This window comes from Orcinus orca, chromosome 5 (assembly GCF_937001465.1).
Source record: "Orcinus orca chromosome 5, mOrcOrc1.1, whole genome shotgun sequence".
NCBI lineage: Eukaryota > Metazoa > Chordata > Mammalia > Artiodactyla > Delphinidae > Orcinus > Orcinus orca.
Window position 1 is genome coordinate 18,691,306 of NC_064563.1, and position 576,716 is coordinate 19,268,021.

Consider the following 576,716-nt stretch of genomic DNA (forward strand, 5'->3'; position numbering starts at 1 on the left):
CTGTCTTTTCATTTGGCTTATCTTACTGTGTTTGGGGTCTCCTTTTCGTAGGCTGCAGGTTCGTAATTCCTGTTGTTTTTTGTGTCTGTCCCCAGTGGCTAAGGTTGGTTCAGTGGGTTGTGTAGGCTTCCTGGTGGAGGGTACTAGTGCCTGTGTTCTGGTGGATGAGGCTGGATCTTGTCTTTCTGGTGGGCAGGTCCACGTCTGGGGTGTGTTTTGGGGTGTCTGTAGACTTATTATGATTTTGGGCAGCCTCTCTGCTAATGGGTGGGGTTGTGTTCCTGTCTTGCTAGTTGTTTGGCATAGGATGTCCAGCACTGTAGCTTGCTGGTTGTTGAGTGAAGCTGGGTGCTGGTGTTGAGATGGAGATCTCTGGGAGATTTTCGCTGTTTGATTTTATGTGCAGCTGGGAGGCCTCTTGTGGGCCAGTGTCCTGAAGTTGGCTCTCCCACCTCAGAGGCACAGCACTGACTCCTGGCTGCAGCACCAAGAGCCTTTCATCCACAGGGCTCCTTAATTTGGGATGATTTGTTGTCTATTCATGTATTCCACAGATGCAGGGTACATCAAGTTGATTGTGCAGCTTTAATCCACTGCTTCTGAGGCTGCTGGGAGAGATTTCCCTTTCTCTTCTTTGTTCTCACAGTTCCCAGGGGCTTAGCTTTGGATTTGGCCCCGCATGTGCGTGTAGGTCGCCTGAGGGCGTCTGTTCTTTGCTCAGACAGGACAGGTTAAAGGAGCCGCTGATTCGGAGGCTCTGGCTCACTCAGGCGGGGTGGGGGGGGTGTAGGGAGGGTCACGGAGTGTGGGGCGGGCCTGCGGCGGCAGAGGCCGGCATGACGTTGCTAGCCTGTGGTGCGCCGTGTGTTCTCCCGGGGGAGTTCTCCCTGCATCCCGGGACCCTGGCAGTGGCGGGCTGCACAGGCTCCCCAGAAGGGGGTGTGGATAGTGACCTGTGTTCGCACACAGGCTTCTTGGTGGCAGCAGCAGCGGCCTTAGTGTCTCATGTCTGTCTCTGGGGTCCGCACTTTTAGCCGTGGCTGGCGCCCGTCTCTGGAGCTCTCTTAAGCAGCGTTCTTAATCCCCTCTCCTCGTGCACCAGGAAACAAAGAGGGAAGAAAAAGTCTCTTGCCTCTTCGGCAGGTCCAGACTTTTCCCCGCACTCCCGGCTAGCTGCAGTGCACTAATGCCCTGCAGGCTGTGTTCACGCCGCCAACCTCAGTCCTCTCCCGGCGCTCTGACAGAAGCCGGAGCCTCAGCTCCCAGCCCCGCCCGCCCCGACGGGCGAGCAGACAAGCCTCTCGGCTGGTGAGTGCTGGTCGGCCCGATCCTCTGCGCTGGAATCTCTCCGCTTTGTCCTCCGCACCCTGTTGCTGTGCTCTCCTCCGCGGCTCCCAAGCTCCCCCACTCCGCCACCCGAAGTCTCCGCCCGCGAAGGGGCTTCCTAGTGTGTGGACACTTTTCCTTCTTCACAGCTCCCTCCCACTGGTGCAGGTCCCGTCCCTATCCTTTTGTCTCTGTTTAGTTTTTTCTTTTGCCCTAACGATGTACGTGGGGGGTTCCGTGCCTTTTGGGAGGTCTGAAGTCTTCTGCCAGCGTTCAGTAGGTGCTCCGTAGGAGTTGTTCCACGCGTAGATGTATTTCTGGTGTATCTGTGGGGAGGAAGGTGATCTCCGCATCTTACTTTTCCGCCATATTCCCGGAAGTCCAATGCCACAGATTTCTGTGCATTAATTTTGTGTCCTGCTACTTTACCAAATTCATTGATTAGCTCTAGTAGTTTTCTGGTAGCATCTTTAGGATTCTCTATGTTTAGTATCATGTCATCTGCAAAGAGTGACAGCTTTACTTCTTCTTTTCCAATTTGGATTCCTTTTATTTCCTTTTCTTGTCTGATTGCCGTGGCTAACACTTCCAAAATTATGTTGAATAAGAGTGGTGAGAGTGGGCAACCTTGTCTTGTTCCTGATCTTAGTGGAAATGCTTTCAGTTTTTTACCATTGAGGACGATGTTGGCTGTGGGTTTGTCATATATGGCCTTTATTATGTTGAGGAAAGTTCCCTCTATGCCTACTTTCTGCAGGGTTTTTTATCATAAATGGGTGTTGAATTTTGTCGAAAGCTTTCTCTACATCTATTGAGATGATCATATGGTTTTTCTCCTTCACTTTGTTAATATGGTTTATCACATTGATTGATTTGCATATACTGAAGAATCCTTGCATTCCTGGAATAAACCCCACTTGATCACGGTGTATGATCCTTTTAATGTGCTGTTGGATTCTGTTTGCTAGTATTTTGTTGAGGATTTATGCATCTATGTTCATCAGTGATATTGGCCTGTAGTTTTCTTTCTTTGTGACATCCTTGTCTGGTTTTGGTATCAAGGTGACGGTGGCCTCGTAGAATGAGTTTGGGAGTGTTCCTCCCTCTGCTATATTTTGGAGGAGTTTGAGAAGGATAGGTGTTAGCTCTTCTCTAAATGTTTGATAGAATTCGCCTGTGAAGCCATGTGGTCCTGGGCTTTTGTTTGTTGGAAGATTTTTAATCACAGTTTCAATTTCAGTGCTTGTGATTGGTCTGTTCATTTTTTATTTCTTCCTGATTCAGTCTTGGCAAGCTGTGCATTTCTCAGAATTTGTCCATTTCTTCTAGGTTGTCCATTTTATCGGCTTACAGTTGCTTGTAGTAATCTCTCATGATCTTTTGTATTTCTGCATTGTCAGTTGTTACTTCTTTTTTCTCATTTCTAATTCTATTGATTTGAGTCTTCTCCAATTTTTTCTTGATGAGTCTGGCTAATGGCTTATCAATTTTGTTTATCTTCTTAAAGAACCAGCCTTTAGTTTTATTGACCTTTGCTATCATTTCCTTCATTTCTTTTTCATTTATTTCTGATCTGATTTTTATGATTTCTTTCCTTCTGCTAACTCTGGTGTTTTTTTGTTCTTCTTTCTCTAATTGCTTTAGGTGCAAGGTTAGGTTGTTTATTTGAGTTGTTTCCTATTTCTTAAGGTAGGATTGTATTGCTATAAACTTCCCTCTTAGAACTGCTTTTGCTGCATCCCATAGATATTGGGCCGTCATGTCTCCATTGTCATTTGTTTCTAGGTATTTTTTTATGTCCTCTGATTTCTTCAGTGATCAGTTCATTATTAAGTAGTGTATTGTTTAGCCTCCATGGGTTTGTATTTTTTACGGATCTTTTCCTCTAATTGATATCTAATCTCATAGCTTTGTGGTCGGAAAAGTTACTTGAAACAATTTTAATTTTCTTAAACTTACCAAGGCTTGACTTGTGACCCAAGATATGATCTATCCTGGAGAATGTTCCATGAGCACTTGAGAAAAATGTGTATTCTGTTGTTTTTGGATGGAATGTTCTATAAATATCAGTTAAGTCCATCTTGTTTAATGTATCATTTAAAGCTTGTGTTTCCTTATTTATTTTCATTTTGGATTATCTGTCCATTGGTAAAAGTGGGGTGTTAAAGTCCCCTACTATGAATGTGTTACTGTCGATTTCCCCTTTTATGCCTGTTAGTTTTTGCCTTATGTATTGAGGTGCTCCTATGTTGGGTGCATAAATATTTACAATTGTTATATCTTCTTGGATTGATCCCTTGATCATTATGTAGTGTCCTTCTTTGTCTCTTCTAATTGTCTTTATTTTAAAGTCTATTTTGTCTGATATGAGAATTGCTACTCCAGCTTTCCTTTGGTTTCCATTTGCTTGGAATATCTTTTTCCATCCCCTTACTTTCAGTCTGTATGTGTCTCTAGGTCTGAAGTGGGTCTTTTGTAGACACCATATGTATAGGTCTTGTTTTTGTATCCATTCAGCCAATCTGTGTCTTTTGGTGGGAGCATTTAGTCCATTTACATTTAAGGTAATTATCGAGATGTATGTTCCTATTCCCATTTTCTTAATTGTTTTCAGTTCGTTATTGTAGGTCTTTTCCTTCTCTTGTGTTTCTTGCCTAGAGAAGTTCCTTTAGCATTTGTTGTAAAGCTGGTTTGGTGGTGTTGAACTCTCTGAGCTTTTGCTTGTCTGTTTTTAATTTCTCCATCAAATCTGGATGAGATCCTTGCTGGCTAGAGCAATCTTGGTTGCAGGTTTTTCTCCTTCATCACTTTAAATATGTCCTGCCACTCCCTTCTGGCTTGCAGAGTTTCTGCTGAAAGATCAGCTGTTAACCTCATGGGGATTCCCTTGTGTGTTATTGGTTGTTTTTCCCTTGCTGCTTTTAATATGTTTTCTTTGTATTTAATTTTTGACAGTTGGATTCATATGTGTCTTGGCATATTTCTCCTTGGATTTGTCCTGTATGGGACTCTCTATGCATCCTGGACTTGATTAACTATATCCTTTCCCATATTAGGGAAGTTTTCAACTATAATCTCTTCAAATATTTTCTCAGTCCCTTTCTTATTCTCTTCTTCTTCTGGAAGCCCTATAATTCGAATGTTGGTGCATTTAATGTTGTCCCAGAGGTCTCTGAGACTGTCCTCAGTTCTTTTCATTCTTTTTTCTTTATTCTGCTCTGCAGTATTTTCCATTTTATCTTCCAGGTCACTTATCCGTTCTGCCTCAGTTATTCTGCTATTGATCCCATCTAGAGTATTTTTAATTTCATTTATTGTGTTGTTCATCAGTTCTTGTTTCATCTTACTTCTTCGAGGTCCTTGTTAAATGTTTCTTGCATTTTGTCTATTCTATTTCCAAGATTTTGGATCATCTTTACTATCATTATTCTGAATTCTTTTTCAGGTAGACTGCCTATTTCCTCTTCATTTGTTAGGTCTGGTCGGTTTTTATCTTGCTCCTTCATGTGCTGTGTGTTTTTTGTCTTCTCATTTTGCTTATCTTACTGTGTTTCGGGTCTCCTTTTTGCAGGCTGCAGGTTCGTAGTTCCCGTTGTTTTTTATGTCTGTCCCCAGTGGCTAAGTTTGTTTCAGTGGGTTGTTTAGGCTTCCTGGTGAAGGGGACTATTGCCTGTGTTCTGGTGGATGAGGCTGGATCTTGTCTTTCTGATGGGCAGGTCCACGTCTGATGGTGTGTTTTGGGGTGTCTGTGGACTTATCATAATTTTAGGCAGCCTCTGCTAATGGGTGGGGTTGTGTTCCTGTCTTGCTAGTTGCTTGGCATAGGATGTCCAGCACTGTAGCTTGCTGGTCATTGAGTGAAGCTGGGTGCTGGTGTTGAGATGGAGATCTGTGGGAGATTTTTGCCGTTTGATAGTATGTGGAGCTGGGAGGTCTCTTGTAGACCAGTGTCCTGAAGTTGGCTCTCCCGCCTCAGAGGCACAGCACTGATTGCTGGCTGCAGCGCCAAGAGCCTTTTATCCACACAGCTCAGAATAAAAGGGAGAAAAAGTAGAAGGAAAGAAAGAGGATAAAAGAAAATAAAGTTATTAAAATAAAAAATAATTATTAAGAAAAAAATTTTTAAAGAAAAAACAAAAAACGGATGGATAGAACCCTAGGACAAATGGTGAAAGCAAAGCTATACAGACAAAATATCACACAGAAGCATACACATACACACTCACAAAAAGAGGAAAAGGGGAAAAATTCATAAATCTTGCTCTCAAAGTCCACCTCCTCAATTTGGGATGATCCGTTGTCTATTCATGTATTCCACCGATGCAGGGTATATCAAGTTGATTGTGGAGCTTTAATCTGCTGCTTCTGAGGCTGCTGGGAGAGATTTCCCTTTCTCTTCTTTGTTCGCACAGCTCCCGGGGCTGGGCTTTGGATTTGGCCATGCCTCTGTGTGTAGGTCGCCAGAGGGCGTCTCTTCTTCGCTCAGAGAGGACAGGGTTAAAGGAGCCGCTGATTCGGGGACTCTGGCTCACTCAGGCCAGGGGGAGGGAGGGGCATGGATGCGGGGCGAGTCTGCGGTGGCAGAAGCCGGCGTGACGTTGCACCAGCCTGAGGCGCGCCGTGCGTTCTTCCGGGGAAGTTGTCCTTGGATCCCGGGACCCTGGCAGTGGTGGGCTGCACAGGCTTCCCGGAAGGGGGGTGTGGACAGTGACCTGTGCTCACACAGAGGCTTCTTAGTGGCGGCAGCAGCAGCCTTAGTGTCCCATGCAAGTCTTTGGGGTCCGCGCTTTTAGCCGCGGCTCACGCCCGTCTCTGGAGCTCCTTTAAGCAGTACTCTTAATCCCCTCTCCTCGCGCACCAGGAAACAAAGAGGGAAGAAAAAGTCTCTTGCTTCTTCGGCAGGTCCAGGCTTTTCCCCTGACTCCCTCCCTGCTAGCCGTGGTGAACTAACCCCCTGCAAGCTGTTTTCACGCCGCCAACCCCAATCCTCTCCCTGGGATCCGACCGAAGCCCAAGCCTCAGCTCCCAGCACCACCCACCCCAGCGGGTGAACAGACAAGCCTCTTGGGCTGGTGAGCGCTCTTCGGCCCTGATCCTCTGTGTGGGAATCTCTCCGCTTTGTCTGCGCACTCCTGTTGCTGTGCTCTTCTCCGCGGCCCTGAAGCTTTTCCCCTCCGCCACCCACAGGCTCTGCCCGTGAAGGGGCTTCCTAGTGTGTGGAAACTTTTCCTCCTTCACAGCTCCGTCCCACCGGTACAGGTCCCGTCCCTATTCTTTGGTCTCTGTTTTTTCTTTTGCCCTACCCAGGTACGTGGGGGAGTTTCTTGCCTTTTGGGAGGTCTGAGGTCTTCTGCCAGCATTCAGTAGGTGTTCTGTAGGAGGTGTTCCGTGTGTAGATGTATTTCTGGTGTATCTGTGGGGAAGAAGGTGATCTCCGCATCTTACTCTTCCGCCATCTTCCCGGAACCCTATCGCAAAATGTTACTTGAATGTCCTTCTGATGTGGCAGATGGCCTCCCAGAGAGGGAATCAAGGAAATCCCACTTCTTTTTTTTTTGTCTCTTTTCCTTTTCTAGTTCAGCCAACAGGTGAACCCCAGACAGTGAGTTGCACTGCCATACCAAAAGGGATGGCACAGACACCTAAAGCCCTTTGAGAGAATATGTCCCTCTAGTCAGAGCATCCATGCAAGGGACTCCTGTGGTAAGATGATTGTTGGGGGGCATCCTGTTAGTTTGTTTTTCCTTCTAATTCACTGCTTTTCCCTGATGGCAGCCCAAATCTCATAGAATTATATGACAGTGGGAGGAGCCTAAAGCTGTGGGAGAAAGTCTTTTTCTTTTCAGAGAAATGGGGCCTAGAAAGTGAAGGAAAATCCATGAGAAGAGAGAACTAGAGAAACAGGTCCCATAATTCTGTGTATGAACTGATACAAGTCCCTGACTTAACCCTATGAGTTGGTTACATGAGTGGAACAGACACAAAAGAAGTGGAACAGACACAAAAGAAGCATAGCAAAAAAAAAAGAGTTTAAAAAACTGAATTCACATTGGAACCAACACCCACAGAAAGTGATGAAGAACTTGCAGTCAAACTTACATGGCTAGATTTCCTGTTAATCAAAACAATCAACATTCTCCTGAGGATTTTAATGGGGCTTAGAATCTCACAACACATTTACAGTGTGCATAACAACATTCAAAATTATTTGACATAAAAATTTTACAAACAGAATATATGACTAATTCTCAATGGAAAAACCAGTCAACAGACACAAACTCTGAGATTCCTCAAATGTTGGAAGTATCAGATAGACTTTAAAGTACCATGAGGTAAATCTGTACACTCTTGAAGTAAATGGAAATATAAAACTTATAGACATAGAGAGAAATAGAATAAATATTTTAAAAATCTTAACTGAAAATATGACACTGAAATAAAAACTTCCATGGATATCTTAAATGGCAGAAAGGAGATGACAAAAGTAAAGGTCACTGAACTTGAAAAATAGTAAAATAAAAATTATCCACTCTGGGGAACATAGAGAAAAAAGATTGAAAAAAATTTACAGAGTTTTAGGGACTTGTGGGAGAATGACAGAATGTCTAAAATTTGTGTCATTGGAGTCCTGGAAGAGAGAAAACATGAATTGGTGTAGGAAAAGAATAGCTGAAAAATTCCCAAGTTTGGTAAAAGACGTAAATTTTCAGATTGAAGAAGCTCACCAAATTCTAAACGTAATAAACTTAAAACAATGCTCAGAAATATCTTAATAAAACTGCTGAAGACTGAAGAGAAAATATCATGAAAGCAGCCAAAGAAGAACAACACATTACTTGTAAGGGAACAAGATTTCTCAATCAGAAACCATGGAAGCTAGATGACAGTAGGAAAACATCACTAAATTGTTGGAAAAAGACTGTCAACAGTTTTACATCAACTTCTATACCAAGAGAAAATATTCAAGAATAAAGACATTCTAGAGGAAGGAAAACTAAGAATTATTTTCCAACAGATTTTCTCTAAAAGAAATACTACAGAAAGTTCCTCAAGCTGAAGGAAAATGGTAAAAGAAGGACACTTGGAACTTCAAGAATGAAAGAAAAACAGAAATGGTAAATATCAGGGTAAATAAAGTAGACTATATTTTCTCCTCTTACTTTTTTTTAATATGAATGACAAAAGCAAAAGCTATAATGTTTGCTGGTGGGGTTTTCAGTGTATGTAGATGAAAACGTATAGCAACTATAACATAAGGAGTAGAAAGTAGAGACATAAATGATTGTGATGCTTTTCCATTTTATTTGAAATTGAAAAATTATAACTTTAAGAAGGCTGTAAGGGGTAAGATATATATATACGTTATATAACATATATATGCTATAATTCCTAGATAGGCTACTAAAAACATAATAGAAAAGATAGACAAAAATCCAATAGATAAATTTAAATGGAAGTAAAAAGTAAAATAATCCAACAGGAGGCATGAAAGTAGAAAGAGAAACATAAAACAAAGGAGAAAAACAGAAAGCAAACAATAAAATGGTGAATCTAATTATACCAATAATCACATTAAATGTAAATAAACATACTAAGTGAAAAACAAAATTGTCAGGTTGGCTATATTTAATGTATTTACTTTAAATTGAATGATACAGGTAAGTTTAAAGCATGGAAATGATATACCATGCAATCACTAATCAAAAGAAATCTGTGGTGGCTATATTAATACCAGACAAAGATTTCAGGGCAAAGAAAATTACCAGAGGTAGAGAGGAACATTAGATAGTGTTAAAAGGGTCAATTCACCAAGAAGACATAACAGTTCTAAATTTGCACATACTTACCACCAACGTAGTGGTAGGCAGAATTCCAGGATGACCCTCCCTGGCATCCCCAATCTGGTGTACACAACTGTATAATCCCTTCCTTCAAAGTATGGGCAGGACCTGCAACTACATTATGATATCACTGGTGGAATTACGTTATACTGCCTGGCAAAGATGAAGGGATTTGGCAGATGTAATTAGGGTTCCCAAGTCAGTTTTTTTTGGTTTGTTTTTTGCGGTACGGGGGCCTCGCACTGTTGTGGCCTCTCCCGTTGCAGAGCACAGGCTCCGGACGCGCAGGCTCAGCAGCCATGGCTCACAGGCCCAGCCACTCCGCGACATGAGGGAATCTTCCCAGACCAGGGCACGAACCCGTGTCCCCTGCATCAGCCAGCGGACTCCCAACCACTGCACCACCAGGGAAGCCCCCCAAGTCAGTTTTGACTTTAAGTTAATCAAAGGAAGATTTTCTTTTGTGGGTCTAATTTAGTCAGGAAAAACTCGTTAAAGGGGTAATTGGTCTCTTCATGAAGAAAGAAATTTGCGTGCTGGCTTTGAAAGAGGTATGCTGCCGTATTACAAGAGGATCTGTGAAAATGCTACATGGAAGGAACTGTAGGAGCTTCTAGAAGTTGAGAGTAATGCCCAGTCAGTTGCCAGCATGAAAACTGAGACCTCAGATATACAAAATTGAGGAATTAAATTATGCCAATAACCTAAGTGACCTTGGAAAAGGACCTTGAGTCTCAGGTGCCAACAATGACTTGGCTAACATGTTGATTTCAGCCTTATGGGACCATGAACAGAAGACACACCTAAACTGTGCCTGGACTCCTGACCCACAGAAACAGGGAAACAATAAATGAGTGTTATTTTAAGCTGCTAATTTTGTGGTAATTTGTTGCATAACAATAGAAAACTAATACAAGAGCTTCCAAATACACAAATGAAAAGCTTATAGAACTGGAAGGAGGAAGAGCAAATCCAAAATTACTGTGGGAGATTTCAATACTCCTCTCTCAATAAACAATAAAAAAAAAAGAAGACAGAATATCAGCAAGGACATAGAGAACTTGAATACCATCAATCAAATGAAACAAAGTTACATTTATAGAAGAATACTCCTCCCAACAATAGCAGAATACACATTCTTTTCAATTGCACATGAAACATTTACAAAAAAATATTCTGGACCATAAAAACCAATCTTAATACACTTAAAAGACTTGTAATCAAACAAAATATGTTCCATGACCATAACGGAATTAAACTAGAAATCAAAGATATCTTAAAAATCCCCAAATATTTGAAAATGAACAATACTTATAAATAACTCATGGATCAAAGGGGTTCTCAAGGCAAATTATAAAATAGGTTTAACAAAATGAAAATACAACTTATTAAAATTTCTGGGATATAGCTAAAGCAGTGTTTACAGGTAAATTTATAGCAGTAAAGGCTTATATTAGACAGAAAGTCTCAAATCAATAACCTAAGCTTTAAGTAACTAGAAAATGAAGAGCAAATTAAGCCCAAAGTAAGTAGAAAGAAGGAAATAATAAAGAGCAGAAATCAATAAAATGCAATCCAGGAAGATAATACAGAAAACTGGTGAAACCAAAAGCTAGTTCTTTGAAAAGATCAATACAACTGATAAAACTTTACCCAAACTGACCAAGAAAAAAGAGAAGATACAAATTACAAAAATCTAAAATGTAAGAGACATCACTGCAGGTTTATAGACATTTAAAAAGCAATGAGAAAATACTATGAACAATCTTTGCCCATAAATTTAATAATTTAGATGGGACAAATTCCTTAAGGTAAAAATATTATCCATTCTATCCAACCTCTTGCAGAAAATAGAATAGAAGGATAAACTTCCTGACTCATTTTATGAAACCAGCATAACCCTGATACCAGAATCAAAGACAACAAAAAAAAGCTCCAAATCAATATACCACATGAATATTGACACAAAAATTCTGAAACCAATATGAGTTAGTTAAATACAGCAATAATTATAAAATGATAAAGCATCATGACCAATTCAGATTTATGAAGTGAATGAAAATCTGATTCAACATTTGAAAATCGACTCTAACTGACTGAAAAAGAAAACGCACAAGATTATATCAACAAATACAGAAAATGCATTTGACAAAGTTCAACAGTCATTCATGATAAAAAAAAAAAAAAACCTCTCAGCAAACTAGGAATAGAAAAACTTTCCTAACATGATAAAGGGCAGCTATCAAAAAAAAAGAAGGAAAAAGAAATCCTGCAGCTGACTTCATATTTAATCATGAAAGACTGAATTCTGTATAAGATCTGGAACAAGCAAGGATGCCTACTCTCTCCCTTCCTCTTCAATATTGAATTATAAGCCTAAACCAGTGGAGTAATGCAAAAGAAAAAATAAGATGCCTACAGATAGGAAAAGAAAAAAACTATCTTTAATCACAAATGACATGTATGTCTATATAGAAAATCCCAAGAAATCTACAAAAATCTCAGGCATCATGTCGTTTCATGCATGCATATTTCACAATATCTCTGAGATACTCTTTTTAAAAGACTCCGCTTTTCTTTAAAAAAATAAGACAGTATTAAGAAAATGAAAAGTCAAGCCTTTTATTTTTAAAATACATATCTTTCAAAAAGCTTATATCCAGCATATATAAAGTAGTCCCAAGACTTGAGAATAAGAAAACAACTCAATATTTTTAATGGACAAAATACCGAATGGATGTTTCATCGGAAGATATATATGGAAGGCAAATAAGCACATTAAAGATGCTCAACCTCATTAGTAATTAGGGAAATGCAAAATAAAACAATGAGATTTCACTACTTAATAAGATTTCATTTATTAGAATAGCTAAATTCAAGAAAATAACACTACAAGTGCTACTGAAGAGGCAGAGCAACTAGAACTCTCAGATTTGCTGCTGAGAATGCAAAATGGTACAGCCACGTTGGAGAACATTTTAGAAGTTTCTTATAAAGTTAAAAACATAGTTATCATAAGATCCAGCTATGGAACTCCTAGTATTTATCCAAGAAAAATTAAAAAATTTGTTTTCACAAAAACCTGTTTATAAGTGTTTATAGCAGCTTTATTCAAAATTTACAGAAATAAAAACAACAAAAATATGCTTCAACTGGAGAATAACTAAGCTCATCACACAATGGTTCATTATTCAACAATAAGAGGAACAAACTCTTGATGTAATCAACAGCATGGATAAATCTTGAATTCATTGTGCTGAGTGAAAGAAGCCAAACTAGACTATCATTTAATTTGAATTGACTTTTTTGTAGTGTTAGGTAGAGGTCAAATTTTATACTTTTTTCTAAGCAGTTGTCCTAGCCAGTTTATTGAAAAGTCTATCAATGGCACATATGTCATAATTCAAGTTTCCATATTGCTTCAGTCTGTTACGGGAACCCTGTTAATTTCTACTAATTTTTCCTGAACAATACTGCACTGTCCTACTTAATATTTACTATCTTTCTATTTATCTATATTTTATTTAATATAGCTGAATTGTTTCATACGTCTCTCTAAAGTTTTATACATCTTTGTTAAAATTGTTCTTACATATATATTTCATGCATTACTTTTTAAAAATTACATTTTTAATGTTTAATTACATAAAGCAAATGAATTTATTTTCATATGTTAATTTTGTGTCTAGCAAACTTGCTAGATAATTTATTAATACTAATAATTTATTTGGAATCTCTTTGAATTTTTGAGGTAGACAATTTTATTACCTGAGATTAATGAAGGTTTTGTTTTCTCCCTTGCAAACCCTACCCCCACACACACATATATACACATATATACAAATATATATAAATTTGCTTTGCTGCACTAGCTAGAGATTGAACAAAAGTGAGGATAATGGATGTGATTGTTTTGTTCCTGATTTTAAAGTGATGGTTTCAACACTTCAGAAGTTCTGAAGTAATGGGATTTACTTCAACACCACCAAGTAAGATGTTTGCTATAGTTTTTTATCGAATTCTTTATCGAGGTAAAGAAGTTTCCTTTTATTCCTAGTTTGCTAATTTGTTGGTTTTTTTAAGTCATGACTGATTGTTGAATGTTTTCAAACATTTTTTTGCTCCTGTATTGAGATGATTGGATTGCTTTTCTCCTTTAATACATTAATATTTTAGTGTGATTATTGACTTAATTTTCTAATGTTAAATTCAAATTGAATTTGTAGGATAAATCCAACTCAATCCTGATGTATCAACTTTTAATTTTATACATAACTTGATCCTGGTATTTATTTAATTTTGCATCATTTTTCATGAGAGATAATTTTCTTATACTATTCTTGTTGAGTTTGATGTCAAAGTTACATTAATTTTATAAAATAGTGGAATTTTTTCTTTCTTTTTCTATACTCTGTAATAATTTATTTATAGTTGGAACGTCTTTTCCTGGTAAAACCATCATGGTCTGATGTTTTCTTTGTGAGAAAATTGTTACAGTCAATTGTATTTTTTAAATTGTTACATTATTTAGGCTTTCTATTTTAAGTTGACTCCATTTTGATGAAGTATATATTTTCTCTATATAACTTTATATGTATAGTAGATTTCTATCTGTATTTGCAATATATAAAATTATTAATGTCAAGATATTCGGCAACTACTATTTTTTTGTTTTAAAATTTCGTTTTAACTTTTATGTAAAAAAATTGACTTTTTATGTTGTAGAGTTTTATGTTTTGACAAATAGAGTTGTGTAACCACCACCACAATCTAGCTGCAGAACCATTCTACTACCCCTCAAAATTCCTTTATGCTGCCCCATTGCAGTCAACTCCTCCCCCAGCCCTTACCACAAGCAACCACTACTCTGTTCTTCATCACTACATTTTTGCCTTTTCCAGAATGTCATAAAAATTAAATCATACATGACTTTGACTTTGGCTTCTTTTACTGAGCATTTGAGATTCACCCATGTTGTTGTGTGTGTCAGTAGTTCATTCCTTTGTATTACCGAGGAGTCTTCCACTGTATGGATGTTCCACGGTTTATCCACCCACCAGTTGAAGGATTTTTGTTTCTAGTTTATTTTTTACACAATTCAGATTCTTGTTTTTAGCTTTCTATTTTTTATATCACTTTAGGATTAGAGAGTTACAAAGATATTACAGAGAGTTCTCATATCCTTTACTCAGCTTTCCCTATATAACTATGGGACACCCATCAACACTAAGAATTGATCAATAATACTATAAATTAAACTACAGACATTATTCAGATTTTCTGTTAATGGCATTTTTCTGTTCCAAGTTCCCATCCAGGATACCAGGTTTCCTTTAGTGATCACGTCTCCTTAATCTTCTCTAATCTGTGGTCGTTTCTGAGTCTTTCCGTGTCTCTCGTGACCTAAGCACTTTTGAAGAGTACTCATCAGATATTTTGTAGAATGTCCCTCAGTTTGGATTTGTCTGGTGTTTTCTCATTATTAGACTGAAGTAATGGATCTTTGAGAAGAACATCACAGAAGGCAAGGACCTTTCATTGTATCATATCAGGGAGTACATGCTATCAATGTGGCATCACTGGTGATGTTAACATTGATCATTTGATTATGGTAGTGTCTGCAGGTTTCTCCACTGTAAAGTTATTAATTTTCTCTTTCTATTCTCTGTTCATTAGAAGTGAGTCCTTAAATCCAGCCCACACTCAAGGGGAGAGGGATTAATTTCACCTCATGGAAAGAGGAAAATCAAGGAATTTATGGAAAATATGATAAAACCACTAGAGTAATTAAAAAATATTTTCAGGAAAGTTACTGGAGGCTATGCAAATATCCTGTTCCTCTTTAAAATTTTCATCCACTAATTTTAGAATTCGTCAATGGAATTTGTCTGTGGCCATTATTACCATGGTATTCTAATGGGGATTTTCTTTCATTTTCTTTCATTCTTTCTACATTTATTAATTGAATTTCTTCTCTAAGAAAGGTTTGTCCCCTCTCCAACATTTATTGATATTAGCATGAATACATGGACATTCATTTTATTCTTTGGGTTATAATATAATGCTGTAATTATTTATTTTGTTGCTCAAATTGTTCCAACTCTGACCATTAAGTGTTGTGTCGTTTTGACTCCTAAGTCCTTTTGACATGCCTCCATTTTTTAAAAGTACTTTCTTACTTTCTGACACAAGATCATTCAGATTAATTTTCCTGTTCAAGCCCTGAAATCAGCCATTTCTCCAAGGAGCTTTGGTTCTTTTTATTGGAAAGTGGTATTTAGAACCTAAGATCTGAGCACTTTTGCTGGTGTGTCACTTCTTTTAGGCCCTGTCAATGAACATAAAAAATTATACATTCTGTTATCTCATTAATATAAAGTTCAAAAGCAAGAAAAATTATTCATAGAGTAGAAATTGTTATTGGTTACCTTTGAGGAACAGAGAAAGTGTAATAGCAGCCAATATGAGGAAGACTTCTGGGATGCTGGTAATGTTCTTGATTTGGATGGCAGTATCATAGAGACTTTCACTTCATTGAGTTGTACACTTACAAATTTTTGCTATTTTGTTTTTCATTTCTTAATATAAAAGTTTGTATATATTTTTTAAATGTATATGAGATGCATTTACACTCCCAGCAGAATAGCTAAAGTTTAAAATGGGGAAAATAAGCCTGAAAGTAAAAGACTAAGAATACCAAATCCTGAGGAGGATATGAAGCATCAGGAACCCTCACACACTGCTGGAGAGAATGTAAATCAGTACAACAGCATTGTTTGGCATTATCTACTAAAGTTGAACATATGCAAACCCTATAACCCAGCACTTACACCTGAGAATAAATAGGAAGAAAAGAAGGAAAGCAAGAAAGATGTGTACATATGAACAGTGCTGTTCATAGCAGCATTGTTTATGATGACCTAAAGTTGGAAACAACCCAAATACCCCCTCAATAGTACAATGGATAAATAAATTATGGTCTAGCCATGCAATAGAATAATATTCTGTAATGAAAATGAACAAACTGTAGTTAATCACAGCAACATGGATAAAGCTTACAATATAATACTAAGGAGGAAAAAAACGTACAACAGATAAGTGTGAATTATTTAAAGTTCAAAACAGGCATAAATAAACTATGGTTGTAGAAATCAGTGTAGTGGTTACATTTAGGGGGGATGGAAAAAGTTGTAAGAAGAATAAGAGGACATTTATAGGATGTTAGCCATCTTTCTTGAATTAGATGGTAGTTATAAATATTAGCTTTTTTGATAATCCATTGAGTAGCACACATTGGTCTGTACATGTATTCATTGCCGGGGGCTGCTACATAAATTTATTACAGTTCTACAGGTTAAAAATCTGAAATCAACGTGCTGGCAGGTCTTCACTTCCTCCAGAGACTAGAACGGAATCCATTCTTTGTCTCTTCCAGGTGCTGGTGGCTGCCAGCACTCCTTGACTTAAGGCTACATCAGTCCAATCTCTGCCTTCATCTTCACATCACCTTCTCCTCTGTATGTTCTAACCTTTCTCTGCCTCTCTCTTATAAAGATGCTTGTGATGGCATTTAAGGCCCGCCTGTATGATCCAGTATAGTCTCATCTCAGAATCCATAAAATTTAATCATATGTGCAAAGACACTTTTTCCAAATAAGATGACTTTCAGAGGTTCTAGGTATTTGGATGTGGACATATCCTTAGGAAGCATTAGCAGGTTACCCCAGTGTACTTTTCAGTTTGTGTGTCCTATTTTAATTAAAATTTTAAGGTAAAATAATGAAAGATACTTGGTGAACTAGAAATAAAGGAGAATGTTTTTTCTTCCAGTTTTATTGAGATATAATTGACATACAGCACTATATAAATTTAAGGTGTATGTCATAATGGTTTTGCTTACATATATCATGAAATAATTACCACAATAAATTTAGTGAATATCCATCATCTCATATAGATACAACATTAAAGAGAGAGAAAAATATACAAATCTGGTCTCTTTTTCTATGAGTGCTTTTGTTTGTTTGGTTCGTTGGTTGGTTTTGAAGTATAATTGACCTACAACAGAATATTAGCTCCTGCTATACAACATAGTGATTTGATATTTCTATACATTTTGAAATGACCACCACAATCAGTCTAGTATGATCTATCACCATACAAAAAGATGTTACCTAATTATTGACTATAGTCCTCACACTGTACATTTCATAGCCATGACCCATTTACTTTGCTACTGGAAGTCTGTACTTAATCTGTCTCATCCCCCACCCCTTTGGCAACCACTTGTTTGTTCTCTGTACCTGTGACTTTGTTTCTCTTTTGTTATGTTTGTTCATTTATTTTTTTTTTGATTCCACATGTAAGTGAAATCATACAGTATTTGTCTTTTTCTGGCTGACTTATTTCACTTATCGTAATAATCTCTAGGTCCATCCATGTTGTTGCAAATGGCAAGATTTCATTCTTTTTTATGGCTGAGTACTATTCCATTCTGTATATATATACCATTTCTCTATCAATTCATCTATTGTTGGCTACTTATGTTGCGTCCATATCTTGGCTATTGTAAATAATGCCACAATGAATATAGGGTGCCTATATCTTTTCTAATTAGTGTTTTCATTTTCTTCAGATAAATACTCAGGACTAGAATTGATGGATCATATGGAAGTTCTATTTTTAATTTTTTGAAGAATCTCCATACTGTTTTCCATAGTGGTTGTACCAATTTACATCTCCACCAACAGTGCACAAGAGTTCCCTTTTCTCCATATCCTTGCCAATATTTCTTAGTTTCATGTCTTTCTGATAATAGACATTTTGACAGGTGTAGGGTGATATCTCATTGTGTTTTTCATTTGCATTTTCCTGTAGTGATGTTGAGCACCTTTTCATGTGCCTGTTAGCCATCTGTATGTTTTCCTTATAAAAATGTCTATTCAGATCCTCTGCCCATTTTTAAATTGGGCTGTTTTGTTCTCTGATGTTGAATTATATGAGTTATTTGTATATTTTGGATATTAACCCTTTACTGGATATATTGTATGCAAATATCATCTCCCATTCAGTAGGTGGCCTTTTCATTTTGTTGATAGTTTCCTTCACTGTGAAAAAGCTTTCTAGTTTGATGTGGTCTCTTTATTTTTGCATTTTTTCCCTTGCTTGAGGAGACATATCCACAAAATATTACTAAGACCAATGTCAAAGAACACACTGCTTATGTTTTCTTCTAGAAGTTTTATGATTTGAGGTTTTACATTTAAGTTTTTAATCCATTTTGAATTTATTTTTGTGCATGGTGTGAGAAGGTAGTCCAGTTTTATTCTTTTGCATGTAACTATCCAGTTTTCCCAACACCATTTATTGAAGAGGCTGTCTTTTCTCCATTGTATATCTTGCCTCCTTTGTCATAGATTAATTGCCCATATAAATGTAGGTTTATTTCTGGGATCTATATTCTGTTCCATTGTTGTATGTGTCTGTTTTTGTGCTAGTACCATACTGTTTTGATTACTGTAGTTTGTAGCATAGTTTGAAATCAGGGCACATGATACCTCCAGCTTTCTTCTTCTTTCTTAAGGTTGCTTTGGCTATTTGGGGTCTTTTGTGTTTCCATACAAATTATAAAATTATTTGTCATAGGTCTGTGAAAAATACCATTGGTATTTTGATGGGATTGCATTGAATCTGTAGATTGCCTTGAGTATAATAGTCATTTTAACAATATTAGTTATTCCAATTCATGAGCACAGTATATCCTTCCATCTGTTTGTGTCATCAATTTCATTCATCAGTGTCTTATAGTTTTCTGAATACAGGTCTTTTACCTCAGATTTACTCCTAGGTGTTTTATTCCTTTTGATGTGATTGTAAATGAGGTTGTTTCCTTAATTCTCTTTCTGATATAGCATTGTTAGTGTATAGAAATACAACATATTTCTGTATATTAACTTTTTATTCTGCAACTTTACTGAATTCATTAATGAATTCTAATAGTTTTTTGGTGGCATCTTTAGGATTTTCTGTGTATAGTACCATGTCATCTGCAAACAGTGGTGGTTTTACTTCTTCCTTCCAATTTGGATTCCTTTTATTTATCTTTTTCTTGTCTGATTGCTGTGGCTAGGACTTCCAATACTATGTTGAGTAAAAGTGGCAAAACTGGACATCCTTGTCTGTTCCTGATCTTAGAGGAAAAGCTTTCAGTATGATGAGTATGGGGATAACTATAGGCTTGTCATATATGGCCTTAATTATATTGAGGTATATTCCCTCTATACCCACTTTGTTGAAAGTTTTTGACATAAACGCTGTTTAATTTTGTCAAAAGTTTTTTATGCATCTATTGAGATGATCATATGGTTTTATCCTTAATTTTGTAAATGTGGTATATCACATCGATTGAACTGCAGATATTGAAACAGCCTTGCATTCCTGGGATAAATTCCACTTGATCATGGTATATGATCCTTTTAATGTATTGTTGAATTTGGTGTGCTAATATTTTGTTGAGGATTTTTACTTATATGTTCATGAGTGACATTGCCCTGTAATTGTGTGTGTGTGTGATATCTTTGTCTGGTTTTGGCATAAGGTGATGCTGTCCTCGTAGAATGAGTTCAGAAGCTTTCTATTCTCTGCAATTTTTTGGAATAGTTTGAGAAGGATATGTGTTAACTCTTCTCTAAAAGTTTGGTAAAATGCACCTGTGTAGCCATCTGATCCTAGACTTTTGTTTTGGGGGATTTAAAAAATATTACTGATTCAGTTTCATTACTGGTAATTGAGATGTTCATATTTTATATCTCTTCCTGGATTGGTCTTGGGATATTGTACATTTATAGAAATTTGTCCATTTCTTCTAGGTTGTCATTTTTATTGATGTGTGATTGTTCATAGTAATATTTTATGATCCTCTGTTTTTCTGTGGTGTTGGTTGTAACTTCTTTTCTATTTCTGATTTTGTTTTGGGCCCTCTTTTTGTCTTGATGAGTCTGGCTAAAGTTTTATCAATCTTGTTTATCTTTTCAGAGGACCAGCTCTTAGTTTCATTCTTTCATTTTCCTTTGCTTTTTTTTTTTCTTTTTTTGCGGTACGTGGGCCTCTCACTGTTGTGGGCTCTCCCATTGCGGAGCATGGGCTCCGGATGCGCAGGCTCAGCGGCCATGGCTCATGGGCCCAGCAACTCCATGGCATGTGGGATCTTCCTGGACCGGGGCACGAACCCGTGTCCCCTGCCTCGGCAGGCGGACTCTCAACCACTGAGCCACCAGGGAAGCCCCCTCCTTTGCTTTTTGTGTAGTAAAATTGTCTCTATTTTATTTATTTCTTCTCTGTTCTTTATTATTTCTTTCTTTCTAGTAACTTTCAGTTTGCTTGTTATTCTTTTTCTAGTTCCTTTAGGTATAGGGTTAGGTTATTTGAAATTTTTCTTGTTTCCTGTGGTAGGCTTCTTGCTCTAAACTTCCCTCTTAGAACTGCTTTTGTGCATCCCATAGACTTTGAATTGTTGTGTTTTTTTTTTCTTTTGTCTCCAGATGTTTTTTGATTTCTTCAGTGATCCATAGTTGTTTAATAGCATATTGTTTAGCCTCCACATGTTTGTGTGTTTTGCAGTTTTTTTCTTGTAGTTGACTTCTAGTCTCATAGCCTTGTGGTCAGAAAAAAAGTTTGATATGATTTCAGTCTTCTTAAATTTACTGAGACCTGTCTTGTGACCTAGCATGAGATCTATTCTGGAGAATTTTCCATGTGAACTTGAAAAGTATAGGTATTCTGCTGCTTTGGGATGGAATGCTCTATATATATTAAGTACATTCGATCTGATGTGTCATTTAAAGCCCATGTTTCCTTATTGATTTTCTGTCTGGATTATCTGTCCATTGATGTAAGTGGAGTGTTGATGTCCCCTACTATTATTGTGTTGTTGTGAATTTCTCTCCTTGTGTCTGTTAATAATTACTTTATGTATTTAGGTGCTCCTGTGTTGGGTGCATATGTTTACAATTGTTATATCTTCTTCTTGGTTGCTCCCTTGAACATTATGTAATGTCCTTCTTTGTCTCTTGTTATAGTCTTCTTTTAAATTTGATTTTGTCTGATATAAATATTGTGTACCCAAGCATTCTTTTCATTTCTATTTGCATGGAATAACTTTTTCCATTCTCTCACTTTCAGTCTGTGTACGTCTTTAGATCTGAAGTGAGTCTCTTGTAGGCAACATAAATATGAGTCTTGTTTTTGTGTCCATTCAGCCACTCTATGTCTTTTGATTGGAGCATTTAGTTCATTTATATTTAAAGTAATTATTGATAAGTATTATTGCCATTTGGTTAATTGTTTTGGAGTTGTTTTTACAGTTCTTTTTTGTTCTTTTCTTCTTCTTTTGCTCCCTTGTGATTTGATAGCTATCTTTACATTATGTTTAGATTCTTTCTCTTTTTTGTATGTTGTATATGTTATAGATTTTTGGCTTGTGGTTACCATGAGGTTTATATATAGCAATCTATATGTATACATGATTATTTCAAGTTGCTTATCCCTTAAGTTCAAACATATTTTAACAACCCTGCATTTTTACTCCCCCCAACCAGCGTTTACTATTTTTAACCTCATTTTTTGTATCTTTTTGTTTTGTTTCTCCCTTAACTACTTATTGTGGATACAGATGATTTTACTACTTTTTTCTTTTAACCTTCCTACTAGCTTTATAGTGGTTGATTTACTTCCTTTACTGTATATTTGCCTTTACCAATGAGATTTTTCCTTTTATAAGTTTTATATTCCTAGTTGTGGCCTTTTCTTTTCTACTTAGAAAAGTCCCTTTAACATTTCTTGTAAAGCTGGATTCATGATGCTGAACTCTTTTAGATTTTGGTTGTCTGTAGAACTTTGGATCTCTCCTTCAAATCTCAAGGAAAGCCTTGCCAGGTAGATTATTCTTAGTTGTAGGTTTTCCTCTTTCATCACTGTAAATATATCATGCCATTCCCTTCTGACCCACAGAGTTTCTGCTGACAAGTCAGCCGATTGCCTTATGGGCGTTCCTTTGTATGTAACGTGTTGCTTTTCCCTTGCTGCTTTTAATGTTCTCTCTTTATCTGTAATTTTTGCCATCTTAATTACAATGTGCTTGGCATGGTCCTCTTTGGCTTGATCCTGTTTGTTACTCTCTGTGCTGCTTGGACCAGAATGTCTGTTTCCTTGCCCAGAATAGGGAAGCTTTCTGCTATTATGTCTTCAAATAATTTCTCTGCCCCTTTATCTCTCTCTTCTATAATACAAATGATAGGATGTTTGATGTCATTTCAGAGGTCTCTTTTCTTTTTACATGAATCCTCTACATATGGATGAGTTCCATCCTGAGAGCACATTCGTAAGTCCAATAAAGTTAGCCTAGGCACCCAATTAACACAGTCATATATATAGTACTGTACTGTAATAGGTTTATAATAGTTTTCACACAAATAATACATAAAAAACAAACACAAAAAATAAAGGAAACATTTTTAATCTTACAGTACAGTACCATGAAAAGTACAGTAGTACCAGCTACATCACCACTGCTTTTACGCTTGCTTCCGGACATCCTGGCCTTGAAATAAAGATACTATACTACTGTATTCTATACAGTACTGTACAGTAAAGTACACAAAAGCACAACCACTTGTAGAGGATGCACGCAGGTGACAATGTATGCCAGGCATGTGAAATAACTTACATGATTGAACATGCAAATGCATGTTTGCCTCTTTGAAAGTTTGCAACTTGAACGTTCATATGTAGGGGACTTACTGTATTCTTTTTTTCTTTTTTCTGTTCAGTTTCAGTGATTTCCACTGAAATTCTGTTCTTTAGTTTGCTTACCCATTCCTCTTTGTCATCTAAACTACTGTTGATTCCTTCTAGTGTGTTTTTAATTTCAGTTATTATATTCTTCAGCTCTGCTTGTCCTTTATGTTTTCTAACTCTTTGTACAATTCTCACTGTGTTCACTCATTCTTCTCCTTAGGCCTTTGAGCATCTTTATGATTATTACCTTGAACTCTTTGTTGGGTAGATTTCTTATCTCTACTTCACTTAGTTCTTCTTCTAAGGTTTTATCTTAGAAGATAGATAGAAACATATCTATCATTATAGATAAAGTTAGAAACATATTCTTCGTTAGAAACATATTCTTCTATTTATTCATTTTGCCTAATTCACTGTTTTTATTTCTATGTAGTTGGTAGGTTGGTTACGTTTTCTAGTTTTGGAGAACTCTCCTTTTGTAGGAGACATCTTATGTGTCACAGCAGTGTACTCCCCTCTAGTCACCAGAACTGTATGTTCTAGGGGTACCCCCTTGGTGGGCTGCATGGGTCTTTCTGTTATAGGTGGCTGACTACTGTGGGAAGTCCAGTTGGCATGGCTGCCCCCCGTCTGGTTGGTTGTCAGACCCTGCCTTGTGTGGAAGCTACTGGCCGCTGGTGGGTGGAGCTCTGTCACAGAGCAGCTGGTTCAGAGCCCCTGAGGGCCCAGGGTTGGTGCTGGCTCACTGGTTGGCAGAGCCAGGTCCTAGGGTTTGTGTTTGTGGATCCAGGGGTCCTGCATCTTCTATCTGCCTGCTGATGGGCAGGGTAGGTTCCTAACATGGCTGGCTGCAGGGTCAGAGGATGTCCCAAAGCTGGTGTAGACTGGCTGGTGAGTGGGGCTGGATCCTGGAGTGGCTGGCTGATGATCCTAAGTTGTCTCAAAGCTGGTGTCAGCCTGATAGTGGGTGAGGTTAGGTCCTGGGTATAGTACTGGTCCTCTGGTGGGTGGAGCTTGGTCCTGGGGTCTTTGGTGTTTGGGCCCAGGGGTCTGGAGCTGGTGTTTATCCACTGGTGGGTGGGCCTGGGGACCCTCTGGGTGGCTCAGTGTTGGGTGGAGCCAGGTCCCAGTGTCTCTAGCTGCTGGGCCCTAGGGGTCTCGGAGATTGTGCCTGTCCTCTGGTGGATGAGGCTTGTCCCAGTACTAGTGTCAGCCCAGTAGTGGATGGAGCTGTGTCCCAGGGTTTCCGGCTGCAGGACCCTGGGGATACTGAGGCTAGTGCTGGCCCACTGTTGCGTGGAGCTGAATTCTGTGGTATTTGGATACAGGCCCCTGGTGCTCCAGAGTTGGCTTTGGCCAACTAGTTAGCGGGGTCAAGTCCCAGGTGGTCCCTGGGCTAGTGCCAGTTCACTAGTGAATGGAGCTGTATCTTGTGGTCTCTGGCTACAGGGCCCTGGAGGTCCTGTAGCTGGTTTGGCCTGCTGGTGAGCAGGCTGGTTCCTGACATGACTGGCTGCAAGGCCTAGGGTATCCCGAAGCTGGTGTCAGCCTGCTGGTGGGTGGGGTCAGATCCTCAGGCAATGGCTGAGGCCCAAGGTGTCCCAGAGCTGATGTTTGCCCACTGTTGGGTGGGGCCAGGGTCCAGGTGGTCCTGGGGCCAGTGCTGGTGCCTTATTGGGCACGGCTGGGTCCTGGGCCCTCTGTAGATGGGTCACATCCTGGTGGCAGCTAGGGGCTCAGGGAGTCCTAGTGCAGCTGGCCTGCTGGTGGGTGGGGCTGTGTCCCTGCCCAGCTAGCTGCTGACCTTAGGCATCCAAGTACTTGTTCTGACACCAGGTGGGGTCAGGTCCCGGTGCTAATAAGCTCAAGGGAAAACTGCAAAATGGTACTTGCAAGCACCATTGCCTTCGTGGTAGAATGGGCTCCTCACAATGGCTGCTGTCAGCAGCTATGTCCACCAAAGTGAGCGCCAGTTGCCTCCTGCCTCTCTGGGAGACTCTCCAAGATCAGCAAATGGGTCTAACCCAGGCTTCTTTCAAACTATTGCTTCTTCCCTGGGTTTCAGAGTGAGGGAGATTTTGTGTGTGCCCTTTAAGACTGGAGTTTCTGTTTCTTACAGTCCTCTGGCTCTCCCCAAAATAAGCCCTGCTGGCCTTCAAAGCCAAATGTTCTGGTGCTCATCTTCCCAGGGCAGGAAACCCCAAAGTGGGGAGACCAGTGTGGGGCTTGGACCCCTCATTCCTTGAGGAACACCTCTGCAATTATAATTATCCTCCCACTTGTGCATCCACCCACCTGGAGGTATGAGTTTTGACTATACTGCCTCTCTGCAGTCTTCCTACCCATCTTGTTATTGTTTCTTCTTTACATCTTTAATTGTAGAAGATCTTTTCTGCTAGTGTTTAGGTCTTTCTCATCAATAATTGCTCTGTAAATAGTTGTAATTTTGCTGTGCCTATGGAAGGAGGTGAGCTCAGGGTCTTCCTACCCTACCATCTTGGCTACTTCCCTGAACAGGTATTATTTTTAAAAACCAAAGCAACAATAAACATATGGCCACCTTCACACATGGCCATTTATGTATGTACTCCTCTATAGGTAACTGTGATAAAGGTGATGATTGACCATTTATCTTGTTCTCTTCATTAGATTATTAACTCCTCAAAGCAAAGACTGTGCTTCTTCATGATGTAACTCTTTCTGTAGAATGCATGGTGCATTGTGCATCGCTGATGCAGGTAATGATGGCATTGAAGAGGAGGATTCAAGTTACATTCCATATAATAATTTATAGGTAAATGGACCTCTTTCCAAACTCTGAAGTCACTCCATAGATGTGTTTTCTGTATTCCCTGACATTGTTAAATTTTAAAAAAAATTTTAAAAATTTTATTTATTTTATTTTTGGCTGCATTGGGTCTCGTTGCCGTATGCGGGCTTTTCTCTAGTTGCAGAGAGCGGGGGCTACTCTTTGTTGCAGTGCGCGGGCTTCTCATTGTGGTGGCTTCTCTTGTTGTGGAGCACAGGCTCTAGGCACGGAGGCTTCAGTAGTTGTGGTACACGGACTCAGTAGTTGTGGCTCATGGGCTCTAGAGTGCAGGCTCAGTAGATGTGGTGCACGGGCTTAGTTGCTCTGACATGTGGGATCTTCCCTGACTAGGGCTCGAACCAGTGTCCCCTGCATCGGCAGGCGGATTCTTAACCATTGTGCTTCCCTGGTGGTGCAGTGGTTGAGAGTCCGCCTGCTGATGCAGGGGACACGGGTTCGTGCCCCGGTCCGGGAGGATCCCACATGCCGTGGAGCAGCTGGGCCCGTGAGCCATGGCCGCTGAGCCTGCACGTCCGGAGCCTGTGCTCCGCAACGGGAGAGGCCACGGCAGTGAGAGGCCCGCATACTGCAAAAAACAAAACAAAATAAAACAAAAAAACAAAAACTCTTGGTCCTAACAAGGAAAGGTCTGTTCTATGCTTTTACGTTAGCAGAGGACATGTTTAAACACTGTGCTAACTGGTGAACTGTTCTGTGTTAGCCAGGAGTTTCTTATACTATATTATATCTATTAAGTGCAGAATTTAACTTTAAATAGTGAGTAGTAAGTGGACAACTCAGTTATATTCCTTTGAGGGACAGGGCTAAAACTATAAAAGAGTAGAAAATAAAAATTAATTAAGACATTTAAACTTTGTTTTCACATTAACCAGAAAGAACAACTGGTTTAAATATATGCAGGAGTCACCCAGTTTCTAGCTATTTTCCCCATCAAGACTTGCGGTGAATCTATCCAAGCTTATGAATGACCAACATCCTACTTTGCTTCCAGCATTGTATTTAATTTTTATATAGGAAAAGAAAAGTTCATCTATGTGAACTCTTTCAACTTCAGCTCTTTCAACTCTTAGAACTGCTGCAACTAGGATTTCTTTGTTCTGGAGTACATGATGTGGAAATGTCTTGCTGCTCTATATTTGCAGACATGACTTTACTAACTTAAATCAGATTTAGCACAAAAATAAGACATATTAAATTGTAAAGAGTATTTGCCTGAGAGCTCAGGTGTTAGGAGATTATAGCAAATTAAATACTGCTTTTTGAATATTTGATTAGTCTTTCCCTTGATATTTTTGGTTTAGGCTAATGTTTCCTGAGTGTATATCAATTTAATTTAATATGAAAGGGCTTTATTTTATGTCATCCAAAGCTGACTCTATGACTTCATTCTATTACTTAAACTTTTCCTCCCATATCACACTCTTTTGAAGTCCCTAAGGATGGGCCTTGGCTGTCCTTTTATTTTTTAGGATTTGTCCTTCTTTTCAAATGCAAAATGGTTTCTTCTTATGGGGCACTGGAATTTGATTAAGTCTTCTTATAATGGTCAGAAGTAAATTCTCCCTTTCCTAAATATAGAATTCCAAGAAGAAAAGGGGCATTTACTTGTGAACTGCAGAGTTTTAAATTATCTGTTTAGTTAGGCCTCATTTAAGCACTATGTCAAAATCTTGACAATGCTGGCATATGTCACTGCTCTATTCTGGCAAGATTATCAGAGAATGTTGCATGAAGAAACTCCAAATTACAAAAGAGTTATGATCCATCCAGAAAGTGACATTTGACTGCTGAAGATAAATCTCTTAAAGCATGTTTGGCCATTCAATCCTAGACTTCCTAGACTTTGAAGTGAAAGAAAACCCTCAAACCCTTCCCTTTTGTATTTGATATGTTAGATCACATGTGACACTGAATGCCGGTGTTCAGATCATGTCTATACCACAAAGGACCCAGTGGGAATGCTTAGCTCTAAAGCAGAAGTAGGCAAACTATGGTCAGATCCAGTTCCCAGCCTTTTTTTGTATGGTGTGTAAGTTAGGAATTCTTTTTTTATAGTTGTAAATGATCGAAACAAAATCAAAATAATAATATTCTGATATATTATTTTTTTTACATCTTTATTAGAGTATAATTGCTTTACAATAGTATGTTAGTTTCTGCTTTATAACAAAGTGAATCAGTTATACATATACATATGTTCCCATATCTCTTCCCTCTTGCATCTCCCTCCCTCCCACCCTCCCTATCCTACCCCTCCAGCGGTCACATAGCACCGAGCTGATCTCCCTGTGCTATGTGGCTGCTTCCCACTAGCTATTTACCTTACATTTGGTAGTGTATATATGTCCAGGCCTCTCTCTAGCTTTGGCACAGCTTACCCTTCCCGCTCCCCATATCCTCAAGTCCATTCTCTAGTAGGTCTGTGTCTTTATTCCTGTCTTACCCCTAGGTTCTTCATGACATTTTTTCTTTTTTTTATTAAACTCCATATATATGTGTTTCTCTTTCTGACTTACTACACTCTGTATGACAGACTCTAGGTCTATCCACCTCATTACAAATACCTCAATTTCGTCTCTTTTTATGGCTGAGTAATATTCCATTGTATATATGTGCCACATCTTCTTTATCCATTTATCCGATGATGGACACTTAGGTTGTTTCCATCTGTGGGCTATTGTAAATAGAGCTGCAATGAACATTTTGGTACATGACTCTTTTTGAATTTTGGTTTTCTCAGGGTATATGCCCAGTAGTGGGATTGCTGGGTCATATGGTAGTTCTATTTGTAGTTTTTTAAGGAACCTCCATACTGTTCTCCATAGTGGCTGTACCAATTCACATTCCCACCAGCAGGGCAAGAGTGTTCCCTTTTCTCCACACCCCCTCCAGCATTTATTGTTTCTAGATTTTTTGATGATGGCCATTCTGACTGGTCTGAGATGATATCTCATTGTAGTTTTGATTTGCAATTCTCTAATGATTAATGATGTCGAGCATTCTTTCATGTGTTTGCTGACAGTCTGTATATCTTCTTCGGAGAAATGTCTGTTTAGGTCTTCTGCCCATTTTTGGATTGGGTTCTTTGTTTTTTGTTATGGAGCTGCATGAGCTGCTTATAAATTTTGGAGATTCATCCTTTGTCAGTTGCTTCATTTGCAAATATCTTCTCCCATTCTGAGAGTTGTCTTCTGGTCTTGTTTATGGTTTCCTTTGCTGTGCAAAAGATTTGAAGTTTCATTAGGTCCCATTTGTTTATTTTTGTTTTTATTTCCATTTCTCTAGGAGGTGGGTCAAAAAGGATCTTGCTGTGATTTATGTCATAGAGTGTTCTGCCTATGTTTTCCTCTAAGAGTTTGATAGTTTCTGGCTTTACATTTAGGTCTTTAATCCATTTTGAGCTTCTTTTTGTGTATGGTGTTAGGGAGTGATCTAATCTCATACTTTTACATGTAGCTGTCCAGTTTTCCCAGCACCACTTATTGAAGAGGCTGTCCTTTCTCCACTGTACATGCCTGCATACTTTATCAAAGATTAGGTGACCATATGTGCGTGGGTTTATCTCTGGGCTCTCTATCCTGTTCCATTGATCTACCTTTCTGTTTTTGTGCCAGTACCATACTGTCTTAATTACTGTAGCTTTGTAGTATAGTCTGAAGTCAGGGAGCCTGATTCCTCCAGATCCGTTTTTCATTCTCAAGATTGCTTTCGCTTTTCGGGGTGTTTTGTGTTTCCATACAAATTGTGAAATTTTTTTTCCAGTTCTGTGAAAAATGCCAGTGGTAGTTTGATAGGGATTGCATTGAATCTGTAGATTGCTTTGGGTAGTAGAGTCATTTTCACAATGTTGATTCTTCCAATCCAAGAACATGGTATATCTCTCCATCTATTTGTATCATCTTTAATTTCTTTCATCAGTGTCTTATAATTTTCTGCATACAGGTCTTTTGTCTCCTTAGGTAGGTTCATTCCTAGATATTGTATTCTTTTTGTTGCAGTGGTAAATGGGAGTGTTTTCTTGATTTCACTTTCACATTTTTCATCATTAGTGTATAGGAATGCCAGAGATATCTGTGCATTAATTTTATATCCTGCTACTTTACCAAATTGATTGATTAGCCATAGTAGTTTTCTGGTAGCATCTTTAGGATTCTCTATGTATAGTTTCATGTCATCTGCAAACAGTGACAGCTTTACTTCTTCTTTTCCGATTTGGATTCCTTTTATTTCCTTTTCTTCTTTGATTGCTGTGGCTAAAACTTCCAAAACTATGTTGAATAAGAGTGGTGAGAGTGGGCAACCTTGTCTTGTTCCTGATCTTAGTGGAAATGCTTTCAGTTTTTCACCATTGAGGACGATGTTGGCTGTGGGTTTGTCATATATGGCCTTTATTATGTTGAGGAAAGTTCCCTCTATGCCTACTTCCTGCAGGGTTTTTATCATAAATGGGTGTTGAATTTTGTGGAAAGCTTTCTCTACATCTATTGAGATGATCATATGGTTTTTCTCCTTCACTTTGTTAATATGGTTTATCACAATGATTGATTTGCATATACTGAAGAATCCTTGCATTCCTGGAATAAACCCCACTTGATCATTGTGTATGATCCTTTTAATGTGCTGTTGGATTCTGTCTGCTAGTATTTTGTTGAGGATTTTTGAATCTATGTTCATCAGTGATATTGGCTGTAGTTTTCTTTCTTTGTGACATCCTTGCCTGGTTTTGGCATCAGGGTGATGGTGGCCTCGTAGAATGAGTTTGGGAGTGTTCCTCCCTCCGCTATATTTTGGAAGAGTTTGAGAAGGATAGGTGTTAGCTCTTCTCTAAATGTTTGATAGAATTCGCCTGTGAAGCCATCTGGTCCTGGGCTTCTGTTTGTTGGAAGATTTTTAATCACAGTTTCAATTTCAGTGCTTGTGTTTGGTCTGTTCATATTTTCTATTTCTTCCTGATTCAGTCTTGGCAGGTTGTGCATTTCTAAGAATTTGTCCATTTCTTCCAGGTTGTCCATTTTATTGGCACAGAGTTGCTTGTAGTAATCTCTCATGATGTTTTGTATTTCTGCATTGTCCGTTGTTACTTCTTTTTCATTTCTAATTCTATTGATTTGAGTCTTCTCCCTTTTTTTTCTTGATGAGTCTGGCTAATGGTTTATCAATTTTGTTTATCTTCTAAAAGAATCAGCTTTTAGTTTTATTGATCTTTGCTATCATTTCCTTCATTTCTTTTTCATTTATTTCTGATCTGATGTTTATGATTTCTTTCTTCAGCTAACTCTGTGGTTTTTTTGTTCTTCTTTCTCTAAGTGTTTTAGGTGCAAGTTTAGGTTGTTTATTCGAGATGTTTCCTGTTTCTTAAGGTAGGATTGTATTGCTATAAACTTCCCTCTCAGAACTGCTCTTGCTGCATCCCGTTGGTTTTGGGTCATCGTGTCTCCATTGTCATTTGTTTCTAGGTATGTTTTTATTTCCTCTTTGATTTCTTCAGTGATCACTTCATTATTAAGTAGTGTATTGTTTTGCCTCCCTGTGTTTGTAGTTTTTACAGATATTTTCCTGTAATTGATATCTAGTCTCATGGCATTGTGGTTAGAAAAGATACTTGATAGAATTTCAGTTTTCTGAAATTTACCAAGGCTTGATTTGTGACCCAAGATATGATCTATCCTGGAGAATATTCTGTGAGCACTTCAGAAAAATGTGTATTCTGTTGTTTTTGGATGGAATGTCCTATGAATATCATTAAGTCCATCTTGTTTAATGTATCATTTAAAGCTTGTGTTTCCTTATTTATTTTCATTTTGAATTATCTGTCCATTGGTGAAAGTGGGATGTTAAAGTCCCCTACTATGAATGTTTTACTCTTTTATGTAAAAAGTTCCCCTTTTATGGCTGTTAGTGTTTGCCTTATGTATTGAGATGCTTCTATGTTGGGTGCATAAATATTTACAATTGTTATATCTTCTTCTTGGATTGATCCCTTGATCATTATGTAGTGTCCTTCTTTGTCTCTTGTAATAGTCTTTATTTTAAAGTCTATTTTGTCTGATATGAGAATTGCTACTCCAGCTTTCTTTTGGTTTCCATTTGCATGGAATATCTTTTTCCATCCCCTTACTTTCAGTCTGTATGTGTCTCTAGGTCTGAAGTGGGTCTCTTGTAGACACCATATATATGGGTCTTTTTTTTGTATCCATTCAGCCAATCTGTGTCTTTTGGTGGGAGCATTTAGTCCATTTATATTTAAGGTAATTATCGAGATGTATGTTCCTATTCCCATTTTCTTAATTGTTTTGGGTTCGTTATTGTAGGTCTTTTCCTTCTCTTGTGTTTCTTGCCTAGAGATGTACTTTTAGCATTTGTTGTAAAGCTGGTTTTGTGGTGCTGAACTCTCTCAGCTTTTGCTTGTTTGTAAAGGTTTTAATTTCTCCATCAAATCTGGATGAGATCCTTGCTGGCTAGAGTAATCTTGGTTGCAGGTTTTTCTCCTTCATCACTTTAAATATGTCCTGCCACTCCCTTCTGGCTTGCAGAGTTTCTGCTGAAAGATCAGCTGTTAACCTTATGGGGATTCCCTTGTGTGTTATTGGTTGTTTTTCCCTTGCTGCTTTTAATATGTTTTCTTTGTATTTAATTTTTGACAGTTTGATTAATATGTGTCTTGGCGTATTTCTCCTTGGATTTATCCTGTATGGGACTCTCTGTGCATCCTGGACTTGATTAACTATTTCCTTTCCCATATTAGGGAAATTTTCAACTATAATCTCTTCAAATATTTCTCAATCCCTTTCTTTTTCTCTTCTTCTTTTGGGATCCCTATAATTCGAATGTTGGTGCGTTTAATGTTGTCCCAGAGGTCTCTGAGACTGTCCTCAGTTCTTTTCATTCTTTTTTCTTTATTCTGCTCTGCAGTAGTTATTTCCACTATTTTATCTTCCAGGTCACTTATCCGTTCTTCTGCCTCAGTTATTCTGCCCTTGATCCCTTCTAGAGTATTTTTAATTTCATTTATTGTGTTGTTCATCGTTGTTTGTTTCATCTTTAGTTCTTCTAGGTCCTTGTTAAATGTTTCTTGCATTTTGTTCTATTTCCAAGATTTTGTATCATCTTTACTATCATTATTCTGAATTCTTTTTCAGGTAGACTGCCTATTTCCTCTTCATTTGTTAGGTCTGGTGGGTGTTTATCTTGATCCTTCATCTGCTGTGTGTTTTTCTGTCTTCTCATTTTGCTTATCTTACTGTGTTTGGGGTCTCCTTTTTGCAGGCTTCACATTCATAGTTCCCGTTATTTTTGTTGTCTGCCCCCAGTGGGTGAGGTTGGTTCAGTGCCCTGTGTAGGCTTCCTGGTGGAGGGGACTGATGCCTGTGTTCTGGTGGGTGGGGCTGTATCTTGTCCTTCTGGTGTGCAGGGCCCTGTCCCGTGCTGTGTTTTGGAGTGTCTGTGAGCTTAGCATGAGTTTAGGCTGCCTCTCTGCTAATGGGTGGGGTTGTGTTCCTGTCTCACTAGTTGTTTGGCATAGGATGTCCGGCACTGTAGCTTGCTGGTCGTTGAGTGAAGCTGGGTGCTGGTGTTGAGATGGAGATGTCTGGGAGATTTTCGCCTTTTGATATTATGTGGAGCTGGAAGGTCTCTTGTGGACCAGTGTCCTGTAGTTGGCTCTCCCACCTCAGAGGCACAGCACTGACTGCTCGCTGCAGCACCAAGAGCCTTTCATGCACACGGCTCAGAATAAAAGAGAGAAAGTTGAAAGAAAGAATTAGTAGAAGAAGAAAGAGAGAAAGAACAAAAGCAAGCAAGAAAGGAGGGAGGGAGGCAGGGAGGGAGGAAGGAAGGAGGGAAGGAAGAAAAAAGAAAGAAAGAAAATAAAGTAAAATAAAGTAAGATAAAATATAATAAAGTTATTAAAATAAAAAATAATTATTAAGAAAAAAAATTAAAATCAAAACAACAACAACAACAAAAAAGGATGGATAGAACCCTAGGACAAATGGTGGAAGCAAAGCTATACAGACAAAATCTCACACAGAAGCATACACATACACACTCACAAATAGAGGAAAAGGGGAAAAAATAATATATCTTGCTTCCAAAGCCCACCTCCTCAATTTGGGATGATTCGTTGTCTGTTCAGGTATTCCACAGATGGAGGGTACATCAAGTTAATTGTGGAGCTTTAATCCGCTGCTTCTGAGGCTGCTGGGAGAGATTTCCCTTTCTCTTCTTTGTTCGCACAGCTCCCGGGGTTCAGTTTTGGATTTGGCCCCACCTCTGCGTGTAGGTCGCCGGAGGGCGTCTGTTCTTCGCTCAGACAGGACGGGGTTAAAGGAGCCACTGATTCGGGGCCTCTGGCTCACTCAGGCCGGGTGGAGGGAGGGGCACGGAGTGCGGGGCGGGCCTGCGGCGGCCGAGGGCAGCATGACGTTGCGCCAGCCTGAGCCGCGTCGTGCGTTGTCCCGGGGATGTTGTCCCTGGATCCCGGGACCCTGGCAGTTGCAGGCTGCACAGGCTCCCCGGAAGGGGGGTGTGGACAGTGACCTGTGCTCGCACACAGGCTTCCTAGTGGCGGCAGCAGCAGCCTTAGCGTCTCATGCGCGTCTCTGGGGTCCGCGCTTTTAGCCGCAGCTCGCGCCCGTCTCTGGCGCTCCTTTAAGCAGCGCTCTTAATCCCCTCTCCTCGCACACCAGGAAACAAAAAGGTAAGAAAAAGTCTCTTGCCTCTTCGGCAGGTCCAGACTTTTCCCTGACTCCCTTCCGGCTAGGCATGGCGCACTAACCCCTTCAGGCTGTGTTCACGCCGCCAACCCCAGTCCTCTCCTTGGGATCCGACCTCAGCCCGAGCCTCAGGTCCCAGCCCCGCCCGCCCTGGCAGGTGAGCAGACAAGCCTCTCGGACTGGTGAGTGCCGGTTGGCCCTGACCCTCTGTGCGGGAATCTCTCCGCTTTGCCATCCGCACCCCTGTGGCTGCGCTCTCCCCCTCCGCCACCCGCATTCTCCACCCGCGAAGGGGCTCCTAGTGTGTGGAAACCTTTCCTCCTTCACAGCTCCCTCCCAGTGGTGCAGGTCCCGTCCCTATTTTTTGGATTCTGCTTTTTCTTTTTTCTTTTGCCCTACCCAGGTACGTGGGGACTTTCTTGCCTTTTGGGAGGTCTGAGGTCTTTTGCCAGCGTTCAGTAGGTGTTCTGTAGGAGTTGTTCCACATGTAGATGTATTTCTGGTGTATTTCAGTTATCTGTGGGCTTCTTCAGGTCGCCCAGGTAACCATTCCTCATACTATATAAGTCAATTGCAGGGGAACTGTACATCTCCAAACTCCGGAACTCCGCACTCCGGAGATGCCCCTTTCCACGTGCTGCCTCTCCCCTTCTGCACAGGTCCTAAGCCGATATATTATTATATATATTAAAATTATATGAAATTTAAATTTCAGTGGTTATAAATAAAATTTTATTGGAACACAGCCATGCTCATTCATTTATATATTGTCTGTGGTTGCTTTCACTACAATGATAGGATTGAGTAGTTGTGATAGAAATCCTATAACCCATAAAACCTAACATATTCACTACTTGCCCTTTGCAGATAAAGTTTTCTGACCCTGCTCTAAAACCATAGACTTTCCTCTGCATTGTTCCATGGCTGTTCTCAGAGTGTGTTAATTACAACCTCTATTAGGAGAAGTGAAAAAACAGAGTAATTTCTCTGTGATGATTGTGGTCTTTGGAATCTTTATTGAATCTTTCCACATAAATCTTTGTTCTTTCATAGTGTCCTAACATGTCTCTAGCTTATTCCAAGAGAATGTCTAATATATTTTACAACTATGTTCAGTGACTTAAAATAACAATGAAGAATAAAAAGGAAAACTTCTATTTTTTTGTGATTATGATATATGTAAAACAAATCCTAATATTCTAAGACACTGCACTGCTAAGAAACTCCACTTATCCTATCTATGTTTAATGCTGTAAAGTACTTGAAAATGCAGCCATGTGTGTGTGTGTGTGTGTGTGTGTGTGTGTGTGTATATACACACGCATATGGCTTTATTACTTTTCCCTATCATCAAAGAGACTGGATCTGGAAAATATTGCATTTGTTATCTGTGAAGAAAGGGCAAGTTTCTAATAAAACAGAATTAAGTCAAAGACCCAAACTGAGCTAAGAGAACAGTAGAAGGGAGAGATAAGAATGTAAGTAGTGTAATTTACAAAATAGCCAGGACATGGAACCAACCTAAATGTCCATCGACAGATGAATGGATAGAGAAGATGTGGCACATATATACAATGGAATATTACTCAGCCATAAAAAGAAATGAAACTGAGTTATTTGGAGTGAGGTGGATGGACCTACAGTCTGTCATACAGAGTGAAGTAAGTCAGAAAGAGAAAAACAAATACCGTATGCTAACACATATATATGGAATCTAAAAAAAAAATGGTCATGAAGAACCTAGTTGCAGGGCAGGAATAAAGATGTAGACATAGAGAATGGACTTGAGGACACAGGGTGAGATGGGGAAGCTGGGGTGAAGTGAGAGTAGCATCGACATATATACACTACGGAATGTAAAATGACTAGAGGGAAGCAGCAGCATGGCACAGGGAGATAAAAGCTCGGTGCTTTGTGATGACCTAGAGGGGTGGGATAGGGAGGGTGGGAGGGAAGCAGATGCAAGAGGGAGGGGATATGGGGACATATGTATGCATATGGCTGATTGACTTTGGTGTACAATAGAAACTAACACAGTATTGTGCAGCAATTATACTCCAATGAAGTTCTATTTAAAGAAAAAAACCAAGAATGTAAGTAGTGTAGTTGTTGGCTTAAAAAAAATAATTTTTCAAGGCATCATCTGACAAGGATGTGATTCTCTAGAACTCACCCCTTCCAAAATTCCTACCCTGTGTGTCAGGACAACAAAAGGATCCCTACTCCAAAACTCAGTACCTCAGAATACCTCAGTGTTATGGAAAGCTTCATACAGTGGCCAACAGCTTAACCAGACATTGTGTATGATCTACCCCTAATTATAGTTTTGGATTCCTCACTCCTCTTCCCAGTGGCTGACCTCAGAAACCACCTCGAAGTTGTTCCTCCTCGAAAATCAACTTCTAGGGTTGTTAGTGTGGTTGACTATAGTGCCCTTGAGTTTTCCCTATGTACCAGCTCACACTCTGTTTGCTCTTAGAAAATGCTCATGAAATTCTACCAACATTGTACTACTACCACATTGTACCGTCCCCTTTTCACACATAGGACCTTCACCTTCGGACAACCTCTGAGATTTCATCTCATAGATCTGAGAATCCTTAGATGTATCTCCTGCCCATGCTTAAGAAATCATGACGAATTCTGTACATATCCACCGATGATGGCCTTTGATACGGTACCTGTTAGAAAAGCAACATGTAGCGTTTACAGGGACCAGTGTACAGTGTTACAGTCAGCAAGGGTACCCTCTAGACCTCTCGCAGTCTTGACAGCTGTGGATGCTTGGTTATTATAGCGCTGCTTCTGCCTTGATCTTTTCTCAGGTCTGCATCTATGTGGACTTCTCACTTTTATCTGCTTCCGCCCTATTTTTCCCAGGATCCTTGGAAGTCATTGACGAGAAACGTTAAGATTCATGCATCATTTCTCTTTTATTTCTCCTTGATTCCCCAAATACATTTTTAACAATTCTGGTTCCTACATGCCTCTTCTACCTAACATCTTTCTTTACTCTCCCAACCACCAACTTAGCTTGTCATTTTGAGGCTGTACTGTTACAATTGCCTCCTAAGTAGTTTGTCTATTTCCTATAATCTGGAGCCTATGAACCCATAGGAGAACTATGCATCAGCTTCAAAATGGCTCTAAATCTTCCAAAGTTGTACCTATACATAGCATTCTGAATGACTGAAGGATTAAGAGTGTGGAATATTAATTGTTCATTGAAAAATAAGTGCCTTAGGGTCTGCAGCTTGACTTCCGTGGGCTGAGATGCAATTCTATTGGATCAGGGCTGATACTGACTGATTTTGATACCCTTTTTCTGCACTATTTCTCTTCATGGCACTTATCACTTGCGCCAGTAGGCTGTAACTTCAAAAACAAAAAAAAGTGGCCAGGATTTTAGGTCTACTTCACTGCTGTTGTATTCACTAAGCAGGTGACTTGATTGTTTGGTTAATCAATTAATAAGAAAATTGTGGGGCTGGGAGCTAGTAATGATCGGTCCTGATGAATAGATATGTAAGGATTTTAGCATTTGTTTATCGTTGATATGCATATGAATGAGTTTCAAAATACATGAGCTCAGCAGTTCACTTGGTGGCCTAATGGTTAGGATTCCAGACTTTCACTGCCATGGCCTGGGGTTCAATCCCTGGTCGGGGAACTGAGATCTTGCGAGCCACAGGGAGTGGCCAAAAAACAACAAAAACGAAACCTGAGTTGTTATGATTGTCAGGTGATATATGATGTAAAATCTTAGACTGCATTTATCGGTGTTTATTGCTCTGACTTAGGAGTGAAATGAACACCAAAAAGGGTAACGAGCCATGTCAATGACAGAGATGGGGGAGATGTAAATTCCCAGGTGTGATGTAAAGGGTAAAAAAGATGTGTATATATATATATATATATATATTTTTTTTTTTTTTTGCGGTACGCAGGCCTCTCACTGTTGTGGCCTCTCCCGTTGCGGAGCACAGGCTCCGGACGCGCAGGCTCAGCGGCCATGGCTCACGGGCCCAGCCGTTGCGCGGCATGTGGGATCTTCCTGGTCCGGGGCACGAACCCGTGTCCCCTGCATCGGCAGGCGGACTCTCAACCACTGCGCCACCAGGGAAGCCCAAAAAGATGTATATTTATTGTCATGTTTACTAGAAAAAAATATCAAACCTGTGAATTTACTGATATTGTTTAGGGAAAGACTTAGAAAAAAAAAGGGAGGAGTGATTTAAAGAAAAATATTAGGTAAACTATAGTGAGAGGTAATTAAAATGGCAAACCATCCTGAAGGCGTAGGTGAAACACAGTTTATAGTCCAGGAAGCACAGGGTTAGGAGTTCAGGTTAACTCCAGATGTGAGTTTGGCAATTCATATACATAGTCAACCTCAGCTTCTTCTATAAAATAGAATTATTATCGTTGAGTTTTACTTATTTCTTGTAAACATTAAATGAAGCCATATTCAAACATGAAAGTGATTTGTACACTGTAAGAATCTATAGAAACAAATTGCATTATTAAGTATGGTTAGAAAGGAGACTGGTCAAACTTTAATCCTTGATATGCTGTGGAGCCTCCAAATTTTACAACAGTGTAAATGTAAACAGAAGTGGAGGAGGCTGGGAAAGGTAGGGCTTAAGAACAGGGGCCTTAGAGGTTTAAAATTAACTCAGTATTGTATTCTGGCTCTTAATTATTTCAGAGTATCACCTGAAAATGGGTATAATTTTAGTGCCTACCTCATAAGGATATGTCCGAGAATTAAGCAACACATATAACGCTTCTGGCACATATATGCTCTGACTACAATAGCAGTGATTATTATTACTATTATTATTATTAAATAGGGCAAGTTGAACTAGAATTAGTCCCAACATGCCTTTCGAGTTTCTAATAATTCTGGCAGATTAAATAAAAAGTAGAAAATACAGAGAGAACTCTGACACAAAGCAGTTCTAGAAATATCTCTCATTAAAACCCTTAAAACAAGCAAACATTCCTAACAGGAGTTCTTTTTGAAACTGACAGCAAAAAAAATGACCCCATGTAACCATCCTGGGGAAAAAAAGGAGCATAACATGCTACGGTCATCTTTCTGTGATTCATCTTAGCAAGGGTCTGGGAGTCCAGACCCTGGTTAGAAATTGACAAGAGTATGAAGCCATGAGGTTGATCACCAAGGAGCTTTGGAAGAAAAACTGTGGATGCGAAGAATCCACAAATATGCCGTGTTTCCCAAGCAAGCTTCTAAGTCTAGAGATCCCATGTGAATTTTTAACTTAAAGAACCATGTCAGCTCTGCAGAACTAAAGACCGTGTTCTCATCACACATACTTCTAGAGTTACTTCTGGGTCCCTGATTCTAGAATTCGACCATGGTCACTGACCCACTTATTACTAACTATAAATCACTTGAATGTTTAGCTACTGGATATGGGACATTCCTGATGTTTGGCTGAGCGAGGCAGCTGCAGCTTTGTGGCTAAACATTCAGGCTGGAGAGCCAGGTGCCTGGGTTTGAATCAACTTCGGTTTCTCTACTTACAAGCTGGCAATGACCTGTGGTGAGTCACTTACCTTGATGTGCCTAACCTGTAAAATGAAAATGACACAAACATTTTCCTTTTAGGTTTTTTGGTGTTTTGGGTGAGGTTTACATGAGTCAATATTCGTAAAATGCTTATAGTAGTATTGCCACAGGGTAAACCCCATTGTCATTATAAGACGTTATTTCCTTAAACCAGCAATCCTCAAAATTTGCTGCATGGGAATCATCTGGAAGACTTGTTAACACACAGACGCCAGGCCTCATCCCTGCAGTTTCTGATTCTGTGGGTCTGGGATGGAGCCTGAGAATTTGTGTTTTTTAACGAGGTCCAGTGTAATGCCAACGCTGCTGAGCCCAGAACCACAGCCTGAGAATCACCGCTCAAAAACGTTCATATCAAATTTTCATCAAAAGTTTAAATGCAGTGTAACTAAAGTGAAAAGGGTCATTTTAGTTATACTAAGTGTTTATGAGTCAAGATATTGGGGGCCCTGTCTCCAATAAAGGCACTATTAAATGAGGTCTGAGTTGCTAGGGGCGATTCTGGAGGCTATCTTCATGGATGGCGGGGGTGGAGATGAGAGAGGGGGATGCAACTCAAACAGAAAAAATAAGAAAAAAAAAAGTATTTAAACCCAGTGCTCTGGTAATCCCGGAGAGATTTCTCCAGTTGGGTCAAACAGAAAATTCAAACTGCAGGTATCATAGGTTATCATGGCTACCTCTCAGCCTTCAGACAGAACTTTGATGAACCTCAGAACAGAGAACAGCTCGTGGTGATTCAAGCAAATCCTTAAACCAAAAGATTTACCCATCACCTGTCAACAGGTGGAGGAGGTAAACGTGGGAGTAAAGGCCCCGCGGCTGAAACTGACCTGCCCACCAGCCAGAACGCGCCTGAGAAATACAGGGAATCGGAGAAAGAGGAGGAAATAAGACAGAAGGCGAGCAGACATCCGCGCGTTCTGCAAAATGAAGAGGAGTCTAGTGGTCGTTTATAATCCGCGTGCGATGGAGCCTCGGCGCAGTCCCCAGACACATAAATCAACGTCGCCCCGCCTCGCCTTCCCTCCCTCAGCTCTGGGCGGTCCCTGCGCCCCGGGCAGCTGAGCCCAGCACACGCCGGCGGCGGGAGCCCATTGGTCACCTGCGCTGAGAGGTGAGCGGCTCTGGCAGTCCTTCCCGGGGAAGGGGACAGGACCCATGCCCGGGCCAGGGGCAGCGGAGAGGGGGCTTGGCGTGGGAATGCAGCTAGTCCTGGGGCCCGAGCCAGGGCAGGGCCAGCAGAGCACGCGCCGAAGAGGGGGAAGGATTACAGCGAAAATGAGAAGGTCGCTTCTTCGGTGACTGATGCCAAGCAAAAGACAAACTCTGAGCAAAGATTCACCAGTAGGTGGAGACCCTTATTGTGGGCACTTCTGACAGATTTGCCCAAAAAGGATAAGGGAGGAGAAGCTCCTGGGACTTGGGGGCAAAAGGGAGTGATATTAATACATATATTTAAATGACAGCCTTAGGGGGAATTTAAGCACACCGTTGAGGGAGGAGAAAGGACATTTTAAAACCTCCACTTTGCTTTCTGTTTCCGTAGCAACAGTTATAAAGGCACGCTGCTGATTCATGTGAGCTCCGGCTATCTAGCTGCGGCTCGGGGGGGGGGGGTGCCTCCAGGTCTCTCTCCAGAGTAATACCCCTGAGCTGCAAGCCAGAAAGACCAAGCCACTGGCTTCACTTTGGAGCAGAGAACTTTTCCTTACTCAGGTTTGGATATGATCTTCCATTTCTTGGGAAGATTTTCAGTCTCTGCCTATGTCAGGAGAGGATTTAGGACCAGGACAGAAGAGCTCAGGTATTGTCAATTTCTATCTATTTCATTATACACATTTTCAGGTTTAAGTTTGTGGGAATCCACTATCCACATGTTCTTTTAGACTTTTGATTCTCTTTTCAGTAACTCTCAAGTGGGCATACCCGTAACTTCTATTTTTCTAGCTGGATGAGAGAACTACCTGCATCCTATTGTTTCTTTCTTTGCTTACCTAATGATAAGAAGGTGGAAATGCTGTCTCCAATCATACGACATTTATTTAAAATGTTTGTAACCAGACGGTTACAATGACAAAATTTGTCATGTGATTAATCCTATAGTAAATTTTAATTTGGCTATATTCTAATAATTCCATTATCTTTCTATCTATATGGAGATACAAGCGATTCAGCATTCATGTTATTTTAAATGTGGTTTATAGCTAAAGGATGGTTGCTGGTAGAATCTAAAAGAAACCATTCTATGAAGGTCACTTTTCTTAGAGAAGCATAATAAAGACGTTATTACAAGCTTTGTATATTCTGAATTTCAGGCAAAAACTAGGTTTGGATCCTTGGGCTTCACCCACATGTGGGTAACAGATACCATTTTTCCAACAAGCTGAGCATATTTCTTCCCTGGTTATGCTCCCCCACCCCCGTGGCAGACGTGAGGACGAGGAGAAGGGACCAAGAAAAGAGGCAGAGGGACGTTCTAAGTAGAGCAAAAGCAGACAGCATAATGCCTGCGAGGGGTCAGTGTGGTGCAGGTGCAAGGCTCAAGCCCTCTCAGCCGGTCAGTTACGATTACTTACGGTCATCATTTGGCAGTGACATGTACAATGTGTCTTTTTTGTCAAGGACTTGAGGACGTGTTAGAGATTTATTCGTCCTTTCAGTGGATTATTACGGCTCTTAAAAATGTTTTTGAAGAAGGTTTAATAAAATGAAAAACCAAACATATGTTCAATGATAAAAATGTGTTATGAAATTTCATTTGATCATATATATGCAGTAACATCCAACCCAATATGTAAAAGGCTGGAAGGAGTACGGCAAAATGTCATTGATTATATCTGGGTGGTGGGAAGTATGAGTGATTTTATTTTCTTTTTTCTTCTTATTTACAGCTTCTAAATTTTCTGTTGCACATGTATTAGTTTTATAATCAGTTTTTTTAAAGTCTAAAAAACTAAAGCATAAACAGGAAACTAAGCCTTATGTACTTCAGTTGTCACAATATCTCCATTATGGTTTCCACTTTCCTTTTCTAATGAATCTCTAAGGAATAGGGATTGCCGCTTTTCATTGAGAAGTGAAAAGCTGTAAAGGAATTTCACAACCATAAATATCCTGCTTGATCACAAGGATCTATATGAGGCCAGCATACACTATGGCTTTGTAAAGAGTAAGCTTTACCATAAAAGTTGTGAATGAAATTGGCCCCTTACGACCTTTTAGGAAGGTCTCCCAGATTACCAGTTACTGTGTGTGGTCTACTGGAACTTTGCTCAAACCATATTTATAACCCCGAGGTATGATGTTTTTTCAGGATGAAGGTGAAAAGCAGGGGAAGCACCAGCTTACTGGTCTCCTTCGCTGCAGTCTGCCTGGTGGTCTTCCCCGGGGGCAGGGCCTGTCCTCGCCGCTGTGCCTGTTACGTGCCTACAGAGGTGCACTGCACGTTTCGGTACCTGACCTCCATCCCACACAGCATCCCGCCCAACGTGGAACGTATCAATCTAGGGTGCGCAGGGGCCCTTGTCTTGCTTCCTTCTCAAGGAGGGATTGACTACACTGCTGATTTGTCCTCAAAACACTTGTGACTTTGGGAGATTAACCACAATTCTTTTAACAATATTTCTCTTCTGAAATGAATACATGAGGATCTTAAGCTTGCTGGGGCAATAAGAAATTTTTTTCTGTTAAACTTTTACTAAGAGAAAGTTCTTCTAGAACCCATAGTCCCTCATGGTAGGCTGAGAGGCCCATGATTATAGAAAAGCTGCATTCTGGCTACATATTTGCTGGATAATAATATAGCTCTTGTTAAGAATTAGTGTTATGATATATCAGTAAGAGGTAACAGGGCAACTGGAAGCGTCCTCTTACACATAAAAGATATATATGAAAACTCAACTAGATCTTTTTTTAAGGCCCTTGGATTTTTTCTCCATAGAAACCGACTTATTTAAAAGGCTTTAAAAATGTGTAAATTAAATCTGCTAAAAGGCAACTGTATTTTAAAAGTTGATGAAAAACTGTGTGTGTGAATGCACATACAAGCAGACTTAACATCATTTATTTGACATTAGTGGGCGCCTACTGTGGGCCAAACACAATGATGGTACCAGGGATACAATGATGAACAAGATATATTATTCATTTCTAGAAACCATAGTTAAAGGGAGAAGACAGTTGTATAATTAGTACAATTTAATAAGAACTATAATAGAGCATACAAAGTGCCTTGGGACACAATCACTAACACTGTGTCCTGGCATTGAGCTAAGCACTCTTCATGTACGCATTCATTTAATCCTCATAACCCGTTTGAAGTAGGTTCTATTATTTGCATTTTATAGACAAGGAAACTGAGGCACAGAAAGGTTACTGATTTAACCCAGGGTCAGCCCTACTCCCAGGTACCTGAGTTTATACTCATACCCAAAACATTTGGCTTCAGAGCCCAGGTTTCTTAACCATTACTTCATAATGATGAATTACACCTGGGAGAACAAGGGGGCCATGTTATTAGAGAATGGGCTGGGTCTTAACAGTGTTCACAAATAGGGCTAGAGTCAAAGGCATTCCAGCATGCAGGAACAGCATATGTACAAAGGTTTGAAAATGAGAAGGGATGTGGCATTTTCCAGGAATCTGAGTAGGATAATTGTAACTGAGACTGCAAGGGCTGGGTTGGAGGGGCTGACCTTCTGTGGCATCTGATGAATTTCAACAATATTTCAAGCATTGGATTATCTCCTTAGAGCACAAGAAATAAAAAGGGGGCGGGGAGTGAAATTCAGTTCTATGTGTGTGTTTGTTGGGTTTTGCTTTGACATTTGAACTTTAGTTGACTTAGCTTATGCCCAGAATGATGTTTTTATTTCAGGTACAACAGTTTGGTGAGATTGACAGAAATGGATTTTTCTGGCCTAAACAAGTTGGAGTTACTAATGCTACACAGCAATGGCATTCACACAATCCCTCCTAAGACCTTCTCAGATTTGCAGGCCTTGCAGGTGAGACTGATGTGGGGAAGGGGCAGGTTAATGCGGTGAGATGTGCCTCCAAAAGCTACCTGTTCCTAGAGAATCCCCCAAATCGACACTCTGTAAATTAGATGTAGACATCAAGGGAAAAGGTCAAATAACTGATTTCTTTTTAAAGGCAACTGTATGTGGAAATTAGAATAAGAAAATTCTGATTTTCTCATACCTCAGGCTCATAGAAAGAAAAAAATTATCAATGCCCAAGGATTACTAAACCTTTAAAATTTAATCCTAAAAGGCCACTTCTAGTCATGTTCATCTGGGAATTGAATAGTTTCTAAAAATAATTGCAGTCTTTACATAGAAGTTAGCTTCACTTTACTTATGCACTGCCTTATTCAAAAACATTTTTACATTTACGGGGACTTCCAAGAATGCATCGAATATTGTAAGAATTACCACCCCAGTAGGAAAGAAAGCAAAAGGTAGAAGAAATCTTAGGAACAAGAACAAAGGGAATGCGGGGAACTGCAGGCATAAAGATCAGTATGTCTGCTGTAAGTAGGACTTGAGGCTTTTGAGAAGCTAACTCAATTTTTCAGTAAATTAAAAAATAAAACTACTGTTCAGGAAAAGTACAACCACATCTGATTTTAAATTACAAAAAAAAAATGTTTCCCAAAGCTCCTCATAGAAGAGATACAGTGCAATAAAATAAAGTCAGTTCTATCCTTAGAAAAGATAAAATGCCAGTGGGCAGTGTGAGCCTTTTTACATCACACTAAGCCTCTGTAAAACCATAGATTTAAGTCTAGGTATGTGATTCTGTTGGTTTGGCTTAATCAGGCTTTATTTGGAATATATATCTTCAGAGGATTAGATGGAATACATTTCATTCATGGAATTCACACGTATTTGTTTTCTTGACCAGGTTTTCCATAGATATTGATGAACATTGAGTTTGATAATATTTGGGGCAAAGCCGTTCCATGTTGTCAATTTCAATTTTCTTTGCTTATTAGGGAACTTGGCATTCCAGAAAAACATTCTCAACAGAGATGACAGATTAGGTCAAGTTAGGATAATATGATGATAAATCATTGTTTTTGCTAGCATTTCTTTTTCTTTTCTTTTTGGGAGAAGGAGCGTGTTCACTTGGTAACTGGAGAAGGAATTGGAGAATACCCACACACTACTGAAATATTGAAAAACTTTTAATTTCAATTCAAAATCAATTCAAAATCATATTACTCATAATAGCTAAAAAATAAAAAGCACCCAAATGTCCATTGACTCATAAATGGATAAACAAAATATATTACATGTATACAGTGGAATACAACTCAGTAATAAGAAGGCATGAAGGACCGATATGTGCTACAACAGGGGTGGGTCTTGGAAATATTATGCTAATTGGAAAAAGCCAGACACAAAAGACCACATATTGTATCATCCATTATTTAAAATGTTGACAATAGGCAAATCCACAGAAACAAAGTAAATTAGTGGTTTTCTAGGGCTAGGAGGAGGGGGAGAATGCCTGCTAATGGGTATCAGTTTTTATTTTGGGGTGATGAAAATGTTCTAAAATTAGATAGTGGAGATGGTTGCACAACCTTGTGAGTAAACTAAAAGCCACTGAATTGTACGGTTTAAAAAGGTGGATCTGGGGGACTTCCCTGGTGGTCCAGTGGTTAAGACTTGACCTTGCAATGCAGGGGGTGGTGCGGGTTTGATCCCTGGTCAGGGAGCTAAGAGCCCACATGCCTTGTGGCCAAAAAACCAAGACAAAAAACAGAAGCAACATTGTAACAAATTCAATGAAGACTTTAAAAATGGTCCACATCAAAAAATCTTTAAAAAAAATAAATAAAAAGGTGGATCTTTATGGCATGTGAATTATATCTCAGTAAAGCCATTTTATTTATTTATTTTAAAATTTATTTATTTATTTATTTTTGGCTGCGTTGGGTCTTTGTTGCAGCGCACAGGCTTCTCATCGTGGTGGCTTCTCTTACTGCGGAGCACGGGCTCTAGGTGCACGGGCTTCAGTAGTTGTGGCTCGCGGGCTCTAGAGCACAGGTTCAGTAGTTGTGGCGCACGGGCTTAGTTGCTCCGCAGCATGTGGGATCTTCCCGGACCAGGAATCGAACCCATGTCCCCTGCATTGGCAGGCGGATTCTTAACCACTGCGCCACCGGGGAAGTCCAAAGGCGTTTTAAATGTGAAAGATAACATCATATTTCTTATGAAAAATTCAGGTTCAAGAAATCTTAAGTTTACTTGAAATGTCAAGATACTTTTGTATATGGTTGAAAATTTCCATAATACATCTTTTAAAAAGTATACCATATACAAAAATAGAATAATATAATGATCCCCAATGCAGCATCACCCAGCTTCAGTAGTTATCAACACATAACAGATCTTGTTTCACCTGTACCTCCACCCACTACTTTTCTACTTCATTGCATTGTTTTGAAACAAATCTGAGATATCGTAATGTTTCATCTATAAGTACTTCAATACATATGTCAAAGTTATGGAATCTTTAAAAATGAACCATAATATCAGTATTATACCTTAAAATTATAGCAGTAATTCCTCAATATCATAAACTGTTCATGAATATTCTAATTACCCTGATGTTCTCATACTTGATTTGCAACTGGTTTGTTTGAATTAGGATCCAAACAAGGTACACACACTGCATTGGATTAATCTCAACGTATGTTTTACTATGGATATGATTTTCCTTTTTGTGATAATTCCTTTGACAAAATAAGTGTGTTCTTTTTACTCTTAGGTCTTAAAAATGAGCTATAACAAAGTTCGAAAACTTCAGAAGGACACTTTCTATGGTCTCAGGAGCTTGACACGGTTGCATATGGATCACAACAATATCGAGTTTATAAACCCAGAGGTTTTCTATGGACTCACCTCTCTCCGACTGGTGCACTTGGAAGGGAACCAGCTCACTAAGCTTCATCCAGATACATTTGTCTCCTTGTGCTACCTCCGGATATTTAAAACATCTTTCATTAAGTACCTATACTTGTCTGATAACTTTCTGAGCTCCATCCCTCAAGAGATGGTCACCTATATGCCTGATCTGGAAAGCCTTTATCTTCATGGGAATCCCTGGACCTGTGATTGTCATTTGAAATGGTTGTCTGACTGGATACAGGAGAAGCCAGGTACCTGGACTGTTTCTTTCTTTTTTTTTCTTTATTGGAGTATAATTGCTTTACAATGGTGTGTTAGTTTCTGCTTTATAACAAAGTGAATCAGTTATACATATACATATGTTCCCATATCTCTTTCCTCTTGCATCTCCCTCCCTCCCACCCTCCCTATCCCACCCCTCTAGGTGGTCACAAAGCACCGAGCTAATCTCCCTGTGCTATGCGGCTGTTTCCCACTAGCTATCTATTTTACGTTTGGTAGTGTATATATGTCCATGCCACTCTCTCACTTTGCCACAGCTTACCCTTCCCCCTCCCCATATCCTCAAGTCCGTTCTCTAGTAGGTCTGTGTCTTTATTCCTGTCTTACCCCTAGGTTCTTCATGACATTTTTTTTCTTAAATTCCATCTATATGTGTTAGCATACGGTATTTGTCTTTCTCTTTCTGACTTACTTCACTCTGTATGACAGACTCTAGGTCTATCCACCTCATTACAAATAGCTTCGTTTCTTTTTATGGCTGAGTAATATTCCATTGTATATATGTGCCACATCTTCTTTATCCATTCATCTGATGATGGACACTTAGGTTGTTTCCATCTCTGGGCTATTGTAAATAGAGCTGCAATGAACATTTTGGTACATGACTCTTTTTGAATTATGGTTTTCTCTGAGTATATGCCCAGTAGTGGGATTGCTGGGTCATATGGTAGTTCTATTTGTAGTTTTTTAAGGAACCTCCATACTGTTCTCCATAGTGGCTGTACCAATTCACATTCCCACCAGCAGTGCAAGAGGGTTCCCTTTTCTCCACACCCTCTCCAGCATTTATTGTTTCTAGATTTTTTGATGATGGCCATTCTGACTTGTGTGAGATGATATCTAATCTGCCTGGAGTTGTTTCCCCAGTAAGTAGGGAGTGCCAAGGTAATTTAGCTGGAAAGAAAATGAAAGCCCAATAATAATTCAATGAGAATGAACTCTCTTAATTCATTAATGAATAATCTTTCATTAATTCAGGTCAACTATCCAATCGTCACTCCTGGCTCTTAGCAAGATTGGGAAATAAGAATGTATTGTGTGTTACTCTCTTCCCTACTTACCACAAGGCATAAAAGCCCTTCCCTCTTCTTATCTTCCCTTCAGTCATTCGATCAATACATATGTTTTGGAGTTCTATTCAGGGCCTTGTGCTCAGTGATGCAACTACCAAGAGCGCTGTCTCTGCTCTAACTACACTGTTGGTGGGATACAGATAAGCAGACAATCAGAGTGTAAAACATGCTTTGATGGGGAAAGTAGAATTTACCAAGAAGAGGGCAAGATCCATTCAGTCCCTTAGTTATTGTAACCTTATTATGTACAAGAGGCCAGAGACAACATAGGGATCCCAAAGTGAACAGAACTGATGAAGGTCCCTGCCTTCATGGAGCTTACATTCTTGTTGGGGAAAATGGACAGACAACTAATTGCACTATGGTTAAAATCTGATGAATCATTTCAGTTAATCAGGTCCTTAGGTAGTGACTGAAAGGAGTCCATTGATTTTGGCATCAAAGGGGTGGCTGGTTACTTTGGAAAGATCGATGAGAGCTGGATTGCTGTGCAGGGGGGAGGGGGAGGCAGGGCCACAGTTGACTTTGGAGAGCTTTGGCTTGAGGTGAGGGAGGAATGGTGGCCGCCAGCTGGAAATGTGCCATCGTTCAGGACTCCGAGCATCAGAGAGACCTGAGCATGTTTAAGGTGAGATGAGATTGTTGAGCAGGAGAAGGTAGCAACATTGCAGAAGGAGCAGATCATCAATGGAGCAAGTCCCCCGAGATGACTGGAGGGCAAGAGACCCAGCCATAAGGGAGGGATTTTCCGTAGGAGGTAGGAGGGAAAGGACTAGATTGGCACAGAGGCGAGTTCCTGGATGTAGTGGAGGAGAGTAAGAAAGTTCTTATCTGATGGCTTTTCCTCCTTCGTGACGTTGTAGGAGAGGTGACTGAGGAGGGTGCTAGGAAGGGGTCAAGGTCGGAGGCTTGAGAAAAGTGGGAAAATTTGAAGTTGCTGTGGTGAAATATATATATATTGTGTGTGTGTATATATATAGTGTGTATATATATAGATACACAATCGTATGTATATATGTATGTATATATATGTAGTCAGTCAATATAATTAGTCAAAAAGTGAACTACTTTAGGCCACTAGACACCACCTTTGCTCTTCAAGAGTTTGCAGTCTTGTAGGTAAGTATGATGAACACATAAAAAGATAATAAGGCTATGGGTGAAAAACATCAAAATGTTTATATTGAAGATTTAGTTCTATAGGAGCCAGAGTCAGTAAGTTACTTCTGCCTTGACTAAAATGGAGGAAAACTGTGCTGGGGCACAAAAGATATACCGAAAGGACAGGAAGGAATAATAGGGAGCGAGCAGAAAGGCAACATATACTCAGTTTGTGTTTGACATTGTGCTCGATGCTCTCTATTTAATCCTCACAATAATCCTCAATTTACAGATGAAGAAACTGAGGCTTAGAAAAGCTGGGTATCTTGAGCTAGTCATTTAGACTCTTTTATGCATCAGTTTTCTCACCTGTAACATAGGGATAATAATAATTGGAAAAAATAATTAAAATAATACATATAAAGTGCTTAGCACAGCATATGACACAAAGTAAGCACTCAACACACGTGAAGTATTATCATGATTTTCATTGCCACCCAGCTCACACAGCTAGAAAGCAGAAAAGTAGAAACTGAAAAGTCCAGACCTTTTTCTATAATGTATTTGGGATGGAGAAACTGCTTTGTACATAAAACCAGATAGGATAAGTCTCATGAAGAGGGCAGTGAACAGCCCAATTTGCCTGGCATGGAGTCAGTAGAGACTGGCAAGGTATTCTGGTTTTTTTAAATTGAAGTAGAGTTGATTTGAATTGTTGTGTTAGTTTCTGGTGTACAGCAAAGTGATTCAGATTTTATATATATATATATATATATATATATATATATATATATATATATCCTTTTTCATATTCTTTTCTATTAGAGTTTATTACAAGATATTGAATATTGTTCCCTGTGCTATACGGTAGGACATTGTTGTTTATTTTATATGTAGTATTGTATCTGTTAATCCCAAACACCTAATTTATATACCCCCTTTCCCCTTTGGTAACTGTAAGTTTTCTAAGTCTGTGGGTCTGCTTCTGTTTTGTAAATAAGTTCATTTGTGTCATATTTTAGATTATCCACATATAAGTGATATCATATGGTATTTGTCTTTCTCTAAGTTAGTTTGATTAGTATAATCTCTAGGTCCATCCATGTTGTTGCAAATGGCATTATTTCATTCTTTCTTATGGCTGAATAATATTCCATTGTGTATATATATTTACCACATCTTCTTTATCCATTCATCTGTCAACGGACATGTCTTGGCTATTGTAAGAAGTGCTGCTATGAACATTGGGGTGCACATACCTTTTTGAATTAAGAGTTTTCTCCAGATATATGCTCAGGAGTGGGATTGCTGTATCATATGGTAACTGTTTTAAGTTTTTTTAAGGAATCTCCAGTATGTTTTCCATATCGGCTGCACCAATTACAACAGTGTAGGAGGGTTCCCTTTTCTCTTCACCCTCTCTAGCATTTATTATGTATAGATGGTTTTGAACCCAACTGTGGGGAGTGCTGAATGCCAGACTAAATTTTAAAATTTTATCCTATTGACAAAAGGGAGATTTTACAGTGGAAGATTTGAACGCGGGGTTTCCCAATGAAATGCTTTTTAGGGATGGCCAATCTGTGAGCAGTGGAGAGGATGGACCTGGGGAAGGGGGTGAAGTGGGAACCCAACTAGGAAGTGCTCATGGTGTTTCATGTCTGGGGAATGAGAAATTGAATTATGAGGTGACCACACCTGAAAGTAGCTTCACAGATACCTAACAGGCAGTAGGGACTGAGCGGGGTTTTCCCAATACTTTCTAATGCTATGGAGAAATAAAGGAGAATGAGGAATGAGAAAGAACTGCTGGATTTTCATGCAGTTGCTAGCTGGACTACAGGGAGAGAATGGTGAGCAAATGGGGAAACTCATCTGAGAAAGGTAGAAGTGAAAGAAGAAATAAGATTTTGCCCATAGGGAGAAGTGATTCTGTGCTCAGTTCCTACAAAGTGTTAAACCTACTTGCCATTTTGCTAGTTACATGCTCTGGTAATAAAATCAGGCTAATATATATGGTTAGCAGCTAACATTTCATCAGGTGGAGTATGCCACTGACTGTTAGATATCCAGTTATTTTACATACTAAAGAATTTTTTAAATGACCTAATAGAGCCCGGGAATTGCCAAACTAGAGCCCACAGGCCAATTCCAGCCCTGTACAAGCTTTCGTAAGTAGAGTTTTATTGGAACACAGTCATGCCCAGTTCTTTACATATCATCTACGGCTGCCTTGGTGCTATGGTGGCATAGTCGAGCCATTTTGTCAGAGACCTCTGGTCCACAAAACATAAAATCTTTGCTGTCCGGCCCTTTACATAAAAAGTTTGCTGACCCTGGCCTAGAGAACAAAGCCCAAGCTCGTTGGCCCATCATGCCAGGTCTTCCCAGCACGCTCCTTGCTGGGTCTCAGCCTCATCTCCTTCCTTTCCAGCTCTCATCCCAGACACACTGCACACTGTTTTACCACCTCATACCTGCTCCTTCCCTGTCTGGAGCACTTTTCTGCCTGATGGGCTCCCAGCCACAAACTGCTCAGCACTCATCCCTACTAGGAAGGGGTGTTGCCTTTCCTATGTCTCATTTATCTACCTCTGTCCCCTAGAAAGTGCCTAGAACATAGTACTCAGTTTTTGTTAAGATTTTATCAATTAAATAGCCATTTGGCTGGTGAATACAAATGAGTCCACCAGCCACCTATGGTCTTTTTTTTAATTGGGCTATAGTTGTTTTACAATGTTGTGTTAATTTCAAGTGTACAGCAAAGTGATTCAGTTATATGTATACATATACCTATTCTTTTTCAAATGCTTTTCCCATTTAGGTTATTACAGAATATTCAGCATAGTTCCCTGTGCTACACAGTAGGTCATTGTTGGTTATGTAGTTTATATACAGTAGTATGTATATGTCAATCCCAATCTCCCAATTTATCTCTCCACCCCACTTTGGTAACCGTAAGTTTGTTTTCTATGTCTGTGGATCTGTTTCTGTTTTGTAAATAAGTTCATTTGTATCATTTTTTTAGATTCTGCATATAAATGATAACATGATATTTGTCTTTCTCTGTCTGACTTACTTCACTTAGTATTATACTCTCCATGTACATCCATCTTGCTGCAAATGGCATTATTTCATTCTTTTCAATGGCTGAGTATTATTCCACTGTATATATGTACCACATATTCTTTATCCATTCATCTGTCAATGGATATTTAGGTTGCTTCCATGTCTTGCCTATTGTAATGAACATTGGGATGCATGTATCCTTTCTAACCATAGTTTTCTCTGGATATATGCCCGGGAGTGGGATTGCTGGATCATATGGTAGCTCTATTTTTAGTTTTTTAAGGAACCTCCATACTGTTTTTCATAGTGACTACCAATTTATATTCCCACCAACAATGTAGGAGTGTTCCCTTTTCTCCACACCCTCTCTGGCATTTATTGTTTGTAGACTTTTTGATGATGGCCATTCTGACTAGTGTGAGGTAGTTTTGTAGTTTCAAGTGTACAGCACTCTCATTGTAGTTTTGATTTGCATTTCTCTAATAATTAACGATATTGAGCATCTTTTCATGTGCCTCTTGGCCATCTATATGTCTTCTTTGGGGAAATGTCTATTTAGGTCTTCTGCCCATTTTTTGTTTCATTGGGTTTTTTTTTTTTGATATTGAGCTACATGAGCTGTTTGTAAATTTTGTAAAGATTAACCCCTTATCAGTCTCATCATTTGCAAATATTTTCTCTCATTCTGTGGGTTGTTTTTTTATGGTTTCCTTTGCTGTGCAAAAGCTTTTGAGTGTAATTAGGTCCCATTTTAAAATTTTTGTTTTTATTTTCATTACTCTAGGAGATGGATCCAAAAAGATATTGCTGTGATTTATGTCAAAGAGTGTTCTGCCTATGTTTTCCTCTATTGAGTGTTATAGTACCCAGTCTTATGTTTAGGTCTTTAATCCACTTCATTTTTGTGTATGGTGTTAGAGAGTGTTCTAATTTCATTCTTTTACATGTACTTGTCCAGTTTTTCCAAAACCATTTATTGAAGAGACTGTCTTTTCTCCATTGTATAGTCTTGCCTCCTTTGTCATAGATTAATTGACCACAGGTGCATGGGTTTATTTCTGGGCTTTCTATCCTGTTCCATTGATGTATATTTTTATGTTCTGTGCCAGTACCATACTGTTTTGATGACTGTGGCTTTGCAGTATGGTCTGAAGTCAGGGATCCTAGTTCCTCCAGCTGTTTTTCTTCCTCAAGATTGCTTTGGCTATTTGGAGTCTTTTGTGTCTCCATACAAACTTTAAACTTTTTTTGTTCTAGTTCTGTGAAAAATGCCATTGGTAATTTAATAGGGATTGTAATTTAATAGGGATTGCATTGAATCCATAGATTGGCTTGGGTAGTATAGTCATTTTGACAATACAGTAAGTCCCCTACATACGAACCTTCAAGTTGTGAACTTTCAAAGATTCGAACGTGCATTGAAGGCCTGATGGAATTGGAGGACCAGAGAAAGGATGAAGAGAGACAAGAGGAAGAAGAAGGAACTGAAGAACCAAAGAGATTCACAGTGCAGGAGATGGCAAGGGGATTTTATTTATTTGAGGAGGCACTGTTAGTTTTTGAGACACAGGATCTGAATGTAGAATGGTACACGAAGGTTGCAGCAGCCATTCAGGATGTAATCCAGTGCTACCATTATCATCTATGATGAGAAAAAAAGAGCTACTACCCAGACATCACTGGATCATTTTTTTCAATAGGGTAGATAGAACTGAATCCAGCAAGGAACCAGAACCTGTGCCATCAATGTCAAGCATGAGTGAAATTGCAGCTTGCCCTCTATACTATTGCTGATGATCCTTCAGCTCTACCACCTCCCACCTCCTCTTCCTCCTCCAGTCAGTAACTCTTCTTGCCTATTCACTCAATGCCAGCCCCCGTATGCCAGCTGTTGTACTATACTATTGTGCTTTTCAAGGTACTGTACTGTAAGATTAAAAATGTTTTATTTTTTGTGTTTGTTTTTTAGGTATTATTTGTGTGAAAAGTATTATAAACCTATTACAGTACAGTACTATATAGATAATTGTGTCAGTTGGGTACCTAGGCTAACTTCGTTGGACTTACGAACTGGATTTATGAACACGCTCTTGGAATGGAACTCATTTGTGTGTAGGGGAACTACTGTATTGATTCTTCCAATCCAAGAACACGGTATACTTTTCCAACTGTTTGTGCCATCTTCCATTTCTTTCATCAGCATCTTATAGTTTTTGGAGTACAGTTCTTTTGCCTCCTTAGGTAGGTTTATCCCTAGGTATTTTATTCTTCTTGATGCAATCGTAAATCGGATTGTTTCTTTAATTTTTCTTTCTGATTTTTCATTGTTAGTGTATAGAAGTGCAACAGATTTCTGAGTATTAATTTTGTATCCTGCAACTTTACTGAATTCATTGATGAGCTCTAGTGTTTTCTGGTATCACCTTTAGGATTTTCTATGTATAGTATCAAGTCATCAGCAAACAGTGACAGTTTTAACTTTTCCAATTTGAATTCCTTTTATTTATTTTTCTTCTCTGATTGCCGTGGCTAGGACTTCCAAAACTATGTTGAATAAAAGTGGCGAGAGTGGACCTCCTTGTCTTGTTCCTGATCTTAGAGAAAATGCTTTCAGCTTTTCACCATTGAGTATGATGTTGGCTGTAGGTCTGTTATATATGGCCTTTATTATGTTGAGGTATGTTCCCTCTATGCCCACTTTCTAAAGAGTTCTCCCCCATAAATCAGTGTTCAATTTTGTCAAAAGCTTTTTCTGAATCTATTGAGATGATCATATGGTTTTTATTCTTCAATTTGTTAATGTGATGTATCACACTGATTGATTTGCAGATATTGAAAAAAATCCTTGCATCCCTGGGATATATCCCACTTGATCGTGGTGTATGATCCTTTTAATGTATTGTAGGATTCAGTTTGCTAACATTTTGTTGAGGATTTTTCCATCTATGCTCATCAGTGATATTGGTCTGTAATTTTCTTTCTTTCTTTCTTACTTTTTTTTGTGGTATCCTTGTATGATTCAGGGTGATGGGGGCCTCATAGAATGAGTTTGGGAGTTTCCGATCCTATGCGATTTTTTGGAAGAGTTTGAAAAGGATAGGTGTTAACTCTTCTCTAAATGTTAGATAGAATTTGCCTGTGAAGCCATCTGGTCATGGACTTTTGTTTGTTGGGAATTTTAAAATTACAGTTTCAATTTTAGTACTTGTGATTGGTCTGTTCATATTTTCTATTTCTTCCTGGTCAGTCTTGGGAGATTGTATCCTTCTAAGAATTTGTCCATTTCTTCTAGGTTGTCCATTTTATTGGCATATAGTTGCTTGTATTGATAGTAGTCTGTTAGGAGCCTTTGCATTTCTGTGGTGTCCATTGTAACTTCTCGCTTTTCATTGCTAATTTTATTAATTTGAGTCCTCTCCCTTTTTTTCTTGATGAGTCTGGCTAAAGGTTTATCAATTTTGTCTATCTTTTCAAAGAACTGAATTTGTTCCATTGATCTTTTCTATCTTCTTCATCTCCATTTCATTTATTTCTGCTCTGATCTTTTTTTTTTTTAAATTTACTAGTGTTGGTTTTTTTTTGAATTTTATTTATTTTTTTTATACAGCAGGTTCTTACTAGTCATCCATTTTATACACATCAGTGTATACATGTCAATCCCAATCTCCCAATTCATCACACCCCCCCCACCCCTTTCCCCCCTTGGTGGCTATACGTTTGTTCTCTACATCTCTGTCTCAATTTCTGCCCTGCAAACTGGTTCATCTGTACCATTTTTCTATGTTCCACATGTATGTGTTAATGTACGATATTTGTTTTTCTCTTTCTGACTTACTTCACTCTGTATGACATTCTCTAGATCCATCCATGTCTCTACAAATGACCCAGTTTTGTTCCTTTTACAGCTGAGTAATATTCCATTGTATATATGTACCACATCTTCTTTATCCATTTCTCTGTCGATGGGCATTTAGGTTGCTTCCATGACCTGGCTATTGTAAATAGTGCTGGAATGAACATTGGGGTGCATGTGTCTTTTTGAATTATGGTTTTCTCTGGGTATATGCCCAGTAGTGGGATTGCTGGGTCATATGGTAATTATATTTTTAGTTTTTTAAGGAATCTCCATACTGTTCTCCATAATGGCTGTATCAATTTACATTCCCACCAACAGTGCAAGAGGGTTCCCTTTTCTCCACACCCTCTCCAGCATTTGCTGTTTGTAGATTTTCTGATGATGCCCATTCTAACTGGTGTGAGGTGATAGTCCAGCCATGGCTAGGACTTCCAAAACTACATTGAATAATAGTTGTAAGAGTGGACATCCTTGTCTTGTTCCTGATCTTAGAGGAAATGCTTTCAGTTTTTCACCATTGAGAATGATGTTTGCTGTGGGTTTGTCGTATATGGCCTTTATTATGTTGAGGTAGGACCCTCTATGCCCACTTTCTGGAGAGTTTTTTATCATAAATGGGTGTTCAATTTTGTCAAAAGATTTTTCTGCATCTTTTGAGATGATCATATGGTTTTTATTCTTCAGTTTGTTAATATGGTGTATCATATCGATTGATTTGCATATATTGAAGAATCCTTGCATCCCTGGGATGAATCCCACTTGATCATGGTGTATGATCCTTTTAATGTGTTGTTGGATTCTGTTCGCTAGTATTTTGTTAAGGATTTTTGCATCTATATTCATCACTGATTTTGGTCTGTAATTTTCTTTTTTTGTAGTATCTTTGTCTGGTTTTGGTATTAGGGTGATGGTGGCCTCATAGAATGAATTTGGGAGTGTTCCTTCCTCTGCAATTTTTTGGAAGAGTTTGAGAAGGATGGGTGTTAGCTCTTCTCTAAATGTTTGATAGAATTCACCTGTGAAGCCATCTGGTCCTGACCTTTTGTTTGTTGGAAGATTTTTAATCACAGTTTCAACTTCATTACTTGTGATTGGTCTGTTCATATTTTCTATTTCTTCCTGGTTCAGTCTTGGAAGGTAATATGTTTCTAAGAATTTGTCCATTTCTTCCAGGTTGTCCATTTTATTGGCATAGAGTTGCTTGTAGTAGTCTCTCAGGATGCTTTGTATTTCTGCAGTGTCTGTTGTAACTTTTCCTTTTTCATTTCTAATTTTATTGATTTCAGTCCTCTCCCTCTTGATGAGTCTGGTTAATGGTTTATCAATTTTGTTTATCTTCTCAAAGAACCAGCTTTTAGTTTTACTGATCTTTGCTTTTGTATTCTTTGTTTCCATTTCATTTATTTCTGCTCTGATCTTTATGATTTCTTTCCTTCTGCTAACTATGGCTTGTGTTTGTTCTTCTTTTTCTAGTTCCTTTAGGTTTAAGGTTAGATTGTTTGAGATTTTTCTTGTTTCTTGAGGTAGGCTTGTATAGCTATAAACTTCCCTCTTAGAACTGCTTTTGCTGCATCCCATAGGTTTTGGATAGTCGTGTTTTCATTGTCATTTGTCTCTAGGTATTTTTTGATTTCCTCTTTGATTTCTTCAGTGATCTCTTGGTTATTTAGTAACGTATTGTTAGGTTCCATGTGTTTGTGTTTTTTACGTTTTTTTTTCCCTGAAATTGATTTCTAATCTTATAGCGTTATGGTCAGAAAAGATGCTTGATATGATTGCAGTTTTCTTAAATTAACTGAGGCTAGACTTGTGACCCAAGATATGATCTGTCCTGGAGAATGTTCCATGCGCACTTGAGAGGAAAGTGTAATCTGCTGTTTTTGGATGGAATGTCTTATAAATATCAATTAAATCTATCTCATCTATTGTGTCATTTAAAGCTGTGTTTCTTTATTAATTTTCTATTTGGATAACCTGTTGATTGGTGTAAGTGAGGTGTTAAAGTCCCCCACTATTATTGTTTTACTGTTGATTTCCTCTTTTAGAGCTGTTAGCAATTGCCTTATGTATTGAGGTGCTCCTGTGTTGGGTGCATATATATTTATAATTGTTATATCTTCTTCTTGGATTGATCCCTTGATCATTATGTACTGTCCTTCCTTGTCTCTTGTAACATTCTTTATTTTAAATACTATTTTATCTAATATGAGTATTGCTACTCCAGCTTTCTTTTGATTTCCATTTGCATGGAATATCTTTTTCCATTCCCTCACTTTCAGTCTGTATGTGTCCCTAGGTATGAAGTGGGTCTCTTGTAGACAGCATATATATGGGTCTTTTTTTTGTATCCATTCAGCAAGCCTGTGTCTTTTGGTTGGAGCATTTAATCCATTCACCTTTAAGGTAATTAGTGATATGTATGTTCCTATTACCATTTTCTTAATTGTTTTGGGTTTGTTTTTGTAGGTTCTCTTCTTCTCTTGTGTTTCCCACTTAGAGAAGTTCCTTTAGCATTTGTTGTAGAGCTGGTTTGGTGGTGCTGAATTCCCTTAGCTTTTGCTTGTCTGTAAAGCTTTTGATTTCTCCATCGAATCTCAGTGAGATCCTTGCTGGGTAGAGTAATCTTGGCTGTAGGTTCTTCTCTTTCATCACTTTAAGTATATCATGCCACTCCCTTCTGGCTTGTAGAGTTTCTGCTGAGAATCCAGCTGTTAACCTTATGGGAGTTCCCTTGTATGTTATTTGTGATTTTTCCCTTGCTGCTTTCAATAATTTTTCTTTGTGTTTAATTTTTGCCAAATTGATTACTATGTTTCTTGGCCTGTTTCTCCTTGGGTTTATCCTGTATGGGACTCTCTGCACTTCCTGGACTTGGGTGGCTATTTCCTTTCCTATGTTTGGGAAGTTTTCGACTATAATCTCTTCAAATATTTTCTCGGGTCCTTTCTCTCTCTCTTCTCCTTCTGGGACCCCTATAATGTGAATGTTGTTGTGTTTAATGTTGTCCCGGGGTCTCTTAGGCTGTCTTCATTTCTTTTCATTCTTTTTTCTTTATTCTGTTTTGTGGCAGTGATTTTCACCATTCTGTCTTCCAGGTCACTTATCCGTTCTTCTGCCTCAGTTATCCTGCTATTGATTCCTTCTAGTGTTTTTTTCATTTCAGTTACTGTATTGTTCATCTCTGTTTGTTTGTTCTTTAATTCTTCTAGGTCTTTGTTAAACATTTCTTGCATCTTCTCGATCTTTGCCTCTGTTCTTTATCCGAGGTCCTGGATCATCTTCACTATCATTCTGAATTCTTTTTCTGGAAGGTGGCCTATCTCCACTTCATTTAGTTGTTTTTCTGGGGTTTTATTTTGTTCTCTGGGACACAGCCCTCTGCCTTTTCATCTCGTCTGTCTTTCTGTGAATGTGGTTTTTTTCCCACAGGCTGCAGGATTGTAGTTCTTGCTTCTGCTGTCTGCCCTCTCTGCTCTGCTCTTTATGATTTCTTTCCTTCTACTCACTTTGGGTTTTGTTTGTTCTTCTTTCTTTAGTTGCTTTAGGTGTAAGGTTAGGTTTTTTATTTGGGATTTTTCTTGTTTCCTAAGATTGTATTGCTATAAACGTCCCTCTTAGAACTGCTTTTTCTGCATCCTATAGATTTTGGATTGTTGTACTTTTGTTTTCATTTGTCTCTAGGTATTTTTGATTTCCGCTTTGATTTCTTCAGTGATCCATTGGTTGTTTAGTAGCATATTGTTCAGCCTCCAGCTGTTTGTGTTTTTTACAGTTTTTTCTTGTCATCAATTTGTAATCTCATAGTGTTGTGGGTGGAAAAGATACTTGATACTGTTTCAATTTTCTTAAATGTACCAAGGCTTGCTTTGTGGCCCAGCATGTGATCAGTCCTGGAGAATGTTCCGTGTGCACTTGAGAGGAATGTGTAGACTGCTGTTTTTGGATGGAATGCTCTGTAAATATCAGTTAAGTCCATCTGGTCTAATGTGTCATTTAAGGCCTGTGTTTCCTTACTGATTTTCTGTCTGAATGATCTGTCCATTGATGAAAGTGGGGTGTTAAATTCCCCCACTGTTATTATGTTATATATATTCATTCATTATATATAATTAGCCAAACCCATTAGTGCTAACATTTCTTGGTCGTGTCTAAACAATCAAGTGTTCTCCTTTGACTGAGATGCCTTAATGATCATTCTGTGAGACTCATGAATCAGTCACATCAACTTCTGCTTTGACCTTTTTTCCATCTATTCTAAGAGACTGACAGTTTCTCATACCTTCAGTTGCCTCACTTGGCAGTCCTTTTGCACATATCTCAGTAGTTAAATGTAACACAGCTTCATCTATTTTTGGGTGTCCTCCATTCTTAGGTTCCAAAAAGCTCTAGGTGTTGCTTTTCTATGAAATATGGGTTTGTGGCCATTTCTCTGACAAACACTTATTTCACAAATATTAAAGTTATGTCCTGCTTCTGTTTCCAGGCCTTTCTATACGCACAATAACTTCCTATTGTAATGCGAAGCATAGTGTTATCTTAATAGAAACATTTTAAGTGGCAAACAATATATGTAATACCAACAGTGCATGTAACTCAATTGAAGAGAAAACAATATATGTAAATATCAACAGCTGTAACAGTATTTGTGTGTGTGCAAGCAGTGGTAGCTATATCAAGACGGCCAGCTGGTCAGCTGCTACTGTAAAGCACCTTCAGTTGTAAGACACATCTCAATTTATAAGCTAAAATGTGGAAGAAATGTGGTCTTAGAATTAGGCTGCCCTTCCTTACTTCCTGTAATCTTTCCTGACCGTCCCTTTGCCAGGGTTGGGACACATAGATCAACAAGTAATGGGCTTACAGTCTTGTGGGAAAACAGACAACTAGACAAGTCTTTCTACTAGTGGGCAATAAGGGCTATGGTAGGAGAAGTGGAAGGTACCAGGAGAACAAAAAGAAGAGAGCCCACCCAGAAGTAGCACTCTTCTGGCTGGGTAATGAAGGAGGTAAGTAGTTAGGCAGTGATGGAAGAGGGCCTGTCAGACGGCAAGTGTACTGGAAGGTAGGAGGAACAACATATGCCTGAGCTTGATTGGGCATGGCAGAGTTGAGGAATGGAAAGTGGTTCTGTGTGAATAGAACTGAGTGTGGTGGAGAGAATGTAAATGACATGATCAGATTTGCAACTGAGGTAAAATACCTGATGTCCAGGGCCGAGCAATAATCAAACCAAGATGGGATCATAATTCTGTGATGAGGTTTAATTAAGCCAGAAGTCTCCCATGTTTTTTGCTATAGCAGGGTTTGAGTCCAGGGTACTGGGAAGTACGTAAAAGGTCACAGCTGTTGGTAAGTGGGTGGTTGAGAAGAGCCTCTTATGAGTGCTCAAAGAGGTTTGCAGGCTTGCCAGCTACTTCCTCTGTGTAAGTTGGGACTTTAAATTTTGCTGAAGAATGCTGAGTAGCCAGATATATGTGGCATTGCCTGTAACATTGAAGTACACACTGAAGGGTTTGGAGTCATTGGTCAAAGAGATTTTCTCAAGCCTTTGAGAGGAATCATGCACACATGGGAAGGTGATTTGACCCTGTCCGGCCACTCTGTCAAGTGATATCTTCTAAGAAGTACAATGTTTCTTTTAAATGCTGTGTCTAATGCATGATATGGAACAGCATGGAAGTCCCTGGCTGTATTTTGTAGGAGGTAAAACTCCATACCTCTTATCAAGTATTGCAGTGACCAGCCATTTTAAATAGGCTCACCAGAGCTGTATTTTTAAATGACCAGGTACGTGATATGTGAATACCTGAAAGAGGAGATTTCTATGATTCGCAAAGGCTTAGGGTGGTCCAAGAGCTATAAGATTTTTCAGGCTTCTGACTTCACCAAACTGTCAGTCCTTTAATGGGCTGCTCCGTTGCTTGGGCACAATGTTCCTCTTTCCCCATTAAACTTGATCCTCCTCCATTGAGTCTACCTCTGTTACCAAAGTCATACTGTGTCTTCCTTCACTCTTCTTCTTAATCACCCTCTCTGTTCAACCACATCCTCACCTCTTATTGATTGGTTCTACCGACTTCATTATCTCCTGCAACCATCTTGTTGTCTCCATTCCTACTGCGGCCAAGCTAGACCACACCAAGGTACCTTGTAATTCACTCATTGTTCTTTTTGGTAATGGACAGAAACTTGGGTTCTTAATGATATCCAAGGGCTTATAAATGGTAATTTATCAAACAGGTTATCATTTAAAAGACAGTGAAGGTCTCTGAGTCTTAAAACATTAAAATGGGGAAACAGAACTAAATAATACATAAGTTAATAAAAAGCGACAAACATAAGCATAGCATTTTGTTTCCCTAGATAAGGAAACTATTTATTCAACTAATATTTATGGAGTACCAAATATATATATCAGGTACTTTATAGGCATGGGAAATATAGCAGTGAACAAGACAGACAAAATCCTTGTGCCTATAGATATGATATTGTGGCAGGGTATATAGACAATTTGTTTTCAGAAATCAATCCAAAGACCAAAAAAAACACAAAAAGGACGAGACACTAAAATTTCTAAATTGTTGTTTTAAATTCTAGCAAAAGCTACTTATTCAAAATGTTTAAATGTTAATTCATAAAGAAGCCACAACTGGCAATAATTCAATTGTCATTTTTTCTAGATATAATAAAATGCAAAAGAGACAGAAGTCCCTCCAGTCCTCAGCAATGTCCACGTTGCATGAACCCCAGGACCTCTAAAGGCAGGCCCTTAGTTATGGTCCCAGCTGCAGCTTTCCTGTGTGCCAAGCCAACCATTGACCCCTCCCTGAAATTGAAGAGCCTGACTATTCTGGAAGATAGTGTTTCTGTGTCCATCTCTCCCCAAGATTTCATGGCACCCTTCGGCTCCCTGACTTTGAATATGACAGACCAGTCTGGAAATGAAGCTAACATGATCTGCAGTATCCAAAAGCCCTCAACAACATCATCCACTGCATTCACTGCAGAAAATGACTATATCATGCTAAACGCATCATTTTCAACATTTCTGGTGTGTAACATAGATTACAGTCACATTCAGCCAGTGTGGAAAGTGCTGGCTTTGTACAGTGACTCTCCTCTGATCCTAGAAAGGAGCCACTTGCTCACTGAAACACCACAACTCTGCTACAAATATAAACAGGTGGTACTGAAGCCTGAAGACATCTTTACCAACATCGAGGCTGATCTCAGAGCAGATCCCTCTTGGTTAATGCAAGACCAAATTTCCTTGCAGCTAAACAGACCTGCCACCACACTCAGTACACTGCAGATCCAGTACTCCAGCGATGCCCAAGTCACTTTACCAAGGGCAGAGAAGAAGCCAGAGAAACACAAATGGACCATGATTTCCAGGGATAACAATACTAAGCGGGAACGCACTGTTTTGGTCGGTGGGACCATTGACCTAGATTGCCCCAGCCAAGGAGACCCTCCCCCACAACTGGAGTGGCTTCTAGCTGATGGAAGTAAAGTGAGAGCCCCTTACGTTAGTGAGGATGGACGAATCCTGATAGACAAAAGTGGAAAACTGGAACTCCAGATGGCTGATAGTTTTGACACAGGCATATACCACTGCATAAGCACCAATTACGATGATGCAGATATTCTCACCTATAGGATTACGGTGGTAGAGCCCTACATAGAAGCTTATCAGGAAAATGGAGCTCGTCATGTAGTTTCCATTGGTGAAACACTTGACCTTCCATGCCATTCTACGGGTATCCCAGATGCCTCTGTCAGCTGGGTTCTTCCAGGAAACACTGTGCTCTATCAGTCCTCAAGAGATAAGCAAATTCTTAACAATGGCACATTAAGAATATTACAGGCGACTCAAAAAGACCAGGGTCATTATCGTTGTGTAGCAGCCAACCCATCAGGGATCGATTTGTTAATTAACAAAGTTTCAGTCAAAATAAAAGGGCAACAGCCAGTGGAGCATAATGTAGAAACAGATGGATCTGGGTTTGATGAGCCCAATGCCATTGCTCAGCGTAAGGACCCACCAGCTGCACAGCTCCCCACATCTGCTCCAGTGAGGGCTGAGGCTGGAAAACAAGTCTCAATCACAAGTAAGAATCCTAAGCATGGGGTGTTAATAGCCCAGCGGCGTGGAGATGCAACCAACCGACGTTTCGGAGAGCACAGGAGGCAGTTCCCTCCCTCTGCCCGGAGAATTGACCCACAACACTGGGCAGCACTACTGGAGAAAGCTAAAAAGAATATTGTGCCTGAGAAGCGAGAAAATACCATAACAAAGCCACCTCTACCAGTCACCCAACTCCTGGAAATACCTGGTGAGGAAGTAGACTCATCAGGCATGCTCCCTCCAGATGAGGAATTTATGGTCCTGGTGACTAAAGCTCCCAGTGTTCTGGCAAGGACAGTGACTGCTGATTCCAGAAAATCATCTGATAGCCCTGTGACAAGTATAACTGCTGGCACCCAAGTCTCCCCAATTGTGAGTCCACAGATACTACTGCCTGAAAAACCAAGAGGTTTCAAACCATCTACTACTATTAAAACCAAAGCCATGTCAAAGAGTATGAACACAACCACATCAAGCAAAATGCAAGGCACAACTAACCGAAATTTATCTACTATCTTTCCTCTACTACCTGAAGCAAGTCAATTTCAGGATACTGACGACATGGAGAGAAAAAGAGAGCATTGGCAAAGTGCACCCCCAGTAACAGTGGGGGCTACTACACTCAAAGATGTCCGTATCAAAATTCTGGGCAGTGCTAACAGTAAAGTTGATGTATTTTTAGGATCAGTAAATGCCACGAAGAGTCATCAGACGTCTGTAATAGGAGTCAGCGAACCCTGGAGCCATCATTCCCATTCTCACGTTACTCAAAAACCTAACACCTCTAAGCTCCCTTCACACCCATATGCTGGTGCTCATTCTCAGTTACACATTCCTAGAAATAGTACAATTAACACTCCACTGTCCAGACACTCTGGAAGACGGAGGAAAATTTGGAGCAGGGGGCGAACTCCAATTTTCCGACAGCATGGATACAACTTTGTGGGGCCAACACTCAGAGGTTCTTCTGTAGAAAGAACCACTGCATTTTTAGCCACAGAGCACAATGTGGAGTGCCCATCCTGTTCTCTCAGAGAAAGACTCACCACTGCTGCAGCAGCATTGCCTTTTCCAAGGACTTCCCCCATCACCCTCCCTGAAGCTAAAATTGCCAGAGTCATAGCAGAAGAATCTACAACTCTAGTCCACAATCCATCATTACTATTTGAGAAAAAACCAAATGTAGATGTTGAGAAAACAACACAGACAATAAAATATTTCAGTGCTGAAAGTACCCAAGTGACTCCAACTTGTGCAGTTGTGACTCATGCAACAAATATTAGTTACCCAAGCATGTCTAAAGCCAGTGAAGCTAAAAGAGATTCAGTGATCGTATCGCCACTTCCAGGTCCCACCATCAAGCCACCTATGCCTACTACTATAGCCATTACAAGACTTTCAAGAAGGAAAATTCCCTGGCATCATATCATTGTAAATAACCATATCCAAAAAGAAAAGCTAAAGAATCAGCAAAAATTTGGTTCACAAAAAAGCACAGACTTGGTTCTTCCTAAAATATCTCCTGCTTTACCCACAGATAAAGTTTCCCCCTTCCATTTCACAACACTCTCAGCAAGTGTGATGCAAATGCCATCCGTAACATCAGCTACAACTCACCACAGTACCACTAGAACACACAGTCGTATAAGTCTCCCTACAGTGAAGGAGCTGCCCTTCCCACCTGTTTACCCTACATCTCCTAGTAGCTCAAGCAAAGAATCAAGTACAGATTTCATATCACTGCAAACAGCCATGCTGACAACTACTCCTACTGCTCCTCCATCTATCATTATCAACAAAGCCCAAATAGCCAGACCCAGGGCACGAAAAGTACAAAGAATAAAGGAGCCTCAAAAGAATAGGAATGACCCAAATAACTCTCCCAGCCAGATTTCTGGCTTCATTACACCCACCACTGTGACACTTCCTGTTCTAACAGCAGCTGAAACTTCAACCAAACCCAGTGTGTCTGCTCTCACTCATTCTCTTCTAGAAAACATAAAAGAAATTTCAAGCACAATTGGTCTTCATCCAAGAACCTTTCATCTGACAGATGTGCTTGAAGAACCACCCCAGAAGAGCAGTCAGACTTTGAAGAGAACAGCTGCTTCTGAAACCACTTTGTCCAGCAAACGACACCAGAGTACCACCACTAGGAACACAATCCTTAGACGCTCAACGGTGCCAACCTTCCTGAGCGCCAGTGCCACTCCAATGCCAATTCCCACCTCCCCTCCCTTGAGTAACCAAAATGCAGTTGCTGACAATATGGCAACTCCCATTTTCAGGACGATGACAAGTACAATGGTCAAGTCACATGAATCCTCAAAGCACAATGCTCATCCACAGCAATTAGCAGTAACATCTCCCCAAACTCACCCAAATGCCAAGTTCACAACTGGAATCACCCACTTTATCTACTCCAATCAGTTACGTTCTACTTCTATGCCAGCACTAATAACAGCTAAATCACAGAATTCTAAGTTGACTCCCTCTCCCTGGTCAGAAAACCATTTTTGGCACAAGTCACACCCAGAAATGGCTGAAAAGGTCAAAAAGCCAGTAGTGAGCATACTGCCCACTCCAGATCTGCCAGAGGACACCACTCATGCTTCAAATTGGGATATACAGAAGAATGCAAAGAAAAGTAGCTTCGATAAGACACCAATTCAAAAAATAACAACTTCCAAATTCCTTCCCTTTGATTCTCTATCTAGGAATATATTGGAAAGGCCCAGAATAGTTGGAGGAAGAGCGGCAAGTTTTACTGTTCCAGCTAACTCAGATGCCTTTCTTCCTTGTGAAGCTGTTGGGAATCCCATGCCCACTATCCACTGGACCAGAGTCTCATCAGGTATTTGAAACTGTTTCTTTACGCTTCATCTTCTTTAGTTACAAAACAAGGAAAACACTGTGTTATGTTTTGGGGTTATGTAGCCAAATAATCAACATCAACCTCAGATTTCTCCAAGACTGAAACAATTAATATCCTTATTTGATATATGCATGGCTTTTTGCTCATTAGAAGGTTTTAAAACATACGTTAAGACCATTTTTTTGAAATGCTTTGAAAGCAGATCCAAAGAAATTGTGAGTGGTCACTGTGTTGAAGCATCTGGCTTTTACATTAAAATTAGTTTTATTTAAAAAAAAAAATCCAGAAATAACTTTACTAATCTGAAGACTAGGTGTCTTAATTTTAAATATATTTTTTTCCCAGTAGCCTAATAAAAAGATAGCGTTCCTCTTGAGACTTCCATGTGAGCAATTTATGTTTACTACCTAAACTTTGATGACCTATGGCTATAAATTTCTTTCTTCTTATCAGGACTTGATTTGTCTAAAAGGAAACAGAATAGCAGGTTCCAGGTGCTCCCCAATGGCACCCTGTCCATACAGAGGGTGGACCTTCAGGACCGTGGACAGTACCTGTGCTCAGCATCCAATCCATTTGGCACGGACCGCCTTCATGTCACCTTGTCCGTGGTTTCCTATCCCCCCAGGATCCTGGAGAGACATACTAAGGAGATCACAGTCCATTCCGGAAGCACAGTGGAACTGAAGTGCAGAGCTGAAGGCAGGCCCAGCCCTACAATTTCCTGGATTCTTGCAAACCAAACAGTGGTCTCTGAATCATCCGAGGGGAACAGGCAGGCCCTGGTGACATCTGACGGGACGCTGGTCATCCACAATCTCAGCGTTTATGACAGGGGCTTTTACAAATGCGTGGCCAGCAACCCAGTGGGCCAGGACGCACTGCTGGTTAAAATACAAGTTATTGCGGCCCCACCTGTTATTCTAGAACAAAAGAGGCAAGTTATTGCAGGGACTTGGGGTGAAAGTTTGAAACTGCCCTGTACTGCCAAAGGAACTCCTCAGCCCGGTGTTCACTGGGTCCTCTCTGATGGCAGCGAAGTGAAACCATTACAGTTCATCAATTCCAAGTTCTTATTTTCAAATGGAACTCTGTTTATAAGAAACATAGCCTCTTCAGACCGGGGCACTTATGAATGCATTGCTACCAGCTCCACTGGCTCAGAGAGAAGGGTGGTAATTCTTACAGTGGAAGAACGAGAGACTATCCCCAGGATAGAATTTGCATCCCAGAAATGGACGGAGGTGAATCTGGGGGACAAATTACTACTGAACTGTTCAGCCACTGGGGAGCCGAAACCGAAAATAATCTGGAGGCTACCATCCAAGGCTGTCGTCGACCAGCGGCACAGGTAAACCATACCTTTCTGTTGAGATTATCTTACTTAGCCGTACAACTTCTGAAGTGGTAAAAGGGGTAGAGCGAGAGTAGCAGCAGTGTTAGAGAGCACACAGACTCTACACAGAAAAGTAACTCGCTCTAAAGAAAACCTAATCATTTTGAGACTAACACAAAATAATACAAATTATACAAAAACCAAGTTTCTTACATGCCATACTCTAAGGGCCAGCTTCTTCCTGAGTTTATATAGTTAAAAAGGATAAAAAATCTCATTTGCTTCCATACTTGTGACAGTTTTAAAATGGTACCTGTGTAAATGTATTTATAATTTTTCTATCCAAAAATAAGAGGGAATGTTGTAAAGCAATCAAGTTCTGGAGAGATGCACTTCATTATTTCACTCTTCAGAATCTCCTAGTAAAGCATTTTCAATTTTAGTGCAATCTATACTTAATTTATGCTACCCTAAAACTGCAAAGCACTTTATGAAAGTCACAACATTAAGGCCTTCACAAAGTGAAATGTATTCAGGACCTCCAATCACTCTGACGGTGTCGGACACATATGTACACATACACACTTTCTCTAATATCTCCTGTTACAGGCATATTAATAGTGATTTTTAACTGTTTTCTATACAGATTAAATCTCTTTGAAGAATAAGTTTGAGTATTAATTTTTGCCATTTACATGACTTCATACAATGATGTTTCATAATATGACAGAAAAGATGGGGATGAACATTTCCCTTTTATATGTTTATTTATTTTTAATACATCCTTATTGGAGTATAACTGCTTCACAATACTGTGTTAGTTTCTGTTGCACAACAAGGCGAATGAGCCACATGCATACACATGTCCCCTCCCTCTTGAGCCTCCCTCCCACCCTCCCTATCCCACCCCTCTAGGCATCACAAAGCACCCAGCCGATCGCCCTGTGCTATGCTGCTGCTTCCCACCAGCCAACTATTTTAGGTTCGGTAGTGAATATATGTTAATGTTGCTCTCACTTCGCCCCAGCTTCACGCTCCCACCCCATGTCCTCAAGTCCATTTTCTATGTCTGTCTCTTTATTCTTGCCCTGCAACTAGGTTCATCAGTACCATTTTTTTTTTATTCCATATATATGTGTTAGCATACGGTATTTGTTTTTCTCCTCCTGACTTACTTCACTCTGTATGACAGACTCTAGGTCCATCCACCTCACTCCAAATAACTCAGTTTTGTTTCTTTTTATGGCTGAGTAATATTCCATTGTATATATTTGTCACATCTTCTTTATCCATTCATCTGTCGATAGACATTGAGGTTGGTTCCATGTCCTGGCTATTGTAAATAGTGCTGCAATGAACATTGTGGTACTGTCTCTTTTTGAATTATGGTTTTCTCAGGGTATATGCCCAGTAGTGGGATTGCTGGGTCGTATGGTAGTTCTATTTTTAGTTTTTTAAGGAACCTCCATACTGTTTTCCATAGTGGTTTTATCAATTTATATTCCCACCAACAGCACAGGAGGGTCCCCTTTTCACCACACCCTTTCCAGCATTTCTTGTTTGTACATTTTTTTGATGACGGCCATTCTGACTGGTGTGAGGTGATACCTCCTTGTAGTTTTGATTTGCATTTCTCTAATAATTAGTGATGTTGAGCATCTTTTCACGTGCCTCTTGGCCATCTGTATGTCTTCCTTGCTGAAATGTCTATTTAGGTCTTCTGCCCATTTTTTAACTGGATTTTTTTGATATTGAGCTCCATGAGCTGTTTGTGTATTTTGGAGATTAAGTCTTTGTTTATTGTTTCATTTGCAAATATTTTCTCCCATTCTCAGGGTTGTCTTTTTGTATTGTTTATGGTTTCCTTTGCTGTGCAAAAGCTTTTAAGTTTAATTAAGTCCCATTTGTTTATTTTTGTTATTTCTGTTACTCTAGCAGGTGGGTCAAAAAAGATCTTGCCATGGTTTATGTCAAAGAGTGTTTTTCCTGTTTTCCTCTAAGAGTTTTATAGTGTCTGGTCTTACATTTAAGTCTTTAATCCATTTGGGGTTTATTTTTGTGTATGGTGTTAGGTAGTATTCTAATTTCATTCTTTTACATGTAGCTGTCCACTTTTCCCAGCACCATGTATCAAAGAGGCTGTCTTTTCTCCATTGTATATTCTTGCCTCCTTTGTCATAGATTAGGGGTCTATAGGTGCGTGGGTTTACCTCTGGACTTTCTATCCTGTTCCATTGACCTATATTTATGTTTTTGTGCTAGCACCATACTGTCTTGATTACTGTAGCTTTTTGGTATAGTTTGAAGTCAGGGAGCCTGATTCCTCCCACTCCGTTTTTCTTTCTAAAGATTGCTTTGGCTATTCAGGGTCTTTTGTATTTCCATACAAATTGTAAATTTTTTTGTTCTAATTCTGTGAAGAATGCCATTGGTAGTTTGATAGGGGTTGCACTGCATCTGTAGATTGCTTTGGGTAGTATACTCATTTTCACAATATCAATTCTTCCAATCCAAGAACGTGGTATATTTCTCCATCTGTTTATATCGTCTTTGATTTCTTTCATCAGTGTTTTACAGTTTTCTGAGTACAAGTCTTTTGCCTCCTTAGGCAGGTTTATTCCTAGGTATTTTATCCTTTTTGTTGCAATGGTAAATGGGAGTGTTTGCTGAATTTCTCTTTCTGATTTTTCGTTGTTGTTGTATAGGAATGCCAGAGATTTCTGTGCATTAATTTTGTACCCTGTTACTTTTACCAAATTCATTGATTAGCTCTGGTAGTTTTCTGGTGGCATCTTTAGGATTTTCTATGTATAGTATCATGTCATCAGAAAACAGTGACAGATTTACTTCTTTTCCGATTTGGATTCCTTTTATTTCTTTTTCTTCTCTGATCGCTGCGGCCAGGACTTCCAAAACTATGTTGAATAAGAGTGGCGAGAGTGGACATCCTTGTTTTGTTCCTGATCCTAGTGGAAATGCTTTCAGTTTTTCACTGTTGAGTATGATGCTTGCTGTGGGTTTGTCATAAATGGCCTTTATTATGTTGAGGTGGTTTCCCTCTATGCCCATTTTCCGGAGAGTTTTTATGATAAATGGGTCTTGAATTTTGTCAAAAGCTTTTTCTGCATCTATTAAGATGATCATATGGTTTTTATCCCTTAATTGGTTAATGTGGTGTATCACATTGATTAATTTGCATATATTGAAGAATCCTTGCATCCCTGGGATAAATCCCACTTGATCATGGGGTATGATCCTTTTAATGTGCTGTTGGATTCTGTTTGCTAGCATTTTGTTCAGGATTTTTGCGCCTATGTTCCTCAGTGATATTGGCCTGTAGTCTTCTTTTTTTGTGATATCTTTTTCTGATTTTGGTGTCAAGGTGATGGTGGCTTTGTAGAATGAATTTGCGAGTGTTTCTCCCTCTGCAATTTTTTGGAAGAGTTTGCGAAGGATCGGTGTTAGCTCTTCTCTAAATGTTTGATAGAATTGGCCTGTGAAGCCAACTGGTCCTGGACTTTTGTTTGTTGGAAGATTTGAAATTACAGTTTCAATTTCATTACTTGTGATAGGTCTGTTTATAGTTTCTAATTCTTCCTGGTTCAGTCTTGGAAAATTGTACCTTTCCAAGGATTTGTCCATTTCTTCGTGGTTGTCCATTTTATTGGTATATCGTTGTTTGTAGTAGTCACTTATAATGCTTTGTATTTCTGCAGTGTCAGTTGTGATTTCTCCTTTTTTCATTTCTAATTCTATTGATTTGAGTTTTCTCCCTTTTTTTCTTGATGAGTCTGGCTAAAGGTTTATCAATTTTGTTTATCTTCTCAAAGAACCAGCTTTTAGTTTTATTGATCTTTGCTATTGTTCTCTTTGTTTCTATTTCCTTATTTCTGCTCTGATCTTTATGATTTCTTTCCTTCTGCTAACTCTGGGTTTTGTTTGTTCTTCTTTCTGTAGTTCCTTTAGGCGTAAGGTTAGATATAGTTGAGATTTTTCTTGTTTCTTGAGGTAGGCTTGTATAGCTATAAACTTCTCTCTTAAAACTGCTTTTGCTGCACCCCATAGGTTTTGGATCGTGTTTTCCTTGTCATTTGTCTCTAGGTATTTTTTAATTTCCTCTTTGATTTCTTCAGTGATCTCTTGGTTACTTAGTAACGTATTGTTTAGCCTCCATGTGTTTGTGTTTTTTATGTTTTTTTCCTGTAATTGATTTCCAATCTCATAGCATTGTGGTCAGAAAAGATGCTTGATACGACTTCAATTTTCTTAAATTTTCCAAGGCTTGATATGTGACCCAAGATGTGATCTGTCCTGGAGAATGTTCCACGTGCACTTGAGAAGAAAGTGTATTCTGCCACTTTTGGGTGGAATGTTCTATAAATATCAATTAGACCTATCTGGTCTCTTGTGTCATTTTTTTTTCTTTCCAGTACGTGGGCCTCTCACCGCTGTGGCCTCTTCCGCTGTGGAGCACAGGCTCCAGAAGCACAGGCCCAGCGGCCACGGCCCACGGGCCCAGCCACTCTGCGGCATGCGGGATCCTCCTGGACCGGCGCACGAACCCGCGTCCGCTGCATTGGCAGGCGGACTCTCAACCACTGCACCACCAGGGGAGCCCTCTTGTGTCATTTAAAGCTTGTGTTTCCTTATTTATTTTCTGTTTGGATGATCTGTCCATTGGTGTAAATGGGGTGTTAAAGTTCCCTACTATTATTGTGTTACTGTCGATTTCCCCTTTTATGGCTGTTAGCATTTTCCTTATGTATTGAGGTGCTCCTATGTTGGGTGCATAAACATTTATAATTGTTATATCTTCTTCTTGGAGTTATCCTTTGATCATTATGTAGTGTCCCTCCTTATCTCTTGTAACAGTCTTTATTTTAAAGTCTATTTTATCTGATACAAGTATTGCTGCTCCAGCTTTCTTTTGATTTCCATTTGCATGGAATATCTTATTCCATCCCTTCACTTTCAGTCTGTACATGTCCCTGAAGTGGTCTGACTTGTGTCTCTTATAGACAGCATATAGGTGGGTCTTGTTTTTGTATCCATTCAGCCAGTTTGTGTCTTTTGGTTGGGGCATTTAATCCATTTACAGTCAAGGTTATTATTGATATATATGTTCCTATTACCATTTGCTTAATTGTTTTGGGTTTGTTTTTGTGGGTCTTTTTCTTGTCTTGTGTCTCCTGCTTAAAGAAGTTTCTATAGCATTTGTTGTAAAGCTGGTTTGGTGGTGCTGAATTCTCTTAGCTGTTGCTTGTCTGAAAAGCTTTTGATTTCTCTGTTGAATCTGAATGAGATCATTGCTGGGTAGAGCAATCTTGGCTGTAGGTTCTTCTCTTTCATCACTTTAAGTACGTCCTGCTACTCCCTTCTGGCCTGCAGAGTTTCCACTGAAAAATCAGCTGATAACCTTATAGGGATTCCTTTGTGTGTTATGTTTGGTTTTTCCCTTGCTGTTTTCAATATTTTTTCTTTTAATTTTTGTTAGTTTGATTAATATGTGTCTTGGTGTGTTTTTCCTAGGGTTTATCCTGTATGGGATTCTCTGTGCTTCCTGGACTTGGGTGACTATTTCCTTTCCCATGTTAGGGAAGTTTTCAACTATAATCTCTTCAAGTGTTTTCTCAGACTCTTTCTTTTCCTCTTCTTCTTCTGGGACCCCCTATAATGAGAATGTTGGTGCATTTTGTGTTGTCCCAGAAGTCTCTGAGATTGTCTTCAATTCTTTTCATTCTTTTTTTCTTTATTCTGCTCCTCAGCCATTATTTCCACTATTTTGTTTTCCAGCTCACTTATTCGTTCTTCTGCTTCAGTTATTCTGTTATTGATTCCTTCTAGTGTATTTTTCGTTTCAGTTATTACATTGTTCACCTCTGTTTGTTTGCTCTTTAGTTCTTCTAGATCTTTGTTAAACATTTCTTGTATTTTCTCAGTCCATGCCTCCATTCTATTTCTGAGATTCTGGATCATCTTTACTATCATTACTCTGAATTCTTTTCCAGGTAGATTGCCTATTTCCTCTTCATTTATTTGGTCTTGTAGGTTTTTGCCTTGCTCCTTCATCTGTGACATATTTTTTTGCCATCTCATTGTTTTTTTTTTTATGAGTGGGATTGTATTCCTCTCTTACTGGTTGTTTGGCCTGAGGCTTCCAACACTGGGCTTTGTAGGCTACTGTGTAGAGCTGGGTCTTGGTGCTGAGATGAAGAACTCTGTAGGAACTCACTCCATTGAATATTCCCTGGGGTCTGAGGTTCTCTGTTAGTCCAGTGGTTCGGACTCACAGCTCCCACTGCAGGAGCTTTGGCCCACTCGTAGGCTCGTGAACCAAGATCCTGTAAGCCACCTGGGGTGGCAAAAAAAAGAAAAAAACCCCACAATAACAAAGTAAAAAATTAGACTAGGAAACTAACAGATATGTTAGGAATATAAAAATAAAAATATAGATCTATCAACAACCAGAAGGTACAACAGTACCACAATAGTGAAAAAGAGGAGGAGGGGAAAAAAAAAAAAAGGCTGGAAATAGGCCTTGGCTGTGGAGGGCAGGGTCTAAGCAAGGGTGAGGTTTGGGTGGTGGGTGGGGCCAATGGTCAGGACCATGACAGGGCTGGAAAAGGCCTTGGGGGCTCTTGGGGGGGGGTGGGACTTAGGCTCAAGGAACAGAAGGGGCCCAGGCATGCCCCACACCCCTGCTCTCAGAGGGCAGGGGACCTCACCTGGGAGCCCAGCAGGCTTTCTGGGCTCAAACGCCCTCTGCTCCTCTCCCACTCCTCCCAGAGGGACCCTCCCGCCTGCCTCTCCTGATCTCCCCAGCCTCAGGGTCACTGATCCTGTCTGGCCTCCACTTCACCTCCCCCTCTTAGTCCCCCTATGTCCTACCGGTTCACTTTGGGGTTCCTCCCGTCTCCTTGGGTGTCAGAGTCCCCTACCAGCGGCCAGTTGGTACCATAGTTGTGGGGAAACGCTAACTCTGCATCTTCCCATGCTGCCATCTTGACTCTGCCTCCATGTTTATTAATAGAAAATATCCATGCAAGAGAAATTATACATGAGTTTATGCTTAAAAGAATAGATTTTTTTCTAGTGTCAAACTATAAGTTGCTAACGGATATAGTTAAGGAAGTTAATTTGTGATCTTTAACTCCAAAGTAAATGTTAATTTTCAAATAAGTCATGAAAATTACCTAAATTTTAAATTGAAATTTAGATTTAAAATTTAAAAATGCTGGGTTACGAAATGTAAACTTCACAACTCACATGTTTATGCTTGTTATCTACTATATGTATACCCATTTGTAGCATCAAATATTTTCAGTAGTTTACCAGTTTTTGTATATAATAATATTGGTATGTCTGTTTCATCACCCTGCAGCACATGAGGGTGAGTCTCATTTACCCAGAGACTGCTCATTATTCTGCGTAATTCTGAATACAATTTTACTACCCATGCAGAAACCAATGCAAGAAGTGTAGAAGGCATTACACTTGTGATGGGAATAACAGATAAATTTCTAATTTTAGGTTGTAAAAACAATGTCTAAAATGTTTACTGGGCATTAGGTCAATTTTTAAGAATGGAAGAGGTGTGAAAAAATGTAAGGGAATGTCTTAAAAAGTTAATCCAAAGGAATGTCTAAAACACATTAAGCATCTTAGAATAAATCTCGACCAATAAATCTCGCCCTAGGTAGTCCAACAAATCTTTCAGAGTTTGATAGCAAAGATATTAGGTAGGCTGTTTATATTTTGTTTTGGGAAAGCACTTACAAAACACAGAAAGATTGTTCATATTTTGGAAGAGGCAACAGAGTGTGTAAGATCAGAGATGCTATCACAGGCCCACTAGAGGTACTGTCATTCTTTTCTTTCATAATGAACTACAACTTGTTTGCTAACTGAACACTTCAGTGATTATTCTGCAACTAACCCACTCAGAAAGGCAAGAATACTCTTTACTTAGATGCTTTAGATGTCAAGAGAAATTAAAAGGGCACGTCTGCTGGAAAAAAAAAAAAAGTCCTTCCTGTTGCCACTTCTTGGCTCTGTAAGTCTGAATTTATTTTAGATTCTAAAAATTAAAATTTTCATCATAACTATGCTCATCCAAGTCTATTCCACCATCAACAAAATAAGCAAAACGTTTTACTTTTTTAAAGCCTACTTGTCAGGTGAACGTTGCCTTTTCTGAATTTTTTTTTTAACCATCTCAGACTTAACAGCACCACTGGTCTACCTCCATGACTTTAAATATGACTTACGTGACCTATGTTTCAGGACAGAATTGTGTTTCCTCTTCTTTGGAACCTTGCTTCTCATGACCTGGGGGCTTGTTACAAGAACAGAAACTCAGGCCCCATCCCAGACGGGCAGAATCAGAATCTGCATTTTAAAAAGATCCCCAGGTGAATCACATGCGCAATAAGGTCCAAGAAACACTGCTCTAAAAGACTGCAGATGCTTGCCTGTGCATTAATTTTCATAAAGAATTCCCTTTCTTTTACTCAGGGAAAACTTCCACTTTCAAAAGTAAATTTTCCCTTAAAAATATCAGTTTTTAAAAGGAAACAGTTACAGTTCTCTTTTTATATATTACAACTTCCAGATGCATCAGATTTGGGAGTGAGGAAAGGTCATTTTGAGTCATTGGTTTTCAAAGGGTTGTCCTCCTACCAAGAGCGTTAGCATCGCCTGAGAACTTGAGTCCGATTCTGTGTTTTGACATGCAATCTGTGTTCTTAAAAGCTGTCCAGATGATTACAGCGCACACTCAAATTTGAGACTGTTTCGCAAACTTTAATGTTCATAAAGTCACCCGGGAAGTTTGTCAAACACTGGGTTCCCGGATCCCTGGCTAGATCTATTGGATCAGAATCTCTGAACAGTGAAACCAGGAAATATGCATCTTAAATTAGACCCCATGTAATTCCAATGCAGGTAATGAGGGAACTGCATTAAATACCAAGATTTAGAGCAGTGGTTCTTAGACTTTGCTGCACATGAGAGTCATTTGGAAAACTGAGGCCAAGGTCACATTCCACACCAATTAAGTCAGAAATTCTGGAGGTGGGACCCAGGCAACAGCACTATTTTATACAAATGATTTTAATGTGCACCCGAGTTTGAGAAACAGAGCTCTTAGAAAGCATTAGGAAAGAATGATTGATAGCAGGTGGCAGTGTAGCATGGTGAAAAGGGCAAGTTACTATGTCTGTCTAAGTATCTTTTTTTTTTTTTGGCTGTATAGTGGGGAACTACCTAAAGATTAAAAAATGAATGCAAAGACCCTTGTAGTTTCCATTCCTTTTTCTAAGTGCATCCATTATGATGACCTTCCTTTGGTTTATATGCAAGACAAGTTCTTTCCAGGCTTGAGGGGAAAAAAAAAAAAAAAGAATATCAGCACTTGTAAGTTGTCCTACAACAAATACTCTTCCTACTTATGGTATGTTTTCTTGAAGGTAAAAAATGACTTGAGGCTGTTTGACTTGCTTAGCAGTTATGCTGTGAATATGCTGTGAAAGGCCATCCACACTTTTCTCTCTCGTTTCACCCACCTGCTTAGCTCATGTTGCCAAAGAACTAGGAAGAAAAACTTGTACGGAGATTTCCACCTATGGGTGTTTTTGATTGCGTTTTTAGCAGTTACTCAGTTTCCACTGGTCTTTTTGAAAAACTAGATTTGGTTTTACCAGGAAAGGTCTGCCACCTGATGGTTCAATGTGGTAATAGCAGGCTGTGTAGTGGCTTCAGAGAGAAAAATGGTCTTCACGGAGTTCAACATAATGCAGAGACCAGAGTCACGGTACAGCTGCCTGCAGAGATGGATGCTTTAGTAAGCTTCTAATGTGTCTTACCTTGGCATTTTCTCTCTTTATAAAAAAAAGTAAAACTCATTTTCTAACCAAATAACTGATTACTAATATCTCTTTAAAAAGGAAAACCTGGTATCTTTTCTGAGCAAGTAAATTTGTATGAAAGTTGTTCTTTACTGACGTATATCACAAAATCATTTGATGTGTACAAGTGGTCAAGACCGTCATGGGTCTAGGAAACTGGTATTTCTAATATTCTCGTCACCATGAAAATTCTTTTTAATTGAAACGCAGAGGCGATTCATTTGAAGTCCATCTAAGACATAGTGCTTGTCTGCACTAAATCATATCTGTGCAGCTAATTTCATCTTTCAGAATAGCTTAAAAGACAGTGATTTTAATTCCATTGCAACAGTTTAAGAAAATGTCCATAAAGCTAATCCTGTGTAAATAAGTCTTCCACCCCTTGTTAGTACCTGCATACTCAATCCGTCTCTTCTTTCCTCAGAATGGGCAGCCGCATCCAAGTCTACCCAAATGGATCCCTGTTTATTGGATCAGTGACAGAAAAAGACGGTGGAGACTACTTGTGTGTGGCGAGAAACAAGATGGGGGACGATCTGACCCTGATGCACGTCAGCCTAAGACGGAAACCTGCCAAAATTGACCACAAGCAACATTTTAAAAGGCAGGTTTTTCACGGGAAAGACTTCCAAGTCGATTGCATGGCTTCCGGCTCACCAGTGCCCGAGATATCCTGGAGTCTGCCCGATGGGACGATGATAAATAACGCCATGCAGGCCGACGACAGTGGCCACGGCACCAGGAGGTTCACCCTCTTCGACAATGGAACCTTATACTTCAACAGAGTCGGGATGGCAGAGGAAGGAGATTACACTTGCCATGCCCAGAACACTCTAGGGAAGGATGAAATGAAAGTCCACCTAACAGTCATAACAGCCGCCCCACGGATCCGGCAGGGTTACAAGACCAACACGAGAGTCAAGGCTGGAGACACAGCCGTGCTTGACTGTGAGGTCACTGGGGAACCCAAGCCAAAAGTATTTTGGTTGCTGCCTTCCAATGACATGGTTTCATTCTCTAAGGACAGGTACGCATTTCACGCCAACGGGTCTTTGTCTATCAACAGAGTGAAACTGCTCGATTCCGGAGAGTACGTATGTGTGGCACGAAATCCCAGTGGGGATGACACCAAAATGTACAAACTGGACGTTGTCGCCAAACCTCCATTAATCAATGGTCTGTATGCAGATAAAACCACCATTAAAGCCACGGCGGTGAGGCATTCCAAAAAACACTTCGACTGCAGAGCCGCAGGGACACCATCGCCTCACATCATGTGGGTCATGCCAGGCAATATTTTCCTCACAGTTCCGTACTATGGAAGCAGAATCACAGTCTATAAAAATGGAACCCTGGAAATCAGGAATGTGAGGCTTTCAGATGCAGCCAATTTTACCTGTGTGGCTCGGAATGAAGGAGGAGAGAGTGTGCTGGTGGTACAGTTAGAAGTCCTGGAAATGCTGAGAAGACCGACGTTCAGAAATCCACATAATGAAAAAACCGTTGCCCAGCTTGGAAAGTCCACAGCATTGCATTGCTCTGTTGATGGAAACCCACCACCTGAAATAATCTGGATTTTACCAAATGGCACACAATTTCCCAATGGACAAAACAATGCTCAGTATCTAATAGCAAGTAACGGCTCTTTTATCATTTCTAAAATGACTCGGGACGATACAGGAAAATATCGGTGTGCAGCAAGAAATAAAGTTGGCTATATTGAGAAATTAATTGTATTAGAAATTGGCCAAAAGCCAGTGATTGTCACTTATGCGCGAGGAACAGTTTACAGTATCAGTGGAGACACTCTGTCGTTGCACTGTGTCTCTGATGGAAGCCCTAAGCCACGTATCAAATGGACTGTGCCAAGTGGTTACGTAATAGACGGGCCTCAGATCAGTGGAAAATACATACTGCATGAAAACGGCACCTTGGTCATCAAAGAGGCAACAGCTTACGACAGAGGAAGCTACGTTTGTAAGGCTCAAAACAGTATTGGCCATGCACTGATTACTGTTCCAGTAATGGTTGTGGCCTACCCTCCCCGAATTACAAATCGCCTACCCAGGAACGTCCTCACAAGGACAGGCGTGGCTGTTCAGCTCCGCTGTGTGGCCCTGGGAGTCCCCAAGCCAGAAATCACCTGGGAGATGCCTGACCACTCCCTGTTCTCAGGGGCACACGAAGGGAGGACACGTGGAATTCAACGTTTTCACCCACAAGGTACCCTAGTCATTCAGAATCCTCAAACCTCAGATTCTGGGATATACAGATGCACAGCAAAGAATCCACTTGGAAGTGATTACGCAACAACTTACATCCAAGTAATCTGACAGAAAATAAAACTACCTGAACAAAGTCAACATCTGGACAGAACTTACTTTTTGGAAGAAGTTTAATCAAAGGCAGCCATAGGCATGTAAATGAATTTGAATACACTTACAATATTAAATTTATAATAGACATGCAAAAAAAAGGACTTGTAAATAAATGCATTATGAACTGATACTGATTTTTTTCATAATGGATCTCAAAACAAACTTTTAACTTAAGGCACTTTTATTTTGCCAACAAATAACAATGAACATTAAGAGAAAACGATCGACCATAAAATAACAAGTGGATAATGTACCTGAATTCTTCATTAAAGAATGGACTTTTTTTCTTTCATTACCATTTGCCTAGTGTCCACCTTCTATTAATCAATGTTACAAGCATGGCGCTGAGGACAGACATAATGGAAAAGATGATTAAATTTGCGGTCAATGTAAATTTGCCATCCTGATGTATAAATACTGTGGTCGGTTTATAAATATTTTACTAAAACCCACAGAAAATAAGCGCTGAACTGTTTTATGATTCACCATTTTGTGCACACTGAAAATTTTCATTGATGGGGAATAGAAAAAAAAGTTTTAATAACTGCATTTAAAAATAAATGCAGGCTGAATTTCCACTTGTAAGACAGCAACTTAACACCTGCACATCATAAAACGTGAAAAGGGAGTTGATTACATCTATCCCAAATAAAGCCATTAAAAAGTTTTTAAAATACACAAACTTCTTTATAACTTCAAAATCCAGCTCAGGCACCCCTGGTTTGGAACTGTTTGTTTATAAGGAAAAATTTTCTTAGGAGGAATCGTTGCTCTATGAGCGTCTATTCTAGAAGGTGATAATCCTTTGTGACAGGGAAATGTTTGGGAAAATCTAGACCGAATACATATAATGGAGTTTCACTGTAGTTAAAATTTGATCAACCCTATACAAAATATTGCTTTTTGTAATTCACTGAATTTATTTATATTACATGCTTAATTCAACCTGAATTAATTTAAGGGACAATATGATTCAGCTTTCCTAACTCTAGAGGCTAGGATTTTCCAGTGTAATTTCTCCAGCATCTATTCAAATATTTGCCTATTATTTAAGAAGACTTATAGGAGACTTAATAAATGAAAAAGAAGAAAATGCCATAGGTCTTGCTCAGATAGCTCAGCACACAAAACCGAGAACTACATTTTTCCCTGTCAATCAGTTGAGACGGGGGGAGGGGGGGGACTCCATTTTGTTTTCATCACACCAACTTTCAGCTTGCCCCACCTAAAGAGGTGACCTGATTCCTACGTTCTTTGATGTTGGTATCCTATGGCCATAAGCGGTCAAGGGCTACTCGTTCTAACAGTGATCTCATTCTACTTCCGGACCAAGAGGAATTAAAAAAAAGAGGACAAACGTAACCCTATTAGGTAGAAGCCTACTATGTAAACAGGTATATCTAAGGGCTTCTTATGTCCAACTCCATTCTATTTCAAAGTCTTTAAGGGGAACTGGGGTCTCCATCTTATCCTAAGATAACTTCCTCTTTGTCTCACCAAGCAAATTACCAGGTTCTGCCGAAGGACAGGGCTTTCCTTTGTGATCATTTCAAGGCAAATCAATGCATATTCTAAAAAAGAAAAAGAAAACTCTCAGGAGAGAGGATTAAATGGGAGGAAATATGATAAGAATAGATTGAAAATTCCAGTTTCTCTCTGTATAGGACACAGGGGAAAACCAGTTCTAGGTTTTTCCTCAACTCTCTGTAGAATTGAACCATATCTTAGCTTTCCCACCGGAAAAAAAAAAGGAGACGACAGCAACAAAAAGCTATGTCCCACAGCTTTCAAGTGCAAAATGATTAATAAATTAATTTCACTAACTTCTGCAAAATATAAAGTGCATACAAATGCTATGCAATTATAACACTCATTCTTGAAACAGTCTTACTTCTGTTTGCAATATTGAGCTACAAATATATATGGTTCAAACTGAAAAGTGGCATTTTAAACACCAGTAATTCTTGAGAAGAAGTAAAACAACAATCAGGACAGAACATGACTGGTACTCACTAGGCACGACATTCACATTTCAGTTGTTTTGCCAAGGCAGTCATTAGATGACAGATTACTTTGAAGAAAAAATAACTTCATGAGCTCTAAGTATGACTCTCAAGAGGGAAAAAACCAAAAAACAAAAAAAAACCCCTGATATACAAAACCAGCTGAAATGTCAAGATTCATCTTCTGAAAGCAGATAGAACATGTTAATTTAGTGAAAAGAATGGTCTTTAATGTTTTGGCAAAGTCTTTTCCAGCCCAGAGTAAACATGAAATGAGCGGGCTGGAGCGAAATCGTTTCACAGTGTACAAAGCAGTTCACATGGATGCTGCCACAGCAAAGTAAGCGGACATGTATTTGAGGTCATTTGCATGAGTCAAATTTTGCAATGAGTAACTCACCTGGGAAGATATAAATTATTTATATAATGATTTGCAAAGGAAATGATCTACTAAAGTTGTACCAGCTACATTTAAAAAAAGTAGTTCTACATGGTTTGCTCATTATAGACAAATCTATTCACAGTATGCTCGACTACGTTACATGTAAATTCACATGGCAAAAGAAAATGAATTAACACAGAACATGGGAAAATATCCCCCACATGTTTTAAAATGCCCTGCAATTTTCACATTCAAAATTTTATGCATCTAAATCTAAAAAAATATTATATGGAATACTCTTAAGTTACACAAACTGATAATAATTTACTGTATTTTTCACTCTAATAGGAGCAAATTACCACATACTTGAACAAAGTTAAAATAGTTACTATTTCTTTATAATAAATTTGATGTATAATTTACTTTACTTGTGCTTTTTGCACCAATTTATAAATACAGTATATGCAATACACAACCAAGACAGACACCAACATTAATAGTTAAATTCAAAATAGCAAATACTTACCATACAAAATAAACAGCAAATACATCTCTTATGAAAACCAGAGCCCCCCTGGACTTGGGGGCCAGATTCTCTAGAAACCATGTCAAGTTTGAGCACTGTGGAATCTCAGGCCAGCTGCGAGATTTTTTTCTCAAGTTGGCATAAGGTTCAGGAGAACCAAAACTGGACAGAGTCATTTTTGCCAAATCTGGCAAATAATTGGAACAATTCCACTGTGGTTCGTTCCGGCCTTTAGAATTTACATGTTGTACCTTCACAAAGACTCTGGTCAATGATCTCGCCACTGAAAACAAATTTAGTAGTACAGCTACTTCTAACAGGCTTCCACGTACCTTAGGGTGGCTCTCACAGAAGCCTTGGTTTAAGTTCTTGGTCTAAGAAGTTTAAGTACTAAGCAACAATCTGTTTCAGCACCTTTTGACCACAACAAAAGCAAAGAAAAATCCTACATAAATAAGAACAAAGTTCATAAAGTGCTTAAGAAATTACAAACATTTCAAATTAGAGCGATGCAAATAAATGTCCATTTTGCCACCAAAGGTGAATGCAGAATAAATGGGTCGCTTTCCTGTCAAGATCTGACATGCCTTTCAAATCAGTAGTTTGGTCCGGCACAGTGTGCAAAAAAAAAACCCAAAACAAAAAAAAACCCCCAAAAAACCAAACTTCATCATTAATGAATACATAAATATTTAAAATCCACCATAATCCATTCTTTCTATAACTACGAGATTCAATAAAAGCACCAATTTCAAAAGGTCTGCTACCAAACTCTTCCTGGCGTAGGCCCACATGATCCACATTTTTAAACCTACTTTCTAATGGAATGAAACAAAACCAAACCACACCTTTTCCTTTACATTTTGTTTAAACGCCTTTGTATGAAATGTAGCGTAAAATATAGGAAAACGCCAAAGAAATGAAAGAACAAAGGGACATTTCTAAAGGTGACTAATGCATTAAATGTGATTTTCTATTTTTCAGTGCAAACAAAAAACTTCATGTCTTTGTCCTCTTCCAGACTCAGAAGTGTGAAGGATGCCCGTAGGGCGTCACTCCTTGCTGTGGCTGGTTACCTAATGAGAAAAAGAAAATCCAATAAAATTGCAGACGCAAAATTATGCCACAGATCGGTGGCACGCTCTTGTCACTGTTCCTCTATTCCTGAGGCTGGTACTGAAAGCAGACTGACTGGTCAGGAAGTATAACACTAGCCCAGACACCTGTGCGGCCAAGGTCTTAATACCACTGCTCGATTCATTCTGCAGAGGGGCCACCTCTATATCAGAGTCCCACAACGGCCAGCAAGAGGCCTTGGGATGAAGGTCATTGGCCCGTCAAAAGTCTGTATCCCTGAGCTAACAAACATCTCAATACGAACATAAAAAAGGACTGTAAGTATCATAAAACATGAAAAGATCTGGAAACTTCATAAAAGCACATCAGAGATTCTACTTTAACACTGACGTTACAATAGGTGAGAGAGAAGTAGCTTGAAAGGGGCAATTTTCTGCAAATGGCCATGGATAGATACATCAGAGAGAACCATGCAAGAGTGTATGCCTGGGAGAGAGAGGCTGTGTGTGTGACGCGAGTGTGTGCCTGTGCACATGTGTCTATGTGCACACCTGGACAAATAAAGAACAGTGAGTAGGTTCAAAACAATGACACAGGCTTAGAAATAGCTACTGCCTGCACAACTCTGGTGGGACTATTCAAATCCAAAGGCCCCATTCACACGGATTATGGCAGAAATGCAGCCGGCTGGAGCTGTGCAGTGGGCAGCTCAGCTTAGTTGCCCTTATTCAACAAAGGAGGCCGGCATCACTGCTCATGTCAGGCATCAGACTATATGTTGTGGTTAAGAGGTGGGCTCTGGAAGGAGACAGTCTGAGTTTTAGTCCCAGCTGCTAGCCAAGTAGCCTTGGGCAAACGGGAAAACGTCCCTGTTCTTTAGTTGTTTCCTCATCTGTAATACGGGAAGAGCAATAACACCTCGGCGCCTGAGGTGGTTTAGGAAATCAAGTGAATTAATACATGTAAAGTCATGGGTCCATGACTGGACCCGTGGTCCAAGAAAGTGCTCCAGAAATGATGGCAAAAAATTCACTGGTCCAAGAAAGTGCTCCAGAAATGATGGCAACCCCCCCTCCCCGCAAAAAAAAAACAACAAAAAACCTGCATTCTGTGAGCCCTTGGAAATAGGAACCAAGAGTATGCTCCCCAGATAGGTGCTACTCCATAAAAATCGTAGGTACATACCTCCAATCACTAGAAAAAAAAATTAAAATATAACATGTTGTCTCTACCTTAAAATTATATTCTCTCTTTAGCCATGCAAAAATATGAACTCTGGGGACTTCCCTGGTGGCACAGTGGTTGAGAGTCCGCCTGCCGATGCAGGGAACACGGGTTTGAGCCCTGGTCCGGGAAGATCCCACATGCCGTGGAGCAACTAAGCCCGTGCGCCACAACTACTGAAGCCTGCGCGCCTAGAGCCCGTGCACCACAACGAAGAGTAGCCCCCGCTCGCCACAGCTAGAGAAACCCCGCGTGCAGCAGTGAAGACCCAGTGCAGCCAAATATAAAAAATAAAAAAAAAGTAAAAATGTGAACTCTGGAGCTGATGAAACACAGTGAAATTTTAACCACACGTGTGTTTAATAGACCACACCGACTGAACAGTTCTTGGAAAAGACTGACATGACTTAACTGAGGGAAATATTTTTAAAGGAAAACAACAACAAGGACAACAACAACAGACCTTGGTTATGCCCTCGGAGAGACACAGGGCATAAGAGAGGTGTTCCCTCTGCCCAGGAAAACACACGGACAGCAGCAGGCAGGAAATTAAGACTAGAGCCAAGCTGCCCCTCCCTCTCAGTCATAAACTGACCCTTTTCCCTACAATCTTCCACCAGAGCCACACCACTGCCTTCAGAACTCGCTGCTCATCACTCTGTACCTCAGAAGCACAGAATCGAGAAATTGCTAGTCTCCCTGCTTGCTGTATGGATGAAGCACTGCGTGACCCAGATAACGGTGACAGAGTCGGCAGCAGAATTTAGGTCTCCTGACTTCCAGGCCAGTATTCTTTGCATCACAGGGGCCTCGCTCCCATTTCTAAAAGAGTTTGCCCATCCCGTGACTCCAGCGCAGGGCGACTGGATTCATGGGAGCAGGCTGCCGGCACCGGGATGAGGTCCGATGAAATGGGCTGTCGGCATGCGCTCTAGAAAGGTAGCACGCCAGCACGGCAGCAAGATGAACTGGGGAGAAACACTGTCCTGCGATGCCGCCTGCCACGTTCAGGTCTGGATTTCTCTTAGCTGCTATCAGGAAAGGCAGGGTGGTGCCGTGTAAGAGCAGCCACGGCCCTACTGACCAGGGGACAGGTCTGGTGCTGGCCTCTCCATATCCGAGTCTTGGGGGCAGGGGGGCACCTATCCCGTTCCATCGTACACTGGAGGGTATCAGCCGAGTTGCTCTCTGGGCCATCTAGCTTTATCAGAAAAGCACCTGCCGTCCCACCGGGCCCCCAGCTGGAAAGAAACATTCCCAGATTCGAAGAGAAGCAACAGGAAAACATCCTCGCTGAACTCAAGGAAAAGACTGGGGCTTTCCCGGAAAAGAAGCATTCAGACCAACACCAACAAAATGAGAACGGCCTGGACTTAAAACGAACACGAGAACGGCACCAAGGAAGACAGTTTTTGAGGAGCTGCCACCTGTGTTTTGCTCACTGGCTTGTTTTTCACGTCCTGGGAGCCATCTGTTCCTGACGGAGGGTACTTACTGGAAAGCTGTTTCTGGAGCTGCCGCACCAGAGCGGCCGTCTGCTGCTGTTGCTGGGTCTGCTGCAAGCCTTGCCTGGGAAACTGTAATCCAGAGAAAGGAGGGAACTCAGCGCTCAGCACAGACGAGAGCAGAAGGTCTGCAGCGCGCTTTGAAGCCCCGCGCAGGACCACGCCCAGTGTGCCGACACTGATCTTCAGCCAACCCTGGTCGACACCTGGGCGTAACCTGAAAGTGCCCCATCCATTCCAGAACCCGTCTCCGGGGGGTGACCTAGCCTTTGCTGAGAAAGCCCTGAGGAAGGAGCCCAGCCGTGCCCAGTGGTTCACACATTCTTGTTACCTCAGCCTTCACCAGTTGGCTAGCTAGTATCACCATGTTACAAACCATTTGCATCAGCAAACTGAAAGCTGTCTGGCGGGAGGATTGGGTCAAGCACCACAGGCCTGGCCCTGGGCGAATGGAGACAAGAGCGTGGTGAGCAGCGCAAGGGCCTGGACTCATCTGGGACTGTGCCCTCCTGCCTGATGGAGGATGAAGGTCGGGCGGGGACGAGCCCAGGGAGGCACAAGGACCACACGTTAAGGCGGTGCTGCCTTCCAGGGTCGTACACGTGCCGGCATAATATGAGGGCCCAAGGGCCCTGGTTCTAGCCATTAAGTTGATACAGGAAATCGAGGTGGTTACTCCAAAGAGGGGAAAAAGAACCTATTTGGCGGAAACAAAATTACCTTTGATTAAAATCATTCATGGTGCTGATTCACCTTTTCCTTGACCTTCAAATTGCAGACTGTCACTCTGTTCTTCCTTTTCGTTTTTCCTTTCTGTCCCTCCCCACCTTCTTTCCCCCTGGCTTATCACTGTCGTAGCAAAGGACGTGTTCTGATGCAAGGATATCTTAATCACATACATATCGGAATGAATTAACTTACCTCCATAGGCCCATCCCCTACCCACCTGGGTATGGAGTGCCGGCCCCCTGGCCTCCCGGCCTCTAGTGAGGGCAGGGGCACTCCCAAGATTGCAGGACAGGAGCAGAGTGAAGTCGGGAGGGAGCAGAATAAAGTTTTGGGTTTGTTTTTTGTTTTTTTTTTTGCCAATTTCCTTCCTACTGGGTCTGTGCTGGTGGAACGCATCTCACCCTGGGATGGCCATGGTGCCTGTCAGCAGCCCTCTCTGTTTCTTTCCTTCTTGCCCCTCTGGGACCTGGGGGTAGTAACTGCTTCCAGCCCCGGCTGTTTCGTCCTCCTTAGTGTCCTTTAACCCTGCCCATACCTCTATAAATAGTCTTCTTTTAAAAACTCAATTACCCAATATGAGTGCAATATCTATTTCCTACTCAGAGCTTGCCAGTATGGTTGAAAATAGCCCAGGACTGTAGTTAGGGTTGCTAGATTTAGCAAATGAAAATACAGAGTGTCCTTAAATGTGAATTTCAGATAAACGATAAATAATTTTTTGGTTCTAAGTATGTCCCAAATATTGCGTAGGACAAATACTGCATTTAGTATAAGTATGTCCCATGCAATATTTGGTACATAATTCTACTAAAGAGTTAATCATTGTTCACCTGCACCTCAAACTAATTGTGAGTCCTGTATTTTATTTGGCAATCCTAAATTAGAAGCCATTGCCAGGTTAATTCTTTTAAAACCGAGTATTTGGCATGACCACTGGCTCTCAACTATTTCTCTCCCATTAGACTATGGGTGACTGCAGACAGACTTGGGCTTATTCCCTTATGTAGCCCTAGTATCCAGCTTTCCAGGCACATAGTAGGTGCTCAATAAAAATGAACAGAATCACAAATTCTAAAGTGCCTTCAATTTCCAAATAACAAGGAATGTACACTTCCACCAAAGTTACTATTTTCCCTGATACAAAGCAGGAAAATAGCACTTTTCCTTTTTTTTTTCCTATTGCCCAACTCAAGAGGAAAAAAGAAAACAAAAACTCATCTTTCATTGATGTGGAAATGTTAGTAAAATAAGAAGAGCTTTCTTTCCTATTCAGGGGTTTCCACACTTATTTGGAAATATCACCCTATTTTTTTTTAACATCTTTATTGTAGTATAATTGCTTTACAATGGTGTGTTAGTAGTCTCTGCTTTATAACAAAGTTAATCAGCTATACATATACATATATCCCCATATCTCCTCCCTCTTGCATCTCCCTCCCACCCCTCTAGGCGGTCACAAAGCACCGAGCTGATCTCCCTGTGCTATGCAGCTACTTCCCACTAGCTAGCTATTTTACATTTGGTAGTGAATATATAAGTCCATGCCACTCTCTCACTTCATCTGAGCTTACCTTTCCCCCTCCCCACGTCCTCAAGTCCATTCTCTACCTCTGTCTCTTTATTCCTGTCCTGCCCCTGGGTTCTTCATACCCATTTTTTCTCTCTTTTTCTTTTTTTTAGATGCCATATATATGTGTTAGCATACGGTATTTGTCTTTCTCTTTCTGACTTACTTCACTCTGTATGACAGACTCTGGGTCCATCCACCTCACTACAAATAACTCAATTTCGTTTCTTTTCATGGCTGACTAATATTCCATTGTATATATGCGTCACATCTTCTTTATCCATTCATCTGTCGATGGACACTTAGGTTGCTTCCATGTCCTGGCTATTGTAAATAGAGCTGCAATGAACATCGTGGTACATGTCTCTTTTTGAATTACGGTTTTCTCAGGGTATATGCCCAGTAGTGGGATTGCTGGGTCATATGGTAGTTCAATTTGTAGTTTTTTAAGGAACCTCCATACTGTTCTCCATAGTGGCTGAACCAATTCACATTCCCACCAGCAGGGCAAGAGGGTTCCCTTTTCTCCACACCCTCTCCAGCATTTATTGTTTCTAGATTTTTTGATGATGGCCATTCTGACTGGTGTGAGGTGATAGCTCATTGTAGTTTTGATTTGCATTTCTCTAATGATTAGTGATGTCGAGCATTCTTTCATGGGTTTGTTGGCAGTCTGTATGGAAATATCACCCTACTTATTTAACAAAACCTAATACGGTGCTAGGTACTAGGCAATGTTCTAGACATTATAGGTATACATTAGCCCATTTAATCCTGACGTGGTAAGACCCATCCTAAGTCTCTCATCTGAAGTCCTTGGGGCAGATGTGTTTTGGAATTCAGTGCCTATCTGACTTAACTATGAAACATTCATAATACACAGACTAATCAAGGTCTACAAAGTACTCCATAATCAAACATACTAATTTCTGCAGGAAAATACACAAATAGTCCGATCAGGTGAAATAAATGAAAAGAGCTTCAAGTCCATTCAGGTGAGCTTTTCCTACCAAAGGAATTCAGGTCAGGTTTGCCTGTTCCGTGAAATTTCAAAGAAAATTTCCATTTTTAGAGGTGTCTGAATTTCGGAAATAAATATAAGGGATCGTGAACCTTTACTGCTGTTATTCTCACTTTCAGATGAAGAAACCGAGGCTCTGAGGGCTTCTGTCACTTGCCCATGATCCCTGTTTTAAGTACTGGAGCTGGAATTCAGACAGCTTTCTGGACTCAGAGCTCAATAACCATGATCCAGTGCTATCCTTAGTTAGAACTTTTAGCTTCCAAATATTAATTTATTTGAAAATAATCAGATTTTCTAAATGGTTGGCTGCAAAGGCATCTAATCTTAATTTATCAGCTGATTGAAGGTACACAGTGCATAAATATTTAACATTTATTTATTCAACAAATACTTAGCTGCCTTCTTTATGTTCATTTAAAGTCTGCTTCAAACAGAGTAATTTATAGAACAGAACACTGTAGTGATCTTGTCAGATTCCTTATTTTGAGGAGTCAAGGTGGTAACTAGGTGTCCGGGGAAGCTTGTGTGTGTGTGTGATGGGGGGTGGCGAGGGGAGTGATGGGTGGTCTGCTGGATGGCCTTAAGACATAGTATGCCTGGGGGACCCCAAGAGTCTACTGGGGTATCTGCAAGGTCAAAACCATTTTCACAGTAATATTAAGGCAGTATTTACTTTTTCCACTTTCATTCTCTCGGTTGTATACAATGCAGTTTTCCAGCTGCTACACAGTGTGTGACGTTGCAACAAACTGAATGTCTTCTATTAACTCAGACGTCAAAGAAAGCTTCGAAAATGTAAAACAATGTCATTCTTCTAAGTTTTCATTTTGATAAATAGGCCTACTTTTCATGAAAAAATTTTATTTCTGTTAATATGTAATGAGTGGCTAAGGAATCATAAAGCCACCAGGGGAAATGTTAAGAGTTATCCTCCTAGGGTCCTCCAAGGCTGCTCCGGCACATTTGCCCCTGAATTAGAATTTCTGGGGCAAATGTGCTGGGAACCTGTATTTTTAAATGGTTCCCCCCCACTGGTCTGATGCTTGGCTAGATTCTGGAATCATCCCTGTTGTTGCAGTTGAAACTTTTAATTTACCAAAACAGGTCAATAAATAGGTCAATTGAAGTTTACTAGAGGCCCGAAAAAACACAATCTGTGTATACTGAACCTTCGCCGCGTAAGTGTGATAAATGAAGAGGGAACGAGTTTTCTGGACTCTCTCCATACAGGAGATGGTCCCAGTTTCTCTTACGCCTGTACCATTGCAGATGTTAATCCCTCCTTCTAGAATACTGTTCCTTCCCCTTAATCCTACCCTACCCACTCCTAAAAATCTTACTCCTTCAAAGATCAGCTTAAGCACTCAGTGACTCCCTCAGGCATCTGAAGAGTGAATCACTGCACCCTCAGCACTGTGTAGATGCCTTTCTTATGAAATACGGCATAACAGGACAATTGCCTCTCTCTCTCTAGGGTTCTGTGTTTTGAGCTTCTCGGAGGCAGGAGCTGTCCCGGGCTTCAGCTGCAAGCACAAAACACAGAGCTCAGTAACGTCAGTCACACACCAGCCAAGGTGGCACAGTCGCTCTCCAGCCAACCATTCTCTGCTGAACTGAAAAAGTAATTTAAAAATGTATTTGATGTATTTTGACCAGTCCCTGTTGTGACAACACATTTATTCAAGAACACTTAACTTTTCTACTCAATCATTACTAAGGTAAAAATGCATCACTAACGAATAATTTCTATTTAAATAAATGTCACTGAATCTTTTTTGTCTCCGAATAGCTGACTTACGGGGGCTCATCCTTTTCAGCAGCAGAAGCAGACACTGACTAATCATGACCAGCAGCAGCAGGGCTGATTCAGTTAGTGATGGACGTTTAGCTGCCTCAGAGCCCCTGTAGACATCTCACCCTCTGAACTGTGTTTTCCTTTGCATATGGATAATGGGTGGGGTTTTTTTCCTTCACTGCCGTGACATCCAACAAATGAGTTATCCAAATCCAGGTACTTTTCCGGATTCCAGGGACACCAAAGTGAGTAAACACAGTCCTTGCCTCCTGCCGCTGTGTCCTGACACCTGTGACTGCACCATCAGTAAGCAACACTTAGTTTAAACCCGCACTGCCGACTGACAGGATCCACAGACAGATCCGCCTTCCTCTGATGGACAGAACACAAATCTTCATCCGTATCGGCTTTAGCACAATAGACTGTAGCACTGCCCAGGCCCCTCCACTGGGGGCCTGGACAGAAGGACACGTGCTCCGGAGGGCACACTCAGAGGGGACCAGCAGCTGGTGGATTTCAGAGTATTTAGTATGCATTCATTTGCAAGTTAACTAGCAACTTCAACTGAGCCTTTTTTGATCTGCACATGGTATTTAGTGGGGGAAAAAAAAAAAATTAAAAGTATCTGGCCTGTTACCACAAATCTCCCAAGAACGTCTTCCCCAACCTCCTTCCATAAATACTACTTCTCTTTTCTCTTCAAAAAAGAAAAAAAAAATTCCAAATTCATGCAAAGGAAGGCAACCTGGCTCGATAAAGTTCTATGGACCGAATTTCTTCCATTTGCAAAGGAGAATAAGATTTTCTGGCTAATTCTGAATTCCAGAGGCATCCTGAAAAATTTCTCAATTTCTCTGACTGGAACATATGAATTCCTTGAGGAAGATTATATGACAATTCTACCCCACCTTTGACTAAAAGTTAATGCAATTATTTAAGTGACTACTGCTAATTATGCAAATTTTTAAAAGTATATGTTCAATATAATATGATACTGACATAAGGATCAGTCAATTTAAAAAGCCAACTTTCTAAAGCTTTCTGTTAGCATGTTTTCCAGGTCACCCAACTAGGGCACCCTAAGCTTACGATGAAAAGATATGACAGAGCAGGATGGTGTAAACATTATTTTCTTAAAAGCTGGAAGCAGCTTTAAAGAAAAAATCGTGGCCTGCTAACATAGTTGAGTCAATTTAGTCATAACAACTCATGAGCTTTAAAAGTATTTTTCAAGTCAAGAACCATAATTTAGACCAAAGCTAAAGCTAGAGATGTCAAATATAATTCTCCAGCAAGGGCACCCATTCTCTTTCCAGATGCTCTTCCTTCACAGAAGATAAGTGACTTAAGTAAGCAAATGACAACTCCAGATTTAATTTGGAAGCACGGGCTCTTCTTACACTTCCTTTTTCTTCACAGAAAACTTCTGTTTTCTTGATGACCCTTTCTGACAAAGCACTAGCTTCTGTTCTAAGTTAGTTTTGTCACTTAGGATCACACTTTTCATAGCAGTGACCAACCTGCCTATAGGGGTGTTGATGACCACGGTCCCACAAGGCCCAGCTGCTGTTGTCAACAAGGAAACAGACTGACAAGGGACTAGTCAAAAAGCAGTGAATCAACTGCAAATGGCTTTCGAGGTCCCCTGCATTCAACCTCTTCCTCCAAAGCTTCCCAAACTTCTCATATTTCTCTTGACCTCTGTTACGTGTTAAATTATGTCCCCCCCTCAAAAAAAAAAAAAGATATGTTGGTGTCCTAACTGTCAGTACCTCAGAAAGTGACTTTATTTGGAGATAGTCTGTACAGAGATAGTCAACTTAAAGTGAGGTCACTAGGGTGAGACCTGATGACTGGTGTGCTCATAAAAAAAGGGAAATTTGGACACAAACACATATACAGCGAGAATGTCAGGAGAGGATGATAGGAAAGATCCGGTGGTGTGTCTATGAGCTGAGGAGTGCCAGAGATTGCCAGTAAACCACCAGAAGCTAGGGGAGAGGTATGGCTCAGGGCTCTCAGAAGAAAGCAGCTCTGCTGACACCCAGATCTTGGACTTCCAGCCTCCACAACTGTGAGACCATACATTTCTGATTGTTTAAGCCACACACTTTGTGGGACCTCGTTACGGCAGCCCTGGCAAACAAATACAACCTCACTAATGCTTCTACTACTTTCCATCTGACAGCTTCCGATGATTCTAAGCCATCTGGTGGCAGGAAGCAAGCCTGGCATGTCATCGCTGTGCTCCATGACCTTGGGCAGAGGGCCAGCCTCCACTGTACATACTGAGTAAGCACTTGTCAACTTGTGGATGTCGCCAGATAGCAGGAGGGCAAGTCATGAGGAAGGTGGTGGCTGTGTTAGCACCATCCCTCCTCCCTTGAGACTTCAAGAAGGGCAGCTGTGAATGAATCAGAGCTGGCAGCTCTTCAACAGCTGGCTCACCACTCCAGTCTCCAGCAAAGAAACAAACAGAGAAGGAAGAACACTGGCCAGTAACAAAAACTGGATCTGCTGGAGATGTTTATAATAAATATATTTATAACATCTATAATAAATCTTAGAACTAATAAGAAAAGGAACAGTACCTAATGATAAAAAGAAATATAATATTTTTGTTAATATTGCTGAGGCTCTGTGGTATTGCTCTTCTGAAGATATACAATTAGAACTTTTTTCTTATACTTCTATTTTCTTTTATTTTGAGAAGACAGGAAAAAAAAGAGCAACAGAATACGTATCAAAATATCCCCAGCAGCACTATTTTTGCAACTGGAAACAATCTAAATGTTCAACAGTAGGTGGTGTGGTTAAACAAGTAATAGCAGAGCAAAAGACAATGGACTGACTTCACAGCTGTTCAAAATTACAAACATGTGGACTAAAAGGATATATAAATAAGTATGCTGTAATAAAAGTATGCACAAAAAAGAATTATGATAATACAAAAATCCAAGATCACTGACCATCCCTATAACTTCTAATTCTGAAATTACCTGAAATCTATTACTCTAAGTGATAAATTAGCCCATCTTAAGACTTACGGCATACAACATGCCTGCCTTTGTACAAATAGCTGCTGCCTAGATTATAATATATTGCTCTAATACAATCCTACCTTAAGAAACAGGAAACATCTCGAATAAACAACCTAACCTTGCACCTCAAGCAATTAGAGAAAGAAGAACAAAAAACCCCCAAAGTTAGCAGAAGGAAAGAAATCATAAAAATCAGATCAGAAATAAATGAAAAAGAAATGAAGGAAACGATAGCAAAGATCAATAAAACTAAAAGGTGGTTCTTTGAGAAGATAAACAAAATGGATAAACCATTAGCCAGACTCATAAAGACAAAAAGGGAGAAGACTCAAATTAATAGAATTAGAAATGAAAAAGGAGAAGTAACAACTGACACTGCAGAAATACAAAGGATCATGAGAGATTACTACGAGCAACTCTATGCCAATAAAATGGACAATCTGGAAGAAATGGACAAATTCTTAGAAATGCACAACCTGCCAAGACTGAATCAGGAAGAAATAGAAAATATGAACAGACCAATCACAAGCACTGAAATTGAAACTGTGATTAAAAGTTTTCCAACCAACAAAAGCCCAGGACCAGATGGCTTCACAGGCGAATTCTATCAAACATTTAGAGAAGAGGTAACACCTATCCTTCTCAAACTCTTCCAAAATATAGCAGAGGGAGGACCACTCCCAAACTCATTCTACGAGGCCACCATCACCCTGATACCAAAACCAGACAAGGATGTCACAAAGAAAGAAAACTACAGGCCAATATCACTGATGAACATAGATGCAAAAATCCTCAACAAAACACTAGCAAACAGAATCCAACAGCACATTAAAAGGATCATACACCATGATCAAGTGGGGTTTATTCCAGGAATGCAAGGATTCTTCAATATACGCAAATCAATCAATGTGATAAACCATATTAACAAACTGAAGGAGAAAAACCATATGATCATCTCAACAGATGCAGAGAAAGCTTTCGACAAAATTCAACACCCATTTATGATAAAAACTCTGCAGAAAGTAGGCATAGAGGGAAGTTTCCTCAACATAATAAAGGCCATATATGACAAACCCACAGCCAACATCGTCCTCAATGGTAAAAAGCTGAAAGCATTTCCACTAAGATCAGGAACAAGACAAGGTTGCCCACTCTCACCAGTCTTATTCAACATAATTTTGGAAGTTTTAGCCACAGCAATCAGAGAAGAAAAGGAAATAAAAGGAATCCAAATCGGAAAAGAAGAACTAAAGCCGTCACTCTCTGCAGATGACATGATACTATACATAGAGAATCCTAAAGGTGCTACCAGAAAACTACCAGAGCTAATCAATGAATTTGGTAAAGTAGCAGGATACAAAACTAATGCACAGAAATCTCTGGCATTCCTATACACTAAGGATGAAAAAACTGAAAGTGAAATCAAGAAAACACTCCCATTTACCATTGCAACAAAAAGAATAAAATATCTAGCAATAAACCTACCTAAGGAGACAAAAGACCTGTATGCAGAAAATTATAAGACACTGATGAAAGAAATTAAAGAAGATACAAATAGATGGAGAGATATACCATGTTCTTGGATTGGAAGAATCAAGACTGTGAAAATGACTCTATTACCCAAAGCAATCTACAGATTCAATGCAATCCCTATTAAACTACCACTGGCATTTTTCACAGAAATAGAACAAAATATTTCACAATTTGTATGGAAACACAAAAGACCCCGAATAGCCAAAGCAATCTTGAGAATGAAAAACGGAGCTGGAGGAATCAGGCTCCCTGACTTCAGACTATACTACAAACCTACAGTAATCAAGACAGTATGGTACTGGCACAAAAACAGAAAGATAGATCAATGGAACAGGATAGAAAGCCCAGAGAAAAACCCACGCATATATGGTCACCTTATCTCTGATAAAGGAGGCAGGAATGTACAGTGGAGAAAGGACAGCCTCTTCAATAAGTGGTGCTGGGAAAACTGGACAGGTACATGTCAAAGTATGAGATTAGATCACTCCCTAACACCATACACAAAAATAAGCTCAAAATGGATTAAAGACCAAAATGGATTAAAGACCAAAATGGATTAAAGACCTAAATGTAAGGCCAGAAACTCTTATCAAACTCTTAGAGGAAAACATAGGCAGGACACTCTATGACATAAATCACAGCAAGATCCTTTTTAACCCACCTCCTAGAGAAATGGAAATAAAAACAAAAATAAACAAATGGGACCTAATGAAACTTCAAAGCTTTTGTACAGCAAAGGAAACCATAAACAAGACCAAAAGACAACCCTCAGAATGGGAGAAGATATTTGCAAATGAAGCAACTGACAAAGGATTAATCTCCAAAATTTATAAGCAGCTCATGCAGCTTAATAACAAAAAAACAAACAACCCAATCCAAAAATGGGCAGAAGACCTAAATAGTCATTTCTCCAAATAAGATATACAGACTGCCAACAAACTCATGAAAGAATGCTCAACATCACTAATCATTAGAGAAATACAAATTAAAACTACAATGAGATATCATCTCACACCAGTCAGAATGGCCATCATCAAAAAATCTAGAAACAATAAATGCTGGAGAGGGTGTGGAGAAAAGGGAACCCTCTTGCACTGTTGGTGGGAATGTAAATTGATACAGCCACTGTGGAGAACAGTATGGAGGTTCCTTAAAAAACTACAAATTGAACTACCATATGACCCAGCAATCCCACTACTGGGCATATATCCTGAGAAAACCATAAATCAAAAAGAGTCATGTAACACGATGTTCATTGCAGCTTTATTTACAATAGCCAGGACATGGAAGCAACCTAAGTGTCCATTATCGGATAAATGGATAATGAAGATGTGGCACATATATACAATGGAATATTACTCAGCCATAAAAAGAAACGAAATTGAGCTATTGTAATGAGGTGGACAGACCTAGAGTCTGTCATACAGAGTGAAGTAAGTCAGAAAGAGAGAGACAAATACCGTATGCTAACACATACATTTGGAATTTAAGAAAAAAAAAATGTCATGGAGAACCTAGGGGTAAGACAGGAATAAAGACACAGACCTACTAGAGAATGGACTTGAGGATATGGGGAGGGGGAAGGGTAAGCTGTGACGAAGCTAGAGAGATGCATGGACATATATACACTACCAAACGTAAGGTAGATAGCTAGTGGGAAGCAGCCACATAGCACAGGGAGATCAGCTCGGTGCTTTGTGACCGCCTGGAGGGGAGGGATAAGGAGGGTGGGAGGGAGGGAGACGGAAGAGGGAAGAGATATGGGAACATATGTATATATATAACTGATACATTTTGTTGTAAAGCAGAAACTAACACACCATTGTAAAGCAATTATACTCCAATAAAGATGTTAAAAAATTAAAAAAATATATACATATGCTCTAAATATCAAAATAAGACACTATGCTTCTCAAGGCAGCTTTTTAAAAATTTCTGCTTAAAAGAAATTAAAAAGCCATAAAAAGCCTAGTGTGCATTTTACTATCCATGACGATTACCGTGGATGAAGGTCTTTGTTTCTCTGGAACTACTTTCCTATGAATACACTGGGAAACAATCGTGAGCCTGACCTCACTGACCCACTCAGCCCCTGGGATGGAAGTGTCTTAAGCCAATGAGGGAAATACAACCTAGTGCATTAAAACATGTCAATACTGTCTTAGAAGTCAAAACTGAATGTGCGATATATGCTCGCTACACACCAAAAATTATGAAATATTTATGACACTATTAGGAGAGTAGAAAGGTACTAAATTCTGCTGTATGAGACATGCTTAATTCCAGTGGAGCACGGGGACAGGGTCTCCCCTCAGTTCTGCATAAGCTGATCCTCTGCTTCCAATCATAACGAAGAAGCCTGAAGGCGACTTCTACCCTAGTCCTGTAAATTTAACTTCGTGACGGAATCAAATGTTAATTTTTTTATCCTACCCAAAATAACGATTACATTTCATGATAAGGAAGAATTTCCTTAAAAATGAAGATCAAAATAGCCAAGGCAGAGGCTTATAAAATATCCTCAAGGTGTCCTATTCCAGTCCTTTTTGGGCATTCTCAGCCCTTTACCACCTAACTCTACTCTATCCCTGCTAATATACTATAGCCCGGGCCATACTGTTCCTTCTTTACTACAAACTGAAAAACCATCTATCTTTCAAATCCTGTCCTGGAAAGAGTCTACGTCAGTATTTTCCAAAGTGTGAGACACATGCAGTAACACAGCTCGTCTTAGGGGTGGTACTCACTCAACTCATGTTGCTGAGCTCCCTGCAGAGTCAGTATTTATTTTTACAGATATTTCCAATGTGTGACAAGGGATGTGACCACTACCGCTGAGAGTGGTGATCAAATGCTTCTTTTTAGAAAACATTTGTTTAAGGAAATAGGAAAAGAGGCAATTTAAAGACAAGTAGCAGGTAAGTAATGAAGAAGGGATATGGCACTAGCAGAAGTAAGAAGTACTGAGGCTTGGACCACGTTGACTGGTGCTATGCATATAACATTTCAAAATTTGACTTACAAAGCTACAGAAGCAAATTATAAGATTACATGAACATTTCATGAAATTATATGAAATGAATTACCTGAAAATTCTTGCAGCAAATGCTAACTGGCTAGACTCGGAGTTTCTTTTACATCAGTAAAGTAATATGTTAGAAAGTACTCTCATGCTCCTTTGGGATTATAGTGAAAACTCAAAGCCAAGTTAAGATAATCTTCTAAACATATCCATACTAAGTTATCATTCTAACACTGTTTAGAATAAAACTTGGTTTCTCAATATAAATATTTAGTCCACGGAACGGAAAAGTCCGAAGAAATTTAAAGAGGAAAAATTACATAACCTACTGAACCCCAAATATTTATTTATACCTTCTAGGAAAACAAATATACTGACTACAATGGTAACACAACCCTACTCTGATGAAGTGCTGGGGAGAAACGGCTAGGGTATATTTAGGCTTTTTCAGTTCTTAACAATCTCACGGGACATGAAAAATGCAATCTGCCTTTAAAGAACACCACCAAAAAAAAAAAAAAAAAAAAAACAAAAGGGAAAAAGGAAGAAGAAACCCACATGTTTGGTTTCAGAACACCAGGCCTTACCAGAGGCTGCTGGGGCTGCATGGTTTGGAGACCGAGGGTCTGACCCTGGGGCTGCGAGGACTGCTGAGGCTGCTGCATCTGGAAAGAAAGAAAAAGAATTATACATGTGAAAATAGGAGGTTGACGTCCGCCATTCCAGTTCCCTCCCCCCATATGCCTTTGATCTAATTAGTCTGCTCCAACAAGGATGACGCACACCTGCCTCCTCCGTCTTTGTCTTCCCAAATATATCGTTCCTCCTTCAAGGGCAAGACCTAAATCTCCTCCGTGTGCTTCCAGACTACTGCAACCCCAGGGATCTCTTCTTTGCTAGTCACAGTGTTCACAGTCTAAACCACCCTACACTGTCCAGGGACATGCTTTGTACTCACTGTCTTAATTCATTTCATGCCATTTGCCCTTCCACATATTTCATTCCACCTTACGCTCTCAAGTGAGACAAGGACTGCTCGCTAGTTATCTTTTCGTTCCCTATGGTACCCAGAGGAACTCTTGAATTTAGATTTTTTTTTTAAAGGAAGATGTAGATGTGAGAAGTTCTGGCCTAAATTACCAGCATAAAATCATAAATTGTGTCCGTGAACGCTGGCTCAAATACATGGCTCTTGGAAAACACTTGCAAGTCACAAAAGAAACACAGACTAGACGTCCACCAGGGGGAACATCACAGAGGAGAGGAAAATATTAAGAGGTGGTTTGTCTCAATGACCTTTAAAGTCTCCTCCACCCTAACGCTTCATCTCGAGGATGACAGCACCAGACTTCTTTTCAGCCTCTGCATTTTTCCAACTTGGTTTGCATACTGTCCCTCAAATTCTTTGTCTTCTTTAGGGCAAGGTAAGCAATAGTTATTGCCAGAAGGCATTTTTCATTAAGTGACAAGGGTCATGGATTTGGAGTCCTAGCTGAGGTGTGGGCAGGCCACTCCCAACATGGACCAGAAACACAGCGACTGCAATAGGAAGCCAATTCTCCATTGGGCTCTCTGTGAACCCTTTCAGGAAAAGTCACCCCAACTTTGTAATTATTAATCTGTTCCTTTATGGAGGTAGTCAGTCACCAAAAAAAGGAATAAGTATAATTCGGATGCAGAAGCAAATCATTTTTCCTTATCTCCCAGGAATGTGTTGGTAATGCAAAAATTATCAGAAGGACACACCATGTTAATTGGGATAAAAAGTACACATTAACCAATAAGGAAGGTTTTCAAAATTTGTAGCTTGAAAACAATGCTAGTGTAAGAAAGGAAGTGGTAAATAAAAAAATAATGTAATAACTTTCCTCGGTGATCTGGAAATGAGAAATTTTAAAACAGAGAGAAATATAAATATCAGTCCTAAAAAGCTCTGAAACATATACTTAGCACTTGGGGGAAAAATTATTTTAAGAAAATATCACTATGAGTATTAACAGTCATAATAATGGTAATATTACCAAATGGGTGCTTGAGTTGCATTTTCATATTTAATTTTCACTACACATTTAAGAGCTGGGCACTATAATTAGTTCCATTTTATTCATGACAAAATTAAGGACTAGAGGGTTTTTGACCACGCTGGAGATGTTATATATGCAATGTGTGGGATTGGCCATCTATAGGCCACACTCCCTCCCTAACCAATTACCATATGTTGTTTAATTTTGTGATACAGTTCTTTCCACATTTTAACAGGCAAAAACTGGGATGCAATTCATGGCATCTTATAACTGTGAAGCCCAGTTTTGTTGAAGATTTATGGTGGCTTTGGTCTGTCAAAGTGTTGGCACTGCCAACCAGAATTTTTTGGGTCACACTGAATTCAGACCTCAAACCCACTTGAGCTAACGGTTCAAATATTTTCTTCCCACCACCAGTGTCAAGGTTGAGACATGCAAGTTCCTTTGCTGTCCCTTTCTGCATGACAGGTTTATTTCTCATTGACCTCATACAAAGAGTATGGCCCTTGGGTACCCCAGTTCTACTAGAGTTCCCATTCTCAGTGCTGCTTTCTTTTCCTTTCTTAGAAATACACAAAAGGACAGTGCATCTCAAGTTGGACTGTTGATGAGATTAGAGTCCACTGTACAGACTCATCAGGCAGTTTCCAACCCAACAACACAGGATAAGCTTGCTAATAATAAAGGCAAATGGAACAGATAAACCTAACAGCCTATATTCCCTAAACAAGGGAGGGAGAAGCCGGAATGTGTTAAGGGGAGGAGCCCTTTATCTAGGAGACTCAAATATTTATGACAAATAAGTGAAGGACAGCTCTCTGGATTCTACCAGAGACAGGATGAAATATCCCTTTGAAGTACCCTACCTACATAACTCCAACTTCACAGCCCAATCAGACTAGAGGTGTTAAACAGAAAATTTTTTGGATTACAGACCCCTCTAGAAATCTGAACAAAAACTCTGGACGGCTTGACTGTTTTCCAAAAAATACACATGTAAGAAATTTTGAACTCAAATTGCATGGCCTCTAGTCAAACAGTGACTGGGGAAGCTGAGGCTTACACTCTTAAGATAAAGGCATCCAGCTACCCTCCCGAACCTTTGTGAAAGGGCAAGGATGGTCTGCAAAATGTACTCTTCTGTCCACGACCTGGCAGATGCACAGAGAAAGGAAGACCCCTGCCGAACTGGAACTAAATTACCCCAGTTAGGTCCCAGCAATTAAAGTCTGAAGTGTCTGTTATTTCTTATGACCGCTGAGGACCCCACACACATTGCACGCACTCCCAGCTCCATACCTGGAGGAGCCTCTGCTGCTGTCGCACCTGTGGCTGTCTGGGCCTCACTGGGTCCTGAGACAGGGACACCGAGGGAAGGTTTGGATGCACGGAAGTCAGCACCGCATCCAGTCCTCCACCCACCAGAGGGCTCTGCTGAAGCGACTGATGATTCAGTCTGGTCAAGAATAAAGAACTTGTTTTCAGGCCCAAGCATACTGTCAAATGTTTATAATCAGTGCCACTGGCACACTGCACACACTCACAAAGAAGCCATCATGTTCAGTAATCACTGTGTACAATTCAAATGCAATAAAGACCAGTGGTTAAGGTAACCTAGATTCCCAGGGACACATGGTATCATAGGTATTCAGACAGCAAATGGCACAGGTGGGATTTAAACCCAGAACTTCGGGGCTCTGAAGTTCAAGTTCTTAGGCAACATGCTATGCTGCCACTTATTAGACAAATAATAAACATGGTGCATGTTTTCCAAATTCATTTATTTTCCCAAATGTGTTACCAACGACCCTGCCAACTTTCCAAACAGTGATTACTAGAGTTGACCTGCAATCTTTGATGGTAACACACGGGAGTCCAGCTGCCGTCCACTGTAGTGCAGCAATCTGCATGAAACTGAGTTCTCCTAGACCCACGCCATCCAACAGAACTTCCTACGGTGACCGAAACGCCTCCACCTGTGCTGTCCAATGAGATAGCCACTGGCCACCAGGACCAGCTGTATCATTTCTGGGTCTCAGTGCAAAACAAGAATGCAGGGCTCTCTGATCAAAAATCAGTAAGAATTTCAAGCGGGTGACAATAGAGCATTACAATCAACCATGCGGGTCTTCTAAACACAGCGCCCTATGGGACTGCGCAGGTCACACACCTTCGAAGCTGGCCCTGCTGGCCACATGTGGTTCATGAACACTTGACATGTGACTAGCGTGACAGAGAACTGAGGAGCTTTAACTTAACTTTAATTAGTCTAAATTTAAATAGCCCACGTGGCTGGCAGCTGCTATAATGGACAGTGCGGTTAAACGCTATGTACTACATCGACAAGATCCAATTAAAGCAAAAACGGAGTAAGAGTCTTTTCATGATCCGGTTTTGCCAGCCATTCCTGAGGTGGAAAAGGTAGAAACTAAGATATGTGACAAAAGTGTTATGGGCACCGTGCACAACGAGTATTGCAGATCAACATATTCTAGTAAGGCACTGCTAAGGATAATCAACAATTTTTAATCTTAGATATTTATTGCCAAAAAACCTTTTTAAAAGAGGAGGAAAAAAAGAACATTGGAGCTAACATGGTGGTATCATTGAAAAATATTACACAAATACTATGGGAGATGTGAGTCAAACAATAAGGGACTTGAAAGGAATAAACGAGATGGGGCACTGCTGCTTTTGAACCACAATCTGGATGCTGCTGAAGATGAGATGACGATGAAAATTATATGCAAATAGGCAAGCTCATAGGAACAATTATAAAGCACCATGTCCTAGAAGAAGCACGGTAAAGGCGAGAATTTGAGTGTCCACCACTGCCATCATTATTTCCACATGCATCACCTCTGAGAGCCACTCAGGGGCTGCAGGTACGGCGACGCCTGCTGCTGAACGTAGCCACTCGGCGGCTGCTGCTGCATCTGTCTGAGTCTTTCCATTAGCGCCGGGTTGGAATGCGCAGCCGGATAGGTTCTGGAATTATAGGTAGGAGACAGGACCACGCTGCCAGCCTGCTGCTGAGGGGTCTGCTGCAAAGGCATCTGCGTTCCGTACATCGTATAGCCCTGGGGCATGGTCTGCAGGCAGGCACAAGGAAGGAAGTCAATGTTTTGATTTGCCCCCAGCTTTCCTATCGCTAAGATATCGAGGGCAAAAACAAAGCCAGGAGGAGCCCCCTGAAATTCGCCGTTCTCAAAGACTCTTTTTAACTCAAAATACGAGGAAGAGCACTCTGGAGGCAGAGAGAGGAGCCCGAAAGTTATACAATGAACTGTTTGTATAATGATTCACCAGAAATTTCAATTAAAGAGCAAAAGGAATCCTCACTTGGTTAAGAGATCAGTTTTAAGCTCAGTTGCTTATTTTGAGGAAAGGAAGGGCAGGTTTCTGCACAGAAATAATCAGGCAAGCATCTCCACCTTTAGTGCACAGATGGCATCAATGTTCAACAGATCCCAAGCATCATTAATGTTGTTTCCAAAATTAACCAGAAGAGTTACTCATGCTCAATGTAAATTAAAATCATGGAGTACACTTTCCTTGTATGTAACTACACTTCCTTGGATCTAATGAATTTGTCTGTAGTAACCAACCAGTTAACAAGAACAACAACAACAAAAACAATCAATTACCTTAACCAGAGAATAAGGGTGTCATTGGTGACTATTCAATAATCTCTAGTTCTGGTTGGACTGCAGCCTGTTTCAGCACTCTACCAATAATCGTTAATATATGAGTGGCTGATTCTCCAAATCTTGACACCCAACGTAAATGAAAAGCTTCAGGTTCTGCTGCGTCACTATCTACAATTTACAGAACAGAGTGCTGATTAAAATAGAAGAGGACTGCTCTTCAGGTCCTCAAAGTACCACATTTTAAGGTAGTTGAATGGCTCTGACTTGGAAGACAGAGTGAGGGACGATGACCTTCCTGCAGGCAGCGTGCAGGGATACAGGCTGTGTGGCTCGGTGCCTGTGAAGGCCAACCTTGGCCTTCCTTTCAGCTGTGGACACAGTATGAACCGCTGGCCTAACTAGAGGCCCTGCCAACATCCCTGGCCTCCTGATTATCCCTCCCTGAGAGGGATAGAGTACAAAGTTATGGAAGCAGAAATGACAAAACTATTAGAAAAAATAGCACAAGATTTGCATCATATTAAGGCAAATCTATCATTTGCTGAATAACTACTGTGTATCTATCTGGTGCTTTGCTAGTTCCATAGGTTGTCTTAAATCCCCACAATGTTCATCTCTATTTTACAGAGAAGGAAACCAAGACTCAGAGTAACTCGCACAATGTTACACAGCTTGTAGGTTGTCAGGAGTTTTGTCAAGGTCTGATGCCAAGGCCAATTATCTTCTTATTCTACCATGATTCCTCTTCGAAGCTATCTTTGAATATCATAAATTCAATCATGAATTACATCATTATACATTATAACATAAGTACCCTGGCTGGGACTGTTCCTCATTTCAATATCTACCATCATCATTAATAGAAAGGTATGAACGGATATTTCTGATTCAAGAATTTCCTAAAATGTTTCATGCCCTTTAATCAATCCTGAGACTTGTTTAATAATCACTGGTAAAGCTTTGTTTTTGAAATGTCAATTATAATCTATAAGCAGAAGTGACTAAGTTCTATACCCCATGAGGGAATTGATACCCTACTTACCTAGTTCCCCCCTTCAAATAAAGAGCATTAAAAATCCCAGCAGCACCTACAAAGCAAACATGGGTACCTGTGCTTGCTGCAGACCTGGATACTGGGGGAGCTGAGGGGAGGGCCGTGCTTGAGCAGCAAAGAGAGCAGCCTGGTCCCCCGGCTGGCCCTGGAAGACAAAGCCGAGGCGGCTCTTGATCATAACAGCAAGGGCATGATCCGAGCTCCTGGTTAATTACCCCCAAAACCCCTGACACCGCGCCCTATGTGAGAACAACACTTGCAGATTCCAACCTGCATTGAATACTATTTCTCATCAATTTCCTATTAACAGTAGAGATTGCTGCACTTATTATTTCTTCCAAAGACGACTACAGATGTCCCCAATGATCATACATACATAAACACAAGCCAAAATAATCAATGGTCTGCTCATCAGAGAGGCTCTGAGTCAGCTTTCCTGTACACTCCAGGGTACAAATGTCCCTCTAGAGTAAAAGGCATGAGTCTCTAAGTGTGAAATCTGAAACCACAGAGTTGCCTCATCCTGTGCCCATAAAGTAAGAGAACACGTGGTACACGCAGATGGCATATACTACCTTCATGACTTTTTAATGATGTTTCTTCAGAGGGACCTAAAAATTGCCTATGTAGCCATGTATGCAAGGGACGAATTTGGGATCTCTTATGACTCTAATAATCAATTAAAATGTATAATAAGTTAATATCAAATACAGTTCTAACCAACTACAATGTAAAATAAAACCAATTAACATCTGTTCACCACTCTTAATTTAATACACGTTTTGGCCTGAGGAAAAATAAATATATTCCTAAGAGCAGCTGGATGTATTTTACATTTTGGCGGCAGAACCTATTTCATGGAAGCTTGTGGTATTAATCACAGAAGGAGGCCAAGCTTCCGACCGCCCCTTGGTTTTTTCAGGACTTACTAGTAACGAAGAAATGGGGTTTATCCCAGGATATTTCGCCACTGTTTTATATCACAGATGTCCTCGTTTTTTTTAAGTGCTAAAATACAGTTATATTAAAAACCAATGTTAATGTTCTGGGAAAGTAGTGCAGCTATTTCTGGCAGGGAGAAAGGTATAAACATTTAGCTTAAGAGGGAGAACACCAACCATTATTAAGCATCTACTATGTGCCAGGGACTGGGCTCCTTGTTCTTATTCCCATTCTCTCACAGGAGCTCTGCAGGGAGGGGACATCATTCCCATTTTCTTCAGGTAGGAAAAGCCAGGCTCAAAGAGCCTAGGTAGCTTAGCGAACTCACCCAGCTAGACCTGGCTAAGCCATGGGCGCTCAGGTAAGTCTGCCTCCAAAGCCTGGGGTTTCTTCCATTATGATGAGATGCCTCCATATGGGATATCAAGGATGAAAATATTTAAAACTTCATTTGGTGCTTATTCTTAAGGGACACAGAGCCTTGTAACCTCACCCCAGTAAGAAACCAAAAGGAGACTCTTTATTAAGACTCGTTAATGAGATTTTGAAATGAAACGTATACATCGGACGGTGAAGCCTTGTCTCTGATCCCCACATAAAATCTCTCGAGGGCAGTTAAGAAACTTCGGCCTCTCCGAAGGCGGCTCTCCACCCATACGTGGACCAAACACAAATTTCTGGGAGCATCTACCATGGTATCTACATGTAACGGCTTCAACAAGAATCTAACTTTCCAGCATAGGGTACCATGAAGATACTCTGAGCCTTTAGCTGATTAATCTAAGTGCAATTATATCCCTATTTGCTTAAGTCTAAGAAAAATAGCCCAAACTCCCTCTAGGAGAGCTCATGCCACGGGAGTGTGGCTATCTGGAGCCTACAAGTATTGCCCCGAAGTATCCAAATGGCCCTTGATCCTCCAAACACTAAGCCAGGGAGTCATTAAATCAACCAGATCTTTACATGCCGCTCCTCGACTTGGTGCTCCCCAACAGCATTGTCCAAGGTCCCTGAAACATATACTGCTGTGCCTCTTGGTGGGGATAAATATACGTCTATTATCATTTTTACAGAAGAAAAGAAAAATGAATTATTTCTGTGAGTTAGAATCTTGAGATCCCTAAGTAGTCTAAAACACCCAGGCCCTTTTCTGCCTTGGAGGGAAACAAGATGCGATGTGCCTGTGACAGAGGCATGCGGATACATAAAACAGATGTTTTTTAACTCTTTACTCTTCCTTTGCTTGTTGAAGAACCTTAGGAAACAAACTATGACTTATGTGTGGTGGTGGATCTGCGTTACTGGGCAACACTCTTTTATTGACAAAGAACAGTGGAGATTTTGGAAATTTAAGAAATACGAATTTAAAAACATCTACGTTTTTAAAAATCACAAAATTAACATTCAAGGAAAAACACTATAACTTTGAAAAAAAGCAAGAAGAAAGGGGTGAAAAATTTCAAATCAGTTTTACACTCTAAAATTCAAGTAATCTTCAGTGAACAATTTTTAGTCTAAAGGTAAACTATTTATTTGTAAATAGACTATATTTCCTCCCATTGCCATTCCCCCCCCCCCCGCAACTCGCTACTTAAGTACAGTAGGTAAGGGTTCTAACATTCAATACCCTCCCTGAGGAAATCACAAACACCTCACGTTGGCCAGCAGCGCTCGCCAAGGGCTTTTATTGTCATATTTGCCCTCAATGAAAAATACCCATCTCTTCTCCCAAACGGAAATGACCTCCTCCTGCTCTCTGGTTTTCCCAGAATAATGACAGGAAGAAATTATTTAAATTTGTAGAAATAGTTCAATCTGTTGAGTAAGGAATGAATGACCAAGAAGTTCTTTAGTAACTTGAAAGATTTTACAGATGCTAAACGAGGACCATAATGCGGGAATAGGTAAGAAAACTAAATATAGTAAGAGTCTTAAAATGTTAGTAGGGATGGTTTTGCTGCATTCAGGAAGGGACTATATAATGTATCATCTGAACTGGGACAGGCCAGGAGAATGGGGGCAAGGTGAGACCATGCCTGGCAAATTGTGACTTACGGTCACCTGCGTCGTACATAATCTACTTATCTGTTATTTTCTGAAAACTATCTAAGCTTTATCTTTTTTTTTTTTAAATCAGTTCCTAGCACTGTGTCTGGCATATAGTAAGTGCTCTATAAATATCTATTGAGGAAACCTAAGATCTAAGATTTAACTTAGTTTATCTGTTAAACAAGAGTTCCAGAGGTAAACTGAGATTTATATTTCAGGATAAATTAGTTTACCAAGTGCTTTCCAATTGCCCCATATTTTTAAGTACCATCTTTTGTTTTGAAAACTCACTTTTTAATTTAATTTTTAGCATCTGTCATTCTAATGATTTCTTCTTTCTGCCTTCATTAATACCTGGAGAGTAGCTCAATTGCCCCTCTTGATTTATTCTGCTTAACTGCAACAATCAGAGGCAACATTAACTTCACACTTTTGTGGTTGTAAAGGAGGCTGGTTTCTGAGGGAATATCTGTGTCTAGCCAGGGGCCACATTGTGCTCCAGCTCCAGCTCCCCTGGCTCAGGTACCCAACTTACATGTGCTAAGAGAGTGAGCCACAGTTGACTGGGAAATTCTGATAGCGACATGAACCCATCTCTACATTGCAACCCAGGGTAAATTCCTACATGTGGTCTCTCTCGTTTGTTTTTATACATTTTGCTTTAGGCTTGCCTCTGGGTAAGAAACAGAAATCTATTATATTTTCTAAAATTTCCACTTCCTAAAAACTTTTTAAAAAGCTGTGCTGTTCAATACTGACTCATCTTCCTGGTCTTTATAAGAACAATTCTCTCTCTTACTGCTTTATTTTTAATTAGACAAGAGAAGCATCTGAGCTCAGAGGGATGTAGACTCAAAACCTCTTGCATAATTTGAAATGAATACATCCAGTGAGTTAAAAATTTTTTTGATAAATCATCCTCAAAGATAATTTTCAATCTTCTGGGTCTTGTTCTCTTCATTAGTTCGCTCTCTCAGTCAACTGAGAAAATGTCAGGGTCTCTTTCTAAAGGAGAATTGGTTATAGCTCCAATTAGCAGACAGTTACAATCAGCAGCATTTCAGAATCAGGGATCTTCTATCCACTCAATTCACTAGTAATGAGTTTTTTTCAAATCCTTATTTAGTAACTTTCCAATAGTGTTCAAGGGTTGCAAGTAGAGAGGCAAGTTGTGCCTGAAAAACCACAGCCAGATGTTGTGACTCTGTTTCTGAAAATGCTGATTTAGGAATAATAATAAAAGTCACCCAACGAAAACCAGTGGGTAATGTTTTATGAGTCAACTCGCAAAAAGGGTTTTACTTGTGATGACTGGTTTGGAAGGTCCTGGGTAGTGGTGCCCAAGGTTAAACAACAAGTGGTGTGAACCCCAAGTTTTGGTCGTCACATTATACCGGTGTATTTTGATTGCAGACAATAGATACACAGAAAATTCTATCATTAAAAGAGGTCCTGTTGACCAGTTATGCTTAATTCTTTCATAAAGCTTTCCATCAAATATAACTTGGTTGGCAATCGATTAACAGTAACATTAACTGCTGGAACCACCTGATTCATTTTGAAATAAACACATGTCATACAATAATGAACCTTTGCAATATATTCTGTTAACATGCCCATAAAGGAGGAATATAACATACTGATTGGTTGAGTATACATACACATTCATTAAATTCCTGATACTGGAGAATATTAAAGAAAAGTAAGAATGGTGAAAAGGACAGCAAGATATATATACACATTTCCATTCACTTGAGTGAATATATAGATCATATAACCTTTTGACTTTAAATACCTGATGGACAAAATATTGTGTCTATTTTTTTAAAAAGTAAAATCAATGGTAGATGCAAATTGTATTCTGTTCAAATTACATTATCATCTGAACAATAAATGCCCTACAGCAAACATAAGCTACCTGAAAGATATTTTTAAATTTGATTGTTTAATTCAAGTTTTTTTAAAAACAAAAACCTCGCCTGCTCTCTGTACAAGTGTCAAGAAAAATTGATAGAAAAATTGACTGCTTTCAGAAAAGTCTCCAAACTTTCCTTTGTTCAAAGAACTATTAAAGAAATTGCCTATATGACAGTATTTCATAACTGAGATATTTTCAAAGCTTGTATATGCCATTAAGGATATTTTCACCAATGTATAGAAAATATTACCCATTAAATTGGCAGTGAAACGAGTTGACTTACATTCACATCTGAGATGTGTGCTCTTTTTTATTCTAATGCTTCTTGGGTTTATGTTGTGGGTTGGCTAGCTGATACAGAAACCTATAAGTAATTTAATGCAAAACATGCATTCTTCGCTAGCCCAGGCAAAGCAGTAGAGATGAAGTCTTATGACATGCATGCACAAGACCTATGCTCAAAAAAACACCTTCTCCATACCGGAAAGGAAATAGAGATGATGCGTTCTGTTGAGAATTTAGGAAGAACCAGTGAGTGGGATGTGATGAGAAGGGCATGTTTCATAACCACAGTTTTCATTATCTTGCATTGGCCTGTGAGTCAGCATGCCATGCGTTCCTCTACTAATGAGGTGAGTTATCGCAGAGAGAAGCGAGAGCTCGGGAACAGATGGGTTCAGAACTGGGACTGAGATGAAGGTACACGAACTGGCCTATGTTCCCAAGCCCAGGCCATGAACGTCCACTGGTTTAGATACCATACACGTATATGATGAAAATCATGAGGCAATCAAAGGGGACAACTTTCAGAAATAAATTCTGTTAAAGTGAACATGGTCAATGCATTCATGATTCTGTGTTACAGTCTCAAACATAAACCAAGTGAGTAACAGTGAAATGAAGACTATAATAATTACCAGCTAGAGGGGAATAACCTGCTTCTCATTCTGATGTTCAAAGAATAATGCTATAAAAGTTTACTTAAAGGAAAAAAAAAAAAAAAAGAAAGTAAAAGGAATGACAGACAGCAGGGGTGTTACCATTATGTTGTCAAAGTCTTCCAGAAGGGAGACAGCAGAGTTACAGAAGTCCTACAGAAAGGGGACAGCAAGAAAACGGCAGACAATACAGATAAGATTGTTTAGCCTAATGATGTGGGCAGCCATAATACATAAGAATTAGTTCATTTTAAAACAGGGAGTCAAGACTTAAAAAACCCAGGCCCTAAGAGTTCATATTAATTTATATGCCAAACAATATCACCACAGGCTGGGACACAGATAAATAATACGGCAATAGTCATATAATGGAATAGCACATCCTGGAGGTTGAACAGGGACATACAAGAAGTAGGGGGGCTATCAGACCCAGATAACTTCCCGAAGCTAAGGGATGCTCGCACCTCGGTGTAAGCAAAAGAGCGCCCAAGTCCTTCCCAGCCCAGAGCCGGGGGAGAAGCGCTCAGGACATTTGGGTCACATGAAACACACAAGACATTAAGTGAACAAGTCATATATTATTGGAGGATGTCATTAGATAGCTCCATCCCCAGTAAATGCAAATGAAAACAGAGCATCAGTTTAACCACACATTCAATCAAGCAACATAGACAACAAATATTCAGAGTGCCACTGGTGTTTACACGCTAACAGGGAGTCTAATTTAGAAAAAGGGAACCATATGCTGGGGAAAAATATTCCTGTTTCTCAGGTCAATGATCCCCTTGCTTAATCATCTTTATGAATGAATTCTAAGTGACACTTAGTCTGAGACATTAAAATTTTTCTGTTCACTGAATTTCAGAAATAGAGATGAGGCAAAAAATTCATAACCCTAATGGAAAAAAAGAAAAGTATTTTACTATACTAAGAACGAGAAATCATAGGAGGAATTTCCCAACAAATAATATCTATTCTCACCATTTTAGGGGTAGGTACATAATTCATTGCATCTATTCATTTGTCTTTATATCTAACTACCACCTTTGTATTAGTGGTTCACTCTCTCAGCCCTCTACCCCTATCTTCTCCCTGTTCATAAACATCAAGCTGTGTACACTATCTACGAGATCACGATAGTTGCACAATCATAATGTCAGCAAACAACATGGGTGCCTTCCTTATCATTCAAGTAAATAGCGAAATACCAGATATTAAGTAATAAGCAGAGCATCTACTTTCCTGGACATGGTTTCCACCCAAGGAACAAAATGACAGGGTTTAGGACATATTTACTAGCTCAGTGTTTTTTGTCCTCCTAAGTTCATTTTGTCACTGAGATGTATGAAAATTGTACTTCTCTGAGTCAATGCATTAAAGATTCTTGTCAAAACTCAAGATTTGTTTCAACAAGTCTATTTTGTACACCTTTACCAACTAAGAACCAAATTAGTTTGAAAATATGCTCAAATTATAGAATCAGGAAAATTACAGAAGGGAAAACTTAAATTGCTGGTAAAGTTATAAAACATGCCTAAACTCACAGGTAATAAGAAAATGCAAGTTAAAATCATGTAACGCAACACGATTTCACCTGCTCTGAATGAGGAAATTAAGGTCTGACAATATCAAGGGTTAGTGGAGGATGTGGAGGAAAGAAAACGCTCATTTATAACCGACGGGAAGCACCACCACTTTGGAAATTAAATCCGCATTTCCACTTCCACGTACGTACCCTACAACTCGGCACGTGCAGAAGACACGGACAAAAATGTCTACCGTAGCACGGTTAACAGTAACAAACAATTGGAAATAACTGAAATGATCATCAACAGAATGGATAAATGTTAATACTCATAATGGAAGAGTATCCAACCAGGACAAGCAAATACATAAAACCAAGTATAACAAGGTAGATATAATTAAAAATTAGTCAAAACAAAAAAGTTACAAAACAGTACAAAAATACCTGTGTGAGACTATCATAATGTAAAGTTTCAACTCTGAAAGTAATACTATATAATGTTTATGTCCATGGATGCAAAAATATGTAGTAAAAATATAAAAGACATTCATAAGAAAGACAAACATGAAATTCATGGTAGTGATTACCTCTTTTTCTTTATGAGACAAGGGGCCTCATCCACGTCTGTAAAGTTTTATGTAATAAAAGAATGATCTAGAGCAAATGTGGCCGAACATTATTATTTAAGAAAGCTAGGTGGTAAGTACATTAGTGTTTGCTATATTATTGTCTATTCTTGTGCGTTTGAAAAACACTGCTAAAAAGAGTGAATAGGAGGTAAAGAGCAAAAGGAAGGAAACAGATATTCCAAGGTGATACCATATCCAGAAGGTAGATCAATTACCAGACCAAAAAGGATGGCTGCTCAACTTAAATGAGCGTCATCAATCCAAGAGGCATGCTTTCAGGACGTTACAGAGACACTTTTGCCAAGGAGCTGACAACTCTGGAAGGCTCTGACTCAGTCAGTGTTCTTTCATTAAATTACTTAATTCCTTTATTTGGATACACAGTGACGGCACCTGCTCCATGGTTAGATAACGAAGTGTTCTTACCAGTAACCACCAGCTATAACTGAGCACATCATTTCTGTCTGTCAGAAATCTTCCTCTTTAATGTAATGAAAATCCTTATGGTTCATTATCTGTAGCCAACAATCAATTGCTTTCTTCCAAATGTGTCTCAATCAAATTAAGCTAAACGTGCCTTTCATCTGTCACTGGCCTCTCAGAATAAACTGTCTAGCAGTGATGATTACAAAGAACACAAGATGATTTTGTGCGTTGAAAGGGAGAAGTCAGGATAAAGTGATATCATAAATCAAGGCACAAAATTAAGTTCTCTTCCTGTATCAAAACTTAAGATTCCCTTCAAAAGCCCCTTCTCTAGAATACTGATAAGGTGGGGGGGGGGGGGCGGGGGAGGGGAAGAAATTACCTTGTGTCAGAAGAAAAATATGAGATATAAGAAAAAGGTGACTGAAAAACAATTTAAGCAGCATTTGGCATTATTATAACCAACATTCTATATTTTATGACAGGTCTCATGGGATATGTGGAAAATAAAATATTACAGTGATATTTTTATAACAGTGAAATTGGAATCAGTCCCTCTAAAGTTTGTATCACAGAATTTAGATGGTAAAAACATACTGCTCTAAGAAACCAAAATGGCTATTAGGAAAACTAAACAATCTTCAACATTCCTTTTTCTTGGTCTCTTCTACTGGTGGCCACCGAACACCAATCATATTAGGGACAATTAATGTAATTATACAAGTAAAGCACATACTATAAGCCAGCCACTGTTCTAAGGGCTGTTACAGACGTTAAATCATTAATTTCACAAGAACCCTGTGGAGTAAATGTTGCATTAGCTCCATTTTATAGATGAGCCTCTGAGGCACAGAAAGGTGACAAAATCACTATACTGGGTCCCATTTAAATAAGGGACACTGAGTAAGGAATGGAGGAGGGGGAGAATTTCTACTTCCTTGGATGAAGACTACAACTGAAAAAAATGACAAGTTTCCTCACCTAACATCTTTGTGCATGTTAATATGCACTAAAGCTGTAAGAAAATACACCTGATTATAATAACAGTCACTACATCAAATAACTTGGTTAACAATACCTAACAATACCCATGCTATTTAGCACCTGTTTTCTAGACACTATTGGTACATTCCTAAGGAAGTGTAAGACGGTTCATAACAGAAAATTTCATGACCAACTGAAGCTGGTATTCAGTCTCTGCAGCAGAATCAGAATTATTCTATAATGGTTCTCTAGTTTTCATTGTGCACCATCTAAGGCTAGATCTTCCTACACACATCAACTCTGTCCATTACATGTAAAGAGGCTAAGGGGACTCTGCAAGGTCTGAGATGTCTCCAGAATTCAGGAATTTGTGCCCTCTCTGCCCCATCTAGGTTTTCAAAACAACCATAGCAGAGGTTGCTGTTGGGAGAAGTTTCTGGAAGCACTCAGAGGAAGAGGTACGAGACGAGTCTGTGGATAAAAATCAGGTTGCTAAGGATCAAGGCTACTAAGAAACTCCAGGGTTCTGGAAATAGCTGCTCAAAACATGAATTCATTCAATAAACATCTCATAGATTTCTATCCTCTGCTCAGTAGGTGGAAAGATGATACAAAGTATTGTAAGACCCAATGCCTGACCTAAGAAGAGGGGGCCAGCCGGGGGTCACTGTACAACCAGCCTGAGAAGCTAGAGTCACATCCAAGGCTTGGAGCAACTGGTCAGTCTTTAAAAGCAGCTGCTACAATTCCAAGATAAGTTTTGAAGGTTAAGTAATTTGAAATTCTCCAACATGTTTGTTACATTTCAGAAAATGGATTCTGTAATTAGAAAATTTGTAGGATAAGGAGGAAAATGATACCTATTTCATCTTCTCTATAAGAAGCCAAAAACTGAAAGAAAAAAAAACAAACCCACAAGTTTGTATGTAGCTAGAGAGAATCACATTCTGTGTATGCGTTTAATCCGAGAAAATGCTACTGCTAAAATCTGAATCAACATTTCTTACTATGAAGGATATGGGTCAGTGCTTACTAGAAAAACAACGAATTGCATCCAGAATCATATATGAAAACACTGTATCAATATCCCTTATATTCCATATAATTCTGCCTTTATTCTAGATTTTTAAAGATTACCATGAGGAGAATTTTTTTTGTGCCACGGTACCATAGTTAGCTAGATTCTAGGTATACTAATCCATGATCTACTGGGAGAGAGGAAAGGGGCTAACGTTTCCCTCAGAACCTCCTCGGTGCAGGCACTCTAGCAGATGCTACATACAAGTCTCATCTACTCTATGGAGGACCACTCCATCCTGTGACTGCACCATGTATGCATTTCTCTTCCTTTAAAGAATTCTATTTTTCTCAATTATCCAACACTTCAAGAATGGCGAGGGAGGAAAAAACATGTCTACTTCTGAAAGCCCTTCAGAAACTCTAAAGCAAGTTGCAACAGTTAAAGAAAGAACATGGGGGAGAAGGAGAGGTGACTATTATACAGGCACACCTTGGAGGTACTGCGGATTTGGTTCTAGACCACCGCAATAAAGCGAATGTCTCGATAAAGAGAGTCACTTGAAGTTTTTGGTTTCCCAGTGCATATAAAGGCTATGTTTAAATTATACTGTAGTCTAGTAAGTGTGCAATAGTATTATGTCTTTTAAAAAGTACATTTTAATTTAAAAAAATACTTCATTGCTAAAAAATGCTAACCATCATCTGATCCTCCAGTGAGTCATAGTAATAACATCAAAGATCACTGATCACAGATCACCATAACAAATATAATAACAAAAAAGTCTGAAATATTGCAAGTACTACCAAAATGTAACACAGAGACACAAAGTCAGCAAATACTGTTGGAAAAACAGTGCCGAGACTTGCTCAATGCAGGGTTACCACAACCCTTCAGTTTGCAAGAAGTGTAATATCTGTGGAGTGCCACAAAGCGAAAGCACAGTAAAACAAGGTATGCCAGTACAATCACTGTTACGAAGCTGAGCTTTTATTACTTGAAGAAAGAACTCCTGACTTCTCAAAAGGAAAAAAAAAAAAAAAACAAACAAGATAAAAGGAAAGAAAAGAAAAATCCAACATGTGACAGAGTTGCTACAAAACAATCAGTTAAAAAAAAGAATGCATTATCAGTTAATTCCTATTGGTACCAGCAGTACAACCCTAGATGGTATGAAAGAATAGAGTCAGGTATTTTTGAGTGTTGTGAGTAATGGGGTCCTACAGTGACGTTTTAGGTCGTAAGTCTACCTTCTCCAAACATGCAAGGATATTTCTGAATATGCGAAGATTATTCTATTGAATCCCCTTGAAAAAAATTTTTTTTTTTTGCTTTAGGGGAAATAGCTTGTCATGGCTTGTGTCAGGAAGTGAACTTCTGAGGACAGGTGTTTCACCTATAAATGACACAGTGAGCTCCTGCCCAATTAGAGACATTCAAAACTGAACCCAGCAGTAATAGATTGAAAGTGGGCTATTAATAAGTCAAATTCTACCTTGTGATAAAAAGGTAGATAGGAAAAAATAAACATTTCTTATTGGAAGGTAAATTTTACTTAGGCTTAAATTACTTTAAAAGCAAACTGAATTCATTCTAGTAGAATAATTATTCGACTTCCAGTAAATTTTTTCTTGATAAGGACTGGAAACAGTGATGTGACTTATTTTCATTCATCCCCAAGAAGAGCTAAAATCCCACTGAGGTTTTAAATGGCTCCGAACATGCTGCCTATTTAGAGAAAAATCAAGGCTTCTTAAGGATTTTAATCAAATCTTCATCACTTCTGTGTAAGAAGTGACTTAGGCCCGTGTTTCCTGACACCCAGGGAGTGTGAGTGACCAAAAATCTCTCAGAGCTCAGGGGGAGACAAGCATGTAGTGACTGTTGTTTGTATTCTCATGTGGTTCAAACTAGATTCCTCTCTCCTGTCCTTCTTATAACACAGGTTAGAACAAATAATAAATTAAAAAAAGGAAAAGAACCATTTTTAAGACGGCATAACTAGCCCTACCACTCCCATCCCCCAAATCACTAAGTGGACTTCATGCAGAAATGCCACAAGTTGTACAATGGAGACACGTCTAGAAAGTTACTCAGAACACAAAGAATATTTTTAGAAGCGTTAGAATTCCTTGCTAATTTGAAAATCGGTGGTTGTTCTTAGAGCAGGATACACTTGTAGACTGGCTACTTCCTTTGAGGATCATAAAGTACCTCACTCAAGGGTTGCTGTGAGATCTAAGACAATCAATACATTAAAGTTCTCAAAAAAGTAAGTGCTCTCATCGTGTTAGCGGCTACCGTCAGCACCACCATAGTGCAATTGTTCTAAGAAAAACCGGAAAACACAAAAAGTGTACAGAAACTGGAAGAAAAAGCACATTCTCACCTCCCGCTTTTTACTTTAACATATTTGTACAGATTGGTGGGTTATTTATGAGTCTATACTAAGTTTCGTGTGACTTCCACCAATGATAAACAATCACTATCATTTTAAAATTTATAGAAGATGGGGTTATAGGGCATAAAAATAGAAATAATATAAATCAAGAGTTAAAGATATCCATATGCTGACTGTCACTTGTAGTGTATGTATTCTTTGCCTACTGTAGATCTTGTGAAGTATATACTAAAAACAGAGTCTGTGCAGTACAGGGCACTGTAGGAGAAAACCTAGGAAGCATCAGGGCTTCAGAGCTACAACATCAAAGTAATACATCAAATAATAATACGTGAAAGTAGAGCTAAAAGGAGTACGGAATATGGTGATAACGATAATAGGGAATGAGTGCTCAGAGAAGGTCACTTCAAGGATGAAAGTCCTGCAGCTTCCAAGTGACTAGAAAATCATTAGCTCTCCTTTTTGTTTTGAGGCATACTTTGAATGAACCTAAGACATTTCAAGTCCTTATCTGATCCATGATAATAGTAAAATACAAGGGGGGGAGAAGCATGTATCAACCTGTACGAGGGAGATCCACGTGCACTCGCTCGCACAGGTAAACAGGCGTGCACGTGCAGCAAGAATCTGTCACATCCCCACTCTCATCCTGAGCTAGAGGAACTAATGAAACGTGGAGGAGGACACTGCTGATCGGGACAAACCTGTTGGAAAGGTCGCGTCTGGGCTTGCCTGAGAAGCCGCTGTTGCTGCTGCTGCTGCAGAAGCTTCATCTGTATCAACTGCTGCTGCGACGTGATGGCGTGAAGGGAGGGCGGCTGCATCACGGCCCCCGAGCGCCGCTGCAGCATGTTGGACAGAGCTTGCTTGGTATTGGTGGGGACAAAGGAGCCCGCGGGGTCCAACCTGGAGCCACCTACAAAAGCAACCGGAAGGAAGGGCTTTCTGCGCATGTTAATGCAATAGGTCTTCCTTACTTTATTAAAACACAGAAGTCTCACCCCGAGCCTCACCTGAGGAGCTCAGTGGGAAGCAGGGCACTGCCCCACCCTCTACAAATATCAAAGATCCCTAAGGGTTGCATAAATTCCAAACGATGGGGAGGGTGACGTCTAGTGAATGATAATATCTGAATGACTTCACAGAGGGCCCACTTTGGTTGGTAAAGTGAAACGCCCCGAGATGCAGAGTCACTGGCACAATTTCAGAATCATGTGGGTTCTAAATTATGCGAGGCGCCCCGGGGACACGTCACTTGCACAAAATGTATTGCCTTCGTGGGGTATTTTATCAAGTGTGCTAAGCCAGGCATAGAGACCCTTTTGTAACTTTAAACCCTTTTGAAGTTCATGGTATTTAAGTTTCTTTACCACAGCAAAATAAAAATGCCTGTTTTTCGGTAGAGAAGCATGACAAAACTTTAAAAACCTGAAATGCTCGGAAGCTTCAAATACCATGATTCTAAAGACAAAACACATTGTTTTTGAAGGGTAGACGTCAAATAAACAAGAAACATTAATTATAGCTTAAAAAAACAAATGAAAACCTTAACATATTTGCATATATAATCTGCCAAATGCCTTTAAGAGGAAAAAAAATTTCAACATTTACTGGCTTCAAGTAGGTGCCAATCCTTCACTCACCAGATAGTTTATATTCTTGAATGTATGTGAATAAGAAAACTTCTACATAAATACCTTACAAATGTTATATTTTTTCTTTAAACCAACTTGTATGATGGAAACAAACATTTCAACACTGATCACTGGAAAAGCCCACATTCTTTTAAAGACTCAGCGTCACAATCAGCAATATGATTTATGAAGTCATTCAGCAGCATTTGAAGAACATTTGGAAAAAAAGTGGGAGGTCAATTTGAGTAACATGACAAGGTAACTTTTGTTGAAGAATTGGAAATATACTAATACAACTTTATTGACTCATTTTATAAGTAAGAGACATTCTTTTTAAAGATTAGGCTATGATCTACTTCTAATTTCCCTCATTTTTCTATAATCTTATACCTCTGAGTCAGCTAAAGAAATAAGATATAATAAATACACTGACGCCCTCTGTATAGTCTCACCGAATTAATTTCCTCCCCATCTCTCACCAAATGCTCTTTATTATTCACATGCATTTCCTTATAATTTTACCATCTTGGAGTGTATACATGAGAGAGAGAGATTGCTAAAGATGTGTGTGTGTGTGTGTGTGTGTGTGTGTGTGTGTGTGTGTGTTGGGGGGGAAGGGCACTGTTTTGCATTTTTAAGAATGTATGAATGCAAGCAGATGGTACATACTCTTCCTCAACTCCATAGGATTTAAAACTTTATGAAAATCTATTAATTCACACATGTAAAATCCTCATAATTAATTGTTTTCTTCAATTCTTTTTCTTACATGTCATGATACCTAAGACTTACCTAATACCTAAAGTTCCTCAACTTATAAACACCTTTTACAGTATTCTAGGGGGAAAAGGGTATGTGCCTTTTAAAATACTTAGCCTTCAATTTATAGACAGTCCTTGTGTTTGATTTCAATATCTAAAAAGTTTAAAAATGCTTAAATTCACAAGGACTTTGGAATTAAAGAGAGAAAGTCAAAAGAGAGGATGAGCCCTTATTATTTTCCACATTTACCACTGCCTAGTCTGTTCTTTCTTTTGTCGTCTACATTCTATTCACTCAATAACCTATTTTTAAGACCCCACTACAAGCCAGACACTGCTCTAAGTTCTGGGCATACTATAGTGAGCCATGAGAAAAAATACCTGCCCTCATGGAGCTTGCATTCTGGAGAAGGCAGATAATAAACCAGGAAGTAAGTAAAATATAGATAGAGTCTATAAACAAGTGCCGGTGCTAGAAAGAAACTGAAGGAAGTGGAGGGGAACAGAGAGGCCAGGGAAAGGGTGTGGTTTACAGTTTAAAACAGGGTGGTCAGTGCAGGCCTCAACCCAAAGGAAGCAGGCAGTGAGCATGCAGATATCTGAGGGAGCCCACTCCAGGCAGGGGCCAGCATGTGCAAAAGCCCTGAGGTAGGATATGTTAAGATCACTCACTGAACCTGTCTGTTGTGTCAGGCTATCTTCTAAATGCTGTATTTTTAAAAACTCACTGTAAATTATATATGTGTGTTTGTCTGTGTATGTAATATAAAACTTATTTCATCCTTCAAAGAAAGAATGAGCATTTTCATCCATTCTGCTTACTGCAATACCCTAACAACTAAAACTGTATCTGGCGCACGATGAACGAAGCTCAATACATGTTGTTGAATGGATAACTGGATCACCCACACTATGAGGGTATATGTTAGCACGTCCACTTTACAGATGATCAGACTGAGGCACAGAGAAGCTAAGACATGGTGGAGATGATACAGTAAGAGGGTGGTAGAGCCAGAGTTGAAGCAGAACTGTAACTCCCAGACCAGCTCTCTTAACCACAGATTCAGAGGACAAAATATGGATTCTCCCCTACCGTAAGCCAAGAATCAAAATGTCGTCCTCCAATGACAATAAAAATCACAATATAATACAGAACACAGTAAGGAAAAATTACTATTTGTTAGAATGTCACATCCTAACAAAATGCAGGTTGAGCTCTCAAAACAAACTGTTTCACAGAAACGGGCAAACTTTCCTTTAGAAAGAAAAAATTAAATTCATTTCTAATTAAGAGACTTCTTTATTCAGAAAAATCTTTATTCTAGATATAAAATCTACTTGGGCTTGAATCAAAGCAATACTAACATTTACTGTGAATACGGTAGGATTTCTTACTGATATCTATTTGCTGCACCAAACTTCTGAGATCCTTCGTGGTATAAACAATTTAAAAGTTATAACATGAGGAAGCAATAAAAGACACTAAAATAGTGTCTAATAATTCAAAATGCTGATAAGAATTATATCTGATAAAAGCACACGCAAATTTCACAACACAAAACTTTATCAACTTTTTATCTTATAGCTGAGATGTGCATCGGTGGCTAATCTCCTTCTGACATTGGATGAAAATTCCAAAAGCGACACATGAACTAGTCACTGAAACTGAAATCTTAGAAGAAGGAAAAAACACCTTGAGTGGAGGGAAATTCCAGACATGTCCACTGAGCGCTCACTTCTGGAAATGTGCAAGTTGTGTGGAGGTTTCAGTTTAAAAGCAAAGAGAACCCCAAGCTATTTCTCACCTCGGAGTCCCCTGACTACGCTCCGTCTTCACATACCTGGAGTGAGAGCTTGGCTCTGAAGGAAAAGGCCGGGCTGCTGGGGCTGACCCATGAGGTTGTAGCCCCACAAGGTGGACTGTGGGTGATGCATCATCTGGGAGGAGACGGGTGAGTAGTTGGGAGGCACTCGGTACATGTTGCTCTGTGGATACTCCTTCAGCACAGGGTTAAAGAAAAAAACAGTTACTTAACTCCACACGCCACAAAGATTTAACGCAAATTCCTCCTATCACATTATTTGAGAGAGCTCCTATCCCAGCAGTCGGCATATTCTCTGCAAAACACTCATTTAAATTAAAACTCTTCGTTGACTTAAAATGTACATGGCTACAGTAGGGGAAGTTGGAAAAGGATCTCTTCTGCACTCTGTGTTTAAAATACTAAAAGCACATTTGGAACACCACCCACAGCCGAGAAAGTGTCTTTTAGGGGCTGAATCTCCCGCTCACTGCATCTTACAAGGCTTTCCTGATACCTTGTACCTGGATGAGAATTAGTCAGAAAGGCCCACAGTTACTTCAGAACCAGTCTCCAGCCTAGACAGTGTCTTAGTTCCAACTTTCAGTACAGCACTCTAAAGAAGTAGATTCCCCTTCCATCTTGTCCCCTTCCGCCCCTCACCACACTTCTTGCCCAGGGCTTTCTCTTCCTTGGAGCAACTGCAAAGCCTCTAAGGATCACACCTGAATGCCTCAATTCCTCCTTCTCCAGCCCTGAAGGATGAAAGGAAAACTAAAGGCTCAGTTCCCTGCAATATACCCGATTGAAAAGAGGCAGCTTCAGGAAAAGTATGGGAGAAAGGGACATGACCAGGATGCACCTGGGGAATGAGATGAGTCTGAGGTCTTTTAAAGCATCTGAAAGGAACAGAAATGCATCCATGTGGATAGACAGGCTAGGAGACCCAGACTCGGGGGAGTGGCAGTCTGAACCTTATTAAAACAGTCTGGACCTTTTTCAAAACAGAGGGATATTGGTAGGAAGGCTACACGAGAAGAGGGCACTGACATTCAAGTGGCATCCAAAAGCGATGGTGGTCATTTCTAGAATGATATTAATCACCAAGCTATCAGCTAGGAAAAAATGTTTTGGTTTTGACATAGGTGAACAATACCAATAATTAGTCATGATGACTGAACAACAACTTGTGAATATTTCTTCCACTGGACAACAAGAACGCTCTCGAATTTTATAGAAAAATGTCACAAGTTCCCTCTCAAATATTTTCAGGTGAGTTTAAATGGAAAGCTATTTTACATGTTAATTCTATAAAATTATTTCTAAGTTACCATCTCATAGATTTCTCTTTTTTTCAGAAAAGGTTGCTCTAGGTAGGGAAGGCTAACAGGGAAACAAGAGGTAAAACTGTTTCAAATTATGTTTACTTCTTATAAAGTCTGAAAATATGGTAAAAAGTAGAATATAAAGGACAGTAAGATGGAAATGGAAAACTAGGAAATCTCAGAATCATCCTATTAGATAGATCAGATGGGGTTTTATCTAGGGAAAACAAAGAGTTTTCTATGTTAATTTACTATAGATATCAACTGCCCAAAATACAAAAAATATTTTAGACACCTCATAATAAAAATATGTACGAGGATGAGATTTTATAGGTCAAAAAATTCAAGTTTCAAATTTGAGAAATTGTGAGACAGTGAAACATTCATATTATTCACAATTGAAGCCTAAAATTAAACCAAGTTATGAAAAGTAGAGGAGGTTCTGTTGATGACATCTGAGCCGTCAGGACAGCTTACAAATAGGCTTATACTGCGCCTAGGAATGTTTCTTAGGGATATAATTCAGGAACTAGTAAATCTGCTAGGAGACGCTAACGTGCCCAAGACCTCTCTCTACTTCCCGTACTCACATCAACTCTCGAGCTGGATTTCGTCTTGCGCTTCCTTCCCTTTGTCTTCTTCTCTTCATCTGTTGTGGTTTTTCCTTGATCTGACAGCTCAGCTGATTTCCTCTCCGGTTCCTGAGAAATGGGAGATGTAGGCCCTTCCTCTTCCTCCTCAGGGGGCAGGGGCAGCGGCTCGAGGTAGTAACTTCGGGGCTTGGGCATGGGGTGTGTGTGATACAGGAGGAGGTGATGCTGTTCCTCGTACTTGATGACCTTCCGGTCCACTCGGACAGTCCCGAACCAGGCCCAGGACAGAGGAGCTGGGTTCTTCTGACCCTCAAACAAATCCCATGGGGACACCTTCTGCTTCGTGGAGACCTGGAGACCCTGTGGTGAAAAAATGCGCTATGACCACATGCTCAGATCTTTGCCTGACTCGGAGGCCAGGCTTGCTTGGGACATGGATTCAGAGAACATTCTGCCTCGTGGGGGCCTTAGAGAACTCTAGCACAAGGCAGACGGGCTAAGTGATGAGTCCAGGCTGACACTAGATCACTGAGAGCGGCGGCTACAATCCAGACCTTTAACTCCAGTTCTACGGTCCTTTATACGACACTGTTCAGGCTGTGACACCAGACAGTACAGTAGATTTTACTGTAAATGGCATTTTTTTCCATTTGGTTTTTTTTTTTTCGCAAAAAAAAAAAAAATTCTAAGAAACACTGCAAAGGTGATCTTACTATACTGAACTGTAAACCTTTGGAATCTATTGCTTTTAAGATAAAACAAAACTTAGGAGTCAAGTTATAGTCAACCTCTAATTGGGTTGGACTTGATGCAATACAGGCACCTTTCAGGTACTTACTTGGGCAGTCTCTGAGTAGTTAAGTACTATTATTACAGAATTAACTTGCACCAACAGGTACAAATAAAGACCTTCAATTCAAGCTTATCTCTACTGAGTGTAGAAGAAGAAATGTTATTCTGTTTCTGAAAATAAAAGTTTCTTATTTTTAACATTAATTGGCACTGTCCCTTGGTCCTTTCCCTGGCACACCAATCTGAAAAAAATTTTTCTTCCAAGTGACCCTGAAAATAACTGCTCAAGTTACTTTGAATAACTTATGAATGCTCCCGTTCCAAAGCTACACACACTCTTCCACGGTGGCTTCATCCAAAACCAAGGCTCACTTACCATCTGTATTTTGACTGTTTCCTAATATCTGTCTTGACATTAGACCTCTTTCCTGGGTGCCAAGACCATGTATCCAAATGTGTCACCACTGGAGAGCCCACCCAGCACTGCGAACTCAACCTGCCCCTGACTCTAGCCTTGCCTCTCTCCACAACCGTGCGGGTACCAGCACTCAGGGCGCTCTGATTTACTGCAGCGCTGCATCTTGCCTACAAGCGACAGTCTCTCATGCCTTTGCACAAACACTTCGCTGTGCCTGTACCACACTCTGCCTTAACTCCTGGGCTGACTCTTAATCCTCCAAAATGATTCAAGCGTCAATTTTCCTAAGGATCCTGTTCTGACTACCTACCCCACATCTGAATGTGTTGGCCCCTTGTCAGCTTCCCCTAGCACTCCGTACCAGGACACACAAATCTCACCACACTGTAATCACCTACTTCCTCTTAAGGGTAGGAACTCTGTCTTTCATCCCTGTGATCTCAGAAATCTGTGGCCGCTCAGTGTTCATTGAAAGAGTAACTGACCACTCTTCTCATATTTTAGAGAACCACGTTTAATATCTTATCTAAATCAAGTGTTCATTAAATATTGTTCAGTTGATAAGGAAATAAAGTGCCCTCACTTTAAAAAAAATTTGTCTACTCAAAACAGTTACTACATGAAGACTTTACCAATAAAAACTTTCTCATCTATTAAACGTATTCTGTTTCCAATTCTGCAGTAAAATCAAACCCCATCTTTGCTTTTTTTTTTTTTTTACATTAAGGTTTTACTTACTTTTCCCTTGGTGGGCTTCAGAAATTCACTTACATTCAGGAACAGTTTTAAATGAAGATCTTCAAAGATCATTATCTGTATGATAATGCCAATAACCGTTGCATTTAAATGACAAGGATATGTTTTAAAAAATCAAGAAACAATAAAGTTAAGATGTTTTACATGCCCTATAGGAAGACAAGAAAATGCATTTTGTCTTTGTAAGTTCATGCATTTTTATATATAAGAAACAAACATTTACTCTTGCCTGTTTTTTGTCTATAGAGTCGAATCCAGCAATTTTGTTTCCTTTTGTGTCAATCAAGGAGCCCATAGGTTCACAAGTGATGACATCACATGTCTGTTTTGGCAAAGGTAGCAACTGTCGAACTTTGTCAATACTTTCTGACCGCTTGTCTCCCAGCTCTTTCTAAAAAAAAAAGGGAGAGAGAAGTAAGACAGAAATTACAATAAAGGCAAAAGTTAACAAGAAGGAAGTTCCATTTCCTTTTTTATAGCTGGAATGTTCTTTAACCTTGAAGACGGTCTATGGGGCAGCTTTCACTGAGAGTGGTGAGGATGTTTCATTTCTTCTATTTAAGTAGAAAATAGAACACATATAAGGACACCCTTGTTACACAACACACATCAGAGTGCTGAAATGACAGAAATCCAGAGTAGCATTTGCAACCAGAAGGCAGGAGCTGCAGCACGGAACACGTTCCCCAACCCAGGGTCAGACCTCAAGGTAACCATCGGTTATTTTATTAGTAAGGTCATCGGGTATGTTAATTTTTTTTTCCTGCATTGTTTGTTTGCACTTTATTTCAAAGACTGTGTTAGTGGCTGGTCAAATGAATCGAATTTAGAAATATCAATGCAAATGTTTATTTTTCAACTGCATGCTGCCAGTCGAAGGCCAAATTATCCTAAATCTAACGTTGGCATTTTGGTTATACATTTGATAAGGGATTTCTAAAGTTCCTTAAGAAATTAAATGTTTTATGAATATAATTATTTTAAGAAAAATCTCCAAGTTATATATACTTATAACTTTTGGGTACTGGGAAGCTCAGGTAAAGCAAATAGCAAAACAATCACATTACATTAAGTTGAATGCAATAAATAGTATCTAATTTAAGGAGTGATAAGATAACATGCACTAAATAACAAACCCATAAACAATGAGAACCCACAGTATAAGCAGGTCACAAACTTACTTTCAGTTTCTTTACTAAGTTCATGTATGCGCGTTTGTTCTCTTCAGATCCCCCTGGGGATGCGTTTGATAGGTCAGAGGCCAATGTTCCATTGATTAAAACACCCAGCATGTCAAGCACTGTTGTGAATAATTCACTAGGAGGAGAAAGAAAGCATTTGCACCTTAAAGCAAAACCAAGACACTCTTAAATAACTGAGCATTTTTATTTAAGGCACAGAATTATTAGTGGTACCGAAGAATATACGATGTGATAGAATTTGTAGTCAGTATATCAAAGCCTTCACTACACACGCATGCAGCAAAATCAGTGTGAAATGAATAAGAACATACTTGTTAGTGTGCATGTCGACGGTTCCAGAAGTAATGATCTGAAGGAGAAGAAGGGCCCAATCTGTCGTCCACTGGGTGCTTCTCTGCACTGTGTCAAACATTCCTCCCACCTTGCACATAAAAAATACAATGAAAAAATATGCACGGTGTTACAGAGAAAATACCACCCTCACCACTTTATGCAACCAAATTTTGATTGGTTTAAAAATTTTTTTAAAAGGTGCTCTAGTTTATGGATTATCTTGTCTTCTCTCTCACCTAGCTATGTATTTGCTACTCTTTTTGGTTCCATTAGAACAGGAACTGGTCATTCCAAAAAAAAAAAAAAAAAAGAAAGGGGTACTCTAGTGTAGACATGTCATCAACATGAATTACATACTAGTATAATTAGCTTTCTTTTGTCCCTAAATTTCATGATATCCAGTTTCATGACGTAATTTTCATCTAATTAAAGCTGAATAGATCAAAACCGCGTGACTCAATTATCTACAACTTTGTGTTGTCAGTTACTGTTGAATCTAAGCCTGTTGTCATAATAACACTTGGAAATACCCAGTAACAGAGAAGTAAAGACAAGCCCCCAGGGCTGCTTGTTCACGCACGGGAATTAATAGCAAATATCAGGCAAGGCATCTTCCAGAGTAGCTTTCATCTGGGCTGTACACTGAGAAAAGGAGAAGTCAAAGGAATGTGCAGTGGGCAAGGAATTTTAAACTTCTATAAAACCTCCCTGTGGCGATTTGTCTTTATGACCAATTTGATGGAAAGTTTGATAAAATTTTGCCTTAAAGGACGTTTTAATACAGTTTTTAAGCAAGTATGGTAAAAGCTAACACAACTCAAATTAGTAGTTCTCTAAGACCTACTCTTGGCACAAATGGAAAAGAGAGAGAGAGTCACTGCGGGTGAGGCGCAGAGGGCAACCCAATGCCTAAAATACCTACTGCTGTCCAGAAGCCAGACCAGACAGGAAGGACAGTGGCCAGGACGACAGAAGGTTTGAGAGACAAGGAAGTAGTAGAGAGAGCAAGCAGCAGGCCTCACCTTGGAATGGAAACTGTGGCCACAGCAGGAGTGGAAAGCTGGAGTTATTTTCACATTTAGATAAGTGTAATGAAGGGAGAACACTAGAAGCGTCTCTTACCAAATTCAGGCGGAGCTGCAATGCCTCGTGCATCATCTGTCGTGCTTTTATGTCATCTTGGTACCGTTCTTCTCTCCAATTACTTAAAATCTAAATCAGAAGATGAATGAAAACAACCCCCAAAACTTGTTTTCCCTGTTAAATTTGATTTTTCTCATATTTAAAGTTAAATTGAGCTTTTTTACTGATAGTCAAAAACAACTTCTTAGTTTAATAAATTAAAAACCCAGGGGAAAATAAAATTTTGCTTTCCTCCCCTTCCTCCACGCAGACAGAAATCTGGCTATTTCTTTGTTTGGTATCTAATTACACACCCTGTTAAGAAAAATCTTATCTAATTACAGATCCTGTTACTAAGTCTTAGAAAATGCTGTAGAGGGTCATCAAGTTAAGCATTAACAAAAATAAAGATTATTTTTAAAATGCATCATTAAACTGGTCTTATAAAGATAAGTATAAAGACAGATAGAATTACATTTTATATCAGTCTTGTCCTGTATTTCTAGGGACATGCTGTGAATCCTAGCAAAAAGTATTATTCTGATGTTTCATTGAAGGCTTGCTAGTTTATAAACTTGTCTTCCTTGATAAAGATACTGTAACCTATTTTGAAAAATATGACCTATTGGACATCAGTGGCATATCAATTTATTAAGTAACAGCTTCCTCACTGATTCAGACAAATGTTGGGAAGGGAAGGGCTGCTTAGCGAAGGCAAGCCACAAGTGGGGAACACCCAGAATCAGATGATATAAGCAAAAAAATCCCAAACAAACCCATACTGCCATGCTCTGAAATAGGGCACCAAATGAGAATCATCTCAAAAGAGCTGAAATGAGTCGTATGCAGAAGTAACTGAGCCCAAGAGATGACTTGTAAGTACACCTCATGGTAAAAGGAGAGCACTTCCCAAATATCATCAAAAGATACGGATGAACCTTCCCCAAGGCAGGTGGAGGGTACGAGGCAGTTAACAAAACACACACGCTGTCATGGAGCTGACATTCTGATAGCGGGACAAATAAAAATAAGTGGAACAAGTGGTATGAAACCAGGGCAAGGGGATAGAGAATGACTGTGGTCCTACTTTTAGAGAGTGATTGGCGGGGGGATGTGGGGGGAGGACTAAGGAGGTGACATCTGAGCAGAGACCTGAGGAAGTGAGGGACCGGCCATGTTAATAACGTCCAGGGAAGGGGAGAAAACACGCAACGGCTCTGCAATAAGAATTTGCTTGGCAAGTTCAAGGAACAGTAACACGGTCTCTGTACAGAGACTCTGTACAGAGTGGAGTGAGCGAGGCCATGCCGGGCAGGAAACAAGGTAGAGGTGGGAGCCAGTGCCCAGTCGTGGAGGGCCATGTAAGCCTAGACCCGGAAGTTTTATTCTAGGTATAGTAAGAAACACTGCAGCATTTTGGGCACTGGAAAAATATGTGGTTTACACTTAAAAAGGATCACTCTGGCTGCTGTCTAGAGAATAAGTCTCACATATCCAAAAGGGAGCGGATGACAAGAGGACCAAATGAGTTAAGTGTCTTGTTCATGTTCATCTAGTACCGTACAAGAAGACACGGTGTCACAGAATCACAGCCCCACGGGAGGTCTCCATTAGATGCTACCGCAGGATAAAACATCCCATATAACCAAGTCTACCCGCTCTGCTCCACTCTATACTTTCTAATTCCACTTTGATCACTCAGTTTCCTTGCAGTACACAGAATATAAGTGCTCTGAATAGTGACCAGGAGAACTGTGATTGGTGGAAAGGCAAAGTCCAAAGTCTTTGTAAATGAACCAAAATGCCTTCTGATTTATAAATGAGTATCTTGTGCACTTGACCAGCATCAGTCTGGCTCTCGCAGTAAAACTGAGTTTCTGAACCTACATAGCTCAAGCTGAGACCCTGCCTGCTACATGGAAGCCCAGCAGAGGAAGTGGAGAGAGGTCCCTTTTGTCGTACTGCCATGTCCCCTGCGACACAGATTGCTCCAGGACCTCTCCCATGAGGCAGGGTCAGGAGAGGAGCAGATATGACAAAATTATGTGCAATCTGCAAAACGTTACTTTTATAGTCTACAGACATTCACCCAACACGTAACTAATATTATACTATTGTTAATCTCATGGTGACTAGAATGCCAGGTAGGAGAACGGGGCATGGACAGTGTTTTCCTACGTCTAATCAAAACATGTTGTGCCCTTATTTTAAGGGCAGTATTTGAGTTTAAGCTCAGTATCTGAAAGGGAAACAAATGAATGCCATTAGGAAAATACCTGCCTGGCTCAATATTCTACTGTACTTTACCTGGTTAACTTGATTCTGCAGAGATGTTAGGAGGCCTTCTCGTTGTTCATCTTGTCCCTTAAGGCAGGTAAGGACCAGGGAGAGGAATGGTTGTTGACTCAAAAGAGACATACTACAAAGGAAGTAATAACAGCAGATCTAGTTAGAAAGAAAGGATTACTTCATGTGCAACATTGATGTCTTGCCCTCGGGTTACTGGCTCTTATTTATTTTACTGTTACAAAAGGGAGGGGAGTAGTAAATAGCCAGGATTACTTGAAAAGTTAAATCATATCTCTAACTAATATGGTTAAAAGTCACTGTAATACTTCTAAATAATTTAATATGTTCTCTTGCCCTCGAAAGAATTCGCAAACTAGCATTAATTCGTACTGCATACGAGTGTGCTGGGGGGTGCAGGGAGAAGAGAAGGTGTAGTTTCCATCAGTAAACTGAATTTAAAGGTACACATCAGGAGGAATATCACTTTATACACAAAATAAAATGAAGAAATTGTAAACTTCTCTTTCACAATATTCGTATTTTAGGGTCCAGGAAACAGGCCTATACGATTGTTCTGCTTGCTTTGTTTTTCAGCACATTTCTCAAGACCAAACAGCTGGGTATGGGTAGAGCTAAGTAAGATGCGCACTGAGGTCTGAGGACTCCAAAACCAGAATGCTTGCTAGTGAGCTAGGGCACAGCTCTGCCACATCCCCCAGGCTTGACTTGTAAAGTGGTTTTAAGACATCTGATAAAAAACCCATTTTAAATTGTCATTTTAGTACCATTTCTTCCATGACCAGGAACAACTGACAAAGCATACTGACAAACTAACTCTGCCACACCGGAAAGGAAAATTTCTTAAGATGAGATCGAGGTCAAAATATTTCAATCTGCTTCATCTTACACCGGCAGAGCTGAGAGAGGCTCACTTGGGAAGAGCCAGCTTCAGACTCTGACACACCATCTCTGCTCCCCGTGGGAAGTGTGGCAATGCACATGCCATCACCCATTAGCAAATCGACTTTGAGAATTAAAACTGAGTCATCTGGTTGATTAATAAATACTGGCAAAGATGACAAAACAACCCAACAGCATACACACAAAGCTAGGTCAACACCAAAAGGTATCAATACTTCAGTTAAGAAAGGAGAGCGCAGACTCAGAGGCCAGACCACCTGGGTTTCAACCCCAGCTTTAAACCTCCTTAGCGGTGTGTCTTTGAGAAATTTACTTCACCTTTCAGTGCCTCTGTTTCTTCATCTTTTAAAAAGGATATGATGAGAGCACCTATCACATATGATTGCTGTGAGATGTTCACGTATGTGTATAATGAGTTTTATACAGAGGTTGGCATTTCATAAGGGCTCAGTAAATGGCAGCTACTAAAAAATATTACTGATTAGCGGGCAAGAAACCTGTATGTTCATGTTTTTCAATGTTAGGAATTTCCTTTTACTCCCGGGGCACTAAATTCATCACGGTTTCACATCAGAGTGTGCTTATGTTCCTTCTCAGTAACATGGTCAGTTTTCCAATAAAATTACTTGAAACCTTTTCTAGGGCATAAAATTTTAAAAACATTCAACTTGGAGGCTTATAAGTTAATATCTAGTCTAGAACAAGAGTCCTAAATGTTAAAAAGATTAGTAACTATTTCAGGGTCCAGCATGACAGAATCATAAATTATTCTATGAAATTGAAGCATAAGTACCTAAATAACAAGAAAAACAACAACAACAAAAGACCTGTTGAATACAGGGACCAAGGGGATATCCAGATTTGATTCAGCAGGTCTGAAGTCAGTATTTTTAATAGTGTAGCAGTGATTAGGGTACACAGGCAGAATTGAGAGCTAGTGTACTACATATTATAATCTGGGATCTTTGAGGAACAGGGATTTGCCTAACAGAATGTTCTCAGTTCCATATAAAGATGAAATTTCAATGGACTCTGAGTACAATGAGCCTGTGCATCTGTAGAATATTGGATTTTCTCGACTGTCCTTTAAATTCTCACATAGAAACACATCTTCCAGACGTACCTTTTCTGTTTTTGTCTGTCTCTTTCCTTTTTTGAAGAAGAACCCAAGTGCTGTCCCTTCTCCAGCTCCTCCCCAGCAGCTTTCAACACTCTTCCCTGCACAGAAGTCGGCAGCCTAGCAATTAGGGGGGCTACCAGCCACACGCCCCTGCGTTCAGAGGAACTAAAATCAGAAAAAGATGTTATACCCAAGGAGGCATCCTTTTTCTCTGCTCTCACGGTTCTCATAGAAACTCCAGAGCATAACTTTTATGCACAAGACACAGATTATTCTAACATTCCCCCTTTTACTCCTATACTATCTTTCCTCTTGCCAAATACCAGACATTTGCACACACTTTTCAGTCATGCTTATGGAAAGCAACAAAAGGTGGGGTTCTGAGGGGATACTATAACTAAACTTTTTTTTAAATCTAGAAAAGTGTTTTTCTATGATTCTGGCTCTCTGAGCAGTAACAGTCCTTTTGTCTAACAAGCGATATACTTTTCTGTCATGGTTAAAATATGAAATGTTCTGATTATGTTTAAGTATGTAAATAACCAATTTTTAAAGGTTCAAAATTCACTAGTTATACTTTACACCTAAATGATGAAATACAGGTCTATCTGCCTTTTGTGATTATCATTTGAGCAAAACTGCCAATTAATAAAGATGGCAGAAAGAGTGTTTATTAGGAATAAACATATTAGGAATACCATGGAATAGAGCAGCCTCAGGGCACACTAGGGAAATTCTTCTGTCCTGAATGTCATCTGTGGTTCCAAGGAGTCGGGGTCTGCTCAACCTAATATCTAGAACACTAAGATATCACCCACCCCAGCAGCATGGCCCTTTAACATATTAAATAATGATAATGGACACTTACAAGTAATTATTTTCTTCACAATCCTGCAGCTTTATGAAAAAAATAACTGCATCATGAGAATAAAATGTACGGTTACGTGTGAAAAATTAATGATAGCCTCATAAAACTACAGAAAAAAATACCTTAGAAATGTCTTTATTCCATTCTGTCTTGTGCTACTCGTATCGGTACTTCCAATCCCGTTTGGGTTGAAGAGGCCCATACCCGAATTAGAAGAGTTATTGTTCAGGTCGGCCGACTGCTGGAATACCTCTATTGTTGCCTTGGCAATATTGTCCAGTAGGTTGTTCATTTCAGCCACCGAACCAGAGCCCTGGAGTTAGACGTGAGAAAACCAGCACGCATGTGTTTTACTTTATCCTCAAACACCAACGTGGTTTTGCTTTTCATAAAATGTTGTACACATACATGCTTTCAATATATACTCACAGGGTCCTTCAAGCACTGTTTGATCATTAACTGAAGTTCCAGCCAGGACTGCCTCAGGGTCCACTGCTCAAGATTCTGGGGAAAATGGAGTGAACACATTAGAATATTGAACGTGTCTTAAAACATAATAATTCCTTGCACTATTCTCTTTCTCAAGAAACAGAGGAATGATCACACACAATAAAGGGATTTATATGAATCAGAAGGCTTCCAAGTCTATTACATATGCTCATTATAAACACAAAGAAATAAATAGGAACATTAAAATAATGTGCCTTACTCTGCTAGGCACTGTAAATGAATAAGACAAACATTTCTTCTCCCAAAATCTATCTAACCAACCACCTAAAAAAATGATTTCGATATTTTTTTAATAATATACTTAAGACAGTCCCTGTACAAAGCTTGTTTCTCACGTAAACACAGTACTGACTTAACATATCAATATTTATATAATGGTTATACACAGTTTGCAGTATCTGTACTACCCAGTAATAAAGTGTGGCAATTACACGAAACAGAAAATTGGGGGAATAAAAATCCCAATTTTTCAAATCCCAAAAATAGAAGTAATTGAAGTTAAGAATTACTTAGCAATGACAAAAAAAAAAAAAAGAGGCACAGTAACTCTTGCTATAAACACAAAGAATGTGTCAAATAACAAAACCACAATCTTTATACTATTATCACTCACCTGAAGAATGCGTTTAATGTGCTGTCTTTGTAGGTTGTCCCCCTCTGTACATTCTTTAATGCCATGAGGATAACAGATCAGCTGCAATAATTTCTGTGCTTGCATATTTGAGAGCACAGGGTCCAAAATAAGTTCTTTGTCTGTGCATAATCTTTCAGGTTCTTTTAAGCAATGCTCTCCTACCCATTCCTAAAAATAATGCAGCAGTTATATTGACAGGCAGAGACTTTCATCAATATGTATACGTAATATGTACTAAACTCATGGTGCACAACAGAAAGCGGACAGGAATCTTCCAATTTAAAAAATATTAGATGGAAAAAGTGGGAGGGAAAAGGCTCACAAGCAAATTTTCTAGTATTTTGACTTCTTAAAAATACAAAGTAGAATCTTGGTTATAGAAAATTTTTAAAAAGGAATGCAAAAAAAGAAATAGGCAAAAAATACAGCAGGGGCAGAAAAAGCTAAATAAAGAAAATACTGGTATGTGTTTTCAGTCAGAGAATGAGGCCTTGCTCTAAGTAATGTTTTGTAATCATTTTTTTTAACTTCCTATATAACAGTAGTGATTCTATATTATAATATGTATTCTTCATTTTTATGGAATGCACTATATAATATATTCCACTGAATAGATAGGACATAGTATAACATTGAGAAAATTGTCTTCCTTTTTTGATATCATTATGAATAATGTTACCACTGCAAATAAATATTTGTGCACATGTATTCTCTGTACAATTATTTTCTTAGGATAATTTCATGGAAGTGCAATTGCTGGGTCAAGGGGGATAGCAAACATTTAAGGCTATTGATGCATATGGCTAATGGACCTCTGGGGAGTTTCCACCAAATTAAAATTCTTTTAAACAGCTTTTCTTCATCATTTTTTCAAAGGCAAGTTCTTGTACTAGATGGGGTAAGAAATCATCAGAAGTACTAGAGCCAAACTTGAACCCAGATATGTTTCTGAGGAAACCTGTTTCTTAACCACCTCATCAGTGGCTCAAGGCTGGCTGTCCATTAAAATCACCTGGGGAGTTTGTTAAACTTCCAAACCCAGGCCCCATATCAGAGCAATGAAATCAATCTCAGGTAATGCTACCCAGGCATCAGCAATTTGTTAAGCATCAAAATATTTTTTAAACTCTCCAGGTGACTCCAATGTGTACCCACACTTAGAAACCAACGCACAGCTCCGTACCCTCTCAACATCTATATGACTAATAGCTAACTTTTACCATGGTTACAGTATACCTTAAGAAAAACATGACCCTGTCAACATTATATCTATAGCAAAGTGAAAAAGAGTATATATGGTAGGCCTTTTTATAGAAGGAAGGAGAATTTAATGCAAAATGGAAAGAAAAACCAGAAATAATGAAACTGATCACCTAGGGCAGGGAGGAACCCAGGGTAGGAAAGATGAGGGAGGGAGATGTACATCTCTCTGAATGCACACTATTGCTCCTTGACCTTTGGAAGTATGTTACTCTAAAGACAGAGCTAGGGTAGAAAAAGAAATCTAAACTGAACACAAACAAAACCAAATGAAATCAACTCTATTTCAAGTGAATAACATATCCACACTGAAAGAGAAAGGTCAAATAACTTTTTAACATAATACTGTAAACGCTTAGGGAAAAAAGAGCTACAAACAAATCCTCAGCTCCTTTTAGTAGGCTGGTTTTTCACAGTGGTATAGTGGTAGTAATTCTGAACCTACTTCAGGTGTTTTGTAGAATTCAACCAATGAGTAAATGGTTGATGTTATTGGTAGCCAGGGTTCTTACTGTGGAAGAAGGCGGTATTAATATGGAATGAGGGAATGCAAACAAAAATTTGTGCAGTTTGATTGGAATTGGAGGTATCGGTATAAACTCATGATTATACACACACACATTTATGTACATGGATGTTCTTTTCCCCCTAGATCTGTCTGCTGAAAGGGCCTAGAAGCAATGAACACACATTGTGCATAGCAACAAGCACACGTAGTGCTCGGATCTTGGTTTCTAAATACCGTCCTCTACTAAATGGAACCAGGGTTCCATGAAGGAATGAGTAATTCCAGGTCTGGGGCAGGGAAGTATAAGATAGGCCAGAAAGTAAGAAAATACTTGTTATTTAAAAAAAAAAAAAGAGAGAGAGACGTGTCAAAATAACACAAGATTCAGCATGAAAAGATTGATTCACACTGGACAAATGTGGGATAATTTGAACATGAAAATAACTGAGGACAGTATATTATAACATATATGAAAAAAAATGAATGAGTGGAAGGAAGGGAGGGAGGGAGGAAAAGGGTAGGCTCTTCCTAGAGTAGAAAGCAAACTGATAAATGTGGAGGGAGTGGAAGAGTTGGGAAAAGCCATTTTGCAACCATTGTAGTAAAGACTGGTGTGGACAAGAATCAGAATGGATGCTATATGTGAGGTGGGGAAGAATGATGAGGAACAGAAAACTTGCACTGTCTCAGAGTGTCTCCCCAAAACTGTTTATTAATTGCAAGGGAAAAAATAATAACTATACAATAGAAAAATCAAAAAACCATACAATGGAGACAACTTGATCAAAATTAACGTCTCCGGTGAGGTGCAAATGAACCTCATGTGCCTTCAGATGTGATTACCTGAGAGGAAAGAACATAACATACTTCTACAGTATCCTGGCCAGCAAAGCATAATCTGAAGCTAATCTACAGGAAACTTCAGACAAAGCCAATACTGGGACAACTGACAAAACTGGAATGTGGCCTATAGGTGAGAAAAAATTACCATGCCAATGCTACATCTCCTTACTTTTGATAACTGTAGTTTGGTTATGTTAATAAATGCTGTAATATTAAAAAGTAAAGAAGAATAATGCATGCCATCTACTCTCAAATGGCTCAGTAAAAAGAAAAACATTAAAAAGTATATGAGGCCACATTCACACACACATAGAATTAGGAAGCAAATGTGGCAGAATGTAAAAAATGACTGCATCCGTATAAAGGGCATACTAGAGTTCTTTATAATTATTACAACTTCTCAGCAAATTTGAAATTATTTCAAAATAAAGTTAGCAGGAAAAAGAGGACCACATATGTACAAGTTTCCTACAATATTGGGCATTTCTCTCCAAAGAACAGTTACATACTCCAAGTTAAAGGCCAATTAAATCTGAAGAATACCTGTTGACAGATAGTCCTCAGTACATATCTAGCATATTCTCTTAAATTGGCAGTTTCTATGGAAATGCTTTTCCCACAGGATTTTGAATTTTGTGAGGCAGTCCAGATATCATCAGCATTTCCATCACGTCGTAAACCCCTCATGGTGAAGTCGTCATTCTTTAAAGAGCTGACATTGTTACTGCCAATTTTGGCATCTCCTAAATAACAGAATCACAAAAGCAAAATCACAGACGTTCAAAATATTGCCAAATATTTGGGAAATAAATGAGGCAAGCATTCAGGGATTTAAAATATATGAATGGGATCATCATTGCATAGTCAGTTGTTCAGCAATAGAGAGAAGGGATTGAGAGAGTAAATGCTAGAACCCTGAGAAGTTTCATCAGACATGGGAAAAAAACCAACCAAACAAACAAAACAAAACATGTTCAAGACTCATTCTTTATTTCGTTTACAGAATTAAGTATGCTTTCACCAAACTTGGAAAGGCCATTATGAATCACACTTAATCATCACAGAACATTGATTTCACCAATATTTCAAGCATGAACGGTATTCAAATTCATTTGACTTATAGACAAGGAAAAAATGGGTTACTCACCCTTCTAGATGTCCCTTTTCCATTTCTTCTCTTACAATGACTTATTTTCTATCCATAGGTCAAGAGAAAAGTTTTGCCTTAGCCCACCTTACTAGCAACTTCTTGACAAGAGAGATTTATTTCCCTGGGAATGGAAAAGGGCAATGCATACTAAGGAAGCCCTGGAAAACAGGGCATTCATTGAATAACCCATGTCTTTCACTTTCCTCTCTGTAAACATCCAAATTAGAAAACCTCACCTGATCAACCTCTAATACACTCAATAAAACGAAGCTCAGGAAAGTGTTTTCCTCATTACAAGGCTCTGGGGCCGGGGAGGGGAACTGAGCAGAATGGTTGAATAGCTGGAAATAAGAAATCTTCTCTAGCCATGAAAGACGAGTAATTGTCATATTTTAAAAGTGAGAAATTAATATAATTTGGTGATAAAGATTGCCAAATGACAACAGAGCCTCCAAACTCTTGCCTGTTTACCCACAGGATCGTAAGCGTTGAACAGGAAAAATTCCTGGAACCAACAAATGCGTTTAGATGAGGCCCTCACGGCTTCACTGTAAGTGAAACCAAGGCCGGGTCAGTGCAAAAAGCCTTTTAAAACCCACAGGTCAACCAAGAAAAAGTTTTGACGCTGCTAAAAAAAATTTCAGAAAATCAGAATTGCTTAGTGAATATTTGCTTATAAAATCATAAGAGGAGGGGAGGAATAAATAATACATTTCAACTCATCAATATCTTATTACGTATTATACATTTCTCATTCAAATACTCATACAAAAAAGTACCAAGTTCACTCCACTCACAGACGTTTGTTTAATTCAACAGAGCTCTTCAGGAGCTGAAACAAAGACCAAATTCTACATGTACCAACATTTAGCATGTTTTTTCCAACCTTAGGTGTATAAACAACTATTTCCGCACCTTGAGGTAAACTACTACAGAAATTAGAAAACAAATTCTATAAAACAACCCTATCTCCCTAACTCGGAATAGATCCTAGTGGATAGGACTTGAGAGAACATTGAGAACGACATGGTGAGGTAGATAAAACTGCAAAAACAAAACAAAGAAACAAACACCTCTGCCAGTCCTAGTCTAGGAGATCCTCATTCAGTTTAGATGTTAGGATGACAGAGAAGGTCTGGAAGGCTGTGCCAGAACCTTCTGTAATGGTAGAGACAATAGAACAAATACAGTGTTCAGGGACTGCGTGGTCCAAGGGTCTGCTGACATTCAACTAGCCTGATCCTGACTTCTCAGACCTGAAGAACCCTCCATGGCTTAGGAAGCTGTAAAATCTATCAAGAACTGGGGCCAATTAAAAAGGTCAAGGAAAGGCAATCAAAGAAAAATAAACAGGTGATTATGCATTGAGATTAAAATATGGTTATCTGGATAGTTAAAGAGGTTGGCAAATTGTACTTGGGATTAGACCAGTCCTACAGATCAAGGGGATAATGTCTAGATGGGGCGCGTCTTGGTTTCTGCCATTAAAATGTCTACCACTTATGCATTCACACTTCCAACATTAGTGTACGGAAAACCTACTCTTTAGTTTCTCTCATGGGCATTAGAGATACCACAGCAAAAATGTGAGTCCCTGACTTCATGGTACGTACATATATTTATTAAACAGAACTGACCAGCCAGCTTTCCTTTCAAACGTAGTCAGAGTAGAGCAATATGACTGACATGAGCATTTAATGTTGGCTGTACAATATTACAAGCTCAGAGGAGAGGGTGTGGCCTCCCGTGTGGCTCTACCTTTCCCTTTCTACTACAAAACCCACGGGCACTGCAAGAGGAATGTGTGTGTGTGTGTGCGTGTGCGTGTGCGTGTGCGTGTGTGTGTGTGTGTGTGTGTGTGTGTGTGTGTGTGTGTGTGTGTTGAGGCGAACTTTTAGTAGTTTGTTTTATGGAAACCCTGTTATGCTTCCTCATCATCACCGAATAACACTTCTCAAGCAGGAGTATAAAGGGACAGGGTATATTCTAAAACATGTTTAAGACTCATCTAAAACAACTCCTATCCACTCAGTAAATTTAGTTCCAGTCAAAGGACGCTCCCTTGGAACGTCAGAGACAACTTTTGTTTAGTCAAGAACATAAGAGGGTGCCCAAAGTTGAAATTAGGCAGTGTGAATTCAAGACTTCCTAATCTTTCAAATCCTAAATGATTTATAGGATAAAAATGTCTTAAGGTATTGCACTGTAAATGAACAGAAAAGACAATACTACTACTCCTGGAGAATATATATCAATAAAGATATAAGGATGTCTTGGACGTTACAAATTAAATGAAAACAAAAGTGTGATATCCAATATTGATTTATCAATAGTATCAATATCATTGCAATTATCACCTCATTCATGAAAAAACTAAGGCAGATGGACATAAACTTGTCTAGGGTCACAGTGGAAGCAGAATAACTAAGATTAAAACCCAGATTTTCTGCTTGTTCTAGTCCTAGAATATAATATGAAATTTAAACCTTTAGATAGATTACCAAATCAACTGTGTCCATCACAAAGTGTGACTTCTGCCAACAAATGAAGTCAAAACAACCCTGTGGGTCTAAGGATCTACAGTACATCAGAATGAAACATCCTGCAGTTAAAATGCCACAAAAAAAGTATTATATTTAAATTCCCCCAAAATTGTAGATAAGGGACAGACTCCTCCGAGGCCAACTGAACGTGAACTTGGAAAATGCCAACTAATTTTTCCAGGAGAACAAACAAACAAAAATATGTTTCTAATAATATTAATTAGAGTTAAACCTGAACACAAATTATTTTGTCTCAGTTTCTGGTGATTAACCAAGCTGAGTGCCAGGATAGTCTTACCAAGCATCATAATTGCTTTCAAGACAGCAAACACCGCTCCCACTTCAATGCTGTTGTGAGCAGCGGCTAAGAGGTGTCTATCACAGGACGATCTTATTCCGGGGAAAGGTTTGCCTAGGAGGAAAACAACAAACCTTTAATAGTCTCATCACCATCATTAACCATCTTTTGTAACCATTTACAGTCAGCAGAGCCTTTCATTGTCAGACTGTGGGCACTTAATTGCTATTAGCTAGCTTTAATTGATGCTTCAGGGATTCACTAAGAAACACTGACAGTATTCCTTACTTAACCTTTTCTTTTTAAATATTAAGACAATGGTGTTGCTCTTTAGAGAGATGTATCCAAAAAATCAGGAGGACTTTTATCCACTTCTGCTGTCTCACACACACACACACGCGCGCGCGTGCGCGGAAATGATCTTTAGGAACAGAATGCAGTAACACCCCTAGAATTCTTACCTTATGCCTTTCACCTTAGTAAAAGAATACATGCATCACCATTGCCCTAAGCTGCTACGGTGTGTTTCATTAGCAACACACACAGTATGTTGGAGGATCATGCTGCCCACCAGCTTGGCCTGGCTAAGGAGAAGAGGTATTTTTATTGTTTATTAACTCTTGATGTGAGTTTCTCAATACATCCTGATATTACCTCCATGAAAGGTGCTGACAGCCCTCTCAATGGCCATACCCCATGCCTTCATCACCTCAAAGCAAGCCCACCAAAATCAGGAAGGAAACTACAGAATGGACAGCCTACTTGGTCAATTTAAGCATATGCCTTCCAAATGAAAGCGTCATCAGAGGTATTTCAGCTGTCAGCTCACCGGTTGCTTGAGGTAATAGGCAGGCCTGGGGAGCTCGGAAGAGATGAAGTAGGAGTCGGCATGTCATTCTCGCCCCAGGCTCTGCGTCTGCATCGCCACAAGCTAGGAGAGAGGGATTTTAAAAGCAAGTTTTCTAACATATTCAAGAACACGTCTTCCACATTTCTATTCTGCTAAATTTTCTGGAATAATCTAAATAAATGCTCCTTACAGTAAAAAGTAAGACCCTGTCTATGCTTTTCAGAGAAACCGGAATCCTTCCTTAAAAACATGTACTGAAAGTGTCGTTTCCAACCTCTTCCGTTGGGATCCATGTGACTTTGTTTGGAATAACTGTTATAAAGTCTACCATCTCGACCCTGATGCCATATCACTGCCCAGTGCAGGTTCCCTTAAATTCTACTTTGTCACTGCCTTTTAATAGTTAGAAACCACTGCACCAAGACAACAATGAAATAACCAGCGCCGTTCTTGCATGCAGCCTTACCTGCGGCTAGGAGAGAGGGAAGAGCGACGTGCTGCACGACGTCCTCCAGGGAGAAACACTGTCGTGCTATCAGAATAGCAATGAAAGTAGCTAATGAATCATGGAATGAAAGGTCACTCACCTTCAAGAAAAACATTGACACGTTTTAATACCTAACACCCTTTTAAGTAACATCTAAGATTACTATCTAAGAGAATGTAGGCAATACAAATAAGATCTCAAATCCCAAATTGAACCAGTAGAGTGAAATGATTTATAATTATTACCCTCTAGGCCTCCTTCTACTTTAGAAGACAAAGAATGAGGTCTACCCACACGCCCAATGCTTTAAGAAGATACTAAGCTTTAGCTTGAGTACATGTAACTGAAAAACAAAACAATAAAACAGCAAAATCAAGAAATCCCTAAAAGATGCAGCATAAATAAGCCTTTTTAGCAGAATGCAGTATAATCTAGCGTTGCAGGGTAAGACCATTAGGAAGCAACAGAAAACAAGGAGGTTCCCCTAATTGAAAAACAAGCCTTATTAATGTTTTAGAGTCCCTTTTGGGAATAACCAATAACGATTCTGTAACATAATTAAATCAGTTTTAAAAACAACTTTGAAAATTCTCACCCGACTCCTAAATTTAAAGAAGAAAGAGTGAAGGTGAGTGAGACAGAGAATGAAAGAGGAGAAAGGGGAGGAAAATTAATTCATTCGGGGTGGAAACCTCTACCCTTTACAGATCTCACAAGACTTTGACAGAAAATAATAAGAAAAACAGCTGTAACAGCAGCCTCCACATTAAGTTGTCCTATATGCCAGTGACTATGGTTAGAGATTTACAAAGATCACCTCATTTAAGGGCACCCCACTGTGAGGTTCATACTATTATTAATTCCAACTTTACAAATGAGGGAACAAGCAGAGGTAAAGTGAAACAAAAAACAACCGAGACATTAAGGAACTACGTTAAAGATAAAAATTTGGGTCTTTTTCTGTCTGGAAGAGCAGGTCACAGATATGAGTTTTACATCTTAGGTGCCCACAGAATGGAGCAGGATTATCCACCTGGTCTTCAGATACCAGAACTAGGAAATAAACCTTCAACGGGGAGTCAGTTTTTAAAATGTATAAAGTTCTTCTATACATGAGATATACTAATATGCAACACAAATTACTGCAAGAAGTGATGGAAGTGATAGGCAGAAATAAAGAATCCAGATGGATTTTTAAGAAATTCACACACCATGGATGCAACATGCTCTCTGAGGATATCCGTGATCCATAAAGGATATCTCTTCATAAGCTTCCTAACACCACTACTAAGAAAGACTGGACACCCCTCTGAATCTGAGCCTGGATGTCCTGATCCCACACAACAGAACCTATACTCTCAGATGTTTTTTTTTTCATTCTAAGAAAACAAACTGGTGGTCTTCAGAATGTAAACTGCTTTAGTTAAATTATGTCCTATGCCATGAGGAACCCAAGGCACTTGGTAAAAACTATGAACAAACCACTCTGAGGAGACTATACAGAAGAAATCTCAGCTAACAACAAGGAAACTCTTGGCATCTCCACTCTAGATCAGGCTATTTTATTTTGATTTTTTTCCCTTTATTTATTGTTGGCAACCACATTCTGGTTTATTGCTTTCAGGGAGAGAAAGACAAAATAATTTACAATATTTCAGTTAATAGTTGAGTCAACTAAAAAAAATTACTAGCTAAATATTTAACTGCATAGTTGAGTTTTTAAATGAAAAAGAAAACTTACATCTACAGTGCAAAGTACATCATTAAACCCCCAGACGTGGTTTGAAGAACAACAAAGAGCCTTCAGGACTCCCAGCCATTCTGAACTGAGAACAGTGCAGCAGGCCGTCAGCTCGGAGGAGAAATTGGCTATGTCATTAATCCTAGAAAGAAGAAAAAGAATATAGAAGAAAGTAACAAAAGAGAAATACTCACATACGATAAACTTAATGAACACATAATTTCAATATCATCAAACATGGCGTTCATTTCTTAGATTCAAGGATATAATAAAAATCCACTTGTCAAATAACCTAGTAGAACCTGGAGCAGAAGGGAAAGAAAATGTCTCCAAATGGTTTCTATTGGCTTGGCCAAAAAGTTCATTCAGTTAATGAATACATTGTTCAATAAAGTTCTGGGAGAAAACGAAAAATGTATCTTTTATCTTTACTTAAAACCGAACGAACGTTTCGAGCAAGCCAATATTTAATGCTGTTGAGCAACAAACAATAACCAGTATAGATGTCAATTAACATATTTTTAGCTCTGTGAACAAATCTGACCTGTAAATTCACATTTGTAAGGGCATCAAAAAAACTGAAAGGTCAGTCTAAATCCAGTGTTCTCAAAATCTGTCTTTTTCATTTGTATTTTTGTTATGCTTTTGAAAACATACCAGATAACTTACAGATTATATCTAGAGCATCTCACACCAGATCAATAAACCAGGTTAAGAAAATCATGGAATAGAGAAGTAAATGCAGGAATACAATAAGATTTTAAAACAAACAAACAAAAGCCAAATGTCTGCTTAGGCAATTATTAAAGCCCTTAATTTCAAAGGAGCAGCCATGCAACAACTGTGTGGTTAATCGTGAATCCCAGCTCACCTTCCAGCATCCTGATGGCCCATACATACATTCATGAGTGTGTTGCAGACGAAGCTGTAGCGATTGGCCGCATTGTCACTAAGGATCTTGCCCAGCATTGAGTAGTTGATGCTACGGGCTGAGGGATTCTCAATAAAATCCATCATGAAGTCTGGATCCCATCGCAAGTTAGAATTTGCAGGAATCACATTATTATATATGGTTTGCTTTACTTTTGAACAGGCACTACTGAGGTTACAAGAAGAAGAGTTAAAAGACAAAACAAAACTAAAATAACTAGAAAGGTATTTCATTTAAGGACAGATTAAATGGCAGCTGTAATGTATTCCTAGAGAAGGTTCGCATTATGGGTTCTTCCTAATAATCGGCACCGGACACAGTGCTTGGAATATGCTAGTTCAATAGTTACTGAATGGGTGGAAGAACAAAACAAGAATAAGACATCTGGGTACTAATCTTGATTATTTCCTAAGTCTTTTCTACATTTTACATGCTTTAAAAAAGAATCTACTATGGCTTCCAACAACTGTCTCTGAACAGTGGTTGGAAAGTGCTATTACTTAAGAATAATAAAAATGGATTGGATTACACATCAGGAACAACTTGGTGTTTTAGTCCTAATCATTCATCCTGTAAAGCGATTCCTCTCGGTACAAAGTATACGGGGGGTTCACGTGCCATGGCTACTCTGGGCACCACGGTACAGCTGAGAAAGAGAGGCTCACTCCCTGCCTTCAAGGAGCTTAAATTCTAGTAGGGGGATATGGGGAATACATACATTCTACGAGAGTACAGAAACTATTACATTGTTCCTAAAACTTTATCACACTGTACTTCTCAGCAGTATCTAGAGTTTTTTAAGAGCCTGGTCTACCACATTCAGAGTTACGTCTGAAGAAAATGCAGAATATTATAAATTTATAAAGGGAATTAGAAAGCATCCCCTCTAACCCTGCTCTGCAGATGAGGCTGAGGGATGACCTGATTTCAAAGCTCAGATTCCATGTACACTTTGCTATTCTAGCCCAGTTGCTGTGGATAACAAATCCATAAGCCGCAATTCACCTTCTCTATTCAAGAGCTCTTTTAAGCAGCAAAGACTCTTTTCCTTTTAGATTAAGTTTTGGCAGCAAATTTATTTGTGATCAAGGCGACACACGTCTTAGTCTTATGCGCCTACATAAACAGTAGCCAGGAATGATTTCCTCAAAAATGAAAAGACATATAGATTCTTCACCCTAAGCTGTTAACATTGACAACTGCTTTAAGAAAATGGAGACTGTTCAGTTCAGTGTTTACCAAAAAGTGACTTTAGACTTCCTCCTTCAGAATCACCTCTGGGGCAGCTGTTAAAAATAAAAGACTCCTGGGCCTCACTGCAGGTGTACTGAATCTGTATGCTTAAAAAGCAGTCCCAGGACTTCCCTGGTGGCACAGTGGTTGAGAGTCCGCCTGCCGATGCAGGGGACATGGGTTCATGCCCCGGTCCGGGAAGACCCCACATGCCGCGAAGCGGCTGGGCCCGTGAGCCATGGCCACTGAGCCTGCGCGTCCGGAGCCTGTGCTCCGCAACGGGAGAGGCCACAACAGTGAGAGGTCCGCGTACTGCAAAAAAAAAAAAAAAAAAAAAAAAAAAAAAAAAAGCAGTCCCAGGTAAAACTAAGTACCAAATATGCGTGGAAGCACTGGGCCAAGAGAGAGGACTAAAGCCACCCACTAAGTGGCAGCAAGTACAATCTTCTACACCCTTTTTCTTCGCCTACAACTTATATAAAAACTTGTCAGGGGTTGCTGAAGGATACAAGTTTGCAATCTGAAGTCACAACCTATTCAAAATGACAGAATTATACAGTCCCCAGTGTTTTTTAAGAATCTCCCTTTTCCCTGTCTTAATCCTGCCAGGCTGCATATATTCTCACTTAGCAATAGTTCTTAATTTGTTTCATTTTCCCACTAAAAATGAAACAAAAACAAATTTTGCTCTCTGCCGGTTCCCTCCCTAATACCACGTCCCTGGTTTCCTCTACCACCCAATACTCGGAGTCTTTAAGGAAACAGAGTTCTGCAAATAGCAAAGCAGCAACTCTTGTTATTCAACTTTCCATTTAATTCTAACAATCTACCCCTGTCTGTCTTTGGAAACCAGAAGAATTCTGCTTTTCTTTCCTAATTTTTATAAAAGTCAGCCTCACTTTTCCATTAGTATAGAGACTTCTCTCAAGTTGATGCCCTCCTACCTCCTCTGGCAGTTCTTCTGAACTCTGTGGTTCATGGTGAAGTCTCGTGTCCCTTCATTTCTAGGCTTCATATTTCACTTATTACACTCTTTCCAGATGAGCTCTAGGTTTTAGTGAACTTTTAGCTGCCATCTAGGTCACTCTCAAATTCTTAGCACTCTCTGTTGCAGGCGTATATGGAGTTTAAAAAACCCCAAACCAAAACCAAACAAACAAAAACTCAACATTTTCCTTCTGAAACTTGCATGTATAAGAAAAAACTGATAGAGTAATGAAAGCAACACCACCTTGAGGCCAAAATGACTTATGTTCAAATCCAGGCTTTATCATTTATTAACTTATAATGAGGAACAGTCATTTGTTGATAGGAAAAATCATTTCTACTTCCTGGGGTTGTTGGGAGGATTAAAGATCTTGATGGAAATAACCCGCCATAGTGTCTGGCACAAAGCAGCAGCTCAGATGTGACTAATCAGAAGCAGATGTGACTAATGCTCTACTTCCTCCAAATATGATTCTTACACAACTTTATAGATGATGTTTCTGATCTAATCATTAAAACTGGTCTATTAGTATACAAACAGAAGTCTCTGCATATCCAGCTTTCGTTTGACCATTTTTCGTAATCCCAAGCTACAAATAATGCCTGACTTGAAGGTTTCCTGAGAGAAACGCAGTTCTCTTCCATGGCTTAGTCCAGGAAATTTTAGACGGGTAACCCCTTGTGAAGCCCCATGGTGCTGATGCTAAGTAGCCCCTCAGTTCATGGCTGGTCTCCTGAATCTCCACACAGCCAGTGTGCGTTACTTGAATTAACCCATTTAACGTGCTTCACCACGCCGCAGGAGCATTAGAGGTCAAATACACCCAACTGTGGCTTCCTTGGGAAATTCACACGGCTGTCGCAAGAACCGACTCTTGTATGAGAAAGCTCTTTGAAAACTGTAAACTGAAACTGAAAGCGCTCTGTAAAGTAATAGAAGAATACGGGGGCGGGGGGGGGGGCTTCCCTTGTGGCGCAGTGGTTGGGGGTCCGCCTGCCGATGCGGGGGGCGCAGGTTCGTGCCCCGGTCCGGGAGGATCCCGCGTGCCATGGAGCGGCTGGGCCCGTGAGCCGTGGCCGCTGAGCCTGCGCGGCCGGAGCCTGTGCTCCGCAACAGGAGAGGCCACGACAGCGAGAGGCCCGCGTACCGCAAAAAAAAAAAAAAAGAATATGGGGTATTATTATTACAACATTTCTGTGGAAAGATGGTTCCTAAGACCCACTCAGACATTCCATAAGGGATTATTTTGAAACCTAATTCATTTCATAAAGAACATACTTTCACATTTTTCCCTATCAATACCATTAAAAATATCATGGTTTTTGATTTGGTATATATCATTCTTTAAGCAGATTTTTTTTTTTTTTGCAGTGCCTACTATGAGCCAGACACTCTTCAAGGTACTGGGATAGAGCAATGAAGAAACTAGAGAAAGTTTCTGCTCTCATGAAGCTTACATTCTAGAAAGGAGCCAGACCATAACTAAATACATAATGTATGAAATGGGGAGGGGCAAAGTGCAAAGGTTCAGAGAATGACGGAGACCGGGGGGAGGGGCTATTTCCAGTGCGGTGGTCAGGGAGATAGACCCCTGAACGAACTGTGTGAGGGAGCATCACCAGAGAGGTGACAGCAGGTGCAAAGGCCCCAAGGTGGGAGTGTGCTTAGAGTGTTGGGAGACCAATACGGACGTCCATGTGATTAGAATGGACAGAGAGAAAGTGGTGGAAGACAGGACTGGATCCAGTAGATCCTAAAGGCTAGGTAAGGACTTTGAATTCTATTCTGAGTAGATATGAGAAACCACTGGAAAACTTCAAGTTATTCTTGTTTCAAAAGGATAACTTCTGAAGACATGTTGAGAATACACTTAAGAGAGTCAAGGGTGCAAGCAGAGAAACGAGTTAGAAGGACACTACGATGGTCCAACCAAGAGAGGAGCACGGTGGTAGTTGCCAAGCAATGAAGAGTGGTCAGATTCTAGATGTACCTGGGAGGCAGAGTTCACAGGATTTACGAACAAGCTGGATGCAAGATACGACGGAGCAAAGGAAACTGTAACTGACTGTTCTTTCCTTGCCTGCTTCCAGATTCCAAATTTATTCTGCCAGCTATTACTGCCCCCTTCCCTCCCCCAACTTACAGTTAATCATCTAAATTTCCTCCAACACCATTACGGAAGTACAGAGTCTCCAGCACCTGTCTACCTGTCGCGGGTACAAGTGCTAAGGTGCAGAGAATGACAGGGAGTCGGAGATGCTCTGTGAAGCAGGAAGTTCAAGGAGTCAGAGAAGCAAACGCAGGGAGAAAGTAGGTATGCAAACAGTGGGGAGACAATGTTCCAAGAGAGGAAACAGCAACTGCAAAATACAGAACGTTTTCTCTTATATCAAAACTGCAATCAGAGCTAAACAGGCATAGTGATTTGGAATAGGAGGTTAGAGCTACAATGAAAGATAATTCAATAGGAATTCTGGCAGATATAATTAGGATTAACTTTCATTATTCAAACGGATGACAATTTGGTACACAAACAAATATAGGCACAATCCTATTCCTATTCTTTCGACTTTCTTCTACCCACCTGAAGAGGTCTCCGAATTTACTTCTGAGGTGGCTACATGACACATAGAGATCGTAGAGGTAGGCTAAGATGCATCTTTCTGGGGAAGAACATTCTGAGGGGTTCACCACATGCTTTACCACACCACACAATCTGAGGAGAAAAATATATGAAGAAATGAGACACTTTGCTAATATACGTGTTAGCGCTTAGATCTTTTAGAGTGAGAATGTGTCCATGTATTACTCAAGGTAAAAAAAGATACCAGATTGTTAACAGTAATCATTATACCAAGTAAATAACTGCATAAAATCAGTTTTCTATTATGATATTGAAACACTAAATATTTTTTTAAAACTTCAGAAATGCCATTAACATTAAGAAATGAAAGAAATTCCTCCGTACAGAAGATATGTAGGGAGGAATCCACCAATAAAGCTGCTGTGACTAGGACACAAAAGTTGTAGGAGAGAATCTCTCATCAGTAAGAAGACTGACAAATTCTGGAAATTTGCAAAGGGCCCCATGTCCACTATGTAAAAGGGCAATTTCTTCGTATCAGTAAGTCTGGGAAATCTATTTTCAAGACCATGAGCTGGTTCTGGCACGAACTTGAAGAATTCATGGTTTGAGGTCACATTCTCCTTGTTTTTCCAAACTAGAAACAAATTTATTTTAGTTTATCTTAATAAGAATTTAAGACCCCTTCTTTTTAGTGACATTCTCCATAAGACTTGTGGCTCAGAAATACCACTATTACTCCAATTCCCCAGATCAGAAAGATGGCCTTTTGGGCCACAATTCATACAGAACAAAAGTTCATACCACACAGAAGTAAACACTAGTGGTCCATCCACCTATCTATGAGTCTGATTCCACTGTCATCTTGCATTCTGTTACAGGGCTCGGTACTACTACGACAGTGTCACAGATGACTCAGATTATTAAAGCTGAAAAGGGCTTTAGAAATCATCTGATTCACCTTCCTCATTTCACAAAGAGGGCTCTGAGCCTCAGAAAGGTGATGTATCTTGCCCACAAGGCAAAGAGCTACTTCACAGCAGATCCAAAAGGAGAACTTAGGTCTCCAGAACCCCAGTCTGGAGCCCTCTCCACTGTTTAGGGGACGGGAGGGAGGCTAGCATGTCAAGGCTGAGAAGGACCCTGGAGTCACAAACATCAGAGGTGGGACCTAGGAAACTATGCAAAGAAATAGCCACGTAGCATCCCAAGCCCTGTGAACTGACATCAGCAGAGGCAGCCAACTGATAAAGGCTGTCAATTATAGCAAAACTGTCCCACAGTTAAGGAGAAAAGTAGATGATTCAATCAGCTGTTACCTATATAAACCAAAAAATTCCAGGTATACCCTGAAAAGCCAAGAATTATTTTGTGATTAAAATAAACAAACATTTATTGAAAGTTTGCTAGGCATTTACTGTATCGCAGCAAATATTGAGTGTTTGTTTCCTCAATAATTTTTTCACTTACTCGAGGTAAGAAAAACATTTTACATTGAGATCCAATATGTTTATTCATATAAGTGCAAAAAAAAAAGAAAAAGAAAAAACCCCCCAAATAATAGTTTTGGGGAAAATACTTATCCTTACTCTACATGATAAAGAACAAATATAATAAACTGAATATCAAATATGATTTTATGAACATTTAACAGAACACAAATTTAAAATGTCAAAATAAATGATAATGAAATAAATTCCAAAATAACAAACAAACAAACAAAATACTCGTGAAAACCTATTATTTTCATTTTGTGACCAACTAGAGATGGTTCCATACACGGTTTTAAAAAGTATGGTATAAATCAAACAGCATGAATGAGCTCCTAGTTAGAAAGACTTTTAGCAATCTGGGAGATTTATTAGCTATCTGATGTTGGGTACATCACTTCACCTACCACTCCATTTAACAGGCCCGAGTTTCCGTTTCTTGACTTATAAAATGGTACACTAATCATTCAACCCTACAGGGTAGTGGAGGGCTATAAAATAGTTCTATATTTCCTGGATTCTAAGATGGTCATTTCCTTACATTTAAAAATATCAGGGATGTTTCAGATGTCACTTAGTAATAATCTAAGTGTATATTATCTGTGGCTATACTCTCATATGAAGAGAAAGCTTATGGTCCAGAAAAGCTAAAATATTTACTATCTGGCTCTATACAGAAAAAAGTTTGCTAACTTCTGATCTCAGAGAAGAAAATTGAAGAAAGAACCAAGAATAGGAGAGACAAGGTAGAAGGAAAGATTAGGAAGATATTAACTGAGGTGCCTTCAAGTGGTAAGATAATATTTGTTAGGTGAGGAAGCGTGTAAGTAGAGAAGAGGCCCAGAAATAATAAACTTAAATCAAGCTCAATGTTAGCAAAAGTTTAAGGGCATAAATGCTACTTAAGGCTAAAAGCGGAAGTCAAGAATGTATTTCTCTATGGCCCAGCAATCCCACTACTGGGCATATACCCTAAGAAAACCATAATTCAAAAAGAGACATGTACCACAATGTTCACTGCAGCTCTATTTACAAGAGCCAGGACATGGAAGCAACCTGAGTGTCCATTGACAGATGAATGGATAAAGAAGATGTGGCACATATATACAATGGAATATTAGCCATAAAAAGAAACGAAACTGAGTTATTTGTAGTGAGGTGGATGGACCTAGAGTCTGTCATACAGAGTGAAGTAAGTCAGAAAGAGAAAAACAAATACCGTATGCTAACACATATATATGGAATCTAAAAAAAAAAAAAAAAAAAAAGGTTCTGATGAACCTAGGGGCAGGACAGGAATAAAGATGCAGACGTAGAGAATGGACTAGAGGACACAGGGAGGGGGAAGGGTAAGCTGGGACGAAGTAAGAGAGTGGCATGGACATATATACACTACCAAACGTAAAATAGATAGCTAGTGGGAAGCAGCTGCATCACACTGGGAGATCAGCTCGGTGCTGTGTGACCACCTAGAGGGGTGGGATAGGGAGGGTGAGAGGGAGATGCAAGAGGGAGGGGATATGGGGATACATGTATACGTACAGCTGATTCACTTTGTTATGCAGCAGAAACTAACTCAACATTGTAAAGCAATTATACTCCAATAAAGATGTTAAAAAAATTTTTTTACTAAAAAAAAGAAGAATGTATTTCTCCCCCAAGATTACAAAGTAAAAATGTTTCATCTTAGGAACTGCAGTTAAAGAAAAGCACATATAATTAAGAGACAGCCTCTTTTACAAACTGAATGTAACAACAATTGGATTTAATTTGGTTACGGTTATTGATTTACATGTTTATTACAGAAACACCCTTGAGACCATAAAGAATATTATAAAAAATATTCGAATTAAAAAAAAATAAATCTATGTGTGTAGAATTAATGTGGAAGCTCTTCCTCTTCTCCTAAAAAGCTGCTGTTAAATGGATGACACTCTAGAATAGCGTACATGTTGATTACATGCTCTAGATTACCAAAAAAAGGCACTGTGAACCCCATGTTTCTTTTGAGCCCAGGAGGGCTGCCTTTCTTTTAAGTATATAAAGCTCTGGAGCAAGGAGTCTGCAGTGGACAAAAAGGAGCTCAGAATAGGTTTTCTGACAGCTCATTATACTTCTCTGGTGCCAGTAGCCTCGGCCTCATTTAATGGGGGTGATGTAATTACTTCGCCCAACTCCCTAACAGTAGTAGAGAAAACCTTAGCCTACAATTCACACAAACCGAAAAAAGACTAAGAATCAAAAAAGTCATTTATTCTAGATTAACCCTGGTCAAAAATTTCCTTTAATTTATAAAAGAAATAAAATTGAAAAGGTAAATCTATAAGATGATGTATGTGCAAAGCTTATTTGGCGTTGGATTCTCCAAATAGAAACTGAAATGACATGAGCGAAGAAGCAGTCACTTATTCACCATCCATAATAAGCCAGGATGCTGGGTAGCAGAAATGACAGCAACTAGGGGGAGCGAAGTAGCCACCAGGCAGGCAGGCGGATTTTCATGCTTTTATCTCCTTTCCGATAAACGTTTCCTGGCACAAGCATTCCTTAACTGTGTTATACCTTTCTATGAAACAAACAGTACTATTTTTGTCTTAAAACCACTATCATATTTCATCACAAATTACACATTCTAGGGTATACCAACCCTTCAAACACCTGGGCCGTCTGATCGGGATTCAGGATCAGACAACTGTGGTATCTCCTGAGAACGGCCACAATGCAGACACACAGTCCCGTTGTGTAACTTCCTGCCAGGCTGGAGGATTTCAGGAGCAGTTCGGCTTCCACAACACTCAGTTCATTCAGGAGCTACAATGGGAGAAAAGATCGAAGAAAAATGTAGCTGCCAAAACAAATAGGAAAGACGTTTATTTTTACAAACCACGGATATATTGAGTCATTCTAAAACTACTTGATCTCCTTCCTTGTCCTGCCCCAGGAACATGCACATAAACAACCACAGTCTCAGCACCCCAATGAATTAACTGGTTTTTATTTTTAATACTTTATCAAATTATAGAGTTTTCCTTCTGTCTGGGCATCACGGTCAATGCAATCGAGAGGTACCCAATACTGAAACAGTTATCAAAATTTTACGGTGGTCCAAAGTTCTGGACTGGATAATTTCAGAGAAGAACATCCCCACCTCTGACTTTTTTTCCACTTTCCCCTCCTTTTCAATAAATGGAAGTTATTTATCATCATTTTCTTATTATTAACAAAGCTAACACCTCCAATAGAATAAGTAAAAGAAACCAAGTTTTATGTCTACTCACTAGTGACATAACAAATGAACTCAAGTATGTGTATAAGAAAAATAGTGGAACAAATTAATAATGTTTCATATTTTTTGCTCTTCCCTAAAATATACTCTACTATAAATAGCAAACAAACTTTCACCTTTCCCTAAGCAAAAAACAAAAGACAAACAAGAAATACCCTCAAAGCTCTCACGTTTTAAAGTGACTATTACTATATTTTAGCACAAATTATAATTATTTAGTTGAAAATTATGAACACAGATGCCATTAAAATGCTAGTTGAGTACTGTTGACTCAGAATGTTTCAACTATTCAAAAATGCACTGGGTGGCTCATTTTAAACTGTACAATGCCTAGTAGGTTTGCCTTCTGCAAAAAGAGAGAAGCAGGATCCCTTTGACACCTGTATTGCAAAGTCAATGAGGCCATTGATATTCAGTGCTGGCTCCATGAGATCAAAGATGAGCTGAATATGGTGAGCCAATGGGAGATGGTACGATGTTCCTGATGCAAAGCTTGTGATTTGTTCCAGCACATTGTTAGAGATCTGTGCAAAAAAAAAAAAAAAAAAGTGAAAGTAATCATAAGACCAACAGTCCAAATAACTTTTATTTATTAAATTACTTCAATTTTGTAGGTAAGAAACGTGAATTTATACGTGATTCTATTTAGAAGTTGAAACATACTTCTACAGAAAACAAAACCATGTACAAATGCAATAATACCCTTAAAACAACTATAATTTGAAGAAATAAGCTGAGTTGTCATTCAGATCTACACCCAACTCTCCTAAAGGCAGAACGACAATAAACGCTAATTAATTTCCAGATGACATCTATTTGACTATCAATGGATTTGTAAAACAAAAGAGATTTGGTTTCTTCTCAATGGCATAGTAATTTTTCTTCAGTCATCAACAGATTTCTCCCTTATCGATAGCAATGTAGGACTAAAATGTAATAATATAAGTACTGCATTATAGATTATTTTATATAGTGTTGATTATTATCATATGGTAAAAATATTTCCATGATAAAAATTAATTCCTCTGAGGAAGGCAACCTGACACTTAAAACTGAACTGCTTGATAGTTTAAGACGCTTCCAAATATGTTTAAAAAATGTATTTATAAAACAAGTAAAGCCCAAAACATATATTGCATGAAAAAGATTTTTAAGGAAATATCCCAAATGCATAATAAAACAGCTTTAATGGCTACCTGAGATGTCACTTGATGTTGATCAAAATATGAAAGGAGTTGAAGTTTTGTGAACACAGTCTCCAGTGTTGGAAATGCCTCCTGTTTGCTCTTCCTGGCTTTCTGTCCTTCATCTCCAACTAAATAAACACACAGTAGGTACATTATTTTCCATTTAATTGAAGCTCTTGACTTTAACGGATACTTTTTATTGAAGTATAACATACGAATGGAAAATTGTACAAACTTACTGAATTTCTACAAAATAAATTTATGTAATGAAACTCAAATCACAAAATCACGTACCAAAACTCCAGAAGCCCCCTCAGGTTCCCTCCAGTCACTTCTCCCTCCTCAGAGAACCAAGATCCTGACCTCTGATGGCTTGGATTAGTACTGCTCACTTTGGAACTTTATACAAATGGAATCGTATGATACGTACTTTTTACATCTGGCATCTTTCACTCAAAATTATGCTTCTGAGATTGATTCATACTGTTGAGGTAATTTTATTTTTTTTCTAAAAATTAACAATTCTCGGGACTTCCCTGGTGGCGCAGTGGTTAAGAATCCGCCTGCCAATGCAGGGGACGCAGGTTCGATCCCTGGTCCAGGAAGATCCCACATGCCACGGAGCAACTAAGCCCGTGCACCACAACTACTGAGCTCAAAGAGTAGCCCCACTCGGCACAACTAGAGAAAGCCCACGCACAGCAACGAAGACCCAACGCAGCCATACGTACATAAAATTACAAAAAAAAAAACCCAAAAAACAATTCTCATTTATGTACTATACCTAAACTTTTGGCTATTAATGAGAAGTCCCTCTATAAACGTTTCTTACCCACTGACTTTTAAAATACGATATCAACAATGAATGGGGGAAAAAAATCACCGAGGCTCACATTGATATAATAGGAAAAACTTCACTGGCATTTTCTTAGATTCCCAAACAGTTTAGTATGTAAAAAAGGAAATTTACACAATTCCTAACTTTTTTAGGGGTAGAAAGGAATTAAATGTCTCCACCTTAATGGAAAAGTGCTACCTTTATCAATTTAGTATAAAGAAGTTTGAAGAAAATATCAATAAGAAATACTATAAACATTGCTTATTCCAGAGGGACGCTTGCTCTTAACAGCTCTAAGGATAAGATCCAGAAATAATTAGGTCCTATTTTAAAATATTTTTAATATATGTATTTACAAACACAAATCTAAAAACAAAAAGGAAATGTTGGATTATACAATCTCCACGAAAGATCATTTCCAACACTATGATTCTAAGCAGTCAAAGGCTACTGAGAAAAAAGCCCTCTTACTCACATCATCTTATTTGGGAAAGTTTAATTTGGGGAACAGAGCTCACTTTACTGATTTTTCTATTAAAGATTCAAGAAGGATTTCACTAAACTCAAAAGGCTTTGCTAATGGCAAATGTAATGGATTTAGAAATTAACAAGAAAGGAGACTTCTCTTTCAACAATAAGCAATTGTGGTTTATAGATAGGCAAAAGACAAGCAAAAAACCCAGGCTGTTGTTTCCTAAGACAAACAAACTTAGAATTAAAAGGTGCTGAGTAACATAAGGTACAAGATTGTGTGTCACTTTTGTCAAATATCACCAAATGTAACGCAAATAATAAGAAAGGAGTTCATGAAACCTACTTGTTTTTCAGCATCTATTCTCAAAGGTACAAGTGGCATTTTGCCTTCAATACAGCTGTTTGCATGTCATGAGCATGTGTAAAATATCCAAGTTTTGAATTTTTCATTTACTAACATCATTAGTCCAAGGCTCAAAACTTACACCAATAGTCTTGGGTACCACGAGCTTTGGAAGTGAAGTTAATATATTTATTCAGTCCTTCCTGGGACCAAAACCAAGTCTGTTACCAAGAAAAGTAACAGACTGGAGGACGTGGACCCAGCACAAGAACTCACAAATACCTCTTTTTTTGGTTTGTCTATATTAATAGGCTCTGTTTACTTACACATAGCTAACTTCTCAAGACCTCTTATAAAAAAAGATGCAATTGACTCTTGGCAATTTACATTCACTTTGAGAGAAAAATTTAAGAAATTAGTGGTGGTTCTCAAAGGAATATTTTAATGACATTTACATAGATAACAGTATAGTCATAATTCATAGATTTTCATCTGTTTTATGTTAATTTGCTTTCATAATATATATTATTGCTCTCTTGTTGCTTAATTTTGATTTTCCTTTTTTTTTTTTTTTTTAAAATCTCTAATCCTGGAAGTTCTGACTTTTATTGGTATGGTAAAACTTCATTAATGTTTTGAAAATTTACACCCAAAGGTGACTAGTCAATGTAAATGTAAAATGAGATTTGAACATGTTCAACTGGAAATGTCATTTCAGCTTTAGATTATAAATCTCCCCCCGCCCCCAGGCAAGGTCCGGTTGCTCTGAGAGCACTCCTAATGAGTTCCTCAAAATCATGTTTTTATGTGTAGCCAGAAATCAAATACAAGACAACTTCTGTTTTCCTGCCTCACCAGCCTCTTTATCAGAAGGCAGCTCACCACATCCCAAATTAACAAACATATTTCTGGTTGAGGAGTTTTATCTAAAACGTGGGAAAGACAAAAATCCCCACTGAAGATGATCCTCTCCTCAGGGGTGCATCTGGTACTGTACCGGATATCTCAAAAATTAGCGTGGAACAACAAGGATTTTCTCCCGGTGAGTTCACAAGCAAGAACTGCCTATTTAAGAGACTGGTACAAAGATAGGACAGACAATAGTCTAGCATTTAAAAAAACTGTATAAAGGAAGGAAGTAGACTCAGCAGAAAAGGATACCGTGTTGCTTCCTTCCCCGTCCCACCCCTCTCAGCGCCCCCAAACCAAACATTCCACAGGACCTGAAAAGACTCTCTAAAAGTAATTTAGGTAAAAGCCCATATTACTGAACCTTCTAAAGGACACAGTGTCCATCCCATTCCCAAATATACAAAAAGTAGCTTCAAATATACTTTGCTAGCTAGTTGCAGGGCTTTGGGATTCAGCCCATTTCCTCTTTTCTCTAACAGAGAAAACAGCAAAACAACAGATCAACAGTTTTTTTAGAGCAGTTCTTTACCCCTCCCCAATCTCAATAATGACAACAGTGTTTCATTTCCCTTCCACAACCTCATGGCGCCTGTGTAGCACTAACTCTTTAAGAGGCCACAGAAGTGAGTTAGGGAATGTGATGCAAATAACACGAAGGTAGCCTTCCCACTGTGTTCTAAGACATCAGACACCCAAAACACACATTCAGACTAAAAACACTTCGCCCTGCCCTCGTACCTTGTTTCTGCACCTGCACCCTTACTGATGGAGAGGAAAGAGAGCTATTTGCAATAGTTATATCTGTCCTTTTCTGTGGGAAAGATCTAGTGTGGGCAAGCTCTAGTAATTCATCCAGTTAAAGTCCTAAAGACTGGTCCCCTGTGGAGAGGTTCGTAAAACAGTATTTATTTTGTACTGAACAAGACAGCAGGGTTCCTAGAGGTGGTTTATGCCCTGTGTAGGAAGCGTGCTGTTCGCACAGGGAAAATCCAAACTTTTTTCCCCATTATGTTATTTAAGTAACAGAGAGATAAATACCAGTGGTGGTAGTGGAGTATACATAATGATAGCATACTTTAAATCGTATGACTGTCTAATAAAATAAACAAACTTTGAAGAGTAATTAGGCAAATGTGACGTGGATAATTACAAAGTTCCAATTATGTTATATGGTGACATAATACAAAGGCATAGCTTCACTGTAAGAGCTATGTAAAAAGCTTCGTGACAGAGCATCCCAAGTAAAGGCATTATGGAGTAAAGACCCAGTTTTCTTTTTACTTGAAATCGTTTGGAGACGTGGGTAGCCTCCCCTACCTACTGCAATTATTCTTCTGAATAACGTAAGAAAAGATCGGCCACTACTATGCCATGATTTTTAATCATCATGTAAAGATGAGTACCCAGAGCCAACTATAAGCTTGAAAAAGGATGCAACTGGGGGAATGGACCTCTTCCAGCCTAAGGGTTTTCCAACTCATTCTTCAATACTTTATGTATGACTGCTGTGGAAAATTTGGGAAATACGAAAAGAAGAGGAGCAAATGAAATCACCTCTATCTATCTATAGAAGGTGCTATTTTCATGCAAGCATTACTATAAATGGGACCAAGGCCTTAACATTTCAATGTGCTTATTCATATTTCAACGTGACAGTCATTCGGGGGAGGAAACCCTCTGCTGACAGTGCCATGTACGACTGTGATAAAGACCGTGCTGAGGGGAAGACAAACGACAGCACAATGGGGGCAGACGCATTAGGGCTCTTTACCCCCGGTCTCTGTGGTGCTCTTCTTATTTAGGATTTTCAAAATATCTTTGGTAATTTTCTTCAACTGATGCCTCGCTTCTTCACGCTCTTTGCCCACTCCATAAAGAAGGATTGTGCGCTGGTTATACTCATGACTTGAAGATTCATCCTGAAAAACAGAAAATGCATTCTGAAACCCCTGTTTAAAGGATGGGGTTCATGGACATGATATGCGCTGACCACAGCAGCTCCATGCTGGCTCGTGCGGTGGTGGCATCCCGCCCACCTTTCAATTCACCTCAACCTCCACTGGCAACACCCTTGTTTTTCCAGTTTGGAACTTGCTAAAGTAAAAAAAAAAAAAAAAGTGCCAACTGACCTGAAGTCTTAATAGAAGCAGTTGATGTGGGCGTACCTTACAGAGTAAGTTTTGACTCTTGATTGTTTAAAATTTAACATGGTATTTATTTCACATCCTATTACATACTATCTAGTTTAAATTTTTCCTTACGGAAAATGTTATTTCTTAGCAAGCTCAGTTTTCTGCATGCATTAAACATCATTAAACATTTTATATTTAGAAAAAAGAGGATCCTCAAGTACTTTTATTAAAAAAAAAGTTCCATTTACTTCCAATATGACTGTGTAAGACACATGTGTATTTCTTTCCAAATGGAAAACGACAGACAGCATGGGTCTCATTAGGTGTGAGGAAAATAGCTGGAAATGCAAACACGTTCTGACACTACCTTCCTCTTCTGGACCACCTTCCCACACCTGCCCCACAGACACAGTGAATTCAAGCACTATTTTTCTCACAAGGGAGAGGAAATTACTTAGTCACAGCATCACAGAAACAAACACACCGCTAAACACATTCTTTAGCCAGAGTTAAAGAGTCCAGGATGTGTCCTCTCTTGTGTCTGGTTTTGAATTTTTCTATCTAAATTTCTCTCTTGGATCCTATACTCTTCCGTTTTCTTAGTGAAATTCCTAGCTCTATGTTTCAGTTCATCTCCTTTTCTTACCATTTGTACATGTTTGCCCATGCGAGGTACTTACTCTCCCTAACAGTATCTATCCCTAAGGAGCTCACGTGCGGAAAGTTTTGTCCCAGGGAAAACAAACTGCACCGTGTGCACGTAAATTAGTAATGGCTGCAAAAAAGAGCAAAGTCCTTGTGACCTGGAGAACGACAATGTTCAATTTGGAGTACTCCACGTGTGTACTCTGCACAAAGTAGCATTTTGCTTCTTTAGCCTTGAAGTAAGAGCCTGTTTCTTCTCAGTTTCTGTCACTGTTCTCTCAGTCTCTTTTTGTCATGCTGTCTTTCTCTCTCCTGCCCGCATTCAAAGCACCACTTCTTGCACTGGTTCCTTTTTTTTTATAACATTCTCTCAGAAATATACATTTGTATACTCTGCCAATCTATCTTGCTACCAAGTCCCCCGATAATTAATATTTCAGGTTGTTCAAACCGAGTAAGTCTTTTCTAGAAGCTGTTATTTAATACCTTGAGTTTCGAAATCTCCTCCGAAGTTTCAAAAGGCAGACCTAACCACAGGACAAAGTTGACATAGGTAGTGATTGCTATATCTCAGTGACCTGAGCTACTCTGTCAATCTCCAATTTTGTTGTCATTACACAGCATTACTGATATACTTCCTGGTGGGGTGTGTACATATAGGCAAGCCCTATAAAGGGGACAGAAGGGTGATGAGGAAACTGCACAAAACTCAGATGTCAGTCATGTGCCCTGGTGATTGTTTTCAGTTAAGGCACCTGTCAAATGGTTCTAATGTAAACCTGTTGTGTGAGGGGTGATGGAAAGATGTTAGCAACAGCTGTTTATAGAGTACCTACCTACAGCAAGACAAGGTACTAAGAACTCTGAGAAAATGCAAGGATGAATGTTCCCTGATTTAAGGAGTACAGATTCAGTATCATAGAGATAGCACCTGCAGCGTTCGAACCCCAAACAGGGATGGTGATGGAAGGTATCCTGGAAAGACCCATGTGTTCTATGAACACGGGGTACTGTGGCTCCCTATTGGCCCAATAACAGCCCGAGCTCAGGGTAAGAGAGAGCTGTGACTGCGTCCAGGGTGTGTCACCTGCCAACGCCATGGCCCAAGATAATGAGCCTTTCTGAGCCTCAGATTCTTCCTCTGAAAAACGGTTAACACTGCATACCTTATAAGGTTTTGGTGAGAGTGGGGATCTGTCTGTAAAATGCTTAGTGGCATATCAGACACAGCACCCCCTGCTGTCCATTGATATTACTGCACCTCCACGCCTCCCCTGCAGGCACCCCACAGCCACGCTGTGCTGCATTGCTCAACATTTCCCGAAGGTGCTGGGCACTTCCTTCCTTTGCTGGTCTCCTCCCGCCACCTGAAATACTCTCAACAGCCTCAAGTGCACGTGTGGAAATGCTATGCATGATGACAGCGTCAGGTCCCTCCCTCTGTCAACTCACTTTAGCGAAAGCCCTCACTGCAGAGGGAGGTGTGCGGACAAGCGACTTTGGAGCATTTATCGCTGTGTAATTCACCTATTTTCTAGGTATCTGTTTAATGTCTGTCTTCCTCACTAGACCATTCACATTTATATTTTCCTTAATGGCACCGACTAGGCACTTAATATTTGTTGAATGCATGAAATAATGAATAAACAAGTGGATTAATGAAGAAACATGTAACTAAAAGAATAGGGCAGGGATGAAGAAAAAAAAAAAAAAACTAGTTTAGTAGGAAACTTAACCTGATAACTAAGTGTTTAAAAAAACTGAAGAGGAAAAATGAAAGGCAGAGAGAAGTTTAGACCAAAAAAGTCTGTAGGGTGTAAACTAGGTCTTAGTGGTGGGAATAAAAAATAAGAAGCAAAATCAAGAGGTATCTGAGGAAGTTAGGAGAGGATCAGGCATCTGAGTGAATGTGCATCTCATTTCAAGACGGACTCACTAGATACAATTTGTTGGGGTCCAGGCGGGGATGGGGAAGGAGTAGGTTATAAGGGCAGGGAGCTCATAAATTCACCGTTAGGTGAGAGGAATTCAAGGGGTAGGTGGAAATGTATTACAAATGTCTAGTAGGTGGTTTGACGGCAGGTCTAATGCAGAAGTGACAGCTTACGGATAAGAGCACTATGTAACTGGAAGGCATTCAAAACCCCCATGTTCTCTTTGGGCAGGGGTTGGGAGGGAAAACAGCTGCAATAGTGAAGGGGATAAGTAAACCATCAAATGATGGACACACACTCTCCATAGTTAATAAATAAGCAGACAAGTCAAGGTCACAAAAGCGAGGGAAGGGACAGTTAGCAACAGGGGTCACCAACAGTGTTGAATACAGTTAAGAAATCACAATGGGGCTTCCCTGGTGGCGCAGTGGTTGAGAGTCCGCCTGCCGATGCAGGGGACACGGGTTTGCACCCCGTTCCGGGAGGATCCCACATGCCGCGGAGCGGCTGGGCCCGTGAGCCATGGCCGCTGAGCCTGCACGTCTGGAGCCTGTGCTCCGCAACGGGAGAGGCTGCAACAGTGAGAGGCCCGCGTACCACAAAAACAAAAAACAAAAAACACTAAACAAACAAAAAAAGAAAACCACATGTGTGAACCTCAAAAGAGAAGTTTCTCTAGAGTGGTAGGGGCAGAAGGCAGGAAACAGGAGGTTGAAGTAAGAGCAGATGGTGAAATGGTGAAGGTGTGGGAAGTAAACCACACTTACTAGTAGTTGGGTATAAAGAACAATGGCTTGAGAGAAAAGTGATCATTGTATTAGGATAACCAATGACAAACTGGTTTCAAAGCTATGCTTCAAATGAGTCTCCATAAAGGAAATCCGGACTGGAGGGCAGATAACTGACAAAGGAGATGGGTAACAGTGACCTCTTGTCTGGATTAACTTCAAAAGACCAGGACATCTTTCCACTTAACCACAGACAAAAAAGAAAATTGGTGAAAATACAGGGAAATCTGGAGGTGAAGAAGTGAGGAACTTGAAGATGCTTGTATTAGTTCATTGGCTCCGTTATGTTCAGGGAATTGGGCCAGAAGCAAAGCAAAGCCATGAGGTGAGAGTAAGGGGATGGAATTAAAAAGCAAGAGAAGCCTGCAGTTAGCTGGGCGGCGTGGTGGGGGGAACCACCGGTCAACCTCCATATGGGGCATGACGACTGTGTTTCTGACAGTTAACATTTTTCAGGGAAACCGTGAGAGCCGTTACTCGTCTTCAAAGAGGAAAGGCAAACACGTTTTCAAAGCAACTCTTTTTCAATAGCCTACAAGATTGGTTTACATCAATTTTTTGTGCATGTAGAAAATGCACAAGTCTTTAAATAGCAACTTATACATGAGAATAAGGTCAATCTCAGAAAGTGGACCAAATGTATCCAAAGGTATCAATGAGTTCTCCTCTTTAAACTAGGTATTAAAACACCCTCAAGTTGCATAGTTGTAAAGATCAGTACCAAAGAATTATTCTCTTGTTGATACCCTGAAGGACACGTTTGTGGGGTGGAGAAAGAATCCATAGGAGAGTCCGTGGAAGTCTAGCTAACCCCTTTCACGCTAGCCCCCTGCTGTCCTTGGGTTAAACAGGTCACCCCTCCGAGTTCTGAAAATCTCATCCTCCAGATCAGTCACTTTCTTTCTTCAGATAATATCTCACACTCACACTTAATCGATCTTTTAAAAACTTAGGAGGATGCACATCCAAAAACTCTGGAAGGATTGTTGTACCACAGAAATTAAACCATGTCCCTTGAGCCAAATGTCCTGAAAAGGGAAAACTTGGAGTTAACTGAAGCCTGATATTAGTCATCTTCATTTCTTTAAAATGAGTGATTAGAAATGTTGCCAAAACGTGTGTGTGTGTTCACAAGGATGCGATAATGGTGGTGAGATTATCAGAGCCATGTACTCTCCTTTCACCTCCAATCATTATTTCTTTCAGCTGAAGCTTTCAATGTACCACGTTATTCTGTTTAGAATAAAATAAATTCAAATCAATGTTACAGCAGTAATAAGCCTTGGGCTGGTGGAGGGCGGGGGGAGATGGGCGTGCACACTGTGGAGAGGCTGTGTGAAAGGAACAAGGAGATCAGTAGCTTCTCAGTATAACTACACCTGACCTGGAGTGACTCTTTCTAATTCAAGAAAATCGGAGACTCCTTTACTTAGATTTGTGAAGGAAAGCTTTGTTCAAAAATAGCTTATAGTCCCCAGTGTGGCCAAAATGAGGCCTTTATCCAACAAACTCAGAGCATCCCAGGAGCATAACGGCCGTCAAGCAGTTTAACGGTATATACTAGTCCTCTACTTTCAAGCGGAACACTCAAGACAAGGCTGACAAATAACTGCATCACCAGAGGTAGTATTCTTTTCTTGCTAAACACTGCAATGCCCAAGACTCCTTGCTTTTGGAATTTATCTTATATCTAACCTGAATTTGTACGCGCTAACAGGTAAAGCCAAGCTAGATGACGTAAGAACTGCCTTAGAATGCATGTGCTCCATCCAAACCTTCACTAATGTCAAAATGACTGCATCTCAAAACTGTAAGATGTTGGAACTAAAACAGCCTAAGAGCTCATCCAATGGCTTAATGACCTCTCCATCCTTCTGTCCCAACCCGGTTTCACAAGGACCACAGGGTCCTTCCATTTCAGGGCATGGCCCTCTCTGTTCACAGTAATCCTATTTGAAGCAAATACATATTTTCAGATAAACAGACTCGATAAAATAAAGAAACCAATTAAACCACTTGCATGTAAAAATTCTAGGGTATATAGAATTACTTCACTTTTCCAGTCATCCTCCACTGAGTAAATACTATTAGAGAAGGTTTACAGATAGGTGTGGTTGCGAGTTAAAATCAGAGGAAAGAGAAAGTTAATTTAGATCAAGAACTGGAGCCTTTCATTTACCCCTCAAATCCCTAGTCATAGCCCTTTAGGAATCTGGAAATATAAATTCTCCATGAAGTAGCATGAATTAGTGTTCCTTTAGCATGGCATATTAATTTGCTGAAAATAGTCATGATTTTTCTTTTTTTTTTTCAAAAGCCTTGTTTCATCCAAAGGTCTTAGAAACACTTCACAAACTTCCTTTAAAGTTGACAATCTGGTGTGAAGGCAAGCATGACTCCTATCTTCTTAAAAGTGTAGCCATTCCATTCATGGCATTGACCTCTTACCGTTGGGCCTCAATGTAGGGGTGGGGCATGTAGGGAGGGGTTGTGGAGACAGTGAGATGGGGAAGATTTTTGTACACAGTGGTCACAGATGCAGGCTCTGGAATCAGACAGTATGAGTTGAACAGGATCTCTAACTTCGCTGCTCTGCTCCTTAGTTTCCATCATCCAGAGAATAGAAACAAGATGATTATCTACTTCACAGAACAGTTGAGATCATAAAATGTTAGTTAATTCGTGACAACATAAGAAATCAAAAGTTGGCTGTTACTATTCTGAAGTGTATGTAGCATAAAAGGTTTTTCAGAAAGTATGCTGTCTCTCTAAACCAACAAATAAGTTAATCTTCTAAAAGTATAGCATCAAAGTGACACCTCTAGATGACTAACAGATGGGGATCATCACGTGACTGACATTTCCAACTGAAATTACCCAAATTCATAGCTTGATTTCAAATCCATAATGCCAACAAAATTCTCAGGTAGTTTAAGTCAGTGGTCTTCAACCTTGAGTGTGTATGAGCACCACTTGGAAGGCTCATGTGAAACCACAGGTGAGGGGTGCATTCCTGAGTTTCTGATCCACTGGGGCTAGGTTGGTGCCCAAGAAAGTGCATTTCTCCTGATTCCCCAGGTGACGCTGAGCTGCTGTTCTGTACTTTGAAAACCATCCTTGAAGATTATCTAACCTACACAGAGACAGACACACTCAAAACTCAGAAGAAAGAAATAACCAAAACATATGTTCACAGCAAAGACACCTACCCAAGTGGATCTGCTGGTAACAGAAGGACACTACAGTTTGAAATATCGTACGAGTGTGTACACATGCGTGAGTGCCCACAATATTTACATAAAGGTAGTAGTGATTCCACAGTCCCTTCATTTAATGATATATTTCCCCAAAAAAACAAAAGCAAAGTCAAAAGAAAAGTAATAATAATTTGTTTATATTTAAATTCTACTCAAGAAAAGCATGAAAGACACTATATAATAAGCCTGGCAATGGATACAACTGTTTCTCTTTCTTAATGTAATTTTAGAATCTTAAAATTTATAATGGGGGGAAACTGTGTCGCCTATAAAGAGTTGCTCAAACACAGATTTAAAATACTGACATTATTAACCAGGAAAAAAACAAAGAGCAAGAAACCTAACATCCCTAACGAGCAAGAGTTAAAATGTGATTACTAAGAGTTAAAATGTGATTACTTGTTAAAAGGCAATATATCACCCAGTGTTGAGCACATGTGTTTCCAGGTAAATGAACATCTGAGAAAGCAAGTTTGCAACCTTCTCCAGGAAGCAGACGTTGACAGGCTTGATCTCCACTTGGATTTATCATTTTCATGGGAAATAACCCAAAGAACTCACAAAGCATCAACTCTATGGCAGGTTTCAGTGAAAAGCCACAAGATTTTAAATTGCTTTTTAAAAGATGACTTCTCACCCACGCTGCCCCATATTTCCCAAGGAAATAAAAGCAGAAGTCCTAAAAGCAGCCAGACAGAAACACAGCGTCTGCATAGCTTTGAGTCCACGGTGTCTGAAGGTAATTTCTGATTGTGAAGTCCTCTTCCTCTCTCCCTCTATTTCTCTCCAGAACACTCCAGACCTTACTGATGAAAGCTCAGAAGACTGTCTATCATAAAGAGTGTAAACAGCTAAACTAAGACATTAAAAGGAAAATAACCAGATGCCACTCTGCAGGTTTTATTAACTACCACATACTGGATACATTCAAATCCTTCAGAATCAACAGAGTAACCAGGTAACTTTATCTCTAGAAGTATTTGACAAGTATATGTATTTGCACTATGATGTGTGTGTGAGTTTTTTCAAGTTTTCTTAAAGTTGGAAAACTTTAATAGCAATATCATTGCAGGTACTTATATGGAATATAAATTAAAATACAAGCTGCATTAACGATGTTAGAGATAACCATTAACTTCTTCACTAAAAAAAAAAAAAATTTACACAGAACATGGAAATAAAATTCAAATGGTCTTACTTATTTTACCTTGAGTGTAAAATGAAATTTAATATAGATAGAGGGAGCCGAAATTCTCAATACCAAGAATACTTATTAAATAAGTTACAGTCTACGCAAAATGAGCATTCCCAAAGTAGAATTTCCAAAACCATCAGGGCATAAACAAAGGCAAGTAGCAGTAGCAAGGAAGGTTAAATCAGTGATCTTGTGTCAAATACTAGGGTTTATTTAGGTTTGTTTGTTTGTTTGATTTTTTAAGTTAAACAGGTGAGGAGGTATTGAAAATTGAAGCCATATTGTGACATGAATCTTCACTTGTTCTACTTTCAGTAATTAAAGGATGGAAAAAAGAATTCCACTGACATTTGGGGGAACTTAGCGCTGCCTTTGCTATATTTAAATCTTTTAAATGGAAGGATTTTTTTTTAATTTAGATATTTGTACTTTAACATTACCATGTCATATTTAGGAATAACACTTTACATAGAATCAATTCCATTTGTTTTTGATGAATTAAAATTTTACAAATTTCATTTTAAATTTCAAAACTTAGATGCCAAATAATGTATTCAAGTCAAGTGCTAATTTCCTTTATAGCTGCCTGTTGTGGTATAACAACCTATGGAACCAGACAAGGACATGATTTTGGTATTTTATTTTAATCATATACACTCTATAAATCTAGAAAGTATGCCCAGGCTGTTTTGAGGAATGCCATCTGATGACTACATACAGAAGCCATTTCCTTATTTTTTTAGCATTTAAAAATTTGCACTGAATGATATTCAAGAAAACATATGTAAAACCTTAAAATTTACTGAGCAAAGTTGGAAAAGAGATACACATGGGTTAAAATATTTGGAGCTAAAGAATAGTCTCTATGAGGCTGATTTTCGAACGGATGACTGAGCAATAGAGAAGCAGAAATACCTTCCAATTATAAAAGAAAAAAAATGTTTTCTGCTTTTTATTTATTTAACAACAATTTTTCCACAAGTGATGTTATACCAATTTCTTTTCACTTTTTACTTTTAAAATTCTACTCAGCAATTATCGGTCATTTCTCCTTAGAACCCTTTGAAGGTACTAGAGGAAAATGAAGTCCAGGAACAAGGATGGTGTAGGAAAAGTGACTGTGAATAGAAACAAAAAAGTTAGAAGGCGTGGAAATGAAGCTGCAGAAGAACAAAGCACAGCCCGAGTATTTCTCTTCTAGTTTTTATGTATGTGCACTTTTGCCTAAGATCAATAAATGTCCTATAAGAGGCAAAAATTCAAAAAACAAGAAACACAAAGTAGCCACACCTTCACACAATGTTCTTCAGGCTATTTTATTTTGCTACAGATAAAATATTTGTCACCATGAAATATTTTGAGATTTAATTTTCTGTGTTCTTCCTGCCCCAGTGAGGCTCAGACACCTCAATTTTTCTGTTCTTACTAACTCCGACCCAGTGAGGACCAGACACCTCAATTTTTCTGTGTTCTTACTAACTCCAACCCAGTGAGGCTCAGACACCTCAATTTTTGTCCAAAAATGTTACCCCCCGAGATGAGAGTGAAATCAAATATCTGGGACTGAAAATAATCACGCCCTCTGTCCCCCTCTAGGTAGCCAAGGAGAAACACAAGCCATGGACAACCTCACCACTGCGGCTGGGAATGGCAGCCTGTGCACCCGAGATTACAAAATCACCCAGGTCCTCTTCCCGCTCTTCTATACCGTGCTGTTTTTCGTTGGACTCATCACAAACAGCCTGGCAATGAGGATTTTCTTTCAAATCCACAGTAAATCCAACTTTATTATTTTCCTTAAGAACACAGTCATTTCTGATCTTCTCATGATTCTGACTTTTCCATTCAAAATCCTCAGCGATGCCAAACTGGGAACAGGACCGCTGAGAGCCTTCGTGTGCCAAGTGACCTCCGTTGTATTTTATTTCACGATGTATATCAGTATCTCATTCCTAGGACTGATAACTATCGATCGCTACCAGAAGACCACCAGGCCATTTAAAACATCCAACCCCAACAATCTCCTGGGGGCTAAGATTCTCTCTGTCGTCATCTGGGCATTCATGTTCTTACTCTCCTTGCCTAACATGATTCTGACCAACAGGAGGCCCAGTGACAAGAATGTGAAGAAATGCTCATTCCTGAAATCAGAGTTTGGTCTGGTCTGGCATGAAATAGTCAATTACATCTGTCAAGTCATTTTCTGGATTAATTTTCTAATTGTCATTGTATGCTACACGCTCATTACAAAAGAACTGTACAAGTCATACGTGAGAACGAGGGGCGTCGGCAAAGTCCCCAAGAAAAAGGTAAACATCAAAGTTTTCATTATCATTGCTGTATTTTTTATTTGTTTCGTTCCTTTCCATTTTGCCCGAATTCCCTACACCCTGAGTCAAACCCGGGATGTCTTTGACTGCTCTGCTGAGAATACTCTGTTCTACGTCAAAGAGAGCACCCTCTGGTTAACGTCCTTAAACGCGTGCCTGGATCCATTCATCTACTTTTTCCTTTGCAAATCCTTCAAAAAGTCCTTGATGAGTATGCTGAGATGCTCCAATTCTGCATCCCATAAAAACAGGAAAAAAGGACAGGATGGTGGTGACCCAAGTGAAGAGACCCCAATGTAAACAAACTGAGGTAGTACTTCAGTCTATTAGTGTTTGGAACTCCAAACAGGCAAGCACTATGTGAAAACATTAATACTGACTAAGAAGTAGCTGAGTTAGTCATGATGACTCTTGAAACAAGTAACAGAAGGTGACAAAAGCAATTTTCTTTTACTTGTCCGGTACTGAAAGCAATCTTAAAATGCAGAAAAGTAACTGAACATGTAGCTGTGTAGCAAAACAAACTGCACCCAGTCACCATGCCACATGCAAAACTACACAGAAGTCAGACGTGTAGAGTTTTGGCAAAATGGGTAAACATATAAGAACATTTACGGTAATTTTTAAAATATATTACTGATCACAATGCTATTATCAACTTATTGTAATCAACTAAGAATGATAGATCTGATAAAATCTTCTGACCAAATATTATACTTATATACTTATATATGTATATATACTTAAACGTACTTACATATGTATATATATCCCGGTCCCTTAACCAAATGCTGACCTATTGTGATACTCATAAGTAACTGGGACATGCAAAGAACAGTAGCTACTAACTTTTAATTATAAGTAAAAACTTAAGGGATTTAAACTAATTGAAATGGTAATTGATGAGACTAAATTTTTTTTCATTAAGTAGAGGTTTTAAAACTACCTTCTCAAGAAAAAGAGCAAAAATAGGAAAGCTATTAAAATAGTTGCCTTATGACATTCTAATACCAAAAACTTATGAATATATCCTTAACACCAGAGAAACCAGTTTGCTACTACTTTGACAACTTCAGTAAATACAATACCATCATCGATACTTATCCTTATTAACTAGCTTCTAGAAACTGCCTGCGAGTTGGGTTAATGAACATTTCCCTTATGAGAAAAACAAGTTAAACATGATTATGCAGTTGAACAGTATAACTATTAGCAGGAAAGTGATGAAAATGTCTGGAATTACCTGTTTGTGTAGATAATAAAAAAAATTACATTAAACTCTAAAACATACTTTGTGGGAATTTCTTTGTTCAAAGACACTAGATACTATGACTCATCTTTCATATACGCCTACATCAAACCCCTTTAAGAAAAGACAGCTGCCAACACAATCCGTTTTATTACACACTGTTGGGCAAAATCTCTTCTGAAGGTGACGTCTCGCATCCATTAGTTCATATGTAAATGAAAAAATAGGTCAAACTTATAATGTAGTCTGATTCCCCACAAGCCATATTATTTTTTATTATAAAAAAAGTACGTAACACACTTGGAAGTGGACACGATTCATCTCAATTATTTAGGCTCCTCAGAGGTGATTCCCAAATACAAGGCATAGAAACCGATATCTAAATATAATGTGAGAAGAAATAAAAATGGTGAGTTGTAGGAAAAGGAAGTTCACTGAACTCCAATAATAATCTATTTTATTCTGCTGAGTTAAATTTCAGTACACAGTTGAACTCATTTAACTCCCTAGATGGTAGCTATTCTCCAGCGGCCACATTTCCTTCTCTGGCACTTCTGCAAGCAAGCACTGGATGTCAGTGGAGATGCATATTCGACCTGCGGCTGGGCAAAGGCAGTAGCCATTTCTGCCAGGTAAACCAATGCAACTCACTCTCATGTCACATGAGTAAGCACATTCTGTAAGAATACCAGGATACTTGAGCTGGAAGAGAAACTAAGGATCAACTAACCGGACCATCTTACTTTGTATATGGGAAAAGTGAAGGGCAGGTTTACTCCTCAATCCAGTCAAGTCAGGGGTAGAGAGTGGATGAAAGCTGGCCACCTCACGGTGCCAGGATCACATGAGGTGTCGGGAAACTACAGGATGGGCAGAGATTTCCTGAACAATCTTCCATTTTGGATTAAACTCATTCACTGAGATGACAATTTCCACAAGAGAAAGAAAAGAAAAAAGCAAAACAGAAAAGCTAATGGTATTACAGTACTTTTGTGGAAAAGAAATTGTAAAATGTTTGGAATTATCTATGTTTTTATATATAACGTGAAACATTTACATTAAACTCTAAATCACACTTTGTTGATACTTCTATATCAAACATCAAACTGATCCCATTCAAGACAGACTGAGAGATCAGTATTTATGGAGCACTCATTATACACAGAAAATGTCACTATCTCTAGCTTTAATAACTTTAATATACACAATACATGTCACATTTCACAATAACTTCGAGAGACAGAGAGAGAGAGAGAGAGAGAGGGACGGAGAGAGAGGGAAAGAGAGAGAGAGAGAGAGAGAGAGAGAGAGAGAGAGAGAGAGAGGGAGGGAGGGACGGAGAGAGGGAGATGCCAAATTTTGTAGACTCAGGTTCAGAAGATGAGACAAACAAAATGTAGTCTTGCCCATGGCCTTAGTGGCTAACAAGTCCTAAGGATGCTGGTTATTGGAAGTTTCTCTCAGTGGTTTCTTATATAAACAGTCTAAGGCAGACGTGACAAACTCTAGCCTACAAGCCAAATCTAGCCTAGCACCTGTTTTGTACAGCCTGTGACTTAAGAATGGTTTTTACATTTTCAAATGTTTTCAGGAGGAAAATCAGGAGGAAGAATAAAACTTTACGTTGCATTAAAGTATGAAATTCAAGTTTTTGTGTCCATAAGGTTTTATTAGCACACAGGCCACACCCACTCAGGTTTTATCTATGGCTGGTTTCCTGCTACAACAACAGGGTTGAATAGTTGTGACAGGCTGCAGGGTCACAAAACCTAAATATTTACTAACTGGCTATTTAGAAGATTGACAACCCCTGGACTAGAACTCTAAAAACAGGGAGAAAAGCCCTATGTAGAGAAAGAACCCCCTCTTCATGCCTCTCGATGTTTCAGCAGTTTTGCACTGAAAACACCTACAGGTTCCTACGGCTGACCTAGATGATATGGTAACACCCAAAGTGGGAACTGGGATTACAATGAGGCTGGTGGGAACTAAATATATGCAAGTATACTCGCAAGCCGATAAGTAAAGAGAAACAGCCTGACTTTTTTTTAGAAAATGGGAAAAGGGCAAGAAAAAAATCAATTTCCAGGAGAAATACAAATAGGCAATGAAAATATGAAAAGATATATACCCTCACTAATAAATAAATTTATATTTACATGACACGGCTTTTTTCACGTGTAAGTTTAGAACTGATTTAAAAGATTTTTAGTAATAGTGCTGGATAATCCTACTTGGTGAGACTATAAATGGGTACAGTCTTTCTGGGAAGCTTTTTGAAAATATCATTCAACATTGCAATGCACAGCTTTTGACCCAGTAATCCCACTTCTAGGAAACTTCCTATAAATATATGTTGGAACAAAATACAAAAATACATGGAGAGGTATTTGCTCTACAGCATGTTTTCAACAGAGGAAAAATGGGGAAAAAAGAAAATCTAAACGTCCATCAGTAACAGCTTAACTAAACTATGGTACCTTTATATAGTGTAACTTCTTAAAAAAAAAACTTGTGAGCAAATCTTCATGTACTAACATGGAACGAAACAAAGATCTAATATGTCAATACATAAATATATACATATATATTTGCACACACACTGGTATGTATGTGTAAAGGGAATTAACTTTCACTTTCTACGACATATGTCTATATTTGAATTCTTTAAACTGGTTTTCCTTTTATAATAAAATTACGAAACTGGATATTAATATATGTGTTTCAGATAGTAGTGTGAATTTATTGCCTGTTTCCAGTTCTATGTAGAGATTTTCTAACATTAAATTTATTCATACACAGATCACTACAGTTAATGTTAAACTGCATAATTTATTTTAGATTATTACCACCTTGGGTTAATTCATTGTGGGATTTTAAACACTTTCATATAATCTGAGAAAGTACCGTGGTATCCTTTGATGGGAAGTAAAAGGCTCTTCTGTGAGTACAGGAGTTCCCACTTTGCCTTTCATTCCAAATGAAAGCAAATACTTCCACATCTTTTCAATTGTCATTTATATGGTAGTGGTTACATCAACATGAACATTATACTCTTGACTCTGATCCAAAAGACAATCCCTAAGGAGACAGCAAATGCAAAAAGTAGTCTATTCCCATTTGGCAGGCTTCTAATTTCTATGACTTTTCCTTACATGTTTGATTCTCTCCTGATCCTACTGCTATGAACCAATTTACGTTTTCAACCTGGCACCTCACTTTGAGACTAAGAGTTTCACAAGTCCCTGAAACTTTATAGTGGATTCTATCTCCTCACTCATCAATCAGTAATACCCAGCTCAAAAACTCCAGAATTTGGTAAACAATTCCACATTCATCCTGTCTCTGGCTTCTGGCAGACAGGAGAGAGAGAGGCTGGTTCCAAGCGGGGGCTCTGAAACCAGACCATGAGGGTTTACAGTGGGCTTTGGTTGCAGGACTTTGGGCAAACTGCTTAACGTCTGCGCCTCCATTTTCTCATCTGTAAAATGGGACGGATCTCTGAGACTGCTGTAAGAATTAAATAAGACCAGATAATCCCTTATAAAGTCTAGCTTGTGTGATTTAATTGGTTTTGACTAAATTCCCTTTGAGCTTGATAGGATTTTAAATGTTTAGTTTAGGAGCTTGCCAAATCGGAATAATTTCTAGGACCCTTCATCCGTTATCTTCTGTGATTCACTCCTGTCTTTTGTGCACTATCCCCACAGGTGCACACAGTATTCCATTTTTCTTTTAATTTCATTTAACAAGAAACTCACTAACACGTACCATTTGACGGACATTATTCAAAGCACCTGACAAACGTTCACTCATTTTATCCCCTCAACAACCCTATAAAGCAAATACTATTACTTATTTTCATTGTTCAGAGGGGGCACTGGTTTCACAGAGAGCATAAGTCACTTGACCGAAGTCACAAGTAAAGGTGGAATAAGGAAATGAACCCAGGCCCTCTGCCTCCTGAGGCGGTGCTCCTGTCCCATCACAGCCTCTAAGGTATGGCATCAAGGGTGAAGGACCCTCCCTCAGGGGGCACCAGCAACACTGCGAACTAAGAGACTGTTGGCTAATACGTTTGAAGCACGTGGACATAAAGGAGTGAGTGATTTGTTGGATACTTACTACAGTCAAACATTGTGAAACCTACTACCTTTAAGAGAAGATACTTCTGTAACTCTAGAAATGCCACCGTAAATCAGTTCCTCCTCTTACGTTTCCCACACTTCGGCATTTTGAAATTTGACCAAAAAGTGATTTACAGTTTTCATATTATGAAACTATCTTGTACAGCATTTCCCTTGTTTAAATTGAAACTATTCTGAACCTGCATCTAAATAATGGATTTGGAGCCATTAGGAAATTTATACTTAATTGACATAGGTCTAATCCCTCTACTTAAATTTTTTTAAGTTTGCTTTTATTCTCTACTGAAGCAAATAAAAGGATATATGTTTAAATTATGTTCCGTTACATTAATAAAATCCAGAATCTGTATTTCCCAAGGATCAATTTATTTGAATCAAACACCAATTTTTCAGACTGTGCCACCACACTGGGTAGTTCCAACCAAAATTATCAGGCATCCTATTCCCTCATAAAAATGTCCGGTGGGATATGTAATTTTATTCTCAGAATTCCAAGCTAAGTCACCCAAAATGCTCGATCAAGCCAACGCGACGGTCTGGTCCAATTCTGTGGTAAAACTCATAGCAAGAAATATGAAGTGAAACTCACCATGGAGAACTCTACATTCCCTCATAGGATCTTCTGATTTCCTCTTTCTCTTTATCTATCTGGCGAGCAAACATTTCTTCACAGACAACAGCTTTCTCTATACAAAAGCAGCAATTACATACTTCCAAAAATTTTATAGAACTTGACCCAAGGATGACTGATGAAATTCCTGAAGTTTTCAGCACTTTGCATACAATCACAAATAAAGAAGAGACTTCCAAAAATGGCTTTCTAATAAGTGAAACAGTATATCTCCATTTAAATCTGCAATTCGCTCACCAGAGCAGTGAGTGGCTAACCTTTTTTTCATGCTTCATATATAGTCAGCACTATTCTAGGCACTCATCTCAGCCTCTCAACACTGAGGTATGTACTATTATTAAACCCATTATACAGATGGGGAAAATGAGGCACAGAGCTACTAAATCATTTGTCTATAATCTACTACCCAGTAATTGGTGAATCTGGAATTCTAACCCCCCAAAATTTGGTCTTATAGCCTTTAACTCTTAGACGATACATCCTCTTATCTCTCAGAGATCGAAAGACCAAAAGACTAAGATACACGTCTACAGAAATAATCAGGTCATACCTAATGAACACACATTTCTGAAAAAAGCAGGCTACAAGGATGCAGATGACGATGCTGTCTGATTTTAGAGTCAACTCTTATTCTCCTACAATTTGGGGCTGTTTTCTGTACATTTCTCCCTATTATTATATACAAAAGGCACTAAAAATTCCATTGAACATGTAGAGAAGATAAACTGCAGGGAAGTTATTATATGAGAAAATATAAAAACAACTGCAACTAAACTGACTTACTCAAACCAGAGCAGATTAACAGTATATAAGTTTAAAATGAGAGAGCTTCCTTATTAGAAAATCCCCCAAAGGTTTGCATGTGAAGAGGTTCTAATGGATCACACTGCACACGTGAAAATGAGGAAGGAAACTGGGTATAAGAAAGCAGAACGACATTTGCTTCACATGGCCTTCATGGGCTGAACTAATGACTGCCTCGATCGGAAGACACTGAGCTGAGCATCCTCCCAAACAAAGGTGAATTTCAGCTGTTATTATGAGTGGCTTGCTTATAAATGATGGCATAGGTTCAAGGGGAAAAAAAATGCTTTAAGGTTAACATTCTACAAACCTTAGATTATGAGCCTAGGAAATTACATAAGGTACAGCAATCTGACATGAGTAACTTTACCTCTTAGCCAGCTTTGTTTTACTGCCATGCCAAAAGCTGAACTTGTGAATGGGGTAGAACCAGTTATTTGGATTTCATAAGGGTGTGAAAGTAATGGTACTGTTACGAGTACCAAAAATGTACTATGTGCTTTAAAAATTCTGGCCAGAAACAACATGGGATTTCTCAAATGATCTATTAAATGGGATGAAGACATGTAAGGTGCTAATATGCTGCAAACCTAAAGTCTGCTTTTAACAAGTAGTGTTTTGAAATCATGAAATGCTTCTTGTTTTACTGTGTGTGTATGTTTATGTGTAACAGCTGACATTAGAAACCATGAACGACACAGTGATGAAGGGCTTCAATGGGTCTGAGAGGTGCCCCAGGGACATGAAGGCAGCGCACCTGGTATTCCCAGCCATCTACACTGTCGTTTTCTTCATGGGCACCCTGCTGAACACTTTGGCCCTGTGGGTGTTCATTCACATCCCCAGCTCCTCCACCTTCATTGTCTACCTCAAAAATACTCTGGTGGCCGACTTGATCATGACGCTCATGCTTCCGTTTAAAATCCTCTCAGACGCGCGCCTCGGACCCTGGCAGCTCAGAGCCTTTGTGTGTCGTTTCTCTGCCGTCGTCTTTTATGAGACCATGTATGTGGGCATCACACTGCTGGGGCTCATAGCCTTTGACAGGTTCCTCAAGATCATCAGACCTTTTGGAAAATTTTTCGTACAAAAACCTGCTTTTGCAAAAGTGGTCTCAACCCTCATCTGGCTCTTTTTGTTCCTCCTCTCCCTGCCAAATATGATCTTAAGCAACAAGGAAGCAACACCGTCATCTGTGAAAAAGTGTGCCTCCTTAAAGGGTCCTCTTGGGCTGAAATGGCATGAAGTGGTGAACTACATTTCCCAGTTCATTTTCTGGACTGTTTTTGTCCTAATGCTTCTATGCTATATGGTGATTGCAAAAAAGGTATACAATTCTTATAGAAAGTCCAAGAGGAAGGGCAGCAAAAACAGCAAAAGGCTAGAAGGTAAAGTATTTGTTGTCGTGGCTGTCTTCTTTGTGTGTTTCGCTCCATTTCATTTCGCCAGAGTCCCATATACTCACAGTCAAACCAACCGTAAGACTGACTGTCGATTGCAAAATCAACTGTTTCTAGCTAAAGAAACCACCCTTTTTTTGGCAGCAACTAACATTTGCATGGATCCCTTAATATATATATTCTTATGTAAAAAATTCACAGAGAGGCTACCATGTATGAAAGGGAGAAAGATTGCAGCATCCACCCAGGAAAATCCTACGAGTCAGTCAGACAATATAACCCTAAGCTGATAACTTTATCATGGTTAACGATTGACTGACAAGACTTCAAAAGACAATTTACTTGGAAATCAAATGTAAGCAGTGAAAGAAAAGATGGCTTCGAGCAAATGCTTTCTTACATTTTACTATCCTCGCGTACAGAAAGGATTATATAAATTTTAATTCCACGTAGATCTATTCATAAGCCAAAATGAAGTAGCCGTAAGAGAATGCAACGGGAAGCAAACAGCCACTAGAAGTCACCTTTTCAAGAGCGTTCACTTACACTTTGGAAAAGATTTATCGTGGGGAAATGTATATTCCTAAAAATACATATCTTCTAATTATGAAAAATATATTCCTCCACTCTAAAACACCTTACATTCTTCTGCACATGTAATTCAAACAATGCTACTGCTTTTGTATCCCACCTGCTGATTTAAAAAGAAAAAAACCCAAAAAACCCACCTTGTGAGTCCTTTGGTGAAAACTGAGGCTAGAGGTTGAAAGGGATGCTAGATGTAAAGCGTCTGGGGAATAGGTCAGAAAGCCCAGATACCTGGTGAAGGCGCTTCTTCTTAGAGTTACAAACAGCCTCTTCCCCAGTACGCAGCTACACCACAGGAGGCACAAGCAGCATTACTAAGCCACATAAAACATTGTACTGTTAACACTTCGCTTACATCCTGAGCGTGTACAAATTCAAGGGCAAGAATACTGTATTCTGATTCTTCGGAATCGCCCCTCTGCCCAGCAAATACTCTAACGGTGGTTGAATATTCCACCTACTCAGCAAAGCCTTCCTGGGCCAGCACCTCCATGCTCCTTCCTCATGTCTCTGGTTGAAAATAATTACCTCTTCCACTGCTTGGGTATGTTAGGGCCCTCAATGCCGAGTTCCTTTTACTAGCTTGCTGTATTCTTTTTTTTTTTTTAATAGATTTATTTATTTATCTTTGGCTGCACTGGGTCTTCGTTGCTGTGAGCGGGCTTTCTCTAGTTACGGCGAGTGGAGGCTACTCTTCGTTGTGGTGCGGGGGCTTCTCACTGCGGTGGCATCTCGTTGCGGAGCATGGGCTCTAGGCACGCGGGCTTCAGTAGTTGTGGCACGCGGGCTTCCGTAGTCGTGGCTCACGGGCTCAGTAGTTGTGGCCCGCGGGCTCTAGAGCGCAGGCTCAGTAGTTGTGGCGCGTGGGCTTAGTTGCTCCACGGCATGTGGGATCTTCCCAGACCAGGGCTCGAATCCATGTCCCCTGCATTGGCAGGCAGATTCTTATCTACTGTGCCACCAGGGAAGTCCCTAGCTTGCTGTATTCTTGACTGCATCCCCCAAAGATGGTTAGGATTTTTTAAGAAAGACAACATATTTTGAAGACAGAAAATATGTCATGTTTTCTTGGTATCTCCCACAATACTTCCCACAGAGGATAAATTACAAATGTCTTAAATAGAATATGTCATTGTTATGCCATTCTTGGTACACATATAGATAGAACTGCTGACCCACGATCAGTAACATCTATACTGGGAAATTTTTAGAGGATGGTGACCTACTTATACTTATTTACCTCCATATGTTTTCCTGAATCCCTCTGTGGTTCAAAAAACAGCTGCTAAAGTATGTTTATCTGGAATTGTAGATGCTGATTTGCACCTTCTAGATAAAATGTACAAAGGAGTAGTCATGCTCTGTAGAAGTGGCACTAGTTCCAATACAACCATCAGACTGTGAACCCCAGGCCTCTTTCCATGGCCTCAAAGGCCCTGAAGGCCCTGGATCTTGTCCACCTTTCTGGCCTTTTTTCCTAAGCATTCTTCCATCCTTGGAAATTCATACTCTCGTGTAAGTTTATAATTATCAGAAAATGCCATGCTCCTTTTTTGCCCCCATGTCATTGCACTTGTAAATTTCCCTCTGACTCACCAAGAAAACTCTTATCCATCCGTGGAACCCTAAGTTGCCATCACTTAAACCATGAAATCTCATCTGGCTAAATTCCCACCACCACCTCAAACCCAATCACTCCATCATCTGTGTGTTGTCACACCTCAATTATTATAATGATCACACTGCTTTGTAATTACTGGCTCATACATGTATCAACTCTTTTCATACCCTATGTGTACTTTTGAGAGCAGAAATTGTGTCTCATTGTGCAATCAATAAATATCTGATAAAATGCCAAACTGGCTTTATTTTTACATACTAGAGAAGCAAAAGGGAAGCCAATTTTCACTGATGTTTTTCTTATCAAATGATAATATAAACTTCTTGAAAGCTCAAGCTCTTTTTAGTTGGTCTCCTATGCGTGTACCCAGGGGCCTGGGAAGCATGGGTGTTCTTGGGTTCACTAGTGAATGACCGGGAAGGAAGCAGGATTATTAAACAGTACACGTATAGCTTGGGGGCTAACGTCTATCATCATTTCAGTTTTAAAGCTATTGACAAAATGCTTTAGCTATGTATTGTTGGTTTTGGTTAAGTAAAATTTGTAACTGTAGCATATTACCATCACCAAAACTCTTAGAAAGTACTTTGACATCTGATTTTCATTTGCTAAAATAAAAGAATTAAGTCATAATAACTATTAGAGATGTCACTAAATCCATGTTACCTTTACTGAGTACATTATACAATCATGAGCAGACCCTAATAATGTATTATAAGTAACTGCATCTAAGTCACATTTCAAACTATGCTTGGGAATATGACCCATGTATTTCAGCTCTAATAATATTTTCAAAATACACTGAATGGATATAGATAATGAATATAATTTTTTGGAAAGATCTTTCAAGATAAAATTTCAATAGGAAATGTGTCCACCATAAATGCAAATATTTCATTAAATTATAATAATATTACAGTCAAAAGCAGAGTTCCTGACGTGTAGAATGAAATAATCTACCAAGAACTTAGAGAAGAGTCAGCTTAAAATCACATTCACAAAATGAAGAACAACTATTTGAGGAGAGCTTCCCAGACTAGCAATCACAAATACTAAAATCTAGAATACTTACAGAATGGGGGACTATACCATAGCCGTTAATGAGACATAGAAGCGAGGGAAAAGTGGAAAAAAACATTAGTAGCTTTGGTAAAGTCTGTAAGCTCAGAGCACAATTAAGGGCTTCTGTCAAAAGCTAAACTGTCATCATTTTGACTGGATAAGGCCTTCCAAATACCCCTGATGCAGGGGAAGTGGGAGAGGATATTGTCCCATGCAGAATTAGTCTTAAGAAACCAAGAGAAATTACTGTAAAAGGGGAAGGAATTCTGCCCATTTTTTGATTGGGTTGTTTGCTGTGATGGTATTAAGCTGCATGAGCTGTTTGTAAATTTTGGAGACTAATCTCTTGTCAGTCACATCATTTGCAAATATTTTCTCCCAATCTGTGGGTTGTCTTTTCATTTTGTTTATGGTTTCCTTCGTTGTGCAAAAGCGTTTGAGTTTAATTAGGTCCCATTTGTTATTTTTATTTTTATTTCCATTACTCTGGGAGACAAATCAAAAAACATTGCTGCGATTTATGTCAGAGAGTGCTCTGCCTAGGTTTTCCTCTGAGAGTTTTATAGTGTCCGGTCTCACATTTAGGTCTTTAATCCTCTTTGAGTTTATTTTTGTGTATGGTATTAGAGAATGTTCTAGTTTCATTCTGTTACATGTAGCTGTCCAGTTTTCCCAGCACCATTTATTGAAGAGACCGTCTTTCCCCCATTGTATAGTCTTGCCTCCTTTGTCATAGATTAATTGACCACAGGTGCATGGGTTTATTTCTGGGCTTTCTATCCTGTTCCATTGATGTATATTTTTATGTTCTGTGCCAGTACCATTACTGTTTTTATGACTGTAGCTTTGTAGAATAGTCTGAAGTCAGGGAGCCTGATTCCTCCAGCTCCTTTTTTCTTTCTCAAGATTCCTTTGGCTATTTGGGGTCTTTTGTGGCTCCATACAAATTTTAAGATTTTTTTGTTCTAGTTCTGTGAAAAATGCCATTGGTAATTTGATAGGGATTGCACTGAATCTGTAGATTGCCTTGGGTAGTACAGTTATTTTGACAATATTGATTCTCCCAATCCAAGAACATGGTATATGTCTGTGTGGTCTGTGATTTCTTTCATCAGTGTCTTATAATTTTCAGAGTACAGGTCTTTTGTCTCTTTAGGTAGGTTTATTCCTAGGTATTTTATTCTTTTTGATGAGATCGTAAATGGGATCGTTTCTTGAATTTCTCTCTCTGATCATTCACTGTTAGTGTAGAGAAATGCAATGGATAAATAGACATTTCTCCAAAGAAGACATACAGATGGCCAAGAGGCACATGACAAGGTGTTCAACATCGCTGTTAGAGAAATGCAAATCAAAACTACAATAAGATATCACCTCACACCAGTCAAAATAGCTACCAACAAAAAATCCACAAATAATAAATGTTGGAGAGGGTGTGAAGAGAAGGGAACCCTCCTACACTGTTGGTGGGAATGTACATTGGTACAACCACTATGGAGAACAGTATGAGGGTTCCTTAAAAACCTAAAAGTAGCGCTACCATATGATCCTGCAATCCCACTCCTGGGCATATATCCAGACAAAAACATGGTCTGAAAGGATACCTGCACCCCAATGTTCACTGCAGCACTGTTTACAATAGCCAAGACACGGAAGCAACCTAAATGTCCATCGACAGATGACTGGATAAAGAAGATGTGATACATATATACAATGGAATATTACTCAGCCATTAAAAAGAATGAAATAATGCCATTTGCAGCAACATGGATGGACCCTAAAGATTGTCATACTGAGTGAAGTCAGACAGGGAAAGAGAAATAGTGTATGATATCACTTATATGCAGAATCTAAAAAGAAATGATACAAATGAACTTATTTACAAAACAGAAACAGACTCACACACTTAGAGAACTAACTTATGGTTACCAGGGGGGATGGGTGGGTTGGGGGAGGGATAGACTGGGAGTTTGGGATTGACATGTACACACTGCTATATTTAAAATGGGGAACTCAATATTATGTAACAAGCTAAACGGGAAAAGAATTTGAAAAAGGATAGATACATGTATATGTATAACTGAATCACTTTGCTGTACACCTGAAACTATCACAACATTGTTAATCAACTATACTCCAATATAAAATAAAAAAGTTAAAAAAATAAAATAATGAAAAAAAAGGCGGAGGCTGGGGAGGAAGAGGCAGAGAAGCAGTGTGAATTCCCAACTCAAAGAAGTTAGATGGCTGATAAAGCGATCATGACATCAGAATATAAATTATTCAGTCTTATTAATCTCATCACTTCATATATTCCATATGCATTTGAAAGCAGCTCGTTCCATAACTTTCTAAAGTCTTCTTTCTAAAAATTCCTGACCATCAACCCAGGTAAACTGTACTCTTCCAGTAAGTTAATAGATCAAAGCTCACATAGATTAGTTCTTAACAGAACAAAAGCACCACAGCAGAGGAACCCGCACCCAGCTGTGTTTAATAGCTAAGGGAGTACACACTGAAAAGCCAGCAGCCCTTACAAATCAACTGAAGTGCCTGGAAACACAGCTCCACTTTTTAAATTTTACATGGAAACCAAATGTAGGTAATATGAATACAGGACACACGTGTTAAATCAGTAGTTTTCAAACTTTAGCAGGTACCAGAGCCAGCTAGAAGGATTCTTAAAACACAGATTGCAAGGCCCACCTCCAGAGTTTCTGATTCAGTAGGTCTGGGGTGAAGCCTGGGAATAAGTTTCCAGGAGATAAGGATGCTATCGATTTGGGCCACATGTTAAGAACCCCTGTGCTAAAAGTTCCTTGAGGTTCATACATCTGTAAGGACTGATTCACAGCACAGCACTGCACTCCTGGACATGAGTGCCCAAGGGTGAGATCTGTCAACAGGAGACAAACAACACTGCTACAAAGAGAGCAGGACAGATATAAGGTGACAGGCAGTGGCATGAACTACAGCTACCTGGAAAGTTCACGTCCCACTTAGGGGGGCATCTACTACTCAGTGCCAGCTGTTGGCACGGGAGGGAACTGGGGCCCAGGGTTGCCAGTTGGTAGCCACAGCAGTAGTAAAACCAGCATCAGCAACGACAAAAACAGCACACATTACTTACTATTTACTAGGTACCAGGCAAGCATGCCAGGAGCTTTAAATATATTGGTCCATTTAATAATCCCAGGAAGCCTAGCAGGTGCTATTGTTATTTCCATTTTAGAGATAAAGAAGTTGAGAAACAGAGAAGTTAAGCAACTGGCACGGGGTCACACGACTTATAAGTAGCAAGGCTAGGACTCTTAATTCAGACTCTGGCTTCTGAGCTCATATTCTTTTTTTTTTTTTTTTTTTTGCGGTACGCGGGCCTCTCACTGTCGTGGCCTCTCCCGTTGTGGAGCGCAGGCTCCGGACGAACAGGCTCAGCGGCCATGGCTCACGGGCCCAGCCGCTCCGTGGCATGTGGGATCTTCCCGGACCGGGGCACGAACCCGCATCCCCCGCATCGGCAGGCGGACGCTCAACCACTGTGCCACCAGGGAAGCCCCTCTGAGCTCATGTTCTTAACCACTATATTGACAATCGCAGATCTTCTAATGTTTTCAAGAGAAATCATAAATCCAGTCCACTCCGCCATATTTCCTGTTATTTTCAAAGCTTCCGTAGTCACCCCTCACACTCCCTGAATCCCACAAAACAGTACCTTCACGTGTGGACCCTAGTGGTCCGCATGCTGCCAGCTAATTATCCTTGACCTAGAAGCTGACAAGCACCTCCCAGGACCTTACACTCCTTTACTGAATGCTTGCTATGTGCCACGCACCATGTTACGTATGCACCTTACAAGGGTTATCACCTTTCTACTTCTCACTATTACCCCAGGAGACAGACACTACAGGGCTCCCTGTTGGGGAGAAAAAAAAGAAAAGAAAACGGAGGCACCAAGTGAACAGATACCTTGACCCTGGTGCCCACGACCCCACCAGCAAGCAGAGGCAGAGCTGGGACAGACGCCCCGGAAGGTGGCCGCAAGACCACACCTCAACGGCTCTGCTGCACTGCCTCTCCGACAGTCGGGACAAACCTAATTCCTCAAGGGGTGACACCTCAAGCCCCAGCTGTGAGAATGGTGAAGAGGGGGGCTCCTGAAAAGGGAGGGAGAGGTCTCAACACAGGAAAAGTTTCAACAGCTCAGGGGTATGAACAGACCCACCATGGACCTTTTGAGCCCCCTGGGGGCCCCTCTGGTTCTTAAGAGGAGTAACAGCCCAAAGAGTGGGTTGACTCGCTCATTCAGCCCATCACTCCTTCATCGTGTGCTTCGTGCAGGGCCCTGGGCCTCCCTGGAAGCCGCACGCAGACCATAATGAATCCGAACGTGGTTCGTGGAATAAGAGACGTAATTAGCTCACCAGAGAAGCTCGGAGGAAAAGGCCGCTACTGCCAAATGGAGAAACTGAGCAAGGGCTCACAGGAGATGGACGTGTGAACTGGACCCCGGGGAAAAAACAGAGGCTTCGAAAGGGCACCCCGCGGTGCTCTGAGCAGTTTGGAGGAAGGCTCAGGTGAGGGTGGGCGCTGTGCTATGGCCGAGCGAGAGGGGCCACGGAGGGCCTGAGGCTGCAGCGCGTGCGTGGGGAAGACGCGCCTGGGAAGGGAACCGGGACCTCAGTGCACAGCACTTCCGGGTTGCTGGGGTGTTCGGAGCTCTCCGTGAGCCACTGAAGGTGGCTGAAGTGAAGACTACTGTTCTCTATGCCGTGCTTTAGCAAAAGCAACTTGCCGGCAATAGGCAGTTCTGAATTAACGGAGCCACTGAGGCCAAGAGAGCAGTTAAAGAAGCCTTCCATCTATGCAGGCGAGAGCCAAGGGGAAAGAAATCTGACATGGAACTTAGAGACATTTTCAAAAAGAGACAAAGGTCTTGAGTCCAAGATCACTGGAGAGTATGGGTTTACATGTAAAACGTATGTGATTGATATGCAAAATGTATTCTCAACGGGGTCCATAATCCCCATCACACCCCCTCCCAATCGAGATTCATTGCTTTGAAGAACCTTAGCTTGGGTGATGTCCTTGATCATGACGGGTGTGTTGAATATGAAGTACTAGTGAGAGAGCTGGGTCAAGGAGTCCAGCCAGTAGGGGCAAAATATGGATCCAGGGCTCTGAAGACAGGGCTAGATCAGAAGCCAAGGGAATCATCTTTTCTAAGAAAGGGAGAGAACAAGGAATGAGCTAAGCACCTCAGAAGCCATGCTGCACCAGTCTCGTGACAGACGAGATAGAAAGAGAGGAGCGATGCCTGGGATTGTGGGGGCGGGGATTGCCGACAAGGAGCACCAAGACGTTCCTCGGGAAACTGAGGAACAAGAGAAGTTCGAGGAGGAAATGAGAGTCAGCAGAATCCCACAGTCTGGGAAGGTCAAATGTGACAAATCTACAACTGTGAGGTCAGTGGTCACTCTAAGAAGGAGGTGGCGTAGAGCCCCAGTCTGCAATAGGAAGGGCGGGACGACAAGCTACTCTTGTGAACTCAGTTCACAAGAGTTCCAAGGAGGAAATAAGAACAGCTGTTATATTAGCTCGGCCTTTCCCAAGGGTTTCTAAGAATAGGTGGAGTAGTAGCTCCTTGCCATGCTTCCTATGCAGTACAGTGTGAAGACGCTCCATGTGAAATGGCCCCCAGAGCAGAGGCGCAAATCACACGGTGAGGGTCACCACACAACCAAGAGAACCAGCTTCAGTCAGAAAATGGGTGTGCCATGGGCTTCCCTGGTGGCGCAGTGGTTGAGAGTCAGCCTGCCGATGCAGGGGACACGGGTTCGTGCCCCGGTCCGGGAAGATCCCACATGCCGCGGAGCGGCTGGGCCCGTGAGCCATGGCTGCTGAGCCTGCGCGTCCGGAGCCTGTGCTCCGCAACGGGAGAGGCCACAACAGTGAGAGGCCCGCGTACCGCAAAAAAAAAAAAAAAAAAAAAAAAGGGTGTGCCAACACCCATGTGTCAGATGTGTCAGACAATCAAAATATTATCAACTTAACCTTGACTTTCTAGTTGCAGAATGTTTTTAAATTTTTAATCATTCCAACTTTATATTCATAAAAACACCCCCATTCGTATTCATTTACTTACTCTCCCTCTGCCCTCTGACCAAAAAAAAAAAAAAAGCTACTGTTCACTAAGTACCAACCAAGTTTCAAACACTGTAGGAATTATCCTATAGTATATTATCTCATTTAAACTTTACAATCTTACAAGGTAGCCATTTTTCAGAAGAAGAAATTGAAGCTCAGATATAATAATGACTTGCCCAAAGTAAGAAAGCACCTAAGTGGAGAGGCTGAAATCCACACTGGAAAGTATGTGACACCAGTTACTGAGCTCTTATCAAGGTTGACACCGCCCCTCACAAGAAGATTTCCAAAGTGAGGAACTGGCCGGGTATAGAAGAGAGTATCAGTATGAGGGCGGAGGTCAGATGCAGGCACGTCTCCAGAGTCAGTCGCCAAACCATCCCTCCCCTTTAACTGACCATTACACATGAAGTTCTCATACCAGAAAAAGGTAACTGCTTTATTGAAAGCAAACCTAATAGATACAAATCATTTCAAATGACAGATTAAACACAGTAATTCAAGCACAGAGACCTAAAGATACCAATCTCAGCGAGGAAACATTAAAGGGTTTGTAATAATTATACTCAGCACAAATTCTCAGCAACTGGATGGTGAGCCACAGTTAGAGCGATTTTTGTGTACAGAGAGATGGGACAGGAAGATCTGGAGAGGATTTTACTGCAGCCCTTGTTGTATGTTCTGGCTACATGCAAAAGACATGGGCATCCCAGACAGATCATTTGAGCTATGTGTCAATTAGATCCCTGCTCATCTTTGTCTTGTAATGATGAGTTCATGTACTGTGAAAGACTAAGAGGTCCTTCGTGTGTGCATTTTCCTTTCAGAAAAAATGGATACATCAGAGATTACAGAGACAGAGAAAATTAGACTGCAGTACCAATTCTCTGCCTAGCAGCGTTGGAGGAAGCAACACTGTGCCCAGGTCCAGGCCAATGCAAGCGAAGCCAAATAAAGGGAGGAGAGAGCAGGCGGTCATATGCAAGGCAGAAATGACTAGAAGACCAAGGTAAGCCTTAGCAATGCATTTGCCAGTGCCTCACACTAAAGAGGGGGGAGGTAGGAATAGGGTTAAAAAAGTTTATTCTGGGATTTAGGAAGACGTATCAACACCATTATCTATTTTCATTCCTTTAAAGGGATGAAACATTAGAAACCTTCTCTACTTGAGTGCTTCTGTCTCTTTAAGAATATATTTTGAAAGATTATAGAAATTCTCATCTAAAATTCTGTGATTAAACCAGAACCTTAGTTTTACAGAAAACTGAAGCCGGGAAAAGTTGAATGAGTTTGTCCAGTATCCCAGAGAAAAAGTGAGTTTGGATCCACGAACCAGGTCTCTGTCCAAAACAAGAGTATAGATATCCCCATTTGATTTCAAAGTTCCAAACCCCAAGGTAGACTTCAGGGTAATATAATCAAACTGCCTCAGAAACATTTGAAAGCATCTCCTTACTAAGTGACCCACAGGATGGACCTAGCGAATACAGAGCAAACCAATTTTCAAAAGCCAAGGAGATTAAAAAAAAAAAAAAAGCAGAAAGATTTAGAATAAAAGAGTAAACTAGAAAAACACAACGTGTGACCACTGATTAGTTCTGCCTCAAAAAATTGTAAAGAATGTTACTTGGGAAAAAGCAAAATTCAGACTGAATATTGTGAGTAGGTAGGAGAAAATCCCTTTTTTTGTTGGTTTTTTTGGGGGCTGTGCTGTGTGGTTTGCAGGATCTTACTTCCCCTACCAGGTACCGAACCCACGCCCTGGGCAGCGAAAACACAGAGTCCTAACCGCTGGACCACCAGGGAATTTCCAGGTAGGAGAATATCCTTGTTTTTAGGAAATACATGCTGAAGTAGTTAGGGGTGGGACATCTGTCACAATGACTGCAACTTCAAACAGGTCTCCCCACAAATATGTGTGTTGAGGGGGAGGGTGGGGGAGGGCGTGAAAAATGTCAATGGGAAAATTTAGATGAAATCTGCTTGAACTATAATTTCAACTTGTCTGTAGGTTTAACATCTTTAAAAGTAACATTATTATAGACGGAAAAAAATCACCTGTAATAAAAAAATGAAACAAAAAAAATTTTTTTAAACATTGTGGTGGTAGAGAAACACAAACACATATCCTAGGACATCGTCCTATATTCAAAATAAATTTGGGGTTTGTAATAGCTAAACAATATTATTAAAATAGGTTCCTTGCATTTAATAGGATCTTCCATTGAAGCAGCAAGATAATTACTGTTATAAAGTCTCCTGTGGCTTTTATGAAATGTGAGACGTGCTATAAAAATCGGCAGAAAAAAAATTATGCAGGTTAAACTTTTGGTGCTTTGAACAACAATAAAGTTATGGACTGGTTCTTAGCTGCTCTTTTCATCAAAGCATTACACTCTTCTCTGACTAAACCTGTACTACTTCCCTTTTTGAAGGTTATGTAAGACCAGCTTTAACAAGTCCCAACTTGAGATCGGCATAACGTGCTTTAAGACAAATGCATAAAGGGTGCCTCATGTTAAGTTTCTCACTACAAGACTTTGCATGGCCAGCCGAAGAGGCTTTTAAATACACAATCCCACTGTGACTAAGGCCAGGAAAAGGCTAGTCCATGCCCAGCCCAGCCCACCCTCAGGAGGAGACAAGGAGGGCCACCTACCGCACTGATACCAGTTCCTTCCCTCCTCCTTGTGGAAATCTTAATACAAAACCAACACATACAAAGTCAAGGTGTATAACCCTGAATTATCAAAACATTTCCCTTCAAATTCAAAACAGAATAGTGTATGAAAAATATTATCAGCAGCGATGTAACAAAGGAAAGGTATTTTCTTTAACATTAAAAAACAAACAAACAAAAAAACCGTATTGTTAGTTGACAAGTAATAGGATGAAGTTAACCCAGGTCACAAATGTATTAAAATTTAAGGTAGATAACAGAACTGCCTTTATTCCCTCAACAGGAGCTCGTGAAATACTTGTCCACACAAGCTCCTCCACGTGAATTCACGCCCACCACTGGAACTGTGGGGCGATAATCCTCAGAGCTTGCAGAGAAGGTCTTTGCCCAACATACTTTCAAGGAGGCTAAACGGGATGTGCTCCTTTGAATTGATGCTTTTAAGACCGGCAGTTGGTTATTCTGGCAGAGTTCCCGTTTTGAGCAGTACATCATTTACTGTTTATGGATCACAGTGACAAACGGCAAGAAGTGCAAGCCCCGAAAAACAAGTCTCTCAAACTCAGGCCTGCATGGCATAACTTCCCCCCCTCAAGATACAGGGAACGGGCTTTAAATGCTCAAAGCGAAATCCCTGGAGAAGTAGTACCAAATGGCACAAAGCAGAGTCCACCCTGAACGAAGGATGGTTTAGTAAATGTGGCAATTTCTTATACGACTGAGCCACTATTAAGTTGGCTAATTTTTGTTCAGAGACTTTCCCTAGGGCTAGCTACTCATCCACAACATACTTAATCCATCCTAAATAGAATGGAAAACCATTCAATTTTAGAAACAATTTTAAAAACCATTCAATTTTTAAAACAATTCAATTTTAAATTCAACCATTTAATTTTGTTTGTTTAGGAAAAGGCAACAGAAGAAACAAACTTTTGATATTCAACTACTGGTATTCAAATTAAATACATTTGTTTTTCTGCATAAACACAGGAAAAAAACCCAACTAGTACGTATACATTATTTCCTTAAGGCATAAGTAAACACTAAGTAATACCTATTATTTACTAGCTTCAAAAAACGTTCCACCTTAATTACTTTCATTTATCTTTCTCTTCAACCATGATAGTAACAAGTTTTGATTTCATTTGGTGATATTTTCTTCATTTCTTTTACTTGCTTGAATGTTGCATTCAAGAAAATCTTGGAGTCTCTGGGAAATTTTTTGGAAGTTCTAAAATTAATTACAAATAGGAAAAAGTGATTCGATTATATAAATTTACCATTGTGGGAAGATTTTTTTAAAGAATAAAAGTTGTCTTGTGGAATTCAAGAGATAAGGTAAACTCGCCCCCTAAATAACTTTATTTAAAGTATTTTTGTGTAGGTGAAGGCAGGTTATATGGAATTCAGCAGATTCTTGAATAAGACAACAGGTTTCCCAAGTTATCGATCACCAGTATAAACACATATTAATTTGTCTTTAATATACTGAATAATACCATGAAAGATCTGTCTTTTATAAAAGATATTCTGGTTCCTTTTTATCCCAAATTTAATTAGCAGGAAGGTTTGTAAATTCATATTTTCTGATTAGTAATAGGGAGTTCCCCTCCCACCCCCCAAAAAACCCTAAACACTGGGTCTGCTTTAAGAGGCCCCAACGTGAGGCTTGATGCCTTCCTCCTCCTTAAACAGCCCTCTGGCCCTGTGGGTTCCAGCCCTCTGTGTTCCCTTCTGGTGAATCACCATCTGATTCCTGCAGGTTCAGGAAATGTTCTTCCCCAGTCTACAAATCTCACCTACTCTCAGGTGTGAGTCATTTCTATTAGCAAGAGAGCGAGTTGCTCCAGTTGTCTCCGAGCAGGAGAGTTTGAAAGGGTGCCCCAAAGAACGATCTCAAGGTGGGCAGGGGAGCACCTACCTTCACCGGCAGGGGCAAAAAACAAAAAAAAAGCTTATTTTTTACGCTTTAACAAAAAAACAACTTCCCTGCCAACCTTAGTTTCAAGGTTTATTCTTAATTAGAGTTGAGAAGCCTGTTTCGACTTGAAGACACCCGTATCAGGTGAATGGAGAGCCAGCTACCGCCATGAAAGGTAAATGAAGTTGTTTTTCTTTTAAATTATCTTAAAAGCCATGGTTGGTAGGACGCAGCCCTGATTAAGAGTATAATTATACCTCTGCTTAAATCTGAGGTCTGAAGAAAAAGTGGGGGTTAGAATGCTAAGTGGATGAGATCCACAAGCTCTCTTTGGGAGGAACCACTTTCTGAAACGAGAGTCCTCGTACTTCATGGAACTTCACGGTTTCCAGCTCAGGGAGGCAGGTAATGCCAACCGTGCACTGTGCCTTCAAACGTGGAAACGGTATTTTGGAAATCACTTCTACTAAGTGGATTTTTAAATCACATTTGCTGTATTAGTTGAGTAAAATCCAAAGTCCCTTATAATTGTTTCCCAAGACCCCAAACTGAAATTTGTTTCGTTCACTTTTCTTTTAAAAAGAGGTCAAGAGAAAAAAAGATGATTTTCTCTCCTAACTGCCTCATTTTGATAAAAGAATCTCCATCGTTTCGTTGTAACACAAAGAACAGGGCGATCCTCTTTCTGATTCCTGAAGAGATCATGTTAAAACATGTCAGGAAAGTCGCTGAGAAAACTGCCTAACTAGTGACGAACAGCTTAGGGACAGCTTAGGTCTGGTTCACATTCAAAGTCGTGGGGAAGCTTTTACTTCATTGAGGGAATCAAGAAGCCAGCAAGGAGATCTGAACTCTTCTAAGTTATAATAAGGATTCTGAAAGATAGGTGAGCCTAAGGTAGGGTGACTTTTCGATTTACTAGGTTAAGATTTATCTGCTACGGAATTTTCTATCGTATTCTCAAAGTGTATCTTTCAAGTTAGGTATATGACCATTTTCTAACAAGGACTTCCTTTCATAATTCTGATTAGAGACTCCGATTTACTAGCAAAATGAACAACAAAAGCTTTGGTTCCATATTGCCAAACAGAGCCAGACACTTTTTATTTTATACTATTATCTTATTTATACTGTATTGTTATTTCTGCCAGTTCAAGGTTAACAGTCTTTTTCTCCTTGAAGCTAAGGGATCAAGGGGACGTGTTGTTTTAGTCCTTCAGCAAAATCCTATCCTAAGACTACTGTTTCCAACACCTATTCAAAAAGGGTTCCAGGTATATGTGGGTTAAGGAGAAGGGGCTGGGGGAGCAGTTAGATTGCCGAGTGCCATATACTTAAGGAAGGAGCCTAGAAAAGAAAAAGTGATTAGTCAGAAAATCCTAACTATTTCATGAAGAGACCCAGGCAAAAATTTCCTGGCTAGAGACCGAATGTTGGGAGGGCTTATTACACTCTGGGATATGGGTGGGAGATGGAAAACTAAATTAGAATGGATGTTTTTATTTAGGTTAGTGGTATCTGTGCCCCCCTTCAGAGTCTGTCTACTTTCCTTCCTTCCTTCCTTGATCTCTCAGGGTTTCACTTCCTTTAAGAACAAAAAATGTCACCCATAGCCCTGTCCTCTGAAAAAATGCCACAGAAACTTAAGACAGAAGAGACACGGACGGCCATTTGTTCTCTGTACTCCTATAAGCTGAGGAAAAACTAGGAAAACCCATGAAACGCCCTCAGAGCCCAATAAAAGGAATGGTGGTGAAGGCAGGATAGAAGGGAGGTGAAATTTAGGCGAAATCACCTGGGAGCATCCCACAGTCTCCAGGGGGCTGCTGTGTGCAGGATGGGACAGGACTTTGGTTTAAAGCAGAAAGGCTAGCCGGGGTGTGGGCGTTGACAATGTCAAAAGTCACGTCCGACTTGAGCCTCTTAACTTCCTCAGGAGCTCACTGATGCCTCTCACAGTAAAATGAGGGGATTAGATCGGATGGTTGTTCGAGGCCCCTTGTATGGCTAGATTCCCACGATCCAGGTGATGTGCTGAGGCACTAGGGTTGGTTAACAAGAACCCAAGGCTTGAACCACATGCAGATGCTGGAGAGGACACTGTAGGGTCAGTGATGAGGAAGAAGACTGGTCCTCCCCTTTTCTGTCCCAGCCAGCTATGTGATGTTAATCAAATCTCAACCTCTTCAGAGGCCCCAGATTCTTCCTCTGCAAGGCAGAGATGAAGACAGTCTGCTCTTCTTCCTCGGGTGGGAAATTCTGCATTAGTACAAGTGGAAGGGCCAACGGCTGTTCCTAGAGCTGTTGACTATCTGAAGTAGACAGGAGAGAGCAGAGGCAACCCAGACCCTGTGGTTTAAAACTAGATGAGATGAAAAAAAAAAAAAAAAACTAGATGAGATGAACCACGTGGAAAACATCACGGTGAACAAGAAACGAGAGGCAAACCTTCTGCTTCAGGCCATTGATTAAAGCCAAGCCCCTATCCAACCTGGCAACCATTTCCAAACTTTCTAACCTCCTCATACACGGGCAGAACAGAACGTTTATTCTTCCTCTTGTGCGTAATTAGCACATCTTAACTTTCATTGACATTCTTATTATCCAAATGTGAAAAAACTTACACTAAAAATGCATTTGAAGGAGAGCGCTGATAGAGTTTCACTTGGTATAAGCCATCACATTAAGTCATACGTATCAGTGATTCTATAATTTCTCTTATAAGGCAATTTCTAATAATAATTTCCAACATTTTGGAAGAAGGTAACTCCTTAAATGACTTTTTCTAATGTATTAGATAGAACTCGTACGACACAAACTGTCCTTCTAAACCTTATTATTGAAACAACAATCACTAACGTGCACTGATACCTTAATATATGTCCAAGACTACTTCACATTTTAACATAGATTATTTTCTTAGAAAACCTCACACAACCTGAAGACATATACTGCTGTTACCTCCGTGTTACAGGTGAGCAAATTGAGGCTTAAGTGGTATGCAAGTAAGCAGCAGAGCTCTGACCTTGAACCATGCAGTCAACCATGCTCTCAGTCGCTACTTTTTAGCATTCTAAGCAAACTCAGTACTTGCTATTTGGGACCTCTTTTTTTTTTTGGTCAGTAACTTAACAGGCAAAATTGTACCGATCTGTGATTTATTTACTGTACTACTTGACTGAAGTAGACAAGTGGCTGTCTTGGGCGCATCACGCCCTACAATCAAGTTGGAGCTACTTGATTACCTAGTCTGCCCAAAGGAGAGACATCAGATTATAATGAACACACGAAACCCCCCCCCCACCGGGTTGTGCAGAAATAGGAGCAAAAGAGTAGTTAAGAGCCCAGCACTCGGACCGACCTCTGTTCAAATCCAGGTTGTGCCCTCACCAGGTGTGCTAGCCTGGGTGAGCTCCAGCGGCACGTCTGCTGCAGGAGCCTCTGCAAGTCTCAGCTTCTTCATTTGAAAAATGGGCATACTACTCTTACTACCACTCAGGAAGCATCTATACAGTGAGTTTTTCCAAGATGCCAAGCTCCAATAAAAGCTCTATAAGGCTTGAATGACATAATACTGCGGTAATACCTCATTCAATGCTCAAATCAATCCTATATGAGTGTTTTACAGAAGAGGAAACTGAAGCATAGTGGGGTTAGATGACCTGCCTAAGTAAGTGGCAGATCTGCAATCTGATTCCAATGTCTTTTTGATCGATTAAAATTTATCTTAGGGCTTCCCTGGTGGCGCAGTGGTTGAGAGTCCGCCTGCCGATGCGGGGGACACGGGTACGTGCCCCGGTCCGGGAAGATCCCACATGCCGCGGAGGGCTGGGCCCGTGAGCCATGGCCGCTGGGCCTGTGCATCTGGAGCCTGTGCTCCGCAACGGGAGAGGCCACAACAGTGAGAGGCCCGCGTACCGCAAATATATATATATATATTTATCTTAATATATATACATATATTTATCTTATATATATATTATATATATATTTATATATATTTATATTTTATTATAATTATCTTTTTTTATTTTTATTTTACCATTACTATTTTTTTTACCATTTTTACCATTTTTTTTACCATTTTTACCGTTACCATATTTTTACCATTACCATTTTTTACTTTACCATTATTATTATTATATATATATTTATATATATATATATTTATCTTAATAATTTAGAACAGTCCTAGGCACAAAATAATACTAGCCAGCATTTGCTGAACCCATACGCTTATTAACTTTGTTGTTGTTGTTGTTATTGTGACTAGCAAGACAGAAACACAGACTTTTCAGCTACCAGAGGAGGGTTTGCCTGTAGTCTGGACATGCTCTCAGGTTAGAGATATTACTGGCTCTCAATCTGTCTTCTGAAACTCCACTTTTCAAGTCCCTGAGTCTAAAGAGAACCCTTTGCTAAAAACATCAAGATTCTGGCTGCTTCCAAAGTGGAAGCCAGTATAATAGGGGGCTGCAGAAACAAAATATTCTAAGGTCCCCGCACTAAAGGAGCTTATGATCTAGTTGAAGAAAGAAAAATCATAACAGAAAAACACTTGGGCTGTCAGCACTGAGCTGTGTGGCTCTCCGGCTGAGAGCTGACAGAAGAGACCCAAGAAAATAATTCATGGGCATGAGTTGCCTCAAGATGGCAGGCATTTTAGGGCCTGCCACACTCCTTTTGGGGTGGAAGACCTGCCTGTCCAAACCTGTTCCTCCTTATAACTGCCAAACTCAAAGGTTAGACATGAAACTGAAAACAAATCATCAATGAGCTTCTCAAAGCTCATTGCAAATTAGATAAACGGACTAAAGGACAAGTTGGAAAAGCTGCAAAATTAATTGTTTACTGGTTGTATTTATAAAGAGGCCGGTCCTTCATATCGTGACTGGGTACCCTGCGGCTACTCACGGCGCACAGTAACATGCAGGCCTCAAATAATAACAGCTACATTCTTTTTTGGTTTTTTCAACCAAACATGTTAAAAGTCCTGGAAAATGAAAACTTTAAACAAAGTCTTGCACTGTGTCAAAATTGTCTATGTAGAACCCATATGATACACAGCAATATGACTAAATAAAGAACAGTGGATGCTGTCAGAAAGGTAACTACTATCTCAATGTATCAGTGAGCAATGTAATCATGATCACTGTTCAAAAAATAGTACGGTTTCATCTCTTCAACATCAATATTCTCTTTTCCCGTTAGCCCGAAACATTCTAATTTCCTGTTGCAAAGACGAAACAAAATATCTATGTATATTTTGTGGTATGAAAAAGAAGTATCCACACGGTGCCTACAGCCACCGGTACAACAATGAAAAGGGGCGACCGCATGTAGATAGCAGCTCAAAGTTCAGTCGAAGCCATCCTACGGAGGCAGATGGTAGAACATACTTTTACCACATTGCTGTTTCTTCATAATTAATCGAGCAGAATCTCTCTGCCCCCTTCTCCCCAGTACACCTGATTCCAATTACCAAAATTTCCCAAGTGCTAGACATGTTAAGTTAGACCATATGAAAATGCCATCTATAAAAACATTTCCATTTCAGTTCAACCTAATGCATCAGCGTCAAGGAAGAAGAAACCTTAGAGCTTTTGAGAAAGTATTCATCCCAAAGTGAATACAATGCCATTAAGTTCTAAAATCCTATAATGAACTCTCTCGTCTTACAAGCTCATCAATTTCAGGTGAAAAGGAAATTAAGTGAGGGGGAAATTACTAAAAATGAGGGGCAGGTTTGGAGCTGGCACTGGGTAACAAGGCTCTAGGTCCCCCAGGGTACTGGTAGAAACCCCATGGAGAGACCTGGGGCAGCCCCACCATGAAGTCAGATGTCACAAACTGTAACCCACAAACAGCTTTATTTGGTCTGTTTTAATGAAATTAAGCCAGAATTTTTTTAATCTAAATTTTTGAAATTCATGCAATTTTATATAAAAATCCATTTTTTATAGTCTCATGGCAGGTGACCCACACACCTGCATGGCAACAGCCCAGAGCCTGGGAGTGGGGCAACACTCCCCAGTTCACCGCAGCCCGCAGCCTTCCCGATCATTTTTCCTAACACCGAAGCTGTCAGCTGTATTTTACTGGCCTGATGGTGCTGCGATTATTTCTTCTTATACCTGGCTCACTTTTCTCACTGACATTAGATTTGGGGCTCTATCTGAATTTGCAATCCGTCGCTTTAGTCCCCTCACTTCACAGTGAGCTGTTTAGAAACATCAGAGGACAGTGTTGGATCAGCTTTTCTCCTGGTCTTTGGCCATGCCTTACGCGAGATCACCTGCCAATTCCTATTCTCTCTGCCCTTCCTGGGTTGTACTGTTTCACTTCGTTCATAAAGAAAAAAAGATAATTAATGCCAGTGAAGTTGACAGCAGGAACTACTTTAAAGAAAATGTTATATATGTATGTACGTGGGTGTGTATGTATTCACACACACACACACACATTATACAAAATAAATTATCTGTGATGCCAGATCTTTTTACTACATTGGGGTGGGGGTGGGGTGGGGGATTTATTTATTTATAAATTGAAGTACTGTCGATTTACAATGTTTCAGGTGTACAGCAAAGTGATTTGGTTATAGACAGACATTTTTTTCAGATTCTTTTCTGTTATAGGCTATTATAAGATATTGAATATAGTTCCCTGTGCTACACAGTAGGTCCTTGTTGTTTATCTATTTTATATATAGCAGTGTGTATCTGTTAATCCCAAAAACTCCTATTTCTTGTTTTTATGAGAGGAAAAAATGAGACACGGTGAGGGTTTGATGCCAATGAAAACTGTACAATATCCACTAGCATTCAAGACCTCACTAAAGAATCTTTACCATTGATGGTAGGGGTTGAAACTGAAGGAAGACTTGTCTCTTAAGTACCTGTCTTAATTCATTAATTTAAACAAAAAGCATTGCAGTGTCATTAAACTGTGATGCGAAAAACTAGGGTAGCTAACTTGACACCCAATTCTATTGAGAGTGGCCTTGAGGACACCTACCCACTCATCCACAACCCAGATAACCACAGTGATGACCTCATTAGAATGGTGACCATGGCAACCACCATCATCACCGTGAAGAATAATTACGACCCTTTAAGTATAAGTATAATGCTTAAGCCATTAAGTATAATGCTTAAGCCATGGAATGACCCTTCGAAAACAAGGAACAACATCTCCATAAGCCTGCGAAAAGTACTCTCCTTTCTTAATAGGTTGGTAAATGGTAATCAAACAACTGAAGACTTACCTGGGGTCTTAGATTCTGAGCATTTTTTTTAAGGGACCAGAAGCCACTTGAAATGCATTTGGGTTAGAACAGATTCATTCAAAACCACTACTCTGGCTATTGGGACTGTAGCCTGTAACCTCTCTGACCAGCTAACTCTGTATTAATAGTCCAGAATTTCACTGTGTATACATTAGACTTTCCCTAAACAGAACACAAAAATATACATTTCAATTAAGGAAACGATAAAAATTGGACTATATGAGTAATAAGATTTTCACTGTTAAGCAGAAAAAAGATTTGCCAGGAATGACATTGCTGCAGCACTTACAATATAATATGGACTTGCACACAGTACCTCTCCAGATTCTCACAGTGCCTTTGCGAGCCAGGCCAGGTACTTATTATTTTCCTCATTTCACAGACAGGCAAGCTCCAGCTCCGAGAGCTAAACGGCTTTGCCCAGGGTCAGAGCCAAAGACTCGGTCAAAAACGTAACACCTGCCGATTGCAGTGAGGTCCAGGGCACCATCCAGGCTGCTTCTGAGGTGCCACTCATCAAGCCAAGTAGCACAGCGGAGAGGCAGCCTGTTCTGGGGCCACAAAAACTGGAGCTCGTCTCCTGGCTTTGCTTCTCACTGTCTGTGTGACGTTGAGCAAGGTGTTGAAGCTCGCTGAGGCTCTCCACCTGCACAATGACCAGGTCTGGGGTAAGGTTATAAGGAAGCATTAGACACAAACCTTGCCTTCAAGGGGTTTACAACCCAGTTCACACCACCCTCCACCCTCCCCCTCCCCACATCAATCAGTGAGTGAGTGAGTGAGTAACTAAGGAAGTAATCAGAGGTCACCTGGAAAAAGAAAAGTTAAATGCAAATGTGAACCAAAACATACTTAATTGTAAGCTACAGGTGTCAAGCATAACTTTGCAAAGAGAACTTCAGGGTAGTACCTGAAAAACCAGAATGAAGGCTGTGTGCTTTGCATTCCAACACCTTTGGGTCACTGACTCCAAGCCTGCATTAATGAAGTGCCTTATGAATACAGTGACCTGATTCTATCACAGAAAGAAGTCAATATACCCAGTGAGGTAACTTGTTTGTTTCCCAAGGCCTTCAGCAGAGCTGTATCTTAGCAGCATTGGAAGACACACACACACACACACACACACTCACACTCTCTCTCTCTCTCTCTCTCTCTCTCCCCCTCCTCTCTCCTCTCTCTCTCTCTCTCTCTCCTCTCTCTCTCCTCTCTCTCTCCTCTCTCTCTCATTCTCTCTCTCTCTCAGGCTTAAATTGGGAAAGATTCTTACGTTACAGGTGATTCCAAAATGCAAGAAAGGCTGCACCTTTCACCAGAAGTTTTGCATTAGGTGGGTCTTGTGAACATTACATCTCTCCACTGAACTTTAGGGACTACAGCAGTATTCCCAGTATTCCCATATGCTCTACTGGCTTAGTATAGCTTTTCTACAAAAAAAGTGACCCCTCTCCACCCTCCCGCCAAAAAAAAAAACCCTCAGAAATTCTTGCAGCTCCAGACGTGAGCTTCTTAAGAACACATTGACAAGTGGAGGACAAATAAGAGAGAGAATTATACTACAACTCTGTCACTTGAGAACCACCATCACCAAATAATCAGTCCAAAAAATCGTGAGCAGCAAGCTCTACGGAGCTTGCTCTGGGGAGCAAGCATTTAACTGGCATTTATCTTTCAAATCTTGACCAGAAAGGCAATAACGAGGCCCTGGGAAGCCGGGGAGAATTAAGGATCGCATGGCCTGCTGCGCTCGCCTGCCGGCTCTGCCTGCTGAGGAGGGAGTTCCCCAGCCCGGCACAGCAGCTGCCCGCCCGTGTGGAGACCTAGCCCGGGAACGGTGAGAACAAAGCTGTGTGCCCATCGCAGCAGGTCCGGAGCCCCGGGTGCTGATGCTCCCCCGGTCTTCCCACTGCCCTTCCAGGCTACAGCGGAGGTTTGCGTATCCAGCGCACCTGGGTTCAGTCAAGCCTCTGCTCCACCGTTAATAAACCTTTCCTTCCTTGAGACACAGAATCTCCATTTTTCCAACCATAAAAGCAGTTTAACAATACGACCAGTTAGGGTTTTCACGTAAAGGCCTCAGAAGAGGGCTGGGCACAGAGAAAAGGTCAACTGCGACAATTAATTAATTCTCGGGTGTGCACTAAACAACAAGATCTCCTGCCACTATTCTTTGTGGGCTGCTAAGCGGTACCAGGAAAGTCATTTTGTTAAGAATGCTAAGTGTTGGTCACCGAAGCGAGAAAAATCAGGAGTTGGTAGAGAGGGAGGAAGAAAGGCGTGTTTATCGTCAACGTAGAACATTGGATGATCCATATAGGTCAAATGTCGTCATAGAAGAGTAAACGATAAACGCACCGAGAGCTGCAAAATCAAGCGTCTACAGGACCTGGCGAGCAATGCTCCCGAGTGAGGAGGCCCAGGGACGTCAGCAGAGGATGCCGTGAGCCGGTGACCCAGACAGCATATTCTCCAAAGGGAAGAGTCAGCGAACACTGCTGGACCGTTCACGCTCACTGTGGGCAGATCTTCTTTTCCAAGACAGGATCCAAATCTGCATGCTTAAGGGAAATTTCCTGCTGTTTTCCACATGGTTCAGGCCAAGCCAAACTACATCTCCAGTTTAGAAGATCCGCAGTTCCTTCACGAGCTTGACAGGGAAAACAAATCCCACCGCTGCCCTATCCTGGCCCTCCCGTTTCCGGCCCTCCAATATCAGCCCCAGAACTGCTCTGCATGTGGACTCCAGGGCAGGATCATGGGAAAAACTGCAGATAGGGTTTCAGTCAGATCTGATGGGAATGCTGATCCTACGCATTACTGGCTGTGTGAGTCAGGGCAAGTGAATTAACATGTCTAAACCTCGGATCTTCCCAGCTGGGGAAGAAAATGGGAATAAAACACACCTAGGGCACGGGCTGCTATGAGGGTTGCAGGAGAAATCAAGCACCAAGTTCCAGGCCTAAGATAAAGGAGACACTGAGGACATGTTCATCCTTTTCTACCATTTCATTTCACTCATTTAAAAAGCCGGCTTAGGGCTTCCCTGGTGGCGCAGTGGTTGGGAGTCCGCCTGCCGATGCGGGGGACGTGGGTTCGTGCCCTGGTCCGGGAAGATCCCACATGCTGCAGAACGGCTGAGCCCGTGAGCCATGGCCGCTGAGCCTGTGCGTCCGGAGCCTGTGATCCGCAACGGGAGAGGCCACAATGGTGAGAGGCCCGCGTACCGCAAAAAAAAAAAAAAAAAAAAAAAAAAAAAGCCAGCTTACAACTAACAACATCGCAACACAGTTAATAGTCAAAGGATCATATCAATGGTTGGCCGGAAAAAACCTAGAAGGTCTCCTCTCAGCCTCGATGCTATCTAACCTCAGGAATGGCTGTGAAACCCAGGACTGCCACAGACATCGCCTTCTTGAGAGGTTTCGTCAGCTCTCAGCTAGGGGAGCAGTAGGTGGCATGACAGGGTTCCTGCCCATCAGTGAGATCCTGGACCCAAGCCCATGACTACAGCTGAAGCAATGCTCATCCCCACACCCTGCAGGCGCTGGGACGCGCAGAGTATGCACAGCGGCTCTGCTGTAAACTGCACGGGGGGCCCAGGAGCTTCGGTGCTGCTGTTGAAGAAAGAGCAGGCAGATGAGGCTCAGAGGCAACCGGTACGAAGCTCTTGGAGCAAAACGATCAAATGACTCCTCACGGGGCGGCTGAAACTACAAACCACGCAACAGTTCTCAGGTGGTGAGAAATGAGTTTCATTCACCCTGTGTCCAACCCATCAATCACTAAATGCATTCTACTGTGTACCTACAACATGCACCAGGGGCTTGTAAGACTTAGCCATACCCTGCACAGCTGTGCCAGATGCTTCATAAACATTCTCACTTCAACCTCACCCCATAGTGGATACACCATCACAGCCACTGTACACATGAGGAGACTGAGGGTCAGCAAGCTGAAAGGCAGCAGAGCTGGGGTCGGCACCACACCGCCACCATGTCGGCCAGGGGTAGGAGCAAGGGTTTGTTTGTTTTGTTTTTTTAAGCCAAGTGAGGAAAAATATTTTTAAATGTAAGACATGAAATGAGAAGCTTAGCAGAATCTTCCATTGGTACTATATCTACCTCTACCCCCCACCCTCTCTCTCTTTTTCCCGAGGTAAGCATAGTGTTTTGTTCTTTTTTTTTTTTTTTTTTTGAAAGAGTTGTCTGAAACCATTCCCTTACTTCCTCACCTCACAAGTATTACCCAACCCTCTGTCATCAGCCCTCTGCTCTGCCCCTACTTCCCCCCGTACCCAGCCCCTGCACTCAGGCAGCACGGCATATGCAGCCCCGGCAAAGACCAACAGTGACCTCTCTGTTACTAAATCCCATCCAACGACGCTTCGCTGTCCTAGGTCTCTTGACTTCCCTGCAGGAGAAAACTAGTTACGACTTCTCATTTCGTAAACTCCCATCTCGGTTCACAGGCCATTAATCTTTGCCGGTAATCCTTCCAGTTCTCTGAGCACTCCTTCAGGCACTTCACTTTCCCGAGAATTGCTCCTTAAAAGCTTCACAGTTAGCCTTCTCCTATTCTCACTCTACTGGGCAGGTTCATCCTGGGCAACCTCAGCCACTCCCCTCGCTTCTTCTATCACAGATCTTCTGTTGATCTTAAACGTACCTCACCAGCCAGGAGCACCTCCTCAGGCTCCAGACCTCTATCTTCAATTCCTTAGTAGACATCTCCACATGGATGCTACGCGGGCATCCTGAAATCAACAAACCTAAACCTGAACTCCACCCATTCTTTCATGTGCCCCTCCTCTCACGGGCCCTAACATCAGTGAAAGAGACCGACACCCACTGCCAAATCCTGGGAGGACACAACACTCCCCGTCCCTTTGCACCAACATCAGTCAGCCACTCACTGCTCAATATGCCTCGATCTGTCACATCTCTCCACCACTCAAGGCCATCATCGTCTCCCCAGCAGACTACTGCATGTTACCTTGGGCCATGCTCAGCATTTCCATGTGCTCCTTTCCCATCGGACCTTCAGCAAACCTGCCACAAGCCAGGCATCGAAGCTGCCATGGAACCTCCCTGATCCCTGCTTCCCCTCATCAGGGGACACCTCTACCTCTGGATGTCTATAGCATCCCAACCTCTCACTCTGTATTTTGTGGTCTGTTGTATGTCTGGATCCTCCAGTAGATTCTAAATTCCTTGAGGGCAGAAACTTACCCTCCCCTTTACCCTCTTTATAATCCCTGAGCGTGGACCATCAGTAGACTTTGAGAAAATGACCTCATAGAAAAGGTCAGATTCTGACCTTCACACTGAAGGGGAGGTAGAGAGTCCCAAGGTAGGGAAAGAGGGGGAGAAAGGAGGCCATGCAGGAGCAGGAATGGGTATGAAGAAAAATCGGGGACTGAACACCAGGCACGCCCCTGAGAGGCAACAGTTAGGTTAACGGAGAGAATCCCCGATCAGATGAAAATGATCGTGCATTCCATGCAGGCAAGGATTAGTGGAAATAACACAGGCAAAAGCTACGTTCACAAAGCACACAATTCATAAACATGTATTCTCACTTAACCTCACAATGATTCTACAGAGTAGGTATTATTGTCATCTGATTCAGAGGATTAATTATGGGACAAGAAGATTTCTCCCAAAGTTGAGTGCCAACTTTTAATTATCAGAACCCAGCATCTTTTGGCTTCCACACTCCATGATCTCCAATAGTAAAAAAAAAAATAATTCCTTATATTTCATTAGTAACTGTAATTCAAGAAGTTCCCTGTCTTATCATACTCAGGGTTAGAGAACACGATGACATGGGTAATTTAGAAAGAAGAATCTAGCAACAAGAAGCAGGACAGCCAGCTTCAAGAGGAGAGAAGCAAGAAGCAGGAAGACCAGAGAGGAGGTCAGTACAGGGCCACATGTGACACTAGGAGGGCCTGGATCTGGAAGATGACTGGGAGGAGCAAGGTGAGGACAGAAACAAAGGAATGATATTGTAACAGATGAAGCAGAAAGACTAGATAAGTGACTGACTAGATGGGGGCAAGGAAGAGAGAAAGATCCAGTCCAGTACTGAGGTCTTAAACTCTCTCAACTAAGAGATGAACCAAATATTCATACACAGGGATGAAAGGAAAATGATGTGTGCCAAAGGAAGGAAAGACAGTTCAAGTTTAGAAATGCTGAGTTTGAGGAACACAGACAGACGACACACTCCAGCGTACACAGTGGACTGAAGTCTGGGGAAGGGAAGGTTGTAGAAGAGAGGTGATGGCCGACCATCCGAGGAGACATGCACGCTCGTGAGAAAAAGAAAATGCAAAAATGAGGAGCCGTGGCCTAAATTAGGGGAGGCATTTCATCTAGAGAAGGTAGTATAAGAGACGAAGGAGGCAAGAGGATACTCTCATAAGCCAGCTGAGGAGAATAAAACATCTCATTTCCCAAACCTGGAACACAAGCTTGACTCCAGAAAAATCCAAATATCATGTCTGAACGAATTAAAACCCAACTCTCTCATATAGTTTCCATAGGAATTAAGAAAATGGGAGTATGGATGCCCCCAAAGTACAAATAATCACCCACAGCCAGGGTCTCTGGATTTTGAACCGAATTCTAAAAGAAGAAACTCATGGGGCTTCCCTGGTGGCGCAGTGGTTGAGAGTCCGCCTGCCGATGCAGGGGATGCGGGTTCGTGCCCCGGTCCGGGAAGATTCCACATGCCGCGGAGCGGCTGGGCCCGTGAGCCACGGCCGCTGAGCCTGCGTGTCCAGAGCCTGTGCTCCGCAACGGGAGAGGCCACGACAGTGAGAGGCCCACATACCGCAAAAAAAAAATACATGGTAAAAGAAGAAAACTCATAAATGAATCATGAGGTTTAGACATGTTAAGCAGTGCCCCTCACCTATGTCAAGGGGTGGAAACTCCTGCTGAACGTATTTTGCATTTCACTATCTTCTTCAAGAGGTGACAGGGAATGTGCTTACTAGGTGCTTTTCCCTGGCCTTGAAAACTCATCCATTATTGCACAGTGAGCTGCTAGCTTGTATCTATTCCTTTCCTCTTCTGTATACTATTTGTTCCTTTTAAACTTCATTCAAATATAATTTACATACCATAATTTTCATCCATTTTAAATGTACAATTCAATGATTTTTAGTTAATTTATAGAGCTGTGCAACCACCATCATAATCCAGTTTTTATCACCCTAATAGAACCCCTCATACCCTTACAGTGAGTCTCCACGCCCACCCCTAGCCCTCATCTACTTTCCACCCCTATAGACTTGCCTCTTCTAGACATTTCACCTTAGTGGTATTTTGTATCTGGCTTCTTTCCCTAGCAACACGTTTTTGAATTCATCCATATTATAGGTGTATTTCACTCCTTTTTATTGCTGAGTAGTATTCCATTATGTGACTTTACTGCCTTTGGTTTATCCATTCATCAGTTGACATTTGGGGTGATTCAACTCTTAGCTATTATGAATAATGCTACTAAAAACGTATATGCTACTTGCATGTAAGTCTTTGCATAGGTCTATGTTTCCATTTCTCTTGAGTAGATACCTATAAGTGGAATTGTTGGGTCAGATGATAAATTTAGGTGAAACTTTTTTAAAAACTACCAACCTGTTTTCAAAGTGGCCGTATGATTTTAAATTCCCACCAGCGGTGGACAAGGGTTCCTACCTCTCCACATCCTCGGTGAAATTTCTAATTGTCTTTTTTATTTATAGCCATTCTGGTTGATGTGAAATAGCATCTCACCGTGTTTTTTATTTGAATTCCCCCAATGACTAATGATATTGAGCATTTTTTCATGTGCTTTTGGTAAAATGTCTATACAAATCTTTAGACCACTTTTTAGTTGGGCTGTTTTTTTCTTATTAGGAAGTTGTAGAAGTTCTCTGTATGCTGTGAATTGAATCCTTCATCAGAAACATGATATGCAAATATTTTCTCCCAGACTCTTTTCCGTGTCCTCCTTAATGGCTGTCTGCTATCTCTTACTGCTGCTGTGGCTCACCCACTTCTAGACACTGCTTCTCCTCCAGCGTGGATAAGCCATACTGGATCTCCTGTTATCAAGTAAGGTATAAGCGAAGCCAAAAAGATGGAAAACCACATAACTCGCCCACAGAGGAACAGAAAATTAGAGATGTCTTTCATGTAAACTCCTTGAAATGTTTCCATGAGAACTTGGATTCAAGAAAATAAGGTTTGCTGAAATCCAAAGGTCATTATTATGAAGTTTAGAAAACTGCCTCAATCCCAGTAAACTTTTATGAGTGGGGGGAAAAAAAGTAGGGTTTTACCTCCTTGCCTTACTTTAAAAACACGGCAACACCGACACTCAAAAAGGCGGGAGTCTAAGAGCCCTAATCATTGTCTATGATCCCTTAACCAATGGATACCTTTTGACCACCCACTATATACCACCTACCCTAGCGATTCAAGGTGAGAGGCATGGACAGGGCTTCTAAACTCTCAAAAGAGATGATTGGTGGAGGGGAGGAAATCACTGAAAATTCGGACACCAGTTTTTTTTTTGTTGTTTTTTTGTTTTTGCGGTATGCGGGCCTCTCACTTTGTGGCCTCTCCCGTTGCGGAGCACAGGCTCCAGACGCGCAGGCTCAGCGGCCATGGCTCACGGGCCCAGCCGCTCCGCGGCATGTGGGATCTTCCCGGACCGGGGCACGAACCCGTGTCCCCTGCACCGGCAGGCGGACTCTCAACCACCGCGTCACCAGGGAAGCCCGGACACCACTTTTTCCATCTACTACCAAATCCAGCCCCTGAACTTCACGTGTTACTAGGGAGCAGAAGAGAAGGACAAAGTAACAGAGAAAGAAACATGTGCCTCTCCACTTGCGGCCCAATTCTTAAATATACTTTTGCCTCCGAAGTGCTCTCTCCCTGCTGACTCAGCAGATGCAACTGCAGATGCGATCAGAAGATTGCCTTGTACTTGGAGGGGACGAGCTTACTTGGGGGCTCTCTGCAGCTGTGTGGTATAGAAGCAGTATCAGTGAGGGGACACGAAGGCCTCACATGGTTTCATTTCATGAGAAACAATGCAACTTCCCTACAGTGAACTGTTCCCGAAACACATCTGGCTTCAGCAGCACACTTACGACAACAGTTCCCAGGATTTCTTCTGTCTTGGATCGACACCTGAGGAAAGTCAGAAAACAGGGCCTAGACACAGAGAAGGCTGCTCAAGGGGAACTGGGGGGGCTGTCCTAGAGCATTCAGAGCAACGTCACGTGCACATATGGGCTCAGGTAATCCTGATAAAAAGGTTGTGAGGAATCTGAAGCTCAGAAAAGTTAGGGTACTTAGCCCAAAATCACACACCAGTCACTCAAAGCTAACTTAATGATTCACTCCTAGCCAAACTCTGAGGTTGGATGGAATCCATTTAGCACAGAGAAATACAGGGACTTACGAGACAAACGTTCAAAGGGTAATAAATTCTTAATGGGAACCTACGTTTGAGGAAAACGTAGAAGCCCACATAAATCTGAGTCCTGATAGGGATTTTTTTTAGGGCCTTCAGTCCGAAATTCCAAAAAGGTCGGGTGACGATGAAGGTCACACAGCTGGTTAGTGTAAAGCCAAAACTAGAACCCTAGAGATTACAGGAGTGATTGGATGCTGAACATATTTGAGCTTATAAACCACTCTTTACATATATCAGCGCTAGATCTCTTAATTTATATACAATTGGAGATTGTTAAAACGTCTCATCATACATGTATGTAAGAACATGTGCTGAGGTTAGGGGCTGGGGCGTGTAGAGTGAGGCAGAAGCAGGATGGCAAGGCATAGGCTAATATGCCCTGAGCACATTCTTTGACCTAGGTTCTGACAGGTGCCTTATGGACTATGTCACATAATCCTTATCACAGTCCTGTTGTATGGTTGCTATTATTCTCATTTCAGAGATGAGGACACTCAGTCACAGAGACGTTAAGTAACTTTCCCAGGGCCACACAGTGGCATTCAGATGGAGAGAGCGTACACAGAAACGGTCCATGCTTCCTGGCACACGGAAAGAGCACAGAAAAACAGACAATTCTTATGTGGCACAGTCGTTCCTATCCAAAGAATAAGCCTTTTCTGAATCGTGGGGATATCTTTTTTTTCTTTTTTCTTTTTTTAAAAGTAAAGATCGAAATACTGTGTGTTCAAATTCCTGCCTAACTGTTTCTCTCCCCCCCACCCCGGCCCCCAGAAATCAAACCAGGAATAACCTATGCTGAGCCCTTGCGTCAATCGTCCCCGAGTGTTTCCTGACACGTATTTTTGCTTACAGTCCCTCAGAACTAAAGAATGGGGCTCAACGTGACATTTGCAAAATTACCAGGTAAGCGGTAGGGAAAAATGCAAAGAAAATCTTACTTGATCAATAACTGTTATTTACACTATGTGGCCATTTAGGGGTTTTAGCGGTCACCAACCAACTAACAAAATAAACCAGCATTTATCCTTGCCTTTCATTAAATGTAAAACAGCAAACATGCAGGGTGGCATCACTGAGAGAAACTTAACTTGCCGTCACTTTGTTTTTAAGCTTTGTTTCATCTAGAGACCATCTCTAAAAGAACAAGAAAGATTAAACTAATAATTGGGGAAGTTTTTCATACCCAAACTAAAGTACATATTACTTTTCAGATGTGACAGTCTAGATCAAGGTTCACTGAGATTCCCCAAGAGGTCAAGACAACATCTACCTACGCTACTGGGTAGCTAGAAAATGGTCATGCAAGGGCAGCTGTGCCAGGGGAGTGACACTCTGCAATTTGCGTGACTTTGGTATTTCATTCCCACCTGGCAGGTAGAGCAGTGATATATCGTTGATACTTTCACACTTTGTGCCTAAGTGTGACATGCCCCAACGAGCAACAATGCAGCTTCACCAAAAGCAAAAGGACCGAGATTCTTCAACACATATCGTTCAGAATGTGACTGCTATTAATGACACAAAAGTCAGAGAGTGAACATCTACTGAGTACTAGACACTGTGCTTGAAACGTATGCAGAGCATTTAACTCTCAGAAGATCCAGCAAAATGGCCGCTATTCATTCCATCTTACAAAGTCATGAAGTGACTGAACCAGCATTGTCAAAGAGGACTGCCTGCAATGCCCTCTATCTGCCCTGTCCAATACAGGAGCCACATGTGGCTAAAGCAGTATCTGGCTACAAAGCCCACGCGTTTCTCCAGCACACACAGGTGAACACACGATCCCCCTTACACACAAACACAGGCAGCCACAGCCGCAACACACACATCCCACAAAACCACTCTCACAAACCCACTGGCACAAAATGATGATTTACTGTGGAACCAGTGTTCGTATGTCATTGCCTCTGCTAATTCAGTTTAAAAGGAGTTGGAAGAGGGGGAGCAGAGGGGAGAATAAGAAAGGGATTTTTACCCTCAATTATCACCCCGTAATCAAGCTCTGCACTAAACAAACAGGGAATAACATCTTGGGAGATAAGGAGTGTGTGAGCTGTGAGAAAACAGCCTTTACACTGTAAAAACAGCTTCTAGTTTTTCTTAATTGAATCACCAAACTACTTGTCATTAAAAATGTTCCCTAACCTGGCCAAGCTCTTTACTGACAGCAAAGAACAACACGATAAAACCTCCTGGGGAAAGAAAGCCACTCACTTTTAACGGTCTTTGTTCCTGAGTGGGAACATCGCAGAGAAACGCTTCTGGGCGTAGCCACAGGCTTTGGAAAAACTGGGGCAATGATACAGAAGAGAAGAAAGGCTGGCAGGAAAGAATATACCACAGACTTAATTCTAAAAAAAAAAAAAAAAAAATCTATGTCACACAGAACTCTCTATATTAAGTTCTGAACCTTCCAGAGCAACCCACAGATGGTTATTCCTGCTTCGCAGGAAGCATTTTTCTCTCCACTACCATATTTATTGCATAGGATAACCCGTAACAGGCTTTAACCACTAATTTGTTTCAGCTGCCTCATAAATGTAGCATTTGTAAATGAGGTAATAAACAAGCCCAAGCCTATTCCATTGAACTAAGAAGTCCTATATTCTAAAGCGTTAATCCCGTACATAAACTAAAGAAGCAAAACTGGGAGGTGACATGCTCAGCAGACTGTCTCAAAGCCACGGAACGGTTCAATAATCACTGTGGAACAAGGTTACTCATATCTGATATTATTTATGACTCAGAGTATCTTTAAGGACTATTTCTGACACGCTGATTTAAGACTGCGTTGGATAATAAACATAACTGATCAGTAAATCGTCATTTAGTAAGAGTGCTTGTTCATACAATTAAAACTTTAAAGTATATAATAAACAGATACAAAATCCCTACCCAACCCTGAGAAGTATGGGTCCTTCCGTTCCACAGTGGAAAAGCACAGCAGATCCAGGGAGCCGACACTAAGGGTGGAAATACTCCATGCCTACTATGCTACGGTTCGTGAACCATTCTACTTGCATTTACAATGGTTTTGAAAATCATTCGCTAGTAATTGTTACAAGGTATAACCAGTGTTTCAGGAGATGATGCAGCTGCCCCTTTTCAGGCTGGGTCCCTCAGCTAGACCACTTATCCTGTGTAAAAGTTACTTGTCCTCTCTCTACTTCCCTTAGGGTTCTATTCTGGGTTAGATGAAAGTAACTGTTAATAGTTTCATTGGGGAAATTAAGTCAAGCAGGTGTCTTAACCCAGGTAAAGCTGCACATCTTAAGAAGCTTCTAAGGGCATGGATGCTGATGTAGATCTGATGGAGCAGAAGCGGCCAAGACTGAGACACTAATGAAGTTAAAGACAGGCTTGAACGATCCTGTTCCAAGACAACATTTGAAACTGGCAACAGGAGTACAGATGGCAGCGGAATCAGGCATTTTAAACTTGTAAAGCTTAATAAGACTGTGGGTCTCATCATAACAGGCTAGTCCAGGTATAAATTACCAGCCTGTGTAAGGACGTTTAAGCCAGGAATACCAGTTTTTAAAAACACTTGTAGCAGAGAATAAAAGGGAAAGAATCAGCAAGGGGACAAGGTTACTCGGGAAGAGCCTACACTTAAATTTCAGGCAGCAATTTAAGAACCTGTTTTTGGATGATAATCATCAAAACTATCTTCCTGGGTTCGCTTCTTCAAAGAAGGGAAACAAAATATATACTTCGCCGCCTGTCATGTAGGGAAATGAGGGCTAAATTCATGCTGTTAGCTCTAAAACAAAATCATTCCAAAACATAATTGTAACTATAGTAAACATTATTAGTGAGACGTGAAAATTCAGAAATGACCTTCCTTGTCAACTTACATCCACACAGTTCACTTGTGAATTGCTAGCTCCAGTTTAAAAAAAAAAAAGACAAAATGTAACAGGATGGTCAAGAGATTTATGGGGGTGATTGCCCAGAGGGACTGCTGACAGCTGTGCAGGTCTGACCTCTGTGGAAGAGAGAGGGGAGCAAGGAGGCAGAGGAGGAAGATTCAGACTTCAGTGTAGTTTGAAGAAAGTTTTTTTTTTTTTTTTTTTTTTTGCGGTACGCGGGCCTCTCACCGTTGCGGCCTCTCCCGTGGCGGAGTACAGGCTCCGGACGCGCAGGCTCAGCAGCCATGGCTCACAGGCCCAGCCGCTCCGCGGCATGTGGGATCTTCCCGAACCAGGGCACGAACCCGTGTCCCCTGCATTGGCAGGCGGACTCTCAACCACTGCGCCACCAAGGAAGCCCTGAAGAAAGTTTTGACCAGACTGATGCAAAGTCCTCCAGCCAAAGTCACTCGTCAGAGAAACCCCTACTGTCCCAGAAACAGGCTTGTCTTAGTATCATGTGCTCAGTTACTGGCTGGGAGCAGTCCATGCGAAGCATGGCATCAGCAAGAAAACAGTGCTGGGTTCAGAACACTGAGCTGGAGTTGCCCATCAATTACACTCCCTGCAGTAGGAGATCTGAGAGGCCCGTTCTCATGGCTGTCAGGCAAATCCAATGTTCATAAACCATTTCACTGATTATATGATACAGTGGTGCAGGTCTTTAACAACATGAACTCAAAATTCCAAAATAGCAAAAGGTTTAAAATTTTCATATTCTCAGCACAATACGTATAATCTAGACTTGTAAATTAAAATAGGTACCAGACTGCAATTATTTTTAATAACTGTCCTCCTTGAGAATGAATTTAAATATTAATGACAATTGTTCCTTTTTATTTCTCTTCCTAACGATGGTCCCTAAAGTTTCTTAAGTATTATAAAAAAAAAAAGTCATGGACAAAAAATTCAAAATGACCTGCTAGTTTTACTCTTTCCCAGTTCTTGATGATTAAATAGCTTAAACTAAGAGAGAGAAAAAGATATTTCAAAGAGCGCCTGCCAAAGACTGCACTAAAAGAATAACCACATGCTACCATTCTGTTATATAAAATTCTAATTTTCTGCTCCCAAATTTTGTTGATTCTATTTGTAAGGATATCAAACACTGAATTAAAAATCTAATCAAGGTAATTTTCACCGGTATATTTATTTTCATTTTCAAACAGTTAGCACAGAGAGCCAGAAATTCACATTTTACTCATGGGACTTGGGGGTGGGGGATTTAGGGGTGAGGTCACCAGTTCTTTTTTTTTTTTTTAATGTTTTTTCGTCTGTTTATTAAAGTATAGTTGATTTACAATGTTGTGTTAGTTTCTGGTGTATAGCAAAGTGATTCAGTTCTATATATATATATATATATATATATATATATACACACACACACACACACACACATTCTTTTTCATGTTCCTTTCAATTATGGTTTATTACAGGAAATTGAGTACAGTTCCCTGCACCATACAGTAGGACCTCGTTGTGTGAGGCCACCAATTCTTTAGGCACTCAAAGTATTCACAGTGCAATAAACTGAGTCTTTAAATTACTAAAGACATCTTTTAACTAGCCCGAAACGGCAATAGTTCAGCCTGTGAGGAAGCCCAGCACTCTGTAGGGCAGGCATCAAAGCACTGAAGTGACGTCTCCCCGCTTCTCCTACAGATAATGAGCTGCACGGTCCAGGGAATCACACCCCAAGTAACACAAGCGATGGACCCGGAAAGAACACCACCATTAACAACGAATTTGACACTGTCGTCTTGCCTGGGCTTTACCTCGTCATCTTTGTGGCAAGCATCTTGCTGAATGGTCTAGCAGTGTGGATCTTCTTCCACATTAGGAATAAAACCAGCTTCATATTTTATCTCAAGAACATAGTGGTTGCTGACCTCATAATGACGCTGACGTTCCCATTTCGAATAGTCCACGATGCAGGATTTGGACCTTGGGACTTCAAGTTTATCCTCTGCCGATACACTTCGGTTTTATTTTACGCCAACATGTATACTTCCATCGTGTTTCTCGGGCTGATAAGCATTGATCGCTACCTGAAGGTGGTAAAGCCGTTTGGCGACTCTCGCATGTACAGCATAACCTTTACAAAGATTTTGTCTATTGGTGTCTGGGTGCTCATGGCTATCCTGTCCTTGCCAAACATCATTCTAACAAACGGTCAACCAACTAGGGAAAATATTCATGAGTGCATGAAACTTAAGAGTCCTCTGGGAGTGAAATGGCATAAGGCCATCATTTATGTCAACAGCTGCTTGTTTGTGGTTGTGCTGGCGATGCTGATAGGATGTTACATAGCCATATCCAGGTACATCCACAAATCCAGCAGGCAGTTCGTGAGCCAGTCCAGCCGAAAGCGAAGACACAACCAGAGCATTAGGGTGGTCGTGGCCGTGTTTTTCACCTGTTTCCTACCCTATCACTTGTGCAGGATTCCTTTCACTTTTAGTCACCTGGACAGACTCTTAGATGAATCGGCACACGAAATCCTATATTACTGCAAAGAAATGACGCTTTTCTTGTCTGCGTGCAACGTGTGCCTGGATCCGATAATTTACTTTTTTATGTGTCGCTCATTCTCAAGAAGGCTGTTCAAGAAATCAAATATCAGAACGAGGAGTGAGAGCATCCGATCACTGCAAAGTGTCAGAAGATCAGAGGTCCGCATATACTATGATTATACTGATGTGTAGGAGTTAAAGGCCACCAGGCCTTCTCTTGCTTGTCGAAGTCAATGTGTACAAAGTGTAAATAAATTTGTCTTTTGATTACCCTCGCTTGAGCCCATCGAAATATGGATGAAAAGAGAACTGAGATGATATGAAGTTGGGGTATAATCTGGAACTGAGAAAAACATTAAGGCATACCAAAAAAGTGAAATTAACAAGAGGCGGTGTGTCGCTGAGTGGCAGGGATCATGGCTCAAGGTTGAAGGAGCAGGTTACAGGTGCAGAAAAGGCCATAGCAATGCCAGCGCACTGCAGGAAATGCTTCCAGGAAATGCTGGTGCTCTGAAGCCACTTCTGAAAGAAGAGGAAGTGGAGGGAACTCTATCTAACCTGGATCCCTAAGATTTGGGAAAGAAAATGCTGTTTTCAACACAGCTCATACACTGCAGATGTAACTGAGTAAATATGGATTGCTAGGTCTTTCTGTCATTGTATCTATGGCCCATACACAACCTTTAGCCATTATCCCCTGTCTGTGTTTATTTATGTCTTATGCATATGAGAAAAACTTGCACAGTGCGGGGTGGGGGGTAGGCAAGAAAGTTCAACTGTGTTTTTTTAAGCAACGCATTTGAAAGACTTAAGTCAATTAACTGATTTTAAACTTAGATTATTTCAGAGAAAAAAAAAAGTGTGACCAAAAAAAAAAAAAAGAGTATTAAGACAAGTAGATTTTGGATAAAACACTCTGAACTTATGTTTGACATTCTTATACCCTATGCTGCATTTGAATCCTCCTGTACTAAGGGTAGAGAAGAGAATGTGAAGGCTTGGTTAATAATCAAGTATATATAGTTTATTCAAAAGCCACTTAATAGTCCTTATTTTAGAAAAACTAGAGTTTTAAAATAGTCTTCCTTTTGAGCTGTATCCCATCATTAATAGGGATATCATTAGTTTAAAAGTAACACCTTCAGGTGAAGAACAGAGCTCAATAAATCAAGTCAAAAAAGAACTATCTTAGAATAGTTTCTGCTTCGATATAAACCTTTGAGCCTTCATTCTTTTTCAAAGTCTTCAGCTGCTTGACCACTGACTAGATGCCTGCTTTGTACCTAACACTCAACAAGAAACCAGGGGAGCATTAAAAGAACAGGAGCGAAGGCATGTTTGCTGAGGAAAAGGGAACATTACCGGTTAACGGAGACAAAGCAGACATACACATGCAAAACAGTGTGATATTTTATTTAGACTCTTGTAAACGATCTGCCTGCGAAATTCTAAAAAGCTAAAGTGAGCAAAAAAGAAGTCAAATATCCCACTCAAAAGTGATACTACCCACTTCCCTGTGTGTGTGTGTGTGTGTGTGTGTGTGTGTGTGTGTGTGTATATTCTGTTAAAGGCATGTTCACCTCAGAACTTAAAAACTAAGAACCTACCATCTTTAATAGCATCAATGGCTCCATTTGGTGCTCTGAAATTTACCAAACCCCAGACTTCATTTAATCCTCTAAAATTCAGGCCTCAGTCTAAGAGGTCCTTAAAATATTTCAATCCCACTTGCATGTTTCTAAAATTGGATTGCTGTAGAGTTAGTGGGTACATTTTATGTAAGGGTGGATTTATTCTCTGAAATTACATGATTAGATCAATGGGACATCTTAAAACACTGACTTAGGAAAAAAATAGAAAGGATTATCCCTATCTTTTTAAAGCTATATTACCAAAACATCAGAATCATACTGCTTGTTTTTTACACCAACGCTCACACTGTGGTCACAAAAATTACTTATCCAGGCCAACCAAGAATGAATCATTTATATAACTAACATAATATCAACAGGAATAGCATAAAATATTGTGCTGGTGTCATAAGTTAATACAAACTACTGCATTAATACTGAAGAAAATAAGCATTCTATTTGACTGGTTTTTAATTAATTGATAATTTGGAAACAACCTTAAACTTGAAATCTAAAATCTCTTACATGGAGCCTTTGGATTATAGTCAATGTTTCAGGACCCTCTTAAGGCAGCAATAAATAACAAAGTTAGTCTTTATTTTATGCAAATGAGAAACATATTCAGATACTTTCAAAAAGAAATTTTTCTATTACTTATAAAACTTACATGCAGAGAAACTGACTAATAGAAAATCTTCAGTGGATTACTAACTGTTATATTCATTATACCGTTCATACCATTTTCTTCTCATTTCCAAACAGTATATCATAATTTTTTTCTCAACTAAAGCTTCAAGGGAATGGTAACAAGGAAAATCCATAAATTTAGGTAAACAGCTAAGCCAAAATTGTGCATACAGTACAACCTAAACCACAAATTTTATGATCATTTTGGAGAAGTGTGATATATGTGAAAAAAGTAAACAAAAAACCAACAAGGGCAAAACAAAGCTTGGGGGTCACTTAAATCTCATAAAGAGAGAGTTTTCTCCCAGACAGAACACCGCAAGAAGACAGCTATCAAATCAATAAATACTTACTAGGCACATACCATGTAAAAAAAAATGTCTAACATTATATTTACAATAATCTTTGGCTATACCTAAGTAAATTATAAAAGTAAATATTTCTTAAGATCAAACATTTTCAAATTTCAACATAAACATCTGGTAGATGCTGACTTAGCTCCCGTCTCCAGCCCTCTATCACCATCTAGTGGTAAAATTCATGAAACACCTGAAGAAAACGACTCCTGTCCTATTTACTGCTTGCGACTGACTACACAATAACATGGCCTAACCCTTCCCTCCTCCCCCGAGTATCCCTTCAGTCATCTCTAATGCTAATGTACACCAAAAACAGTCCTGAAGCTGCCCAGACAAATGTATGCTGGAAATGTTTAAAAAAATAATTGATACCTATAAGAAATTATCTTACAGATGTTAAAAAAACTAAAAAGGCTGCAACATACATGGATTTCACAGGGAAAATGGAACAAATACTGGCTGCTCTTCCTTGACATACAAAAAAATTTTAATTAAATATAAAATGATTTATTAGAGTTTATTTATTAGAGTTGAAGAAGGAGGAATAAGATTGTCAGTGTTAAAATTTTTAACGTATCAAGAAATGCATGGGATTCAAATGGCAACTTTTATTTTGAATATTCTAAAGTTTTTCTTATAAGCTACAATAACAAGAAATCATCTAAAATGATTTTTATAATGGTGTAATGTGGCTATCAGACCACCTATCTTTTCTCCTCCTCATTTGAAAACGCAAGATATGGAACTAAACTGGAAATTCCTTTCTTTCAAACAGCTTCATTGGCAAGCGTTCTTGATAAAGTGGCCAATTTCTCTTTGAATAATGCCAGAGAATATCCACTGGTTGCAGCAGTTCTCAGAAATGAGCCACACATCTGATTAAATCAGCCTAGCTTATGAACAAGAAGCTAGAATTAGTCACCAGACCGCCCAAAGCTTGCAAGTCTAAGTTTAGGTTTAAATGTTATAAACAAGACTTTCCAACAACACTCTAGACATGTTTATCTGGACGCACATATAAACACACAGCATGTATAACGAGGGCTAATAGATTTAGTATAACAAACATGACTCAGTTCCTTAACCTATGATAGTTTTCAAATAGTCCTTAGAAACAGACCTTAAACATCCCATCCCATGCTTGTTACTACTAGCCCAAACCAAAATACGTTCAGTAACAGTGAAGCCATCGGTCAAGTATCAAAAATAAATATCTCTGTGTTTCCTCAAAAAGCCTGAACCATATCACCAGTGTCTTTAGATTTTTATGTGCTGTTTTATGCAGCTAGAGAAATGCCACCATTAAACACAATGGAAAAATGAATAAATATATAAGGACGTGAACACTGGGCAGAACACTTACATGATATAAATTTGGAATCATCTAGATCAGGGCTTCTCAACCCCATCAAACCCAATGCACTCTTTCTGTGGGATATATTTCAACCTATTTTTAGTACAGTGATATGAAAGCCACACATAATATAACCTATCTGCACACACAGACCTCACTTTGCCTGGTATTGTGGGACCATAAAAATATGGACTGCATCGCTTTCTCTACCTCATCCAAGGGGGCTCCTTAACCCTTGAACTTGATTAACAGCATCACCATCCACCCAGGCACCTGAACTGGAAATTCTGAGTCATCCTATGACCCCTCTTGCCCTCACCCCTATTAGCAGCCCTGCACCAAATCTTGCAGATTTGCCCTCAGATAGAGTGGGCAAGCTAGGCCTCCACCCGGCCTGGCCCTGCATCAGGCTTGCCTCTGGCCGGGGGAGGCTGTGTCGTCTCATGGACCAGCAAGGACCTGGGAGCACAGCACACCTGGCTCCCACCTCCCACCGTACACCCAGCTGAGAGGAGAAAACGAACCAACTGCACCACGATTCTAAACTGCCGGCACTGCTGCTAGCGGCCTCAGGTTCTCCCTTCCGTCCCAGGCCCTCACATACTCTTCTCGCCTAGCACTTTTAACACTCAATGGTTATTTTCTAATGAAATAAAAATAGCTAACTTTTATTGGGCACTCCCTACACAGCAGGCATCGTTCTCAGCACCTGACCTGCATCAACTACCTTCATGCCCTTGATAAACCCCTGAGGAAGCACCAGTATTACCCTAACGTTCTCAAGGTCACGCAGGTCAGAAAAGCCGTTGCTGGGATCCAGACTCAAGCCACCTGGCTCCAGAAGTTCTGGCTTTAACCACGGCTCAGTACTGAAATGAAACGCACGCCTCAAGGTACTAATGACATGACCAAAAGCCTTGCCAATTATTTATGTTACCGAATGCTAGGAGCACAAACTATTTCACCACTGCAGATAAAGCTGGGGTTGAAGTTGAGAAGCACCCTTAAGCAAAGCCTCAATAATTTCTTTACTAAATATGAAAGATTATACTCACTGTTAAGAGAACGTTAAGTTAAGCCTACCAATCACACGTATTTGATCATTTTATTCCCTTATAATTCAGATGAGCATATAGTTCAGGATCAAAACCTAGGTAACTCTTGAGAGTGCAAGTGTCACGTACTGAGCTGGCACGGGTGTAAACTGAGAGAGTGCGGGCAAACCCGTGGGCATAGCGCATCTGAAAATTCGCGTCCACGTTAGGATTGCGTTACCCAGTTAAACAAGCAGCTTAGGACAAGGAAAAAGGGCTCAGGGAATCCAGCCATTTCATCAGCGAGAGGCCCCACAGGGAAGCTTCTTCCATCCAGTTTACTAACACAAACTGGGAAGCCCTGGATGCTGGATGAGCAGGTATTCAACAAAAATCTCTAACGGAGGTTTCCTGGGTGGGTGGATAACGGTTTCTAGGTTAGTGGTCGCTGCTAGCGGCTCTGTTCAACGCCACAGGAAAGAACCCAGCTCACCCAAGTTGAGTATTTTTATTTGCCTTGGCTTCCTGAAGGAACACATAAGCTAAATTCTAGTTTAAATTCTCTCTCTCCTCTACAGCAAAACCATCACAAATCTTTTGTCCCACTATTAACGACTAAGTACGAAATTTATGATTGGTGTGACTTCAACAGGATTTTAGAGAGGGAGGCTGCATTTGTCCTTCCAACACACAGGCCTCTGTGGAGACAACTAAACAAACAGGCTGGTCAGGAGGCTGGGCCACTGAGGGCACTGATGTCACCAACGAACTACAACTCGGGTTAGATAAACACCCCCTACAGGAAGCCTGCCAGGCTCCCGAAGGAGGAGTAGAACATGGGATCCGAACGAGCCTTCCGGTCATGATGGAGTCACACAAGTGGAACCACACGTCCTCATTCAACCCACCCCGTGATCCCTGGGAATAAGACAAGGGCAACACGCACCGCTGCTCCCTGAACAGCTCACCTGAGGACTAAACACAGAAACTTGGCCTCACTGATTCTACATTCTGATGACGCCAACTGGTCCATGCAGAACAGCCTAAGAATCACTGCTGTGCTCCAAATAGGAACTAGACAGGTACGTAGCTCTCTACAGCATTAATGGCCTAAAACCACAGAAAAATGTCTCGGTCACACTGCCAAGGAAACTAAATTGCCAAAGAGGACCACACAACACTCGCACAAAGCAGAAGCACACACAAGTGTGCTTTAGCTAGCAGCAGTTTGCTGGACAGAGGAGAAGACTGAGTCTACAAATTTCAGGGGTGCTTAGTCTTGGGGGGGTGGTGACAACAACGACAGAAACCTGCATGAGCTCACCCACAGCATTCAGTTAACCTCAGGCAAGTTCGCTGAAGTCTCCCCACCACAAAACCTTCCCCTCAACATGCTAGCGCCTGCTCTTCACACATCACGCAGCCCAAACAGGCGACATCTATTTGTCGGAACAACTCCGGGGAAGTTTATCTAACTGATAAAAGGTTTATCTAACTGATATCGAGGCACGGGGAAGTCATTCCGCCCTATACGTGAGTTGACTTGAATTTCGTGCTAACAGAACAGCCTGTTTGTGGCCTATCGAACATAAACTGTACATCTGCTTTAATTATTAAAGAAAAGTGTGCACAGACCAGAAGTAAAGGCCCTTGTTAAAAATAGGGATTAAATTCTTCCCTTCCTGGGGTGCCAGTGTTGGTCCTCCTCCCATGACAAGACAGACGCCCGTCCCAGGGGCCAAGGCCACACTGACTCACTGTGTACGTGCCGATCTTTTTTTGGAAACCATGAAGGAATGTATCCCTGACTTGTTTTATGTGCTCTGTTCTGAGAAGACATAAAACTGTGCTGAAAACCATGTTTCTCCAGAGCAGTTCCTCAAGTATCTGAGAGGCTGTCTCCTGGGCTTTAGTCCTCAGTTTGGCTCAAATCAAACATTTTTCTATTCCTATTACAGATTGTTTATTATTTTCATCGACATAATAAAAATGAAGTATTCATTCTCTCTGAGTCTCCTTCCAGCCGAAGCTTCTCTCAGTGACTTCTGAGGCTCATTTTCCTAACTTGTTCTAACGGCTTACTAAAAAAGCTGAGCCGTCAGAGTGCCAAGTAAATAAACCGTCTTATAAAGCAGCGTGCAATCCTCTAAGGGACCCATCCTAGGATGACTCATTATGCAGGTCGGGGGTCCAGAAACCTACGGAAGGAACTCAAAAGTGGGCAGATACAAATGAGTAGATGATTTGATGCCACTGGGTTAACAGTATTTAAAAATATCCACAGTCCTTGTTTTCAGATTAATTCCATCGTCTCTCTTATCTTTACCTACAGGACCAGAGCATACAGTTGCGGGATATTCCCTGTCTCTCCCCTGTGTGTTTTGGTAACACACATTCACTCAACAAACATTTCTGAGAGCCTGCTATAGGAGCGGGCACTGGTGAGACCAAAACAAGCCAACCAAGGCAGCCACTGCCCACTCCAGCTGAGATTGATATAAAAACACAGGCCATGTGGGAAGTATATGAACAATGCCAAGGTATCAGGGACACGCCCAGGGATAGTGACAGGTGAACTGAGTCTTAAGAGCAGTATGGAAATAATGAGAAAGGATACATTTTGGAGACTCTGAGGGGTAAAAGAAAATGCCCTCTGGCTTTATGAGCACCTTTCCAAAAATCCATACACAGAAGAGGAACTACATGCACTGAGATTTTGTTTTTGTGACTCTGAGTTCTCAATTTTGACTCTTTGCTAATATCATCAACTGAAATTCATTCTTTCTGATTCTTAAGGTTAAACCCAATCTAATATTAGCAACACAGAAAACCTGTTTGAACAATTCGACTAATTGAGACTAGGTATTCAACTCATGACTCAACGTCAGTGCCTATTTCAAAGTGAGGTTTTTGTTAGCCGTCCACAAAATATGTAAATATTGCACATATCAACTCTTTTTATGAACTGTTACTGGTGCCAACCTTCCAGAAGGTGGAGCTATCGTACCAGACATTTGTTTCTCCAATAACGCTCAGATAAAGGTAAGCACACAACTGCCAACGAATTTCCATGCCTGTCGCTCATTTCAAGAGGTTAAAACAAACCAAAAAGCACTGTTTTCCAGTACAGTGACTAATTATGTTCTAGACATACTTTCTGCCACGCCCTTCCACTACCCTAAGTCAACGCACTGACTTTGGCAGGATTTGATGCCTCACATAGAGAAACACACAAAGGCACGTCTGCATTCCATGTTTTTCTACCAGATCACACTTTTTAAAAGCACGTCTTCAATTATTGTATCACAAAGCTCGAAAGCGTCACGGTACAGTGAATTATGAACGCCTCACCGTGACAATCAAGATATCCTCACGTTATGCCCCACCCGCCTCGGCTGACTTTCCTTCCCTGATGCCTTAGCTTACACCGTTCTTTTCCTCCCAGATTGACTTTCACCCTATTCTAGGCATAAAAGAGCCATCATTTCAGACACCAGCTCCTTCACAGATCCTTTTCAAGGGCAACTTCCAAACTCACTTCCTTTCTTCTTCTTTTTTTTTTTTCTGGCCATGAGGATTGAACTCTGGGCCTCATCAGTGGAAGCGTCGAGTCCTAACCACTGGACTTCCCTAAATTCATGTCCTTTAAATTTCTCTGCACTTTCCTATAATGTTTCTATTGAGCCTTGTACTAAAATCCTCTGACATACTCAGAGGATTGAGTATATCTCTCAATGTCCAGTGGAATCCTGTCTGCAAACATAACCCCCTCTCCACACACACACACACACACACACACACACACACACACACACCCCACTCTAAATCACTTGTCAGCAAAGCTTTATTTTAACTTTTTAAAAACAATGTAACCCAGTAAAGAGCTCCTGCAGTTAAAACAGATTCATTGAAAATGTCCGTATCTATCTAAATGTCCATCAATAGGGACTGACTAAATAAATTATGGGATACTACAAAGCTTTGCAGAAAAAATGGCATAATTATATAGGGCTAACATGAGTAAGTCCCCAAGACAGCAAGTGGGAAAAGGCAAATTGCTCTAGTGTGGCTAACCGTCCAGTGAAGCAAGTGGGAAAAATTGGGGATAAGGCAGTAACAATAAAGTTGTTTTTGTACCTAAAGAAAAGATTTTGGAGTAAGGAACAAAATAAGACATTTATAGAAGTAAGTAAACCACCTTTTAAGGCAGTCGTTGCCAGGCTGGATGGAAACTGACTGGAAACGATAACAGACCTTGGAGGATTCCCCATATTAGACTCACTCTATTTGTACACAAATACACAAGAGATGTTTATATATAACCAGTCTCGTAACTGACAAGGCAGAGTCCCACCTGGAAACAATGCTGGGGAAAGGAAATGTGTGCATGTGTGAGCATATGGGGTGGGCTGGGGGTGGTGGTCATACCCGGTTATGTGGAGGGTTCTGAGATCAATCAGGATGAAGCCCCGTGGTATTTTAATCCTAGGGTTCCACAAAGGGAAATGGAAATAAATTGAGGGAACATAGAACTATTCGGCATAAATCAAAGCATCAGAGACAAAAGGAAAACAAAACATCGATTATGTTGTCTTTTTTCCTTTTTGGAATCCTGGAAGCAGGAAATATGCCCTCTACATATTATTATTACTACTACTACTATTATTATTACCATCATCGTTATTATTTTATTTATTTTGTATTGAAACTGGTGTCTAGTGTTGAATAAAGCCACGTTATTTGCGTCGTTAATCATCAGAACAAAATACCTAGTTTTTAAAATACACAAAATAGGATCAAGCTTGTCAAGATAAAATATTTTTGCAAACATTAATAAGATACTTATTTCCATTTCTAATAGAGAAAAAATGTATACAAGCTAATCTTTACATTTAGGCATATGCACAAAATGCCCAGCATAAATCTCAAGGAAATACAAAAAATTTTACATCCTGCATTGAAATATGTCTAAGTCTTTCACAAATATGCCCAGGTTTCCACAAGCTCCACACTCTGGGACACCTGAGGCCAGTTTTCAAAATCTGGGTGACAGGGCGAGTGAGGTGCATAAAGAAGGGAAGACCCCACTCCTAAAACCTCCCGGCTACAAGGAAGGAGTAACAACAGACAGCGTAAGGGCAGATCTGTATCATTCACTGACACCCAACAGGGGAAAAATGATCACAGAAGACAGGCTGCAATATAAAACCCAAGGCCCCGGGAGAAGTCAGACATTCTTGTTTTTGCTACATAAGCCCCTGATGATATTCTTACTTCCTCCTTGGGTTTCACCTAATCTGTGGATGTTCTAGCCCTAGTCTCTGTCTCAAGGTCTCCCTATGAATCTCTCCTCTCACTAATACCACCCAACTAGTCCTCTGATCATCATAATTTCTGCTCTCAGGGCACAGGGTCTGCACGGGCGTCCAAAGCTATGGCGGTAACTGATGAGGGCCAGGCAGCTGGAGGGAGCTAGACAAAACAGGAGGCAGGACATCTGCCTGGAGGATGAAAGTTCCTCCAAGGGCTGTAAGATCAGAGGCTCCGAAACAGCAAGGCAGGGAGGCTCACACGTGGCCACATTTCTGACTTACCCAGACACTTTTGGAAATAGAGAATTCTGAGCCAGAAACAAGGATTCTGATTGGTTCATTTGAAGTAGGGTCTTGGAATCTGCATCATTAAAGCTCCCCGGCTGGTGTCAATGACCAGTCAAGTACATAAACAACGACTTTAAAAGAGTCAGAACTGCTTCAGAGTCCCCAGGTGAGCAGAGGGCAAGGAGGACCGCCCAGGGGCCCAGGGGTGAAGAGGTGGTAGCCCCAGGCTTTTCTTAAAAGCCTCCCAAACATGTGAAGAGAAACCACAGGACGTGCCCTTGCCCTGCTGGCAGTAAGCTCCTATAGCCAAAAACTCTCCTAAGGCAGACACTCTGTCTTGAAACATGCAATCCTGAGAAGACAAGATGAACAGACAACTCACCAAGTTCCTCCTGGACCCTTATGTTTTCATCTTCCCCAGTTCCAAGGCAAGCACAGCCTTAACCACTAACTCTACCACTCGCCTTGGTATCTATCGTCATGATTACCCTCACCACTTGTTTGCTGCCATCACTCTCTTTACCTCAGATTAAAAAATGTCACACCTGCGTACAACCAGCATTTCCTGATGAGAAAATACACTTTTCCTGTGCTCCCAACAAGGCCTGTCCTGCCTAGAGGAGCCGGCTCTCAGATGCTTGATGAATTAATGAACCAGCGTTCACTGTTCACGTGGCTGCAGAAAAGAGCCGCTGAACTGGGGAAGGAATCCTAAACTCTGAATCTAAACTCTGGCTGCAAAGTCCAGCCCAGCTACCTCCCCGCCTGAGCAACTTCGTTACATTCTCTCAAGTTCTACTCTCTCATCTGTAAAAATATAAACAGCTGTCCCTCACATGGTTCCTGTGTAAACTGGCTGTGACAGGATCTAATACAAAGAAAGCGCCCCTCAGTCAAGTGTGGGGAAGGATGTGTATCTGTGCTTCGATCCAGTCCTCGCAGACAAGTGTTCATCTGAGTCCCCCGGCGACCTGCCGATACAACTGCTATGAAGCAGAGGCCACGATCCGGCTTCCCACGGGCCAGTCAGTCAGTCAGGTTCCGTTTCGGCCCACAAGACGTCAGGCCTACACAATTTGAAAAGTGTCTGACTTAGACGGCACGTGAAACCAGAAGAGACATAAAAGTGCAGTTGAGAGCACAAGCTCCAGGAGCGGCTCTGCCACGGTCCAAATCCCAACTCTAGGGGCTGTGGGACATCTCTGTGCCTCAGTTTCCTCATCTATTAAGGAAGAGGTGGAACCCACCCAGCTCATGGAGCTGTTGTGAGAACCCAACGAGTTAAAACACAGAAACACAAAAAAGTGTTTAAAACAGGGCAATCACCACTTGAGGTTCTGACAACACTGGCCCACCCACAGAGGAGGCAACATTGGACCCTGACAAGGTCTAGCTGAGCAGCTGCCCCACCCCCACCCCTGGGTGGCCCATGAGCTCTCCACTTCTCCACCATTCCTCAGTCCCCAAGGGTCTTACACCTGGTCTGCTTCACTTATCTGGACTACCTGTCATCAGGTGACCACCTGTAGGGCTCTCCCTTTGGCCTTGGACTTTGCAACTCCTGGTATCAAGAGGAAAACAAGCAGATCCAGTGAATTTAATTTAATGGTAATTTCCACCTGAGTCATGCTGCATACAAACATGGGGCACCCCGTGGAGAAGGCAAGAAACACAAGAGAGCATGGGGACAAATAATGGGTGTTTCTGAGACCGTCAGAATAAACAGAGCCTCCTGCAATAAGTCAGGGAAGTCTTGAGAGCCGCAGTTCAGAGACTGCTAGTGCTAAGTCATCCATTTCGTCAGCATAATGTTTACATCTGAAGGACTCTGCAATGTGCCCTGGTAATCGTCCTTATGTCTCTTTGTCCTTACATGTATTTGCCCACCAGATCTCCTTGCAAGCGGAAGCTGGCAAGCCTCTGTAGGCAAACGGGTGCTCTGAGCCCCAGGGGTCAAAGCAGCAGCCAGGACTCTATGGGCACCGGGGAGGGAGGGAGAATGGCTGCACCCAGGCACAGCCAAGTGGGAAGCTTCCCTAAACCAGCCCTGCGTCCCTTGGGGCCTCCGCCGAGTCTATTAAGGATCAGTAGTGACTACTGGGTTTGTATGTAAGACTCAAAATAAGCAAATATGCTTCATGAGGGAAGGGACCTGGGTCTGATTTAGTCACTACTTCATCCCCAGTGCCTGGAACACAGCCCATTACACAGTAGGTGCACGTAAAGTACCTAGAACAGCACCTGGCATATCATAAGCACAGAAATAAGTACTACTGACTATTGTGACTGCAAATGTACGTTATGTTTTTAAGTCAAATTGAACTTGACACGTTAAACTGTGAGCCCACAATTCGGCCGTGGAACCACCTGAGAGAACACACCTGCAATGCAGCAGCCTAATAAAGAGCTTCCAGGGCAGAATTTCTTATCTGGTTCTGCGTCACACACTCTGATGAGGGATTTGCAGCCCAAATCTGAGTACTTCCATCTCTAACTGCACACGATTTTTCAGTGGGAATGACACTGGAGCGCTCCTTGGAACATTACAAATTATATTATACAACCTGAAAGAAACCCAAAATACAGAGATTTCCTGCCTCTCACTTTCAAAACAGTAACATTAGCAGCACACACTTAGCAAAAGATTAACGCATGATGAGTTTATCTGAAGTCCTACTCGGGACCTGTTGGGCTGCCCAAAGAGTTCATTTGGGTTCTTCCATAACATCTTACAGAAAAACCGAAACGAACTTTTTGGCCAACCCAAGATTTGTCAGTAATGCTTAAATATGGAAAAAATTAATGTGGGGAAAAAAATAACAATAACAGCACCTCTTATCTAACAGATGGGGTCATGGATGCCAGAGTGCTTCTTTACTCAAATACTAATTCCACATTTTGGGGGAGCCCCGCTCACCACCTGTTTGTTACACCATGTGGCCGCTGACAAGGAACGGGGAGCAAAACCTGCCCCCCCCCCCACAAAATCTCTTAGGCCTGCTAATTATTTTGAGCTGGAAACAATCCAGGCACCAAAGACTCAGGAACCTTTGACCTACCCCCCTTACTGCCTAAAAGAATTTAGGTAGAGGACCTGTTCCAGGGAGGGAGCTACCACGACAGATACCTACAGTATAATATGAATTAGGTGTGTAGACAGGGAGGAACCTAGCAGAATTTGTTTGTTAAAATGCCTCTCGGGGTCCCACTGTCTCTGCACAGGGTACAGCAAACGTTTGTTTACCAAACACTGGCTCTTCTTTCATCTTCCTGTGAATTGCCTTCCCCCGCTTTGAATTCCCAGACCACTAACCTCAACATCTTCTCTTGTCTTTGGTTTAAGATGGAGTTTGAGGTGGTGGCTTCTGCCATTTTGGTGAGTTACTCAGTTTTCCTGGGTCTCTCCCATGTACACATGTTATTAGACTTTTTAGTCGGTCTCATGTCAACGTAATTCTGAGGCCAGCCCCAGGAACCTAGAAGGGTAGAGGGCAGTTTTTGCCTCCCCCATGAGAGCTTCCTCTTAGGAGGGTGTGGTAGCCATGTCTTCCTACCTCAGTGACCCCACCAGCTCTCCACCTTTTACCACATGTTGAATTTGGCAATGGCGAAGTTTACAAAGAAAACCTGCTGAGGTTGTTGCCCGGCTGTTCATTTGCCAGATGACGTGGCGACGTCGGGGAGAAAAAAAAAAAAAAGTAGATAAAAGTTCAAGAAGAAAAAAAAAAAAAAAAAGGACCACGCTTTTTTAGGGATCGCTGAAGGAAAGGAACTAGCACAGAGGCCAGCCCGACACGCACGGAGATCCAAACATCTCTCTTCCTCCTTGTTTCCATTTCCCGACCTTGAGTGAGTTCTAACTGACCAATTCAGCAGAGTGACAGCTGACCTACTATCTCATGGTTTCTGTCAAGTTCCTGATTTTCATCTGTTCCTGAAGACGAGTGAGAACTCTGCGTAGAACAGTCTTAGCCTGGAGCGTCCACTGAGACATGTTCTGAAATGAATGCTGTTTGACTCACAGATGAAGGGCTACAAACAGGTAAGGAAACAGCTTTTCCATGAAAGAACATCAGGGTGCGTGAAGGGGGCATGAGAATGGAAGAGGAGAATTCTGGGCTAGGCGGCAGTGGTGCCGAGTACCACTGCACTGTCCCCATTCTCAGTAAGTTCCTTTGGGTTTGAGAACTATAATTGGTTGATATAGTAATATATTTGCTCGTGCTGGTTTGGGGATCCAAATCTGAAATTTTATCACTGATGATTATTTAGGATTTCCGACTGTGGCTGTCAAAATACATCTGTGATGAGGCGAAATCAGAGAAAATGCTTAAAAGGTATTCACCCAGGACAAACATTTCAAAAGCTTGTAGATATATATCAAAATTGCCTCTAAAAACTGCAAACTCAATTATGATAATAATACCTGTAAGTCAGTGTGAGGATGTTTTGGTTGGCCAGTTCACGTAGGCATAGATATACAGTTAGTATCTATTTGTACATATACTTATATAGATAAAAGCTTTTGTCTTTGTTGTTATTGGGATAAATTAACCCTATTAATACCTAGTAAAGTATTTACCTTGAAAGTGAATCACAAACATCTATCCTGTGCATAGCAAAACTTTAAGTTCACATGTTAACTTATTATGGTCTAGGACTAACCAGCTAAATTATTTTAAATACTTTAAACATTATAAATTTACAGGACACACAGGGGAATTAGCGCAGATCCACACTGTCAGCACAGTGAACCAATCAAATTTTTTTTTCAAGCAAGGATGCCTAATTCTATGGGGAAAGTGAACCAAAGGTCACACTGGTAAAACAGAAAATACTCTATCTTCCTAAAACGTACAGACTTGAAACAGCTTTGGCACTAAAAAAAAAACCTAGATAAGTTTAAAAAAATAAATAAATAAAACAATGTACTCATTCTAAAATATCAAAATAACCTTTTATGATCTGTGAACATAACAAATAAATTTTAGACTTCAATAAAATCTATAAATACACACATAAAAGTATGCACATCTATACACATTACACACTGGTAATAATACACATCAACTGTAGATTGTCGTGTCTGTTACAGCTTAGTAAGGAAGAAATGAGGGGACACCAAGATACTCAAAGCGTGAAGACCCAGGAAGGGAGAGTGGGCAGGGCGTGGGGAAAAAAACTACTGTTTGCTGAGATGTGAAAGTGCCCATTTCACACTTGAGGAAGTAGGCAGACAGGAGGTAACCACCCTGACCAAGGTTACCCAGCTGATATCACAGTGAGCCTGAGCCCCTGGGCACAAGGAAGGTACCTGCACCCCACAGGGCTTCAGTCAGCCCAGCCTTCCCACTGCTACACCCCTCCCGGCCCTGCCACACTGTCCCACCAATCGCCAATGGGCATGTCCTTCAGTCCTCTTCAACTACTTTCATCCTCAATCATGCATTTGTAGGAGAGTATTTCTAATTCCCTGGTGCGAAGAATGTTCAATCTAGTGTCACACACATATACTGGGGGAAAAATTACTCTAAAAACATAAAATTATAATTATCCTTGACATATTTAAACAGGATACAAAAGGGGGAAGGAGACAGGAGTAGAAAAAGACGGTCTCTCAAAATCAGAATTTGGGGGTGGGGTGGGGGGGTGGGGGGGAGACACATTAAAACCGCTAATGGGTACACCAGGCAGCAAAATACTAAGAAACCACCCTCTAAGAGGCCTGTCTACCAAGCTCCTGAGTCCCATTCCCCTATTTGTAAAACAGTGATGATATTAGCACAAGACTACTGTGAGATTAAATTAGATATTATTTGTAAAATCTTTAACATAGGAATGTAGAAAGTGTTCAGTAAATGTTGGCTAACATCATCATTGCTTTCACTATTATTACAAAGACTCATTTAATCGAAGCAGATGTGTATGAAATTACATATCAGACCACTGGAAAGCATAATTTAGACATTTCAATACCCCTGTAGACCAAAACAGACAGATAAGATATAACATAAAGCCGTTTACAACAGTGCCTGTCAAACTTTGCTACACATCAGAATTACCTGGGGGGCTTGTTGAAACGCTTATCCCTGGGCCCTACTCCCCAAAGTTTCTGATTCAGTAAGTTGGGGCCAGAGAATCTGCATTTCTAACAAAGTCCCAGGTGATAGTAATGCTGCTGATCTGGGGGTCCACCCTTTAAAAACCACTGATCTACGGTGAATCCCACATTCACATCTGCCTGACTAATAAATCTATCCATGTGTTTCTCATTCAGTCTAAGTCAGTTAACGAGAGGGCAAAATAATGAATAAATGCTTAAAAAGCAAAAGCACCCCCCATTAGTTTTGATTTAAAAAGAAAGGGAAACAAACAGATATTTCCCATTAGATCTATGATGTTTCTGAAGTCAACTGCTGAACTGAGAAATATCGGAGGTTTGGGGTTTTTTTCTTCCAACGTACGAAGAGCTAGCATTGTTTCTGCAGTTAGGCAGGAGTCCTGCATGACGCAATTCTAGCAAGTTCACTTAGTCCGATGTGACAAAGCCTGCGGAGTACTGACGGCCCACACCGGCGGCACACGGTGAAGCTGTGTTTCCGGGTCAAACTGTGCCAGTTTGAACAGTTGCACCAAGAGCAAGAACCCCGGCCACATTTTCTCAGATGGCTCCAGCAGAGCCGCTGGTGAGCCACCTTGCTTTTTCAGATGCAAAAGAAAAGGGCGGAGGAGCACTGTTGCCCATAACAATGTTCATTCTATAAAATGTCCCTAGAGTGAATTTAGGTGCTGAGGCTTCCCCAAGCCAAAGTCTGTATGGTAAGAAACCAGAAGTCATGTTTCTTCCATTTGGTTTCAACATTTCTTTGAAGGTTAGGTTGGTACCAGGGAGCTGTCTCTGGAATGCCAAGAATACACCAGTCCACAGAGACACAGGTTGAGGCCAACGCAAGTTTTTTCTGCCGTCTCCTTCATGGGTATCCTCATTTGCAGAGGGCTGTCTAGCGGAGGAGGACTGAACACTAAGGAGAGTTTCTTTCAACTGAAAATTACATCCTCGGCATAAGAGTGCCACGCCTGTCTAGGCAGAGCGGTAGTTCTCAAAGTGCAGTCCCCAGACAGGCTGCTGCACCAGCATCACCAGCGAACTTGTCAGACATGCAAATTTTTGATCCCAAACTTACCGAACATGAAACTGTGGGAGTGGAGCCCAGCTGTCTGTGTTTTAATAGGCTTCCAGGTAATTGTGTTGCACGTTCAAGTTTCAACTCCATTGGGTAAAGTGTCACTAAGTCCTGAGACAACTCTAGTTTTCACCCGCTTTCTGGCATAATGGTAAATGGTTCCCCCTTTCTACCTCAGAAGTGTCCTGGTTTGGACAATAAATTACATGGTCATCCTTACCCTTCAGATCGGATGCTACAAAGGGGTTTCATTGGTTGGATTCTGTTTACTGCTTGGGATTTCAAATTAAGTGCATGTCTGCTACTACATCCTGGTACTAAACCCATCGCTGCCCTGAATGCTGAAAGATGCACTGCCTCCTAAAAGTCTAGGGATCATGGCTACAGAAATCCATTTCAGAAGAAGTATCCTATCTTTACCAAAAAAGTACTCACCATCAAACTATATAAAGTCTGGTTTAAATTTCTAGCATGTGGGATCAAGTCTCCTCCATCAGGTCTTTAAAATCCTTTTTATTAAATCTTTTGGTTCCTCTACAGGGAGTTTTCTTTTCCCAACTAGCAACCGAGAAAAGTACAAACTTAGGAGGAAATTTACTACTCGTCTTATTTTTGTGGTAATAACTTGGAAATATTAATTCACAGAAAAACCAAGTTTGCCACAAAGTTTCTCAAGCCACCTGTTCTTTTAAAGGCAAAGTGAAATATTGCTCATATGCTTTTGGATCTGATACATTTTCCATTCCTTTGAAATCTTTTGTCTTCACTCAGCCTAAATTAAATTGCTGGCTTTTTATTCTCCACTGAAGTCTTCCATCTGCTGTTTCTGAAAAGCATCAAAGGCCTCAGATATCATGTTCTGACCCTTTATCTTTCAGATAAAAGTCAGAGAGGGATCGGTGGCTTCTGTTCAATTATGTAACATCTGCTATTGAGGCTAAAATCTCAAAGAAAAAAAGAGAAAGATCAGCTATTTGGCTTCTCAGACTTGGCCCAAAGGAGACTGTACACTTTGGTGTGAACACTGGGAAAAAGAGTCTGATTCTCAGTCTTCTAGGATCACACACTTACTTTTATCACGTGATTGGACGATAGGTACAATTTACACCAAGCCGACCTGAAGTGTGTTAACCTTTCTTTTATTGTGGGGGAGATACCTGGCTGGAAAGCAGGGCCCACCTGCTGCTTACAGGCACTTCCAGCCCTAAGGTCAAAGGCTGGTAAATGAGCTCACAGGAGGCTTCATCTAATGAATGTTACCATCCTGCTGCAGAGGATAAGCAAAATCTACTTCTCATTCTAGAGCTATTTCAGTCATTCATTCATTCAACAAACACTGATTCCTTACTGTGTGGCAGCCACGATTCTAGATACTGGAGATACTCTGCTTCCAAGAGTCCCTCGCCTCAGGGAGCTTACGTTCTAATAGGACAAAGACAACCTTTCCATCGGCAATCTTTCTCCTCTAGGAAGTGGTACTTCTTCAGTATGACAACAATCTCTGGGCCTATTTTAACTTATTAGGTTACATTTTTATTTTCTTTAGAGAGGTTTGGAAGGGATCCTAATCTCATCAGAAGCCAACCAACATGTACTGACTTGATCCAAATCTCAGACCTAACCCTGGTAGGAGCTGATAGCCCTGAACGCACTGTGATGAAAATGGAATATGGGAAACAATACTAAACTCAATTAAATATCCTAGGAGGTGGCCCGTAGTGTTTCATATTCTCTCTTTCCTGGCCCCTGAAACTGCCAACTATGTTTCTGCACAAGGATCTCACCGCTTCCTTCCCTACTATAAATATCTCTGCAAGCACCATCTTTATAGAAGTGAAAAAAGGAAGGGAAAGAATATGCTCTGAGATGAAAAGAAAACCTAAAATGTAAGATTAGCTGCCTCTGTATCCCTGAGCCTATGAAGAACGTGAAATCAGTAGTCCTTGTCGCCAGGGCCACTCAGGCAGGTAGCCGGTTAACCAAGAAACAAGACTAAGTAGGAATCACTTTTAGAAAAGGATAAATACTTCCTTTAAATACATGACCGTAACTTACAATGCACCTTTATTGCCTAATCTTTTGGTGTTGTGGCGAGATTCTTCTTCTTGGGTATGGCTCCGCTGATGACAGTTCTGGAACTAATTGTCCCTCGTAAATTATAATTGTAGCACATTGCCAGTCACGTCCAGTTTCTTAGTTTAGTTCAAGTAGTATGAGAATTTTTAAAGACTTGAGCAGCCACAAGAGTTTACCACAAAAGCAAACCCAGACCTAGACTCTTAAGCCCTCAAAGAATGGAACCTGTCTTAGCCGAGTAAGGAAAAGACACAGTAGGGCTTCCCTGGTGGCGCAGTGGTTGAGAGTCCGCCTGACGATGTAGGGGGCACGGGTTCGTGCCCCGGTCCGGGAGGATCCCACATGCCGCGGAGCAGCTGGGCCCGTGAGCCATGGCCACTGAGCCTGCGCGTCCGGAGCCTGTGCTCCGCAACGGGAGAGGCCACGACAGTGAGAGGCCCGCGTACCGCAAAAAAAAAAAAAAGACACAGTAAAATTTCTCCACAACTTCTCATGGATGGTTGGCAATAAGGAGCACCTTATTTTAACAAACTAAATATGTCATGGAAAGAACATCCTGCCTCACTAGTTTTTATCTAATAAATCCATTCCTATCCCTACCCCACCTCAGGAGAAGTGCGTGCCTTGTTCTCGCTAAGGGAGACGCCAGTCCTCATGCTCGCAAAGCCAAGTAGCAGAGCACGATAATCAAGAGCAAAGACCGTGTATTCTGGGATCAGACTAGTTCAAATCTTTTTTTTTTTTTTTTTTTTTTTGGCGGTACACGGGCCTCTCACTGTCGTGGCCTCTCCCGTTGCGGAGCACAGGCTCCGGACGCGCAGGCTCAGCGGCCATGGCTCACGGGCCCAGCCGCTCCGCGGCATGTGGGATCTTCCCAGACCAGGGCACGAACCCTTGTCCCCTGCATCGGCAGGCGGACTCTCAACCACTGCGCCACCAGGGAAGCCCACTGGTTCAAATCTTGACTCCACACTGCTTACTCTGACATGACCCTGATAAAGTTACTTAATGACCCTATGAATAATTTCCCTCACTTGTCATGGAAGTTAAATGAATTAATATGTATACAGTGCCCAAAGAGTGACTGGCGTGACATAAGAGTACAAGCAATGTTTACTGTTGTCATCACTGTCATCACCTTATTTCTCAGGAACACAAATACAGTGGTTTGATGACTACAAGAATGGTGGAAGCCAAAGAGATATATTCGAACTCCAGTGTGTCATTTAACCTCTGCCTGCGCAGCTTACTCATCTGTAAAGACAGAATAAAAATACCTACCTAGGAAGAACTATCGTGATAGTTATCATAATGCCTGGTACACAGTCGACAGTCAAAAAATTACAGCTATTAACACTCTTATATGTAAAAACCTACAGCATACACTTAATGTAGTAAACCTACATTCCAACAGGTGTCCTCTCCTGCACATCTATCAAACCTCCATCCAAAGAACCTTAACTGGCATTTGATGATGGACTCAGCATTTCACTTGGAGCAGTGAAGGACAAACCACCTTCCCCCAGAAAACATGTTCTGAGAAAATACACGCTCAACGTGTAGGGTATAACCTGGGAAAATTTAAGCGCTATGCTGTGGAGTTAAAATAGGAGCTGAGAAATAGGAAAGAACACCGTGTGCTGGAGCATCTAGTGGACAGAAGGAACAGAATTAGGCCAAGTCTTGAAAGAGGAAAGTGATACAGCTATAGAGGGCTGGGAAATGATAAACTGAATAGGGAAACAACTTCAGTTAACATGCTTATTGACCTCAAAACATGTCTTCTTTTATTCTTATCTTGACCCCTTGGCCTGAGACCCTGACCCTGTTTGGAGTATTTTCTCTCCAATCCTAATCTCTAACATTTATCCATTTCTGTCTTCAGAACACAACACAAACCATCTCTTGCCCAGAGAACGTTTCCCATCTGACATGCTTTTTTCTCAGCGTTCACGGGGTACATACTTCCTGCCATCTCTGCCATCGTTCTAACATCCTATGTACCATTTACATGTGGTTTACAACATGCATGATGTCTGCTCAATATGCGTACTGCTCCAAGAGCAAGTTTTACAGCTTTGACTTTTTCCCCCACTGAATTTGGGCTGGGGTATAAACTGCATGCAATAGAATGGAAAACATTTTAAATGTAAATTCAGTGAGTTTGACACCGCGGAATCACCACCCCAATTACTACAATACAGTATTTTCCATCACAAAAGTTCCCTTGTGCTCCTTTCCAGTCACAGGTGTCCACATTCCTGATTTCTGTCCCCAGAGCTTAGTTTTACCTGCAGTAGAACTGCATTTAAACAGATTCACACAGTGCATACCCCACTGTGTCTGACTGCTTTGGCTCAACATACTGGTTTGAGATTTATCCATGTTATTGGCAGGTATGATTCCTTTTGATCCCTAAATGGTATTCTATAAGTGTAACACGATTTGTTTACTTATTTTAATCTGTCAACAAACATTTGGGTCATTCCCAATTTGGGGCTATTATGAATAGAGCTGCTATGAACGTTCCAGTAAAAGTCTTTTCGTGGATGTATGTTTTCACTTCTCTTAGGTAAACACCTAGGAGTTAAATTACTAGCTCATAGGTAGTTATATGTTTAACTTGATAAAAGGTTACCAAACTGTTTTCCAAAGTGTATTTTGTAGTTTACACTCGAATCAAAAATGCATGAAACTATTTATTGCTCCATTTCCTTGTCGACAGTTGACATCATCAGCTTTCTGGTATTTGTTTTATTTTTCTGCCATTCTAATGGGTATGAAGTAGTATCTCATCATTTTAATTTGCATTTGCCTGTTGACCAATGATGGGAAGCATCTTTTCATTTGTTCCTTGGTCAAACATCTTCGTATGTGATTTGTTCATTTAAGTCTTTTGGTCTTTTTTTTGAGTCCTTTGTCTTTTTTATTACAGACTTATGAGAGTTCTTTAGATAGCCTGAATCCTTTAACAGAGTTATAAACTGTGAATATTTCCTCCCAATCTATGGCTTGCCTTTCATTTTCTTAATAGTGTCCAAAGAAAAATGAAAGTTTTAATTTTTTTTTTTTTTTTTTTTTTTTGCGGTACGCGGGCCTCTCACTGTTGTGGCCTCTCCCGTTGCGGAGCGCAGGCTCCGGACGTTCAGGCTCAGCGGCCATGGCTCACGGGCCCAGCCGCTCCGCGGCATGTGGGATCTTCCCGGACTGGGGCACGAACCCGTGTCCCCTGCATCAGTAGGCGGACTCTCAACCACTGCGCCACCAGGGAAGCCCGAAAGTTTTAAATTTTGATAAAGTCCAATTTATTAATTTTTTATTTTATGGTTTAGTGCTTTTTATATCCTAAGAAATCCTTGCCTGTCCAGCATTGGGAACACATTCTATTTTCCTCTGTTAGCTTTACGGTTTCAAGTTTTACACTGAGGTGTATGATCCATCCTGAATTGCTTCTTCAACTCCTCCACTTCATCTGGTAATAGATCTCTGCAGAGAACAGGTGCTCTGTAAACACTGCTGATTCATTTATAAATGCCCCACAGGTTAAGAGAAATGTATTTTTAAAGCCTGTTGGAGGGGCACGTGCTCAGCCTCAGGAACATCTTGGATAGATGTTCAAGAATAAAGTCATGAATGTGACCCAAAGGAGCAAACCGGAAGCATCTGTTTAGAACTGTTATAATAATAGCCTTGCCTTATGATAAGCTTTTGACTAGGACAGGGATAATCCAAAGTTTCTATTTCTGCACAAATAACAGCTTTAAGCCAGCATCAAAAAAAAAAAAAAAAAAGTCGAACACTTTGCTCACAATATTTTCTTCTTCTTTGTGTATACATTAGAACAATTACAATGTCATTAGTGTAGACTGAATTCTCTTTAATGAATTAGGCTCCATAAAAACAGTCAGTGATTCACAGCAGTTCTACTGAAAACTTACTTTAAAGTGAGTAATAAATGTTAAAAACATTACTCTCAGGGGACATATTTTCTATAACCTAAAACATTCACATTATTTTATAGGATTTAGATGACTTTTAAAAACGTTTTACTAATATTTCATCTGGAAAACACGTCAACTCAAAAAATAAAGAGAAGTATTCCTGCTATTCAGATAAAGTCTACTACCCCATGCATCTTAAAACAGAGCATTTCGAGCTATTTCCTTGAGATTTTACTAAGAAAACATAGGACTGAGAAGAGTAAAAATACTCTTTCCCATTTAATTGAGGCTTGGAGAAATTAATAAATTAACTAGGAGCACAGAGCATTTCATAAATACTAAGTAATACAGCTGATAATTCTAAAGAGCTATATTATGACAGCTGCTTCCTTAATAGTTTTGAGCCAAAAACACACTCATTGCTTAGCAAGGCTCACTTATTACTCTGCCTTAGCTTAAGTTTCCACACTACAGTTGAGGAACTGCCATAGGAAAACTCTTTACATCTAAACAAAAACCTAGGCACTCATTTGTAGCTTGCAAGTACTCTGTTTTTAATGATTACCCAGCTTCACAAGCTAACAGCTCTTAGAAATAACCAACAGTAGCTGCTTATAATTTAGGTCGAAAAGAAGAGAAAGTACCATATAAATCTGGTATTGTTTCTTTTTGTTATTATTTTTAAATTTATTTATTTATTCATTTATTTAATTTTTGGCTGCATTGGGTCTTCACTGCTGCACGTGGGTTTTTCTCTAGTTGCTGAGAGTGGAGGCTACTCTTCGTTGTGGTGCGCAGGCTTCTCATTGCGGTGGTTTCTCTTTCTGTGGCTCGCGGGCTCTAGAGCGCAGGCTCAGTAGTTGTGGCGCACGGGCTTAGTTGCTCCGCAGCATGTGGGATCGTCCCCGACCAGAGCTCGAACCCGTGTCCCCTGCACTGGCAGGCAGATTCTTAACCACTGCACCACCAGAGAAGCCCCCATGGTATTGTTTCTTTTTAAAGAGAAAAGAGGGTTTTGTGTCTAGCTACTTGAATTTGGTTAAGTTACGCATTTAAATGCCTTTTCTCATCAAGTATTTCAATTATCACCATTTCCTTAATAGCACTCCATTATTTTTATGCCTTCCTAAATGTACAATCCTTTCTATAGCCGAAGGTCAAAAAGAATAAAAGTAGCAAAAAACTCCCAGTAAGAAACATTGTCTTAAGCCAAACATTCCATGAAGTGTTTAAGGGTTCCAATGATAGTCAAAATAAACTTTTCATTTAAACAATGTGAGAAACTGTATCATGCAGGAAATACGCTCTAGAATGAGCTGCCCAGACACTACTTAATTAGAAAAGTTCTCTTGTACTTTACAGCATCGATACAATTCACCAACGTCAGCTGTGAAGTAAATCCTAGTTTTCCCTAAAATCCCTTCTAAATGACTCTGAAAGCACCCCATGAGTGGCTAGATTGATTTCCAGGGAGGAGGGAGTTTATTTAAACGACAGAACCCTCTGGCACGCTGGACATGAGAATACCACTGCTTGCCTAGGAGAGGTCACTTTTTCTTCACACATGTCACATCTACAGCAAATTTGTGTTCTGACTCGACTTTCTCCTTACCAGACACCCGAATGCCCCTGTGTGCATACTCTGTTTTTCCCTGTGCCAAGCCACCAAGTCCCAAAGCTTTTCTCCTACAGCTGGAGTTCCCTTCTACGGATTTGTTCATGTCACTTACTCATTCACTCCTTCATTTACTTAAAATCTTCGAAGTGCTAGAACAACAAAAGAATATTCAAGGAAAATGACACGCAGCACCCCTCCCCCATCTCATACAGCTAAGATTAACGTGGAAGTCAAAAATGCACCCCCTCCCCGCAAAAAAAAGGGATTATACTCTCATACAACAAGCACTTTTATGCAGATACAGTTTGTATTGGTGCCTAGAGTCTAGGCACCCTGCGTTTACGTAAGTTCATTCACTCAACAACAAACTGCTTTCCATTTCCATGAATATGAGTCCAAAGTTTCTTCGGTTTGGGATTTCCAGATACAGTCAATGATAAGATTAGAATACTTCACAAGTCTGTTTACATTTCGACTTTGATGAGTCTGTGTTCTCATTTTAATGGAGAATTTTAAATGCCTTGGAAATTGAGGATAGGAAGGGAAATCGAATTATTTAACAGAAATCAGATGAGCCTTCCCCAAATGCACAGTGCCAGGAGCAGCCATTAGCATAAAGTTTCCATAGCAATGTTGTACCACAAACAGAAACACTCGGGAGAAAGGAGGAACTGAAAAAAGACAAGGTAAGGTGGCAGCAAAGCCAAGGGCACCTGTGTACACCGCCCAGTAAAACCTAGGCCAGTGGCTCACGAGCTCCTGTAATTCAGTTCAGGGCACAGACATCAATCAAACGCCTCCTTGGGTCAGAACTAGTCAGACTCATCCAGAACAGGCTGCCCTTGCCTTTGTCTGCCACCTTCAATTCTCAGGGATACAAGGCCCTGTTGCAAGCCCTCTCATTATTGCCTGAAAAGGGAAGAGACCCCTCTAAATCACAAGTGTTCCGATACTGTGTTATTCATGAGGCGAATCTTACTCAGAATCTTACAGGGAATGCTGATACACCAGACAGACAGACACAGAAATGCTCCTGATGGGGCTGAGGCCAAAACTCCATCAGCCTCCCTGGAAGCTGCCCTGGAAAGCCCTGGGGCCCAGCCCGGAGGCCCAGAAACTTCTTGAAACCACAGCTCAGAGCCCTCTGTAGAGAGAGGGATGACCTTGGATGAGCCGGCCATATACTTCCTGAGTCCCTAGAGAGAAGGCGCCCTGAATATACTGTAAGACTGTCATCACTAGTGCGACGGGGATGAGCAGTCTGCAAGTGCGCGTTTGAGAAGATGAGAATAAAGACTCAAAAGTGCTTTCATGATATAAGACATAAACACAAGAGTAAAATCAGAAAGCAGAAGAGAATGATCAAAGATGAGCAATCAATCCACGGCACTTCTGCTTTCTGAAAATTTCTCAGAAGCTACATGACTCTGCTCTGAAAAACAAACTGAAAGACGGACAGTTTTTCTGAACTGTTTCATTTTTCAATGTTAGAAGCTCTTCTCTTAGTTTGCCATCAATATTGAGACTAAAGCCTCAAAACACAGCATCAAACATTAAATTCTATAGGTATCTCCACTTCCTTGATTCCTTCATTAATCCAACAAGAGTTCAGAACTGAGTACCTCCACCGTGCCAGCAGGTGCTGGAGACATGGCGGTGAATGGGACAAAGCGCCTAACCTCGGGAGCTTATAATCCTGGGGAAGAAACCGCTAAGCAGAATGGGGGTAGGACATGATGGGGCGTCCCCCGCGGAGGAGGTGACCAGGAGCAGTCACAGTGAAGATGAGGGATCAGAACAGGAGACCTGAGTGAAATGAGGAAGACAGAGGGAAGGGAAGCGCACAGGCAAAGGCCCCAAGATGGGACTGACTCGTTGAAGCGGGGAGGATGGGGAGAGGCGGCAGCAGCAGCAATGGCAAGAAGACGACTCCTTCTGGCACCAGAAGGGGTGAGGCCAAGAGCACAGGAAATGCAGTGAGGGAACCGGGCAGAGGCCAGCCAGGTCATCCAGGGCTTTGCAGGGCAGGATCCAAATGTGGATCAAAATCTCCCCGGGGTGGGTTACGACCGAGATTATGACCCAGAGAAGTTTTGTTTTTTTTTTTTTTTTTGCGGTACGCGGGCCTCTCACTGTTGTGGCCTCTCCCATTGCGGAGCACAGGCTCCGGACACACAGGCTCAGCGGCCATGGCTCACGGGCCCAGCAGCTCCGCGGCATGCGGGATCTTCCCAGACCGGGGCACAAACCCACGTCCCCTGCATCGGCAGGCGGACTCTCAACTACTGCACCACCAGGGAAGCCCGAGAAGATTTTATATACACAAATTAAACTACAATTTGAGGAGGAACAATTTCAGGGAAAGGGCGCCCCGTCGAATATAAATGAGAAAACTCTCCATGCTGGGTTTTCACAATTACATGCTAGCTAATGAGCTTAGGTTTGATCTTCTGAGAGACGGGCCATAAGAAGTTTTCAGTAAAGGCTCTCAGGCAGTTTCCTCTTTCTTATCTGGTAAACCTCACTCCTACTGCCCTCAGTTCTTCAACTGATAGGACAGGATGGCCAATAATTATTTAGTTTTAGGCTAAGTGAGCACAAACCCTCCCTGATACCCCATCAAACAGGTGTTTACAATACAATGGAAATAATTACAGCAGTGGTACTGAGACCAACCTCAAAACACAGCCTTCAAAGTTTCGAGGGGAATGTTGCAGGGGGCAGGGAAATAAGAGTATGAGATATTTATAATGATGAGGAAAATACAAAATCATCCGAACAACCATTAATGATTCTTTCCTTCAACGGGATGGTGTGCAACTATTCCAAAGAGAAATGAGGAGCTTTAAGAACTGACGTGGAAAATTCATGGAGACACACTGCGAAGTGGGTGGGGGTGAGGAACGGCGGTAAGAGACCCCAACCTCTGTCCACAGTTATCTGCTCTTCCAGGATTTAATAACTGCTAACGTTTACTGAGGGTTTTCCACACTTTAGACATTGCACCCGTGCTTTGTGAGTAATGAATACCATCCCACTGAATTCTTACAGCAATCCTATGGTATACAGAGAGTTCTTCCCATTGAACTGACGCGTTAAGTATTTTAGTCAGACTCAAATCGCTGCTGAGGGAGGCAGGATTTGAATCCAGGAATTTCCACCCTGTAGCCCCGTCCTTAGCCTCTCCATTACTCAGCTCTCAGAGACAAGTCCTTATTCACTGAGTGTATTAAATCAATTCGCTCTTGGATTCTTTCTTTAAAATAACATTACAGGAAAAAATGTCCACTTAGTGTTCTGGGAAATAATTTTAGGGAAAATTGAATTAATGATGAAACATGCAAAGCTCGTGACATTTTGGAAAGTCGATATGACCAAATTGGCATTACTCTCAAGATCAAAATACAAGGCCACTTTACACACAAATATAATTTAAAGGCTCAGTGACCTATAATAATTCTGTCAGCCCTCACTCTATTAGTAAACTGTGAACACCACACATTTGTACATTTCCTTCTGAGTCCAGCTGTTTGCGAATGTTCAGCACAGGGAACGACACTGCACCCAGTTTAAAACTGAACAGGTGCCCACCATTCTAAGGTGGGTTGGGAAGGTTCCAATCAGCAGACATTCTTTCAGCTGTTCCACATGCTGATAACAAAGGAAGGAGAGATATTTCAAGGTGAGACTGATGATTAGCCTAATTACTAAAGGGTCCAAAAAGCATAGGGCCTGTGCACACTCCTGAGTCCTTGCTCCATCTCTGCAGCCACCTGACCCACAGAGAAATGTCACCGTCCTCATCCCCCAACCCCAAAGCGTTCATGCAGGAGTCTCCTCTCCTCCACCATCACCTCCACCACCACCCAACAGTAATTCACAGCAGTGTTTCTTATCATCCTAGAAGACCAGAAGAGGATACACGTCTGAGACCGAGATGGCATTTCCCTGCCTCAACTCAAATCCTTATCGGCTGTGTGACCTCGGGCAAGATGCTTAACCACTCTGAGCCTTACTGTTAGTGTTAAATTGGGGTACGTTAGCAGCACTTACTTGTACACCAGCTATCAGGTTTTAATGAGTTAATATAAACAGGGAATTTAAACACAACAGTATCTGGCATGTTATAAAACTTCAATAAATGTTAGGTATTATTAATAATGCTATTGTTATTACCCTAGTGCATAGCTAGGAGGCATAAACTCCCCTCCAGTGTCAGTCACCAAGTGACTCTTCTTTTGCTTCTTATTTTGCCGTTTACAATAATTGGTTACCCAAGGAGAAATTTTCCAATAATCTTTTTTCTTCCTTTCACTTATCTCTATTTCTAATTTGCCCATGCATTCCTTAGGAATTTTTAAAAATTTAGTTGTTTAAAGTAAATGTAATTCACTAAAAATTCAAGCAAATTAATACAAAAATTCAGTTGTTTAAAGAAAAGTAAAAGGGAATTCACTAAAGTCCCCTCCCGCCCTTCTGGCTGGGTGGGGTGGCCCACCAGAAGCCTCCGCCACATCAAGTGTGTGGCTGGTGAGAACGTGGCAGGACCACCCCAGCAGGTACCATGCTGACATTCACTACAGGGCCTAGATTAATGCCTGGAGAAATCTCAGGGCATGAGCTCCTGATGAAAAAAAAAAGTTGGGGACAAACCACAGGCCAAGGTTACTGAAGATAAATAATCATCAAATTCTCAGATCACTGGTGTGTGACTTCCTCTAATAATTCTAATAGGATTTAGTCTGAAAATTAAAGTGCTTAGTTTATATCAGAGTACTGAAGCAGCGGTTCCCAAATACCCCATTATTGTGTAAAATATGTTTGTGCATTTTTCTAGCTTTCTGGCTTTCATCAAATTCTGAAAGGTCTTCACAACCTAAAGCTGCTACAAATTGTCGATGTAACAGTGATTCTCAAACTTGTGAAAGTGTGTTCAAGTTTGAGAATCACTATTAAATGATTAATAACAATCAGCCCTATCCAGCCACACAGTGAGGACCCACTGTATCCCCGGCAGTGAGCTGGATGCTACAGTTGACCAAAAACTAGAAAACGCCCTGAGCTCCCCCTTTAGAGTGCTTACAAATCTGAAATATTTATCACATAACAAAAAAGGGATTTTGTTCCAAATAACTTAGAATTAAACTACTGGCACAGAGACATCATAAAGGAATAAGAATTACAACAGAGAATAAACAGAGCAGAAAAAGAATTCATTGGGGATAAACTGTAAGCCAGGACTCCTGAAACTTTTGTTTGGAAAAGCACTGTGTGCTTTTAAGTGGTTGATGAAAGAATCCTCCTAAAGCCTAGCACAGAGTATTTATACATAGTAGATGCTCAATAAATGGACTCACAGTAGATGCCAACCCTATACCATAGCAGCATTCACTACAAAGAGAGACAAGGTAGCACCAGTCTGTCTTGAGGCTCATTTTAAGGTTTTCCATAATTCTGGGCTTGCAAATGATTTGGAAATTTTTTTGGAATATTATCAAATGATAACTAGAATTTATCATTTCTATTCTGATTCTCCAGAGTGTACCTACTGTGGGGTGAATATATGTCCCATATGCCCAGGACAGACCCAGTTCACTCCTGCAGTCCCGGTCTAATTATAATTAATGCCCCTTGTTGCTTTCAAAAGTGCCCCAGTTTGAATAATAAATTATAAGATCACCCTATTCCAACCTGCTTTGGTTAAGCCTTTGGTAAGTGAAATCTCTTCAAAAGTATTTCCTGGAGCAAGGTACCTCAGATCAAAAAGTTTCTCCTTAATCTTAAAGCCGAGATGAGAAATACTCTGCCTATTTCTGCAGGAAAGGACTGCCTATTTCTGCAGGAAAGCCAGAAAGTCATAGCACATCACAGAGAACGTTGTTCGCAAAGCGAGCTATGTGGTCACAGTCCTACAGCACCGAAATCAAACGCAAACAGAAAGAGCTCAGCACCTCAGGCGAACCACGTCATTCCATTCTAAAGCATTACCATCCGATGATGGACACTTAGGTTGTTTCCATGTCCTGGCTATTGTAAATAGAGCTGCAGTGAACATCGTGGTACATGACTCTTTTTGAATTAGTTTCCTCAGGGTATATGCCCAGTAGTGGGGTTGCTGGGTCGTATGGTAGTTCTATTTTTAGTTTTCTAAGGAACCTCCATACTGTTCTCCAGAGTGGCTGTATCAAATTACATTCCCACCAACAGTTCAAGAGGGTTCCCTTTTCCCCACACCCTCTCCAGCATTTACTATTTCTAGATTTTTTGATGATGGCCATTCTGACTGGTGTGAGATGATATCTCATTGTAGTTTTGATTTGCATTTCTCTAATGATTAATGATGTTGAGCATCCTTTCATGTGTTTGTTGGCAATCTGTATATCTTCTTTGGAGAAATGTCTGTTTAGGTCTTCTGCCCATTTTTGGATTGGGTTGTTTGTTTTTTTGATATTGAGCTGCATGAGTTGTCTGTATATTTTGGAGGTTAATCCTTTGTCAGTTGCTTCGTTTGCAAATATTTTCTCCCATTCTGAGGGTTGTCTTTTGGTCTTGTTTATGGTTTCCTTTGCTGTGCAAAAGCTTTGAAGTTTCATTAAGTCCCATTTGCTTATTCTTGTTTTTATTTCCATTTCTCTAGGAGGTATATATATAACTGATTCACTTTGTTATAAAGCAGAAACTAACACACCATTGTAAAGCAATTACACTCCAATAAAGATGTAAAAATAAAAATAAAAAAATAAAGCATTACCAAATGCTTTTTCGCGGGGGGAAGGGGGGTAAATTGGATTAGTAATAATAAATATATATAATTATGTATTTAATATACACATAAGTGCCTATATCAGAGTTAGGGAAATGAGTTATCTTCAGCAAAACAATTTAACTCATTTAATAAAGAACATACACGTGCACACGCCAAATAAAACCATAAAATAGGAAGGCACTGTCATTCAAAGAAAAGGCAAATATTTTGGTGGCGACGTTACTGTTGACTCTGTGGGGCTCCCTAGCCCACATACGTCCCTGCAGGCTGGATAACGGGCCTGGCCCGATGGCCCTCTCTGTGCTCCAGGCCCATCTCGGAAATGCCTGAAGTGCATAATTGGTACTGCAACTACCACAAAAGGGGGACACGTTCAAATATGGCACTGAATGTGAAGATACTAGACAGTCTAGATTTTACGGAGGTTGTCTCCGTCTTAAACGCTCTAGCCTCCAAAGCCATCTGACCCAGAGAGTACCTCACATTGTCCCAGGAAGGGCCAAGGAGCTTGGGGTAAAGAGGTAAACGCCTACCTCCGGTCCAGTGCGCAACACCCAGACCCGCTGGCTTCATACCAACAAACCAGGGTTGGTAAAGGAGGCCCGTAAAGCCGGAAAGGAAACCCAGGTTTGAATTAACTGGTTATCTCACTGGAGTTCTGCATGTCCTGGTATTGTAACTTCCCAAAGGGACCATATCCAATCAGCATCAATCTCCTTGTTACCTTTATTCTCCGTCTCAACTTCTAAATGTCAATTCAGTGGTTTTGAATTACTAAAATATCTATGAAGCCCACGGCTGCGCCTTGTGGGATAAGCTTATTCAAGAACAAAAGTATTCTAGAAGGACACAGTTTTCAAACTGTATTCCTTAGCCATAGGGAATCATAGACATACGTTGGGGGCAACCAGGTAGAGACTGAGCAGGCAGGCCAGCTCTCCCCTGCATCCCCATCTGCATTCGAAGGTACACTTTCATCTGTTTTATCCACTAGGGTTCTATTTAAGGTTTGAACAGAAAAAAAAAAAAAAAAAAATGGGTTCTACGTCTCTGCCCCTCAAAACAAAACAGAACACACACACAGTTTTACAACATGTTAACTAGAACCAGCGACTGAACAAACACTTTAGAGAGACACCACAAGAACTGCCAAAGAAGTCTGAAAACTTTGAGGAAAGGATCTTAGATAATCTTTCATACAATTCACTCATTAAAATTGAGGAATTCAGTGAGCCCTTGAGCATATAAGTAAAAAGCATATCCTCACAATATCATCTCCATCCCCACTTCCTGCCCACTTTTTGTCCACAACTTTCCCCAAAGTCCCCCAAACCTTACCACTGACCCGAAGTGTTCAGATCCTATTTGCACAGCTTCTAAGAGATGGTGCATCTATAGCCCACAGGCGGATGTTCCAGGAATCAAAATGCTAGAGTCTGTTTCTAAGATACGCCTACTAAGCGGGGTGGGGGGAGAAGCAGAATACAATTAAATTATCTTAACTTGGAGAAATCAATAGAAATAACACTAATATTTACTAGCTCTACTTGCGGCCACAAACTGCACGCATGCCATGTGCGCTGTTTCACCTAATGCACACAGCAACCCCGTCAGGGAGGCACCATCATCAGCACCATTTCCCAGGTGACAAAGGCGAAGCCTAGAGATGAACACCTGACTCCAGAGCTCCTGTCACACCTTCCCCACCCTGCAGCAGGCAGAGACAGAGACCTGCCCTCAGGACTCGGAAACGGCCCAAGCACATTAGCTTTTGATGCTAAATTTAAAGCGAACGAAGGTACAAATAAAAACTTCCCACGTTCCTCGGGATGCGTCACAACTCGGGCAATTCAACCGTGACTCTACAAACAGCTTAGAGAATGAAGATTCTCATTCTCCTGCCGCCAGGGGTACCTTGGAACTTAACCCAGGGCCAATCCCGGACTACACTTCATCAATCAACCTTCGTTTCTTCCTCCTTCAAAGAAGACACTAAGAAAATTTCTTCACCAGGTTTGTATGTGGCGCTCATACTGGAGCATACTAAAATTTTTTATGTCAGCAACAAGCCAACAAACAGAATTAAAGAGGTAGTGAAATTATATAAGAAATAATAATTGTGAGGGTCTGGAGTATTTGATGATGCCTCTGAGCTAGTTCCAGGTAGCTTCCAGATCTTTCTAATCCATGACAAGTAAGTAGTATATGAACTCGATGTTGTGCCTCTGAATGAAAATGAATCCCAAAAGTTGGCCTGGAGATGTCTCAGTGCCACAAGGACCCACAGATTGGAAAAGTATGGATATCGAGTCTGCACCTTCACTATCTTATTTTATAAAAAATAGAGCTTCACGCCAGAAAAATTGAACTTCAGATTCTTAATGTTGTCTACATACAAAATGCCTAAAGCAAGTTAGAAAAAATGGTGGGAAAGGAAGCAGTAAGTAGGAATGACCGTTAAAATGCTGTCCTATGCGGAGGAAACCTGTAATATAAAAATGTGTGTGAATCTCATCTACACCAAATGATCCAGAGACACTTAGAAGACTGTCTGAACACGGGCCAGAGGAAAATTATAATAAAATACGGTTCCGTAAATACTATATTTAAGCTCCACTTCAAAATCATGTTTTCTCCAAGCCATCATTACCTTTGATAGATAATAAGACACCCCTACAATGCAAGTCTCCTTGAAGTCTTTTTTTAGTTCCCCATTAGGAAATAATACTTATGACAGGCAACATTAACTCTGCTCTTCTATAGCACTCACACGGTATCCTGAGTTAAATATTACCACTGCTTTCGTAGGGATCAGCCCCAGGAAGAGACTGCGGAGGCGCAGAGCGGTTACGTAATGTGCTTAAGGATTCACAGCTAGCATGAGCCCGAGCCAGCCTTCTAACTACAACAATCTACTCCAGAGACACACTGCTCTCACATCCTCTCAACCACGCATTAAGAAATATTACAAATGCCTGAAAGATAAACATGCAGCTGTAAGATCCTATAAATATTTAGACTAACTGCAACACGCCAATTGGCATTCGGTAAAAAGAGGATTAAACTGAAGTTGTAAAAAACAGCTACAGAGAAAAGACTCTGCATCAAGATGCCTTCCAGGCAAGATCACTTAGAAACCATTCCAAATGGTTGTGAGAAAACTTTACAGGTCGAAAACGTCGACAAGCTCTCATAATCGTTTCCTTTTTAAAACCACACCATCTCTCATATATTTCAGAAGCAGCTGTATGATGTGCTGCTTTTTTGAAACTAAGTGCTTCCAACAGAGTGGTAATAAGCATCTGAACTTCAGGGAGATAGCATATACTTCATACGTGGAGTTGATAAGAGGTATTTGGTTTGGCAAATGACAAGAGATTATTTAGCAAACTCAAACATTATTTTCTTCCTATGGGCCATTAAAAAAAAAAAAAAGAGCCTCTGTCATTTCCCACAAAACACCAGAATAGATTAATAACCAGTCAGCTGAACTAACAAAATACACACAAAATATTCTGCTTGTATGAGCTTTTGTTCTCCCTACCTGGGGAAAAGTAAACATTTCCTGCCTTTACTATTATGTGGCTTCATCTCCCGGCCTTTAATGAGAGAGATTCATCTAGACATGGCTAAATAATGCCATTAGCATAATAAGCTTTAGTCTTTCCTGAAGGGCAGCAGGCTGATGTGATTTCTGGCAATGGAGAGGTACTTCTGGACCACACGGTTTATCTACATTAGGAAAAAAGAGCAGAACCCTAACAACTTCTCGAGTTGGCTACAGTGAAGAAAGAGGAAGCATGCTCCTCCATCCACACTCCCTGTGGAGACGGAGTGGAAGGAAAGGGGATGGCTACCCGGCTTCCTCACCAAGGGGTCCAGGGAAGTGAAAGCACTGAAATACTCCATCAGATGCACCATCTTTAAAGGTTCCCAGGCTACCGCATACTGCTCATTTCCTCTTGAAATTATGTTTACAGTTTGGAAAGACTTCTCCCAGCGTTAAGGATGGCTAAGTTATAAAAGAGCTTTCCCATAACCATGGTTACTGAGCCAAAGACCTGCTCCAATTTGGATCCTTCCATAAAAGTCAACATTTATTAAAACTGCAAAGCATAGCACTCTCTATCTTCCGTATAGTCAATGATAACACAACTTCAAGAAAATTATGAAGCAACGATTAGCCGATAATCATATTAATAAGAGCCCCTCCCATTCACTGACCACCTACTTTGGCTGCGCATGGCAGTAAGAAAATATACATTACTTCATTTAAACTTTCCAACAACGTTAATGAGGTAGGTGATACTAGACCCTTTTTACAGATGGGGAAACAAAGCAATGTAGAGAGATTACATAACTAGCCTACAATCCCCAGGCTGATAAGAGGCAGAGCTTGCTTTTGTACCCAAAGTTAACTCTGACTACGGTATGTGGGATTAACTCTCAAGAAACACAGATTAATCTAATCCTGACTGTCTCCACGCTACAGCAGACAAGCTTGCCGGGGTTTTTTGTTTGTTTTTTGTTTTTCTCCCCCTTCATTTTGTCCTGGATGAAACTCTAGCCAAAGATGACCAAAGCCTTCATCTCAGGGGCAGGCTCTGACAGATTGCTCGAGATCCCCTAGAGAAGGACTGAAAGGCTACAGGAAGATGGGCTGTGATTAGTCACATCACAGATGTCTGCAAAAGGCACATGGCAGCACAGATGCGCAGCCACTGCTTACACCCCACATCCTTGAGCTCAGCAATACTTAACTGCCATGGACTTTCTCTCTCCTGGAGGCTCATTATCTAGAGACCCTCCCCTTTTGAACTGTGACGAAAGTGTAGGCAGATATTTAAGTCACACTCTCACACTCTGAGGGTTACCAATTAGCAGGAATCCTCAATGTAGGATTTTTACAAGCTAGTGGACGTCATTGAGCTCCTCCCACATCTGCCGTTATTTAGCGGGTAGCTCTCTTCTCAGATTGCTTACTCTTACGTGAAACTGGTCTCCCAACAGCCTCATCAACTCCAGAAATCAATCCCCAGCCTGCCTATTTAGGACTCAGGAGCTTTTATCTTGTGACTGTCTGTATTTTTAAATGAATAAAATCAAGGGCCTTGCTTATCAGGTATAATATAATATAAGGCATCTGGGAAAACTACAAAAGAGAGCAGCAAAGCAAAGTTTCAGGATTTGATTTAGGCTTTTGGTAGCAGGTAAGTTTCAACTAGGAAGAATCGAAAACACAGTCCTGGAAGTGTGTATGCATCGCGGATAGGACTTTTCCAAGACAGCAATAACTGCAAGCTGCCCAAAGCAAGATGCCTGGAGCGGATTCAGCTGGAAGGCCTCTTCAGTGAGATGTAACAGAAAACTATTAATAACAAGGATTCGTCAACACACATTTCCGCTGCCTGTTGAGGTACAATGCTAAGAAGTATCTATCCAGCAAAAGTTGTATTACGTAAAAATATGCCTGGACTTTATGTATTTTCTCTAAATGCAGCTGCTGGCAAAAGAACTTTTAAGCTTATTCATACGCATATATAGTTAAGAACTGGACTAAATGAGGTTTGGCTCAAATTATAATACTGACGTGATAACAAGAGCTAACATTTATATAGCTTGTTTACATATCTTAACTAACTGTAAGTGGGAAAATGGGCAGCCTGGACTCAGGGGGAAGCCTGCCGTCATTAGACCCAAAGGGCACAGTTTCTCCTGGTCACTAGAGGCAGCTGGGGAATTGCGATCCCTTTCAGTGCAAGTGAAGAGCCTCGGTTACAAATAATATTGACATGGTTCTAATTATTTGAATAGAGGATACTGAGTTAGCAAAAAATTATAGACATAATTACCTAGGTGAAGAGACGTATGGAGAATAAGCAAACTAAATCTTCATCTTCCACAAAAAGGCGTCAACAGACACTAGTGGAAGACGAGAACTGTTAGTTACGTTAGAAATACAGGGATTGACACCCCAAAAGTGAACAAGGTCCCCACTGGGGCAAAAGAAAAGGGCAGGACTTTTTTCATTATAAGTTTTATAAAATTATTTGATTTTTTTAAAGTACATAAATGCATGACTTTGGTAAAAAAATTTAAATTAGTTTAATTTGAATTACCAACAAAAAGAAATCAAAATTAAAAGGATGTTTAGATTTCTTGGACTAGGAAAAGAAAGAAGGGAACATAGTGGAGTTCCTCATTCGTTAAATACAACCACATTCTTGCCTCTGTAAGATCTTCCTTTCTCACTGAGCTGGAGTCTTAGGAGAGAGGGTGCCCATGGATTTCAAACGGGTAACATGCTAAGCCCAGGAAGCAAACCTGGCAATATGGGGTGACAGAGGCTACAGAAAAACCACCTGCCCTCCAGCCCAGCAGGCCAGATGACTGCATGAATAACAGACGCAGGGAGTATCAGCAAAAGACCCGCCTTTCCCCAAAACCAGGAGAGACGGCCATTACCATCAGTGATACAGTACCAGGTCTGAGGAGTGATTATTCCTAATCAGAGCTCAAATTAAGCATCACAGGAGTTTAGAGAGGGGCTAACCATTCATTCATTCTTAGTGGGAAGATAAGGAAAAGCTCCTTATCTGGCCTGGGTTTTTTTTTTTTTTTTTTTGTGGTATGCGGGCCTCTCACTGTTGTGGCCTCTCCTGTTGCAGAGCACAGGCTCCGGACGCGCAGGCTCAGCGGCCATGGCTCACGGGCCCAGCCGCTCTGCGGCATGTGGGATCTTCCCAGACCGGGGCACGAACCTGTGTCCCCTGCATCGGCAGGCGGACTCTCAACCACTTGCGCCACCAGGGAAGCCCTGGCCTGGGTTTTAAGGAATGCACAAGAGATCAACAGGTAGAGATGGAAGAAAGGGGCCATTCCGGCAAGCAACCTGAACAAGGCCAGCGGTGAGAGAAGAGATGGTGTGTTTGGAAAAGGGACATGGTCAAAGCCACATCCAAATGCACATCTGCTGCTGCTGTTGCCCCACTTCAACTCAGGAGAGTGTGGGGAGGGGTGAGCATCTCCTGGGACAGACAGACAGTTCAGTGGTTAATGGGTCAGTGCAAAAGTACAGACATGATCAACTAAAATACACTAAAGAGGGAGTGTACCTCTTAAACTACCTAGTTTATAGAAATACATCTTCCTTGGTTAAACTGGCCTGTTCCGTGTTGGACACTCATAAATCCCAGACACTGACATTTATCTCATTATTCAGCGATCCTGTCATACCCCCAGGTTTCTCCGAGTCCTTGGCTTTGTGCTAGTGGATTCTGTCAATAATTTTTCCTTATAATTCCCCAGGAGTACAGAGCCCCTAAGACTTAGAGAGATTTGAGTTTCAGGTACCTTCAGTTCGCCCTTCAGCTTACAAAATAGAATACCGTTATAAAGGTACAAGTTCCTTTAAAAAAGAAAATGTCCCCCCTTTGGCATTCTCATGTAGCACTTGTTACTTTCAACATTGCAATCATTATTTAATCCCATGAAATGGAACCACGTTTGATCCATACAGCCCCAATAACCAGTTTTAGTATTAAAAATATACGCATTTGACTCAAGGTTTCTTTGAGCCAGTTAGAGCAGTTACTGGATTACAGACAAACAAACCCACTCCTGCAGGTCAAACTGAATATTTATAAAAGGCAGTTTATTTTTATGTCATGGATCACAAGTCTTCAAAAGTAAAAGTGAGCCCATTAATGTTTACTCTGGCCTTTGTCGTTGTTTAAAAGTCTCCTTTATGAAAACATACCAAGCACTGTAAGTAAAACTTGGAAGAAAGGACAGCTTCCCAGGGGAAGGGTATGCTGAACAGTGTCTGAAAGCAGAGTTCCCACAGGTTTGAGAAATCCTCAAGAGAATCGAACTCAGACAAGTTTATTCCACAGTTACGTAGTTATTTTGAACAAAAGACTAAATACATAAAATCTATCATTTCAAAGTCTTTTTTACTTAGAATGAAGCTAAACACCTAATTTTTAAGGCAACTCCATGTAAACAAAAATCAGATATAATAAACAGAGCAGATGGTATATGGATATAATAAAAATTAAGACACAAGTATCACCCCTGCTTTTCAAGTTCGCTTTACACCACTTCGCTTTTATGAAAGATCTACTTAGTACCTGTTTTCAATAACCGAAAGAAATCCAAAGAGGCTTTTTGCTTTTATGAAAAAAGGCGAAAAGCGAAAAGCGTTCAGCGTTTGTTTTGCAGGCAGTCATCGTAAAGGCAGCATGCAGCCCCACGTAGGGAGAGCTGAACCCCCAGCTCCTCCTCCAGAACTATTCTCAGCTGCTCAGCATCAAGCCACAACAGCTTTGAACTGTGTCTGTGAGCATCTGTGCTTTCCTTCAACTTATGTGCATCCATTAGCAAGATAGGTCCTCAGGTAATGGCTTCTTCACTTCATGACATTCCGGCTTACGAAAGACTCCACAGGAATGCTCTACCTTTGGGTAGCGGGGAAAACTGTACAAGAATGGCTGAAACTTTAGAAACACAATTCAAATTCAGGATGAAACAGGTGAAAGGAGAAGAGAATTATTCCAGAAAGTTATTCCAGGCAGAAGGAAAGGCCCAATGACCATCATTAGTTGCAGGAAGTTCAAAGAGGTCAGGGCTGCTATGACATAAAGTTCAAGGCAAGCAGTGGCAGCGGAGGAGGGGTGTCAAGCCTGACTTGATTAAATAGCATAAACTTGTAAGTGATAAGGACCCACGAAAAGGTCACGGACAGGCTTAGATTTTAGAGGGACTCCACTCATGGGTGACTGGAGGGCAGACACTGTGGGTGGGGAATAGACTGGAGGAAGTGAATACAGACAACACATGACCTTGAGTTTGGTGGGAATCATAGACAAGAGATACTTAGGTGTTTAAAAAGAACCATCAGGTTTTCGTGATTGGATAGTTATGAGACAGTAAAGCAGAATTTAATGGTTTATAGCTTGGGTGACCCCTGGAGGTAGCACCAAATAAAAGGGACTTAAGGTCAATCGGAGTTTTGAGGGGTTTCGTTTCATTTTGATACTGATAAGAAGCATGACTGATAATAAGCATGCTATCTTAGGACAAAGGGAAAGAAACTGGTAAAAGGAGTAAAGTTGATGACATCAGTCCACAGCTGGATGAGTCTAAACTAGACAGAGTTAGGAGCTTCAAGATGGCACAAGAGTAAAACGTGGAGATCACCTTCCTCCCCAGAAATACATAAGAAATATATCTACACGTGGAACAACTCCTACAGAACACCTACTGAACGCTGGCAGAAGGCCTCAGACTTCCCAAAAGGCAAGAAACTCCCCACGTTCCTGAGTAGGGCAAAAGAAAAAAGAATAAACAGAGACAAAAGAATAGGGACGGGACCTGCACCAGTGGGAGGGAGCTGTGAAGGAGGAAAAGTTCCCACACACTAGGAAGCCCCTTCGCGGACGGACACTGTAGGTGGCGGAGGGGGGAAGCTTCGGATCCGCAGAGGAGAGCGCAGCAACAGGGGTGCGGAGGGCAAAGCAGAGAGATTCCAGCACTGAGGATTGGTGCTGACCGGCACTCACCAGCCCGAGAGGCTTGTCTGCTCACCCGCCGGGGCGGGCGGGGCTGGGAGCTGAGGCTTGGGCTTCTGAGGTCGGATCCCAGGGAGAGGACTGTGATTGGCTGCGTGAACACAGCCTGAAGGGGGCTAGTGCGCCACGGCTAGCCCGGAGGGAGTCCGGGTAAAAGTCTGGAGCTGCCGAAGAGACAAGAGACTTTTTCTTGCCTCTTTGTTTCCCGGTGCGCGAGGAGAGGGGATTAAGAGCACTGCTTAAAGGAGCTCCAGAGACGGGCGCGAACCGCTGCTAAAAGCGCGGACCCCAGAGACGGGCATGAGACGCTAAGGCTGCTGCTGCCGCCACCAAGAAGCCTGTGTGCGAGCACAGGTCACTATCCACACCTACCTGCCGGGGAGCCTGTGCAGCCTGCCACTGCCAGGTTCCCGGGATCCAGGGACAACTTCCCCGGGAGAACGCACGGCGCGCCTCAGGCTGCTGCAACGTCACGCTGGCCTCTGCCGCCGCAGGCCCGCCCCGCACTCCTTGCCCCGCCCTCCCCCCAAGCCTGAGCGAGCCAGAGCCCCCGAGTCAGCTGCTCCTTTAACCCCGACCTGTCTGAGCGAAGAACAGACGCCCTCAGGAGACCTACACGCAGAGGCGGGGCCAAATCCAAAGCTGAGCCCCGGGAGCTGTGAGAACAAAGAAGAGAAAGGGAAATCTCTCCCAGCAGCCTCAGGAGCAGTGGATTAAATCTCCACAATCAACTAGATGTACCCTGCATCTGTGGAATACCTGAATAGGCAATGAATCATCCCAAATTGAGGAGGTGGACTTTGGGAGCAACTATATATATTTTTTTTTTCCCCCTTTTTCTGAGTGTGTATGTCTGTGCTTCTCTGAGTGATTCGGTCTGTATAGCTTTGCTTTTACCATTTGTCTTAGGGTTCTGTCTGTCCGTTTTTGTTTTGTTTTGTTTTTTTTAAGTATAGTTTTTAGTGCTTGTTATCACTGGTGGATTTGGTTTTGGTTTGGTTGCTCTCTTCTTTCTTTCTTTATTTTTTTAAATTACTTAAAAAATTTTTTTAATACTTATTTCTTCTTTTAATAACTTTATTTTAGTTTATTTTATCTTCTTCCTTCCTTCCTTCCTTCCTTCCTACTTCTATTAATTCTTTCTCTCTACTTTTTCTCCCTTTTATTCTGAGCCATGTGGATGACAGGCTCTTGGTGCTCCAGCCAGGTGTCAGGGCTGTGCCACTCAGGTGGGAGATCCAAGTTCAGGACATTGGTCCACAAGAGACCTCCCACCTCTACATAATATCAAACAGCGAAAATCTCCCAGAGATCTCCATCTCAACACCAGCACCCAGCTCCACTCAATGACCAGCAAGCTACAGTGCTGGACACCTTATGCCAAAAAACTAGCAAGACAGGAACACAACCCCACCCATTAGCACAGAGGCTGCCTAAAATCATAATAAGGCCACAGACACCCCAAAACACACAAACAGACGTGGACCTGCCCACCAGAAAGACAAAATCCAGCCTCATCTACCAGAACACAGGCACTACTGCCCTCCACCAGGAAGCCTACACAACCCACTGAACCACCCTTAGACACTGGGGACAGACACCAAAAACAACGGGCACTACGAACCTGCAGCCTGTGAAAAGGGGACCCCAAATACAGTAAGTTAAGCAAAATGAGAAGACAGAGAAAGACACAGCAGATGAAGGAGCAAGGTAAAAACCCACCGACCTAACAAATGAAGAGGAAATACGCAGTCTACCGGAAAAAGAATTCAGAATAATGAGAGTAAAGATGATCCAAAATCTTGAAAACAGAATGGAGAAAATACAAAAAATGTTTAACAAGGACCTAGAAGAACTAAAGAGCAAACAGTGATGAACAACACAATAAATCAAATTAAAAATTCTCCAGAAGGGATCAATAGCAGAATAACTGAGGCAGAAGAATGGATAAGTGACCTGGAAGATAAAATAGTGGAAATAACTACTGCAGAGCAGAATAAAGAAAAAAGAATAAAGGAACTGAGGACAGTCTCAGAGACCTCTGGGACAACATTAACTCACCAACATTTGAATTATAGGGATCCCAGAAGAAGAAGAGAAAAAGAAAGGGACTGAGAAAATATCTGAAGAGATTATAGTTGAAAATTTCCCTAACATGGGAAAGGAAACAGTTAATCAAGTCGAAGAAGCACAGAGAGTCCCATACAGGATAAATCCAAGGAGAAACAAGCCAAGACACATATTAATCAAACTATCAAAAATTAAATACAAAAAAAATATATTAAAAGCAGCAAGGGAAAAACAACAAATAACACACAAGGGAATCCCTATAAGGTTAACAGCTGATTTTTCAGCAGAAACTCTGCAAGCCAGAAGGGAGTGGCAGGACATATTTAAAGTGATGAAGGGGAAAAACCTGCCACCAAGATTACTCTACCCAGCAAGGATCTCATTCAGATTTGATGGAGAAATTAAAACCTTTACAGACAAGCAGAAGCTAAGAGAATTCAGCACCACCAAACCAGCTTTACAACAAATGCTAAAGGAACTTCTCTAGGCAGGAAACACAAGAGAAGGAAAAGACCTACAAATAACAAACAATTAAGAAAATGGTAACAGGAACATACATATTGATAACTACCTTAAATGTAAATGGATGAAATGCTCCAACCAAAAGACAAAGACTGGCTGAATGGATACAAAAACAACACCCGTATATATGCTGTCTACAAGAGACTCACTTCAGACATAGGGACACATACAGACTAAAGGTGAGGGGATGGAAAAAGATACTCCATGCTAATGGAAAGCAAAAGAAAGCTGGAGTAGCAATTCACGTATCAGAAAAAACGGACTTTAAAACAAAGACTATTACAAGACACAAAGAAGGACACTACATAATGATCAAGGGATCGATCCAAGAAGAAGATATAACAATTGTAAATATTTATGCACCCAACACAGGAGCACCTCAAAACATAAGGCAAATACCAACAGCCATAAAAGGGGAAATCGACAGTAACACAGTCATACTAGGGGACTTTAACACCCCACTTTCACCAATGGACAGATCATCCAAAATGAACATATATAAGGAAACACAAGCTTTAAATGATACATTAAACAAGATGGACTTAATTGATATTTACAGGACATTCCATCCAAAAACAACAGAATACACTTTCTTCTCAAGTGCTCATGGAACATTCTCCAGGATAGATCATATCTTGGGTCACAAATCAAGCCTTGGTAAATTTAAGAAAATTGAAATTGTATCAAGTATCTTTTCCAACCACAACACCATGAGACTAGATATCAATTACAGGAAAAGATCTGTAAAAAATACAAACACATGGAGGCTAAACAATACACTACTTAATAACGAAGTGATCACTGAAGAAATCAAAGAGGAAATTAAAAAATACCTAGAAACAAATGACAATGGAGACACGACAACCCAAAATCTATGGGATGCAGCAAAAGCAGTTCTAAGAGGGAAGTTTATAGCAATACAATCCGACCTTAAGAAACAGTAAACATCTCGAATAAACAACCTACACTTGCACCTAAAGCAATTAGAGAAAGAAGAACAAAAAACCCCCAAAGTTAGCAGAAGGAAAGAAATCATAAAGATCAGATCAGAAATAAATGAAAAAGAAATGAAGGAAACGATAGCAAAGATCAACAAAACTAAAAGCTGGTTCTTTGAGAAGATAAACAAAAGTGATAAACCGTTAGCCAGACTCATCAAGAAAAAAAGGGATAAGACTCAAATCAATAGAATTAGAAATGAAAACAGAGAAGTAACAAATGATACTGCAGAAATACAAAAGATCATGAGAGATTACTACAAGCAACTCTATACCAATAAAATGGACAACCTGGAAGAAATGGACAAATTCTTAAAAATGCACAACCTGCCAAGACTGAATCAGGAAGAAATAGAAAATATGAACAGACCAATCACAAGCACTGACATTGAAACTGTGATTAAAAATCTTCCAACAAACAAAAGCCCAGGACCAGATGGCTTCACAGGCGAATTCTATCAAACATTTAGAGAAGACCTAACACCTATCCTTCTCAAACTCTTCCAAAATATAGGAGAGAGAGGAACACTCCCAAATTCATTCTACAAGGCCACCATCACCTTGACACCAAAACGAGACAAGGATGTCACAAAGAAAGAAAACTACAGGCCAATATCACTGATGAACATAGATGCAAAAATCCTCAACAAAATACTAGCAAACAGAATCCAACAGCACATTAAAAGGATCATACAATATCATCAGGTGGGGTTTATTCCAGAAATGCAAGGATTCTTTAATATATGCAAATCAATCAATGTGATACACCGTATTAACAAATTGAAGGAGAAAAACCATATGGTCTTCTCAAAAGATGCAGAGAAAGCTTTCAACAAAATTCAACACCCATTTTTGATTAAAACCCTCCAGAAAGTAGGCATACAGGGAATTTACCTGCACATAATAAAGGCCATATATGACAAACCCACAGCCAACATTGTTCTCAAAGGTGAGAAATTGAAACCATTTCCACTAAGATCAGGAACAAGACAAGGTTGCCCACTCTCACCACTATTATTCAACATAGTTTTGGAAGTTTTAGCCACAGCAATCAGAGAAGAAAAAGAAATAAAAGGAATCCAAATCGGAAAAGAAGAAGTAAAACTGTCACTCTTTGCAGATGACATGATACTATACATAGAGAATCCTAAAGATGCTACCAGAAAACTACTAGAGCTAATCAATTAATTTGGTAGAGTAGCAGGATACAAAATTAATGCACAGAAATCTCCTGCATTCCTATACACTAATGATGAAAAATCTGAAAGAGAAATTAAGGAAACACTCCCATTTACCACTGCAAGAAAAAGAATAAAATACTTAGGAATAAACCTACCTAAGGAGACAAGAAGACCTCTATGCAGAAAATTATAAGACACTGATGAAAGAAATTAGAGATGATACAAACAGATGGAGAGATATACCATGTTCTTGTATTGGAAGAATCAACATTGTGAAAATGACTCTACTACCCAAAGCAATCTACAGATTCAATGCAATCAAACTACCACTGGCATTTTTCACAGAACTAGAACAAAAAATTTCACAATTTGTATGGAAACACAAAAGACCCCGAATAGCCAAAGCAATCTTGAGAACGAAAAACGGAGCTGGAGGAATCAGACACCCTGACTTCAGACTACACTACAAATCTACAGTAATCAAGACAGTATGGTACTGGCACAAAAACAGAAATATAGATCAGTGGAACAGGATAGAAAGCCCAGAGATAAACCCACGCACATATGGTCACCTTATCTTTGATAAAGGAGGCAAGAATATACAGTGGAGAAAAGACAAGCCTCTTCAATAATTGGTGCTGGGAAAACTGTATAGCTGCATGTAAAAGAATGAAATTAGAACACTCCCTAACACCATACACAAAAACGAATTCAAAATGGATGAAAGACCTAAATGTAAGGCCAGACACTATCAAACTGTTAGAGGAAAACATAGGCAGAACACTCTATGACATAAATCACAGCAAGATCCTTTTTGACCCACCTCCTACAGAAATGGAAATAAAAACAAAAATAAACAAATGGGACCTGATGAAACTTCAAAGCCTTTGCACAGCAAAGGAAACCATAAACAAGACCAAAAGACAACCCTCAGAATGGGAGAAAATATTTGCAAATGAAGCAACTGACAAAGGATTAATCTCCAAAGTTTACAAGCAGCTCATGCAGCTCAATATCAAAAAAACAAACAACCCAATCCAAAAATGGGCAGAAGACCTAAATAGACATTTCTCCAAAGAAGATATACAGATTGCCAACAAACACATGAAAGAATGCTCAACGTCACTAATCATTAGAGAAATGCAAATCAAAACTACAATGAGATATCATCTCACACCGGTCAGAATGGCCATCATCAAAAAATCTACAAACAATAAATTCTGGAGAGGGTGTGGAGAAAAGGGAACCCTCTTGAACTGATGGTGGGAATGTAAGTTGATACAGCCACTCTGGAGAACAGTATGGAGATTCCTTAAAAAACTAAAAATAGAACTACCATACGACCCAGCAACCCCACTACTGGGCGTATACCCTGAGGAAACTATAATTCAAAAAGAGTCATGTACCACGATGTTCACTGCAGCTCTATTTACAATAGCCAGGACATGGAAGCAACCTAAGTGTCCATTACAGATGAATGGCTAAAGCAGATGTGGCATACATATACAATGGAATATTACTCAGCCATAAAAGGAAATGAAATTGAGTCATTTGTACTGAGGTGGCTGGACCTAGAGTCTGTCATACTGAGTGAAGTTGGAAAGAGAAAAACAAATACCTTATGCTAACACATATATATGGAATCTAAAAATAGAAAAAAAAATTGTCAGAAGAACCTAAGGGCAAGGTGGGAATAAAGACGCAGACCTACTAGAGAATGGACTTGAGGATACGGGGAAGGGGAAGGGTAAGCTGGGACAAAGTGAGAGAGTGGCATGGACATATATACACTACAAAACGTAAAATAGATAGCTAGTGGGAAGCAGCCACATAGCACAGGGAGATCAGCTTGGTGTTTTGTGACCACCTAGAGGGGTGGGATAGTGAGGGTGGGAGGGAGGGATACGCAAGAGGGAAGAGATATGGGAACATATGTATACGTATAACTGATTCACTTTGTTATAAAGCAGAAACTAACACACCATTGTAAAGCAATTATACTCCAATGAAAAAAAATTATCCAAACATGCCCCCCAAAATAAATAAATAAATAAAGTAGACAGAGTATGGGAGACTTGGGCTCTTCCTCCAAGAGATGCATTGTGACTGCATTAATCCAGAGAACTATGTAAGAAAAGTAAAGGATCCCAGCAACAATTTGTTAAATAAGCAAACAATCCAGAAATTAGGGTCAAACAGGGTGCTCCAAAAGCAAATATAAGAGGAGAGGGAAACCTGAAGAAAGATTAGGAGACCCAACAGCACGAAATCCAGGTTGGGATCCAGGTGAGGATAACACCTGGAGTAGGCCGGGCACCAGCAGGCATCACGTGTCTGTCCTCCCCCCACACCCAGAACAGGGTGAGGCTAGAGAGGAAAATCACCCAAGTCCAAATGAGAGAGCTTTGGGGTCCTTTCAATCTCTCATCTCATTTGATAATGATCTTGCCCTCTGCTGGTCAAGACGCTCCGGTGAACATGTTATTTACACAGCCTCCCCACTCCTTCCCCTGAAAGTGAGAAATGTTCTGGTCTGGTTGACTCTCAACTATTTTTTCTGGTTTTCCAACGGTTTTCAAGGAGTTGGTGAAGCCGTGTGAATTACAACTTGAAAATACTTCCCAATAAATACAGAAGCTATTCTTACAACAGTGTCACAGGCAGAGGTCATGGCCAGGCATGGGAAAGATCCAGCCTCCTGCTGGCTGGAGCTCTCGCTTACCGGGTCGCTCTCTCCTCTCTCTTGGTACCCAGTTTCATACCAGCTACTATTTGGTCAAGGCTGGATCATTTGTCACCCTAAGCACAAATCAGATTCAATTCACAGAAGCACAGAGTACAGCTGGGCTCCAAAGAGGACTGGACATCTGCGGTACTTGACATTCAAGCCTTTGGCGAGATGTCAACATTTCATAGAGCACTTTAAATGTTTTGGTTTGAGAGCTAATGCAGCATTTCCCACTGGTCAACACCAGCAGTCTAGGCAGAAAGCAAAGTAGATTTCCCTCAACATCAGATGTTACGCTCAGTTGCTGATCCAGTCTTGCCTTCAGAGACCATAAGAGACTGGATAAATTGGTAAGTAAGAAAAGCCCATCCAATGCAGGGTTTATTTAAAGATTTAAATATTTGTGATTCCACTGTAAAACGGCTTGTTGTGCTCGTAGTGTCCTAAATTCTTTTTCTGAATGAACAGAGTGACAGATTTGCAGGTGAGATGTGACTTTTCCAGGTTCAAAGACTAAACTAAGTCCAATTACCTTTTCTCTGTAAATGTTCTTTTTAATTTCATGAAGCACAATTTTCTTTCATGAGTTCATGCATAGGCTTTCGGAAATTCCTATTTTAAACAATTTGTAATCGTACTGCTTGTAGAATATAAGACAGTGTTGTGTGTATGTGGATAGTGAGTTAAAATCAGTTTGGGATATGGTAAAGGGCATAAATACAGCTGGGTTATGATGTAATCCTCAGAGCTGAGGGAGTCCAATTAAGAACTAAAATGCTGGAGGGAAAAACAGAAGGTTTGGTTTAACGGCACAAAAGGACACAACCTCACTAAAAACTGAAACCAAAGTGAAACACTTCATGAGAGGAAGCATTTTAAATCTTCTCTGAAACGGTAAATGCCTGGGCTACCGGTGTGGATTTAACGGTGAGTCACAATTGATTTTCAAAGGAAAAAACAGGAATTAAATAAGCCTTATAGGTGCTGTTCTAGCTTTTATTAATGTCTTATAAGTTTTGATTTTCATGTTCTTGATTCTTAACTTCTGATTTCTTCCTCTGAGATTTCATGTAACACTTAAATGTCAATCATTGGTAGCATTTTTAGTTTAATTTGTGGATGGCAGGGACAAGGGAGGTAACCTGTGGAACTTCTATTGCTTGTTTTTCTAGAAATTTGAGTAGTAAATTCCATAGAACCTAAACTAATAGATAATTTTAAAACCTAATTTGTGCTAAACTAATAGATAATTGTAAAACTTAATTTGTGCTTAGAATCCATTCCAGTTTATTTCCCAGCCAAAAAGAAAATATCTTTCTTTAAAGAGCCCCATTTACTGGAGAAATTGTAAGAACTTACAACTGAAAGCAACTGAAGGCAGGCGGAGGTTTAGAGCATAATTGACCAACGACAAACAGCTCCCTCCCTCTGCCAACGAAAATTTTAAAAATCACTAAATTTAGTATTTGTTATAAGTTGTGACGTCCTTCTTAATAAATTACTCTCTAAATGGAGAAACAGCAACCTCTTAAGTCTTCTCTCATTCATTTTTATACCCACCACCTCCCTGCCAGTTCTCCCCGCTTAAAGAAAGCATTCACAGGAGAAAATCTATCTATTTATACACAGTGTAGACATTTAGACATATAGGTAGATCTCACGCTTAACATAATTAAAATGAAGAGACTGGCATTTGCAACTAACTCCTCTTTCCTCCATTCGGGCCAACTCTCGGTATCAGACCCACCCATTCTGGGGAAGATGCTTCATGGCCTTCAGGGCTTCTCCAACACAAAACGTTTCACTGGCTGCTAGGGATTCACACGTGCCATTAGATAGCGTGAGAAAGAAAAATCCAGAGTAAAACTTTGGTTTGGAAAACATAACCAAGATCTAAGCCCTCTTTACTTTTTGCCCTATGCCCTCTGGTACAACTATATAGATTTTATTTTGACTGTTCATGTGTAATTTTACTAAAAACTATTTAAAATGTATCAGCATTAACCTAACCGTATGAAATGGACATTTTCTGCAGATAAGAAATAGTCAAATACCAGCAATTTTATGACTCATCCTAATAAAAAAGAAAACAGTCTTAAAAGGTAGCCCCAGAAGTCGAAGGGCGAGGGAAACATCAATAATAATAATTTACATAATTTTTATATGCTAGTGAGACCTAGTACGTCTAATTATCCCCATAGGTACTCCTCTGCTTTTAAAGGCTTTGCACAGATTCTGTTATCAAAACTGGGTGTTTCCAGCAGCCAAATTACACTGGGAAAGAACTTCTATCATTTCCTCTGTTTTACTGATTAGGAAACTGGGGTCCAGAGAGGTTCAGTGATGCAAATAGGATAACACAGCTAATGAAGACCAAGGATTGAATTTAAAGGAAAAAGTCATCTGGCCTCAGATCCAATGCCCTTTCACCTACCCCATCTTGTCTCTGACCTAAGGAGATAAATGTGTCCAATAAAAATTATGATTTATACACAGATAAAAGCTGAAGATGCAAGAGTGTGCAGGACTGCTCTGCCCCTTAACTAGGCACTCACACAATAATGGCAGTAATCACACTGTATGAAACAGTCAATATTATCGGGACTCAAGTTTTTAGAGAGGCAATTTTACCTCGTCGAAAAAGCAGGCACTTTGCAGACAAACAGCTGAATCTGAATCTACCGTGAGCTTGAGCTACCTTTTGTTTTGTTTTTTAGCTCCTTTGCCTCTTTGATCTACCTCTGTTCCATCTGTCACCCCAAAGAGCTACTAAGATATTAACTGAGACGTGCTAATACCCGGCACCTTAAGAGTTACTCAGTAAAAATGGAATTCCTCACTCTTCCTTGCCAGTAACTTATTAAGTTAGAGGTAGTACTGGCAAGAGTAAAATCCCATAGGAAGTTTCTTGAGTTGATTCTGACACACATGGAGCCAAAGGACTCATAAAATAAGGGGAAATGAATACTTCTCCCAATTTACCTCCTGTCACTCCAACAGAAAACTGGGCACCATGTCAGTACCCAAGTAGTGAGTACCTGTCAACATGTCTACTGAGTGCCAACTAACTAACCATCAGTGACCACTGTAAACAAAGAGGCCGGTCCCTCCAGGCCAGAACAGTAGGCCTGACAACTAGGAAGCGTGGAGATCTGGGTCAGGGCCCATGAGCCCCACAGGTCGTGGTCCCATACAGAAAGGGGTGGGAGGAAGACATGAGAGGTATTATTTGCTTAATTCATATGTTTGGTGGATGGATGGATAACCAAATAGACAACCTTACCAAAAACCTAAAAAAAAATAAAGAAAGATATCTGATGTGTAGGAGTTACAATGAGAGATGGAAGTTATACACATTTTTCATTTCATCACTCTTCATAAAGGTCTGGTGTCTTTTTTTTTTTTTTTTTTTTTTGGTATTTACAGACAGGCCACATATTGGACGGATTAAGAGCTGACATATTAAAATAAGCAAACTAACCCCCCAAAAACCTTATTAGAAAATAGAGCAAAATATATTTTAGCCAAGAATTGTCAAACTTCTGGTCTCATGATCCCTTGAACACTACTGAGAAGCCCAAAGAGCTTTTATGTTGTTATACCTAGCAATCTTTACTATATTAGAAATTTAAATTCTGAAATTCATAAAATACTTAATTCGCTTTAAAAATAGCATCAAATGTTAACATGAATAATACATTTCTATGAAAAATAATTATATTTCCCTCCAAAAGTTTTAGTTAGAAAAGTGGCATTATCCTCCTTTTTTTTTTTCCTTTTGCGGTACGCGGGCCTCTCACTGTTGTGGCCTCTCCCGTTGCGGAGTACAGGCTCCGGACGCGCAGGCTCAGCGGCCATGGCTCACGGGCCCAGCCGCTCTGCGGCATGCGGGATCTTCCCGGACCGGGGCACGAACCCGTGTCCCCTGCATCGGCAGGCGGACTCTCAACCACTGCGCCACCAGGGAAGCCCCTATCCTACATTTTTGCTTATCTCTTTAACATCTGGCCTAAGACAGTTAAATTCTCATATCCACTTCTGCACTGGATCAGTTTCAAAATGTACTTTTAGTTAAAGTAAACAGAAGAAAATCTAGTTTCACACAGATATATAACAGGACAAGGAAGAAGTATTTTAATAGCCTTCTGGATTTTCTTCTTTGGTACCACACCAAAACTCAAAAAGTGGCAGTTTCTTAAAGGCTGTTTGCACAGTAGAAACTAAATTCATATCAATGAATATTTCTGTTACATTAAAATCCTTTAGCGTAACTTGGTCTTGGACGAAATCTTTTACCCCTGCTAGATTTTATATCATATAATCCTTGGTCATTTGAAGAGGTACCAAAATTCATCCAGAATTTTGACGTATAGATACTTTTCATTATGTAGTGTCAAAAATAGTATTGATAGTGGCACTGATTTCATTGTAAGTACTGGAAAGTAATGCTATTTGTCTTCCTTGACTTGAAGGCTCAGTTCATTCAATTTTGAGAAAATGTCTGCCGAATACTCAAGTATGAACTGCTATAGTTTATGTGCATTCCATGAAGAAAGCATCTAATTCAGCTCGCAACTTACTCAAGTGTTGTTCCTCTAGACAACCATCATATACAGAAGTGCTTTGTGAGCCATTCCTATAATGTCACGTGAAATATTTAAGACATACACTTTAATCAAATGGACAATATGTATTACTTCAACACAGTCACTGTAAAGTTAACTTAGTTTTTTATTTTTTGTGTTGTTGTTTTTTTGTTTGTTTACTAAGATTGCATGGATGTAAGGTAGGCAATGACTACAGGACAGACAGTTGGGTACATGGCCTTCATTTGTGCTGAAGTACCAGCAGGTATGTTTTACACATTGTGGCTTTTGCACCAATACTACAGATGTCAGCACAGTGAGTGAAAAAGGCAAACAACATGTTAGTATTCTTCTGAAAATGGGCTGACCTCATGGCCCCCCTGAAAGAGTGTCAAGGACTCCATGGTTCCACAGACCATATTGTAAGAACCGTTATCTTAAAAGTGGTCCTGGGGCTTCCCTGGTGGCGCAGTGGTTGAGAGTCCGCCTGCCGACGCAGGGGATGCGGGTTCGTGCCCCGGTCCGGGAAGATCCCACATGCCGCGGAGCGGCTGGGCCTGTGAGCCATGGCCGCCGAGCCTGCGCGTCCAGAGCCTGTGCTCCGCAACGGGAGAGGCCACAGCAGTGAGAGGCCCGCGTACCGCAAAAAAAAATAAAAAAAAAAAGTGGTCCTGAAGAACCTAGTGGCAGGACAGGAATAAAGACGCAGATGTAGAGAACGGACTTGAGGACACAGGGAAGGGGAAGGGTAAGCTGGGATGAAGTGACAGAGTGACATGGACATATATACACTACCAAATTTAAATGGATAGCTAGTGGGAAGCAGCTGCATAGCACAGGGAGATCAGCTTGGTGCTTTGTGACCACCTAGAGGGGTGGAAAAGGGAGGGTGTGAGGGAGACGCAAGAGGGAGGGGATATGGGGATATATGTATATGTATAGCTGATTCACTTTGTTATACAGCAGAAACTAACACAATAATGTAAGGGAATTATACTCCAAAAAAGATGTTAAAAAATAAAAAAGAAAGGCAAAGTTGGAGCCACTACCTGAATGCTGTTTCTAGCACGGGCAGGATGCAGGTCTGTTGAGCAAAATTTGCATTTAGCTATTTTATAGTTCTGTTATATTTAAAGCCAAACCCTGTTACAGGGTCCTTTCTTCAGTGTCTCCAATATAACCAGAAGCCACCTCAGTTGAGACTTTGACATAGGAAAATTTTCTTTTGATACAAAAAAGCACTAATTCGGGGGGAAAAAATTGATAATTTGAATATACTAAAATTAATAACTTGTTTATCAAAATATACTTTTAAAGGAAAACGGACAAGTTACAATCTGGGAGATGCTATTCACCATACATATACCCAACAAAGCAGGTATCAACAATATTTGAAGGATTTCTACAAATCAATAATAGTACAAACAACCCAAAAGAACAATGAGCAATAGATATGACTAGACATTTCGTGGAAATAACCAATTAGCATATGAAGAGATGCCCATGTCACTGTGATCATGGAAATGTAAATCAGGACCACAATGTAGTAACATTTCATAAGCAAAAAATTTTATATCCGAGAATAGGAAACGTTGAAGAAGATGTGTACCCACAGAGGATTTGCAACCACTCTGGAAAATAGTTTGGCATTATTTCCTATAGTTTGACATTCATATACCTATGATCCAGCAATTTAAATCCTCTATTTATACACACAAGACACTCTTTCACATGTTCATCAAGAGACGTCAAGGATATGTACCTTGGCATGGTTCAGAAGGGCAAAAACCTGGAAACATCCGAAACATAGGAAACTGAATGAATGAACCATGGCATGGCCAGACGATGGAATGTTTACAGTCACCAAAACACATGAATTACGGCAACAATGCTCACCAGCACGGACAACGTGTGGTATCTAAATCACTAAACGATTATGTGTTTCTTCTAAAATCACAATTTCATACACACATAGACATACAACACACTTTTAGGAACACACACAGATGTAACAAAACCACCTAAAACCGCGAGAGAATGAAAAAAATGGGGTTCAGGGTGCATGGTGGCCAGAGAGACGGCATGTGGGAAGAAAGAGGATTCAGTTACATGCAGCTCATAATTGTCAAAGTCTTGGCTTTTGTTGTGGTTATTGAGTTTGAGGGAGATTATTAACGTAATTAAGAATAACAAAATAGGGGCTTCCCTGGTGGCGCAGTGGTTGGGGGTCTGCCTGCCGATGCAGGGGACACGGGTTCGTGCCCCGGTCCGGGAGGATCCCACATGCCGCGGAGCGGCTGGGCCCGTGAGCCATGGCCGCTGAGCCTGCGCGTCCGGAGCCTGTGCTCCGCAACGGGAGAGGCCACGACAGTGAGAGGTCCGCGTACCGCAAAAAAAAAAAAGAATAACAAAATAAAAATTTTAGAGTCAGCCTTGCGTGCTAAGAATACGCCATATGGTTATATAAGACTATGGTGAATCCAACTTTATGCACCAACGAATTTAAAAGATATCTATACATTTTAACCTATTACGCACATAGAAACTGTGAAACTCTGAGGTCCTGAACAGACTCATCATTTGACAGTTAAGTAAATCAAGTCCTTAATTTGACCAAAGTTGTACAGATAGATTCATTCATAAATTCAGTAAATATCTATTGAACATCTACTATATGCCAGGCACTAATTTAACAGTGAACAAGAGAAATAAGTTCTGTTCTCATGAAGGTTACCTTCACGGCGTAGTAGGAATGGGGGGGGCGGGGTGGAGGGATGATGGAGGAAATAAATTGAAAAATAAACACTACTTTAAATAACGAAGACCACTCTGAAGAAAACAAAACATGGTGAGAGGGTGTAGAGCGCTGCCTACGCTCCTGGCTGTGTCAGGTGTCGTAAACTGGGAAGGCCTCCCTGAGAAGGTGACGCTTGAACAGAGACCAATATGAGGCAGCCACAGTAAGATGCTAGAGACAGACAACGCCACAGACAGAGGCCAGGCCTCCGAGCACCTCTGCCCCAGTGAGGTTCACCTTTCTAGAAGTGGGTGTCAACATGACCGTGGTGACAGTGTGAAAGCAAATTCACCTGGGTATTCCTACTACTCCTACGCACTGCTTGACAAAACCTGGCTGTGGTCATGTCTGTAGACCCTTGCCAAGAGCCCCTGCCAGTTTACAAAGGAACAGAAGCCTTTCATGATTTATCTGGGACGGAGAAAAAGAATGCACCTGCTCAGAGCTTTGTCCAGCACTGGAATGGCAGGCAAGGAAAAGCTCAAGGGGGTAGCTAGGCAGTTAAGTTTTGCTTTTCTTTTCAATTTTTGTTTCACTGGGCCAAAAACCTAAGCAGCACAATAATGTTTCGTGACACGTACTGGCTTACTTGCCAAAGGGGACAAATATCTGCTACTTTGCCTTCTCTACACCCCTACCCCATACCCACAAACATACCTGCACTTCCCCACAGGCTGACCAAGTCAGGGACATTCGAGAGACAGAAGAAAGCTTGCTGGCGCTTCTGCTGCTGCGGGCTGGGCAGCTTCATATTACAGGCAAAAAAGCCACACAGCTGATGAGAGGCCTCTGTTGTCCACCAGGAGAGCAACTGTGGCCCCTGGATAAGGAACGTGGGATAGCAATAATCCAAGTTATGCTGACATTATATCTGCCAGGCCTCTCCTAGCCACCTACTAGAGGGGAGGCATGTAACCAAGGTAAGAACATACGGGTAAGATGCTACGGCCACTGGGGGCTTGAAAAGAGGTGGGTTTCAACTGTAGGTGCTCTGGTTACCATCTCAGGACTTGTTCACGCCACTAAGCTCCCTTACACAGCCTTCTTCCTAGGTAAAATAACAATGTTTTAGGTCATTCATCAGAAATTCATGCACCTTCTACTATGAACTATTTGCTGAGCTAGATGAAAATACAAAGCTCTCTCTCCATGCAGTAGAACAGACAAGCTAATAAAAATACGACTTGCCAACAGGAAACAATATTCCCTCGTAGTTAAGGCTTTAGAATGACACTGACCTGGACCCACGTCTCAGTTCTACAATACACTAGTTCTTACACCTTGGACAAGTTACTCAAGCTGTCTAGATTTCAGTTTCCTTCACTATAATATGAGATTACTTCTGTCTTATGAGGTCTACTGGAGGATTTAAAAGTGCATAGCTGTAGTTCGTTCATTTTCAGTGCCGCACAAAAGTTCACTAAATTTTTTTAACCCTTTTTCCTGTTAACAATCAGTTGAGCTATTTCTACGTTTTTGCCATTACAGTGTTTCTATGAGCATTCTCGTACATGGATATTCTCATACATACTTGGTATGCTTCTGGAAGAGAGACTTCTAGGGCATATACTTAGGAATTAAAATGCTCAGCTATAGGGTGAATGAACCTTCATCTTTTCCAACTATTTCCAATTCCTTTTCCAAACTTTCCAATTCCTTTAGAAACATAATGCTGAGCTGGAGATAAAAAAAAAAAAAAGTCCTGGAACACTACATACACCATGAACCATGAACAATTTTTATAATGGAATCTATGTTCATATAGATTTAAAACCATTTATGTTTAAAGGCAGGAAATAAGAAACACAAAATTCAGGTCAGGATTCCCTCTCAGTGGAGGAAGGCACAGCCCAGGGAGGAGGGAGGAGGGAGGAGGGAGAAGCTGGAGCACTGGTGAGGCTCCGGCTCTCAAGTCAGCACTGTGGTCTTTTTGTTGTGCTTTAGTTTCTTTGCATAAATTCTTTTCAAAGTATCAAGTAGTCCATTAAAAAGCAAAGGTATTTTTAAGAGCAATTACCACTGCCTGTGTCTGGTACCAGGCAAAGTTCCCCACGGATGGCAGTTACTGCTGTACAATGTGATGAGAGTGAAAGAGATGACAAGACAACAGCGGGAGCTCTGGAGGTGCCGCAGCCAGGCTCCGCAGCGTCCGGGGCTGTGGGAGACGCAGAACCGCAGGAAACAGACGTGCCCAGTGCGGATGGGAGAGGAGGCTGCTCAGAGGCCAGAACCACCAGACTCTGGGCCCTAAAAGGGCAGGATTCCCAACACCAAGAACGCTATCCTGATAACAGGAGCCAAAGGCATAAGTGATAGATGAAAGGAAAAGTGTGTCTTATAGGTGACAGTTTTAAGCAATGTTCTTAACAAAGATTATTTTGGCTTAGAAGAATGGGGAGAATGAGAAAAGAAGATGGCCAGGAACAGAGTAAGAAACACCAATTTAAGGACAGGCAGAGAAACTCCCAGAGGTGAATGAGAAGCAAAGGTAAGGAGGGTAGCAGAGAAGTCTGAAGAACTGTTATGCATTTGCTATGTGTCAGGCACTGAGCTAGGGACCCTTCCCTCAAAACTAATACACACACATACGATACATACATATACGTATGCATATATATACACGTATATACATATATAGTTACATATACCAGCAGAAAAGTACATGTATACACACATATATACACACATTTCTTTTACTAAATTTTCTACTACATTTCTTTTACTAAACCATTTTGAATATAAGTTGCACAAAATCATGACCCTTCCCTCCTAAATACTTCAATATGCATCTCTGAAGATTAAGAATATTCTCCTAGTTAACCATGCCATTACCATACCTAGAAAAATTAAGACAATTCAATAACACCATCTGATATACAGTCTGCATTCAGATCCACACAAGTGCCCTAAAATAATTTCTATAGTGCTACCCTCTACCGCCCCCAGCCACCAATCGCAGTTCACACAGCACATTATTTCTCTTTGGCCTCTTTTGATCTAGAACTGCTCCCGCCCACCCCATCATGTTTGTTTGCTTTTCATGACATTGATTTATTTACAGAGTCTGGGCTGTTGTTTTATAGAATGATCCATGTTCTGAATTTGTCCAATTGTTTATCCACGATTAGCTTTTTGACAAGGTAGGTTGTGTACATCTAACTGAGTCATATTGAGAGGCAAAATATCGAATTATCCCATTTTTGGTAAGTTCAATCATTCAGTGACTGCCAGATGAAAAGGTACCATTTTTTTCTTTGTTATTCTAAATGATCTGTGAGTGATGCTTTTAGATTGGAACATCCTGTTCTCCTACGACCTTTCGCCAAGAGACTTTTCACAAACACTGAAGACTGCTGCCTGAATCAATTATTACACTGAGGTTGAAAACTGTTGACTTTCTAATTCTATCATTCCTTCTACCTTTTCTAGCTGACATTCTTCTACAAAGAAGAGCTTGTCCCTGTCTTCATCCTCCCTTTGTCATCTGTATTTTTAATATCACTATCAACTCTTGAATGTGGTTTGTCTTTAAAAGTATTTTCATCTATTACTGTCCTTCTTATTGATATCCAAACTGTTGAATTTAGAAGTACCACCAAGTCAGCTCCCATGTCCTTTTTTTTTTCCTTTCCTCCCCCACCCCCTTAACACTTCCTCATTGGTCTGAGCACTTCCTTGCTTTTTGCCTGCAAGGTATCAACTCACCTTTCCCTGTGCCTGATTTGAAATCAGTCACTTCCCCAAGGAGCCTTGGTCCCTGTTAGTGGGTGGTGATACTTAGAGACAAGATAATCTCATTGATAATGGAGACTGCTACGTGTCCACCTACAGAGGATTTTTTACTTTTGTTATTTAAAGTTGGAAATGGCTTGAGCAAGTTTATAGCTATTAGGTTATCAGGACTTCAAGACCTACAAATTTTATTGAGAACTTGTGGAGGTTTATACCTTGAAGGAAAGTAGCCTCTAGACTGAGAGAGAGCCTGAAAATACAAAAGAGGAAGGCAACAATGTATAAAGAAAGATTAGAAAGGAAGTCAGTGTAGGCTGCAATTAAAAAAAAAAAAAAAACCCACCATGGAGTAAAATAAAGCTGGTCCTGGTCCATGCAGGTCATGAGCATGAAATTCAATTCCTGGTACAGACAGGAAGGAGCACTTCTTATCATCAGAGTCCGTCCATTCGGACACCATCTCTGAGGCAACAATGAAATGGCATCTAATAGCTCCCATAGGGCATGGCAAGATGTAAGATAGCATCCTCAAAACACATATGTGCGACTCATATTGAAATCCATATGAAAAGTGAAACACTCACAAATGTATTGATCTAAAGAGGACACTTACATTCAACAATGGATCCCATTGGGATGGGCCTCGGACTCATGAAAAGCAAAGGTCTTTCTTTCCATGTGTACTCTGAGCACCATCTATAAGCTGCATAAAAATGCATCTTTCACATTTAAGTCCTACTCATTTTGAAATGAATGTAGTTGCTTCATTGTCATATGCTCTGTTTAATAAAATACAAATTCATTTAAAGCATTTCCCAATTCATAGGTTAGTGTAACAATATATGTTATTGCATCAAAGGTTACTGATTCCTCCAACAGGTAGGAAGTACATAAATTTTAGGCTTTAAAGTGTATGAGAATCACTTCTCTGTAGTGTTTCCACTCCCATATAAAGTTCTGGATATTTCTATTCTTTTCCTTTGGGATATGCAAGCCTCAATCTTGAACAAACATATACCTGGTTGATATTTAAGCTAAGTAAAGTTGTTGGTTCCTCACAAATGAAAATCTGTTCCCCAGCCCCCTGGCAAAGGGATATGCGTTAAGGCCCTAAAAGCCCCAAGATCTGAGGAACTGAGTACTGCACGCCTGATTGAGAAACGCAAACACCATCTCAGTAAAGCAAAAAGAGGTCAGAGGGTCATTTCCTTGCCTCACCCCAGGGAATAGAACCACATATTCCAAAACAATGCTGCAGAAGAACAGGCTGGAAAAAATTAAGTCAGGAATCCTAACAGCTCAATCTAAGTCCAGATAGAGAAAGGAATCAGTTCCCCAAACTCTGAAGACAGGAGTTTCACAGCTTTACATCACTCACATCAAAAATGCAGACCCGTGTGGACTGCCAAGTAAGTGCATGAAACGCTCTGGACTTCACTCATACTCCCTGCTGCTGAGTGCCGCTTCCTGTGACGAGAACCCAGGGACCATAAGAAGAACGGCCTTCCCCCAGCTTCCCCGAGGCAAGCGCTGCTGGGCCAGACCCCCCAGGAGGTTTGGAGCACACTGCAGCCCTGCGTTTCAGTGCAGAAGAACATCAACCTCAAATAAACGTGGGGAAGTAGGGCACACCGTGGGAGCCTGACCCAGGGGAATTCCTGGCCGGCTGAGAGTCCCAGGGACCTCCGATTCGTCTATTGTCAGCTGAGTCACTCCCTGAACCCCCAACGTTTCCTCTGAGTCATACACTGCCAGGCACCAGGTATTTGATTCTTATAGGAATAGAAACCCTATGAGGTAGCAACTACTACCCTCTCACTTTAGAGATGTAAAGACAGAAACATGGAGGCACTCTGTAACTATTCCAATATCACAGCTACTAAGAAATTGAGCCATATTTCTAACCAAGGTCCACTGCATCCAACATGCATGCTTTTAACCATTATACTGCACTGTCTGCCCATTATTCCAACAGAGCTGTAAAGAACGCCCACTTCACATTCCAAGACCTAAGCATGTGAATTACTTAATCGCTGCTGAGTTACTCAACATACAGTTCAGGTTTAGCACCAATGAGAGAGCTGACAAAATTCTATTCCTGTATCAAAATGACACCAAATACAACTACCATTAAGGGGCTATTTCAGTAGTTCTCAACTTGGGAACATCTTAAGAAATGTCTGGAGACATTTTTCCTTGTCTTAAGTCATGGGTGCTGCTGGCACCTAGTGGATAGGGCCAGGGATGCAGCTAAACATCTTACGATGCACCAGACCACTCACCCACAAAGAACTGGAACTCAAAAACATGTCAGTAGTGCCAAGGGTGAGAACCCCTGGGCTATACCGAAGACTGTAGGTGGAAAATCCCTCAAAACCTATCCTGACGATCCAGATGCAGCTCCTGGTACGGAGGCTAGGATGGGTGGCCACTTCCATGGCCCCAGAAGTTTGGCATCTGTGCCACACCTCGCCCTCTCCCCCGGCTCCCGTGATCTGCTTGCATCACCACAAGATGTGAAGACTGACCCGGGTTCGAGGAGGCGCCAGTCTTGCACTTTGCTAAGAGTTCTGCTAAAAGTATTTTAAGGGAAGTGGTTGGAATTAAAAGTAAAAAACTAGGTTTGGGCATCATCATCAGCTTACCATCATACTAACTCACCATCCGTTATGGAGTTTCTGTATGCAGTGGTACCCAGAGACTAACTGGAGAAACTGAAGGCATCCACACCTTGCAGACCTTTAACACCTAGATCAAAAAGGACATACTCACAAACTCACACGCACATGTCCACCTTCCCTCAAAAACAATACTGGATAAGTGATTCCTAAAAACAATACTCTAGAAAAATGCTGAAGGGCCTGCAATACATGCACATACTCATGAACACAAACAAAACATGCTTGCCCCGAGTTCCCTCAGGAGTAGAGGAGACCTGGCTTGGAGATGAAGAGACATAAATTTGAATACTGTCTGGCCACATATTAGCTGCCCAGTTCGCCTTTGATGAGTTACTTAACCATTCTCAGCATCAGTTTCCTCATTTGCAAAATGGTGATAACAGTAACTGATTGGCAAGGCTCTATCATGTTACTCAAGAGCTTGGGCAATCCGTGTCCCCCCTGCTGTGCTGTCCTCTCATGTGTCTTGGTGCATGTGCCCGATAGCTCTCTCTGCCCAACACTCCCTCCCTCCCCCTCTGACCCCCTTCTATGAAATAAACTGGCATGCTTAAAGTGACTTCTCCTGGAACAGGTCTATGACCTAGAAGCAGAGGACTCTGTTGACCCACTCCTAAGGAGTCACAATGTTGGGGAAAAAGAGGCAGGACCAAGAGTGAGGATGCAAGAAATTCTAAAACATTCAACCGACCATAGAATAAGAAAGGCCAGAAGCCTGATGGCAGACTTAAGAATTAATTAATACTATTCAATAGTATAAAATATTTTTAAAATATAAAGTATGTTATAAAGTATTGAATAACATAAAATGTTATAAAATATGACTACAAGACTGAATAAGTAGCCCATATATAAATTCTCCTTCTATTCAACCCTTATGACTGTTCTGGAAACCATCTAGGATATCACATATTGGCACCACAAAGAGGGAAAAAAAAAAGTCACACGTTACAGCAAGGGAGATAAAAGCAGCAATAATAAGAAAATGGCTTTAGTAAGTTTAGAAATGTACACAATGATTACACACATCTATACTACTTTCTATTGTTAGAAGAATCATCTAGAAACAAATATTTATCTCATATGAAAAGACCTTGGGGCACCTCGGATCAAAGTTTTTGATGTTTGGACTGTAAGGACAGAGAAGGAATTGTCAGACTGTCATTAGATAAGAACTGAACAAAGAACAGGAAGGAAAATGCTCATCATAGGTGGGTACTGATTAAAGAGTGATTTGAAAGCAATTCATTTTCCAAATACATTTTCTTTACTGAATTTTTTTTTTATAAATTTATTTAATTATTTTTGGCTGTGTTGGGTCTTCATTGCTGCGCACCGGCTTTCTCTAGCTGCGGCGAGCCAGGGACTACTCTTCGTTGCGGTGCACAGGCTTCTCATTGCGGTGGCTTCCCTTGTTGCAGAGCACGGGCTCTAGGTACGCGGGCTTCAGTAGTTATGGCTCGTGGGCTCTAGAGCACAGGCTCAGTAGTTGTGGCGCGTGGGCTTAGTTGCTCCGCAGCATGTGGGATCTTCCCGGCCCAGGGCTCGAACCCGTGTCCTCTGCATTGGCAGGTGGATTCTTTAACCACTGCGCCACCAGGGAAGTCCCTCCATATACATTTTTGTTTTCTAATTATGAACTATTTCAAGTACACAAAAGTACAGAAACTAATGTTGGTTAACACCAATACACTTAATCGCCCCGTGTTAATTGATAGTAATATTTAGGCATCATTGTTTCAGAATTTAAGAGGTGAAATACCACAAATACAACTAAAGTCCAACCACCCTATGGCATCCCTTGCCCCTCCTTCCTTCTCCAGGAGCAAGCAGTTTCCTGAAGTTAGAAGATATCATTCCTGACCAGAACATGCTCAGTACTGACCTGGATCAAATATAATATTCCACCACAGAGAACTAAATCTCTTTGTTTTGTTTCTAAAGAGAACTTCATGACCTCTTAGGGCTATTCTAGGTAAATATGTTTTTTTTTTTACCACTGGTTCTCCATAAAATATCTATTTATATTTACAGACTAGAAGGATGAGATTATTATGATGAAATTTATAATGAGTACACACTAAGAAAAATCTTAGATTTCAGGCTCCTTTTAATGTAATTTTTTCCTACCTCAAGTCCCAACTACAGCAAAGAAAAATAAGGTTGATTTTTTACCCTCCTCACCAAATATTTATTAAAGTCCCCTATGTACAGTCTTTTAAAAAAAACAAAACACAAAAAAACTTGCTCTTCAAGGAGTACTCGTTGGGTTAGCAGCATCAACATTATACCCAGCTCCAGACCTATGGAATCTTGAGTCTTCATTTTAGCAGGAGCCCTGGGAAATATGTATGCGCATTAAAGTCTGAGAAGGGTTGCCTTAAAGAATTTAGAAAGGTGACAACCTAGACCGAGGCAGAACCAAATCCAACCACCATTCTGCCAAACCTATCCTCTTCCTATCATACAATATAGCTTTCAGATGTTATCTTGGCAAAGTCCATGCATAAGTAGACCAGTGGTTATCAACCAGGGGCAATCGGGCCTCCCAGAGGACATTTTGTTCACAACTTAGGGAGATGATACTATTGGCCCCTAATAGAAGCCAAGAATGCTGCTGAACATCCTACACTGCAGAGGACAGTCCTCATGACAAATAATTATCTAACCCAGAAAGTCAATGGTACAAAGGTTTAAAAAAAAAAAAACACCAGAAAACAAAAAAAGCCTGCCTATGATTTCCTAGCTAAAAGGGTCAATTGTTAACTTCAGTAATTTAAATGAGCTGATTTGAGCAACCAAACCCATAAAGCGTGTGGGGGGTGGGGAGAAAGAAACCAATAACTAAAACCACTTCATATGCAATCCTCTCAAGGAAAGGGTTTACAGGGTTTACATCACATCAGTCATCGTCAATAGTGACAACCAAAACGAAGTTCAGTAAAGCAACAACAAAAACGCATGTTGAAATATTGCACAATTATACAAGCTGTATTTAAAAGGCAAGTGCACAGCTACGACACATACTTCTTCAATGAAAACATTCTGGCGTTTATTTAACTTAATTAAATCTTCGTTTTTCTCCTACAATACAGGATCATTAGCGAAGAAGCACCTTGGCCACTTCAAGATGACAAGCGCCCACTAGGCTAAATTACTTCACTGAAAGGAAACCTCATATCAGACAAAAATTTTAAAACGTAAGTGAACAAATCCTTTACTGTTATCAAGAGCTTTGTTAATTTCATCAAAATATTACGAAGGAATAACTTCCCTTCTTCAGAGAAAGTAGAATTACAGCACACAGAACAGTGGAAGGTGGTCCATTTTAAGAGAAAAATGGGTCACTGTGTGTAATTACACGGAGGATGAGTAATGAACTCAGCATGTTTTTACTAAGATGATTGTATTTCCGGAGCGAGCATCGCCTTGTCTGGTCCTGTATCAACTAAGTTCTGCCCAAAGAGAGAGCCCTGAGGTTATATGCAGTACTCTACAACCTGAAAATACGAATGCAGCCCAATCCTGAGACCTAACATTTCACTAGGAACAACAGCGCTCACTACCTGGATTAAAATGAAACTTTGCCATTGATATTCTAGCTGTGCAAAAAAAAGATGAGAGAAAGCAATTCATAGGCTCTTATTACACATTAACGGCTGTCTTTTGGTCTCACAGATCCACTCCACCATTACGTGACCAAAGATCCAAAGTGACGGTTCATATAGACTAAAAGGTTTCAAGTCATTTCATTCTCCTTTACCTGGATTTGTGGAACAAGGAAGATTTCCACCTAAGAGAAACTGAAGCCTTATAATATTTTTTTCTAATTGAAGTATAGCTGATTTACAATGTTGTGTTAATTACTGCTATACCGCAAAGTGATTCAGCTGTATATATATGTGTATATATATATATATACACACACACACATATATATACACACATACACCACACACATTCTTCTTTTATGTGTGTGTGTGTATATATATATATATATATATAATGTATATATATGTATATATATATCTTTCTTTCCCCCCCATTACGGTTTATCTTGAAATCCTTCTTAAATGAAGTCTCAAGAATTCAGGGAGCTGTGCTTATGTTACCTGAAGCCTCAAGGTTAACATAATGACCACTTTCACTATAGAAATTCAGAGGTAATCTCAGAAGTAACGTCCATGGGCAGGGCTGGCCACCCTTCCACAAACTGGCTCCACAGAATGTCCCTTATTTCGGTCGATCATCCAGAGGTGCTTTTCCTCTTTCTTTCTCCCCCTTTGCCTGTCCCTTGTCTTTGATGGGCTGGGACAACCTGCTTAGAAATAGTAAATCAGCTGAGAGCCTGGGGCAGGGAATGGAGGGTTGCTGGGCCACATCAAGACACTCTTTCTTTCTGATTTATTTGGTTCTTTTTATTTTTACGTTACCGTATAAAATCAGCATCCGTATGTTACTATTTCCTCCATCTGTGAAATGATTTGAAGTTTTAGTAGGTCTCTATCGGGATGTTAAATCACCTCTATACTAAAGACAAGGAGAGGAGACTGGACAGGTGTTACAAGGTCAAAGGAATACATGTCTCTTTTATCAGCTTGTCCTATTTTTCATCTAACGTGTATTCCTGCCTTTTGGTCTCGATATATAACTGGCCTCACTTGCCGCAGATACCTTAAGATAGCCCCTTTTCCACACATCTCTTGATCCATCACTGTAGAAAAGGCTGCCACACTCTGAGTCACCAGGACCAAATATGATAAATTATGTACCTGGAGGTTACAGTGCCCTGCCATCAACACTACTGCTCAAGAAAAACAGACTTAAGAGCGTATTACCACTAAAATTGTCTCGGATTTACCATTAGCTCATTACCTACGTAGAATGAGCCTTTAATTTGCCTCTGCTGTATCCATCCAGACAGCAGCACGAGCAGCAGTGATGCCCTGCTTCTTCCCCCAGTCAACACGTCTCAAACGGAGACTCTGATCTGCCATTGCTTAAAAACAGCCCAAAATAGCAAGAAGACGTTTGGAGGGAAAGACCCAAGCAAGCCTTGAGTACTCATTTCATTTCAGAAGGCACTCCGGCTCTAGAAGTTAACCTGGGTCAGCTAGCCCCTTCTATCAACCTCAAAGTGAGGAAAGGAGGAGGCATGAGGTGCATGGCAAAGCATATATGCTCAGATTCGTGACCCTCTGAGGAACCAGAGAGCAGAGTTGTGGACCCATGGCATCAGGCTACATTCAGACATATTGCAGTGCGAAAGGACAAAAGTCACGAGATTCTGAGAAAATGTCTTTATACAGGTTTCTAGAAGGAAAGGAAAGAAACGGTGGCTCTCACTAAATCATTTCTGGGAAATTCTTCACTATTACTATACACAGTGGCTTCTATAATTTTTCTATAAAGAGAGAAATTTGGTACTCATTAAATCATTTCTGGAAATTCCTCACTATTTCAGTATTTAGTTGTATATTATATAGCTAATATTTCTCTCTACTTTAAAATGTACTCACATCTGCTTTTTTAAAAATTTTATATTTTAAACTCCAGTGAATCCAACAATTACTGAATACATATCATGATCCCCGCACCACACTGACCGAAGGGCTTGTGTCCCCAGCACCGGGACTCCTGGGAGCGTTCTCTTGAGCTCTGTGAGACTGGCTCTTAGACGAAGCTGCACCTTACTATCAGGGGACAAGACCAATTATTTACTAAATATAGACTCTTTGCCACAGTGGACAGTTAAAAATAGAAAACATGGCCCCTTCACTTACCATCTGATATATGAAACAGGCCACAGAGGACCTACAAACAAACCCATTATGATCAGAGCCAAGTGGGCAGGGGATTGGATTTCCTTTCAAAGGAAGTCCAAGGACGGGCAAAATCAATTGCTAGAAATGTCACTAGTTTTGCCATATGCTTGCAGGAAGAGTACACAGAAGCAACATATTCTTTTGGGGGAAACAGCACACAAAGTTTGCATGTGTGATTTTTTTTTTTTTTTTTTTTTTTGCCATGTGACTGAATCTCATATTCCACATTTCCAAATTCTACTTTCTCACACTTCCTTAATTTTACTGACACAGCCCTTCACTCACTGTGTATAAAGCCCCATGCTTGGCACCAGAAATACAAAGATAAACAAGATACATTCTCTGTCCTCAAGGAACCCACTGTTCTCCACAATGTTTCTTTCCCATGACCCCTGACTAGATGTAAATTTCCTAAGAGCAGGGACTCATGTCTTATATTCCCAGATTGCATTTCATTATTTCACAAATATTTTAAATATCTAATGTTCTAAATGTAATGCTAGGAATACAATGGTAAAAAAAAAAAAAAAAAAATGACATGGTCTCTCTCCTCTGAAGGAGCTTACAGTAGCAGAGGAAACAAAAAACAAACAGCTAGAGAGACAAGTGCTATGACAGAAGAAAGGCACAGAACTAGGAGCACACGTACAAGGGACCTCACACCCAATCCACCCCAACCAAGGCTTGGGAGGGCAAAGCTTCCTAAAGAAAGTGGCATCCAAACTGAGGCCTCAAGGATGAAGAGAAGTTAGCCAACCAAGAAGGTAGCAAAAGAGTCTTCCATACAAATGCAAGTTTGTGCAAAGGTCCAAGGTGAGAGAAATCCTGGAACCCACGAGGTACAAGGGTTCAGAACAGCAGGAACTCATCTCTGGAGGTAGAATTAGTAGGGATCAGACCAAGATGGGACTTCTGGTAGCTCAGGGTTAAAGAGTTAGGACTTTATCCTGAGGGCAAGGACCAACGGATGAAGGGTTAAACAGGATGTTGACATTACAGATAAGATGGGCAGTAGACATTTTCTTAGATGTATCAAATCATCTTTCAAAAGAGTGCTAATCTTCCTTGTGCCATAAATCATCATGTCCAACATCAGTGAAGACTACACAGGATTCTCTAACAAAAGAAGGTTCTGGGTAATACCTAGGGTAGTGTCGTCCAATAAAAATATGATGCAAGCCGCATAGGTAATTTAAAATTTTCCAGTAGCCATATTCTTAAAAAAGTAAAATTAAGTGAAATTAAGATTAATAATGTATTTTATTTAATGGGATATTCCTAAAATATTTCAACATATTCTCCATATTAAAAATATTGAGATATTTTACATTATTTTCTGCGTACTAAGTCTGCAAAATTCATTGTGCATTTTCCATCACATCTCAATGTGGACTGGCCCCATTTCAAGACCTCTACAGCCACATATGGCTAGTGGCTACCATTTGGACAGTACAGATCTGGAATGTACTTTGGGGAGCATTTCTCAGAATGCTTAAGGTCTTTCTATCATTTTTGTTTTCTAATTTATAAAAATAATGCAAATCAGTCTTTAAATGGGGAAAAACCCCACAGAATATCTCAACTTTTAAAGGTACCCATAATCCTATACCAAAAATACCAGTTATAGTTGGACGTGTATGCTTGTAAGACGTAGTCCTATGTCTAAAATATACATAGGGTAGGCTTTCTAAAAAGTAGGGTCTGTGTCAATAGCTCTTAAACCTAGTATGTTAAAGAGCTGTGAATAAAATGAAACAGATTCTCTGTTTTTATAGCTTTATTACCTTTGAGACTATATTTAAATGAGTATTCCTGGAACTTTAGAGTTGTACAGCGACCTTTATCATTTTAGGGAAACGCTGGTCTCCATGATTACCTCAGTCCTCAGACTGTCCTGCTTCTCTAATTTTTCTTTCCTGTCATCTGTCTACTCCATTCTTCCCTTTTCAAAAGGAAGGAAGGGAAGGTGAAAGGGAGGAAGAGACAGGCACCTAAGGAATATACAGCAAAAACTTGGTTTCAAGAACTTGCTGGGCATGGCAAGTTCTTGCCCTTCCCTTTACTTATTTCTCGGCAAATGACTCGAAGGTCGTGACTGCCCTTTCGGTGACTATTTCACATCACCTTCCAGGCCTCACCTGCAGAAGTTACCCAACGATGAATGCCACCACTGCCCCACCTGCAGAGGGGTCCTGCCCCCGGAACACCCTCATAACCCAGCAAATCATCCCCGTGCTGTACTTCGTGGTCTTCGTGGCCGGGATCCTTCTCAACGGCGTGTCCGCGTGGATATTCTTCTACGTGCCCAGCTCCAAGAGTTTCATCGTCTATCTCAAAAACATCGTCGTCAGTGACTTCCTGATGAGCCTGACTTTTCCTTTTAAGATCCTGGGAGACTCGGGCCTCGGGCCCTGGCAGCTGAACGTGTTTGTGTGCCGGGTCTCGGCCGTGCTCTTCTACGTCAACATGTACGTCAGCATCATGTTCTTTGGGCTCATCGGCTTTGACAGATACTATAAAATCGTGAAGCCTCTCTTGACTTCGTTCATCCAGTCCGTGAACTACAGCAAGCTCCTGTCGGCGCTGGTGTGGAGCCTCACGCTGCTGCTTGCCATCCCCAACGTGATCCTGACCAACCGGAGCGTCGGGAAGGCCACACGCATTAAATGCATGGACCTGAAGAACGAACTGGGCCTCAAGTGGCACCGAGCCTCCAACTACATCTTTGTAGCCGTCTTCTGGATTGTGTTTCTCTCCTTAGTCGTGTTCTACACTGCTATCACGAGGAAAATCTTTAAGTCCCACCTGAAGTCCAGAAAGAACTCCATCTCGGTCAAGAAGAAATCTAGCCGCAATATATGCAGCATCATGTGCGTGTTTTTTGTCTGTTTTGTTCCTTACCATGTTGCCAGAATCCCCTACACTCGGAGCCAGACAGAGACCCATTACAGCTGCCAGTCAAAAGAAATCCTGCTCTATGTGAAAGAATTCTCTCTGCTGTTGTCAGCCGCAAACGTATGCCTGGACCCCATTATTTATTTCTTTCTGTGCCATCCATTTAGAGACGTCTTACGTAAGAAACTGCATATCCCATTAAAAGCTCAGCATGACTCAGAAGCTTCCAAAAAAAGGGGAAATGTAACACAAGAAAGCACAGATACTGTGTGAATTCTCACCTCCTTTCGAATAAAGTCTGTGCATGCATATTGTAATCTTCAATTACATAATAAAGGCAAATGAAGAAGAAGCATGTCCACGATAATAAGTGTCATCTCTAGGCACTACTGTTCAACGTAGTACAATAATAAAACTAAAATGTAAGTTTCCATGCTTGTTTTTGTACCATCAAAGAAAAGATAATACATTATTTAATCTTATCCCACCAAAATAGAAGGTTTACGTTTATAATCAATAGTCTGGTCAGTTAATACAGCACGTTAGACAGCAATAAGGAAGACAGGAAGCAATCAAGACAATTCACAGGGGCATCTTCCTCCTTCTAAACACAAGAATTAAGCTGGCATATTACGCAATTCTTTTCAACAGGGTCATTAAAGACCAGCTTAAAAGCAGACACGGTCTGATAAAGGATTAGAGGCCTGTTTGTAGTGAAAAAGTCAAGTCTTCTCCGGTTTGAAGAAGCAGGATAAGCAGACACCCAAAAAATTACTTAAGAAATCCCCCGCGGATTTATTTCATGGCATTTCAAAGGAAAGCAGATATGAACTCTGTACATTGCCGCACAAAAATGTAATCTTTCTCTGATAGCATTTTGAGGATGATGTAAGATACATCTTAAATACGTTTTATGTGAAGATTAGCTAAGCCGCTTAATGAGCCTAGTGTTCTGGTGCTAGAATATGTTTAAGTAAACTCTACAGAGGGAATCTAGATAGTGGCGTAAGTTGCCAGAAACTTCCCCTGTTCCATGGTATGAGAAAAAAATCTAGGATGTCTGAGAAAAGACATATGCACACAAATACCCCCAGCTGGCAACACACTTTATTCCCTAGGAGCAGAGAAAAGCAGTTTTCTTAGAAAGCAACTGGACCTGATAGAAAGAAAATCCAAAATTTGCAATAATGAGTGAGAAATTACACATAAAATGAAAATTTACACATCATGTTTTCTGAAAAACAAATTTCATATGTGCAGATATGGATATGATTGCTGGCTTCTGAGTCATCAAAGCTCAGTTCTTTCTCTGCTATTAACTGGCTGGAAGACATTTAGCCCATCTTTCAAATGCTCTTCTCAAACATTTTTGTAAGTCATGTTTTCATATATATGTGTATATATATATATATATATGTATGTACTTCAAGCCTTACCATATATGTACTAATAAAAAATAATTTTAATAGTGTCAAGTTTTTTCTTAAGTCAAGATACCAAAAAACACTACCAGATTTACTCATAGTCAAGACATGGGTGGTTTCTTTAGTACACTCGATTACAAATGCTAATAGAATACAAAGAAAGAAGGCATAGGAGTACCCAGGAAGGAGTTGCATAGAGTATTTTTGAAATTCTATTTGCCACTGACTTTTCAAAACAAGTATTTCATATGTTCTTAGGACCTTATCAGATTTTAGGCAAAACTGAGAAAACACCTTTTAAACTGAGGAAGAGCTGAGAAGATTTTCACACTCTGTATCCACCTTCCACCCTCATGAAAACTCTCTGCTCCCAACTCTGGGTCAAATATCCTCTCCCAAAAAGAACAAAATCACAAACCTATGATAAACGTGCCTGGCAAAACTAAGCTTGCTATAGCATTTGTTTGGCTAAGTATATTTGCAAAAGAAAGTGGCTGTGTTTATTCACAGTTTCCATTGGTCAGGACAAATTAGTAAATGCTGGTGTTTTATATGTCCCCTACTGGGCCACAGGAGAAACTGAAATTATAAAAGAAGATGAGAAGCGCCAAGTTTTGCCTTTGTAACCACTGTGCCAAAGCAAATCAGAAATATGAAAGGCAATATTTTTCAGGAAACAACATGCAATGCAAATAAGGATATCGTGAAGCAAGAGTTGAATAACAGCTACTGCATATCAGAACTTTTAAGGTAAAAGACCTGTACTTGGAAAACTGTAAGACATTGAAGACAACACACACAAATGGAAAGATGTATGCTGCTCACAAATTGGAAGAATTAACATTGTTAAAATGACCATACTACCCAAGGTAGTCTACCAAGGGTTCAATGCAATCCCTATCAAAATACCAATGGAATTTTTCACAGAACTAGAACAAATAATTCTAAAGTTTGTATGAAAACACAAAAGACTCCAAAAAGCCAAAATAATCTTGAAAAAGAAGAGCAAAGCTGGAGGTATCACACTCCCTGATTTCAAACTATACAGCAAAGTACAGTAATCTGATTACTACAGTAATCAAAACAGGATGGTACTGGCACAAAAACAGACACATAGATCAGTGCAATAGAATAGAGTGCCCATGCTTACACAATCAATTAATCTACAACAAAGGAGGTAAGAATATACAACGGAGAAAAGACAGCCTCTTTAATCAATGGTGTTGAGAAAACTGGGCAGCTATATGCAAAAGAATGAAACTGGACTACTTTCTCACACCATATATAAAAATAAACTCAAATGGATAAAACGCTTAAGACCAGAAAGCATAAAACTCCTAGAAGAAAACACAGGCAGTCAGTACAGTCTTTGACACTGGTTGTAGCAATATCTTTTTGGATGTGTCTCCTTAGGCAAGGGAAACAAAAGGAAAAATAAACAAATGGAACTACAGCAAACTAAACAGCTTTTGTAGAGCAAAGGAAACCAAAAACAAAGCAAAAAGGCCACCTACTGAATGGGAGAAGAGATTTGCAAATGATACATCTGATAAGGTGTTAATGTCCAAAATGTACAAAGAACTCACAGAACTCAACATCAAAAAAGCAAACAACCCTACTGAAAAAATGGGTAGAAGACCTGAACAGACATTTTTCCAAAGACATACAGATGGCCAACAGACACATGAGTAGATGCCCAATATCACGAATCATCAGGAAAATGCAAATCAAAACCATAATAAGATACCACCTCACACTGGTCAGAACAGTTATCACCAAAAAGAAAAGAAATAAAAGGGCTAGAGCGGATGTGGAGAAAAGGGAACCTTTATGCACTATCGGTGGTAATGTAAATTGGTAAGGCCACTATGGAAAACAGTATGGAGGTTCCTCAAAAAATTAAAAATAGAACTATCAGCAATTCTACCTGTGGGAATTTTCCCCTAAAAAATAAAAAAAAAAACTTATTCGAAAAGATATATGCATCCCTATGTTCATTGTAGCATTATTTACAATAGTCACGACATGGAAGCAACCTAAGCGTCCATCAGTAGATGAATGGATAAAGAAGATGTGAGAGAGACACACACACACACACACACACACACACACACACACACACACATACATATATACATACATACATATATACATATACACAGAAAGACAGACAGACATATATGCCGAGAACAAACTGGTGGTTGCCAGAGGGGAGGAGGACAGGGGGATCAGTGAAACAGGTGAGGGAAAGTAAGAGGTAAAACTTTCTTTCATAAAGTACATAAATCATGGGGATGTGATGTACAACATAGAGAATAAAATCAATAATATTGCAATAACTTGGTATGCTGACAGACGCTAACCAGGCTTACCAAGGGGATCACCTTGTACTGCATAAAAGTATTGAATCACTATGTTATACACCTGAAACTAGTAATATTGTAAGTCAATTACCATTCAATTAAAATAAAGAAGAAAAAAGTCAGATCAATACAGACAAATCTTTGGATTTAACTTTGGAAGTCACTTAAGACTTCAGTGAGAGGAATGTCTGTAAGGTATTAGAGTTAGAAGTCAGATCATAAGGAGTTTATTCAAATATTGAAAAGTTAGGTAAATTAAATAAAAAGGAACTTTAAGGTCCAGGGCTACAACAAAAGATAAAATAGTAGGGCAACAGCGAGAGTGGATTAATCCAGAAACATCTCTGAGGTCATCAGTACTATTTTTTTTTTCATTATTTTGTGTAATAATGTGTTCTTGTCTGTAGCTAATTTATAAATAAGGTTTGTAATATATATCTGCTACAGCTAAAGTAATACAACATTTAATCACTTTATACAAGCAGTGCTATAAAATAATTAACATTTTGAAAAGTGGTATATGGGAAAGTAAAGCTACATTTTGTTAAAGTGGTTCTTTTGGGGGGATGTCCTGTCATAAAGTGGTAATCCACATGCCACTGGAATCTTGCAGAGAATCGGTGACCAAAAGGAAGTAGCAGCTTCTACTGTTGAAGACCACACAGTTATCAGGTCACTCCTACCCCAACACGCAAACCCTCACAGCGCTGTTTACCCAAAAGGAAACCCTGTGTCATTTTGGGCAGATGACCTGTTATGTTTATAATTTGTATGATATTATCTTTTGATGTCACGTTCTGTACTAATAAAGTCTTTTTTTTTTCTTATTCTCCATTGTCAAAGCACATAGGTAGTAGCAATAGGGTTTAAGGACAGAATAGAGAAATAATAGCACATACTTTACTAACATCATCAAACAGAAACAAAGCTTAGTTTAAGGGTGCTTTCTAGAGTCTCTAGATTAATCGTTTAGGTGGTGCCAATGTATCAAGAGTTTCTCATTTGTAAGTGACAAAAGAAAAAAGAGAAGAAAAGAAAAGAAACCTAAAATTCGGCTTGTGCGATAAAAGAGATTTATTGGCTAATAGACCTGAATGTCCAAAGTTGTGGGTATGGCTTCCATTAATGGGCTGATGCAGGGCTGCAGCTGATGTAACCAGGGCTGGGTTTGTACTATTTCTCCAGTCACCTTCCATGGTGTTAGTTTTAACTCATAAAAGGAAGCTGTCAGCTCTCCTTTTGTGGTAGCAAAATAGAAAGGGATAAAATATACAGCAGTCTATGCTATACCAAATGATGAGGTAGCACTAAAAACACACTACACTAATAAACTAAACTTGCCTTTCTACCTGCCAAACCAGATTCCTCTCCTCAGACTGCCCTTCCCAGGACTGAGACCACAGTCTGCTCCCTGCCAGCCCGATGTCTCAGCGATTTCACCTCTGCAGTCGTTCCCAACTACCCATCTCTTCCCGGCCAATTTCAGATCCTCCTTGCCTCTCACCTAAAAAGACTGCAAGCGCCTCCAAACTGACTTCTTGTCTTCCGCTTTCTCCCCCAACCCAACACATCCCAAAGCCCGCAGGTTCACCTGGTACTGCTGAGCTCACCGCTCCTCTCTTCACATAACCTTCCTGAGCTCTCCACCGCATGCTAACTAAAGCATCCAAGACGGACCAGGTGGCACTAAGATGTAGTCTCAGCCTCTTCCTCACACAGGTCCTGCACACATACTCCACGCACCCAGACTGAGTGAGGGTCCCCAAACACCCTCCCTACAGCCCAATCATGTGCATCTTCCCCAAAACCTGCCGCCACTCCCTCACTTCTCAGAAGCAGCTCTTTGCCCACCTTGGTCAGAGGACTGCACTTCCTGGATCCCCACAGGCTCTAACAGCCCAGAGTCTATCTGCATCATCGCAGGTCCTGCGTCCTCCTTATCACCCTTTCTACACTGTGACCTTCTAAAAGCAACAAACACCTTCTCTAGGATGGGAGTTAAGGAGGCAGCCTGCAGTCAAGAAATAATTATGGTTAGAATTTCTTTTAACCACTTGATCAAAAAACAAAGACTCACATGGCAAGGGCAAGGGAGAATTGCTCCAAAACTCTTCTCCTGGAAAGTAACAACAGAGTTCATAAAATGCGTCCTGCGCTTTGAAAACATGTTACTCAAATTTCATAAGAAATAGACCATAGCACTCAAGTGGGGGTGGGGGGGGAAGAACTTCAGTGACTAAAAAGAAACAAGATATCCTTTAAGAGTTCCTTTTAAGGGACTTCCCCACTATTAATTATTTTATAACCATGGATCAAATAGCACAGTCACACCTCACAACTGAAAGGTGAGATGGATGTATGTTGACTGATAACACTGTACAGTCAATAAAAAGGCGGAAAACCGAACGGACCGGCCAAGGGAACGACAGGATAGACTCGGCCAGCCCTACAACCAAGTTCACATTCCGAGAATGTACAAAACACATCGACCTTCAACATATTTCCAAATTTTTACACGATGTTTCATTAAAAAGGGAAAACTAGGGCTTCCCTGGTGGCGCAGTGGTTGAGAGTCCGCCTGCCGATGCAGGGGACACGGGTTCGTGCCCCGGTCCGGGAGGATCCCACATGCCGCGGAGCGGCTGGGCCCGTGAGCCGTGGCCGCCGAGCCTGCGCGTCCGGAGCCTGTGCTCCGCAACGGGAGAGGCCACAACAGTGAGAGGCCCGCGTACCAGAAAAAAAAAAAAAAGGGGGAAACTGAAGCAGAATTCAAATAATGCAGAAACCTCCACCTCTCGAAAGCTCTGCATCTACAGCTCACTTTAAAACTACTCTAATCATGTCCATCACTGTCAGATTTGAAGCTACCAATCTCAGAGTCAGGAAAGAATGTCTTTGGACTAACTCAGGTGGGAAAGGGGATTATGTGCCTTGAAAAACTTTCAAAACAGGAACCTAAAGCACAATGGCTCCAGAGAGAAGGCTGACTCGAAGCCACAGAAGCTGCTGGAGAAATGTTCTGATCAGCATTCATTAACCAGAGAACAGCTCCCTGCCCAAAGATCATAAAAAAACACTTCAGGATGCAAACTGTTTGGAGCTGTGAACATCCCAAGTTGCAAACTCCATAAGAAAAGTGGGCACAGTGCTGACTGTTCCACTGCCCAGTGGCACTCAAGTTCAAGTTCAAACAGCTGTAAACACTAAATATACGTTGGGGTGGGGGAGGGGGTGGTGGGGATGAACTGACCTGGTGTCCTCCTTTATAACCCCAGTTTCCAACCAACACTTTCATTTGAAGAAGCATAATTAAGTACTGGGACACTGGGGTCTAACAGTGCAGCTTTGGGCAAGGCCTCTATTTCCCCCATGCCTTAGTTTCCCCATCTGTAAAGAGAGGAATCTCCTCCATTTCATGGATTTCTTTAAAGAAAATACATTCTCAGACCTGTGTTCCTGGCCGTGGCAGCGGCTACCTACCCCAACATTCATTTTCTCCTTCCTCATTAGTTCCGAAGGCGACCATGGTACGTTTTAAAAGCAAATTTTAGGAATGTTACACATTTGGGACTTCCCTGGCGGTCCAGTGGTTAAGACTCCGCGCTTCCACTGCAGGGGACACGGGTTCGATCCCTGGTCGGACAATTAAGATCCCGTGTGCCGCTAGGCACAGCCAAAGAAAAAAAAGAATGCTACACATTAAAACTGATACTTCTATTGAAATACCGTTGTTTGGTATTTGTGTTCAATAAGAACAAAAGCATGATTTGTGTGGATAAGGGACTGAGGACAGAAAGATTCATGGGGCAATTCAGCTTCAATTTTTAAATATACAAAATATCCATTAAAGTAAATAGTATGTCATTTCTTAAATAAGTATTGCCAGGACCAAGGTAAGGGAAACACAACTTCCCCTCACTTCCGACTTGGGTTTCTGAAATACTGGGTTAGTGACGTTGCGCAATTTCCTAGAACGCTAAGGAAATATCCACTGAAAAACATCTGTCCTTAATGAAACAGAAAGAAGTGACCTATGGAAATTCAAATGGAACTCACGTTAAAGACAAAAACAACAACAGGGACGGTAGCCAAGCCTGTTTCTACTGTGAATAAACTTCTGCAAAATGCCAAGGTGCCTCAAGCTCATTCTCAAAAGGAGGAACATGGTTTAGTTTCACTATTAAAAGATTGGTTTCTCACTATTCCAAAAAGGAAATGGAACATCAAGAACTAGGAGACTTTAGCTCTTTTATATTTGGCAATCCAGACACAAAAAGCTGCCTATAGTAGATTTTTAAGAACAGTTGAATGTATTTGATTCTATCTATACCCCAAAGTGAAGGGGGAAGTACACATATAAATATGCCTATCTAAAAAAGAAGAAAGAAACTTTACCAAAAACCTTTGATTCCAGTGTCCCTTCATATCATTTTAAAACCAGTCACCACTCAGCTGGCAGCTAAACTGCACCTCACCAAATTCTTCCCATCTCACCCTCTCCATCCCCCTGTGAGTGTAAACTCTGGTCGTAACTGCTCGCTTCACTTGACTGTCTGCAAGCATGTCTTTTCTGAAGTGGACAGAAGTGAGTTCTATCCAATATGACGCACACAAATCTTAAAAGACAGAGCGTTTCCCAGCACTATTACGATGAAAGTTAACATTGGTTCCTAACGAAAACCAAATACAAAGTTTGAGAAAGATTTGGGTTTCTTCCTCCAATTTTTGAGTGAATATATGTAAAGTTATTCTCTTGCAAAATACAGTAATAACTACCTGAATTCGAAAGAACATCGGAGTATCAGAAACAAATGGACACTGTCATCATAAGCATCTTGACACATTATTGTTTTCAAAAGTTCCCTAGATCCTCCTTAAATTCCCTCCAGCTTGACAGTCCTCATTTAGTCTTTTGAGAGATTTTTCCTTAGCAAAGTGAATACCAAAAGGGAGGCATTTTAGATTCTAGAGAGGTTTCTTCTGACTTTTTTCTTTATTATTTGGAAAACTAAGAATTACTGACAGAAAAAGAGATGAAACCAAAGTACCCTCCAAGACAATGAAGCAATAGAAAAACCCAGACCCTAAGTGATCAGGCAATGGCTTTGCACTTAACAAACCGCCTTTGGACCGGCACACTCACTCCCCCACAGGAAGAATGAACATTTACCCGAACAATTTAAATGTACACTGGAGCTTCCCTTTTCATAGAATCTATTAATTACTAAACACCTGTCTCAATTCATTATGCCGTTGGGGCCAAATTGACAAATGTGCACCCCAGGTTTACTCTCATAACTGAGAAAAACAGATCCAGTATCTTTCTGAATAAAAAGATTACAAACTATAAAACAGTATGCACAACATAATAACATTTTTAAGTGGGTAAACACATAGAAAAATTTTAAAACGTATGTACCTAAAACGTTAACAATGATTATCTCTCTACATAATGATTTTCCTCTTCTCTTTCCAGATTTAACAACATAAACTTGACCATATCGTTTTTGTTTGTTAATAGACGTCTCAGCAGGATCCAAACTGCAACCATTTTTTAAATTATAACTCTGAAAGACTGATGAGTATCAGTATGTATACTGAAGAAATTTTGCTTAAACACCTAATATCTTTAACTCACAACACCATTCAAGGCACAAAAAATTGACATTCTTTAAAATCATTATGACGAAATACACATCTTGGGTGTTTTCAAAACAAAAAATCACACCTAGGTATTACAACAGACGAATAAAAATCTTCCCTCTAAAAGAAGAGACGAATCTGAATTGTTTAAGAAAGCTTACACCAAATTGAAAAGGACTTGAAGAGGCTTCCATACAGTTAAGCTATGTGCAAACCACAGTTTCATCTACGTCAATATGCAGCATTTTAAAACCACATAAAAAGGAAAGGAAATTGTTAGTGCAGCCGGCAGTCCTGCAATGAGGCTGCTACTGCTGTAGCTAGCCAAACAGCTCACGCTTCTCTGCAGACTGGGAGCAAGGCACGCTGAGGCTCAGAGAATATACCCCCAGGTATGTCTTTTTAAATACTTAATATATCCAAATGTCTTTCCATGGAAGGGAAATCTATGATTTTCAGCGCTTAAACCATGTAAGTTGAAAATGCCAGCATGTAATAAGGTTGCTGTGCAAGAAGGCACCAATTATTAAACTCCAAGTAGATCCTCACTGTGCGCTACGCTGTAATTTTCTTCTACCTGATGACCTCATCCATCCCTTTCAGAAAGACAGCTTAATTCAGACAAGACTGAATACTGCTTACTTATAGGTAAGCTTAACTATTCAGTAACTCGATTTTATAACTGGATGGAGAAAGGCCATTGTTGTAGGTCTTCACGACAGGGCACAACAGGTCTCTACGAACATTACGATAGGTAATTTCAAGAAAATTCCATTGTGACTTCCGTAAAAAAAATATCTAATGAGTTTCTAAGCAATGGGCACTCTCAAACAAAGGAGACACTTGAAATCTTTTCTTGATTTTGCTGGAATACATCTGGGTACCTCAGATGTCCACAGGCTAATAACTGGTTGAAAAAATACTCATCAAGCACTTAGTTTTCAAATTCATGGTAGAAAACACAGAATGTTATTATAGTACAATTTAACCTCTACTTGATAAGACCAAAATTTTTAAATAAAGAGATCTGTGTTTCATTGAAATCCAGACTGAGGTTCAAGAAAAGCAACGGCGAGGCAGTGCCTGACTCTCAAGCATTATCGAATGAACAGTTACGCTGTAATTATTTTTAAATAAATTACCCATGAGTGGTATAGATGGTCAGTTCCAGTTACATAGTATATTCATTGATCAAAACAAATTATTTTCTAATCCTTCTCTTTACCACATATTCATCTATAAAATGAGACTTTATAATTGTATGAGCAAAAGGGGCACTCCGAGAAACACATAATATGTTAGTTCTCTTATAATGTAACATTTGCAATACAACAGCATAGGCCAAAATCCTAGCACTTGGTAAAGGAACAGTGAGCAAAGGTGGGAGATGAGGGTCCATCTACACCAACACTAGCTTCTGACCCAGAGAACAAAAAGGACGTTTAGAACGCCCAGGTACTAAATAAATGGTTACTATTAAAAGTCAAGTCATAAGGAATTCAGTAAAGCCTAGAGTAGACTTCAGACCTGAAGAGCTTCCTTCAGGCATTTAGGATAGGCAGGATTGGAGCTGGGAAGAATAAAGGCAGAGAGTCTAGGGAATGATCAACAAGGTCGGATCCTAGCCTGCTCTAACGAGCCGGGAAACCTTGACCAACACCCAAGTGCTAGACCTCAGTCTCCTCAAATCTGGGGATTGGACCAGATGCTATTAATAAAGGTTCCCTCCATCCTTAGAATCCTATGATCCCCAAATTGTATCACAACGAAAAGTACAAAGGAAGGAAGGAAGGAAGAGCTCCCAGAACAGTAGAGATCCCACCAACCTAAAGTAGAGAGTTGGGAGGAAGAGAGTGCGGATGATACGGAGGGACTAGGTCACAGGAATTTTGAAAGTAAAGGAGGTTTAGGATTAAAAGATAGAAGCTAGGTTTGGTTTTTAAATATATGTACTGTAAAATGAAACATCAAAACACATGGAGCCTAAACATCTTCTAGTAGTATTTAGGAAAAAGAATGAATACTTTATTTCTGCTCTTTTACATGAAAATTGCTTAGACTATAGTTCCTCCCAATAGTAAGCACTTAGTAAAGGTTTGCTACTATAATAATAATAACGAGAAAGACAAATATCATATGATATTGCTTCTATGTGGAATCTAAAAAAAAAAAAGGTACCATTGAAACCTATTTACAAAACAGAAATAGAGTCACAGATGTAGAAAACAAACTTACGGTTACCAAGGGGGAAGGGGAGAGAGAGATTTGGAGATTGGGATTGACATATATACACACTACTGTATATAAAATAGATAACTAATAAGAACCTACTCTATAGCACAGGGCACTCTACTCAGTACTCTGTAATGACCTATATGGGAATAGAATTTTTAAATTGTTACTCCAAATAATAATAATAATCAACATCATTATTACTGTTGTTATTATTGAGATAAAGTTTCGAAGTGATTTTGAACATGGCTTCTGAGATCAGACTGTCTGGGTGGGACTCCTGGCTCTATAACTTACCAGCTATATAACCCTGAGTGTCAGCCTTGTGGTGCCTCAGTTTTCTCATCTGTAAGACAGGGATAATAACATCTACGTGACAGAAATAATGAAAGGTTAAATAAGTACGTGTAAAGTACTTGGCATGGGCCAGACACAAAGTAAGTGCTTGATTACTTTCATTGAGTTTAGTACAGAATGACATTATTCATGGACCCTCAAGTCCTATCTCAGGTACGGAAAGGCGAAGGACGTATACCCTTTAAATGTCACTTTAACTTAGAAAGTTTTATGTACATCTGCCTTATCCATCCACTTGCATACCGTTTCACCCCAAGAGGTACATAATGGATCATTAAATAATTAGGAGAATTAAGATTCAGAAAGGCTTCTGAAGTTCTTGTTTGTTTTTTAAAAGGACGTTTCAGAGAATGGGCTTGTTTGGCCTTCATAGCCACTATACTTACTATTTGCTATTTTTACAAGCCACATATCAATTTTTTCTTGCCAGAACACAAAAGCGATCTTCTGATTATTAAAACAAAGGAAGAAAGGTGTTTAAGATGCATGAGGAGGGTGTTTATCAGGAAGTAGCACCAGGAAGAATACCTGCGGCCCAAAGAGCATGAGTTTGACTAGACCAGGTCAAAGGGAATAAATGATACCCAGTTTGTTTTAACTTGTGCTATAAATTACCCAATGTTCCAGATTTGAAGGGAACGTGACAAGATTTTGTCACCATCAGTGATGATCACAGCGGTTCTAAGGGCAGGTCTTAAACTTCTAGCCCTGAGTGCTGCAAAACCCACAATGAAAGAAGAAGAAGAAGAAAAAAAAAAAAACCTCAAGTGTTAAAGTTAGATGTCTTCAAACATCTATATATACAACTGAGCTTCTCTTTGAGAACGGTGTAACCAATGATCATACATCCTTGCCCTAGAAGCCTTTAAAATACGTTCTTAGTCAAACTTCTCACCAACACTGACATGGAAACATCTATACACTCACTGTTCAAGAGAAATATAAAGCAAACCACAAAGGTACTTTAAAATTATCTCACAGCTACACTTAAAAAAGCAAAAAGAAACAGGCTAATTTTAATAATATATTTAACCTAATATATCAAAAATATCATTTCAAGATGTGCTCAATATAAAAATTAAAGACATATTTTACTAATTGTTGTACTATCTGCATAAAATAGTACAATTTTACTACTTGCACTATTCTTTATAATATTTTACACTAAATCTTTAAAACCCAGTGGGTACTTTGCACTTACAGCACACATCAATTTGTACTGGTCACGTTTCAAGGGCTTAACGGTCACAGGTGGCTGCAGCCTACCAAACTGGATAGCACAGATCTGCACCATCACGAATCTAGCGCAATAAGGCAAGACCAGAGTCTAATCCTACAACTTTTTCTGCCAAAAAAGGAAAAACGAAATGAAATTCTCATTGTGAAAATGTTCTAGTGGGTTACACAATAAAAGGCCTACATTTTAGATAGAATCTTTCAGATTTTAGTACAATTTTCTGTCCTTCCTCACCTCCCCCAGGTTCCAGCCTAGGTTCCGCTAGCATGAAGAGCTGTCAATCTATGAGAACAGAAAGCCAGAAAGCCTCATTGAGAGGCTCTTCAGGCTCAGCCACAACCAAACCCTTTTGTTTCCTCTCTCTATTTCTCAGAATTTCAGTTCACTTATCTCCTCTGCAAACTAACTTCCAACCCAACTGGTAACAAAAGAGCTCTCAGAATGCAAAAGTGTGAAGTCAAAAATATCCTTTCTAGAAGCAACCTACGCGGGATTTCCCAAAATCATAAAATCTGACCATGGAAAACCCAGGCTTCCTCATAATCTAAGATGGTCCCACCAGTCCACACAATCTAGTAAGTTCACCAATACAATTCTAAGAGGCAGAGAGACTGTGACCGTGGTTTTGTGAATGCAATTGTGCTATGAAGAAAATAATATCCAATTTGAATTATTAACCTCCTTTCTCTCCCCTTTGTTTTCTATTTTAACAGATACTTTGGATTTTTTTTTTGGGGGGTGGGGACAGCGTCATCTTGAGGGAAAGTAAGGATGACCAACAGTTCTACCTTCTGCCCAGTTTACAGAGACCTGGAGCCGTTCACATATTTTTTTTATTTAGTTTTCCTTGTTGGAATTATTGGAAGTTGTTTTGCAGCCTGGGCTTTCATACAGAAAAACACAAATCACAGGTGTGTAAGCATATACTTAATTAATTTGCTTACAGCCGACTTCCTGCTTACTCTGGCACTACCAGTAAAAATCACTGTCGACTTGGGCGTGGCCCCCTGGAAGCTGAGGATATTCCACTGCCAAGTAACAGCCTGCCTCATCTACATTAATATGTACTTATCAATTATCTTCCTAGCATTTGTTAGCATTGATCGCTGTCTTCAGTTGACATACAGCTGCAAGATTTATCGAATACAAGAACCTGGATTTGCCAAAATGATATCGACTGTTGTATGGTTGATGGTCCTTCTTATAATGCTGCCGAACATGGTAATTCCCATCAAAGATGTGAAGGAAAAGCCCAACGTGGGTTGCGTGGAATTCAAACAGGAGTTTGGAAGAAACTGGCATTTGATGACAAATTTCATATGCATCGCAATATTCTTCAATTTCTCAGCCATCATCTTAATATCTAACTGCCTTGTCATTCGACAACTCTACAGAAACAAAGACCATGAAAACTATCCAAATGTGAAAAGAGCTCTCATCAATATACTCTTGGTGACTACAGGCTACATCATATGCTTTGTTCCTTATCACATTGTCCGAATCCCATACACCCTCAGCCAGACAGAGGTCATATCTGACTGCTCCACCAGGATTTCACTTTTCAAAGCCAAGGAGGCCACGCTGCTGCTGGCTGTGTCCAACCTGTGTTTTGATCCGATCCTGTACTATCACCTCTCAAAAGCTTTCCGCTTAAAGGTCACGGAGACGTTTGCTTCACGTAAGGAGACCAAGGCTCAGAAAGAAAAAGCAAGTGGTGAAAACAATGCATAAAATATGGGATTTTCTCACGCTATCTCTTCCTGCCTTACTGGACAATTGAGTGTACAAAACTGCTGGGAAGGAGGGGAAAAAAGAGCCTCCATGAGTAAAAACACAGGCAGCTAGCGAATGTGGCTTGGTTCACTGAGAAACCCTGTTTCTAAACGCAAGCCAAGCAGTACTCTCGTGGTTGTCGATGCTCCTTAACCCAAACGTTTGTACAAAAAACTAAAACCTCTTGTTGCGCCGACATAAACCCTGCAGTATCCTTGAAATCTAAATGAGCTCTATGACACAGACTGAAGTATTCATGAGGTATTCATTTAAAGGCCTGGAACTGACTTCCTGATAGAAATATGCAAAATAACCTCCATGTCAGTTTCCGGGACGCCCTTCAGCAATACGATTTAAAGTCCTTTAGATCGCTTTAAAAAAAAAAAAAAAAAGCCAGCTGATTTGTTACATGAAACCACCTGGGCTGTGCCTGATTTTGTTTTAATCCATCCCTTCGAAAATGGTAACCTTTTAGCTCACTACTCCAATTTTTAATAGCTAATTGTTTCCTACCACAATAGCTTGAAATTCTCTTAAGCTTTTTTTTTAAGCTTAATTTAAAAAGGCTTGGAAATACATGGATAGTTTTTAATGTACTATATATCCTTATATTCTACCTGTAGGCTATAAATAAAGATTTCCTACTGTCAGTAATGACAAATCCAGTGAGTTCTTAGTATTATTTTGTAGCAATATGAAATAGACCCCATAACATTTTCAAGGGGGGTTGTTAAATTATACTAACTGCTAAAACTACTGTTTTGGAACTCACATCAAAGGTATGGAAAAATAGCACCAGTCACATGGTCTTAAGACAGACAGGCCGACGCCACATAGCAAGGCCTTGTCAGAAATGCAGCACGTGCTGGGCTGATGGGTGCCAGCCAGGTCCTGAAGATGAGTCTGACCCCATGTAGGGACGGCAGTTTAAAGAATGGGTGACTCTTCTCTCAGGGTCACAACCCGTTGATCAAATTCTCTCAAATGCCAGTAATGCAGAATGGATTCAATAGTTGGTAATAAATAAAATACTTATTTAGGGAAAAGAAGGCTGAAAAGTTTAGACAAGCATACCTAAGGCTTTGTATCTGTTTTTTGTTTCAGTTACAAAAGCCGACATTAAAACAATTGGTAATGCATTTGCATTAGCTGCAATGATTAAGAAATGGTATTCCTCAAACGAAAACAAACACAGAGAACAGAGTGGTGGTTACTAGAGGGGAAGGACTGGGGAGGAGGATGAAATGGGTAAAGGGGATCAACTGTATGGTGACAGAGGGAAACTAAATTTTGGGGGGTGAGCACTCTGTAAGGCAGGGATCCCCAACCCCAGGCCGAGGACTGTTACTGGTCCGCAGCCTGTCGGGAACCGCACAGCAGGAGGTGAGGGGCGGGGCCGGCGAGCGAAGCTTCATCCGCCGCTCCCCAGCGCTCGCGTTACCGCCTGAGCAATTCCCCCACCCCATCCGTGGCAAAACTGTCTTCCATGAAACCGGTCCCCGGTGCCAGAAAGGTTGGGGACCGCGGCTGTAGTGGATATAGAAGTAGACATATAACGTTGTACACGTGAAACATACAATGTTATCAATCCACATTACCTCAATAAAAATAAATGATCTCAAAGGATGGGGAAAGAAAAAAAAAAAGAAAAAAAGAAATGGTGTTCCTGGAAGCTAACAAAACAAGTTTGATTCCAGACTCATTTTTTTAGCTGTGCACTGAGAACTATTTTCTGAAGCTTGAACCCTAAAGACGACTCCTATCCACAATTTTACAATACATTCTCTGAGTTTGAAGAGAACAGTAAAGGAGAAAATGCACTAAAAAGTGCCTCTTACACCTATAACAGGGTAGATACTGGACAAACTCCAGCTAGCTAGTGCTAATGATAGGAACCCCAGTCGGCATCACATATCTAACACGGACAGGGTCTAAGTGAGTCACCTGTGGTACAGGCTGGGAGAATGCCTAGACACTAGAACCTGTGCTTGTTGGCAATCTAAGAACATGTTTTTACTGAAGAGCAGATCAAGACATTCATATACGACCATATATGAAACTAGTTTACTTTCCTGAATCTTTTGGTCAAGTCCCCTTTTAGTCTTCTCTCCTTGGCCTTCACTCACTAGAGCCACATTTGAGAGACAAAGGAGAGGAAAAAAAAAACTTTGTTTTTTTAATCATATTCTTATATTCTCCTCACATGCATGATTGGCTAGTCGAGTTTTCCCTTTTATTAAGGAAGAGAACCAGACTCACTACAGCATTCCTAACGTCACTGTTCTATTAATATATACTTTTATTTCCCCGTTTTTGATGGCTTATTCTAAATTTCCCTCCCAGCAAAGGAGCTTCTGGACAATTGGTGAGAGAAGGCTGTTAAAAAATTGCACGCTACAACATCAATTTTCTAGCAGTTCTTTTATGACTGCACATTACAGTTGAATTATGTCATAACTCACCGTGAGGCTTATAGTCACATCATTCATGCTCTTTCCTCTAAGGAAGGGGACAGTCTTGAGAATGCTAAGTGCTGGGAACCCCTGTGTCACCAAAGGCCACACGAACAACAGAGGAAAGAAGACCATGCTTGGGCAGCCCCCTGCTCTCACACCCACACACGGGCGAGGGAGACGTCCAAAGCGCTGCTCACCGAAGAGAACAGCACAGAACCCTCAACCAATTTGAACCATTTTCAACTTTTTGCCGTATTTCCTTTCCTTCATTTCCCCTGTCCATTTTTTTTAATAAACTTTTTATTTTGGAATAATTTAAAATTTACAGAAAAGGTATAAAGATAGTATAGAGAGTTCCCACATACTCTTCGTCTAGTTTGCCCTAAAGCTAATGCCTTACATACCACAATACATTTGTCAAAACTAGGAAATTAACGCCGGTGCGTTATTATTAACTCCAGACTTCAGCATGGAGTCTTTTTGACTCTATTTTAAAACAAATCACAGACATCATGATAGTTCAGCCATGAATTCTTCAGGATACATCTCTAAAATATCAGGCTACTCTTTTTGGCTGCCATAAATAAACAGTGAAGTTATTCCATTATGTGGGAAATGAGTGATGCCTACAGGTAGCAGCTGAAAAATATTGATATATTCAGCCAGTGATGAACAAGAAAAAATTGTAGCTACTTTTGATATAGCCCCGGGCATAGAAAAATTAACAAGGGGTTCTCAATTGTAACAAGAAAAAAATATATGCGTGTAGTGATTTTGAAAGTCATTTCGGAGAGTGTTCAAAAATAACCAAAAAATAAATAAATTTAAGAAAATATTTAGCCTAGAGATCAAAACTCCTCAAAGATATCCAGGAAATAACATAATACGTACCTCACAATTACATTTTTTGTTAAAATAATAATAATAATAGTCTTCAATGAAAAAAAAAAAGACTCACTGAAATTACACTTAAAATAAAATTCCAGGGAAAAAGATAATAGTGAACCTAAGAATTAAAAAAAAAAAAAATTTACAAATTTTGGCCCCATTTTCACTACAAATATCAAAAAAACTAATCTTGTTTCCCTTCAGAATAAAGCATATCACTTGTTATGACTCAAAACACTAAATTTCCTGGCAACTGTTTTCCATATGCTATCCAGTTCTTAGAGTCAACAGGTCAAAATCCAAGTCCACCTCATACACAGCCTCTTCTGTGAGGCCATTACCGATTGCTCAACCAGATGCTCTTCCCCTTTCCAATATTTATTCTTTGAGAGTGAAAGAGACGCAGGAATGTCAAACGGTTCTCCTTCCAGTGGACACTTGGGTTTTTACTTAATTACTGCACTTACTTTGGTGCTTGTCATTTTATAGACATTTGTCTCCCTCCTATCTTATTCATCTTTCCTGTGCCCAAAAATTCTTACTCGTCTGTATAATACCAAAAGTACCTACCACAACACAGTGCACATAGAGGCTACTCAGTAAATGAGTTTCAAATTGAAGGAGGAAAACACATTCAGACATCACGTGCAGTGACTCAGATGCTCTTGATAAAAGGACATTGACATAGAAAATTCTGTTAAATCTAGCCAGCCAGTAGTAGTATCACACCACTAACCTGGACTACATGAGCACATAAGCTACATGATGAGAATCAATAACAAAAGAAGTAGTGAAGGCAAAAACTCACCTGCTATCGTACGTAGTACGCAGGCAAGCAGTTGAATAATCAATGGTCAATGACCCTGCAGTGAAATAATCAGGTTGCCAACTGACAAGCTGTGACTTACCAGAGGTATGGGGAAATGGGTTGCATACTGCAGATGTCGCAGGAGGTCATAATTAGATGGAAAAATTAACTCCCTTGGTTTTTCTCTCTTCAACAGCTTCTCACCGTTAACTGACATTCTTCTGCCCAGGGAAGGGTTAGCATTCTCACAGGACTCTCCAGGCACGGGAGAAAAAATCTAAGTCATGTAAAACAAATGTTGGAGATTGTAAATGAAAGAGAGCAAAACTAAAACACAGAACTTCAAACCCACAAGACACTCACACCATATCCTTTCCTTATTTAACCAATGAGCAAAATAATAGACTGTGTTAATTTGCACAAGTTTCACATTCAGATCATTAGCATCACCCCCCATCCTGAAGATGAGACAATGACAACCACACACGTAAGACACGTGCACAGCTACATTTCCTGGAGGACCAGAGAGAAAATCAGACTTATAGGTAAGTGTTCTCCTCATAGGGCTACATTTCCTAGAAAAACATATACACAGAAATAATTCACTAATAAAGCTCATGAACAACAGATCTAAAGGTTTTAGTCTGTACCCCAAGCAACATGTGTTTTCATAAAGAGTTAGTTACACATTGAGATCCCTGAGGAAGAACACGTTGTAATTATACCGAGATAAAGTAGAAGAAGGTATAACAAGTCCAGAGCCAGGAAAGCTGTTATTGAGAAGCTGAACGCACATTCAGCAAATCAACATGGGCTGTCCTGAGGAAACGACATTCATGTATTCCTGAGATAATGATCTCTAAATGAACAAAGGAGTCACAGTCAACCAGGAGGATGGGACTGTTAGAATGTACAAAAGGAGGCAAGGCAGCCAAAACTGAGGATGAGCTGAAATGAGATAAACTGCATGAGATGATTAACTGAGGGCTCGGGTGGAATGCGAGAGGATGACATTCACATCACAAGTACATAGTTCATTCCAATGCACAGGGCAAGGGGCAGAAGGACAGAGACAGTTGGGGCAGAGGTGGGGAGGAGTGGTTAATGGTCAATAAGAATTTGAAGGTTGAACCTACTGGAAATTCCGAACCAAAGTCAGTTTTAAAGTCACTCTTGTCTACTTCATCAAAAATATTAGTAGTTCCTGAGTCAATGCCCATATGCGCCATAATAGTCTGTTCCTAATAATTGTCAGAGAAAGAAAGTCACGTTGTACATTTTGTAGTTCATTAAGAAGCTGGAGCTAAAACACGACAGTGACATTTTAAACCATCTTATGCCCCTTTTCCCCCTAGTGTCTTTTGTTCTCAATAAAAAGAAAAGGAAGTTAAGACACCCATTGCTTTACAAAGTCACATTATTTGTCCTCATGAAGAAAAAGATTTAACTTCCGTGATATTTTAAGGGAAAAAGGACACAAACTTCCTGATTAAGAACAAACTGGCCATAATTTCCTTCTTGGGGGTATTCCCAGTCACATGCTCACCAACTTGCCTTAGTAAGAAAAATCTAAGAGTATATTTAAGGTAATAAGATACCTTGGCGTCCAAAAATAGAAAAGAGAAAACAGAAACATAGAAAAGGCATAAACAGGTAAAGTAACTTTATTTTTTACTCTTTTTAACTTCTACTGTGGACAAATTTAGAAACAAAAGTATTTACATTAAAGAAACAATTTTTAAAAATCTTAAGAGTACAAACTACAAATTCAAGTGTGCAATTTTAATTGCAGGTTTTTAAATTACAAGGATAGCCACTATTTTTAAAATATCGTCATAGCATACGCTTAAACTCTCTCAGAACCAATATGAGGCTTTATTTTTAAAAAACTGTCACAATCTCTCACCATTTTCTACTATTTCCCATCACCAACTTCATGTATTTTGCCTCGAAAATTTCCGTAAGTATCTGGAACAATGTCCAAAATACAAGAAATTGGCAGAAAATTATAAAGTCATACAGTATAAAGTAATTTGTTAAAAAGAGCAATTCTGCAACATTTGAGAGAGATTAAATTTTTAATTAATTGAAATGAAAATACGATGTGTTATGACAAAAACATACGTATAAAAGAGCGATATAAGTAACGGATGATACATTGGAGAAAAGATGCTCCTTAGAATGAAAACAGACAGGATGTTAGGGCCAAAACAAGTCCAATTTCGAGGCTCCACATTAAAGGAAAACTGGAGATTAGAAATACGTAAAATTGGAAGAATATAATTCCAATCCAATGAAAAATGTGATAGCCTGTCAAATCTTTTCATTACTAGTTTTAGCATATCCAAAAGAAAATTCTAGGAGATATAAACTACAGTCCAAATTTTTTGTGTGTGAGTGAGGAGCAGAGATAAATGAGCTTTGAAGCAAGAAGAGTACAACTGGAAACGATCGCCCTTCCACCACCACATAATCCCTCTGACAGCGGTTCCCCAGCAGAGTCTGGTTTCTGGGGGTGGAACACCCCTCCCAGGGCCATACCTCCATCTTCACGTCATGGTCCTTTGCATAGTGCTCGTCTGCATGCTCTCCTGCTGGCGACCGGGGCCGAGTGGAGGCGGTGATGGACAGGTCTCCTCGAGAGATGAGGGTGCACATGTAGGCGTCATGGGAGAAGATGTCGTGCCGGATGAACTCACAGAAGAGCAGCACCAGGTTGACAAATTCCACCTTCTCACATTCACTGTTTGGATCCGCTGTCAAGAAACAAATTCAATCAAGAATCAGTTTCCTCCACTGGGTAGGGGAAAAAAAAAACAATGACTAATTTTAACAATATTTTCACTATCTTTTATTTTTCTTTTAACAAAATAAGGGATTTATTGGAAAATTATGAGGCTCTAGCATTTTGCACAGAACTGGCACACCAGGTTTTTTGTTTGTTTTAAATTTTTATTGTTTTATTTTTTTTAACATCTTTATTGAAGTATAATCGCTTTACATTGTTGTGTTAGTTGCTGCTGTATAACAAAGAGAATCAGCTATACGTATATATGTATATCCCTATATCCCCTCCCTCTTGAACCTCCCTCCCACCCTCCCTATCCCACCCCTCTAGATGGTCACACAGCACCGAGCTGATTTTCCTGTGCTATGCGGCTGCTTCCCACTAACATCTATTTTACATTTGGTAGTGTATATATGTCCATGCTACTCTCTCACTTCGTCCCAGCTTACCCTTCCCCCTCCCTGTGTCCTCAAGTCCATTCTCTACGTCTGCATCTTTATTCCTGTCCTGCCCCTAGGTTCTTCAGAACCTTTTTTTTCTTTTTTAAGATTCCATATATATGTGTTAGCATACGGTATTTGTTTTTCTCTTTCTGACTTACTTCACTCTGTATGACAGACTCTAGGTCCATCCACCTCACTACAAATAACTCAATTTCGTTTCTTTTTATGGCTGAGTAATATTCCATTGTATATGTGTGCCACATTTCTTTATCCATTCATCTGTCGATGGACACTTAGGTTGCTTCCATGTCCTGGCTATTGTAAATAGAGCTGCAGTGAACATTGTGGTACATGACTCTTTTTGAATTATGGTTTTCTCAGAGTATATGCCCAGTAGTGGGATTGCTGGGTCATATGGTAGTTCTACTTTTAGTTTTTTAAGGAACCTCCATATTGTTCTCCATAGTGGCTGTATCAATTTACATTCCCACCAACAGTGCAAGAGGGTTGGTTCCCTTTTCTCCACACCCTCTCCAGCATTTATTGTTTGTAGATTTTTTGATGATGGCCATTCTGACCGGAGTGAGGTGATACCTCATTGTGGTTTCGATTTGCATTTGTCTAATGATTAGTGATGTTGAGCATCCTTTCATGTGTTTGTTGGCAATCTGTATATCTTCTTTGGAGAAATATCTATTTAGGTCTTCTGCCCATTTTTGGATTGGGTTGTTTGTTTCTTTGATATTGAGCTGCATGAGCTGCTTGCATATTTGGGGGATTAATCCTTTGTCAGTTGTTTCGTTTGCAAATATTTTCTCCCATTCTGAGGGCTGTCTTTTTGTCTTGTTTATGGTTTCCTTTGCTGTGGCACGCCAGTTTTGATTGTCCCACTGTAACTGAAAAATATCAATAGTATCCAGTGTTCTGAGCACCATTTCTAGATTAGAGGTAGTGGTCCCTGGCAAATGAACGATGATTTAAGTAATCATGCAAACACACAAAATTTCAAGTAAGAAAAAAAAAAAAACAGGGCTAGACTGCTTTCCTCTGGTTTTACTATTATAACTGCTCATGATTCATGACTCATGACTGTTTGTTCTACCTAGAGTGTATCTGTGTTTTGGGGGAGAGTGGTTTGCACTTTTTCAAAGGAGACTTCACAATAGAACCATAATTCAGGTGGTACTGGAAAAAACTCGTGAGTGGGATCCACTGAAAAGAAAAAGGGATAACGGAATAAAAAGGGCCCCAAGATGGAGCTGGGCCATCTTTTTAGATTCATAGCCAGTCTATTTCACTCACATTATGACTTTTAGTATCGCAGCTGTAAAACTCTGTATCTGCACCTTTGAGAGAAGGTTAAAAAATGACTGAAGTACTGAGACTAAACGTACAAAGCTCAGTCCCTGGTACCATCACATTCACAAACACCAATAAAGACAACAGCTGGATCCAGGGAATACTACACTCAGTGCCCTAAACCTTAAGCCTAAATGTATGCTCTCGCCCATCTCCAAAGCCAATGACGGGCAAGCTCGATTCAGAGAAGCAGAAGAGCTTTCTCTGACAGAGCAGTGAGTGGGATCCAGAGCAAGCAAGGCGTAGGAGGAGGAAGTTCTTCCCCAATTTCTTTGGCAACAGGAATGGGGACACGATGAGCGGAGCGAAGGGCAAATGTCTGTCTCCCCCAGGACACGAGGTAAGTCAGAGCTGCTGACGTCCATCCCTGACAACGTGTTTCCTCCTCTCCGGAATCTCTCCTGTCTTTTCCTCTCTCTGCTCCCTTCTCCAGGCTTCATCACTGCTCCCTACATTCCGACCACCAGCTTGGCTGGGGCTCTTGTCCTCCCTCTAGCCTAGAGCAGCCACCAAGTAACTAAAAGAACCTCACCCCCAGGTGTCACTCAACCCTAAAGGAGGCCCTCCTCAGAGGAGCAGGAAGCAGAGCTGTTTCTTGCTGCTTTACCTCTTCTCCACAGATGGCTCCCTTCTCTCCCTTCCACTCTTTTCTCTCCTATCATTTGTCACTTTTTGCCATTTTTCTGTTTTTCCATCACCATCTGTCCTGAGACCCTCCCTGCTGTCCTTTGTCAGATGAAAACCTCAGAATAAAGGTCAAGCCCACTTAGCTCACACAAATGATTTCTTTAAAGTTTCCACCTACAGTATGAACCCACTGGGTGGTTGTTTATTCCCCAGATCCCCCTCTCCCCACCAACAATGGAATAAAGACACAAAAAGAACATGATAGGACATGAACATCCGAGAGAGTGTAGACAAGCAGCCAACCAGCTTTACAAACTAGTTCCTGAGACCTGCTCATAAGGTACTTTTGTTTTATGTTTTCCCCCTTTTAATGTCAGAAGTTAGAAAATCAGGAATTTAGAAAACAGTGCAAAAAGAGGAAGTTCATAATCACAATATATATATAATAAACGCCACAAGACCTCAGCTCCTCTCTTTTGGTAAGAAAGATCTAGAAAGGGAAAATTAGTCCACCAAACACAAGGGAATGAGCCGACTTATTGTTTTAACTATTAAAACTCTGGAAATTTTTAAGTCTTTCAAGATTGCCTGATTCTAAAATCGCATAAAAGTCTCCATTGAAAATAGGCTACAAAATTTTGCTGGTAAAAGATGCGTTATATTCAGTACAAAGAACTTTTGATAAGATTACAGATAAGGGAGGGGGGAGGGTTTTCTCCCCTTTCTGATCAATTCCAAAAAAGGTCAATCCCCTTAGTTAAGATCTAAAAGCAAAGAGCTTTACTTACACAACGAGGGGGCCTGTGTATCTAAAAACCTTAGCAGAACATTCTGGAAAACAGGCAAACTAGATCCAGCAAGAGAGGCTGAAGAAATGGACTCCTTCTCATCTAAGACCTCTGATTCACCACATCTCTAAGATTAAAAATAAACAGGCAAAGTTAATTATAGAGGACAAGTTTGAAATGTGTTTTTTATTAACATTTATGTTCTTGGATAAAACAGGCAAAATTCATTGAGATTTCTGTATTTATTTGAGGGCCATGCATCATAAGTGAATATAATTTCTAAAAGTTGAGGGAAACTGCCCCCGAACAATTTAAATGATTTCAAAGAACCCCTGTGAAAAACATTATTCATGTGAATGACATACTCTGCATAGCACAGTATGCATATCCGCTGATGTGTAATACAGTACAATAAACTACTCATTACCCCTATGCAAAACTGCTAAAAATAATTTGAGGTTGTCTTCATTTTTAAATAGTTCATGTTTAATCGTATTCCCTCCGAGAAATATCTGGGCATGTATCATTGCGTTTGATTCTTTTGTGTTTGTTTTTGTCAGGCAGTGAATTTATGAGTATGGTGGGGAGGTGTGGTATCAAATGAGAAAACTAACACTATTCTTCTAATAAGATTGTTTCACTCATCACACTTCACCAAGAAGCTCTCTCAGAACCTCCTGGAATCTCCACAGTTCATGAAACACATCTAGAGAAGCTGTTTACCTTCTACATTCTTAAGGTCAGGACTTGTTGGAAGACCAGTAAAGAAACAGTTTAGAAGCAATCAGAACCGCATTTTCTATTCTTTTTGATATTCCTTTGATTCTTCCCATTTTCATTATCTATTTTAATATTAAAATATTATATTTAGATACCATTTATTCAATCCACCCTCTCTTTATAAAGGTCAAATTTTGAAAATTGATTAATAGAAATCAATTATCTTAAACATTTCAGAGACAATACATTTTTAGCTATGAATACATTTATACCTATTAAAATTACTGTCATCTATATGTGAACCTCTTCTGAGTGTGAGTGAGTGTGTGTGTGTGTGTGCGTGTGTGTGAGTGCGTTAGTGTGTGTGACTATGCGTGTGTGTGTGTGTGTGTGTGTGAGTGGTGGGGGTGTGGGTGGTGTTCTGGGATACACAAGCGGGGAGGGGAAGACACAATAAAAACAACCCAGAAGGAGCAATGAAATTTGAGGAATTCAACTTTAGTTACTGAAGTTTAATCATTGCAATTCGCTGTAGAATATATTCTATTCATAAAGACGTAGGAGAAAAGCAATGAAACGCTTTTCCTAATTTTGCCATTGTAAAAGGGGCCATGTGGTTTACACCTTAGCACCAATATCCTTAAGCCCCAATTTCAACGACATGGCCTTTTGTATTTGGAGAACAGTGCTTTCCCAACAGAAGGAGATGCCTATGAAAATATTCTTCCTATTTCATTTTTTAATACTGTCATAGGAAGCAGGTGTATTATCAGTAACACAACCCTGAACAGGGTGAGTAAGGCCCCTGTTGTCAAACTTACTCTCATAGGCGTTAAATAAGAAGGCAATAAGGGGGCACCAGGCATGAACTGAGAAGCCAACGAGGAAAGTAAAACAGAGCTGCCTGAGAAAGAGGGGCCGAGGGGTGGGTGCCGTTACTTGTACCTAAGGTGGGGATGGAGGAGCTTCCTGAGGAGGTGACACATGTTGAGCCAGGAATGCTAGACAGGAAGCGGCACCTCCGGAAACAGGAACGGCCGTGTAAAGAGCGGGGCACCGAGCGTGCCACCCGGGAGGAACAGCAACAGCAAAGGCCCCGGGCTTCCCGGGTGGCGCAGTGGTTGAGAGTCCGCCTGCCGATGCAGGGGATGCGGGTTCGTGCCCCGGTCCGGGAAGATCCCACATGCCGCGGAGAGGCTAGGCCCATGAGCCATGGCCGCTGAGCCTGCGCGTCCGGAGCCTGTGCTCCGCAACGGGAGAGGCCACAGCAGTGGGAGGCCCGCGTACCGCCAAAAAAAAAAAAAGAGCAAAGGCCCCAAGAGAAACACGGGCATGGTGCGTGTGAGGACAGTGAAGACCAGAGGAGCTGGGGCTGTGTGCCACCCAGCGGAGGGAGGTCCCGGAGGAGGTGGGAAGGGCAGCTGCGGGGCTCCTGTGAGGCTCTGTGGGTCACGGGAAGGAACCGCTGGGAGTTTCAGGAAGGGGACAATGTGATCCGTGTCCATTTTGAAAAGGCGTCTCTGGCTGCTGGGGGGAGGATGGTGGGGAACACGGGAGGGAGGGAGACACTAGGCAGGAGGCCCTGCGGTCACAGCTGTCCAGGGGAGAGGTGACAAGGCTGGTCAGATCACACACATGCCTTCTCCAGAGCTGCCCCCGCCAGGCCCCACAGGCAGAAAGGAAGGCTCACTTGGAAGCTTTCCTTCAACAAAGCTAATGCTGACGAGGTTAGCTTTGCTTGTTCCCTTCTAATCTACTCCGGAGGCTTTAATTGCTCTCTCCTGGGGCCAGAACACAATCTCAAAAACGAATACAAATTGGCATCTGTAACCTCACAGTCAGGACTGCCTCAAGAAAGTCTTTCTAGATCCACTACCCGTGTGTACATATACACAGATGTATATAATACCCAGTGCACAGACATCTATGTATGTGTGTGTGCCTTAACCTCACAAAGGGAGATTTCCATTGTAAATCAGGTATTGAAGTTTCATTTTAAGGTAGTCCAGAATATAAATTATTGGCTTCATCGACTTAGAGGGATCCTACTATGGAGTCCTTATGTGAATTTGTATATTCTTCCTTTTCCCTTCAAAAGGGGAAAAAAAAAAAAAGCATAATGCGAGTAAGAAACAGAATCCTGCCCAAAGCAGTATTTTTAAACAATGGCATCGACAAGGAGAAGGAAAACCCAACCTACCTCTGCCTCGATCTCCGCTTGCCTCTTCTCCAAGAGCTTTGCCACAGCCATGGCCCTGTGCTTGCCTGATCTCTTACAGCTCACGGCCCATTCGCACAGCAGCGTCACCACAGCTTCATCGCTGGGGGCAGCCTAACGACCAACAGAAATGGGTACCGGCCATGTCACATGAAACAGTCACCTGATGCACGAGACTTAGGCTGCAAGCCACAGAATATCTGAAGTTTGAAGCTTTCTTCTTACGTTGTTTTACATTTGTTTTAGAAATGTCCCCAAATCTATTTTAACTGAGGTATAAAGAGTAAAACGTCAGTCATCAGGAAGGAAATCACTTACTTAGAAGAGCTGAACCTGTGACAATTCCAAGAAAATTAAGAGTTTCCTTGTATATGCTTTCACTTACACAGGATCAGAAGCCAGCCCCATGGAGCCTCCAGAGCTCAATTTCAAAGGAGACAGAAAAGGAGACTGACCACTGAATATCAAGGACAGCTGTTACAAAGCCCAGGTACTTCACTCCACTGCTGAGCCCCTTGGGTCCTCACTCACCGCCTCAGTCAACACATAATCCCAACGAGCCAGGCTAGCGGGTCTCCCAGTCCAAGGAGGAACTGGAAGGAACACCCTGGAGGGGAGGCCGGGATGCTGATCAAAACTCACGGCCTTAGAGACAACAAGCATGAAGAGCGACAGCCACGCATAGAAAGGAACAAGAGTTACAAGCAGACCCAGTTAACAGAGGACGGTAGCCTGGATCTGGGGAGGGCTCAGCACTGCCACCAGAACTATCAGCTGTAGCTGGCGTGGTCTAGAGATGGGCACCACAGACTGAGGACCAGAAGAGTCAGACAAAGGTCACAGGGACCCAAGTGACATGAATTGTGGGGGGAGAGGGGGTGTAAGGAAGCAGGGGGATCGTCCCTCTATACAATCGCCCCTTTCCCCGCAGAGGAGCTGTGCCAAACACTGAACATCAACTGCTCATTTTTAACATCTGCCCAGTTGTATAAACACTATGGCCAAAAGAACCAGACAAGTGCCAGTACTGGCATTTATATGCTATGCGAGACGCTCTTAAGTTTTTAGAATCCCCCATGAGCTCAATTAAGGTTGTGATAGCTGGAGCACGCTCTCAGGAAAAATACACATATACACACATGCACTTTAGCACAACACTTCGGAAGGTGTGAGGACTCTGAGAAGACATCCAAGAATCCCTGATCAGCTTTTAGATACCAGCAGACAATTCAGATCATGAAAATCAGTCTATTCCAAGATTTTTACCCATCCTGCCCTAAGTTCGGTTAAACACATGCTGACTTAAAGAAATGTTATCTGGGGCAGATATCTCAAAAGGAGCTCTGAGCCTCTTAATTTGAAACCAAGAGAAATAATTCAATTACAATGTATAAAGGTTGAACATAACATTTAAAAAAGAAAGCAGGGCTCCCCTGGTGGTGCAGTGGTTGAGAGTTCGCCTGCCGATGCAGGGGACGCAGGTTCGTGCCCCGGTCCGGGAGGATCCCACATGCCGCGGAGCGGCTGGGCCCGTGAGCCATGGCCGTGGAACCTGCGCGTCCGTAGCCTGTGCTCCGCAATGGGAGAGGCCACAGCAGTGAGAGGCCCGCGTACCGCAAAAAAAAAAAAAAAAAAAATCACTCTATCAGGTACTCATTACATGCACTGCTCTCTGCTCAGTCTTGTAAAATATTTTGGATGATAAAGAAACTAGCCCTGACCAAACGAAATTGTTTCTATTCTGATCAAATATCGATTTTCAGAACAGGTTTTCTGCAATATATATTGCTTATTCTAGTCATTACTAAAGTCTTAGCACTTTTAACTGGCCAAAGCAGACAAAACAAAAAATGGGAAGTATCAATACTTGACCTTAAATGTAAACCTTTCAGTCGCCTCTAATGAAAATTTAAAATAAAAAATAACTTGGTATGGGCTTAATCACTCTCAAAATCACTAACAGAGATAACAATGGCAAATTTTCAGGTGCTAGTAACAAAGAGAATTAACATTTATTATTGTTTACTCAGTTTACAGTCAGACACTACGATGTGTTTCCAGAATTATTCCTTTTAATCTTCACTACCTATGAGCTAGCTATTATGATTATCCTCATTTTACAAATAAGGAAACCAAGGCATAGAGATGTTAAATAACTTGCCCAAGATCACTCAACTAATTAACGGAACTCTTGCCACAAGATACATCTTGGGAAATGAACTAAATAAGTAGAGCTACGCTGTGTTCAAAGAACCTGGAAGGTGATCTTGACCCTCCCCCAGGGTACACGATGGCCCCGAGCTTCTCTTTGCTCTTCCGCCTCTACTCTGGGTGCTCAGAGCATCAAAGTGTTCTGCTCCCTTGTGCAGTAATATTTATTTCCATGTAATATGCATCTTTCACGACATAGCTTCATGGCTACTGGCTTTAAATATCCATTAGGAAAGGGAAACACACCACTCAACTATTAAAGAAAAGTGCTTCATCTTCCCAAACACCACAAGCCAGAGTTGGAGTCTTCGTGGGCAGTAACGGACAGCTTTTCATACTGGTACTTTGACAAACAGTAAGAAGTTGTTGAAAATACACAGCACGCACCCCCCTAGCCTCTAACTACACACAGGCAAATGGATAAACAAGAACAGGAGAGAGACAGAGAGCCATGACACATAAAGTTAAGGTCAGAGAAAAAGCACCAAACTAGGGGGTCAAGAATGTGGGGTCGGGCTTCCCTGGTGGCGCAGTGGTTAAGAATCTGCCTGCCAATGCAGGGGACACGGGTTCGAGCCCTCGTCCGGGAAGATCCCACATGCCGCGGAGCAACTAAGCCTGTGCGCCACAACTACTGAGCCTGAGCTCTACAGCCCATGAGCCACAACTACTGAAGCCCGCGCTCCACAACAAGAGAAGCCACTGCAATGAGAAGCCCACTCACCGCAACGAAGAGTAGCCCCCGCTCGCCACAACTAGAGAAAGCCCACGCGCAGCAACGAAGACCCAACGCAGCCATAAATAAATAAATTTAAAAAAAAGGAATGTGGGGTCTAGCCCTGACAGAAATTAAAATGTAATCATGGCAATAATAATATTAACAACTGTAAATCTTCAACCACAGTGATAGCAGTAGTAATAACCAAAAATATTTACTGAGCAGATAACTGGGTGTTTTACATACATCATCTCTAATCTCAACAACAAACTTTAAGGAGGTGCTGTGATTCCCATTTTACAGGTGAGAAAACTAAGGTTCAGAAGTTCAGTAAGATGGCCCAGGGCACAGAGGTCAAAAGTAGCAGGACCGGGATACCTAATTTTTTCTGTTGTTCCCATCATGGGTGAATCAAGATCAGTGGAAGCACAAGGAACATCATGATTACATGGAAGTCTCCCAAGGGGCTCACATGCACCCCAGGAAGCCTGCCTCCCAGCCCACTGCAACCAACCACTGCTCCCCGCTGTTCTGGCCCTGACTTGCACCTCTCTAGGGATGACCCAGACCTCTAATCTAATTGACATGCAGAAAATGAAACCACAGGAGTGAATTACCAAAGATTTCATTCCTCCTCTGACACTTGCTAGATCAGATGCTTGTACAAGGCAGGGATCTGCCCTTTCCATGGTTTTATTTTCAGTATCTACCACAGTGCCTGGCACATAGTAGATTCAATAGATATCATTAATCAAAGAGTAAAAGCAATAATACAGTGTTACATGAAACCAAAGGTAAAAACAAGGTGGATGGCGGGGGGGGTGGGGATGGGATTTACAATTTGTTCCCCTCCCCTGACACACACATGCACTTACTTAATATGGAAAAATAGGGGACTTCCCTGGTGGCGCAGTGGTTAAGAATCCACCTGCCAATGCAGGGGACACGGGTTTGAGCCCTGGTCTGGGAAGATCCCACATGCCCACGGAGCAACTAAGCCCGTGCGCCACAACTACTGAACCTGCGCTCTAGAGCCTGTGAGCCACAACTACTGAGCCCGTATGCCACAATTACTGAAGCCCTAGAGCTTCAGTAGAGCCCGTGCTCCACAACAAGAGAAGCCACCGCAATGAGAAGCCTGCGCACCGCAACGAAGAGTAACCCCCGATCACCACAACTAGAGAAAGCCCGCACACAGCAACGAAGACCCAACGCAGCCCAAGATAGATAGATAAATAAATAAACTTATTCATTTAAAAATAGGAAAAATAGGGCTTCCCTGGTGGTGCAGTGGTTGAGAGTCCGCCTGCCGATGCAGGGGACACGGGTTCGTGCCCTGGTCCGGGAAGATCCCACATGCCGCGGAACGGCTGGGCCCGTGAGCCATGGCCGCTGAGCCCGCGCGTCCGGAGCCTGTGCTCCGCAACAGGAGAGGCCACAACAGTAAGAGGCCCGTGTACCGCAAAAAAAAACAAAAAACAAAACAACAACAAAAAAAAAGGAAAAATAATTGATTTAATCTAACAGTTAAGTATAAAACACTAGAAACGTTCCCATTCCTAACTTAATGAGTCACGGATGGATGCTGGCCAGAAAACCTTTATTTAGCATCATTCTGAAGGACTGAGCCAGTGGAAAGAAACATAAGTACTTGAATGGATATGGCAAGATTACTACAGTGTGCCTAAAATGATCCTCTCCTCCCAGCAACCCAAAGAATTGAAAAACATCATGACTAGAGGAAAACAGACAACTAAAAAGTGATGAAAATACTAAGCAGTCATGAAAAAAAACAAAAACAAAAAAACCCTGCAGAATATTTTGTAGGAAGCAATCCCATTTATGTCCCCCAACCTAGGTGTTAAGTGTTCACATACAAGTACATAAATGCCCAGGAAAGTATGCAAAGGATATAGACCAAAATGCACTGTGGTTACTGCTTGTGTATACAACAAGTGTCTGTTATACGGTCTGCCCTGCTCTAATGCTTTCACAACAATCCTATGATTGTTGAGCAAACTGAGGCCAAAGGTTAAATAACTGGTTAAATATCGCAAAGATACTAGGTCACAGACCTAAGAGTCACATCTAAGCTATCTGCCTCCACGGCGGGGACGCATGCCAAAATGCCCCCCCTTCTGGGCAGAGGGGTGGGACAGCGGGTCCAAGTCGCAGGCTGAAAGGGACTTCTTGATACCAAAAATGTATTCATGTACTATGTGCATAGAAATCACACAAAGAGCGCTCGCTTCGGCAGCATGTATATATACATATATATATATACACATATACATATACGTATATGTATAGCTGATTCACTTTGTTATACGCAGAAACTAACACACCATTGTAAAGCAATTATACTCCAATGAAGATGTTAAAAAAAAAAAAGAAATCACAAGAAGAAATAACTTCTATAATGAAAACAAGTGAGAGAGGATGGATGGGCCCTAAATTCAAAAACCAGTGAGATCCTTCAACTACCAGCACTGTCATCTGGCCTCATGAACGTGGGACCCACCCATAGTGGCAAAATCCTAAAATCATTATTAACTCCGCTGCAAATCATCATCATTAATGGTGCGACCTATATCTATAATAAAGATATTCCAAATGCAAAGCCAGATTCTCATCATAAGGGGGATCTGTTACATTCTTCTTTCCTAGGAGAGGGCGGGCACAAACTATTTAAATAGATTAAGTCTAATTCATTTCTTATTCAATCGCTCAGTAACCTAATGATCTCTAGAAACTAACCACGGGTCAATTCTTTAACAAACGAAGAAGGAAAAATAATTGGCAACTACATCTGAGAAGCAGGTTTCCTTCAGAAATTCAGAAGGTACTTGGTGAGGTTGTTTGCTATTTTAAAATAAGAAATTTCTTAATACACATTATAAAACAGTACCATAAAAGGGATGGGGAAAAAAATCAATGACTCATTACTGTAAGCAACAGCAAACAAAAAGGACTTGAAATCAGATACTGAATAAAGCTCTTCAATAGCTTTTTAATCTGAGACTAAAAGGACATGTTTACAAATGTAATTAATCACTCTTAGTCAACATTAAACAAAATGGTCATATCTGGACAAAAACATTATTCATATTACAGCACCAATAAATAATATGGGATAAGACATAGAGCAGTGATATTAGCAAGTCACACGGTTTGCAACCTGAAGCACATTATGGCGATCTGGATGAATTTCAAGAATTGCGTAAGGTAACAATTGGTCTGAACTGCTAACAGCGCGTAAGCCTGTTGTACACAGTCAGGAACAGTATTTCTAACAGTCAGAATCACCATATAAGGCAATGAGCCTAATAAGATTATTAACCACACACTCAGGAGATTTATTATTTAAATATAAATATGCATTCATTTTTTAAAAATCTTTATACATATGAATGTTTCCATGCGTCCATTTCCAAAAGATATTTGAGACAGCTGATTTTTGATGAGGGAAAGGGCAGTTTCCTGGTCTCACAACCTTAGAATCAATGTTGCTAGTCTTTAGGTCTTTGTGACATCTGAGAAACAAAACATGCACCATGAAAGCAAAAAAGACTTCCTTTTTTTTTTTTCCTCTTTAATGCAGCAGTTAAAAATAGTACAAACAACTCCAAGTTCTGAGAAGACAGGAGGAAGATAAGAAAATTAAAACAACTGCTGAGTATTTAAATCAACTGTCATTAATTTGCCCTCTGCCAAAAAATTAATTTGCTATCCCTCACTTAAATCAACATCTAAATAATAACATGAATAAAGAAAATAGTTTTGAGAAATACATAACTGCATGATAACAGCAGTCATTTATGAGATGAATTAGCGTCACAAAGTAAATCCCTCCAAGTCCATAAAAAGTGCCATGTCTCTCAAACTGAAACTAATCAAAACACTAGACTTAATTTCCAAAAGTCATCACTGTATGGTACAATAAACTTTACTGCTTTCCTCTTGCGACGAATGAAAGAAATATACAGATGAGAAGAAGGGAAACATAAATTTCTAAAACATGGTGCTAGGTTCAAATCACTTGACATCCAAAGTTGCCCAGCCAAGAACAGAACAATTGGCATTTACTAGGCGTTTACCATGTGCCACCATATGAAGTGGATTCTATTAGTAAGAGAGAATGACACTGAGGGAGGTTAAGTAACCAGTCTGGGGCCCCATCCAGCTACTCTACAACAAAGCCAGGATCCAAATCCTGGTCTGAACTGGCCTCAAGGTTGTGATATCCTACAAAGGCCAGATTTCTCAACTTGAAGATTTTCTAAGGTAAATACTACATTAAAATTGCCACACTTTTAAAAATCAGTTAGAGGTTATTACTGCAAATCAGTATGCCCACATCAATGTGGAACCTGTTCACGGCAATTACAAAGGTTTTTCCCTCCTTTTTCCAAAGTTACATCTGACACTTGTTTGTTCAGCTACAGGTACCTAAAATAAAACGACTTTTGAAAGAAGCAGCACAAAAAATAGAATGTACTAGTCAAGGATGTTGTTCCGGAACCATTTAGGACTCCAATCCCTATTCGCCCACCAAAGAGTCGGGTATGAGCTTAGGCGATTTACTCAACCTCTCTAAGCCTTGATTTCCTCATCTGTAAAATAGAAGAATAAAAAAAAAAAAATTTTTTTTTAAGCATGTGTCTCATCAGCCATGGAAAATTTCTAACAACAGGGCCTAGCGGCAAAGAAGTACTCACGAAAAGGCTGAAGAAGGAAAAACTACACACAAACACACCGAGAGGCCCACCCCATCTAAACGGATTCATTACTGGCCCCCCTCAATAACAGCCCAGTCTAGGTGTCTGGACACACCACTCTCTCCCACAGCTATATTAATACAACTGCCCTCGTGCTAATGGATTTAGTTTAAGAAAGAAGAAAACAGTAACTGCAAAAGATGAGCAACGCTCTTCCTTTGGGTGTCCAGCAGGAAAGCGGGTAGCTTCTGAGGCACAAGAAGCTCCGGCTGGGCCACGATCAAGACTCACGATAACTGTTGTAACACTTCAGCACACGGCACCTTAACGGGGAGCCATACCTGCGTGTTTTCCTAGTTCGCTTGACTTTTGGCCTCATCTGACCCTCCTATCTTGAGTCCCGGTTTTAAAAAGTGACTTTTTCTTAAACAACATTTAAAAAAAAAGGGGGGGGGGGCTTCCCTGGTGGCGCAGTGGCTGAGAGTCCGCCTGCAAATGCAGGGGACACGGGTTCGTGTCCGGTCCGGGAGGATCCCACATAGCGCGGAGCGGCTGGGCCCGTGAGCCATGGCCGCTGGGCCTGCGCGTCCGGAGCCTGTGCTCCGCAACGGGAGACGCCACAACAGTGAGAGGCCCGCATACCGCAAAAAAAAAAAAAAAAAAACACAAAAACACCCGAAGCATTGAAACGAGCGCGATCTCTCTGACAACATGGTACTCAGCCACCTCACCAGGGCGAGCCAACCCCACCCAACTGCTTCTCCACTGAGGGCAGAGCCTTCGTGAAAATCCGAGGACGTAAAAAGCCTGATAGATCCAGGCTGTGCTTTATGGATTAAGCAGACTGTGCAACGGGTAGAGTTGTGTGTGTGTGTGTGTCTGTCTGTGTCTGTGTCTGTGTGTCTGTCTGTCTCTCTCCCTCTCTCCCTCTCCCTCTCTCTCTCTCTCTCTCTCTCTCTCTCTCTCTCTCTCTCTCTCGGAAGTCCCAAGGGATCATATTCCTTCCATCTGTCTTTCATGGTCTCCCTAAATCCATCACTCAGGAAGGACAGCAGCTAGTGTTTACAGAGTACCCGTTTACAAGCTATAAATATTGAAATGTTTCATCCATATGGTTTCGTGCCATTTTCCCGTCACCAGCAGACAGAATGCCCAGTTTACGAATGGAGAGACCGAGACTCATCAAGCTAAGTGAACTGTCCGTGATGCCACCAGATACACGCACTGACCTGCTGACTCGCCAGCTGAGAGCTCTCCTGTCAGCCGCCCACCCACCTGCAGCTGCGCGGACCTCTTGTGCGTCTGAACCTGAACCACCGGTAAAACCCACAGACTGAACAGACCTCATCACGGCCCTCACCCCAGCCTTCCCAGCCAAATCTTTCAGAGGGGTTGCCGCTTCCTGCCCACAGTCCCAGCAGCCTTTTTACGAGCACCCAAAAACACCAATTAAACATCCCCCGAGGGCTTGCTGGGCCTTGGCGCAGTGCCTGGAGGCTGGTGGCGTGCTGGTGACCAGGAGGAAGCTGCCCTGGGGCTGTGCAGCCCTCGGCTCACAGGAAGAGACACGGAACAAAGCACAGCCATGACAGAAAAGACACGGAGCTTCTGCTTTGTGGGTAGAGTCCTGCAGCCGCACTGCTGCGGAGCCGGCCCGGACCAGAGCTGAAAGAAGGCCTGTTCTGGACCCTCCATTCGAAAACGCCCACATGAACTCATCACACCTGTCCAGGGAGCTGGATTTAACAGCAGGGGAAGAGCAAATGCATATCTGCCGCTGTTCCGACCAGCTTCGGCCCCTGCAGCTGGTTTGGCCTTGTCATTACTCAGGAGAAAGTCTGCTTCCTCGGGCACCACAGAGAGAAGGGAAAAGGCCTCCTTTTGACTCTCCCTTCTATCCATGTCCTCAGGGCAGCCCAAGACGCAGCTGCAGCTGCTTCTGCCCCCAAGCCCGACACAAACGAGGGGAGAAGCCGCGTGGAAGGAAGCGGTCTGGGGGCTCTGGAAGTTGAAGGGGGCACCTCCCGACCCTGCCGCCCAGAGGTGAGGTCGGCAACGCCACCCCTGCCTGTGGGTCACACATGACAGACTCAGGCAGGGCTTGGAATCAGGAGGTCCTCACGGCCCCAAAGTAACCCCCTCGCGTGGGTATCGGGCTCCCCCACCTCTAGCATGCACAGCACAAGTGGTTCTAAGACACTGAACAGGAAGCTACCTGAGTCAGTGTTGCATAAAACACGTAGCAGGAGCTGGAACGTGACAGGCAGCTGAGCAAACACGGCCCACAAGACATACGGCTTGGCCGGCAGAGTGGTTTAAGATTGGGAGAGTTTACAGACAGATCTCCACATCCAGGTTCTCCCAAAACACGGGGCGATCAGGCAACAGCGGGTCTACAAAACCAAGCAGAAGCCGAGACAGGCTGCCCTGTTCAGAAGGGACAGCCCCTTTCCCGGTCACCTGGGCTCAGCAGCTCACCACACCTCTCGCTATACTGAATGGAAAGCCACGGAGCGCTAATCTAGAGTAAGTAAACGTTAGGGATTTGGGTAAAACTCCCACCAGGGAACCATGCCGTCCTGACTCAGCACTAGGGTAGAGAGCTCAGCGATCCAAAAGGACACCTGGAATTTCAGGTGTCCCTGCTGTCCTTCCAGACAGCTCACCTCTAGGCATTAAAAAAAAATCTTAGTACTGTTGAGGCCTTTCAGCTAAGAAAAAGTCTTTATTACAAATAGAGAGACTTTCAGGTCTCTGTCCCAAAAGGACACAGCAACACTCTCACCTGCCTCAGTAAGCAGAGAATTAGGTAGACTTATCATCAGTGTGCTCTACAGGGATACTGAGGCATCTCTACTGAGACTCACAAGGAGTTAGAAAACACACTCGGTCTGTACCTCACTCTCAACATCCTGACCTCCTACTTGGCATCAACGGTCTCGAACCTTATCTTTGAGATGCAAGGTGCTGACTTACAAATTATTTTAAAAAGAAGAATAGCCTGGAACAAATTCACATCAGGTTCACATGAAGGTAGGATAAGGAAAGGTTTTTGGTGGCTGTTTTATCTCTTCTTTCCACCTATGTGTTCTCAAAGGTGAGTATGAAAATCAAAGATATTTATAATCAGTTAACTATACAGTGTTCCTTCATACAGCACAGGGAAATATAGCCATTATTTTGTAATAACTTTAAATAGAGTATAATGCATAAAAATACTGAATCACTATACTGTATACCTGAGTCTACTATTGTAAATCAACTATACTTCAAACAATTAAGTTAAATTAAGTGTTCCTTCAAGATGGGTACAATGTGTTAAAACTTACCTCTGCATTCCTGATGCCTCCACAACTTGGATATACCATACATGCTTTCCATTGTAAAAGGAAGAGAAAATTTTTATTTCTCCCAAGATAAGGTTGAGAAAACATTACTGAAAATTCTGTCTTAATAGAGCAGTTCAGTAATGAGACACTGCTAGGAAAGCATAAAATAAAAATTGTCTGTGATGCTTAATTTTATGTGTCAACTTGGCTAGGCTATGGTTCCCAGTTTTCTGGTCAAACTCCAGTCTAGATGGTACTGTGAAGGTTTTTTTTTTTTTTTTTTTTATAAAACATGAATAACGTTTAAATCAGTAAACTCTGAGTAAAGCAGATTATCCTCCATAATGTGGGTGGGCCTCATCTAATCAGTTGAAGGCCTTAAGAGAAAAAAAAGAAAGAAAAGGTTCCCTGGGTCTCCAGCCTACTGGCCTACCCTGCACATTTCAGACTTGTCAACCGCTACAATCACGTGAGCCAATTCCTTAAAATAAATAAACTTCTCCCTTGCTTTTATATAATATATATATATATATACACATATAAATATAATTTTTCCCCCTATTGGTTCTGTTTCTCTGGAGAATCCTGTCTAAATAACTGTCTACAGATTTTTCAAAGACCGTGACCGCAAGGATTCATTCACTGCTGACATGCTAAATATTAGAACACAGTCCCCTTGAATTAAAACCAAACCATTATATAAAATCCAATCACTAGATGAAGGATATTCTGCTAAAACTAAAATGATGGGGAGTGATGATAAAAGGGCTAAGAAAAATCTTTTCAACCAATATACTCAGATAGACCAGCCCAGCGGACAGTTCATTTTCATAATGGTGAGTTATTGTGGTCCCACAATAGAATGATTTCAGGGTGTAGACGCCTTCCTAAGATATTACACTTCGCAGAAAAGGCTTTGCCAGAATTCAGTGAATAAAAAAGAAGAAAATATGCTAAGAAAATAAAAGGTGAAAAGAAGAAAAGAAATATTAACTCTACCTCTTGGTTATCTTTGTTTTGGTTCGCCCAGAAAATCTTATGATAAAGTGTCTCCATTGAATTGCTGGAATCCGTTCGGTCAAAGCAGTGCCGATCCAACACCTCCAACGTGTGCAAAACCCGACTGATGGTCACCCCTAGGCGCAGAAATTAAGCATGCAGTTAAGAAGGGCCAAACAAAGCCAGGGTAGCACAGTACAAAGTCATCATCAGGTGGGACAAAGGGAATTTTAAGACATTATCATTCTCAGCATAAAAGGATTGCCAACAAAATCAAACCTGACATTCTAGACAGCCAGGATCTAGAGGGCACAGACTGGAGAACGTCCTCAAAATGCACTAGGGGGCTAAGTCCAAGAGCGTCCTTATTCAGAACGAGGACTGATTTTCAAGAATGAGAAACATGGCAAAAAGTCCAGCGTTCCAAAGCGCTCCTTCTTCTGTGGTGTTCTGTACCTGCTGTTGACTCTTGGCACTTGTCAAAAGACCACCGAACTTCCACTGCACGGCCTCTTTGTTTGATCTGCTGTTCTACCTCATAAATCCTGGCCCGAACCTGAAAGATAATCGCTTCTAATTAACTTGTGCTTGGAAAGCCCCAATGGCTGTCTAAATCATGTCAGGTTTTTCCACACGAGCAGAACATCCTCCAGTGAGCTACAACCTCGACTGCACTGTAGGAAATTCAGCCTGCTGCCCGAGAAGTGCATTTTAAAATTTACAAGTGCTGATTCAATGCCAGTTTTCGATAATAAATACCCACAAAAATACATGCTTGCCAAAAAAATCTTTACAAGTGAAATATTTTCAGGACATCAAGACAGAAAGGTAAAAGTTCTAAAATACTATCTCTGGGCCATTTTCTGTGTATGAAAGCAACTAGCCACACTTTATTAATTGAAGAAAACTGCTTGGTTTAAAAAAAAAACAAAAAACAAAACAGAGTTCTTGTTTAAATATTTGTCATGGTCCTGTGGTTCAAGTTTCTTCAGTCTTTGAACCCAATAACCCAGCACTAATAAAAACATATAATAGTTACGAAATACCCAGACTCCTAACTCTATAGTGTATGACTATACTAATATACAGACTACTAACTCGGGATGTCGTGGTCATGTACGGTCTCACCACCGTAATTACTGTCCGGGGGGCAGAACTGTCCACAAGAACAGCCCAGCAAGAGGGTGAGAAGAAAAGGAGCAACGTAACAAACTTCTGCAGTTCAGAGAGGCTACTGACTTCCCCGAGGTCCCCTGGAGAGATGGCGGCAGAGCTGGGAACGGCCCCCAAGAACCTGAGTGTGCTGCAATCCAGGCTTAGCCCACTGTGCTGTGATGCCTCCCAAGAATGAAAACACCCAACAAACCACTGGAACAGCAAGTCTACCTGCTGGTTGAAGGCCGTGTTCCCGCCCGGCATGGGGAGGCTGGAGGGGGCCACCTGCAGCAGATCCAGGGGCGAGCCCGGGTTCGCGCTCTTATTGTCATTTGTGGAGTAGTTCCACACCAAGGCACTTGGGCAACAGAGAGTAACAGTCTGGAAATAAAGCAGGAAAATCCAGACGTTTAGAGGAAAGAGAAGAGTATCACAACAGCTTAAGGGTCATAAGCAAATTACAGTTTCCAACCAGTGAGTTTAAAATATGAACGTCTTACCCCATTCTCAACGTTTCAAGGGATGAGACAAAAAACTAAGATAGAATTATTCTTTTGAATAGGAGGAAATACACCTATTGAGAAATTAAGGAATGTTATCATCTACAACCTGGGAAACTTAATAAAAAATGCAATAGTTGTCATTTTAAAACTGTCATTTCAATTTATGTCATGCAATTTAAAAAATGAAATGGAATCAGAATATGTAATTTCTAAGGTTGTAAAAGCTAAAAAGATTTTTTTTTTTTTTAAATCTCTCAAATAACGGTGTGATAAGTAGCCTCTCGTAAGTGCTGGGCAGGCAGTAAAGCTGGATGGGGGGGCGGGTGGCAAACTTCTTCTATAAAAAGCCAGTTAGTGAATGTTTTAAACCTTCCAGGCTACCTATAATCCCCGTCACATACTCTTCCTTTTTGTTTCAGTAATGCACTGAAATGTAAAATCTATTCTTAGTATCTAGGCTGGACTTGGCCTACAGCTTGTAGCTTGCCTACCCCAACCTTGGACCCCTGTAGACACTTTTCACTCAACCTTGCTTGCGCTTTCTACGACCATCTTACTTATACATCACAACAACCTCACGAGGTAGGGAGTGGTGCTCCCCAACTGGACCAAAGAGGCATACGAGCCACAGGGGACGTGAGTAGCCGGCCCGAGGTGATTTCAGCACACAGGCCTGGAATCACTATGCTAATCCCGCTGCCTCCTAACTGTGGATTAAACAGTACAGCTCCTACTGAATTAAGCACTCACTCTATGCTGAAAACTGTCCTGGAAATGACAGTGTTAAGAACTGTCTGCATCCGCCATCCACACATGGGAAAACAGAGCCTCGGGGTTAAAGTTACTAAGTGGCAGAGAAGAGGCTAGAATCAGGACTGTAATGATTCTGAAGAAGATGCCTTCACCATGATGCTACCGTGCCGCTCAACCACAAACTGCACCCGCCTAGAGAATGAGTGCAATAGTTCTTTTCTAAAATGCAAACTTCATTATTAAAAAACTAGAATCTGAGGCCAAGGAGACATCTTCGTGGAAACCAGATGGCAGATGTGAATAACGTCAGTCCCTGAACCCCACCAGTGCATCTGTCTCCGCTGGCCCACACCCTGATCTCCTCCGTCCCATCCGTGAGGGTGTGGGGTTCTCGTCTCCTGTCCACGAGGGAGCCCTTCCCTGTGCTCTTAATTCCGAAGCCGCCAATATCCAGGGCACTGGTCCATCAAACACCCACCCCTCTGCTCCTAACCTTAGACTCGCTCTCTACCAGTTTGCCCTTAGCTTAGGAATACGTTCAAGTCTGTCCATCAAAAAACAATTTTTTAAAAAAAATCTCCACTCACCTAGCAGGAACCTCTATCTCTTCCCTTTATAGGCACGATTCTCAAAAGGAGAGGGATCATTTTTTTCTCCTCATTCTCCATCGTTCCTCAACCCACCTGAATATGGTTCCTTACCCACCACTCACTGACCATCAGTGACCACCATGTTGTCAACGACAGTCCCAGCCATCTTCTTATCAGACATCCCCAACCCACTGGCCACTGCCCACTACTCACTCCTTCTGGCAACTTTCTGCAGCACCTAGAGAGGCAGTCTGGCATGGTGGTTAAGAGCGTGGACTCTGGGTCCAGGCTGGGTGTGATTTCCAGCTTCGCCACTTACTTGCTGTGTGACCTACGCCACCATTTCATTATTCCTGTTACGGGAGTAATATTGGCTCCTTTCCCATAGGACGGCTCTGAGAACTAAATGACACAATCTATGCTACAACTCAGAACAGTGCCTGGAACATAATAAATGCTATTAATATCATTACAGTTGAATTATGACAATATTATTCTCATCATCTTTGTTTATAGCAATACTCTCCCCACCGTTCTTCTCTCTCCAGTCTGGCCACACTTTCCTGGTCACCTCTGTGAGCTTCCCCTCTGCTACCTCTTAACCACTTGTGCCACTCGGGTCCACAGGTCGTCCCTCACTACCAACTCTTTAGGTAATCGCCCCCCTCTTGGGGTCCTGACCAGCCGAGTGGCCCTGAGTGACCCAAATCCACACACCTGGCCCTGTCTGCCCGCGTCTTCAGAATCAGACATGTAACCACCTCTTGACCATAACCACTTGGAGATCACAAGGGATAAGACAGTCCAAAACTGAGCTTACCTCGGATCGTCCTAACTTATTTTTTGCCTTGTCTCTCTCCCCCACCTCCCCACTCCCACAGATCTTCCCTCTACTGTGGCCAAAACAATCTAACCAACCACACAACTGACCATGTCACTCCCCACATAAAACCCTCCAATGACATCCTAATCAGAAGGCACAGGGGGTCTTCTACACCCTGACCCCCAACAGATTTCACACTTCAGGTATTCTGTTAAGACCAACCTGCACACAAGAGGACTGATCAACCCTCTGGGCCTTTTCCCACACTGTCCTTCTGCCAGGAACACTTTAAACCCATATTATAAGCACTGGTCAGGATCACTTCCTTCAGAAAACCTCCCTGAATTCTAGGTTGGCCTAGAAGTTCCACTTCTCAACTCAGCCCCCTGAACATCCCTCCACCAACCAGTCCCTTGTCACAGAACATGGAAACTGCCCTTGTATGAGCCTGTCTGTTTCCGGACAAAACAGTAAACTCTACCAGAGTAGAAGCCGTGACTCTGTAGCCAGCCCTGTCCCAAAGTCCCTTAGTAAAGAGCAGGACACATTAGGAGCCCGAGGAATGTGACCTGTGTGCTCCTAGAGCTAGGACAAGGCTGCATCTCACACCTGGTGGCAACAGCCCAGCTGCCAACATGCTACTAGATGTTCAAGCAGTGCTGCCTGGCAGCTGAACAGAGCCTGGTCAGCCTTTTGGATCTTAGACTCCCAACTCCGTTGTTTCCTGGACTGAATGTTAACATAAAACAGGAAGGGCCAAGGACTTACCTGCAACATACAACTAAGTCCATAAACCAGGGGGCCATGCTGTGCACAGGAGAGAAAGTCGGAGAAGGCCAGCTGCACGGGGCTCATGCCGGGGCCGGGAGGGCCGGGACTGGGGGCCCCGATGCCCGAGCTGTTTGGTCCTATCATCATGTGGGGCGAGTGGGCGGCAAGGAGGTTGGGGCCATCGCTAAGCAGCAACGCAAGACGCCGGGCACAGAAGTAGGCAAGGCGGCGGGACAGGTAGGCCGACTGGACAAACTCATCTGAATACTGGGGAGCACAAGGACACCAGACTTCAGTCATGTCCTAGGCTACTGGGTGAGACAGCTATCGTAATACAGGCTTTTCTTCATTAAAGACAAACAAACAAACAAACAAAACCCTTCCAAAGTGCTACATAGACTGGCGCTGTCCAACAGAAATATAACGCAAGCCACATATGTAATTTTAAGTTAAATTTAAAATTTTAATGGCTAGTAGCCATTAAAAAAAAAAAAATCACAGAATGATGTATTTTATTCAGCCCAATATACCTAAATCGAAAATGCTATCATTTCAACACAGAAAGTATTAGCGAGATATTATATACTCCTTTTTCCATACCAAGTCAGAAGCCTCGTGCGCACTTTAAATCAAGAGCACGTCACAACGTGAACTTGTCACATTGTCAAGGGCTCACGAGCCACGTCTGGCTAGCGGCTACTAGAGTGGACAGCACAGATACGGATGTCTCAGGGAGGACACAGGGCACTAGTACGGTGTGGTCTCTGGGAGGGTACTGGGTGAGAGAGAGAATGACTTCTCAACTCGATACTCTTTCATATTGCTGGAATTGTCAAATGCATGAACTACCTTTCCAAGAAATTTTTTTTAAATAAATTTCATCCAGATAGCCTAAAGTTTAACAGATCTTAGGCCAATCATGAAAATAGGAAGTTCCCACCCCCAGTGGCTCAAAGAATATCAAAAGAATGTAGAAGATCCTCTGTATCCTTACAAAGAGACGATCTGTTTTGTTTTCACAGAAATCTGTGTGAACAAGGAGACAGTATTTCAAGAGCTGTTTGCTCAGCTCAGGGAAGGGGGGAAATCAATGTGGGTAAGAATACTTGAGAGGAACATGTGGCCCAGCAAATGACTGCTACAACTTACAAGAAGCCTCTTATCACTTCAAGTGTTGGAACATCAAGACCTTTTCTCCTTCCATTTCAAAAAGAAAATTTTTCCTCTTCCACCTCCACTTACCTCATCATTCTCATCAGACTCGTTCCTTGCCCATAAAATCAACTGGCTCATGGTTACATGTACTGTACCTGCAGCATTAGTGGTAATAAGAGTTTAAGAAGATCGTCATCCATTGGTCTGATCTTTTCTAACACATCCAAGATCCATGTCAAATATTCGTGTTTTTCTAGCATTCCTTCCTTAAATGAACAAAGAAAAATCACACTAATAATGTTAAAACAAAACCAACTAAAACTCAAAAAAGAGCAGTCTTATGTTTATGCTTAAGTGTAATTTTACTATTGTTTTTGTGGTTGTAGTAAAACATGGTCTCCTTGATCAAAGTTTAAATTCTAAACAAAGCAGAGAACTGGTGCTATTCTGTATGGTTGACTGGAGGGTTCTTTTGTTGTTGTTGTTGTTCTTTGGGTTTTGTATATCTGCTTCATTCTAAATTGATAAAAATTAATTCCTACAAGAGAGAAAATTCAGAAGCTTTCAGACTCCCAGGGCACGTCAAATACCTGGCTAGATTTCAGGGTTCTATGAACTCATACTCATTGGAGGAAACTTGGCCAACGGGAGTAATTACAAAGAACAAAAACACCCATCGTACTATCATCTCAAAAAAAGAGGTTGGAAATCCTATCAGATCCAAGGCCCCTTAGTAGCCTCCTTCTCTATCCTAAAATGAATTTCAGCTACCGTAACCTACCTACGAAATATAACCTTAAAAGTCAATATAATGGCCTAATCATCTGTAACATAAAGAAATAAAAGGAATTTGTAATAAAATAATGTATAAATATTCTGACATAACTACACTAAAAAACAACATACCCATAAATTTCCAAAATGCCTCACAGGGTTGGTGTAGCTCCTCTTAACATAAGCAATGTTAACATTTTCATCTATTGTCTTCCTATGTATGTACATAGAAACACACACATTCTTTATGGCATTCCATGCACGCACATATTTAATGTCATATTATAACCTTGTATTATGATTCACATCATAAAAGAACCTTCAAGATAGAAACAAAAAGCTATGTTTTCTGGGAAAGCCACTTAAACTTTTATGGTCATTCTGGTTAACAACCTTAGTAGTTAATATGAAGTCCTACTTTGTTCCCAGCAACTCTGACATATCTACGTATCACCAGTGGTCCACTACCATGGTTATCAATGACTTGTGTAAAAATATACTGCTAAATTATAGTTTCTATATTTAAAACATTACAGCGACACCACATTGACATGATAGCAAAGTGTTCACTTATTGCTAATTTCTCTTTTTTTTAAATGCTTACAGTCAAAAAAAAGTTAAAAGGTTAGCCACAGAAAAAGTGCAATTTATAATTTTCAGACCAATAAAGTAAACTTTAAGTTAAAGAAATAAATAAAATGGAACCTGGCATGAAGAATTAAGAGATGGTGAAGGCAAGGTTCAAAAGAAAAAGTATCTTCATAAGCATGAGTTCCAACGACTACATAATGTCCATCCTCAAGATGCTTTTGTTAGGTACCTGTACCCTTATCTCTGTACATGCACACCTGCACATGTACATACTAGAGACAGTTTCATGTTTCAGAATAAGGTGAATTAAAATATGATGAACTTTTAAATTAATGTCCCAGTTAGATTCATCTGTTTAGGACCTACCTAACTGCTTCCAAAAAAGAGATACTGATCTCAGTGTTCCTAATACATAAAGTAATCCTTCCTAAAATACTAAGCATGCTGAGAGACACTTTTTTCAAAGATGCAGACCAAATCCTCAGCTCAAAAAAAGTCATAAAAGCTCAGAGCAGGCACCGAAGTAGTCTTCTGCTAAATGGAACTAGAATTGGTTAAGAGTTGTTTTTACTGATTTAAAACTAACAATGCTACTTCCCAAAGGACCGGCAAAGTTTCCTACTTTGAGCTCTTAGAGAAAGTTGCTTACCACCTGGAAATTGTAATTGAAGTTCTAAGGAGGGAAATTTAGAAACCACACATCCTTTCTACCCCCCTCCTCTTTGATCAAGACAGCAGGTCGTGAACGTCTATGCTGGTAACACAACTCCAGCTGAACACTCGTCCTTCCTCCACGCCGGGAGTAAAGATCAATCGAGGCAAATAACGGCACAAGCGCCCTCTTCTGGTCAATATGGTGTACATCAGCGTGTCAGGATGGGAGTTCAGTCGTTCCTCAATGCCCTTACCCCTCCTCTCAACTGCATTTTAAACTGCAGCTGAACAAAATTAAGATGACCTTTCATTGGAATAACTAAGCTCTAAAGGAGATCTATAAGACAGGAGGCATCAGCACAAAAATTTTTTTGAATTAATGCCTCCAGTTTTTGCAAAGTAAATGGCTTGGGAGGATTACATTTAACAGCGCAATTACAAACCAATTAACGGCATTAAAAGAGCTGGCATCATTGAAAGCTGGCGATCAATATGTATAATAGGAAGCTGTCATCTCAGGGCAAAGGTGTTACCTTTAATATTAATTTAGTGTGAGATACGTCAGATGGCTTTCTTTGAATGTATTAGTTCATATAGTGATATAATTTAACGCCCCCCTCCAAAAAAAAAAACTAAACTGTAAGGAATTTGCTCTCCTCTTAAAAGCATGCTAGCAGCCTTTGAGTTTCGTGGGAATGTTACCTGGAACATGTGGAATGCCAACTTTTCGTTGTACTCCCACTGCCTCATTGCTTGTTCCACGTCGGGTGGCACAGGGACAGGGCCATCGCCTGCGCTGGAAGCTAGGTGGTAAAAGTCGGAAATCTTGGCCAACTGCTCTCGAAGATACCTGGTAGATATTTGTGTCCACTCTGCATTTAAAAAAAGAAAAAAAGAATCCATTTCCAGATACGATGACTGTAAGAACTTTTTCTTCCTTTCTGATTATCTTAAGGATATACTTATTAAACAAGCATCTGTTACACAAAAATGGCTTTGGAAAACGTATGCAAGCACTGTTCAGAAAGGCACACCCACCCCAAAGCCCTTAAGTAATGCAAACTAGTGTAATGTGCCTGCCCCATCGGCTGGCAAGGATGCCTTGCCGGCCAGCTCTTCCCTCGTCCCTCTGTGACCCCTGACCTAGGAGAAGAGATGCCCACACTCATATAAAAATATACCAGAGGCACAAGCAGGAAATAGAACAGGGGAGGTGAGCACTTTAAGAAATCACAATTCCAGACATAGAGAACAGACTTGTGGTTGCCAAGGGGGAGGAGGGCGGAGGAGGGATGTACTGGGAGTTTAGGATTAGCGGATGCAAACTATTACATATACAGAATAAACAACTAGGTCCTACTGTATATAGCACAGGGAACTATATTCAATCTCCTGTGATAAACCATAATGGAAAAGAATATGAAAGAGAATGTATATGTGTACATATAACTGAGTCACTTTGCTGTATAGCAGAAATTAACACAACATTGTAAATCAACTATACTTTAATAAAATTAATTTTAAAAAAATAAATTAGGGCTTCCCTGGTGGCGCAGTGGTTGAGAGTCCGCCTGCCGATGCGGGGGGCGCGGGTTCGTGCCCCGGTCCGGGAGGATCCCGCGTGCCGCGGAGCGGCTGGGCCCGTGAGCCATGGCCGCTGAGCCTGCGCGTCCGGAGCCTGTGCTCCGCGGCGGGAGAGGCCACGGCAGTGGGAGGCCCGTGTACCGCAAAAAATAAATAAATAAATAAATTAATTAATTAATTAATTAAAAATAAATTTAAAAAGAAACTACAATTCTACTACTCCAAAAGAATTCAAAATCCCCCCAAATGCAGCTCTCTTAACGGTACATTTTTCCGGCTCCAAGTCAGGGTTCAAACATGCCTAACTAAGGTGTGTTCTGTTTCTGTCAATCTGTAAGAGGACTGACTTTCCCCGCAGGCTGGCCCCAGATAGCGTTCCGCCCTGCACTCCCCCACCCCTGCCTGGGACACAAGAGGGGCCGCCTCTTGGACAATCAATCTGGACCTTCAGTTATTCTACTCTCCCCAACCAACAAAAGATGCCTCAGAACTCAATCAGAAAGAGTAGTGAGCGACAAAAGGTAGGAAACTGGGGAGGAAACAGAAAATGTAGCATTAAAAAAAAAAATCACTAAAATTATTCAAAGTATCCGCCACACGGTCACAAATTAAGTCAATGTGTTGCCTTTGACTGCCGTGAAGGATGTGATGCCAACTTTAGCCCATTCTATGGATAAAAATGTAATAATTGCATGCTCACAGCCAAACTTCCCCAAGGATTAGTGAAACAGCATTTCAGAAGAAATCATTGTACTGAAATATTACCACACAGTGCTGTTTTCTCATTATTTCGGCAGTAGTTTCTCCACCCTTCTTATTTTTAAAGGAACCTATCTTGACAAAAAGAAGAGTAGAAACTAAACATCTATTAGAAATTGAGCGTTTTGATTTTATTTTTTAAGTACTACTAAAATTACTTGACAACAGTACCCAGAGATGATTAATGACTGCTAAGTTTTGGTCTAAACCACTTGTTCTAATTGTGTCTTATTTAAAACTGAAATTCAAATGCACACGTTAAGCATTGCTCCAGTAATAAGCCACTGCAAAAAGATGAACAGATACTAAGTCAACATTCTGTTCCTGGTATAATCGTTTTTCAGAAAGCACCACCAATAACAGATATTATTGTTAAAATTACTCCCTCGTCATTAAAAACCAAACAATAAATTATCAATGTCATCATTTTCTGGTGCCCCTGTTATGGACTAATCATCTCATGACTCTCACTCGTTCAGCAAAGCAAAATACCAACCATCAGATGAGAGGAGTTTAGCTTAGCTATAATAAGCAGAAACAAAAATAACAAGGATCCAAATCCTAGCTTTTGTGTGCCAAGCCTTGCTATTAACTCACTCTCAGTATGGTACTATTCTCAATGCCCCCTCAGAATATTTTAGCTTCAAGAGCTAAAAATAACACACACATTCACACACACCCCTACTTTGTCTAGGGTATATTTTCTTTTCAAGATTTTTTTTTTTAAATATAGAAGAAATACGCATTCACTACAGAAAATTTCTAATGCAGATATGACCAGAGAAAAATCTCATAATCATTAAACAGTTTTATATTTTTTCAGTTTTCTTTTTTCCTTCTTGGGTGCTTGACTGTTTACATAAATATATGTATAACTTTTTAAGGATCTGAATATATCATTCCACAATTTGAATTACTTTTGAAATTCAAGTGGAATTCAAATATAGACCTCTTGGTCACGTATTTTAACTTTAACCGTATTTAACTGACATTAAGTTATCATATCCATCAGACCGATTCAGAGACCTGGGACTGAAGACAGGCCAGTGTGAACTAATATAAAAATTGGGATGCACACAAAATTTTCATTAGAAACAAAAAATAACAAATAGCCACTAGTACTGCACTCCTTAAAATTATTAGGTTCACGGACACCTCTCATGCTTAGTTAGGACTGATCATTAAAAGGGAGAAATGAGGGCAGCAGCGGCAAGACACACAGCGGTTCTCAGCCCTGAACGCAAATGCCATCACCAGAGGGGCTTTTACCAAACGCCAGTGTCTTCGGCCCCATCCCACCAGATTCTGATTTAATTGGGCTGGAGTGGGGACCCAGTCCTAAGTGATAAAAAGGAAACAGGAACGGTTAGAGATCTTAGGGAAGGTGGGGGAGCGAGGTAAGGAGGTTCAAAGGTAGAAAGATGCAGAAAGCGATGAAAGAGGCTGCTCTGAAAGTGGACCAGTTCTAAAATCGAGCAACTCAGAGGTTCTGGCTACATCTCTAGTTCACTGATGTCAGGTAGAACTCAAGGTCCACGAAGCCAGATTATTCGAAAGCTTACGAACATGAATGTACTGACGGTGGGTCAGGGGTCAGCACTGAAAAGAACGACCTGTCCTTTTCACGACACTCTCCCTGGCATCCAAGAATCCTGTAGCCACTGTTCCTCTTTGTGGATGCCTCGCCCCCCAAACAGAAGGGATTTCAGAGGCCACGCGGTTCACCCTACCTACAATAGATCCAGGCACTGCAGGCGTAACTCAAGGTCACACAGGGAAACCAGAAGCACACAAACAGGTGTGAGATGCCTCACTCCAGGACATGAAAGTACATAAATTGATAAATACACGATAAGTGAGAAGAGAGACGTGTCAAGTTACATTAAAAGATGATCTCCCAGGGCCTGGAATACCTACAGTATTAATAAGAGAACTGGGAACTCAGCAGAGGAGGAACACCCACTCTGGGGGCAAACACAGAGCACCCCAAATGCAGCAACGCTCACGGAGAGGGCGTCCTGGCAGCGTGACACAGCAGAGACGCAATACAGGGCCGCACTGAGCGCTACCGGTAGAATGAACTTAGGGACAGGATGGCCCTGAGTCCAAATCCTAGCTCTGCCACTGAGTCGTGAGCAAGGCATCTAGCCTCCGCTAAACCTCAATCTCCTAATCGCTGCAACAAGGATCAATAATACATCCAGGTTGGGCCTCCCTGATGGCGCAGTGATTGAGAGTCCGCCTGCCGATGCAGGGGACACGGGTTCGTGCCCCGGTCCGGGAAGATCCCACACACCGCGGAGCGGCTGGGCCCGTGAGCCATGGCCGCTGAGCCTGTGCGTCCGGAGCCTGTGCTCCGCAACGGGAGAGGCCACAACAGTGAGAGGCCCACGTACCGGAAAAAAAAATAATAATAATAATAATAATAATAATAATACATCCAGGTCAGTTACTGTAAGGATGAGTTACTTAGCACAGTGCCTGCACTGCAGAAGCGATCATTATTATTGGTATGAAAAGTTTTTAGAAAGGAAACTAAAGGTTAGACCTTGACTGCCCCTGATGTTAGACCCTGCTTCTGTCTCAGCTGAGCTGCAATGCCTAACATAATGCTCTGGATACGTGTTTATGGAATCAACCAACGTCAATTTCATGGTTCCAAAACCTTCGATGGATCTGTAGTCCTTGATGAATTGAGGTCAAACTCCTTAGCTGGGAATTAAAATCATGTCAAATACTATCTACCATTACATCCTCATACACACTCAAGGTGCTAGCTCAAGGGGTTTTCTCTCTGACTCTCACGCCTATGATGCTCTATCGACAGGACCTTCCATAACCACCTGTGTTCAGGGATGGGAAGATTTCTGGGCCCAATTCAAATGTCACGTCTCTCGTGTAGCCTTCTCTAGTCTCTGGACACCACCCCACCACCTAGCGGGGATCTCTCTCTCTTCTCTAACTGATGTATTAGAATTTCCTCCGTCTCTTTCATCCCTATAAAACTATTCCTTACGTGCTCAAGATCTAAGTATTGACTTGAGTCAATACACTATAAGGTCCTCCCCAAATAAAGCAACTAAATCAAGTTCCTCCGCAATTATTCTGCCTATCAAATCTTCATACAAACATCTTCGCTTTCTAGTTTAAACTCATCACTGCAGACCTAGAAGGTTTCAAACACCACTGTAGGGAAAACGCCAAATTCCCTCTCTAGTGCACTCCACCTTTGTTACAACCAATGCAACTGGAAGCGCCTGTTCATCAGCGTGCTACAAGAGGCCCACGCAAATACAGAACTTTCTATTCTTTTTAGTAAACTTCCTGTAAATATAAGTATAAATGTAAACTTTACACACACACACCCTAATATATATATATCCTTTAATTTTGTGAAGGCTTATTTTCCTTGCTAAATTCTTTCCTTTTATCAAAACCAGTGGGAACCCACTACATAAAATAGATGCAACAAAGATTGCTTTGTAAAAACTCCAACCAAGTCCAGAGATGAAGATGCACATCTTTAAAGTGATCCACTTGAATCAGCACTTAAGTCAATTCCAATGACAGGCTCCTCAATGGAAAAACCTATATCCTCAAACATTCCCCCTGAAGCTACACCACTACAATGAAAGGTTCTTGCCTCTCCACAGTGAGACCGAACAGACCCGCTTCTCAAACCTGCAGGATGTAGAGGATTTAACCAGCCCGACCTTGCCTTCGGTGCAGACAGATGGGAGGGTGGGGAGGGGGAGAAGGAAAGTTCAGTATATATATGATGCTGCACCCTCCATCTGTGAGCCCCCAAGAAAATGACTGAAAGATTTTCTCGTTTTCTGTTGTTAAAATGCTTTCTGGATCCAAGGATGCCATCAACAAAGTGAAAAGGCAAACTCACAAAATGGGGAGAAAATATTTGCAAATCATTTATCTGACAGGGGACTTGGAGCTAGAACATACAATGAATGATTACAACTCAATAATAAAGAGGTGAATAATCGGTCCATTTTTTTAGATGGGCAAAGGATCCGAATAAACATTTCTCCAAAGAATATAAACAAACGGCCAATAAGCACATGAAAAGGTGCTCAACGTCAACAGGCACCAGGGAAATGCAAATCAAAACCACAAGGTACCACTAGGACAGGTATAAACAAGAAGATGGATAATACCAACTTTTTGGTGAGGATGTTGTGGAAACTAGAGTCCTCATACGTTGCTGGTGGGAATGTAAAATGATGTAGCCACCGTGGAAAACAGTGTGGCAGTTTCTCAAAAGGTTGAACACAGAGTTAACATATAACCCATCAAGTCCACAACTAGTTATACACCCAAGAGAAATGAAAACATACGCCCACGCAAAGATTTGTACACACTTATAGCAGCATGGTTCGTAACAGCCAAGAAGTGGAAGCGATTCAAATGTCCATCAGCTGATGAATGGGTAAATAAAATGTCTGATATGCCTATAACAGGAATACCACTCAGCCATCAGAAGTCATGAACTACTGATACGTACTACAACACGGATGAACCTTGAAAACATTATACTAACTGACAGAAACCTGTTTCAAAGAACCACATATGTTATGATTCCAGTTAGATGAAATGTCCAGAATAGGCCAATCTATAGGGCTGAGGGGGGTTGATGGGAAATGGGGAGTGACTGCCGATGGGTACGAGATTCCCTTCAGGGTGATAAAAATATTCTAAAATGTAATGATGGTTTCACAACTCTGTAAACACATGAAAAACCTCTAAACTGTATACCTAAAATGAACTGTAAAACAGTATAAATTGTATCTCAATAAAGCTATTACATAATTTTTTAATGTTTTCTTGAAATACCTTACTACCAATAAAAATTCATCCGCGTTTCATGAAGTAAAAAAGACTACTCCGCACGGATGAAAAGTAATCCACGACGAAAGGACGAGACTTTGAGCGGCCCAGGGAGGAGGTGTGGTTAGGGAGGAGAATAAGGGTAGAAGCAGGCGTGGCCAAGAGGGTGAACAGTTAAACCTGGGTGATGCGTAACAGGGACTTTATCACATTCTCCTATATTTGTCTATGTTTGAAATGTCCATAATAAAAGGCTTAAAAAACGTTAATCAGTTGAATTCTATAAAACGATTCACACGAAACCGGAAATCCCGTAATTCAGCCACTGGTCAAACTTGGGGAGTGAAAGGCGGGGCAGGGAACAGAGTGCTGGATAAAGACGAGCCCCAGGGAAAACTGCTGCCTCAGGGCGACGGGAGACCAATGGAGAGTCACCCCACCGGCTGGAATGTTGGTTCTGCTGAATGGGCGGTTAGTGAGATCAGGCCCTCTGGCTGAAAAGCAGGAAACGTACGTGTGTGTGCAGGTGGGTGGGTGGGGTGCTGGAATGGGTAGATGGGCTGTTGTCACTCCGTGGAAATGCTATGGTGCAATAAATTCCTGAATCTTTTTTATGCTTTAAGTTTTCCTCTCACTTAGAATTAACTGTACAACACTGGGGCTAAATGGCAAATACTGAATATCTGGTTTTGTCTGGATGAGTAATTTTACCATGTTATTTTTAACTGGCTATTTCTCTCTGGTTTCACTTCCTGGAAATGACAGTAAGTACTGTCACTTGGGGATCAAGGTGACAACTCAAGAAAAAATAAAAATCATGGGCATTTGGCAGCAAACCTTAAATGCCTACGGTGGGCCAGAAGCTCTCCCGGGGTCTGGAGCTACAAGGTGAGAAGAAAGCAGTGCCCACCTGAGGTGATTCATCCTTGAGGTAGAGACACACAGGGACACAGATACTGACAGCAATGAGGTAAGCGCTCTGACATGCCATGGGACACAGGAGATGAAGCAAGGGGATGCTTTAGCCAAGTCTGGAGGGAAGGTACAAAGGAGTTCCACAGGCAGAAAGAGCAGTGTGTAAACATCCCAGGCCATGCGGACAGCAGCAAGGCAGAGGGAGAAAGGGTCACCCGTGAGGCGAGGTAGGTGGCCCAGGCCAGAGGTCCTCAAACGCGATGGCACAGAATGGTCACCAGAGGGCGCCAGTTGGCTAAACATACCGATTTAGCTTTGACTCCGATATTTCCACCCTGTGAGTCTGGACTGGGGTCCAGAAATCTGCGTTTATAAACAATAGCCCAGGCAGTGACAAGCTATGGAGTTTGATCTTTTGCCACGAATGACTCAAAGCCATGGAAGAATTTTAAGCAAAGGAAAGAGGAGATCAGATATGTAAATTAAGATTCTCTCTCAGAAGTTGCAGGAGGGGGTGGCAGGGAGGGAGACAAATTGAAAGGAGGCTGCAAAGTCCAGTGAAGAGGTGACTGAGGAGGGTGCAAAAAAAGAGGTAGGTAGAATTGTAAGCAACCTGACGGTGGAGAGGGAGAAACAGAGAGGGGTGGGCAGCTTCCGGATCTCCCTGTGGGGTAGCTGAGCAGATCACGGTGCCACAGAACGGAATGTGGAACAGAGAGCCGGGCGGGGGGAGGGTAAGGGGGCTAAATTCAATGCGTTTGTTTTCATGAACGTGTTGTTTTAATTAAACTTTTATTTTGAGATAATCATAGATTCACATGCACTTGTAATAAACAATATAGACAGACCCCGTGTACATTTTACTTACTTTTCCCAAATGTTAACATCTTGCAAAACTACAGGACAATATCACAACCGGGATACTGACATGGACACAATCCGCCGATCTTATTATTCAGGTGTCCCAGTTCTGAGTGCAGTTTTGAACACTTGGATTTGAGGTGTCAAAGATATTCATGGGAAGATGTGTCCAGGGGCAGGTGGATACACAGGTCTGACATTCAGAAGGCTCGGGGTGAAGATATGGATGTGGGGAACTCTATCATACGTGGGTTCAATGCCTTAAACGACGGGACTATGACCGCAGAAGTACCCAGCAGACTGACCGCAGAAGTACCCAGCAGACACAGCCCCAGGTGTTAGGAAGGCTTATTCTGCAGAGTAAGAATACGGCTTGTGCACTAACTAACTCAGCCCTCCCCTGAGCCCTCAGCGTATGTTTACTCGCTTGGTGGTGAAGAGCCCAGGTTCTAGAGTCAGGTGGCCTGGTTCCTGTCGCAGCTCGAATCACTTAGCAGCTTTGGAGTCCTGGGCGAGTCACTCAGCCTTTGGATGCGTCAGTTACTGGCTGATAAGTGTACTTAGCCTATATGGCTAGTTTGAGAATTAAGTAAGATATAAGATGCTTAGAACTATGACACAGTTTGCTGTGTCACAGCACAGTGTGCTTCTGAGAGGAAGCAAACTGGCATGATTTACGGGCCGGGCGGCCAGGAGCCCCCAGCTGGGCAGGAAGTAACCTTGGCTGGAAGTAGGAACTCTCTGGCCAAGACAGGAAGACATGTGAGGACTGGCTGCTGCACGTAAGTCCGTACAGGTGTGTGTTAGGGTGGAAGTGAACAGGTGGTTGAGGGAGACTGACGGAGTCTGCTCCTCTCTGAAGTCCAAGAGAAGGGTGGTGAGACAGGGGAGGGAGCCTGCAGACAGAGGCGAAGGTCCAACCAACCAACCGCTCTGAGGAGGGAGGGACAATGCCCCCCCAAAAGATAAGGGCCCTTACAGGGCAACATATAAATAACTGTGCAGTTGTGTGACTGACGCTTAATGCCTAAGGATCTCAGGGTGAAAAAGAGACCAAGTGGCCAACCAAGGAGACGGGCGGCAAGGTCTTGGGCAGGGAGAGGAGAGGGGCTGACGAGGAGGGAGCAAAAGAGACTTGAGTCCCAAAGCAGCAGGGAGACTCCTAACCGCCTGCCTGCCTGCCTGCCTTCGAGAAGCCGGGCAGCATCTCATACCTGAGGACAGCCTGACCCTTTTCTTGGTCTGCCCCTCTCGCTGTCAGGTCTCCGATTCCTGTTCCCAGGCTAATGCGGACAAATGCTAACTGTTGCATTTAGGGATTTTTTTCCAGTTGTCCTTTTTCTCTGTCAACCCCATAGGTGCATCTGAAGCCAAAGGCAGAATCCAGTTTCAGCCCCTGGAACGAGAATGCCGCATCCCGCCCATCGACCACGGCACGAGCTTCTGGGCAGCACCGCTTCGCGGTTTCCTCCTGACGGAGGGGCACGTGTGAAACGCCTGCCGCGACAGCCCCACCCCTTCTGGGGAGGTGGGGGGGCGTTGGAAATGAATGTTCTAGTTATCAGAGGGTGAGTTCCTCATATCCCTCCCAACTTCTGAGTGAGCGACGGCCCTGGCCTAGCTGAGATGTTCCTCTCACGGAATAACTGGGATGTTATTTTTCCAAATACTAAACTGGCGTGTTTACTTAACCCCGTAGGACAAGTCCCCACCGCCTTCCACATCTGAGACCAGGCTGAGGACTTCATCGCCCCAGGAGAGGACAGCTAGGGCAAGACAAGAGACTCGAGGAGGAGAACACAAATTTGTCTCCCTGTGAACAGGAGAACATGCTTCTGCGCGTTCCTGCAGCCTCGGGAATAAAGGGGGGCCCTCCTGAGGATTTGTGGGGAGGTGTAACGCAGGCGCGGTGCTGGTGAAAGACGCGCTGCCGGCCCTGCTGGAGGCGCCTAAGCTACTGAAATTACGCTACATCGGACGCTTGGTTGACCTTGCCCCTCCTCCAGCTTCTGCTACAGAGGAGGCAGTAGAAAGCCCCTGTCATTTGTGGAGCAAAAATAAACTACATTTTCTTTTTGTTTTTTTTCCTTTTTGCGCTTTGCATTGGTATTTAATTCCGTGACCAGTTGTGCTTTGAGTAAAGTTCCTACAGTAAGAGCGGCACAGTGTTTACTTCTTAGGTCCTAGACGTAGTTGCTGTAAAATTTGTAATTCTGAACAAGTCTTCCACTAGGATGCGAATACAAATACTACAGACATCACATCACCAGATAACCGTGCAAAGAAACTCCAGACCAAAAGGCTCTAAAACATAAAAGCGCTTACACATCACACAGACCACGCAGACCCATCCCCTGTATCCTCTCCTCCGGCACTCACCTGGTTTTATTTTGCTGAAGATTCCAAGACCGTATGATCTATTGTACGGTACGATATCATATATCAATATGATATGTTTGTTTCCATCTATTCATCTTAGTGTGTTACTCTCACAAAGATGTTCCAACTGACCATTTATCGACCCTTAATGTGTTTTCTATCCTGTCAATATATTCTATATATTACTCGACTCCAAAATCATGGTGAGTTGAAATGGGCAGAAGAGCCACTTTATTGCAGGGATTTCATTTGGAAGATTATATACATTTTGTCTGAAAATGACCCTGAAACTTAGAGTATGTCTTTTTTAACTAAAAAAAAAAAAAGCTTTCTATTCATCATGGAATTAACATTCCCGTACAAATTGCAAAAAGAAAAGATCCAGCTTTTATAAGTATTACAAAGTTAGTAGCTTAGAGCCCCTTACAAGAACAAGGCGCTCTGTGCACAGCACAGAGCAAGCACCCATTTTCTGTAAAGAATGTAAAAACATGCACTAAAGATACACATAAAAATGCATTTCAGGGCTTCCCTGGTGGCACAGTGGTTGAGAGTCCGCCTGCCGATGCAGGGGACACGGGTTCATGCCCCGGTCCCGGAAGATCCCACATGCCACAGAGCGGCTGGGCCCGTGAGCCATGGCCGCTGAGCCTGCGCGTCCGGAGCCGGTGCTCCACAACGGGAGAGGCCCGCGTACCGCAAAAAAAAATACATTTCAGAAGATACACAAGAAACGTCACAACAATTCCTTCTGAAGTGTGTGATGAGGGGCCGCAGGAGGACACAGTGAGGTGAGACTTCACTGCGCCCTTTGGGGTATCTGGTGTTTTTCTACCATGGGTATGTGTTACCTACTTTTAAAAAATTTTTAAGTCACACAAGCAGCTGTCTTTTCTCAAAATCCTCCTCTTTATGCTTTAAGCAACAGATCTACAAGATGCACGACAAATAAAAAAACTCACGAAACACTGAGCTTTTTGAGACACCCCTCATACCTCACTCCATCCCAGCCTCACAGTCGCCCCTCTGATATGAGCCGCTTAGAAACTCTGCAAAGCAAACAGGACCCAGAAATGGAAGTCCAGGATGGAATTCTCAGTTCTCCCACTTTCCGTGGATCTTCTCACCCTAATTTGTAAAATGGAGATACCTAGCTCCCTCCGAGGGATTCTGTGAGGACTGCCCCAACTGACAATATATAAAACCAGGCTGCAAACTACAAAAACTTCCAACAAACAGATATTTTTGCTGTATAATATGTTCCGGGTATAGATGTACATGTACGTATTGATAGCCATAGACAGCAAAGAACTAAACTTTAATGAAATTGGGACTCTGATCACTATTTTATCACAGATTCATTAGTTCAATCAGGAGTCAACATTAAAAGTGACTAGAAAACAGAGAAACTGTTGAGCGGCAATGGGTTCTGAACAGGAAATTCAAGACCAGGTAATTCACCCAAACCAACAAGACCAGAAGAAACGACACTGGTAAAAACCAAAGCAAATACAGTACACATAAAAGAACTATAAATGTAACTCATGTGCTCTCAGCTTGCCGGAGAGGAAGATAACTAGCTAATTTAAGACCGAGAAATACTGTTTAAGACATGAAAACAAAACAAAGCACAAATTTCCCAATTTTTACTTAAAGGCTAGATTTCTTTAGGGCCCAGCTCATATTCAACTCTTACAGAAAACCTCCCCTAATTTTTCCAGCCTCCCAGTCATTTCCTGTATGATTACCGGTAATCATGTACCGACTGTTGCTCTGTGTTTTATGTATGCATCTTGTTCCCACAAAAATGCCTTTAAGGCAGCCCCCTTGAAGGCAGATAGCACAGCCTCCATTTGGTTAAAAACTTCACAGCATCTACTCCAGTGCAGAGAATCTTAATATACTTTTTTTTTAACTAAATCACTCTTTATTCAAATGAAATATATTCAAATATATTAAATATATTTAAATATATTTAAAAATATATTTAAGTAAAAATATATATATAAAGTTCTCCGAATGCATTTCTCTAAGAAATTCAAAAAGCAATCATGAGCAGACATTACCTTTAACTGATCATAAACACACACACACACGCGCATGCACACACACACACACACATGCACACACAACCAACAACCACCACCACTACCACATACTAGCATTCTAACATGGGCCCGGCTATAACATTTTTACTTTAGAAAAAGCTGAAACATGTTTCCATAGGGCAACAATGTGGAATGCAGAGTAACACTGTAGCATATTAAACTTGATGAGAACATTTAAAAGTGTATATAAATCAGGAAAGTACAATGGCGGTTGACAGGTGGAGGGAGGGCAGAGAGGGGAAAGGAGAGTTTATTTAATGAGTATAGAGCTTCAGTTTTGCAAGATGAAAAAGTTCTGGAGACCTGTTGCACAACAACGTGCAGACAGTTAGACTGTACTGTACATATAAAATGGTTAAGATGATAAATTTGATGGGATTTTTACCTCAATTTTTAAGTCTCTGTAAATTTTACATATCCAATTAACTGAACAACTACACACCTGGAAAAATATTAAAGTCTTCCAATTTTTGTTAAGGTCCCAAGCAGCAAGCACTTGGCTGAGTGACAAGTAAGCTCTCGTAATATTATCTAAGAAGAACTAAAACTGTAATGCATTCCCTGAGCTTCCTTCAAATCTTTTGCATGAAACACATTTTTTTTTTTTCAGCAAGGTACCTTCCAGAAAAGGTATCAACAACACAAAAATAGAGAGTAATAATTTGGGACTGAGATTAGGCTTAGCTAACTTTTTATTTATATCAAAGTTACACTTGCACGTGTCTTAGAGTCCAATAGCTCTGTATGACTTATTGTGAAAAACAGCCGTCCACTGTCCAGACTCCTCCATTTCCCATTCCCCAAAAGCAATTATTTTCAATTCTTTCATCCACTGTGTTTCTTTTGTTGACCTCTTTATCTCTAAATAACATACGTGCAGTTGTACTTCCTGATTTTAAGCATTATCTATTGGCTTCCTACTATGGAAGATGATGGAATAGTCAGCTCTCCTTCACCTCCCACCAAGACGTTCTGTACTTAGATATTTCCTTTCTTCCTAACATATAGATTTTAATTCTGAATCTAGTATATGCTTATAGCAGGGTAAGACAGATAAGTAACCATGTCCTTGTTGCTGGAAACCATGTCATTGTCCATGTAACAGATATGAAATAAAGGTAACATCAGAGAAATTAATAAAAATCTTTAATGTTACATGGGAATGTTAGAGATAAACTGGAAATAGGAATATAAACTCCCACAGGAATACACAACATGTGTACACACACATGTATTCACAGATATATATGTATCCCATCCATCCAGATAGGGCTTAGATGCCATGACATCCTAGTAGCAATGAGCACTTTCAGCATCCAGATCTTGCTTTCTAAATACCATTCCCCACTAGAGAGAAGTAGGGTTCCATAAAGAAACGGCTGATTGCAGACCTGAGGCAGAAAAAGTACAAGATGAACCTGGGAGGCTTTCTGTGCCAAAAAAGAAGGAGGTGCTCTAAGTCAAATGGTGTCATGTCAAAGGATACAAAAGAGCTTCAAACATCTTCCAATGGCCACCTTTGGGACAATTGGAACACTAAAATGAACAAGTATAACAGGTTGCAAAATGCTGAATGAAGGAATATCAGTAAGCCCATAACAATGACCAAAGATACATTTTTGTAAATAAGAACCAAAAAAGGAGAAACTCATTTATTAAAGAACTAAATGTGCAATGACAGCAATTCTTACTCTGAAAACTGATACTCAAAGGAAAAGAATTTAGCATTTATTCTGCCTTTTTTTTTTTTTAGAAAGAATTTTATGATTTATCACAGCTGATGAGGGAAAGCCCATTTTTACAGAAGAATGCCAACATCTAGCCATTCCCAGTGAAATAATGGTTTTGGACTCGGTTCATCAATGGACGCTACAACTTTCAGGTGAAAGGAATGGAACGGTTGCACGTGCCAAAGTAGTACCCATAGGTCCTGTTCCTTCTATTGGAGAGTGGTTTTTACTGGATATAGCCAGAGTTCCCTCACCAATTAAAACCTATTTTTCACGCCTAGGTGAAGCATGAATTTAAATTATGCTTATGCAAGCACATCTGTCCAGCCTTCAGGGTTATTTTCATAGTAAACAAGGCAGATATCTCCTTTATGACAAATAAGATACAAGGAACACGTGTAAACGTGGAGGCAATCTTGACTTGAAACTCAAAACTCGTCCCTGGAATCAAAAAAAGTATGCACCGTCTTCAAGGACCCGAACTGAATGTAAGCTGGCTGGCTCCGATAAGAAACCAGACTGTCAATTATGTGTTGAGTGGGGCTTATTTTTGCAGTCCAAATGGCTCAATGAATATGTCACAAATTAATTACCCACTGAGCAAGAAAGGGAGCTGTTTCTTCTACGTATTTTGGGGTCGATAAGGACGGTGATTCCAAGAGCACAGTCAACCAAGAAAAGTCTCTCGCCCACCCCAAACGCCCAACCCAACAAAGCCTCAGGGGTACAGAGGAAACAACTGGGGGTAAAGAGAGCAGTTCCCTGGGCAGTTTAACCACGAAGCATTTTAAGCTTCTTCTAATCTGTTTCCCCAAAAAAGCCCTCATGCCCATGATATGACTTGTCACTCTTCACCATATTGAACACCCAACAATTCCTAGCCAGAATTAGAGCTGCTCATCTTGCAAGCAGTTTCACCTGGCTCTCGTCTCTCTGGCCCCCTGGGCTTTGCTATGCTTTGCCTGCGCCCCGTGGCACCCGCGAGCACAGGAGTTCTGGCTCCTCTGATGCTGCCCACAGCCCCCAAGTCCTGCAGCCTGTTCCCTGCCCGCACCCTTCTCCCTAGCGATGCTCCTTGCCTCCCGGGGCCAGACCTACAACATGCACATGCCCCCGGCAACCATCACAATGGGGAGGAAAGAGCAGACATCTCCTAGTAGGTCCACTCTGTGTGTACCAGCTAGTGACTTAACTTCTGAGGCTTGGGCCCCGCATACACGGAATGGAATAATAAAACCTACGTTGAAAGCACGTTGTAATGATTCCAAATAATGTCTGTAAAGTTCCCAGCACAATGCCTGCAATAATTAGCGGAGACTAGCTCGTGATGACCGCAGTCCTAGTGCAGTTGTTGCATACTATTTATTAACGGTCCATATTTACCGGCCACTTAGTGTGGTGGACACTGTTCTAAACGCTGCAGAGGTACTGACTCACTTCATCCTCAGAAGATACTGTCAGTCACGCCCATGGCACAGACAAGAAGCTGCGGGGGAGTGTGATGACAACAGTCATAGTAGTGAGAAGCCCTTCCAGGGCTCCCCACCATGCCGCTCTAGCGAACACGCCTCCCCACGGCCTTTCCGCACCGCCCCACGGGGACCTGACGCGCCAGATCAAAGTAAACCCTGGTCCCACGTCAGACCGCCTGATGGCCCTACTCCCCCGCAGATGCCATTCCTCTGCCAGAAATGCCCTTCCCTGCATGACAGACCCCGACTCTGTCCTCCTAGGCAGCGCTGCTGCTTCCAAAACTGCCCTCAGACGGCGCTTCCTCTGCGACCTCCCCGGGCTTCCCGAGCCCCTCGGGACTCCCTCCGCATGTTACGCGCTTCGCTGTTTGCGCTTCCTTCCTCCTCTAATATCTGCAGTGTTTGGCTGTGTGCCCCCTCCCCCCACTTGTGAACACCGGGGGGCAGTGACCACATTCTCCCCTGCGTCCCCACCGACCAGCACAGCGCCCAGCACAGACTCCGGGGCCCGGTCTGGACGCACGAGCTAAGGGGCTCCGTCCCCCACCTGCACATCAGTGTCTTCATCTGTGAACTTCCTCCCAGGGCTCCTGAATGATAAATCAGACAACAGACAGAGAGCTGAGCCAGCGCTCACTAAGAAAGGGGGAAGGCGGTACCACGGCACATCACAGCCACCCTGGTGGCCCTGGGGAGGGCTGTTCTCACACTAGCCCACAGGAAACACCGTCGTAGGGCCCAACGGCAAAAGGAGGAGGTATCCCCAAGGCTGGAAAGCTCATTTTCACAGGACGCGTCAAGAGCTGATTCAATCTAGGGCTGTCGGGTGCGCCAAAATCCCGCCCGCCACAGTGAGGGTGGGTCCATAACCGCTCGAGGGACAGCCACTGTTACAGCGTTAGCAAGAATGGTATAACAGTACACACTAGAGTTATATGATGAACTCACATAACTCATGAACGGCAAGACTCCTCCTGACTGTTGGGGAAATTCCTACAAATAAACGTACAGGGTTCTGTGTTATTTACCACAGTCCCATTTCCAAATCTGTTCAAAGATTTTAATTATATAACTCTGTGTAAGTTTTACTTTTTTTTTATTTTTGTTTTACTTTTTTTTTATTTTTAAGTATTATCTAGCTCATTTTACTGACTGATTGGTTTTTATTTAAAAATATATTTTTTTTTTTTGGCTGCGACGCACGCCTTGCGGGATCTTAGTTCCCGGACCGGGGAGAACCCGGGCCCCAGCAGTGGGAGCACCGAGTCCTAACCACTGGACCACCAGGGAATTCCCTTAGCTAGCCCATTTCAAATGCTCTTCTCTGGTGAGCTCAAAACACTTAAGACAGTTAAATATTCTTGTTCTAAAAACGAAACTTCATTCAATTCCAAAAAATATCGGAAACCAAATATGTATCACGTCTGGTATTCCTTCCCTCGAGTCTCTTAACACTCATCTATTAGACGGCATTTTCTAAACATCATGTCCACCTATAACCTCTTATTTTTTCAGGTCTCATAAAGAGAGAGAATTAAAGTCTCTTCTTCCAAGCTTCCCTAATTCACCTCTGGTTTAAAATCTCTGCCCTGATGTTAGGATTTGTACAAGTCAAATATTTCTTTGCCCCCCCACCTTGAAACTACACATGCAACCTCACCCAGAAACCCAAGGCCCCTCTCGCCCCTCTCACTTTTGGGTACACACTGCACTAGGTATGTGTTTGCCCGCTGCAAGCTCCCCAGGGCAGCAACTCACTTACTCTACATTTTAGATCTGTAACTCTGCATAATGACAGTGAAGATTTCTGTGTTGCTACATTTAAAGAATGTACACAACAGGCCTGCTTCCTTGTTACTGTTAGCCCACTGAACATTAGGAAAAACTCTCTTCAATAAAATCAAACAGCAGTGCTGTAGAGCTCTGTTCCAACACTGAATGTGGGAACTGAAAATAAAACATATGTTTCTATTACAAAGGAATAAAGGCCATTTCTACTGAAAACACTTCACAAATCCTAAGAACAATCATCAAGACAATGGAAGCCATAAAACCAACGCCAGAAGAGGGTGACACTCAATAGTCAATCTTGCCCCAAATGTGCTGAATGGTTTCTAGAACACAGAAACTATTACTGCAAGTTAATCATCTGCAGTGTATGCAATTTAATGCAATTCAACACATATATATGCGTGTACTTGCTTGGCTGTATAGCTTGCTTGGAGTGTGAAACTTGCTACATTATGGCCATGTCTACACAGTCAAATGTTTCCAAAGGCACTGTGTAATTTGCTTAAAGAAGCTGAAGAAGGTGCTGAAGACAAAGTAGTAAGTGAGAGATACCCGGTGTAACAGAATGACAGCAAACCAAGATCAGATATTTAAAACTGTGTGCTCTTTTCATACAGTATAAATAGTACACTACATTTGCGTTTTTAAAACACATGTAAGAATATAGAAAGAGCAATTGGATATCTACCTAGTTAAATTACCTATTAATCACAAAGGATAAAACAGTAACTCTGCAGTGGAGAAACCTGATAGACACCACCTTACCCAAAAGCTCAAAGTTATCACCACTGGTACTGGGACAATGCCATGGGAGGTACCGAGACACTCACAGCATCATTTCCGTGATACTCCCACCAAAAGTGCTTAACAAGAATCTGATGATGAGCAACTGGATAAATACAAACCGAGGGACATTCTACAAAATAACTGGCCTGTCCCCCTCAAAATGTCAAGGTCAAAAAAAGAAAAGCTGAAGACCATGGCAATTAAAGGCCACGTGGACCATGGATTGGATCAAGGTTGAGGAGACCCATGTCTGGAGAGACTAAGGACTTTGCTTTCAGTCACCCAGACACGTAGCACCAGAGCCAAGACGAGTACAGCCCAAAGCTCTTTCTGAGATGCTAGACCTAAAAGGTTAGGGGTGAGGTTCTAAAATTCACACAATTTTAAAATATTTTTAGCCTTAAGCATTTTTTAGGTCAAAGCTTTTATACCGTACCCTGAGAAAAGGACAGTAGGCAATTGACCTTCATGGATTTAACATTCACACTTTTCTTTTTTCTTTTGCGGTACGCGGGCCTCTCACTGTTGTGGCCTCTCCCATGGAGGAGCACAGGCTCCGGACGCGCAGGCCCAGCGGCCATGGCTCACGGGCCCAGCCGCTCCGCGGCACGTGGGATCTTCCCGGATCGGGGCACGAACCCATGTCCCCTGCATCGGCAGGCGGACCCCCAACCACCGCGCAGCAGGGAAGCCCTAACATTCACACTTTTTAATACTCAAGAATAATCACAGAAAGGGGAAAGATGGCGGAAGAGTAAGACGCGGAGATCACCTTCCTCCCCACAGATACATCAGAAATACATCTACACGTGGAACAACTCCTACAGAACACCTACTGAACGCTGGCGGAAGACCTCAGACCTCCCAAAAGGCAAGAAACCCCCTAGGTACCTGGGTAGGGCAAAAAAAATAGAAAAAATAGAGACAAAAGAATAGGGACGGGACCTGTACCAATGGGAGGAGCCGTGAAGCAAGAAAGGTTTCCACACACTAGAAAACCCCTTCATTGGCGGACACTGCGGGTGGCGGAGGTGGGGGAAGCTTCGGAGCTGTGGAGGAGAGCACAGCCACAGGGGTGCGGAGGGCAAAGCGGTGAGGTTCCCGCACAGAGGATGGGTGCCGACCAGCACTCACCTGCCCGAGAAGCTTGTCTGCTCACCCGCCGGGGTGGGCGGGGCTGAGAGCTGAGGCTCAGGCTTCAGTCAGAGCGCAGGGAGAGGACTGGGGTTGGCGGCGTGAACACAGCCTGAAGGGGGTTACTGTGCCACGGCTAGCCAGGAGGGAGTCCGGGAAAAAGTCTAGAGCTACCGAAGAGACAAGAGACTTTTTTTTCCCTCTTTGTTTCCTGGTGCACAAGGAAAGGGGATTAACAGCGCTGCTTAAAGGAGCTCCAGAGACGGGCGCGAGCCGCGGCTAACAGCGCGGACCCCAGAGACGGGCATGAGATGCTAAGGCCGCTGCTGCCGCCACCAAGAAGCCTGTGTGCGAGCACAGGTCACTATCCACACCCCCCTTCCGGGGAGCCTGTGCAGCCCACCACTGCCAGGTTCCCGGGATCCAGGGACAACTTCCCCGGGAGAACGCACGGCACGCCTCAGGCTGCTGCAACGTCACACCAGCCTCTGCTGCCGCAGGCTCGTCCCGCACTCCGTGGCCCTCCCTCACCCCCGGCCTGAGTGAGCCAGAGCCCCCGAATCAGCGGCTCCTTTAACCCCGTTCTGTCTGAGCGAAGAACAGACGCCCTCCGGCGACCTACACGCAGAGGCGGGTCCATATCCAAAGCTGAGCCCCGGGAGCTGTGCGAACAAAGAAGAGAAAGGGAAATCTCTCCCAGCAGCCTCAGAAGTAGCGCATTAAATCTCCACAATCAATTTGATGTATCCTGCATCTGTGGAATACCTGAATAGACAACAAATCATCCCAAATTGAGGAGGTGGACTTTGAGAGCAAGATTTATTATTTTTTCCCCTTTTCCTCTTTTTGTGTGTATGTGTATGCTTCTGCATGAGATTTTTGTCTGTATAGCTTTGCTTCCGCCATTTGCCCTAGGGTTCTATCCGTCCATTTTCTGTTGTCGTTTTTTCTTTTTTAAAAAAATTTTTTCTTAATAATTATTTTTTATTTTAATAACTTTATTTTCTTTTATCCTCTTTCTTTCTACTTTTTCTCCCTTTTATTCTGAGACATGTGGATGAAAGGCTCTTGGTGCTGCAGCCAGGAGTCAGTGCTGTGCCTCTGGTGGGAGAGCCAACTTCAGGACACTGGTCCACAGGAGACCTCCCAGCTCCACGTAATATCAAACAGCGAAAATCTCCCAGAGATCTCAACACTAACACCCAGCTTCACTCAACGACCAGCAAGCTACAGTGCTGGACACCCTATGCCAAACAACTAGCAAGACAGGAACACAACCCCACCCATTAGCAGAGCGGCTGCCTAAAATCACAATAAGTCCACAGACACCCCAAAACACACCACCAGACGTGGACCTGCCCACCAGAAAGACAAGATCCAGCCTCATCCACCAGAACACAAGCACCAGTCCCCTCCACCAGGAAGCCTCCACAACCCACTGAACCAACCTTAGCCACTGGAGACAGACATCTAAAACAGCAGGAACTACGAACCTGCAGTCTGCAAAAAGGAGACCCCAAGCACAGTAAGATAAGCAAAATGAGAAGACAGAAAAACACACAGCAGATGAAGGAGCAAGATAAAAACCCACCAGACCTAACAAATGAAGAGGAAATAGGCAGTCTACCTGAAAAATAACTCAGAGTAATGATAGTAAAGATGATGCAAAATCTTGGAAATAGAATAGACAAAATGCAAGAAACATTTAACAAGGACCTAGAAGAACTAAATATGAAACAAACAATGATGAACAACACAATAAATGAAAATAAAAATACTCTAGAAGGGATCAACAGCAGAATAACTGAGGCAAAAGAACGGATAACTGACCTGGAAGATAAAATAGTGGAAATAACTACTGCAGAGCAGAATAAAGAAAAAAGAATGAAAAGAACTGAGGACAGTCTCAGAGACCTCTGGGACAACATTAAACGCACCAACATTCAAATTATAGGGTTTCCAGAAGAAGAAGAGAAAAAGAAAGGGACTGAGAAAATATTTGAAGAGAGTACAGTTGAAAACTTCCCTAATATGGGAAAGGAAATAGTTAATCAAGTCCAGGAAGCACAGAGAGTCCCATACAAGATAAGTCCAAGGAGAAACACGCCAAGACATGTATTAATCAAACTATCAAAAATTAAATACAAAGAAAACATATTAAAAGCAGCAAGGGAAAAACAACAAATAACACACAAGTGAATCCCCATAATGTTAACAGCTGATCTTTCAGCAGAAACTCTGCAAGCCAGAAGGGAGTGGCAGGACATATTTAAAGTGATGAAGGAGAAAAACCTACAACCAAGATTACTCTACCCAGCAAGGATCTCATTCAGATTTGATGGAGAAATTAAAACCTTTACAGATAAGCAAAAGCTGAAAGAGTTCAGCACCACCAAACCAGCTTTACAACAAATGCTAAAGGATCTTCTCTAGGCAAGAAACACAAGAGAAGGAAAAGACCTACAATAACAAACCCAAAACAATTAAGAAAATTGGAACATACATATTGATAATTACCTCAATGTAAATGGATGAAATGCTCCAACCAAAAGACACAGACTGGCTGAATGGATACAAAAACAACACCCGTATATATGCTGTCTACAAGAGAACCACTTCAAACCTAGAGACACATACAGACTGAAAGTGAGGAGATGGAAAAAGATATTCCATGCAAATGGAAACCAAAGAAAGCTGGAGTAGCAATTCTCATATCAGACAAAATAGCCTTTAAAATAAACACTATTAGAAGAGACAAAGAAGGACACTACATAATGATCAAGTGATCGATCCAAGAAGAATATATAACAACTGTAAATATTTATGCACCCAACAAAGGAGCACCTCAATACATAAGGCAAATACTAACAGCCATAAAAGGGGAAATCGACAGTAACACATTCATAGTAGGGGACTTTAACATCCCACTTTCACCAATGGACAGATCATCCAAAATGAAATTAAATAAGGAAACACAAGCTTTAAATGATACATTAAACAAGATGGACTTAATTGATATTTATAGGACATTCTATCCAAAAACAACAGAATACACATTTTTCTCAAGTGCTCATGGAACATTCTCCAGGATAGATCATATCTTGGGTCACAAATCAAGCCTTCGTAAATTTAAAAAAATTGAAATTGTATCAAGTATCTTTTCCGACCACAACGCTATGAGACTAGATATCAATTACAGGAAAAGATCTGTAAAAAATACAAACACATGGAGGCTAAACCATACACTACTTAATAACAAAGTGATCACTGAAGAAATCAAAGAGGAAATTAAAAACTACCTAGAAACAAATGACAATGGAGACACGACAACCCAAAACCTATGGGATGCAGCAAAAGCAGTTTTAAGAGGGGAGTTTATACGAATACAATCCTACCTTAAGAAACAGGAAACATCTTGAATAAACAACCTAACCTTGCACCTAAAGCAATTAGAGAAAGAAGAACCAAAAAACCCCAAAGTTAGCAGAAGGAAATCATAAAGAAGAAATCATAAAGATCAGATCAGAAATAATTTTTTAAAAAATGAGGGAAACAATAGCAAAGATCAATGTAACTAAAAGCTGGTTCTTTGAGAAGATAAACAAAATTGATAAACCATTAGCCAGACTCATCAAGAAAAAAAGGGAGAAGACTCAGTAGAATTAGAAATGAAAAAGGAAAAGTAAGAACTGACACTGCAGAAATACAAAGGATCATGAGAGATTACTACAAGCAACTCTGTGCCAATAAAATGGACAGCCTGGAAGAAATGGACAAATGCTTAGAAATGCACCACCTGCCAAGACTGAATCAGGAAGAAATAGAAAATACGAACAGACCAATCACAAGCACTGAAATTGAAACTGTGATTAAAAATCTTCCAACAAACAAAAGCCCAGGACCAGATGGCTTCACAGGCGAATTCTATCAAACATTTAGAGACGAGCTAACACCTATCCTTCTCAAACTCTTCCAAAATATAGTAGAGGGAGGAACACTCCCAAACTCATTCTACAAGGCCACCATCACCCTGATACTAAAACCAAACAAGGATGTCACAAAGAAAGAAAACTACAGGCCAATATCACTGATGAACATAGATGCAAAAATCCTCAACAAAATACTAGCAAACAGAATCCAACAACACATTAAAAGGATCATACACCATGATCAAGTGGGGTTTATTCCAGGAATGCAAGGATTCTTCAATATAGTCAAATCAATCAATGTGATACACCATATTAACAAACTGAAGGAGAAAAACCATATGGTCATCTCAATAGATGCAGAGAAAGCTTTCGACAAAATTCAACACCCATTTATGATAAAAACCCTGCAGAAAGTAGGCACAGAGGGAACTTTCCTCAACATAATAAAGGCCATATATGACAAACCCACAGCAAACATCATCCTCAATGGTGAAAAACTGAAAGCATGTCCGCTAAGATCAGGAACAATACAAGGTTGCCCACTCTCACCACTATTATTCAACATAGTTTTGGAAGTTCTGGCCCCAGCAATCAGAGAAGAAAAGGAAATAAAAGGAATCCAAATCGGAAAAGAAGAAGTAAAGCTGTCACTGTTTGCAGATGACATGACACTATACATAGAGAATCCTAAAGATGCTATCAGAAAACTACTAGAGCTAATCAATGAATTTGGTAAAGCAGCAGGATACAAAATTAATGCACAGAAATCTCTGGCATTCCTATTCACTAATGATGAAAACTCTGAAAGTGAAATCAAGAAAACACTCCCATTTACCACTGCAACAAAAAGAATAAAATACCTAGGAATAAACCTACCTAAGGAGACAAAAGACCTCTATGCAGAAATTTATAAGACACTGATGAAAGAAATTAAAGATGATACAAATAGATGGAGAGATAGACCATGTTCTTGGATTGGAAGAATCAACATTGTGAAAATGACTCTACTACCAAAGCAATCTACAGATTCAAAGCAATCTACAGATTCAATGCAATCCCTATCAAACTACCACTGGCATTTTTCACAGTACTAGAACAAAAAATTTCACAATTTGTATGGAAACACAGAAGACCCCGAATAGCCAAAGCAATCTTGAGAACGAAAAACGGAGCTGGAGGAATCAGGCTCCCTGACTTCAGACTATACTACTAAGCTACAGTAATCAAGACAGTATGGTACTGGCACATAAACAGAAATATAGATCAATGGAACAGGATAGAAAGCCCAGAGATAAACCCATGCACATATGGTCACCTTATCTTTGATAAAGGAGGCAGGAATGTACAGTGGAGAAAGGACAGCCTCTTCAATAAGTGGTGCTGGGAAAACTGGACAGGTACATGTCAAAGTATGAGATTAGAACACTCCCTAACACTCCCTAACACCATACACAAAAATAAGCTCAAAATGGATTAAAGACCTAAATGTAAGGCCAGAAACTATCAAACTCTTAGAGGAAAACATAGGCAGAACACTCTATGACATAAATCACAGCAAGATCCTTTTTGACCCACCTCCAGAGAAATGGAAATAAAAACAAAAATAAACAAATGGGACCTAATGAAACGTCAAAGCTTTTGCACAGCAAAGGAAACCATAAACAAGACCAAAAGACAACCCTCAGAATGGGAGAAAATATTTGCAAATGAAGCAACTGACAAAGGATTAATCTCCAAAATTTACAAGCAGCTCATGCAGCTCAAAAACAAAAAAAAACCCAATCCAAAAATGGGCAGAAGACCGAAATAGACATTTCTCCAAAGAAGATATACAGATTGCCAACAAACACATGAAAGAATGCTCAACATCATTAATCATTAGAGAAATGCAAATCAAAACTACAATGAGCTATCATCTCACACCAGTCAGAATGGCCATCATCAAAAAACCTAGAAACAATAAATGCTGGAAAGGGTGTGGAGAAAAGGGAACACTCTTGCACTGCTGGTGGGAATGTGAATTGGTACAGCCACTATGGAGAACAGTATGGAGGTCCCTTAAAAAACTACAAATAGAACTACCATATGACCCAGCAATCGCACTACTGGGCATATACCCTGAGAAAACCAAAATTCAAAAACAGTCATGTACCAAAATGTTCATTGCAGCTCTATTTACAATAGCCCAGAGATGGAAACAACCTAAGTGTCCATCATCGGATGAATGGATAAAGAAGATGTGGCACATATATACAATGGAATATTACTCAGCCATAAAAAGAAACGAAATTGAGTTATTTGTAGTGAGGTGGATGGACCTAGAGTCTGTCGTACAGAGTGAAGTAAGTCAGAAAGAGGAAGACAAATACCGTATGCTAACACATATATATGGAGTCTAAGAAAAAAAAATGTCATGAAGAACCTAGGGGTAAGACAGGAATAAAGACACAGACCTACTAGAGAATGGACTTGAGGATATGGGGAGGGGGAAGGGTAAGCTGGGACAAAGTGAGAGAGTGGCATGGACATATATACACTACCAAACGTAAGGTAGATAGCTAGTGGGAAGCAGCCGCATAGCGCAGGCAGATCAGCTAAGTGGTTTGTGAGCACCTAGAGGGGTGGGATAGGGAGGGTGGGAGGGAGGGAGATGCAAGAGGGAAGAGATATGGGAACATATGTATGTGTATAACTGATTCACTTTGTTATAAAGCAGAAACTATCACACCATTGTAAAGCAATTATACTCCAATAAAGATGTAAAAAAAAAAAGAATAATCGTAAAGACCATGTAATACGTTGTAAATAAACTGAGCCGAAATATGGAATCGTGTGTTATGTGGCTTATGGAACAAGAGAAAACACAGCTAGTGGGTGAACCTAAGCAACTATCTGTTGTGGGTGTGCAGATAATAGAAATTTGAGCTTGGGGGGGTGGTTAGAAAATAATCCCCTCCCGAAACCAACTGATCACACTGGTAAGGAAATTAACAGCAAAAGTAATGAATCCAACAAGAAGTCCATGATGTTCTGAGCTAGACACTGGAGCTAGGCTTCCCTCCATTTGGTAGAGGAAATCATACAGTCCTGGTGATGCATTCATATCTGGGAGGCCTAAAAACTCTTAACTACGTGTTCTTCACAAATCGTGAGTGCCCATCAGACTTTCATTTGTCCTAAAATTGTTCACATTTCATTTGGCAGAATCATTCCTGCATGATCACCTTTTTTCATGACAGTTAAAATCAGATTAAATGGAATATCAAGGAAAACAGGAACAAGTTACCAAAAAATATGAAGAGCATCTAAGGAATGGAGAGTAGTCTCTCCCTTATAGCTAGCAATGCTGAAGGTTTCAAGGATTACAAATTGGAGCAAATTAGAAAATGAGAAGAAAAAAAAAAAGCATGCACACATATGCACAAACATACACACAAACGCTTCAAGCCTAACTGTTCATGTATTTATCGTTAAAACTACTAAGCATCTTTTCTACGCCAGGTACTGTCCTAGGAGATGCAGCACGGAACAAATCTGACAAAATATCTCATGAAGAATCAGTACAGCTCAGGGTCAGTAGAAACAGGTGATCAATAAATTAAAATATAATGAGATGGCACTAAGAGCTATGAAGAAAAATGAAGCAGGACGTGACGAGAAGGCTTTTCTTAGGAAGTGCCCTGTGAGCTAAGCCAGCCGTGGGGGAGAGGGCAGGCCAGGGGGATATCCGGGGGCAAGAGGGAGAGTGGCAGGCACGGGTCAATGCCTGAGGTCACGATGTGCATACGGGCTGCTGGTGCGGGCTGAGGCACATGCCCGAGAGAGACAGGCAGCCGTGAGAGGATGCTGAGCACTGGCGTGAACCATGATGTATGTCCTAGCAGAATCACTCTGACCGCAAACTGGAAAGTTGTCATTAGAGGGGCAAGAAGAGAAACAAGGTCCGCTGGAGGCCCTGCAATAAAAAGCACAGGCGAAGGTGGGGTTGCTGGTGCTTTGGGCCACGGTGGCAGCAGCGGGAGCAGGAATACCTTGTTGGATTCTGATTCGATTTTGAAAGTAAAGTTAACAGGATTGCTGAGGGAGTAAATGCAGAGTTTCGAGAGGAAGCGAAAAGCCCAGAATGACAATACGTCTTTTACACTTATTCGCCTGATGGCTATGTATAACATTTACTAAGGAGAAGTCTGAGGAAGGAACAAGTTTCGGGATGGTGAGAAATCAACTTTGATTTGATACACATTAGGTTTCGGATGCCTATTCGTCATCAAAGTAGAGGGGGCTAAGAAGCAACTAGATATCCAGGTTATGGGGAGAATTATTATTAAATGCAATAGATACACGGATATAGACAGGTAGAGAGAACGAGATAAAGAAGAATTGCACATATGTGTCTGTATATGAAGGAAGGAAAGTTCAAGAAGGAAAACATGGACAAGGGAGAAAAGAAATTTATACACTGTATTGTATCTACTTCAGCACCATTTGAAAATACTGTAATGAGAACATAACTACTTTAGTAATAAAAAAAGGGACACTCCTTTTGTTTCCCCCAATAAAATAATAAGCTGATGAAAAAATCGGACACGTAGTTAACACACGACTACCGTGAAAAGAGACTCAGAGACAACCATTGTTAACTTTGTGGATTATTTCCTCCCTTTTTTTTTCTTGACATTTATATATATACACTACACAGTTTTGTTTTTTAAGTACAGTTCATCTTTGCTTGTTATTTTGACACACATGAGATAATGCTGAACTCAAAGGTGGCAGCCATGGAATCAGGCCATTTTTTGTTTTGAATTTCTGTGTTCATGCTTTTAGATGTCCCCACTCTCCGGTTCGTGGAGGCCCCTTTACCATTCCCAAATGCGCCACGCCCTGACTCACTCCCCCCAGGGTGCCTCCTGGCAGTGGAGGACATTTGTGCTTTCCATCCTGCCCCTCAGAGCTTTGCAGTTGGGGGTCGGCCTTATAAAACCATAAGCACGTTTCCATGTCATAAAGAATTATTTGTAAACCTAATCTTTACATGGACTCTTTATACACAATTCTCTGTGCACAGTTCTAATGTAGCATCCAACCTTTTATCAAGCACGTTTCAGCACCGCCTCAAGGAGTCACTGTCTAGTCACCAAAAGAGCAGAAACTCTGACTGAAAGTAGTTTCCCTTCAGTTCATTCAACGAATACCTACCAGTGCGTGTGTCTGTGCACGTGCGTGTGTGTGTGTGTGTGTGTGTGTGTGTGAGAGAGAGACCGAGAGAGAGGATGACGCACACAAAATCTTAAAAGATGATTTCAGACAGAGAAACGTGCTGTGAATAAAATAACAACACAGGAGAACATAACTGGGAGGAAGGTGAAAAAGAGAGAATGCTATGTAGCTGGGTGGGCAGGCAAAACCTACTGGGGAAATGACACTTGAGCCAAAGCCTTCGTGAAGAGAAGGAGGCTGCAAATAGTCTAGAGAAGAGCAACTCAAGTACAGGGTGAAGAGGAAAGGCAGACGGGGGCCCAGGAAAGGAAGGAGTACACGTGTTGGAGGGGTGTGTGTCCGGAACATCGCAGAAAGAGGGGGCAGACCACGGATGGAGCTGCAGGCAAGCATCTGGATCTTTAACGAAACTGAGTTATTTGTAGTGAGGTGCATGGACCTAGAGTCTGCCATACAGAGTGATGTAAGTCAGAAGAGAAAAACAAATACCGTATGTTAACGCATATACACAGAATCTTAAAAAAAGTGGTTCTGAAGAACCTAGGGGCAGGACAGGAATAAAGACGCAGATGTAGAGAATGGACTTGAGGACACAGGGAGGGGGAAGGGTAAGCTGGGATGAACTGAGAGAGTGGCATGGACATATATACACTACCAAATGCAAAATAGACAGCTAGTGGGAAGCAGCCGCATAGCACAGGGAGATCAGCTCGGTGCTTTGTGACCACCTAGAGGGGTGGGATAGGGAGGGTGGGAGGGAGACGCAGGAGGGAGGGGACATGGGGATATATGTATACATATAGCTGATTCACTTTGTTATACAGCAGGAACTAACACATCACTGTAAAGCAATTATACTCCAATAAAGATGTTAAAAAAATAAATAAAAAATTTAAACCTCCACCCCCCCCCCAAAAAAAGAATGTGGATCTTTATTCTAATTGTAATGAGAAACTACTGTAAAGTTATAAACAAGGACACAATACGATCTGATTTAGGCTGAACAATCAGTGTGGCGGTTGTGGAGAGACCAGAACGTTAAGGAACAAAAATATAGGCAGGGAGACCAGTTAGGAGGCTGCCGCTGTCACCAGCCAAGAGAGGGGATAGCTTGATGCAGCATTTCAGGAACTGTGGTGGTGACGTGTTCAGACACAGGACACGTTTTGGAGGTAAGAGCAACAGGACTTGCTGACTCAGGAACGAGGAATCTGTGCCTGGGTGAACAGAACCGGCACTCCATCCACACCTCAAGCGACTTTTACCTTCACTAATGGACCCTCGCGGGACTCACCTCTCTGGGATGGGTATGGAAGGTGCAGGCAACAAGTGTTTACAGGGTAATGTAAAATGTATCATACTGTCTCACTTACCCAAATTGGGATCAGTAGCCTGACGTTTCTTAATTTTCGCTTCAGAAATAGCAGAATAATAGGCACAAGTCATCTTGATCAGCCACGTTGCTCGAACCATTGGCACGGAATACTTAGCTAGATATGCAAAAACATCTTCTTTTTTACTAAGGATGGGAACCTAAAAAGAAATAATATATTTATAACAATCACATATTATGTTCATCGCTAGGCCAACCTAAAGAAAGGGGAAGCAAGAGAAAGAGACTCTAAGTTCCTGCGGGCTATGAAAAACTATCTCCTTTTTCTAAATGGCACGTGTCACTTTAAAAAAAAATTTTAAGCGAATTTTAAGAAAAAAGAATCAAAACTATGTTTAGCACATTGGCAACACAGTTTTATCAGTTGTGCTTTCTTATTTATAAAAACAAATTATTTTCAAACTCTCAGATGCTGAAAGCTACTCGTATCAGCAAAATAGGGGAAATAATCTCATGACAGTCCTCCAAGGAGTTTATATCTTAAAATTGGAAGGGACAGATAAAGTAAAAGCTATCCCCACTCTACATTTTATCAAAGAACATTTTTGTATAAAGCTTTCTGATTGTAACATCTCATAAGAATAACAATTTCCAGAAAGCTTCTAAAAGTGCCTTTAGACCAAGATTTTACATAGAGGCTAACATGATGGATCAGTGAATCTGCCTAATAAACACTGAGCTAGAAACAGCTGGGTAATTAATTCACGGGTTGAAAGTGGGCACTTGAGGCAGTTAATTATTTCTTCCAGGCCACAAAGGTACTATTTAGCAAATTAGTATCTCAATGTTCTGCTGAATGGCTCGAAAGAGTTAATCCGGTCTTCTAGAATTCCTCATAAATACCCTAGGAATAGCCCGTTAATCTATACATAAGCTATCGAATCTACGAATACAGGGTAACGCAGCGGACAGAGAGGATGTTGGCTGCAACGCAGCAGGATGGGAAGAGTGAGATGGAGAAGCAGGCCGTGCCCACCCCCCCCCCCAGCAATGAGCACCCCTGTGCTACAGTCGCGGCCCCAGCCTGTGGTGGTTAAACCCATGACTCCCAGGCTCTTCATTTATGAACGAGACAATACCGACCCTGGCCACCTCACGGTGGCGTGAGAAGGAGAAAGCAAAAGAATTACATGTATCAAAATTATAACAACTTTCATTGTGTTGCCAGTTCCAGTTTCAAGGAGTTCTCCGCGTCCCCCAATGTGTTCTCAGGCCATGGACCTGACTCTCTCCTAAGAGGATTCTGGAAACCCATAACCATGGACATCGCTAGCCCTGGTCTCTATGCCCCGAAGTCTCGCTCGATCTTGTGTTGAAAACCAAAGCTTCAAACCGGCTAACTGATTCATGGAGCATGGCATTTTTCTCTTAGTTAGCCAATGGTTCGGCCGGTGGATTTTTCTGCATTATACATATGCTACAAATCTGACCATTCGCAGTCTTGGAACAAAGTGTGATCCCAGAATTTAAAAGTAAGTGTTTTTTGTTACCCAGCTCTTTAAAACAAGCTATTTCACCTGGTTCTTCCCAAAGAAACATCAAGCGGCTCCGGCGATACAGAAAAGCTGCCTGGCTGGACGCTGAGATGCAGTGTGTCCATATACTGCATCTTACGGGCAATGTAATAGACTTTTGATCATGTGCAGTTCCTACCTTGGTTGCTGACTTTAGAACATAACCTCCCCCATGACAAAGGCGACTACACGGCATACCACATAACTATATAAAAGGGAGGTGAAAGCGACACAGGCTAAAGCTATAAAACCTCCTCTCTGTGGATCACGGTGATACATTTTACCTAGAAAACTTCCTGAAAATTTAGCTTACAAGGCACATCTTTCACGGAGCACAAGGCTCTGGGTTTACTGTCGTTTAGGCCAGGGACAAGAAAAGCACCGTCTTATACAGTCAGTTCCAGACCGGAGCTGCTGGTTTTCACTAGAACATACAGTATGGTATCAGGGAGTTACGTTTTAGCTGCCACGGTCAGGTTCCCTCTCAGCCAGACGTACCAGAAGACTATATATAAGATCAAGGCCTAAAAACCAGGCAAATGCAAAAAGCAAAGTTAGCATCTCCAAAGAAACATTACCAATAGCATCTTTATAGAAGCCTAAAGGATTTCTTTTTGAACAGCGTTTGACAAGAAGGCACGGCCGGGGACGGGGGGCGCATTCTGAGCATGTGAAATGTTTACACGAAGCGGCAAACAAAGCTGAGTCTTACAGGAACAGCATAAGGCAAACCTCTAGCTCACTGTCCCTGCTGGCAGAGCCCTAAGAAAAAGGGTTGGCTGAAATCAAGGGCTTTCGCATTCAGAAGAACATATGTGAAGAAAGTTATTTAATTAAGGAAGAAGACACATTTTGATGGTTTTGTCACATTTACAGTTTGGGCCAACTCAGGAAGGAAAATATGTTTACACTGACTGAAGTATGACTTCCTGCAGGGATGGATTCCATTTTCAGCCAAGAAACCATCTGACTTCAACTTGTAGCTGAACCCAGGCAATCACTGGGCAGCGGTTTGGTTTCTCAATCAAGGTGGAACCGCATCGAAGTACCAGAAGAAAACGAAGACACCTAGCATGGCTTTCCACCCACCGAAGGGTTGCCCTTGTGACGCTTCTCTCCCTGTATTCTCCCTTCTGTCAGCACCCTCTGTTTGCTAAGCAGTGGTAGAAGCAAATGGAAATTCCAGAGGCCACAGTAATCAGAGTCACCAGAAGTGAACACATCATTCTTAGTGAACCGTTCAAGAGCTAAAAGGATATCCCCAGGAGCAAGAAGTCTCCTTTCCCAAATCTAACTACGACCGCGATTGGATTCAAAGGCCTTTTACAGGCCACTGTTGACCTCTCTGTGGCTAAATACTTGGAGTGCTGTGGAGCTTTATAGGAACGGAAGACCAGGTCCAGAAACCTGTCCATCCCATACAGGAAACTATTCTGAACTCTAGATCAGAGCCGGAAGATGACTCAGGATCTCAGCAGGAAAAGGAAGGTCTTCTACATCAAGCCACCTCGCAGATAAATACCAGAAATTAAGAGGTATTCAAACTTTCTAATATGAAGGGCACGCAGAGGATGCAATCTTTTACCCAACTCTAAAGAGTTTTCGCCACCTCAAGAAGATGAAATGCTGAGGAAGGGATGGGAAGGAATGACTCTTGAAATGCCCAAGAAATGAATACTTCGAAGTATATTCAATGGTTTGACAAAGAAAACATCTTTAACTTTGCAAAGAATTAACGTCAGGGCTTACCTGAGGGACACCTGACTTGGCCAGAGGCAGCTCCTAATAAAGAGAGAAGAACAACGGCTAATACACTGCACCATAATTCATCTCCCTCTTAAAAGATGAGAGACCATTACACCCCTAAAGCAAGGGCATCGATTCCTCATGAGTATTCCCTTTCAGGAAATATCCCCCCCCCAAAAAAAAAAAAAAAACTGCATTCTAAAAGCTTACAAAAAAGGCAAACCTAAAAGGAAAGATGTCAGGCTGGCTACATAGGAGTTGAAGGTACTAACCAACATGGAGGGTATGAACTTTTGGTAGAAAGCCATCAAATAGTGAAGGATGGCCTTTGACTTCTGCAGCCTTCAGATACAATTCCCAGGCCACAGTGGGAACACGTGGTAAACGGTCAACAATGGAAAAGAAATGCTATGCGGTCCAGCCCGTGTTGAGACAGAGGCACTACCTGAGTAGCAAGAGAGGGTTCCGCTGATCGTCTGCTTTGCAAGGATTTCGGTTGCCTTTAAGCACTAACATCTATGAAAGGCAACGCAAGGCTCCGACACTAGGGCAAAATAAAGCCCACGGGAGCTACAGGCACTATTTTCAAAGAGGTGCTTTAGAAAACAAAAACATGAATACACGAAGGAGCTCTCCTCTAACCTGGGCCTGCACCAAGCCATTCGTGAAAACTTAAGAATAGAAGATGGGCTCCCCTAAAACTAAAGGGTTTCAGGGGAGATGAGAAAGACCTGGGGATTATTTGAAAGGTGTGTAAGAAGTCAGAGATCAAGACTAAGAGGGAGCTTTCTGGCTCTCATCTAAATTTCAAAAGACATTTTGTACTATTGGGACTATAAGATTGTTGAATCTGTGCAGTATTTCCCACGCGAGGAAAATGATCAAAGGCAAAGATTTTTAAAAGAACCCTCCCTTCCCTCCCCCTCCTCAAAAAAGCGGGGAGCTACGAATAAACCTGCCCATTTTGTACTGAAACTTTTTCAAAGACGGTTTTCAAGCACACACGGAATCACTATCTTTTATCTCACTTGTTCGGAAGAAGAGTTAGTTCAAGAATTTGGATGGGTACTTTTCAAGACAAGGAAATAACATTAAAGCAAGGATTTCTATTTAACCCATTTGGACATCCTGACCTAAAGAACTGAAAATGTAACAGAAATAAATGAAGTCTCACTGCCTGTTTTTGATTTTAAAACCCTGTCTACCTAATATCCACATAAACAGCTTCCTGTGTAGAATGTTTAGGTCTCTAGATGTCCTAGGCACCACATGCCATCAAAATGAAGGGGAAACAGCCTATGTGCAGCACACACCTAGTGCAGGATACCTGCCATTGAGACTTGGAGTTTTGGAGAGAACTGGGGAAAAGAAATATATACTTGAACATTATCTCAAATATTTTCATTTCTATAAGGCCTCAATTAAAACAATGCAAGAAATACTTAATACCTTTTTTGCCAAAATAGCAAGTGGTTTATTTCCTGCTAAGTCAGAGAACCAACTATGAATCGCACTCTGGGATCGAGCAGTAACCAGCCAATAATTATCTTTAGCATTAACTTGTGGTTTCTTCTTTCCGGTGTCCTGGAAAGTGTTAAGCTTTAGTTTCTCAGCTAATATGCTGCTAAAATAAGCTCCAATCTGTGGAAGAGAAAACAGAGTTTAAAGACAATAAGCAAGAATGTTAGTAACACACATATCAGTATTTTATTTTTATTGTTTTAATAGAAAATCTTCAAAGAGCCCATTGGAAAATAAAATGGGAATTTAAGTCCTTGAAGCTAAGAGTTGTGATTTCCTTACACTAACATAATGCAGAAACTCCCACAGCACCTTTGTTTCACCACTAACAAGTAGTTCAAGGGAACAAGAAGGGTCTCTGAAAATCCCTATAAAATTCATTATATCCTGAATAAATTTCAAGAGAATGGGTTCTGCTTTCATCTTTAGATGAACCTCTCCTTTTTCACAGTACACACCCATTTGAAGGGAATCTTTTTCCTGAGAGGTGTTGCATACAAGATCAGAACCTGGCAATCACACAGTAATCACTCTTTTTCTTGTTTCATTTTAATAGCACATAAATTTGGAAAGGAAACTCTGTATTTACACTCAGTGCTTTTAAAAAAAAAAGTCTAGAGAAATCTAATTTATTTACATGGAAAATTACAAAAGGTTCAATTAAATTAAATATTCAACATTTTTGATTGGGCTGCCAATTTCATGAGTACAAGTGTTTAGAAAGAGAAAGCTAGTGTGGCTTGCTCTGAATGGAACAAAGTAGCAAAGGGAGCTTCCTGTGAATGACTGGCATTTTCATATTAACCAAATTAAAAGAGGACAAAGGAAAGACAAAGGGACAAGAAGGAAGGGGACTGAGTAATATCTAAAAACTAAATGAATCCACAGAAAACCTCTTGGAATTTCCAAGAATCCTATCACAGCGTCACATTTTGTCCCCTGGAAATTCTCTAATAACAGGATGTGGACAACAATTTCTAACAAATACCTTCAATAAGGTTAGCAGACAGTGGCAATCGTGATTAAAATAAAATACCTACCCTGCTGCAGCAAAATAAGAATCACTACCTTAGTTAATGCTCATGACTCAATAAACAATTAGTCTATAGGGTGGAACGCAGTTGGAAGCAATTAGCCAAGTTTATCTACCAGGGCAAAAAGCTGGTAAACATTTTTTTAATGTGAATTGGCATCCCTTGATCCTTGTGATTGAGGTACAGTGAAAAAGCCTGTTTTGTGTTGAGGTAATATGGCAATAAAAATTATAGTAATTAGAAAAAAAGGCTGAACCTTATTTTTTTAAAACAACTTCATAGTATTCTTTTTTAAGCGAAGTTTGCAGAATGTCCAGAGAATTAAATGCAAAAATTCACCAAAAAAACAGCTATTTGAAAACAAGGAGCCAAGAGTAACAAATTGTTTAATTTTAAATTTCTCAATCAATATTTGGTCTTTGCACCAATGGCACGAAATACCTACCTACGTAGATTGTTTCATATTTAAAAGATCTCTTATTTGCAATCATGTATGAGCGTTTTAATCATAATAAACAAAGACATTAAAAAAATTTTTAAACTGGTCTAAGTACTGTCAAAGAAGAATAGCCACGGTGATCTGAAAAGACTATTCAATTAAATCAAGCCAATCACTGATTTTGCAAATCAAGGGATTTGCAAAAATTGTATTTAAAAAAAAAAAAAGTCTGGGGGCTTCCTGGTGGCGCAGTGGTTGAGAGTCTGCCTGCTAATGCAGGGGCCACGGGTTCGAGCCCTGGTCTGGGAGGATCCCACATGCCGCGGAGCAACTAGGCCCGTGAGCCACAACTACTGAGCTGCGCGTCTGGAGCCTGTGCTCCACAACGGGAGAGGCCCGCGCACCGCGATGAAGAGTGGCCCCCGCTTGCCACAACTAGAGAAAGCCCTCACACAGAAACGAAGATCCAACACAGCAAAAATAAATAAATTAATTAATAAACTCCTACCCCCAACATCTTCTTAAAAAAAAAAAATGTCCTGGTGTAGGTAACGGCCAAAAGAATTCAGAACACGGCAAATTTAAAAAAAAAAAAAAAGTCTGGGCAATCTCTTTTGCAATTATACTCTTTTCTATGTAGTTAATAATAGCAATGGAACATAGTGGCTGTATATATGTTTTACTTCCTAACAAATCTTATGAACAACTGCATAAATGTAAACAAAGTCAAAATTCCCAAGAAAGCAAGAGCAGAGAAAATACACATTAGGACTCAAAAAGAAAAGAAAAAAATCAAAACATGATCATACACTTAATTTTATTCTATCAGCAGTATATTCACATTATTCTAAAATCGAGAAAAAGTTAAGAGCCTCATTCCCAAGTCCCAATGCCTAACTCCAAAGAACCACCTTGATTAGTTTCTTATGTGTCTTTCCAGAGTTTCCTCATGTGAATACACATGAACAAACACGAATATATTATTTTTCTCTTATATCTATACCTCGTTATGTACATTGAGTAAGTGTCTGAGAGCCTTCCTTCCATATTTGTCTATGGAGAGCTTCCTCATTCATTCTTACAGACACATAATAATGTACTGTGTTCATGTACCACATTTTATTTAATCAAGTCCCCGTTAATGGACACTTGTTTCAAACTTCTGTGATTACAAATCACATTAAAATGAATAGCCTTTCCTATTTGTTATTTCATACATGTACAGCTATAGCTTTCAGATGAATTTTCAGGATTCAGATTGTATGATTCTGTAATTTTAATCAGCATTGTCAAATTACCCTCCATAATGTTTATACCAATTTGCACTCCCTCAGACAAGGTATGAGAGATAAGGTTTAATTTAAAACTTGTTTCCATCCATCCACAGCTATTTTGAAAGTAATTCATTTGGTAAGAAAATGAAAAAGTTTAGGGGCTATACTATAGGTCATGTATTTCATATTCATTAGATCAAATTCCCCTCAGAAGGTTTGAATCCTTGAGTAAATCTCACAGGAAGGATGAGAGCAGCAGAAGTGGTAATGGGTGCTATTTCCATTTATTCAATTATTTAAAATGACATAAAACTTCATACAACTGGGAACAATTTGGCAGTTCCTATACACAAGGCGTTCATACTTTGTTATGGACAGAATTGTGTATATCCAAAATTCAGATATTGAAGCTCTAAGCCTCAATGTGACTGTATTCGGAGATAGAGCCTTTAAAGAGGTAATTAAGGTTAAATGTTCATGGACCGATAAATGGATAAAGAAGATGTGGTACACAGATACAATGGAATATTACTCAGCCATTAGAAAGAATGGAATAATGCCATTTGCAGCAACATGGATGGACCTGGAGATTATCATACTAAGTGAAGTAAGTCAGACAGAGAAAGAAAAATATCATATGATATCGCTTATATGTGGACTCTAAAAAAAAAAAATGATACAAATGAACTTATTTACAAAACAGAAACAGACTCACAGACTTAGAGAATGAATTTATGGTTACCTGGGGGGAGGGATAGATTGGGAGTTTGGGATTGACATGTACACACTGCTATATTTAAAATAGATAACCAACAAGGACCTACTGTAAAAAACAAAAAAGAAAGAGAGAAAAAAAGTTAAATGAGGTCATAAGGGTGAGGCCTAATCCAATATGACTAGTGCCACTATAAGAAGGAGAACACCAGAGATACCCGCACACAGAGAAAAGCCCATGTGAGGACACAGTGAGAGGGCAGCAGTATACAAGCCGAGAAGAGAGGCCTCAGGAGAAACCAGACCCGCTGACACTTTGATCCTGGACTTCCAGCCTCCAAAACTGTGAGAAAATAAACTTTCTCAGAAAATCAAATTTCTGTTGTTTAAGCCCCTCAGTTTGTGGTATTTTGTTATGGCAGCCCCAGTAGACTAATGCATCTTCTAACCAAGTAATATGCTGCTGGGAATTTATCCTAAAGAACAAAAGCTATATGTTCAAATATGACTATACCTTCTTTATAAATAACCATAAGAAACAGATAATAGGCTAACTGCTGTACACCAGCAGTTTCAGTTGTTACAGCACATAAATGATGAAACGTTATCTATCCATTAATTACTATGAATATGAATACTTCAGCCTCAAGGAAAGGTACACACAAAATGATATTACTTCTTCTTTAAGTACATAAGTTAAGGAAGATGAAAGTTTAGAGACAGATGGTAGTTATATTTGCACAACAGTGTGAGTGTACTTAATGCCAAAGAACTATACACTACTTACATATGTTAATGGTAAATTTTATGTTATGTAAATTTTACCACAATAAAAAAAAAGTAGAAAACAAATTACAACACATACATAATTGTAGTTGTGATGTTTAAAAGGTATCAAGCAAGATTGGAAAAAGAGTAAAAACACTGTGTTTGGTCAATAGGACAATCTGTAGAAAATAATTGTTTTTTTTCACATCACTTAAATAATACTTCAGTTGCTAGTTTAGCAAATTACATATGTTTGTGTATGCATGTGTGCATATAAAAAGAGATTTGAAATGATACACAAACTTTTAACAATCTCTGGTTAAGAGAAAACAAGAATAGAAATTCATATGTATGCTTGATTTCTTTTAATCTGTAGGCATGATTTTTTAATTTAAAAAGTATTTTAATATTCGAAAATAGAAATAACTCAAAAAGGATGAAAAACAAACCTTAAAGGATACAAACAGAAAATTCCATCTATATATCTAATTGTTAACATAACCACAAAGGAAAAAGACTTAATTCAAGAAATTTTTAATACAACACTCTGACTACATACTTTTTTAAAAAATAAATTTATTTATTTATTTTTAAATTTTTGGCTGCATTGGGTCTTTGTTGCTGTGCACGGGCTTTCTCTAGTTGCAGCGAGCGGGGGCTACTGTTCACTGCGGTGCACGGCTTCTCACTGAGGTGGCTTCTCTTGTTGTGGAGGACAGGTTTTAGGCGCACGGGCTTCACTAGTTGTGGTTCGCAGGCTCTAGAGCACAAGCTCAGTAGCTGTGGCGCACGGGCTTAGTTGCTCCGTGGCATGTGGGATCATCCCAGACCAGGGATCGAACCCATGTCCCCTGCATTAGCAGGAAGGTTCTTAACCAATGCACCACCAGGGAAGTCCCTCTGACTACATACTCTTAATGAAAGTTAGTCTAAAGACAAAAAGCATGGTAGAGCAATTGTAAATTTTACATAGCAGTTTTGTTGTTGGAATGACACTGGTATAGTTTATTCTGGAACTTTTTATGTATATTATAAGATAGAGCAAATGAATAAACATGCTAATATTGCTGGGATCCAGGGTTCTCACCTTAAGAGAAAGGAGATACAATGATGGAAAAGGGAAAAGCGTGGGAAAGACCCTGTGGTACTGACTTAGAACAGATGGATGGATGGGAGGGAGGGAGGGAGGGAGGGAGGGAGGGAGGGAGGGAGGGAGGGAGGGAGGGAGGGAGGGAAGAAAAAGAAGAAACCTAAATATTTTTGCCATCTCTGTCCACTGAAAGGGCCTAGAAGTTGTGACACTCAAGTAGCCATGAGCAAGCTGGGCACCCAGATCTGGGACGGGATAGGAAAAGAACAAGATGGCCCTGGACTATGTTATTGTACCTCAAGTGAGGAAGTGCCCAAAGGACTGGGTTGGGGGGTGAGGGGGTTGTCCAAAAGGCCCAAGAACCAGGTTAAAGGTGCCCCCACTGGCCAAATGTGAGACAGTGTGAGCATCAAAAAGAAAACTGAAGGTCATACAACTGATTTTAAGAGTTCAGGGGTTCAAAGTGATACTGAAAAATGGGGTGTCCTTAACAAAAGAATGTCAACTAATAAACATACGAGGAATAATAACTACAAAACCAGCATTTTGCAACCATCAGCAAAATAAATCATTCAGCAGGAATCGACAATTGATGCTAAAATCATAGCATAAAATTTTATTGGACAGGGCTTCCCTGGTGGTGCAGTGGTTGAGAGTCCGCCTGCCGATGCAGGGGACACAGGTTCGTGCCCCAGTCCGGGAAGATCCCACATGCCGCGGAGCGGCTGGGCCTGTGGGCCATGGCCGCTGAGCCCGCGCGTCCAGAGCCTGTGCTCCGCGACGGGAGAGGCCACAACAGTGAGAGGCCCGCGTACTGCCAAAAAAAAAAAAAAAAAAAAAAAAGAAATTTATTGGACAATAGGATGTTCATACCGTCTCAAAGTATCACCCTGTGGAGATTACCACGAGGAAAAGATGACTACTTTTGCAATGTAAAGAGATGGCAGACAGCACCTTAAGTGATCAAACAGTATAAGCAATACTCAGGCAAACTAACACTGCATGTCTCCTGATGTGCACTGTAGTCTTTGCACCAAAAATATTTAACCTGAAAAAACAAAAAAACCTCACAACAACAACAAAATGAGGGACTCTGGAGAGCGGTACTGCGCTAGATTAAAATAGGATTAGGTGACACGCCAGCCAAAAGCAGTGCGTGACCCCTGATTGGACCCTGCGGCAGGACAGCATAAAGGATATCTGGGGGAACTTTGAATATGGGTTGTGGTTTCAATAACACAAATTTATCAACATTAGCTCCCATGGGTTTCACATACGTATGCTCTTTCGGAAGTTTTGGGAAGCGATGAACATTACCTTTGACGGGTTAATTACAATATTTCTAGCCGAGCCATGCTCGTCTCCAGTAAAGGCGGGCTGATTGTTGAAGCCTTGCTTTACATTCACAGCGGTAAGTTCATCCTGTGGGCGGAAAGGTACTGATTAGTCCGAAGGATGTCAAAGCTCCAACTGAAGCCAACATCCCGTAGCCTCAGGAATGACGAACATTGCTATGCTCTGCAGAAGAGAACTGTTCAACACTCACCAAGGAAAGAAGCAACAGAGGTTTAAAAATCAATATATACATGTGTAGAGAGAGAGAAAGCAAATGTGGCAAAATGTTAACAACCATTGCCTGTAGGTGAAAATTCTTCACGAATAAAATTGGAAAAAGGAAAAAAAAAAAAAAGCAACCTCCCCCCATAAACGTAAACTCATAGAATGTGCAGACTGGGATTGTTTCTAGAGAGCCCACAGCTTGACCGCCCCTGTGCACGTCTCTATGCTATGTTCCAGAAAACTGGCTCACTCAACTTACCCAAGACCCCACAGCGAGTTAAAGACAGGAATGAAGGGCTCCTAGGCGCAAGGCTTGTGATAATTACACACACCACAGCCCTGCAACTGAGGGGAAGTTTAGAGCTTGCCAAGCTGTCCGTACATCTCGGCTCACTTCACCTTTACCAATTCTGAGGCAGATGGTAGGCGCGTGTCTTCATGCCTGCTTACAGATAAGAAGAGTGAGGCTCGCTCAGCTAGTACAGTAACTGGACAAAGCCAGCACTGAAAGACCATCTTCTCACTCCTAGACTAGGAAGAGAAATTTCCATGACACTGTGCACCAGAGTACAAATGCCACAGGAAAATGTGGTCTAAAAATACACAGCCACAATTCGTACCCTCCTTAAAAAAGATCTACTGGATAGATATAGGAAAACTTTCCTTACCAAGGTCACAACACATCAAAAATAGCCCACGGCATTTAAAAAAAAAAAAAAGACCTTCCCCTGGCCAGATCATTGAGTTATAGAACTAAATCAGAGTTCCCAAAATACAGACTTGAAAGAATAAAGGGGAAAGGTGTGCGTAAATGAAGCCACCTTCTGCTCCCCTCACTTCAGGCCAAGAAGTGGTCTCAGTGACACCTGGGGTAATGGTAGCAACAGCACAAGAATATACACTTATTCTTCACAAGTAATTGCTGTAAGTGTAAAATGAAAAAAAAAAATCAACTGATCAAATCACTGCTATGATTAGGCAGAAAGCCTTAGGCCAAAATCGTTAACGACATAGAGCACCTGAAAGGTCACCTTGGCTGAGAACCGGGGTCTCCTGGAGTCATGCCATGTAACTTTACTTAATTGTGTGTGCTCTAGCTAATACCTTGGCTAGGCACAGTTCTGGTGGGCTTTCAAAAAAACCCACTACAGGAAGCTTAGCTCTATGGTAACCAAGTCTCCTCCCAGCACGGAAGGTAGCTGGAATTGTGATCCGCACAGAAAATGAGTTGCATGTATGTATCAGAAGACACCTCAAACTGCTCCCGCATTTTCAAATAAATTATTTGGAAATCTAGGGCAAAACTACATAATGCATATTTTAAGTCAAAAAAGTGCCAGTCAACTGAAATAAAGCAGGCATGCTAATGAAATTTCTGCCATCTCAGAGTCTAAGGAAGAAGGGGGACACGTGGTGTCACGAGGGGAGTGGGACAAGAAAATGGAATTTTTATCTGTGCTTTAGCATCAGAGTAATACAAGAAACACTAATTGAGGAATAGCTTATGTTTTTACTAAAAATACGTCCTGGGTTAATCAAGAGGGAATGTGTGAGGCTTTCAGGACCAGTTAGTTCCATTTAGTACTGCTTCAGTTTCTATTCTAAACTAACCCCTGCTCAGCTAGCTGCCTGTTGTGACTGACTGCTAATAAGCACTGGCCTGGACAGACATGCCACGCGCGCACACACACACACACGCACACACACGCACAAATACACACACAGAATCGCCAGAAGGAAAAGAACATGGGACCATGGTAACAAGTCTGTCAGCCACAACAGATTTTCCTCAAACTAGGATCCACACAGGTACGGCTGGGAGCCTTGAGTGCTGAGAACTTTCCAAACTTGTATTCTCACTTTCATGAAAATGCATCCGGAATCTGAGCGCTTCTCACTACCACCGATGCCTCCCCCAGATCAAGGCCACCATCACCTCATGCTTGGACACTGCAACAGCTCCTAACTGGTCTCCTTGCTTCTACCTTTGCCCTCTGAAGGCCACATTCAACACAGCAGCCACAGGGAGCTTTGGAAAACTTGAGTGAGATCACGTCACTCCTCAAAGCCTGCGATAACTCCGTACCTCAGAATCCGAGCAGAGGCCCTATGAGGTCCTACAAGTCCCTGAGTGATCTGGCCCCTTATATCTTTCCGACCTCATCCCTGATCACACTCCCCTTGCTCACTCTGCAGCTCCTCAAGTGTCCAGCTGGACGACCTCCAGCCTCAGGGCCTTGCATGGTCTACCCCTTCTGCCTGGATGGCTCTTCCCTGGTTTCCACATGGCCAACTCTCTGGTCACCTTAAGTCATGTCCTCGATGAGAAATCTGATGACCCTATTTGAAACTGGAACTGCTCACCCCATTCCCTTCACCCTAGCACTCCTAATCGTCCAATAATCCATAGCACTGATCACCTAAAACCCCACGTAATTTACTTATGATGTATCCTGTCTGTCTCCCCCACCAGAAGGTAAGGTCTGTGAGAACAGGGGTCTTTATGTTGTTCACAGAAGCATGCCAAGAACACAGAGCAGTGGCTGGCACAGAGCACACAATATTCAATTCACAAAATATATTCAATAAATATCTGTTGAAAGAGTAAATAAGTGAATGATAACCTGTTTCGAACAATTAATGTAAGTATATTCTGAATCACTACCCCATGACGTTGAGGTCCCTAATTCTGTGTGGATTTATGACTAGAGCCACTTAACCTCTCAGAGCAGTGGCTGTCACCCCCTCAAGCCCGAGGCACCATCCTAAAAGCAAATATTTTTAAATGCCCTTTTTCCAAGTCTGAAATGAAATTCATAGACAATAACTTACCAACATTTTTTTAAAAAATCAATGTAATGCCCTCACTCTAAAAGTTTTTTCAAAATGAAAGTAAGTTATAACAACATAGGTACTTGAAAAGAAAACCCTCAGGCATACACAACAAGACCTCTACTACCCAAAAAGTGTGGTCCATGGGCCATCAGCGCGGGCTCGTTAAAAATGCAGAATCTCATCTCAATCAGCTTAACAAATTCCCCAGGTAATTCATGGACACATTAACCTTTGAGAAGTGGGGCCCTAGGAGACATCAAGAATTAGTAAATGTTTGTTCCTATACCTAGAATCACCATAAATGCAGTCCGTGCAAAATGCAGACTGATACAGGTGTGCTGTATTGCTATTTCAAATGATCAGAACGGCATGATGTGAATCTTCTGTAACGGTGAAAACTCTTAGTAAAATTTTCAAACCAACAAAATAAAATCTTCTCCCAATATATTAAAACGCAATCGATATATTCCTCAGAGACTCAGTGTATACTGACTGTGTATTAAAATCATGCCCAAAAAAATACTTTGAGATCACATGTAAATAGATTCCCACCTGGAACAGAGAGAAAACGGCTTTGAAAGTTTGGTGGCACATATGACAATCCAGTGGGACACAGGACAATTCGCCATTGAGGACATCTAGCACCCCGGCCCCGCCCACTAAATGGCAGTAGCGCCTCAACTGTAGTGATAGCCGCCACCTGCTCCCAGAGTGTCACCACACTCCTGCAGAAAACCAAAGTTTACTGAGACAACTGCTTTTACCTTTTAAAGCCCTGCCTCTGAAAAGGGGAATCCAGGTTTCAGAAACAGGGAGTTTCACACAGGCTCTGCTCCTGCTGCAACACCATGACAATGGGACGTCCAGCTCCAGCCACGACAGGCCCCTACAGCTCGCAGCTGTGGCTACAGGTGGAGGCCTTGCTGACCCAAGGGTAAGGATGACTAAGTGGAAATGCACACAAGGGGGACAAGAGCCCAGGCTCTGCGATCAGACTGTCTGAATTTGAACCTCCAACTCCACTGAAGAGTGACTCAAAGCAAGCTCTGGAACTGTTCCCGGGCCTCAGTTTCCTCAACTGTGAAACAGGGATAGTAAGAGTTTCTAGTACTATTATCTCCATAGCCCGGTTGAGGAAATAAAAAGCAGAGAGGTTAATTAACTTACCCAAGGTCACATAGTGGTAAAGAATTCACGTTCCTAGCCACCACGCTCTATGAACATGGCCAGCAATAATTACTACTGCTGCTGTCTGTGTCATATTTCTGGTTCAGGAAAGTGATAACCTGAAGCTTCAGTAAGCACTCAGAAATACAAAAGATCTGCTTCAGAAATCAGAAAGACCTTGGCCTTCAGTAGTGGTTCTCAAACTTTTGCATGCATCAGAATCCCCTGATGGGTTTGTTAAAGCACAGCTGCCACTGGGGCCCCTCCCCCAGAGCTTCCAATTCGATAGGTGGGGTGGTGCCCAAGAATCTGAACTTCTAACAACTTCCCAGATGAGTGATGCATCCAGGGACCACACTTTGAGAGCCCCTGACATAAAGATTTGGAGTTGGTGGCTTTCTAGAAAACCAGGGCATTCTCATGCCCAGCATCAGGGCTGCACTCACAACCAGGGAGAAACTCGATGCTCCACCTTAGCTCAGGAGCAGGAAGTCCCAAGAAGAAAAGCCTGGTCAGAATTCTCTGCCACACCCCTGTCTCCACTCCAAAGGCACACACACAAAGCTACACACACACACACACACAACACACACACACAACACACACACAACGATCAAGGAAGAAAACAAGTTAGAAAGTTTCTCTTTCACTCCTTTAACTTCTCATAGACCCACGAATAAAAGCACCGGGGCTGCAGAGCGCTCAATCAAATCAGGAAGCTCACAGAGCTGAAACGGAAGGCTGGAAGGCGCATCTGTTGACGTTTACTCACGCAGAACTTTAGGTCAGCTTCCTAGAGAAACCAAGTGAAACGGAGGTAAAAACCAAAGCGTCACAACCAAAACATGCACCCTGATGGTTTTTCTCCTAAAGTTTCTTTAAAGAGTGAAAGTCCACAGCAAGAATCCAAACACTGAGTTAAGAGTAAGATCCAGATTCCAGAGTGTTTACTACTGTTGTTTAGACAGTGTTTCTCAAACTCCGGTAATGCACAAACAGACCCCTTTGAAAGGAAAAACATCCTCTCTGACCCCAGGATGCGTGATGAACCCAATTTGGGAAAATGAGATAGGACATGGATACTTAACGGCATTAGGCAGCGCTAAGAGATTCAGAACAAGATGTAACGTGTTATACGAACTCAGACTACAAACTTTTATGACACTTTGCTCTGAAGGCCTTTGCCAAATCTAATCAAGCAAATATGTAAGGGAGAGAGTCCAGATTTTAAAACAGCATGCCTCTAAAATCCCCAAGCCAGGGGACACAAATAGCTTCCTCTTGCACTAACCTTGAACCTCTTCAAAGATTTTTCTACATAAGAGAGGAGAACCACCAAAGTCCTTACCAGGGTCCTTACAGAAACTGAAACTTGTTTTGCTACACCTAGTCAACAATTCTCATAAAAACTAGAACCGTCAGCTGCTACTTTGCCTATTTGCAAAGCTGAGACAACTAAACCCCTCAAAACTTGGGGACACAACCAACCACTAATCACGATCTTAGCACCAAATCCTTTCCAGTAGAAGAACTCCTTTGTCGGAGGTTGAAAATTTTCCCATTGTACAATGTGGGGAATAAAGAAAACTAAAGTGCCAACCATGAACTCAGAGAGTTTTAAATGTTTTTGTTTATCATTAACAGCAGTGGGGACAAAACACTGTACACACATGTGTGAGCCCTAATACCTACCCAGCCGAGAGACAACGCTAGCTGAGAACACGCAATCTGCCTGGTGGCCTGGGGCAGCGGTGCACCAGGCCAGGCAGCATAGATTTCAACAGGTTTAAAACGGAACTGGTCCAAAAGTAACCTCAATACAGAGAAGAGAAATCTCGGCCACTTGGTCGTTGGCTTCAACTAAACTGATAAGCCTTAAAGCAATTTTAGGGAGACAGGTACCCAGAGACAAACAGAAAGAAAAGCCTAGAAACTGGCCCATGTTCATATGGAAGGCCAGCATTCACTCTGCATTTTTGTATTTTGTACCGATACAAAAGTCAGACCTTCGATATTTTGGGTGAACTCCAAATGCATCCATAAATCTCGCGCATTTACCTTGAACTTCAGAGAATGATGTTATTTTTTGGATCGCTTTCAAAGCAATCTTTTAATTGCAATAAATGTTTCATCAGGAAAGTGAAACCATTTTGATGCCAGTTTGGAAATTGCTTAAGCTCTTTCTCACTCAAAAGGGGAAAAAAGTCAGTTTAGCACAATTTTCAATGACCATCTCAAAAGCAGATAATAAATACACACACACAAGGTGCACACACACTTAACCTCCTCCAGACTTCTCATCTACCGCAAAGAACACACGCAGAGATGCCCGATTTCCTCGGTCACCTACTTGCATCTAACACACTAACTCAATGACTGTCAACAGATTGGACAGAAATGCCCACCAGGCATGACAATGTCACAGCAGTAGTTGTCTCTCTATGCACCAGTTAGGCTGTGTTAGCTAAGGTCTTACCCCAAACAAAATTTTTAAAAACAGCTTTGTAACTGTTTTCCCTAGCTTGTCCACCTCTCTCCCAGAAGAGCGTACCCTGAGACCCCTGAGGATGTCTGCAGATCCCATTTGAGAAGTGAGGCTATGATAACACCCATCATGGATAGATTCAATAGTGGTTTTTTTGTTTTTTTGGCCTTGCCATGCAGCATGCGGGATCTTAGTTCCCTGACCAGGGATCGAAACTGCGCCCCTGCAGTGGAAGCTCAGAGTCCTAACCACTGGACTGCCAGGGAACTCCCAGAATCAATAGTCTTCAGGCAACACTTAGGGTTAGCAGATACAAATGACCCAAGAGATAAGGGAAAAATCCTTCTCGCCTCAGACCTCATCATTAACCAGTTCTATCCATACTTCTCTCAAAACATGTCTCACATCTAGTCCTTCCTCTAAAATAATACGTACAGCCATCTCTCTACCCTGCGGCCACTGTCACAGCAGGCCCACGTTGCTGCTCTTCACACACCTCCCCTCCTCCGTCCTGACCTTTCCTCAACCTAGCCTGCCCACTGGCCCCTGATGAACCTTCCTGAAACAGGTTTTCTTTTCTGCTCTACCCTATTCGAAAGCCTCAGAGGCGTTCCACCCACCCCACCCCACCCCACCCCACCCCCAGCCCGCAGGACCGAAAGAGAACAGAAGCATCTAGCACGACACTCTACAGATCCTCAATAACATCTGTGGGCCTTCGCTGCACCTAACTCCAGCCTTGACTCAAAACACGATCACCGGGCTTCCCTGGTGGCGCAGTGGTTGAGAATCCGCCCGCCAATGCAGGGGACACGGGTTCGATCCCACATGCCGCAGAGCAACTAAGCCCGTGAGCCACAACTACTGAGCCGATGCGCCTAGAGCCCGTGCTCCGCCACTGCAATGAAAAGCCCGCGCACTGCAATTTAGAATAGCCCCCCGCTCGACGCAACTAGAGAAAGCCCATGTGCAGCAACGAAGACCCAACGCAGCCAAAAATAAAAATTAATTAATTAATTAATTTTTTAAAAAAAACCACAATCACCTAGGATGGGCATTAAACCCCTCGAACAACCAATCTCCACTTCCCAGTCTCACTTCCATTCTGAGTGTCAGAATCACAGAGATCTGAGTTTGAATATAGAGCCTTACCTATCACAGGGAACAACGTAAGTGACCTCTCTGTACCTCAGCTCCTTCAGCTGAAGTAAGACAAGAATAACTCACAGGGCTGAGGTTACATAAGATAAAATGTACAAAGTTTAGCACAGTGCCTGGCCCCATATTAAGTGCTCCATAAATGGTGGCTACTGGTATAAAAAAATTAGAGCTTTTTTTTTTTTTAAACTTACATTTAATCTACTTGACTATTATATTCCTTGCCACATACACTGTGTTTTCAACCTCTAAGCCTTGCCTGATGCCACTCCCATCCCCTGGAGTACAGCATGAAATCTCTTGCCTTCTTCAAACCCCAGCTCAGGGCTTCCCCTCATTTGATCAACAAATAACGAAGTATACATCACGTGTGCTAAGTACTGGGGATTCCATAGTGAGCAAACTGCAAGTGTGATAAATGCCCCAAGGAGAAGTACTACCTGCTCAGAGCACACATGATAGGGGCTTAACCTAATCTGAGAACTCAGAAAAAACTCCCTGAAGAAGTGGTCTTTGAGCCAAACTCTGAGTCTGAAATAGGAGTAAACTAAGTTAAGAGGAGGACCCTTACGATAGCAAGGTTGACATTTTGTGTGAAGTGATATAATACTAACTCTACGAAGGCCACGAAAAGTTAGAGGTGTATACTGTAACTGCTTACGCAATCGCTAATAAAAATAAAATGTAAAGAGATAAACTAAAATGTCAATAGGTAAGTTTCAATTATTTTTAACATAGTTTAATAATCCAGAAGTAAAATGGTAAATAAAGCGAACCACATCAGTAATTGGGTTAAGATTCCAACTAAAAGACAGGGATTGCTAGAATGGATAAGGAAGCAAAACCCAGCTACATGCTGTACTTTAAATATATTAAGACAGATAAGGTGACAGAAAACTGATGGAAAGAGATATATACCATACAAATGATGAACTTAAGAGGGCTGGAGTGGCTATATTAATACCGGACAAAGTCAACTTCAAGAGAAAGAGCATTATCAAAGATAAAGAGGGGCACACCATAATGATGAAAGGGTCAACTCATCGGGAAGACGTAACAACAATCACGGGCACTGTGTGCCCAACAAGAGACAGGAAGAGCGTGTGTAAGGTCTGTAGGTCTGGGAAAATGAAAGAAAGAATGCTGTCATGGCAGGAGCAAAGGGATGCAGGTGTGAGGTGAGACTGGGCAGTGGGTGGGGATAGAATACACAGGGTCTTGTGGACCAAGTAAAGGACTTCTATCTTTACAAGAGTAAAGGGTTTTACCCACACACCTATGGTCAGTTAATCTTCGACAAAGGAGGCAAGAATATACAATGGGAAAAAGACAGTCTCTTCAGCAAGTGGTGCTGGGAAAGTTTAACAGCCACATATAAAAATCAATGAAGTTAGAACACACCCTCACACCATACACAAAAATAAACTCAAAATGGCTTAAATGCTTAAACATAAGACATGACACCACAAAACTCCTAGAAGAGAGCATAGGCAAAACATTCACCAACATAAATCGTACCAATGTTTTCTTAGGTCAGTCTCCCAAGACAATAGAAATAAGAACAAAAGTAAACAAATGGGACCTAATCAAACTTACAAGCTTTTGCACAGCAAAGGAAACCATAAACAAAACAAAAAGAGAGCCTATAGAATGGAAGAAAATATTTGCAAACCATGAGACAGACAAGGGCTTAATTTCCAAAATATACAAACAGCTCATACAACTCAATAACAAAAAAACAAACAACCCAATCAAAAAATGGGCAGAAGACCTAAATAGACATTTCTCCAAAGAAGACATACAGATGGACAATAGGCACATGAAAAGATGCTCGTCACCACTAATTACTAGAGAAATGCATATCAAAACTACAATGAGGTACCACCTCACACCAGGCAGAATGGCCATCATTAAAATGTCTACAAATGACAAATGTAGGGTGTGGAGGGTATGGAGAAAAGGGAACCCTCCTACACTGTTGGTGGGAATGTAAATTGGTGCAGCCACTATGGAGAACACTATGGAGGTTCCTTAAAAAACTAAAAATGGAGTTGCCGTATGATCCAGCAATCCCACTCCTGGGCATATACACAGACAAAACTATAATTCAAAAAGATACATGCAACTAACACAACATTGTTAATCAACTATGCTCCAATATAAAATAAAAACTAAAAGATAAATTAATTTTTAAAAAAGATACATGCAGCCCTACGTTCATAGCACCACTATTCACAATAGCCAAGACAGAAGCAACTTAAATGTCCAATGACAGATGAATAAAGATGTTGTACATATATACAACGGAATATTACTCAGCCATACAAAAGAATGAAATAATGCCATTTGCAGCAACATGGATGAACCTAGAGATTATCATACTAAGTGAAGTAAGTCAGAAAGAGAAAGACAAATACCATAGGACATCACTTATATGTGGAATCTAAAATATGACACAAATGAACTTATCTACAAAACAGACCCACAGACACAGAGAACAGTTGCTAAGCGGGAGGAAGGCCGGGGAAGGGATGGATTGGGAGGTTAGGATTAGCAGATGCAAATTATTATATGTAGATTGGATAAAAAACAAGGTGCTACTGTCTAGCACAGAGAACTGTACTGAATATCCTTTGATAAACCATAATGGAAAGGAATATGAAAAAGAATGTATAGATAGATATGTACAAGTGAATCACTTTGCCGTACAGCAGAAATTAACACAACATGGTAAAACAACTATAATTAAATTTTTTAAAGAAAAGAGTAAAGGGTTTTATGCAGTGGGGTGACATCATCCAAACTGAATAGGTCCACAGTGGAGACAACTGATTGGAGCCGGTCAGACCAAACAGGGGGCCTGGGGGCAAGGGGATTGGGACGGGTTAGAGGCTCTCTTAAGAGTCGAGACGTGAGAAGACGGTAGCTAGGACCAAGACAGAGGCAGAAAGAAGGGGAAGCATGGAGGGATATTTACGGGGCTACTCAACAGGGCTTTTGGTAACATGTTGGATGGAATGACAAAGAGTGAGGTTATCAAGGATGTCCCCGGATTTCTGGGATTGCAAGAGCTCTTAAAACAGCGTATAGCAGTGTTAGGGGAATTTTTGGAGGGAAGAGGAACAGATCACAAGTTCAGTTTTAAATGTTAACTTTGAGGGCTTCCCTGGTGGCGCAGTGGTTGAGAGTCTGCCTGCCGATGCAGGGGACACGGGTTCGTGCCCCGGTCCGGGAAGATCCCACATGCCGCGGAGCGGCTGGGCCCATGAGCCATGGCCGCTGAGCCTGCGCGTCTGGAGCCTGTGCTCCGCAACGGGAGAGGCCACAACAGTGAGAGGCCCGCGTACCGCAAAAATAATAAATAAATAAATAAATAAATAAATGTTAACTTTGAGGTAGCTGGCAAAACAAGATGTTTCTTACAGACATTTAGAAGTCTAGAGCGCCCAGAAGGTAAGGTCCAGTACCAGACCAACCAGGGACATGCGGAGGAGGGTCTAGAGACAAGCCCTGCAGGCACTGAATTGTGTACCCCGAAAAGATGGGTCAAAGTCCCAATCCCTATACCTGCGACCTTATTTGGAAATAGGGTCTGTGCAGCAATCATCAAGTTAAGATCATGCTGAAAGCGGGTGGGTCCTAATCCAACAGCACACGGCTGGTGTCCTTATCAAAGAAAAGACACAGAAGGAAGACGGAGGCAGAGGCTGGAATTATGCTGCCACAAGCGAAGGAAAGCCTGGGGCTCCCAGAAGCTGGACGAGGAAAGGAAGGATCCTCCTCTAGAGGTGTGGCCCTGCCTCCGGAGCTGTGGGAGAATTTCCATTGTTTTAAGCCACCCAATTTATGGTATTTTGTTTAGGCAGCCCTAGGAAAGTAAAAAAATCCATGTAGGAGAGGAAGAGGGGAAGCTCTGCCCTATCCCTCAAAGCAAGACTACCCTCTAAAACCAGGATCCAGGCCATTTGGCAGCAGCAAGGGTCTACAACGCAGAGTCTACGGCTGAGAAAAGCAGCATCGCTTGGCTCTGTAAAAGGGGACACCCCGGCGCCCTGCATCACAACAACAGGCACTGATTTCTGCTTGGATCTCTTCTAATTGACAGGTCACTTAACAGCTGTTTGAGAACTTTAGGAAAAAAAAAAAAAGGCGGGGTAGTGGGCTGTTTCCCCAACGCAGCCAAAATGCTTGTAAGAAAAGGCACTGCCACCAGCCTCCTGAAGAGAGAGCCAAGGGAAGGGGCCAGACTGACTCAGGGGAGGCAGGACTCCCCTAAAAGGCCACCTAGCATTTCCCCTACCCCCACCAACATCTCTAACATCAGGGCCACATTTGCATCGAGGCCACATCTGAAACTCAGGTCTTTACACATCCACCCTTGTCTACACGGCTATTAATATTCACCCCCATCCAAACCACACCTGCAGGCCATCAATCACTAACGGTGGGGACTCAGACGAACCCCAAAGGATATGAGCTCAACACAAAACAGCAAGTCCTATCTTGCACACCTGTACCGAGCAGCAGGCAAAAGAGAAGAAAAGGAAATCATGGTTATAGTAATACTACTCGACTCTCTGGCCTTTACGCAGCATATTCACGCCCGTCTTCCTAAAAGCCAAATGGCTCTGGCAGGATGGGCGCCCGTTTACAGGCTGAGAAACTGAGGCTGAAGGTGGGGGGGCGGGGCAGTGAAATGGTTAAGCGGCCACGTGAGAATCAAGCCTCCAGGAGGCCCAATGTGCTCTCCAAGAAGTTGAGATCTTGGAGGAGATCAGTATGATTCCAATCAACCTCAACTAGAATCCTGGCTCCCTCCCCTCCTGTGAAATGGAGATCCACCTACCTTCCGTTGTAAAGAATAAGAGGAAATCGTATGTGTACGTGAGGCACTCAGCGCTTTAAAACTGGGCTCATGGGAGTTCCCTTGTGGTCCAGTGGTCAGGACGCTGCACTTTCACTGCCAAGGGCCCGTGTTCAATCCCTGGTCGGGGCACTGAGATCCCACAAGCCACCCGCCGCGGCCAAAAAAAAAAAATGCTCATCACGGTCATTATAACTGTGATTTTTCACCAGGCAGCACATCCAGGCCCACACCACGCACCACACGTCCGGGGATTCAGCCACTCTCCAAAAAGCGAACGGGAATGTCCACCGAGTAGGATGTGCTGAACACACGAGACTCTGGGGCCCGACTCCCCAGGAGAACCTCCCTCATCCTTAACCATGAGACAGGCAGGCCCTCCCCCTCCACTGAAAGTGGGAGAGACTTTGATTCAAATTACCTCCAAATACACTTAGCATTTATTCCACTCGTATCTAAATAATTGTAGCCAATTAATTCATATTCAAATCACCTTCAAATGCATGTCACCCTCTGATATCAAACACCTGGATGTGGCTCTCAGGAAAATTGTAGGAAAACTGCCAGAGAAAACTACTTGAACTTTTAGATTTGCAGACGCATAAAGCAGGAAAGGGGACTTGAGGTGTCCAGAGTTGATTCTGCCCAGAACTGTATTTAAGGCAGCCTCAGGAGACAATTTTCTCTTTGGATCCCCCATTGCTCAGGTAAGTCACCGTCCCACACAACTCATGCATTGCAGTCACATCTTAATGTAAGCTCTTCCTGTAAATCATATTTTTCACTTAGTGCTGAATCTGCCTCCCACTGGGCTAGGTGATCTGAGGGCAGAAAAAACAAACTCAAGCCATGGTTTCTGTCCTCTGAAGTTAACTGTCCGGTGGACTGACTCACTGTGCCCCTTACCTGGGTCCTCCTGTTCACTTCTACCCTACGCCTAACTGCATCCCTCATGCCACGTGCCTGTAGGAAGGCGTGTTGTGCGATTTCCACTAAATGAACTGCAAATTCACAAAGAGGAAAACTTCTTGGGTGATAGGGATGGAACGGGCGCCGGAAAAATCTAGTAAAACTGCAGAACACCCTTCTTCCTGCCTGGGAGGGAGAACAGAGATTGGGAATGTCTTTTTTTTGCTGGTGGTGGTGGTGACGTTGTTCACTTGTTTACCCGGAAACAGAGAGGCTAAACCTACGGTTTTGAACCAAGAAAGCAAATGTCCGTGAGTCCACCTCCGAAAATGTAGTCCTAAAGTCAACCTCTGTTAACACCTCTCAGCCTCCACCCTTTTTATTTTCGGGAGGCTTGCTCATTCCCACCTCTTCCGTGGAGCTTAGCCAACCTTCCAAGCAGTCTGGCGGTTCACCGCCACCAAAGCCGCCCGTGGAGGACTGAATAACAGGTATTGAAGGCGAGGTTTAAAGCATGGGACAATAAACCAAAAGCCCTTTGAGTCATCAGACCTTCAACTAAACGTTTTGTGCCGCAGGGTGAGTGAGGTGAGTGGGGAGGGGTGGGAGGGGAGGGGAGTCCGAATATTCATTCCAATCTAGCCATCAGGTAATTCTAGATACCTGCCATATCTCTAAAGACTGAGCACAAAAAGGTGTCACTCTGAGATGCTCAAGCAACAGGACCTACTACCACCCCAGGTGAACGGTGTCCAAGAACTCGAAGCATTTTCCGCACTCCCCTCGCCTTCATTTCCTTTGACCAATTCGTCACCGACCGCCAGTTCCTCTTCTCCAGTCCTATTTAAAGCCCAGATCTGTCGGGCTCTTTTTACTTCATGCTTTGGTTACTACAGCTGCCTCCCTCGCAGCCTCCCCGACTCCACTCTCTCCCCATCCGGATTTATTAGGCATGAGCTAGTGAGATAAATCTGACAGCGGGACCTCGTGAACTCGTCACCACCACCCCGCAACCGCAACCCGCCAGGACTCCAGGACTCCAAGCCCCATCTGCAGAGACACTGCCTTTTCCCCTCCATGCCTCGCTCATCCTACCTTCAGCTCTTTCTTAGGAAAGAAAGGGTACAACCTGCCCCGGCTCACTCGGGTCCTGCCCCTCACACCTACATCCTCCAGGGAGACCTCCACGTATTCCAACCCTCTCTTTCCTGAACTCACGCAGCATTTTTAGCCGCACTATACAGAGGGCAGAATGGTTACAGCACGGGCTCAGGAGTCCAATTCCAACTCCATCACTATGCAGCTAAAGGACCTTGGGCAAGTGAAGTGACCCCTGTGACCGCTCTCCTGTGCCTGTTTCTTCGTCTGTAAAAAGGAGGTAAGAGTACCCACCTGAGAGGTGTTTGTGAGGCTGACATAAAACCAAACATGTAAAGCACTCAGAATAACCAACACAATCAACGCTGTCTATCGTGATGGAACGCAGCACTTTATACCCCATACTGAATGTATACGCTATTCCTCAATTTTAAAATAAACAAAAACCAATGCATTAGTCATTTTTAAAACCGTTTTATGTGCGTCAGTGAGCCAGATGTTAATTTCTAGAGCTGTGCTACTCAGAGTGTGGTCTGAAACTGCTACCGGCCCTCAAGAATAATATGCAAAAATTGAGAGTGAGTGCTTGGAAACTTTCATAGCAACTTGACATTGCCACTACATTCAAGCAGCATTTCATTTTTCTAGTAATTCATTTTTATCATACATTTATATCAGTCTGCAACAGATTGAAAATTAATTTTAAAGAAACTTGTCCTTCACCATAGATATTTTGAGAAGCGCTGTTCTAGAGGGGACAGAAGCAGACTTCTATTTCTTTCCTACACACCCACATCGCTGAGTGCTGTAGGAGGCACATATCAAGTACTAAGTAAATGGAAGTATAACTTCACAAACATTTTCGATTACTTAATAATGACTTAAAAGCAGATCTCATGTGAGTAGTCGAAATGTAAATAGTGTCTCCAGTTCACGATCATTTTTTTTCCCAAGGAGTTGACATTTAGTCTAAAATTGACCAAAGAGTGAAAACAGCTCTGACCCCAAAAATACTTTCCATACTGTCTACTAGCAGCACTGTGTAGAGCTTTAAAAAAAGAAAGAAAAAAAAAAAGAAAGAAAGAAAAAACGCTAAGCAATGTCAATATTAACCTTCCTCACAGAACTCAGGAGAAATATAAATTATTTCGCACTGTCTTGGACATACCTTTGATAGAGCCTCTCTCTATACCTTTACGTAAACTGGCATCTTAGCAAAAAATTCCAATGACGCTTCAGACCAAATACATTTTCCTTAGTTCTTCCCTGCTGCCAATGCCTTAAAATGGTCCTAATCTCAACAACCTCATTAGATTAATCCATGAATGAAATGGCTGGAAAAGGAAAGCAGCAAATTCCACCAAATTTGAGTTGACAACAAGGCGGCATTTGCGTAGCTGAGCTGTGGCACATTGGATGTGGGTTGAAGGCTGAGTTAATTCTTGCCGAGGAAAATCTTTGCACATTCAAACTAACTCTGGAAATGCTTGCAGAAAATGAAAGGTAAACAGGGAGTCCTGTATACGTCCTGCATCCCGTCCTTTCTCAGAGGCAGCAATGCGTAACACTACATATAAGGTGCCACTCCCAGTAGGACCTCAGTCCCCTGGTCCCTGGACCAGGTCAGCTTTGCTCCAGCGGACAGCCCTCTCTCTCCAGCAGATTTAATCTCTTCCTCTCTCTAACTGTCCCCAAAATCTATAGATATGTTCAAGTTGAGGATGCAATACGCTCTTGCTTTACTGAACTACTTGCAATTCCTCCAAAGACTGTGTCCCGTTTCCCATCTCGGTGCCTTTGCTCATACCCTCTGCCCAGAAGACCTTGTCATCTGAAAAACACCCACATTTCTGAAGACTTTTCTCATCCTCAAGAGAGATGACCCCTCCCTCATTGGTTTCCGCCACCGCACTGAATGACCTCAGGGCTCTGCACACAGGACTGTCATCTCTCCACGCAAAGCTCCTCAACAGTAGAAACCATGTCTTACATTTCCTGGCATCACGGTGCCCTGTACAGGGCTTCTGAGAACCATTTGCTAATAATGACTGCCCCGTTACCAGGTCCAGTCAACAAATATTTCTTTAACCCCTACGGTACCCCAGACCCCCTCCATGCCGCTGGTCATCAGTGGAGGGGGGGGGGGGAAGGACATCGCCCTTGCTTCATGAAACCTACACTGGTTGGAGGACAGAGCACAGAAGAAAAGCACAAACGGTGCTGAGGAGCAAATCATCACACTGCAGTGACAAAGAGAAGGCAACCAGGCGGCAGGAAGCACACGTGCAAAGGCCCTGAAGGGGGAACTGCCAAACTAAGAGGAGGCCAAGGAGACGCTAGCTCTCCCCTTGGACCAGTGCTCACCCCCACACCCATCTCCCTAACGACTCCCCTCCTCGGAGGTCCTGCTGCCAAGTGTCTAGAGTCTGCCTCCTCCTCCCTCCCTCTGCACATGCTCAACAGGTAATCGCAGCCATGACTTCAACTAGCCATGCACAAATGACACCCAAATCCAGGTCTGTTCTACTGCTCTACAGTTCAACCTGGATTCCCCAGAGGCATCTCAAATTGGAAATATTTTTTTTAAAAATGAACTCATTCTCTCCACTCCCCTCCCCTACCTTCCCACCCTTGGGAAAAAAAAAAAGTTAACAAGTTCTTTCGTTCCCTATGGCATGTTAGTTGAGGGGTACTATCAATCATCTACCTACCCAGCTGTGTAAGCCAGTGCTCTCCATTTCAAAGACCTCTGAGGTTCCCAAGAACTTTCCAGCTACATATCCGTGAGACCAAATTTTCTTCATATCCTTCAATCGAAACATACTCTAATCGACTAAATGGAGAACTAGATATGAGAATCCAGACACTAAAGAGATTAGATTTGCAGAAATGTAAAACAATGCCACTCTTTCCACAATTTTTTTTTGATTTGGAAAAATAGTTCTTGTTCGTAAAATACATGTGAAACATGAAATTGGTTTATTATTTTTTTAAATGAATTAATACATATTTCTAAAATTTCTCAGGTCTAATTTCTAATATGGTAAATACTGAGATATAACTTACATGAAAGCTCTATGGCATCCTAAATAAGGTTTATTATAAAGGGGTCCTAAGATCAGAGAGTTTGGGAACCACTGGCCTAAGCTAAAAATGTTGGTATAGCCTTGTACTCGTTCGTCCCTCTCACCAAACACATCCATTTTGCCAGTTCTGCCGCCCCAATAACCTTTCTCCTAAATTCTCTCCTACTCTTTCTTCCCAAGCCCAGGAGGCCAAAAGGACCCACAAGAGACATCCCAATCAAATCCTGGAACCTGTGAGAGTGTTACTTATTCGGAAAAAGGGTCTTTATATATACACTACTATGTATTAATATAAAGTAAATAACTAATGAGAACCTACTGTATAGCACAGGGAACTCTACTCAATGCTCTGTGCTGACCTAAATGGGAAGGAAATCCAAAAGAGGGGATATGTGTATACATATAGCTGATTCACTTTGCTGTACAGCAGAAACTAACACAACACTTTAACGCAAATATACTCCAAAAAAAAATTAATTGCAAAAAAGAAAAAGGAAAAAGTGTCTTTGCAGATGTAATTAAGTTAAAGATCTTGAGATGAGATCATCCTGTGTTATCCAAGTGGGCCCTAAATCCAATAACAAGTGTCCTTATCAGGCACACCCAGAGAACAGGCACACAGAGAAGGCCATGTGAAGACGGAAGTGGAAGTGAGACAGATGTGGTCACAAAGAGGCCAAGGGATGCCTGGAGCCACCAGAGGCTGGGTGCAGAAAGGAAACGCTCTCCCCTAGAGCTCCAGAGGAGTGTAAGCCCATCAACGCTCCCTTCAGACAGCCGGCCTCCAGAGCTGCGAGAGAATAAATTTCCATCGTTCCAGGGCACCTGATTTGTGGTACCTTGCTATGGCAGCCACGAAAACCTAATCCACCGCCCCCACCCCCGAGGCCTGGAACGTCAGTGACCACCTAGCTCGTCAGTCCTTCTGCCTCATTGTGACCCTCAGAAGCGCCATCCCTTCAAACTGAGACCCTTAGTCATCTGAAATCTCACTCCCCTAACACCCCTGAACGGCCACCTCGTGGCCTCCACACAGCACACAGAGGACCCCATAACTTGATCTTTCCTTCCCACTCTGACCTGGGTGCCCCTTGCACGCCCCATACCACACCTCAGGCTCACAGCACAGCCCACGTTCCTCCTGGCCTGTGACCCTTCACACCACACCCTCAGCCCCTGCCACTGCTACGCACCCTCCAAGTCCAAGGCTCAAAATCTCCTCCTCTACCAGGTCCTGTCAAAAAGCGGGTCACTGGGCTTCCCTGGTGGCGCAGTGGTTGAGAGTCCGCCTGCCGATGCAGGGGACACGGGTTCGTGCCCCGGTCCGGGAGGATCCCACATGCCGCGGAGCGGCTGAGCCCGTGAGCCATGGCCGCTGAGCCTGCGCGTCCGGAGCCTGTGCTCCACAACGGGAGAGGCCACAACAGTGAGAGGCCCGCGTACCGCAAAAAACAAAAAAAAACAAACAAAAAAAGCAGGTCACTGCCGCTTGTCTCCACAGCACTTCGTACATTCCCCTCGAATAACATGTGAAACACTGTATCCCGTATTTACAGGTCTGTCACTCCCTCCAGACCAGGGTTTCTCAACCTGGGAACTACTGACGTTTGAGTCCAGATAAGCGTTTGTTGTGAGGACTGTCTGAAGTACTGGAGAGTGTTAGCGACGTCCCCTGACTTCTGCCTACCAGATGCCAGTAGCAGTTAACACACGTGTGCATGCACGCACACACATGCACGCACACAGGCACCCATAACTGGAACAACCCAAAATGTCTTCAAACACTGCCAGTGTCCATAGGGGGCCACCCCAGATGAAAACCGCTGCTCTGTATTGAAACCTTTGGGGGCCCAGGACCATACCCAATGCTCTCAGCATTTATTTACACTTTCATTCGTAAAAGACATTTTGAGTCCGAGGTTTGGTCCAGGCACTGTGCTCAAAGCCAGAGACAGAGGAGGAAATACAAGTCTTAGGCCCTGTCCTCATGAAGCCACGGCTGGCAAAATGCCTACAAGGTGCTCAATAATAGTGACTGGATGACAGAATCCGTTTGGCATGCACACATATAGTCATGCTTCCTTCAGAACATGGCAAATAAAACCCAGGGGCTAAAATTTTTCTCCTCTTCTCATGCCCGAGCATTTCATAACTAAGGGGGATCCCTTTGTATACAGAATGCCATGTATAAGTGTCACTCCCTGGAAGTGGGCAACTGGTGCAGCTTGTGTGTTTGTATCTCCAAGAGAGCTACCCATAAATAAAGGAGAATCTCAACCAAGAAAATGAAAACTGGACAGGCTCAATCCCCAACACAGCCCACAAAGGCCAGCGCCAGAGCCATCTGCACCAGAGGCCATGCACAGGGCTGAGAACCTCCCACCAAAAAACAGGACGACAAGAGCGCCTGAGCTGAGGAGACACCACACAAGGTTCTGGCGGGCTCCGAGAAGATCAAGTAAATGGCTAGCTGAACAGTCCCCAGCTCTCACAGAGGCACTGGGTACCCTAAAGTGCAGAGTAGTTCTCATTGCCAGGGCAACACAAGGGTGTTTACCAGAAGTGGAAGCCGTGTACAGAGGGGAGGCCAAGTAAAGCCGCAAGAACAAATCAGGGCACACAAGTGCCTGGCCAAGATCTGCCTTCACGAGTCACTTTAACCTCTCTGGGACTCAACTTCCACTTGTACTGAATGAGGAAAGTGAGAGCGACCTATCTCTAAGCTCCTTTCTAGCTCTAAACACATCTCGTTCCCCCCCAGAATGATACAGACCCACAGACTCTCCCTCTCCAAACAAAACCCAATAGGGATCTCCCTCCCTTCCCACCAACACTCTTTCTGCCAGAAATGGAAACAAATGAAGGAGCCGTTTCCACATCCCCTCAGCTTCTGAGAGGCGCTCTGCAGAATTAAGCACCAAACAGACAAGGTACAGGTGATCTTTGTCTCTTGCTGTACTTAGGAAGCCGGACAGTAGGAGAGTTCTGGGAATGTATATTCTCTGGGAGAAGAGGCTCATGCTGTGACGGTTTGAGGGGGACAAAATAGAAATGGGAAGTACCATGACAACCTTCGAATGCTTTCAGACACAAGAAATTGACAACTGGCCCACCAATGGTTTAAACCATGTGGACACCTCTTGTTTACTTAACAAGAAGTCCAGGGAGAGGTGGTCAAGGTCAGTTCAGTAGCTTAACAATTTCATAAAGCCACTGAATCACCTCCACTCTTCATCCATAGGCTCACTGCCTCATGGTAACAAGACAGGTGCCCTAGCTTCAACCATCATATCCTCTTATTAATTTTCCAAAGATAGGAAGCTAAGGAGCTATCAGGGCAGTAAGAGAAGGCACTCTCTCCCTTGCCTGTACTTTTTTCAGCAAGGAAAAATATTCTTCTCCAAAAAGTCACAAAGCAGATTTCTATTAAATCTCTTTAGCCAGAATTCAGTTATATGCTCACCCCAAGCTGCAAGAGAGGCTAAGAAAGTGGGGATCTGGCTTTAAATTTTTTTTTTTTTTTTTTTTTTTTTTTTGTGGGAAGCAAGTAGGGGAAACAGGGATAAGAATGATGGTAAAGTAGCCAACAAGGCATCTGGCACATACAACCATACCCAGCACTGTGTGGGGAAACGCTTAACAACCAGCTTTCAAAAGAACTAAAACAAAACAAAAACCCCTAATGCGTAGCATTTGCCAATTTCCTTGGTGTAAATACTCCCTTGATGCCAAATTTCAAGTCACCAGCATGATATTAACCAGCTCACAAAATTCCTGAAATTTTAATAATCAGCTGGTACCACTGAATTGATACCTCAACATTTGGTAAAAATTAAGTTTACAATACTCTTTCCACATTCAAAACACTCTAGATGACTAGGTATTATTCTCTCCAGCTCATAGGTGAGGAAAATGACACAGCACCCCAAATCACACAGCTTAAGTGGCAGGGTTGGAATGTTGACCTAACAGCCCTAACCCAGCCTCATCACAGCTTTGACACGTCACAAGTGCCTATACCTACACCCTCAAGATCCCTCTGCCTAAACCTCAGCTCAAGGGGCTCTAACGTGGTTTGGAACCAACAACAAAGATGCACTCCAGTAAACCCAATCAAAGTTACCTAATAATTAAGTTACTTCCTCCAATGACACTAGTAGTGCACATTTATTGTTAACAGTGGAGAATACAGATTAGTACAAAAAAGAAAATAAAAATCACCCCTACACCCATCCTTAAAAGAGAGCAATTGTCTACGTGTGGGTGATAATCCTTCCAGATTACGTAGACATATATTTTTAAAGTAGAAATCATGCTATTGGGTAACATAATGACACTCTTCTTTTTAATGTAAATTTTCCAAAACAGAGAAATAGAGAGGACTGTACCATGAACTCCCTTGTTGTCATCACCCAACTTCAGAAATCCTCTAAAAACAATGAGAAGTCCAAGCGTTTCCATGTTCCCTTCTCAGAGTGGAATGTGTAGGAGGTAGGCGCCTCCCTCCACACTTCCCTTGGATTTCTCTCCCGCCTGGCCTTCCCCACTCAGGCTCTGAGGTCAGCCCTTCTCCAGGCTTAGGCCACCAGCTCCTTTCATCGCTGCTCAGAGAACGCTGGGGAAGGGAACTTGGAATCCTGCTCACTCTTCTTATGGATCCCTCTACCTTCTCTAATTCCTGCCTAGTCTGTCAAGAAGCCTCACAGCTGGGGTTCAGAACCTCATTAAAGGAGAGTTTCAGAAGAAATACATCACAATTCTTTGGAATTTCCAACTTCCACTTACTCCATTCTCCCACCTCTGTTTTATTTTCACCTGGATGGATACACACCCCTGAGAGGCACTGCTAACCGGTTCAGCTGAAATCCTAGGGCTCTGCTTATCCTCATTTTCTCCCACTCAGCGCCCAGCCAAGGCAGTCTGCCTTCCAGACCTCACTTCCTGGTCCTCCGTCTTCCTAAGGAATCACATTTTACCTCTACAGGTGCCAGACTAAGTGAAATACCCAACAGGCTAAAGGATGGTGGCTGTACCCCAAATTAACAGCTTTACATGAGTCCCCAAAGAGCCTAGTTGAAAGCCCAGTCCCAAAGTCAAATACAAATTCTGTAGCCCCCAATAAGTTCAAAGAACATGCTCATGGGACAAAGCAAGAACGGCTCCCCTGAGCCCCAAGTTTAGCCCAGTGCACACAGAAGGGAGCTGTGGCTATTTCAAGCCCAAGGCATGGAATTCTCGTCTGCCATAAACCATGTACGGCTGACAGAAAACAAGCCTATGCTGGGAATCATGGGTATTAGAACAGAACTTCAGGGGGGACAGTAGCTAAATGCATTTGCACTATACTAACACTCTGAACAGTGTATTTGTCTGAAGACTCCAACACATCAAATAGTGAGGAGCAGGCGGGAATAAGGGGGGAGTCTGGCTTACAACGGTCTCTACAGGTAAAGACACAAACTAAAGCAGTGGCTTTCAAAACTTCGTGTTTTTGGGAATCACCTAGAAAACGCGTTTAAAATGCAAATTCCTCAACCTCCTTCCCAGAAATTCTGAGTCAGCAGGTCTGGGGTGGAGGCAGGCGCATTATGGCGGCATTTTTAAGGAGCATCTTTGACAACGCTGCTGCAGGTGTTGGCAGTCCCTGAGAAATGACAGCCACTTGCGTTCCTCCGCCACAAAGTTTTTGTGGCAACACTCCTGTGAGCAGTGGAAGAAACAGGGCCTCTCACCCAGTGCTTTTTACACTGGTTCTGGCCTAAGAGTCTCAGGAGGACTAAGTTAAATACACAGAGGCCCCTCCCAAACACTGCTATTCAGGGAGGTCTATGACGGGGCCCTGGGGCCAGCCAATTCATCTCAGGCGGAAGCTTTCTCCCTAAACATCTCCACCTTTTGGTGCCCCAGGCAACTGGTCAACCTGTCCTCTCATCCCGGGCAACTTCATCAACATCCTCCCTCTCAGAGGTTATTAAGAAACAAATTTTCACCGCCCCTCCCCCCAACCTCCCCAGCTGTCACTAAAACAAGCATTTAATGTTTTAAGGGTTTTAGATGCTAACAAGAAAACAGGCGTTACCAAAATAAAACAAGCATTGGGACAGTTAAGAGTTATAAATACTCATAACTGCTCGTTAAGAGCTCTGTCTGCATTTTATTCATTTCTTCGAGAACTATTTACTGAGCACCCAGTCTCATCCCAGGCAATAGGCAGTTCACAAGTGTGGACGCCACAGACAAGCCCCTGCTGTTCTGCAGCTTACATCCTAGTGTGGAAGGAAGACCAGGGAGAGGATAAGGATTCTAATAAGGGAATTTCTGACAGTGACAAGCACCACAAAACATATGAACACAAAATAATGAACTAACAAGGATAAGAGAAGATGGGTTACAAAGAAGGTCTCCTTGCCAGCTAGTCTCTATAAGTAAATGACAGGAGACATGACCGCAGGGGCAGCAAGGGACAAGAACCTAAACACTAAGGAGCTGGGCCTGCTAGGAGACAGGTGGCCAGTGGTCCTACCACACAGCCAGGAGGCGGCTAAGCAAATCAGGAGGGGCCAGATCTCCAAGGGGCAGGGTCTTGGGGATGTTACAGGTATAACGAAGCCCCGGGATCATTTAACAAGGGAGGGGTTATACTAAGAGTAGCTGACCTGTACTAAGCACCGTTTGTGTGCCAGGCACCATTCAAATCTCATTTTATCTTCCCAGCAACCCCGTGAAGTAGGAACAAATAAGTAGGAACACCCCACCCCACCGCCGTTCCACAGGTCATATCTGGGTCAAAACAGGCAGTAGGGGGCTTCCTTGGTGGCGCAGTGGTTGAGAGTCCGCCTGCCGATGCAGGGGATGCGGGTTCGTGCCCCAGTCCGGGAGGATCCCACATACCGCGGAGCGGCTGGGCCCGTGAGCCATGGCCGCTGAGCCTGCGCGTCCGGAGCCTGTGCTCCACAACCGGAGAGGCCACAACAGTGAGAGGCCCGCGTACCGAAAAAAAAAAAAAAAAAAAAAAAAAAACAGGCAGTAAGTGATGGAGCCAGACCGCAAAGCCAGGTGGTCTGGCTACAGGCAGTGGTTGTGGAAGTGACCAAGGGGCAGATGACGGCCGGGGCCTCGAAGGCCTAATTCAGTAGGGAATTTGAGTTTTATTCCAAGTGTGATGGAAAGCCATTGGAGGGGGGCTGAGACTTTCTGACTCGTTCCCTTAGATCTAAGAGAGGGGACAACTTCTGGGGAAAGCCCACCGTACCCTGGCTAAGCTGGCTGCTAGACCAAACTACTGCGACTTCGGCCACAGAGATGTCTAACCCTGCCCTGCCTGGGTTGGAAGAGCTCTCCAGCCCCTGCAGAATCGGATGCCACCTTCGCTCTAGGTTAGTATCTCAGAGTGGAGCCCCGGACCAGCAGCATTAAATCACCAGGATCTTGTTAGAAATGCAAATTACGGGTCCCACCTCAGCCCTACTGAATCTGAAAAACTCGGGCCATCTGTTTTTAACAAGTCCTACAGGTGTGTCGAGTGTGACACATTATCCATTTGGAGCCATCCCCACCCCCATGCCCTCCCAAATCACGCTCTACTGGTCCTCGGGCAGCCTCTGCACTGCACACCAAGCCATCCTCCCCTCTGGACCCTGCTGGTCCTCGGGCAGCCTCTGCACTGCACACCAAGCCATCCTCCCCTCTGGACCCTGCTGGTCCTCGGGCAGCCTCTGCACTGCGCACCAAGCCATCCCCCCCTCTGGACCCTGCTGGTCCTCGGGCAGCCTCTGCACTGCGCACCAAGCCATCCCCCCCTCTGGACCCTGCTGGTCCTCGGGCAGCCTCTGCACTGCGCACCAAGCCATCCTCCCCTCTGGACCCTGCTGGCGGGGTTCTATGGCTCCTGATGCCTAGAAATCTCACCGTTGCCCCAACCTACTTTTCTAACTAATTTGATTTCCTAGAAACATTGACTATTCAGCTATTTAGGCCTCTTCTACCCTGGAAGTAAAACTTCTCTTCCTTTCTACTTCTAGAGTTTAATTCTGCTTTCAGCCTTGGAGCCTCCGAAGTAGACAGCAAGGATAATTTCTGCCTTAACCTAGACTCTCCCTGACACCCCTCAGTCGCCAGATTTCTCTTGATTCATTCATTCCCACTCTCATTTATAAATTCCTACACGTGTCCATGCCCTCAGCTAGGAACTAACTGCACTAGGTGCCGGGTACTTCAGGGATTCCTAAACAGCTCTCATCCCTGCCCTCGTTTCTGACCCCTTAGTGGGGGGCTGGGGGCAACATGCAAATAAATACAGAATTACAAATTGTCTACGTATACTAGAAAGGCCTCTGAGGAGGCCGCTGGGCTGAGACCTGAATGATGAAGAAGCAGGCCTGACGGTAGTTTAAAACAGCAAATATTTGCGTGTTGAATCCATGCCATACTCTGGTCTAAGTGTTTTATGTTTACTATCCATATAATCTTCCAACAGCCCTAAGGAGCAGGTAGAATTCTCATCCCGGCTCTACAAGAGGGGCTATTGAGGCACAGGGAGAATAAGGAGTATATGTAAACAGCAGAGCCAGGATTCAAAACCAAGCACACTGGCTCCAGAGCCCACCTACCCTCCTGACCACAGGATTCGGTGATGAGAGCAGGGTGGAATGGTGCGGGTGCGGGTGCGGGTGGAAAGGCAGACAGGGGTCCAGGCAGGCAGAGTAGCATGTGTAAGAGCCCCGGGGCAGAGAAAAGTCAGACTGAAGCAGAAAGGAAGTGGAAACTGGTGAGCGGTGAGGTGAAACTGGGGAGCGGCAGAGGGACTGGAAATATATTTGGGAAATGGACGGGACAAGACGTGCTGACAGGTGTATTATGGGGTGTAAGGGAGAAGGCGGAAACAAGGAGAACTCACAGTTTTCTGGTGCCCTATTTTCGAGGCTTGAAGACAGAGGGTAAAGTATTATAACACAAGATATACTAAAGTCCCGCAGAGCGCTGAGGCACAGCAAGCTCTCAAATGAACAGACTCCATCGATCAAGCAGGTTAAAGCTTCCAGTCCCCCCCACCCCACCCCCACCTCTCTACAGGAGGTCTTCATTCAAGGGTCCCATCCTGTCCCCCGGGAGCTAGTTTCCAGAACACTATTAGTCCGGGTTAACAGCAGTAAAAGCTGCAGCTCCAGTAATAAGAATAGCTTTACCAGGAGGAGGGTTTTTCTCACAAAAATGTAATGCGTTTAGAACCAGGGTTCTCAAGTTTTTCTCAACAGCACAATGATGCTAATTTACAAATGAGAAGTGATGCGGCTTGCCCGAGGCCACACAAATGCAAAGAGGCTGAACCAGAATCCAATTCCAGGTCTGCCAGACTTGGAAGCCCACACTTCCTCCATTAAATCAGCATTTCCCACAGCGTGGGACAGGTCTCTCTGATGGAATACACCAGTGGTTTTAGATGAACTTTTTAAAGTTTTAATCCTTATGGTCTTGTTTCAATATGAATAATCATATGTGTGTGTATATAACATCAAATAAATAAAAATTTTAAATGAGATATATACATGATTTGATATGAATTTATATATATATATATATATATCACATCAAATCCATGACTTCTTGTGTATTACTGCCTAAGACACAGAAAAGGTTTCCTAAAAGTTAAACATTAGAATAAAAGTACAGGTGATAGAGGGATAGAAGAGAAATGTTGAGGTGACGCATAAATAACCGAAGCTTGTGAAACACTGCTCACCACAGCACCGCCCAAAACAGCCAAGCACCTGTTCCATGTTGTATTCAAATCTGGCTACAGCCACACATAACTCTGACTCTGCTCCAGAGGGATAAAATGTTGGTTGCCTCTGGGGAAAGGGAATAATATCAGAACAACACAATTTAGCATAAATCATCCTTAGCACAGTACTGGTCTTGACATAAGATACCGTTTTGGTCATCCAACTCCTCTCTGCTGATTCACCACACACCTTAAGTCAGGTAAGCTTTCCTGGGCCTCAGTTTCACTTTGTCCAAAGGAAGTTACAAAAAGCAGGCTCTAAGGTCACTTCCAGTTTTAGAGTTCCATAAAATGTCATAAATACCCTAAAATCCAAAAGTATTTTTTTCCAGAATCATAGAGGCCCCAACCCTGAGTGAGTGTCGACCTGAGGTATAAATGTTAAATAACCCCACAAGGCATCCCAGGCCCCCATCCCTTAACTGGGGAGATGCTATCAATTATGCTGCCCTCTGGAAAGATGTGACAAAAGACATTAATTACAAGATGATATGTCCCTGGCCCCACCAAAACTTTAAGAATTTTCTGCCACAAATGCTTAAGTTATTAACTTTCTCTATACTTGGTTGTTAGTGTTTGTTATTTCGTCTGTAACAATTAACTTTATTCTGGGTGGCAGTAGCAGGGAGAGAAATGGGTAGGGAAGAAATCTGCAAAATCTCATCAAACGCCTATCCTCATATTAAGCCTCTGCTGAGAAACACCTGTAAAACCTTCCAAGCTTCGATGTGAACTACTCCACGGATGTTCGAACACGTTTAATATGCTAAACCTCTAAAAGGAGTCGTCACTCCTTATCTTTCAGAAACATTATTAACAAAACAGTTTAACCAGAACAAGCATTCTTCCTTTATTATTGAAATAGATACATTCATCAAAAGGGAAGTCTTAAGGACCCTCCTGGCCTTCTTTACAAAGCCCCTTCTGTGATGTCAGTAGGCCTGTAAACTTTTAATAGAAGGTTTTTAGGTTCCCAGAAAGAGAAGTTTTGAAATGTGCTCACTTCATGTTTAGCTGAAGACAACAGAGGATGGGTGGGCTGCAGCTGGCAAACTCAGAAAGCACAGCTGGGTAGCAGGTGATCTTAAAAAAAAAAAAGCAAATCCCAGGGCAAATTGGCGTAGCCAGGGGTGATCATTATAACTGGAGAGTTGTTACATAATTACTTGTTAACTACTAACAAACATATACAAGGCTTCAAAATGCCATGGTTACTCCAGCCATCGAAGCTAGTGTAGCTAGTGGAAGAGTCCAGGTTCCTCCAATTAATTTCATTCAAAGAAACAAGCAATCCCAGGACCTATTCCCTTCCAAGGTAACCTGACTGCCTTTACATATACAAAACAGTCTCCAGCAATTAAGCCAATCGCCTCTAGGGATGAAAATCAGTGTTTCCCTTTCATATTGATTTTTAAAGGGGAGAGGGGAGACAGAAGTACGTTACAAGAGCTAAATATTCATCACCTCGACAAAAACGACTTCCACTCCAAACTGGAAAATTTGAACAGAAAAGGTCTTCCGCCACCCCACCCACAGCCGCCCCTGCTCGGCTGGCGCAAAACCCAAGACCTGTGTCGGATGCACTGCATTCCAACATTTTTCAAAAAGTTTACGAGGCTTTACCGAAGCGGCGGGGAGAAAAATAAAGCAGGCAAAAGCCGGGGAGAGGGAGCTGGAGGGTTTCCGTAGGGAAGAACCGGGTGAAGCGCCCGGCTGCGCCGTGCAAGGCCCGGTAACGGGGAAGCGACCCGGCACCCGGAGAGCGAGCGCCCCCGTGGCGCGCGGGGACTGACAGCCGCTCGGTCTCCACCGCCGGGGGGTCCCCCAGCCCCCCAGCCCGGCCCCCGCCGCCAGTCCCCCTGCCCACCCTTCCCCCGCAGCGCCGGCGATGCCCGCTGGGCCAACTTGGCCCCGGGTCAGCGCTGCGGAGCGCGGCCCCGGTTGCCGGGGAGGCCGCCGGCGCCCTTACCTCCTTCTGCTTGGGGTCCTGCGGGTAGACGTCCGGCGGCCCGAGCCGGGGGCGTTTCAGCGGTCTCTGCTCATAGCTGAGAAGCCCGAAGGCGGCCATGATCTCTCATGTTAACCGGCGAAATGAATGAGAGTTGGAGCTGGAGCAGCCGCCTCTGAGCACCAGGGAGCAGCACTTTGCAGACAGACTCCCTCTCCCCCTCCTCGCTCGTGTGGCGCTGCAGGCAGGAATAAAGCAGGTTGGATGCTGCCGCTGCCCGGCACGCAGACACGCACTAATGGGGGCAGCCTTCGGCGGGCACCCTGCTGCGCTGGAGCCCCGGGACGCACCGCCAACGGAGGGGCTGGAGGTCCACCTGGATCCTCCGAGGCGCCTGCCTCCTGTTCCCCACCACCCTGTCCCCAGGGGGAGGAGCAGCTGATGGGAACGTGTGACTTTTTTCACCAATGGACCTAAACCCACCCCAGCTGAGCGCAGGGTGGGGGTGGGGGAGGGGCACGGGGCGGGGGTAAAAAAACTTTTCTTGGCGCCCCAGGCAGGTGGCTCAAGTGCTTGCCCTGGGCGCGGGTGGCCCGCCTACCCGAGGAAGAGACTGCGGAGCGGCCCGCCCCCGCCCCCTCTTCCACAGCAGGGACCCTTCCCCCGCCGCCACGCGCCCCGCAAACCCCGCCACCTGGGCGCGGACCCGGTTGGGAAGGAGGGGGACAGGCCTGGAGGGGGTGGGGGAGACAGGGATGCGGGCGGTGGGGAAGCGGCCGGTGCCTCCTAGACGCCCGCCGGGCTCCGGTGGCGCATCCGCGGCTCCGGTCCCCTCGGCGGCTCCGGGCAGACGCCGAGGCGCGCTGCTAGCGGTCGCAGCGGGTGGAGGGGGCCGTGCTCACGGTGGCTCGGGGCCGACTTAACCCTTTGCTGCCCCTCCAGGGGCTGGGGAAGTGGGGGTGGTGAGGAGGGTTGGCAGCGAGTGCCGACGGGGGTAGCTAGCCCGCGGGCATCTCGGGCTCCTCCAACCCCCCGCCCACCCCCAGCCGCCCTCCTTCTCCCTCCCCCCGCCCCCAACAGTTTACCTGTTGGTCCCCGGCTAGTGGTCAGGGGCCGCCAGCCGCGGCGGCACTTTGGCGGCCGCAGCCTCCACGATTCGGGTTGGGATGGGGCGGGAGGGGGGGGGCGGGGGGAGGCAACTGGATTTGATCTGATTTGTAAGGTATCAGTCTCGGCCGGGCGAGCTCCGGGGAGGCCGCGAAGTTTGCCACTGTCTGGGGGCGGCGGGCAACGCCGGCTCGCCGCCGCCGGCGTTCTCGCCCCCAAGGCCGGGGAGCGCGAGCTTCCGAGTTGGCGGACGGCGGCCGCACTGAGCATGCCCAGCTCGGCGGCCGGACCGCGGAGGAGTTTGCTGCGAGCGCGCTCCGATCCGCCTCTCCGGGTTTTCGCAGCTGCAGAGCGCGCAGCCCGCGGGCCCGGGCGCCGAGGCTGGCCCTGGGGTGTATCTGGGCGAAGGAGGGGGCGTCCCCTGGACCCCTCTCCCGGCCGCGGGCTGCGCTGTCCGCCTCGACCTCTGTTAAGGTCGCTATCCCCGTGGCCTGAGCCGGAAACCTCACCTGCGCCGGGCGTGGGGGGGGGGGGGCGGGGCGGGGGAGAATCCTCCAGGGGAGACCTCGGTGCTCCAATCCTCCCGCGCTCCCCGCTCGCTTTGGGGCATGGGCACCCTGATGCTGGGCCACCTGCCGCGAGCCCTGCGAGACCGGAGCCGCGGAGGCGGGCCCGGTCTGTCCCGAGGGACCCCGCGGGAGGATGCGCCCGCGCTTGGCCAAGAATGATGGCTGCCATCTATGGAGCCCTCGCTTCATGCCAGGATCTTGACAGTAAAGGTCTCTGGTCCTTTAAAAAAACAAAACAAAACTTACAAGGTTTTACTGTACCCTTTTTATAGATACAGAAATCGAGTCAGCTTAGGAAGGCCCGGTGACTTGCCCAAAGTCGCGAAGCAAACTCTGCCTGATCCCATGTTTCTGATTTATTCTCCACGACTTGGAATTGGAAGAAGTGGGTTCCTGAACTGCCCTTGCCTGGTAGGGTCGGGTTCCCCATACCTTGAGGAACTCTCTGTCCTATTCCATCCTCCATGAGATGGTGCTAGCAGAATCTAACCCAAAGCCTTTGTATAGCGCCAGGCACACAGTAGGTGCTCAGGTGATGCTGGCTAAATCTGATTATCTAGCTACTTACCTCTGCTGACTTTAAAGCAAGGGGGGCAGGGGGGTAGATAAGCCATCGCAATGTGATAGGCTAGTTCTTAACTCTTGACTCTGACCTATTAGCACTTCCCAAAGCAGCTGAGGCCAAGTCAGGCCTGTAGTTTTTGGATTCTTTACTCAATCTGAGCAAGTACTTTTAGAGAACAGTTACTTCCACCAAGAGGCATTTCCTGACCACCCTCTGCACCCTCCCCCACGGACTTCTCTTCCACTAATACCTTGGGTGTAACTTCAAGGCTGAACTTGCCCTTGGGATATAGGTATCTGTCAAATCTAGCTTCCTTGCTTGAGAAACAGGACAGTTGTCTAACTTCGTTAGGAAAATTGTCAAACATACCAAAATGCAGAAGAAATGGCATAATGAACCCGCAAGTACTCATCTCCCATAGAAAAGTTTTGCCATTCTTGTTTAATCTCCCCCGCCCCTAACACAATGACATAGACTGGAGAGGACAGTGTTGTTCACTGTTGCAACTTAGGTACACGGCATGGAACCTGGCATATGGTGGGCGCTCAAAAAATATTTGTTGGCTGGTGGGACCGGTGACTGGGTGTGTGAGCGGGTGAGTAGGTGCGTGGCCGGGTAGATCACTGGTGGTACTATACTTTGGGGATCCTTGTGCTGACACGCTAGTCTGGTTGGGAGATGTAACCTAAATTCTTCCCTTGGAGTATCTAGGTGACAGCCTCCAACTGGCTTCCACAAAGGAAAAACTTCTGAAGCACTCCAAATTGTATCTAACCGTAAAGATTTTAAAATCAAAATGAATTCATAATGTGTCCCTAGTGCTTGGGTAAAAGGGAAAGGAAGAGTTCTCTCCCTGTTGGTCTCCCTTCTTAGTTTCTTCCCTTGTTGTGAGACGGTCTGGCATGGATGCTTTGGGCCTCAACATTTAAAAAAAAGAAAAGAGAGAGTGACAGCTTCAGTTTGCTGAGACACTTCCTCAAAAATCATCTTTTCGCTACATGGACTTCCCAACGGTGTTTGGTCCCCTCAGCCTGACATTTGCACTCTTCACAATCTACTGCCATCTACCAATCCAACGTTTTCTCCTTAATCCCTCGCCCCGGTTAGCTCTCACTCCTATTTCCAGTATGAAATTCCCAGACCCTTCGTTTTCTGATAGCCACCTAAGGACAGTCCTTAGAGTCTGGACTCCTGTATGAAGCCCACCCCAAACTCTTGACGCACAAAATCATCCTTTGGTTCTTTCAGTACCCTAAGCACTTTTATTTCTTTTTCACCAGGTTTATTGAAAAATAATTGACATCCATCACTGTGCAAGTTTAAGGCATACAGCATGAGGCTTCAACTTACATATATTGTGAAATGATTACTGCAATAGGTTCAGCTAGCATCCATCTTTTCATACAGATACAATAAAAAGGAAAGAAAAGAGGAAAAAAATTCTTTTTGTGATGAGAACTCTGAGGATTTACTCTCTTAACAACTTTCCTATGTATAATAGAGCAGCGTTAACTATAGCGTCACGTGGTACATTACATCCCTAGTACTTATTTATCTTATAACTAGAGGTTTGCATATTTTGGCCACCTTCCTCCATTCCCCCATCCCCCATCCTCTGTTTCTGGTAATCACAAGTCCGATCTCTTTTTCTATGAGTTTGATTTTGTTTTGATTTTGTTTCTAGATTCCACATATAAGTGAGATCATACAGTATTTGTCTTTTTCTGTCTGATTTATCTCACTTAGCATAGTGCCTTCAAGGTCCCTCCATATTGTCACAAATGGTAGGATTTCCTCATTTTTTAATGGCTGAATAATATTCCACAACAGCTTTATCCATTCGTCCATTAATGAACACTTAGGCTGTTTCCATGTCTTGGATACTGTAAATAGTGCTGCCATGAACATGGGGGTACAGATATCTTTCAAGTCAGTGTTTTCATTTCCTTTGGATATATTCCCAGAAGTGGTCATTCTCTTCTTTTAATACCTCATCATTTATTGGCATGCTTTCAAACTTGCCACACAGAAGTCTTCTTCCCATCCCCACCATAACCTCTTACTCTCCTTCCATTCCAGAGCTAGTCTTTAAGCTCACTAAGGCCAGTTAACACAGCTTAGCATAAAGCCACAGGGTCTCTGCCGTGCTTGAATTTCCTTCACAGTGCCGGTTAACACAGCAGATAGGCACAGATTCTTGTTGAATAATGTGTCTCATTTGCTACTGTTCCTATAAGGGACATCTTATCTTTACATGTCTAATGACTCTCCCCTCCCTGGGCCTGGGAAAAGTTTGCATAGAATATGAATTGATCAGAGAACACCAGAGGCTCCCCAGAGAGGCCCCAGCCTAGCAAGAAGAGATGAGTTCAGGTACCTGAGGAAGTTTAGGACAGCTGGTGAGGGAAAGGGACTGAAATGTGGCCAGAGAAGGAGGAATTACAGACCATTTACAGCATAGAGGACTTTATCCCCCAAGTATGAAGCTAAATCTCCAGGGCTGCTTTGGTGGGTTATAAAAAGGGGTGTGACCCTTTTTCTTGCATCACATCCAAGGACTCCTCAAAGATCCCTCAGCAACAGGAACCTCCCTAGCTGCTTCTGTTCCTTCTGCAAGCCCTGGTTTTCAAAATTCTACAAGAAGTCCCTCATAGTTGGGACCTCTTTTGTGCTCTCGGACAAAGTCCCTTTAAGACAGCTCACGGCTGGCTTTCTCTCCCTACGTTTGGTCTGAGGAAATACACAGATGTCCTTTGCCTGTACATACTCTAGGGCAGGCATCTTCTCACCAGCCTTATCTCCTTGCCCCCATGGACACATTCTGAAAGCTACAGTTCTTTGCCTTGAAAGATCTCAAGTCTGGGTCAGAGACCACTTCCTCAGGTTCTCGCAAACTGCAGCAGACAGATGTTAAATGCCCAGGCCAGAGGTCCCCTCAAAGCTCTTTTCATGAGGCTTGAGGTGAGGAATAACATTTCTTGGGTGAAAGACAGAGACACAATCATATTTGCCGAGCGGATTTCAGAAAATGAGAGTAGAGAATGGCTAGGAGCAGAAGCAGGGTGTTGACCCTTCAGAAGCAATGGTCCTATTATCCCTATTTTACAGATTAGCACTTGAGGCTCCGGAGGTGAAGTAACTGGCACAAGGCCATTGAGTTAGCAAGTGGCAAAGCCAGGATGAAACCTAGATCCCTCTGACTCTCCAACCTACGCCCATTATTGTCAGTGTGCTACATGTATTAATTATCATTTACATAACACCTATAAAAGTGAACCTCGGAAGACAGTTCTGGTATAAGACAAGCAAAACTCCCGCCAGCTCACTCTGGCATATCGCATGCTTCCACTCAAGTGGAAAGAAACAATTCTCAGTGTAGTGCCTGTAGGTGAAGTAATTAAAGTGGCTGGTTTTCCCCACGGGACTGATGCTTGTCCAGGTGTATGTATTACTGTGTTTTGTTAACAGATTGTCTAGAGGCCGTCTTGCCTGTTTTCAGTTTTTCTTATAGCCCCATTACATTTAAGTCTATTTGTCCTGTGACTGCTTCTGAATCAAAAAAGAAAAGAATCCCCCCTTTCTGTCAGCCTCTTAAAAAAAAAAAAAGGAAAAGTGAGAATGACTTGAGAAGGAATAAGAATATAGAAAAGAAAAATGGAGGATTCATTTGGGGACATTCCAACCAAAGGGAGTTTCTAATATAGTCTTTAGGCTCCTTAGAGTAATATAAATAACGCAGACATTAAGACTTCCTAAAGGAGCATTGACAATAGAATTATATTGCTAGCTAAATACGTACTTTTACATTTTCTAGTAGCCACATTAAAAAAAAAGAAATAGATGAAATTAATTTCAGTAATACTTTTGTTTAACCCAATATAACCAAAATATTGCATTTCAACATGTGGCCAATCTCTTTAAATGTATTAATGAGATATTTTACACTCTTATTTTTTCTACTAAGTCAGAAATCTGGTGTGCAATTCATACTTACAGCACATCTCGTTTCAGATCAGCCATGTTTCATGTGTTCAGCCGCCACATATGGCTAGCGACTACCATATTGGTCAGCCCAGCTCTAAAGGGATGTTTCAGTCCTAGTGAACCTGTAACATGTGGGATCTTAATAAAATCACTGAGGAAGCAGGGGAGTTTCCAAATTTAAAGAACAAAAAGTAATGGAAAGGGCTTTCCTGGTGGTGCAGTGGTTGAGAGTCCGCCTGCCGATGCAGGGGACACGGGGTCGTGCCCTGGTCCGGGAAGATCCCACATGCCGCGGAGCGGCTGGGCCTGTGAGCCATGGCCGCTGAGCCTGCGCGTCCGGAGCCTGTGCTCCGCCACGGTAGAGGCCACAGCAATGAGAGGCCCGCGTACCGCAAAAAAAAAAAAAAAAAAGTAATGGAAAGAATAAAACAGGAGAAAGGTGAAGAAGTAAAAAAGAAAAGTAAAGGCAATTTGGGAAGACAGTAGATACCCAAAAAGCACTTAGTAGCTCAACAGACAGAAGTGTCAGGGAGGCAAGGACATGGAAAGAAAACTCTGGGGACTGAAAATCAAAGGATGAGATAAGAGAGTTTTGAATTACGAAGCTGAGCCAATGACAAGTCTAAAGATTTAACCTCATTCACCAGCAAAATGGTGTCTGCCACATTTACAAAAAGAAGGACGGCTGGTGGATTTTTGGAGAGGGACCGTGGTACACAAATGCAGGGCACTGTCTGGGTCACATAGTCAGCTTTTCAGCACCAGGATCTTATTTTGTTCACTCACCCAGAGCTGTTCAAAGCTCCACAAGGCAGACAAATGCTAAACAGACTCAAGAAAGAGTGCAGCGGAAAGTCAGAATGCTAGTTTATTGACACACAGGAATAGCCCTTTCCAGGGACTGAAATAGGTATAGCGCCTTATTCAGATCACCCGCTGGCTAGTTTTCAAGTTTGTTGTAAAACCGAATTCGTAAGCAGGTTTTTTTTGGTAAGCATAAAATTAAAGCAAGGAGAATTGGGTAATCTCTGAAGAATGTTCACAGAGTGCCTTACAGTAGAACTCACCTCCCTTGTGACACGAATGGGAAACATGCCACACCTCGGCCCAGTGGTGCCTTTGGTGGCTTGTTACTGACCAATGCCTGCATTATTTACTATATAGCAGAGGTTCCTGGTGGTCCACAAACACAGTTTTGTGGGTTTTTTCAGGTTTGTTTGTTTTGTGTTGGGCTTACAGTGACTTCTGGACTCTAGAAAAACCTGCCTGAACTGGGTCCACATTCTCAAGTGACACCAATCTGTTGGCGCTGAGGCCGACCTGCCCATTTGAGCGTGGCCTGTTGTCATAGCCCAAACAGACCAGCTCCCCTCTGAAGGTGGCTTACCTGCCTGGCTCCTGTAGCTCGTGAGAGCGAGATCCCTATTCTATGGGGACGTCTACTAACCAGGCCTAAATTCAGACTTTCCTGTTGAGAGAGACACACAGAGAGGCACATACAGAAAGAGAGATTCATTTTCAGTGACGTGATCCTTCAGTTACTGCTTTCTTATTGTTCATTAGTCAAAGTTCCAGTCTTCATCGTCTCTTAGTTTCAGATTACTACTCATCTGTTAGGATGGTTAACATCTGATGAAAGTGAATCTTACAAACCTATATTTATTAATGATGAAATATTTCAGTTCTCAGAGAATTATTTCTTTTCCCAGTTCTAGGGACATCCTCCTGTACTTCCTTATATACCTGCTGCAGTCACGCAGAACAAGACAACATGGAAAATGTATTCAGTGGCAAAATCTGTATGTTATACCGGATATCTTGACACATTGAAATGATGAACTAAATGAACAGGATCAAATCTGATATAAGAATAAACTCTTCCTCCATCTACTGGATGTATTAAAGACAGTTTGGTACCTACTATTCCAAAGTTTAAATTCTAAGCAATAAAAAATAAATGCTGCCAACTCTTTGGTCTCATTTGGGGAATAGTAGTACACAGATCAATTACATGAATCCTTTATATAATAGCATTTTTTAATTAATATTGTTAAACCATTGCCCAACATTCTCACCACTGTGCCTCTTTCCAAAGCTGTTAACAAATAGTAAAATTTAGCAATTTGATTTTCATCTTCCTTCATTTCTTCTGCTCACCCTCTGACAGAGCTGCTGTCAATCAGCCAAAAATGTCAGCAAGAAGATGGAAGAAAAGAAGCAGAATTCCTGCTCAGACTTCAAACCGGAAAACAAGGGCTTGACTAATCTAGAAGTAACCACAAATGATTAGATAAAGTCAATGGCTCAGGCTGCTCCTCCTGCCTCCCCAGTGTACTTAAACTTGGTCCTCAGCAATTCTCCTTCTCTCCTCTCATCCGTACTTGCTAGTCTCTACTCTCGTCTTCCAGTGGTCTGGGCCAGTTCATCCCTAAATCTGTACGGAGACCTTCCTGGATCTGGATCCGGAGCCTAGAGCATTCGTGAGTCCTGAATAAGCAGGTGGAATTAAATCACATACTGGCTCAGTGATCCCCACTAGGCCAAGCCAGTAGATCTTTGGCTGCATCCATTTGGGAAGAGTTATGATCAAGAAACTCCATTTGCTTAACACATGTTTATTGAGTAACTATTATGTACCATGTACCCTATAAATGCTGGGGATACAACAATGATATGACTGAGTAGATTACACTTCCAGAATATAGAAGAGACAGATAAGGAAACAACCACACAAACTAGTATAAAATTGCAACTGTGACAAGATCTTCAAGGAGAAGGACATGAGTTCTGAGGTTCTGGAAGGGGGATTTCCCATGGAAGAAATGCTTGTGTTGAGATCTAAAAATTGAATAGGCGTTAACTGGGCAAAAGGAGGGAAGAATGTTTTAAGTAGGAACAGCATATGCAAAGACCCTGTGGCTAGTAGGGCTGAAAGAAGGCCAGTATGCCTGGACAGGGGAAAGAGAGGAGAGTCTGGTGTGAAGTGAGGCTGGGAGGTGGAGAGGACCACAAAGAACAGTGTAAGTTATTGAGGAGTTCTGTCTTTCTCCAATAGGAAATGGGAAGCTACTTAATGGTTTTAAGCAGAATTGTGTCACAATCAGATTTATATGGTGAAGAGATCACTTTGTCTGCAACATAGAACCTATATTGGAAGGGAAGTGGTCAGAGTAGAAGGGGGTGGACCAGTTAGTAGATGATTGCAAGCTCCAGGAGGAAATGATGGTTGTTTCCATCAGGCTGACAGTGGTAGTGGTGGAGATAAGTGAGCAGATTTGAGTGATATTTGAGAAATAAACTGAAAGAATTTAGTTATGATCACATATGGAGTGTGAGATTGAAGAGATAGTCCAGAATGATTCCTAGGTTTCTGGGTTGCTGAACAGGATTGATGGAGGTGTCAGTCACTGAGAAAGAGAAACTGGGAGGAGAGCCCTGTTTCTGGTGCTGGGGATAGGGTGGTAGGTACAGCAAGAGTTTAATTTTGGACACGATGAATATGAGGTCACATGGTAGGCAGCCTCTGAAATGACTCCCAATGATACCTGACTCTTGGTATTCACATCCTTATATAATCCCTTTCTCATGTGTGGCTAGACCTGGTGGTTTGCTTCTAAAGAACAGAATAAGGCAAAAGTGATGGGATATCACTTCTGAAATTAAGTTACAAAGAGACTGTGACAGCTATCTTCCCCTCCCTCTCCCTCTCCTCTCTCTCTCTCTCTGAATCCTCACTCTGGGGAAAGCCAGCTGTCATACTATAAGCAGCCTTATGAAGAGGCCCCAGGGTAAGGGAGTGATGTCTGTGAGCAACAGCCAGTGTGGATCTGAGACCCACCAACAGCCACATGAGTGGGCTTAGAAGTGGGTCCTCCCCTATTTGAGCCATGAGCTGACCGCATCCCTGGCCAACACCTTGATTTCAGCCACCTGAGAGACTCTGAGACAGAGGATCTCACTAGCCTACACCTGGATTCCTGACCCACAAAACCTGTGAGATAATAAACATGTGTGGTTTTAAGTGGTTTGTGGTTTAGGGATAATTTGTTACACAGCAATAGATATTTAATACAAATGACTTAAACAGATAAGTACTTTATATAAAAAATATGTTAAGTTGTGGGATTTCCCTGGTGGTCCAGTGGTTAAGAATCTGCGTTTCCACTGCAGGGGGCACAGGTTCGATCCCTGGTTGGGGAACTAGGATCCCGCATGCCACATGGTGTGGCCAAAAAAAGGAAAAAAATACGTTACGTTGAAAATTAGTTGCTATAGGTCAGGAGCACAGAAAACTCTGGACTAAAGATATAAACTTGATATTCACGCACACTGAGAGAGAAAGTATGAAATGAAGGAGGAGAGATTATTGAAACAAGTCTTGAGGATCTCCATAATGTACTGGCAAGTAGAGATAGATGAGCTTGCAAAGGAAATAGAAAAGGAACAGCTGCAGAGGTGGGAGGACAGCCAGGAGAAAGTTGAATCATGTAAGTCAGTAGCAGACATTGTTCCCCCAAAGTAGGGAATGGTCAAGTAAGAGAAATACTGAAACACTGTTTTTAGTATGAAAGTAGTTCACAATTCCAGCAAAAGCTTATGGTAGGACCGGAAGACAGAATGGTATGGATTGAGGTTGGGTGATACAGAAATGGAGAAAGAAAATTCTCTACAGAATTTGACCTCTGAAGGTGAGAAGGGAGATCAATTAGCAGCTGGAAGTGGATTATGATTGTTATTTTGTTTTTAAATGAGAAGACGTATAAAGAAGATAGGAAAGATTCAGGCCAGAGAAAAGGGAAAATACAGGAAAGAAAAAAGAAATAGTAGATAGTGTAAGCTTCCTAGAAGGCAGAAGGGGATTCTCCTCAGATGGGAGGTGAAATAGCTCTGCTATTAGAACAGGTGAGAAGGACCCACAGGACAGCTACAGAAATACTCAGGATTAAGAAAGTTTCTATGTGAGAGCTCCTACTTTCTCTCTAATATAGTACGAGGAGGTCATCTGCTTAGGGAAGAAAAGAAGGAAGGTTGGAGGCTTCAGGAAAGGGGAAAGGTTTGAGACAGTCACTGTGGAAAACAGGAAAAAGATAGATCTATAGTAAGTTTTTTGCGTAGTGTGAGGACTTGTTAGAAGTGAATGACCTTGAACTTATAGTAGAATCAATCTGCCTCACTGGGTGATGCTCAGCTGCTTGGATGCAGGCACAGAGAAACAGACAGTTGGGTTCAGAAGTGTAGAGACAAATGGAGGCAACAGAGGGACAAGGAAGTCTGGGGAGTAGAGATGTAGGGCAGAGATGGGAGTCTAGAAATATTGTTCATGAACTCCCATCATAAGGGAAGTAAAGAAAGAGGAATGTTGATGAATTGAGAGACAGCAGAGGACAGATAGTGCCAATGATGCTAAAGAAGGGCTGGTGCGAGAGCAGTAGAATAAACACTGAGCAGCGGGGGAGGTTATAGTCAAGTAGAGGAGTGCTCAGATTGATAATTTTGGAGGAGTAGCATTACAGGTAATGATAATATCCAGGGACTTTCCATGGGAGTGGGTGGCCAAAGTGGAGAGGAAATCACTGGAGGTGAAAGGAAGGTGAGCACCTGAGAGACCACAGTGTTGGATAGGCCACCCACCTGGACACTGTTGTCATGCAGACTGATCAAGGCTTGGGGGTAGGGAAAAGCAACTGGTTTGTCCCATGGAGCGGTGGGCTTTTTGCCCATTGCCAAGGTAGAGAATGAATGAGAGGACCCACCCCCACCCCCTCAGTGGATAACAGCAACAGCAGTGGTTGAAGCAGAAAATCTAAATGGCATGAGTGCAAAGAAGCAGGGTTTTAACAAGAGAGTGGAAATACAATATTGGGGAGTAAGAGAGAAACTGTGGAAGACACTGCTTATTCTCTGCCTGATATCTTTATCTCTTTTCTTCCTTGCTAACAGAGTCCTGATTTTTTCTGGTGTGCAATATGCCAGCAAATATAGATTCCCTTCCTAGATTCCCTTGTATCAAACAGTGGCCACGTGGCACACTTCTAGCCAGTGAGACCTAAACTTAATTTCACTAGGGAATCTGTGCATGTTTTTGCTTTCCTGATGCAGGCACCATCCCTTAGCTCCTTCTCTCTTCATGCATGGAGTTCAAACGTGATGGCTGGGCTGCAGCAGCCATGTTGTGTCCAAGAGGTTATAAATATGCGGAAAAGGCAAAGATAATCACAGAGCTGTAAGCCCAGGTTTTGACTGGCCACCAAACTAATACCAGCATCCACCTACATCCAGATTTCTTATATTATGAAGAAAGATGAACCCTATTTCATTAAGCCAGTGTTACTTGAGTTTCTATTATTTGTAATAAATTACGGAAGAAAACAGTAACCACATGAGAGGGCTCTCAGGGATGAGGACAGCTTCAGCCAAAGAAGAGTCAGGAGGTGAGGGAGTGTTATAAAAGAAATTGTGCAGGTACGGTAATTTGTTAGTTATGGTGAAAGGATTCTAGAGGCCAAGGTGGAAGAGAATGAGAAAGAGGGGAGGACTGCAAGCCTGGGACAGAAGGATGTACAAAGATTCGTGAGAATGATGGTGGAAGTGGATCAATTGACCATGTAGGCATGGAGGTGGAGGTTGCACTTTGGACCTTGACCTATGAAGACAGAAATGAAAAGGCATAATGGATTTGATCTCCTAGACTCTCTGAGGGCAAAAACCTGTGTTACCTTCCTGGAGGGATCACCAGGTGTGTGAGTGGGGCTATCATCTTTCCGCATCCTGAGTTAAGCAAGAAAAGAGACGTGTCATCCTCTTGGCCTCTCTAGAGAATCCACATGCAGATTCAAAGCTGCATAATGAAACCTGGCAATTTCTCTGGATTCCCTCCGAATCTCCCTGGGGGCAGGAACAGAAGCAGCCCTGGGGAGGGGGAGGGAGTGTGGAACACGGGGCCTGCCAGGGCTGGGTGAGGGAGGCATTTTGCCCTCTTCTCTGGTAATTGGCCCACAAAGGTGGTTATCTCCCTCAGGAGGGTGGTGTTCCCCTTGCCGAGCTCTAGAGTCCCAAAGCAGAGTGACAGCATGTGCCTGGTGGACCGTCCACGTTGCTATAGCAGCAGGCTTGCCCCTGGAGCCATGGGTTCATGGCAAAATGATCAGGCCTCTCAAAGGTTTCTGATGTGGGTTTGACCAGGCTGCAGGCCAGGTGGGCAGACATGAAAGCCTGGAGTCAAGAATAATCAGGGTAGGAACTTTACTCCAAACAGTCAAAAGCCTAAAGAGTCTGAGAATGAGTATAAGCTAAATGCAACAGGGACCCAGGGGTCAAACAGAAGAAGCATAATCCAGTCACCAAGACTAAGGGACATTCCTGTGATGGATTTGAGGGGAGACGGGGCTGGTAGTGAAAGTAAGGGAAGAACCCAAAGCAAAAGGGGCTGCGTGTGTGTGATTCCTCTTCACTGGCTGCTGGCTGCAGGGTGTGATGGCTGAATTGCACTAATATTCAGGGACTCTGGGAGGACAGGGACCCCCAACCCTGGTCAGCCACGGACAGCTTGCCTTCCAGATTCTCTGCAGACTATACCCGATTCTTGCTCTGAGTTAATGAAAACTGATTCCGATGGTGTTAGGACTGCATCCTCACCTCCTGCCTCGATTCTTTTATCTAGACGGAGTTCTCAGCATCTCTCTGTGGGACCATACAACTGCAGCTACTACCCAGGATATCTGGCCAGTCTCTACCACCAGACTTGGTTCATAATTTACAACATGGTTCTCAGTTCGGACTAGAATCTACAGCTCTCTACGCTGAGACCTAGTGGGATATGAGCTCCATTAGGAAAGGGTCTTTGAGAGTTTATCACTGTATTCCTAACACGTAGCACAGAGCCTGTCATACGATAGGAACTTAATAAATATTCATTGAATCATGGGTCACTGACAACCTTTCCAGCCCTTGCCTACATTCCAGGCTACTGGACGCTCCTGTGGGTGCCTGCCATTGGCACGGTCCTGCTTCTTCCAGGATGGACCCTCGTAGAACCAAGACCTTTCGCCCCCTTGTCACTGAGAGCACCTGTGACCAGAGATTCTCGGTGTTATCCACCTGCAAAGACTTTTGGACACCAGTGCCAGCCTGGACTAGTACAAGATTTCAAATGTCCCTTTAGCCATTGCAGTAGCAGCAACTGTATCCCTTCCTTGGTGACGACAGCATTAGTCCCCTGGCCTAGACCTGCTCCGACCCAGCCTACTTCCCCCTCTCCATCAGCTGAGGACTTGTCATCCTTCACAGTCAAAGCCTGTGGAGTCTGTGAGAGTTTGGGCAATACTACAGATGACCTTGAAGATCTCCCAGCTGCAAAAGCCTAGGGGTAAAAATTAGGATTACAGTAATGTAATTTTACTCTGATTCACAATTGAAGAAATATAGTCTCTCACCTAATACACTATCTAAAATCATATAGGAAATAGGAAATAGTGTATGTATATATATGTTTTTACACTATTTGAAATTATATATTTGTTAACCTATTTATATATTTGTCAAACTTTTTTTTTTTTTTTTTGCCAGTATCTCCCATTGGAATATAAACTCCATCATGTCAGGAACTCTGTTCATTTTGTTTACTACCTAACTAGTAGGTGTTCAGTAACTATTAAAATAGATGAGTAAATTACTTCCAGATGTTCTCAGAACCCAGTTCTCTGGCTGCCTGTGGAACTCCCATTTTCCTCTTCACCTTCTCCATCTTCCCCTTGGCATGTGTGTGTAGACATCACCTCTGCCCTCCACCACCACCGTCAAGGCGGGGGTGCCTCATTTGATATCAAAACGCCCAGTGCCACCTCCCACTCATATCTGCCCAAACCACACTGCACCAGGTTTGTTCATCTGGGCCCAAGCCTGCCCTACCAATGATCCTGATAACACACCAGTGCAAAGATGCCTGGCTGAGTCTCCCACTGGAGAGGAGACAGTCCCTTTCCCCACCCTTTATGTCACCCACATCCCAAACAAGGCTGCCTTGAGCTTCCAGATGTTTTGTAAAAATAACTTTTTTTTTTCTTTTGCGGTACGCGGGCCTCTCACTGTTGTGACCTCTCCCGCTGCGGAGCACAGGCTCCGGACACGCAGGCTCAGCGGCCATGGCTCACGAGCCCAGCCGCTCCGCGGCATGTGGGATCTTCCCGGACCGGGGCACGAACCCGCGTCCCCTGCATCGGCAGGCGGACTCTCAAACACTGCGCCACCAGGGAAGCCCCAAATAACTCTTTTGATCTTTGCAGCCAACCCCCTGGCCTAGAAATCTGGCCTAAGCCCATCTCATGACAAGCTTAGTACTGTACCGAGGTGTTGGTATTGGACCAAGCTGGCACGCGTTGTTTTTTTTCCACTGTCTGACTTTTATCCACTCAGGTCCCTCAATGTCTCTTCTTATAGTCCTTAGCGCCAAGGGCTCTGTCCCACTAGCATGACCGCCACCTGTTCCCCTAGCATGACCTATGATCCTCCTGTAGGCACAGTTAGAGCAGCAGCTAGACTGGCCACAACACAAGGCATTGGGATTTTATCCTGTGGGTGATGAAGAGCAAGGGAAGACTTTGGAATTGGAGGTTATCTTGAAGAACCAGTACCTTAGAGATAGACATTTATTGTCATGTACAGAATGAGACATGAGGGAAGACTCTAGGATATCTTGGGTCATTGTAATTCATTCCCCAAAGATCCTGATTGAACAGAATTCTACTTCCCTGCCACATCCCTATGGGAGCCAGTGGTTCCTTCTGAATATTTCTGGCTTTCTGAGCACCTGGTATGATATCAGTTTATGGTCCTCTGTGGTTAGGTGGCATCGTATGACCAGTGTGGCCAATGAATTGTAGTGACAGGTGACAAGTAATTGCAGATGTGAGACCCTTCAGGACTCTTTCCTTCTGGGGTGATGATTGAACGTGGGAGGAAACAACACAACCGTGAGGAAGTAGTGGTGGGTGGCAGGTGGGCTGATCCCACTGGGGCCGTTGCTATAACCATCACCACATCCGGCAACCCCGAGATGGTGGCTACTCACTCCATCAGCCTGGACTCTTTTTTTTTTTTTTTTTTTTTTGCGGTACGTGGGCCTCTCACTGCTGTGGCCTCTCCCGTTGCAGAGCACAGGCTCCAGACGCACAGGCCCAGCGGCCATGGCTCACGGGCCCAGCCGCTCCACGGCATGTGGGATCCTCCCGGACCGGGGCACGAACCCATGTGCCCCTGCCTCGGCAGGCAGACTCCCAACCACTGTGCCACCAGGGAAGACCCCCAGCCTGGACTCTTGAGAGACCTCGAGGAGCAGAGCCCTCCCCAGTGTCTTGTGAAGGACAAGGAGATTGAATGAGATAGAAATCTAGTTTTAGGCCACTGAATTTGGAGGTTCTCGCCAGAGCTCAGCCTAACATATCCTGACCAGTACATCTCTTTCCCTCCTTTCTTCTCTGTTTTTCTTAACCAGTAATTGATAACTTCCAGGCGGCCTTAAAACCTTCCTTCCTGGCCAGGAGCCTTTGGGGGTTCCAGGGCCAGGAAAAATGCTAAGAAGTATCACAAGGGCAACCCTTCAAATCAGACACAGTCATAGGGCTACATCTTCACCAGTGTAACAACTGGACATTAGAATCAGGCAACCATCCATTTAAACAGTACCAATTTCCTGTAAAGCACAAAAACCCTCTAGAAATGCTATATTCCAGCATGACACAGAAGAACACAGCATCCTTCTCTCTCCTCAGCAGTACAGCTTATTAGCTCCTCTTCCAGGGGAGGAACCAGTGATCTAGTCAGCATTCCAGGGCATTCCTGGGCCACGTTATGAAGGCATATGCACAGATTTCCCTTCACTTTGGCTTGCCTTTCTTAACTTCTTTTCTCAGTGTGTTAAGCAGAGCTGGACAAGGCCTGGCCCTTACGGCAGCTGAGTGGTCCATGGACTTGAGGCCTCTCCTACTCCCTCTTTTTCTCTGTCTCTATCTTCTTCTTCCTCTAAGGTTCCTAGGATTTCGATTCAGAGGTACATGATGGAGAGACAGAAAGAAAGCCCACTTAGGTCACCAGCTTTCTACGTGAGCGCAAAAATGTTGGCAACAAGTGTGGCGATTTGGATTGTGTCAACTTAGCTAAACTGGAACTGTGATGCCCAGATTCCCCTGTGTACTTCCGCGTCTACGTGGACCTACAGAGGCACTCTGTGCAAGATTTAGAAGGTGGAAGTGAAGCATCTATGCATCCTCAGAACATCAGTGCAGGAGCCCCAGGCACCTTGTGGGCATGTTGCCCACCCAGAGCAACTCCAGCTGCCCCTTCTGCTTCTCTGACTCCTGAGTCAGAGCTTGTTTGGCTCTGTGACAGGCATCAGCTGCTCCTACAGCTGTCATCAAAGCTGGACACCTAGGGGCATCGGGGAACAACCCGGGCTCCAGCTCATCCTCGCTTCCCCCGCTTCACATCCAACTTCCCTTCCCGACTGCCTGCCCTGCAGAGTCTGTGTCCCAGCACGAGAACCAGAGCCAACAGCCTGATCCCCAGCTCCCACTGCTGGGTCTGGTCAAGCCCCTTCAGTCAGTCCCTTACTAGGTAGCACTCTTCATGCTTCTGCTTCTCTGATCCAACCCTGACCAATGCACACAGATGCTGCTAAAAGGGCTCGTTGATTTTTCTCTCCCAGTGTTCCCAGCTTCCTCAGGAATCACAGCACGGGGGATGGGGATAATTAGCAAGCCGGCCAGGCATTCCTGGGCTCTCTCGCTATAACCTCATCCACATTTCTTCAAGTACCCCTCGCATATCAATAAAAATAGAAATACGGAAGTCCTTAAAATGACCAAAATAGCTCATGTTAACTCAATAACCACGGGATACGCAAGGTCCAAAACACTGTATGAAAACTTAATGAAACAAGATCAGTGAGGAGCGCACAGGCTAATCCAAGGGATGAGAAGACCACCTTCCCTGCACATGTGCTTTATCCCTCATTTATTAAATACTTAATATGTGTTAGGAAGCCAGCTGTTAAATGAGGTAATAAAACTAGCTGACATTTGAGGGTTTCTTTTATATGATGCAGTTTTCTAAGGTCAAAGCACTTAACAATACCTGGTTTAAGCACTCAATACACATTACCTGTTCTTCTTGTTCCAAGTGCTTTATGTGTAACATCATGTTTAACCCTCACCATGACCTGGTGAGGTGGTGACTGTAGTTGTTGCTGTTGGTACCCCCATCCCTTTGACCAGGGGGGCACACCCACCTCCCAGCTGCTGTGGAGGAGGGCTGCTAAAGGTTTGCAGCTCTCCCTTCCCTCCAGAGACTTGCCTTCCCATCTAACAGGAGCTGCCCCAGGAGGTTACATCGCAAACCAACCCTGGGTGACTTTCGGCAGCCAATGACTGAGGGACACAGGGCACAAAAACCTAGTCCCTTGCCTTAGGGTGGAACTAACTTTGTGGTCCAACTCATTAGCTCCCTGTGGATCAGACTGAAGCTAGACCCCCACTGAGACCACACCTTGGCTTGGCCCTCCCCCAGCCCACTGTTCCCTTTCTGTCTGTTCAGAGTACTCCTTCAATAAACCATGTGCCCCCGAAAACTTTTTTTCAATTCTGCTGCAAGGGAAGCTAACCAGGAGTGTGCTATAGATATGCCCATTTCCAATGAGGAAATAGAAGCCAGGGAGGCCAAGGAACTTCCCCAGGAACTGTCTCAGACCTCACAGTAAGCTGTGCAAGCGGGATTTGAACCCAGGTAGTCTGAGCCTATGCTCTTTGCCACTGCTTTTCATATGGAAAGAACTTGTATGTGCCAATAAAAGTTATGTCTCAATAAGCATTAGTTCTAGCCTCTTTGCTCAGATGCTGAGAATTGAAAGGCAATCAGACATGATCCTTGTACTTCTAGGAGGTTTTTAGCTCAGAAGAGACAAACAGTCACCAGTAGGAGGCAGCGGTTATAGGAATAAACACACACACACACACAGAGCCATGTGCATACACAAGCACACACAAATATAAGCCTCCTACTGAAGCCAGGTACTGAAGGGTTAAACTGAAGTGAGAGGCTCCAAAGTAACTTCTTAAAAGTTGCGTTCGTGAGTCAAAGGGTAAATAAATATTTTGGTAGATTTTGATGCATTTTTTTCCATAGGGGTTTATCATTCTACATTTCCACCAACAATATATGAGAGTCCCCCGTTATTATCTTAAAACCTCTACAGCAAAGTGTGTTGCCAAGCTTTTCACTTTTTGTCAATATGCTAATTGTGACATCTTACCTCATTGCTATTTTAATTTGAATTTATTTTATTAGCAGTGAAGTTGAACATCTTTTTATATGTTGAGTCATTTTTATCTTTTTTCGGGGGGGTAAATTGTTTATGTCTTTTGTCCATTTTTCTGTTAGGTTATAAAATAAGTTCTTAAGTAACTTAGAGCAGGGGAAAAAAACCCAGGTTAGCTACAACTGCAAATTACTTGTGAAGAAACATTTTTGTAGGGCTTTTTGTTGTTGTTGTTTACTCTTATGTTAGAGACCAAAGTTCAAATCTAAGTTTAGTTTATATCAATATTTACTGAGTCCTCCCTGTGGACCAGGCACCAGAGTCAGAGTAAGAAACAGTTCTTGCTGTTAAGTAGCTTACATCTTAGTGGGAAAATGGACTGTGAAATAACCTGGGAGACAGTAGAAGATAGTAATTCAAATATGGATTTGGAGTTATGTGGGCTCAAGTTCAAATTCTGACATTGCCATTTCAACAATGAGCTGTGTAACATTGGGTGGGTCACTCATCTTTCTGCCTAAGTTTCTTAAGATGAAAATAATAAGAAGCACCTCATAGAGTTATTATAGAACTACATTAGTTATTACATGAAAACCACTAACATAACTGCCTGGTAAAGAGTAAACATACAATAAACAGTAGCTAATAATACTAATAAACAAAAATGAGTATAATGATAGTAACAAAAGTGACAGAGGAACTTACAGAGTGCCGTTGTACCGTATATATGCTCATTAAATTTTAGTTGAATTTAAATGTATTATGACTAAGTTATCAAAAATGTTTAAACCATATGCAGTATATTGATGAAATAAAAGTAAATGTTTAAGAAATAGTAAAATCACAGATATAGAAACAACAACTCTGGTATTCTGAATTGCTAATTGTATAAATAAATAGTAGTATAAAATGCAAAACAGTAGAATTCACACATTATTGTCGTCCATTGATGCTTTTAAAGACAATTCAGGGAATTACACTTCAATTGATTGATTCATTTACTAATTTTCTTTCTGTGTATCACCTAATATATACTGCTTAATAAAAGATGAATTCAAAGCTCATGTCTAATTTAAAATATAAAAATATAAGATTTAAAATATTTAAACATAATCAATAAAGATGCTCAATTCATTATGATACAATATAATCTACCTCCTCTAGTTCAAAAAAGTTAGCAAAAATGTCCTAGGAACTATGATCTGGAATGCAGCTCTGTACAAAGCTGTAAGGAAACACATTGGTTTTATTTTACCTGATTACAAACGTCCCAGCTATACCTTGAGGGACATTCATAGAATACAGAAAAGCAAAAAAGGAGAAAAGTCACATGTTATCCTACCACCCTGGAGATAAATTGTATTTGGGTTGTATCATACTCAAAAAAATTCAACAGATGTTTAGGGACCACCAACTATGTGCCAGGTCTAGCTTTTTCTTGTTGCCCTTGTTGTTGTTTGTTTTTGGCCGCACCGCGCAGCATGTGGGATCTTAGTTCCCCAACCAGAGACGGAACCCGCACGCCCTGCAGTGGAAGTGTGGAGTCTTAACCACTGGACTGTCAGGGAATTCCCAAGCCAGGTCTAGTTTTAAGCACTGGGACTGCTTGTACCCCAGGGAGGTGGGAAGCATCTTTGCGGTGTAGTCTCTGTCCTCCTGAACGGGCAATAGCTTCTGTTCCCTGGGATCAAGACATGGCCTGAAAAATCTACTCCTATTCCAGGGACCTAGATGACCGTGCACAGCACTATTTAAAACACAGACTGTACATTCTAAGAACACACATGCGAATATCACTTTTTCCAAAGGCTTTCATCTTTGCTTGAGCAAGGGAGGTTAAAGGCCAGGAAAAATTTGACAGGACTTAAAGCCCAGCCTTGCTTTAAAGAAACCTGAAGTACAAAGCCGAACTCTCAAAACATGAATTATCAGGTGATTATTCTTGTTTAAAAAGTGATCTTCTTTACTAAAGGATTTGCTGCAATCACTTTTCAATTTTACTGCACTAACCTGAACAGAAGCTACTAGGAATTCTTTTCATTTGAGTCCCAGGGTGTATTTAAATTTTCAACTTAATTTACCAGAAGTTTATTCCAAGTATGAATTTTTGAGAACATGTTAACTGTATACACCTCTAAATATGGCAGATTTTGTCTCTTGCTGGGGACTGTGGAGGAACCCAGCTCAGTGGCTTAGCCGTGTGTTGTTTCTGTTAACATTAGTTCCATTAGAATGCACTCAATAGATGGGGCTTCAAAACTTTGCTAAAATTGCATTGGTTTGCAGAATAGCTATGTTGTGTTAAGATTCATATCTTCCATAAAAGCTTCTAATATTAATCTTTAAAGATCCTAAATTGAGTTAGATTTCTTGATAGGTTCTTAGATGGGTCTTTTCCTTGTCATCCTTTCTCCTGTGGCCCCATGTCATTACTGGTATCAAAATCATCTCAGAGACTTCTTCAAAAATCAAAATACGACAATATACAAGTCTAAAATGTGTCTGTCACCTTGCAGGCTCATCCTCCAATGACATTTTCTTCTGGTATAAATTTAATTAAATAAAAGGCATAGTGCCCAGCCATTGCCATTTTGACACATTCTAGTTAAGGATCGACTGCATTTTCTAACATTTGTGAATGATACTACTATTCGAAAAAAGAATCACAAGGGAGCATCTGGAGTTGGACAGAAAGCAAGTGTTCAACGAATGACTCTCAGAAAAACCGCCCAATGGTTTTACATGTTGCTGCTGAGAGTGTAATTGGTAGAACCTTTCTGGAAAGCAATTTTGCATTCCATAACTTGATTTACTAATTCCATCTGGGAACTTATCATAAGGAAATAATAAGAGATATAAAGATGTTTGTGCAAAGATGTTTACTGTGGCAATTGGTATAATGGTGAAAACTAGAAAAACTACTAAATATTCCTCTATAGGAAATTGGTTAAATAAAATATTACACCATATGATGCTGTGGCAGAGATAGCTTAGCTGCCCAATTTCCATTCTCCTCTTTGTTATTAACAAGACCCTCTACTATTGTGGCCAGCAATGTGCTTAGTTAAAAATACTACATTTCACAGACTCCCTTGCAGACAAGGGGGCCAATAAGATATAAGTAGAAGTCCTTACATGAGACTTGCAAGCACCTGGATTGCTGCCGAGCCCAGCTGTCTTGATCACTGAGATGATCGCTCAAGCTCCACCAGCCGTTTGGGGAGCACGCGATAAAAGCCAGGAGAATTCTAGTGACTGCAACTCTGACACCCTTGAGCCACTGTAATAAAGCCAGTGACTGGCTCCTTCCAGATGTCTCATTATATGACAAAAAATAAACCATTATATGTTTATGCTAGTCAAACCCTGTTCATGGCAGCCAAACACAATTCCTTACTGATACAGATGAAACATTCTGCAACCAGTTAAAATTATCTTTCTGAAAAGTGAAATATAATATTAAAGGAGAAAGGCAGAATATAAAACCCAATATGTGGTATGCCCTACTTTATTCTTAAATTATACATATATATTATATATGAGTGAACAAACTATAAAATATATTAAAATATTAATGGATGTCTCAGGATTGCGGGTTGTTTGTTACTGTTATGATTTACTTTCCCATGCTTCCTAAATTTTCAATATTGAGAATTTTTTAAAAGTGTTTTTAAGATTGCTTAATACACACACATGGGTGGTGAATGTATCCATTGATTACATCTACTCTTTGTGGAAAGCAGTGGGTCAAGATGGATCAAAAGCTTTTAGAGTTTTCATACTTTTTAACTCTATTTCCACTTGACTTATCTTGATAAAATAATATGAGACCCAGACAAAGAACTAGGCACAATGATGTTTGCTATAACATTATTTTTGATACTGAAAGAATGGAAACAAACTAAACGTCCAACATCAGAAAAGTTTATAATTAAATAAATTATGGTATATCCATCCTATATCATGAGCACTTACGAATCACAATTAAAAATAAGAGAAAGAACATTTTGGAACTTGTTTTAGAGCTATTTCCATATCCCTAAATCCCCCCACCCACTGGTGCAATGATGGGCATCAGTGAAACACGGAGGCACCCTCGATCTAGAAGACATTTCTGCCTCAATTGAAATTAGATTTTTATCTGAGTCCACGGCAAGAAATTAGCTTTGTTGAGAAAGACAGAAGATTTTTCTAAATGATGTTTATGCGCCAAGAGCCAAGCCTGGAGGAATTCATTCTTCAGGTTCTGCCTGTCTGCCATGGCAGCAAGACCGTGAGATTGGCGACCCAGGTAGGAGGAAGAATGATGTACTGGGTGGAGAAGCCTGAAGTTTCCCCCTCTCCAGTCGAGGAAGCAGCAGCTGCTTTTCTGTGCTCTGCATCCCATGCTCCTGGTTCACTCATGATTCAGTGGAGGCTGTGAGGAAGCTTCTACGCATGATGTTAGCCCCCCATCCAGGTACCCACCTTTTGCCTCTCCATTTTTCTGCAGTCAGGTGGGGAAGTAGGTTGGACACCCTCAACCAACGAAGATAAACGTTCCAGCCTCCCACCCTCTGGAGGAAGCATTCTGAGGGCTTTCTTTGCATTCCTCAGGGTTTCTCCATGAGCCCCAGTTGCCCATGGCAGCAGCTAGCTCCATAACATACCTTGATTCAACCTATCCTTCTTCTCACTTCTGTTTCCTGATATCACCTTCCAAATAAATAACCCGCGTGCCATTCCAATCCTTACCTCAAGCTCTACTTCTAGGGAAGGACCAAGCAAGGCAGATGGAGTATGGGAGGAAAGAAGAGAAAGAGAAGTAACAGCTCTGATTGATCCAACTTTGGGAAGCCAAGAACATTAAGCATAGTAACCCATTTCCCCTGGTATATTTGACCAACAATTTTGGAAAAACAAAAACAAAAACATTAAATAGAAAAGAATGTATCAGAGTACATAGCATGTAGTAGGGGTAAGTACTGTTTCATGAGACTTCTGTTTCAGGGGTGTGTGTGTAAGTACTGGGTCACAGTGTATAACATATTTCTTTGGTGGACTGTGGTCCAAAAAGCTGGAAAGCCATTGGTCAAGAGGGTACCAGATGAGCCCAAGGAATCCCTGCTCTGCTGCAGCAAAATTGTCTAAACATTTACGAAAAAATTTTAATGACATGGAAAACTACTTTTATTTGGGACTGGGAGTGAAGGGGGAAAAATGACAAAATGTTGGATACATTATAACTACAACTATGTAAGAGAAAAACTATGAAGTAAAAGACAAGAGCCATTTATCTATTTCCAAGTTTATCCAATGGGTGTATATTCCTAAAACACCATTAATAATGAAAAGGCGCTTTATTTAAAACAAGTGTTTTCAAGGACTTCCCTGGTGGTCCAGTGGTTAAAACTATGCCTTCCAGCGCCAGGGGTGCGGGTTTGATCCCTGGTTGGGGAGCTGAGATCCCACATGCCTCACGGCCAAAAAACCAAAACATAAAACAGAAGCAATATTGTAACAAACTCAATAAAGACTTTTTAAAAAATGGTCCACACACAAAAAAACTTTAAAACAAGTGTTTTCATATAAAATAAGGGAAAAGCCGGAGACACAGGGCAGGGATTCCGTGGGTCTTGTTCCAAGTTCCTAAAATCATGTTTGCTACCCAGAAGCTAAGAACTACTTGTGGGATGAAAGAGTGAAAATTAAGGGGGCCCATGTTCAAAGACCCTAATCTTAGAAGCACACTGTCTAGCCCCAGGGAAGAGGGGGAAGCGGAGTGATGACACTGACCACGTGGCTATAACAGCTGTAAACCTTCCAGCATTTGCTGTGGCCTCCCAGAGTTTCAGATACTGCAGTTGTCACAGATCCTGCTGTTACCACCCATTTGGGAGACAATTCTGTACGTTGGTTTTGAAAAAGGTTTTAATTTTTTCAGTGTTTTATTGAAAAAGCAGTGTAAATGAATTGTTAATAAATTGAGTGGAAGGCATATTTGACAAAACGTTAATCATGGTTTCTTCTGGATAATGGGGTTATAAGAGGCACCAAGATTAGTGAGGATTTAAGGACCAAGACCTGTGGCAAACTCTGTATCTACTAGACCTGTATTTTGTTTTCACAGCCATGCGATGAAACAGGTACTGTTATCCTTATATGACAGAAAAGGAAAATGCTTAATATTAATAACAGCTAATAGTTACTGAGCAATAACTATGTACCAAAAATAATGCTGAAAGCTTTACGTGCATAGTATCGTTTAATTCTCACAATGACCCTATGAACCCTATGAATTTATTTTCCCATTTTACAGATGAGGAAAAGAGAGGATTTAGAGAGGGGTGAGGAAAGAGTGAAACAGCAGGTATAACTGCTTACTCCTTACTGTCTCCAAGGGAGCCGTGATTGACCCTTGGCCAATCCCTGGGAATGTGGCCCTCAGAGAGCTCTTCATATTAGTGATGAATGATTTTGTTATATACACCTGGAGCAGTGGACCATGTCCTACTGGCTTGTCGGGTTGCTTTTGCAATAACATCAGACTGATGATATGTACTTGGTTTCATTGTTGGGTCCCGATTTTTGATTGCCATAGCAGACTGTACAGCAGGAAATACCTATGCTACCAGCCCCCGCATAAAAGCCTTGGATCCAGAGACTCAAAGAGTCCTCCCTGGGCAGAGAGAGACATTCCAGACATGTCCCTATGCGTCTCTGCTAGAGAGAAAGCACATCCTGTGTGGCCTCTGATGAGGAAGAGCTTTGGAAGTCTTTGCCTGATCTCTCTGGACTTAGAAGATATACATCTTTTTCCCTGATGCTTTTTCTCTGTATCCTTTGCTACCAAAAATCCTACTCAAATTGCTATTGGATCTTGTACGTTTTCCCTGAGTGGAACACTACCCAAGACCATGCAACCAGAAAGGTGGTAGAAATAGAATTCCAGCTTAGGAAGCCTGACTTCCAGGCTTGATCTCTTAATCATCATGTCTTACCACCCTATAGCTGGCATATATGTGAGGCACTGCACTTGAAATTGATGCTATTATTATGATGATTACTGCACTTCCTTTGTTTTCTAAATCTTCTTTAATGAACATGCACTGTTTGATCATCAAAGGGAGAAAAATTTGGAAATGTCCACGATTAAGAGGCAGGAAGAAGAGAAGTCAGAAAGGAAACAGACTCCAAGGAAATGTTAGGATGGTACAAATCACCACGTGGAGGAGTAGCAAGGTTAAATACAAGGCAGGTTTTTTTTTTTTTTTTTGCGGTACGCGGGTCTCTCACTGTTGTGGCCTCTCCCGTTGCGGAGCACAGGCTCCAGACGTGCAGGCTCAGTGGCCATGGCTCACGGGCCCAGCCGCTCCGCAGCATGCGGGATCTTCCTGGACCGGGGCACAAACCCGCGTCCCCTGCATCGGCAGGCGGACTCTCAACCACTGCGCCACCAGGGAAGCCCTACAAGGCAGTTTTATTATTATATAGGAGAAAACCTCCTCAGTCTTGGAGTAGGCAAAGATTTATTAGATAGGACACACAAAATACAAATCATAAAAGGAAAAACTGATAAATTGGGCCCCATCAATATTAAACATTTCTACTGTTAAGACATTGTTAAGTAAGTGAAAAGGTAACTCATGCATTGGAAGCAAATATTTGTTATAGATGTATCTGACAAAGGACTGGTATCCCGAATATATAAAGAATTCTCACAACTTAAGTATATATTAGACGTGGGTTAAGTATCTGAATAGATACGTCACAAAAGAAGATGTAGGAATGGAAAATAAGCACAGAAAAAGACCGTCAATATGATGAATCATTAGAGAAATGCAAATGAGAATCACAAAGAGATATGACTGCACACCCATCAGAATGGCTAAAATTAAAGACTGACAACACATAACAACTAGAATTCTTTTACTTTGCTCTTAGGAATGCAACCGGTTTGGAAAAACAGTTTGGCAGTTCTTTAAATGTGTACTTACCAGATAGAGGAGTATTTCTAAATATTTACTCCCCCCAAATAATATATGTCCACCCAAATATTTGTATATTAATGTTCATAGCAGTTTTATTCATGAAAGCTAAAACCAGAAAACAAACTCAAATGTCTGTCAGCAGATGAATGGATAAAGAAATTGTGGATCCTCAATTCAATGGAAAACGAACTAGTTAGCAATGAAAGAGAACACACTTGCTACATACAGCAACATGGCTGAATCTCAAGAACATCATGTTAAGCAAAAGAAGTTGACACAAAAGAATGCCTAGTATATGATTATATTTATATGAAATTCCTGTGGTTGTCTTGGGATCTTTTGGAATGATGAAAGTGTTCTTTATCTTTTTTTTTTTTTTTGCGGTACGCGGGCCTCTCACTGTTGTGGCTTCTCCCGTTGCAGAGCACAAGCTCCGGACGCGCAGGCTCAGCGGCCATGGCTCACGGGCCCAGCCGCTCCGCGGCATGTGGGATCTTCCCGGACTGGGGCACGAACCCGCGTCCCCTGCAGCGGCAGGCGGACTCTCAACCACTGCGCCACCCGGGAAGCCCGTTCTCTATCTTAATTGTGGTGGTGGTTATATAAGTATATACATTTGTAAAAATCCAAGAAACGACACACTAAAAATGGGTGAATTTATTGAATATAAGCTATACCTCAATACTGTTCACTTAAAAATATATAAGGCAAAATATATATATATATATATATATAAGGCAGTTTTCATTTGCAGCAACATGGATGGACCTAGAGATTATCATACTAAATGAAGTAAGTCAGAAAGAGAAAGACAAATACCACATGAGATCACTTTTATGTGGAATCTAACATATGACACAAATGAACCTATCTACGAAAAAGAAATGGACTCACAGACATAGAGAACAGACTTGTGGTTGCCAAGGGGGAGGGAGTTGGGGGAGGGATGTTGTGGTAGGTTGGGGTTAGCAGATGTAAACTAATATATATATAGGATGGATAAACAACAAGGTGCTACTGTATAGTACAGGGAACTATATTCAATATCCTGTGATAAACCATAATAGAAAAGAACATGAAAAAGAATGTATAGGGCTTCCCTGGTGGCGCAGTCGTTAAGAATCCGCCTGCCAGTGCAGGGGACACAGGTTCGAGCCCTGGTCCGGGAAGATCCCACATGCTGCGGAACAACTAAGCCCACGCACCACAAGTACTGAGCCTGCACTCTAGAGCCTGTGAACCACAACTACTGAAGCCCGTGCGCCTAGAGCCCATGCTCCACAGCAAGAGAAGCCACCGCAATGAGAAGCCCACGCACCGCAACGAAGAGTATCCCTGCTCGCTGCAACTAGAGAAAGCCAGCGCACAGCAACGAAGACCCAACGCAGCCAAAAATTTTTTTAAATTTTTGAAAAGAATGTATATATATGTATATCTGAATCACTTTGCTGTGCAGCAGAAATGAACTCAACCTCATAAATCAACTATACTTCAATAAATAAGTATATATATAGGCAGTTTTATTGAACGGGGACTGGTCAATACTTTCAAATGTTGCAGAAAGGCAAGGAGAAGGTAAATGGGAAAAAGCCATTAGATCTGTCCAATTGGGCGTGACTCGGAGTTTCAAGATTACAAATTCAATAGACTCGGGGGTCAGAAGCCTAACTGTTGGGATGTGAGAAGGGTATACTTGACATGTAGAACAACTTGGATGCACAGAGCACCAGATGCTGTCTCACACATGACATACGTCAACCATAGAGCAATAGCTCCCAACCTGCTGAAATCCCAAACCCAGACATCTAATCAAGTACCCAATTATACTGTTTATTAAAGATATTTTGTAACCTCAAGTAGAGAAATGTAATGATCATCTTCATCACTATAAGAGGTTTTTTTAAAAGAGTAAAACATGAATTTTTCAGCCTTCTCTGCGTTCTCCTATCCGTTCTCAGCAGGAGGTTCCCCTCCTTCTGAACTTAGAAGACTTCCTCTTACATTGGCATAAGTTTCTCCATCTATCTTCTCATCATCCACAGCCCCTCTCCTCTGTGCCAGGAAGATGTCTCCTCCCCCATTTAAGGACTCTCCCCTACCTGTACTGCGAATGCTACCACCACCCTCTTAAGTACTGGAAAGGTTCCTCTTCAGTAAGCATATCCCATCACTCCCTTACCTCTGCCTTCCCTTTGCTTTGACCAGGGGCTCCTAACCCCCAAAGCATTTCTCCCACCTCTTTTCAACACCACAGCTGTCAAACTTCTCAAGCAAGGCAAACCCTTCAGTCACTATTTCCTGATCATATTTCTCACAATCGGGCTTCTCTTTTGCCACAAGAAGCTCTCTCATGCCAAAACCAGTTGGATTCTACAGACATACCCTCCCTAATCCTTCCATAATATTTAACCTGAGGGTCCAGCCCTTTCCTTATTCAATGTGCCTTTTCGGCTTCTGAGAAATGTTTTCTCCCACTTACCAAGCTAGTTCCATTCATTCCTTCCTCCACTAAATCTTCCTACCAAAGAGTTTGGACGTTCCCTCAGAATTTCTGCAACATTCCCTCCACCTCCCCGCCCCACCTCAGGGCAACACTTCTCAAACTCGAATGTGCATGCGACTCCCCTGGGAATCCTGTTAAAAGGCAGATTCTGATTTAGCAGAGTTGGAGTGGGGCCTGAGATTTCGCATATCTAACCAGCTCCCGGGAGACGCTGATGCTGCCAGCTCCGTCCAGGGCAACGCTGAGTAGTAAGATCTCAGAGAAGAGAGCCTGCAGCCAGATTGAAACAGGTTCCACCCCAACGACTCTAAATGTGTCCAACACGAAATGCTCGTGAGTCACAATTTAAGAGCCACACAGTTGAACATTCAGTGAGGATCACCCGTAACTTTAATTCTTTAAGGGAAAGCAGTTTCCCTCAATATATTAGAGATGGATAGGAAGCACAACCCCAGATGTTGCAAAAACACAGAGTCAGTTTTTCATTAGCAGCAGCTGGAACAAGAAGGTGACATTATGTGAGAGAGAGGGTTCTGCTGAATCCTCAGGCTGGAAGGCACCTGAAACATAAGAGTTTTTCCTAGAATATGTATTGAACGCCTAGTGACAAGAAGATTCAGTCACTCTCAATTCTGAATAAACCAAACTTCCATCCCCTCACATATGATTGTCCAATTGCACGCACTGCCTTTCTCCATAGATTGTGCCCTTCAACCGGCATTTGATTTTAGATTCATCCTCCCAGACCTATTCAGCTAAGCCAGTAATTCAGCCTTGATGGGATGTCAATGATCCCCCAGGAAGATAACAGTCCCGGTCCTCCTGTGGCACGAAGCTTTGAAAGGCTGGTTTCTTTCATCTCCTTTCCTCCCGTGTATTAGAAAGATTTCTCCCGCAGTTGGAGAATGCATTCAATAGCGTGATTTGGGCCTGACGATTATGAGGTGTCTCAGCTGCACTTTGTTATTTAATCACCTACCAAAAAAAGGGGCCATTTATTGTTCCTGGTACTTCAGCGGTAGACAGACTTCGGATTTCAAATCTTCTATGAGTTCACTAAAACTCCGCGCTGAAGAAAATAAGGTGGCATCAGAACACAGAACATTTGAGAGCAATTTCCTGATGAAAGGCTTCACCTACCGAGGATATCATTTCAGGCAACCAGAAAATAAAGACTGAATTATAAAGCAATTTGTGTCAAGATGCAAGTAATAACTACGAAGAGCAAATGAATGTTATATTATCACTGCTACTGAAATGAGTCAAAATTAATTCACGGTGAACCATTTTTCTAAAGATGGAAAGAATTTGTGGGTTTACTATCATGAGCACCCAACAGTAGATGTTAGCATTTGTCAAATACTAAATGCAAATATTCAGATAATTAAATAAGGTCAGAAGAGGATGGGGAACAGAAATGTTCCTTTTGAGTTCACTGAGCAAAATCTGTTATCTGATTGACAATAATTAATTAAAGACAGAAATGAAGTCAGACCTGATCTTACAGTCTCTGCACAGACAGGACACTTCACTTCCTGTCCCTGAATTCCGAGCAATTCATCCTAGGAGAGCCTCCAGGCTTGGGAGAGACACTGTTTAAAGCACACGATGAGAAGAAGTATATATCTCTTTTCATCACTAAATCTCTGCTTGATTCACAACATGACAGGTCTGCTTTTTCGTATTTCAGTGACCCAAGGGTATGAGCTGCAAATGGTCTGGTGTTATCCTGTCCACGCTTCCTGTCACCACCAATGAATCTCCAAGGGAGACACCATGGCATAGTGGGAGGCATGGGAATTGGAGTAAAACACGCCAGGGTGCAAGTCTTGCCTAGGCTGTTTGCTAACTGTGTGATCCTAAATAATTCCCTTAGCCTCTTAGAGAGTCAGTTAACGCAGATGGAATTAATATTACCTAATCCTTAGAATGATGAGGATTAAACAAGTTAACACACACAAAGGACTTAGTCCAGTCAATAAAGGGCTGCTGCTATTGTCCTCAGGGTCACTTCAACACTTCATAATTACCATGCTGAAAATCTGTCATGTTTCTACATTCCATGCTGGAGAAAGTCCAGTGTAGACTGACAAACAACCACCACCTCCTGATTAGTCCCGCTTCCAGCCCAGACTAGTTAATTCGCTAACCCCTGAGTATCCTTTGGGCTTTCCTATTTGTTTATTCACTCATTCAATCTTTCATTAATTTATCAAGTATATACTGAGTACCCATGATGAGTGTACTGGGATAAGTTCTGGGGTTCCAAAGAAAAGTAAGACACAGCCTCTACGCTCAAAGTGGGTCTAAAAGAAGAGACAGCTATCTATATCAGTATTTATAATGCAATGGGAAATCTGCTGTAAAAGACAGGAAGTGCTACGAGAGCACCAAGAAGGAAGCATTTAATTCAGACCTTGTTTTCCTCCTTCAATGTCTTCCTCCATCTCTATTATATAAAGTATATTCATCTGTCAAAACTAAACAATTCTAAGCATTGACCCTTTCAATAGGCATTTATCGTGTGCTCGCTTAATGCTTGGCCTCATAGTTAGTGCTGAGCAACCATTAAAAGGGCATTTTCCAGTATGGTTGTTCCTCAAAAAACTAAAAATAGAGTTGCCATATGACCCAGCAATCCCACTCCTGGGCATATACCCAGACAAAACTAGAATTCAAAAAGATACGTGCACCTCTATATTCATAGCGGCACTATTCACAATAGCCAGGACATGGGAACAACCTAAGTGTCCACTGACAGATGAATGGATAAAGTAGATGGGGTACATATACACAATGGAATATTGCTCAGCCATAAAAAAGAATGAAATAATGTCATTTTCAGCAACATGGGTGGACCTAGAGATTATCACACTAAGTGAAGTAAGTCAGAAAGAGGAAGACAAATACCATATGATATAACTTATATGTGGAATCTAAAAATATGACACAGATGAAACTATCTACAAAACAGAAACAGACTCACAGACTATAGAGAACAGACAAGTGGTTGACAAGGGGGAGTGCAGGTGGGGGAGGGATGAAGTGGGAGTTTGAGATTAGCAGAAGCAAACTGGTATCCATAGGATGGATAAACAACAAGGTCCTACTGTATAGCACAGGAAACTATATTCAATATCCTGTGATAAACCATAATGGAAAAGAATGTATATATATGTATAACCGAGTCACTCTGATGTACAGCAGAAATTAACACAACCTTGTAAATCAACTATACTTCAATAAAAAAGGGCGTTTTCACAACTCAGTTGCCGTTCATTTATTATCTATCATATACTCTCTTGTATTCCCAACGATGCCATCGTGTGTCTCTATTTTCCAAGTTGCTTTTGAGTTCCTTGAAATCAAGGATTGGGTCTTCCTGGATGGATGCCCACAGCTGCTAACACAGCAGAAGCAGATAGTAGATGATCAATAAGTGTTTGTTTATTGCTTCTAAGTCTAAATGCCAAGCTGAGTTTGAGATTCAAAGTAATTTCTACAGAATGTTTATAAGAACTAAATGGATTTAAAATGATGTATAACATAGGCTATTGGCAGTGGATATCTGGACAAAAAGAGGGGAATGGATTCTGAGTAGATAACCAACGAGCTCAGCCGTATCTCCGCCATGATATATATTTTTTTTTTTTGCGGTACACGGGCCTCTCACTGTTGTGGCCTCTCCCGTTGCGGAGCACAGGCTCCGGACGCGCAGGCTCAGCGGCTATGGCTCACGGGCCCAGCCGCTCCGCGGCATGTGGGATCTTCCCGGACCGGAGCACGAACCCGTGTCCCCTGCATCGGCAGGCGGACTCTCAACCACTGCGCCACCAGGGAAGCCCCGCCATGATATTTTTAATACAGGATGATTGGCTTCCACTATTTGACACTGAGAATGTTTTGTCTCGGAATATCTGAATAAGATATTGTCATCAGAATGACATTCACATTAATGAATTTTCATCTTGAAAGGACTAGTACACATTTTCCAAGGCAAATGCCATTATGCTAATTTAAATCCTTGATCAATTTTCTATACATTACAGTGAAAACATTTCCATTTTTGTATGATACTCCCACTTTTACTTTACTGAAATTATTGATATTTTCATTGGGATCAGTTCTCCTTATGTAAAATTTTCCAACAGAGGTTTGATGTACCATTCAAGTTTTTGTCCACATCAAACTTTACTGATTATATTTTTGTCACCTTATGTGTTCTTTTGTTGCCCTCATTTTTACTAATTCCAATTTTATCTCGGTCAAATTAGACAAACCTAAATGTTATTAAGAAGGTCTCACTCCTGGAGTTTGAATTTTGTGTTGATAATTTCTGAGTCTAATTTTCCACATCAAATTTTAGTTTTCAGTATCACTAAGATGATCTCATTCCACAGCCAGGTTTGTGCTTTTCTAATAAATGTTGTTTGTGAACAGCATTAGCCACTGTCAGTTGGTTATTTCTCCCAAGTCTAGTGTTTGTAGTGATGTGGTCAAATTGTCCTTGGGGTCAAAACAGCAGAGTCTAAATGGTCCTGTCAATGGAGAAGGATCACAGTTTTCTGCTTCAGGAGACACTCATTAGAGATGCAATCGTTTTTCCTTTCTACTCTTATAATACAAACACCCTCTGGGAGAACAAGACTTTAAAATATCGATTGGTGAGAAGCAAGTAATTGAGAATATACACTCTGCAGAACTGTCAGGGTTCATACCTCATCTCTACCATTTACTACCTGTGTGACTTTTACAGGTTTCGTACTAAATTGTGCCTCAGTTTCCTCACTTTAAAATAGGACTGTTTTGAAGATTAAATGAGTTAATCAGCCCAGAACAATCATTGGTACATAATGACCTCTCAATAAAAGTTAGGTTCCACTAAATGTCCATAAAGAGATGAATGGATAAAGAAGATGTGGTACATATATACAATGGAATATTACTCAGCCATAAAAAAGAATGAAATAATGTCATTTGTAGCTACATGGATAGACCTAGAAGTGATCATACTAAGTGAAGTAAGTCAGACAAAAACAAATATCATATGATATTGCCTATATGTGGAATCTAAAAAACAGTACAAATGAAGTTATTTACAGAACAGAAATAGACTCACAGCCATAGAAAACAAACTTATGGTTACCAAAGGGGAAAGGGAGGAGGGATAAATTGAGAGTATGGGATTAACAGATGCAGACTACTATGTATAAAATATTATAGATAACAAGAATTTATTGTATAGCACAGGGAACTACGTTCAGTATCTTATAAAAACTATAATGGAAAATGACTGAAAAAAAAGAATATAGATATATACACATATGTATAACCAAATCACTTTGCTGTACACCTGAAACTAACACAGTATTGTAAATCAGCTATGCATCAATAAAAAAACAATAAACAAACAAACTGGATGGAACAAAAACAAAGTTAGTTTCCATTATTACTATTAGCCAGAACAATTCCATCAATGTTCTTCAAATACATTGTTTTACATCTTTGTTCAACTGTGCCGTGCCTCAGTTTTCTCTTCTGAAAAATGGGGCTGTTAATAGTACCTACCTCATGGGGTGGTTGTGCCATTTGAATGTGTAATATAGTGCTTAGAATGATGTGTGGTACAAGGTTAAGTGTGGTTCAAGTGCTGTGTTAGCTGCTATTATTTTTTCACATTAGAGTGAGTGAGTTTACTGCAACCTAAGAGCTAGTTTCCATACAGAATATTGTAGAGGCAACACATGGATCCTAGGGCCCTGAGGCCAAAGGGTGCCACTAATGAGTATGAAAATACATCGAAAGCAAAAGGGAATCATGCAGCTATGTGAAATGATAATTCATAATAATGTAAGCTCCATGATAGACATTTTTGCCTTTTTGTTCTCTGTTATATACCCAGCACCTGGAACAGTGCCTGGAACATCTTAGGCAGTCAATAAATATTTGTTGAATGAATGCATAAATGAATGAATGAATGTAAAGATTGTGTGGCAATATTGAAAATGCTTCTTATATAGTATTAAGTAAATAAAGCAAGGTATAAATTTACAGTAAGTCCCCTACATACAAACCTTCAAGTTGCGAACTTTCAAAGATGCGAACGTGCACTCACATGTCCGATCACGTTAGTTAGTTCATGTGTCTGGCGTACATTGTCACGTGCGTGCATCCTGTACAAGTGGTTATGCTTTTGTGTACTTTACTGTACAGTACTGTATAGAATACAGTAGTACAGTATCTTTGTTTCAGGCCCAGGATGTCTGGAAGCAAGTGTAAAAAGCAATGGTGGGAAAAAAAAAAAAAAAAAAAAAAAAAGCAATGGTGGGCTTCCCTGGTGGCGCAGTGGTTGAGAGTCCGCCTGCCGATGCAGGGGACACGGGTTCGTGCCCCGGTCCGGGAAGATCCCACATGCCGCGGAGCGGCTGGGCCCGTGAGCCATGGCCGCTGAGCCTGCGCGTCCGGAGCCTGTGCTCCGCAACGGGAAAGGCCACAACAGTGAGAGGCCCGTGTACCTCAAAAAAAGAAAAAAAAAAAAAGAAAAAAATATATATATAAACAATGGTGATGTAGCTGGTACTACTAAGAAGCGCCAAGAGATAACAATGGAAACAAAAGTGAAAATAATTGAGAGAGTGGAGCGAGGTGAAAAGGTGGTAGGTGTAACTCGTTCTTATAAGTATTATAAACCTATTACAGTACAGTACTATATAGCCAATTGTGTTAGCTGGGTACCTAGGCTAACTGTGTTGAGCTTATGAACAAATTGGACTTACAAATGCACTCTTGGAACTGAACGAATTCGTGTGTAGGGGACTTACTTGTATATTACACTATGATCACAACTTTGTGGACATATACATGCAAATGATGAAGACCAGAAAGTAATGTGTAGAACTGAAAATAATTGTACTGCTATGCTGTCTGTAATATTGTTATATTGTCTTTTTATACAGCAAAACAAAGAAGGTGAAGGTAAAAAGTTTCTAGAGAAAAATTAAAGCCATGTCATAACTTTATATAACGTGGGACACTGCACCCATATCCTTTTCAAGTTAGTCCTGAGAAATCAAATTACAATCATACAGAAAAAAAATTTGACTTAAATCAAATAACTGGGACACTTGATTAGTGGGATTAATTTTTATTTCTGATTTCAAGAGGAAAGCACAAATGTACATAGACATAAATGGAATACATGTGATATGTAACATACACACACACACACACACACACACACACACACACACTTCCTTTCAGGTCATATCTTGAGCTGATTATCCATTCAACACAATCTCCTCGACTGGCTCCATCAATCATAGAATACAATGAGTATTTACGTTCATAATGATCTTTCTGGGGCACTGCAAGGACTTCAATCATCAAACAAAGATTCCATTACGTTTACCACCCTATACTTCCTAAGGCATTAAAGGGGCTAATGCATTTTAGAAAGATTTTTCTATGAAAAGATTTGAACAAAGGGTGTCAGGTTAATTTTTAGTTAACCAGAAAATTTAATTAACCAGAATGACTCGTCCCCTGAACTTTCCCATTAAATGAGGTTTGATTGTACTTTGGTTTCTGAAATCCTTGTCTAGCCTCTTCCTATTAATAGGGCCTGGTGGAAAAGACATAGTCCTGGAGTCACCTGCTTAGGGAAGACTAGGCTGTTTTCAGTCTTGAAAACAAAAAGACAACAAGTGAAAAAAATACATATCCTCTTTTTTGAATGCTTCTGACTAGGTTTGCCTTTGACCCTTAGATATGCTGCATGAATCAGCCCAGTTAGAAAACACGAGTTCAAGGTCTTATGGTTTCTATTTAAAACTCTATTAATGTGGTAAGTCTCATTTTGAGAAAATATACATTAGCCATTAAAAATTAATTTATTTTTATTTGTTTTCCAGATTAGTGGTCTTTCTAAAACAGAAAATTAAGGACTTAGTTATTTCATTGGCAGAAGCTAATTGAAGCACATATTTGTGAAATTAGACATGGAGAAGTAAAGCACCACCACTCACTCAACCACAGTGAGAATCATTTTTAACTTATGAGACAGAATAAAAGAAGAGAAATTAATATGCGTGTGATAAGTCCTTCATCTTCCTTCTCATCCTGCTGTGTCTATTAAGGAGGAGTCTGGGTCTTTTGTGATGATAATGGCGACAAGGGCAGAGTTGAAAATCTCAGGGAGTTGGGAGGCAGATGAAAGGAGAGGTCCCGGGCACTGGATTTTGTGCTTTTTAAAATATTAAGTCTTAAATTTATCAATGTTTCCGTGAGAACAGAATAAAAGGACAGTTATTTCTAAAGAGTTGATAATCAACCTGTAGCCCCTCAGGTCTCCCCCCATCCTTCCAGCAGCAGGCTTCCTCACAGGGTGTCAGCAGCATTTCAACAAGGCAAACCCCAAAGCACAAGGTCTCATCAAGTCTGTGCTTTGTACCACATGTGCTGGTTTCTCGTTGGCCAAGTCAAGTCACGTGGCCAAGCCCACTGCCAATGTGGGAGGGGAACTACCCAGGGCACAAATAGGGAGAGGTGTCATTCAGTTAGCATAATAATCTCCAACACATGTTGAAACAATATGACTGTCTCTTCTTGGTAATAATGTCCATCCTCCTAACTCAAAGATGAATTCACAGATCTGAGTATTTTTTAAAATTAATTTAATTTATTTATTTATTTTTGGCTGCATTGCGTCTTTGTTGCTGCGCATGGGCTTTCTCTAGTTGTGGCAAGCAGGGGTTACTCTTCCTTGTGGAGCGTGGGCTTCTCATTGCAGTGGCTTCTCTTGTTGCGGAGCACAGGCTCTAGGCGCATGGGCTTCAGTAGTTGTGGCACGTGGGCTCAGTAGTTGTGGCTCGCGGGCTCTAGAGCACAGTCTCAGTAGTTGTGGCGCATGGGCTTAGTTGCTCCGTGGCATGTGGGATCTTCCCGGACTAGGGCTCGAACCCGTGTCCCCTGCATTGGCAGGTGGATTCTTAACCACTGCACCACCAGGGAAGCCCAGAGCTGAGTATTTTTATGGCTCATTCCACATTAAGTGAAGCCTTCCCAGGAATACCCGAGTGGTTCTCTGTTCACAATGCACGGCAAATGTTCCTAGTGTCCACTCTTCCCATCTTTCCTTCTGCCTCTTTCACGGGCACTACAGCAATCTCCCTGTATTTGTTTTCTGTTGTTTCCGTAACAAATGACCATAAAACTAGCGACTTTTTAAAGTCACCACTTCTTATCTGAAAGCCCAAAGTCCAGCAGGCTTGACTGGGTATTCTGTTGGGAGCCAGGCTGAAATCAAGGTGTCAGCTGGCCTGGATCTTATCAGGAAGCTCTGGGGCAGAATCTGCTTCCAGGTTCATTCAGGTTGTTCGCAGCATTCAGTGCCAGAGCTATCAGAGGGAGGTCCCTGTTTCCTTGTTGTCTGTTGACATGGGGTTGTTCTCAGCTTCTAGAGGCGGATCGCATTCCTTGACTCCTGGACTGCTACGTCTCAAAGCCAACGGTTGAGCACCGAGTCCTTCTCAAGCTTCATATCTCTCTGATCTCTCCTTCTGTTTCATCTCTCCTTCTCTCCTGCCACGTCTCTCTGACTCCTTTGACATCAAGGGCTCAGGGGATTACATTGGGCCCATCTAGAAGATCCAGGATAATCTCCTTATCAGTAGCCTTAATTCCATTTGCAAGATTCCTTCACAGCAATCCTTAGATTAGTGTTTGATTGAATGAACAGAGAACAAGAACCTTGGGAGGACATCTTTGGAATTCTACCTACCATACCCCGAAGTCTCTTTCTTATCTTATACCTCTCACAAAAACGTCTCTAAAATTCAGTTCTAGGTGGCGGTATAAAGATGTTTCTCCCCTCTTTCCTCTTTAAAATTACTCCCAAACTACAAGAAGAAGAATAAACTGAAACGCCAACTCCATCTTTTATTAAACTAGAAAACATCTTTCCTACCACAATATACAGGTGGAGAAAGTAGATGGAGGAATTATAAATGACTTAACAGAGAGGGAGAAATTCAAACTTAGTGCTTGTGAGAAACAAGCCAATTTGTCTCATGGAAGTCCCAGAAAATCTCAGGAATTCAAGATAACTGAGGGTGAAAAACACTGATATTTAGGGTTCTCCAATAAAAATTCCAGCTCACCTCCTGACGCATCTATAGGAAGCTCACCAGTGGTCATGCCCCACTCATGCACAAGAGGTTCTAGTCAGCTTTCTACTGTTTGACTCTTTAATATAAAACAGAGAGCCATGGATCATCAGACATTTGTACAGACAAAGACCGAAACAAACAAAGCAAAAAAAAAAAAAAGAACCTAAAGGAAACTCAAATGAGAAGAAAACTCAAAAGTAAATATAATTAACATTCTCAGAGAGATACAAGAAACACTTGCTTCCATAAAATAAGAAGAGTATGCTATAAAAAGAAGTAACCAGAAAATAAGAACCTTTTATAAGTTAAAGACATATTAATAGAAACGAAAAAATTAACATATGGTTTGGAAGATGGAGTCTAGGAAATCTCTCAGAAAATATTTTAAAAGAATGGTGCAATACGAAAGAGAAGGTAAGAGCATTCAAAGATCATTATAAGACAGGGCTTCCCTGGTGGCGCAGTGGTTGGGAATCTGCCTGCCAATGCGGGGGACATGGGTTCGAGCCCTGGTCCGGGAAGATCCCACATGCCGTGGAGCAACTAAGCCTGTGCGCCACAACTACTGAGCCCGCGTGCCACAACTACTGAAGCCCACGTGCCTAGAGCCCGTGCTCCGCAACAAGAGAAGCCACCACAATGAGAAGCCTGTGCACCACAATGAAGAGTTGCCCCCGCTTGCCGCAACTAGAGAGAGCCTGCGCACAGCAACGAAGACCCAACGCAGCCAAAAATAAAAATAAATAAATAAATTTATTTTAAAAATACTATAAGATGTTGAATATCTGAATAATAGGAGTTCCAGAAAAAGAAAAAAGAGAAAAGGAAGGTGGGGATATTATCAAAAGAAGAGTACAAGTTTTTTGGACTTAAGGACTAGAAGAGCCCCACCCATGTGCCCAGTACAACAAATGGGAAAAAGACCTGTACTAATGCATGTTACTGGGAAATTTCAGAAACCAGAATTAAAAAAGGATCCTGGTAAAAATAGCCCACATTCAAAGGGTCAGGAATCAGGGCATTATTGTTTCTCTCAAGTGTAAGAGCAGAAAGCTCTCAAAGAGTAGAGCAATGGCTTTAAATTACTGAGGCAAAAACAATTTCCAACCTGGAAGTCTGCACCCAGACAATCAAATAGAAGGATGGAATAAAAACATTTTACGATTTACAGTTTCCAAACCAAAAATCTCTTGTTCACCTTTCCTCAGAGTGTTATTGGGGTATATCTCCACTCCACCCCCAGCTCCCCACAGACACCTCTGTGCCATGAGGAAATAAGCAAGAAGGAGGGACCCAGGAGGCAGGAAATGCAACAAAGAAGCATAGGAAATTCCCAAAACACTGGCAAGGGAGGTTCCTGGACTACAGCTGGGCAACAGACCCAAAGGGCAATCAGTCCAACCTAGAGCAGAACAGAGGGCTTTTGGAAGAAGTTCTTCAATAAAAACCAAAACAAAATAGGGGAGGAAGAACGAGAAATTTTCTGACAGATTTGACTGTGTAGAAAATGGTTACTAAAGGGGTATTTTATCAAGTGGTTACAGAAGGTAGGAAGACATCAACTATGTAAAAAAAAAAAAAAAACAAAAAAACCTAATTTAAAAATAAGATAATTTTTATATTTTAGGGAAAAAAGTAAAGAAAGGAAGTACAATACTTGGCTCAAGAGCTAACAATACAAATAAAAACTCTATACGTGGCTTTAATTAAAAAATAGAGGTATGATTATGAGGGTGGTGGTGAACATGTTCAGAACTGTGGGGAACCACAAGACAAGGCTAACAGTTGAAAGTAGTTGCCTCCAGGGAGCTGGATGGCTGCTGGGGAAAGGAGGGACTGAGGGGCTATAGGGTTATTATAAACTTATTAGAAATAATTATCTTCTAAAATCTATGTGCATGTACACATTGATAAACTTAAAATTAATACTTTAAAAAGCATAAAATCCAGTCCACAGGGTCTCTCCTTTCATCGACCTCCTAGCTCCCTGGGATTTTCTCTTCCTTTTCCCCCCTGAGATTTTTCAACTTCTGCCATGGAGAAGAGAACTAGCCATCCCAGCTGAGCACAGCCCCAGCTGACCCTCCAGCTGAATGCAGCCTCATGAATAGCCCAGGTGAAACACAGAAATGCCCAGCCAACCCAAGAACTGTGAGCTATTGTGTAGATAGTTGTTGTTTTGAGCCACCCAGTTTTGCGGTGGTTTGTTACACAGCAATAGATGAGTGATACAACATGTAACTAAAACCAATGGATTTCTCCTCCACGTGTACACGTCATTGAGAAACACACTGCAGACTGATTAAGTGTGTAGATTAGCCATTTTCTACATGTGAGACCCCCGGTGGATTATTTATCTCTCATTTTTCTCATCTGTAGAACGGGGATAATAATAATGAACTACCTTATAGGGTTGTTGTGAAGATTAAATGAGTTGATAGATGCAAAGCAACTCAGAAGTGTTCTGAAGTCCATGTGTATTCTCAGTGTTAGCTATTATTTCATCATTATTCTTTTTTTTTTTTACATCTTTATTGGAGTATAATTGCTTTACAATGGTGTGTTAGTTTCTGCTTTATAACAAGTAGATAAAAATGCTTGAAATCTAAATACGTTACTTCTAAATCTCGGTAGCTGTTAGTTCCTAGGAATAAGATGAGACTCCAGTCCTGACTTTCAGACCAACTGCTTGATCAGGCAGGTTTTGTCTGTTTGTTTAACATTTTGTAGTGGACAGTTTTAAACATACACAAAAGTAGAGAAAGTTTGATAAACTCCTATGTACTCAGCTTTAGCAGTTATCAACTTATGGTCAAACTTCTTTCATCTAAATTTCACCTTCTTGTCTCCCACGGGATTATTTGAAGCAAATGCCAGATATCATGTCATTTCATCTTTAAATATTTTGAAGAGACGAGACTCTTCCTTGTAAACATAACCCAATATCCATATCACTCCCAAAAGTTTAATATCCTTTTAGTACCATCAAATATTAGAGTCAAACTGCCCTGATTTTTTCTTTATACTTTGCTCAAATCAGGATCTAAACAAGACCTATATATTGCAACTGGTTCATAGATATGCCTGAGGTGAGGTTTATATAGTAAAAGCAGGATAAATGCCTGATTCTTTCTGCTTATTTACCACTTTTCAGGATAAGATTTGGAATCCCAGATCCTCCAAAGCTGAGCAACCTCTTCATCCTCTCTGGTCCTCATGTAAAATCAGAGGGTGGGATTAGGTAATATCTAAGCTCCTTCCACCTTTATGATCTAGTATTTTGTCTCCATTATCCCTCAGAACTGTGCAAGCTTGCACATTGAAGTGGTCTTTTCTTGAACCACTTTCTCCCCTCTGAGTGCACTTTCTCTTCTCCGTTGCCTAGTCAACTCCTATTCATCCTGTAAAGCCCAGCTAGGATGTCACCTTATGCAAGATACATTTCATGGAACAAATGTTAATTGGGTGCTCATTCCACCTGCTGCCTCTCTACTCACACCACTCTCTTCTGTCTACTCTCCTTCCATAGCACTCTGCACTCACCTCTCTTGGAGTCCTTATTATGGTGCATCTTAATTATTCAACCACATATCTGTTTCCTATGATCATATGTTGATTCCCTGGGTCAGTGAGATCACAAATAAAATGTAGGTCTTACTGGAGTGACCCAATACTGTCTTCATGCTTCAGAGATAATCATGAATTTCCAGAACTGACCAAGTTGGTGAACTCTCAAAGGTCTCTTGACCTTCTGTTATCTCCATTCAACTTCCTATATACAGGATACTAAATGTGCCTAGGTTCACTTTTGAATTGCCTGTAGAGATGGTCTTTATCTGAGTCTGCATCCTAGAGTGTATGGTAGCCAACATCTCTAGGAGTTCTCATCAGCCTCTAAAATAGGTGTAGCTTAAAATATAGCACTGGGATATGACTGCTAACACAACATTTTGGGGTATTCAACAACAGTGAACCCAAGAGAAGAAGTCCGATTAGTTTTCCTCCTCTGTGTGTTTGTGTGCGTGTGTTTGTGTGTGTGTGCACTTTTGTCATTTGCCCTCAGCTCATTTGATTTCAGAGCACAGGCTGCCAAATAACAAGAATAAGAATGAATTGATAGCTAATCTTGTAAACACACTTTGAATAGGGTTGCAGGGTGGGAACCACAAAGGATGGGTTCCAAACTCTCCTAATAGAATGAAGCTGGTCCTCTTGGACTGCTGGTTTGCTGCATGGAAAAACAACGACAAGGGCGCAAAATGGCTTGGCCAGAATGTGATGTTTTAAGCAGATATGTGGTTCTGCACAAAAAATACAGTGAAATATGGAGCCAGTATGCCTTTTGAAGTGTTTCTTAAAATCTTGGAAAATATCTTAGAAATTATTTTGGCAATGATTTGAAACACTACCATTCCTGTGACCCATGGAGACTTTGATACTTTAGGTGCTATAATTCTACAATATAAGGATGCTCAGGAAAAACATATGCTTATTAACCGTGCAGAGAGGTCTTGTTCTTTACTCTCTATCTTTGCATATATTCCCTAATGGTGTAAAGAGAGGGATGACACAAAAATGACATCACTGTTGAGGTGAGGTTGAGGTTTCTTGTTGTCAGAAGCCACATAAACATCATGATTCAATGAGTATTTTTGCCAAGTATCCTTAAATCTGTTCTAGGCCTTTTGGAAAGTTATTTCCAACTCCAAAGGTTGCTCCCCAGGGCCAGTGGAAAGTAGGCAGAGACAGCAGGCACTTAAGCATGGTGTTAGGACTCAGGGGCTACTGAAGTACTTCTCTGCTCTCTATGTCCTCTCCCAAAAAACAAAACAAAACAATACAACTACACCAAGTATACTTCCTTTAAACCAATGCTTTAAAAATGCATTAGCGACGACTTAAAATTTATGTAACACACTGATATAAATTCTGTCTTGTTCCCCCATCCCCATCTCTCCCCCAAATGACATTTTAGCATAGGGTGAGGGGTCTAGTTGCTCCACATCCCACCCACTAAGATTACTTTAGGTATAAAGGACACTTTGCAAACACAGTCTTGTTTATTCCTTTCAATAGCAAGCAGTATAGTTATCTCCATCCAGAGGTGGTGAAGGCTTTGGAGTTAGATTCACGTTGTCTAAATTCTCGAGCGACACACACACACACACACACACACACACACACCAGATAGCCAATTTGTTAATCTGAGAACTTGTTAATTTGAGATACTTGTTAATCTGAGAACTAAAACTACCAGGAGGCTGAACTGGTCAGGACATCCTCTCCCTTTTGAATCAAAGCCCCTGGAGAAAGCCAGGGCACTCATAGAAGGCTACTTGGTGTAATCACAGCCAAGTCAACTCAAGGCTCTTCCTGGGGAGAGTCAGGAAGCTAGGGAGCCAGGGGTACACAGCCCAACAGGCTTGTGAACAGAGGTTGCCCACCCTCCAACATGCTCACACTTTCGATACTCCTATTCTAGAATCAGCTCATTCAACTGAAATATTAACTGAAGACAAGTACTGTTTTAGGTCCTGGGAAGAGAAGCTAACCCAAGTCGTCTAGCAACTTCCTGCTCAGTAGGGGAGCATGAGTGTGAACAACCACCATTTGGGAAAGCTATCAAATCAGTCCATCAGTTACAGAAGTGTTACTGAAAAGGGAATCCATGGGTGCATTCTCTGGGATGGGACCTTTCTCTTGAAAATTTTTTCATGTGTGTTTTCATTTCGATGATAATCTAATAAAAACCATGGAATGTGAGCATATGCTATTTCATCTGAGTGGCCACCTTATAAGTGACATTGTGGAAGAACTGAATCATATACAGGGTAGAAAAGGCAGGCCAAACACCAAGGCTTCTCTGCAGTAGCAGTAAGATAGTCACACGGTGAAAAGCAATTTCGTTTCAGCCACCACTTCGAATTAATGCTATTAACTTGAATTTTATTGGTTTTGCAATTTTGTTTGTATTTTTATTTGTTTGTTTTGGTTTATAATAATATAAGCTCTATAAGTATAAGGCATTTATATATAGTTTTACACATATTCAAGAAACATAATAAAGGGCTTCCCTGGTGGCGCAGTGGTTGAGAGTCCGCCTGCCGATGCAGGGGACACGGGGTCGTGCCCTGGTCCGGGAAGATCCCATATGCCGCGGAGCGGCTGGGCCCGTGAGCCATGGCCACCGAGCCTGCGCGTCCGGAGCCTGTGCTCCGCAACGGAAGAGGCCGCAGCGGTGAGAGGCCCGCGTACCGCAAAAAAAAAAAAGAAACATAATAAAAAGTATATAAATCAACCCTGGGGTCCATCAGAAAGTTTTTATTTTTTAAAGGGCTCCACATATTACTCAACTTGACAAACACTGGGTAGAGCTGACTTCAACTGCATTCTAAGCATGATTACCTTGATTTGGTTCTCTACTAGCAACACATTTGGGCTACCTGTGCAGGTAGATAAATTATCCCTTTTGCATTGAATTTTAGCTCTCAGGAAGCTACACCACAAACTCAGTAAACTGCACTGCAAAAGCCATGTTCATTTCACATATCATTCTCTCTCTTTCTTCCTCCCGTCTTTCTATCAACACACGCAGGCACTGCACTTGGATATGTAATAGATACAAATGTATCTATTGTAATAGATGTAATAGATACAAATGTAATAGATGTAATAGATACAATGTATCTATTGTATCTGTAATAGATACATGTAATAGATACAAATGTATGTAGATGTAATAGATACAAATGTATAGATACAAATGTATCTATGTAATATGTAATAGATACAAATGTAATAGATACAAATATGGAAGGGATAGGAACGATCCCTGCCTTCACGGAGCTTATAAGCCTAGCAGTGTTTTCCAAAAGCTCATGACAATCAGCAATACATGGCAGGCATGTTAATACACATTTCTGAGCACCATCACAAGCTCACTGAACCAGGATCTCCAAACAGGTCCAAGAAGCTGTCAATTTAGCAAGCATCCCAGGTAAGTGTTATCAGGAGAATTTTTATAAATTTTTCTACAGATTTTGCTTCTCTAAGTCTGGAGTGGGGCCTAGGAACTGACTATGGTCCTCAGGGATGGAGGAAGTCAGCAAAGCATTTTACGTGTGGACAGGAGATGACTGTGTTCGCATTTGAGATGGCAATCGCTCTACCATGTGGATGATGGATGATTAAGGGGGAAAATGAGAGCCCTAAGGCTAGTTAGAAAGGTGCTGGGCCACTGGGACAGGACATAATGGTGACCGGAGTAGAGCAGTGGCAGTGGGAGCTGAAATAGGTGAACAGACTTGAGAGGAATTTAAGAGGAGAATCTACAGGGCCAACTAATGGATGGACACAGGGGTTGAGGGAGAGAGGAGAGTCAAGGTTGACTCCTGAATTTCTGGGCTCAGCTCCTGAGTTGACGGAGAGGCCTTTTTGCTAGGATAGAAGCAGCAGCAGAAGAAGGCTGTGGGGCATGGAAAGGGTAGATCATGAGTTTAACTTTGGAAAATTTGAGATTAAAGTGCCACAGGTACATCCAAGTGGAGACAGATGTTTCACATGAAGTATCTATGTGAACCTGCTATAGACTGAATGTCCCCCCTCCAAACTTCATCTGTTGAAATCCTCACCCCCATTATAATGGTATTGGGAAGTGGGGGCTTTGGGGGGGTTTAGGCAGAGCTCTCATGCATGGGATTGGTGCCCTTATAAAAGAGGCTGGAGAGAGCTCCTTTACCTCTTCTGCCATGTGAGATCACGCAAGAAGATGGCTGTCTATGAGCCAGGAAGAGGGCTCTCACCAGACAGAGTCTGCTGGTGCCTTAACCTTAGACTATAAGCCCCCAGAGCTGTGAGAATAAATGTGGGTTGTCTAAAAACCACCCAGTCTACGGTATGTTCGTTGTAACAGCCCACATGGATTAAGGCAAATCCCTAGCTCAGGAGAAGAGTTTAGGATGGATATTTTCACTTAGGAACCAACAGATAAAAGATTCCTTGAAGATATAGCAGTGGATAAGATTGCCAAGGGAGTGTACACATAGAGAGACATAAGAATGCTTAAGGCAAAAAAACCTCCGAGGAACATTTAAAGAAAGATGATGCCAAATGGAGACGTAAAAGGAAAACCAGAAGAGTAAGAAGTCACTGCACCCAAGGGAAAGATTGTTTCAAAGGGGGGAAATGGCCTGCACTGTGGAATGCCGCCAAGGGGTTAGTAAGATAAGAACTGAGACGTGTCCACTGATATGAACAAGTAAGTCATGGGTGATGTCAATCAGAACAATTTCACTGACACAGTGAAGGCAGATCTCAGCCGGCAGAGGAGTGGCAGTCGAGGAAGGGGAGGTGGCAAGGGAGGGCACTCTTTCAGGAAGTTTATCTGAAAGGATAAGGAGAGATCCATAAAGAACAGGATAGTAAGAGTGAGGGAAGGTGAGCATGTTCAATGCTATCAGGGAGGAACCTACAGAGGAGGAATATTTGTAGCTACAGAGGAAGGACACTGCAGAGGAATAGGTGTCTGAAAGGCTGGAGGACAGGAAAGACAGCAACAGTGAAGGGACTGGCCCTTGATGGAGGTGGTTCAGCTCTTGCATGGAGGTGCTGGTGAGTGGGAAGCACAAGGACGGGAGGAAGACACCATGTGGTCTTGGTGGTGCACCGCCGGGCTGGGATGGGGCACAGAGTCAGAGGTTTGAGGAGAGCAGAGCACAGGAGAGGTGACTAACAAAACACAGCAGGACTCTGGTGGCACTGAAGCCTGCTCGGGTTACTGCCCACAAAACAATCCGCATGTGGGGTGACTTTCTTCAGCTGCACCACCCCCTGGGGAGAAAGGCAGAAGAGGTGGGTAACTGGACTCAGACAGGCTAGAGGCTTTTCCAAATGTGTTTAGTGGGGAAAAAAAAGTAAAAGGAGTTGAAGAATATATGCACTACCAAATGTAAAATTGATAGCTAGCGGGAAGCAGCCGCATAGCACAGGGAGATCAGCTCGGTGCCTTGTGACCACCTAGAGGGGTGGGATAGGGAGGGTGGGAGGGAGACGCAAGAGGGAGGAGATATGGGGATATATGTATAATATAGCTGATTCACTTTGTTACACAGCAGAAACTAACACACCATTGTAAAGCAATTATACTCCAATAAAGATGTTTAAAAAAAAAAAAAGGAGTTGAAAATATTGGTAAGAGAGTGGTTGAGGTGAAGGGGGACATTTGTGATTTGTGACCATGAGGGTGGGTGGCTAAAGTGGAGGGACAGTTATCTGAGATGAGGGATATTTTAAGGCAACAGCTAACTGCTGTCACAAACTCCAAAAGCTCATTGGCTTCACACAGCAAGAAGTGTCCTTTTCATTCACATAAGAGGCTGATGTGGGGCTTCCCTGGTGGCGCAGTGGTTGAGAGTCCGCCTGCCGATGCAGGGGACACGGGTTCGTGCCCCGGTCCGGGAAGATCCCACGTGCCGCGGAGCGGCTGGGCCCGTGAGCCATGGCCGCTGAGCCTGCGCGTCCGGAGCCTGTGCTCCGCAACGGGAGAGGCCACAGCGGTGAGAGGCCCGCGTACCGCAAAAAAAAAAAAACCAAAAACAAACAAAGAGGCTGATGTGGATGTTCCTCATTGGGCAACAGTTTTCACTCAAGACCCCATGCTGCTTTCACCCTGTGCCTCTGACATCTTCTACAAGCGGGTCCCAAGGCCATCCTGAGCTTCTCCACTCTCGTCAGCAAGAAGGGGAAGAGGCGTGGGCATAATGGGTGAAAGGTTTTTGCATCCCAAGCCAGAAGGTGGCATATATCACGTATGCCCAAGTCACATAGGGTAAAACTCAGGCACATGGACACACTCATGTACCAGGGAACAGGGAAGTGAGTGCCCGGGAAGAATGGGAAGTAGGCTGGGTGATCAACCAGAAGACTTGGTGACAGACACCAGAGCGTTAGCCGTCCATTTGGATGTGAAGACACCCAGGTTGCATAGATGCTGAGAGGTGGAAATAAAACCCTGTTTGGGTGAAACATTCTTTAGTGAGGCACGGTGATAGAGTGGCTGCTGAAGTGGTAAAGTGGGGCCAGAGGGTAAAGGCCCAGAAGCTCAAAGGTACAGCGTGGGCCCATCCTCCCTGGGAGTGGAGGTGAATGGTGTAGAGGTACTTGGAGGATGGGCAACCTCCACTAGAAGGGCTGCAGCTTGGGGGTAAGTAGCATCCTTTAGAATGAGGCTATCTCAAGGCCAAAGGATGAAGTCTTTATGGAAGCAGCTGAAGACATGGGGCTGGGGGTTGTTAACTGTGGAACAGAGTTGCAGCAGGAGGCAGGAAGGAAGTAGGAGGGAGAAGTCCAGAGCAGGACGGATGGAAGAGAGGTGACCGGAAGGAATTACACCTGAGTAGTCAGCAAGGATTATAGGGGTGTGCGGAAAGGGAGATTTAGCTGGCCCCAAAGTGGCCAAGATGTCTGCTATTCCCTGCGGTCAGGAGCATTCAAGGGTCCTGGTTACAACCTGGGCATGTTACTCTTCCCACAGAATTCAAGTCTCTGGTGGGTCAGAAGACGTTCATCCCTCTGGAAGGAGTTAGCAGAGATGTGGCTTTGCGTGTGAAGAGACAGAAGACAGGCTCAGTCAGGGCTCAGGGCTGAGGCAACAGGAATGGGGTTTTCCAAGGCAATGGAGGCTCTAACCCTGAGCAGGGAAACGGCTCCCTGTGAATCCCTGGCGCAGAGCAGGCACACTGGTTGACATGAATTCCAATGTAACATCTGATTTTTCGAGATGAATAGAAACTGCCGAGCCATTGCTCTCTGTTAAGTGTTTCAGAGGTGGGAGGGCTCTGAGATTACAGTCTGGATACGGAAACTGCACGCTCCCATCTCGAAAGCTTAGTAGTGAGTATACTGCTCTGGCTTGCTGTGATGCGCGATGAGGTAGCTCGGTTTGAGAAAAACATCTTGTTGGTTTTGGAGCCAAAAAAAATCAAAGCTGTAAAGACCATATGATCTGTGGCAGCAGTTTCTCTTCAATGACAGGTTTTATAAGTAATCAGAGTAGGAGGCCCTGTCGGGTAAGGCACGAATCTTTCCAAATGCTGTTAACTGGCACAGAAGGATGCCAAATTCATTCCACTTTAACACTTACTCTGTTACCCTGATATGAACAAAAGAGTTACACTAATGGTTATGATTAGTGGAGTACTTTAAGATACCTACATTCCAATGAAGTATTTCCTTTCCCTCCCTTTCACAGAGATATGTCCTGATCTACCCCAGATATTCAGTGGAATGTGTGTGAGCCAGAAATTACAATAATAGGAAGGTAGAAGGAAGAGCATTAGAGATGCAAGAAGAGAAGAGAGACAGTTTATCAAGACCTGTATTTTACAATATGAATAATGTTACCTCATTTTTTTGTTTTTTTGGAGCAGAGAAAGGTTTATTGCAGGGCCAAGCAAGGAGAATGGGAGGCTCATGCCCCCCAAACCCTGAACTCTTCCAACGGTTTGAGCAAAGCAATTTTAAAGGCAAGGTGAAGGAGGGGAGTCTCAGGGTAAGTGATCAGCCCGTGCAAAATCCTCTGATTGTTTGATGTTGAAGTAACAGGGAGGTTAACATTATCAACCCTTAGGCACCAGTAGGTCCAGGGCTACGTGCTCGTGATCATCAAGTAGTTCATTTCCTCCATTTGGTGGTTATCTCATTTTTTTTTTAACAATAGGAAGTACTATATAGTATGATAGTGCATTGAGATGAGCAGAGTATGTTAAGAGATGCCAGTACCTCATGCTTCTATTTCCACAGTGCTAGTATCACTGATAGAGTTTGATCTGCAAGCTGCTTTATTATTTAGCATCTATATACAAACCTCAGGAAGAGGTGTGGATTTTATATATGACCTTGTCTTTACAAACTAAAGAAAAGAAAAAAGAAACTATAGCATACCTCACTACTTTGGAACTACTCTATATAAATAACTACCTGCACTTTATATGAAAGTGGCTTTGACCTTTAGGGAAAGACCTTTTCTACAAGGCAATCGATTTTTGCCATTCCCTGGAGTGTTTACTTAAGAAAGGCTTTCCTGTGATCAAGCTTCCATGGAAAAGACATTATTTCTAACGAACACCGGTTCCTATATGAAAATTGTATGGTCTAAAATCCATGCTTAGGGTGTGCTGTGATATTCTCTTATGGTACAGAGGCATCATGACTTGAATGGGTTATTTCAGATCAGGCTTCAGAAACACTATATGGAGCCGTTGTGCTCTAAAAAGGAGTTTTTTCTATCACAAATTGTTTTGACAGTTCTACCATCCATTGCAGACCTCTTGATATTGCAAAAAGGAATTTTTAAAAAAGAACATGGGCCCTTCTTTCTGAATCAATACTAGACTGGAGATATTTTGGGGAAAAGAGACCTTACAAGACTTGGAGGAAGAGCGTCAACAGAATATTTATTATTCTCTCCACTTCCTTTCTTCAAAGTGTTGTGATTGAGGTCATTATAAATCTTTGAAAGTAACACTGCTCTTGTATATGCTATACCCACTACCAGAAGATATTTATAGAGATAAAATAGTATCTCACATCCCTTCAGTAAAGTTCCATGAAGCTGTTTCCAAATAAAAATGAATAAATAATGTTTATCTAGGCCCTGCAGATAATGCTAAAAAGCAAACAATTGATTAGTCCATCAGTTCTGTTATGTGCTGACACTAACACCCTAGAGGTTGGGAGGCTGACTTATTTTAAGAGAAAATGGTTTAGAAGAGACAAGGAAAAAATAAAAGACAAACCCATTAATAGATACTGATTTTGTTGTTAACGTTAATTTGATAACTTTGCAATTGCATTTTAACAGTGGTACATTCTTTGAGTTAGCATGATTTGGTGAAAAAAAAACCCCAACATATATTGGGTTGGCCGAAAAGTTCATTTGGGTGTTTCCATAACATCTTACGGAAAATGAAATTTTTGGCCAACACAATATATATAATATAATATGTATATGTACGTTAAGTTTATCATTTCTATTTCAGGGTCAGAAAAAAGATTTGAGATTTGAAAATAAACTGTAATGATGTTGACATGCATTAGAAATCAATTCTCAACCATGGCAATTCAGACTGCTTATTCATGAGAGCCAACGAATAAGTGTGAATCTTAATCAAGTTGCAAGAATCCCCTTTCTCTCCTGCTTTTCAAAGGAGAAGATTCCTCTATATTGAAGGTATATGTTTGAAGTAATAAGGCTCTAATTGTAGTACTTTCTTTAAGTACCTGCATTAAGACATCACATTTAAGCTTAGATTACTCCTAAGATTTCTTTAAGACATACACATATTATAAGCCTAGAAAGCTGCCAACTTATATTTTTTTCAGTTTCTGAGTTTCAAGGAAGCAATCTTACTGCGTTTGTTTTTATATCCCTGATTCCATGCATGATATCAACACACATTGGGTCTTCTATAAATGTCGGTTGGATGAAAGAGTAAATGAATGTCTTAATGAGGCTTTAGGATGAGGGGAAACACTGTAGAAAGTCACTTCCCTTCCATTAAGATTCAACCTGAAGCATTCTGCAGCCTCTTTAATTGGAATCAATGGATTTTCACATTCGTATTCTGGTGTGGATGCAGCCCTGGCCTCTTAAATTTCTTCACCAGGAGGAATATTACCACTCATCACATCATTTTATGGTTTGTTGAATGTGTTTATCTCTCTTAGGAAACTCTGAACTCTATTACCTTTTCCAGTTTTATGCTCCTGGTGCCTAGTACAGCATGTGATACAGGATAGATTTTCAGTAAGTATTCCATGAATGAATTGGAAGACTTTTGGAATTGCATCCTGTCTTCTGTGGCTTCCCCTTGGCCAACTCACTGCACCCCTGTGGGTCACAGTTTCCTCATCCATAGAATGAACGCTTTTTAAAAATCATCCTGTGACTGCTGCTTAACAGACTAGAAAGGAGTACTTGACTGCACAGTGGTATTAAAGATTGGGTAACTCATGGAAAATGTTCTCCTACACAGAATTTCTTAGAAAGGAGAAGGGGGAAGGAATGCTTGTTTATTTATTACAGCGGACCCTTGGGTTTGATCTGCATGGATCCACTTACATGGGGGTTATTTTCAATAGTAAATATTGCAATACTACACTACCTACGTTGGTTGAATCCTCAGATGTGGAAGCACAGTATGAGCGAAGCTGGGATAGGGAGGAACCACAGATAAGGAGAAACCATGTATCAGGGCAACTGTAAATTATATGTGGATTTTTGACTGCGTGGAAGGTCAGTGCCCCTAACCTCCCAACACCGCTGCATTGTTCCAGGGTCAGCTCTGTATGACTTAATCAACTTTGCAGCCACCCTGTGAGATAGGATGTTCTTATTCCAACAATAAGAAAAATTAAGAAAAGATAAGAAAAATTAGCTTCAGAAAGGTCCATAATTTGCCTAGGATCACACAGTCAGTCAATGTTCAGGCCAGGATTCAAATCCAGTTCTAATGACTTCAAAGTCTATTTACTTTCTTTTAGGCAAATGATTCCACTTGCTTAAATTCTGATAAAAAAAGAGAACCAGTTTTTAATGAGGGTAGGATATACTCTTTTCATTTTTGCTTCTTCCTTTTACAATTTGAGTCAAGGAAAAATATGGGAGATTCTTGCCAGGAACATACTTCCTAATTCTATTTCATCTGCTTAAGCTCCATGAAGAAAGTGGAAACTGAGGGCATATCAAATAAGGGAAAGAAGCCGTGTATCAAAGCATGAAAAAGGTGGCTCTACCAACTGGATAATATCAATAACATGAGAAGGACTGGTAGAAAAACAAGACAATGACAGGACAGGCCTGATGGGGTGGAGGGAGAGCAAAGAGTGTTTGCCTGATAAGAGCAAAAAGCCCAGGTTATGAGGATTGACATAGGAAATGACAAGTTTGTCGTGGCTTCACAGGAAAAGTCCCATAAGGATCTCTGCACCCTGTGGTGTGTTAGATGATTAGATACCGTGATGGGCACAGGCCACTGCAGTAGATTGTGCATTTCCAAACTAATATCAGACCTATCATAGTTTTAAGGGCTATTCTTTAAATCTTTTGCTGCTTGATTTTGTTTTAACAGGTTAACTTTCATTTTAACAACTTTAGGTGTTATAAGCAGAATAATTCTAGGGATTTGTACATGAATGAGGTCCAACTGCCCCTACACAATCACAGGAGCAATGTGGGATGGATTTGTGTCTGCTCTCAATAGAAAATCTGAAGCAAGTTGATGATATCTTTGACAGGAAATGTAAACGGATTTCTGTAGTGTCCAATTTTCTTCCTGATAACTTAGGTTTTCTCAAAAGTTATACATTGGGCTTCCCTGGTGGTGTACTGTTTGAGAGTCCACCTGCCGATGTAGGGGACACGGGTTCGTGCCCCAGTCTGGGAGGATCCCACATGCCACGGAGCGGCTGAGCCCATGAGCCATGGCCGCTGGGCCTGCGCGTCCGGAGCCTGTGCTCCGCAACGGGAGAGGCCACAACAGTGAGAGGGCCGCGTACCCAAAAAAAAAAAAAAAAAGTCATACATTAACTCACGATACTCCAGTAAACTTCTAAACTTCTAACATAAGTTTTCTCCAAATGGAAGCTGTAAGGATCTAAATTTGATGGGAAGAAAGGCAGAGAAAAAGCCCCTATAGAGTGTACACGTGCAAGAAGCCAGGTGCCTGACGGTCAGCCAGTCAACATTGGTTAGGTGGGCGTTGGCTCAGCCTGGGATAAACCAGATTAAGCTGGGGGACTTTTCTTTACACATTAGAAAAGAACATTCATCATCAAGATCTTTGTTTCTAACAGCATTCTCCAATAAAAGAAACCAGGGCTACTGGGAGAAGTGGGTGATTCTAAGACTGGGACAGGAAATATGCAAGATGAGCCTGGAGCCTACCGAAGTACCAGAGAGTAAGGAGGTGACCAAACAAAGAAACAAAGAAAATAAAACCATCGCTGGGAGTACGTCAAAGGAACGCAGGAGCCACTGGAAAGAGGTCCCAGTGGGCAAAACTAGAACAATTTGAGCAAATAAATAAAATAGTATTGGATTATAAACCAAAGTACAAAATAAATATCTATGAATCCATACTGATACAAACAAATGATTTAATAGATAAATAAATGGGAGAAAGTAGACAAATCTCTTAGGCAGAATAATTCCAAATAACTTATGTAACACTCTCCTCTCTAGGAGGTGGAGCATAACCCCCCTCTCCTTAAGAGTGGGCTGTGCAGAAATAGAATACATAATCCTAAAATTTATATGGAACCATAAAAGACCCAGAATTGCCAAAGCAATCCTGAAGAAAAAGAACAAAGCAGGAGGCATAACTCTCCCAGACTTTAGACAATACTACAAAGCTATGGTAATCAAAACGGCATGGTATTGGCACAAAAACAAACATATGGATCAATGGAACAGAATAGAGAACACAGAAATAAACCCACACACCTAAGGTCAATTAATCTTCGACAAAGGAGGCAGGAATATACAATGGGAAAAAGTCTCTTCAGCAAGTGGTGTTGGGAACGTTGAACAGCTCCATGTAAATCAATGAAGTTAGAGCACACCCCCACCCCATACACAAAAATAAACTCAAATGGCTTAATGACTTAAACATAGGACATGACATCATAAAACTCTTAGGAGAGAGCATAGGCAAAACATTTTCTGATATAAATCGTACCAGTGTTTTCTTAGGTCAGTCTCCCAAGGCAATAGAAATAAAAACAAAAGTAGACAAATGGGGCCTAATCAAACTCACAAGCTTTGCACAGCAAAGGAAATCATAAACAAAACAAAAAGATAACCTACAGAATGGGAGAAAATATTTGCAAATGATGTGACCGACAAGGTCTTAATTTCCAAAATATACAAACAGCCCATACAACTCAATAACAAAAAACAAACAACTCAATTGAAACATGGGCAGGACAGCTAAATAGACGTTTCTTCAAAGAAGACATACAGATGGCCAACAGGCACATGAAAATATGCTCAACATTGCTAATTATTAGAGAAATATAAATCAAAACTACAATGAGATATCACTTCATGCCAGTCAGAATGGCCAACATTAAAAAGTCTACAAATAACAAATGCTGGAGAGGGTGTGGAGAAAAGAGAACCCTCTTACATTGTTGCTGTGAATGCTAGTTGGTGAAGCCATTACGGAAAACAGTATGGAGGTTCCTCAGAAAACTAAAAATAGAATTACCATGTGATCCAGCAATCCTACTCCTGGGCATATATCTGGATAAAACTATAATTCAAAAAGATACATGCCCCCAATGTTCATAGCAGCACTATTCACAATAAGCAAGGCATGAAAACAACCTAAATATCCATCGACAGATGAATGGATAAAGAAGATGTGGTACATATACAATGCAATACTGCTAAGCCATATAAAAGAATGAAACAAGGCCATTTGCAGCAACACGGATGCAACTAGAGATTACCATACTAAGTGAAGTAAGTCAGAAAGAAAAATATCATATGATATCACTTATATGTGGAATCTAAAATATGACACAAACAAACCTATCTACAAAACAGACTCATGGACGTAGAGAACAAACTTGTGGTTGCCAAGGGGGAGGGAGTTGGGTGAGGGATGGAATGGGAGTTTGGGGTTAGCCGATGTAAGATTTTATATATAGAACGGATAAACGACAAGGTCCTGCTGTGTAGCACAGGGAACTATATTCAATACCCTATGATAAAATATAATGGAAAAAATATGAAAAAATAATGTATATATATTTATAGCTGAATCACTTTGTTGTACAGCAGAAATTAGCACAATATTGTAAAACAACTATGCTTCAATTAAAAAAAAAAAAAAGACTGGGCTGTGCAGAGTGGCTTCTTTCCAGAAAGCACAGTATGGAAAGGGGTGGGAGGAGAATAGTAACTTGACAGGAGGAACCTGACAAGCGCTACCTTAGGCAGGTGATCAAGGTCAACACCAACATCGATCTGTCATGTTTATTACAGGTACCCTTGATGTGACTTAAGGAAAACGGCACTTTACTTCTGTGGTTTTTCTCCCCAAAACCCACACCCAGTATAATCATGAGAAAGACATCAGACAAATCCCAGTACAGAGCTTCTTACAAAATACCTGACTTCTCAAAGCTGTCGAGATCACCAAAAACAAAGAAAGCCTGAGAAACTGTCATAGTAGCAGTTCGATGGGCACTCAGATCTATTTCTCTCTCTCTCTGTGTGTGTGTGTGTGTGTGTGTGTGTGTGTGTGTGTGTGTGTGTGTGTGTATAAAATGTTTTGGACTCCTTGTGTGGTGGTTGCTAAGAATGTTCCTTTCTTCGAGAATGTCTCAAGATACACAGAGATGGGTCTGTGGAATATTCTACATATTTTCTGTCCTTCTAGGTCATGGCTGATTGATCTAAGAATAGATACCATAAGCCAAGATAATTGCATGATCTTCATCCCGTGGAGTATCAGGGAGACTGGGGCTTGGGAGCTGGGCCAGTTCACGGGTAGTGCTCTAAAGAGTTCTGTGTCCTGAGGCCTCGATGTTGCCCTGGTTCTTTCCCACCCCATTCCTGAATCTTGATGGTCCGACATTTGCCATCTATTCATTAGCTATCTAAATATTCATTCAAAAAAGATTTCATTTTACTTTTGCTGAACTAGCTTTCGCTGCTTACAGTCACAAAGCCTAAGTGTATACACATACACATAAAATATTTCTAAAATGGGGTCACAGAATTCATCATATCCTGAAGCATCTTTTTCCCATTGTGCTATGTATCTTTTTTTTTTTTTTTTTTTTTTGCGGTACGCGGGCCTCTCACTGCTGTGGCCTCTCCCGTTGAGGAGCACAGGCTCCGGGTGCGCAGGCTCAGCGGCCATGGCTCACGGGCCCAGCCGCTCCGCGGCATGTGGGATCTTCCCGGACCGGGGCACGAACCCATGTCCCCTGCATCGGCAGGCGGACTCTCAACCACTGCGCCACCAGGGAAGCCCCTGTGCTATGTATCTTGAACATCATTCTACATACTTCTTTTAGTGACTGTACAGCATTTTACGTATGGATGTACTATAATCTATTTAGCCATCTCCCTTCTGATAGGTTATTTTCAGTAGTTTTGCCATAGAAAAACAATGCTGAGTGCAGAGGAGGATTATGAGAAGCTGAAGGAAGAGGACATGGCTCCTTTCTTCTCTGCTCCTAACTCTAACCTGTCTGCCCCTCCTGAGACAAATAGCTTTATGAGGCTCTAGGCTCTGTAAAGGTTCCAACAAAGAACACTTCGTACTTGGTGGACTGGGAAAGCCAGCTGAGGATCCTTTCTGCCCACAGTCCCCAGCCCTGGAAGCTTTTCACAAAGCAAGGAATTCAGTGAAGACCTTGTCTCAGAGATCTGTGGCCCTCAGGGACAATGACCTCAGTCCCATATAAGCGTGCCACATCTCCTTGGCTCCCAGGAGACCTAGAGGAAATTGACCCGGTGGGCAGAGTCCTCTCGCTCCTGAAGCTGGGAGAGCGGAGGACGCTGGGGAACAAGCAAGCTTCCTCCAGGTGACCCAGGAGGGGCCTGGCAGCCTGCTGGCTTCTCTACTGCAGCCTCATGGGAGAAAAGATGGCTCTATCTTCCTCCTGGAGGATGCAGGAATGTCACCCTGAAGACTACTCTAGTAAACAGACACTGCCCCAAGGAGTAACCAAGAGCAAGAGACACACCTCTAAGATAGTCTCGCAGTCAAAGAGAGGAAGACCGTTCAGGTCACACAGAACACATGTCCACTTAAGTCAAGCTTCTGGAACAGACAGATGGAAAATTGATTAAAGAAAGAGAACTTAAGGAGATGCAAGTAATCACACACATACACACACAGACTTTCTGGCTCTAAAAACACGATTTCCCATCTATACAATTCAGTTGATAAACTGAAGGAGATTTACCAATGGTCTGGTAAATCAAATTATAGAGTCATCTCAAAACACAGAGCAAAAATTAAAGAGAGGGAATCATCAGGGAAGAGGGAAGAGGGAAGAGACTTGGAGGATGCATCAAAAGTGTGTAACCAGCAAATAATAGGTGTTCCAGAGGAGTTAAAGGAACAGATGGAGAAGATGAAGTCATTAAACAAATTAGAAGAACATTTCCCTGCAGTGAGTGAAAGTCTGAGTTTGCAAATTGAAAGGGCTCACTAAGTCCCAGGAATGACTGATGAGAAAACACACACCTTTAGGCAAACCCTGCTAAAGTCTTGAATTCTAAGGATAAAAAGAATAATGGTACATGTTTCTAGGGCAGAACAAAAAAGTTACCTACAAAAGAAAAAGAGCGAGACCCTCATAGTATTTCTCGCTGGCCATGTAGACAACTAAGAGAAAAAAAAAGCAGCCCAAGAATTCGATCTCACCAAGTTCTCATTCACCTGTCTGGGAGGGCAAAGGTGTTTACGGATATGCTAGAATTCAGAGCGTACAGATGCCATGTCATCCACCAACCCCCGCGATGGCAAAGAACAGCAGTTCTCAACTTTACTGTGAAATCAGCTGAGGAGCTTGTTCAAATGCAGATTCCAGTTCAGCAGGTCTTAGATGGAAAGAGGAGATTCTGCATTTCTAACAAGCTCCCAGGTATGGATCACAGGCAAGGACTCCCAGGCGACCTTTGGGGTTTGGATCCTTGGCTCTACCTCTTTCCAGTTGTGTGAACTTGTCCTTTAACTTTTCTCTGCTTCAGTTTCTTCATCTGTAAAGTGAGGATAATCATAGTAACCACCTCATAGAGTTGTAAACATTAAGTGAGATCACACATGTGAACTTAAACTGAGCCTGGCACATAGTAAGTATTCGATAAATATTGGCTATCACCATAATGAAAGACTCTCTGGCAAAGTGTAATAGGAGTGTTACACTAGAAGTTTTAGAACAGATGTAGATGCTGCGAAGACCATTTTATTATGGTAACTGAAGGTACTGAATGACCTCAGCAAGTCCTGACAGTGGAGAGTACGGAGGCGGGAGTATCATCACTGCCAAGGTTCCATCTGAGAAAGACAGAGGGGAGAGGAGACAACAAGTGCATTCAGAACCATTTCAGGGTCATCTTGTGGGAAAGATGGCCAGCTTGTTTTCAGATAGTAGAGAAAATGTCTTATCATGAGCACAGGAGTAGAGAAGGTGTCTGTTAACAGGATATAAAAGAATATTAGAATTTCCATGTTAACAGAAGAAAATGAAATGGACTGAACAGAAAATTCATCAAACTAGCAAGAAAAAAAGAATAAACTCAAGTATTACTCTTAACAATCTTGCAAGAAAATCTAGGAAATTAAAAGTACAATCTAGGGACTTCCCTGGTGACACAGGGGTTAAGAATCTGCCTGCCAATGCAGCGGACACGGGTTCAAGCCCTGGTCTGGGAAGATACCACATGCCATGGAGCAACTAAGCCCGTGCACCACAACTACTGAGCCTGCGCTCTGGAGCCCGCATGCCACAACTACTGAAGCCCGTGCACCACAACTACTGAGCCTGCACTCTGGAGCCCACGTGCCACAACTACTGAGTCTGAGAGCCACAACTGCTGAAGGCTGCACACCTAGAGCCCGTGCTCCACAACAAGAGAAGCCACTGCAATGAGAAGCCCGAGCACTGCAATGAAGAGCAGCCCCCGCTCGTCCCAACTAGAGAAAGCCCGCACGCAGCAACGAAGAACCAACACAGCCCAAAATAATAAAATTTAAAAAGATTTTTTAAAAATACAATCTAGTGTCAAGATAGACTTTCTTGACCAATCCTGATAAGCCAGACACTTCGCCCCTGCCACCCCAACAGATCTATCTGACTGTAAAAAATGGCAAATTGGGGACAAAATATATATATAATTATGAAAGACTGGCTAGCTGTTCACAAAACTGATTCCTTTTCCTCAAGGGACGTACTTTTTCCCCATTATATTTTTACAGCTTACTGAGATACAACTGAGGTACAGGAGCCACATTTAACGTGTACAATAGAATGAGTCTGGCCATATGTATAACACCTGTGAAATCATCACCGTAATCAAGGTAAAGAACATTCATCACCCCCAAAAGTTTCTTGGTGCCCCTTCATAATCCATCCCTCACTCTCCACTCCATCCCCATGGGCTTACACGTAGCCTACATTTCCTAACTTTCCTATAGGGTTATGGCCAAGTGCCTAGGCGCTGGCCAGAGGGATGTGAGTGGACCACAGCATCCTCCAGGCCTAGTCTCCCACACATGACCGTTTCTCTCTTCCCCTAGGTCTCGGCTGTCTGTTGACAGCCAAGGTGACCAAGGAAGCCGCTGCTGAAGATGGCAGAGCACTCATCAGCCTGGATCTCTGAATGACTGTGGAGCAGAGTACCCATCCCATTGACAATAAATCTCTATTGTGTTAAACCATTACTTGGGTGTTTGTTGCAGCAACGAGTATTGCCTTAGCTAATATAATAATATTCACAGAACACTTACAAATTGACAAGAAATGACCAAACAATGCAATGGAGAAAGGTTAACAAGAGTCAGTTCACAGGAGGGCAAATCCAAATTATGAACATATGAAACATATGGAAAGATGTTCATATACTAGTAAGTGTGAATATTCAAATTAAAGGAACATACTGAACTAGTAACCATTAAAGAGACAGTACTATCGGGGATGAAGTGGAAAGGGTACTCAAACACTGGTGGTAAAAATGTGAGTTGTTACAAACTTTTTGGAAAATTAATCTGGCAACATATACTAAAATAATAAATACACATATTCTTTGCTTTAGTAGTTCCACTCCTGGGAACCCATTTCAGACAATAAAGGCACTAGGATACAAGGATATCTTTGTAAGAGAATGTTTATTGCAGATCGTACATATGACAAAAACAAAAACAATTAAAACATAACTGGAAACAAAAATTATAACTATCAGTAAATGAATGGTTGAATAAATGATAAAATAACCATTCCATGGAAAGTAATGCAGCAAATATGAAAAAATAAATGAGAGCTAAATCAGATAACATGTAGGAATTTCCATGAGGTTTCACTGATTAAGAAAAGAAAAATGCAGAAAAGTGTATATAACACAAACTTATTTTCATTAAACAAAACCTTCCAGTATATGTATATGTGTACAAAAATATGTTTATATGTATATATGTGTGTGTGTAAAATTAAAAGAGCATGGAGGGCTTCCCTGGTGGCGCAGTGGTTGAGAGTCCACCTGCCAATACAGGGGACACGTGTTCGTGCCCCGGTCTGGGAAGATCCCACATGCCGCGGAGCGGCTGGGCCCGTGAGCCATGGCCGCTGAGCCTGCGCGTCCGGAGCCTGTGCTCCGCAACGGGAGAGGCCACAATGGTGAGAGGCCCGCGTACCGCAAAAAAAAAGAGCATGGAAAACTATTTAGAGATAACATTGGACATTAAAACACGAATCATAAGTATGGTTGGGGAGGAAGGTATGATAAGTTAAATAATGGCTCCCCAAGATGTCCATGTTCTAATCCTCAGAACCTGTGAATATTACCTTTTATGGCAAAAGGGACTTCACAGGTGTGATTAAATTAAGAACCTCAAACTGGGGAAATTATCCTAGATAATTTAGGAAATTATCCTAGAGTGGGCCCAGTATCACTGCAGGGGTTTTTATAAGATGGAGGCAGGTGAGGATAGAAAGGAGAGAGAGGAAAAGGCAGTGGGACAACATTGGCAGCCACAAGCCAAGGGATGCAGCCACCAAGAGCTGGAAAGCACAGGGAACAAACAGATTCTCCCCTGGAGCCTCTGAGAGGAATCAGCCCTGGCCACACCTTGATTTTTAGCCCTGTAAGACTCATTTCAACTTCTGGCCTCTAGAACCATCAGAGAAATAAGTGTCTGCTTTAAGCTACTACATATGTGGATACTTGTTACAACAGCAACAGGAAACAGGGGTGATATTGGTAAAGGGAGTGGTAAGTGAAAATCTTAGATGAGTCCCTAATGACCTTCATCTGTGTGTCATCTCCTCCTCTCAGGTGTGGGTGGAATCAGTGAATATGATGGGCTATCACTCCTGTGATTACGTTAGATGGTGAAAGTGAAGGGATTTTTGAAGATGTAATTAGGTTTGACTTTGAATTCATCAAAAACATTGTCCTGGGTGATCCTGATTTAATCAAGTAAACTCTTTAAAAGAGGGCTTAGGCCTTCCCTGAGATCAGAAATGCTGGCTTTGCAGAAGTCGGTCACCTCGAGTTCTACAGCCCCAGTGGATGAATTCTGCCAACAACCGCATGAGCTTAGAAGGGGATGCCGAGCCTCAGATGAAACTGCAACCCCAAAGACACCTTAATGCAGCCTGTGAGACCCTGATCAGAGGACCCAGCTAAGCCATGCCCAAACTCTTGACCCAAAGAAACGGGGAGATCATAAATGGGTGTTATTTTAAGCCTTTGAGTTTGGAGTAATTTCTTACACAATAGAAAACTAATACAGAGGGTGAAAATAGAGGACAAAGGAAAGATGAGGTAGAAGAAAGAAATTACTGCACTCAGAAATGATACTGATTATATTTATAATCAATATAAAACCGTAGAGATTTATATAAAGTAAAAATGAATATTTTAAAGGCAAAAAATAAACCTCACAAACATGTGGAAATGTAAAGAACAATTGTTGATTGAATTTAGAAGAATTTGGGGGAATGGTATGTGAGAAAGAGAGAAGGATGAAGGTACCTGTGCTGTTATAAAGTGAGAAATGAGAGAGAGATGGCGGAAAGGACTTTAAGAAGTTTAGCTGTATGTTTTAAGTGGAATTCCCTTTGGTACACATCTGGGTGGTTTCAGTGGAGTTTTTCACTGTAGTCAATGTGGGGATGTTGACGATATTTCTTTTGGCTACAAGGTAATGCTAAGGCTGTCCAGAACGTGGCCCCTCTTTCTGTGGATTATGGTCCCCCAAATTCCCTGTGGCCCCCCATAGCCCTTGGGCAAAAGCCCACGCTTCTTAGCAGGACTCCCGAGCCTCTTATCTTTGGCCCAACCTGTCTATGTACAGAGCTTTCGTTCTTTCCATTTAAATCACAAAGTCACATAGCCCTCCTTTATATATATATGGGCCATCTTATGTGGTTATTTCAGTAGGACAGATTCTTACAGTGGAATTGCTGGGTGAAAGGATATGCACATTAAATTATGATTAAATCTTTACGTTTTCAAAGTTTGTCTCCATAAGAAACCTGTATCGAGGGGCTTCCCTGGTGGCGCAGTGGTTGAGAGTCCGCCTGCCGATGCCGGGGACACGGGTTCGTGCCCCGGTCCGGGAGGATCCCACATACCGCGGAGCGGCTGCGCCCGTGAGCCATGGCCGCTGAGCCTGCGCGTCCGGAGCCTGTGCTCCGCAACGGGAGAGGCCGCAACAGTGAGAGGCCCGCGTACCGCAAAAAAAAAAAAAAAAAAAAAAAAACCTGTATCGAGCTATAGCCTCCTCCACATAGGGCATGAGAGGGCCCATTTCCCCATATCTTGCCTGCTGCAATAGCATAAATATTGATAATACCATTTATCAGAAATCTTAAAAATTTTTGCCTATCAGGCAAAAAACGATAAAGCTTGGTTTTCCGATACGCATCAGCCATTTGCATTATTTCTCTGAACTGCCCATTCATAACCTTCCAGTCTGAAATGACTGTTGCCAAATGAAAGGCAAACCACCTTCTGTGGGACATAGTGACAGAAAAACTTCCCCCTTCCAACAATATCACCATGGAGTGGTGAAGGACTGAGTATCTCACCATCTAAGCTATTCTGTTACTCACAAAAAGCTGCTTTGGGAAAACATTCTGGTGAGTAAAACAGTAAAAATATTCCTGCCTACTAAGGTATGTGATACAACACAAATGAATCATTAAAATCATTGTAAGAATAGCTCTCATTTAAGTATAAAAGTCAGCAGGGAAATTTTTTTCAGGGTTTGCTACAATAATCTACTCTGACTTAAATGTCTTCTCTCTTACAAGGTTCTAAAGCGTTGCCAAATTTATCTTGTTCACCTGCTTCGCTCTGCTAACTTTCAAAGGAGCTGGATCTACATTGTTGAAACTCCATCGGGTAATATTTAGTTACCATTTTACTAAAGATCCCTGGCTGAGTCAACAAGCATAACTCACTTCATTCATTCATCCACTCATTCATTCATTCAAAAAAATATTTAACACGGATTACACACTAGGCTTCTGGTAAGACTGAGGAAACGGTGATGAACATAACTGACATATACCCCGTCTTCATGGATGTATAGTTTAGTGGGAGAAGTCAGTTCAATAAACAGAGCATTATTTTATAGTGTGATGATTAAGGAAGTTCAGTAAGCAGTCGTGGCTGGTTTGGGGTGGGCATGGGGAAGAGTGTTCCAAGCAGAGGAAACTGCATGTCTTTTATCAAAAACTATCATCATGATCATGGGATATTCCCTAAGCATGCATGATGTTAGCTAGACATGGAATCAACAACTGTGAAAATTTTAAGAACCTTGATACATCCACTAGAGTCTCTGCCTCTGCCAGGCAGGGAAGAGTCTCCCTAGAGTCGCTGGAACCTCTTGCCTGCTCTGCAATCATTCAGCTGACATCTGTGGAGCTTCTTCTCCATGCCGAGCTATGTGTTGGACATTGTGAATACCTAGCTGAATAAGACACCATTGCTAGCCTCAAGGGTCAACAGTCTCATAGGGATGGGAGGAGATAGACAAATAAGTAACTATTACCATAATTCCACATGATAAATACTGTGGAAGGGGAAGTATGGACATTATGAGATGAGAATAAAAAGAAGGAATGAACTTACTCCACCAGGGAGCGGGGAAGGAATCACAGATCTTGATGAGTGGATATTTACCAGAAAGTCAAACTGGGAAAGATTTTTTTTTGTCGTTGTTGTTAAACAGAAGGAACACCAAGGCTGAAAAGGAAACATGTACATCCAGATGGTGAAGGCCTTGACTGGTGAGTGAGCAATGATGTCTGGACTGTTAACCCCAGGAGAGGATGGGTGAAGGTGTTATACAGGAAGTGTCATGGCAACCATCCATCTATGCAATGGAGGATTTATTTTCAGAGCCCACTCTGAACAGGAAGTAATCTTTTACACCCCCTAAAATTTAAGCCACTCTTTCCTCACCCTCCGCCATTACAGCTCCAAATAATGCAATCCCATAGGGGTACTGCCTATTCCAGGAAGTCCAGAGACAGATTTGCCTAAGACCAACCATTCCTGTGGCTAATGTTCAGAAGCTGAGAACTACCAGCAAAAGTAATAAAAACCTGAGATAAAAAAGTGAGCATCACCGTACAGGTACCCCAGGAATCAAACAGTGAGAAGCACACAGAGGAATACTGTTAAGGGTTATTACCAGTTTCTTAGGAAAGATCCACTGGAGACAAATGAAACAACCCATTACGTATCCTCTTTATGGTTAGCTGAATATAACTGTATATGATAAACTTGAGAGTGTTCTCATTTCAGAGTGTGGCTTCAGCCATCATCTTTTGCCGTCTTCATAAATTCCCTAGTTAAAGAACCCTTCTGTATAGGGTTCTGTATGCAGATGTCTGTGCTGAGCAGACAGTCAAGAGTTCAGTGTCCAGGGTGGACAAAACCAGCTAACAAGGCCCCCATTTAGACTGCTGCCTGGACGTGTTACCTGCGACACAGCTTAAGGTGTTTGGACTTCATTCTGTAGGCCAGAAATTCCTAGTGTCTGAGCAGTGAAAGAGCTGTACAGATGCTCTTAGACCTTCGGGTAACCAGGCAGGACCCGAGGCAATCATAGTCCTAAGCTCTTTGCCTTCAGCCACAAATAATCTCTTCCATTTAGCCCAATGGAAGCCTAAAACTATTACAGTTTCCTATGTGTAGATAAGTGAAAAGACCAGACTGCAAGGGGCAGCTGTAATGAACTGTGGTTATTGTTCTGAAACACGGGCACCTCCAACTCAAAGCTTTGGATGCCTCTCTGGGTGTGCCAAGGAAATATGCTTGTAGGATAGAAGACCTGGGTAGGACGTCCACACTGCGATAATGAAGGCGAATTAGCAGGAAGGATTGAGAGCAGAGGTAAAGTCATCATTAAATTACCCTTTGAGATGCAATTACACGAAAGATAGTAAACAGCTGCTATCCATCTCTTTCTAGAAATGAGACAGAACTGGGTTTTAACTGCAGCCTGAGGAATTGATGTTAGATGAAAGGATGCAACAGGACCACTTCCATGCTCTCAAGTCACTCGTGTTTATACTACGAGAGCTTTCCTTGTATAAGTATCATAGTCTGCTTTGATATGGAGTCATCAGTGTATTCATCTGCCATGTTCATTCATTTTTATATCCACAATACCCAGTACAGTGTCTTGTACAGAGTGGGCTTTCAATAAATGTCGCATTCCATTAACTTGTCAAGTGATGGTGATCAGGAGAGACAGGATGATATTACCTGAAATTCATTAAATACAGAACAAATTTCCTCACTTGGAATGTCTTAGGAATCATGGACCATGGAGCCATGATGTATCCTTTTGTTATGCCTTTTTATTTCTCACACCCCTGTCTCCCAAGTTCTAAACTGAGAAACTCATACTCACTTCCATGGAGGTAGTTGACTTACTGAATTTTCAAGAGTGAAATGTCATTGGTTATGTTCCTTTGGAACTTAAATCTATGAGATGTTCTTTAGCATAAATACATTCTATAGTTGAAGATTTACTGCTCTGTTCGCCGCATGTTCTGAATTCATTATGTAGTTCCTGATTCTTCAGTTGCCAGTTTTTCACATCCCTGTATTGTCATCTTGCTCCTTCCCTGACTACATGCCCTGCCTGGGGCCGGACAAAGAACCAATTAATGTATTGGTTTTTTCCTGCTCTATGAACTTTACTATCTTGAAACAGGAAGGGGGAATAAAAGGAAAACCTTGTCTTTGCTACTTGTCTGAATTTAAACAATCTCAGAGCTTTACTAAGACTTCTGTAAAAAGGAGTCATCGGGCTTCCCTGTTGGCACAGTGGTTGAGAATCCACCTGCCAATACAGGGGACACGGGTTCAAGCCCCAGTCCGGGAAGATCCCACAGGCTGCAAAGCAACTAAGCCCGTGTGCCATAACTACTGAGCCTGTGCTCTAGAGCCCGCGAGCCACAACTACTGAAGCCTGTGCGCCTAAAGCCCTTGCTCTGCAACAAGAGAAGCCACCGCGATGAGAAGCCCACGCAACGCTTCGAAGAGTAGCCCCCGCTCGCCGCAACTAGAGAAAGCCACGTGCAGCAACGAAGACCCATAAGTTAATTAATTTTTTAAAAAATGAATCATTGCAGTGAATAAAACTCCAATCTGCATAAGTCTTAAAATCCACTATAGCAGTCGGGGTCCTGGCAGGGAATAATTGACACACTCAATTACCTCGGGAGTAAATGACGAGAGTTTAAGAATTATTTCATGAAGATGGGTCAGAGTTAAGGGAACCAACCAAAAATGGTGAAGCACCCAGGAATGAGCCACTTTAGGGAGCTATTAACATCCATAGAGTTGGAAGGGCAAAGTGATGGCCCCGGTCATTGCTGAGGCCTGGGAGAGGGCCTGCCTGGCTGCAGCTATGGTCTGAAGTAGAACACAACTGCCAAGTCAAAACCTGGCAGGGAATAAATAACCCATCCTCTCTCCTCCAGCCCTCAGACCTCCTGATGGTGGTTCCCATTGGCCAAATCCAACGTGAGGTCTCCAGAGATCTGCCTCTGGAGATACAGAACATGGGGAGAAAGGGTAAGTATTTTGGGGGTGTCAAACAAAGAACATGGAGCTACTCACGGTATCAGTCGGGCTCCAACAGGGACAAATGGTAACCCTTAGTTAGAATAATACATCAAGAGCTCCCTCACAAGGCATCTATTTACAAAAGTGTGGGCAGGACATGGGGGAACCACAGAGGTCAATGCAGTAACCTGGAATTAGTAGCAATGGAGCTATTACCACCTAATGATTCTAATACCGATTCTAACGTGTGAGGTTTTGTCCCCTGTACCACCCAGCAATTCCAACACCAGCTGGGCGTCCTACAATTTAACTCAGTTCTGACGCTGTCCACCTGGAGAAGAAATCAGATCCCACCACTTAAGGGCTCAGCCCCACAAGACTGCCCTCCACTTTGGATGCCAATCAGAAGTCCAGATTTTTATCTGTGCTACTGACCAACTGGCTATAAATTAGAGGTTCCCACGACCCCCTTCTCAGTTAATTTGCTAGAGAAGCTCACAGAACTCAGGATTACTGACTTATTACAAAAGATATTGAAGGATACAATGCAACAGCCAGATGAAGAGATACATAGGGCAAGATCCTAAACAAAGGAGCTTCTGTCCTCATGGAGTTTGGGGCCTGGCACAGTGGCACATGGAAGTATTCCGGTTCACCAACCTGGAAGCTCTCCAAACCCCATCCTTGTCCGTTTTTATGGAGGCTTCATTACGTAGGCACGACTGATTAAGTCAATGGCCATTGGTGGTTGAATTCACTCTCCAGCCCCTCTCCTCTCCCTGGAGGTCAGGGAGGTGGGACTGACAGTTCCAACCCTCCAATCACATGGTAGTTTCCCCTGGCAACCAGTTTCCATTCTTTGGTTATCTGGGGGCTTTCCAAAGGTTGCCTCATTAACAAAAGACCCGCCCCCCATCATTTAGGGAATTCCAAGGGTTTTAGGAGCTATGTGCCAGGATTGGAGCAAAGACCAAATATATATATAGTTTTTATTATAAAGTACAATATTATACCTCCCCAGCCCCAAAGAGGCAAGGGGAGAACACTGATACCAGAACCCGGAAGGAGAGTGTGTGGAGGAGGCTGCCTTGAGAGGAGCAGTGGCGTTTGATGAAGAAACACAGCCTAAGGGAGAGCCAGGGTGTAAATACCCTGACCTCCCCCTTATTCTACCCTCTAGAGTCCCACCAGGGCCCCCTGTTAGCCAAAATGCACTGGAGGCCAAGGCAAATGGACCTCTGGTAATATGCCCATATAGGTCAGCCTCCCGATAGGGAGTAGGGTGGAGAAGAGTGAAAGGTGAACCTAGAGAGCCCAAAGATACCTAGCACACCTGCTTTTAATTAAGTCTCTCTTTTCCTTCCTTCCCTCCTTCTTTCCTTCTTTCTTTCCTCCCTTCCTTCCTTCCTTCCTTCCTTCCTTCCTTCTTTCCTTCCTCCCTCCCTCCCTTCCACTAAACTTTACTAACCTTGATACCAGTGGTCCCCAACATTTTGGGCACCAGGGACCGTGGAAGACAATTTTTCCACAGACAGGGCGGCGGTGGGGGAAATGGTTCAGGAGGTAATGCGAGCTCTGGGGAGCCACGGGGGAGCGGCAGATGAAGCTTCGATCGCTCGCTCACCTCCTGCTATGCAGCACTGTGGTTCTCACACAAATTATTTCATTTAACCCTTAAGATTTCTCTCTAAGGCAGGAAATATTGCTTTTGCCCCCAGCAAGCGTCCTCCACCATGTTGACCTCTCAGCCATTTCAACCTTTTTAATAGAAGAGCTCTTTTTAAAAAATGAAACCTCACTGGAACTCTAATATATGAAACCAGTCAAGGAGTATATATTAATGGAAAGTTTAAAATGTAAATTTACATTTCCTTATAATTAGGTTAACCAAGGAGAACAGGATTTTTTTTTTTTTTTTTTGCTGCACCTGGAGGCTTGTGGGATCTTAGTTCCCCGACCAGGGATCGAACCCGGGCCCTCAGCAGTGAGAGTGCAGAGTCCTAACCACTGGACCACCAGGGAAGTCCCTGAGAACAGGATTTTTGGTTAATGCAAAAGTTTGACATTGGTTTCACTAGCTTCCATTAACATCAGCAACCGCAAACATTGATAGACTCCCTGAAACAGAGTTTGATGACCACTGAAATAAGTGACTGTGGAAACAGGAAATTTCAGTTTTTTCGACCTAAAATTTCCCCGCAATGCCTCCCTTTTGTAATCAGAATCTGACTACTAGAACACGTGAGATACGACTGACAGCTACACTTTTCCGGTCACCTGGTCAGGAAATCTCATCCCTCTGAAAACTCATCCTTTATACCTCAGTTATCGAACACTTTGGAGCAGCTTAGCCCAGGAAATGAAGGCTCTTGTTAAAAACACGGAGATTTAGGAAGCCGGGACGCGATTAACCATGTTGGCATTTGGCCAAATGACCAGTTAACAACCAGGGCCAGGAAAATAAGTGCTGATTAGTAATCCCTGGGTTTAGACCCAATCCTAACAATCCACTGTGACAGACCAGAAAATTCCTAACCTATTGTAGCTGCAACCATGCTGCCTTGAACAAAAAAGTATTAGTCTAATCAAAATTTATTCACCAGTGCTCTACTCATAAAGAAAAAAAATCCTGTAAGATTATTTATATTTAAATCTAGCAGACTGGAAATCACCTAGGTGCTCTCCAGAAAACATAAAATTAAACTTTGAACCTACACATGAGGTTTCTAATGGTCAATGTTTGTTTAAAAAATGTTTTGATGTCGAATTTAGTCTTCATTCATTCATTCATTTTACAAATATTTGAATGCAGGTCATGCTCCAAGAGCTATTCTAAATTCCCCATAAGTCTCAGCGAGCGATACACCAGAAAGAACACTGGTTCTGAAGTCGACTGGAATTGGTGTACCGGTTTTGAATGCATTTTATCAAGTAACAGAATACCAAACTTACACCGGCTCAAACTAACCTTTTACATTTTTGTCCAATTCCTAGAAGTCTGGAGGGAAGCAGCTGCTGCCAGTTGTTCAGAGGCTTGACCACGAGGGGCTGCATCTCTGCAGTGCTGCTGGTCTTTCTCTCATACTCATCCCTCTGTGGTGACCAGATGGCTGTGAGGGAAGGAGGACATGAGGACATGGGTTGGTGATGGCGATGTTGGAGGAGGGTTGTGATGAAGGTAAGTCCCATTAGGGGCATGTTGTCAGGGGACTTGGTGATGCCATGACACTTAGCATATGTGTCCTATAGGCCAGTAGAGATACAGAACTGGATTTGAGGACTGAAGTCAGAGTTGAGGAGGACGTCTAAGGAGGCAAGAAGGCAGGAAGAGTCAAAATCGAGAGGTTAGGGGAAGAGTGAATTCTTAGAACTGAGAGATATACCCCTTCCGTAAACAGGGATTGGTCTGAAAGGGAGGTAAGTGTAGATGGGACAGCTGAAATATGGTAGCCTCATCAAAGAGGGAGGTAATGTCCTCTGGGAGGGGGATTGGGGCCATATTGAGTGATTGGATTGGAAACAGCCAGTGTGGGGATGTGTAAGGGCTGAAGAAAACTGGCTCAGCTGGTACCATGATAAAACTTGTAGTGATTCAGGTCTGCAGATTTCCAGTTTCCCCAGCAGCAGTTCAGGGCCTAAGAGAGGAAACACAGCCAGAGGACATGAATGACACAAGGATGGTGATGGCCATGGATGACGAGGGATTCAGGAGTGTCCATGGTGACCAGGTAGAAGAGGCTGACTAGAATCCCAGCTAAGCAAGGAGAGCATTCAGGGAGTCACCCATCTACGAGGAAGTCCCCTGGCGCCATGTCTCAGGCTCCTCCTCCTCCTGGAGAAGGAAGAACTTTGGGATTCCTTTCCCTACAAGACCAGCTGCAGGGCACCAGTGATAGATAAGTTTTCCAAGAAAAAACAAAGAAGGGACAACTGGAATCAAACGATGAAGAGGTTAGCCAGGCTCCAGGTTCTAGCAAACTCTGGTGTAATAGAACTTTATCTCCAGATCCTGGATCACTTCTGAGGGGCTAACTCTAAATCCTGCTGAATTGACATACTTTCTCTTATGTTTATACTTTGTTTCTTATCCTTGTATTTTTAAGAGTGGGGTTCTCCAAACCTCCTTCCCCTATGGAGGGCTTTTTTTTTTTTAAGATTTTTTTGTTGCGGACCATTTTTAAAGTCTTTATTGAATTTATTACAATGTTACTTCTGTTTTCTGTTTTGGTTTTTTGGCCATGAGGCATGCGGATCTTAGCTCCCTGACCAGGGGTTGAACCCGCACCCCCTGCATTGGAAGGCGAAGTCTTAATCACTGGACCGCCAGGTGAAGTGAAGTCCCCTGCTATGGAGGGTTCTAACTTTGAAGGACATGCTGGTATATCCTTTAAGAAGACTCCTCCGTAGCACAGGGAGATCAGCTCCATGCTTTTTGTCCACCTAGAGGGGTGGGATAGGGAGGGCGGGAGGGAGATGAAAGAGGGAGGGGATATGGGGATATATGTATACATATAGCTGATTCACTTTGTTATATAGCAGAAACTAACACACCATTGTAAAACAATTATGCTCTAATAAAGATGTTAAAAAAAAAAGAAAAAGACTCCTCCAACCAAGTTCTGACCAGTAGAGGCACTGATGCAGAATTAGCCACTCTCTCGTCACAGGATGGCCATCTACACTTCTGAGGCCCTCCAGGGTCATTCCTGGTTCCTGGGGAAGTTCCTTGTACTCATGTAGCAACACAGGAAGCGGGGTGGGTATTAGGCGAATTGGGAGTGATTGAAGGATCTATCGTAGATAGAGCTCCAAGTCTGAGGAAAGTAGAAGGAAGTGACTGGAGAGCACCAAGAATGCCAAATGTGAAATCTTTCCAGGGGAAGAAAGAGTACCATGATGGTTTCTGAACTGGTGAAATCAAATGACAGCTCTTGTTTCTCTCCACTTCTTCACCTCAGAACTGTAACCTTCCCTTTAGGAAAGAAAGATGGTTTCCCTAGTCTCACAGAATTCTAGGCTCTTGGTATTGGGAGGTCATCTACTGGTCATCTAGTCCAGGCTACCACCAAAGCAGCAGGCGCTTCTGAAATTGCCTTGGTAGCTGGCTGGTTAGCATTTCCTCAAACCTTCCTGGGGATGCGAGCTGTTCACTGCTGGTGAAGAAGTTCATTACTTTCTGGAAACTCCTGATTTCTTAGACAACTGTCCCTGACGTGGGATTGTCATTTACAACACTTCCCTGTAGCTCTCATTTATTTGTCCCAGTTTCATCCTCTGGTGCCTCATGAGGTAGAGATTTTCCCTTTCTCAAATGAGGGTCCTTCCAATGTTTCAGTGCTTCTCTCAGGTTGCCACTAATACTTTTTCTGGAGACCAAACACCCCCAGTGTTTGGTCTTTAACTTCCCCTTCAGTGGCATGGCTTTGGGACTCCTCACCACGCTGGTCTTCATCTCGCAGTTGGTCATGCAAGAATGACACACCCAGACCTGGACACCACATTTAGGATGCAGGCTGACCAGGATGAGGAACAGTGGAACTATTCCCTCCTCTAAACTGGACACTCATGATACAACTACTCTAGCCTAAGATTGCATTCATCTCTTTAGTCTGATGAGGCTATAACCCCATCTTCTGGGATTTCAGTGTACTACCACTTAGCTCTGCTTTCTTCCTGTGGTTTCGGAACCAAAATTATGTACGAAACTTGTCCTGAATCCTCTTTCTCCAAAGTCTTGGGCTAAATTCCACACCTCATTCGGATCCCTGGGAAATTTCTCATTACCAAGTGTCATGATTGTTGCTTCCATTTCCCCAACTGAGATGTTAGTTCAGTTTAGTTTAGCGATATTTATTGAGTCATTGCCGTGTGCCAGGAATTGTACTGGATGCTAAAGTCGGAGGAGAGGATACAAATGAATCAGGGTATGCTTTCTACCCTAGCACAGCTTGCAACACAAAAACACAGCATAATAATGCGATACAGGAAGAATTGTAACATATAAACACAGTGTTTATGGGGGTCCAGATGAGCGACTCTTGGCCCAAACTGGAAATTCAGGGAAGGGTTCCCAGAAAGAGAAGTATCTTGACTGTTGGGTAAGAATTAGAGGGCACTGGGAACTATGTGGGAAGACAGCAAGGACAGAAAGAGTGAAGTCAAGGAGGCAGAAAGCATGCTGGTGTATGTGAGGAGCTACAGGCTCTTTGGAAGTACTAGAGCATCAAGGACCAGACAAGGAGGGGTGAGGTCACCGAAAACCTTACTCTCCACCTTGGGCTTGACTCAGTAGGCATTGGCGAGCTCTCAAAATGTTTCAAGAAGATGGGAGAGTGATCAAATTTGCGTTTATCACTTTGGTCTCAATATAAAAAATAGATTTCAAGAAGGTTAAGCTGGAGGCAGGCAAATGGGTCGGGAGTACTTACAAGTCTAATGTGATAATTTAAGCAAGAGATGTTGAGGACCTTAATGAGGACAGTGGTAGTAGGATTAGACAGATCAAGCAATATAATGGGTACAATGGACAGGCCTTGGTTTTGGAGAGCTGTGAATGACAGAGAATAACAATAACAACAAAAATTCAGATTAACTCCCCAAAATCTGGATTGAATGGCTAGGAGAATGGTGATACAACCAGCTGAGAGGGTAGCGAGATGTCTGGGGAACAATGAGTTCAAGTTTGAACATGTGGAACTTGAATTGCTTATCGAACATGCAATTATAATGTCCAACAAGTAATTGGGTTTATGTACCTGAGTGTCACAGGAGAGACCAGACTGGGAGATGAGGGGCTTCGGTTCCTTGGTGGGAGTTAAAATCATGAGAATAGTTGAGCCAGTATAAGGAGAGTATGTAAAGAGATAGTCATGGGGCCAGAACACAACTGTGAGGTACACCAATATTTAAGGTAGATTTTACAAACAAGTTCAGCATGTTTTCTTTGATTCTGTGGCCAACAGTTAACATCAGAAATTTCACCTGAAAATGAGAATTTCCAGATTCTCTTAAAGTCAGGAGCTCTGGACCCCCTGGACTTGCATTTTCACACAGCAACATTCTACCAAAACTGAGCAGCAGCTTCCCGTTTTGAATGGGATACATGTTCTCCAACTGTTTACAGCCCCCACCACTCACCGCTGTCTTTCTAACGCCAAGGCTAATGTCAACTCCCATTAATTATTACTATGGTGCTGCTGTTTCATATACTTGCTTCATTTATTTCTATTACTTCCCTGGTCCTGGTAGATACTTGAGTTTTTAATTCCCAGCTTAAAAGGTGAGTAAAGGAAGAGGAGCCCCCTAGAGAGATCAAGAAGCACAGTCAGAGAAATGGCAAGGAACCAGGAGATAAATATTCCAGTTGCCAAGAAATTTCAAGAATGAGAAGATCAATAGCGTCAAGTACTACAGAGAGGCCTAATAAGATAAAGATTAAAAGTGACTATTGGTTTTGTCAATATGAAGACCATTCGAAATCTTTGCCAGAGTAGAGATCTTGGCCAGAATCATTTTCAGCAGAGGGATGGGTGAAGGAAGTGAGATCTCAGGGATGTGAGGACTGAACGCAAGGTGAGCAAGTGGAAAAACAAGTGAATTTTCTTCTTTCCAGAAACTTGACTAGAAAGGGAAGCTTGACTAGAAAGACCTGGGCAGCGGCCAGAGGCATTGGAAGGTGGAAAGGGTCAAAAGAGATTGTTTCTTTCCAAAAGAAGTCTTTGAACATATTTACAGATTGTATGCAAAGAGCCAGTAGAAAGGAGAACAACTGGTGATGTGTAGGAGAGATGATAAGGCATAGGAGACAATGCCAGAGATGAGAGGAAAAGGATCAAGAATACAGGTAAAGGGGCTGGCTTTGAACTAAAAAGGGAACTCTTTATCCCCATGAATGGTGGAGAGGAGAAAGTTATGGGAAAAGGGAAGTTTGTAAGGTCAAACTGTTTATGGATAATCACTTTCTTGATAAAGTAGAGGGAGGGTCATCTGCTGAATGTGAGAACTATGGGTTGGAAGGGCTGTCAGAATTCCTGGGTGGGAAGGGGAGTAGGGGCTCACTGAGAATCATCACAAGGGTTGTTGAAAGGTCCCAAGGGCCCAGCTGAGGCTGGAGCTCAGTAATTCCCAGTGACGCCAGTGGTTTGAGTGGTTGAGTGATCTTCTCTAGCACCTGAGGGACATGCTCAGCTACGCAGCGTATTTACTACAGCACATGGCAGTACTATCTTTAGGGGTGGCAAATACTATGGCTAAAAATACAGACCTAGTGAAAAAGCATGGATGACTGTCATCTTCAAAGCAGGAACTGTTCAAGAAACCTCAGTTGAACTCTTGGTATCATCTTTGACACATTCCCCAGGTTTTAGCATCAGGAGGAAGGTAATACTTGGCTCAAGAAGGCTCTTACTACAATTGTTTTTTCCAATTTTCAGCTGACTGAAGGTGCTCATTCTCATCCAGGGTAAGTTGACCATGTTTCAGGGAAGTTCAAGACAGAAGACAGAAGCAGAGTCCGGAACCTAGCCAAGGGGCGGGTTAAAACTTGAACGGAGAAGACGGTATCAAGAAAGAGCCAGAGAGAAGGCAGTAAAAATTAAGGGACAAAGACTGAGGTGGAGAAGGGTTAGGGACAGAGGGAACAAAAGAAAGTGAGAAAACAAAGAAAGAAGGGGGGAAGGGAGAAGTCTGAAAAGACAGAGAGACGGAGAGGTACTACAAAGAAAAGTGAGGAATGAAGCAAGAAGGAAGAGGCTAACTCCGACTCTGGAACCAAGAAGGCTGCCTGGGAACCAGCCGCTCCCATCCATCTGCCTTGGGATTTGGGTCTGGGGCCTCACCTGCAAAGCTCTCCTGTTGGTACCACAGATGCACACCCCTTCCCACCCATGGCCTCCACCTACTGCTCAAAGTCCAGGCCTTTTTCTTTGAAGGTCTCTGTCAATTAAATGGACAGTGGTGTCCAAGAAGCTACAAGTATATAACTCAGCAGAAATTTCTCCCCTTTTTATTTTTTAACCTCCATGTAACCATAATAGGACCCCGCTAAGCCTCAAAACCAGTCTATTTTGCTGACAAAAGTTAAAACAAATTGAGAGTTATAAAACTTCCTTCAGGGCTTCCCTGGTGGCACAGTGGTTGAGAGTCCGCCTGCCGATGCAGGGGACACGGGTTCGTGCCCCGGTCCGGGAAGATCCCACATACCGCGGAGCGGCTGGGCCCGTGAGCCATGGCCGCTGGGCCTGCGCGTCCGGAGCCTGTGCTCCGCAACGGGAGAGGCCACAGCAGTGAGAGGCCCACGTACCACACACACACACACAAAAAACTTTCTTCAGCCATTGGCTGGTTAGGTAATCCTGGGTCCTCCACTTAAACTCTGAGTCCCTGTAAACTTTTTTTTAAAAGTCTGTAAATGCATTCATCTCATCAGTCTACAAAATGACCTTCTCTGAGTATGAAGGTACAAAGACCTTGTAACACCCTGTTTTCAAGGAGCTTATTAATCCGTAGAGGGTGAACATATGTGTGGCCACAATTTTTTTAGGTTATGTCACCGTCAGGGTGTCTCTTATTCAAGGAGCTGTTAGCTTCCTCTAAATATCCCTTAGGTGTTACTCCAGTTTTTTTAATTGTTATTTTGTATTTGTTTTAAATAACAGCTTTATTGAGACCCACACTAGCTTTTTATGTGGTGTCCTAAGCTACACCACCACCATCTTCCAAATGGTTTGCCTTCTTAATCCCCTTGTTCTAGAAATTCTGGAGTTCCCAACTGTGTCATAGGTCCCCAAGCACACCCAGTTTTGGTGATTCACTAGGACTCACAGGACTCAGCAAATAATCATATTCATGGCTGCGATTGATTATGGAGAAAGGATATAAAGCAATCAGCAAAGGGAAGAGGCACATGGGTGGAAATCTGGAGGAAACCAGCATAGACTTCTAAGAGGCCTCTCCCAGAGGAGTCACACAGGATGTGCTTAGTTCCTCCCACAATAAATTGTGACGTCACAGGCTTCCCAGGTGGCGCAGTGGTTGAGAATCTGCCTGCCAATGCAGGGGACACAGCTTCGAGCCCTGGTCTGGGAAGATCCCACATGCCGCGGAGCAACTAGGCCCATGAGCCACAACTACTGAGCCTGCGCATCTGGAGCCTGTGCTCCGCAACAAGAGAGGCCACGACAGTGAGAGGCCCGTGCACCGCGATGAAGAGTGGCCCCCGCTCGCCGCAACTAGAGAAAGCCCTCGCACAGAAACGAAGACCCAACACAGCCAAAAATAAATAAATAAATAAAAATTTAAAAAAAAAATTGTGACATCACATGTGAAATGTTGTTTACCAGGGAAGCTCACTGAAGATTCAGTGCCAGGGTTTTTACTGGGGGCTGGTCACACAGACATCCTCTGCCCAGCACATACCAAAATTCCAGACTCCCAGAAGGAAAGCAGCTGTTCAGACAGTTTAGGCAAGTAAGCCACTCTTAGCGCTCGGTTTTCTTCCAGTGTAGAGAACCCTTTACCATTCAAGTTCCCAGATACCAGCCAAGGACCAACCTGGCAAGCGGCCTTTTTAGGCATAGCAGCCTCAGCCTTGCTAGTTCATTATTTTCTGCACACCAACATTATTGAGATATTTATTGGTTATAATAAATTCACTCCGCAATACTACCTTGGAATACCTGTCACTAACTAAAATCATAATATATTGTATATGTTATTCAGTTGCCTACTTGTTTATTTTCTGCCTCCCCTACTAGAACGTAAGCCTTGGGAAGGTAAGGACATTGTCACGTTCACTGCAGTATCTTTCACACCTTGAACAGGGCCTCCCCCGTCATAGGCACTCAACAAATATTGGCTGAAGGAATAAAAGGAGAGATCAACAGTCCAGCCTGGGCCAGATTCAGGTGTGAGCTTCCCAGGAACATCTGGGGAGTAAAACTCCTTCATGGGTGACAATGACCATCAGATGAGACATGGGCCTAAGGAGTACTTTTTTTTTTTTTGTGATATGTGGGCCTCTCACTGTTGTGGCCTCTCCCGTTGCGGAGCACAGGCTCCAGATGCGCAGGCTCAACAGCCATGGCTCACGGGCCTAGCCGCTCCGCAGCATGTGGGATCTTCCTAGACCAGGGCACGAACTCGTGTCCCCTGCATCGGCAGGTGGACTCTCAACCACTGCACCACCAGGGAAGCCCCTAAGGAGTACTTTTCAAAGGCAGTTTTGTCACAGAGGTCCCTGGTCTGGTAGGCATCTAAAGTCAGAGTCTCTGCCATGCAAGCAACGTAAATGTCCATCAACAGATGAATGGATAAAGAAGATGTGGTATATATATACACAATGGAATATTACTCAGCCATTAAAAAGAATGAAATTATGCCATTTGCAGCAATATGGATGGACCTGGAGATTATCATACTAAGTGAAGTAAGTCAGACAGAGAAAGACAAATCTCATATGATATCGCTTATATGAGAAATCTAAAAAAAAAAAGACACAAATAAACTTATTTACGAAACAGAAACAGACTCACAGACATAGAAAACAAACTTATGATTACCGAAGGGGAAAGGTCGGGGGGAGGGATAAGTTGGGAGTTTGGGATTGACATATGCACGCTACTATATTTAAAATAGATAACCAACAAGGACCTACTATATAGCACAGGGAACTCTGCTCAGTAATCTGTAATAACCTAAATGGGAAAAGAATTTGAAAAAGAATAGATATTTATGTATATGTATAACTGAATCACTTTGCTGTACATCTGAAACTAACACAACATTTTAAATCAGCTAGAGTCCAATATAAAATACAATTTAAAGAAATAAATTAATTAAATTAAAAACGTAAAAATAAATAAAGGTCAGGTCGACTGTCAAAACATAAATAAAGTCAGAGTCTCTGGGATCTCACCTGCAGCTGAGTCGAGAACAAAATATAAGAATGTTCTGTATCTGCTTATTCCTTTCCCTCTCTTACAAAAGATAAACACGGCGCCAGTGAGTTTTTCACGTGTTCCTCCCCACTCTTGGAAACATTTCCAATGCCCAGATTAAGTAGCTCCTGGGGGTAGGAAAAACCATATTCCTTGCAAAAAATGGCAATCTGTGCAGCCTTGGAGAAACCCTCAAGGACTCATGAATGGAAAGGGATCTCTGGACCGAAAATCAGTTCTCACTTAATGTCTCCTCTTGCTGTTGCTCTGACAGTTGAATGGGGTCAGTCTTTCATCTTACGTAATATGATGGGACAATTCAGCTTCCAATGAGTGTAGCAAATTTCCCTAGAGCTACACAGGACGGAGCTAAGCAGTTACATAAACACATATGGAGACTTCAAAATTTTAAAGAGAGGCCAGATACTCGGAGGGACGTGTTGCCCGCGGGGGAAATTAACAGCTGGGTCAATAAGCAGAACTCTCCAAGTTACACGCGGATCTCGGACACTTTTATGACTGCACCTCAAGAAGAGGAAATGGCTTTAGGTACACATTCTTTGCGCTCACTCTGAGAAGAAGAAAATAAACAACACATTTTATCTCAGGATACCAGGAGGAAGAAAAAGTAATACTGCCAGAAATGACCACCAGGTGAAGGATTTGGGGTCAGAACAATGTATCAGTTGGGGAAACACACACTCAGAAGGACTGGCTAAAAGAATTGAATGAAGGGACTTGTTACAGGGGTGTGGACAGGTTAAGTGAACAAGGAGTGGTCAGGCACCTAGGCACTAACAGCAGCCGGAAGCTTATACTACGTTTAGGCCTGATGAGAGCAAAGAGCAGAAGGGGTGTCATTGGAGCCAGCAAGCTCTGTAGTCCTGGAAGAGGAGCCACCCATTAGAGCTGCAGCTGGACGCCGACAGGGTCGGAACCATAAGAAAATTTGGGGGAGCAGGGAAGGGGGATGATAAGTATCCCAGTCTCTTTTTCCTCCTACTCATCAATCTCCCACTGATGCCTCCCACTGGCCAAAGGCAACGGGAAGCCAGGGGCAAGGAACTCTGTGTAAGACAGAACACAGAGGTCAGCTTCCTTGGGCTCAATCAAGTCAGAGAAGGGATGAGCAAGCCGGAGAGGGCATGTGCACAAAAGTCAGCACACGTGAGCTCTCCTACCCTCACCAGCCCTCAGCTGCCAGCCATGGTTGACATCTGTGGAATGGGTTAGGCACAGTCCCGTGTCCTTTACACGGATACTCCTACTGCACACTCGTGAAGTGATTTACCATGAAACGAACCAACTTGAAGCTTCAGGGCCTCTCACTTGCACAGACATCTTTGAAGATCTGTAGCGGGATCCTAAAAATGAGTTCACACAGTCACATGTTTAGAAAGTGTGTAAGCGGAAGACATATTCACCTTAATCAAGATGACGGACCAGGCTTCCCTTCTTGTCAGGGGGCATTAAGTATCTGTGGGAATTTTTTGGATCTGACTAATGAGAAGTTGAGTTGGGATTACACTTCATTTGGATGGAGTGGAATCTTTTGAGGTGGTTTATAATCATCCCAGTGTAGGGATGGCTTCTAGGAATGCTCCTCCTGTCCACTCTGCTGATTCATCATAAAACAAAGCTCAGGACCAGGGATCATATCCTGAGACGAAAGTGACCTACAGCACATGGTAGTGGATATGTGGGTGTGGAAGAGAAGCAAGATTTGAAAGAAACAGAGCCAGAAGCTAGTCTTTGGGAAATTCTTCCAATCATCAGACGTGAATTCTCATCGATGCCTAGACAAGATGGAAGTTCTCTCTTGGCAAGAATGGTTCAGTGCATACAGTTGTAACTTCATTGTACTTTTCCCTCCATTTTTGATGGGAATTGTGTGAAATAATAGGATTCCTGTGCCTGTGGGGCATAAACCAATATCACCACCAATTATACGCAAGTTATATAAGTTATTCTATATCTTACTATGTATTTTGTAAATTATATAAATAAAACTAGAGAAAAATATGTAAATATATTCTAAAATAATGTATAATAATAACAGCTAATATTTACAGAAACTATATGATGTGTCTGGAACTGTATTAAGCACTTGATAGATAATTCATTTAATCTTCACAAGAAACTTTTGAGGTAGGTATTGCTGTTATCCTCTTCCTGGCTTTTATTTTCAAAAGCCGAAACCCATTGTGGAGACCAAAATTAGAGGTGAGAGATGAGTACTTTTCCGAGAAGCACGATCAAAGAAGGACTTTTCTAGAACAAAGCCCCAGGGACTGGACCTCAGTGGCTGGGCCCCAGGCTGTAGCCATGATGTGCTATAAGGATCAGCAAGGCCAAAGTGTGGTATGGAAATAGCTATAAATTAAAACAGGATAACCATTAAAACATTGTACAATGGATAACCATGTTTTATGAATTCAACGAGTACATGGAATATTTTCGTGTCTGTCCTAAAAAGTACTTTAAACACACATAAGAATACTCAGTGGTCATCAAGATCAAATGAAATCAGCCACCATCCCATGTAAAATAATAACATTTAGCAAATACTAATGTATGTGTGTGTGTATATAAATATATATGTATATTTTTTATATGAAACATGTATTAGCAAATAACACTAATACTTGCAGACCCTAAGGAAACACTTGGTCTGGAACAATGAGGACTTCAGCAGAAATTAGTCGAACATCTAACAGGACAGAGGCCTGAAATTATGATAAAGTTGCTTTATGAACATTTTAAAAATGAATTTTTTTAGACCTCTGAGTTTGAGGACTAAGATGTATATCTGCTATCTAAGTTTAACGCTGAAAGCTGAGTCGAAAGAATTATACAGCTTAGCTTCACCTCCTTTAGTATCTGGGTTAACTGACAAAAAGAACATTGGCTTTGAGCCAAAAATAACGAGCTTCAAATCCCAGTTCTGCTATTTATCAGGTAGGTGACCTTGGAAAATTTACAAAGTCTCCCTGAGCCTCAGTTTCCTCAACTGTAAAATGGGCGTCATTGTAGGAAATCACTTAGGTAGTACCTTTAAAACTCCGAGCTAGCTACTATGTAACAGGCACTTGAAGATCGGTTCCCCTTTTAAAAGAAAATAAAATCAACACATTTTCTGGAGGAAAGTGTTACAGAAGCACAAATTACATAGTCCTGTTCCAACACCACCTAGCTAATATGTTTTATGAAGAAACCCAACTGTAATTAAAAGAAATTTTGACTCACCCAACATTTTCCCCCTGCTTTCTAAAACTGGAAACCAAGGAGGTAACATGTATCCATCTGTGCACCCACACCCTTCTGAATATGAAATTTACATAAAAGCCTTCTCAGTCTGTTTATCCAGGCCTCCTTGGCTTTGAGGCAGATATATCTGCTTCAATTAGAACCTAATCCTGCTCACCTCATACTAAAACCAGTGAGAAAGAAAAACAATAGTCCATTTAATTAAATTATGCTAAAGCCTGAATTCAATCCATCGGTGTAGTAAGAAGGAAGATTTTGAATATTGATTACTGTTCCCTGCATAAAAACCCCACTACCTGCTCCCCACTCTCCCCCTAGTAAACAGTGATGTTTCCCCTCCCCCCCAACCCCGCCCTCTACCCTGGCAGATTTTATTTTATTTAAAAACAAATTAAATAGGTCCAGTTGTAGACAAAAAAAGAATGAGAGCTTCCCCTTCTCCCTTCTTTCAACAGTCTGTTTCTGGTTTCTGGGACTTTCTGTCTGTCCTTATCCCAACCATACGATGCTGGGGGAGGAGGGGCACCGTCCTCCGGGTGCCCACTGTGACTTTTCATTCCTTGGACAGCACCCTGGCCTACTAGGGTCTCTTTCCTCTCTGCCTGCCCTGTTTGTTCTGCTAACTACCCTTAAAGAGAGGCTTGGCTCTGCTTGGGCCCAGACCCTGAGCTACACCAGGCATCTCCCTTTTTTGTTTGCCTACAAGTTACGCAAACGGTTGTGCATAGAAACCTTGAGTTAACTGATGTCCTGCTTCTCACCTATTTGGGATGATTTGGAGGCTCATACAGAATCTGCACCCCAACCCAGCTCTGAAGGAAGGTGCACAATAAACTTCAGATTCCATACCGCTCTGTGTGAAAGGGGAAGGGGCTCCCCCTTGCAGGAATTTGCTAAGGAGGAAGAACTGCACAAACAGATTGGATTCCGGATTAGAGATTAGGGCAGTTACTTGCAAATCTGATTGTACCATGGAATCATTCTGGGAACTTTTAAATAATATTGAAGTCCTAGCCCCATTTCACCCGATTTAATTCATCTGGTTGGGACTTAGGATGATATATATATATATATTTTAATTGTGGTAAAAAAAAACTCCACATAACATTTCCACCATAACCATTTTAAAGTGTATACGTTCATTAGTGTTGTGAAAGAGATCACCAGTTCTCTTTTATCTTGCAGCTCTGAACTCTAACCCCACTAAATATCAATTCCTCTTTTTCCCCCCCGCTCTCCAGACCCTGGTAACCACCATACCACTTTCTGTCTCTATGAATTTGACTACTTTAGATATTTCATTTAAGTGGACTCATGCAGTATTTGTCCTTTTGTGACTGGCATATTTCACTTAGCATAGTGTCCTCAAGTTTCATCCATGTTGTAGCATGTGACTAGTTTCCCCCTTTTTTTTTAAAGGCTGAATAATATTCCTTTGTATGTTTGCACCATATCTTGTTTATCCATCTGTCTTTTGATGGATATTTGGTTTGCTTCCACCTCTTGGCTATTGTGAATAATGCTGCTTATGAACACGAGTGTGCAAATATCTCTTCAGGACCCTACTTTAGATTCTTTTGGATACACATCCAGAAGTAGGATTGCTGGACCGTATGATAGTTCTATTTTTAAGTTGTTGAGAAACCTCCATAATGTTTTCCATGATGGCTGCACAATTTTACATTCTTATCAATGGTGTACAAGAGTTCTAATTTCTTCACATCCTTGCCCACATTTGTTATCTTGTGGGGTGTTTTTTGGTTTGGTTTTTTTTTTTTTTTTTTTATGAAAGAAAAAGAATATTCATTTATTTTTAATGACTTATTGGAACAAATACCTATAGATATCATTATATATATGATATATAAATTAATTATACAATATATCATGTATTAATTATTAAAACATACTCTGGTAAATATTATATATTCAATATGAAACAGGAGGAAAGGGGGCAGGGCACAACCTTTAAAAGAATTACATAGCCCGAGGACACAACATAAACTGATTAGAACAAAATAGGTCCAAGATGGCGGACGAGTCTACTTCCACTAGACCTTGAGCCTCAGTATACACTCATTGTAACACATCAGCAAGCTAAGCGACACACCCACAGGTGCCACGACAGTTCCAAGGATGACCATAAAGGTCAAAAAGTGGGCGGTGGCTCAATTCCTAGAAATCCCCACCCCTTCCCCAAAATAGCTGGAATACTCCTCCCACTCATCAGCGTATGAAATTACTCACCCCTATAAAACTAACAACCCCATACCCTGGTGCTGCCCTCGCCTTCTTTTTTTTTTTTTTTATTTATTTTATTTTTTTTATTTTTATTTTTATTTTTTTTATAGGTATACCTGGATTTAATTCTCACTTCTACCGCTTGGTAGCTGGATAGCCTTAGGCAAGTTTCATACCTCCCTGAAATTTACTTAATTCAGTCTGTAAAATGGCATAATAACTTATTATAGCATCCTTTTAGGAATTTTAAATCAGTTCTTGAAATAAAAGTACACAATATATAGACAAGTATGGATTCCTCAATAGATGTTTGACCTTTCATTTCTCCAGTATCCCACCCGCATCAAATAAAGAAAAAGACTTTTTAAAATTCACGAATATTTCATTGTTGTAAAGTTAAAGCCATAAAAATAATCAAATGGCCTACTATCATACCGTTAGAAGAAAAAAAAAAAAAGGTGTTCATGAGAGTTCCATATTAGAATACAAGTTTTCCTTAGGCACCTGTTTATGTATGCTATTCTGCTCTTTACAATAAATAATTAAATTTAAAAGACTTAATTCCTCACTTTTAAGACCTTATTAGTTTACAAATTACATATTGACCTATGCTAAATTTTATACCGACCCATGCTAATGAATTCAGTACAGAAAACAAAAAACACTGCACTCAAGCAAACTACATATATTTATATATATATATATATATAACTTATATGAGAATTGCTACTCCAGCTTTCTTTTGGTTTCCATTTGCATGAAATACCTTTTTCCATCCCCTTACTTTCAGTCTGTATGTGTCTCTAGGTCTGAAGTGGGTCTCTTGTAGACAGCAAATATATGGGTCTTGTTTTTGTATCCATTCAGCCAATCTGTGTCTTTTGGTGGGAGCATTTAGTCCATTTACATTTAAGGTAATTATCGATATGTGTGTTCCCATTCCCATTTTCTTAATTGTTTGGGGTTTGTTATTGTAGGTCTTTTCCTTCTTTTGTGTTTCTTGCCTAGAGAAGTTCCTTTAGCAGTTGTTGTAGAGCTGGTTTGGTGGTGCTGAACTCTCTCAGCTTTTGCTTGTCTGTAAAGGTTTTAATTTCTCCATCAAATCTGAATGAGATCCTTGCTGGGTAGAGTAATCTTGGTTGCAGGTTTTTCTCCTTCAACACTTTCAATATGTCCTGCCACTCCCTTCTGGCTTGCAGAGTTTCTGCTGAAAGATCAGCTGTTAACCTTATGGGGATTCCCTTGTGTGTTATTTGTTGTTTTTCCCTTGCTGCTTTTAATATGCTTTCTTTGTATTTAATTTTTGACAGTTTGATTAATATGTGTCTTGGCATATTTCTCCTTGGATTTATCCTGTATGGGACTCTCTGTGCTTCCTGGACTTGATTAACTATTTCCTTTCCCATATTAGGGAAGTTTTCAACTATAATCTCTTCAAATATTTTCTCAGTCCCTTTCTTTTTCTCTTCTTCTTCTGGAACCCCTATAATTCGAATGTTGGTGCGTTTAATGTTGTCCCAGAGGTCTCTGAGACTGTCCTCAGTTCTTTTCATTCTTTTTTCTTTATTCTGCTCTGCAGTAGTTATTTCCACTATTTTATCTTCCAGGTCACTTATCCGTTCTTCTGCCTCAGTTATTCTGCTATTGATCCCATCTAGAGTACTTTTAATTTCATTTATTGTGTTGTTCATCGTTGCTTGTTTCATCTTTAGTTCTTCTAGGTCCTTGTTAACTGATTCTTGCATTTTGTCCATTCTATTGTCCATTCTATCTCCAAGATTTCGGATCAACCTTACTATCATTATTCTGAATTCTTTTTCCGGTAGACTGCCTATTTCCTCTTCATTTGTTAGGTCTGGTGGGTTTTTATCTTGCTCCTTCATCTGCTGTGTGTTTTTCTGTCTTTTCATTTTGCTTATCTTACTGTGTTTGTGGTCTCCTTTTTTGCAGGCTGAAGGTTCGTAGTTCCTGTTGTTTTTTGTGTCTGTCCCCAGTGGCTAAGGTTGGTTCAGTGGGTTGTGTCGGCTTCCTGGTGGAGGGTACTAGTGCCTGTGTTCTGGTGGATGAGGCTGGATCTTGTCTTTCTGGTGGGCAGGTCCACGTCTGGTGGTGTGTTTTGGGGTGTCTGTAGACTTATTATGATTTTGGGCAGCCTCTCTGCTAATGGGTGGGGTTGTGTTCCTGTCTTGCTAGTTGTTTGGCATAGGATGTCCAGCACTGTAGCTTGCTGGTCGTTGAGTGAAGCTGGGTGCTGGCGTTGAGATGGAGATCTCTCGGAGATTTTTGCTGTTTGATATTCTGTGCAGCTGGGAGGCCTCTTGTGGACCAGTGTCCTGAAGTTGGCTCTCCCACCTCAGAGGCACAGCACTGACTCCTGGCTGCAGCACCAAGAGCCTTTCATCCACAGGGCTCCTTAATTTGGGATGATTCGTTGACTATTCAGGTATTCCACAGATGCAGGGTATATCAAGTTGATTGTGGAGCTTTAATCCGCTGCTTCTGAGGCTGCTGGGAGAGATTTCCCTTTCTCTTCTTTGTTCTCACAGCTCCCAGGGGCTCAGCTTTGGATTTGGCCCCGCCTGTGCGTGTAGGTCGCCGGAGGGCGTCTGTTCTTTGCTCAGACAGGACGGGGTTAAAGGAGCCGCTGATTCGGAGGCTCTGGCTCACTCAGGCCGGGGGGTAGGGAGGGTCACGGAGTGTGGAGCGGGCCTGCAGCGGCAGAGGCCAGCGTGACGTTGCAGCCTGAGGCGCGCCGTTCGATCTCCCGGGCGAGTTGTCCCTGGATCCCGGGACCCTGCTAGTGGCGGGCTGCACAGGCTCCCCGGAAGGGCGTGTGGCTAGTGACCTGTGTTCGCACACAGGCCTCCTGGTGGCGGCAGCAGCGGCCTTAGCGTCTCATGTCTGTCTCTGGGCTCCGCACTTTTAGCCGCGGCTCGCGCCCGTCCCTGGAGCTCTCTCAAGCAGCGTTCTTAATCCCCTCTCCTCGTGCACCAGGAAACAAAGAGGGACGTAAAAGTCTCTTGCCTCTTCGGCAGGTCCAGACTTTTCCCCGGACTCTCTCCCGGCTAGCCGCGGTGCACTAACGCCCTGCAGGCTGTGTTCACGCCGCCAACCTCAGTCCTCTCCCGGCGCTCCGACAAAAGCCGGAGCCTCAGCTCCCAGTCCCGCCCGCCCCGGCGGGCGAGCAGACAAGCCTCTCGGCTGGTGAGTGCCGGTCGGCCCGATCCTCTGCGCTGGAATCTCTCCGCTTTGCCCTCCGCACCCCTGTTGCTGTGCTCTCCTCCGCGGCTCCCAAGCTCCCCCACTCCGCCTCCCGAAGTCTCCGCCCGCGAAGGGGCTTCCTAGTGTGTGGACACTTTTCCTCCTTCACAGCTCTCTCCCGCTGGTGCAGGACCCGTCCCTATCCTTTTGTGTCTGTTTAGTTTTTTCTTTTGCCCTAACCAGGTACGTGGGGGGTTCCTTGCCTTTTGGGAGGTCTGAGGTCTTCTGCCAGCGTTCAGTAGGTGCTCCGTAGGAGTTGTTCCACGCGTAGATGTATTTCTGGTGTATCTGTGGGGAGGAAGGTGATCTCCGCATCTTACTCTTCCGCCATCTTCCCGGAAGTCCTTTTGGTTTGGTTTGTAATAGCCATCTTAATGGGTGTGAGGAATGATGGTGATATCTCATTGTGATTTTGATATGAATTTCTCTAATTAGTGATATTGAGCATCTTTTGATATGCCTGTTGGCCATTTATATATCACCTTTGGAGAAATATCTATTCAAGTCCTTTAGCCAATTTTTAATCAGGTTATTTAATTTTCTGTTGTTTTCGAGTTGTAGGAGTTCATTATATATTCTGGATATCAATCGCTTACCAGATATTATGATTTGCAAATATTTTCTTCTATTCCATAGATGGCTTTTTCACTCTGTTGATTGCATGCTTTGATGCACAAAAGTTTTAAGTTTGACGTATTCCCATTTGTCTATTTTTGCTTTTGTTGTCTGTGCTTTTGATGTCATATCCGAGACACCATTGTCAAATCCAATGTCATTAAGGTTTTCCCCTATGTTTTCTTCTAGGAGGTTTATAATTTTGGTTCTTACATTTAGGTCTTTACTGTATTTAGAGTTGACTTTTATATGTGGTAAGGGTCCAACCTCATTTTTTTTTTTTTTTTTTTGCATATGGTTATCCAATTTTCCCAACACCTTTTTTTTTTTTTTGGCTGCGTTGGGTCTTCGTTGCTGTGGGCTTTTCTCTAGTTGTGGCGAGCGGGGGATACTCTTCATTGAGGTGCACGAGCTTCTCATTGCAGTGGCTTCTCTTGTTGCGGATCACGGGCTCTAGGTGCTCGGGCTTCAGTAGTTGTGGCTCGCGGGCTCTAGAGTGCAGGCTCAGTAGTTGTGGCACACGGGCTTAGTTGCTCCGCGGCATGTGGGATCTTCCCGGACCAGGGCTCGAACCCGTGTCCCCTGCATTGGCAGGCGGATTCTCAACCACTGTGCCACCAGGGAAGCCCCCAACACCATTTGTTGAAGAGACTTTCCTTTGTCCATCGAGTGGTCTTTGTACTTTTGTTGAAGATCATGTGACCATATAGGTAAGGGTTTATTTCTCTATTCTATTCCACTGGTCTATATGTCTGCCATTATGCCAGTTTCACATTGTTTGGATCACTGTAGCTTCATAATATGTTTTGAGATCAGGAGTGTGAGTCCTCCAACTTTGTTCTTCTTTTTCAAATTGTTTGGACTATTTGGGATCACTTGAGATTTTATGTAAGGTTTAGGATGAATTTTTCTGTTTCTGAAAAAACTGCCACTGGGATTTTGATAGGAATTACATTAAATCTGTAGATTATTTTGAGTAGTATGGACATCTTAATAATATTAAGTCTTCCAATCCATGAACACGATGTCTTTCCATTTATTTCTGCTTGTATTTTCCCCAGCTTCAGTAATTTCTTCAGAGATGGGTTCATTGCCCCTTCAGAGCCAATGAGATACAAGGAGAATGTTATTGAGATTTCTGAAACAAAAGCAAGCTCTAGTCCCATGTGCCTTGAACCTGAGGGGATAAAGAGACTAAATATGTTGTTACCATCAAGCCATGAAACCGGAGATGGATGTCAACACAGTAAAAGGCTGCGATAAGAGATGGAGTGATATTGAGCCTGGATGATTTCCTCTGAGCCCTGAAGGCATCACTACTCCTGATCTTTTCAGTTATATGAGCCCAAACAGTTCCCTTTCTGCTTAAACAAGTTTTCAGGGAATTCCCTGGTGGTCCAGTGGTTAGGACTCCATGATTTCACTTCCTAGGGCCTGGGTTCAATCCCTGGTCGGGGAACTAAGATCCCACGAGTCGTGCAGCCAAAAATAAATAAATAAAAAAATAAAAATAAAATAGTTTTCGGTTGGCATTTCTGTCACTTGCAACCAAGATCCTCACTGATTTAGAAAACAAGATAGCTGTCAAAGAGTGGGTGACCAGGCAGCCGGAACCCAGGCCAGCAGTCCTGGGCATGAGCTTTCAACGATCAGAATAATGCTGCCCTTGAACAGAACTTGATCACTGGTTGAGGCCAGTCTGCAATTCGAAAAGGTAGCCCAGCTTGCCAACCTTGCAAGAATCTCCAGAGTCCCCAAGCCCATCACATCTGACTGATTCTTGCAGATCACTCCTCTCTTCCTCCCAGCACTAATCTATTCTGCCCGTCAACACTGCTCTCAGGGAAAGATGTCATTAATTCCTTCACACTAAGGTTTACATGACTCATATGTTCCTACCTGTTAGAATATCTACATTTCAAAAGGGGGGAAAATATCCCAGTAACGAATAACATTTCTAGTGATGGAATGTTTTAACATGAGAGTAGTTACTTATTTAAAATTTTAAACTGTCTTGGTTCACTGTACCATCTTTGAAGCACAATTCATTGCAGACAAATGAATTTGTCTATGCCTCTATAGCTCTATACTGATCATATAACTCAGTGATACGGTACTTTATTAATCATTATAGAATACAGCAATTCACAGTAGGCTCAGTTTACTCTCCTCCTATGCAGAAAAGTGTAAAGTACCCTCAAAAACATCAAGGAAACCTCAGCATCATTGATACTTATTGAACACTTATTACACGTTCTGTATGCTAGGCACTGTTCTAAGAACTTTACGTAGGTTACCTGGTCTAATCCTCACTGGCACTCCATGAGGCAACTACCTTACGAATCACATATCGCAGCTGAGGAAATTAAGGCACAGAGATGTTAAGCAACTTGTTCAAAGTGGCACAGTTACTTTTTGAAGAAAACTACAGAGCAAAAAATTAGAGGCTCCAGGGTGGAGATGGCCTCCAGGGTTCCTCTGAGGTCCCCCAGGATTCACAACCTGGAATCTAATGAAACTGTGAACTGAAAAAAGTTATTTTAGGATCACAGAAAACAGGAGCGTCCAATGTGCCATTAAAAATACAAGAAAAATGAGATCCAGCCCAAATATCAGAAATAAGACGAGATCACAAAGCTGGTGCTTCCTAGTCTGTGCTCTTTGCATTCATTCATTCACTTATTCATTCCTTCAGCATAAACATCCCACAGAAAATGTTCATTCACTGCACATGGAAAATGTTGGGGGGGCCAAATTTTAAAATGTAAATATATAAGAAAAATAAATAAATAAGCTCTTTGTCCTCAAAGAAACAATAGTGTTGGGGGAAAAGTGTGAAATCATTGCCATAAAGTGTGATGATGCACTGATCAGCCACTTGGAAAGGGAGAATGAAGCCAGGACAGGGAAGGGCCATCCAGAGAGGGAACCACAGAGGCCAGGAGACAGGGTGGGAGACAGCACGGGAAGTGTTTGGGGAGCTGCAGGGGCCTTGTTGCTGAAAGTGAGGCTGGGAAGATGGGCAGCCAGGGTGGTGAGAATTCTTACAGCAGGCTGAGAATTAACTCTTTTGGGGGGGCCATGGGTGTTCTTGGTCACATTTGCAATTGGAAACAGATAAAAGTCTGGGATTAACATATACACACTATTATATATAAAACAGGTGAACAACCAGGATCTACTATATAGCACAGGGAACAATACTCAGTATCTTGTAATGACCTATAATGGAAAAGAATCTGAAAAAGAATCACTTGCTGTACACTTGAAACTAACACAACATTGTAAATTAACTACACTTCGATAAGAAAATTTCTGTGCAGAAGAGGTTAGAGCTGGGTAGGTGTGCTGAGCGGGGGATTTCGAGCATGGAAGTGACCTGGTTAGGTTTGTTCTTAGGTTTGGGGTGAGGTGGGGAGGCTTCTGAGGAGCTGGGAAGAAAATGGATGAAGTTACAGGGGGTCGGGTTCAGAGGCCATTGCCTTAGTCAGACGAGAGCTCACAAGCTCTCACGAGGGCTGCAGAGATGGGGGTAGGGGTGCACTGAGAGATACACAGGAAGTAAACTCACAGGGCTTGGTTACTGAGCATATCAGGTATGGGGGGCAAAAGGGAAAAAGGCAAGTCTGCCCCCTGGTTTCTGAGCTGGGAGATGGAGCAGATGGTAAGGCCTCGGGCTTCTTTTCTGCATTAGTACACGCAGGCTGTAAACAATTCAACCAGGCAGACCTGGAAGAAGCAACAAGTAACAGCTTCCTTCTCTTCTTCCTGCCTCATCTCCAGTGCCACTCGCAAAGGCAGAACCATTGTTAGTGCTATCTTCGTGTATTCCTTCAGATGTTTTTCTATGTCCATGCTGAACTCAGATAATTTTTTTTTTTTTTTTTTTTTTTTTTGCGTTACGCAGGCCTCTCACTGTTGTGACCTCCCCCGTTGCGGAGCAGAGGCTCCGGACACGCAGGCTCAGCGGCCATGGCCCATGGGCCCAGCCGCTCCATGGCATGTGGGATCCTCCCGGACCGGGGCACGAACCCGTGTCCCCTGCATCGGCAGGCGGACTCTCAACCACTGCGCCACCAGGGAAGCCCTGAACTCAGATAATTTTTTAAACACAAAGAACGATTCTGCTACAAAGACATCTTGCTAAATTGTTGAAGTTTCTGGAGAGAATGTTTGCAATCAACTATGCATATCACAGTGTTGGGCAAAGTTTCAGGAAAGGGGGCAGTGTCAGAGATGACACTTCTGGGAACCACATCGCTGAGAGTTTATTTGGGGCTATGACACAGATTCACCCCGTGTTACAGCACAGTCCTTCAGAGGACTAAAAAACTGTCACACGATGCCCAGGTATAATGTACCAGTAATGCAATTAATAAACCTTCTTTATTAACAATTCTCCTATAATATAGGTATATTCATCTCCAAAAATTAAATATAAAAATATATCCTTTTTGGTATTCAATGCCCTGGAAATGCCAGCAGAATTGTTTGTAGGTACATCAGCTTTCAATTGGAGAATTGGCTTTGGAAATTTTTCTTTCCCCTGTGACCGAGATAATATTACTTCTACAAATTAAAAGTAAGGTAAATGTCATAAGGATGTGAAGAGATGATTTTGATAGCATATGCAACTGCAGTTAAGTGGGATCTCTCTCTCTCTCTGTATCTCTCTCTCTCTATCTCTACACACACACACACACACACACACACACACACACACACACACTACATAAAAGTTGCTCAAATTTTCAGAGGAAAAACAAAGTCTACCCTTTTTATGGAGCTAAAATAAATCATATTGCACACACTAAATTGTGCATGTTCCTATAGGGAATTCACTGGTTGGGAGCCGCTATCAAGAACTAAAATGGAACAAAATAGCCCCATTTAAGAACTCTAAATCTTTCTAAAATTACGTTTCAGAGAGAACCTGTAACAACAGTTATAGTAGAATGGTAACTAAGAATATTAGGGCATTGGGCAAGAAAAATTTAAGTCTTATGCTTAATATTTTTAACTTGATGTAAAAATAGAAACTAATGTGTAGCAAGTGTTAATTCTTGGTCCCTTGGTTTTCTTCAAATGTGCTTATGATTTTAGCTATTTCCAGTGAGGCATCTCCCCAGTTCAGGAAGTAATTATAATATAATAATATCTGTTACTATGATAAAGAATAGATAACATTCACTGAGCATTTATTAGGTGCCAGGTACTATTTTAAGGTGTTCGTATCATTATTCTATTCATCCTTGCAATCCATTATTATCCCCCATTTTACACATATGACCATTCCTGACTTCTAGTATTGGGTAATATAGACTTGAGGGCTGCTTAATCAGGGTATGACAAAACATTAAAATGGTTTCAAAAACATTTGTGCAAGGAACCCTGTCCAAATCAGGTATTTGGGGCTGCTTCACAGGTGAGAGTAAATTGCCCAGGTTGGTAACGGCAATAAAATGGAACTTAAAGCACTTGGTTCTACCCTTGGCACACAGAGAGTCCAAACTCAGAAACATTACGCTTTTGCATCTTGGACTACGGGTTGCCAGGATAGGGCATTCAACATGAATCCAGAAGAGAACTGCTTCCAGATCTCAAATTAGGGAGAGGGTGTGTATATCCTGGGAAGTTGCAGTGGGAAGCTGTGGATACGTGCATGGACAGGGTGCATACTTCATCAATGAGATCCCACCACAGAGTTAGTAAAAGTTTGCTGACTTTGTTGCTGTCAAAACAATCAGACCAACCAACCAAAACAATCATATATATGTTCCCATTAGAATGTTCGCGAAGACATTTTATTAAACGAAAAAGCCAGATGTAGAAGAGTCTGCGTGGTACATTATCAATTGTTTAGAAAGCAGGTGGTGGAGAGAGGATGTATTTACATCTATGCTAAGATGGTCAGTGACTATAACAGGAAAGTTTCACAAGAAATCACCTCGGGGGAGAGAGCTTGGGAAACTGAAGGTCAAGGATAGAAGAAGACTTAGTTTTCACTGTTTACATTTTTATCATTTTTAAATTTTGTAAACCATGTGTATACATTACTACTTCAGTTAGATAGACAGATAATAGAAGGATGGATGGATGGATGGATGGTGGTTGGTTGGATAGATAGAAAGATAGATATTTATAGTCAGCAAGATTTCTTACATTTCCCCCTTCATATCCATTTCCCCTACATATCAATTTTCCACTCTTCTCCACCATGCCCAATGCCCTGAGAGACTGACTTTTGGTTTCCAGTTAGGTTTGGCCAATGGGAACACCAGTAGCAGATCAGAGGAGAGGAAAAGGAAGTGGCTCTCTCCACACAGCCTTCTTTATCTATAGATTCTGAGAACTGTGCCCTCTCCAGTCCCCTTCACTTCTCATAGAGGATGACATCATCCCTTGTGATTCCTCTAAACTCTGCCCACACCTTTGTAAACTGTCCCTTTATTAAACTCTCCTGCTCAGATTACCGCATTTGAGTGAGCCGAAATTTCCAGCTGGGACGCTAAGACAGACAGAGATGGTAGACTAAGATAGATAGATAGATAGAAGGAAGGAAAGGAGAAAGGAAGGAGGAAGGAAGGAACGAGGGAAGGGGAAAGAAAATAAGTTTGAAAGAGGGTGGTTTAGATGTGTTGGTTCACCAGGGCACCCCATTGCAGAGTCAGGCACTCAGCATTTCAGACGCATTAACTTCATTCTGCTAGGGCTCTGAGAATGGTTCTCTTCTTGGGGGTAGACTCCCACTAGCAAAGATCACAAAAGACTGAAGAATAAATCAGAACACAGGTTCCTTATTTAAGGCACAAACCAGAACTCCCAAAGGGACTGGCCATTTATCTGCTCTGGACAGCACCTTCCTCCCAGGAGAGGAATCCAAGGGTAAAGCCAGATTACCCTCTGGGAGCAGACAACTAGGGTCAGAGCAGTGGAGCTCAGCGAGTCTCGTGTTTAAAGGATCAGGGTGTCATCATCTTTTTGTGTCCATCTCTGTTGCAGGAACGTCTTTGTATCAGGAACACGACATATCAGATTTAAAGGCCAAAACCTCCCTCTTCCAACAACTGAAGGCACATTGCTAACTTTTTCTCTCTGACATTCTCTTTTATATTTTCTCTGCTGATGCTTCTGATTGACCTTTTTTTTTTTTTTTGGCTGTATTGGGTCTTCATGACTGCACGGGCTTTCTCTAGTTGTGGCGAGCTGGGGCTGCTCTTTGTTGCAGTGCGCGGGCTTCTCATTGCGGTGGCTTCTTTTGTTGCGGAGCACGGGGTCTAGGTACGCAGGCTTCAGTAGTTGTGGCATACTGGCTCAGTAGTTGTGGCTCGCGTGCTCTAGAGCACAGTGTCAGTAGTTGTGGCTCACGGGCTTAGCTGCTCTGCGGCATGTGGGATCTTCCTGGACCAGGGCTTGAACCTGTGTCCCCTGCATTGGCAGGCGGATTCTTAACCACTATGTCACCAGGGAAGTCCCTGATTGGCTCATTTTTCTCTTTAGACATGCTAATACCATTTACTCTGCAAAGATTTTAGACAGGCTATTATTGTCAGATTTTGCTTGTCCTTCCCGCTTCTGATCTGGAGAAACATTTTGCCTACACATGCACCCATTTATTCAGTTAATGGTATTTATTTCGGGTCCTCCCTGTGTCAGAAGATATGTGTTCCATGCCCTGGAGACATAGTGGAGAACAAGAAAATTTCCCTGTCCTCATGGAAATCTTATTTTAATGGGAGAAACAGACAATAGTCAAGTTGACCAACAAACAAATTATATAATACAATTTTAGGTGGCAATATGAAGAAAATAAAACAGAGCAACGGGACAGAGTGGTTGGCCAAGGGGTGCTTTCAAGGAGGGTGATCCAGGAAAGACCTTCTGAGAAGGCAATGTTTGGGCTGAGATCTGCAATGGGAAGATGGGACCAGCTATTGGGAGGTCTAGGGGATAATCATTCCCAGCACAGGGAAGGACAAGAGCAAAGTCCCTGGGGCCCACACAGCACTGACTGTCCCAGGACGAGAAAGCAGACAGGTGCTGAGCCCAAGGAGAGCGGGAAAGAGTGGTAAGAAGAGATTTCGTGGGGTAGACGGGCTGGAGCCCAGAGGAGCTTGTAGGTCCCAGTAGAGTCCAGATTATATTACGAGTGAGATGGGATGTCACCACAAAGCATCCATCAGGTGTGTGATGGGATCTGATTTACATTTATAAAGAATCATTGTGTTGGCCAAATTGAGAATAAATTGTACAAGGGAGAGAACCTAAGAGGTAATTGCAAGAGCCCAGGCCAGAGCCAATGGTGACTAAGACGAGCATGATAACAACACCCAGTCAGTATCAGGATGTAATTTGGAGACGGAGATGAAAGAATGTACTGATAGATTGAATGTTGCAGAGTAGAAGGTGGTGGCAAAAATCAGGAACAACTCTGGGGTTTGACCTGAGCTGAGGGGAGACAGGGACGCCATTAACAGTATGGGAAAGGATCAGGATTAGGGAGTGGGGCGGAAGCGTTCTGTTCTGGTTTTGTTAAATGATTCTTCCAATCATTATCATCTGATGGTTCACATCTCAGAGTTCTGGGGGGAGACCTGGCTCACATTCTTACTCTTGGAATTCCTTGCTCCCTCTTTTATCCCCCCATAATACAAGCAAGCAGAAGAGACAAATAACTGGATTTTTCCCTCTTCCTTCTATTTCTATGGAAAAGAAACACATGACAAATAAACCCAAATCGATTTATTTAAAATAGAACTTGCAGGGTGTCATGGGGTCAGCACAGTTTCAGCCTAGTGCCCTGTACCATCTGTACTCTCTGCTCTGCTTGGCGGGAGCTGATGGTCCAAGTGACCGTGGTGATGATCCCGGGACGCTGCAGGGTATGTGTGTCTTCTGAATCGTCACAGAAAGATGAACTTCTGTGCAGCATCAAGTTAGTGTTAGGTGGACACTGTTTTACCCATATTATGCTCTCAGCCAAATCCCAGAACGAACTAAAATGCTTCATGGGGATTATTTAATACAATAAATTTTCAAACAAGTAGAGGGTGACTCCCTCAACAAGTTCAGAGGTGTGAGAGCTTTTAAAATGTCTCATTACCGGGACATCCCTGGTGGTCCAGTGGGTAAGACTCTGAGCTCCCAATGCAGGGGGCCTGGTCGGGGAACTAGATCCCTCATGCATGCCACAACTAAGCGTCTGCATGCCGCAACTAAAGATCCCACGTGACGCAACTAAGACCCAGCACAGCCTAAATAAATTAATTAATTATTTTTTTAAATGCCGCATCACCCCCAAAGATACTAAAATGACCCCTTGAGGGTTATTTTCTCCCTTGGCTGCTTCCCCTAACCTGTTGGAAACCACTATCTGTGATGAAAACTCCCCCCAATGACAGTGGATTTTATCTGCTGCTTCTGCATAGGCAGAAAAAAAGGTTGAGAACTATGAATCATGTCAAATTTACTAGTGTGAAGTAGGAAAAAATAAAAGCCAAAGAGGAAAATTACTTGTCCATGGTCATTGGATAAGATAGTGTCAAGACCTTTAGTTGAACCCAGGTCTCCTGACTATGCCACTTCTAAAACACCTTGAAGGTTTATAGAACAAATTTTGAAAGAAGTATTTCTTGAATTATAATTCCTTTAGAAGCAATGCTTCCTGTTAAACAAAATATTGAGTTGACGAATATATCCTGTTTTCCTATTCTAGGAAAAAGGTTAATTCATGTTTAACTTTTTTTTAAATTAATTAATTAATTTATTTATTTAGGCTGCATTGGGTCTTCACTGCTGTGCACGGACTTTCTCTCTAGTTGTGGCAAGCGGGGGCTACTCTTCATTGCCGTGCGTGGGCTTCTCACTGCGGTGGCTTCTCTTGTCGCAGGGCATGAGCTCTAGGCACGCGGGCTTCCGTAGTTGTGGCTCTTGGGCTCAGTAGTTGTGGCTTGTGGGCTCTAGAGCGCAGGCTCAGTAGTTGTGGCCCAGGGGCTTAAGTTGCTCCGCGGCATGTGGGATCTTCCCGGACCAGGGCTCGAACCCGTGTCCCCTGCATTGGCAGGCGGATTCTCAACCACTGCACCACCAGGGAAGCCCCATGTTTAACTTCTTGCATGAGGAAATATACGGAGAGAGCTATATGTCGAGTGGTGGCATTTCAAGATATTTTCATTTTTTTCCCTTTTGGGGGATATAATCTCAATATAGCAGAATTCTCCCTCAAAAGGAGAATTAGGTATGCAGTTCTAGAAATGTTGACAAGTGTTTTCAGGTATGTAACCCCACCACAGTCATCACCCCAATTTCCCTTCTGCCTCTTAATAGTCGATACCTGCCAGCCCCAGATTCTGACAATCACTGATGTAATTTTTGTCCCAATAGTTTTGCCCTTTCCAGACATCGTATAAGTGAAATCATACAATTGAGTCTGCTTCCTTCACTTGGCAAAAAGCATTTGAGATTTATCCATTTTGGTGCGTGTGTCGGTAGTTTGTTTCTCTGTGATCCTGCGTGGTATTTCATTGCTTAGATGTACCACAGTTTATCCATTCACAGTTGGTGGACATTTAGGTTGTTTCCATTTGGGGGCAATTATGAATTAAACCACTATAAACATTTGAGTACAGGTTTTTATGTGGCCATATGCTTTCATTTCTCTTTGGTAAATATCTAAGTAGATTACTGGGTCATACTGAAAGTGTATGTTTAATTTTTCAAGGAACTGCTAAACTTTTTCCCCAAGCGGCTGTGCCATTTTGCCTTCCCACCAACATGCATTAGAGTTCCATTTGCTCTGCATCTTTGCCAGGACTTGGTGTTGTCAGGTTTTTTGTTGTTTTTTTTTTGTTTGTATGTTTTATTTTATCTTGTTTTAATCATTTTATAAGTAGATTATAGTATCCCATTGTGGTTTTATTTTGACCAATGATACGGAGCATCTTTTCAAGGGCTTATTTGCCACTCACATCTCTTCTTTGGTGAAATGTCTGTTAAAATATTTTTCCTGCTTTCTTTCCTTAGGATGTTTATTTTCCTATTGTCGAGAGTTCTTTATATATTCTATATACGAGTCCTTTATCACGTACATATTTTTCATATATTTTCTCCCATTCTGTGACTTACCTTTTCATTTTTTTTACAGTGTCTTTCAAAGAGTAGACACTTTTATCAATTTTTTAATTTTATGGTTCTTATTCTTTTTGTCTAAGAAATCTTTACCTAACTTAAGGTTACAAAGATTTTGTCCTAGAAGGTTTAGATTTTAGGCCTCATATTTAGACCTATACTACATTTCTAATTAATTTTTAATAGGATATGGTTCTCCTTTTAAAATATCTTTGTTAAAGGAATCTTTTTCATAATGATAAAACATTTCTTGTGTCATCATTGATATGAAAGAGTCATTGGCTAGCGTAGCTTTCATTCCAACAGAAGTGAAGACACAGAGTGAAGTGTGGTTCTCTTTCATAAGCCTCCCAGGTTCACTGAATTTATATCTATTCTCTGTAGTGCCCACGGCTCAGTGCCCAGGGCTTTGACATCATTTAAAGACACAGCATCATGTCTGATCTGACTAGCTGGTCATTTTCAGCACATGACGAGTCAAAGAGTTTTGGCTCCTAAGTATGGTAATTCCGTAGGCTCTTCCCAGACCAGCTTGGGTTTCCCAGCACTCACCACCCCTTTATCCATCCATGGGTGCTCATCTTGGAAAGAGCCTTTAAAGATAAGGCATTTGTAGCCTTCTAGGTTGCTTTGTCTACAATTTGCTTTTATTATTTTTTCATATAAGGACTATGCACAGAGAAGTCAGATAATTAATAAAGATCTCATGTCCATTTCGATCTGAATTTCCTGGTAAGGGCCTCTTAACCTAGAAGTTTTGCCTTGCTTTACAAGAGCTTAATGAAGCTATCTTGGCCACCAGGTTTAAACTGTTCAGTTTAACACTTTGATGTCCTAGTGACTAGCTTATGTTTTACCATCCAAGAGGACAGTATTGTTTTACAAAGGTGAATTAATATGCACTTGGGCAAGATCTTCTCACGGGTGAACGAAGTATTTATTTTTCTAATTAAGCTGAGGAAGAGAGGGGTGGAGAGGCGGGGAGAGAATGGTTATGGTAGAAGGAAAGATATGTGAAGATTAATTCAGGTGTGATCCGCCCTGAGGGTGGGCGGAAAGAATCAGATCTGAGTAGGGCATGCCTTGTTGTTGCAGATCTGCTAAAGGATATTACAGTCTGGGAAGGCAAAGAAGAGGAAGGGACCCAGTATTCAGCAGAGAGTGTAGAGGGAAACTGAGTTTGAGCTAGGGCTGGGCGTGCAGGTCAAGTCCCAGATCACCATACCTAACTGCACTGTTTTGGGGGGTTTTTTTAGTAACCATTTTTAAATTTAAGTACAGTTAACTTACAATGTTGTGTTAGTTTCATGTGTACAGCCAAGTGATTTAGATATATAGATATAGATGTATATACACACACGCATACATATATATGTACTCTTTTTCAGATTCTTTTCCATGATAGGTTATCACAAGATATTGAGTAGAGTTCCCTGTGCTATACAGTAGGTCTTTGTTGTTTATCTATTTATATACAGTAGTGTATATATGTTGACCCCATACTCCTAATTTATCCCCCATCCCCTTTGGTAACCATGAGTTTGTTTTCTATGTCTGTGAGCCTATTTCTGTTTTGTAAATAAGTTCATTGTATCATTCTTTTAGATTCCACATATAAGTGATAGCACATGATATTTGTCTTTCTCCGGCTGACGCTAACTGCACTGTTATACAATCCATCTCAGGACCAGCTAGTGAGGCCCCACGCTGAAGGGCAGCCAGCACAGTGCCAGCTACAGAGCCGCAGCAGGGTTGCTCGTGTGTGCCCCAGGACTCAGTTCAGCCCTACCTGCGCCCTTCTGTTCTTCTCCATAAAGTTAACCCCAGGAAGGTCAGCAGCCCAGGACTCTTGTGGTTCCTCCAGGATTGGAGCGGGGGGTCCTGGACACCTATGGGGGTAGGGACAGCATGAGAGGGAAATGCTCCTGCTTGATGAAGGAGGGACCAGCTAAGACCAGCCTGAGCAAAAGTTCCCATGAGCTAAGGCTGGGTGGGACACAGGGCCTTCATGCACTGCACATGGGATCCAAGGTTGATACCACACACCCTTCACTCAGGTGACCCTCCCAGCCAGTTCCACCTGGTGCAACAAACCAAGTACCAGACTTGGTGGGAAGAGCTGAAATCTGTGCTTCTCAGGAAAACAAACAAACAGATAAAAGACTTAAGAGAACTTGGGCAGGGGAGACCTACATTTGACTTCTGGGAAGAAGGGTGACAGCTGGCAGAAAAACGGAGCAATCAGCTAGAGCAGTAGAGGACACTTCAAGGCCCTCTTTGTGGGGCAAGACTGCTTCCTTCTTTCTGCAGACTGGCCTCCAAAGCTTTCACCTTGTGCCTCTCAATTCACCTCCAAATTTCCAGGAGACGGACTCTGAGTGATCCAGATGTCTATTCCTAATCAATGTAGGCGAGAAAGGGTGGGTCACACAGTACAAATGTGGTAGCCACAGAGTTGATATCTGTGTGTATTGAAGGAATTTCTCAAAGGAAGTGCTGGGGGCCGGGCAGACACCCCAAAGGCACACGTGTTACACTGCAGTAGCACCTGCAGTAGTCATTTCACGCTGTTGGCTCCGCGGGTATCATTGTCTGGTTAATTGTCTTTTCCCGTGAAGTCCTGCCAACCCAGATTTCCCCAGGCAATTAACGTTTTCAAACCTGAAGATATCTTGTTGCTTTGGTCCCATCCTTAGAAACTCTTAAGCCAATATCGAGTCCTCATTTGGTCATCTACTACTTTTAGCCCTCTCTGCCCATCGTCAGTGCTCAGGTAAAGGTTTGATATGAAGCTAACATTTTGAATGAGAGACTAGTCTATGTTTTTAAGGAAGTCACTAATAAAAATGTATGTCTATGTACACACTGCTATATTTAAAAGGACCTACTGCATAGTACAGGGAACTCTGCTCAATACTCTGTAATAACCTAAATAGGAAAAGGATTTGAAAAAGTGTAGATGCGTGTATATGTATAGCTGAATCGCTTTGCTGCACACCTGAAACTAACACAGCATTGTTAATCAACTCTACTCCAATATAAAATTTTAAAAATTTTAAATGTCTTAAGTTTAGAATTAACACAACATTGTTAATCAACTATACTTCAATAAAAAGTAAATATATTTTAAAAGAATATGGTAAATATGTAGAAAATATTAAAAATCACTCATTTTTAATAAGCCATGTTTATTAATTTTGCTTTAAGCAAAATAATATAAATAATAGTGTATTATGGAGTTTATAACAAATGTAGAAATAAAATATACAACAACAAAAATAAAATTTAGAGTTATTCTAAATCTCTCTCTAGCTAGCATAGCTCCATAAGTCAACACTTCTTGTTTCTACAGATTTGACAAGATATAAATCCACCTAATTGTACTATCATTCAATTCTCCAAGTTGAGAATATTTTAGGAGACTTTGTGATCTGCCTGACTGAATATTAAGCTATCCTACTACTTGGAACATCTTAACCAGAGAAGGGGTAGGAAATCTAATAATTGCCCCAGTGTGTCTGAAAAGAAATGAGTTAATACGTAGAATAACAGCTGAAACAGAGTAAGCCCCACTATGTATTACATTTTTGTTAATATTTTGTTAATATTATTTTGATGCAAATCATCAAGGAAACTGTCAGGATTTTAAGTGTCACACACCCACACAAAAGAAAACATTTATACAATAATAATAGTTGGTAATGACAGATTCAAACTACTCCAAAGTTTACCATCTCAACACACCTACCCTGGGTTATATCAACGAGGAAAATTATTACTATTTCCCTGTACTAGAAACTGGTTCATCTATTCTTATTAAAGGAGGTACCTCAGACTGTGTCTTCCTTCTGTAATAGCTTGGGCATCCTGCTCGGTTGAGGTTTACGAATCAACCTATCCTTGTAATGAGATACCAACGAGAAACCCAGAAATATCAGGGGTATCACACATCTTATCTGACACAGGCGGCAATCTTCCTCCACTCCCGGCTCTCTGGCTGTTCTGTATAAGAAGCCCAACTCTTATACTTATCCCACAGTCATCACCAACCCTGAAAATCCCACACTGAATTCTCCCTCCAGTCCAAATCCACAGAGGCTTCATCTGTATTCTGAGAGAACTTTGTTTTCTTTTTCTTCCCTTCCCTCAACCCTTTTAATCCTCTAGTTCAAGCAATTAGCTCTACGAATATGAGCTCTCATCAAGGTCTAGCACATGCGGTAATTTTCCCCCTAATAAATCAATCAGCTCTTTCTGTGGAGTGGTTTCTTTTCCCCTTACAGTCATTAGAGAATGACAATGCTACTTCAGGATCCCCGGCAACTTGAATTAGTCGAGGAACGTCAATCAAATTTGCCAGATTTTGCTTTAAAGATGAGAAAAATGGGATAGATTCACAAAGGCCTCTTGTCTCAGAATAGGAAGCTGGATAAACCCTTGCTGAATCTCTCTGAGAGACGCCTTGGAGTATAATGATCCATTTGGAAGAAAATCGAAATCACTCTTACTTGTGACAAATCAGACAAAACCCAGAAAGGCTCACCAAATAATCTAACAAATAATAATTGGAATAATCAACCATCCGGTGTTTCTCAGCCGTGCCATGTTCTATGATACATAACAGGTTAGTACGGCAGATAAAGAGAGAGAAATAATCTAGCAAATGGACACATTTTAATACTATAACTTGTGAGAAAAATGTTTCGTAGTTAGAAGGGAATTAAACGATCGTGTGGTCCATGCTTATCACACTTCAGGGTTGGGATGGGGGGCTCTTAGGGAATAAGGAGCGAGGGGGGTGCCCAGTGACAAAGCTCCTGGGTCCCCACCTCTCCCAATATAAAAGCTCGATTTTTATCTCTTATTACACCCAAGAGTTCAGTTGAGGAAACGGTTTCTCCAATTAAAAATAATTTGAGAATTGCTATACATATAGCCAAGACCACTCTTTTCATAAATGACTAAAACAAATGCCAGAGAAATTAAAGAATTCTTAATTTAGTGACGGACCTGGAGCCAGACCCTGGAGCACATCTTTATCCCCAGCTCTCTCTCCACACCCCACCATGCCGTGCTACCTCTTACTCTCAGGGGGCAAATCAGGTGAGAATCTCTATGCCTTTGGATTGGAGCTTTTTTTTTTTTTTTGAATGACCATAAGGAAAAACCAATGAAGCCAAATTAGCGTGAGAAGAGACACAAATACTATATTGGAAGTAAAAACATTGACTGCGGTTGTACTCCTTTCTTGATATTGTTTCCAGTCACACCGGGGAATTATATCCTCATCCAGCACAGGAAAGGGGTCACTGGGGAGGGTGGAAAGACTTAGCTCCCTTTTCTTATGTCACCAAATGTATTGCTATTAAGATTGAGAGAAGTAAAGAATACTTGGTGAAAACTTGCTGACATTAATGACTCACGTTCTCGGAGAGGCTGCAAGGAAAATGGTGTCATCACTGTCATTCAAGACACTTAAGATGAAATTTCAAAAGAAGGCTGTCAGGCATAATGACTGCCGGGTTCTATTATATCATTCTCAGAGGGTGGATCACACACACTACTATGCAGCTTGTGGGTGGTTGATATTGAAGTTTGAAAGGGAGCTGCACAGAGAGGAGGGGAGACGGGCGTAGGACCCGAGGCGGGCCCTTCACAACCGGGAGACATCACCGCTAATGTTCATGTGGTGACTTGGGGTAAAGCTATGATCCACGACCTGGTCTTGCATCTTGGATAGGCTGAAACTTGACCTCATCAGGACAATTCGACAAGATGATGCTCTTGGTGCTGAACAGAATTCAGGAAAGTCTGAGCTGTAAGTGGTTGTGCCAGTTCATTAATTTATAATGAGAAACTTTCTCTCAAGTGACCAGATGGCCATGCCTGATACATTCCACCGCTGAGATATCTGCAAGGCCCAGTCAGTCATCAGAAGGCAGCCGTTTAGAATGGGGTCTGAACCCTGGCTCCGAACCTTGACCGCACAGTGCAATTACCTGGTGTGATTCGCCATGAAGGCCATACTCGAATATCAAACAAATCTGAATTTCAGGGATTAGAACCCAGACATCAGCAGTTTTTAAAAATCTCCTCAAGTGATTCCAATGAGCAGCTGAGAACCACTGGCTTAGGGCAAAGAGACCAGCCAGGTCACCAGGAGGTTTTAGGCCTCCTTGTTTCCACACGGGGATCCGTAATTTGTATGTCATAGACGAGTAGTTTTTTTTTTTAACAGGGAACAGATATAGTTTTGTCAATTTTTTAGCTTGCCAGGTAAGATGTTAAAAATTCAACTACTATTATTCCATTAAAGAAAGGAAATCTTAACAAAAATTAGGAAAGACAAATTTCAGAATGAAAGGTGAACTCACTACGCTGTATTTATTTTTCTCACGTTTCTACAGATCAGGGAAAACTTCGCTATAGACTGATGCAAACTTAAGAACTGACGTGATCTAACTGCTGTCCACACACATAGCCAGGGCTTTTCTTCTTGGACAGCTTTAGGTACATTTGACAGGGCTTTGTTCATGAAACCAACATCCTATGCTAACTACCCCTCTCTTACCGTGTCCTTTCTGTAGAGGTATTCATTGTATTGATTAAGTTGTAGGTGATTTCTGCTTCTAGGCTTGGACATGTTCTGTCTCCTCCAATTACAGAATATGTTGATTTAATTAACTTAGCTCTCCTTAGACATCTTAAAGTTTCTGGAATGGGTGTGGCATATGGACCCTCACATAACGGCTTACTAGGGGCACTGGTGCCCCCTTGTTTTGCTAGTAGACAATCATGGCAATTATTCTAAATCCAGTAGAGAATTCATTGGGAAGCCAAATGAGTCGTTTATTCTGTGTGTCAAGTTACATGAAATAAATAGGCTTACTTATATCGTAAACCTAATTTTGAGTGACGCTCCGGAATCTTGTGTGTGCCCTGTCCTGTGGCCATGGTTTATGTTCCCCCCTCCTCCCCTGAAGGGACATTGGAATGATTGAATTGGTTCTATACTTAGTTGTCTATCTCCAACAAGACAGCCTCTGGCAACTACGAAAAGAGGGTCGCCGTGCCAAGAAGTCCAAGAGTATACCTTAAAGTCCCCCTCAAAGAGCTATTAACCCAAGACTCATTTATGCTGCCAGTGGTGTGGAATCTTCACAGATTAATTTCTTCTAAGCTGCCATGCTTAAAAGTGCATCAAGAGACTAGAAGCTAGCGCCAACAGGTGCTTCTGACCAACTGGGAAAGTTCTATTTGCAGATGTCTGTGTTTTCCAGGCACCCAAGATGTATAACAGATGATGGGCTACCCTGCCGTTACTCCCAGCCCAACCCAACCCAAACGGAAGAGCCGGCCATCTCTTCAAGGTCAAGGGCTGCTACGAATAGCAAATAAAGCTCAGGAAGCCTGGATTTGAATCCAGTTCCACTACTCTCTTGGGCAAGTTGTTTGCTTGTTCTGAGCCTCAGTTTCCTTATCTGTGAAATGGGGATATCACCGTGATCTTCTTCCTCATCACTTTATACACTAATCGTGAGAATTAGATAATTTAGATAAAATACTTAGCAAGGTGCCAGATGTAATAAGTTCTTACTAAAAGTTCAGTTTGTAGGTCAGAGCCTAGCACAATAATGTGGCATAAATAGACATTCATTAAACACTTACACACACGCACACACACAAACAAGTACTATATCTGTTTGCAGAAAGAGGAATCTCACTGGAAATGCGGTTAAAAAGCTGTCACTGAATTCTGAACTTTAGTTTTCAGATCTCGACAATTTAACCAAACTCACTTTGCTATTTAGTATTGCTCACACCTTGGTCTCTTGTCTCTCTGACCAGTTACCTCTGCTGGGACCTGTGCTTTTCAGTGATGAATTCTCAGTGCCTTCCATCTGACTACAATCCATTATTTCCATGACAATGCCTTCGTCTTCTTTCCAGATTCTTGTATTTCTCAGATCCAGAACCACATTCCCTTGCCATTGTCCCAAAGCAGCCAAATGTTTTAAAGGAAAACATTTAGAAATCTAGATATTTGCACCTGCCTCTCCATATTTTTGTGTGCCAGGAAAAAACTGAATCAAACTCTCTATTGACACACTGGTTCTAAATCACTGATCTGGGAGAAAAGGAGCTAGGAGCCCCGGTGGCTGGTCTACGGTGCTTCAGATCCATACAGAGTCCCCTTCAGTCCATTATTTTATCCTGCTACAATGAACATTTTCCAAAATCAATTAATTGCCAATATATATGTGTGTGTGTGTGTGTGTGTGTGTGTGTGTGTGTGTATTCTTCCTACCTCTAATGACACTCCTCTTCTCTCCCCACCAAAAGCAAAAACAAAAATAAAAACACATCAATAAATGAACTTCTCAAGTTGCTGAAAATTTACCATAGGAGCCAAGCCCGTTTCTGAAAGTTTCAACTCACCCAATCAGACAAAAGGCAGAGGAGAGGGGAGGCATTCATCAAGTTACACGGAGGACTTCATCTGTTATCTTAGACCTCTGTTACCAAGGGACACAAGAGGAGCTACTTGAAGGCAGTTTGAAAGAGTTTTATTTTACAGATTCTTAGTCCAAAGATTTCAAATTAGAAGCGGCAGCAGAAAAGGAGAAAAAAAACAAGTAAGCGTGATGAAGCCACCTTCATCCTGGCATTCTGACATTTAACCTGGTGAGAAACACCATCGATGGTGAAGTTGCCTTTTCAGCGGGGTTCTGTCTGTTCACCTTCCATAATAAATGCAGTCAAAGGGGCAGTCACTTCTCATCGGTCACAAAGGTCTCGTTTTTGAACCTCACCCTCACAAGAGCCATTTCTCATCATGCCAAGCCAACAGAAGAAAGTCATTTTTTGCATGGCTGGGATGTTAAGCTTTGTGTGTGCCCTCGGTGCTGTGGCAGCCCTGGGGACACCTTTGTGGATCAAAGCCACCTTCTTCTGCAAAACTGGGGCTCTGCTCGTCAATGCCTCAGGGCAGGAGCTGGACAAGTTCATGGGCGAGATGCAGTACGGGCTTTTCCATGGAGAGGGCGTGAGGCAATGCGGGCTGGGAGCAAGGCCCTTTCGGTTCTCATGTAAGTAACTATTGCATTTGAATTATTTAATACTTTAGGCAAACTCTTCCAAGTGTTGCAATAAATTATTTTTAAGAGCCTGGCCCTGTCTATTGCAGGATGTTTTAAACAGGTATGAACTACTTGAAATACCCAGGTCTCTTCTGGAAGGTTTCTTCTTCCTAGTTTTTATTATTTCATTCTTGCTATTTTTCTTATGACAATTTATAGTTCATGAGTTGCCAGGGAATTAAACTTTTTGAAAAGACAAGCAATTAAAGTTCTTAAATATTAATATTTATGTAAGAAATTATGGGCTCCGTTTTTAAAAGGGAGGAACTTGTGCGACAGGAAAGCTGTAAGAGATGATCTTGGTTTTGTTCTTTAAAAAAGAACCAGTGTCATGGGCTCCTTAACCAACTCTAGCTGCTTTTCCCCCTTGCACAGAACTTTGTTTCCTGTCTACACCCTTATTTTCCCTCCTAGGAGCTTTGCTGTTGAAAAATATTCTTTTTTTTTTCTTCCTTACCCAATTTGGATCATTTGACTATAGAAATTTAAAATGATGTGCTGTGCTAACTGAGAAAGAATTAGAAGCCTGTTTAGGATAGAAAATTTGCCACTGATTAACCTTCGAATCACGTACAGAATGTGAGACAGATTTTCCTGTCGCGATATTTGTGAAATGGAAGTGTTACCTGTAGTATTTACAACCTGTTTATCTTAAGAAGAGAATTTTTTAAAAATTACCATGTGAATAGGCAACTCATTAAATGAAAATTAATAAAAAGTCATTTGTTATATCTCTCCTAGTGCACATTCAGAAATTATTATTATTTCAAAAGGGCTGGTTTGGAACAATCTTATGAAGACACAGCCAGGAAATTACTGCATAAATCACTCTTCAGGAAAGGAGGTTACCAAGTGAGGCATTTAAAATGAATTATTATGTTGCCTGGGTATTTTTTTTCTAGCATAGGTAGAAGGCTAAATTAATTGAATTTATTATTAACGTATGCAGTGTCTAATTAAATTTCAGTGCTGGCCTATTTATATTTCTGCAACATTCCTGACAATTTCTTAGCAGTCATTGGACACCAACCTTCAACTCACATAGGCTGTTAAGCGATATGAATTTGCATAGGGCTCCAGAAAATCCCCAAGAATTAGTCTTCAGCTTTTCAAGAAATTATCATCTACTAGATTTGATGAAGTGGATACCCACCCTTTTCACTGCATGGCTTTAGTTCATTAAGGTAATGGGGCTCTTAGAGTTGCTTAGCTTCCCTTAGGGGGGAGAAAAGAACAAAGCAGAATGTCATGTGATTTGCAACTGTATTAAAAAACAAAAAAGGAAAAAAGATGAGTGAACCGATTTAACCATGAGTCATTGGCAGCTAAAGTGTGAGTAACGCTTCTCACAAATGAACTTAGACAAAAGCAGGGAGCCTACAGGGGATTTTTCTGGAGCTTCCGCATTTTGTACAGTGAAATGAAGATAAGCTTTACTCATAGCACAGGACATGTTCCAAAACAATATGTCTTCTAAACACTTACTTCACAGTAAGTGCTATGCATATCTTGTCTCATTTAATCCTCACAGGGCCACAGTCCTCTCTGGTTCAATGAAGGATTTTTTATGGCTGTGTCCCACGCCGGCCCTGTCTGTAATGAAGCTGTTCTAATCAGGTGCCCCTTTGCCTTCTGTGAAGCCTCACAGAGCTGGTGGTGTTTAAACAGTACCCTAGCCTATCTCACAGGATTGCATTAGTCCCCATGATACTTTTAACATTTTCCCCAGCCTAGTGAAGAAAATCTTGCATTGGACGGTGCAGATTTACTTGGAGGTTTACTCTGAATAAATTGGGCATTGACAGTGTCCTTATTCTAAATGAATTTTTGCTTGGTTCTGCTGTACAAGTTGATGTGTGTTATTTTTATGTGCAATGTATGTGTCCCTCTTAAAACCCAGATGTATGGTACAACGTGAGGATGAAGAATGGACCAGAAAAATAGTTAGGTGATGTTGTCATATTTGTTCCTATTAAATGTTCCCTATTGACCATTCTATCTCTTTTAATTATAACAAACATCTTCCCTGCCAGCATGCACAATTATGCTGGGAAAACTTCTGCCTCGTTTACTCTGGCTGATTCTCATCCATTTATGGGTCAGTGATTCATCTTCTAGAGGTCACTAGCCTTCCTACCTAGCACACAATTTCATTCATTATAATGAAGGACTGTTTTTCTTTCTAGGCAACACAACTTGGTCGGCTTAGTTTTTCCTGATATGTCACCCGTAAAATTTTAATGATGATGTTTCAACTCTAAATGTAGTCATCAAGACAAAAAGTACTGGTTTTTGAGCGCAGGGTGTGTGGGTGTGTTTCTGTTTTGGTTTGAAACAGTGCAGAGCGTCATCAAAATATGATACCCAAGAATCATATGGTGTCAATCATTCCTAGATACGCTGATCTCTTCATTGCCAAGACAGTTCAATGAGCTGGGGAAAACATATGGAATATTTTTTTTGACATGTGGAAAATAAAATTTAACCCATCACGTATCACAGCTCGCAACTTGAGTCATACTTTCTAAAGCATCTTGGACCTTATGATGGAACATTTGGAAAAAGCTTAGAAGAAATTTAGCTGACTTCACATTTTAGAGAAGCAGAGTTTCTTGACCAAATGAGGCATATGACCCAGACAGCAGAGGGAATGTTGAAACTACTTCGGTGAGCAAGCAGGTGGCTTCTCAAACATATTTTGGCGTAGAATAGTTGGGATTCAGGGTCTCTATGACCAACACTGAGAGTTGGCACTCTGTCTCCATGGTCCCCTGCAAGTGTGACTCCTGTCTCCTGCTGTTCCCACCTGTTCCAGGTGATCTACTTCCATCTCTCCCATCACCCTACCTACACATGGCAGAGCTGCAAAGGTCTTTGATGTACCTCCTTCTAGTAACAATGCCTATCTCTCCCCTCTTCCTTAGCGCACCTCCTGTGTGGAAGCAGGCACAGCGCAGGTAGGAGGGACACCTATTGAGTTTGAGGAAGACTACCTGGTGGGAGGGAGGGGGGCAAAGAAGCCACCTGTACTGTGTCACCCAGCATGCAGGGCCCCTCTGGCCTTTTAGCTCGGGGTGTGGGGGAGGGGCTACTGTCTAGTCTCACTCACCCATTGAAACAGTCCAGCTAATAGTGATGTTGTTTTCCTCCCATTGGGGGGAAAAAGTGATTAGTGGGATAGTAGATCGTAATGTTTAGGAAATACTAGCATGAAGGGGAAAGCCAAATTCTCACAGTTATATCCTTTCCAGACCTTAATGTTCACTCTGTTATTTCAAATCACCTTGTACTAAAAGTGTTTGAGGATGTGTGTTTCACTGCAAGGAGAACCGGAGCCCCAAGAAGGCAAGGGGATGTGTATCCCTCAAACCATCCCGTTTCTCCCTCAAACCAGAACCTAGCATGACGTCTGTCACAAAGGGGTACTTAGTAAATGTTTAAGCAATTTGCGATGCAATTTGCCACTCGCTGGAGGTTAGACTTACAGCAAATTATGTCACTTCGTTGGTTTTCAGTTCTTGCATCTACAAAATGGGAGGTGAAACTAGGCTATTTCTAATGTCTCTTCCAGTTCAAACACTCTATGATCTGTATAACAAGGGGCTGGCTGTTCTAGACAAGGCCCTTCCAGCTTTAAATTTGCATGACTCTTCTAGCTTCAGTTGCTTGAAACCCCCACTGACAGATTTTAGCCACCATCATTAGAAGTGGTGAGTTTTGTGTGCCTTTGCTCTTTCATTTTCAAAGCTCCTGATTTTTAAAGTGAAGTATTCTGAGATACCTACCATTTATTAGGACCCAGATGAATTTCATTATCAAAGTGAATGCTTCTTTTTTTTTCCCCCTGTCATAACCTTTTACTTTTTGTGTAGAAAATTGCAGGTTAAAGAAGGAGAAAATGAAAAATGGGGAATTCTGGAATTCTAAGGAAATGGGTTAGTGGGTTCCGAAGAGCAGGAACAGCCATAAACACTCAAGTAATTAAGAGAGAATTATTGAGAAAGCAAAAAAAGGAGAAAATCAAAAGGCGGGGAGAGGCTGCCCTACTTGCTTCCGTTTTTTTTCTTTCATTTTTCCTAGAAACTCCTCTTCCATTCTCACTGAAAAACTCCTCTTTCCTGAATCTGATTTCATGAACTGGTAATGGCAAGAAATGAGGAGTGACTAGTATATTTAACACTCCACAGGTATTCTTTACCCAAAGGCAGAACTTAAGCAGAAATTATCCTCAAATGAGAGAGAAATATGGAAAAGGTGTTTTTGAGAAAAGGAACTCCTGGCTCTCCTTGGCTAGTACAGGACAAGAACGTTTATTTCTCTCTCCTCCCTAACAACTACCTCTAATATCCTTACCAGAAAAATAATCCACAAAATCAGCCTTCTTTGACAATTGTAATTTTGCATATATGTGTACACACACACACACACACATACACACACCTTCCTTCCCTTTAAATTACCCTCCACTCTAACAGCCAGTAAAGCCATTGACCTGGGCTTTCCTGAGAGATGAAGTAGAGGCTGACGTGACGGGGCTGCTTCTGAGGCCCTATGTGGCAGGTCCTCAGTGGAACTTCCAGAACTTAACCCTGGAGTGTGGACTTTACCTGTTGGAGGATGACTCCTAAATTGTCCTCACAATTTGCTGCTCTGCCTTCTCTTTTGGTCTCTGAGGGTGACTCATCGTCCCCAAGGACTTTCAGACAATCCAAAAGAAAAAAATACTAATTTCAGCTGCCCGATTATTGGGTGTCTCACGGGTGCCAGGCATTTTGCAGATATGAACTCCAACCCTTACACGGGAGATGTTATGATGCTACTTCTCTTGAACAAATATAGAAACTGGAAACTCAGAGAGATCACAAAACCTTCCCAAAGACACAGACCTAGTAGGTAGCAGACCTAGGATTGAAATTCTTGATCTGCTCATTCCTCTGCCACATTCTGTCTCCTTACAATACGCAAAAAAGGATGCAAAGAGTTGAGGAAAATGTAAGAGTAGGACTCAGTTTCACCACCTATTTAAAATATTATGTTGGGTTGGTGAGGGTGTGGAGAAAAAGGAACCTTTGTGCACTGTTGGTGGGAATGTAAATTGGTATACCCACTACCCAGTATACTACGGAGGTTCCTCAAAAAATTAAAAATAGGACTACCACACGATCCAGCAATTCCACACCGAGATATTTATCCAAGAAAGCAAAAACACTAATTCAAAAAGATATACACATCCCTATGTTCATAGCAGCATCATTTATAACAGCCAAGCTATAGAAACAAAGTATCCATCAACAGATGAATGGATAAAAAAGATACGTTTTATATATACAATGGAATATTACTCAGCCATAAAAAGAATGAAATCTTGCCACTTGTGATGATGTGGATCAAACTGGAGGGTGTTATACTTAGTAAAATGTCACACAGAGAAAGACAAATACCGTGTGTTTTCAATTATATGCAGTGAATTACAAAATACAAACATAACAAAACAGAAACAGACCTACAGATACAGAGAACAAACTAGTGGTTAGCAGACGGGAGTTGGGTGGGGCAGGCAAAGTAGGGGTACAAATTCCCAGTTATAAAATAAATAGTTATAAGGATGTAATATACAACACAGGAAATATAGTCAATATTTGTAACTTTGCAGTATAATCTATAAAAAGATCAAATTACTATGTTGTACACATGAAATTAATATAATATTGTAAGTCAACTATACTTCAATTAAAAAAAAAACCTCAAAGATGAGAAACAATTATGTTGGTGCTTCACAAGAGCTAGTTCTCATATGACCAGGTGATGGTACTTGGTCTTAAGGTTTCAATTCATTCATTTCCTCTTTATTTCACATTTCAGTGGCCCTGATATCTCAGTCCCAATCTTTGACCTTTGGAAAGTAAAACTGTCAAGCCAAGCCTGTTTAAGAATCTAGGTTGAGCAGGTCACATGGGTTACGTAAGTATATCACCTTGACGTTGATAGTTTACGTTGAAGGCAGAGATATCTGACCACACATGTGGTTAGCTGAGTTAAAATCTCTGCCAGCGAAAATCTACACGGCACGATCTTCAAAGTTAGCTACTTGGACTACAATAAATATTTCACCACAGCAATGACGAAAATGGCAGGCTCCTTCCTGAGGTGACATGAACAGTTTCAAAACAGAGGCAGGGATGGAAAAAAAAAACAAAACAAAAAGCAGGTACATTTGATTCACTACAAAAAACTGATACTTTTTAAATGAGGAATCAGTGGGATAGATGGGATAGAATGAGTATAAATCCAGATCTCTTTTTTCAAAAGATGAAAAATAAAAACTCATTTTAATCTCTGAACTCTATCAGGGTTTTCATAAAGCTAACGGCATATTTCTTTTAAAAACAAAACTCATCTAAATTAAACAATGACAAATGTGCCTTTCGTCTAGTCGTGCAACTGAACACCCAGACTGGTTGTGGTGTGATGCTCTCTTATTACAGGTATGATAGCACTGACGAATAGCTGACTGTACCTGGCAGACGAATTTATGCAGGATTCGTATTCCGCTCCCTCTCAGCATGTTATAACTGTGGCAAAGCCATTCTTGGGAGTTATTACCCCAATATAATCATACCCCGTGGATTCAGAGCAGTTAAGTGGGTTCTGTTATCAGAGACACAGATGCACCAAAGCATCTGCTGTCCCTCAGCCACTGTGGGTGATTAAGACTCACTCATGGGGCTGCTTCCAATAGGCTGGAGTCAGGTAGATACAGTTCAGCTGAGAGAAATTCAGGCGCGGTACCAAGAAAACTGTATTTTAAATGCTTCTATCATATCATCATGTCTCCTCCTTTTAAGTGCTGGGGTCATGGATTTCATTCTCCCCGACCACGTAGCCATCAGAAGCCTGGCTCAATACCTGGGTGTGTGACTAGGGGTGATATTAAGGGAGATGAATGCATTGAGTTTATGTCAGGGAATGTCTTTTACTGGATTTTCATAATGACTAGCGGCAGATGGGCTGAGGGGAAAGTCAGATCAAGAGCATTTCTGTAAGAAGAAAAGAAATCTTCCTCCTTATTCCCTTTCAAGAAAATGAATAGCTGAGCACCAAGGGGCCAAATACAACTTCTTTTTGAAACCTACCTTTTATGTGAAGGACAAGTTGAGAAGAAAAACAGGACCTCTGAAGCTACCATCACGGCTTTAATCTGGGAAGAAGTGGCGGTACCATTGCTAACATCATTATCAGAGGGGCTGCTTTCATTCTGAGAGCTTCACAGATGGCGTTACCTGCAGTTTACATCTAGCCAGATGAAGACAAATAGGGTCGATGTGACCTAAACCATTAGATCAGTGGTCTGTAACCCTGGCTGTGATTTAGAATCACCCAGGGAGTCTTGAAAACTACTGACGCCAAGGCTCCACCCCAGACCAATTGAATCAGGATCTCTGGAGGTGGGACCTGAGCACCGGATGGTTTAGAAGCTCCCCAAGTGATTCTAAAGTGTAGCCACGGTTGAGAACTCTTGCGGTGGATGACGGCAAAACAGGTAGAATCAGGTGAGGCCAAGAGTCAGAAGCCCTCAGTGTTAGGGCTGGGCAGGTCACCAGAATGAGGGCAGTGAGGAGAAGCAGTATTTAGTATTGTTTCCACGCAGCTGGGAGGTTTTCTGGTCACATTTGAGTTGGGATGCTTGCCTTCCATTCCTTTAGCTGCGTGTTTCTGTGAAGGGTCTCACGCTTCATCCACACCTACCTGGCCTTGGAGGGAATGAGAGATCTGATTGATGGGTTTGCAGTAAGCAACTGAGCATACTTGGCTCCCAGCCCCAGCGGCTTCAAAGGCTTCCCCTCTTTCCAAATCTGCCCACCAGTTACCGGAGTCTGCTCTTCCCCTGGCCAGCCTGTGGCTGGCAGGGAGTGGGGGAGAGGCTCCTAACTCAGCGGAACTGGGCGGACGATCTAAACCACATTCCTCAGCCCTTTATCAGAAATAAAGCGAATGTCTTTCCTCCACCTGCGTGTCTCCTGTGGAAGGGCTCTGCTCCTTCTAAGAGTCAGGAGCCCTTCTTTAGAGGTGTGTCGTCAGCCCAAGCATCATTTTAGAAAACCATTACAGAGAATGTGCACGCAAGTGCACAAGGGAAACAGAAGCGAGAATGGGAGCAGTAGCTCAGACACTGAGGGGAGTGTGTGACAGGCAGCAGATAAGCGATTAACTCTAAACCCAAAGCTCTTGGATTACGTACAGCAATAGTCACCCACCAGGTCAGGAAAAAAACAAACAAACTCTGAGCTACAAGATAGTTTGCCTGACTTCCATGTAATCTAAGGGCTCCTCTGGGAGGATCTTAGGTCCTAATGTACAGATATGACCCCACCTGTGGGCCAAATGACTCCTTTCCCTCCCAGTGATCAAGGCTGAGACTTGAAAATGCCAGCACTCACCGCACTGAGTTCTTACATCCACCGCTCTTGGTGGAACTATAACTCTTCGGCCATTCTTGTCACGTTAAAAAATATTTAAGTGATTACGTACAATTTACAAAGAGCTCCCACATAAATGATCTCACTGTGTCTCTCAAAAATTCTGTGACTTATTTCTGTTACCACCCACGTTTACAGGTAAGGGAGCTGAGGTAGCAGAGGCCCCCATGAGCAGTAAATGGAAAAAACAGATTAATCTCAGACTTTCCTAATGCCAAAAGCTATGCTTTTCCAGACCTGCCATTTTGTCCTTTGGTTAATGCCTGGCTATTTTTCTCTCTTCCCACCAGCTCCCCGCCCTTCTTGCTTTGGTCATGCATGATATTCTAACCATCTCATAGTCTTGGTTAGTGCCTAAACATAGGTTTAGACCGGGTTTACTGATTCCTGTTTTAAGAATTGCAGGATGAAAGATACGACTGCTAGACTGGAATCAGTAAGAGATAAAAAGAGAACAAAGTTTCAGGATAAAATATAACAGAAGAACCCAGGCGATAGAAATAAAATAAATTGTAAGGCAAGTGAAATGAAAGCCATACATTTATAGCAATCAAATAAAACATGGATTAATGGCAAGTAATAAAAGAACATACTTAGCAGTTAGTAAAAACAGTTTTTTTTTTATCTTATTACTTTCCAATGATCTACTGAAAACAGTGTAACCTCACATGTAAAACACAAATTCTTTGTAAGTTAGAGTATATGTGCCCTCATTCCTCTCACCCCCCACAAAAAGATCATTGGTGCTTATGTGCTCAAGTGTTCTTCTAGACTCTGAGGACACACAGGGAATAAGAGAAACAACTAAGAATCTAGCAGAAGTGTTTTTAAATAACTGACCACTTATAAGAGCTGTACAGGTTCCTCAGTCAAGAAGGGCTAGGTTGTGTTTTAATAACAAACACGCCCAAATGTTATAGGTCTAAATCAACAAAGAATGGGAGTTCCCTGGTGGCCTAGCGGTTAGGATTCCAGGCTTTCACTGCCATGGCCCGGGTTCAATCCCTTGTCGGGGAACTGAGATCCCACAAGCTGTACAGTGCGGCCAAAAAAAAAAAAAAAAAAAAAACCAACAAAGATTGATTTCTTGCTCACAGTACGTATTCGTCAGAGATTAGCTATAGGTGTGTTTCAGGATGCAGCCACCGTCCGGAATGTCACCAGCTGTTGCAACAAAGAGCTGTGGAGGCTCTCACACTGGTAACTAAATTCTCCCACCCGGAACTGACACATGCCACTTCCACTTATATTTTCTTAGCCAAGGTTGTTACCTGGGGCCTCCAAAGGGGCCAAAACGTGCAATCCTATCATGAGAACAGAATGGGGAAGAACCAGAACTATGGATGGGGGAATAGCACCCTTTACCATCACCATGAATGTTGTTGTTCAGAAAGCTCAAAGAAGGAGAATTACTCTCTGTCAGGCCAAGGCACAGAGAAATCAGAGGAAAGGAAGGATTAGAGTTAGATTTCACTAACTGGCATTGAAGAGGCCAATCTGAGCAAAGGAACAGCATGGGCCAAGGTATGAAGAGCCTACTGTGGCCAGAGTGCAGAGGGTGCCTGAGAGACAGGTGGAAGAGGAAGGTAAGGCTGGAGACGGAGCAGGGACCAGGACGTGAGGGACTTCGCGGAACGGAAGCAGTTAGCTTTATCCTGTGGGCATTGGGAGACCCTTTAAGGATGTTTAGCAGGTATGTGTCCGGACAGAAGATGGATTGGAAGACCAAAAGAGAGGTGGGGAGGATAGTCAGAAGGCTCCTCCAAGATTTGGAGGTCCAAACCAAAGCACTGTCAGAGGGCTGGAAAGGGGAGCAAATACTTCCAAGATAATCAGAAGAAAAATCAACAGGACTGCAGTGGTTGGGAGTCCGCCTGCCGATGCAGGGGACACGGGTTCGTGCCCCGGTCTGGGAAGATCCCAGGTGCCGCGGAGCGGCTGTGCCCGTGAGCCATGGCCGCTGAGCCTGCGCATCCGGAGCCTGTGCTCCGCCACGGGAGAGGCCACAACAGTGAGAGGCCCGCGTACCACAAAAAAAAAAAAACCAAAAACAAATCAACAGGACTTGGTGACAGAGGATGAACCCCAGATTTCCTCTGGAGGGACGGTTGTGATCGTCCACCAAGCTAAATACAGAAGGGGAACATTCAGAGAGAAGATGAACTTACTTTGTGTCATGTTTAATGAGGTTCACTTATGGGCCAGCAACAAGAGACATCCATCAGTTACGCAGATCTGGAGGTCATGAGCGAGGCTGCGGCGGATGCACAGTGCCGGGAATTGGCAGATTGGAGGTGGCAGGTGGAGCTCCAGCTGAAGAGGAGGCTTCCCAGAGAGGGGGATCGAATGAGAAGGCAAAAGAAGATGTGTTCTGGAAAAGAGCAATATTTCCGGGTAGAAGAGGAGGGACTTGAGAAGGAGACTGAGAGGGGATGATCAGTGAGCTGGGAGGCAACTGGCTGAGGGGGAACCGTGGGAGGAGCAACCTTCAACCAGGAAGCGATGGTCAACAGTCCTGACCACCACAGAGGCATCGCGTGCGAGACAACGAAGATAGCCCTGGGACTCTTCCAGACGATCATGGGGGACCTTTGCTAAAGCAGTCCTGATGGAGTGGTCCTCCTTTAAGAAGGGAGGTCCTTGGGGCTTCCCTGGTGGCGCAGTGGTTGAGAGTCTGCCTGCCGATGCAGGGGACGCGGGTTCGTGCCCCGGTCCGGGAAGATCCCACATGCCGCGGAGCGGCTGGGCCCGTGAGCCATGGCCGCTGGACCTGCGCGTCCGGAGCCTGTGCTCCGCAGCGGGAGAGGACACAGCAGTGAGAGGCCCACGTACCACAAAAAAAAAAAAAAAAAAAAAAAAAAGAATGGAGGTAAGGTTGGCCTGGACCAAAAAGAAGGGTGGCCCTGGGGTACTGAAAAGTTGAGGTAATTCCTCTGATAGCCTCTGTTTTCTCTGTGAAATGGAACAGTTCGGTTCGCTAGATATTTTCGAGCCTTTTGTAGGCCAGGCAGACAAGACTAAGGGAAATGGAGTGGGGATGTGACAGTTGCTTAAAAGCGGGGGGAGGTTTGGAATATCTGACGAGGGACAGAAGAGGGAAAGACTGGAAAAGGCTTTGCAGAAATGGGGGTGCCACAGATCAGAGGCTCAAGGAGAGTGGGAGTCCAGAGGCAAGACATACAGCCCAAGGAGTAGAGCCTCCCCCCACCCCGGCGAAATGACAGCAGGAGAGTAAACTTCCTAAAGAGAGCATCCCTGTGACTGCGTTTTTACTCCCGGTCATTAACCTGTGACTTCCTCAGCTCTGCTTCATAATAGTAGACTGTAGTCATGAGGGTACCACAGCCTTCCTCTGTGCTGAGCAAGCTATGTGATACGGGTTGCCTTTCTCTCCTCTCCCTCCTGTGACGTGGCTGCCTTCTATTCTATTGGTAGAGTCAGTCCAATGACTAGTTCCTTCTAGCTCTGTTTCTGACTCGATATCTTGTCAGAAATCTCCACTTTCCAGACTTCACAGAGGGGAAATTGAGCTTTGAACCAGGAGTTTAACATGTATGTTACAGACTATAACTCAACATCTTTAGGTTCCCTCGACCTTTACATATCTAGATAGCGTTCTCTTAGAAAGCATGCTGGCCCAAGTAATTCTTTTCCTGGGAATTCATCCAGAAAGGTTATTCCTGCTCACCACCCACCCTCATAATAAGAGAGAAAAAGGTATGTGCTTGAAAACGTTCATGGAAGCATTACCTATAATACCGAGATAATGGAAGGCTACCTAATGGACAATACTGCATCAGTTTGATGGAAAATTCATGTCGTTATCTAAATGGTAGTTATGAAGACAATCTGTATGACATGGGAAATGCTTATATTCTGAATAAAAAGAACAGAATGTGGCCTTAAAACTTCATTATGATTATAGTAATGTATGAAATAAATATTAAGATGGACTAAAGGTTTGAAAGGAACAAAAATAAAGGAAAAGCTTTGCTTTTTATGTTGGTGAGACTGTGAGTGAAATTTGTATCTTAATTTCCATTTCACTGTTATAATGTTGTTCAATTATAAGATCCCTCCATAAACAGTTGGACCTTTGCTCAAACTAACAGAAATATGGAGAGAACAAGTCCATCTTTCCCCATCCTCCTGCCCTGCTAACGAAAAAGAGCTGCGTCATGTGCAAGTCTGAGACGGATTCTTTCACAAATCCCAAACTTTAAACCTTATTATTAAACAGCCATCAGTTTCCATCTAACATGCTGACAATCTCCCAAGTATGTTGGATTAAAATTTTTCTTTTAATAAAGAGATTTGAAATTCCACTCCAGTTGCCAGCCAGGTCTTTCAACTTCTTAAAAGGAAAAAAAAAAAACACCAAAGACCCACACTGGCTCCTATCATCCCTTTGGCAAACTATTCTATTTTATTTCCGCATTGTCCCAGATTCTCTCCAAAAACTCAATTCAGCTTCTATTACCACCAACCCCAGAAACAGCTTATATCAAGGTCACCAGTGACTGCCTGACTCAAAGGACAAATTCTGGTTCTCAACCAGAAACTCCCAACACACTTAAAACTGCCAACCCCCTTCTTCTTCTCCTTTGGCCCTGAGGTCGCTATCTGTATGGTCCTCTCCTCTCCTTCCTTCCCTCCTCACCGATGTGGCACTAACTCCTTTCCATCAGAATCACTGGCTTCCACCAAGAAACCCCAAATCTGCTAACCAGACTCTATCCCTGCAACCTACTCCAAGGAAAACGTATCCATCCAACATATCTGTGTCCAGAAGCTACATTATGCATTCTCCACAGCAGCAGAACCCCCTCAGGAGGTGAAAATTGATTCTTGGGGGCAAGAAAATATCCCTTACTCCTTAGAAAGTACGTATTATATGTGTATAAAGTACATATACAAATATAATACAGAAACCAATATACAATATATCTGTGGTATTAAAATTTCATGAGTGGAGGGTGATTAGGAGGAATGTCTACAAAGACTCCTCGGGTAAGGAGCAACAGTGAAAACAAAAGGCTGAGAAATACTGTTTTGCCAGCATTTTTAGGTGCTAGGAATACAGCAGTGGATAAACCAGACCAATGCACCTGTCCTCATGTTACAGGGGAAACAAAGAAACAAATAAGTAAAAATATGCCACCTATCAAACGGTGATAATTGCTATGGAGAAAAATAAAAACAACACAAGGTGCTGGGAATTCGGGGGTGGGGGGGTGACTGGGCAGGGGGTTGCAACTTTAAAAAAAGAAGGCCTCCCCAAGAAAGTGGCATCTAAGTAAATACACGGAGGTAAAGGAGCAAGCCATGAGTTATCTAGGGGAATAATACAGGCTGAGGGAACAGGATGTGCAAAGGCCCTGAGGTAGCAGTCTTCTTGGCTCGTTTGAAGTACAGTAAGGAGACTAGTGGCTGGAGCACACCAAGCAAGGAAGCAGGTAGCAGATGAAGTCAGAGGTCTGACAAGAAGTCCAATCATGTACTGCCTAGTAGGCCATTGTATTGACTTGGCATATACTCTGGGTGAGATTAGAATTTTCTAGAAGGGTTTGAGCAGGGGACTGAAATAACCCAATTCACTTTTAAAAGATTCCACTGGCTACTGGGTTGAGAGCAGATTGCAGGATGGAGGGGTGGAAACAGGGAGACCAGTTAGGAAGCCCTTGCAGTCCTCCAAGTGAGAGATGGTGGTGGCTTAGACCAGGTGGAGCAGTAAAGACGGGGAGATGTGGTCAGGCTCTGAAGATGGTGCCGGGAGGTTTTCCTGATGGATTAAACATGAAATGTGAGAGTTAGAGAAGTATCAAGGGTGAGGCCAAGGAAGAATCGGACTGCCAGCAACTGAAGGCTTTTGCTAAAGGAAGAAGGCCAAAGGAAGCAAGGGTGAGAAGAGGAGGTTATGAGTTCAGTTTGGGACACATTGAGATGCCTATTCAATATCCCAGTCAAGATGTTCAATAGGTAATTGGACGACATGCAAGGGTGGAATTCAGGGAGAAGTCTGGGCTGGAAACATCTGCTTGAGAGTACTTCCAGTTAAAGCCAGTATACTGCACAGAGCACCAGGGGAGTACGGGAAGAGGACAAAGTGGTCAAGGAACTGAGTTGTCCCCTGGGTGGCTCAGGAGATGAGGTGAACCAACAAAGTAGTTCAAGATGGTAGCCAGGGAGGTAGCAAACCCAGGAGAGTGCAGTTTCTGCAAGCCAGGGGGAAGAAAGCGTTTCCAGGAGGAGGGAATGAGCCACTGTGTCAAACGTAGACTAGGTGAGATGAGGAGAAAGACGGACCGTTGGGTTTGGCAGCTTGAAGCTCTTTGGTGCCCTGGGAAATGTAGCATTAGTGCAATGGGTTCAAGAGAGAAAGTGGAGAGAGGAATGAGATGCTGAGAGTGTAGGCAACTCCCTGAGAGCGTTTGCTGTAAGGGAAACTGAGAAAGAGGGTAATAGCTGGAGAAGGACTTAAGTGAGATTTTTTGTTTTAAGATGAGAAAATGATAGCATGCTTGTGTGATGATGGAACTGATCCAACAGACGGGGAAAATTGATGCTGTGGCAGAGAGAGGAGAGAATTCCTCAGCAGTGTCTTTGAGGAAGTGGGAAGGGTGGACTGTGGTGGAATTGGCCTTAGGGGCGCACCACAGCAGACCTCTACTAAACACCTACCATGCGCTAGGTTCTCCGTACGCTGATGTCATTGAATCCTCACAGACGGGAGAGAAAGGTGGGATTAGTCTTATTTTTCAGATAAGGAAATCAAGGTTTAGGGAGTTCAGAGAGTTCGAAAAGAAGCTGAAACATGAACTTCCTTTGTCAAATTTCAAATGACTGGGGCTTCCCTGGTGGCGCAGTGGTTGAGAGTCCGCCTGCCGATGCAGGGGACGCGGGTTCGTGCCCCGGTCTGGGAAGATCCCACATGCCGCGGAGCGGCTGGGCCCGTGAGCCATGGCCGCTGAGCCTGAGCGTGCGGAGCCTGTGCTCTGCAACGGGAGAGGCCACAACAGTGAGAGGCCTGCGTACCAAAAAAAAATTTAAAAAAAGCACAGAAGATGTGAATAGACACTTCAACAAAAAAGATATATGGAAGGCAAGTAAACTCACAAAAGGATGCTCAACATCATTAGTCATTTGGCAAATGCAAATTAAAGCTACAAGATAAACTACACTTCTATTAAATGACTACAATTTTTAAAAACCTGACAAGGGCCAGTAAGAATGCAGAACACCTGGGACCCTCATACATTGCAGGGGGGAAGGTGAAATGGTACAGCCACTGTGGAAAAGACTTGGCAGTCTCTTATGAAGTCACACATATAGGAGCTGGGGGTGGAGGACGGGTTGACTACAAAGGGGGAACAGGAAGCTTTGGGAAATGTGGAATAGTTCCATAACTTGATTGTGGTGGTGGTCACATGATCGTAAGCATTTGTCAAAACTCACAGAACTGTACGCTAAAAAGAGAATGCTTTTTACTGTGTTAATTTTACTTTGGTCTTAACAATAGGGGGAGAAAGTAAAGGCCAAGGCAGCAATGCCACTGTGTGACTTTACACAAATTACTCAACTTCTCTGTGCTTTTTTTTTTAACCTATACACTGAGGATAAAATAGTACTTTCCTTATATTGTTGTAAGAATTAAGTGTGTTGATTTATGCAATATACCTAAAGCACATGGTACATAGCAAATGCCATATAATTAGTGGCTGTTATTTTTATTCGTATTATTATTACTCACATATTTCTCTTTGAGGAAGTCTCGTAATGAAATAATGAAGAGAAAAGAAGGGTAATTAGGGGTTGGGGTGGTTGAAGGATAAGGAAACCTAGACACACGGACTCATAGACAGAATGGAGGAAATCAGTGATAAGGGAATGAAAGAGAGAGAGTAACGCTGAACCCACAGACCAAGCCTGTGCTGCTAACGTGGCATCGGCTGCCCGTTTTCATAAATAACTCCCTTTCCCTTGTCAACAGCTAATCAAGTAATTTCTCAAGGCCAGAAGCAACGCTGGATTAATGACAGTCCCTCCACAGATCAAAATGTTCAAATCCTTTTCCTGTGTTGTAATCCTACACCTCAAAGAATGGAAAAGACCGGACAAATCTACCTCCTAGATACACAATATCCAGTATCATTAAAGTGACACCTCCCAGTATTTATTTGAATGGTCTGCTCTCATCTTCTGCAAAGGAAAACTCATATTAGTGTTGGCTGGAAAATGGAGGGTTGTTATCAGAGTTCTGATTGGTCATTACAGACTCAGGGAATTTTCGTCAAACAAAGAAACCTGATAAAATGTAAGCATAACATGCAGGGATTAGTGCACTCCTGGGTGACTTTGTCACAAGAGTAGGAATTTTAAGAGACTTCATAAGAATTAATATGCTCCACATGAAATTTATTTTAGCTTCTGGCTTTTCTTTCCAGGAGGCAAATCAGTGCAGTTTCTTCTGCCTTTGTTTCAATTCGGTAACAAACCTCAATTTTCAGAGGGGCTTCACCTAGCTGCCCCATCACACACAGAGGTGGCTACATTTTCTACAAGTGGGGAGATGGAAGGAAGCAAGGTTTTTGATAACTGCTAGTCAAAACCAAGTCAACAGCTACCCAAGTGTAAGAATAACAGGTTGGATTGATTGAGCTATCTCAGCAGTTGGAATCTCTGGAGGGCTGGTGATCATAGACCAGCTGCTTCGCTCTGCACCCCCAGAGCACAGGGTAGCGTGGACCAGTAGAATCACTGACAGCCGAGGCTCAGCCCCTGTGCGCTTCCACACCCCGTGTGCCTCTGCACCCTCTTCCAAACAAAGCAGAGGCATTTTCTTGTTTTATATTTATCCATCCATCCATCCATCCATCCATCCATCCATCTATCCATCCATCTGATTTCTAATTGATAAGGACTTTTCAAAACACAATCACAACACCTTTAACATAACCAACAAAATCAATAATAGTTATGTAATATCATCTAAAACTCAGTCCATGTTCAATTTTCCTTGGTTATCTCAAAATGTCTTTCATAAAGTTTTGTTCAGATCCCAAATAATACCTACACGTTGCATTTGGTTAGTACATCTCCTAAGTGCCTTTTAATCTAGAACAGTCGTGGGAATTTTTTGTCTTCATTTATCCTTTTGTTTTTTTAAAGTATTCATGTATTTATTGAATAGATAATGCCTCCAGAGTGGTAAAAAGATTTTTTCCAAACTGTACTAAAAGGTACATAATGAAATATCCCTCAGTCTCCTCCCCCAGAAGCAGTGTTACCAGTTTCATGTGTAATCCTCTAGAAATAGTCTCTACCTAGACAAGCATGCCTGTCCCCAGGCTGTAGCCTGGTAGATAAGAGTGAGGACATGAGTTCAAGTCTGTACTCTGCCACTTACTAAGTAAAAATCTTGGGCACATCGCCTCTGAGCCCCAGTTTTTTCCTCTGGTAAATAGAACTAATAATAGTACCTATCTCATGGCATTGCTGAGAGAATTAAATCAGATAAGTTAAGTACCTAAATAATTACTTGTTATTATATACATTCTCCTTTGGCTTTTACCCAAATGATAGAATGAGGCATTTTTCTTTGTTTGATGTGTTTTTTTCATCTAACATCGCATTTTGATGATAATTCCATACCTGTTCTTAAAGATTTGCTTCATTGTTTGAAATCATTGACTTAATTCTACTGTATGGATGCCATACTGATAGACACGTAAGTTATTTCCAACCTTTTGTTTTTACCAAAAAAATGCTGCCATGAATACCCTTGTAATATTTTATTGGATTTATATGCAAAATATCCATAGGATAAACTCCTGGAAGTAAAATTGCTGAGCTAAAGGATATGTGCATTTTAATTCTTCATAGGTAGCGCCCAACTGCCCCAAAGGAAGCTGTACCAATTTACACTCCCAAGAAAAGTGCACAAGGATCTCCATTTCCCTACACCTTAGCTCACACAGGATATCACTAAACGTTTTAATCTTTGTAAATATGATTCGTGGAAAATGGTATCTCATAGATTTAGTGTGCATTTCTCTTATGGGAAGGTAAAAGAAATATAGCGCAAGTAAACCTCAGTAGTCAAATGACCGGCAGGGCACAAACAAATGACCTTGTCGGTACTTGTGGAGAGGATGTTCCCTATTTGATAGCGCTAAGCATGTTTTATGCACGTCTGTAGGTAGTTAGTTATATCTAGCAGTGGTGAAGGGTTTGTTCTGAACCCTTCAACCAGGTTGCAGCTCCTTCACCTGGTTGCTTTCTGACACGTGGTCAGGAGCACAGCGTTGTGGCCTTAGGACATGTATTTGCACAGCCGACCACTTCCTCCTTGAAACATTTTCTTCCCTTGGCTTCCTGCTGTCCAATCCATGGATTTGCTCCTAACTCACAAGCTCTCTTTCTCTCCTGGGCCCTTCTCTCCTCTAGCTACAGCTTCTCCACAGGTGATAGCCATTCCCTTGGCTTTAAATACGAGCTCCAGAACCAGGGTGAGGCCACGGAGGCACCTAGGTCATAAAAGTTAAGGAGGCATTTACTCTTGGGCTTGTGCAAGGTCAGGCTTGGCCCCAGAGCGCGACTGTCTCCTTAAGTTTCCCTATTTGCCCTAGGTACCTTGCTTTCCTCACCCTAGTTTCACCTCCTTAAATACCTCCACCCTCTCCCTGGACCTGCAGACAAATCCTATTTGTCGTCTCTACTTGGATATCCGAAACACAGCTCAAATTTAAAATATCTAAAACAGAACTCTTGCATCACTTCCCCCTCCCCTGGCCAAACCTGCTCCTTCTACTTATCTGTCTCAATAGCGTCACCATTTATTCAGTTACTCTAGTAGGAGTTATCCTCGATTTCTTTCTTTCAACAAGTTCTATCTTCCATCTCCACATGTGACAAGCTCTCACCACTTCTACTGCTACACCTTAGGCCAGGCCTCCATCTCTTATCACTGTAAATACCTGCCACCTCCCCACACCCACCCCCAGTATCCCCGCTTCCACCCTTGGCCTCTCCCTCCGCCTCCCCTCCCCTCCCCTCCCCTCCCCCTCCCCTCCCCTCCCCTCCCCTCCCCCTCCCCTCCCCTCCCCTCCCCCTCCCCTCCCCTCCCCCTCCCCTCCCCTCCCCCTCCCCTCCCCCTCCCCTCCCCTCCCATCCCCTCCCCTCCCCCCTCCCCTCCCCCTCCCCCCTCCCCTCCCCCTCCCCCTCCCCCCTCCCCCTTCCCCTCCCCTCTCCCCCTTCCCCTCCCCTCTCCCCCTTCCCCCTCCCCTCTCCCCCTTCCCCCTCCCTTGTGTACTCATTACTCAGCAGGCAGAGTGATCTTTTCACATCCTGAAGTAGATTAGGTCACTCTCCTACTTAAAACCCTCTAGTGGGAACTAAGAGATACGGGAACATATGTGTATGTATGACTGATTCACTTTGTTATAAAGCAGAAACTAACACACCATTGTAAAGCAATTATACTCCAATAAAGATGTTAAAAAAAAAAAAAACCTCTAGTGGCTTCCAAATGATTTAGCCTAAAGGCAGACCGCCCCCCCCACCCCCGCCACCATGGTCAACAGACCAGGATCTAGCAGGAGCCGAGAATCTGATCCCAGCCTACAGAAACCCACTTCTTCCTCCACCTCATTCACCAGGAACCGCGGCCCACACCGGCACACCGCTGCCTCAGCTGCGTTCCCCTTCCCTGAAACGCTCTGCCCCAGACCTTTATACAGGCACTTCCTTCTCAACATTCAGGTGTCAGCTCAGGTGTCACCTTCCTGACCACCCCCATCCACTCATCCAGTCACTCAAAACCCCATCACCCTGTTTTCTTTCTCCACAGCATTATCACAATCTGAAAGTGTCTTGTTATCAGTGGGTAACAGCCGCTCAAAACTCAGGGGCTTGAAACAGAAATTTACCAGTTCAGCTGGGCAGTTCTTGATTGGGACTTTCCCTGTTGCTGTTAAACAGCGGCTGGGGTTGGAGTCATCCGGAGGCTTTTCTGGGCTGGATGTCTAAGGTTCTTCCCTCCCTTGTCTGGTGCCCCGGTGCTCCTCTGGGTGGCCTCCTTTTCCAGCAGAGAACTGGACTTCCTGCATGGCAGCTCAAGTCTCCAAGAGAAAAGAAGTGGAAATGGTTGGTCCTCTTATAAGCCAGGCCTGAAAGTGGCACAATGTATTTCTGCTGCCATATTCAAATGGTCAGAGCAGTCATAAGCCAGCCCAGGTTCAAGGGGACTGAGGAATAACTTCTACCTCTTAAAGCAGAAGTGACATGTTTGTAAAAGGAGGAAAGGAATTGATGGTGGCCTTCTTTGGCAATCAACTATCACATTCATTTGTTTACCTGTTATTTGTCTATCAACTCCCATTAGGTTATATAAACTCCATAAGACAACAGGGACCTTGTCTATCTTATTTTATGGCTCTATTTCCAGCGCCTAGAACAATGTCCGGCACACAGTAGGTGCTCAATAAATAAAGTCTGGGAAACTAAAATGGACTAAACTAAACTTCTCCAGTTTGGTTTTTCCAGATTCACTGACGCTAACATGCTGACGACTCACCAGATAAGAGAAATCCTACATTTATAAAGTATTTCATCTCTTCTGCAAACAAGAAAAACTTGCCCTGAACGCAAAATCTAGAAATAGATTTGGCGTGTTTTCTAAATGGAAAATATTTCTTGTATCACCAGAAATTATTTTCCCACAGCTTGTGCTACATCAAAATATTGAAGTTGACTGAAAATACCCCATTCTTTAATCTTGGTGTGAACAAGGAACAATTTTTGTTTTTGTATCAAAGGAAATATAGAAACCTCCTGACGTTTGAACTCCCCCAGTTCTGGAAATGTCATTACAAGTTAAGATAGACCTTTTTTTTTTAAAGACTAATGAGAAATGTCATTAAAAGTTTGGTCATCAAAATGTATAGATTTTGATTATAAAGCCAGCACTTGTTTATTTAAGTAATTACATATGAGCGAGGGCAAAAAAAAAAAAAATTCCCTCAAATCTCCCCCTTTGCTAGTTTTTACTGGTGAGTTCTATAAAATAATCCCATGTTTAAACCTTTTTGTAAACCCCTTGTAAATTAGTAAGTGAGAATGTATTCCTCTGAAGGATTTTAGTGATTTTTGAAGTTAAAAAAAAGGATTTAATTTTTTAAAATTACACTTGCAGATGACCGCTGATGAAATTTCCTCTAATCTTTGTTTTATCTTCAGTTTTCCCAGATTTGCTCAAAGCCATCCCAGTGAGTATCCACGTCAATGTCATTCTTTTCTCCACGATCCTCATCGTTTTAACCCTGGTGGGGACGGCCTTCTTCATGTACAATGCTTTCGGCAAGCCCTTTGAAACCCTGCATGGTCCACTGGGGTTGTATCTCTTGAGCTTCATTTCCGGTGAGTACAGAATTCTACCTCTGAAGACAAATGCGCTTTTCAATGTGCAAAAGACAGAGCTACCCAAATGTAAAGTGACAGTACATATACGTGGATGTCCACGGTGGCACTATCTATGAGAGCAAAGAGTGGAGATAACTATAATTATCCAACAATAGGGAATTCAATAAATTCATTCTGGTGATCTATTTGACTAGATGGCATTGAACTATATTTTTGAAGAAGATGAAATCAAAAGGACAAGTGCTTGTATCAAAAAGTTAAGTGAAAAAAGCCGTATATAAGATTTTATAAACATGAACCTAATTTGATTTTATATATAAATATAGAGAATATATACATATATTGTATATAGACTCTCCATATATATAGCCTCCATATATAGATACATAAATACACACATATATATATACACACACGCACACATAGAGAGAGAGAGAGAAAGAGAATGTATTCTGTTGGTAGTAGTTATCTCTGAGCAGTAAAATTATGGGTGATTTTCATTTTTTCTCATACTTTTTACTATTTCCAAACATTCAGTAATGTGCCTTTATTTATTCCTAATCAGAAGAATAAATAAAAGCCATGAAAAAAGAGTAAAGAGCCAGTGTTCCACCCACACATGAGTTGCCATATTCAGGCCTATAGGGTCTTTGTGTAGCCTAAGTAGGTGTATCTGGGCGAGGAGAAAACTCTAAACCCCAAAATTAGTTCATTAATAAACACGTCCTACTCAGTAACTAGGGCTGATGGGAAACAATATAAAACCCAGTCAGTGCCACAGGGTGCTTAGGATATATTTACAAGAAAGAGAAAGAGATGAGAAAGTCGAAAGTGTCTACATAACTCACATGCACCATCCTTCAGTGGGAGGTCTCTGATTTCACCCCACTCCAAACTTGCAAAAAAGACTCAATGCTTTGTCATAGCCCCAGGAAGCAAGTCATTGTATTAGTGATTTCATGGAGAGATGAGAGAGAATATAACTCACACCAGCAAACAGTGTATTGGAGATCCATATCAGACTCTCTGCTTCTCCGCAGCTGCCCTTTGGCTGCCAGCCCCCAGCCCCCAGCCCCCAGGCCACCAGGCCCCTTCCCTCTCTTGACACCACTCCCTTCTCCCTGCACAATTCAACTCCAGCCACAAACTCTCAGAGCTCCCTCTCTATCAAACAAAGCCTTGTAGTTAACGGGTGCTCCCTTGTCTTAGAAAGCAGTATATGAGCCTCTATTCACGATCACTTGAGCACCCTTTGTTACCAACCTGGGTTCTTGGGCTCCTTAATCAATAGAAATTGGTAAAATGCGGAATTCAGGCAAGGCTTTACTGGGACTTGTGCTGAAGCACAAGGGAGTAACACCAAGTAACAGGTGCCCTAGCTTGCTCGCTGAGGTGGGGGGAGCCGGTTCCTTAAATGGGGTGAGGGTGGGAGCAGATCGGTGGGTCAGGCTGGAGGGGTGACAGGTGGTCTGCTCACCCCCTTGGTGGTGCTGTGTGAAGGGATCCTGCGCAGTACCCCGCTTTTGCTCCCCGCAACTCAGAAGTGGCAGCTGCGCTCTGACCTTTTTGTATCTTATTGTTCATAATTTGCCCCACGTGCACATGCGTGCAGTGATTTTTAGTCCCTTGTAGTTTCTTTGTATTCTTTTGCTCGAGGAGACAAAGGGGCCCAGGTCTCAGCCTGTCTCAACCTCTTGGGGTCTTCCACCATCTACATCTTGCTATTCAAATTATTTACCCAACCAAAATAGTTCTCTCTCTAGCGGAGGTTCTGCTAATATTTTCTCCATATTTTTCACAAGCAAATAATACAGTTTCAATTGTGCAGAAATGATTACCCTATGACGGCAGTGTCTAAGTCCTTCTCATCTTTGGATGGCTAGGGAAAGTACCCAGCATGGGCCTCTGCACACAGTAAACGATTCAATACGTATTCACTGACTTGCGAAAGCAAGCCCAGAAGGAGATGTTAAGCCGGTCACTTAAACAGCACAGAATGCGAATGGGATGGAATTAGCAGAGTAGACCTGCAGAGGCGGTGGGACAAGATCCAAAGAGAGGGAACAGAATAATGTAAAGGAAGGCCAAGAGCTTTGCAATCAGGGCAGAGGAGCTAGAACGCAAATACAGGGTACACACAGACAGACAGAGGTAGCAGTTCAATCTCAAGGGAAGGTCAGGTTAGAAGTGGGTATTGGGATTACTTCACCCCACCCACGACAGCAAACCAAACTGGAGCATCTGGGTGGTGTGCTGTTTTAGTGAAGGCCCTTGAAGCAACCAGGGACCAACTAGACAACAGGATACACACTATTTTAACAGAGGGAATATAATGTTCAGGAGTGGTTCTTCAAGGGGAGTCCCCAGACCAGCAGCACCTGCATCACCTGGGATCTTGATAGAAAAGCAAATTCTCCAGCTTCACCCCAGACTGCCTGAATCAGAAACTCTCGAGTAGGGCCCAGCCGTCTGTGTTTCACCAAGCCCTCCAGGTAATTCTGATGCCAGTTCAGGTTTGAGAACCAGGGCTATAGGGAGTTGATTAAATAGACGTTGGAGGACTGAAAAACAAGGAGACGCTGAGGTAACTCAGAGATGGCCATGTCACAAAGCAGTGGCCAGCCCTAGGGCTAGGGAACCCAGGGAAGCGTTTAGTGTTACCAGAACCTAGAGGCTTAAGGAGAGGCCGCGGGGCACTGGGTCTCAGACCTCTGAGGAGGTGGCACTGTCATGTGACAGGAGCAGGCAGCTCTGGCAATGTGGAAAGGGCTTGGGAACTCCTCAGCTGAGGCCCAGAGAAGTGCTACCTCATGGCAAGGCCAGCCAGACCTTCCTCCCCTGCCCTGGTATCCTCCCTGTTGGTAGGACTGGGGCAGGTGACAAGGCAGAACCAGAGTGGGGGGAGTCTGCACCCAACATCACAAAGCACAGAAAAGAAGAGCTGGTTTGATGCCAAGACACCACCGCTTATTAAGTGGCACAGCCATCTCACACTCTGGCTTCCGAATGAAACTGAGAACAGCCCATTTGGAAGACAAATTATTTGACCGTTCTAACGGACGACCAAACGAACGGTATTTGAAAAGCAGGATGACTCAGAGAATGCAGACTTTAATCCAAGTCCCAGATCTTATCTCGGCTTTTGGCCAAGTCTAGTGCAGAGAAAACCTGAGCACAGAAATATATGCGGGAACACAGGCCCTGGGCTCACACTGTACTGTATTTATCCTTGAACTTGTTGCAAAAGGTGCTCAATAAAGGTCTGTGGACGAGGGAAGGAAGAGAGAGGGAGAAAGGAAAGAAGGAGCCAGCTCCAGATCTGCGTCTCACAGAGGATAAAGGCCTAGTGTTTCCAGATTATCTGTTTCTTTTAAAAATTCTTTTTTTTTTTTTTTTTGCGGTACACGGGCCTCTCACTGTTGTGGCCTCTCCCGTTGCGGAGCACAGGCTCCAGATGCGCAGGCTCAGCGGCCATGGCTCACAGGTCCAGCCGCTCCGCGGCATGTGGGATCTTCCCGGACCGGGGCACGAACCCGTGTCCCCTGCATCGGCAGGCGGACTCTCAACCACTGCGCCACCAGGGAAGCCCTAACATTCTTATTTTTAAAATAAGAATTCTTATTTTTAAAAACCAGAATTTTCAACAATTTTTAAAAAACTGTGCCTGACAACGAAACATGTTTGAAGGTCAGATGGACCGACAGTTTGTGACCTCTAGAGGTAACAGGTCACTCGTGAATCACAGACTAACTACTTCATTCCCTTTGATCTACATACAGTACCCGTAAGCCCCTGGAGGCTTGGAAAAGTTTATCGAAAGTTGTAATATTCACAGAGACCCCAGCTTTAAACCCCACTCGTGGAAAGGTGGGGATTTCACGGCCCTTATCACAAACACTCGGAATGTGAGGCAATGAATCACACACTCAGAGGCCAGAGCCTGTATATTGGGGGGGGGGGGGGGTCCCTTAATGCCCGTGGGAGTCACACTTCACTAGAGACCTCCTTCCCCTGGGGCAGCTCTCTTCTGCTGAGTTTCCTTCCCCGTTTCTCTACCCCGGCGGCCTCCCTCATAGCCAGCAGAGAAAAACTCCTTCCTCCCTTTTCTTCTTCTCCTCCTACTCAGCCCTGGGTTCCCCAAGATGCCACCTTTCCTTGTGCTGATGTCACACCAGGGCTCTTTCTTCAGCTGTCTACCTCCCGGCTGGATGGGACCCCCAGGCTTGGCATCCTCCTTGGGGAGGAAGAGAAGGGAAAGGAGCTCTTCCGGCTTGTCTGTCTGGGACCTTGCATGCGGCCTAGAGTAACAATGCTGTGGGCATCTCCTTGAGTTCCCTGATGCACTGCAAGCCAGACCTCAGGGGGAGAAAAGGAAAAAGGGCGCCAACTTCTGGATGAGGTCAGCAACAGTTTGTCACCACAGCCTGCTTGTCCTTGCAGCCCAATATCCTGTTGCCCTCCTGGACCAGAAAAGTGCCTCTTCCACTTCTCACGGCCTTCAGTCTGGTTCACATTCCTCAGCCTTCTTCATGTAACTTTTCTTCCCACTATCATTGTTCCATGAAACCCACCCAAGTCAGTTAATTTGCTCTTTCTCATCTTGTCAATCATAACCCAGGCCTGAGAAGTCTTTCCCTGAGTTAGGATTTTAGTAATATCTTAATGATCTCCCATGGTTCATTTTGGACAGTGATTCTCTTCCTGGACCACGCATTAGAATCACCAGAAGTAAGTTCCAAAAATACTGATGCTGGTCCCACATCACAAATTGGAGTCTCTGGGGGTGGAGCCTGGGCACTGGTCTTTTTTCTTTTTTTTTTAAGGTTTCGTAGGTAATAATTCTAATGTGTGACCAGTGTCAAGAACCACTGATACAGGTGCACTCATTTCATTTATTCAACAAACGCTGACTGAGTGCCACCACGTAGCAGCCATTACGAGAGGTACTGGTGTTACCACAACCCATCAGGCACACAGTCCTGCCTTCGTGGAGGCTAAAATCTAGTGGGAGAGTCAACAGAAGTTTACCCAGGGAATTAAAGATCATAATAATGGTGATGAACAGGCTGTCATGATAGAGAATGAAGGGAAGGGAAGATCGGGTCTTGATATGGTGGTCGGCAAAGGCTACTCCAGGTAGCTGAGTTCTAAAGATACAAAAGAGCTAAGGATCCTCAGAGAACTTCCCAAGGAGAGGAAAAAACACACATGAGGATGCTAGGCCAGCTTGTTGTAGGCACTGAAAGAAGGCCCATGTGGCTGGAGAACAGGCAGTGAGGGGAAAATGGCCAAAAAAAAAAAAAAATTAGATCAGTTGACGTCAGTTAATGTCAGACCTCAAAAGCCAAGGCAACTCTTTCAGAATGGATTCTAATTGCAATGAGACACTTCTGAAAGTCCTTAAGAAGCTGTCTGATAGCTGATTTACCTTTTAATTTTTTATAAATTTATTTATTTTTGGCTGCATTGGGCCTTCGTTACTGCACGTGGGCTTTCTCTAGTTGCGGCGAACGGGGTCTACTCTTCGTTGTGGTGCACGGGCTTCTCATTGCTGTGGCTTCTCTTGTTGTGGAGCACGGTCTCTAGGCGCGTGGGTTTCAGTAGTTATGGCACGTGGGCTCAGTAGTTATGGCACATGGGCTTCGTTGCTCCCTGGCATGTGGGATCTTCCCGGACCAGGGCTCGAACCCGTGTCCCCTGCATTGGCAGGCGGATTCTTAACCACTGCACCACCAGGGAAGTCCAACTGATTTCCCTTTTAAGAAATGTCTGGTGAAAGACTAGGCTATTGCATTGGAGATGGAGAGAGATGAATGTATCCTAAAAGCATTTTGAAAGTAGATCCAAAATGTTTTGTAGGTAGCTTAAGCAATTAGTAGACAGTGGTGGCATTAACCCAGCTGAATAAGACAGGGGAGGAACAGGCTTAGAGTTTAGGGCAAAAAAGAAATGAGGTGAGGAGCTTAGCATTAGAAATCAAGTGTTCCATTTAGGGCATGTCAAGTTTGAGATCCTATGAGATGTTCAAGAGGACATTTCAAGTAGACAGTCAGATATATGAGTCTGGAGCTCAGGAGAAGAGGTCTAGACAAAAAACATAAATTTAAGAGTTGTCAGGATATAGATATCACTCAAAGCAATGAACATGGGTGAGATCATCTAGGAAAAGAATGTAGATAGAGAAAAATTGGCCTAGGACCAATCCCTGAATAACACCATCAGTTAATTTTGGGGTTGAGAAGAAAGAGGAGAAGGAGGCAGCAAAGGACACTGACTAGGTGTGTCTGGAGAGGATGAAGGAAAATCAGGAGACGTGGTGTCCCAGAGGCTATAAGAGGGGGATGTTTCAAGAGTACAGGCCAACAATAGAAAACAAATTTATGGTTACCAAAGGGGGAAGGGGGTGGCGAAGGGATAAATTAGGAGTCTGGGATTAGCAGATACTGACAACTAGATATAAAACAGATAAACAGAGCTTCCCTGGTGGCGCAGTGGTTGAGAGTCCGCCTGCCGATGCAGGGGACACGGGTTCGTGCCCCGGTCCGGGAAGATCCCACATGCCACGGAGCGGCTGGGCCCGTGAGCCATGGCCACTGAGCCTGCGCGTCCAGAGCCTGTGCTCCGCAACGGGAGAGGCCACAACATTGAGAGGCCTGCGTACCACAAAAACAAACAAACAAACAAACAAACAGATAAACAGCAAGGCCTACTGTAGAGCACAGGGAACCATAGTCAGTATCCTGTAATAAACCATAATGGAAAAGAATATGAAAAAGAACATATATACATACATACATACATATATATATATAAATAACTGAATCATTTTGCTGTACACCAGACACTAACACGACATTGTAAATCAACTCTACTCCAATTAAAAGTTAAAAAAAAAAAAGAGTACAGATCAACAATGAAGTATGGGAAAGGGAGGCCACCTGCGAGCGTCAATGAGAGGGAGGGAAGGGTGGCAGGGGAAGGCAGAATGGGGAAAACAGGGTGAAAAACACTTTCCTCAAGGTTTATAACACAGTAGGAGAGAGAGAGGCCCTCAAATTAAGGAGGTGGAGAAAGAGCAGGTGCTCAAATAGGAGAAGCTGAGTATAGCAGCCGCTAGACCCATAGTTTCACGCTGGAGCACTGATATATGCCTTTTACACATTCCATTCGAGAAGGTTCCCAATTGACGATAGAGTCTGACCCACATATGCATGTAAGAGAGCAGGTTACGTGGAAGACTCGCCATGGATCCTTAGTGGGACATCCTAGACAGTTCAGGGAATATTCCCTGAGGATGCTATGAAATGTATTGGTTCAGGCCTTTTAGAGGTGACGGAAACCACCGAAATGTGGACTTACTGCAAAGCGTATTTATTATGCCTTGTCTTACATGTAGCATCATGTTTGAGTTACACCAAGCAAGGCAAACAAAGAAAACAACGGCCTTTCTTTAAAAAGGGGATACTCCTAATGTGGACATAATTAATTAGGAAAATTACAGCCGTGGCATGGAACATAAATAAGCCCAGTCATAGGTAAAACAAGAAGACAGGAAAATAAAGAGCAGCCCAGGGATAGAAGGGTGCTTCACGTCATATATCAGTTTCAGTATTAATCACACCCTGGCCTCTGTAATAAGTCTAGGGCATATTATTCTGCAACTGTTGGTGAAAAAACATCTGCAACTTAGTTCCACTTCAGTCCTTATGGAGGAGCTGTTGTTCAGAGTCTGAGAAAGATCCAGGGACACCTGGGCATTAAAGCCACAGAGCCTGAGGAAGGATAGGATTGGTCGTAGGAAAAGTCAGCAACAAAAAGACTAGTTTCTCAGCATAAACTTTGGAAGGAGGTCACAGAAGGAAGAGAAGTAATATTAGCCAGCCCGTGATGGTCAACGGACAAGGAATTTTGTTTTGAGATACAGGGCAGCATCTGAAGGGGCAGAAACGTAGTGACGGGATTGCATTCAGGTCATTCACGGCAAGGACGCGACAGAAGGACTATTTAACTCACTTTGCACGGGGCCCGGCCGTGCATGAGCTGGTGCAAGGAGATGCTCAGTCTTGTCCTGTCACAAGTGCAAAGACTGAAGCCTCCCCAGGCCATCCCTCTTCCCTGCTTTATTTTATTCTCCTTAGTACACATCACACTCTGATAAACTACAGAATGGAATTACTTATGTTGTTATAGCCTCTCTCTCCATTCTCTCTACCACTGAGAGCTCCATGAAGATAGGGATTTTTGTCTGCTTCATTCCGTGCTGTATCCCCAGTGCCCAGAATAGTTCAGTCAGCATCCAATAAGTATTTGTTGGTAAATGAATAAAACAGAAGCAGCTCTACATATTTTCTAGTAACACATGACAATCTCCTTTTCTGAAAATCAGTTCAAATGAGAAAAAGATCTTTGCATGAATCACTCTTCTCACTAACATGACATCTGTAAAACTTAAGTTAGATATGGGCTCTTCAACTCTCCGTTACAGAAGACATTATATCACAGAAGGGGAAAAGCCGAACCCAGCTGGTGTTATAACTTCCTCCTCACCTGCTCTTTGGAAATACATGACCAAATTGCTCTCCATTATGACCTCAAAATCTACTCTTAGATATTAGCTTGCTTTACTAGTCTAGATGGTAGCCATTGGTCTCTAAAGCAGTTTGGAATTGGAGCAGCTTCCATTTGGGGAAGAAATCATTGCTGGAGATCTCACCGATAATAACTGACTTTCTAGTGAGGTTACATAATTTCACAGAAAATTAGCACTTACACCTGAAGTGGCTTTTTCAACCCCATGTATCGTCTCTCAAGACTCCTTAAAGAAGGAAATCTTCAACTTATCATTCTGTGGAGGAAATGGAATGCCTCTAACAGTTGTCATTGTAGGGGAGAAAAAGTTTTCACTCTTCCCTTCCAGGTTCTTTGGCTGCCTCGTAATTAAATTGACGTAAGACAGGTTAACAGGAGAAGAACAAATTTTGTTTCATACGTACAGGAGCTCATAAAATATGAGACTCAAAGAACTGACCCAAGCAGGCCGCGTTTATACCCTTCAGACAAAGAAACAATAAATTTGTGAAAAACTGACCAAAGTAGTTTGGGCTTGGGGTAGTAAATTAGTGAAGAAGTAGCAAGGTTTGTTTATACAGCCATCTCGGTCCTGAATTCCCTATCTCTGGTGTTAAGGATGCCTTCTACCCTCCAGGTGCAGGGAGGGTAGGCTTCATATGGGAAATTTATTTCCTGATTTCAGGGAGACAGAGGAAGGTCAGAGTGTCCTTCTTGCACTAGTTGTTTCTTAAGTAACTTTAATTCAAAATAATCAATCTGTTGAAGTGGTATATTTGGGAGGGGCAAATCTTGCTTCCACTCATCATCTCTAAGAGAGTTTAAAGATGACATGTTAGCTTTCTGGAAATCTTGGCCATTACTTTAAATGGAATAGAAATTCGAATTTACTATTTCCCAGATGCAATCTTAGTGATAATAGGAGAAAGTTTCAGAGGTGTTTTTCACCTTTGAGAACACATGTCTACTGAAACCCATGGTACCCTAGACTCCCATGGACCCTGGCAGGATCTTCCCACCCATAAAGTATAGTCACTCTCAGAGGTCACCGAGGGATAAAGAAGCAGCTTTCTTGTTGGCTGTGAGCTTCATTCCCTATATTGTAAGGGACTGGGGGGGGAGAGGTGACCGATTCTGTAGTCTCAGCTGCCAGAGGAGAGCCCTGAGTGTGTAGTGTCTAGTACATGACACATGTTTGTTAATTGACTTATAATTCATGGTGTGACAGCCCTATAACTCAGCTCTCTTATTCAGTCAGAAATTAACTCAGTAATCAAAGTCATTAAAAGGAGAAGGGAAAAAAAAAAAAAAAAAACACTACGGTACCAGCCAGATGGTGGGGAAATCAAACACATGAAAGGAAAATGGCTCGTCTTTGAGTAAGACACCCGGCAGCAAAACCTCGTATGCCTGGTTATATTCCAAATTCTAGCTTGAGCAAGGCTTGTCAGGTTTCCCTAAATTTGGTGTAAACTTTAACCTTTCTTATGAGCTGCAGCAGTGTTGGTCAGATAGACAGACAAGGGGGAAATCTGTCCAAATGGCCCCAGCTGAGTTTGGGCTCTTGGGGGACATGGGTAACTGGGAGGAAGCATGCAGGCTTGATCCTCCTAACCCTTGGGCAAGAGCACGAATGAAAGCCCACATACCACGCGTCTCATCATTTAAAAGTTATAAGCTAATAGACTGTTCAGTGAAACATGTTTATCCTTCACCCTTGACACACGTCTCTCTAGGACCTGGACCTGGAGGCCAGATTCAGATTTAGACTTCTTGAGCCCTGGGAATTCTGCAGCTGATGTGGTGATGAGAGGAGGGCCGAGCCCTGTCTATTCGTCTCTCTTCCCGTGGCTGGTTCCATCCACGCCGTAAAGGGCCTCGAGCATAAGTGTGTGAACACTCCACCGCATATCCGAGCTCTGACCATGCCCCCCAAACAGCTGTTCCTTGGCCACCCTCAGGCCTACAGCAGAAGCCACAAAATCCACCCCTGTGTAAATGGACCCAGGGAAGATGCTCGTGCCAGCCCAGGAAGTGTGCTCAGGGCTGTTTGTGGAGGAAGTTCCTGGGTCCCAGGGGTACCATCTGGCATGGGGTCAGGGACTCCAGATGGCCCCATCCCATTGACATCAAGCATTCCTCACCCCATGGGGAGGGGTGTCAACAGGAGAGAGAGCAGGACCCTCTAAATGTGGGACCCATAGCAGGAGCCCCCTTGCTGGAAGCGAAGGGCCAGACCGGAAAACGTGCTGAGCCCTGTTCCCACCACCACTCACATCCCTTACACACCTCTCTTCATGTCCCCAGCGGCCAGGCCACTAACAGAAACTCTTTCTGGGTATCTCTTTTTTTTTTTTTTTTTTTGCAGTAGCGGGCCTCTCACTCTTGTGGCCTCTCCCGTTGCGGAGCACAGGCTCCGGACGCACAGGCTCAGCGGCCATGGCTCACGGGCCCAGCCGCTCCGCGGCATGTGGGATCTTCCCGGACCGGGGCATGAACCCGCGTCCCCTGCATCGGCAGGCGGACTCTCAACCACTGCGCCACCAGGGAAGCCCTTTCTTGGGTATCTTTTGGTCCATAATCCGTAAATAGGTATTGGTGGTCCCACATTTCATTTAGAGCCAGGGACAGAGAGAGGCAAAAATATCCTAAATTCACACTGAGTTGTTTCCCTCTGCGTGTCCTAGCGTCACTGAGGGGTTGGCAGAGACTCAGGCTGGGTTTCCATGCTCTGACTCTGAAATGACCCAGTTGACCTCACGGACAACCCCAGACTCCAAGAGCAGAATCTCAGACCGTCCTCTTAACAGCTATATCGTGTTTGGGGAGCTTGCATGCTTGAAGTATTAGCTCCAGTGAAGGGCTATGGGTCTTAGATACCCAAGCAACTTTTACTTTAAGAATTTGAAATGCAGTCTCAGTGTGATGCTTTCTCCTTAACAAAGCAGTACCTTTAAAATATTTAACAACTTGAAAAAGAAAACCGAGCTTGAATTTTCCTTTCAAGCACCAGGGAAATACAGTGTTTCGCTTCTGTCTGAAATTCACCATCTCCTCACACAAAGAGGTTCTCATGGTAAAAGCAATGGCATTTTCTCCACAATTTTCAAATAAAAGATAAAGAGAAAACAGCATCTCAGCCTTTTTGTTGGATCTAACAATAAAGGAATAATACAGTATTGCCAGGGGAGAGCTCTGGTTTTAAGCTCAGAATACAAAAATAGGCTGACAATTTTTACAAAGGAATATTCTCCAAGGCTGGTGGGAAGTGACGTTTCAAGAAAATTATATCACTTAATTACTTGGGGATGTATGATGGTGGCGGGAGCCGGTCCCAGGTGAAATTCTCACAGAAGAAATAGAATTTCACCTTTCCTCCTCACCCCCAAACCAACCCCACCTCCATCTTACCAACCCAAACCCAGCCTTCGGAAAAGGAATGGGAACATCATTTGCATGGTAGCACCTCATGTCTGGAGCGTTCTCCCCACATGGCCCAACCTCCCTTTGCTAACTTTTCCTACAACTACCTCCAAAGGACCTTCTAGGATGCTGCCCACCTACTCAGTAATAGCTACCTGCACCTCCCTTACTATGACACCCACTGCAATTGGTTTACAACTGTTTTATCTGAGTTCCCTGCCCGATTATACTCTGTTACAGCAGAAACCATCTGCATTTTCTTTAATGTTGAAATCTCCACCACTATTCCCATGCTTGGCCCATAATAAGTCTCATGGAATAAATGAATGAGTGAATTAATGAATGGGAACTTAAGCCACTATGTTGCTGCTCCCAGGGCATTTGAATTAACTGTAATTGAAGGCAAAAGCACTTACCCCTCTTCAAGGAGTCATAAACCTAATGGGAGGGCATGTGGAGGAACGAGGCGCTATAGTATCAGTACGTTCTCTGGCGTGGCCTATCTGATGGATTCAGGGGTTTTTTGGCGTGTGGTGGAACGAAGACTTGCAAGATGAAAAAATACATAAAAACCAGAGGAACAGCTACCAGTTAGTGAGCACTTCTATGTGCCAATTCTAATACCAAATGTTAATCTTGAATCATCTTTATTGTCCACATTTTATAGACAAGGAAGTGGAGGCTTGGAGGTTAAAATTGACGACTTTCACATAGCTACTGGCGGAATCAGGGTTTGAACCCAAATTGATTTGACCAAAGTCTGAAAACCATCTCAGCAAGTTTCCTGTTAACTAGCACCCCACTGTGATGGCCTAGGATGCAGATGGAGCTGTGGGAGCCCTGGGAGCCCCAGCTCTCCTCGATGTCCCTGACTCTGCCCCTCTTGCCACCTGCTTCTGCCCCCGTGCCATCCACCCATCTGGGGGGCTCTCATTCTCCATCCTCACGGGAGAGGGACTATTAGAGTTTCCAGGCACCACTCAATATGACGTGCTCCTGTCCTGCAGAGATCTCATCCAGGCCACAGCCACACCACTTAAGATTAGAGTAGGTTACCAATGAGTGATAAATAAGGGGAAAATAATAATAATAATAGGGCTTCCCTGGTGGCGCAGTGGTTAAGAATCCGCTTGCCAATGCAGGGGACACGGGTTCGAGCCCTGGCCGGGAAGATCCCACATGCTGCGGAGCAACTCAGCCCGTGCGCCACAACTACTGAGCCTGAGGTCTAGAGCCCACAAGCCACAACTACTGAGCCCACGTGCCACAACTACTGAAGCCCACGCACCTGGACCCTGTGCTCCGCAACAAGAGAAGCCACCGCAATGAGAAGCCCACGCACCACAACGAAGAGTAGCCCCCGCTCGCCCAACTAGAGAAAGCCCATGCACAGCAACGAAGACCCAACACAGCCAAAAATAAATAAATTAATTAAATAATAATGGGTTAAAAAATACATGTTTATTATTCTCTCACACAAAAATCTAGAGGTTAAAGTCCACTGAAGACACTGGTGGCTCCCGATGTCTGATATCCAAAATTCCTCCCTTTCTGTTTTTCCATAATATATGGCTTCCATTTCTAAGGCCACCTTGTCCAAAACGTCTGCTGGTGCTCCAGCCATTGCATCCATATTTCAGCTACAGGAAGGAGGACAGGGGAAAGAGAGTGCAGGCCCCTAATACTGCACACTTCAAGGAAACTTTCTGGCCCCTACATCCCAGTCCCCCTCAACCAATGTAGCCCTCATTCAAGTCAGCCACATGCCCAGGTAAAAATCCTGAGTTCTGTTACAAACAAGGAGAACAGATACTCTCCGCCTTGACACCTTATCCATGGCTGCCTTTGCTCAGGTACGCATCTGGGCAGCTGTGGCCAGGTGGGAGCCCAAGGAGGGGGAGAAGCCATGTAAGCCTTCTGAAGGAAACCCTCAGCCCTTTCACAAGGGGGCTGGATGACTGCCATTTATTCTGCATGACCTGTGAAGTACAGAGAAATCGTTCTTTTGAAGCCACACCATAGCAGTGGCTGCTTTATAGCCTGATCCCACCACTGCGCTTTTAAGGTGCCCAGCAATTCAGCCTTCTCCTCACGCGAAGTGGAACATCTCCCGGTCTTTGTAAGATCGGCTTGATTCTACCCACACCACCCCCAAAAGTCTTCTCACGCAGAACCATAACCCGGGCGCTACCAGCCATTGGTTGGAGAACCAGGCTCGGGATTAAAAATTTGAAATATATTTTTGCAGAAAAATGCAAATGAGGATAACGGGAAAAGGCTTTCTTTAGTTTGCACACAAACCGTCTTTCCTGTCCCTTACAATCAGGAAATATTTGTCCCAACATGCTGTTTGTTCTTTCTCTTGCAGGCTCCTGCGGCTGTCTTGTCATGATACTGTTTGCCTCTGAAGTGAAAATCCACCGCCTCTCAGAAAAAATTGCAAATTACAAAGAAGGGACTTATGCCTACAAAACACAAAGTGAAAAATACACCACGTCGTTCTGGGTGGTTTTCATTTGCTTTTTTGTTCACTTTTTGAATGGGCTTCTAATACGATTTGCTGGATTTCAGTTCCCTTTTGCAAAATCTAAAGACACAGAGACAACTAACGTAGCTGCAGATCTAATGTACTGAAGGGCAAACATGGTTAATTTTGTCCAACCTTTTAGATGCACAAATTAAAGTACCAAACCCTCTGTGATAATGTTTACAAACTACGTACTAAGGATACAGGCCAGGAAGTAAGGGGAGCAGAAAGAAGGCTTTGGAAGGTTGTTTAACCTGGTGGGAAATTGCTTCGCCTGGGTAGTCAAGACAGTTGACTAGAATGGACAAATTGTTACTCCGTATCCACACCAGAGTGCAAAATGCCTGCTCCATCAGGTAGGAATTGGAAGGCATGGGGAATATATTTTAATACAAACAAATACTATTTCTGATATATCTACACATTTGTTGCCACAGGTACCAGAAAATAGAGCTGGAATCATTTTCCTAAAATGATAGTGCATTAAATGAGCATTGATAAAGTGTATCAATGCACTTTTTTAAAGTCATTTAAAGCACACTCTTACTATCCATGCCTATTGGTCAAAATGTATAAACTTCTAAGAGGAAAAAAGAAGAAACACAGTACTTTCAACAGACGTAATTGCTGGGACCACTGAGAAATCGTGAAAAATGATTCTTCCTAGTAAACTTGATGCAAAATGACTCATTGGGGCTGTTACTTCTAAGTTTTTAGTGTTTTCAAGCACTAATTCCCAATTATGAAATTATATTACATTCTGGGATTACAGCGATATCACTGTCATCTTGGGTTTTGGTCTGTCACAAAAGCATGACTCAAGGCAATTTTTTTTTTTCCTGAATTACCCATGAAATTGATCTGCCGCTAACCAAAGGCCGCAAGTGAGCCTAGAACTGACCGTTCCTCTATCCTCCACCTGCTGCCCTCGAGAAAGCGCTCAGGAAGAGGCAGAGAATGACAGAGAACACACCGCCAGGCCCCTCACCACAGCTGCTCGGTACTCAGCCGCCATACAAGAGGTTTTGAAAGTGCTGGTTTTAAAAAATACTTTTTTCTCTTTGGGAACAATTTACAAGAAAAAAACAACTGTCTGTCTACCTGAGAAATAACTTGCTCTGATGGTGACCTGCAACCCACAGGCTGACATCAGAACACTCCCTTCGTTTCCAGATGTTAGTCTCTCTACCTTCATTCAGGAAATATATCTGGAGAATTTCTAGAAGACTCCAAGTCAGTCTAGTGATGAAGAGGATGCTTATTTCAGTAACGGGCTAGTGGAGCCTAGTTCTGGAAGTCTTCACGAAACAGTTAAATACAGAAGCATCTCGTGGTCCCGTCTGCTTCTTCAGAGCAGCTCCTCTAGGAGTGAGCAGGAAAGCACAAGGAACTTCACCGCCAAGGGTAACTGGCCTGAGGCCCTGGAAGTCCCCAGAGTCCCACTGGATCCCTCTCTCTCTTCTCAGAGTTTTGAAAAACTTCTAACACGAAGCTTTCTTCTTCAGAAAACAACTCCCTGGTTGTTCTCTGTTCTGTAAACAGAGATAACTCAGAGTGGCAACTGAAACCTCAGTGACAACCTAATAGGCAAACTAACAATCTTCCTGATGGGAAGTAGAGGAGGACTGCTGACCCCCGCAAACTGGGTGGAACACAAAAATACAAGAAGATGCAACCTGGACCCTCAGAGGACAGCACTTAAGCTGTCCCCTTCTCTTCTCTCAGATGAAACGTTTGTGACACATGGCCTGAGAGTAACACTTCCAAGAGGGATATGGCCAGGACGTTCTCTGTGGGGATCAGAGGCCCCGGGAAAACAATCATCGCACTGTGTCCGACCTCCCACCCCAGGTGGCAGCCACTGTCTCACATTCCCTCTGGGACTCGGGGCCGCCTGCTGGCTGCAGGGCGGCAAACACAACACCACGGTTGGGGGCTCCTTTCCCGGTGTCCGTACACACCCTCAGCCCCCAGAACGTCGGTGCTTATTATGCTGTGGGAGAGAACGGCAAGAAGCTGTGAAAGCTGGGTCCTTTGGGGCAGAGCTGGCAGTGGACACGGAACAGGAGGGTGCCTTCCCTCTGTGCTCACTTTACAGTTTACACGTCTTGTGCTCTGGAGGTCCCGTCTACTCCTTCAGAGCAGCTGCCCTCATGTCACTTGACAAGCATTCAATATTGATCACTTTGGCTGGTGACTCACACAGCACACAACCCCGGGGCAATGCCTCTCCTCTCTGGAGGCCCATTTGCAGGGAGAGAGGTGAGATGGGGAGGTCTGCCCGTCTCAGCTCTGGTGGAGGGAGGAGGGGTCCACACTGGCGGCAGCGCCAGGATGAACCAGCTAGGAGGAATACACTAGCCTGCCATTACAGTGGGTATTGTCCCAACCATGTACCTAAGGGAAACCCAAACAACTGGCCAGGGAGAGGCTGGGGAGCAGAGAGCTTAACCTCTCTCAATTTTCCTCAACCTTTCCCCTTCCAACAAGACCCACTATAAGTAAAAAGGGTGATGGTTTAGAGAAATGCTGCTTCAAGAGCAGTCCCAAGCCATCAGCCCTGTTTTTCTAACTGCCTTGCTGCCCCTGACCCCTTCTATTTAGATGTTAGGAGCCTGTGCTATTTGGGTGCTCGGGGTGTGATCTGGTGGTCCGCCCATTCTCAACCCCCTTCATCATGGCTCATGGCAGTCGTTCATGGCTCAGGGCAGATGTCTGCTTCAGCAGATAAGCCCCCTCCTCCAAGTGACAAGGGACAGAGCAGTGCTGGTCAATTTAGAGAAGAGGTACCTGTTCCTTGAAGCTAAAGGACAGAGAGAAAGGCTGGGCAGCCCTGGGCCCCTGGCTTCCAGGAGAAAATTCCCACTCAGGAAAACACCCTCTTGCTGATAAAAATGCAAACTCAATAAACTTACACTTTGATTTACAGACTCTGTGATTCCCCCGTACCCCCTTAGATAACCAGACACACCTGCCGTGTCATGCCCAGAGCTGGGACTCGCTGGCCTGTTTGGAAAGTCCAAAGGAGCCCAAGGCCAACTGGATGACCTTGTCAGAAACCTCCAGAAAGTGTCCCCTGTGGGTCCTACAGGACAGTATCACACAATGGTGGTAGAGACCCTGGGGAATAGCTATGGTGCTCTGAAAGCCACCCAACAATTAAAAGGCACACAATATTGTAAATCAACTACACTTCAATAATTTTTTAAAAGGCGCATGTCTTAAAAGGTAATATCTCTTTACTAGAGTCTTGGTTGGAGGGACTTCGACTCACTCGCAAAGAACAGGATGAGTCGCAAGCTGGGTGTGTCCCTCCCTTGGCACAAGTTCTCTTCTCCCTGTGGGCCAGCAATGCAATCCTGGAGGAGGGGGAGAGTCTCAGGGGCTCCTGATATAGCCTCTGTTCCCTCTCTCCTCCAGTCTGGTTTGTAAGGGGGAGCACAGAGAAGGTGTCTGGACCCTCAAGCAATTCAAGCCCTTGCCCCGACAGAGACACACAGTCTCAGGGCACACAAGCCGCTCGCCCTGTCGTTACAGCCTCCTCAGGTTCCAGTTTGTCACGGACTTTACCTAGTGCAGAAAAGGGTATCACATCTAATTCACAGGTATGCATTCTAAGATGCCCCAGCTCACTAATTGCACTTAACTTGCCATCCTTTCATTTAGCCAAGGAAAAGGAAGAGTATGGCCTTCACGTGGGGAAGGACCATGTTTGATGCACATTCCTGCCAGACACCCCAGGAGCAGCTGGTGTAGACACTCATCTGCTCCCACATAGGTGCTCCCTTCACTCTGTTCTTTGGCTGTCACCCCCTCCCCACTGGCCCTCTGTGGCAGACACTGCTATGCACTCCCCACCCCATTCCTCTTAGGAACACAGTTAAGGCACGTTTCCCAGCTCCTTTGCAGCTGGGGCCATGGGAGTGAGTCTGGATTGATGGGATACAGGCTCAAGTGACCCAGGCCATTTTCGGGGCTGGTCCTGAAGACCCTCCCGTGCGATGCTCCAGCTCTGCCTTCCCCTGGCACTGCAGGCTTGGAGGTCATGGGATCCAAGTGGCGAGGCTACAAAGCAGAGGCAGTCTTCGTGATCTGCCCTGGAGCGTGACAAGAGTGGTAAATAAACTTTCTGTAGAGCCGCTGAGTTTGGGTGGTTGTTACTACTTAGCCTCGCCAACAAAGCCCTGCTCTCCAGGAAAGTTCTGCTTCATGACAGTGAGAAGCTCTTTAAGTCCCTTGAGATACAGCCTGAGGCCAGGTACACCCTCTACCACCACCACTGAGTGGCTCCCCATGCCGTCGTCCTCCGCAAAGCCATGGCCCTCTGGCCACGTTACTCATCACGCCCCACCCCCGAAATGAAGACCAGAGAGTGAATTTTCTGCATAAATATCTAACGAGTAAATAAAATACTTTTGCTTTTTCTGGTATCCTTCAGGATTCTTTCCAAAGGACAACGAATAAACCCCTTTTCATTCATTCAGAAAGGTTTTATCTTGCACCTACAGTGGATCTAGCTGCGGGTAAGGCATTGAAGATGGGGGGAGGAAATGTAGAGTCAGAAAAACATTCTTTCTTGATCTGTGGTTGAGAGCAGAGAAGAATATCTGTCGATATCCTTATTTCCTTCTTAAAGCTTCAATTTATTATTAAAGACAGAGCTTTAAAATTTGTGCAGTAAAAACACCTAATCAGATGCGATTCCTTAACTACATAAATCCCCCCCCCAAATCAACAATTATCCTAGAGTTTCATTTTTCACAAAATATTGTAAGAACTGTGAAATTAATTAAATAATGCCAAGGAAGGTTTTTTAATGTATCTGAAAGAGCCAGGAGGGAGGGGGGAGGCTTCCATCACTGCCCAGGTTTGGGCTGTCACCTGGGTCGTGCCTAGGCAGGCAGCCATTTTCCCTTCCACAGTACCACTTGCCCTTACTTCCCCCTCCTGAGGGGTCAGGGCATTTGGAGGAGGTGTTTTTCCACAGTTCTGGGTCAGACGAGCCCTGAGTGAAGCCTCGGGGCCCTGAGCAGAGTCCTTCCTGCAAGGACACTGATGGGAAACTCTCTCCCTGCTGTCAGCTGAGGCTTCACCTGGACGGCAATGAAGGTGACACCCAGGCACTGCCTTCATTTCCCCAACATTCTCTGGTGCTGGAAAAAGATGGTACTTAGTCTAGCAGAGATTCTAGGTTTAATCTAGGTGGACCTCTCCCCCTCCTGCCCATCCCCAGCCCTAGGAATTTTCTAGCTGGTTTGGAGACAAAAGCAAACTTTTTCTTCAAGAATGTATCTGACTCTGTTTCACACCTAAATTAGCGACTACTGAACTTAACATCAGTTTTTAAGTCCACCATCGTCACCCCCTTCTCCCCAAAGCTTATGTGTAGCTACCTGGACTGGGCAGAGGTAACTGGAATACAGGTGAAGAAGTGAAACTGACATAGGAGAGCAGAAAAGCAAATAGAACCAGTGAAATATTTCACCCTCCACCCAACACACACACATTAACATGAAACTGGCAACAAGGACCTACTGTATAGCACTGGAAACTATCCTCAATATTTTGTAATAACCTACAAGGGAAAGGAATTTTAAAAAGAATACATATATATATATATATAACTGCATCACTGTGCTGTATACCTGAAACTAACATGACATTGTAAATCAACTATACTTCAATTTAAAAAAAAAAGAACTGGGAGCTCTTTCCTTCATGGTTTTTTTTTTTTTTTCCACTTTCTAGCAAACTTCACAACTGTCCTCCCACCTGCACAAATATGCTATTTCCTTTTTAAAATTCATAAATATATAAATACATAGAGTATATTTATGCTATATCAATTAATCCTCTATTCTTTACCCCCAAAGAAAGAAAACTTCCTATTTCACTTAATATCTTGGTCAGTGAATATTTAATATAGAAAAAAAAACCCACTTAAAACATCTTAACCATCGCCATCACGCTAGTACACGAGGATGGCCCCAGGGAGAGGCAGATCTCGTGGAAAGCCAGTAGGACCAAGGTTGCCCTTCCCCTCCCTTCTATTCTCTCCTACACCCTCCTCTGTGTGTACGTGTGTGTGTGTGTGTGTGTGTGTGTGTGTCTAAGGCCACATGCCTCTGGCCCGTTTCTCCCGGTACCTCTAATTCACTTTCCTCTCTCTCTCTGCATACCAGCTTTCTTTGTTTTTCAAAACATGAGGGGGAGAAGTCCAGCTCTCCATTATCTGCAGGATCTACATTATCCCCAAGATCCAGAACCAATGAGTGAGAGGGAGTGGGGGAGGGAGGGAAGGAGGGGGAGAGAGAGAGAGAGAGAATGAGTATCAGAATGATGCAGCCCAGCCTCTGCACCAGATGCCCTTGGTCACGTGCCCGTCCTTACTCCACGCAACTGAAGAGAGAGAGAGATGAGTCACAGAGGCAGGGAGGGGCTGGGCCCAGAGGATGAGTGTGTGTGTGTGTGTGTGTGTGTGTGTGTGTGTGTGCGCGCGCGCGAGGGGAGGTCTCCTAGAAGAGGATATGAGCTTGGCAGGTTCCCCAAAACTACCCATCACGGTCAGTTATGTGATTCTGCATCCCATACATTCATCTTTCTTCCTTGTTATCTGTTAGTGTCATTTCTTGCCTTGTAATGACTGATCAAACTTCCTTCACAATTTCTTTCCCATTTTACTGTTTTCTAAAATCAGAGGGAGAAAGACATGGAGATACATTGAGAGAAAGACGCGGAGACACAGCTTCACTTTTTCTCTGTGTTTCGCATTCACAGATACCCCAGCTGACGGAACAGTAAGTGCTTCCTTAAAGGGGGGAGGGGGAGGGGCTCTCTAGATGATTTCTAGGGAGAAGGCAAAGCAGTTTCGTTTCTAGATGTATTCATTCTACTCTAACGTGACAGCCTTTTCCCAGCCTTTCTCTGGCCTTCTTCACCCACTCCATAGCGCATCTATGGCCAAACCCACGTGTACGTAATGAGCCAGGTGAGCCAGAGGGCCTGAACGGAGATTGTTCTGATCATGTTTACAAACCCACATTTCTCTGCAAGAAGCTCACTTCAAGCCTTCTTATCTTCCTCCTGCCTTGCTTCCAGCTATTCTGTGAATCACATTAAAGTTCTTTATCTCATGAAACACATGCAGGATCAATAGCCATGCTTTCCCGTGTGTTTAATGTCTGCTGAAGAAAGCGGCAGGGCCTGACTTACTATGGGCACGCTTGCTCCCGCCTTGTTGCAGGAGATGCCGTGTGAAGCCACGAAGCCCTGGCCATTGGGTTCAAGGTGAGAGCTCTCCCAGCCTCACCTGAGTGGCCTTTGGCTTGTGATATAGGCTCATAGCACATCCACAGAGCGTCCTGTTTTTTGGAGGATTCTCAAAGGAATTTCCTTCCGGTCTTGGTATTAGGATTTGTTGTTCTTCTTCCAAAGAACCATAGTGGGTTGGTTGTTTCAATGGTGGTATCACCACCCCCGCAAACCCCCAAGTTGTTCAGTCACCGAAAAGCCTAAAGCCGCATCTGTGGCTCACTTGTGGCATCTAGAACTTCAAAGATACATGTTGTGTCCTAGTAACTAGCCTTATTCCTGGCTGGATTTGGGTTCCAATGATTTTTAAATTTTTTGAAATGTATTTACCTATTACTTCTACTTCTATTTTATGATATCTTCATGAATTGCATACTGCTTTAGAAGTTGCTGTAAGTTTTTTTGAACAAGCTGGGATATAAATTTTACAAATCCAAGTCTTTCCATCATCCTAGGACTACAAGGGCTTAAGGAAAGATGTAAATAAAATATAACCCAACCCTCAAAATGCTTTCTCCGTACATCAATTCTGTTTCATCTACTGCTGAAGCCCTAGAACAATGCCTGATGTGTGCTAAGCACTCGGTAAATTTTTGTTGAATGATAATGGCCAATTTTCAACCCTTCCTTCTGTCCCAGAGACCTGACTGCTTCTAATCTTTACTGAAGTCCCGAAACTCAGTCCCCTCCCTACCATCTTGCATGTACCCTTCCCCTTGGTTTCTGTCTAACCATAAATCTACCAGGGCTTTCACGCCTTCATTTTGGAGGGGGTGGTGACGTTGAGATATAAGGTCTACTGTACTGCCACATCTGCCCAATCTTGTGCCCATAACTACTTACAACACCCCAGAGAAGATGCTGGTACCGATTCTAGTGAATGAATCAAATGACTCGCAAGATATTGATTAAGCTTCAACCACATGCCCTACAGGAAAGACGTACAAGGCCTTGGCCCCTGCTCTTAGAACTTAAATCAGTTTCCTAAAATCACTGAAACTATGCTGCCACTAAAATACAGACTATCTTCTCAGTAAGTAAATTCAAATTGAACCAGCTTGTTGAAGCAGGAAAGAGACTTGGTTTAAGCCCAAACTCTTGCTCTCGCCAGTTCTGTAAGGTTGGGGCATCATCTAACTCTTCCTGACCTTTGTTGATCCATCTGAAACCAATCTAAATATCCCTAGACTTCCCCAGTAGATGAACAGAAATAACAATCATACGAGATTCAATTTCCAAATTTCGATGGCTCTTAATAGTCAGCCCCCTGCCAAAAAGAGAACCAAGGCATTGCTTCCCACCCTGCCCTCCCACCCAAGTCCCTCCTACTTTATTCTGGAAGTTTCTAAGTCCTCCTGTTTCCTCTGCTATCCCAGCTCCCACACCAAGGCAGCTCACAGCCTACCTGCCTCTGAGGCTTCTATGACAAGACTGCTTTCCCAAGGCAAAGGAATTGTTCCCCAGGGACACTCTGCAACCCTAGGGTTCTAGAATGCGTGGAGTCTGTGATAGAGAGAGGGCATGGGCGGAGAAGAGCACACTCTGTCACCCGTACCCCCCACTAGCCTCGTTTGTGCCTGGGATGTCACATACCTTTCAGGAAATCCCAAAACCAGACCTGTAGGCTGAGCGCAACCCAAATGCCACATATGGGATGGCATTCTCTCCTGTCACAAGTGCCTCTTCTCTCCTCTCCAGGCACCCAGCTACAAAATTCCCTTCTCTGACCCAACAGGTCATGCTTATCAGCTCTTGTCGATGTCTTATAAATGCATCCAGAAAGGACCCTAGCCTACGATCTGTCGAGTCAGGGCTGGATCCAAAGCTGATTATACATGAAAGACGACCCACTCATAAAACCTCTACAGTCCCTCTCGACTAAAGCAGCTAATGATCTGAAGGAATCCAGCACTTCCTGGAGGGTACAGCAGGGCCAGGCAGGACAGCACGTCACTGGGAGCACTGACTTTGTGCAGCGGTGAGGAGGTGGTACCAGGACCTGCCCTAACCTGGCAGCCCCACATCAGAGGCATTTGCGAGTCTGTTCTGCACAGGGACTATGTTGGCTCAGCAAGGTCACAGAGCCAGAGCAATGCAATGCTGATTTAGGTCTACAGGCCGGCCGTGGAGAGATGCTTAGGGACCTGGGGAGGCCATATCTGTGGAGGCGGCCTGGAGGAAGCAAGAACCCATCCTGGGGAGGGGACCTTGTGTGCAGTCGTTTCACAGCAAATTATCGAAAGGAAATGGCATAGTTGGATTTACGTTATAGAAGGACATGCTGGGGCCTGTTGAGGAGGGGTAGGAACAGAGACTGGTCAACCAACAAGGACATTTTATAGAAACTCACCCAGGAGATGATGAGAGTCTGACTCGGGCAGTAAAGGGATGCAGAAATGTTTATGAGGCCAAACCGTCAGGGTCTGATGATTGACCAAATGTGAGTAGAGGTGAGTTCAGTTCTATACCAAAGTCTCTCTCCTCTACTGCAGTAGCTTGAATAAAATCTCTCTTGCCATTTTTTATAAGTGTCTGGTGAACATTTTTTCTGTTAAACCAAAGACAAGCTACCCAAATATGAAGTGGGTGAGGCGTGAGAAGACAGAATGTAGGACTAGAGCCTCAGAGGTCGGGCCCCCAGTTCAGTGAGAGCTAAATGCTCGGGAGGTGTCTTGGGGGCAAGAAGAAATAGCCAGATAAACATAGGAGAAGCCAGGTCTTCTGCCTTCAAATCCAGTGTAGCCAAGCTTGCTTGTGATTGCACAGAGTGTGGTGCGGATGCATACAAATGTGGAAACGTACACATGTGGGCACACACACAGGCAAACTAGGCAGCCCCCTGTGCAGTACAGTGTTAAATGGGGGTGGAGAGGGTCAAAAGCTCTTCCCTTTTGCCAGAAAGGCCACCGTTTCATTTCTGTTCTGACACATAAAATTCTTTTATTAGAAAAAAATATGTTTTATTATGTGATTAGAATTAAGGCTGATTTGATCAGCCTGGGAGAGGTGTATATCTACAAATTCACATTTTTTACAGTGTCAATAATTGTTGTTGGATCCTTTTCTAATGGCCAGTTTTGATTGGGAAGGAACATGGAAACAGAAGAAACCACAGTTTACCTTTCGCTTTGAGAGGGTGAAAGGGCACAGGTTTATAAGATGAGGACACCAAATGTTAAACACTGCCAAGTTTGCCAATAACAGAGTTTAGTTGAGGTTCTTGTACGGAAAAGAAACTAACCTAATAAACTGAAGCAAAGAAATGGAATTTATTGAAGGAATAAGGCATCTAACAGAATACAAAGACTTGCTGACCTCTAGCACTGTGGAAAGACTCTAGGATCCCAGCGTTTGTGATTGGCCCCTACAGATCTCAACCACTAGTAGGATTCTCTCACCATCATCTGTCCCTCCAGTCCAAATGCATATTCCCCAAATAAAAAATCAAGCCTGTTTGGGACAAGATTCTATGCCTGAATCAACCAGCTGGAACTGGGATGGGGTCATGTGCAGACGCAGGGCTCCTGGGGGCTCCCTCTGTGAGAAGGACAGTGTGATCAGATTCGGGAAAGGTGCGGTGTACCTGGGCTCCCTCCACACATTACTTCCCAGCCATGTGGCTCTTCACCCTTTATAAAGCCCAAGCACTTCCCCACGACTATTCTCATCCTCACAGTTATCACATATGTAGGCTAAGCAGGGACTCTTTCAGATGCAAGGATGCCTTCTTTCAGGTGAGGCAGATGAGGCTGACAAAGCTTAGTGGACTTACCCAAGGTCACAGATAGACTAAGTAGAGGAGGCAGGACTTAACCCTATGTCCCCTGTGCTGCAAAACCAAGTATGTGAGTGTGGGTGTGGGAGAGACAAATGACCACATGGGTAGAAATGCATGAATAATAAGTAAGGGGGTGTCTGGATCAGAACAACTAGAACTGAAGGAACGTGGTCACTTGCACTCTCAAACTAAGCTATTTACAAGAGAGCAAGAAAAAGGGGAGGAGGGATCAGAATACAGATGGAGGAAAGGGAAAAGCAAGAAATAGACTCAGATCAAGAGGAAGACTTCTGGAATCCGCACGTAAAACATACCTATAATGTATCAATGGCAGAGGCTACTCATTGCCCCCGCAATGGCTAGTCTCCCCTTACAATATAGCAAAAACATTCTTAGTAGAATGAATGGCTGCCCAGCTAAGGGTTACATTTCCAATCTCCCTTCCAAGTAGTGGCCACATGGTTCTGGCTTTTGGGGTGTGAGCAAAAGTGACATGTACAAATTCCTTGTCATGCTCTTAAAGGGCATGTCTTTTACCCCTTCCCCCTTTCTACACTCTGGAATACAGAGTTAATGGCAGGAGGTAAAGCAGCCATATTGGACCATGAGGTACAAAACAAGTATGAGGATGGCAGAGACACGAAATGGATAAAGCCTGGGTTCCTGACGATTAAGAAGCCACCATACTAATCACTGCCAACCCAGACTTATTTTCAATTCGAAGAAATCATTTTATTATGGTTTTATTGAAGAAATAATATAACGCCATGCATCATGCAGTATTATAGTAGGCACTGGTAAATGCTAAATATTTACATGATTGATATGCAGGCTAAAAAAAAGTCGGTGTATTTGGCTAGGGAATTAGTGGTAAGTTCTATGTCTTCTTTATCTACTTTAAGATTTAAAATGATTATATATCAATAGTGAAATTATTAATAAACTATATTCCATCAATTGAAAATTTTTGAATGCTTACAACTTTTAATACAATTATTCCTTTTCAAGGAATTTTTTTTTCTCATAGGGAAACTTTTTACCAGAAATTTCTATCAAAAACACAATGACGGTAATTATATGCTTTTGGCTCTTGTGTGAGATTTTTCATAGACTAAATTCCTTTAAAATACAAATTTTAAATCACTGGTTATGAACATTAAATATTTTAAACATTTTACTGTGGAAAATTTCAAATATATACATGATTAGAGAAAGTAATACAATGAACCCCTGTATACGTATTACACATCTTCAACTACTAACTCCTGACCAATTTTGTTTCATCTGTATGGCCTCATCCACTTCCAATCCTCCCCAAGTGGATTATTTTGAGGCAAATCACAGACATCACACCATTTCATCCATAAATATTTTAGCATATATCTCAGAATAAGGACTCTTTTAAAAACATGATCATCATACCATTCTTTGTTATTATCATTAAACATACAGTGTTTAATTTCCCCAATTATCTCATAAACTTTTTTGCAGGATCCAAATAAATTCCATACATTGCAATAAGTTGCTATGTCTCTGTTAGTGTATAGGTTACTTGGACTTTTATGGAAAAGACCAACGATCTTCTGGCTTGTTTAAGCCACTGTTACTTGGAGTCTCTCTGTCACGACAAGGACATCCTAACACCCCATCACTCCACTAGACCTGCAGGGGCCTCGGCCTAGAACCACTGCAGGCTCCGGTCCTCACTACAGGGCAGGCATGTGGCTCACTACCCTGGTCTCCAGGCCTGGACCGACCCAGACAAGGGCAGGACCAGAATCCAGCACCCAAACCTGTCTTGGGCTGAGATATTTCTAGTCCTTATCAGGCCACCCATATGATCTCTGTTGCAACTACTCAACTCTGCTGTTGAGTCTGAAAGCAGCCATAGACAGCATGTAAACAAATGAGTGTGGCTGTATTCCAACAAAACTTTATTTATGGACACAAACCGGGATATCATATAATTTTCATAAATATTATAATGTACATTATTACAAATTATAGTTATATATTGTCAAATTATACTATGAAATAGTAAAATATTTTATGTCATGAAATAGTATTCTTTTGATTTTAACCATTTAAAAATGTAAAAACCATTCTTAGCTTGCTGGCTGCACATAAACAGATGGCGGACCAGATTTGTTGGTCTGTGGGCTGTCATTTGTTAAGCCCTGATCTAGTCGAACCTTCTCATCGCTTTTACTGAGAATTAAACTGAGGACCAGAGAGGTGAATTAATTCACCCAAAGTCACACAGCAAGTTGATGACAGAGGCCAAATTAGAACCCCAAATGTACCAAAGAGTAGAATACTCTAATATACAAGAACAGTGTACTCAGGAACCATTTGAAAGGCCAAAGACAGAGAACCAGAGCTTATATTCAATGCCATATGGATACATAATGACAATAGACAGCTTGACTGCAGTGCCCGTTTCCTAGTAACCACAGTCTCTCTGATGAAAGATTGTTCCCACTTGTTATTTATAACTTATTTCCCAATTGGGAGGGTGAGTGATTGGTTTATATTTAGTTACAAGAGCCAGGGAAATCCTGATCTACCATCTTAGGATAGACACAAACCTTATAGCCACAGCTGCCAGGAGATGGGAGAAAGCAAAGAAAGCTGCAGTGTACAGTGTTGTCCCTGTTACCAACAACAAGGGTCACATATAGCAATTACTGACTGCCTGACACAAATAACAGATGGTGTGAGGGGAGACGGGAGGAAAGGGATGCATTCCTATTTATGCTCTATGGAAGCAGTCATTATGAAAAACCTCTCTGCACCTTGTTCATTACTGGGAGCATCTGTTAATTTTGCCTGCCTTTTGACTTTGTTAGCATTACTTTGCTTCTGGCTCCTAGAATTATTATTCATTTCTGAGAATGAATTCTGCTGTCTCTGAAGGGGCTTTCTTGATTCCATTGAAAATTAGATCATCTAAAGTCCAGGAAGAGAGCACAAAGCATTAAAAACCATGAACAGCCTATAAAAAGAAAAGAGTTCATGGGTCTGAGTCAAGAGATTCCAAGTGGAGTTGGGTAGAATTGACAAATTAAGCCAAAATCAGAGAAGGTATGCACTGAAGGGGTCATCTGGAGATTAGCTAGTGCTGTCCAACCCCCTTATTTTACTTCTACAGGCTCAGAGAGGGTGAGTGACTTTCATAAGATCACACAGCAGCTTAAGTGCATTCATATCTCTTTATTTGCTGCCCTGTGACCTTTCTGTTGCCTGAGCAGCTGCTAAAACAAGGCAGAAAATATCTCAGAGTAGGCAGATGTGAAGCGCCAACATGATGAATAGATGCAGAGCCTTCACTTCTTTCCATGCACAAATGTAAAGAGAGAATTATGCGTCGTTGCAAAATATACAGGAAAGTAGTCAAAAAGCAACATTTGTTAAAAGAGTGAGGAAGATAAGCCTTAAAACAATAACCCATCCCCATTTGTGTGGTGCTTTTTAGTTAACAGAGACCTTGCAACCCCCTGAGTTGTTTTGTAACAATTCTAAGAGATTGACAGTGCAGGAAATGTCCCTATTTTAAAGAGAAACTGCTAAAAGTCATAAACACCTGCTGTGTTCCACTGTTCTGAATGCTTCTTAGGTATTAATAAATCCTCATAGTGATCCAATGATGTGGTTAAAATTATTATCCCCATTTTTCAAGGGTAGAAACTAAAGTGCAGAAACGTGAAATGATTGGTCCAAGATCACTGCCCGTATCTAGATATGGTGGACACACCCTAGGTTGACCCCCCAACAAGTCACTGTTCTGTGTAAAAATCTCCCCTTGAGTGTTGGCAGGACTTGTAACTTGCTTCTTATCAACAGAATTTGGGATAAAGAAGGATATTACACAATGATAAAGGGGTCAATTCTCCAAGAACACATAGTAATTCTTAAAATGTATGTGCCTAACAACAGAGCATCAAACTTCATGAGGCAAAAACTGATAGAACTGCAAGGGGAAAATAGATGAATCTACTATCATAGTGCGAGACTTCAACACCCTCTCCCAGAAATGGGCAGATCCAGCAGGTGGAAAATCAGTTAGGACATAGTTCAATTCAACAATGCCATCAATCAACTGGATATAATTGACATATAGAATATTTCATCCAACTAATAATATATATTCTTCTCAAGCTCACACGGAACATTCACCAAGATAGACCACATTCTGGGCAATAAAACACACCTAACATACCATAAGATGTTAGGTTGGTGCCCACATCCTGGGCCATGAAACACATCTACCTGGTTCACTAGTTGAACTCTTAGAGTTGTTACAAAACCTAACAAATTTAAAAGAATAGAAATTATGCAATGTCTATTCTTAGACCACAATGGAATTAAACTAGGAATCGATAATAGAAAGATAACAGGGAAATCCCCAAATATGTGGAGATTAAACAACACACTTCTAAATAGCACATGGGTCAAAGAAGAAATATCAAGATAAAAGTTAAAATATTTTAAACTAAAAGAAAATAAACCACAACTTATCAAAATTTGTGGAATGCAGCAAAAGCAGTGCTTAGAGGGAAATTTATAGCATTGAATGCATATATTAGTAAAGAAGATCTAAAATCAATCATCTAAATTTCCACCTTAGGAAACTAGAAAAAGAAGAGTAAATTCAAACCAAAGTAAGGCAAAGAAAATAAATAATAAAAATTAGACCAGATATCAATAAAATTAAGAACAGGAAATCAATAGAGAAAATCTATGGAACCAAGAGCTGGTTCTTTGAAAAGATCAATAAACTCAATAAAGCTCTAGCCAGGCTAAGAAAAGAAGAGAGAGCATGACTAATATCAGAAATTAAAGAGGGGGAGAGACCTTCAAGATGGCAGAGGAGTAACATGTGGACATCACCTTCCTCCCCACAAATACATCAGAAATACACCTACACGTGGAACAACTCCTACAGAACACCTACTGAACAGTGGCAGAAGACCTCAGACTTCCCAAGAGACAAAAAACTCCCCACATACCTGGGTAGGGCAAAAGAAAAAAGAAAAAACAGAGACAAAAGAATAGGGATGGGACCTGCACCAGTGGGAGGGAGCTGTGAAGGAGGAAAGGTTTCCACACACTAGGAAGCCCCTTCGCAGGCGGAGACTGCGGGGGGAGGAGGGGGGAAGCTTCGGAACCGCGGAGGAGAGTGCAGCAACAGGGATGCAGAGGGCAAAATGGAGAGATTCCTGCACAGAAGATAGGTGCCGCCCAGTACTCACCAGCCCGAGAGGCTTGTCTGCTCACACACCAGGGCAGGCGGGGGCTGGGAGCTGAGGCTCGGGCTTCGGAGGTCAGATCCCAGGGAGAGGACTGGGGTTGGTTGCGTGGACACAGCCTGAAGGGGGCTAGTGCACCACAGCTAGCTGGGAGGGAGTCCAGGAAAAAGTCGAACTGCCTAAGAGGCAAGAGACCATTGTTTCGGGGTGCGCGAGGAGAGGGGATTCAGAGTACCGCCTAAATGAACTCAAGAGACAGGTGTGAGCCGCGGCTATCAGCGCAGATCCCAGAGATGGCCATGAGATGCTAAGGCTGCTGCTGCAGCCACCAAGAAACCTGTGTGCAAGCACAGGTCACTATCCACACCTCCCCTCCTGGGAGACTGTGCAGCCCACCACTGCCAGGGTCCCGTGATCCAGGGACAACGTTCCCAGGAGAACACACGGTGCACCTCAGGCTGTTGCAATGTCACGCTGGCCTCTGCTGCCGCAGTTCCATACCCCTCCCTCAGCCCAGCCTGAGTGAGCCAAAGCCCCCGAATCAGCTGCTCCTTTAAACCTGTCCTGTCTGGGCAAGGAACAGATGCCCTCAGGTGACCTACATGCAGAGGTGGGGCCAAATCCAAAGCTGAACCCCAGGAGCTGTGCAAACAAAGAAGAGAAAGAGAAATTTCTCCATGCAGTCTCAGGAGCACCAGATTAAATCTCCACAATAAACTTGATGTACCCTGCATCTGTGGAATGCCTGAATAGACAACGAATCATCCCAAAATTGAGGCGGTGGACTTTGGGAGGAACGATATATATATTTCCTCCTTCTTTCTCTTTTCATTAGTGTGTATGTGTATGCTTCTTTGTGTGATTTTGTCTGTTTAGCTTTGCTTTTAACATTTGTCCTAGGGCTCTGTCTGTCTGTGTTTTTGTTGGTTTTGTTTTGTTTTGTTTTTGTATATATTTTTTTTTTTTTTTTGGCAGTACGCGGGCCTCTCACTGTTGTG

At 41.9% G+C, this 576,716-nt stretch overlaps 8 protein-coding genes, 1 long non-coding RNA gene and 1 other non-coding gene across 21 annotated transcripts; 8 read left to right on the forward strand and 2 right to left on the reverse strand.

Annotated features, from left to right (window-relative positions):
• The first annotated feature begins 43,418 nt into the window (after positions 1-43,418).
• Positions 43,419-82,044, forward strand: IGSF10 (immunoglobulin superfamily member 10). Its single transcript, XM_033402733.2, has 6 exons — positions 43,419-43,612; positions 44,981-45,110; positions 47,887-48,277; positions 64,088-68,389; positions 68,864-69,761; positions 80,076-82,044. The coding sequence occupies exons 1-6, from the start codon at positions 43,419-43,421 to the stop codon at positions 81,982-81,984; spliced, it is 7,824 nt and encodes a 2,607-aa protein (XP_033258624.2). The 3' UTR covers positions 81,985-82,044.
• An 852-nt stretch (positions 82,045-82,896) lies between these two features.
• Positions 82,897-412,737, reverse strand: MED12L (mediator complex subunit 12L). Of its 2 annotated transcripts, XM_033402722.2 has the most exons (45): positions 412,453-412,737; positions 411,389-411,605; positions 381,794-381,898; positions 375,086-375,277; positions 373,640-373,672; positions 370,357-370,516; positions 340,176-340,345; positions 337,610-337,720; positions 336,297-336,566; positions 333,091-333,240; positions 332,161-332,260; positions 331,705-331,841; positions 319,712-319,843; positions 316,792-316,918; positions 313,328-313,542; positions 310,887-311,063; positions 163,813-163,960; positions 159,484-159,602; positions 158,668-158,811; positions 157,649-157,812; positions 153,512-153,643; positions 148,647-148,874; positions 147,776-147,917; positions 146,014-146,134; positions 145,527-145,628; positions 144,698-144,811; positions 141,250-141,449; positions 138,075-138,263; positions 137,381-137,455; positions 137,074-137,264; positions 136,087-136,248; positions 134,061-134,172; positions 131,754-131,843; positions 130,610-130,719; positions 130,278-130,413; positions 129,326-129,487; positions 127,128-127,490; positions 125,252-125,408; positions 121,720-121,931; positions 108,241-108,330; positions 106,341-106,573; positions 104,781-104,937; positions 102,045-102,122; positions 88,737-88,818; positions 82,897-86,016 (listed from the first exon to the last, which is right to left on the reverse strand). In XM_033402722.2, exons 2-45 carry the CDS (start codon positions 411,485-411,487, stop codon positions 85,964-85,966), a joined length of 6,444 nt encoding a protein of 2,147 aa, XP_033258613.1. In that variant the 5' UTR covers positions 411,488-411,605; positions 412,453-412,737; the 3' UTR covers positions 82,897-85,963. The 2 variants fall into 2 exon arrangements, with proteins under 2 accessions (XP_033258613.1, XP_049566124.1); XM_049710167.1 differs by lacking the exon at positions 373,640-373,672 and having other exon boundaries at positions 412,453-412,736.
• On the forward strand, positions 129,716-175,608 carry P2RY12 (purinergic receptor P2Y12). 3 transcript variants are annotated; one of them, XM_049710212.1, is made up of 4 exons: positions 129,723-129,805; positions 170,619-170,843; positions 171,588-171,755; positions 173,589-175,608. In XM_049710212.1, the coding sequence occupies exon 4, from the start codon at positions 173,612-173,614 to the stop codon at positions 174,620-174,622; it is 1,011 nt and encodes a 336-aa protein (XP_049566169.1). In that variant the 5' UTR covers positions 129,723-129,805; positions 170,619-170,843; positions 171,588-171,755; positions 173,589-173,611; the 3' UTR covers positions 174,623-175,608. The 3 variants fall into 3 exon arrangements, with proteins under 3 accessions (XP_033258621.1, XP_049566169.1, XP_033258620.1); XM_033402730.2 differs by lacking the exon at positions 170,619-170,843 and having other exon boundaries at positions 129,716-129,805; XM_033402729.2 differs by lacking the exon at positions 129,723-129,805 and having other exon boundaries at positions 170,665-170,816.
• Positions 181,285-185,488, forward strand: P2RY13 (purinergic receptor P2Y13). The gene is made up of 2 exons (XM_004278168.4): positions 181,285-181,370; positions 181,828-185,488. The coding sequence occupies exon 2, from the start codon at positions 181,843-181,845 to the stop codon at positions 182,842-182,844; it is 1,002 nt and encodes a 333-aa protein (XP_004278216.1). The 5' UTR covers positions 181,285-181,370; positions 181,828-181,842; the 3' UTR covers positions 182,845-185,488.
• Positions 192,537-195,473, forward strand: LOC125964484 (uncharacterized). Of its 2 annotated transcripts, XR_007477544.1 has the most exons (4): positions 192,537-192,978; positions 193,715-193,783; positions 194,405-194,699; positions 194,933-195,473. It is a non-coding gene; the product is annotated as an uncharacterized LOC125964484 (long non-coding RNA). The 2 variants fall into 2 exon arrangements; XR_007477543.1 differs by having other exon boundaries at positions 194,405-195,473.
• GPR87 (G protein-coupled receptor 87) lies at positions 196,453-220,043 on the forward strand. 7 transcript variants are annotated; one of them, XM_012536155.3, is made up of 5 exons: positions 196,455-196,745; positions 196,845-196,975; positions 205,545-205,692; positions 214,113-214,244; positions 218,918-220,043. In XM_012536155.3, exons 4-5 carry the CDS (start codon positions 214,211-214,213, stop codon positions 219,958-219,960), a joined length of 1,077 nt encoding a protein of 358 aa, XP_012391609.1. In that variant the 5' UTR covers positions 196,455-196,745; positions 196,845-196,975; positions 205,545-205,692; positions 214,113-214,210; the 3' UTR covers positions 219,961-220,043. The 7 variants fall into 7 exon arrangements, with proteins under 7 accessions (XP_049566166.1, XP_033258617.1, XP_012391609.1 ...); XM_049710209.1 differs by lacking the exon at positions 196,845-196,975 and having other exon boundaries at positions 196,453-196,745; positions 214,194-214,244; XM_012536156.3 differs by lacking the exon at positions 205,545-205,692.
• Positions 285,981-293,058, forward strand: P2RY14 (purinergic receptor P2Y14). Its single transcript, XM_033402728.2, has 2 exons — positions 285,981-286,085; positions 290,842-293,058. Exon 2 carries the CDS (start codon positions 290,868-290,870, stop codon positions 291,876-291,878), a length of 1,011 nt encoding a protein of 336 aa, XP_033258619.1. The 5' UTR covers positions 285,981-286,085; positions 290,842-290,867; the 3' UTR covers positions 291,879-293,058.
• GPR171 (G protein-coupled receptor 171) lies at positions 301,349-307,295 on the forward strand. The gene is made up of 2 exons (XM_012536159.3): positions 301,349-301,427; positions 305,575-307,295. Exon 2 carries the CDS (start codon positions 305,633-305,635, stop codon positions 306,590-306,592), a length of 960 nt encoding a protein of 319 aa, XP_012391613.1. The 5' UTR covers positions 301,349-301,427; positions 305,575-305,632; the 3' UTR covers positions 306,593-307,295.
• Positions 412,738-483,328: 70,591 nt separating the features above from the next.
• On the reverse strand, positions 483,329-483,401 carry TRNAE-CUC (transfer RNA glutamic acid (anticodon CUC)). Its single transcript has one exon. It is a non-coding gene; the product is annotated as a tRNA-Glu (tRNA).
• Positions 483,402-522,362: 38,961 nt separating this feature from the next.
• Positions 522,363-559,498, forward strand: CLRN1 (clarin 1). 2 transcript variants are annotated; one of them, XM_004278170.1, is made up of 4 exons: positions 522,663-522,915; positions 544,680-544,859; positions 545,903-545,941; positions 559,222-559,487. In XM_004278170.1, the coding sequence occupies exons 1-4, from the start codon at positions 522,663-522,665 to the stop codon at positions 559,485-559,487; spliced, it is 738 nt and encodes a 245-aa protein (XP_004278218.1). The 2 variants fall into 2 exon arrangements, with proteins under 2 accessions (XP_004278219.1, XP_004278218.1); XM_004278171.1 differs by lacking the exon at positions 545,903-545,941 and having other exon boundaries at positions 522,363-522,915; positions 559,222-559,498.
• The last annotated feature ends 17,218 nt before the right edge of the window (positions 559,499-576,716 follow it).

What these genes read in the sequence shown, in the direction of transcription:
- P2RY14 (XM_033402728.2), top strand. Translation starts at nt 290,868, where the DNA reads ATGAATGCCACCACTGCCCCACCTGCAGAGGGGTCCTGCCCCCGGAAC.
- IGSF10 (XM_033402733.2), top strand. Translation starts at nt 43,419, where the DNA reads ATGAAGGTGAAAAGCAGGGGAAGCACCAGCTTACTGGTCTCCTTCGCT. An exon ending in CAGATTTGCAGGCCTTGCAG is followed by an intron (nt 45,111 to 47,886) that starts GTGAGACTGATG and finishes TTTTACTCTTAG; the next exon opens with GTCTTAAAAATGAGCTATAA. An exon ending in CTGGACCAGAGTCTCATCAG is followed by an intron (nt 68,390 to 68,863) that starts GTATTTGAAACT and finishes TCTTCTTATCAG; the next exon opens with GACTTGATTTGTCTAAAAGG.
- GPR171 (XM_012536159.3), top strand. Translation starts at nt 305,633, where the DNA reads ATGACCAACAGTTCTACCTTCTGCCCAGTTTACAGAGACCTGGAGCCG.
- GPR87 (XM_049710209.1), top strand. Translation starts at nt 214,211, where the DNA reads ATGGGGCTCAACGTGACATTTGCAAAATTACCAG. An exon ending in GACATTTGCAAAATTACCAG is followed by an intron (nt 214,245 to 218,917) that starts GTAAGCGGTAGG and finishes CTTCTCCTACAG; the next exon opens with ATAATGAGCTGCACGGTCCA.
- P2RY13 (XM_004278168.4), top strand. Translation starts at nt 181,843, where the DNA reads ATGAACGACACAGTGATGAAGGGCTTCAATGGGTCTGAGAGGTGCCCC.
- CLRN1 (XM_004278170.1), top strand. Translation starts at nt 522,663, where the DNA reads ATGCCAAGCCAACAGAAGAAAGTCATTTTTTGCATGGCTGGGATGTTA. An exon ending in TCTCTTGAGCTTCATTTCCG is followed by an intron (nt 544,860 to 545,902) that starts GTGAGTACAGAA and finishes GCTTCTCCGCAG; the next exon opens with CTGCCCTTTGGCTGCCAGCC. An exon ending in CCCCAGCCCCCAGCCCCCAG is followed by an intron (nt 545,942 to 559,221) that starts GCCACCAGGCCC and finishes TTTCTCTTGCAG; the next exon opens with GCTCCTGCGGCTGTCTTGTC.
- MED12L (XM_033402722.2), bottom strand. Translation starts at nt 411,487, where the DNA reads ATGGCCGCCTTCGGGCTTCTCAGCTATGAGCAGAGACCGCTGAAACGC. An exon ending in CCCATTTCCCCATACCTCTG is followed by an intron (nt 163,961 to 310,886) that starts GTAAGTCACAGC and finishes TCTGTTTTTCAG; the next exon opens with GATGAATCTTCAAGTCATGA. An exon ending in GGCCATCAGGATGCTGGAAG is followed by an intron (nt 147,918 to 148,646) that starts GTGAGCTGGGAT and finishes TCTTCTTTCTAG; the next exon opens with GATTAATGACATAGCCAATT.
- P2RY12 (XM_033402730.2), top strand. Translation starts at nt 173,612, where the DNA reads ATGGACAACCTCACCACTGCGGCTGGGAATGGCAGCCTGTGCACCCGA.